General features: G+C 38.4%; 35 protein-coding genes and 1 long non-coding RNA gene across 48 annotated transcripts; 19 read left to right on the top strand and 17 right to left on the bottom strand.

Moving 5' to 3' along the window:
• The first annotated feature begins 622 nt into the window (after positions 1 to 622).
• Positions 623 to 63,940, top strand: LOC117376824 (leucine-rich repeat transmembrane neuronal protein 4). Its single transcript, XM_055224126.1, has 3 exons — positions 623 to 1,087; positions 1,499 to 3,066; positions 63,532 to 63,940. The coding sequence occupies exons 1-3, from the start codon at positions 1,033 to 1,035 to the stop codon at positions 63,715 to 63,717; spliced, it is 1,809 nt and encodes a 602-aa protein (XP_055080101.1). The 5' UTR covers positions 623 to 1,032; the 3' UTR covers positions 63,718 to 63,940.
• Positions 63,941 to 118,605: 54,665 nt separating this feature from the next.
• On the top strand, positions 118,606 to 125,932 carry anapc5 (anaphase promoting complex subunit 5). 2 transcript variants are annotated; one of them, XM_033972659.2, is made up of 17 exons: positions 118,606 to 119,112; positions 119,404 to 119,483; positions 119,632 to 119,735; positions 120,045 to 120,291; positions 120,637 to 120,703; positions 120,865 to 120,966; positions 121,047 to 121,237; positions 121,329 to 121,410; positions 121,527 to 121,619; positions 121,789 to 121,970; positions 122,087 to 122,222; positions 122,383 to 122,457; positions 122,571 to 122,692; positions 122,766 to 122,873; positions 123,279 to 123,426; positions 124,280 to 124,442; positions 124,523 to 125,932. In XM_033972659.2, the coding sequence occupies exons 1-17, from the start codon at positions 118,912 to 118,914 to the stop codon at positions 124,741 to 124,743; spliced, it is 2,322 nt and encodes a 773-aa protein (XP_033828550.1). In that variant the 5' UTR covers positions 118,606 to 118,911; the 3' UTR covers positions 124,744 to 125,932. The 2 variants fall into 2 exon arrangements, with proteins under 2 accessions (XP_033828550.1, XP_055080289.1); XM_055224314.1 differs by having other exon boundaries at positions 118,670 to 119,112; positions 120,204 to 120,291; positions 124,523 to 125,101.
• A 478-nt stretch (positions 125,933 to 126,410) lies between these two features.
• ggt1a (gamma-glutamyltransferase 1a) lies at positions 126,411 to 149,186 on the bottom strand. The gene is made up of 13 exons (XM_033972661.2): positions 149,051 to 149,186; positions 132,634 to 132,807; positions 131,898 to 132,028; positions 131,529 to 131,618; positions 130,701 to 130,893; positions 130,073 to 130,233; positions 128,079 to 128,228; positions 127,619 to 127,755; positions 127,309 to 127,496; positions 127,109 to 127,236; positions 126,930 to 127,042; positions 126,745 to 126,858; positions 126,411 to 126,611 (listed from the first exon to the last, which is right to left on the bottom strand). The coding sequence occupies exons 2-13, from the start codon at positions 132,801 to 132,803 to the stop codon at positions 126,465 to 126,467; spliced, it is 1,722 nt and encodes a 573-aa protein (XP_033828552.1). The 5' UTR covers positions 132,804 to 132,807; positions 149,051 to 149,186; the 3' UTR covers positions 126,411 to 126,464.
• Positions 135,984 to 149,093, top strand: lrrc75ba (leucine rich repeat containing 75Ba). Of its 2 annotated transcripts, XM_055224343.1 has the most exons (5): positions 135,984 to 136,561; positions 140,281 to 140,409; positions 140,796 to 140,819; positions 141,554 to 141,666; positions 148,270 to 149,093. In XM_055224343.1, the coding sequence occupies exons 1-5, from the start codon at positions 136,277 to 136,279 to the stop codon at positions 148,865 to 148,867; spliced, it is 1,149 nt and encodes a 382-aa protein (XP_055080318.1). In that variant the 5' UTR covers positions 135,984 to 136,276; the 3' UTR covers positions 148,868 to 149,093. The 2 variants fall into 2 exon arrangements, with proteins under 2 accessions (XP_055080318.1, XP_033828551.1); XM_033972660.2 differs by lacking the exon at positions 140,796 to 140,819.
• Positions 149,187 to 152,498: 3,312 nt separating the features above from the next.
• ggt5a (gamma-glutamyltransferase 5a) lies at positions 152,499 to 159,437 on the bottom strand. The gene is made up of 12 exons (XM_055224122.1): positions 159,262 to 159,437; positions 158,711 to 158,838; positions 158,553 to 158,648; positions 156,827 to 157,007; positions 156,429 to 156,589; positions 155,959 to 156,105; positions 155,581 to 155,708; positions 154,641 to 154,822; positions 153,813 to 153,904; positions 153,170 to 153,276; positions 152,896 to 153,006; positions 152,499 to 152,677 (listed from the first exon to the last, which is right to left on the bottom strand). Exons 1-12 carry the CDS (start codon positions 159,435 to 159,437, stop codon positions 152,528 to 152,530), a joined length of 1,659 nt encoding a protein of 552 aa, XP_055080097.1. The 3' UTR covers positions 152,499 to 152,527.
• A 2,903-nt stretch (positions 159,438 to 162,340) lies between these two features.
• asphd2 (aspartate beta-hydroxylase domain containing 2) lies at positions 162,341 to 167,229 on the top strand. 2 transcript variants are annotated; one of them, XM_033972242.2, is made up of 4 exons: positions 162,341 to 162,661; positions 163,523 to 164,659; positions 165,236 to 165,349; positions 165,448 to 167,229. In XM_033972242.2, exons 2-4 carry the CDS (start codon positions 163,819 to 163,821, stop codon positions 165,576 to 165,578), a joined length of 1,086 nt encoding a protein of 361 aa, XP_033828133.1. In that variant the 5' UTR covers positions 162,341 to 162,661; positions 163,523 to 163,818; the 3' UTR covers positions 165,579 to 167,229. The 2 variants fall into 2 exon arrangements, with proteins under 2 accessions (XP_033828133.1, XP_033828134.1); XM_033972243.2 differs by having other exon boundaries at positions 162,372 to 162,657.
• A 1,701-nt stretch (positions 167,230 to 168,930) lies between these two features.
• On the top strand, positions 168,931 to 177,741 carry cabp1a (calcium binding protein 1a). Its single transcript, XM_033973428.2, has 7 exons — positions 168,931 to 169,827; positions 174,815 to 174,845; positions 174,935 to 175,078; positions 175,710 to 175,819; positions 175,895 to 175,969; positions 176,046 to 176,118; positions 176,451 to 177,741. Exons 1-7 carry the CDS (start codon positions 169,087 to 169,089, stop codon positions 176,474 to 176,476), a joined length of 1,200 nt encoding a protein of 399 aa, XP_033829319.1. The 5' UTR covers positions 168,931 to 169,086; the 3' UTR covers positions 176,477 to 177,741.
• A 1,559-nt stretch (positions 177,742 to 179,300) lies between these two features.
• mlec (malectin) lies at positions 179,301 to 186,251 on the top strand. Its single transcript, XM_033973128.2, has 6 exons — positions 179,301 to 179,502; positions 180,713 to 180,935; positions 181,758 to 181,936; positions 182,023 to 182,199; positions 182,627 to 182,684; positions 182,892 to 186,251. Exons 2-6 carry the CDS (start codon positions 180,734 to 180,736, stop codon positions 183,134 to 183,136), a joined length of 861 nt encoding a protein of 286 aa, XP_033829019.1. The 5' UTR covers positions 179,301 to 179,502; positions 180,713 to 180,733; the 3' UTR covers positions 183,137 to 186,251.
• Positions 186,252 to 187,070: 819 nt separating this feature from the next.
• On the bottom strand, positions 187,071 to 188,874 carry si:ch211-170d8.2 (uncharacterized protein LOC571755 homolog). The gene is made up of 3 exons (XM_033972525.2): positions 188,057 to 188,874; positions 187,475 to 187,619; positions 187,071 to 187,402 (listed from the first exon to the last, which is right to left on the bottom strand). The coding sequence occupies exons 1-3, from the start codon at positions 188,550 to 188,552 to the stop codon at positions 187,138 to 187,140; spliced, it is 906 nt and encodes a 301-aa protein (XP_033828416.1). The 5' UTR covers positions 188,553 to 188,874; the 3' UTR covers positions 187,071 to 187,137.
• A 73-nt stretch (positions 188,875 to 188,947) lies between these two features.
• hps4 (HPS4 biogenesis of lysosomal organelles complex 3 subunit 2) lies at positions 188,948 to 195,608 on the bottom strand. The gene is made up of 12 exons (XM_033972204.2): positions 195,291 to 195,608; positions 194,970 to 195,054; positions 194,745 to 194,888; positions 194,555 to 194,662; positions 194,227 to 194,340; positions 193,790 to 193,884; positions 193,574 to 193,646; positions 193,243 to 193,367; positions 192,338 to 192,917; positions 190,576 to 190,702; positions 190,094 to 190,205; positions 188,948 to 189,656 (listed from the first exon to the last, which is right to left on the bottom strand). The coding sequence occupies exons 1-12, from the start codon at positions 195,320 to 195,322 to the stop codon at positions 189,485 to 189,487; spliced, it is 1,767 nt and encodes a 588-aa protein (XP_033828095.1). The 5' UTR covers positions 195,323 to 195,608; the 3' UTR covers positions 188,948 to 189,484.
• A 1,145-nt stretch (positions 195,609 to 196,753) lies between these two features.
• Positions 196,754 to 199,339, bottom strand: LOC117376120 (uncharacterized). The gene is made up of 7 exons (XM_033972526.2): positions 198,996 to 199,339; positions 198,717 to 198,891; positions 198,575 to 198,645; positions 198,279 to 198,440; positions 197,163 to 197,260; positions 197,002 to 197,079; positions 196,754 to 196,904 (listed from the first exon to the last, which is right to left on the bottom strand). The coding sequence occupies exons 1-7, from the start codon at positions 199,123 to 199,125 to the stop codon at positions 196,761 to 196,763; spliced, it is 858 nt and encodes a 285-aa protein (XP_033828417.2). The 5' UTR covers positions 199,126 to 199,339; the 3' UTR covers positions 196,754 to 196,760.
• A 749-nt stretch (positions 199,340 to 200,088) lies between these two features.
• LOC117375856 (cytochrome c oxidase subunit 6A, mitochondrial) lies at positions 200,089 to 201,056 on the bottom strand. The gene is made up of 3 exons (XM_033972209.2): positions 200,919 to 201,056; positions 200,461 to 200,603; positions 200,089 to 200,381 (listed from the first exon to the last, which is right to left on the bottom strand). Exons 1-3 carry the CDS (start codon positions 201,019 to 201,021, stop codon positions 200,292 to 200,294), a joined length of 336 nt encoding a protein of 111 aa, XP_033828100.1. The 5' UTR covers positions 201,022 to 201,056; the 3' UTR covers positions 200,089 to 200,291.
• Positions 201,057 to 202,734: 1,678 nt separating this feature from the next.
• LOC117376121 (phospholipase A2, minor isoenzyme-like) lies at positions 202,735 to 204,517 on the bottom strand. The gene is made up of 4 exons (XM_055224230.1): positions 204,428 to 204,517; positions 204,047 to 204,240; positions 203,559 to 203,692; positions 202,735 to 202,853 (listed from the first exon to the last, which is right to left on the bottom strand). The coding sequence occupies exons 1-4, from the start codon at positions 204,515 to 204,517 to the stop codon at positions 202,735 to 202,737; spliced, it is 537 nt and encodes a 178-aa protein (XP_055080205.1).
• A 587-nt stretch (positions 204,518 to 205,104) lies between these two features.
• Positions 205,105 to 206,911, top strand: LOC117375855 (phospholipase A2-like). The gene is made up of 4 exons (XM_033972208.1): positions 205,105 to 205,153; positions 205,660 to 205,816; positions 205,878 to 206,005; positions 206,759 to 206,911. The coding sequence occupies exons 1-4, from the start codon at positions 205,117 to 205,119 to the stop codon at positions 206,875 to 206,877; spliced, it is 441 nt and encodes a 146-aa protein (XP_033828099.1). The 5' UTR covers positions 205,105 to 205,116; the 3' UTR covers positions 206,878 to 206,911.
• prkab1b (protein kinase, AMP-activated, beta 1 non-catalytic subunit, b) lies at positions 206,911 to 209,702 on the bottom strand. 2 transcript variants are annotated; one of them, XM_033972205.2, is made up of 8 exons: positions 209,425 to 209,702; positions 209,146 to 209,331; positions 208,637 to 208,806; positions 208,286 to 208,379; positions 208,105 to 208,213; positions 207,712 to 207,845; positions 207,555 to 207,623; positions 206,911 to 207,275 (listed from the first exon to the last, which is right to left on the bottom strand). In XM_033972205.2, exons 2-8 carry the CDS (start codon positions 209,290 to 209,292, stop codon positions 207,198 to 207,200), a joined length of 801 nt encoding a protein of 266 aa, XP_033828096.1. In that variant the 5' UTR covers positions 209,293 to 209,331; positions 209,425 to 209,702; the 3' UTR covers positions 206,911 to 207,197. The 2 variants fall into 2 exon arrangements, with proteins under 2 accessions (XP_033828096.1, XP_033828097.1); XM_033972206.2 differs by having other exon boundaries at positions 206,918 to 207,275; positions 209,146 to 209,311.
• A 1,104-nt stretch (positions 209,703 to 210,806) lies between these two features.
• Positions 210,807 to 211,875, bottom strand: LOC117376122 (transmembrane protein 233). Its single transcript, XM_033972529.2, has 3 exons — positions 211,700 to 211,875; positions 210,955 to 211,089; positions 210,807 to 210,869 (listed from the first exon to the last, which is right to left on the bottom strand). The coding sequence occupies exons 1-3, from the start codon at positions 211,829 to 211,831 to the stop codon at positions 210,858 to 210,860; spliced, it is 279 nt and encodes a 92-aa protein (XP_033828420.1). The 5' UTR covers positions 211,832 to 211,875; the 3' UTR covers positions 210,807 to 210,857.
• A 325-nt stretch (positions 211,876 to 212,200) lies between these two features.
• On the bottom strand, positions 212,201 to 230,616 carry msi1b (musashi RNA binding protein 1b). Of its 2 annotated transcripts, XM_055224197.1 has the most exons (15): positions 230,319 to 230,616; positions 230,038 to 230,078; positions 229,394 to 229,475; positions 229,212 to 229,296; positions 224,132 to 224,173; positions 223,530 to 223,622; positions 218,621 to 218,669; positions 217,638 to 217,720; positions 217,120 to 217,237; positions 216,201 to 216,281; positions 215,370 to 215,426; positions 214,357 to 214,416; positions 214,079 to 214,233; positions 213,522 to 213,567; positions 212,201 to 213,443 (listed from the first exon to the last, which is right to left on the bottom strand). In XM_055224197.1, the coding sequence occupies exons 1-14, from the start codon at positions 230,375 to 230,377 to the stop codon at positions 213,526 to 213,528; spliced, it is 1,047 nt and encodes a 348-aa protein (XP_055080172.1). In that variant the 5' UTR covers positions 230,378 to 230,616; the 3' UTR covers positions 212,201 to 213,443; positions 213,522 to 213,525. The 2 variants fall into 2 exon arrangements, with proteins under 2 accessions (XP_055080172.1, XP_055080171.1); XM_055224196.1 differs by lacking the exon at positions 215,370 to 215,426 and having other exon boundaries at positions 230,319 to 230,509.
• Positions 230,617 to 234,620: 4,004 nt separating this feature from the next.
• hnf1a (HNF1 homeobox a) lies at positions 234,621 to 241,379 on the top strand. Its single transcript, XM_033972248.2, has 10 exons — positions 234,621 to 235,192; positions 236,340 to 236,539; positions 236,785 to 236,967; positions 237,047 to 237,247; positions 237,572 to 237,714; positions 238,133 to 238,271; positions 238,478 to 238,666; positions 240,360 to 240,475; positions 240,560 to 240,644; positions 240,847 to 241,379. The coding sequence occupies exons 1-10, from the start codon at positions 234,900 to 234,902 to the stop codon at positions 240,975 to 240,977; spliced, it is 1,680 nt and encodes a 559-aa protein (XP_033828139.1). The 5' UTR covers positions 234,621 to 234,899; the 3' UTR covers positions 240,978 to 241,379.
• Positions 241,380 to 241,508: 129 nt separating this feature from the next.
• On the bottom strand, positions 241,509 to 243,679 carry c9h12orf43 (chromosome 9 C12orf43 homolog). Of its 2 annotated transcripts, none has more exons than XM_033972246.2 (6): positions 243,571 to 243,676; positions 243,238 to 243,268; positions 242,941 to 243,034; positions 242,792 to 242,871; positions 242,192 to 242,276; positions 241,509 to 241,933 (listed from the first exon to the last, which is right to left on the bottom strand). In XM_033972246.2, the coding sequence occupies exons 1-6, from the start codon at positions 243,631 to 243,633 to the stop codon at positions 241,648 to 241,650; spliced, it is 639 nt and encodes a 212-aa protein (XP_033828137.1). In that variant the 5' UTR covers positions 243,634 to 243,676; the 3' UTR covers positions 241,509 to 241,647. The 2 variants fall into 2 exon arrangements, with proteins under 2 accessions (XP_033828137.1, XP_033828136.1); XM_033972245.2 differs by having other exon boundaries at positions 241,518 to 241,933; positions 242,941 to 243,039; positions 243,571 to 243,679.
• A 186-nt stretch (positions 243,680 to 243,865) lies between these two features.
• Positions 243,866 to 247,075, bottom strand: unc119.1 (unc-119 homolog 1). The gene is made up of 5 exons (XM_033972250.2): positions 246,752 to 247,075; positions 246,138 to 246,251; positions 245,795 to 245,903; positions 245,527 to 245,699; positions 243,866 to 245,461 (listed from the first exon to the last, which is right to left on the bottom strand). Exons 1-5 carry the CDS (start codon positions 246,963 to 246,965, stop codon positions 245,349 to 245,351), a joined length of 723 nt encoding a protein of 240 aa, XP_033828141.1. The 5' UTR covers positions 246,966 to 247,075; the 3' UTR covers positions 243,866 to 245,348.
• A 370-nt stretch (positions 247,076 to 247,445) lies between these two features.
• Positions 247,446 to 249,221, top strand: pop5 (POP5 homolog, ribonuclease P/MRP subunit). 3 transcript variants are annotated; one of them, XM_033972247.2, is made up of 5 exons: positions 247,446 to 247,501; positions 247,565 to 247,707; positions 248,035 to 248,184; positions 248,275 to 248,358; positions 248,452 to 249,221. In XM_033972247.2, exons 1-5 carry the CDS (start codon positions 247,482 to 247,484, stop codon positions 248,550 to 248,552), a joined length of 498 nt encoding a protein of 165 aa, XP_033828138.1. In that variant the 5' UTR covers positions 247,446 to 247,481; the 3' UTR covers positions 248,553 to 249,221. The 3 variants fall into 3 exon arrangements, with proteins under 3 accessions (XP_033828138.1, XP_055080463.1, XP_055080464.1); XM_055224488.1 differs by having other exon boundaries at positions 248,455 to 249,065; XM_055224489.1 differs by having other exon boundaries at positions 247,482 to 247,501; positions 247,565 to 247,668; positions 248,452 to 249,073.
• A 136-nt stretch (positions 249,222 to 249,357) lies between these two features.
• On the top strand, positions 249,358 to 280,018 carry rnf10 (ring finger protein 10). The gene is made up of 28 exons (XM_055224231.1): positions 249,358 to 249,924; positions 250,415 to 250,602; positions 250,677 to 250,882; positions 250,974 to 251,064; positions 251,135 to 251,319; positions 251,394 to 251,530; positions 251,608 to 251,762; positions 251,843 to 251,971; positions 252,050 to 252,305; positions 252,463 to 252,596; positions 252,716 to 252,833; positions 252,911 to 253,012; positions 253,107 to 253,244; positions 253,365 to 253,459; positions 253,543 to 253,600; positions 253,917 to 254,081; positions 254,161 to 254,219; positions 258,576 to 259,828; positions 259,935 to 260,010; positions 261,379 to 264,852; positions 265,001 to 265,126; positions 275,458 to 275,558; positions 276,364 to 276,502; positions 276,576 to 276,726; positions 277,267 to 277,403; positions 277,787 to 277,929; positions 278,012 to 278,098; positions 278,268 to 280,018. The coding sequence occupies exons 1-27, from the start codon at positions 249,762 to 249,764 to the stop codon at positions 278,085 to 278,087; spliced, it is 8,055 nt and encodes a 2,684-aa protein (XP_055080206.1). The 5' UTR covers positions 249,358 to 249,761; the 3' UTR covers positions 278,088 to 278,098; positions 278,268 to 280,018.
• Positions 280,019 to 280,882: 864 nt separating this feature from the next.
• On the top strand, positions 280,883 to 283,199 carry crybb3 (crystallin, beta B3). The gene is made up of 6 exons (XM_033973274.2): positions 280,883 to 280,947; positions 281,473 to 281,570; positions 281,777 to 281,895; positions 282,072 to 282,204; positions 282,299 to 282,441; positions 282,815 to 283,199. Exons 2-6 carry the CDS (start codon positions 281,496 to 281,498, stop codon positions 283,059 to 283,061), a joined length of 717 nt encoding a protein of 238 aa, XP_033829165.1. The 5' UTR covers positions 280,883 to 280,947; positions 281,473 to 281,495; the 3' UTR covers positions 283,062 to 283,199.
• A 1,943-nt stretch (positions 283,200 to 285,142) lies between these two features.
• crybb2 (crystallin, beta B2) lies at positions 285,143 to 287,312 on the top strand. Its single transcript, XM_033973275.2, has 6 exons — positions 285,143 to 285,173; positions 285,384 to 285,460; positions 285,713 to 285,831; positions 286,086 to 286,218; positions 286,535 to 286,677; positions 287,004 to 287,312. The coding sequence occupies exons 2-6, from the start codon at positions 285,398 to 285,400 to the stop codon at positions 287,161 to 287,163; spliced, it is 618 nt and encodes a 205-aa protein (XP_033829166.1). The 5' UTR covers positions 285,143 to 285,173; positions 285,384 to 285,397; the 3' UTR covers positions 287,164 to 287,312.
• Positions 287,313 to 287,641: 329 nt separating this feature from the next.
• Positions 287,642 to 289,869, top strand: ctu1 (cytosolic thiouridylase subunit 1 homolog (S. pombe)). The gene is made up of 3 exons (XM_033973305.2): positions 287,642 to 287,795; positions 288,414 to 288,914; positions 289,064 to 289,869. The coding sequence occupies exons 2-3, from the start codon at positions 288,419 to 288,421 to the stop codon at positions 289,597 to 289,599; spliced, it is 1,032 nt and encodes a 343-aa protein (XP_033829196.1). The 5' UTR covers positions 287,642 to 287,795; positions 288,414 to 288,418; the 3' UTR covers positions 289,600 to 289,869.
• Positions 289,870 to 290,299: 430 nt separating this feature from the next.
• On the top strand, positions 290,300 to 312,930 carry LOC117375972 (paxillin-like). Of its 4 annotated transcripts, none has more exons than XM_055224097.1 (14): positions 290,325 to 290,452; positions 304,273 to 304,481; positions 304,563 to 304,648; positions 304,729 to 304,868; positions 305,566 to 305,728; positions 306,649 to 306,763; positions 306,856 to 307,992; positions 308,647 to 308,916; positions 309,002 to 309,403; positions 309,746 to 309,904; positions 310,069 to 310,242; positions 310,647 to 310,728; positions 310,810 to 310,958; positions 312,124 to 312,930. In XM_055224097.1, exons 1-14 carry the CDS (start codon positions 290,440 to 290,442, stop codon positions 312,388 to 312,390), a joined length of 3,366 nt encoding a protein of 1,121 aa, XP_055080072.1. In that variant the 5' UTR covers positions 290,325 to 290,439; the 3' UTR covers positions 312,391 to 312,930. The 4 variants fall into 4 exon arrangements, with proteins under 4 accessions (XP_033828259.1, XP_055080073.1, XP_055080072.1 ...); XM_055224096.1 differs by having other exon boundaries at positions 290,326 to 290,452; positions 305,566 to 305,746; XM_033972368.2 differs by lacking the exons at positions 306,856 to 307,992; positions 308,647 to 308,916; positions 309,002 to 309,403 and having other exon boundaries at positions 290,300 to 290,452; positions 305,566 to 305,746.
• A 1,620-nt stretch (positions 312,931 to 314,550) lies between these two features.
• Positions 314,551 to 315,969, top strand: rnf215 (ring finger protein 215). Its single transcript, XM_033972875.2, has 5 exons — positions 314,551 to 314,673; positions 314,745 to 314,878; positions 315,218 to 315,333; positions 315,690 to 315,764; positions 315,874 to 315,969. The coding sequence occupies exons 1-5, from the start codon at positions 314,588 to 314,590 to the stop codon at positions 315,931 to 315,933; spliced, it is 471 nt and encodes a 156-aa protein (XP_033828766.1). The 5' UTR covers positions 314,551 to 314,587; the 3' UTR covers positions 315,934 to 315,969.
• A 314-nt stretch (positions 315,970 to 316,283) lies between these two features.
• tmem150aa (transmembrane protein 150Aa) lies at positions 316,284 to 326,793 on the bottom strand. The gene is made up of 8 exons (XM_033973117.2): positions 326,717 to 326,793; positions 324,059 to 324,346; positions 322,812 to 322,859; positions 322,484 to 322,570; positions 321,799 to 321,866; positions 319,856 to 319,983; positions 319,215 to 319,392; positions 316,284 to 318,814 (listed from the first exon to the last, which is right to left on the bottom strand). Exons 2-8 carry the CDS (start codon positions 324,121 to 324,123, stop codon positions 318,516 to 318,518), a joined length of 873 nt encoding a protein of 290 aa, XP_033829008.1. The 5' UTR covers positions 324,124 to 324,346; positions 326,717 to 326,793; the 3' UTR covers positions 316,284 to 318,515.
• A 2,686-nt stretch (positions 326,794 to 329,479) lies between these two features.
• Positions 329,480 to 332,355, top strand: LOC117376124 (potassium voltage-gated channel subfamily V member 2-like). The gene is made up of 2 exons (XM_033972531.2): positions 329,480 to 330,921; positions 332,101 to 332,355. The coding sequence occupies exons 1-2, from the start codon at positions 329,593 to 329,595 to the stop codon at positions 332,353 to 332,355; spliced, it is 1,584 nt and encodes a 527-aa protein (XP_033828422.1). The 5' UTR covers positions 329,480 to 329,592.
• A 2,604-nt stretch (positions 332,356 to 334,959) lies between these two features.
• LOC117376621 (uncharacterized) lies at positions 334,960 to 336,246 on the top strand. The gene is made up of 4 exons (XR_004541779.2): positions 334,960 to 335,099; positions 335,668 to 335,722; positions 335,805 to 335,903; positions 335,994 to 336,246. It is a non-coding gene; the product is annotated as an uncharacterized LOC117376621 (long non-coding RNA).
• A 1,799-nt stretch (positions 336,247 to 338,045) lies between these two features.
• Positions 338,046 to 339,887, top strand: LOC117376620 (purpurin-like). The gene is made up of 6 exons (XM_033973135.2): positions 338,046 to 338,200; positions 338,283 to 338,397; positions 338,588 to 338,724; positions 338,809 to 338,921; positions 339,058 to 339,270; positions 339,614 to 339,887. The coding sequence occupies exons 2-6, from the start codon at positions 338,284 to 338,286 to the stop codon at positions 339,622 to 339,624; spliced, it is 588 nt and encodes a 195-aa protein (XP_033829026.1). The 5' UTR covers positions 338,046 to 338,200; position 338,283; the 3' UTR covers positions 339,625 to 339,887.
• An 84-nt stretch (positions 339,888 to 339,971) lies between these two features.
• On the bottom strand, positions 339,972 to 344,860 carry idua (alpha-L-iduronidase). The gene is made up of 14 exons (XM_033973313.2): positions 344,604 to 344,860; positions 344,194 to 344,334; positions 343,836 to 343,918; positions 343,660 to 343,767; positions 343,491 to 343,586; positions 343,002 to 343,204; positions 342,573 to 342,752; positions 342,156 to 342,372; positions 341,647 to 341,844; positions 341,104 to 341,225; positions 340,905 to 341,030; positions 340,674 to 340,750; positions 340,507 to 340,607; positions 339,972 to 340,376 (listed from the first exon to the last, which is right to left on the bottom strand). The coding sequence occupies exons 1-14, from the start codon at positions 344,753 to 344,755 to the stop codon at positions 340,276 to 340,278; spliced, it is 1,905 nt and encodes a 634-aa protein (XP_033829204.2). The 5' UTR covers positions 344,756 to 344,860; the 3' UTR covers positions 339,972 to 340,275.
• A 289-nt stretch (positions 344,861 to 345,149) lies between these two features.
• LOC117375623 (poly [ADP-ribose] polymerase tankyrase-1) lies at positions 345,150 to 355,214 on the bottom strand. Of its 2 annotated transcripts, XM_033971918.2 has the most exons (28): positions 354,710 to 355,214; positions 353,922 to 354,146; positions 353,652 to 353,747; positions 353,530 to 353,566; positions 353,257 to 353,332; positions 352,671 to 352,691; positions 351,276 to 351,370; positions 351,035 to 351,101; positions 350,758 to 350,944; positions 350,522 to 350,643; positions 350,322 to 350,413; positions 350,169 to 350,247; positions 349,934 to 350,105; positions 349,679 to 349,758; positions 349,428 to 349,573; positions 349,176 to 349,341; positions 348,744 to 348,963; positions 348,557 to 348,666; positions 348,282 to 348,470; positions 347,870 to 348,113; positions 347,455 to 347,537; positions 347,262 to 347,382; positions 347,015 to 347,112; positions 346,841 to 346,915; positions 346,648 to 346,753; positions 346,375 to 346,561; positions 346,126 to 346,282; positions 345,150 to 346,051 (listed from the first exon to the last, which is right to left on the bottom strand). In XM_033971918.2, exons 1-28 carry the CDS (start codon positions 355,149 to 355,151, stop codon positions 345,965 to 345,967), a joined length of 3,780 nt encoding a protein of 1,259 aa, XP_033827809.1. In that variant the 5' UTR covers positions 355,152 to 355,214; the 3' UTR covers positions 345,150 to 345,964. The 2 variants fall into 2 exon arrangements, with proteins under 2 accessions (XP_033827809.1, XP_033827811.1); XM_033971920.2 differs by lacking the exon at positions 352,671 to 352,691 and having other exon boundaries at positions 354,710 to 355,198.
• Positions 355,215 to 355,641: 427 nt separating this feature from the next.
• On the bottom strand, positions 355,642 to 365,555 carry piwil2 (piwi-like RNA-mediated gene silencing 2). Its single transcript, XM_055224468.1, has 24 exons — positions 365,504 to 365,555; positions 364,537 to 364,962; positions 364,372 to 364,474; positions 364,129 to 364,243; positions 363,880 to 364,052; positions 363,737 to 363,806; positions 363,541 to 363,651; positions 363,352 to 363,469; positions 363,166 to 363,290; positions 363,010 to 363,090; positions 362,803 to 362,916; positions 362,347 to 362,535; positions 362,199 to 362,283; positions 361,684 to 361,776; positions 361,462 to 361,602; positions 361,196 to 361,309; positions 360,320 to 360,508; positions 360,084 to 360,185; positions 359,890 to 360,006; positions 359,717 to 359,805; positions 359,485 to 359,590; positions 357,694 to 357,947; positions 356,124 to 356,231; positions 355,642 to 356,043 (listed from the first exon to the last, which is right to left on the bottom strand). Exons 2-24 carry the CDS (start codon positions 364,954 to 364,956, stop codon positions 355,887 to 355,889), a joined length of 3,174 nt encoding a protein of 1,057 aa, XP_055080443.1. The 5' UTR covers positions 364,957 to 364,962; positions 365,504 to 365,555; the 3' UTR covers positions 355,642 to 355,886.
• A 5,374-nt stretch (positions 365,556 to 370,929) lies between these two features.
• Positions 370,930 to 398,909, top strand: htr7c (5-hydroxytryptamine (serotonin) receptor 7c). Its single transcript, XM_033973436.2, has 2 exons — positions 370,930 to 371,670; positions 397,003 to 398,909. Exons 1-2 carry the CDS (start codon positions 371,204 to 371,206, stop codon positions 397,739 to 397,741), a joined length of 1,206 nt encoding a protein of 401 aa, XP_033829327.1. The 5' UTR covers positions 370,930 to 371,203; the 3' UTR covers positions 397,742 to 398,909.
• Positions 398,910 to 442,120: 43,211 nt separating this feature from the next.
• On the bottom strand, positions 442,121 to 445,963 carry atad1a (ATPase family AAA domain containing 1a). The gene is made up of 10 exons (XM_033972432.2): positions 445,870 to 445,963; positions 445,193 to 445,401; positions 445,026 to 445,124; positions 444,844 to 444,964; positions 444,560 to 444,760; positions 444,211 to 444,317; positions 443,954 to 444,043; positions 443,801 to 443,851; positions 443,455 to 443,630; positions 442,121 to 442,588 (listed from the first exon to the last, which is right to left on the bottom strand). The coding sequence occupies exons 2-10, from the start codon at positions 445,364 to 445,366 to the stop codon at positions 442,459 to 442,461; spliced, it is 1,149 nt and encodes a 382-aa protein (XP_033828323.1). The 5' UTR covers positions 445,367 to 445,401; positions 445,870 to 445,963; the 3' UTR covers positions 442,121 to 442,458.
• Positions 445,964 to 483,491: the final 37,528 nt, after the last annotated feature.

Below are 483,491 nucleotides of genomic sequence, written 5' to 3' on the forward strand. Positions count from 1 at the left end.
GCTGTTGTATATATTTTCTCCCTTTAAGTATTTCACTTGATTTTTTTTTAAGCATATCTTTTTAACTTTGTGCATGCCCTTATTTGTATTTGTATTTATTCAGTGTGTTTATGTTGCACTTTTGCACCGAAGCAAGTTCCTAGTTTGTGAACTGTGTTCACAGACTATGGCAATAAAAGTCTTCTGATTCTGATTCTGATTCTGATATTTTCTTGTGTTGTCACATGACTTGCTGTCACGTGGGCTAACTTCAATTAAACTCCACGATCACCACATGAACAGTGTTTTTAATGAGTAAAAACTGAGTCATCAACTACAAAGTGTAAGGGAAAAGATATAAAGTTTCTCCCGACCTTGTCCTTCATGTGCTGGACACGCTCCCCACTCGTGCTGCTCGCGTGGGCTCATGTTGTGGTGCACCGGACTGTCCAGCAGAGGGCGGAAGGGGCCTGAGAACCCACAGCAGCGCACTCTCCATAATCCCACACCAGCATCTTTCCTGTTGCTATACAACTGATTTATTCTTGATGCCGCGGTCAACCGGCGTAATCCATTGAAGACTGCGCCTTTTCCCTCAGCCCCTCAGCCATCATCCAGGACAAAGCTAACTTATCCTGCTCCGGACCACTTTGTACCTTTTCACTTGAATGCTTTTCATATTTCTTCCAGTCAGTGTAGATTCAACAATTGGCATCTGTTGGTTTTACATGTTTTCACAGCTTTTAGACAATGTGATTTTGAAGAGGAATAAAGCTTGAGCTCCTCCGGTGACAGAGTGACGGACTAAAATATGCAGCAAGTCGTTGTTGTGCGGCGCCTGTGGAAACTAAAGGCATAAAGGTTGAATGCACACCTTCTGGAGCTACTTCCATCTTCGACAGGTGTGTGGCTGTGTGCGCGGAGGGGGGACCCGGACTGCAGCATCGCGCTAAAAGAGCCTGTATTCACGGTGCGCGCACACGTTCTGCCAGTGTCCATGTCGAACTATTTGGACACAACGGCGAGTGCTTCTAACATGTGGAGCCGGGACGCATGCAACAGCCAGCCGTGAAGCAGCGGAGGGGGAGAAGACACTGTGCCAATATGGGTAAGTGTGATTCAAGTAATGCAACGGGAATAGTTTGAAGTCTTGGCTGATTTTCCTGATTAGATTAACTTAAAAAAAAGAGGACGTTTGGTGTTTGCCCCCCTGCGGATACTGAGTGATGACTGCAGGCTCTGGAGAAGGAGTTTTTCCCCTCCAACTCTGACAAATCACGCCTGATGCTCCCTGTTATCACTTAGCCGCTACCATGTCTCAAGAACATGACTTTGTGATAACATACAAGTGTCTATTTGTCACGGGCAGCATGCAGATGGCGCCTCACAGCTATAGAGACGCTGGTTGGTTATAATATTTGATTTCCTGCTTCATTGCCTACTCTATTCCATTTGTTTCTGTGAATGCTGAGTGCAGGTTTCTTTACTAAATTAGTTTCCTCTCTCTTTGTGTGTGTAGGGCTGGCAGTGCTGTTCAGATGGCTTGTGTTCATCTTGGCTGTGCCCGCTTGGCTGTTTGCTGCCCCCAGTGGCCCCCGGGAGCGTCCCTGCCCCCTGAGCTGCAGATGCGATGGGAAAATAATCTACTGCGAGTCCAACGCTTTTCGAGACGTGCCCAGGAATGTGTCAGTCACCACACAAGGGTTGTCCCTGCGCTACAACAGCCTCATGAACCTCCACTCTCACCAGTTTGCGGGCCTGAGCCAACTGGTCTGGCTCTATCTTGACCACAACTACATCGCCACAGTGGACGGACAGGCTTTCCACGGCATCCGGAGACTCAAAGAACTCATCCTAAGCTCAAATAAAATCACGCTTCTGAAAAATAATACTTTTCATGATGTCCCCAATTTGCGCAACCTTGACCTTTCTTATAATAAGCTCCAGGTTCTCCAGCCCAGTCAGTTTGTGGGTTTAAGAAAACTGTTGAGTTTGCACTTGCGATCCAATTCCTTAAAGACTATCCCTATGAAGGTTTTCCTTGAGTGTCGCAACTTGGAATTTCTTGATATTGGCTACAACAGACTACGTAGCTTGACAAGGAACGCTTTTGCTGGACTCCTTAAGTTAGTTGAACTGCACTTGGAGCACAATCAGTTTTCCAAAATAAATCTGGCACACTTTCCAAGACTGACCAACTTGAGGGCGCTTTATCTACAGTGGAATCGGATAAGACTGCTAACTCAAGGCCCACCGTGGATGTGGACTTCCTTGCAAAAGCTGGACCTTTCCGGAAATGAACTGGAAGAACTGGACCCAAGTACTTTCCAATGCCTCCCAAATCTCCAAACTCTCAACTTGGATTCAAACAAACTCACCAACATTTCGCAGCAGACTGTGGACGCTTGGATCTCCCTCACTACCATAAGTCTAGCTGGGAATCTTTGGTACTGCAACCCAAACATTTGCCCACTTGCGGCCTGGTTGAAGGCCTTTAAAGGTAACAAGGAAACCGCTATGATCTGTGCCAGCCCAAAGGAATCCCAAGGTGAGAAAGTGAGCGATGTTGTGGAGACGTACAATATTTGCAGGCCGACTCCTAGCCCTAACCCCACCACAACCACAACGGTCACAAGCACTTTTAAACCTAAGCTTGTGCCTCTGCCCACTCAACCTTTTGTGGATAATAGGCCTATTTCCAACAGGACAGCCACCTCTACTACACCTCCTACGTCTACCCCCATCCGCACTGAGGCCTCCCCAACTATCCCATTACCCGATAGCGAATTTGTGTCCTTCCACAAGATCATAGCTGGTAGTGTGGCCCTGCTGCTATCGGTGGCTATAATTCTCCTTGTTATCTATGTCTCTTGGAAGCGCTATCCCAGTAGTATCAAACAACTCCAGCAGCGTTCGGCAGCGGTTAACAAGCGGCAGAAAAAGACAAGGGAAACGGAGCGCTCTCTAAGCTCTCCGCTGCAAGAGTACTATGTGGACTACAAGCCGTCCCACTCAGAGACTATGGACGTATTGGTTAACGGGACAGGACCATACACGTACACCATCTCAGGCTCCAGGGAATGCGAGGTATGACCGTTGCCCCCCTACTCCAAAATCCATTTCCACTGCGCGGCATGAGAGGTAAATTTTCTAACAATCTGTGGAAGAGGAAAAAAGATATTGACTTTCTTTTCTCCTCTGTCTGTGTTGGTGTGTACAAAGCAGTGGTTCTCAAACTGTGATAAGGCTCCACTGCTGTTTGCAACTTTTCACACTGGAAAACTGAATTAGATCATTGTAGAGTGGCAAAGTTTTGGTTAATTGCATTTTATGATTTCAAATTCCAAGTTTATGGTCAGGATCGGTTGCGTTTGGCTTAAGTATGTGCTTATTATTCCTGTAACATGCTTATTTAGATTTCTATAGTGCTGGTTTGGCGCTTTTATAATCATACTGCCCAGATAAGTCCTTCTTCTGTTCGGATTTGTCTTGATTTAGTTGCAGTTTTCAATCCTAGTTTCACCGAGTTTAGATTTGGTTTCAGACTAGTTTTAGAATTAAAAGTATCTCTCATCTATCCTAAAATTCATTTCAGTGTCTTTATTACTCAAAACTATCTGGAAAAAAATCTTAATGTGAGTGGGCTCGCCTCTCTAGAGATCTGAAATGTAACTTAGCTTGGTTTTGTCACCTGCTTGTTTCCATGGAGATAGATAAGTTAAATGCCACGCTGTGAAACATTCCAGGCAAAGCAATAGCAACAAAAATGTGACTGTCTCTCTGGTTTAGTCTTGGTTCAGGCCCTTCTCAGAAAGTTTGAGAACCACTGGTAAGGAGCTTCCATGCACAGTGACTGTATTTGCAATATGCCTCATCTATTTGCTTCCATATGATTACCCAGCTGCTGTTCTGAATCATATTTTACAGCTAAAATATACACACCATCAGCTTAGAGTGTAGCAACAGCTTTTCTGCCCACAAAATAAAGTGGCTTTCAAGCAACTATGAAATTTTAACCTTCCTTTTTGGCATAAAACAGCCCTGCATTTTATTAGCCACTTGGTTAATTGCTCTCAAATGACCATCTGTCCTGATTATGATGTATGGGATCCAGTTACTGTGCAGGTGGCCATCCCTTGTGCGTTCGTCTTGTGTCTTGTGAGAATTACTGTATACTCTGTGTAGTTGTGCATCTGTAAATATTGAGTCATATAAACTAACTATGTATGTATTCCCATCCACTTTCCCACCTCGAGGGATAGTGTGTTTAAGGTTTTCCTCGCTAGTTAGTTCAAATTGACTTCATGCAGTCACAGCAGGCAGAACGCAGCGTAATAAAAGCCCTCGGCCAAATAAAAGATAAATTATGCACTCATCCCTGTTTGGCAATCGAGCGCTACTGCAGGAATAGCTCACAGGCTGCATTATGCTGTTCAGAGATTTTTGGGGTAAAGTTGTATTGGCCAGAATGAGTTTCAGCTTAACGGCGCAAATTAAATCTCAAATATTGGATGCTGCGTTCTGTACAGCAAAACCACAAAGCACAAATGTTCATGACCCCTTTTGGTTTGTCCATTTGTTTGGGATGTTTGCCTGGTCTGCTTTTCCCTGCTCGCAGCAGTCCTTCTCAAACAGAAAAAACATTTATATTTAGCTTTTCTTTGAGAACAAAAAGCTTACTAAATATAGACAGGGGCTTAACTTCAGTATGCCTGGCTGGAACTAAGGACAGAATTCAGTCAGGGCACAAACAGACCCACACTAAAAACATATGAATAATACTGGCGCTGGACTAACTACTACAAAATCAGGGTTAATAGAGGCTAGAGGTGGGGCATCGAAATATTCATAATATAATTTTAATTTTTTTTTAAATTTTGAATATTGAGTATATTCTTTCATTACAAGCCTGTTACAAAATACAAATAAAGATATATTTTAACACATTTCTGTTAGAGTGATATAAGTGATATATAAGTAAATAGTGATATATTGATTTTTGTCAGTATTGCTAGAGCTTTTCTTGCAGTGCATTGTCTAGTCCCAAGATCCTGTTTGTTTAGAGTCCACTTACTCATACACACTTAGTTGTTTTATTCAAAGCACTTCTGTATAGTGTCAATTTCTAACAGAAGTCATCTGAAAGCACTTAACTACAAACAACAAATCACTGCCTCTGCGAGCACTTGGCGACAGCAAATGAGACTCTTGGTGTGAGTTTAAATGCCATCCTCATGAACTTACTGTGTGCGCTGACCTAAATTAACCCACATCAACAAAACAGGGCCAAACACAGGCCAAAGCATTCAGACTGATTCCTATCATTTTGTTCAGTGCCAGTGTGAAGTGTTGCCTTAAATACTAAAGTCATGTAAAACAGCCTAATGTCCCCATGGTGAACCCAGCAGCTGCCTCAGCTGTCTTGCATGTTGTGATGTTAGCCAGGACACCATAGCTCCCTCTCTGTTTTACTGAGTAAGTGAGAGAATGAGGCAAGCTGGCTAGTGACTTGATATATAATGATTTTGGAAGGCAGTTCAAAATAGTGAAGATAATTGTTTTAATAGAATGTTTTATATGATTAAAGGGGGCATTTTAAGTAAAAAGGTGTGAGCTTTTTTCCATGTTTCAGGGTGTTACTTCACCACTTCCATACTCAAAGTTGTATGTTGATTGAGTCATACATACATGTTTGAGTAACCTTGTATCACTCTGCATTTGAGGCTTTAGGGCTCAGAACATTTCTGTTTTCACCTACCCCCTATCTCCACCCACTGCTCTATACTTGTGACATTCGTTTTTGAAGTCCTCATACACAATAATGAATAGAAAAATTACGTAGGAAGTAACTTGCTCATTAAATAACATTTCTTTCACTCTAACATTCGATTGCTAAATTATTTGATGTTAATGGCAACGGCGTTAACGGTAGACGCAGTGTCATGGAAATTATGTTAGCAGCAGCACTAGTGTTATGCAGTAATTGGCAGTTCAAGCAGTGATGGTTTCTTATTAAACTTTAGATGTTGTAAACCTTTACTACTTCTTATTTAAACCCATCTTGTTGTAGCCTTATTTCACTAAAATCCACATTTATACCCTGCCCCCCTCTGACAGGAGCGGCACAGATTTAGCCTTGAGTTTGGCTTTACCCACAGTGTCAGCCCTCTCGATTAATTGTCCATTGTCCCGGTGCCCCCCACCTCCTTCTCGGTGCCCCCCTCACACACTCCGTCAGCTGGGACAGGTGCCAGCCGCCCTGACCCTGAATAAGGATAAGCTAGAGAAAATGAATGAATGAATCAAGCTCGGGGCAGCAGGACTTCACATGAGTCACCCTGAACAGAACTGCTTTGAGACACTGGACACAGAGACAGATGAATCCACTCGCGCTTAATTTGACTTTTACGGTCTTGTATTTTTCCTTTTTAACTCAACAAATCTACCTTCTTTTGGGCTACACTAGAAAAAAAACATCAAGTATGCTTTTATATAACAGGGCCAGTTGCATCCAAACCTCCATGGTATTGCTTTTCCTAATGTTCCACAGTATGGCATTAAACTTATCTTTCTTGCATTTTTTCATTATGGATCTCTTTATTGCTCAAAAATACCATAAAAAATGGTGACCTGTAACTTGGCCTGATGGTGCCACCTGCAATAACATCACGGAGACCTTATAGACCCTTCACCAGAAAAGTTATATATATATATAAAGCACAGAATATGTATTTATTTATTTGTTCATTATCATTTCCTTCAATCTTTTGTTTTATTTTATTGTTGACATTATAAACCAGCCCCACAAGGTCATTTGTTCACACGTAGGAACTTCCCAGACACTGTTAGAGAGTGGAGTAGACATGCTGCTCCCAAACTACCCCCAATCACACTTCTATAGTCCCGACACTGTGCGTGAAGTGTGTTGCCCAAGGACACGACTGTATGAACAGGGAAACTGGGACTCAAACCAGCAACCTTGCAGGCACAGTTATCGCCTCACTACTTCTTGTCGCCAGCGTGCAGTTCTGCTTGTCCCGCTACTCGTCAGCATGGATATTAAGGACAGGTTTGGTCGGGACAATTGTGTTAGCGGATTTCTAACAGCTATACCTCTAGGAGACATTTTAGTGCGACATCGTTCTCCCACTCTTTGTCTGTCGCTTCTGCTCTGTGAGGGAAGTTTTATCTTGCAGTGCCACACCACTCATTTCCGATATTCTACACAGACTCTATAAATCATTGTATTATACGTTTTAAGTCAAAAAGAGGCTGTGTGCTGAGCGTTACTCCCGTCCCACTTTCTCGCACTGTCCTCTGCTGAAGCCTATATCCAGAGCCTGACATGTCTCATTGTGTTCGGTTGATCATGTCTGAAACGCAGTAGAAAAGCTGGAGGTGATATGTAACATTATGGTGTGTCCCAGCTACACCATATCATTTCAACATCGATTTTAGTCAGCTTGTGACCAGAATAGTAAGGTTTTTGAAGGAGTATTGGACAAAGAATACATGTCAAGGACTAAACCCTCTAATACTAGTGAAGTAAGAATGAAATAGAAGTATTTTAGATCCAGTGGTGTGTAGCAGAGGGATGTTTTAGTAAAGATTGCTGTCTAGAGGTGGGTAGAGTAGCGAAGATTTGCACTCATGTAGGGGTAACATTGCTTTAAAATATTCCTGCTTTAATAAAAAGGAATGACCTAAAATCAAAGGTATTATTTATGAATGAATATAAATTATAGGACAGACAATACATAAAAAAATATATATCTGAAGGTAAGGTGTAAGAGGCGCAAATATTCAAATCATTTACTATTTTATTTTCATTTTAATTGTAAATGATCCAGTATTAGCTATACAACTAGTGCCCAACTGTAGTCCCAGTTATCCTCATTATTATTATCAACATACAGCTTTTGTCAGTAGAGTACTTAAGAAAGAGTATTGTTATTTCAAATTAATACTTAATACTCTATAGAGGTAAATATGGTGTCAGAAAACTACTCAAGCATTCTGAAAACATTTGCAGAATATATTCCCAAAAATGAGTAGTAGTAGTAGTAGTAGTAGTAGTAGTAGTAGTACTAGTAGTAATAATAATGGTAGTAGTGGTATTACTAATAGTAGTAGTAATAGTGATAGTTGTGATTACATCTTGACATTGCTCCCTCCTTGTGCTCGGCCATGTCACAAACTCACACCTTTTTCCATGTGGTACACAGGTAAATGAGCTCTTTGTCAGATTGTGTGTGGCAGGGCATTTCTCACGCGGAAAAGGAAGCTGGAGGCGAGATGGTCGGCATATCAATCTTGTGGCTCTGGTGCAAGAACGTGGTTAAATGGCAGAGCTAATGGGTCTTCTGTTAGCTAGAATAACTAATAGCCCATCAGAGGTACGGAGCCTCAGCTGTGACTTTTCTGGGTGGATTTTTGTCCCATGTACTGTTCAATAACATCACCGCATATAGTTTAGTTTATAGTTTGTTACAGTTTGTAGTATTTTTATGAGAGCTAAATAGTCACAAGAGACTATTTGCTGTTGTTCTAGTAATAATGTTACATAGATATAGCCAAATATCATATGTCAAATCATATTACATAGAACTTTTCATTTATATCATCAATGAAAATGAGAAGTTTTGAAGGTCACATTTAGTGCCATGCAACAGTGCCATAAATTAATTACACATACTGCAGGGACCATGTGATGTTACAGTGATTTGTAGACAGAGTAAGTGCTTAAAAATTGTTTCATTTCATTTTAGATGGTTGATCATGGAATATCTGTGGGTGTGAGATAATTATTGTTCTGGAGATATGCAAATGTAATAGGGAGTACATCTTCTATATTAAGAAATGAATCAAAAAGGCTACAAAAATGTTAAAAATAAAAGGAACAAGAACATGCACTTATGTAATCTTTCAAAAAAAAAAAAAAAAACGATTAGGGAGATTTATGTACGTTTTAAAAACATCAACCACAAGATGTCTGATGATTTGCAAAAAATGTGTGAGTATTGTCATCAGGATAATCCACAAAACATTTAGATATGCAGTTTTGTCAATATCACAAACCCATAGGTATACCTGAATAGTATATTATGAATTCCCTGCTATCGAAGTACTGTGCAATATTCTCCATGTTGAGTCTTCATTGTCGAGACATAAGAGAGAATTGATTCGGGCCCATGTCTCACAGAGCAGTGTTGTTGAGGTGATAGTGTCTGCAGCTATTTGCATCACAATACTCCAAATGTAGCACAATCTTCTCGTCTGATTGATGAAGAAGCCTTTCACTTTTTATTGAAAAGCTCACAGACAGACAAGCGCGGGGAAGATCAAAGTAAGTGAGGTGCCATGCCTGAAACATGCTTTTAGTCTGAAACCCAGAGCTATAAATATGGCTGCATTGTCCGAGACAACCTTCTCAAACATTTTAGATCAGCTAACTCCTCAAAGATAAGAAAGCTGCCCATTTAAACCAAGTCTTAACCTTAAATCACCCTCTTAAAGCCTCCAATATTCCAGTGTTGTGTATTATTCAATCTTAATAACATTCCCCAGTATGACATTAACTTCTCTATCATCACTGTGAGTATTTCTATTGCTTATTCTTACACTGGGAGCGGGCTTACCTCGCCACAGATTTGACCTGGAACCTGGTCTTGTGGCATCACCTGGTTGTTTCCAAGGAGCTAGATTAGTTTAAAACCATACTGCGGAGGATTCCAAGATAAGTAATAACAAGCAGGAAGTGGACCCTCACTAAAAAAAGTTGCATAGTAAGTTTTATGGTGACCACATACTGCAACCCTCTGTATTGAATAATGCTCAAAATTGGGAGATTTGATCAAGTTAAATTGTACACCTTTAACCAGCACAATATTGAGTCTAATCTTGGTTAAATTCTGTACAAAATCTGTAAGGACATAGCAAAAAAACATGTACAATCTAACTTGTGACTTGATGGCGCTGTACCTATTTTTCCAATTTATAAACATGGAAATCAGAAGTAGTCTATTATAAATGTTTTGCAGTGGTCCAAAGTTATTCCTCAGTTACCTTACACATTCCAACCATTGTGATTACTCACCACAATGAGTTTATAAGCACTTCCCACAACTCTCAGAGACTGGAACTGACCACAACTAGCACGTAAACGCACACTTCCTGATTAGATATTGACTTATCTTGGCCTCAAGAACAGCTTATACGATATATCTGTACTGGGGTAAGACAAACTTTGTTCAAATACATGGGGAAAAAATCAAGTTCAGGACCTTACCAAACAATCAGATTCTAAGAGAAAACCTCATCAAGGAGCTGGAACCGTAGTTTGAGAATCACAGGTGAAACTCAATGTGCCCTCTGGTCCATTATTTATTCTGCCCCACACATGGTGGCACTTATGCTATTAGGAGTGTTTTTCAATTAGGAGAGAGGGGCTGCTAATAGACGCCTGTTATCTTCTGCACATGCTCATCAGACTTGGAGTTAATTTGTTACTATAGATTTCCTCCAGCACAGCTCAGCAGGTCGGCTTCTGCGCTGCAAACTACACTTGTGAATTTTGATGAACACTTTGAACCGAGATTCTTCTTGGTTCTTTTTGTGGCACTACATGTGGGATGGGGAAAGTAGCAGCTAGTATGCTAGAAATGAAGACAGGGACAAAGATAGAAGATGATAGATTATGACAACGTCTGTAAAGAACCAAGCTGAACCAGGCAGGTATGAACAAAGTTGAAATCCTGACCTAATCCTCAACCCAGATTAAACCAGGACTAATCCAGAACTAAAGCCTAAACTAAACCAGATCCATCAAACGGCATAATTCTTTCTTTATTTGTCATGGACCGTGCACAAATTCATTAATCTTACAAAAGAAAAGATGATTTGTGCCAGATTTAGCTACTGATACTTTCCATCTGCAGTCCCTGGGCAGGTGAACACACATTAAAAATACATATTTCATTACAATTACATTAAGACTGTTCATCATCAACATTAGCAGTAAAACTCAATAAAATGTCCCCAATACATTATGTTTCCTCCAGCTCATACACAAATTAAAAATCATCAAAAGTTTTTACCGTGAAACAGAACAGTGCAGATTAATTAGACTGATGTTGACACACTTATTATCTAAAAAGTGTTTTTCAAATTAGTAAAATTATTAAGATCTACAGACAATTTCAGACTGTCTGGAGCTGATTCCACTGTCTGATGGTTTGAAAAGAAAAGGCCGACTGAGCAAACGCTGAGGAGCTTTTTGGGGCTGAGTGAATCGGGCAGTTTATTATTTATTCTATTAAAGCCAAAACTACCAAACCAGACATAGAAACAGTCTGAGACATAAAAATGTGAAACTGACCCTGAGCTTGTAACTGTTATAATGGGTTTCCTCTATTCATGAACTAGTTAAAGTTGCATTGTGAGTGATTCATACATGTTTGAGTGTCTTTTATTTAAGGTGCCGTTCCCATTTTCTCCTACCTCCAGCTCCCTGCATTTTGCCCTTTAATTTAATTTAATTTTTTTCTAACAGATGAAAAATATAATAATAATAATAATAATAATAATAATAATAATAATAATAATAATAATAATAATAATAATAATATATTCTGCATCACTCGAGGAAAAACAAAAAATATTCTTTCCTCTATTCACGAACTCACTTAAAGTTTCATTGTGAGTGATTCATACATGTTTGAGTGTCTTTTTTATTATTTTCTAATTGATGATACACTAGGGCTCAACAGTGTCCCGTTAATTTAGTGGCACAAAGAACTATGCAATATGATCAATCAAGTTATGATCCACATGTCAGAAAAAACATACAATTTTTCTTAACCTAAACACATACAGTCACAACAAAACCAAACCAGAACCCAGACTAAACCCAAGCAAAACCAACTCTAACTCAAAAGAAAATTCCAACGCAATACTAGATTGAACTAAACCAGGAATAGATGATTTTTAGAAAGACTTTGAACCATCCTGTGACACGTTATTTGACAAAAAGTGAGAATATAAAAACTTGCGTGCCACTCTCTGGAGCTCACACGGCAGCTGCAAGTCGCGGCTGTCCACCCACCAGATCAGGAGGAGCAGAAAATATTACGCTGAAAATCCTCCTGCCGAAACCCCAAAGGCAATTCTTGTTCTTTGGCAGAATTCGTGGCATTAATAAGGTGAATAGATCCTGCTCTGAGATAATTAAAACTGGCTGTGAAAAGGGTAGACTCTCTAAGGGAAGCTAGTGACTGCTGTAGGACTAGACTTGGTAAGCACTGTTAGAAGTAGATTACAACTTGAGTTCGTAAATGGATCGTTTGTCGGAAGGATTTGCAAATGTCAATATTTTTCAACATGGAAATTTTAGCTGTTTATTAAATTTAAAACAGAAACTCAAATAGAAATTCAAATTTGATGCATCACTTCAAGAAGTTGAGGCAGATTAGCAAAAATTAAGAAGAAGAGCATATCATATTATCACATTATTTTAACATTTCAGCAAGCATACTGTTGTGGTGTCCTTGGGCAAGACACTTAATACCCTTGGAATGAATGTGTGCGTGAATGGGTGAGTTGTCCTTGAAATAAAGTGGTTTGGAGGTAGGAAAGTGCTATAGAAATGTTACGTGACCATTTTGTTTTACCATATTAAATGTAGAAGGCCCGTTGGGGCTGAGATCAGACTGTTTTTAATGAGCATTTTACATATTTTCCCAATTTTCTTTTCCCTTACCGTTGTTGGGGAGAACAAAGGATTTGAATGTATTTAGTTGCAGTATGGTCCAATCTGATACTTTCTTCTGTACAGTTTCTCAAAATTAGTGTTTGAAATATACAATTTAGTTTTGTTCTTTTGTTTTTACGTATATACAACATTTTGGTACATTTGTTTAGTTACTTTACAGAACTTCCTTTGACACGCCTTTACGTGTGCATACTTTCGACCAATGAACATAACATATTTTAAAAGTTTGAATTTAGGTCAGAAGTAGCCTTAATCATTCATAAATTTATTTTTCATATTTTCCAACTCTTCCAATCTGGCTCCTCCTTGTGGCTTTATTAAAAAGTAATGGTTTGTGTGAGAGGAAGTCTGTACTTCTTATTTCCATTCAGATCATACATCTCAAGACTTTTCTTTAAAATGTCAGGAAGAGGAAATGAGGAGAGATGATGAAAATATTGGGTGTTGTGTGCCAGCGTGGCAGCTTGCTCTTCATCTGTGCCATGTAAAAAGCACAGATTGCAGCCCTCCATCATGTGACTGCAATAAGACGTGTTAGAAGCATGTTCTGCCATGGCAAAATCAAGGTTAGCACTATAATCAGTACAACACAGCTTGTCTATGGGGAAATTTATAGGGGGCATGGTATGATCAAAACGTCGTAAAGAACTGTAGGGGGTATAAAGCAATCCTCAGTGGTGTGATGGGAATGGTAGATTATTTTAATTTTGTGTTAAGATTTCAGTACATTTAGCAAATTAGATTACTTATACAGTGTGGCTCATTTAGACATTTAGAGTTTTGCATGTGTCAGTTGATAAAAAGGGAGATGATCAGTTAAAGTGTAATAAAATCAACCATATACTTAATATTCACACACTATATTATGCTTAAAATAGGTTCTGTTTCAATGTAGAGTTGTCACAATACTGAGAGTTCAAACTTGATTTGGATTTTTTTACAATTACGTTTTCACATAAAAAAAATAAAATAAAAATCACTTTTCTTTTAGACATTATAATTACATTTTTGACATTGTCTAGTGTCTGGGTATTTTTGACAACCCTAGCAAAATGTTGTATTCCATTCAGCTTCTGTGTATCGTCAGTATAAAAGTATGTACAGTAGCAGTAGTAGTACAATAGTTCCACTAGTGCCAGTCTGCACATCTTCTAAATTACTCACAGTGATGCGTGTACATGTCCTGCATCTGCCTGCCATGTTAATTACTATATCGACTTATCGTTCAATATATGACAGTTGCAGCGGTATTTTTGGGGTCAATATTTATCGTTTGTACAGCTTTTTTCACTACAGGGAAATTTTTTGTTATTTTTTGGCTGTATGATCAGATTTGAGCCATAAAAGTTTGAATCAGTCATTTCTATGACTCATTACAGACACAAACTAAGTACTAAAGTGTTTCATTCTACTGTTTATTTATTGCAGCTCATGATTTAACAATATTGTACATTTAGAATAGTTTTTTGTGGTTTAAATTTGCTCTTGTGTTATTGTGTTAGTGGCATAAATGAGTTTCAATACTGTCGTTTATTGTCTATATCGAACTTCAAAATGTGTGTGTTGTGTCCAGGGTCAACCCCACCTAAGGTCCAGATTTACTAGGATATGTGCCAGCAATTCTTGATGCCTGGTAGCCTAAAAAGTAAAATTCTTACAATTGAAACATGAAGCACATAGATTAGAGTAACAGAGGAGTTTTTAGTTCTACACATGAGAAATGAGCTTTGCCCAAGTCGTGTCTCTTCTAGTGAACAAAAGTGAAGTCTCTGGAACCTTAAGTTCTTCAGTCTAGGCTCTTTGTAAAACATATGGACAAATTCTGCTTTTTTAAATTAGTACACTTAAAGATGAGCTATGTAACTTTTATACTGTGAAACATTTCAGGCAAATCAATAACAACTCAAGCTCAACAGTGACGGCCCACCCCACAATTCCAGATGTAAAGTTCCCATTAATTTTTCTCATTGACTTTTGAAAAAAAAAAAAATATATATATATATATATATGTATTAATTAAAAAGTTGAAAGCTTGCTTGTAACTAATGACCACAAGTCATATATAATTTTATTTAAAATCTATTTCTGAAACTTTATAAACTCCGAAGTTACTAAAACATTTCACGTAATTTTGCATTTTAAATGGCCTCTTTATGGATATTAGTTATCATGCAGCTGCTTAGTCTCCGCGATGTCTTCAGATGTCTTCAGACTCTTAATATTTTAAGTTTTCGAAAACACTATGGGAAAAATTAATGTTAAATTTGCTTCAGAACCTGAGCAGCCTGTCACTGTTGAGCTCCACAGAGATGAGCAGGTGGCAGTCCCTCCACCAAAAAGTTACATAGTGTGCCTGTATATCATGTCATACTTGGCTTATTCTGGTGCAGTTGTTGTGGGAGTGAAGCCTTACCAGCATGAATCTGTCAGATTGTTGTGGAGCTGTTAAACTTCTGGTCATCCCTTGGGAATGCTTTAGCCTTTCTGGACCTTTGTATATAAATGCTCAATAGAAGATTTGCATAATCATTTTAAACATCAACCTTATTGCTCATTAGGAAAAAAAAAGACTATGCATATGTAGCATGAGGTATGGAGGGGTCTCAATAATCACCAGTTTATTGCATTCTGATTTATGAATTGGTATTTCCCATTCAGCAACGCCAAGTCTAAGCTCAGGGAAAGGATAACTTACTTTTGCCCCACAAGGTCATACAGGTTTTATTAACTGGATAGGACAGATACATTAATTCAATTTATAATATTCTTTTAATTTCTTAACACCAATATTTATGGTTAAATTCAGCTTTCCACATTTTTCCACTTTCCATTTGTTCAACATACAAATGCTGGACATTAAATGTCCAGCCCATCCTATAGTCCCAGGCAGCTCAGGCCCGCATATTATGCTAGGACTAGTTCAAACATGGGCGGTGTCCTACTGTGCTCTCCAGAGTTGCTTGATGCTACCGCCGCCTCAATCCACAGGACCGACCACTGTCCCCATGCGAGCAATATGTCTGTCCACAATGTCGCATGCACCAAGTCGCCGGGACAATCACGGTCATTTGAGAACAAAGGAGAGGGTACAAAAAGGGGAGACCCTGTCAGTCGCAATGGGCCGTATTACGTAACAGTTTCCACATAACAGTTTCCACATAACAGTTAAAACAACAGAAGGGGGACACACACACTGAGGTTTGTGGCATGACACCCATGTCCACAACACGTGAGAGGAAATCCGCATTCTGAGCCTCACCATCAACAGAGCGATAAAAACAACATCAGGGAGGAGCAATCAGGTGGGTCGAGCAAGAGAGGAAGGAGCACCTTATATTGGAGCAGGGGTGCACATCAATCCCACCCCTACACATACATTAAATAGCAGTGCTGTAACAGTGGTTAGTGTGGGGTTGTCTATAGCCTGGTCTTGTGCCCTTCTCTCTACAGCTGTGTGTGCCTACACAGTCCGACTCCCAGGTCTGAGCCATGATTCACATTTTGACAGATGTTGGTGTTGGAGGTGTGAAGTTTGCTTCGGTGAAGAGGTGGAATCCATTTAATAACCCAGCACCACATGAGGCTGATCTCCATCATATCCCTGTACGCTACACTGTAATACACTGTTATCTAAACATAGCTTGTAAATGTGAGGATGGCGACAATGTTGTTTTAATAATTCATGGTAGCATTTCCGCCGTGATCCAATTAATGTTTTTGATGCTTCTCATTATGTGGCACTAATAGCATGCGGCCCGACCTGCTAAATGCTTCCAATGGCAGAGGCGGAAAATACGATGCTCTTCCTCCACGCTTCACCACGAAGATTATTGAATTTCACTCTGCGTTAGATGTCCTTATTTACCGAACCTAATAACCTATACAATGAGCTCAAGTTTGTAGCTCTGAAACACCTCTACAGGTTCAAAGGTAGTAAATAACCATCCATCCATTTTCTTCTGCTTATTTGGGGCCAGGTCATGGGGGCAGCAGTCTAAATGAGGGCTCCCAGATTTCCCTCACCTTAGACTCCAATGGGACATCAAGGCGTTCCCAGGCCAGCCAAGAGACATAGTCCCTCCAGCATGTCCTGGGTCTTCCCCGGGACCTCCGCCCTGCCCGGAACAGCTCCCTAGGGAGGCATTCAGGACGCATCCTGAACAGATGCCCCAGCCACCTCAGCTGGCTCCTCTCAACGTGGAGGAGCAGTGGCTCTACTCCAAGCTCCTCCCGTGTGACTGAGCTCCTCACCCCATCTCTAAGGGAGCGCCCAGCCATCCTGTGGAGGAAACACATTTCGGCCGCTTGTATCCGCGATCTTGTTCTTTCGGTCATTACCCAGAGCTCATGACCATAGGTGAGGGTAGGAATGTAGATTGACCAGTAAATCGAGAGTTTTGCTTTTCAATTCAACTCCTTCTTTACCACAACAGACCGATACAGCTCACTGCAGACACTTCACCGATCTGCCTGTCAATCTCATGCTCCATCCTTCCCTCACACATGAACAAGACCCCGAGATACTTGAACTCCTCCACTTGAGGCAAGGACTCCCCACCCACCCAGAGAGGGCAAACCACCTTTGTCTGGTGGAGAACCATGGCCTCAGATTTGAAGGAGCTGATTCTCATCCCAAGGTGCTATTTACTACTAGGAGGTAGTAAATAGCAAGTAATAATTCACACAGTGCTTGGGTAGGTTTTGTGTTTTTTTATTTTTTTTATTTTATTTTTTTATATCAGATGCCCTTCCTGATGTGCGAATGAAGTATCTTGCTCAAGGACATAACAACAGCCTGCGTTCAGTTGAGGTTTGAACTGGCTGCACTGGCTGTTGGATGGATTTCTTAAAGATGTACTACGTAACTTTTCTAATGGAGGGTCTAGGACCTGCTTGTCTTATGGAGATCTTGCCTGAAATGTTTTACTCTATGGCATTTAAAGAACCTATTGTGCTTGTGTCTGCTCTATAGTTATAATCCATGACACCCGTGGATGTTGTAATTTGCGCATTTTAAATTTCAATATTTATCTTTTACACCCCTAATACACATTCCTGGCAGAGCAATGACATCTCCAGGAGACTAGCAGGTGGCGAACCCTCTTAGATAGTACTAGATGTACTATCTAAGAGGGTCCGCCAATGTATTATATTATGTATGTATTATATTATACAATGTATTAATAAAATGGTTTGTACACATTTTAGGGCTTGGATTTCAAAGTGTGTGAATGGAAATCAAGTAAAAGTGAGTGTTGTTTTGTAAGCAAGACTCTCCCCCTCTGCTGGTTGCCCAAATGTGGCTAAAACCAATAACTGCTTGGTTCAAAGTTAAAATGAGTCAGACTTTTCCAGCTCTGAAATGATTGTAACATGTACGGAGTACCTCTTCCATTGTGGACACATCTGCAGTTCACGAAATGTTTGAGAGGAGAAATAGAAGTGAAGGCTTTGTTGACCCTCAAACCTCTGTTTTAAATTGAGGGCAGCTCTGACTGACAGCATCATTAACTCCTATATGCTCTTCATATCAGATAATCACATATTCACTTACCAGATACTACACGGGTGGACAGAGTAAACATTTGTTAAGTGTAAATGTTACATTGCTGGGACTTACTTGAAACTATCTAAAAGGTGAATTTTCAGATGCATTTTTGTATCTTATGTAAGGTACAAATTTTGTGCTTTTAAATCGTATTGGATTGGAAAGCCAGAGAAAAACTCATAAAACTGCTTTGAAGTTAGCATTACAGGTAAAAATCAATGGACTCAAGATGAAATCTAATGAAATAAACATTTTCATGTTTCAACTTTAGGTTTAATAATATAAGGTAGCAAGCTCTCCTAAAAGAAAAAAATCTAAAAATATTATAATCAATCCAGGTTAGTCCATCCAAAAAGATCTGACAGTGAATCCAATTTTCCATTGAAGTGATTTGAATGAAAGGCGCTAACTTTTGCCCTTCCATCTGCAGCGGTCTGGCTCTCGCAGCCACACAAACGTAATGAATATTTAATGCAATATTAAACTTCTCCTCCGTTGTACTCAGGGTTCTTATTATGCTTGGGAAATGGCAAATCAGCTAAAACAAATTTAGTCTTTATTAAAGGTGTGTTTTAATAAAGTCCCTATGTGCTATTAGTATTCTGCTGGTCCACTGCACCAAATGTTCAAATTAAAGTGATATTTAGTGGTGACTTTGAATGTTCCAAAGGTGGTGAATTTGAGAAATGAACAGAACAGAAGATTATTTGCAGATTCAGTCATTACTCTTACTGAATTGTAACTTATTTGTTTCCCATGTACATTTGCTGCCTTTTCCTATTTTGTCTTAAGTAAGGTAATAAAGTAGGTTTTTGGCACAGTTCCCAAAGGAATTCATAGGAAATTCTTACACGTTTGCTGTAAATTGTTTTGGATAAACATTCCATTCTATAATAATCCACGTAATGATTCCTGGTTTAATTTTAAGTCTGTGCAACATAAATTCATCTGAATAAATGATTAGGAACTCTGGATATCCAAAAGTAGGTGTTAAAACAGGTGGTGAATTGTAAGAAAAGGGTACTTCTTTACTAGAGAAAATCTTTGCACCCTCAGGAAGGTCACACTAAATGTGTCAGTGTGTAATTTATGTCTGTGATTTTCATGCTGTAATGAAACCATTTTATTTTCTGAAAAGATTGAGCACCTTGAATTGTAATAATTGCAAAATACGTCCAAATTCTAAAATTCCTTATCCAGATAAAACAGTCGCTTTTTACATAGTTTATTATTTCTGTGAATGCAACTTAAACCATATAATAAGAATAATGTAATATTGTATGTAGTGTACAGAGTAGTCCAAGGTCAGAGCTGCTGCACTGTTGTTTGAAATGTCAGGGAGTCCATATACTGTATATATGCATTGTCGGGATTTGAGACTCGAGGTAGTTCTTATATTCGCGCGCCTTCACTGTCAGTAAGCTGTCTGTACCGGCACCTACTCACCCCACCCTGTCCAATGCCATTTGGCACAACACAGGCCATTGCTAACTAAAGGAGAAGTGGCTAAAGTTTTCTAACCTAAAAATATTGGATGTCACCTTGCTGCTAAATCCATCTTGGCACACTCACTATGTGTCCGTCTACGGGTAATGGAAAGTGATTTTTTCCATTAGAGTTTTTTTTCTCAGAGCCGCCCGTCCAGTGCTTGAACCATTCTTTAAATGTACAAAGCATTGAATCTATTTCTGAAACTTTTTATTCAAAGAAAATGTGTTTCGATGCTTGTCTACATTGTCTGTCATTTGTCATTTTTCTGAAACTTTGGCTAAGAGCACTCATTTGGTTTGCTTTTATTACTATACTACAGTGCAGTGTTCCTACAGTGCATAATGTTCCTCTCATCACAATGATCGTCCTGCGCAGTGTAGCGTGTAAAGAAATTCCTCTTTTCTAACATTTCATTTTATTTGTGAAAGGAGTATTACCCAGAGAGATTCATATGGGAGGTGTGTCTTAGACGCTATGACGCAGTTAGAGGTTTACAATATATGAAATTATTCTTAATCATCAAGAGCAGGTATTATGCAAAATACATTTTTTAAGCTTTCTAAATATTACAATATTTGTTATGACATTGTTCCCTCATCAAAAATTTGCCTTGAAAAGATTTTAGATGTGATCCATGCATGTTTGAGTAATTTAGCGATCTCACCCATGAGCCCTCCTTACGATTATCTGTAAGCTTCTGTTTAATTCTCAGCCCACATCATCCATGCTCCCGCGTGACAATTCTTCATAAATATACAAATGCATCATACAAAACTGTACACAGCAACTTGACAAACCTGATGCGATGTGTATTAATTTCATTAGCGGGACGCATGCTGATTTTGTCTGTGATTGAGTTCTCTGAAATGGGAGTGATTTAGTGGGGAGGGGGGATTCGAAGCGTCAAAAATAAAAGTGAAACTTATTAAACATTTCACACCAATAAAATGTAACACGGTGATCTTAGTATGTCATGTATTGGCAGTCATTACCCCATAAGTAAAATACTCTTTCAACATGCATTTGGTATGTTTCTGATAGATTTCCAAAGTTATCGGTATCTTTATACTCCAAAAGAAATATCCACAAACTACATTTTTTCAACATCACGTTCCTCTAGTAACAAAAGGCCTACATGAATTACCATATGTTCTTTTACACCGACTGGAAGCATCTGAAAAGGCAAGAGTGAAGTATCTTGCATAGACAGTGTGCATTGTCCACAGGAATAGAGTTGCAATCTTTTCAGTTGGAGGTCATCTGTAGGGTACTTACTTATCAATTCTGTCTCTGTCAGTTTTTAGAATTTGGATTCTAGTTCAGAAAACATTCCCACATGTCTTGCTCAAATAACAGTTTTGCTTCTGTGTGAATGTTTTACTAAAAAAAATCCCCTGCTGAGAGTCCCATTCTTATGGCCTATCTCCTCATCAGTAATCACATGCCCTGAATTCTGCCTCTTTAAGCCTCTGTACTCAATCAGTGATACTTCTCCATAATGGGATTCGACAGCTTATCTGGTGCTTTATGAAAAGTCGGGCACCACTGACAGAATGAATAATACACCAGGAGAATATTAGACGTTGTGTTTGATGCTGTTTTATGGTTACAGAAGCCATGTTCGTTTCTCCACAGAGTTTGAAGCAATTGCTGCCTATTTAGGTCCTCACTCGGAGATGATTCATTTAATTAGGGTTATTACACTCATTTGGGATGCCGTACTGCAGGCGACTTTGTCACTTTTATTCACAGCGAAGAACTTAGAGATGAATGAACTGTTGACTTGATACAGAAGCCAAAATGTTTCTTAAAAGTTAAATACGTAACTTTCTGATGGAGGGTCGCCACCTCTTGTCCCTATGGAGATGTTATAGCTTTTTCTGGGATGTTCCACAGTATGACATTGAACTTAACTGTATTTCATGTATTAAATTGTGCATTATTGCTCAAAAACGACTTTGAAAACAAAGTAATAACATTCCATGGAGTACAGCTGGTAACAGACTCCACCAGAAAAGTTTAATAAAGTACTATCCCTGTTCATGAGCGATAATAAAGCCACTTACTACTTTTATTTTAGTCTTTTACCAAAAATAAGAAAGCATTTGCCATGTGTTTTTTTAGTACAAGTTGTGTTTTGCATCTTAACCATTGCAGTAAAGGACCCAAACTGTACTCCAGGTGTCCTATTCATTCACTGCTACGTACTAAAGACCAAATGATCTCGTGACTTGGCACATAAGCCCTTAGGAAGCTTGTTGATGGCAAATAGTATTTTCTGCCCTGTCTCAAAACAAGACTATTTTTCCTGCCACAAGGGACGTTGTTTGTAAGACTGCAGTCGAGCTCAAGATACTATTGTGATTTCCCCTGGAACTCTCAGCTCTTCATCATGTTGCTACGGTGATGGGACAAAATGGAGAGTCAGTCAGTGTCGCTGCCAACTCGTGTTTGTTATTATGGCAGCCCTGTCATAAATTTGCTCAAAATAAGTACAACCTGAAATGTTTTGCACTGTTTTTTGAATAAGAAACACTAATGTGAAACAGTTAGGGCAGAAATTAGCATAATCCTGTTACATTTATAAGTTGTCAGGCTTGTTTTGGTATTTTGAATGTTTCTCGAATGCTGCTTTCCAAAATGTACTTCCTGCCTGAACACGTAATCTTCTCAATCTCATTACAAAGCAGAAAAAGATGTCATAAACAGTTTAAGCCTTTCAAATTAATCTCCTTGTCTCTACTATATTGACTTTTACAGTTGCTCGGTAATCCCTTTAGACTGCACGCCAAATGTACCACTGCAGCATATGGAATGTCAATGGACTTGTACATTTCTGGCTTTCTAGACTTCTAGCTATGTTTTTCTTTTTTTAAGTTATGCTTCAAGAAGGAAAGAGAAGAGGAACAGAAAGGACAGAAGTACAGCTATTATGTTTATTGAATAGCATGGGATGAAAACTCCTCAACGTATATGGTGGCATTTGGAAAGATAGTGTGGTTTATGCTTCTCAAATTGATTGCAGGTAATGGATTCTGGCATTTCAGCAAATAGCAAAACAATGTTCAAAACTAAAAAAAAGTGTTTGAAGCGGGTTCACATTTTAGGGATATCATTTTCCTTATAGCTGATTAAGCATCACAACACCTACAATGCTTCTAGTGTACTGTGTGAACTGTGAACAAAAAAAAAACAAAAAACAAAAAACAAAAAAACGCTACATCCATAGAATCCAGGTCTTATCATTGCAAAAACGCCCAGTGCCTTGGCAGCAGTCTTCGTACTTTAGTGTCTTCTGCTGTGGTGTGGAGTTTTCCTCTTTAGCTAATTAGACAGAAAGTGCTTGCAATACCATTTCTTTACATATTGATACATGTCTGGGGTTAGCACTGGCAGTTCAGTCTCATGTTGTTGCGTCTATGGGCAAAACACTTAACCCTCTCCCCTCTGTTGTCTGCGTACAGTGGTGTATCAATGCGTATGTGAATGCGAAAGTGATGAAGTGCTCTGAGTGAAGGCAGAAAATGCTCTGTAATTGTGTCATTCACCTTAGAAAACTGTAGATAAACGATACTAGAATTTCAAACTTGGATTTTAATACTAAGGAAAGACTGATATAGCTTTTGATACCACTGACATGATAAAAAAAACCCACAGCTTTTCAATAAAATGTACAAATAATTGATCGTGTATGAAAGAAAGAGTATTTGTATATCTGAAACTGAGTGATTGTGTGTGTCTGGTATGGATGTGTATGTGTGTGTGTGAACTGAATGTTTATAGAAATGGCGTGTTCGAGGGGCGAGATGTATCTACCATATGTTTACAGGTCTTTCATCCACCTACACCAAACTGTTATTCTTATTCAACATCAGCCTGTCCAGGGACTACACATGGAATTTAGTATTTATGCTACAACCTGGCACCATACATCTTTCTTGTTTCTTTAAGGTCAATGTAATGTTGTGCACTGTCCAAATAAAAGCGTACCATGTGTTATAAATTAAGACCTGAAGAGCTTGATTCAGCAAGTTTGTCCAATTCATGTAATCTTTTCACTAACTACCACCTGAAATGAGTATGTATAGTCTGAATTTCATTTGGTGGACTGCTCTATAGTTACATAAGGGCTGAAGTGTGAGCTGCAGACATCAGCTTTAGACAGTAGTGTGCACACAGTCTGAGCTCAGTGCTGTTTCTGTAATGGCCTTTTGTGTCAGTCCTCAGAGCCTGGTCCCCATCACAACAGAGATCTGCCTTTTACATGCAGCGCACAGGAATCATTGGGAGCGCCGTCTTATCCGGATGTGGGACTCGGATTGGAAAGAAATCCCATCAGCATCCACTAACTAAAGCAGCCCGGCGGTGTGTGAGTGACGGAAACTCACATGATCCCAAATGACTGCAAACATCCCGAATCAAAGCCCTGTCATCTTCAGGGAAAACCGTAGCATAATAGAAATGTGAGCCAGAACATCAGCAGTTTTTTTCTTTTCCCTTATGCGGCAGTGACAAAGTGAGGTGAAGGATAGACTGGTGGTTAGCATGCTAAAGATATGGCTGGAATTGATTGAAATGTCATAAAGCTGCATACACTCAGCAGAAAATTATAAATCAGATTAAAATTTTACAATCTGTTAAATTTTTCAAGCAAATAAATATGCAAGTGAACCCACGGGGGAAAAGAGAATTCTGAGCAACTTTGAATAATCTTTTTTGGCAAGATGATGGTAAACGCTGAATTAATTTGCCACGCCCGGGGACCCATGTCCAGATTTTGAGCTAGGCTTGGTCAGAACTACATTAGCTGCAGGATTTTACCTACTGTACATAATTTGAGTTGATTGAGTTTTGATTTTGTACGCTCATGAAGGCTGTTGTACCTGTAGCTCCATAACAACTGTCAGTCCAACTACACATAACTTACTGAAATATTCCACAAGTATTTCCATATTCAGAATCCACTTGCCATCCCATGAGTTTGTATAGTAAGGTCTAATGTATTCACACGCAGAATACTTTATAATGCCTTTAAGAGAAAACCAACACTACCACTACTTTATTTATACACGTTTATCCCCGAGGACATACAGTAACACAAATCTTGACATTTTATGAAAAAGCACCACCCACATTTTGTTCTTCACACTTGGTCCAAAAAGCCTATAAATAGAATTGCCCCAAAGCCATCCTTGCAATCAGAGCAAACAGCGAAAGAGCAGAAAACGCCGCCACAACATTTGGATGTGAAAATGAGTGTGGAAATGGCCCAATATTTGCCTCCATGTCATGTGCGCTGACAGGTATTGTGCCGAAGTGAAGGAGATAGCATCCATTCGCCCGCCCTGCTTCACTCAGGCAGCTGTGTATCCAAACAAATGGGTCGGCCCCTTTGTCACAGTGCAATATTTTTACATGGCTCTTTCTGAAAAGCATGTAATTCACTCTGATAGGTGGGATGACTTGTCTCCAGCCCGGGGTGGTGTCAAATCAGTTGCAGGTTTGGTATCTGGCAAATATTAACCTAATTTTTCACTTGTTGGGCACAGCATTCAAATGTGCCGAACTGTGGAGAAGAGAAACAGTGTGCGATTATTTGGTCTGTCTGTCTTGGCACGGAGACCACACTGGCTCAGCGGGTCTGGGATTCATTCATCTTTTTGGCTTATTCTCTCAGTTAGACAATGGGCGTTAATATAGGGTGTGCCTTGGATGCCTAATTTTAAACATTGTTGTATTTGTTTTATACAAGCTCTTTTTTATTGTGTTTGCTCTGACCAACAGGCCTGTGTTTATTCCCCTCAAAAATGTGGTTTATGAACCCAAGGGTTTCCATGATCAGAGGCTACATTGAGATAAGATGATTTCATCTAGAGGAATTTTGTAATTTGCTCATAAATTTTAACCTTTAGTGTTGACAAGCAATACAAGCCAGTCATAATGTGCATTCCTTTAATGAATTGCAATAAGCTTGTCCACATGAATAATGAAACAAGGCTAAATCAAGAATAAAGAATCTTTTTGGCCTATGTGATTGTTTGTATTGTATTTTTTGAACAACCAACTACCAACATGCACTTAAAGTTACTTTTAAGGTAACACGGCGTAGAAGTAAAGGCAATATAGAATTGTTGTTGCACCATATGATAAATGCATATTTTAAATTTACTCAATTGCAAGTCTTTTATTGCTAAAAATATCTTTAAATGCATGTATTCTTGTGAGCGGTCTCACCTCTCCACAGTTGACCTCTAACTTGGCCTGTTGACTTCACCTGCTTGTCTCCCTAAAGATAAATTTGTTTAATGCCATACTACGGAACATTAGGCAAAGCAGGTGGCAAATTCTCCACCAGAAAAGTTACTTTATAAACTTTTAAATATGAAAAATACTTTTACTTTCTTATATGGAACTTGTCATAAAGTGATTTGTAATAATCGCTTCTTAAACAACTGTAGAATGATTGAGCAATTTGAAACATAATCTGGTGAAAAAAAATCTCAATTGATTTGTAGCAAAGGCTCCGATGAAATCTTGTATGATTGTGAGTGTTTCTGAAAGGATATAACTTCCAAGTTCCTCTCAATATGAACAATGCACTTGTTTTTCAGACTTGTGGTATCTGGCTCTCATATGGAGGAGTATGGTCATCAGTATAAATGAAAGGTGGACGGGGGAGACAGGGGGAGCATGTTGGACACTGCCCCCAGGTCTCGATAAATCACTGACAAAGATAATCCCTGGAGCCACAGCACACAGCGTTTCATCAATGTGAGATCAGGACTTGTATTGATCAGCAGCAGCACATGCATGTCAGACGTTACTGGGGATACCTGCATCTGGTCTCTCCCTCATACTGGTCGCTGTTACTACTCACATATATTCTACTATTAGTGATTATTATTTCTCAAAAATGTCATGCTATAGTTTTTCTACTTTGTATGGGAGAAAGTATTTCATTTCTTCCTGCATTAAACTTTTGTCAGGCAGTCACCACAACTCATTATCTTGTATCGCGATGTGATTTACACATTTTCTTGCAGGAAGATAACTTTATATTATAATTACATAGTTTACAAGACAAGACCATATTTGAAGACATATACATAATAATAAGTTGTAATATAAAAATATGATCTGGTCGCAGTATCTAGAGGAAGAGTCTTAATATAATTTCAGTAATCTTGTAATGCTGGCTTGTATCTGCCATTTCTTACCATTGTTGGTATCTGTTGTCCATTACCATTGTTGGTATTTGTTGTCCATTACCATTGTTGTATTTTGCTGTCCATTACTATTGTCGTATTTATTGTCCATTACTATTGCTGTATTGCTGTTCATTACCATTGTTGGTATTTACTGTCCGTTACCATTGTTGGTATTAATAACTTTCCTTACCATTGTTGGCACCTTATCCAATATGATGTAACACATAAGTTGCATGAGTTTAACTCATAATCCCCAATGTAATCATGTAATACAATCATGAAAAGGAAGTAAAGTATGCTAAAATTAAGAAATAATAGCAGAGGGGGTGGGATTAAATAAGTTTTCTTCTTCCCACTCCTTTTTGGGCAATCGGAGATACTCTTTTTTTTTTGGTGTGTGTTTTGCTGTCTGTTTTTGTTTATTTTTCCTTGTCTCTTGTATCATGTTGATTGACATCGATTGTGGCTGCATAGGCTATGCAAGAGAAAAGATGTCTATTTGCCCAAGACAAATAAATAAAAAAAAAAAAAAAAAAAAAAAAAGTTGCTACTGTAGCCACAGCTTGCCTAAGGACACAACAACACACCACTGTGGCACCTGATATTCCAGTGGTCTCCCATCCAGCACTAACCAGGCCCAGCCTCTGGTTAGTGCTTGGCTCAGCTTCAGCTTCTGAGATCTGATGAGAGGAGAACAGGCTTTGACAAGCCTCTGTGGCCATATACAAATAACAATTCAATTTAACTTTGAAATCTACAACAGCAGAAAGAGCAACATTTGCAGGAATATATTTCTTTTAAATCTTTTTGTGGTCGTCGCTTGAGTAAGACTAGATAGGGCTGAGCCAATTAATTGGATTTTAATCGAATCAAGATCCTTTTTTTTTTAATGGTCAAAGATAAGCTCGGGGCTTTTTAGTCAACCAATCCTCTGTCAGTAGTATTTGGTTTGGAGAGGAATTCAGACTTCGGAGAAAAAACATTTGACTATATTTTGTGTCTGTGTGTGTTTGTCTGTCTTGTTTATGTTCATGACATTAAGATTTAAAGCTATATTTATTTGTTTTTAATACAGTAAGACAAAATAAAATTGAACTAAAAATCATGATCAATCAATATGAGGAAAACAAATATGATGGTAGAAAATAGTGTAAATATTTGTGTATAGTAAACATTACATTTGCATTACATTTGATCCTTTTTCTTGTTTTAGGCCCGATATTAAGATCTGTCACAGAACTACAGATGAAAGATTTAAGAGACAATTTAAGAGACAGTAATCTGCACAACTAGACACGTGCAGTAACTAGAATCTTGTAGTATACTAAACACTTGTAGTAAACTAGAAACCTGTAGTATACTAAACACTTGTATTAAACTAGACATTTGTATTAATTAGGATAATATAGTATATTATAGAATTCTTTCTTGACTTTATCTTTGCTTCCTCACTGCTTTGTAACAGTATAAACCAGATGTAGTCATCAGAAGCTGTGCACTTTTTATTGTTCTCTCTGCTTTTGCTGTTTTTAGCCTAAATTTCATTCTGTGGCTCTGTTGTCAAAAGCGATCAAACCAAATCATCTACTTTAACGCAGCAAATGCAATCCATTGTATTAAAGTAGTCTCATTCAGCCTGTAATGTTCAGCTAAACATATCAGAGAATCAATGATGGGTAGATGTTTTCTTCTGCACAACATTTTAGTGCCAACATTGGTTTTAGTTGTAATGTTTTTTGCATCTTTTGTTGCCATAACGTATTATAAAATCTCTCTTTTAACTCTGCGTTTGAGTGCAGCATTCGTACCACACAAAAGCAAATTGCCATCGCGCTTGGTTCAATCTGCAACTTGTCAAGTCGGAGGGAAGCTGGACTGTGTGTGGGGCTTACTCATGCATCACCACCCCCGCTAACACACTACTGTAACATCATTATAGGCCTGTGTGAACTGAACACACTGGTTACGTCAGATTGTGAGGAGCAGGGACAGGATTTTCTTTGTATATTTGATATGATAAATCACACAAGCAACCACTGAAATCGCAGCCTCTAAAGCCGCACAGCTTGAAGTCTAAGCTGTAATGTACTACAATATGATTACATGTGTGGGCTCTGCTCTGGTTTGGTCTTAACATACAGGAAATGGTTCAGTCTGGGTCATTACGTGGATGGATTTGGGCTGGGTTGGGTTAGATTTTGGGGGCACATACTGCTCATGTGTTAAAAATGTCTTGTTATTTGCAACATTTTGACTTTTTCCCATTCAAAAGAAATAATATTTTGTTGATCGCTATGGCAACGGCACTAATTTTTCATCATGCTGAAACCCAGGGATAGATGAAAGAGCAAAGTAGATGGAGATGACTTTACTTTCTTTTGAGCTCCTTCAAATTTAGATGCTGATTATAATTATTTATTTCCTTACATAACTTTTGTGGTGGAGGGTATGTTATTGCTTGTATGTATTGTACTGTATGGCATGAAACTGTTTTGCATTAATTTTGATCTATTTCACTAAGAAACATGTGTTCTTATTGTGCCTTTGTCCACAGATTTGACCCGTAACTTTGTCTAGTGGCATCTTCTGCTCATCTCCATGAACGTACATAAGTTTGACATGCGATACTGTGGAACATTCCAGACAAAGCAATTACATCTCCAATGCGACAAGCAGACGGGTTACATAGTGCACCTTTATCTTTAATAACATGTCATCGCAACTGTGGAAAAATGCGTGCAGTTCAATTCTGTATATTAACCACATTGTACGTTAAGTTACAGTTAAGATTAAGGTACATATTATTATTGAAAATTTGTCCTCTGCATTTGACCCTCAAATGCTCAGTGCAGCTGGGCCAACCTCTGTCTGAGTAATTAGCCTTCCTGTCTCACAGCAAGAAGGTACCATGCTCCGATTCCCTGAGGACTTTTTTGTGGCATTCTTGGTACTCAACATGCAAAATAGGTAACTCTTGCATAGTTTGAAAAGAATGTTTTGGGGTTTTTTTTTTCGATTTTTCCAAATTGGTTTCATTGACCAGGTCTGCAAAAAAAATCATTTGTTGTGCCCTAGTTATCCTGAAACGAGTAACTGAGAATGGTAACACATTTATTTGTATCCACAGTGACAATAGTAAATCAAATTCTTCCTATTATGGAAAGCTAATTACTCCTTCATTGAAAAGTTGTCTATTTAACACCATAACTGTCAATCACTAACACCAACATAATTAGTGTGAATGGAGTCCTGATTGGCTGAAACAATGGCCAGGCTTGTGTTTGTGTGTAGGCTGGTCCACGCTGCCCCTGCCTGCTGCCCAGTGTTTTCTGGGCCTGGCTCCAGCCATTGGACATGGATGTGACTTAACAATGGAGTACAATGAAAACAGATGTTTACTGTCTCTGAGGAAAGGTTCAACACTTCCTATTTTCACGGCAGTTTGTCTCAGACCCGAGCTGTAAAAGTGGAAAAGCGGAAAGAGCTGCAGTGTCCAGAAGGAAGCACAGAAAACTCATTTGGCAGAGTGTGAGAGTGAGATTGATTTTTGGTACCCTTGGTTGGATGTCTATGCTAAAACTCAAAGTAATTGGAAGATTGTGTAATTGCTGAATGTTTTTGGTTAGTCAGAACCATGTTTAAATATTACAGGAACACTGCACAGCCTTTCATGGATCTCCCCTCATGGAGACAAGCGGGTGATGCCACAAGGACAAGACACAGGTCAGTTCTGTGGAGAGGTGAACCCGCTCACAGTAGGAATGCATTAAATAAGTCTTAAATAGATCTGTTTAATGCCAGCCTGCGTAACATCCAAGGCAAAGCAACAACATTTCAACCGAGGCAAGCGAAACAGATTGTATCCCTCACCAGAAAAGTTAAATAGTACTTTTAAAAGAATAAGCTGATCTGAGCAATTAGAATGAATTACTTTAGTCTTGTTCCTTTAGTTCTCAAACCACTAGGGATTTTTATTTTTTTTTTTCAGATATCGGTTCATGATATTTGGCACCAATAATTTAAAGTTTTATTTAAGTTAATGTTTGAACTTAACCACAACTTCACAATTTATGGGCTGTAGATTTTAATATAGTGATTTTGATATCTGCAAATATGGGTCATTTGCCACAGCAATGAGAGAAATCTTGGATCTAGAATCTGCTGAACAAAAATCCATCTTGAACCATACAAACCACCATCTCTAACACATAATTGCTTTGCCCGAGGACACAACTACCCTGCAAAGTGTCTGGAGTAGAAGTTGAACCAACCTGAATACCAATTGGATACACATTAGTTCTTAATAAAAATAATGACCTGATCTGACATTGCTTGTTATAATGTCAAATTTTTGTACTTAAAAATGGTTGTAAATTTGTGAAAAACTACTTGATGATTTTGAACTTTTATCTGTCATTTTATCCTGGCACCATGGTCTTGTTCTCCACAGAAACAAGCCAAGGCTAATTAGTGATTGATAATGACTTTGTTGTGACATGCCAAATGAGTTATGCCTGAGCCAGAATAATCATGTTTACACAATTGTTTTTCTATTACACACTCTGCTAATGATAGCGGATATGGTACGCTACATTGCTAGAACATTTTTGTGTAGCTGATTTATTGGAATGCTTAAAACTTTCTTTCAGTGTGTTAGGTTTTTATAGTAGTAGTTGTATGTTGTTTTGTTTACTACTTGTTCTCACTCACACGGGCCCTAAATAGTACTATTGCAGCTGTTGTGTTCCTCATTGGTGATAATAACATCCTCAGTTTATCATAACAAAACCACGTAACAATAGTTTCCCTCCAGTGCAATTGCAGCCGTATGTTTTGGTGGTATTTTGTTGCTGGAATAAATGGGTGCCGTGTAAAATAGAAAGGTCTCGGTCTATGTGCAAATCCATGGATAATTAGCCTCAGAGTGGTACCACTGGCAATTAGGTGTTTATAGTTCCAGACAATGTTTTTCTTTTGTCTTGAGTTCCAAAGGTTCAACCCAATTTCTGTTCTTAAACAACACATTGATTTAAGCATGAGATTGTTACCTATAACATTTCAAATACATGTAGATACTTGTAGGTGCACCATGGAGGTGATATTTGGCTTGCCTGGAATGTTCCACAATATGGCTTAAAACTATCCATCTCTATGTAGACAAGCAGGTCGTGCCACCAAGCCAAAGTACAGTCCAGATCTGTGGAGAGGTGACCCCCATTCACAATATGCAAAGTTTTTTGTTTTGTTTTTTTGCGATAAAATGACATGTAGTTGTATAAATGCAACATAGTTAAGAGAATGCCATACTGTGGATCATTCCAGGTAAAGCAACAACATCTCCATGACATACCCTCCATGAGAAAAGTTACACGGTGCAACTTTAAGCATGAAATCTTTCCACGTTTTACCATACACATACAGGTGTGTTTATGCTTACATTGCTATAACTATAAACGTAGGAGATTTTTTTTTTTTTTTTTTTTTGTCACAGTTTAAAGTTTCCTACGTGCTATGATGAAAGGGTGGCACCTGCATGGATTGAGAATAATAACCTGTTATTTTTATCACTTCAATAAAAGAACAATAGTAGTCTGTCTTCACAAAAGAACTTTAAAGTTTACTTTCTTTTTTCTTTTGTAACAGAATGGTTTGTGCTGTTTGAACTTATTGTTTTATATAAAAGGATATAAGATGTATTATGTACTTCCTGTTGCTTTTGCGGGAGTAATGCTGCCACTACAGGAGGTCAGGCATTCACAAGGGAAACACTCCTATGGTTTCCAGCTATTTCAAACATACTGCACTGTGACACTTTTGATGTTGCCAGCACGATCCATGTTTGATATACTGTGTAACAGATATTAAAATTGTGTTCTGGGCCATATGTTCATTATGTTGGCTGCACTGGTTTAAGGTCAAACAGTTTAGTCTTATGGGTCACGGGGCTGGATCTGTTTTTGATTTGATTTTCTAGCTGAGAAGAGCCTCACGGGAGCACTCATGTGGCACTAGACTTTTATTCCTCTGATAGAAACGGACACAAAAGAGCACTTCTGTTAGCCGCCATATTCATTCTCACTACCTCTTAATTACATTGCATGCCTGCTCAAGTTTGACTTGGGCAAAGATTGGGCAAAATGCCTGAACACTAATACAAATTGTTTTAGCATTAGTTTTATGCCAGATGCCCTTTCAGACTCCGTCTCCTTTGCAGAGCCTGCGCAGTTTCTTGTCCAATGTATTTTTTTCAAAGTAGATGAAATAGCTGGAGTTGTAGACAGTTGATACACATTTATTCACTTTGGGCTATTTACATACTGGCAAGTGCACTTTAAATACATTCATGTCTATTGTGAACAAGAGTTTTATTAAAAGCTAAAACATGTGGTTTTTAACCAAGGAACATCCTAATAGTTACAAGGTTTTGGTTCTACTTTGAGCTTAGTTTAGAGCTTAGTTTTCATAATGTGACTTGGTGTAGTTCTGTTCTAATACTGGTTTATTGCTGTTACTGTTTAAGTGAATGCGCTCACATGGTTAGACAAGCATTCACTCTCACATTTATATTCAGAAAAGACAAGAAAAAATAACCACCATACCGTGATAAATATGTTTTAAATCTTATTCTGTATCCAGTAAGCCTAATAATACTCAACATAAGTCAGTATTTACAGCTGAATGCAAATTTGTCTGTTTTTGCTTGAGTCCTGAACTTGGATGTGCCCGCGTGTCTCTGGCAGCCGTCACCCACAGTTGACATTAGTATTCTGACGCAGCCCCCTCTCTCCAGTGTACAGAGCCAGACACTTAATTTGTCATTTACTGCTCCATGGAAACTGCAGTAATTGAACCTCGGGCCCATGGACGAGATCCGCTGTCCTCATGGCCTTCTTCTTGTGTCGCTGCGGGAGACGGAGGGCTGTACACGACCGCTGTGCAAATAAGGGCACGACTCTCATCTCATAGGCCAAAAGGGCACTTCTGTATGTAAGTGTTGTGTACTGCATGCCTCCAGTAAGGCATTTCAGATACACGGAGGGAATGGGTGGGTATAGACAGCGATAAAGAATGATGGAAGAGGTATAATGGTGATTTGCAGATGCTTTATCACTGACTATTGGGAGGAAATGAGTGATTTGGCTGAAAAATAAAACAGTGTATTTAGAGAGTGAGGATGATTAGGGGTTTATCAGTAATATTGAGATGCAGGAAATGAAAAGGATTATGGGACATTAGGCAACGATGAACGGGAGATGTGTTTGAGATAAGGTGACTGCTTTATCAGGATACATGAGTCTGTTTATCGCATAAACACGCAGCATGGAGTTTATATCTTGTTTACCTATTTGTTTTTAGGAAATCAAATCATGCAATCTTGGTCAGTTAATTATAATACAGAACTTTTTTTTATGTCACTTTTTTAATATCAGAAGTAAAATGTTTAAGGAATAATTATGTGATGACTGATAAGAATTTCATTAAGATATTGGATAGTGGATTTGCTTAGGAAATCCTTAGAACATGTATGTATTTATGCTATGTTTTATTTGGTTTTTGAAAACTAAATAATACTTTTGAATCTTGAGATAAAACTGTATTCTTTAGAATCTTGAAATCAGTGGTGTTTTTATCTCTGCAAAAGGCGAGAAGTAGTCCCATAGTAATACAATGATTAATAACAGTATATGTAATATGTGTAGTTGGCAGTATAATACAAGAGGTAACTGTGTCTGGTTTCCCACTTGAAATTATCCGTAAAAGCCTAATGCTTTCAACACTGCACCAGTTCTGAAAAATATGTCATATAGCATGTTTTTTCTGTGCCTTTTTGAAGCCAGCCCAAGTCATTCACACTCCTACACTCAAGGTTTTATAGTCACATTTCTGAGTTGGGAAAATTCATAACTGAAAGTATGTGAAAAACATTTGAAAACTTTCTGGAAACAGGAAATGACTCAGTGACAACCTTTAATCTTTTGAGCAATGCGTGCTCTATAATCAAAAAGCACTTCTAATGAAAATGCATTTGCCTTAGCCCACAATAGATGTAGTGTCAAAAACACAACCTCTAGACACTCCGTCCTGGCATCTTTTATGGCACATTGTTTATCATCATAGCCCTGAATTCAAATGTGCTGGAGGATGCATTGGGGTTGGTGACCTCCACTCCTCCCCTGTTCCCTTCTGTTCTCCAGATGTGATTTATTACAGTAGGCGACAGAGACAGACAGAGCTATACAGACTGGTGCTGCTGCAGTTTTGTCAGGGCATCAAAACGTTTGCACTATGAGACTATGAACCCTCCCTATCTCCAAGGTGAACCCAGGGGAGATGTTGTCAAACCCGGCCAAGGTGACAGCTCAGTCCTATATCCCTGTGTGCATTTACGGGGGAGGAAGAGGCTGTTGTGTAGTGAAGGAAGAAAGGGATCACATGGATGGCATTCATTTGTCTTAATAAAGTGGACCATCAGGCTAGGGGGCTGGTTAAATGCATGAAGGAGAGAGGGACTAAAAGAGGGGACAGCAAATAGTAGGAAGTAAACTAAAGACAGAGAGAGAGAGACAGACAGAGAGAGAGAGAGATAGGAGGCATGTGAAGAGTCCGCTGTTAACACCTTGTTCCTTTCCAGCATTAGCGCTCCCATCTCACCTGTCTACCTGCTGGCAGCCGAAAATGTCAGGAACTGGTTCAAAGCAAATTTTAATTTGACTTCAGAATCTCTTGCCATTATAACTTGCAAAAACCTGTCTCATCTCCAGGACATGTGCTGAGGAGAGCTGTGCTGTATTGGCTTTATCCCACCATCATTTTAAAGTAGTTCAAACATCAAAACATCAAGTTACTGTATAATATTAACCTCATATGTTAAAAAAGAACCAACTCGCTCTCCATAATTTCAGAGAGATGAAAAGTTGGGACTGTTGCCATAGCAATTAACAATTCAGTTCTTCAAAACAGGAAATAGTTATGCAATAATATGACTAAAACTAAAATTTTCTATCAGGTTCTTATTCCATACATGGTAATCAGCCGCCAAAGCCATGTTGATTATTCAGACTTTGCTATATTGGCTAATGCTAATTCCCTCATATAAAATGCATTGTTTACACACACACACACACACACACAGAGACACACACACACACTACTATGCTATAAGGGTCTATAGCACAATGCTGATTCAAACCAGGCTGACTTACACGCTCCGTCCTCTGGCAAACAGGAGATTATGCATTTTATGAAGCTGGCAGTCAAGTCCCTCATAAATACTGGCTGGTTATCTCAAGCACTAAACAAACAGGAAAGAGCTTGCACTAGAGCCGCTCCTATTGCATTAGCTTGAACAGGGAACCCAAGGAGAATGGAGTCAGCGTTTGACTGACAAGTGATATATTGGACACGCCATGCCAAAGAGCGCAGCGCAGGTAGACATATTCAAGAGTTATTCCCTACAATAGTCATAAATACGTGCTGCCTGTTTGATTGTGCTCCCTGTGCTAGCAGTGTGTGCTGGTACAAAAGGTCAGTGATGCATTCACACTGTGTATGTGACAGTGCTAGGAACTAACCATCATTTTCACAGCTCTGCAGAGAAGCTGGCCTCCCTTATTTCTCCTTCACTCATATGAGAGATATAGCCTGACCACAATGACTCCTCTGTTTTTTGTGAAGTGAACTCATGTTGAAGCTACTTATTTTTATAATGAATTCTGTGTAATCAATTGATCGTATATTGTATTTGGTGTTAGAGATTTCAATAGCCGACGATTTTGCTCAGTATCAAACATTTTTGTCAGACACGGAGTATAGATTCTTATCAAAACTTATTGCGTTATGGGCTCAAACCTCCTTAGTTTCAGTTTTTTCCTGTATTTAATATATTTCAGGAAAATGCCACTGGGGAAAATTAATCTACTTTGGGAATTGTTGGTGGGTAAACATTGTTGGGCCATTTCATTTTGTTAATAACACTTGAAAATCATTTTTTTGTGAAGCGGTGAGAGAATAATTGATTATGATTAATGGCACACAAGTTAAGATAGTACATACAACCAAGATTAGCTCATGGTTGGTCCTCTTTTACATTAATTCTTGCTTTACAAATCACTGTAATTGCTGTAGCTTAGTCTCAAAGCTTTTGTCATAATAACAAAACAGCTAAGTATGGATATACAAACAATCCTTAAATGTTCCTAAATGGATGCAGTCCATTAATGCCCCCCTTCAAACCCATTATTACCTGCTCTTGTCCACTTTGCAATGTTACTTTTGTGAATGTATCGTTCATTTGTACCTACTCACAGTTTTCTTCACAGTTTATTGGCAGAGACCATTTTTCTCTTGATTGCTCCAAGTGAATTGCTCATAAGGGTCGTCTTAGTCTGCAGAAAGTGCTCTGTTATAAATCATCCAGTCAAAGATAATAAAACAAAATGGCACCTACTTCCAAAGTTACTTTGTGGCTGTTGGACAAAAAAATACTTTCAGTAATTATCACTTAGATGGTTTGCGGGGAACGTGCAAATGGATTTCTGAACAAGCAGGCTTTAACAAAACTTGCAGTCTTCTTCTGTAAATAAAAAAAAAGTTGTTCACCATGGCTCAGCTGTAGTAAAATATATGTTTAAATTAAAAGTAGTGTATTCCTTTTGGAGATGATTTAAATCAGTGCCAGAAACTATGGGCCAAGATTCAGATTCACTGACTATAGACAACCCATCTCAGAAGTATTTCTGAGTAACTGCTTAAGGATTTTATTTTTGTTTCTTTGAGGCAAGATAAGGAATTTACTTCAAACAACCCACACATTTAACTTTTCTTTTGTGGCATATTTAAATGTTTAAAGATAAAACTCATAAATCCTATTGAAATATTATGCCTTATCAGAGAAATAATCAATCGATGGCCATGCTGTTTTAGATTTAGTTTACCCCCACCCAAAGTGTCCTTGTGAAAGGTCATTGAAAACAAATGTATTTAAGGCTTGGCTCTTGGTGATACATGATGGCAGTTAGTATTGGTGGTAGTATAGTAGTAGTTTTGTACCTTGGTGAGATCTTTTACCACACTGCCTACTTCAGTCCCAGTCTGTGTGTAAAAGCAGCACCAGACAATGGCTTAGTTTGCTGGATCAAGCCTAAATGAATAAGTAGCATGGAGTAGACATATATATTGCCATATGTCCTTCCTCAGTGCTTTTCCTCCTGGACCCTTGCTATCCTCCACCTCTCCTGTTCTGCTATTGGCTCTGTGTCGAGTGGTCTCACGAGGCCTGACAGCTGGTGCAGCACTCCTCTGTGTCCCCTCACATTTTACCCCACATCAAGAATCACACAGGAATGCTCAAGTTCAAGCACGTTTAAGATCCATCGCTCTCAACCAGATGGCCCTCCTCAAGAAACAGACACTAAACATTTTTTTCCAATATATTTTAGCAATGTTTGGTGTTGAAATATTGTGGCAGCCATAGTTTCCACATAGATTTGACTGTTCATCTGTCAACAATGAAGTGAGAAGTGAAAAAGATGTGTTGTCGTTCAGAATATGTCCTTGAAGATGTTAAAATCATAATCAAAAAGTGACTTGATTGCTGCTAAACAAAGCATTTGAAATTACAGACATTGATTAAAAAGATACAATAACAGATATTTAAACTTTGTAGTCGTTTTCAGTTCAAATCTGGCTAAAATCAATAACGGCTTGCATCTGGTGGCAGTAGCTCAGTTGGGAGAGTGTTTGTCTTCTAATCCACAGCTTTATTGTGTCCTTAGTCAAGTCACTTCACACTTAGGTTTTGGATACACTTGCACATAGGTAACTTTTTAGACCCTATCACAAATGTTCTTAATTATATGGATTTTACCAAACATGTCATACAGTCAACAAACAACAGGGGGCGCACTCTGGATATGGGCTGTCCTCTAGTGTGTCCTTTGTTGTTGACTTGGCTGTGTCTGACCACTACTCTGTGTTTTTTAATATCACTGGTTTTATACAGTGGGAGAATTGTAAGAAAGCATCATCTGACCCCTAAAGTGCCTAGACATTTTTATTGAAGTTTTACGAAACCATCATCCACTTGTTTTACCTGCCCCCTGTGATTTGATTGTTGACCATTTTAATGTTTTGCTTGAGTCTGCCCTTGACCAGGTTGTGCCACTGAAATGAAAAAAGACTTATACCAAACCCATACTTACCTGAAGAAATGCAGAACTAAAACAACTGAAGAGAAACTCCAAAAACAAAAAATTACAATTAATAAGGAAATGTACCTAGAACAACAAAATGTTTGTAACAAAACAGTGAGAAATAGAAGAAATTCATACATCGCTAAAGTAATCACAGAAGACAAAAATAATCCTGAAGTTATTTTTTCCTACAATTGACAATCTTTCCAACCCTGATTTTCTGATTTAAAAAAAAAAAAAGAATTAACCCCCACTGACTCTCTTTGCGAGCAGTTTCCAGACAACTTCATGGAACATGAGCAGATGTGATACTTGATCTTGTCAAACTACTTTTTTAACACATCTGAGTGTTCGTCCATACTGGAGGAAACACTGGGCAGTATTGTCCTGGTTAATGCTGAGACTCTTGATAAAGTTTTCTCCACATGTCTTTTAGATCCAAATCAAACCTCATTTTATGGGGTAAGTAATTTTATGGATCTTTTAGAGACAAGCTTTTAAACGTGATGAATAGCTCTCTTCAGACTGGGGTCTGCCCCGCTGCCTTTAAAGCGGCAATGGTGAGGCCCATGCTGAAGTACCGCAAGATTTTAATGATTTTAAGGTGTACAGACCAGTGTCTAACTTAGCATTTTTTAGCAACATTTTTGAAAAACTAGCTTTTATCCAACTTAATGAATTTTAGATGATCTCAACATTTTAGAAAAACAATAAAAATCGCTCTGAGACTGCCTTGGCAAAGATTTTAAATGATTTTAGAATAAATGGTGATTCACAAAAGGTCTACTGGATCTAAGTGCTGCTTTTGTGCTGCTTTTGACAGAGTAGACCACACTATTATTTTAATTCATCTGAATCACCTCAGCCTCTCTTTTTAACTGCATTTTAGATATCAAATCCTCTATGGCAGAAAGCTCCAGCTAAAGTAGAACAAAAGTGAGGTTTTAGTCAGTCCTGAGGCCCAGAGAGAGAAACTTTTATCCAAACTCCAAGGATAGTCTTTTAACACATCTCCACAAGTGAAAAACTCAGGTGTAATTTTTGACCCTGAGCTGACTTCTATTTTACACATTAAGAACATCACAAAGATATTTTTTATCACCTAAAATCACAGCCAGAGTCCGCCTGATTCTCTCTTGGGCCTACACGAAGACACTGATGTTGAATATACTACTGTAATGCCCTGCTCATTGTTTTTCCCAAAAGAATATTTCAGGTTTACAATTATTGCAGAATTTATCACTCACTTGTGCTGTGCTTTAAATCACTGCATTGGCTCCCCATGTATTTCAGGTTCATTTTGAAAGTTCTTTTACTGGTTTTCTAAATGTTTTATTGGTCTTGGGCCTTTTTATCTTTCAGAACTGCTTTTACACTATGAACCCTCGCAGACACTGCTCTCCTCCGACAGCAGGATCCTAGTCATTCCCAAAGTCAGGACACAGTCTTGGCAAGGCATCTTTACAGTACTATGGCCCTTGTCGATGAAACAGCCTGCCAGAGGACTTCAGGGCCACAGAGAACATTTTGTTTTTAAGAGCAGGCTCAAGACCCACCTTTTTAGCTTAGATTTGCTTAATATTTATTGTTTTATTTGTTTATTGTATATGTATTTGATATATTCATTTATTTTTATATAATGTTCTTGATACTATTTTATATTCTAGTTCTTAACTTTTAACTCATATTGTTTCATCATTTTTAGGATCTCCAGTGTTTACTCTGTAGGAGCCCCTCTGCGCCGGGAGCGGTGGATGGCTGCAGCTGCTGGGGCCTGTCCCGTGGGCTCCTGGTAGAGTTTTGGTGTTTTGACCATATCTCTCCCCTGGGCCCTGTGTCCTGGTGACTGCGGGCGGCTCTCAGCTCCTGGCGCAGATGGTTCCTCTGATGATTCTTCCTCAATTCGTTCTGTAAGTGCCATTTCATAAGGTTTACACATTTACTTACATAATTGATAATTGATTTATATTTTTGGTTTAAAAAGCATAACCTAAATTGTGGAATTACTAACACGATTATCAATCACAAATTTACTTTAGTTTCAAGAATGCTTAGTAAATGACGTTTTAGAGATAAACATTAATCAACAAAAAATAATCATTTATCTTTCATTCCAAAGTCAAATTTATCTCTTTTGGGAAATAATGTAAAGCAAATAACATGGAAGGACATTTTAGAGCTCAACTCATGTGAACAAATGTGGTTTTCTACTCTAAAAACTGTTTTATTAAAATATATAAATACAAAAAAGAAGAAGCAAACAAAAAGGTGATCTTTGCCAAGGTTTAACAATGAATTGTGGGATTTATTGAAGAAACGAGTGCACAGAAAAAATCTGTTAAATCTAAACTGACAAGAGATAATCAGATATACAAAAACTTGAGCAGTAAAGTCACCTCTCAACTTAGGAAATCAAGAGACAGTTTTTTTCTTAACTTAATAAAAGAGGCAAAAGGAAATAGTAAATTATTATGTGCCTCTGTGGACAAACTCCTCAGGAAAGAAAAAAGTAACTACAATGATCTTTAGCTCAAAGTGGATTGTGTCATTCAGAATATCGTTGCAGTATTATTTACTGTTTGCAAACTGGAGCAATTCTGTCCTATATCTTGTTCTTTTTCTGAGTCTCCTCCATATAATGCACCTACTTTCAGACTGGCACCAGTTTATAATGCAAAAGTGGAAGCAATCATCACAAAACTGAATAATAGCAAAGCTGAAGATATCTATGAGCTCAACAGTATTTTTCTAAAACAACATAAAACTGCTTTAACTCCAGTTCTCATTAAAATCATGAATCAGTCTATCAATGAAGGCATTTTTCCAACAATATTGAAAAGTGCCATTGTCACACTTCACACAAGTCAGGAGATAAGTAAGAGGTCAGTAACTACCTTCCTGCAAATATACTCCCTGCCATCTGTCTATGAGGAAGTTGTAGCCGCCACTTAACAACTTGATGCAAATAATTTATCAACTCCTCTGTAATTTGATTTCATTAGGAATTATTCCACTGAAACGGCATGCTGCTACTTCATTCAAGAAATCAAATTAAGTGTAGACCAGGGTGGTGTAGTTAAAGCTGTCTTTCTTGACTTGTGCAGAACATTTCACACTGTAAGCCGCAGTGTTCTTCTCAATAGAATAGTTCGGACATTTTGGATTATCACAACCTGCAATAGACTGATTTGCCTTGTACCCAAGAGGGAACAAACAACACCTTATCCTCTCTCCAAAGGTGCACAACGGGGGTGTCACAGGGCTGAATCTTCGGGTCCCTGCTTTTTAGTCTATAAACAACCTTCCGTCAGTGTGTGATGTCAAGTGTGTGATGTCAAGGCAGTTATGTATACTGAGAAACTGTTTTTTCCACTGTTCGCCCATGGAGAAAATGTGAGACGCATGTCGGACATTGAGGCTGTGTATCATCAGGTGAAGGCACCACCAGAGGACACCGTCATGCTATGCTTTTTCTGGTGGTTTGAAGGAAACGTGGATGAACCCTTATAGGAGTTCAGAACAACTGTGCATTTGTTTGGTGTAACATCTTCACCAGGCAAGGCCTACACCATGGTAAAAGAACTAACAGACCCGTGTCCAAATGGAGGATTTTGCCTTACAAAGTGGAAAAGTAAGAGCAGAGTTGTTTTGGCCTCCATGCCTGAAACAGAAAGAGCATCAGATCTCAAGGCAGATCTCTGTCATGACAATCTACAAACTGCATTTAAACACATTCAAAATCAAAATCAATGCAAAGCCAAAAGCACAAACTAGGTGTGGCATTCTGTCTTTTGTAAATTAAAAAACTCCCAAGTTATTCTCCGAGCAAAAATGGGCCTCATCCATAAATGTTTTCTTAAAACTGCTTGTAACTTCCACTTCATGATGATTCTGAGGGAAATCTGCCCCAGATTCTTCTCAAGTAGCCAAATGTCTTCTTAAATGAGAGTTGTGTCTAATTCACCAACACCCAGCTGCAAACACCACAACACTCATTTACATTTCATTTACGTAAACAAATATATGTATTTAGTAAGAAACATCCCCTAAACTTCCATTTATGGCCAGTACAGGTTTGGCATTGTGACACGTGAAAATGCGAGGGAGAGAGTGAACGAGGAAGTCAGGTGGAGCACATCTCCAGACTACCTCTGTGCTTCAACTGTGATTTAAAATGTCCAAACACATCAACACAATCAGTGAGGATATATTTAAGTCACCATCTTATTGAAATTAGCAAGCACTTTCATTGTATTTGTTGAGTAGAGGATCCGTGATAAATCCCGAGTGAGGCGGGTGGGGACACATATGAGTGTGCTCTGGTCATGGGGTTCATGTGGGGCCATGGGAGTTCAGAGAGGTGACCAGGTGTAGTGTGGTAATAGTGGCCCGTATGAAGAGCACTGGGGCTGGGACAGAGTAAGGCTGTCACTGCTGTTAGAACAAACAGCCTCATATTATTGGATCACGTATTCATATTTAAAAAATAATAATATAAGAAAATATATAACTTACAATTATAGAGGAATTAGAATTTTGTGTTGTGTTATTTGAGTAATAATATTTTAAAATAACTGAATTTTTACAAGTGCTTCTGAGGATTTGTTCTTCCAGGAGAACATTTTCATTAAGAAAAAATGTTGTGAATGCCAAAAATGTTCATAAGAAAGCCTTAAGAGCAAATTTGTCCAAAAAAAAAAAACGTTTCATGAATGACGCCTAATGATCTTACAAGAACTGTGTGGAAAGAAATTATTTTGGAACAAGGACATACCTGCAGAACTCACTTGGAAGTCTCAGGTGTGGATATTGGATCTAGGAAAGCTACAAGGATTTACAGTTGACAGGTGTTTCAAACCAGTTGGATTTGAACATGGTACATCAAATGCTACAAGTGGAAGAAGATGGATGGATGGGATGGATGTATAATGTAATTCAGGTATTTACTTTTCTTATCCCAGTTACATGGAGGATTTTGTGGTGACAGAACAACAGGTGGAGGTGGCAGACAAATGCACGGCTCCTGTCTTTGACAGTTCAATGTACAGCCTTTTTTCTTTAGAGTTATCACCATGGAAACTGGACAGGGATGAGAAGCTCTGAGCATCAAACCTCAACATCCTGCTCCCGCGCTGTGACATTTATACAATAGGTTTACTTCACCACCTCCATTGAGATCCAAAACATGTGCATACCACTGCCAGTTTCTTCATCCAAATAAATAAATTAATAAATTGACATATTGTAATTATTATTAATTTATTTCATGGTGTTATTTAACTTGGATGTAGAATCAGTTGTACAAGTATGTTACAGGCTACACACACATTGGAATTATAACACATTCCGAGAGAAAGTAATACAAAGAAACCTGCTAAAACAGTCAGACATAGTATTGTCACAATATTACATTTCAAATTCTGTTTTACAAAAACAGGGAAAAAAGATAGAATCAAATTTTATTGGTAGTTTTTTTTTTATATTTCCATGTGATCTTAGTAAAGATCAAGACTATTCAGGATTGGTCCCTTTTTATATCTATTTTGCCACCTCTATGCATAAAAATACATAATTTTTTGAAATTTTGGCTTCAACAACCAGGCTTCAACTCAGCTAATCTTAGCTCTGTTGACTATAGTGAAATATCTCAACTGTTACAATTGTAATACATGATTGTAATATAACTATAGTAATTCATATAAACTAATACTGATCCAACTGAGTTACTTTGGTGCCTGTCCGTATTTGCCACATGGAAAATGTTGCTGTTTGAAAATGTTTTTTGATGAAAACATGAACTAGATAATATTATTCTGACCATGCATGTATATATCTTACACCCAAAAAGTAATCAAATTGTGAGAATACAGAGGGCTGAGTGTGACTTGAGATGTATTTAGTTCCACATCATTAACAAACATGGCCGTATTATTTCCAGTGAGAGCTCTCAGGTGCAAGGATTAAAGGTATTAGCTAAATGACTGTATGCTCCAGGAAACCAACTAGTAGGATGACACTCATACAAGAGAGAAGCCCTAATTAATAACTGCATGACCGGCATACATATTTACTACATGGTGATTTGACTAAGTAATATTTACTCGCAATACTTCCACGAAATAGCTATACCTTAGCTAATTATCGTGCACTACTCAGACAGATGTCAGGAAATGCCCTTAATTAGCACATAGCACACTAGATTCTCATGGTAACAGAAGCAGGAAAAATACAATACAAAACAAAGTAGATGAGCACTGAAGTGGATTACAGAAGCCTCTCTCTTGATGTGCGGACTCTAAAGCTGTGCTTATCCGTTTGCCATTTTAATCCCAAAATTCTAGGTTTAGATTTATAAGGTAAATCCTGTCCTTAGATTAACCCAGAAAACTTCACTAATGTTATTACAGTTCAAACTTTTTGGTCATTTTTGTTACTGAATGCTTGAAAATGACTGTGGTTGGATAAAATTTAAAGATGCTCTATAACAGGAGGTCTTCAACCTTTTTCCTTTGGAAAATACGAGAGAGCTATTTTAGTTATTCAGCACAATACATATAATTCAGAAAACCCTCGGCGACCAGCAGGAGGAGGTAGAGAGCGACTGGTAGCTCCCGAGGTGCAGGTTGGAGACCCTCGCTGTATAACTTTTCAGGTGGAGTCCACCTGATTTTGTTCATGTAGATGTTGTTGCTTTGATAAGAATGTTTGACAGTATGGCATTACACTTATCTCCATGGACACAAGCAGGTGACACCACCAGGCTAAGTTATTGGTCGGATCTGTCGAGAGGCGACCCCCTCACAGTAGAATACATGTTTTTCATAGTGAAAAAAGTTACGTTTATTGTCATACTCTACTGTTGCAAACAAAGCAATGACATTTTCATGGAGACAAGCAGGTAGCGGCTCATCCCACCAGAAGATGTACACTGTGCACCTTTAGGCCTTAAAAAGCAGAAAAGACATTGAATTTCTGATAACCACAATATATTGTTGTTAATAATAATAATAATAATAATAATAATAATAATAATAATAATAATAATAATAATAATAATAATAATAATAATAATAATAATAATACATTTTATTTATAGGGCGCCTTTCTGGGCACTCAAGCACTTAATTACTATAACCTTTTTGACTGCTTTAATGCCTGGAATTTAACCTTATCAAAACCATATCTTTTCAAAGAAAGACAGCCACACTATTTACATAACCATTAGCTATCCGAGCCTTTTAAATGTTTCTCAGCCCAACGAATGATTTGTGATTGGAAACATTACTCTAGCATTGCATCTGGACGAGGCACACAGATAAAATGGACTCCATTAGACATTGAAATAGTTTGCCCTTGGTGCTCCGAGCACTCTTAGTTTTGCCTTCTCCTGACAGGTAAGCTGCTTAGGCCCACAATCATGAACACTGGTTTAAATCACTGCAACAGCATCTGATGAAACAAGACTAACTGTCCTAACTAATTTCCAATACATTCAAATCAGTAACAGTCAGATTATTAGTATGTAGCTTGATATCCTTCAATGCTCTATGTTAGAATGTTGGTGTGTCACGCAAACTTTAGGCCCTCAGTTGTATAAAACTTATTAACTTAACATTTTGACGTGTATTATTATTATTATTGTTGTTATTATTATTATTATTATTATTATACAGGTTTTTCTTTTTACAGTCAAAGATGTATTATTCTACATTGAATTATTCATTCACTTCACTCCTGGTGGAGGTAGTGGAGGGTGGGGTAGACTGATGGAAGTGCCAGTCTGTGACAATGGCCCCTCTGACCACCACCAACACTCATGCACAGACCATAGAGATACTAGGCAAGGTGTCTTGCCTAAGAACACAATGGCAGTATGCCAGAAAGATCTTCTGATCTTTGTGTTGGTTGAGGAGTGCTTTAACCTCTGGGACACTGTTGCTCATAAAATTATCAAAGTGTACACTTTTTGCTTTTTGATAATACAGACATTTGTGTGTTTACAGTTAAAAAGAAAAGCTGACAAAATGGACTTTGAGTTTAAAATAGTGGTGTATTTGTTTCTCACTTTTTTCCGCTATCACAAGACAAAAAAACATATTTCATTTGTACCATACATCTGTTCAAAAGACTTTTAGCCCTGCAAATCAGATTTGGTCCAATAATATGCTGGTATGTTGCTTAAAATCCCTTATGTTGCTGCGTGGACTGTGATTGGATGTGCAAGAACAGGATTGTCAGTTGAACTACTCACATTGCAATCACTGTGTGTAATTCTTCAAAGCACTGTGGTGTCTAGTTATACAAACATGATTTCTGTTGGTTACAGGTAGAAAATGCACTAATCACTAAAACAATTCAAATTCATAGTCCTCTCAAAGTAAAGGATTTAAGTTAGCAAAATAAATCTCAGTAACTGTATAATTCATTTTTCTGAGAACTGAGGCATTTAATGGTTGTTTTGACAAGCAGCACAAACACATGTTAGTGTGTGTGTGGGAGTGTAAAGACAGAGGAAAACAGGCAGAGAAGAGACAGCAGTGCAGCTCACATCCATCTAACAAAGAAAAAACAAGGACACTAATGAGGACCTCGGGACACGACCTCAAATCAATACTGTAATTATTCTGTAATGTTTCCCTAATTACACTTCAAGGGTTAAATGACAGTGATTAGCCATACTGTAAATAAGAAAAGATCAGACATCATTTCACTTTTGGCTCGAAAATGTATTCAAAACCCACAAATAAACTATTTGCCAAAATAAATATGCAGCATCATTATAAGTGAAGGTCATTACTAACAGTTGTGTTTTATCAAATGTGTTTTTCATGCTCTTGTTTGATTGGCCTTGAGCTAATGGTTATCCACAACAATATCAACAATATTGTGCTCTGTGTGCCAAGGCCATTCATTTATCCATCTGTGAAAAGAAAACATTAAAAACATTAAAAATGTAAATCTTAGATAGTGATTAATTGATTAATATCTTAGAACTGTAATTGATTAACGCAGAAAAATCCATTCAAGGCATTTAAATCATTATATGTTAGTTATTTTCCAAAACCAATTACTTTAGCTGCAAACGTAGTCAATGACTAACAATGCTGCAGGTCTGATGTCCTTTAGCCGTCCTGCTGGTCACAGCTGTACATGCCTGAGGTCCACATCCAGATAAATCCATGCTTGGGTCGATGCTGGCATAGATATCCAGGTTACTTATATCTTCATATATCACAAAGGCCTGTGTGGTGACTCATAAATTGTCCGCCCAGTAAATAACAGTAAATCTGAGGAGGCCGTGCCAACACTGATGGGCTGAAAATGGGATGAGCGGCATTAGGAGGAGATAAATCCTGCATCTGAAGGATTATGGCTATTTTGACAAATGTGAAATGCTTATCGAATGGAAGCGTAATTACACTGAGGAGTGAAGTGAGCTGCCGACAATAGGCTTTGTGCAACAGAAGCAGGTGTGCTGAAACTTTAAGATGACTGTCACGATTGTGTCGGGGAGACAGTAATGGGCATCTGGATGTGGCATTTCTCAATATATCCAATATTTCTAATGTGTTTGTTTTTATTCTTCAGGTGAGCTTTTTTCTGTTATCTTGTAAAAGAATAAGACCAGAAGAGGAGAGATGTCAGTTGTTTTGGACACAATAATGACAATATTAACACAATGCTGCTGAGATTTGTTGATCATACATTGAATTCAAATGAATGAGGTCAGGCCTAAAAGGATTTGCACAGGATTTGTTTTGATGAGTCCTAAAAAATGTCGTACTGTCAAAAGAAGAAGTATTAAATTAACAAATACATTTATTTTGCAATAGCTGTTTTGGAAATTTGCTAAATATAATTATTTGTCTGTAGATCTAATTTGTACTGTTCAGTATTCACTATAAAAAACATGCACATAATGATTTTTAATATGTGTATGAGCTGTTGGAAACATACTGTTTTGGAAGTGGTGACATTTTATTGAATTTTACTGCTAATGTTAATGATGAACTACAGTCTTAATGTAATTGTAATGAAATATGTACTTTTAATGTGTGTTCACCTGCCCAGGGACTGCAGATGGAAAGTAGCAGCAGCTAAATCTGGTACAAAGCATCTTTTTTTGTAAGATGAATGAATTTGTTTGGTCCCTGACAAATGAAAAAGAAAGAAAGACCTGATTACAAATAAGGCTATAACAGACTTGCAGTGTAATGTCAAAGTAATATTTCTGTGGTTAGTTTGAGCATTATTTTTTTCTCATTCTTAACATTTATAGGCATGTTTTAAAATTTCTGATGGATAGCCAAAACACGTATATCATTGAAAAACTGGAGATATGCATTTTTATTCACCATAAACTCAACCCAGGAATGTACTCCAGACTAAATCCATAGCAATAATTAGTGAAAGTCAATTGAATTCCTGTTTACATTCATGGCTTATGTTGCTTACATTGCACTGATTTGAATGAACATATAGTACAACAATATGCTGATTGGCTTTCCCTGCAGATATACGCTTTATTTAATTAACATTACTGACCACCTGTTAACACTCCCACGTCTGTCTCATTTGTTCAGGCCAAGCACCAATCAGGGAGAGCGTTTCTCTGTGATTAGCATGCCACGCAGCGCCCATGGGTGACAGCGATGATAAGAGAGGGCTGTCTGTGGTGACCGCTGAGTGAATTATCCAGCTGACAGGGAGCAGCAGACCTCCTCGGGCTCGGACCACGGTGCTGTTAATATGCCAATGAGCAGAGCAGGCAGGCGCATGTCTCCCCCTGGTCACTAACACTGGCTTGGATAAATTCAAAGTAGTGATGCATCCAAAGTTTTGCAGTAAAAACCAAGTAAAGGCTGTCGTACTCTGTTTTGCTAGCCATGGCTGAAAAAACTAGCTGCTGAAGGCTTCCCTCTAGGGCTGGGCAAAAATAAATCACTATTTCCATTGCAATGATGGATCACTATTTCCGATTTTCCGAACACATAAAAATGATGTATAATCTTTATGCATTGAACTCAGTGTTTTCCTAACAACTCTGCTCCAAATCACGTCTTTACTGACAGAAGATGGCTGTTCACCTCTCAATAAAAAAGTCTCAGCTGATCATCGAGTATTTGAAACAGCAGATTAGATTAGAATCTGATTAAATGCACAACTTTATTAACCTTCTCTCTTCTCCGCCCACTCTTGCCTTTAAACGCTACTAAACTGTACTTTTTTGCGTTAGTGCTTTCAATGGAGAATTTGAGTAAAGTGTTGCAGCTAAATCTGATATAAAGTAGGTTGATTGTGTGAAGTGTTGAATTTTCATGTGACCAACAAGTCAACACTGCTCTGATTCTCTGGGAGGCTTTAAAAAGGCTCTGTAGTCCCTATAGAACTTATTTGCCGTCAAGATCGGCAGCCCCATGCAAAATAATACAATCCCAATGACAATGGCGGAATAAAGTGAATTTTCCACCACTGATTTATTGTTAACGGTGTGGGTTTGTGCTTTTTCATACATGTGATTAAGCTCTTTGTGTGTTTCATGGTTAAAGTCTATAATTGGGTGCCCTTTGTGAAGATGACAATTATAGTAAGATTTTTGAATTATAGGATTTTTACAGTACTTTTCCATTCTTTGTGAAGGCATGATGGCGTAAGGCCAATGAGCCGGGGTCACTGCTAAAAGAGGGACATTTGCACTCTGAACATTTAACACCTATTTTAAATCAGACCTCACCGTTTTCTTTGATGGTTGAGAATCGTTTATTGTGTAGAATTACTCAAAGTGAACAAAATCTCCCTATAATTTTTGCTCTTAATAAAAATGGGTGATTGACAAAAATACAAGGATTTGACTTCACGCTTGACTTGTCAGAGCTGTGATGGATACCTAATTATACAGTAGTAAAAGTTGCTGCCAAAAATGTGAGACTTTTTCTGAACATTACAAGAAAAATTATAGCATTCCTGGCTTTCAGTTGTCCATTTGTCTCAAGCCACATTTACTGATAAACAGGAAACTTTGATTTTTTATTTTTTTTTTTATGATTCTGATCTCCCACTGTCCAAGGATATGCAAATGTTACTTTCTGAATATAATTTGCTACTTAAAGGTGCACTATGGTACTTTTCTAGAGAAGTGTTTGCCACCTTCTTGTATCTAAGGAGATGTTTAGCTTTTCCTGGAATTGTATTAAACGTATTTATCTTGCTTCAATCTGAGGTGTTTTTTTTAAATGTGGCAATGCATGTTTAATGTTACACTGTGGAACATTCCGTGCAAAGCAATTACATGTCCCTTGAGATGAGACGGTGGCAGACGCACGACCATCATGTACCTTTTAATTAACGTGGCAGTAAACAGTTGTCTGCCGGTGTTTTCCATTCCGGTGCATAAATTGTCCCCGTACCGTGTTGTTTTGGTTTGGTTGTGGGGACATGTTGACTTAGTCCTTATGCTTGTGGTGAGGATTTTGGTGCTTATATTTAGCTGAGGGCAGAACACAGTGTAAACCCACTCTACTCGTCTCACATTGTTCTCCGGCTCTGTGTCAGGTCCATATAATTGCTCTTGTCATTTTGGCAGTTAGCGTGTTGTCTCCCTCTATCATTTGGCATAAATATTTATCATCACTTGCATTGCATTGCTTGTAGCATTCTTAAACACTTATTAATTTTTCATACCCTGCTCAAACATCGTAGATATAATAAATGGTTGCCTTTTTTGTTTGTTTACGAAAAAAAGTTTAGCTACTTGAGGCCTTCGATTTATTTGAGGGAATGACTGAGTATTTAGCTCTCAGGAAATATTTGTGATGAATAAAATCAACATTATAAATCTATAAATGTAAATGTGTATTTTTCTGTTCTGTGTGACTGATGAAAGTGAACAATAATGCCCAAAGGAGCTGTAGACTAATAGACTGGATAAATTCATTTACACACTGGACATTTGAATTATGTTTTAGTAATAATGTGACAAAGTAAACATAATTAAAGGGAAAAAATAAAGGAATCATTGCTTTCCTAACTTAATAGACGTCCAGTTCCTGCCATGTTCAGACTGTCCATGTTTAACAGTACTAATGTGAACATAACTTGAAAGAAATATTTTCAAATTTTGCCTTGTTATTAGGTATGTAGAATAATTATTAATGGATGTTCCCTACTATGTATTCAGTGCATTACTGGGACTTTAAAACTACCTTTATATGTCAATTTATGGCGTTGATCAGTTGCATTTCTAGCACTGTCTTTACATTATTTTCTGCTTGAATTTTGTTCTTTCTACAGTCACAAGATGGTTGTCACAACTGCCACAGCAACAGTATCCATTATTCCTCTGGTCTTATATATATCTGACGCATAAAACAGTAGTGTGTATTGCACTGTATTGTATTTCAAAACAAAAAAAAAGTTGTTTTCTTAAAAAATGTTTGTAACTTGCACTTTAAGATGCTGAGAGAACCTTGTGCCAGATTTTTGCCGCGTTGTAAAGCAGCCAAATGTCTTCTTAAATGAGACCTGCGACAAATTCACTAACATCCAAATACAAACACTACAATGCTCATTTACATTTCAGTTATATACAAATGTATATGTATTTAGTCATAAACAGCCTCTAAACTTCCATATATATGGCCAATATGCCCCATGTATGGCGGTGGAGGCGGATCAAGCGTGCTGTGGTCACAGGGGTGCGGGGGTACAGTGCAATTTTTGTGCTTAAGAGTGCTCATGACTGTTTGAAAGAAGAAGAAAGAAAAAGTTAAGAAAAAGATTTGTGAATACCAAAAATGATCATAAGAAGGCCTTAAGTGCAAATTAGTTTGTAAGAATAAGGCCCATTGACTTTGTATTAAGGCTTATGTTTGAGTGCATCATGTAAAAAGAGGGAGCAGATTGTTTGTGGTACAGGCAGAATGAAGTATGTCATTCTGGCTCTTTGTGCAGCAGCTGTGCACATCCAAACTGTCTGCCGTAGCTCTGTTTAATGACGAGATTAACTCAGGCACAAAACGGACACAAATGTCAGACTCCAGCAGGGGGCTTCATTAGGTAGAATCACAAGAAATTTTAAATACAAGAGCCATAACAGAACATGGTGTTGCATAGAAACAGCCAATAATGTTTTCAGTAATCACAACAGTGGAAAGTAACTACACACTTTACTCAAGTATAAGTAGATTAGTTACTAGTCAGCATGTAATACAGTACCTTTTCTTCAAGTAAATTGTGAACGTGCAGCAGTAAATATGGATTGGGCGATATGGCAAGAAATCATGACTATCATGATTTTGGTTTGATCATGAATCATCCACACTTAATGTATTTTTCTATTGCCTTAAATACATAGGCTAAATAAAATCATCTTCTTAAAGTTTACACTTTAAGAAGATGTACACTGATACACTGTAATTGGTTGAATCCAGCTGTCACTCATTAAGTGCCTTACAAAGATTGGCCAATTGGAAAAGTGTGTCGAGAAGTATCTGTGTTGGTGCATAGGGCTGTTTTAAAAAGAGAAATAGTAAATCAAGACTTGACAATATCACCAAAACAACAAATTGTCAGAGGAATGAGATTAAAATGCATTCAGTCTATATCTCCTTATCATCCAGCCTCAGCTGTAGTGCTATACACATTTTGGGGAACAGATATTTATAGCTAGTATTTTAGTTTTTACACAGTAGCTCAGTTGGTAGAGTTGTTTACACTATAACCCATGAGCCCGCATTGCATAGTGTTGTGTTATTGGGCAAGACACTTCGCCAATCTGGATGATTTCTCAGTGGTCAGTACAAAGCAACCATGTTTTTGTCAGGCTGCCCCAGGGCAACTTCTGTTTTGAAAAGTAGTTGTTGACCACTTCAAGCCTGTTATTGCAGCTATCTCTGCATTAGATATAGTGAAGTTGAACAAATATAAACTGTAATGCTATTTGTTTGGCCTTGTTTGTCATGTCCACGCAGCACAAACAGACATGATTCACAGTCCAAAATGAGATTTGGGGCATTTCTTGTGCAGTTTTAGATCACAGAGGAAAGATAAGTCAGGCTTGTTCCAGATGCCCCCTTCATTACCTTGGCCCATCTCCAGTCCTGAATAATGACTTACAGCCTATTCTTAGATAGCTTTTGTACCAGGAGATTTGAATTCCATTTCTTATTTCTGTGGAGGTATGGGACTTTCTCGGACAGTGTAGATGGTGATCACGCCCACAGCGCTATTGCCTGTCCAGCTCCTTGCCTGGAGCCCTTCTCCTGGCCCCGGTCCAGCTCAGAGCCAGTGACTCACCTCCATTAAAGCTCCAATCATAACAGCCAACATTTCCCCTATTTCCTTGATTAAACGTGAACGCTGGCACTGCTTCTATGGCCAAAAAGCCTTTTATTCTTCCCAGCGTTTCATTTCACATTCATTCATCCTGATGCTGGGCCAGTTCAAGTGGCTCCGATCTGCAGATTCCTCCACTCAGTGCCATTAGCAATGATGTACTGGCTTCACGTGTCCATTTACTGTCAGTGAAGTATATTTGAGATTGAATAGAGTCGTTTGTTGACCTGCACTACCAATGTGCTGTCGAAATCTTATCATACCCATAAACTGATGGAGCACCCGAGTTCTGAAACAGAAGACACCAATTAACTTTGTGACATGAGAGGATACTCTGGAGAAAGATTTTTAACTTTTTAAAAGGTGTCATGTCCTACAGAACTAAGAACTTTTAAATATTTCTATAAAAAAAAATGTTAGATCAAAGTTTACAGTATAGCTTTAAGCAGGTTTATATAGTTCAATTTTGCAGGGTCGCCAGCTGTCCTAATGTATTCTTTGTTTGAATTGGTTTTCCAAATGTTTATCTCCAAGTTCTATAAATATGACTGGAGATTGCACATTTTACAAATAAGACATATTTACCTTAGTACTTTGAAATTAAATTTGAAATTATGGGCAGAAAGGGAGAGCCTCTCCGTCAACAGATAAACACCAAATCCGATTTCATATACAGCAGTGGGGTTGTGGAGGGTATAGAGATTCTCACCAAAGAACAACGGGAGCAAGATTTGATCAGGAAAAATATTTGCTGACATGCCACCCTACAGTATTTCTGAATTATAACTTCACGTTAGCTTCACTTTTAACTTGTATCTTTTATGTTTGCACCAAAGTACTGTAGAGGCATGCTAAGTGATTGACCTTGTAGAGAGCACATGTTGAAGTTTATTTGTTGTAAAATGAAGTGCGACTGTGTAGTGAACTGTGGGCTGGTAGCACACTTTCTGTAAGCTGCAGAGGTGCTGGTTCAGACAAAGTGCTTCAACAGGCTGCACCCACCAAAGTGTTTGAGGAGGCGAGGAAACAAGGTACATACAGAGTTCTATAGGAGAGATGTGAGTATTTGAACTTCTCTATCGATGGCATTCAAAACTCAGTCCAACCACAAGCTTACTTAAATTATACAATTCAACAAGAAATAAAAAGCAGTTATGAGTTATTTATTTAAAGGATTAAATCAATGTGTCTCATTATTTTTGTTCTGAATACAGCAGCTGTTCTACAAACTACTCATAGCACGAAGGAAAGTATTTTGTCACTTAATTTACTCATCTTTTCCATGTGATATGTCATAGCAGAAAAAAAAGTGCTTTTAAAGATGCACTATGCAACTTTTCACCTGCTTGTCTCCTTTGAGATAATATTGATTGCCTAGAGTGCTCCACAATTTGTATTCAATTACAGCTGTTTTTATTGCTCAAAATGAATTCAAAAAGCATAACTTAAAGCTCCTATTACACAACATTGACTCTTGTGAGCTTTAAGTCATGTTATAATGTTGTTATCTCCTCAAAAACATGCCTGGAGTTGTGTTTTGTTCACACATGTTTGAGTAACCATTTATTATTAGTCCGTCTACATCTCCAAAGCTCAAAATTCTCTGTTCCACCTTGTGATGTCATTTAGTTTTGAAGTTAACAGGTCCTTTTACCTTTTGTTTAATAGAGATTGATAATTCCAGGTCTGAAAGTGTCCAAATGATTCTATTGTGAAGTAATACGGGCCCTTTAAATTGTCACTTTTTGGTGCCATTTGTTTGGCTTAAGAAGGATAGATAAGATTAATACAATATTGTGTAAAATTCCAGACAAAGCAATAATCTCTATGAAAACAAGCATGTGGCAAACCTCCAGGAGAGTGGAGAGCATCTTTAAGTAGTGTCTGTGTAATCCCTCAGTCGTCCAGGTCTGATCCATAGTAAAAGCCAAAAGTAAAATCTGTCAACTGGACAAAAAGTTGTTTTGTTGCTCATCCAAGCCACTTCTTCTGTTCTGGTCAGATTGCTGGAGCCCACTGCCTTAGCTCATTCTTAAGACCTGGATGACAGCCTGTTTTAATGTGTCAATTTTACATTGTAGTTACCTGCAGCCAAAGCACACCCCATGTTGCATCACACGGCTTGTCATAGCTCAGCAGAAAAATGAATTTGACATTGAAGCGATTTGGGCCTTCTGCTGTGTCATTGCTAAATGATAGGCTAAAGTGTTTTTAAACGTGTGTGAGGGGGCCGCGACTTTCACGTTTGGAAAAATAGATGGTGAATTCAGGCAGAAGCAGCCAGGCATTTTCCTTGAACATAATGATAATAAATGGGCTGGTGTCAGGCTCTTGTGTAAAGGTTTGAATCAATGTACCGTGACTGTAAGTAGGGCGAGACTGGAGCAGGAATGAGAAATGCATATGGCCATACATTTTATTCTGGGCAAAAAACCTTTCATAATTGTCCAATCAAAACGATTTTGAATCAATAAGATCCTTCATAAATGTCACAGCAATGGTAGAACAGCATTGCTCTGGTCACTGTGTTTATGGTAGGAAGTTGGCTATAGTTGCTGCGGAAGGTCATGAGTCACTAGTTTTGTTGTTTTTCTTATTATTATGATATAAGTACATTTTAGATACATTTAATTTATTATTATTCATTCATCATAGTTCTCCAGTCCCAGGTTTGCATAGAGAAGCTTTACAGGCAAGCAGGACATTAGGCCCAATTTATAACTACAGGAGAACCACAAAAGAATAGTACTAATCAACTCTCTATTCCAATACTTATTTTGTGTATGAATAACCATTAAATAAGTTCAAACTGCATTTCTTGTAGTACTAGCACTACACCAACTACTCAAAGCCTATTATAATTCATGGAGTGATATGTCCTAACATCATACTAACAAAGCCATAATAAGAAGTTGATTAATTTGCCTGTCAAATCCAAAATTATATCTGTCTGTATTTCTATACATTTTGGTATCAGTCTGGTCCCCACATCCTCCATTGCATCTCAAACCCAGTCAAACATGATTCTGCAATCAGATCCATTTTTTTCAGTGACATGTGAATTGGAAGAGCTCAGTGGTCACATATGATTTACAAATAAAATAAAATTTATCTCACCTCAGATTAACAGAGTTTAGTGCTTTATTCATGAATTCAGCAAAAATCCATTATGTTTTTCAACCCCCTGTGATATTTTTTTCCTTTTATTAATTTTTTTTTCCGATACAGTGGACCATGTGTGTTCCCAACTGGCTAATCCACCTGTCAGTCACGGCCAAAACTGGGGAGTGACCAGACACACATAAAGTATTCTTCATAAAGTATTGAAGAAGTGTCTATTCTAGATCAGGCAATCGATTAATAGAAAATTGTCAGTAAATGTCTAATTAGCAGCAGAATAAAACATAAACATGAGCCAAATAAATATTAATTAACCTCACATGAATCACTTACATGCATGCATATTAGCAGCCACTTTGATTTTAATAAGTGCAATTTAAACAGTTACCAATGTAATGATTTACTGTTGTTATGTGGCAGTTCAGCTCTTACTATTCGTTTCAGTATCATATGACGCAAGAATGTTCAAACTGCCAGTTTCAATCAACAAAGATCTTTTATCAGTGTCAAAGAGGCCATACATTGTTTATATCTGCCTTTTTATATAGTGGAGCAGTGGGGGAATTTCAAAGGACCTATATCCTATTTTCACATCTGTGGGGGTCCCTTGAGCTTGGCAGGACACATTTGATTGGCTAAAAGAGTCCTCGGCTTGTTTGAAGAGGGCCTCAGATTCAGGTGCAGATAAATTGTGGACATTTAACAGAGGAGAATGAAGCTATGATGGTTATTATTGCATCAGTAAATGCACTTCTGTTTACACAATGGGAGAGGATAACAGGGGTCATTGGTTCAAACTGTTTATTCCTTTCACATCTGATAACAAATACTTTTTTTTTTTTTTTTTCCTGTAACCGTTATTTAACCATGTAGATCAATAAATAATGTTGATTTTGCTCCAATTTATGCATTTTATTAGGGATGTCAAGATTATTGTCAATTGATCAGCCACAATATAATCAGAAGAACTAAATAAAAAATATAAGCGTGAACATTTCAGAAGCAAAAAAAAAAAAATTATTCAATGTAATACTCTGAAAAAGTAAATCTTATGTTTTTTATGTTACAGTAACTTGACTTCATTGTTCAGAAAGCTTATACTAGAGGAATGTCCCTAATCATGAATAACTGTAACACTCACAATAATTGAAATGCAAAAATATGAAAGCGGGACATCAGAAAATTAACTGACATTAAACAGATTTTTTTTTAGCGATTTGTGATTTTTCTACACCTTTAAATATTTTAAAATTGCTTATTGATAAGTTTATAGTTCAAGTTTACTCTTTTCATAAAAAATGGACATTGAAAAGAAAACAAAGAAACAAAAGGTGATGGTTCTCAGATAAACATCCTCCTGTTTTCACTGTGAGAGGCCATTTTGGTTCAATCACTCTACCAACTGTATTTACTCTTTCTGTTGGGGCAATTGGGTGAATGTAGTCCATAGTAAAAGGCGATTCCTTTGACAGTAATTTCCAAGCAGACAGAGTATCCCAGGCCTGGTCCAGCCATGCACGTTTAGCCCATTTTGCATTCACAGCATTGTTGTTCATGAATATTTGATCAGGCCGTGGTGAAGTGGTGTGCAAAGTTCAGCTGTTGAATTGGACAATAGAGTGTTTTCAACTAATCTTCCCTCTTTAAAAAGGCATCATCTCCACAAAGAACAATATAACCTTTTGAGAGTTTTTTTCTTTTTTTAAGTCCAGATATCTCGATATGAAGGTCAGGAACAGTGGACTTAAGCAAATAGAAAAGGGAAATCCTATCACAGTGGTGGTCTGTGCCAAATCCGCTTGGTGTAAATCCACTTCTGATGTAATCGTAGAATATAAAACAACATATTTAACAATACATAGAGTGAAAGCTTATAAAATGAGATTCAAACAACATATTCTGATCATTTGTCGGATTTAGCTTAAAAAGTTGGAAATGTATGTTATGGATATAGAAAATACTATAAGATAATACGTTGTATTTGGTGTAATTGTTCCATTTTATATACTATACTTTTATGCTCCCATAAAAATTAAGTATAGTATACAAAATGGAACAATTTCACCAAATACAACATATTATCTTATAGTGTTTTCTATATCCATATATATGTTGGTAGAGAGAGAGAGAGAGAGAGAGAGAGAGATACAGTGGGGCAAAAAAGTATTTAGTCAGCCACCTATTGTGCAAGTTCTTTCACTTAAAAAGATGAGAGAGGCCTGTAATTTTCATCATGGGTACACTTCAACTATGAGAGACAAAATGGGAAAAAACAAATCCAGAAAAATCATATTATCTGATTTTTTTAATAATTTATTTGCAAATTATGGTGGAAAATAATCTCAGTACTTTGTTATATACCCTTTGTTGGCAATGACAGAGGTCAAACATTTTCTGTAAGTCTCCACAAAGTTTTCACATACTGTTGCTGATAGTTTGACCCATTCCTCCTGCAAAGTTTTTTTGTAAAGTAATGGGAAAGTTCTAAAACTGAGCAAGACAGTGTTTAAAGAGTGCGAGAGAGAGTTTTTAAAGGGTGCAAACGAGTGGGTGAGAGAGTTGCAGATTGGGTGATTATTTATGTTTTGATTTGTGTGATTTTAATGTTTTTCTTATTCTGTAAAGCACTTTGAATTACCTTGTGTACGAATTGTGCTATACAAATAAACTTGCCTTGCCTTGCCTTGCCAGATTTCCTCTAGAGCAGTGATGTTTGGGGGCTGTCGCTGGGCAACATGGACTTTCAGCTCCCTCTAAAGATTTTCTGTGGGGTTGAAATCTGGAGACTGGCTAGGCCACTCCAGGACCTTGAAATGCTTCTTACGAAGCCACTCCTTCATTGCCTTTGGGATCATTGTCATGCTGAAAGACCCAGCCACATTTCATCTTCAATTCCCTTGTTGATGGAAGGAGGTTTTCACTCAAAATCTCACAATACATAGCCCCATTCATTCTTTTCTTTACACAGATCAGTCGTCCTGGTCCCTTTGCAGAAAAACAGCCCTAAAGCATGATGTTTCCACCTCCATGCTTCACAGTAGATATGATGTTCTTTGGATGCAACTAAGCAGTCTTTCTTCTCCAAACACAACAAGTTGAGTTTTTACCAAAAAGTTCGATTTTGGGTTCATCTGACCATATGACATTCTCCCAATCCTCTTCTGGATCATCCAGATACTCTCTAGCAAACTTCAGACAGGCCTGGACATGTACTGGCTTAAACAGGGGGACACGTCTGGCACTGCAGGATTTGACTCCCTGGCAGCGTAGTGTGTTACTAATGGTAGCCTTTGTTACTTTGGTCCCAGCTCTCTGCAGGTCATTCACTAGGTCCTCCCGTGTGGTTCTTGTGATCGTTTTGACCCCACAGAGTGAGATCTTGCGTGGCGCCCCAGATTGAGAGAGATTATCAATGTTCTTGTATGTATTCCATTTTCTAATAATTGCTCCCACAGTTGATTTCTTCACACCAAGCCGCTTACCTATTGCAGATTCAGTCCTTCTAATCTGGTGCAGGTCTGCAATTTTGTTTCTGGTGTCCTTTGACAGGTCTTTGGTCTTGGCCATAGTGGAGTTTGGAGTCTGACTGTTTGAGATTGTGGACAGGTGTCTTTTATACAGATAATGAATTCAAACAAGTGCCATTAATACAGGTAACGAGTGGAGGACAGAGGAGCCTTTTAAAGAAGTTACAGGTCTGTGGGACTCAGAAATCTTGCTTGTTTGTAGGTGATAAAATATATGATAAAAATACTTATTTTACTGAGGAATTTACCAATTAATTCATTAAAAATCCTACAATGTGATTTCCTGGATGCTTTCCCCCATTCTGTCTCTCAAAGTTGAAGTGTACCTATGATGAAACTTACAGGCCTCTCTCATCTTTTTAAGTGGGAGAACTTGCACAATTGGTAGCTGACTAAATACTTTTTTGCATATATATAAATATTAATATCATCTGCAAGGAAGTGTATTTATGATTTAATTATTTCTCTAGATCCTTGAACTTGTTTTTATCAGCCAAACATATTTATGTTTAGTAGTGTTTCAGGAATTTTCAACATTAAGTGAGTAAATGTGATTGGTTGAACGCCTGTCTTGTCTAGTGGAAAGACGCCATCCACAGCCCTACACAAATAAGCAGAGGATGAATGACCTATTGATTGTTTTAATCTTATTTAGTCATATTTCATTCATAAATTCTGACTACATTGATTTTAGACGAGCAATGTAATTATGATACAGCCTTCTCTATTACTTTTTCAGTCATGCATCATTTGTTCTCCATGCCCAATATAAAAATGCCATTATTACTTAAAGCTACCATCTGTAATCAGAGTGGCCTTGTTTTTTTCTCACACTTATCCACTTGATGCTATCTTTGTTACTATTGTGTTGACCTGATAGAAGACCAGAGTGCAGGCCAGATAGAACAGGTTTCACATATCCCATTTTCTCGTAGAATGGATGGTAGCTTTAACTTATGAAGATTTTTTCAAATGTTGTAAGACTAACAATAAACAGATCCAAACTATAGACCAAATGAAATAGTAAATCTTGTACCCAGACTGACCTCTGGACCGCCCTTTGGAATATTTCTGCTCTATGCTGCTTGCCGTTTAGCTTTTATTTCTTGAATATTGGCACTGGCTTTAGTATTTTCTAAAGCAATGTTGATCTTAAGCGTTAGCATTATAAACATGCCTAGCAAAACTAATGATATTAATCAGCCAAGCAGAGCGAATGATGGCGCTTTATAACAGTTAATTGACATGATTCAGAGCGCACCGGCGCACCAAATTAAGAGAGGTCTTTGAATCAGCAAAGTGCTTGTAATGTAATAAGCACTCTCCTCTAAATGCAGTCCTGACTTCATTTAAGAGAGGACCCAAAATATGTGCGCACACTGGCTCTGGGCTTTCATCTCGCATAATATAAATCACTGGTGCTCCAAATGGGTTTGAGATTCAAGGTTCTCGGGGCTCGCACTAATGACGAGGCTGCACCGTGACTGCATGAGGCAAATCAAGACCAAATACTTTCAGTGTAAAGTCAAATCTTGACAGAATAGGAACACTGCAAAATGTAAATATAAAAGAGTAAAGTGTTAAAAATGTAGAAATTGAGTTGTTGCCCATATCATCTAAAATAGGCTAATTTGAATGAAAGCAACATTTTGAATTTGAAAAAGTTGGGATGAGACAACAGGCAAGAGCAACTTACTAAAAACTGTAAAGTGTGCATTTTTTTATTTGTCAAAGCTGCACTGTGACTGCGTGAGCCAAAGTCCTCATTCTCAAAAGACTCAAAAAAACAATGTCATGTATTATCATAATTAGCTGCAAAAGCACTATAAATTAACAGGTTTTCACACATTCTGTTTGTCTTGTCACACATTATCTGAGATGTGTTGTTGCCATCCACTAATACCTCTCAGAAGTCTAACAAGTAGAGACAAATAATTAATGTGTTATTATAGGGTTGAACCTCAGTTTTGTTAGTATGACCTTACAGAAAAGCTTGCAATTTTATGAATATATTTTTCCAACTGGATTTGAATGCTTTTTTGTAATATATTTTATGTATATTTGCAACCAAAAAACAAAAAGGTACCATTTTATAATAACTGCACCTTAATTAGCCTTAGTAACTACTTAATTAATGTCCTAACCCCTTAATTACGTAGTTATTAAGCCAGATCCTTAATAAATTATTTGTTTATTATGAATTAAGTCTTTATTCAGGCTAATAAAGCTGTAGTTATTATAAAATGTCACCAAAAATGTTTCATAAAAACTTAATATTAACTCTATGGGAAGCACTGCGTTGTCAGTTTTAGTTCATAACATTGAAAACTTACTGTATTTTTTCTGATCTTCTCTCTGTGTGCAGATGAGCCAGCAGATGTACAGGTACGAGCAGTCCTTCCTGGATTACTGCCACGCCCACCTGACGCTGCTTCCTGAAGTGGGCGGGGCTTCCCCTGCTCCACCAGACCTGTATCACCCACCAACCCATCTCCACAACCCCTATGCGGCACCCCAGCTCTGCCCTGGGACCCTGTCTCTGCACCAGTGAGCTCAAATCAATTCAGATATGAAGTGGACCTATACAATAAATCCAAGCAGAGAACAGCGTCAATCTACAGAAAAACCTGGTCGTAATGAAAATACTTCTCAGTGGAAATAACAGGGTGCTGCTTTCTATCGATTGGTCTGCGCTTCAACCCATGTCCAAGTCCTGCAATTAGTAACGGAGGCCCGGACAATACGGCTCTACCACTCTGCCTTTTGGGGAGTATTTTAAGGATATAATGATAATAATATTATAATGATTTGTTAATCTTATAAAACACATTTCCGTGACTTTTTTCCCTCTCAAGCAGCAGGGGCACCTCTGCAGAGCCAAGTACATCAATCACATGCTATAAACAGCACAGGGACAAGAACGGCACGATAAGCAAAATGGGTAGCAGAACAAATGAAAGATTAGCCAAGCCACAGCGAGGCGATTTCTTCTGCTTTTTGGTGATCTAACTCCGCTGTTGCGGTCCAGAAAATGCTCCCGAAACTATGAGAAAGCACGAAGCAAAACTGACAGATATTTGTGGTATAAGATGTACAGCCCACACATGCAGCAAGCTGATTTCAACATGGTGATTTTTTGATTTCCATAATGATTTTGTGATTTGCATTTAATAATCAAGCCGGAGAATAAACAAACAAGTGAATGGTGTACAGGGACTTTTTTAATCCTACATCGAAATGAGTTCCGTTCTGTTTTATGAATGTGCGATACAGTCACAGAGCCACATGTATGTACAATAATATTATATGGTAAATAAACTGTGGTAAAACATCAGTGCATTGTCAGTCGTCAGAGAACAAGTGTCTGTTTTTAGATCATGTGTGGGAGTGGGCGACTGCAGGCATAGCAATGAATTCATGGTTAATAACAACACTAGATGTATTTTTTAACCAAACCAGACAGCTTTTTTCTATGATGTAACCATTTTTTTGAAAACAGCTCAAAGCTTATTGATTTGTTGCTTGTTTGTAGACATAATATTAAAAGATAGCCGTTTGAACACAGAAATAGCACAGCATTTAAACAAAGACAGTTTAAATGGCACAACTGGAGAATATTCTCAGTGGGGTATTGTTTTAAACACAGTAAGTTTTTGATCTGATTAACTGAATACAACAGGGCATCGAACTCAATGTTGTTAAAGGAGATTTGCAATACAATAAAATGTATAACTTATAACTAAAATATATTTTTGATATCAAAACACATACATATACTGTCTGTTGACGAGTTCAGTTGGTATTAGGACCCAGTTATTATCAGTCAGATGAGAGACAAAATTGTATATGTGATATGTATACCTGTTGAAAGCTTGGTCTATCCTCAACTAATTCTCTTTATAGACACCAACTAATATATCTATGAATACTGTCAAAAAAGGAAAAGACTCAGATACTAATCAATAAAAAAGAATAAATTGCAAATATAGGGCACATTTAGACTTGAATTATAACATTTTTTAAATAGAAAATTACAAAAAAGCTTGTGTCATGCATTTTCCTTATTTGGTTCTCATTGCTGCGGCTCCAGTAGTTACAGCTGAATTTACAAGTTCTGCTTAGTCCCATCCCACTACCTGACTGTAATGAATTGCCTTATCTGAGCACTAGTATTCAGCTTACAGATTGCTCACACATGTATCAAATTACCATCTGTCTTGTGCTTTATTGGTACAGTGAAAGTAAGAAAAAACTAATCTTCAGCCAGGATGCTTATGACGAGACGTGACACATGACAGATCCCTGGTGCCGGGGGATTTAGTGCTGGGTGCCCGTGCACACCCTACAGTTTAACGACAAAGATAGATTGCTCACTGCACTCAAAGTCAAGTGTTTAGCTCGCCAGCAAATGGGAATGCGAAGGGAGGAGCAATAGGCACAGCCCAGCACCGAAACACATGCATTTTACACTGAGTCACAATACTACAATCAATATCCACTATACAGGAGGAGTCGGGCCCCTCCACAACTTTACACACACAAGAAATTATCATCCCCTGCACGATTTCAAATCAACTGTGGGATTCCAATAAACAGGAGAGATGTATTTTTCTTGGGGATGTTTGCCTAAACCACACAGGCATGATTGATTGCTTTACAGGTTGCTGCTCTAATCGCAGAGCGCTATAATGTCAAGACATGAGATGATTTAGAGGCATTGTTAGACCTGTGATAAACCTCTGCTTCATATTTTTCTGCCACACTAACATATCTGGATGCACACACGACTATAGGATACAGCAAGAAAGTATATCTCATGTTTTCTTTGGGGATATGAACATGAATAATATAGTGTATTTAATACGCCTATTAAGAGATAGGTGTAGGCAAAGTGACAAAAAACAACAGCACAATTGTCTGAAAGCCTGTATCACATTTTGCTCACTCCTCCTACTAGACACAAAAGTGTGAAACATGTATGATGGCTGAGACCAGGTCATCCACCTCCAAAGACAATATAGCTTCAGTGTCTGCACTAGTGATTTATACAGTTATACAATGCTAAGGTTAAATGTCTAATACATTTTGAGGTGCAGCCAAATTTATACATGGCACATGCAATAAAATGTTTGTGAACACCACTAAAATATAGTAGGTTAGATTTAGTTGTACTTGAATAACATTATATCAAGAGTAACGATGCGCTGGAAACTCAAAGGTTGTTTATATTGCATTATTCATTCTCTCCACAGATACTTCTGTAGCCACCCCTGCCTTTGGACAGACTGATGAAAGCGAGGCTGCCGATCATTCACGCACACTCCACATTCATATACAGACTGGTGTGTCTTGCCTAAGGACATGATGACAGTTTCCACTAAAGCCACTGCTGCCCCACTGTGGCTCCAGATAACCCCAGAGGTCTTCCATAAGTGCTAACCTGGTCCGACCCTACTTTACTTCAGATCAGATTAATCGGGCATTCTCAAGGTGATAAGGCTATATAATGTCATAATTGTGATTATGTTACGCAAACTGCACATTTAAATGCATTGATACCCACAGGCCTCCAGCTCGAGAAGGAGATTTTACAGCTAAATATTTATAACCATAGCTCTTTGACCAAGCTTTGCAAATAATGTGGTGAGTTTATTGCCGTACATTTTTTATGATACCGGAAGTGATTGTCCCAGCTTCCACTGAAGGACAACTATAAAAGGGTTTTTTATTCAGTTTTTGTCTAAGGAACTGTAACCATGGCAACTGTGGGGCTGCTGTTGAAGCTTTAGGTGACAGGAAAAAACTGACAATTAACTAGGTGCTTGGAAAAATAGTGGAAAAGCTGTTAATTCAAGACATCCAGGAAAGTTGACACTGAAAACTATGGTTGGTAATGAGTAAAAACAGTATTGCAAATATAATAAGTGCTATCTAATTGTGTAACGTCTCCACCATGTCAGGAATATTGCTATGGATTTCATCTTGCTGTTATATGGTGCCATTTTGAGGACACTTGGCCAATCAAAGGATACAATATTTTGTTTTGAATTGTAAATTACTGTGGCACTGATCCCTACTTTTTAACATTCTGAAATCCATGACAGAACTAGCACTGATAAAACATCAACCCAATTTTATATGGACTTTGAATTACACAAACTGTTTTCAGCAACTAGCCTGTCCTGGGGCAATCTGACAAAGATGTGGCAGCCATTTTGCACCTCCTCCACCTACTGTTAGGTAAGTGCTCAGTCATATAGCCTACGTAGTTTTACCAATAGAACTTAATGCATTTGTAATTCCATGTTTATTAAAATGGATCCTATTTACTGCGCTTAAGCCAGCTGGTTATATAAAGGTCTCTCAGTGCAGGTGGGTGGATCAGTGAATGTAGGTCAGTCGAGGTGGCAGAAGCTATATGCTACGTGCAATAACTGTGAAATCCTGAAAAAACTCCAATAGAAAAAGTACTGGTTGAAGATTTGTGTCACAACAAGTTCATAGGGAGACCTATGCCTTACTCAGAACAATGAGCTCCTTATGGTATTTATATCTGCGCCCATCACACTGCTTAATTTTGAAAAATGTCACGAAAGGTAATGGCAAGAGAGGCTTTTGGTTTGTTATCCACTTGACATTTTGGACAACATATTGCTTCGTCTGACAGTATGTTACTTGGAAAGCAGGCGCTGAGCTATTTTCCCCCACTTCTGAGATGTCAGGGAGAGGCAGACAATATAACACTCATATTACAAGGGCTTAAGACCCTCTCAGCTCTCATTGATTTCATCCACTGCTCTTACTTTGGCGGGGCAGCATCTAGAGAGGTCTTCTTCAAATACAAAGTTTGGGGTTTCGAAAAGTGTAAAAGTGAAGTCTTAACTTTTGTTTACTTTACTTCTTTGTACAAATATACTTGTTTATTGAAAGGCAAGTGCAGATGTCTTTAGCTCCGGGCACAATCTAACTTTCCTCTGTGTAGACAGAGCAGTCATGCAAAATAAGTCAAATAACAAGTGGTTGATCTTTAAAATAAATCACTTCATCTGTTGTATAAAAGAACTTTTAAAAGACATTTAGTTAAAATAGCACATAGCAAAACCTACTACTTACACTACTATACCACCAAGTTATGTTGTTGTTGGGCACCCACCTTGTCTAGTATGAATGTGGTGCACGCGTAAGTGTTGGTAGTGGTTAGAGGGGTGGTCGGAGGGGACGATTGCACAGATTGGCAGCCTTGCTTCCGTCAGTCTATAGGGTACAATAGTAGCTTACCACCACTGAGTAAGGACTGAATGATGAATGACACTGCAGCGCTTTGAGAGGCTTTGACAAGCCTGTAAAGCACATTACAAGAGTAAGGGATTATATTATTATTTTCCAGTATAACTTTAGGCATATCTGTCTGGTCCTGTCTGTCTGATCCTGTCCGTGTGGTACTATCTGCATGGCCCTGTTTGTCTGGTCCTGTCTGGTCCTGTCTGTCTGGACCTTTCTGGTAATATTGGTCCTGTCCGTCTGGTCCTGTCTGTCTCCTCCTGTCTGTGTGGTCCTGCCTTTCTCTTTTGTCTTTCCATCTGGTCCTGTCTCTCTGTTCTTGTCTGTCTGGTTCTATCTAGTCCTGTCTGTCTGGTCCTGTCTGGTCCTCTCTGTCTCGTCCTGTCCGTCTGGTCCTGTCTTTCTCTTTTGTCTGTCTGTCTGGTCTTGTCTCTCTGTTCCTGTCTCTCTGTTCCAGTCTGTCTGGTCCTGTCTGGTCCTGTCTGGTTCTGTCCGTCTGGTCCTGTCTGTTTGGTGCTGGATGTTGTTGGACAGAGCAGTCGTGAACTTGTGTGATTTCCTCAGGGAGCTCCTGCTGTTAAGGCCACACACTTTTAGATTACCCCTCCCACCGGCCTGGCCCAACTCTGCTGCTGCTAGTTTTAACCTGTCGCTGGAATCACAGGACAATCAACTACCTTTACATTAACCAAAACATTCTTCTTTGGAATGGTCTTATCACTGTGTGATAAGTGTGTAAGAGACTGGTTTTAACTTTCTATACATATTGTAGTATATTGTGTATTTTTTCTTTTTATTATTATATTTCTAATATGAGACTTTCTCTGCAAGATTTCAAGTTTTGGAATTATTGCATCAAATTATTACTTTGATGCAACACTCTCCAAAATGGCAAGCCAAAATTAGATGTCTGTTGAATTGCTTTGAGTTTTAAAAATGTATTTTAGTTCAATGTAATGTTATGACTTTACTGAAGGTTGAGTGAGTTATTGTAGATTTCAACACATTACATTACATTTGTACTAATTGCCACATTATAGATTAAACATGCTTATTCATATGAAGTTTACTATCATTTAAAGGTAGACTATGTAACTTTTCCATGGAGATAGATAAGTTGATGCTATTCTGTGGAACATTCTTGGTAAAGCAATAACATCTTCATGGACACTGGCAGGATCAAGGTCACGTAATATAGTGCATCTGCAACAGTAAGTATCTATCTAAGTATCGATGTGCTCAGATATGATTTAAACATGTTTAATTTTTTAATTTACTACCTTTACATCTCCTCCTCTCCCATGTACCGATCTGTGTACCTTAAAAATAGGAGTGAGTTGGCCCTTATTCTGCACTGTGAGGATGCACCTACAGCCCGTATAATCCACTAATCCACACTGCACTCTTTTGTCTACCCATCCTCATCTGCCGCTACTAAAAATCCGACTAAAAACAACGTCTTTATCGGCACACGAAGACATGACAAGCCACGGCAAACACATGGGAAGATGACAGCCTTATTGGATCAAGATTTAATATCCAAATCCTATCGGCAACATTGCGTTTTCCCTTTTATTCCCTGAGATTGTCCTGAATAGAGCAGCAGCTTCAGCCCGACAATGGGGAAAAGATGTAGACGCTTTCAAAACAGGGTTAATGCAGGATGAAGCTTGTGCAGATCTGGAGGAAAGAAAAGGCTTTCTCTGAAGAATAAAAACAAGAAATACCAATAAACAATGACATTAGGTTTGAAATCCCGGCAGCTGTTCCCAACACTTTCCTCTCCACTCTCACATGGAGGAGGCAGGATAATGCATAGTCATTTGGTGCTATTTAAATAGTTTCAGAATCCATCTCCCTCACAGCCAAATTCACTGTTGAAAATACAAATCAATAATGGTAAATAGCAGTGCAGTTAAGCCACAATTGTGCTGTGCGGATTGTATTAAAGGGGCACTGTCACTCAGTGTGCTCACAGCCCAACAGGCGGATTAGAGCCTCAGCAGCTGCTACATGGACTAAATCTCACAGTCATTCTTGTTACTTAAAATGTACATAAATGCAGGTATAAGGGTAATAGTACTGTAACAAAATATGACTCAATTAGAAATAAATAACCTTAACCTTAAAAAGTACATCATATCTTATCTATCAAGTGATGATTGAAGAACAAACATTTCCAAAAAAAAAAGTTCTACGTTTCAATCCCATTTAATTAATAATGTATAGTTTTAAATAAATATTATGTATTTATTTATTTGGTTTATTTTAATAGAGACGGATATGAAAAACATTGAGTAGCTGAAGCACAGGAGCCTGATGCATGCCTCATAGTGTTTATAGCCAGAGCTAATTCGCAACACTTGTCCTTAGAAGGGCTTTTAATACAGAACAAAGGAATGAAATGACACTGATACAAGTGAGTACAGCACTAGACACAAAAACACATGTTCGGAACACAGAAACACATTAGGAACATGTTAGGAACACAGAAACACAGAAACACATTAAGAACATGTTAGGAACACAGAAACACAGAAACACATTAGGAACATGTTAGGAACACAGAAACACATTAGCTAAACATGCTAAACATGAGTGCATCATTGCTGCTGGCATATCCACAATTTAGTTTCTTTTTGAAGATGTGAAATTTCATCATAGATTAACCCCTCTCCTATGGAATATGATGCTCAAAGGCTTTGGTGCAAAAGCATTTACACATTTAAAAACAGTTTAAGAATGCAAAAGTTAATATAATTTGAAAATGATAAAAAGTTGTGCTTTGCTTAAATACTACAGTGGTGGAATTGACCTGTTTTACACTATATTTGTGTTTTGATACTTCCTCAACAGTTCATTACACCTTTTCCTTGGAATACAGCAAACAGTAAAAAGGTACACATCAAAACATTTAAAAAGTTCAAAGTTTAAATCTGCATTATACAAAGTTTAAAGGTGCATTATACAAAGTTCAAAGGTACATTATGTAACTTTTCTGTGGGTCTGCCCACCAGTTTGTCTCTTTCAAGAATTTATTGCTTTGCCTAGAATGTAATAAACTGTCTCCATAAAGGCATGCTGGGATGCCACCAACAGGTCACTGTCAGAATGCAACTTTTTGAAAATATGCAAGCTAATTAGATTTAATGCCATACAGTGGAACATGTTAGAAAAAGCAATAACATCTTCATGAAGACCAGCAGGTGGCGAACCCTTCACTAGAATGCCAAATGTCAAAGTACAGTTACCACAGTTTATTTTAAATAATCCAATTAACTTGACTTAACTTTTTACAAAAGTAAAAAAGACCAGTCTCATTGTTCATACATGTTCAAAGAATAACAGCATAGATGTGTAATACAAGTATTACTACTTGATGTAATACTTGCTATCTTTATAACTATGTCATAACAATACAACTGTCATTCAAACATAGCAGACACGCTTGGTGCAGCCTCAGCAGCTGCCTGACGTCAAAACTCTCTCACCACACTGCTGTACCTCAGAATTTCACCTCACATTTAGCCACATTTCTAATAAAAGATCATTCTTGGTGTTGCCTTGAGGAAAAAAAAAACTCAAGAGCTGTTGGTGCTCCACAAAACAGGTCATAGGAGGTCAGAGCACACAGGCACATACACATTTAACAGGTGCCTACATGTGCCAAAATATTGTCAATCACTTTTGGATTGTCTTGAGATTCGTCACATTGGGTCCCTGTAATGTAAGTCTGTGGAAATAAACAGTAGTCGCATTTGTAAATGAATAGTCACGTGTTTATTAGTGTAGGTTAGCTGCTGGTTGATTCTGATGGAATCTTGTTTTCTTTCTTCGTATTTACCTGAGTGTAAATTATGAGTGATAGCATATAATGAGATTAGTACAGAATAAAAGATGAAATAAATATTAGATGTATAATTTCCTGCATGTTGTAATGGTAGTAGCATGAGCTGAGCTGGGCACTAATGTAAAAATGGAGGATAGTCAGACATTCTTCTTTGGGGGTGCCGTTGGTGCTAAATTTCTGGTTAGTCTCTCTTGCATAATAATTACGTCGGTCACCCTGCTCCGCTTCGTGCCCAGATTGGTATTTGTACGGAGGAAAAAGGTTGCTAGGCAATCCTGTGTGATCTAAGAAAAGGTCCACAAGAGATGTGGAGAAGACAGAGAGCTGGCAGTTGCTGGGTAAATTGCACATAGACAATCACAGGCACTGCACAGTGTGCTGCGGTGCCCAGAATGAGAGGACGACAAGCGGCTTGAATGGAGTTGTTTAGCGTCTGTCCTGAGCACTCAGCAGCAGCATAAGGAGGGGAGAAGAGGCAGCAGGCAACAGGCAACAATTAAGAACACTTCATGAATTAGTCAGTCAGTCTTAATTAAAAAAAAACAAAGAAAAAAAAACGGAAAAAAAAACATAGAGCTTGAAATCCATCACACTGTATTCAGTGCATAACAAAGACACAATCCATGAGGCAAAGGCATTTTGAATGTTGGTGTAGGGAGCAGAAAACTGTATTTATTATTATATACTGTAATAACAGTCCACAGCTTAATCAAAAAGTCATTCTTTTACCTTTTTTGTGCTAATCCCAAACCCAAAGCAGCCGTCATCACATCAAATCAAGAGAGGAAAACTTGCCTGAATGTAATGAGGCTATGTACCAGAGCACCTCCAAAACTTTTTGTGGGGAGGTCCCAGAAACATATCTGACTAATTGGTTGCCTCAAAGAATGCATTCATATATTCATAGTTTCAGCTTCCTGTTATATGCAATATTTTGAAGAGTTTTCAAAAGATTTTTTTTTTTCTTAATTGCTATGGCAACAGTTATATTTTTAGCCTTAGCCTCTATGACAACATTTGTTTTGTTTTTAATTTGCAATTTTATTTTAGGAGCTCAAAAGAGAGATGGAATGTAAACTCTGCTTTTTTGTTTCTCTCTCCACTTCCCTCTTTCTCTCTTTCCCTCTCTCTCCTTCTCTCATCCCCCTCTCTCTCAAGGATAAACACACACTATAACTAATGGGCTGCTGATGAAACACAAATGCTTTTCACCGGGACAAGTCAGGCCACTGTCACTGCATGACGGGGCAGATTGAATTTTCTGTGGAGCTGTAGCCCAATACACAGGTGCTGCTCTGTGCCCTATGGAGTGTGGAGGGGCGATTTACGGCACAGGGGGACTGTTGCTGTCATGTCCCCCGCCATCGCTGCCAAGGAGTGGTTTACTTTGCCAGAGCTGCCCACTGCATCCCAATAAGCCATGGGCTGGAAACAGCTAACGTTACAACTGCAGCGTCATGTGGCGTCTGGAGACAAGAGTTCAATTATCTCAATATAAGTATTGTTAAAGGGGGTGACAACAAATAGGCTACACGCACTGGATTATGTAAGGCTCTGAGAAAACAGCAGAGGATCACCAGGTATATTTTTACTAGTAGAATCAAATAAGTTAATAATAAAATCTGATTATTGCTGTGAGCACCATCTGCACAAAACTAATCTGATCAACAATGGAATTTTAGAGTAACTGTTGTATTTGGAGGTGAAACAACATTTTTTTTGCATAATTTTCCTTGTCAAAACTTGCACAGGTATGAACCACAGACTGTATATATAAACTTCTTCATGCAGTCTATGGTATGAACGGGGGAAAATAAAAAATAAAAAAATCATATTAGCCACACAAGATGTAGCTGTTTATATGATTTCTGGATAACTCCAGAAATCACATAATGAACATTTTTAGTATGCATGCAGCCACTGAGGTTGTCCCAATGTTGGACAGTGTCTATGCTATTTTTAAAAGTCAGAAGCATGTTGCATCATAAAGGGGATTCAAAATGCCTCATTTACATTACAATGTATAATAGGGAATCCAGTATAATAGGGTATAATAACAGTAGTTAGTAGTAGTTGTTATAGTAGTATTTGCAGAAAAGAGGAGATGGAGCACTTAGTAACATTAGTGGAAATAGCAGCAGTTTTCTGTTATAAAAGGACCTTCATTTGTTCCACAGTGGGGAATTTCCAGGGCTGCAATGTAAAGTACAAGAACAGCAGGAAAATACAGGCAAGGTAAGTTTATTTGTACTGCACAATTTGTAGACAAAGAAATTCAAAGTGCTTTAGACAATAAGAAAGACATTAAAATCACAATACAACGAATCAAAACATAAATAATCATCGTAAAATAAACATTAAAAGAGAAGAGTGCAGAATAAAAACCTTTCAGTCATATGCACAGCTAAACAGAACTGTTATGAGCCTGTCTCACATCTTCAGGATGATTATTCCAGTTTTTAGCTGCATAAAACTGAAATGCTGATTCACCATGTTTAATCCTGACTTTGGGCCCCAGCAGGAGGCCGGTCTCTGAAGTCCTCAGAGTGTGAGACGATTCATATGGCACTAACATGTCAGAGATGCACTTTGGTACTAGGCCATGGAGAAACTTGTTCACAAGCAGAGCTGCTTTAAAGTCTATTCTCTGAGCCACAGGAGCCAGTGCCTAGTCAGGACCTGAGCGTCAGCGTTCTGGATGTACTGCAGCTGTCTTAATGCTCCTTTGGAGAGGCCAGTGAGCAGGCCGTTACAGTAGTCTAACCTACTGGAGACAAATGCATGGATAAGTTGCTCCAAGTCTGGTTTTGACAGTATACTTTTGATTTTTGCAGTGTTTTTTAGATGGTAAAAGCTGCAGATGTTATTGATTTGATGTGACTGTTAAAGTTCAAGTCTAAGTCCATTATTACCCCTAAATTTCTAGCCTAATTTGAATGTTTTAGAGAGAATATCTTAAAATATATAATATAAGATAAAATAGATTAGTATTGGTAAAAAATATTATTATAACTATTAAAATATGCTTAAATCTAACCATTTAACTAGAACACAATATACTCTGGTTAAGATGCAAAATGACATGAAAATAATGAAATACAACTACGCAAATAGAGTCAAACAAAGGCTACAAAACCTTCATGTACAGTAAGTGGCTATGGTTATGTACAATACAGCATATGGACAAGAATTAGTAGCATGCAGTGGAAAAATGGTATATTAGCAGTACCACCAACCAAATAATAACAGTAGTAGTAGTAACTGTAATGTATACTAGTCCTTTTGTATGGACTTTGCTTACTTGTCCACATACATTTCTTGACTTCTTGTTTGTTGTATAATCCGTCTTTGGACTGACTCGTGCTGTGTCGAGGGCATTGGAGGTGATCTCTGGATGCCAGTGTTACAGCTGCACATCCCTGAGACGCACCATCAATTTCCACTCTCGCCTCTGATTTACATCGGCCTGGCACAAGGCGATTCATGACTTGCGGAAATCCCCATTTTCTTCTCCTTGCTATTTTTCCACACAATCTATCACCACAGATCTAATCAACTCGTTTTACTAAAGGCTGACCGGAAAGCTCTCCCCTCCTCAGCGTCATCATCCGCCAATAATGTGTGGATTTAATAAGGCCTTTATCTGGCTTTAATGAAAGAGGGATGTGTTGCTTTTAGCAGCTATTGATAGATAGGGGTCAAAGCAGCTACAAAAGCAAACCTGCGTATTTGGGTTAGGGGACATGTACCTGCCAACACTAAACAAGTCCCAGGTTAAGGTCAGAGAAAAGAGCATGCATTGGTACTGTCACAAACATTTTAATGAATTTTTATGAATACACTTTTCAGAGTTGATTTACAAAAGGACAGCATTCATACAAATAGGAAATAGGTTTATTCAAGAATTTTTGTATTCAATTCTATGCAGTAATGTGTTAACATAGTAAAGTAGCATCTGCATATTGGCATGTGAATGTTTCTCCTAGTGTACCCTGTTTAAGGACAGAAAATGTGAAATACCTCAGTTTTTTAATAAACAAATTTTAAGTGACACAGAACAGTGATTTAAAACACAAGGTTATGTTTTTAAAATGTTTTACATGAGGCAGTAAAGACATTATTATTTTCTAATTAAGATTTAATTATTGACAAGCAATTCCAATAGTTTAAAGATATAAGGTATAGCTCAGTGTCATATGGTTTAAAAAGATATAGTTGTTGTTAGTGGGTGTATAAAAACCAAAAATATGAACGTAAGCAGACGTCATATGTTAATGTCTGTACAAATCAACATTATAATTATCACATATTTGGACACAGGCAATATCTATTCATAAAGTATTGAGAATCTCTTTAAAAAGCTATGGTGCATAGACTTTATTCAAGGACTGCCCCATTCAGTTAACAGAAAAATGAGTTACCGTGACCTAACATGTACTGTGCTATTCCCATCAGGATATGAAGTCCTCTCACCATTATTCACTTGTTATTGGATTTGTCCTCTAAATGAATTTGCAGCTAATCTCCTGTTGCTCTATTATGTTACGCACAGTTACTTAATTAATTTGGAGCCATTTGAATTTATAAAGAGGATTGTAAACACGCAAACATGCATTGGAAATGATGCTTTTAACTGCCGCTTCGTCTGGCTATCGGTTTTCTTCAGCAGTAACACAAAGAATAAATGAGTTTGCATTTAAGGGGCTATTTAATACTGTGTTGTCTCATCTGTCTTTTGGAGTCTTTGGCTGTCGTATGGGTGTTGCTTGTGCATGTAAAGCCCTGAGGCACCTTGTGTACTGCAATGAACTGATTTATTAAATGGTTTTCCTCCTCTCCCATCCGCACACATAGATATCCGCCCGTATTACCGCACGGAGCAGGAGACTGGTGACTGGTGCATCGTGAGTCTCAAAATGATGAATTACATCAAGAGCAGCCAAGTGAGATGGTCTGACAGAGCCTGCTGCGGCTACTGCTGCCACCTAAAGCAGAAAATAAATGGAAAAGTGTAAGAAGTTTGGGGTGAATGTAGTTTTGTGTAGATGTCTTTGTTGCCATCATTCACATTTATAAAGGAATTTTAAAAGCTGTTCTCTTAGGTATAGGCATTTTTTTTTTAAATGTATTTCTTTTACGTTTACATGATTCTTCAGGGCTCAGAAGTTTTGATGATCTGATTTTTTGATTCAAATTAGGGTTTAAGTCCAGTTTAGTCTGATGCAGACTGATTTATTTGTCATTTGTCTCATGCAGAGTTTTGATTTGGTGTGAGAAAATGCACCATTAGCAGTTTCTGTTTAGTCATATTTGGCTCATATAAGTAAGTCTGTTTAAATGATCGGTAGGAATTATTTGTAAAAATCATGTTCAGAAAGCAAGATGTAATGAAAAAAGCCACTTTGAGTTGGTTGAAGTTCATATTTTCCATTCCCATATAGTCATGTTTAATCAGATGTTAAATTTCTTTCTGATCTAAAGGTTGGGGTTTGAATCCTGCTCTTGACATAAACATTATCGGTAGACTGGTCAAATCCCACAGCTTGGTGCTTCTATCTCATCTCTCACAGGTGGGTACTCTGATTGTGTCCTTGCTGCAAGACACTTAGCTCCGTTGCCCCTATTGTCTGCCTAAACTGGAGTATGAATGTGTGTGGTTCCTTCATGTAAAGTGCTTTCAGTGCCTTGAAGGAAAAGGGCTATATAAATGCATCAATTAATATAGTTCCAGTTTAGCAAATCTTGATGATATTAAGGGCACATCCAGTGTTCTGTGTCAGTCCCAGTGAAGTCACCTCAAATGGCATTTCACATAAAACCTGTTTGTGCAACAAAACTTCTGCATGGGAGGAGGCAGATGGTGTGATTAAAAAACCCCAGAGGAGAAACGACAAAATAGATCCAAATGAGATGACTGTGTGGACGTGATATGACTTGTATGTTTACACCCATAACCAAGGCTATAGTAGAGTAACCTAAACAATTATAGCCACATGCAATGCTATGTCTTCTTGAAATACCAGAAAATGTCTTCTAACTGTTTTCTCATCAAAATTCTGGCATGAAACATCTTAGGACTGAAATATGTTGATGGCAAAGTGTGTAAGCATATTTTTTTCAATCATTTCCTTCCTTGACCTTTACATTTTTGTATTTTTTTTTTCTTTTAAACATGTGTGTTCAACCTTGCTTCACAAAGATATCACTTTCACCAAATGATGCTTTTCACTTTTGATAAAGAAACATCTGAGAAATATAGTCCTTTTGATGGTTGAATTCTCAGTACAAAACACACATTTGCTAATTTGTAGATTAACTGAATCATCTCTGTCTAAGTAAGCAGAAAAAGGCACTATATTCACTAAGGACTTTTTAATAAATGTGGGCACAAGCGTCTCAACAGGAGCCATATGTTCACCCTTTTAGAAGACAAACACATCTGTTTGAGTGCTGCTTTGCTATTCAACTGGAGTGAGAAGATAAAGAATACAGTTCACTCAAGTTACAGTGTCATTTCCACAGTCGGGGTACAGGAACCCTAAACATACTGTGTGAGTAGCCAGTAATGATATAGTGAGCTAAGATTATATCACACAGCTGAACATATTATGACAATCTGCCACTTGAATTCATCAATCCCACACTGTGAAATGATGTTGTTATTAATGGTTAATATATTTGTAATTAGCAACATTCAAAGATTATAAGAGAGGTTCAAAATCAGGTACAGGTCCTTTAAGTTGATTTTCCACACTATTGTGTGTTTTAACATTAAACCTTCACTAGATGTATTGGGTTTCATCTGTGAAAAACATTGTGTTTGCACAGGCTAAACCACATGGCGTTGAATACATCTTTGTTTTTTAGCTCAAATGTGAAGGTTGGATCCTTTCACGCTTCAAAACATTTTCATAAAACTGAAAAAATAAATAAATCACCATTTGATTTCAGAGTGAATAAATCAAATTGAAAGGTGCGGTTTACTTTACGCAGTGCAGAGAATACAAGCCATCCCTGTGACACTTTGCCTTATATTTTATACAACTGTAAAGCCTGCAATGAAAATACTGCTGTTAAAGGTGCACTATATAACTTTCCCTGAAATATTCCACAGTATGGCATTATATATGGGCATTGCATCCATCCATCCATTTTCTTCCGCTTATCCGGAGCCGGGTCGCGGGGGCAGCAGTCTAAGCAGGGACTCCCAGACTTCCCTCACCCCGGACACGTCCTCCAGCTCCTCCGGTGGGACCCCAAGGCGTTCCCAGGCCAGCCGAGAGACATAGTCCCTCCAGCGTGTCCTGGGTCTTCCCCGGGGCCTCCTCCCGGTGGGACATGCCCAGAACACCTCCCTAGGGAGGCGTCCAGGAGGCATTCTGAGCAGATGCCCGAGCCACCTCAACTGGTTCCTCTCAACGTGTAGGAGCAGCGGCTCTACTCCGAGCTCCTCCCATGTGACCGAGCTCTTCACCCTATCCCTAAGGGTGCGCCCGGCCACTCTGCGGAGGAAGTCCATTTCAGCCGCTTGTATCCGCGATCTTGTCCTTTCGGTCATTACCCAGAGCTCATGACCATAGGTGAGGGTAGGAACGTAGATTGACCGGTAAATCGAGAGCTTCGCCTTCCGGCTCAGCTCCTTCTTTACCACAACAGACCGATACAGCGACCGCATCACTGCAGACGCTGCACCGATCCGCCTGTCAATCTCCCGCTCCATCCTTCCCTCACTCGTGAACAAGACCCTGAGACACTTGAACTCCTCCACTTGGGGCAGAGACTCACCACCCACCCGGAGAGAGCAAACCACCTTTTTCCGGTCGAGAACCATGGCCTCGGATTTGGAGGAGCTGATTCTCATCCCAGCCACTTCACACTCGGCTGCAAACCGCCCCAGTGCCTGCTGCAGGTCCTGGCTCGAAGAAGCCATCAGGACAACATCATCTGCAAACAGCAGAGATGAAATCCTGTGGTTCCAAAACCAGGCCCCCTCCGGCCCCTGGCTGCGCCTAGAAATTCTGTCCATAAATATAATGAACAGAACCGGTGACAAAGGGCAGCCCTGGCGGAGTCCAACATGCACCGGGAACAGGTCTGACTTACTGCCGGCAATGCGAACACAGCTCCTGCTCCGGTCATACAGGGACCGGACAGCCCTTAGCAAAGAGCCCCGGACCCCATACTCCCAGAGCACCCCCCAAAGGGCACCACGAGGGACACGGTCGAATGCCTTCTCCAGATCCACAAAACACATGTGGACTGGTTGGGCATACTCCCATGAGCCCTCGAGGACCCGATGAAGAGTATAGAGCTGGTCCAGTGTTCCACAACCAGGACGAAAACCACACTGCTCCTCCTGAATCCGAGGTTCGACTATCGGTCGGATTCTCCTCTCCAGTACCCTGGAATAGACCTTACCGGGAAGGCTGAGGAGTGTTGATGATTGGGCATTGCATCTCCTCTGGAAATATAACAGGAGGGCACCAGCCCAAGTTACATGTCAGATCTGTGGAGAGGCAACCTCTATCATAGTAAGAATACATGTTTTTTCACTGTGTTTATAAATGAATAAATGCAAGATAGTTTAAGTTTAATGCCATACTGAGGAACATTCTTGGCAAACATGTCCATGTTGGCAAGCAGGTGGTGGAACCCCCATCAGAAAAGTTGCATAGTGCAACTTTAAATTCAATTTCCTAATGGAATAAAAAAGGTTTAAAAGTTATTAATGTCTTTATTGAAAATTAAGGATATGTTCCTGATATTAGGTTCACATAATAATAAATAATATGTCTATTCTCTTCATGAAAAAATTGTGGATGATTTCTCATCTCCAGGCAGCAAGATGGAAAAAAGCCATTTCCAATTGTTTCTTTGGAGTTCATATTTTGGCTTATGCTGTTATAATAGAAAGGCTTCTCCACTCTGTTGGATAACAAAGGCATATAAAATGTTCTTCACTTGGCAGGAGTGACTAATAAGACTTTGGATGCTTAGAAAAGTATATAAAAATAAAACTTTTTTTACCGTACTAATTTAGATTATTTTATTAATAGGAAATTAATAAATTGTTGCTATGACAATAGGAAATGTCATAGCAACAGTTGCTTTCATAGAGACAACAACCAATGAATTAAACAAAAGATAAATCACTAAAACACAATAAATAGTTCCTTAAAATAGGCCTATAAAAAACTGCTTAGGTTTCAGTGCAAAGTGGAAGTTGTGCTTGGCCAGAGAGGTGTGCAGTCCTGTTTGTGTTTATGGTCCACCATCTTCATGCCCAATGGAGATGCTAATGGTTTGGTTTGAATGTTTCACAGTATGACATTAGCTTTGTTGAATTCATATCTGTAAGAATGTTTGTTTCTGATGTAAGCTTCAAAGAGAACCAAGAGACTGATACATAAAATCAGAAGGGTTTAAAGAGTTCCACACAGGTAAAGTGAACAATGAAGCAACAGACTCTCCGGAAAGGATAGAAGAGAGTCCTGAGATGTGCCTGTTGACAGCTTTTATAGGGACCCCCATTGCCAGTGTGTGTGTGTGTGTGTGTGTGTGTGTGTGTGTGTGGCGGGGGGTGGGGGTGGGGGGGGTTACACATTAAGAAACTTTAAGCAAAGTCGAACAAGGTGAGCATTTTATGACCCTCTCAGAGTGGGGGACACATTCCTTAGTGAGAGGGAGATAAGAAAATGTGGCCTTCGTATATTGTCCACACGTCCTTGTAATCTCCCACGCTGGTCTCCGTAGCTTCTTGGTGATCCCCCACGCATTTCCTATCCACTGGTGGGCACGTGTTATTTACTGTAGCATTAGTAAATCAAGATACCAGTTTGGTGTAGAGCTCCACTGCTAGAAAATACCTTACATATCTATCTTGCATTTACTCCATTGCAGGTGTTATTAATCTTGTATCTCCACAGATCTGACCTGTAACTTGGACTGATTGTGTCACCTGGTTGTGTCCATGGAGATAAATAAGTTAATTTTGCATGGAAATGGAAAAATTGCAGATTCTCCACCAGAAAAGTTACACAGTGCACCTTTAACTTTATTCATTATTGGTCCTAGCATTCTGTTCACATTTTCACAGTTAATTAAGTTACCTACTTGTTCATCTGTCCCAAAACTAAATAGTGCAGGGACATCAGAAGGTAACTGCTGTGATAAAGTGTGATATACAAAGATACAACTTCATTCAGCTGTAAATTTCCAATAACTTCTATGTTCAAAGATAAAAAGCTTGAATTTTCAGTTTTCAGATTATTTATTTATTCATTTTTTCTGGCACTGTTGCATTGTATTATCCATTGGCTGTTCCTCGCACCTGTCATCTTAGGACATCACCCACACAATCTGTGCATTTGTCTGTCTGCCCTGTAACAGCTCCTCAGCTAACAGCCTCACCCTTTAACCGCACACACCTACACACACGCACACACACGTACACGCCTAAACACACACACAGAGAAGCCCAGCTCCTCCTCCTCCTCCGCCCAGACCATGCATATCCATCATAATTATACTCAGCAGGAATGGAAATAGCTCATCGCACTTCAGAGCCAAGGAGCATTGCACCAATTTTCTCGCTCATAATACAACGCAAAACAAAACAACAGACATTAACACATGTACTTTGCTTATTTGTGTTTACAGACTTGACACTGGAAACACTCAAATTAATTCAGCGTGTAGTGGGAATCTATTTGTGCTTCCTGTGGTTACTTTTATCCATCTTCTGAAATGACTTTCTGTCCTGGAAATAGATTAAAATGCAAACCCAATCTGGGTTCTGGTACTATCCAAAACTGTGTGGGAAGTGTCACCTTTTCTGCGACATTTTTCACTCATCTCAGGATCACACTGTGCCGCATGTCCACTCTCAATTGCATCTGAGGGGAGCTTTGACCTGTAGAACACTATACATAAAATCTACAGACTACTATCTATAGCATCATCCAGAAACAAAGAAAGTGGAAAATGGAAAATTATGATGTATATATAGTTGGTTTGGATCAGTATTCGTGTTCTGATAGTGGTCCGTCTTCATCTCTGTTCTTAGTCTATGTTAAAACAATATGTACTAGATAAGATCACCTTTATTTGTCCCACAGTGGGGAAATTCCAGTGTTGCAATGCAAAAATAGACTTCTAAGTCCTCTCTTCGACTTTCAGTTTCATTTCTGCTGGTGGAGGGTCCGCCACCTGCTTGTCACTAGAGATGTGGCTTTTCCTGGAATGTTCCACAGTATGGCATGAAATGTATCTATCTCCATGGAGACAAGCAACTGACAGCACCTGTGTTAAATTATATCTAAGCAATAAAAAATACATCTGCATTTGAATAAAGGCAAGACAGATTTATTTGTATAGCACAATTTGTACTCAAAGTAATTCAAAGTGCTTTAGAGAATAAGAAAGACATTAAAATCACAATACAAACAAATCAAAACATAAAAAATCATCATAAAATGAACATCAAAAGAGAAGAGTGTAGAATAAAACCCTTTCAGTCATATGCACAGCTAAACAGAACCATTTTGAACCTGGATTTAAACATTGTCAAAGTAGAGGCCTGTCTCACACCTTCAGGGAGACTGCTCCAGGTTTTAGTTGCACAAAACTGAAACGCTGATTCTCTATGTTTAGTCCTGACTGGCCCCAGCAGGAGGACGGTCCCTGAAGTCCTCAGAGTGTGAGATGGTTCATGTGGCTCTAACATGTGGGAGATTTACTTTGGTGCTAGGCCATGAAGAAACCTTTACACAATCAGAGCTGCTTTAAACTCTATTCTCTGAGCCTCAGCATAATGGATAAGTTTAATGTCATACTGTGGAACATTTAGGCAAAACATCTCAATAGAGACAAGCAGCCGACAGTCCCTCCACCAGAAAAGTTACATAGAGCATCTTTTGTTTACACTTTTGACATAATTTAGTTTAGTTCTGATTTAGACCTGAGTGATTTCTGATCTTTTGCCCTTGTAACCTAATACAGCCACACAGCAGTGCTCTACAGTGAAGGAAGTACAATCTGGGGTAGAGTGATTCTCTTGAACAATCTCATTTAGTTGCGAAATCCACTGACTTAATTACAAATCCCATTGGAGTAATATGTTTTGAAATGAAAATTAACATTTGATTTACATGCTTCACAGACACCATGCACCATCATGGGCCCTAAAGTTACTGCTGCAAAAGTGTGTACACACACACCTGTTTACAGTAGGACAGTAGAATACACAGGCATAATAATATATGTATGTATAATATGCCCCAGGGCCATCGTTTCTCTTGCAACAAATAGATTTTTTTTTCCTATAAAATTCAGGACAAGAACAACACAATACAGAAAATGTAATTATAAAGCAATGGACTTGGTCTTAATTCAATGTTTGCAAAAGAAACCCCTCAAGGACAAATTAACTTATATTCCAGCATGTATTCATTGACATTTGAACATTCCTGTTACGAGTGATAATAGGACTGTATACCCAAGCTTCTATGGGTCATAGATGGGACACACTCACGCACTTTAAATTATATAAAGGATGCACAATCTTACTACCACTGAAGGTGATTTCAGTTGGAACTATTCAGATAAATAAAATGGAATAATATTAAAGAAGAGGAATGGCCAGAGAAAATACATAACATAAGAAAACATACTATAGACTTAAAAGAGAGAGACTATACCGGTAGCTAGCTCATGTGTCATAATAGCTGTAAAAAGGCTAACCCTGCCAATACAGCACTCTTTTGCCTCTCTTTATGTCATGATGTGTGTATTTCTGTGCCTTTTCTGTCTCCCGGCGTGCTCTTCCCCCTCCCTCACCTGTCTGTACCTGGAGCTGGGCGGAGCTCTCAGCTCATCCCGCGCGCACCTGCTGTCCATCTGGCTAATCACCACACCTGCCGTGGATAAAAGGAGCTGGGAGAAGACACTCGGCGCGAGATCGTTGTCGTCCCTTCATGCCTGGTTTCCCCTGTGTCCCCTGTGTCCCCTGTGTCCCCTGTGTCCCCTGTGTCCCCTGTGTCCCCTGTGTCCCCTGTGTCCCCTGTGTCCCCTGTGTCCCCTGTGTCCCCTGTGTCCCCTGTGTTCCTGTGTTCCTGTGGTGCCTGCGGTGTCCGCTACACCCACCGTTACGACACTTTATTTTAAACTATGGGATTTTATTGATGATGTGAGTCTATATAGTGTAAGTATACATTGCCACTTGCTGCCATAAAGTCACAGAATTTTATATAATGATTTTTTTTTTTTTTTTTTTTTTTTTTTAAGACGCAGTACATTTTCCCTTTAGATTCATGTCAGTAAAGTCCTTGAGAGGTTTTAAACTGACACCTTTAAATGCAATATTGTTTCCTGTTCATCTGCACTGTCTTGCCTTAAGGTCCAAAGTTACCGGGATAGTCTCACAACCCATAAAGACAAGAGTGGAATTGGGTTTGAATGCTTGGTGATGGCATTTCTATTGTCAAGTTTCCCCCCGTGTACCATATCCAGCCATAGGGGTCATCGCACCAAGTCTGTAATGAGAAAGATGGATTATATTTTCCTGGAGATGGGATTACCTCCTATTTCATTCACTTCTAATCCATTTTGATATTTCTTTCAGAGTTAAGCGTGAATGCAGCATGAGATGCGGGCTTTAATAATGAACTTGGCACTTGCTTTGTGTCATACTGTCCATGTAACACAGTGCAATGTAGTGCCAAGACCTGGGGGACAGAAAAGAGATGAAGGAAAGACGAAGACTCCAAAAGGTGAGGTGCATGTCATAAAAGTTTGCGCTCCTTGAAAAGTGGAAGGTTGGATGAAACTCGTGGGAGATTAAGTGAGATTAAAAATGCTTAATACCTGGCAGCTCATCATTGGGCAGCTTTCCATGAAGTAGTGACACTAAAGGTGACTTTGACACGGGAGTAGAGCAGCGTGCCATTTCTGTCATGCGGAAACAAGTTATGTTTTTTTCTTATCCAGCCGTGTCAGTGGTCACTCACTTAAGAAGAGACACTGCAGTTTTGGTTATTTATATTCAGGGTTCACTTCTGGATTTGCAGCTTGGAAGTCAATTATTTGCACTACTGGACATTTTTAGAGGTATTATTGAGACCATATGGATCTTGATTATATGCCATTTAAACTTTAATCCAAATAAAATTAAAAGATAATCCTTTCAATGTACACTGACATACACCAATCATTTCCAATCTATATGTGGAAAGTAATGCTCTCCGGCAATGTCTCTTCATTATAACGGGAAGTCCTGCTTTAGCTCTCAAATTCAATTCAACATATTCTCTATATTATGACAGTAGTGGAAGGCCGACTATAGCCATTACATTCAAAACCAAATTCGCTTTTATTGTCCCTTTATTGTATTAAAGGCTGTCCAGTAAATCCTCTTTCATGCAGAGATGGATCCTCTACTTTGAAAGTACAGTTTTTCTGGTGTTTGCTCTTCTATCTGCTTGTCTCATGCTATTGCTTTTCTGGCCTTTCCACAGATCTGACTTCGCCGCTTTCTTGTCTCTATGAAATCAATAATCTAATGTTGTGGAACATATAGGCAACACAGGAAGTGCTCAACTCCACTCTGTTTTAAACCCCATACACTTTCACTAGAATCATTAGAATGATTTCAGCCTTGGAATTGCATATCCCTAATGAACTAAAGGTAAAAGGAGCTGTTAACTTGAAAACTATCATTACATGACATCAGAGGGTGGAACAGAGCATTTTAAGCGTTGGAGTTGTAGACAGGCTAATAATGCAGGGTTACTCAAACATGTGAGAATGAAACAAAACACATCTCCAGGTCTGTTTTTGAGGAGGTAAGTTTTATAACAAGGCTAAAAGTTCATCAAAGTCAATTATGTGTAATATAGGATCTTTAACAAACAATTTGTTCATTATGATTTCAGTTTTTCTTCATACTTTATTATGGTTAATCAAAATGTAGATGTTATAAAGTGTTACCTTTGACAAAGCTAAAAATGTCTACACTTAAATATGCTATGCTATATATTCTTGAAGCTGCTGAGCTGATGCATGCTTATTTTTCATAATATTGTGGATGAGAGGAGAAGTGGACCATTGACCTTAATGTTCGTCTATGCCCTCCTCTTGCCCTTCTGGATATTAAAGCAGCCATTATACTGGGAGCTGTAAGTGATCCATTATTTTTGATTCTATTATAAATGTTCATTTGAAGCTATAATAGTGGCTATAAATTACAGCGCTATTGACTGGACACAGCAGGATGCATGAGCCTTTCACACAACAGAAACTGTGTATTTTTGGGTTTCTCTCTGCCATAGTGAGGCAGTGTTCAATTTCAGCCACAGTAATGTTACCTTTGAATTAAATGGGTTTGTTGAATTGAAAATATAGGAAACCATTTAGGGGAGATAAAATTATTTTTGGTAGAGTGAGGACCTGAGTGGATATTCCTTCTCTAAGTAATTCCAGGGTTACAAAAATCAATAACTCTCTCGTTGCATTTCTGCCAAGTTGATGGAGGTAGTTGGGCGCAGGTGCGAAGATGGATCAAGTTGGAAATCAATCAAATCCAAAACATTTCATTTGAAAGCCGCAAAATGTAGGGCAGTGAAGTGAGCAGGAGTCCATTTTGGGACTTGAGAGGTTGTTCACTCATGTTAGAAATGCATACGCCACTTTGCCACCAATCTGAAGGAGAGTGAGAGGCCAGTTTTTTTTTTTTTGTGTGTGTGTGTGTGTCAAAAGTTAAGCATAGAAAATTGTGTATGAGCAAAACTTGGAATTATAGAATTGAACAAATCGTATGCTAAATTGTGAGTGTGAATGGTTATCTCTGAATCTTGTGATAGGACTAGTTTATCTCCAAAAACCTTAGATCTATTGTACTTCATCTTACAGAAAAAGTGGTCCATTTTACCAAAGAAAACAGCACAGATTGAATAAAGGAGAAATGAAAAGAGAAATGCTGAAAGATATATTCTGCTTTCTCTGGTGTTTACTGATAATCTATGACGCACAGAGAACATTCTTTTACATTTCGTTCATTATAAACAAGAATTGGTATAAAACAACTTAATGATATATTCAGGGCCATTGACTTCCTTTTCAAAATTAAGCAATGAGTCGTGCTTCTGGACAATGCTTCTGGTCCCTCCCTTTCATAGCTGCAGTTCTTCTGCAGTGGCCACCAGCAGATTTTTTTTTTATTTGTGGAAAATTGCTATGTGACATTGTTGGACCCTACACATATCAGGGTATGTGGTCAATTGTAGCCTTTTGTAAGTGACATGAGCCTGTCTGTTGTTTGGAGGATATCAGCTCAAATAACACTGTGCGCACATTTCCTTTATCACACAACTCTGACCTTTGTGTGGTTTGATGACCAGAGCAGTACTCACCTGTGAAATGTCACTGTCCTCTGTCAATGTGTTGTTTGGGAGGAAGTGAGACAAACTGTGTCAACTTTTGAACAGGGTAAACGAGGATAACTTCAACTGGTTTTGACTGAGGTTCAACTGTAGAGCCAATTGCTATGCCTTGTACAATAATAATCTCATATACTGCTGCAAAAAATAATGCACTAAGAAATAATATTGAAGATGATTTTTTTGCACAATAGTTAACCATTTTGAACTATTTTGTAAAGAAAAACTGTATCAGCTAGCACAGTGAAACACACAAGTAATACATTAGTATCAAGAATTACAGACAAATCATTATTGTATCCTCTGCAGCTGGAAATAAAAAAAGTAGCCCACAACTTGCTATCAGATAGAGACTTAATATTATAATATGTTAGTACGTACAAGGATACGTAAAGGATATCACAGTGACCAATAGTAGTGCCCACCTTATTCCTGCTGACCATCAAACCAGATCTACCAAAAACCAAGATGCTTAAGCCAAGAGGTTTCAAGAGTGACAGGAAACTCTGGATGTCTAACACAGGTAAACTTTATTCAACATCACACATTACCTTATATTGTTGTCCATTCAATTCTGGCCATGCTTCCACTGGAGGTTGTATTTTTTATAACCTCTCATGATGCAGATTAGAGATATAGCTATTTGCAATAAATGTCAACTAGGATAAAAAGGAGGTCTTGTCATTTTAATGTGTTTTTTTAATTTTTTATTGAAGGGTTGTTCAATGGGCTTAACTGATAACAGATATCCCTCACTGTAAACGGCAAAGATGTGTTAGTTAGCTTCTCCGTTCAGACAGATATTTAAGTCCGTGATTTAAAAGAGCCCTGTCAGAATCTAAGAAGCCTCTTGGATGAGTGGCATATTTTATATATTTATTTTTGTCCAGTTGACAGAATTCAATTTTCTTTTGCTGTTTTTATTGAACACCAAACCTGTAAACATATCACCTCTATATTTATTTCTATGGTTACAGGTGCACTGAGTACTTTTCCAAACACTGAATACATTTTGTGGGTGTGAATAGTGCCACAGCTGTGAGCCACACGCCTGCAGCAGCACCCACTTATCTCTGGAGGTCACAGAAATCCAGGAGGCCTCAACATGACAAGAACGGATAGGTGTTTGTGAGCGCGACTGTAATTGCACCGATAGGAACCATTACCTGTCCTTCCCAGGTGAGATTATGAAACCAATGGTCTCGAACTAATGACCGCAACATTGAGCAAAAGACCTCTGCTGGCTGATCTGTGCCGCTGCGGCCAAAAGGCAAAAGGAAGCACCAATCAGACTCTACTAGATTCTGCAATGGAAAACACACCAGCAAATCAGTGGTATCAGTAACAGCGGTAATAGTCCTGCCTGAAGAAATATGACTCATAGCTTTTCATTTTGTGGTATGATTAAATTGAACACTATTAGTCCATAACACAAAGGGATGGCTTGTGAGAGAGCAGGGGTGTTTACATACAGATGATTTAATTAGTAGTTTTATGTCTGCAGTAGACAGAGGAAGATTTAAAATCATATGAAAATGAATGGTGTCCATTTAGCTGCTATGGCTTCACCTCCACTGCCACAAACAGATTGGAGACTTGAATAGGACAGAATATCATTAAGGTTAAATATTGCACCTGCTCTGCCAAACATTACCAGTCAAATTGTCTGTTGTAAAAGTAAGCTACGTACAAAAGGAAAAAAGGAAGGAATCTTGGTTTTGTCCTTAAGTAACACTGCATCTCTGAAATATGATTATACTTACAAATATGAATTATACGTATAAATATTAATATGTCTAATGTGTCATGATGCAATTTAAAAATGATTATTCACATCAGAGGTCAAATGTTTCTTAAACAATGCCTGGACTGGCAAATAATGTTAAAACGCTAAAAGCAATTTCTTAAGATACCTAAGGTAGGTTTCTAAAAAATCAGATGTGACTGTAAAATATGTAATTAAAACGTATTCTGCACATTGACAGGTGGATCAGTGATGCAGTCGCTGTATCGGCCTGTTGTGATAAAGAAGGAGCTGAGTCGAAAGGCAAAGCTCTTGATTTACCAGTCAATCTACATCCCTGCCCTCACTTATGGTCATGAGCTTTGGGTAATGACCAAAAGGACAAGATAGCGGATACAAGCAGGCAAAATGAGTTTCCTCTCATTCTGGGCACTTCCTTAGAGATAATATGAGGAGCTCAGTCACATGGGGGTAGTTCCTCCACGTCGAGAGGAGCCAGCTGAGGTGGCTGGGGCATCTGTTCAGTATGCCTCCTGGACGCCTCCCTAGGGAGGTGTTCTGGGCATGTCCCACCAGGAAGAGGCCCCGGGGAAGATCAAGAACACGCTGGAGGGACTATGTCTCTCAGCTGGCCTAGGAATGCTTTGGGATTCCACTGGAGGAGCTGAAGGAAGTCCCCTGGGACTACTGCCCCCGCGACCCGGCCCCAGATAAGTGGAAGAAAATGGAAGCGCGGATCATATTATATTATTACAAAATCTTGCAGCCCCTGGGTAGAGGAAACACAAACTAAAACAGAAATAAAGGATCACCTGACACGAGTAGTCACACCAAAAAAACAAAAAAAAACAAAAAACGGAAAGTGCTACCACACACTCACAGCAATAGAACTTAAAAACCCAAAGTGCAAACTAAAAAATATGGGTTAAACCCCTCCCGAGGATGATCTGGGAAGCTATGTTAACCAAAGTAAAACTAAAACTCCAGGGACAGCAACTATTAAAAACAAGTTCCTTTGTGGTGCAACAGAGATAAAAAAATAAATAAATAAAGGTAATAAATAACTTTGTAAATAAACCTTTTAATCCAAAAATAATTCAATGCTGAACAAAAAAGTAGCGGGCTAATACTGTAATATAAAAGGAAAGACAAGCGTTAAAACTTATGTAACAAATTTAAAAACTGTGTAAAACAAACACCTGTCCTACCTTAAATGCACAATAAAACAGAGGGGAAATAGCTGCCACCGGTATTGTTTAGCTCTGAAAGCACAATAAAAACCCATTAAAACTGTTTAAAAGAGCTAAAATCTAGATTGAAATGAGGAAGAGCATAAAATCGTATCTGTCACCAGTCAGCAGAACTCCACACTGACGCTTTGCCACTGAACCTATTTAAGCCCGACCTCCACTGGCACAGGAAGTTGGTGACAGGTGATTAAAAAAAGCACCACCCCTACTGCCCGCCACATTTGTTTTAAGGTGAATTTGACACAAGACACTATTGACGTGAGAACACCAACCTCTGTCACCAAGCCACATAAATGGTCTAAAACAGGTTACATTTAGGCTATTTAAATATGTAAGTATATAAAGCGATGCATAGATTTTGGCTTTTACAGATCTTGAAAGGATCTGGGACAATAGGAATATCACACAAAAAAGAAACTGACTTGTCTTTTAAAAAGAGGATTTGCTCCTTTATGTCATTCCACTCCGGGGCGATGTACTACAGATGTCCTGCCGCCTTTTCTCCTCTCCTCCTCTCTTCCTCTTTTCCTCTCTTCCTTTCCTCCTCTCCTCTTCTCTTTCTCTCCTCCTCTTCTCCTCTCCTTCGCTTTGTGAAGTGTGGAGTTCATCCACAGACAGGAATAATTCAATCCCATCACGCGGAGTCTTTTCTGGGCATTAGTTCCAGATGTTTGGCCTCAGATGTTGGGATGTCTGTGTCGGCCGCTGCGTGTTGGTGCAGGAGATTTATCTGCACTGGGGGAGCTGAGCGGGAGCCAGCAGCAGGTGTGGGGGATTATGGGTTTGCTCTTATTTCCAGGTGAGCAGATGCGCTGCCATTAAACCCATACAGGATACAAATGTGTGTCTTTTGTATGGTCCTTATCACCACCATCACGTCCCGCTATGAACTAGACAGCTTAGAGATAGATAGTGTTAGGAATAACTACATATATATATAACTTAAATAATACACATTTTGAGTAAGTTCTGATAAGTTGCTCTTTCATTTACAATTACTACCAAATGTTACCAAATGTGTGCTTTTCTAATCTGAGAGAAATAATTATCATGTTTTTATGCTAATATAATGCAATTCAATGTGAACATCTTTTTTCCATTTTTTGTTAATTTATTTCGAGCTGTTTAATGAACACAAGAAGTCAGTATAGCATGCTTAAAGCACATCTCACATATTTTACTTATTTAAGCGTAAAAAGGAAGAAGAAAACATATTAAATCTCCCCCCGTCTTCCATTAGAGCATACGTTAGATGCTTTATTTAAGCTTCCCTTTCAGTTGAACAAAAATATATATAAATGAATTCTTTTCATAGCAATAACTGAACAAAAAGGTTTCTGATAATAATTTATATGTACAGTGTTACTATAAAAAAATATTAGGCATTTTAGGTTGCAACAAAAAGAAAACATACCAACAATGGTAAGAACAAGAATATTAACATTGATGATCCGCACGCCTTGTTTTGTAGTAAGAATAATGACTTAGTTGTGCACTAGTAATTGTTTCCCCATTGTCAACACAGCACATGAAATAAGGAAGAACCAGTGAGGAATTTAATGTACAGAATGCATTGTGATTAAAATATTGTTTTGCTTTAAGTATTGTTTTGATTAAAGCATTCAAAGTATTCAGAATACTGTAGCTTTTATTCAGATTAAAAACATTGTTCCCTTGTCAAAAACTACCTGGTGTTATATTTTGCTTAATTTGATGAAGCTTGTGCAGTAAATCTGCTCCACCTAAGCCATCACAAATTCTTTGGTTTGAATTTTCCCAGGATTGTTACATCACTGGTAAAAGGCCCTGCACGTTTAAGTTTTAAAACATGAAATAAGGTAGAGGTTGAGTAAAGGCACTCAAGTGCTTGCTTAAAGGCCAATGCATTTAAAAAAAAATTTAATGCAGACATTTGTATTCTGTAAGTAAATACATTTTCAAAGTATTCTTCCCTATACTGGCCATAGACTTTTTAGTCTATGGCCAGTAGTGTAATTTTTTGTAGATTCTAGATTTGAAAAAAGTAGATCAACAGTTTAAACCTTATCTCTCTTTTGCAGTTACTGGTGCATATGAAGTCTGAAATAGGTTTTTCAATCCAATCACTTTATTTAAAAGTGAAAATAAAAGGCACAGAGAGTAGCAGAGTTACATAATAAACTACCATTCCTCCCCCACTTGACAGATCCTTTACTAATGTACTTCTGCTGTGAATGAACAGGCACTAAATTCCCATGAGCTTAGACAAATCAAATAGGTGTATTTCCTAAGACTTTTAAGCTAGGCGTTGCCAACCATAGCCATGATATATTGTGAGGGCGATTTGAATACTAAAAGGGCCAAGTCAGCAAAGAGCATAAGTTAAATCACCAGAAGCTAAAAGACAGTGTTACTACCAGCTTTTCCAGCCAATAAAAATAAGACTTATACACTTGAATGCACAAAACCCACTTACCATATTGGTGATAGCTTAGAGCAGATGGGTGATGTACACACACACACACGTCTTTGTAGTTGTCAAAATTTTGGAGATAATTACCATGTGTTGAGGAGTGCAGTATGGAGAGTAGCCAATGCAAGGAATACAAATATTTAGTAGATTAAGCATTTGGGCTTTTTGATGTGGTGTACTGAATGTGGCACAGTGGATATCTTTTGTTGATTTGAATAATCCCTTGACATGTATTGGTTACAAAGCATGAATTCCCTGTATTACTGTGAAGAGCACATATTTTTTGCAATCCATGCCTTTAATTATGTATTTTTATAAATATTATTATTAACTCCCTAAAAGAAAAAAAATAAATTATGTCAACTGGACAAAAACATTCCTAACAAAAATTGCCTCTTTAACTTCTTTCTCAAAACATTTCTTTTCTTTGGCTAATATCTGTATCTCAGTATCTTCAAAGGAGTGGTTAGTGGTTAGAGATGGAGATGCACGACAGACTGTGGTCCCAAGGACCTCTTGCGACAGTGTTGGTACGTTCTCTTATGGAGTGGCTGTTTTGTTTCTCTAATATAACGCTCACTGCAGTCTTCACTTCAATAAGCGGACCACATTGCTTTGTTTATGGCTCAGGGTTTTGTCCTTTGAGTTTTGACTCTTTTTTGACTCTCTTACATCTACTGAAGGCCCATTTTGGATATCCACAAGGAGAGAGCCCTCAGAGAATCCTCACCTAGCAGAAAAGTATTTCCTATGTAGCTGGTCTGTCTGAAAAACTTCAGAGGATTTTCAAACAGCATGAAATCCTGGCCTATTTCAAACCTACAAACACTTTAAGAGAGAAACTGGTTCACCCATAGGACAAAACCCCAAACCACAAGCAAACCAATGTGGTCCATTCAGTGTAGTGAAGACTGCAATGGCCGTCATATTAGAGAAACAAAACCCCAAGAGAAGCACCTCGGGACTCCAATCTGCTGTACATCTCTTCAAAGCCACTAACCACTCCTTTGAAGATAGTGAGGCACAGAGCCAAAGAGAAAAAAAAAAGTTTTTAGAGGGGAGTTAAAGAGGCAATTTTTGTTAGGAAAGACAACAGGAATAGTGGCTTTAGACATAATTTATCTCCTGTTTATAACTCCATCCTCAGATCTAAATCAAAGCAAGGAAAGCAATAGTCCTAGCCAGTATGCTAATGGATCATACCTGGACAACTGAGGAATTAGACATTATAACTATGAATCCATAACTCCTAATACAATTTACAATACAATTCTGAAAAGCTTAAAATTCTTGAAAAGTGAAATACAAATCCATTGCCATCATGTTTTGTTTTTTTTTAGATGAAAATAAATAAATATGAAAAATACAGACTGACTTGTGCTTTTGCTGCTTGGAGAAGTCGAGTTGGGACTAGGACGGCTTAAAGAATTTAGGGATCTTAAAATTAATATTATGTTTCCACGGGAATCCTGTTAGTACTGTCTAATCCAGTTCAGATTGGCAGCCTTTAAAACCCGGCCTCACAAGAGTTGAGGGATTACACAGAGCCACTGCTGGAGTCCTGAAGACAGCTCTGTCTTTCTCTGCTCTTTTTCTTTCTTTCTTTCTTTCTTTCTCTCTCTCTCTCTGTCTCTCTCTCTCTCTTTATTGCTAACAGTTGCATGGGAGGACAACACAAGACAAACAATAAAATCCCCAAACTGTAAATCTGTGCTGTTGTCGCCACACACGTTGAGAGCTGATATGATGAAAAACAAAGCGCAGACACCCCATACACTCTATCCTTGTGAACACTGGAGGGGCTGAGCGATCTCCAAAGGCTAAAGAGAAGCCTGCCGAGGTTTCATATATACACTGTTTACACTGTGTCTCATGCCTGTGGGGGACACAAGTGGCAGAGCTACATGCCTTGTTTATGGTTCGACTTTGCTATAATGTCTTTTGTCCTGTTTTCTATCGTCTGCTCTGAGGAAAAATATAGCGTCCAGTAAAAGAGAAACTTGTTAAACGATTATGTCAATTTGTTCTTTTACCAACATCAAAACATTTGCTTATATAAAGTCTTGACCTAGTTTAAAAATTAAAAATTTCACACATTTATGAAGTTGGTCTTGAGATTGTTAAATATTTAGTTTAGTAAATACATTTAATAATAGATTTAGTAAAAATACTTTTTAACCTGAATGTTTTATCACTGTTAAACTTTTGATGTTGACATTTTATCGATATCATTTTGCACTGAAGTTAAGTTAATAATCTAGGGACCAACAAACGTTCTGGTTGTCACCTACAAACCTAAAGGTTATTGAATTGATTCCTGCTACCAGCATTGCTCATGTTGTGCCCTTGGGCAAAGCATCCTCAGAGCCTATTTGCTTGTAAGTTGCTCTCTCTCCAGTCTGCCTCAGGCACTCTTGGTTACTGATGTAGCTGATGACAACCAGTTTACTGGAGGGAAGAATAAGCAATGAGAAAGTTAAGCAAATATTCGATTTTCTCATAATTGGGATAGTACTAATATTTACTAAAAAGATGATCACAGCCCTATGTGTTTCTTATCACACTGTAAGCAGTGCTGCATTATGGTGACTGCTGAGTATCACTAACTTCAGGTTGGTCATTATAGGTGAATGCCGCAGATAAACGACTGTGTCCCTTCTCCTCTTACACTGCATTCATCAGAGAGGCTGGATACATTAAAGCTAATTGAGCATTTTTGCCATTTAGGCTGTATTAATTGAAAAGCCCTCACTGGCAGCCATGCACCAAACGACCACATTAACTGTCAACATTATGTCTGACATCCTTCTAGATGAAGTAGTGCTCGGGGAACTCAGATACAGCAGACAGAGAGCTGGTGGTGTGTAGGTGGCCAGGGCCTAAAGTCACAGAACAAATCACCCATTTGTGCGTCACTGCTGCTAATCACCCGTGGACAGATCTGCAGTGTCATCTCGCATTTGCCTCTGCTGAAATGGACAAACTTTTATGGGGGCTTTTATGGCTAATAAAATATAAACTACAAACTGCAACCTTCAGTCTATTTGCTTACATGTTGTTTTACGGTGCTTATTTCTGATGAATCGCATTAGTCTTGTCAGATCTTTCAGGCTGTGAGATATTTTCACCTCCATTGCACCCCAGGTCTTACTCTGTTTGGGAAGCGCAGCTTGTTTTGCAGAATAGGCAGTCCATTGGGAATAAAATGCAGATCCTGTCTCCTCTGGTTGGCGGTGCACTCACTCATGCACGGCCCGGTACAGGCTGTTGCTGCGGAGATGACAGCAGTGCTTAATTTTAACAAAAAGGTATAAACCAGATCACCGGAAGATACGCACTTTGCCATTTGCCCAGAGATAATAAAGTAGGTACTAGATGTAGTGTGTAATCCTGGGGTAAACTGTGAAACACTGAATATAAAAAACTCAATTTGGGAATTATTAAAAACTACATTTAACAGGGTCATTTTATGGGAATTCTCACATAGCCACAGAAAGAAGGGGAAACCAATCAAATCCTATGCCGACCTGCTGTAAACTGGTGCTGATGTCACATCTAAAGAAGAGCTTACAGTGTGTATGGAGAACAGAAATGAAGGAGTGAAAGACAAACAGGCTTGTAAGTAAGAAAGTAAAAAAAAAAGATCAATTATAATCAAAAAATATCTATCTATCTATCTATCTATCTATCTATCTATCTATCTATTATTCTAGCTAGCTATATATATATATATATATATATATATATATATATATATATATATATATATATATATATATATATATATATATATATATATATATATATATATATATATATATATAAAAATCTATTGCATCCTGTATTGTCTACTTGTTTACTTGTCTACTTAAGAGGTAAGAGGTTTACCGTAAACAGTTTTTAATCATATTGTGAGAACTTCACAAATGGTCTGTCTGCGCATATACAAGTTTGGACAGATAAAGGCAAAAACCCAAAAAAGCCACTTACTCAAGATAGTTTGGCTTTTCTTCACACTTAATATTACAAATCCCCAGATAAAATGAAGTTGAGAGGTTTCTTTCAAAAAGTGAATTACTCTTTCATCCACACATCCTTCATATGAAAAGTCTCATACGCATTCCTTCCTTATTCATGGATTTCATTGTCCTGTTTATAAGTACCATTTTGAGTACTCCTGACTTGTGAAAGATATAATGTTTGGTTTTGAATTGTTAGTTACTATAGCAACAGTGCACATTTTTCATAATTCTTAACTTAATGGATTTTATTTTATATTTACTATACCTCATTCATAAATACTTGCTTGTTTTTCCGTGTGTTGTTTTGTCGCTAATGATGAAAAGTGGACTCTGTATTTTAGCTCAACAGTAAAAAGGAAGTGAAAGTTATCTAAACGTCTGACTTCCTCCATCCACTCTCCTTTAATGATACATGTATAATTAATACTGACCATATCTCTTGCGCGCTTCTATCTTTTAAATTTAACTCTTAACTCCTCTCGCTTCTCAAAGTGGTGCCTTGGGTGCATAAGTCCCCTGCGTTATAGAAATCTCTCCTTAATTCCTGGTGGAGGAGGGAGCAGGAACAGGAGCTGGGGGCCTTCTCGTGGGAACGTTTGTGTGATTCAGCCTGAGAGACACGAGCAGAGCCTGTGATGAGCTCCACCTCATTTCCATGTTGGCTGCAGCCCGAGGCCCAGGGACACAGGAGGAGGAGGAGGAAGAGGGGTGCATGAAGAAATAACCTCCACCTCCAACAAAAAGCAAGTGATTAGATCCTCAAAGGTGCGTAGGCATGACTTTGATTCACCCACTAACATTTATCGGACTGAAACTTGAGCCAATCTATTCCCAACCAACTTTACTTGGAGTATTCTTTTGCAGTGTCTTACTTGTGCAACAATTTTACGCTACTAAGTGATATATTTTCAAAAGCTTAAAAGTGTAGTATGTAACTTTTCCCATGGGGGACTCATTACCAGCTTGTCTCCATGGAGATGTTGTTACTAAAATTATGCAGTTATTCACCTATGTTTGATTTGTCACAAATATCTTAAACCTAAAACATACATTCTTGTGTGAATGGGCTCGCCTCTTTGTTCATTGGACCTGTAACTTGGCCCTAATAAATAGCTTTTGCCCATTTCCAACATAATGGAAGACACACACCAATCCCACCTTGAAAGAAGCTGGTGTGTCCAAGGTTGAATACATGAAGAACAAAGTGGATAAAAGCTTGGCCATAGTATTTGGAGTTGGACAAATTGACGTCATTGGCAGGAAGTGACTGTACAGAGGAGCTGTAAAAATGTTACGTCTGTCTCTGCCTGCCCACCGGCCATTGAGTGTCCACTCCTGATCAATACTGCAAAGAAGAAACATGAAACAACAGCACCTGCCTTCAAGAGTGCCACATCTCCTCCAGTCTATAGAGACTTTGGAGAAGGACACAACAGTTGAATGTGGCAAAATAGGTGAGCTTACACAGTGTTGTCAAAGTAATACTTTAATAGTACTGTACAAATAGAGCCTTTTCCAGCAAAAATGTTCTTATAGGGCACATCTTTGAAAATCCAAATCCACTGCATTTGTATCGTACATTATGTAAACAAGCAGATTCCATAGATTACACTTTATAATACATCGTAATTATCATTAAGAAAGAACGGCAAAAAAGTCAATTCTTAATGAAATAATGCTTTACTAATAGTTTATTAAGCATGGTTCAGGCTTAACTTCTTATGGTTTGGAATTAAAATATGTAATTACTAATCCTGCATCATTCTTTAAAAAAATATTGGTTTATAATGAATTGTGCAGTGTTTCTTTCAGTATTCCAGTACAACTCAAGGAAAAGCATATCTTAAGATACACAGACTTAACTGTGGGGGCTGTCGTGGAAAGTCAGAGCTCAGAGAGTTTAGGGCAAACTGCAGAGAAGGCCCTGCCCCCCCTGGCTTTAAGTCCCGTCTTAGGCACCATGAGTTGGAGCTGAGTCTCGGACCTGGGGGGGTGGCAGTAACTCCAAAGTAGCTATAGTCCAAACATCAAAAGTTCTTTTCAACAAGAGTACTAACAACTCTTAAATCTGCAAACTTAGAGCTATAATAATAATAATCCCCTGTTTTCTGTTTGACTAACCACCACAAACAACGCAACTGACCTTTAAAATGGGAAATGCTTGTGCAATTGCTGCCAGAAATTATCCTCCAAACTTATTTATTACACCAATTAAAGTGTATATACCCACGACTCAGATGGTAACAGTGAATATCAATGAAGCCCAATTAACCACAGGATTTCACCACTACAATAATATCTATTCAAAGTTTCAGATTGCAGCCTGCAGAGACAAAGTATAAAATGACCACTCTGTATCTTAAACACCGCTCTTCTCATTGAGTCCTGTTGTTTAAATTGGTGAAGAAAAAGCAATAATGAGCGTATGGTAGTGGACAAATAGACCATCTCGAGCTCTTCTCCAACAGGCACATTGTAATCCTATTAAACCTGGCTCTCTGCTCAGACAAATGAAATCATCTACCACTACTGGATTGAGGCCAAGTTTACATAAATACATTAAAACACACCGCCCTCTGTGACTGCACCTGGATTCCCGAGTATCGTTTAGTGATAAGGGTGGCTAAATAAATTGCACTGGTACTATATTCAATTGCGACTCCTCCTTTAGTCCTCACAATGCATTATGTTTTGGACACTGTATTAGCCGCCCTTCATTGGCTTCTCATTAGATTTCAAATTAGATTCAAAATCGTTCTGCTTATTTGTAAGGTTTCAATGCCCAAGTCTCATACAACCCAAAGGCCTTACACAAAGAGTTTTCTTGTTCACATTGTGCGGTTTTATAGCGGTTTGTACAGGATCCCAAACCAGAACATAAATACAGGACTTCAGATTTCTAGCATCTCTTGAGGAATCAGCCCCCAGACAAAACCCAAGAGGCAGAGCTGCAGCTTTTATACAGAACTCTATGCTTTTATTTGGGATAAACTGTGCAGTTATAGGGTATCCTCTGGTGGTGTGGTGGGCTTACACAGCTGGAGACTATAAACTTTTCTCAGTTTTTACTTACAGCCATTTTGTTCACTGTGCTGTTCCTTTTAGTCATCTTCTTGTAGTTGTAATACATGTTTATTCAATGTACAGTATTGGTACAAACTCTATTTTGAGATTGACTGAATGAATAGAAACAGAATATAATTAAGTTTGCTGAATAGATAAATGGACTAATGGTAATTCTTTAAAGGTACAGTATGTAACTTTCTGGACCAACATGATTCTATGCAAATAAAAAGTTAAAACCATACTTCAAAACATTCCCCATGGAGATAGGTATGTTTTATGCCATTGTGAAATATGATAACCAAAGGAACAACATTTCCATAGAAACAAGCAGGAAAGGTCAGGTTTGTGGAGATGTAAGTCCGCTCACAGTAAGGATGCAGTTTTTTAGTACAATAACATAAGCCAAAATGAAACACTAATGTACTTTTATTTTAGTCTTTTTTATGGCTATAAATTTTGCACACAGGGGGCTTTAAAGAAGACCTATTGTGCTCGTGTCTGTTTATTATCTGTTAATAATAATAATAATAATGTTATAATTATGTTATAATTTGGACATTTTTAAGTCGCAACATTGATCTAAAACAACTTTGAAAAGGTGCACTGACCTCCGCAATAGAAAACTGTGGTGCCCAATGGGAGCTGACGTCGCCATAAACATTATCACAGCAAGGAGTAGGCACCTACGATAGGTAGCTGCAGATCATGGTAGCAAGAAGCAGGGTTTTTTTGTATTAATTTGTACTAAAATGACTATACAGTGCAGCCAAATCCTGATCAGCAATATGGTGTCTTGAAAATAAGCAATTAAAGATTGCTCAAACATGCACAAATCACTCCAAATACAACTTCGGGTGAGTAAATGGGGAAACAAGGGGAAACAACTGCAATATGATTTTGCATCACATGTCTGCTTTAAAGGACTAATTATAATGTAAAACCCATACCAACATATTGCTGTCGTAGATTTTTTGGAACACACTTTTATAATTACTTGCATAGGCTTGATTTATAGGTAACTATGAAGTACACGCATCCTCAATAACAGCTATGCCCTGACCTTTCCTATTAAACAAATCTTACAGGAGAACGCATAGTTAAAAACATTTGTGGTTAAATCCTAACTACTGCACATATTCGAATAGATTATCAAAGACCCAGTCCTCGGCCCTGTCTAAGGTGTAATGAGCTTGAGCTCTGGGCGACGCTGTGCTGCTCTGTTAGTGTGGATGGATGGGCCTGTTTGATCGCTTGTTATCCAGGTGTGTCCCTCCAAGGTCGAAGCGTTATTGCATCTCGCGTAATTATGTAAAGTCAAAAGCAAAGTCTTTCCACATCTGAATTCATTACGCCTTGGCAAGGACCCCATCCCTGTTGCCTGGCGCTGTACAACTGTGTGTGCATTAAAGCTGTGGATTTCTTTACTAACTAGGTCCCGTATCCTATTGGGCTGTTCAAAGGCCTCGCGCTGTCGCAAATGTCTTTTAATAGTGAGGTGTCCAACCCACAGGAAGCAAGCGTATGGTAGTTTTTTCTGTAACTTCAAATGAGAAGCTGCTGGATGTATTTACAGCGTGCGAGTCAGGGGAGTGTAGGTGGGACACACAATAGCGTCTGTTTCAGAAAATAGTTTCATTTCTTCAATAGGGTGAGATGAATGAATGCAATTTTAATTTAATTTCCCTTACCAAAAATCCGGAAGAGAATAGCGAGGCAAACATTTCATTATCCGGGCCCTGAAGAAATTAAATGATGAATTAAAAACAGGAATTGAAATGAGGGCTTCACCGACACTGCGAATTCCCATTAGTGACCAAGAAAATGAAAGATCTCTCATCAAAGCCTTGGATGACAGTGGCGTATCACTCACTTCAGGCAGCTCAACGTGGCTTTTCTCTAGCAACGAGCTCAGATTAAGACTTATCTGTTCTTTTTCTCATACTTCAGCTTTATCTGCGTTGTATAAGGTTATCATATTGATTGCTTAAATTAATGGAAAACTAAACCTAATGATTTTGTATGTTGATATGTTTTAATACACCCAGCTTTATCAATTCAAAAATATGGCGTTATTCCCACTGTTCTACCACTTTTATTGCTAAAGGCACACTATGTAATTTTTCTGGTGGAGGGCCTGCTATGTACTTGTCCTCATGGAGATGTTATTGTTTCTGCCTGGAATGTTGCACAGTATGGCATGTAACATTTGGCTCCATGAGGGATAACCACCAGCCCACATCTGTGGAGCACAAACCCATCTAATCACATGTATGCAAGTTTTTTATAGAATGAAACAGCTAAATTAACACATTGCAAGACTGTGGACCTTTCCAGGCACAGCAATAACATCACCATGGAGACAAGAAGGTGGCGGACTCCCCACCAGATAATTTAGTGGAGAAATGATCCAAAGCATAGCAATGGTGTTATTACAAAGGATGCTTAAAATTAGTTCATCAAGCAGAACAAAGGAAGGGATCAGTTCAATAGCTTCATTTAATGGCGGTCTGGGAGATGCCAGCACAGCAGAAACCTCCATTTACAGAGCACTGCTACAGGACATAAGCACCGGACACACTGTGCATTGTGATTGTGTGGCCAATTTAACTCAAGACCAAGTGGAGTCTAGTGACGTTTGTAAGGAGCCTTAGCCAGAGGAAAAGAGAAGAAAGCATCATTATTCTCAATTCAGGAGATGTATAGGGCTTGATGTGAATCTAAAACGTAGCAGTTTTCTAGTCGGATCTGGCCAGACAAGTTAAAATTAAGAGCAGCAACATAACTTAAAGGAACATTTTTGTTTACCTTAGTTGATACAAATGAATTCTATAATTAAGTAGTAATGTCTACATATTTGTTTATCAATGTGAGATCCAGAGTTGTTTTGGGGGGTTTAAGCTGTTCTGCTTCTGCTAAAATAGAATTCTTCACATGGAGTTATTTCTACAAGAGTTTGACCCTTCAAGGTCAGTGTACTTGCTGTGTTGTGCCCTGCAAAGTGAGGCAAAACCAGCAGAGGTGGATGGAGAAGCCAAAAAATTGTTACTTTAAATAATGTTACTTATGTCAAAGGTAGACATCCAAAAATAGGATTTCTAAACTGATGTGATTAGAAAATACTATACTAAGTCACAATAAATAAGTCTCAATATGATAGTTTCTTCTTCATAGTATTACTCAGCATGAAGGGTAGTTAAAGGTTCTACTAATAGTAAATGATGTAACAGCAGCAGCAGCACTTTTCTTAAATTACAAATGCTTTAAATTTCCCCCTGTATTATAAATGTATACAATCATATGATCCCCTCCTGAGTTACACCTCTTCTATTGTCTGATAGACACTTGTTCCCCAGCCCACCCATAATGATATGTGATGGGTCAGCTGCATTGGGCAGGTGAGACGGATGTCATTTTGACATAAGGACAATGGGAGCGGAGCCTATGTTGATGCCTTGAAAAATGGATTGAGGGGCCAATCTGTGCAACACTGTGCGCCAGTGTAAGGATCATCCTATTTGCACTGTAATGATGTTTCACAGGTGATGGATGGCTTCAAATGGCTGTGCACATCTATGTGCAGTGTGCATCTTTGCCTCAAGAGGGCCAATCTCATGAAAATAGGAACATCTGGTACCTCTGTATAATAACTACACCTTAAATGTCCTGTATTACACAAAACTGACTCTTATGAGCTTTGAGTCATAATATCATATCATATGCAGTGGTAGTTTTAAAGTTAGCTAACAAAATTTCACTTTTAGTTTAGCAGAGATTGGCAATTCCAGGGCTGAAAATCAACCAAATGATTCCACTGAAGGTGTATGGAATTTAAAAACACAGTGGAGCACTTCCTGTACTACCACATGACATCACAAGGTGGAACAGTGTGTTTTCAGTTTAAACTCATCCTAAATATGCAGGTATGTTTGTGTGTTAAACATGTGCGAATGAGTACTCTAGTTATGTTTGTAATGAGGAAACAGCATTATAAATATAATAATATGGGCCCTTTCAGCAGCCTTAATAAAGCATGAACAAAGACTTCATTAATAATGAAGTAATCATTCATTAAGAATAATTCTAGCTCAAAAAATAAATAAATAAATACAACTTAGGGTTAGTGTTAGGAGTGCGGGTATTAATAAAGTAATTACTAAGTCTGAATTACACTCTAAACTATTTGGGGTTTTTTATGAATTAAGTCTTTGGTCATGCTTTAGCAAGGTCAATTAAATAAAAAGTAGTTATTTTGTATTGCCGAACATGAAATAATGAGTAGCATGATGGCGCAGAGGTTAGCATTGGTTCTGGGTTGGAATTCTGGACAGGGTGGGACCTTTGTTTGTGGAGTTTGTAGTAAAAGCCAAAAGTACAATCTGTCAACTGTAGAAGTGTAGAAGTGAAGACATTTCGTTGCTCATCCAAGTCGCTTCTTCACTTCTGGTCAGATTGCTGGTGGACACTGCCTCATATTTATCTGAAGAGACGAACTAACTACACTGAAACTGGACACAGTCTCAGTTTAGTTTCTAACTGAGTAAGTAAAAAACTAAATACTAAACAACTAAATAAGTAAGTAACTAAATAAGTAACTATTCCTTACACCATAGTGTAACTATTTCCTACACAGCTGGTGTGTCTGAAAAACTTCAGAGAATTTTCAGTATGACAGTATGAAATTCCAGTTTATTTCAAACCTTCAACCAGTTTAAGACAGAAACTGGTTCACCCAAAGGACAAAACCCTAAGCCATAAATAAAGCAATGTGATCTACTCCATTCAGTGAAGTGAAGAGGGCAGTGAACGTTGCATTGGAGAAACTAAATAGTCACTCAATAAGAAAATGTACCAACACCGGAGAGCTCCTCTGGACCACAATCCCCCGTACATTTCCATCTCAAAGCCACTAACCACTCCTTTGAAGATAGTGAGGTACAGATCTTAGCCAAATAAAAGGAATGGTTTGAGAGGGGAGTTAAAAAGGCAATTTTTGTTAGGTAAGACAATCCTTCCTTGAATAGGAATGGGGGCCTTAGACATCATCTTTTCCCCATCTATAACTCCATCCTCAGATCTAAAGCAAACAAAGGAAACAAAGAGAACAATAGAGCTAGTCAGGATGCAACAGGTGTAAAAGCACCCATTTAGAGTTGAACGAATATGCTAATTATGACTCAGGCACAGTGCACACTTAGTGTAGCTCAATTGACCTAGCCTACACACAGAAACTGTAAACAATAGCTGTTTCCAGTTTCAGTGTAGTTAGCTCCTCCCTTCAGATAGATATAAAGCCGTGTCCACCAGCAATCTGACCAGAACTGCAGAAGCGACTTGGATGAACAGAAAAACGTCTTCATTCCTACAACCTTTTGTCCAGTTGACAGATTTACTTTCAGCTTTTACTATGGATCAGACCGAGGGATTGCACCAACATCTTTGTGGAGTTTGCATACTCTCTTTATGTCTGCACAGAATAGTTTTATGTTTTTATCTTCCGTTTTCTCATGCTATTTCAATAGTCCTTTGATTACAGTTGTTCGAAGTCTGTGTTGTAAGGTACGTAGACTTCATTACAACAAAGAGAATGTAGACTAATTTAACTTACCCCATAACTCACTGAAGTACCAACCCTTGGGAGTAGGAATAAACTGTTGTTTCTTCTTTTCTAGTTTAACCGTAACAAACAATAAAACATGTTCTTGGGGGCAACCCATGCTAAAAGAAATGCTGTCAAACAATAAACAAAACTTTAAGCTGCTCTCAAGGCTACACTGCTAAAATGAACAACATGCAGTTTATGTCAAGCATTCATTTTTTTGAAGCCTTGGAAATATATTACCAGAAAAGTTTTTAAGTTGCACAAAAGTTAAAAATTTTCGATCACTGCTCTCTGAAACAACCTGCTCCTAACTCCAACTGTGAGGAGCTTGACAAAGGCTATGAAAACAGTTGTAGACGTCTCTGAAAACGCTTACAGTTGCCATAGCTGCAGAGAGTAAAGATGCCTAGTTGATATTTTCCAGCTCCATTGTTTCACGGAGATTCAAATCACTGCCAACAATTATGCCGCCCTTTTGATATTGCCTTGATCTTGGCAGTGTACTAAAACATGATAAATGGTGTTGCAATGACATAAATGAATTACCTTGAATGTTGAAATAGTAGAACACTGGAGTGATACAGGTGGGAGCCAGAGAACGGTGTCCTTGAGGTATTTGATGCAGGAAGAATTCACACAGGATTAAAACAAACTGTAATCTCAAATATCTCTGTGCAGCAGCGGTAAAGCTGTCTAATGTGTTTGGAGATCTGCACAGGCTTCTGTAGTTCATCAAAGTCTGCTATATTGAGTTAACTATGTAACTAACTTGAGTGAAACTTCACATCTGTCTTCTGCGTCTTTCACTACATGCATAAATCTCCTCTTTATACTTTCTATATCCTCCTTAGCATCATTATAATTAGTATGCCTCCTGTGTACATCAGTTTAGAACTTTGTGTCATCGCTAATGTGACTAAACAAAATTGATGGTCTCACAAGAACAAGATTAGTGGAACTGTATCCATGGGTTTCAGAATGATGACAAATTAGAACTGTTGCCATAGCAATTGACAATTAAAAAAAACACCTTTTGAATGATGAACAGTACTCAAAATGTTGCCCATAAAAGGAAGCTGAAACCTGTGAATAGGATGCATTATTTACCATTATTCCAGAAGTTGCCGTGGGTATTGTGATCATCATTCAGGTTGTATTATTTTACACGGGGCTGCTGATCCTGTCAGCAAACAAGTTCTATAGGGACTACAGAGCCATTTTAAAGCTGCTCAAAGATGATGCAGCATTGACTTTTTGGTCACATGAACATTGAACATTTTACACAACTCAATCTACTTCATATCATATTTTATTGGGGGACCTTTTCTCAAATTCTCTATTGAAATTAATATGCTTAACTTCCACCACAACAACAGTGCAGTTTAGAAGCAAAAGTAGGCAAGGAGGAATAATGTCAATAGTATTAAATTCCGGGAGATTTATTGGTTGTAATTATGTACACATATATGGAAGTGAACATGTAATCATTAGATGCACAGTTTTGCCTTATCTTTTTAGATAATTGAACACGTCCTTATTATTTTAAAACTTGCCATTTGGTCAAATTAACCATTGCCATGATGTTAATGCTCTTCACAGCAGGTCAATAAGCATGCAGGGATGGAATAAATTGCTTTTTCAGAGCAGTTTGTAATAAATTAGTTTGAACCAAGTGGAACAAGTGCTATGAAGTGATGTGTAAAAGTACCCCATGTAACTATGCAGTGATAGCCGGTATAACCTAGACAATGCCATACAAACTTCACAAAGTCACAGTGTTCCCTTTCACATTCAATGATTATGGGCAATAAAGATTCTCCAATTCCACCGCATATTTGCTCATTCATTCAACTCACTATCACAGTGTTATGCAATAAAACTATATGAACTTTTTAATTGTGTCTAATTGTGTGTGTTAGGTTTTGTGTCACAGCTACTGTACTGCTAGACTATGGGAATTCTTTTTACTAACTGACAATAAATCTCTTTTCTATTCTTGTGTGAAGCTCAAACTAAGCATTTTATGGCTGCTGTTGTATTATAATAAGGTAATGGTGGAAGACAGAGGAGTCCATCCAGGTTTAACTAAAATGTGAAGTAGATTGTCAATATAACATCCTTCTACAAATCTTCTCCAAGGCATATTTCTAGCAATACAATCATCTCACATTCATTCAACCTCAGGAAATGGGTGCGTTTGTCCCAGAATTACCCCTCAGTCCTTTTCCTATGATGTCTCAGTCACGAACAGAACAGCAACAGTGGCAAAATACAGTGCCTGGAAAACACCCACTGGCATACATACATACATACTCCCACACGAAAGAGGCGCACAAGCAAGCCCAAATAAACAGGCTCAGCAAAAGTAAACAGTCTTTGGCTGTGAAGGATATCCACGAGCATACACAAACAACTGACAAGTCCCTCTCAGCGGATACCTGACGAGAAGACAGCTCCCGATGCCCTGTCACTGGCTTGATGCGCTTTGTGACGGTAGCCTTTCAGCACCATGGACAGGGGCAGTGAAGGGAGCAGCTCAAGGTCCATCTGAAGAGGTTCTGTATGTATAGAAATATATATGCAAAAAGACTCAAAATACGGAGGAATTGCATAAACTCTATCAAGTGGGCATGGTGAATCTAAATTGTCCCTAGTGCCCCCTGTCCAGGAAGAACCACAGATGATATTTGTATTGACAGACCAGGAGACTGACTATAAATAATAATAATAATAATAATAATAATAATAATAATAATAATAATAATAATAATAATAATAATAGCTAACATAGGTGCACTAATGAGATGAAATTTCAATTTATGTGTTTATTTTGCCAGACCTAATGGTGGTAGTTATCCGGTAATGTTTCTGCGGCAACCTTGAGACATATGGGCTATTCTCAAAAACCTTTTTTGACTTACAGCTACTGAGATGTAGACTTAAGCCACCTGTTGTGTAATTGATGGTAGCTCTACAACAATGGTTATAGCATTTTGGATTTGACTCCAAAGTCCTGTCATTGACTTGATAACTCTATCATTTCAGCACCATGGACAGCAACAGCAGCTCCTGCACCAAACACTAGTTGATGAGAAACGTGAACGTGAACAAATGCAAAATAGACATTTCCCCATATTTGACTCTCAAACTGTAGTTTGAGAATCAAATATTGGAGTGCCATCTATTGACTATATGCTGAATGTTGTTTATTTGCTACTTCCTCTTGAATGAGTTTTTTACTAGTTAAATGAGTGGTATAAAAATAGTACTTTAGATATATCACAAAGAGGGAACTTGCAGTGCTGAAGACTTTATGCTATTTGTGAGTGTAGTCTTTTAGCACCATGGACAGAGACAGTGCAGGGAGCATTTCAAGGCCCACCTGGGGAGACTCTATTGTAAAATGTAGTTTGGAAATTAAAGTACTGGTGATGCATTAAAACCCAAAACAGATAATTGGGTAAAGACACATGAGTGCTTTCAATGCATAAACTTATACTATTCAGGACACATACTTAACATATAAATAAATACATTTGGTGGATAAGGAAAACTTACAGGACACACGTGCATGCTCTGGTAGAGAAACAGGAGAATAGTGAGCTGTGAGGGGTTTAAATAGGCTGACTAATTGTCCTTGGGAACAGGTGTGGAGGGTAGAGACAGGGAAGAAGATTGATCCAGGCGAGCCCTCCCAGGTGACTCACAAACCTCAAACCAGTTCAAGTCAAATGGAAATACAGCCCTTGCTTCAACAATCTCAGTCACAATCACATTCTCACATCACAATCACATCATTATATCTCCACATGGTTCATGGTTCTACAACCCATAACTCTCAGCCTGTCCCATTCAATGACTAATCCATACATGTCCCTCCTGCTTCACCAGTTCTTCTACAAACCACTTCTCCAGGCTATGTCTCCCTTCTGTGGAGTTGCGAAGGCCTGAGCACCTCTACTGTCATCAGGCAAAATTTACCCATGCCTGCCAAGGTTCTTTTCCCATTTTTACAGCACTGTTCAAGGCTAGGCATGTCCTTCTACTGCTACCTTTTTCTCAAGTAAAACGGTGAGAAACGCAGTACAATCAAAGAATCCAGGCTCTTTACTACAATGTCATAGACAGAAAGTAACCTGTGTAAAAGGAGAGATCCCATTACTAAACCAACCAAGCTGCCTCTTCACCAAGAGGTAAACTGCTGTTTGCAACTTGCAGTCTGTAAATCGCCTGGGAAGGCTCCCCTGGATTAACATTCTTAAGTGGATCCTCAGTCGAACCCAATCCACCTTTAACAGGGCATCTAGAGAACCTACATCATCCTCTTGGAATCTCAAAGGAGGCAACAGAGATGCAGCGAAGCATCCTGCACCCAAGCACAATTTTTCTGATCCATCGCAGAGGACAAAGATGAGGAATTTCTGTGTGCAAAACCAAGGGTTTTGGGGGTGGTAGTCCCTAAAGTTTTCACCTTGAAGGTAGACAAACCAAGTACACACTCCACCCTCCACACCTGCTCCCAAGATGAATCAGTCAGTCTATTTAAACCCCTCACAGCTCACTATTCTCCTGTTACTCTACCAGAGCATGAGCGTACGTCCTGTAAGTTTTTCCTTATTCACCAAATGTATTTATTTATAATATTCCATACATACACTCAACGGGTATATTTCTGCAAGGCGGCTGAAAATGGGTCAGTTATTGCATACATAGAGAGTGGTTAGGGGGTGTCACTCATGGTCCAGTGAGCCGAGTGTCTCCCCGCTTAAGGTCACTAAGCTTTGGGTAACTTTTCTTTCTCCTTCCCCAAAATCCATTAAATCCAACAGAGCACTTTTTCAGTTCATCTGCTCTTTACTAAAGCGACACAGAAATGGATTTGACACTGTCTTACTCAGTAAATGATGCAGTACGATAATCTTTTGCTGCATAAAACTAACTTGAATATGTACAATAATTACTGGTTAAAATGCACACATATTTTAATGCTATGTGTAAACTATAACTAAACCATTTAGCTAAATTTTGTGGTAAATAAAGCTTTCTTTTTAAAGTGAACTTATCATACATGTCATACACATTACAAGTAAAGAATGAATCAAACCCATATTGCAAAAAAATATGCCCAATATGCAATTGCTCTATGCATTGCCTGGAAATTGCCATGTTGAGGATTTGATGTCTAATTCCCCATAGTTTGTGTGACATGATTCATTGTTTTTTATGGTATAATATTACATACAATGTCATGTTTTAAGATTGTTTCAGTGTAACTAGATTAAAGGTGTATTATAGAAGTAGATTATCAAAATCATATAATAATCCTAAGAGGTAAAGGTAAATACATATTCAATTATCTATAACATAGACGCATCTTGGCAGTATACACTTGGCAGGGTGTATTAATTGCACAGTCGCTCATGGTTTGTATGGATATACAGTATCTCTATTAGCTATATGATGAACAAAAGAGCCTTCTGCTTCCTCATATCTGGGAGAGAGAAAGTTGCAATAAAACCAAAGTAAATCCCTGTGATAGCATTTGGCAGACTGTTCCTTGATATACCTCAGGCTGGATATTAAAAACCTCAGATGGGCTGTCCAACTGACAACGTAATCCATTTAGAGACACTGAGTGCGCAGCAGGAGGCAGAGGGGGTCAGGATACATAAAGGTCCTGCTTCTCTCACACAACAAACAGCAATCTGTTTATCTGCAGTAATCTTTGAAGAGTTATAGAGAAACACAATCATCCAACTAGGAGATTATCAAGATCAAAAGCTCGCCAAGCCACTATATCACACCAGGAGGAAATGTGCCTGCCAGTAATTTATAGTGGAAGTTATGGCTGAAATATACGCTGTACTGCAATGTTGTTCATAATTTTACAGTTCAATTCTAACAGCTACAACTGCCAGTAAACTTTTGTTTTACTTTACAGTTCTACATGTTTCCGTGCAAATGCGATGTTGTTTTGTAACTGATTGTATATGTCAGCATTATGGTTGGAACCCCTGTTGCAACATATGTGTTTTTCAATAAAAAATTTTATTTAAAACAATTATATTAAACAACGATAGTATTTTCTGTCATAGCTTCTTAGTATTTAAGGAGTTAGGGATAAGATCTATGGTTATACACTATGCCTGAAACTATTCACTATTGGAATTGGAACTATTGGAATTGAGTCTTTGTTCATGCTTTAAGGTTAATTAAATGCAGCAATTACAAAGTGTTTTATAGGATACTCTGCCATTCCAAACCAAAATTAGCACTATAGAGGACACCAGTGCAGAATATGTGAAATCCTTGAAGTGGGTAGGGTAGACAAAGCGACCTTTTCAAACTAGAGCAGTTCAGTATGTTAATTAACAAGGCCATGTCTAATGGCTGCTCCACATTGACATTCTTTAGTTTCAGCAGAAAAATTGCAGTTGACGTTGTCGCTCAGGTAGATGCAGTGCTGCAGGTTCAGTGTAAGAGTTGTTATCTGCTGGCAAAGAGCACAAACAGGCATGCCAAAGTTATGATAAACAGGGTTGAGCGAGTGAGATAATGCCTGACGATGGCCCACAGCCAGAGGAATAGAGATGTAACAACATTGGCATCCCGACAGTTCCCAGGGTTTTACAGTTGAGCAGTTGCTCTGGCACAGTTTGACTTGATAATGAAAAGATGTGCTATTCTTCAATGAACTAAACAGTAAATGTAAGTGTTAATTTCTCTCTATATATATTCATAACACAACCCCCTCAAAGATAAAAACATAACAAATAGATAATAGATTTTAAGAAAGTTGTAGTCTAATTAAGGTATAGTTATACTACTGATATATGACCTATTAAAACATTATAGTATGGAGTATTGCATGTTACATTGACAGATGATTAACCTAGGTCCATGACCTTCAGGTAGAATGAATATTTTTGTACGCACAGTGGCAGAGTGGTTAGTCCTTTTGACACACAGCAGCACTGGATTGCTATAAGGAATTTAGGATCATTGCTCAAAACTGTTTCCAGTTTAATTACAGGGAGAGCAAATGGATATCTTTGTGTCAGTTCTGCAACTAAGAGCACATAGCCTGTGGCCTGTGATAGTTGGTGTGGGCTCTTACAAGCTGTTTTAATTCACCTGTGTTGTATTGTTACTGTTAAAGGTGTAAAACTGGCTAATAATGTCAATAGATTCATTTTAAATTGTGCTTAAAAGTTTCCTTTTATTCACTGCTCTGTCACACTTGGTGAAGGTATGTCTATATAATAGCAGGGATGAACAGAAAATAATTGCAAAGCTTTATAGAAAAAAACTGATCTAAAATGAAAGATCTAAAATGCAACTTTGCATAAAAAGTAGTAGTACTACTAGTACAGATTTGGCAGCAATGCTTTGACTTGTAATTGAGTAAATTTAAGTCATGTAACTGTATAGTTTAAATATATACTCGTTTCACCATTGCCATTGCATAATAGTCACCCTAATTTACAGTGCAATCAATTTATTTGGTAAGGTATGTGCAAATGTTACCATAACTTGCAGCAACAGTTCAAATATTTTAGACATAAATTCAACATTATTGTCTTTATGGGCTAGTTGAAACAAGATATGAGGGTTTTTTTTTAGCATTGTTTCCAATTCTATTTGTCTGTGATGCACAAAGCCACTGGCCATTTTCCAAACACTGACTTTGTATATGGAACAATACGTTTATTTTGAAACCTTTAAACCTTTGTGGCTGAACGACCTTTTGCAGGTGAGATGCGATGTTGTTTTCCACCATTCAAGCACTGCTGACCAATGCACCAAGAGATGTGTGAATGTTCTATTTTTCACAACACAAGTCAAACTATCCTGAAGAATGTTACAATAAAATTCACTTCAACTATTAGCCTATTGATTCTCTTAATATTTGCCTAATGGTGAATAACTGGATTAGAATCTTGAATGTTTTCTACATAATTAGGATGAAAGAAAGTTTTTTTGTTGAATGGGGTGCAAATGCGTTGTAGAAATCCCACAGAAATTACTTCATGAGTCATTTATTTTACGATGCTGCTGTTTCCATTCATTGCGTGAAAAGAGTGAGTGAATACTACATTAAAAGCTGACATGCGCTGAATTTCAAGTAGATTCAAAGAGTCGGATTTATCAAAACACTGCACCCTTAAGATTGTGTGTGCATGAATGAATACAATTCTTTCTTGTTTACCACAGATGGAACGAACACTTTATTTTGTAGGGGCCAAATTATTGTGACAAAACATTAATACTGAGAGTCTACAGAGAATCATTACTCACTCCATGGTAAAAGACAGACAGATTAAACGACAGATTCACCGATCCTCTGGCAGTGTCTGGGTGCTACCACAGAACACACCACGCCAAAGTTTGTTGATTTTATTCTTTGGCGTTTGCTTGATTTTCCATGCTTATCAAACATCAAACTCCACAGACTAACAGTTGGTGCCGTAAGCTCACGATGACTCATGCATTGACACAGGAATTTACTGTCAATTTATTTAAGAGGTTTAGAAATATCAGCGACGACAGGTGTCATCCAGCACGACTTCTTCTTACGCAGCTCCTCGCCGAGAGAAGAGGTGGAGAGTGGGGAGTGGGGGTGTTTGGAGTCTCATTTGCATTTCTCTGTCCAATGTCTCTGTCTCTATGTAAACCAGCGGATCAACAATGCCATCTGCTGGACACTGTAATATGAAGCCTTATAATAAACTAAATGATGCAACTAATTAGAATAATTGACCTCAAATGTGCCCCATTGAGAAATTTCAATCAGTGCCAATAAGTGTTGGTGCTCCTTTGTCTGTTATAGACTGCTGCTACACAAATTTAGGCCTAGACATGTTAGAGAGACAATGACTCAAATAATCAAACATTAGTGACAAAATAGTGTTGTGGCAGTGCATATATTTTCTATAATAATTCATAATTACTAAAATAAAGGTAATTCAGCCTGTATTCTTCAATGTGCAGTGTAGTCTACTTTATCTGGATATAGCTATGACTTGGTGACCTTTTCTAAGTAATTCTATTATTTATTTTTATTTTTAAACACGTTCAACATAGCAGAAAAAGTCGGATGCACACCAACAAAACTGGCATTAAAATTATGGAATTGAGTAATTGATTATTAATCATTGTTAACAACTGCAGACATGTACAAACAAAAACTGTGCCACTGTTCCGCCACTGCTTCATTCCTCTTATTCACCCACTCCAACATTCTCTCGCTGCACTGTCCATCATACTCTCCTTTCACATTTTGGGCTCCTTCCACATTTTCAAAATAAAATACATGCAACCAGTCCAGCTTTTATCACTGAAACACAGGTTTCTTAGGAAAACACTTGACCCATGTCCCCCAGTATATAGGCACAGCCTGGGTGACCTGAATAGGTCAAATGGTAACCAGCCCTGCATGAAGTCCAACACTCCATATAAGACAAACAAAGGGCAGTCCCATAGAGAATGCATCAAAGTTCCTCTGCCATTGTGACATTTTCAGCATATAATTTATGGCAATGCCTATTTAATATAGCCTTAACAGAGTAATATTTTTAAGTATTATGTATTGATCTACCCTGTGCTTCTCAAATGAATCTTATATGTGATAATTGAATACCATGTGTCACTTTTAAGTGTATGAATTGAGATCCCTCTCCCAAATAGTTTTAAGACTCTTACTAATGTTGTTTTTGTTTCCCAAGTAATTTTTAATAGAAAGGTTAATGTTTGGACACTTATGCCATGGGGAATTTTGAATCTGCGCACATCAACTTGTAATGACTATTTTATTTAATATGGTGCATTTGCGTTTAGTTTATGCTTTAGATTTTTTATTATTTCTTTATAAATTATAACTCTAAACATTTCTTGCCTAGTGTGAGAGTTTCATCCTTCAGCTTCTAGCATGACATACTCCCATACTGACTTGGTAAATGTTTTAAGCCAAATGCCCTACTTGACACTATGAGTTGGAGTGAATTTTACTCTTCATTTTATTTGATTGTATATTTTTGCAGTGTTTTGCCTGTAATTCTATGTAACAGTGACTATTTGTATCAAATTAATATTATCTACCACTATGAAGGAAACCAAAATCAGTGTCTTAACCGATCACATTTATGTGATAACCACCCACTAAAAGGTCCAAGGGGCTATATAGGAGATTCTCAGATAATGAGAGTTGCTGATCCAGCAACTGTTTTCATTCATATTCATTGCTGGTTTTGTGATATAGAGTCAGTCTTAAAATATTAACATTCAACTTTGGGCCAATGAAACTGTAATTTTATAAAGGAAAATAATGTGGACTGAATGTGTATGTGGTATTTATGGGATTTTCAAAGAAATAAACATTAGCTTGCAGCCAAAGGAAACTACAGAGGACATTTTAGCATCCCTGCATTTTTAAATGATGACCAATGTTACCCACCAGGTATTGTTTGTTTGAAACACACAGATCATCAGTATGTTTTGAAACAAAAGAAGGTGTAGTTATGAGTCAGATACTCCAATTCACATGAATAGGCATGCGTCTGTATGTTAACATATTTATCTTTATATAATTTAGGAATGTACTTTTGCTTAAAAGCTATGTATTTACTTATGTTTGACAACATCATATAGCAGTGATGCACAGGGCAATGTGCGAAAAGTTGAAACCTATAACAAATTCAGGTAGTAGGACTTTTCAGACTCACGTACTGGACAGAACTGATGGGGCCACCTTCAGGAATCAAAGACAAAGTCAAGTCTGGAGGACAACAAACAGTGGTCTCTGAAGCTCTAGGTCTGAAACCAGCTGCAAAAAGTAGGACAACAATATTAATAATTTGTTACTGAGCCGCTGGTGGTGGTCTCTACAAAATCTTGGATGTGTCAGGAAGGAGACAAGAGATTTTTCAATAGCCCAGAGAGCAAAGATTGATGAAAACAAACAAGCAAACAAACAAACAAGTGAGGAATGCTGAATTTTAAACCGGCCTAGTTTTCAGTGACCACCATTAGACAAAACAGTCTAGTTCAATTGAGCAGTAATATTTCTAAGATTTTAGATTTTTATTGTAGAAAAAAATATAGAATTTTACCAGTGTGCACCCCATGTTTCAAAAAAGATTCTACTGTGAATTAGGGAAAACATATGAATTGATAGTTTTCTACAGGTTAGTGTCTCTCAACAGCCTTATTTGTAAGCTGTAGCTGTTAATTAACATATAAAAATGAATATATGTAATTTGCGGCCATGTTCATTTCTCATATATTTAAACCTTGACTTTAAATAGATTACCCATAGAGTCTTCTTTGACACGTGTTGAGTTGCCAAGTGAGCGCGGAGAAGAGGCTGCGGTTGCCAGGAAACCATTTCCTCTCGTGTCCTCTGAATAGACAGTCCATAGACATCCTACACACAGAGCTGGCGCCTGCACACACAGGACAGGAGAAAACTTTGTGTAAAGGCCTAGACAGTGGATGTCTACACAAATCAATACTTTTTTTTTTCTGTTTCACAAGTCATCAATGTATCAGAGCCTATTGCCTAATTGTAAAAATCAATATACTTGCCTAGAAAAAATGTATTATATAATGCGAATTATATGCAACGAGAATATAGTAAATTACTGTGAGCGTATTCAACATAGATCCGTGGTTCAACACTACTGACCGATGGTTCATGTTTACCCCTCAAAAAAGAAAAAAAAAAAAAAAAAAAAAAAAAAAAGCAGTGATGACGTATATTTTAAGGGACCAGCGGAGGGCGGTTCAAAATGCCTCAGTATAAACTCTACACATGACCTGTCCTGTTTATTGAAAAACTACAATCACTTGCGATGCGAAATGAAATAGGCATAGAAATGGCTAATAGTATTTTATAAGATACGCGTCTTAAAGCAAATGTTTCCGAAGTCAATACTTAGCTAAGTAAGCTAAGCTAGTTAGCTACCGGCCAGCTTTAGATCATATACTTTTCTTTTTTCTTCGTTTACATCCAACGTTTCATTTGAATCAACGCATTTTTAACTACATCTAATGATGGCGAGTGTGCATGAGAGTTTGTATTTCAATCCGATGATGACAAACGGAGTAGTGCATGCTAATGTGTTCGGCATCAAAGACTGGGTAACGCCGTATAAAATCTCCGTTTTAGCACTGCTTTATGAGATGACAGCCTCTAAAGTCAGTCTGCCGAATAGGAGGCGACTAAACGAACTCATCTTACCGCTGCAGCAGGTTTGTATGTACTGTGAGTGTGTGTGTGTTTGGTTTGATCGGGCTTTAATAGAGCAGTTTAAGACCAGACTAAAAACCCACCTCTTCTCCCTGACATTTGGTTCTAGCTAGGCAGGATATCTTGGGCTGTTATTGTTATATTGCCTATGTGTCGTATTTTATGTATATCTGCTTTTGTATGTTGTTGTTTGTGAAGCACTTTGGGCAGCTTAAGATATTTTAAATGTGGTTTATAAATAAAATGGAATTCAATTTAATAATATGTGCAATGATGTTACGTCTTCTCGTTAGGGTCCTGACCTGTCTTTTGGACAGTTCGTGAGGACAGTAGAAGAATGCTGTCCGCCGACGGCTTCTGCTGTTGTAATTAGGTGTGCACCTGTCTTTTCTTATTCTTTTCTTATTTTGTCATCACTTATGTAGTGTACTTGGTTGCTTTTGCCTGTGACTTTGAATGCAATTGAGGCGTTAGACCGAAAATAATTCAGATATTTTTTTGTATTGTTGTCTTCTCTTTAGGCTACAAGAAATGGCTGATGGAGAGCTAAGAGACATGGAGCAGTTTTTTTCTACTCTTCCATTTACAGCTTTTGACACTGAAGCCTATAAAACCAGTGTTGTTGGTAAGTAGTGACAAACCAATTGCTCACTTTCATTTACCAAAATCACCATTTATTTATTTTATGCATGCTGTATCAAATAACATGCCTCATTGCTAATGTATCGCTATGACATCTTCTTATGATGCACAGGTAGATTGCTAAATCAGACAAACTATAGATAAATACAAATATGAATGCAGTCTGTACACCAGTTCCTTTAGTTTCGATTAAACAACTGATATATTAAAACATATTCTTAAGGATCAGTGATTTGCAGGTAGCTAATGTCCTCATGATTATTGAAATCCTCGTTTGTTCTTGTTGTGATAGGGCTGTTCATGAGACACATGCTTCTGGCCTACAACAAGCTATCGTTCAGTCAGGTGTATAAGCTGTACAAGTCTCTACAGCAGTACTACCACAGTCAATACACCAAACCCTCTGACGAGGTGACTCTATCTGCCCTGAATCTGAACTTCGATGGGTCAGACATGGACCTCACAAGCACCGAGGACACTGTAGGAGACAGAATGGACAAAGATGAGCTGGATACCCCACTGCATGAGACAGAACTCAGGTTTGTAATACTTTTATAACAGTCAAAGATAAATGACATCAATCAGCTGTTGCTAAATAAATAATTGATATATCCAATTGTTAATTAATTCTGGTAAAGGGTATAATTACCTAATCTAATTAAATAATGTACTAATCTACAGTTATCTAAATCAAAATAGTCTGTTCTTTAATAATATAAAATGATTTTTGTTGATGTGTACAGTAAATTACTCTGAGTTGGTCTGTCCCTACAAACAAAACACTGTTGTAGTGTATACATATTTTTGATTATGTTAAACAGGAAGCCTTTATTTCAGAGTTTTTTTGCAGGTTACAAAACCAGTTAAACTTTTGTTTGTTTCAGAATTGATAATGCTCCAAGTAAAGGTCCCCTGTCACAAAAACAAGCTGAGTACTTCTTGGCAAGACAAGTAAGTGGGAAAGCTGTACTTTAGCTAAATAAATTCCTAAATGATTAATTTAATCGATATACTGCTGTTTTTAAATGAGTTCATTTTGAAATAAAAGGAGACAAACAGCCACCCACACCAATTGTCAAGGTTGTGCTATATTTAAATATCTTTTTCCTCAGGCGTACCTTCTGAAGAACGATGAGAACAAAGCTCTGAAACCTGCTGCCCTCCAAGAGGAGCTCAACAACATGCTAAAGTTTAACCCAGACTTTGCTGAAGCAGTGAGTCCTTGTTCGCCTACACTTTTTAAATATAGTTGAAGATGAATTGTTATAATTTCCATTTTCCTTTTGTTATTCAGCATTACCTGAACTACCTGAACAGTATGAGAGTGCAGGACATATTTCTTTCTGCTCACAGCCTCTTGCACTATTTTGATCGACTGATTTTGTCTGGAAATGAGGGGAAAAGCAATGGTGATGAGGGCTATGGCCGAAGCCTGCGTTACGCTGCTCTAAACCTTGCGAGCCTGCACTGCCGCTTTGGACACTAGTGAATATATTGTTCTCATTTAGAATGGATCAATAGCATATTTGTATAAAATATTACACACTCAGCTGTTTTTCATCCCCTGTGCTTTCAGTCAGCAGGCCGATCTAGCTCTACAGGAGGCAATTCGTATTGCTCAGGAGTCCAATGATCACGTCTGCTTACAACACTGCCTGGTAATTAACCACTGGTGTCATTATCATATATTAACATGAATCTATATTACATTGAGCAGTAACGATATCCAAAGGTATGGCTTTTTCAGTTCTGTTCCCTGTGTGTTCTGTGTTAGAGTTGGCTGTACACTCTGGAGCAGATGAAGGGATCTGACAGCACCGTACTGACAGAGGATTCCGTCAAAATGGCTGCCCATTTCTGCTTGAGAGTAAGCAAGTTTGATGTTTTGATATGTTTTGTACATTTGCAGACAATAAGAAATTCTTACAAAATGTTCAGTGCCCCATAAGACCTAATTAAACTGTATGCTTTTTTAATTTATTTTTGCATAATTTTAACCATGACCTGGCCTTGGTCATTGTATTTGTCTGCTTTAGTACTTGGCATCTCTGGGCATTCAGTCTTTGGTCCAGCAGGGGGCAACACAAGGTAAGACGGCGCACAAGCTGATGGATGCACTGAAGGACACGGACATACTGCACTGGAAACACAGTCTCTCGGAGCTTATCGAGATCAGTCTGGCTCAGACCACTTCCATATGGAGGATGTACGGCAAGAGGTCAGGCCAAGTCCTCTCAGCCAAACACCACACTGTCAAAATGTTCTCTGTTACTGTCATCTGCGTGCCAAAATAGCATGCTGAATCTGTGTCCCATGATTTGTGGTATATTGCAGCACCATGTCAGCACAGCAAGCACAGCTACTCCTCAACATGAGCAGCCTGGAGCCGGTCAATTTTGGGGTCCATCAGAACAATACCGAGGCCTTCGCTGTGGCTCTGTGCCACCTGGCTGAGCTGCATGCTGAGCAGGTTACACATCTCTTTTGATTGCGTCTCTCTGCTTTCTGTCTCGTAGTTGCATATCCATTAGTCAAATGGTCGAGCAATGCAGGAAAGTAATAAGCATTGATCAGCTTTGCTTCTGGGCAGAGCTTAATATATCACTCTTGTTCCCATGTGTCTGTTTTAGGGCCTGTACAGTGCTGTTTCAGAGATTCTTCAGCATCTGAAAGCACAGTTTCCTCCACACACACAGCATGCCAAGGTTTATTCAAACACACATTTACAGCCGATGACTTATATGCATAAAATAATAAGGTTTTTGTTAAATTACATTTGGTGATGCAATACAAATGTAATTGTTGTTGTTTTGTGTAGTTATGGATGTTGTGTGATCTAAAAATCCAATTTGAGAAACACATGAATGAAGGAAAATACCATTTGGCAGAACCGCTACTTGTTGCTATGTCAGCTTTGAATAAAACCGAGGGCCTTTATAGGTAAAGCCTAAATAAACAATACTCAATTCAAACTCAAAACTTGAACTCAAGGTACACATATATTTCCTTACAGGAAAGCCATTGTTCTAAAGGCACTTAATCGCTCGACTGAGGCATACAATGTCCTGCAAAGATTGCAAGTTCACTGTGACAAGACAAAATGCACAGAGTTGGCCATCAGGTAAATGTATAATTTATAGCTTGCCAAGTCCTATCAAGTGGAAATATTACAATTGTATTTTTAAGATAATTATTTGTCTTGTTTTGGTGTGAATCCCACTAGACCAAATTAACCAAAAACTCAAATGGAACCAGTTCCCCTGTTTTTGTAAGATTTTACATACGTTGTAACATTTAATCCATTTAATTCAACTTTTGTTATGTAGTTTTGTTTTGGGTGGATGGATGTCTTTTGATCCTTGAAATATGTTTTTGTCCCTTTATTACTACGGACATCTTAGGTTGCAAAATAAAGCTTGTACATTGTTTCCGCAGACTGTACAGGTTGTAGACTGTTCAGACTTTAGTGCCATTTTGTAATCCATAGCCAAAGCCAGCATCCTGACTCAGATTTTGTTTTTGACAGAGTGATGCTGTCTACCGCTGAGCTCCACTGGGAGTCGTCTGGCTTCTCTACAGCGTTGCCTCTCCTCCTGCAGGCTCTGGCTCTGGCTCGACAGCACCACTTACAGTCTCTCGCCTCAGAGACAATCCTTCATTTGGCCTTCACTCAGGTCAGACAACAGAGAGAGAGACTTTGTAAACACTGCTGCTGTTTCCCTGAATGCAAATTGTTTCTCAAGGCTTCACTGTAGTGAAGGCAGAAGTGGAATTTGATGTGAAATTATACATATTCGTGTTCAAGAAATTTTTTATCATCTAATAATACAATTTAGACTTAAAAATAAGTTCCAAATAGAGGACAGTGTGTACGTAAAAGTGATCAAGACTTAAGACCAGACTTGATTGGAGATTTTCTGAAAAATGTGGACTCCAGCATTTAATATCAAAGACTTTTTTTATGCAGTTTTTTTTTTTTGAAGGGGTGAAGTCCTCGGTCTTGAGTGATAAACCCCATAAATGATAACATCCAGCCATCCATTTTCTTCTGCTTATCCGGGGCAAGCTCGCAGGGGCAGCAGTCTAAGTAGGGACTCCCAGACTTCCCTAACCCCAAACACGTCTTCCAGCTCCTCCGGTGAGACTCCAAGGCCCAGGCCAACCGAGAGTCCCGAGTCCCTCCAGCGTGTCCTGGGTCTTCCCAGGGCCTCCTCCTGGTGGGACATGCCCGGAACACCTCCCTAGGGAGGCGTCCAAGGGGCGTCCTGATGCACGCGCCACCTCAGCTGGCTTCTTGTGACATGGAGGACCCGCAGCTCTACTCGGGAGGAGCTTGGAATGATAACAGTTATTTCAAATGCTGCACATCTTCAGTTAATAAATAAATATCAGGACAGATACTCACACTAACACTATTCACTGAGGAAGGCTACATGCCAAAATGTATTGGCATTTACTTGTGTGTCGTAGCCTATACAGTGTTTCAATCTACTGTAAATACCAAAAAATAGTTTCTTGTCTTTGCAGCTAATGCTGGGTGTTCCTGAGCAGGCTCTCAACGTTCTGCATGAAGCTATTGAGCCTGTTTTAGCTCATGGATCAGTGATGGACAAAGGCCGCGCCCTGCTGCTCATGGCCCGCTGTCAGATGGAGGTGGCTGGGTTTAAGCCAAACAGACAAGGGCAAACAGGTAATGGTCCAGCATACAGATATTCATATGTCAGCACTGGCTTTGTTTACACTGTTTGTGTTTTATTATCTTCCCAACAGATCTAAACATGCTTGCTTTGGCAGTAGATACACTAGATGATGCTGCAATTTATTTCTCAAAGTTAAATTGTGCTGAACGACAACGGGAGATCCACTACCTCCAGGCTCAGCTCTATCACACTTTGGGACAACACAGTCAGTGCAACAAAAGTGCTATGCTTTTCCGACTTTTGGATCAAGAGTTACAAACGCCCGCTCCGCCTGTTTCCATGAGGCTGTAAAATACTTTGACCGTGCATTTTTTTAACAATGTGCAAAGACTACCAGCTTCCACTAGATGGCCATAGAGGTCTGTCCTTACCAGATAAGACAAGTTCAGACAAGAACATAGTTCAATTTAAAGTGAAACAAAAAACAACAACTTGAATTTCAATTAGATTACTCACTATAGCTTTTCATCATACTAAATCATTGGCTAGTATTTGTTAAGAACAATCTACAGACCTGTGTTTGGCTATGCTACAGCAGTTCAAAATAAATGCATGCTTGAAATATTGGGTTGTCTCTTTAAACCTGTCAGTGCATGTCATCTTTTGTTCTGAATTACAAAAAATATTTTCTTTTACCAAAATATTCATTACTCTTATAGGACTACATGTTTAAATGATCTACAAAAAGATTGTCTAAGAGCTTTGACCACAGCTTTTATGTCAACTTTTGAAGTGGGACCAAAAGCAAAGTATATCAAGGAATGCCATAGTGGAACTGATTTACTAACCCTCTGCCCTTTGATGAATGAGGGTAATCTCACTGTTGGCTACAAAACAAATGTGTTCCACTGCTCCATATGATTCCTACCCGCTTTGAGAATACAGATACAGCTCGTACCTAAAGAGAACCCCACAGTCATGTAATGTACTAGACCTACAATATAACAATGTTGACAACCTTTGTATGGTACACTTGTAAAAGCCTCTCCCATATAGAGCCTCTCACAGGAATACTATTCCCTATGCCAATCTAAAAAATTATGGGAAACCATACAAACATTTCATTTGGCTTTGCTTATAATCCAAAAGTGGTCACTACCTCATAGTAAAAGCCAGACTGTCCTGTTTTTTATCTAGGCCACTGTGCCATGCCCTAAAGCTTGAGGTGGGCACAGGTCCTAATGGGTTGAAGCCTTTTAGAGATTAATATAGTACAAGGGCCACAATGCTCACAACAGGACCATAACAGAAAGCTAAGAATAAGTATGGAGCCATGTATATCTTATAAAAGGTATAATGTATAATAATGCAGTCCTATTTGATAAAATATATTTGTTGAAAATGTTTAATAACCAGCATGGCAACAGACATGGAGTGTCAACAATGGATATTTAGAAAAATATAAATGTTATATCTTTCTCTCTCAGCTTATTTTATACATTCATGTTACTCCTACTCGATATTAAACGTTTTACAAGTAATACAGTTCTTTTTTATATATACATACAGGTTTTGGACATATAGGTTGACTTTGACAACCTGAGGTGGAAGTAGTACTTTAAAATGATATATTATTAAAGATTTTTTTTCTGAATTATAAACAGGAAAACGGATTTCTGGCAGTCTTTGAACAGCTGCTTTCCCTTATTCTCTAAGGAATACTGCCACTTACATTGCACAACCACTTGTTTTAGTATGGTTGTTTTTGCTTGTCTTCACAATGTGTTGGTCACAGACAGAGTTAAATACAAAAACAGCAAATACATGTTGGGCCCATGGTTTGCTGATACATCTTCAGTAGTTAACAAGTCAAAAGTAGCTGTGGCTAGAGCCACATCACAATATAGTTCAAAGAAATTAAGTCAACTGAAGAGGTCAGTCAATTTCCGTTTTTAATGTCTTAATTGAAGAGTCTCTGGAGTTTAAACATCCCTGATGTCTCTATGTGCAGGTCTGTGTGAGTGTTATTCTGGTTGTATTGTGTCATTGGCAGTGAGAGGCTCAGTCCGGCATCAGTAGCCTGCAGGATGGCCTCCTTTCCTGGGGTCGGACTCTGCGCACAGACGGTCTCCCTGTCGCTCCACGGCCTGCACCACTGAGTCTGGGATCTCCAGCATCTCGATCACATGGTTTTTCTGGGCCAGGCCCTCCAGGACACTCTGACGATATGGTATTTTACACACATATATTAGAGCAGCTGTTTTGTCAGTTTTATATTGCATTTCCAAACAATATCTAACTGTTTTGTATCATAAATGTGATGGAGGATCAAAACAATTTTACAGTACCTACCTCCTCAAAGCCCTCCTCTACCACTGTTATATTTGGGTTGAGCTGATTGTGAATTCTTGGCTCTGTCACTGCTTTTTTTAGGTCGTAATTGAAGAATAACGAATTTAGGATAACCTGGTATTGGGAAGAACTGTTATATTAGGCTGTGTTCATAACGTATGACTATACAAATACATAGAACTCACTAAGGCTGTGGCTGTGGTGATTTTTGTGCCCCCTGAAGCTCCTACAACCATTTTCACTCTGTTGTCTTTGTCAAAGATAATTGTAGGACACATGGAGGACAGTGGTCTTTTGCCTGGAATAAACCACTGGGTTATGACTGACCAAAAACAAATCATAAATCATAATTACAGAGGCACACCTGGTTGGATGAAGTTGTTGGGTGATGGGGGAATTCCAAAGCCATTTGTTATATAAGGGGAGCTGAAGTCATCCATTTCATCATTAAAAATTATTCCTGTTGATCGAGACATTACTTTGGATCCAAAGCTGAAGACGGAAATAAGTAAAAGAATATTTATTTATAAAACATTCATTTTAGTATAAATGACTGGTGCTCACTATAAGTTAATAGTGCTGGTAGCGGCCACAGCGCTCCCATCCTCTGCTATGAGGGACAGATGGGCTGTTCCGTGGTTGTCCGGGACAAAGTAGTCTGGCTCATAATAATTGACTGGGTGTGTTGTGTCATCTGATATTTTACTCCTAATACCATCTGCAAAGTAGTCTGAGGTCATGTTTTGGATGAGCTAAAAAAAAAAAAAAAAAAAAGTAGAGGTAAGTTTTTGTCTAAAAGTGTGTCTCAAAATAATAATTAACAAGTGCAAGATTTTTTAAGTACCCGGTGTAATGTTTCATATACATAGCTTACATCTGTAATGTTGAGATAACGGGGGTCCCCGAGCCTGCTCCTCTTTGCATAAGCAAAACGAAAAGCTTCCACTATTCGGTGGTATGTTAGGATCTTTTGTTCGACTGTAGAGACACTTCTGTCTGTTAAGTTATACCCTGAAAGAGGAAATGTTTGTATAAATACTCAGGTCATGTAATTTCAGACCACACTCAACACTCAACTCACACATTAACTAAGAACATGCATAACAGTGAATATAAGATGTTCTAATTTTCTGACCTAAATAAAACAAATTTTTATTCCAAGGATTCTACAGTAGATGACTACTGTCTGTACATATATGGTGTATTCAGTGGCACAAAGGCTCTGCTTGCTCTGCTTTGTGTTTTCAAAAGCAGACTTCACTCCGATGGGATGACCTGAAGAGACCTGACCTCTCTGTCAGTCTGGCTGACTGCACTGGCCCTTTGCCGCTCACCATCCACTATGTTGAGGATCAGCCCAAGGACGGGCCCACTGGAGGGGGCATCTGGGACATACATAGTGTACTCCCCCACATTCAGATGAAGAGGATTCTCACTTAGGACAGGCTGGTACTCTGACAAGTCATCCAGGGTAATAATTCCACCTGCAATTAGCATTGCAAGTATCAAATCTAATAGCACATGTCAGTCTCAACCGATAATGATAATACATTTTGTGTATACATAACTTAGTTTATATACAGGTAAAACCAGTTTACATACACCATGTAAAAAGACACATGGACTTTTTTCTCACTGTCTGAGATGGAATTAGACTTAGGTAAACTTTTCCCGCTTTAGGTCAATTAGGATTACCAACATTGATTCACAGATGATAAATTGATAAATTTGATAAATGCCAGAATAGTGGGATTTTTAAGACAATTTTTCATTACTTTCTTCAAAGTCTGAAGTTTGCATAGATTTCATTAGTATTTGGTACCATTGCCTTTAAACTGTATGACTTGGGTCAAACATTTTGGATATCCTTCCACAAGCTTCTCACAATAGTTGGCAGGAATTTTGGCCCATTCTTCCTAACAGAACTGGTGTAAGTGAGCCAAGTTTGTAGGCCGCCTTGCTCTCACATGCCTTTTCAGGTCTGACCATACATTTTCAATAGGATTGAGATCAGGGCTTTGTGATGGCCACCCCAAAATATTGACTTTGTTATCCTTAAGCCACTTTGTAACCAGTTTGGCAGTATGCTTTGGGTCATTGTCCATTTGGAAGACCCATTTGCACCCAAGCTTTAACTTCCTGGCTGATGTCTTGAGATGTTCCTTCAGTATTTCCACATAATGTTCTTTCTTCATGACACCATTTATTTTGTGAAGTGCACTGGTCCATCCTGCAGCAAAACAACCTCACAACATGCTGCTGCCACTTCTGTATTTCACTGATGGGATTGTGTCCGCAGGCTTGCTTCCCCCTTTTCCTCCAAACGTAGCGATGCTCATTATGGCCAAACAGTAAAATTTTTGTTTTGTCAGACCACAGGACATGTCTCTAGAAATTAAGGTCCCTGTGTGCATTTGCAAACTGTAATCTCGCTTTATTAGGTTTCTTTTGGAGTAATGGCTTCTTCTTGGCAGTGCGGGCTTTCACCCCATGTCAGTACAGTACTGATTTCACTGTGGATAATGACACACTCTTAACAGCTTCAGCCAGCATCTTCACAAGGTCTTTTGTGTTTGTTCTTGGGTAGATACATTTCAGATCAAAGCATGTTCTCTGGAACACAGAACCCGTCTCCTTCCTGAGCGGTATGATGACTGGGCATTCCCATCGTGTTTATATTTGTGTATAATTGCTTGAACAGATGAACGTGACACCTTCAGGCATCTGGAAATTGCACCCAAGGATGATTATGCAAGTTTACAGTTCTCTTGTCCTGATATCTTACCTGATTTCTTTTGACTTTCCCATTATGTTATGCTAAGAAGCAGTGTGTTTCAGGTGTGCCTTCAAATACATCCACAGGCGTGTCTCTATTTAACTTAAATGTTGTCAATAAACGTCAGAAGCTTACAAAGACATGACGTCAACATCTGGGTTTTCCCAAATTGTTTAAAGCCATAATAATGTAAACTTCTGACTTTTAAGAAAGTAGTGAATAATGGTCTAAAAAATCCTCCTCTCATTATTCTGGCATTTAGAAAATAGAAATCATTTTGGTAATCCTAATAGACCTAAAACAGGAAAAGTTTAATCTGATTTCATGAGAAAAAAAGCATATGTGTCTTTTTATATAGTGTATGTAAACTTCTGGTTTCAACTGTATCTATATAACCTGTACCATAAGGTAATGGTAGTACTTGTTTGCACAATTTGAGGGCAACTATACATCTCAAATAAATAAATTCAAAGTAAAATAACTAAATGTTTATGTTCTATTAACAAAGATAATAAAGATCAAAGTTGTACATGAGGAATCTTAATATGAGACCTGCCGCCTGTATGTCCTCCACGATGCTCTGTGCCATAGACCCATTGTAAAACACATCTGGACCCTCCTCTGCTATTCTTTGGTATGTCTCTGCCAGCTTTGGAAACCGGACAATATCATTTTCTTTCAGGATGTTCCTCTCAGAATCACAAAATACTTTGCTGCAAACAAAAGAAGAGGGGAAATAGAAATGACCAGATGTAACAAGTTAAACACATCCATCTTAGAAGTGCCATCGGAAAGGTCGCTGTCAAAAACATCCTTGCATATACACCCATATACACCCATCTATAAAGAGCTCCATCATATTTAGCCTTTAGTTTTCCAACTTGAATAGCAACAGATTTACTAAACCTAAAGGGGGAAAAAAGCATTTAATTATTTGAATGTATGCGTTCTAATTGAGATCATGGCTTACAATCAAAGAATGTTGCATCTTGTTTCGCATTTTTGTGAGACCCTGTTACTTTATTACTACTTTATTTCCTATAAAATAAAAATAAATTAAAAGTACATTTGCAATAAACAACTACAATATCACATCTCAGCCTTACTCTATCAAGGGATTTTCTGTATACTACTGTTGCCATTATTTTTCAAAATTACAGCACTATTTGTGTGTCCTCACCACATGTTGTCATCCCCTTGAATAGACTCTTTGCTTCTGAATAGGGCATGGGCCAAGGCTTTCCCAATAGGAAATCCATCCCTAGCCAAAGCAATGCTGGGCTCAAACAGCTCCTTCCAGGGCAGCCTGCCATGTCTCCTGTGGGCCATTTCATAACCACGGATCTCACCAGGAATGGCTATAGACAGCCCGCCTAGATCAGGTAAAAAACACAAGGACAGAATTAATTTGAACTGGTTTGCTCCTTAAAGGTGCCCTGTGTAACTTTTTTGAAGGAGAGTTCACCAACTGCTTGTTTCATGGTGATGATATCAGTTTTCTTGGTGTGTTCCTCAGTATGGCTTAAAATGTATCTGTCTTCTATTCATCCATTTACAGGTTTTCGTAAAATATCCATCCTTACTGTAAGCGATGTTACCTCTCTACAGATCTGACCTGTAACTTGGCCTGGTGGCATCACCAGCTTGTATCCACAGAGATAGATACGTTTTATGCCATACTGTGGAATATTTCAGTGAATATTCTCTCTCCCTCCCTCGCTCGCTCGCTCTCTCTCTCACTCTCTCACTCTATATATATATATATATATATGTTGTAGTTTTACACATGCACACACACACACACACATATATATATATATATATATATATATATATATATATATATATATATATATATATATATATATATATATATATATATATATATATATATATATATATATATATATAAATATATATAAATATATATAAATATATATAAATATATAAATATATATATATCTCCAGTGACTCTCCAGTGACTTGCTCAAATGTCTTGGAGCTTTACCTGTCCGTGAAAGCTTTGTGTTGTTTCCGAACATGTCTTCAGTGGCATTCATGGGAGCAGTTTCTCTGGCATCAATGGTTTCTACTTTACCTGAAAAGTAGAATGTGTGACAAAAAAAATAGTTTTAGCACATTACAAATTTTTACATTTACATCAAAGTGTGTTACATTTATACATTGTATATAATTTGTTATATACATTTCTAATATATAATAAGTGTTGAATCAAATCCAGCAGACAGTGCTCATTATATGCTTCACCACTGTTATTATGCAACATAAGATAATTTATTAGATATATTTTCCTTGGCATTCAAACAGATATCAAATATCAGAAGTAATATTTTTGTTTTAAAAAGTGTTAACTGACCAGTTGTAGCATTGTAGATGACAAAGAAGAGTCCTCCTCCAATCCCCATACTGTGAGCATTTAACAGTCCTACACACAACAAGGCAGCAATAGAGGCATCCACAGCCGAACCATTTTTCTTCAAGATATCTCTAGAAAACAAAATACAAAAATATGTATTCTGTGTTTCTCACAGGTTTATAATTATATGATAGCACAAGCAATGAAGAATAGCAGTCAATTTATTGACTCTACTGATAAAAAAGGATGTAACCTTTTTTTTATCAGTCGAGTCAATTTAAAGGTTGATTACAGATTAATATATAGTTAGGAAGGAGCTGTTTGAGGCCAGCATCTCATTGGCTCAGGATGGATTTCCTACTGGGAAAGCCTTGGCCCATGCCCTATTCAAAAGCAAAAAGTATATTTGTGGGAATGACAAAATGTGGTGAGGACACACAAGTAGTGCTGTAATTTTGAAAAATAATGGTAATAGTATACTTCTATTGTCAATGACAATGCTGGATTTTGATGTATTGTATTTTTGTATACATAAAATAATAAATGCCAAGTTAAAACACTGCACTGCACAATATAAGAAACAATAGCTGAAATTAAACAGCAATGTCAATTTACAAACTTTTTCAATGTTACCAGTGCCAGTAAAGACATTTTTAACACATTTTTCACCAAAATGCATCACATTCTCCAGCAGATACACCCATGCTTTATTTAATTCCTTTTTTAAAAATTTTACCTTCCCACTTCAGAGCACTTCCCGGCGTCTGCAGCCACAGCTGCCTTGTAGTAGAAATGGCCAGTCTGTGCAGGTTGGTTCCTCTTCCCCAGTCCCATAATCACTCCCAAAAACAGGCTCACTGCAGCTGCCAGGACCACCACACCAGCAATCAGGGACTTCCCAACCATTTTCCTGGACAAGAAACCCATTGCGTCCTTCAGTGAGTGGGTATCTTCTTCACACGTGTACAGGCAACGGTATAAGTGGTGTCACTAGTAGGTAAACATGGTATTAAAATGAGTCAAGTCAATTTTCCAGCTTGGTAATGGTCTGTGTGGTTGCAAGGTGTTATCTGGTCAGTCATAAACTGAAGTAAATAAGTAAATACTGTAGTAACTGTAGTGAGATTGACAACATGTAGACTAAAGAAATTGTTCAAACAGAAGGATTTACTAACAATAAAGCAGGAATTAACAAAGACAGATCTAGGGGTACCCAGGTCTAAACAAGACTGTATCTTGGTTCATTAAAATTCCTTACAAGCAAATAAACATGTTTATGTCATATTCATATTTAGGTGTAATGGGGGCTTACGATAACAGCAGTGTGCTACCTCATTTGTATGAGCCACTGCTCTCAACATAATAAGCATACACTTCATGCCCATTTGAAAGTACCAGGCAGACTGAGTGGGCACAGACAGAGACAAAAGGACACAGAGGACATTGGTAACTCAACTTTTCAAATGATTAAAGTGACTGCATGGAGTCAAAAACTCTCAAAGACATGCAGAATATTTTGTATGACTTTCTGCAGCTAATCAGAAACAAATACTTAACACACAGTTTACCGAGCAGGGATGTGACCTACAGTATCTAAAGACCATAGTTGTTTTATAATCCCAAACCTCCCATGTAAAGGTTAGTATCTGAAAAAGTAGCTGCAGTAGCAATAGTTGTAGTTTTAATATAGTAATTTTATTAAGTGATTGTAGTAGCACTAGGAGATACTAGGAGTGGAGATAAAGCTAGTAGTACTTTTATTTCTATGTAAAGTACTTTTTTCTAAGTTCAGCTAATCAGTTTTGTGTCTTTGTGTCATTATTTTTGCAAATCTGATTCCTCTCATCTTATATATGCAACTTTCCAAGAGTGCTTTATAACTACACTTATTTTGCTGTCCTTTTGCAGACTTTCTAGACTGCAGGAGAAAGTGTTCTGTTTACTGATTCAGGCCACATTCAGCCGGGCCTTGGGGTGGTGTGATTGGCTCAGCCCGAAGCGTTCCCATGCTCAGTAACACTGCCATACTCCATTTAGATTATATTCGGCACCCTTCTTCTCACCAATTGAAATGCCTCAGTCTTCACCGCTGATGCAGGGATCCAGGCTGGTATCATCAGTGACAGCAAATAGTGAGTGTATTACTCAACTAAACCTGCATGCTACTCAAGGCTGGGATGCACTGATCAAGCTGCCTGGGCTGCTTGATCAGTGCATCAGTACTGCTGCTTGGTTCAATCTAAACATTGAACAAAAAAAATAAATCAAAGTTCATTATCTTCTTTGTTGGCATGAATAAATAATAACAATACTGTCAGAGAGTGATATCATTATGTAACCTCAAACATGTGAAAGGACTTGAAGTCATTAGATTAATATGGTACATTTTTCCAGCAAATGTGTAACGAATAATGATGAAAATTTGTGGATCTCAAGTTTGTATATATCTTGCAAAAAACAGTAACTTCCATAAAGTTTTAAAGGCCTCTCCCTCCATCTGAAATAATAACTTAATTAAATTCAAGAACATGAACCTATTTACACAAGCTAGTTTACTTTATGTGCATTAAGGTCTGGTTCACCACTGCTCAGACCTTTCTAAAACCACATTCCTGACTTCTTGTCATCAGTACTCTCGTAAAATAATCATCTTTTTCACGTCACATGTCTGTGGTCATAGTTTGATACTTGATATATCTTTAAATGTTTATAGCAACTGTGAAAAATGTAATATGTTACTCCAGTTGTTTTATTTGTTTTGACTTTGCTGCGAGGGATAGTGCCCCACCTCAAGGCCTTTTTTCAGCAGTTGGTTTCACACACAATATAAATGCATTATTCTCCCTGAGCCAGGCCAACAAATCAAATCAGGCATCGCAGTTGTTTCTAAGCGACAGGTTTAACCCAGCTTTACGAGAGAGACTGAGAAGGAATGTGGTAATAACAGAAAGGAGGCCAAATTTTTGTTTATCTCTGTATTTCAGGGAATACGAATTGAAGACAAGGCACAGGCAACAACAGATGTTGTTGCCTGTGCCTTGTCTGACCCTGTATTAGGGGTCATTTTTATTTTCGGCTCCAAAAAAATGCCAAACAAATTAATTTTGATAGCTCATAAATAGCAAATTTTCAGAGTCCGAAATGGTAGTTTCAAATTTTCCAAATTTAATATCTCTTTTTTTATGGAGTTCTCCAAATCCTATAACAGAAGACAGGTATTAAGAATTTAAAATTGCATTGTCCTAATAAATTATGGGGTGATTCATTTGAAGAAGGGCACTGGTCAATCATACTTAAAGGTGCACTATGCAACATTCATGTTGGAGGGTCTGCCACCAGCTTGTCTCCATGGAAATGTAATTGGAATATTTCATAGCATTGAGACAAACAGGTGAGGCCACGAGGCAAAAGCACAGGTCAGACCTGTGGAGAGACGAGTCCAGTCAAAGTAAAAATGTATGTTTTTAAAGGTATTTTTATTCCAGACAAAGTAATAACCTCTCTATTAAGGACAAGAAAGTAGCATACCCCCCATCAGAAAAACACTGCAACTTTAAAGCCTAATAATGTATCTGTTTATAGAGACGGACAATGTAGCCACAAACAAATAAAAGATCAGGTGTTAAAGTTGAATGTTTCCTTTTTTTAGCCATTAGAGCCCCCTGAGGGTCCCGGGACAGTCACTGCTGGAACACAGGAGTCAGGACACCCCTCGAGAATGACAATGATTTAGCGTAGCTCTGACAGATGCGAATATGACTTGACAACTTGAGCAACCACTGACCCACAACAGGTTTGCTAACAGAAAAAAATAACATATAATAAACCGAGCCTGTGGCAGATGTGAGCGAGGTTAGAGATCAAAATGTGACTTCTGGCAAGGATAATGGCGCAGCACAAGTGCACTTCAGCTGTAATCTGAGATCATATTTTGACATGTGTGTTTACAAGTGGCAATAATAGTCGTGTTGTTTTTGTTAGAGATTTGACGTTTGGGGGGAGCCACGTCCGCGCACTGGAGCTGCGGACGCACGGATTGGTTGGACGCTCCACGTTGCACGGATCTAAACAGCAGCGTGAAGCAGACACAGGCGGGGAGGATGGAAGGAGCCAGAGCATCCTCGATATCTGGGGACAGGCGCAGATACTTAATATATTTAATCCATCAAAACTGCGAGGAGAGCCTTTCTGCGCGGATAAACAGCGATTTGTTTTGGGGAAGCTGAACAAGGAACAGATTGCTGACATCGACACAGCAGCGCCAGACCAGACAAAACGGTGCTTATCATCACTATCCGGGACATCGGGGCATATGGGTCTGTCCTTTTGGCAATATTACCGTCCATAGCTTCACCAAAAACACTACTTTTGCTGCTATCATGGGTTCGAGACTGACAAGGCAGAGCAGCTTGGATAATGAGAATTTTTCCAAAAAGCGCCGCAAGCTTCTGGATGGTACAGGGGAGAACGACAGAGGCAGTAATAAGGGCGGAGGGGACTTTCTGTTTGCCTTGATGCTCAAATCAGACAAACTGCCCGGGATGCTGCGGAGGACCAACCATAGCCCGTATATGAGGCGAGTGGCGTGGATCAAAGAGATCCAGAAACTGCTGCGTGAACGGAGGATAGAGCAGGCAACCGACGTGCTCAAATTACTAAGAAAGGCAAGTATGCGTGTTTACAAGTGCACTGTGAATTTGTGAGTGCTGCCAACCATGCACAGCCTCGAATGCAACAGATGGAGGATGGGTTGGATACGTGCGTTCCAGCTAATTGAAGAAACCCACCTCTTTGACCTTAACTTGAAACATTTCCGCTCAATCAGTTGCCCACCTCTTATGATACCCATGCTTTACTATGTGCTTCTTTTAAAAGTAGGCCATTGGCAGAGCAGTGGATCTGTCACGCGTTATTTCTGAGTCACTAAGCTGTCCTTGTCCTCTCTGTGTTGACATTTGATTTGAATGAGTAACTTAAAATAACCACACGTGGGCATGATCTTATTTCCAAATAGAGATCACCCTTTTACCCCCAGTCCTCTCCCTTTGTTCCCTACTCCAAATTTATTTTTCTATCATTGACCCCAGTCCCAACAATGTATAAACCTGTTATGCTCTATGAATTCAATCTAAAAATAAAATCTCTTTTCACCCTGCAATAAAAGCTGCTGGAGCTGACCTATTTGTGGCTATATTATGCTGCTCATACTTGTATCTGGAGACATCCCATCTCAACATTAACATATGCCATCAAAAGGGCTATTTTTGGTGTTTCACCTTCAAAGAGAAAGTGGAACTGTAGAAATGGCTGAAAATGTGTACTGTGTACTCTACCGACTAAGTTCTGTATTTTGAGTATAGCAATGAAAGCAAATTCAATGCAATATCTCATTCCAACCAACTAAATCTAAGCCTCTTTGGTCTTTTACCAGCTTACTCTAACCCTGTCCAAATCGTCTCAGTCTGGCTTGTCTGACTGTCTAAAAAAAATCAAAATCTATGACCACACAACAATTGGTGGAATTCGGTTTCTGATGCAGTTTGTCAAGCTCACATCCTTTGTGTTGATAAATTCAAAACAAGTTAAAACACTGGGTAGGATACAATAAAAATAAAATATATACAAATTTGCTTTGAGACATTCACTGATTTCAGTTTGGCTATAGGAAGGAAAAAAGAAATGAGCTATTCCCCTGATGTACTCCTGATGTTAGTGTTTTAACTGGATTTGGAATTACTCTGTATTTTAAGTATGGAATTTCAGGAATTTCAGTCTTTGCTACAGTCTTTGCTTTACTATAAGCCCTATGTACAGACATACAGATAAGTGGTCACCCAAATAAGAATCTGGCTTTATAATATCTTTAGGATATACATTATTCTGTCTTGAGTGGTGAATTTGAGTGAATCTGTTTCAATCTGTTCCACTCTTCATTTAACTGAGATCCATGCCGAACCAAAGTTACACATGTAGCATTGGAAATAAGAGAACAGTCAGAACTCATTTGTATTGTCACCCTTAACCCTTTGCTGTCTCCTGGCTGTCGACGATCCACTGGTAATTACTGTGAAGTCTTGACACGAGGGAGAGAGAGAGTTCCACCTCCTTAATCAAACCAAGCACATAAACTAGGTAGCTCCATGACAGCCACATCACAGGGGACACAGGCGAGCTCCCTTCAAACGAGAAGCACTTTTAATAAAAACTTTTTTTAAAATCAAAAACCAGAGGTATTAAAGAAGCGAGATGTCTGAAAGATCTGAGTGAGATTCTTTTCACTGAATTTTAAACAGGAGTGTAATTGGTGTCCTAGATAGAAATAAGCCTTTCAGTGGATATGGAAATAGTTAATGCAAGTGATTTGCAATATCATGACACCAAGTACCGTGCCAGAAGATATTTGGTTTTCACTTTTTTAATAAGAGCATTATTAGTTAAGGATTTAATTGTTAAATTAGTACCAAACCAGGTATAAACGAAACCAGGACAAAGAGCATAGTTTATAGATACACTTCATAATAAATCAGTAATACTCTGTGTTTGATCCATCTTTCAATTTTGCTGGAGCAGTGCATCAAGAGCAGTGGGCAGTCACTGCAACTGGAGGATTTTGCCTATTATGCATATTTTTGGTCGATTTGGAAAGCCATACTGCCTATGAAGAATCTAACACAAAAACAGAGAAAATCTGCAAACCCCTGACAACATAATGGGACTACTCCTAAACCAGGCAAAGCGTTTATCTTGTGGCATCATCAAACTTGTAATTTAACATAAACTATTTGATATGTGTCCCTACTTTGACAACCACATCACAACCTGAGAACCAAGTCTTGATGTTGTGCATGTGAATTGATGGAAGAAGATATTTTTACTCTTCTCTCAGATGGGTTGAAGCTGTCGCCCCCGCCTTGGGTTCACACCATGCTTATTGTTACCCTTGTTGAACGGGAAGCCAGTAATGTGCAGTGCTGCAGCCTCCCACTCAGACTGTCTATTACAATCAATGCTGATGGTGTTTGAGAGAAGTCCTGTGTGTGTCATGAAGGTCCACTGTAGGTCATGTCTCCCGAGGTCTGCTCTGCTCATTAAAGCTGGAGGGGGGTAAACAAGACCATATCATTAGAGTTTGGTTCTATAACAGGTAAGCAGGGGTCTGGAATGATTGAAAATATGGCCAGATAGCAACAAAACGTTGTAAACGATGTAAACCAGACTGAAAAAGGATTTAAATTATAACTAAATAAACCAGGAGGACTTATTTTGTCTTCCAAGACATTCTCAGGAATAACCATAACTATCACTAATCAGTTGCTTACAGTATTTCCTAGGTCTAAGCCAGGTCTCAAAATGCACGTAGCCAGATCTTAACTTTCCCCAGTCACCCAGGGTTAAATGTTACTAAGCCTATGACTACTTGTGGTTTTCTGTGAATAAGGACCAAGTAATTTAGTCTAACTGTATAAGATAGAACTACAGTAATGTTGGCCTGTCTCATACCATCAATACTGTATGCTCTGTAGGTAATATCTGCTCATCTATTAAACTTGTATGGGGTTTACTCAGTCTCTTGTCATTACTGTTTGCTTCGTTAGAGGAGGGCGTGTTGATGAGCTTGTGGAGTACAGCTGTGGCGTTCACTGTCGGACTCTAATCACTCTCAAAAGGTCACACATCTCTCACGACTCTCTCTGCTTCATTGGCCTTCACTGCACACTGGTCTTGAGCCATTGTCAGCCCAAATGTAACATTCAATTTATCTCTTAGGTTTTTATTGTAAATGAGGATGGGAGCAGTGGAGCAGTGTATGGTGCCTTGGAGGGCTTTTGTCTTAAATCAAAACTGGATTTTCAACATTACTATGTCTTACAGTTCTTTTTTGTTGTTCCAGAAGCGAACATAATATGATGTTTTTAAATGTGCATATACAGGGCAGCTATGGCTTGCCTCAATGTTTTGAATTCAAATCTAGCCCCAGTTGTGTATTTTCTCAGTTCCCATCAATTCTCTGATAATCAAAACCTGAAATGGACAAAAGCTGAATGAACCAAAATTATTGCAGTTTAGTATCTTGCTGGTAGAAAGTGTTATTGCATTTTAGGGGGGAGGGGCAATTCTCAGAGCGCAGCACAGCACTCCTCCGACTCCCTCCAGGTCTGACTTCCCTGCTGTAGATGAAAGCTACAGTCTCCACTAATGAATATTTAAAACCAAACATCTCTTTTATCTTTCCATTTTGAGTCACATCATCTAAGACACTGCTGGGATGTCTTCCTCCCCAGCAGTAATGCATTTTCCCCCCAAAAGTCAGAATCACAACGGGTTTCTGTATACATGCTATTAATAACTTCTGCTTTTGATTATATTGTTTTGTGTGTTGCAGGATCTGGGGCTAGAGGGAACATCTTTGAATGATATCTTGTACAAAAATGCTGCTTTTCTCAATCTTGTGGATCCCATCTCCCATGAACTGCTGCTCAGCCTGGCACGAGAGATGCAATGCCCAAAAAAGGTCAGATACATTCAAGTAGACATATGTGTATGTTCTGAGCTATGCAAATATATTTCTTATATATATATATATATTAGATATGGCATTGCCAATGACACAACTAGAGAACACTGGCCCCATCTGGCAGTGTGTTATCATCATAAGAACTTAAAAGCCACCTATTCTGACACACCAAGTACATCAGCTATAATATAAGGACTGTTACTCTTGTCATATTCGTCAGTATTTCTAACTATTTTATTTCTAACTAAAACAAATGACTTGCAGATAAACCAATTTACTAACAGGAACCATAATGATGAAATGATTTACTAATAACTTGATGAATAAAGCAGGACGATATTTTTAACTAACCCATGCCTATCTATCTGTGTTATACCTGACAGCCATCAGGAACAAGAAAATCCAAGGTAGTGGAGTAGAAAATAGAAAGTGTGTTGTTGTTTTGTGCACATTGCATATGAAAGTCACTGCCTACCAGAGCCACCACATAACAAGCAGCTAATGAACAGACATGGCCATTGTTTACTGGCAAAGGCTGAGTCTCCCCTGTGCACTTCCTGTGTTTTCCTCACCAATGAACACTGCATGTGATTTGATTTTCTTGCTCCAATAAGACACTGAAATTGTGTTTTGTTCAGGAGTAGTGCTCAAAGCATAGGAAGTAATAGCCACAGGACTAAACATTTTTTTAGCTTGATTCTCACCTGTACTTAAAACAAAAATTTAGATTATCTTAGTGCTAAATTGGATACATGCCACCACATTTTGGAAAGAAAAATAATTTTGTTGCAATAGATCAACAAATATATTTTTCAGATTATGCAGAAGGGGTTTTACCAACACCTGATTGAAAAATCCATTGAGATGGTATACAGTTGAACAGAGACACACTGTTGTTATACATTTGTTAGTCATTGCTAAGATGAAAATAATTAATGCCTAACAAGTTTGAGATTTCAAGATATAACATATTTTTATTATTTGCAAATCATTAAATATCCAGGATCAACTGTTTACCTACTCAATTTTAACACCAGATTCACAGTTTAATTTTTTTCCCCCTGCTTTTATACCATATCATGTTTTGTTAAATCGGATTACTACTTTCCCGTTTTGAGACTTTTTTAATCTCTTTTTCCAGGACGCAGACACAATAAAGTCTTCGGATAAGATCTGTCGACAGCTGATCTACCACCTGACCCCGCACTCCAAGTGGCTGCGGCAGAGCATGTCCCGACGGAAATCCCAGGCGTGGTAAGCCCTTGTGTCCAGACCTCCAGTCCCTAATGTAATAATCATAAATCTGGTGCTCTGCGCTGGCTACAGACTGGAGATGGAGATGAGGAGAGAAAGAGAGAGGTCTTCATCTTTGTAGTTGACATTGAACCAGGACAGAGCTGGCCATAGGCTGACCTGAACACAGCAGCCAGTCACATCTCTTAAAAGCTCCAGGCATAGAGCTGTTGGGCTGGATTTTTTTATTTATTTATTTTTTACCAGTTATTATTATTTTAAGACTACAATATAGTTAAAAGTTATACATTATACACTATACATACCACTAACTGGAGAGCTAAAAAACTGTTTCTAAGCTCTTACTTGTGCCCTTGGGCAAGACACTAAACCCACATAACACACTCCAGTCACAGTATATGGCTTATTGCATCAGGAAGGCTATTCAGTACCTGTCAAAACATCATTGTGCAACTGGATGTTGTCATGAGTAAGGGAGCAGCCAAAAGCTTAGTTTGATTCCAGTTTAATTCCGGGAAATATTGTTGTTATTTTATAGGTAATTGCTATTGGTGCTGTCCCAACCTTTCAGAAATTAATTGCTCTTCTCCATTAACCAAAGCCTAGAAGGATCATACTAAATTACAAATGCGTCCCCTCCTTATTTCTTTGTGTTGAAAGATTTCCCAGAGATTGAAAGAGTGAATACCGTATTAGCTCTGTGTACAAGTACTAGCTAATCCTCCTTATGAAAAGAGGCAGGCTATCGTCTCTCAGTTTTTACACAATTGCTTCTCCCACAGATGGCTGGATGCTGAGAATAATGCATTCAATTTCGCAAGATGAAAATAATCTCTTAGTCAAGGAAACACAATGCAACACAGTGAGATGGGACAGCTTCATTATGAGTCAGATAAAGGTATCAGCACAGAAAATCAGAGGGAAGGGAAGATATGTACTAGGAGAGCTGTCATGGAGTTACTTTGATAAACATTACTTTATTCTTTTTTACTAGGACGTAGTACTGCCATTATCAGTACTTAAAGGTGGACTATGTAACTTTTCTGGTCCCCTGCTTGTCTCCATGATGTTACTGCTTTGCCTGGAATGTTCAACAGTACTGCATTAAATTGATCTGTTAATTTGTATAGATTGTAAAGATTAGTGGTAGAAGCAATGTGTGTTATGTGTATGTTATTACTAAGCAATAAGCAAATAAACTTTAATTTCTGTTTTTATACATCAAATGGCCCTTGTTGTGAATGTTATAATTGTGGTAGTAGTGAATTTATTCTAAAGTCACAAGAGCACTTTCCTCTTGTCGTGCCTTTGGGTTCTTGAAGGTGGAGAGAGACAGAGACAGCAGGGGTCACATGAATCATTCAAATCAAAGTCCTTAGAAGATTATTAATATCGTGGATGCTGTGAGCGCTGACAGCCAGGGCGCCTCGATAAACACACCTATCACCATCATGAAGAGATCACACTGCTATATGGCAATCAAACTATTTTAAAACTATTAATAATCATGATTTATGGAAAATTTGTCATTGAAAATTGGTCATGCAATTAACTGGTCATTCACCTGTATGTGCATTGGCTGTCCAGGAATCTGGCTCCGAAGTATTTAAATTTACTTGCTGAATCTTATTTGCTCAGCCTAGTTATTGTTTAGGATTTTTAAGAAAAAAAGACACAAAAATACATTGACACATGCAAATGTGCTCACTGGGGGGTCTTTTGTGCAAAAATGTCACCACTTTATGTGACCTTTTTAGCCTTCATGCTTCACATCGTTTTCCTACGTTTCTATTATATGGTATTATTGTTCGTTGAAGTCATGATTGCAGTGTATGAAAAGGGTAATAGTAGTAATAGTAGCAGAAATCCTATTAGGAAAAGTAGACATACAAAATAGCAGTAACGACAGGAGTAGCTTCTGTACGGCTGCACGCCACACTTGGTGGAAGGTATAAGTGATAATAAACCAGTGGCCGTAAGGTAGTTGTACTGGTTGTACCCTTCTCTTAAAGATAGGGTATGCAGAATGCACTGTTACTGGTTAAAAACTACATACACATCTTCTTTTGGGTTGGTAGTGCCTTCTCCATATGTAAAGGACATAATGTTCTGCTCTCAGTATACATGGAAAAGGCTGGCCTCATTTGATTAGAACCTCCAGAATTCAGTCACTGTGCTGTAAATCCTGGAGGCTGTATTAGCAGTATTCAGAGACATTTTATGGTTATTTGCAACTGGTTTCAGTTGTAAAACATGGCAATCCAAAATGTGAGGCTTATTCTGCTTTCTTCTAAACTTGTACATTAGATACAATAATTTGAACACAGATAGCTCATGTTTATTAAATATTACATGCAATGCCTACATCCCCAATATTTAGTTAAAATATTTCTTTAGATTAATCGATGTTACAAGTAAGTAAATAATGCTGTTCCTGCTTTATTTAAAAAATACAGACACTACTACACAAATCACTTTTTCTATGTTAGTATACCTCTACAATGTCCATCAAATTTAGTGCAAATGTTTAATGAGAGAAAAGTCCTGCAGCAGATCTTGTTAGGTTCTGTGTCTGTGGCGGAAGTACAAACTCATAATAAAGAGTTAAGAGCAGGGCTGGAGTGTAAATGACTGTGCAGAAATAATGGTGTGAGCAGTTGAGTAATAGTCTCGGGGGGAGGTGAGGACAGCTCAGGCAAAATTAACAGGGATAAGAGCTGCCACCATATAGACTGGGTACCATTTCATGTAGTCAGACCAAATTGCACTGCATTTAAAATGGACTTCAAAATGTTAATTGTAAGAGACAAAACATATATTTTGACTTGTATCTGGATAACAATCTTTAAATAAATACTTTAAAATGTAGTTTGGATCATAAAATATATACTATGTAAGCATGAAACCTTTGTCAGATCAATGCAAATCAATGACTGAACAGCATTTTTCAGAATCCAATTACACATTCAATCAATTAAAGGTTATCTGTCAATTTTAATATGTTTTGCTTTGTAATTTACTCAGCCATCTTGGTGCTAAAAAAGTGCCTCTGGCATTGAAGTGATGCTGCTTTTTACTTTTTAAATCAGATTTTAATAGATGACTTTATTATGTAATGCATTTAATGACTGTGATAAATGATGTGAATGCAAATACGGCATTAGGGCTGTGGGGCAACATTTCTGATTACAACAGTGATTGATATTATTACATTGTTCACGTATTCGGCCCTAATGCCTATTCTTTCAAAGACTAAAATATTATCCTATTTGAATTTTCTTTCATTTTTTTTTCTTTTTTTTTTGCCCTCTGAGTTTTCCTTTCAACTATTAGTTCTTTTTTAAAACACTTTTGTCTTGATACATTTGGCTATCCTTTTGAGATGATCAGATTAATGTTAGAGAAATAGAGTTTGCTTCCTCTGTGAATGCCTTTTTCATGCCTGGGTTCAGCCGGCTGATCTAAGCCGAAAAGCGAGTTGTATGATCAAATCCATTTTCACCTCATGAGGGGGTTTGCCAAGTTGGAGCCATTACTGGAGCAGTGATGATTAGTCTTACACAACGCACTGAGGTCAATAAGAGTAGAGAGGTGGATGAAGATACAGGCAGCTAATGCGCTTTAGTGTACATCAGTAAATTTAAATGTTATGGACAGCAGTTATGTTTTCTGAATAACTTGGTATAAGGTAGTGAAAAAAGTCATAATGCTATACTTTGCAATTGAAAAAAAATTACATCTGTGATCTACATTATACCAATTTATTCAATTACATCTGTGATCTATAGTGCATTATTTTTGTAAATGAAACATTAACAATACTAATGACTCCCTCCTGACTAACCAGACAAGCACTTGTGTTTTCTCTTGAGATGGATGTTGTGGAATGGCTGTGGACTGTCTGTATAATGCCTGTGTTTTGTTTGTCCTTTTTGAACACTTTTGTTTACAGTGTTTGTTATATCTGTTTTTAATGTTTTTTTCTATACTATATTGTAATTTTCACTTTATAATATTTTACTCTTGTTTTTAGGGAGACAGGTCTGCCATCTGTCCAGGGACAACAGATGAAAAATAGCCTTTTGGCTAATTCTGGTGCATTTGCAGCAATGCTATTAATGTACACTGTCCCTGTCAAATAAACCAATAAATAAAAATAAAACATTAAATATGAAATAAATATGGAACAAACGCAACATAAGGTTATTGTTTCTTTATAATATTTCTAAAAATAATACAAGTTCTATCACAAGTGTCAAATTTCAGGCCATGTCTTCCCACATCAGGATAAATACAACATGTATATATTCATGTGCTGAATTAGAAAGCAAAACCTTTGCCAAAAGCAATATGCAACTTCCCATAGGTCTGTCCAATTATGGATGAAATTATAATCCCAAATTGTTTTATTTATAATTGAAATCACAATTATTCAAGCAATTACTTGCTAGGTCTGCCACAATAATCAATATATTGACGTATTGTTCAATATATGAAAGCTGGAACAATATATTTTCTTTCCAAATAATGGGGAGTTTTGTTTTGTTGTATTGTAATATTTCTCTGTGACAATATATCATGCTTCAAAATGTTTTATCGTGACAGGCCTACGCCTCAGTGTGCTTATAATAAAGGAGATGAATAGTAAATTTAGAAATTAAAGTAGGTGATGTACTATCAATATATTCCACAGCACTAACTCCTGTCTACTTAAAATATTTGACTTAATTATTTACTTTTGCACATTAATCTGTTGTTAGGATGTGCACCTGTTGATGAGCAGCAGCTTCTTGTTGGACCAAACACTCAAATGCATCGTGCCATCACTGTATTTTAAAAGGTGGCAGTAAAACACAGCTCGGGGCTATATCAGAAAAGTTCTCTTCATTTCCAGCATGACCCTAAAAACACATTAAAGGCTGCACCACTGACAGGTACTGCAGTGGATGTCACAGTAAGTCACTAGGCGCCTGAGGATATTATAATTTACCCTGACACTGAAGCAACGCTACGACGGGACACTTTAGGATGAGCGTGCTTTAGCCTATCCACAGGAGGGAGAGAGAGGTGTACTAGAGTGACAGAATACAAAAGGCCAAGGTATAACTGTAAATAATGGAGAAAGATTGTAAACTGTTCTGGAGAACAAAGTGGCACTGTGTGTATCTGCAGTTCATACTGATTTGAATTAATAGTGACATTACAGTGGCATATTATTGTGTATATTTGTCAGATACCAGAATCATAAAGATTGCTTCATTATTAAACCTTTGAACTTTTTCAGATTTATTTTTTGTGATTTTTTGTGATTTTTTTTTTTATTTTATTGCAAGATGTTTTGAAACACATTTAGCTGTTGCCTTTAGACAACCCTGTTGTCAGCATCTCTGCAATCACCCTAATTAGCTTTCTCTTTCTCTCTACATCAATAAATCTCCAATTTGGGATTCCTTCTTGGGCCTGTTATCTCATAGATTTTCTTTTTTGTCATTAAATTATCTCATAGATTTTCTACTAACATTAATAGTACAGACAATACTACACACTGGTCTTGCAACCTGTAAGTTCCTAACGTAGGTATACCATGCAAAATGTATTTTGAAATATATTGCACTTATAGTTTTTGGGAGACTATGATTATTAAGATTCATAATTTTCAGCAACATAAAAATAGTATTTAAAGATCAAATCACCTGGAAAATTGGGTGATCTCTAAATACAAAAAAAAAGGCCTAAAAATTAGCATAATCATTGTTTAAAGTAAAGCTCCCCAAAGTTTCAAATATAGAAGCTATCCACTTTTTCATAATGCAGAATCTCTCATGAAGTGTCTATTTAATTAAACCAGTATCGTTCAATGAAAGACCATAGTGCATTTGCTGTAATGAAAATCAATACTGAAAACAAGTCAGCCGGGTACATGCACAGGTTGAGCCATTTCAGTTCTAGTCTCATGTCCCTTCCAGCTCTAAGCTCAAGCTGCTGCCTCATTCGGATGTTTTGGCTCCTCTGTTTACACTGCCAAATCCCCTGCCAGAGTTTCCACTTTGTCAGCCTTCCGCTCCAAGTTAGCCCCGTCACCCCCGCTTTCATAGTCACAGCATGGATACATAACACTTAGCCAGGGTCTATAGCACCAAGTCTCACGGAAAGATAATGGACTAATACTGAATCAATTCGGTAAATCTGAACAGAATAATACAATATGTTAATTTGTCCATAAAAAGTTCTTAGGGACAAATGGAAAAATAAAAAATGTTGAATTTGCATTGGTTTCACATGAGAAAGAGTCATTTATGTAATCACGGACAGAGGCAATTTAATACTAACTATATAGGCCTAATAACTTTGTGGAATATCAAAGTTAAGAAATTCAATAGCTATTTTAGATGTACACCTCATAAGATAGGACACAAAGAATGATTATAAAGATGATCATCTATGCAATAACATTTTTAATTTGAAAGGTAAATTGTTAACACTTGAGACCTAAAACAGACCTTAATTTGTTTTCACCGGATAATGGGTTGACATTGCAATAGATCAGAAAGACAATTGATTTTTAAACTGACTGCCTAAACCTCTTTTTCTTATGTGTTACAGCCTGAAGACAACTCTACAGAAGAAACTGTCCAGCGACACGGTTGACCTGTCCGGGATCCCCCTGTCCACTCGGGATGTCCGCCAGGTTGCCTTCTACCTCCAAAACAACAGAGACAGTGTTGTAGCTGTGGACATTAGCTTCACTGAACTCCATGATGATAATTTAAGGTTTCTACTTCCACTTCTTGCTTTGATGCCCAAACTAAGCACCGTAGCTTTGAATGGCAACCGCTTAACCATAGCTATACTCAAAGACCTCACTGAAATGCTGAAAGATCCCAAGAAGTTCTCCAGTTTGGCTTGGATCGATCTGGGCAACAACGTGGACATTTTTACTATGCCACAGCCCCTGCTGGTTGCTCTACGTCGACGATGCAGTCTCAAAAGTAGCCTACCCACTATTTACGAATACACAGAGGGCCAACCTTACTGCTATCACTTGGAGACATCTATAGAAGAACCTAGTCATTATGAGGAAGAGGAGGAGGAGGAAGTTGAACAGGATGAAGAGATGGAGAATAAGGATGAGCTTGAGCCATGGGGGTTAGGTGAAAAACGGCTATCAAAAAACTTCACCCTACACTATTGTGAAAGGTGATTGGTCAGATTATGTGAGAATATTATCCAGTGGCACTCTAGCCATATCTCTATTTGCCCACTCAAAAAACAAGTCACCTTCAGAGCACAAGCAAACAACCAGTGCTCATATACCTTGTTAAAATCCGAAATGGCTGACCCAAGCTCCACTTCTATGACACACATAACATGAAGAAGGACTCACTGTGTTGGTGGATGGTGCTCTTGGAAACACAGTTGGGTTTCATTGGAGGGGGGGCCAGGATAAGTAAAATAACCTGGCGTGCTCTCTCTCTCTCTTCACTGCTCGCTTACTTATCTTCAAGGACTCTTGATCAATGATGATGAAGAGAAGAGATGTTTTCGATCAAATGGTTGGTAAGGTCAGGAGGAGTACCATCCCGGCAGCTGTGGTAAAGCTGAAGTGAACCAGGTTTTTTGGGAGTCTATACCAGGACTGGGACCAATGTTGGCAGCTAGGGCCTAGCTCCACACTGTGTGTTCTATGTTAATCTCCCAACAAAAGCTATGACACAAGTTCAACAGACCCTACGGCCGACAAGCCAGTCACGTGATGTGGACAAAACTGCTAGGTCAAGACTTTTTGGCGTGCTGCCCCCCCTTTCCAAAATGTCCACTTGTGAATACCCGTGTGGCCCTTGCCTTGTATTGATGTAAATGAGGACACAAAACATGGCTGTTGTTCTATTTTTGTGCACTTTTGGTGAACAAAGCAATCTTCGAAGACAACAGGTAGGACGCAACAAAGGGTAATGTCACAGGTCAGTTTTGTATTTAAATGCCTAAATGCTGATATACATCTGTAATTGTTCAATCTTGTTGTCATCAAAGTATACTTCAATACTTTCTACCACTAAAACCAACTACAATAGAGTCTTAAAAGTGGAAATTATAATTTTACTTAAGTATTTAATTTTTACAGGAAATAGTATTTGTACAATTCTGAGTAAACTTTAGTAAAGTATAAGTTTAGTAAGAAAATGTCATAGGATTAAATTAGGCTGCTAGTTTGAAATATTGCTCTTTACTGATAAAATTGTTCCTGGTCTGTAAGAAAATCTCTTAATGTTTGGTTTGCTATTTCATGGTAGCTACTAGCATGTTTGTCTACCTATCATGGGTTCACCTGTGAAAGTAGTAGTATATTTTGCCAAACACAAAATATTTTATAGTATGCTTAGTACAACACATATTCTTTACTTTTACTTGAATAATATCTATGAATAATATTTGGGTAAAATTATGTACATTTCCACCTCTGAGTCTCACTTGTGCTCTTCCTACTGCCGATTTCTTCGCTGACATTATTAATGCTGTATTTTGGTGGTCAGTGTTACTTCTGACACAGCCATGACTGTTAATTTCTTGGTTCCATTTCTGTAGCACTGAAAACAATAAATAAGTTAAGACTGACCGATACACTGCAATGCACTTTAAGGCACTGTTATTTTTTTTATATATAATTTTGCATATTTACTCAATACGTTTTCTGTCAAGATCAATAACATAAGCTTAAATGGACATACCTCTTGATAGTAAGTGACCAAATGGTTGAATGTTAGACACTGACCCTCTTTACCAGATATATTGTATAGTACATGTTGAAATGTCTGCTATATGTTTATAAGTGTTAAATGTCCACATGTAATGATTTGTATTTTGGTGTTGTCTTTGATCCTTTTCTGTAATTATAATGTAATAATTGACTTTGCAGATTCATGGAGAATGTGGCTAATGTGATTATGCATACACATGTCTAGTATATAGGGCATATTGAATCTGGCAATTCTGCTTCAGAAAGTGTGTGAGACGTTCCTATCGTAAACATGTCAACCTACATTTCTGGTTTAATATGTTCCATGTTTCCTCCTTCTTGTAACGTGTGTTATTGTCTTTAACTGTCAAACTGCCAATAAAAAGACTGGTTATACTGAAATTAAGAGGAAATCTTTTGTAAGTTCATTTTGGGAAAGGCATAATTCTAGGGTAATGTTTGGGTCATAGTCAAGCCACAACCTGTACACTTAACTGCTTGCTAAGGCATACAACAAAAAGGCCAAAAGTCAGCCAGTTTTGGACTGGTCGACTAGACTGTAAAAAATGTACAAATGATATGATGAACATACAAATAACATTTACAATGCATCTATATTGTGTAAAATACATGAATTATGATAGATAGATAGATAGATAGATAGATAGATAGATAGATAGATAGATAGATAGATAGATAGATAGATAGATAGATAGATAGATAGATAGATAGATAGATAGATAGATAGATAGATAGATAGATAGATAGATAGATAGATAGATAGATAGATAGATAGATAGATAGATAGATAGATAGATAGATAGATAGATAGATAGATAGATAGATAGATAGATAGATAGATAGATAGATAGATAGATAGATAGATAGATAGATAGATAGATAGATAGATAGATAGATAGATAGATAGATAGATAGATAGATCAACAGCACAAACACTGGAATGCCATTTGGCCTTGAGAATTATAGCCGGATGGTGACAAAGAGAGGAAAGGTAGTCCACACAGAAGGGGTCTCCCTCCCAGAAGGTACAATAGCAGCCCCATTTGCTTGTGGGTATCCCACAAGCAAATGGCAACCTTGAAGAGGAAACAAGGAAAGCAGCCACGGCCAAATACCTCAGACGAGTAAGGCAAGTCCTAAGGAGTCAGCTTAATGGCAAGAAGAAGACCCAATAAACAACTACGCTCTGCCAGTAATCAGATACCCATAAGGAATCATAATCTGGCCAAAGGAGGTGATACAGACCGCAGATGTTAAGACCCAAAAGCTCCTGACCATGCATGACGGGTTCCATACCAAATCCAGCACCCTGAGACTGTACGTGATCCGTAAGGAAGGAGGCCGAGGACTAGTTAGTGTAAGGATGAAACATCCAAGATCTATAAGTAAATCAAGGACAAGGCCCCAACAGATGACATGCTCAGCGAATGTCTCAGACAGTCATGTGCAGAGGAAGAGGTGCTGGAGGAACCATAATGGAAAGACAAGCCCCTACATGGGATTAACCATCGGAACATAAGTGAAGTGGCTGATATCAAGAAATTCTACCAATGGTTTGAGAACCTGGACTGAAGGACAGCACAGAGGCACTCATCCTGTCTGCACAGGAGCAGGCCTTGAGCACCAGAGCGATAGAGGTTCAGATCTACCACACCAGACAAGACCCAAGGTATAGGCTGTGCACAGTCCAGCACATAACTGCAGAGTGTAAGATGCTGGCAGGAAAAGCATACATATAGTGACATAATCCAGTGGTGGGCATAGTGTACAGAAACATCTGTGCAGAGTACAAACTGGAAACCCTGAGGTCAAGGTGGGAAACACCTCCAAAGGTAGTGGAGAATGATCGAGGCAAGATCCTGTGGGACTTCCAGATACAGACTGACAGAATGGTGATGGTGAACCAACCGGACAATGAGAGAAAATCTCACAAAACTTTTTCCTCATATATCCTGTTTGTCTTGGAGGCGAGGAATGTATGTGACAGGTTGTACAGTACATACGCAAGTTCCTGTTCAAACAGTTTTTTGCAGTTCACTTTAATAAGTCCAGGAAGACTCTGTTACAATCTTGAGTATTTTACAATAATCAAACTCTTTATTCAAGTCAGTATCCAGCTGCTTTTCCCATTTTCCTGGCATCAGACACAGCACAGATACAGTCACCATCCTTCTCCACGGCATTTACCACATTATAAAATGTTGAAATTCGTGGATCATATTTGTGTCCAAATGCAATTAAGCCTTCAATTATTTTCTGGAAACAAAAAATAACATTATAACATTAATGCAGGATTTTGGCATTTTTCAGCTGCAGGACAGACAAAAAAAAAACACAAAATCCTTTGTATACTGCTTATATATATATATAAACATATATACTTTTTTTCCCTCAGAGGGTAAATGATATACTGAACTGTGCTGGCTGTATTCCATTGACTGGATTGCTTATAGACTCATGAAAAATAATATTACCTGATCAAATTCACGCTCAAACTGTGGGTGATTTGCAGAGTTGATAAAAACCACTGGTGATTCTATTGCTTCTTTAAGGCTCTTTCCAAACCAGAGTTCATTCATGAGTGTCTAAATGAAAAGACAGTATTTTACAATCTGCCAAATACAACAGTAGTAATTACACAAGGGGTTTATAGACATGATGTGGGACATTTAGCCTTTTCTGCATGACACTGGGGTGCATTAGTCTGCAGCAGTTTGTCTTCACAGCATTAACGTGATTGGTACGCACCGAGGCTATACCTGTCGTGATCATGGTCCCCCCGGACCCACCAATCACCAGCGTCCTTGATTGGGACTTGAGCACAGCGGGTGAGGCGGAGGAGGGGGGGCGCTCTCCTGACAATGCAACAAAGCCATTACAGACAACGCATGATTAATAATAATAATAATAATGGCTTACACTTGTAATGCACTTTTTCAAAGCCTCTCAAAGCACTACACTATAGTCATTATTCATTCATTTCCACACTTGGTGATGGTAAGCTACTATTGTAGCCACAGCTGCCCTGGGGCAGACTGACAGAAGTGAGGCTGCCAATCTCCGACCACCACCTATCATTTGCACACACACCACTTTCATACTAGGCAATGTGGGTGAAGTGTCTTGCCTAAGGACACAACGACAGAACTTGGTCCGAGCAGGACTCAATCCTCCGACCTTCGGGTTGAGGGACCAACACTCTAACCACTGAGCCTCTGTCGCCCCGAGTTAGAGTAAACATAGAGCACAGAAGAAAATGTACAAAATCACAATCAGAGGCAAGATTTTGAATGGCACAAACCACAAAAGAACATCTAGACTACACAAAGTAGTCTTGAAGAAGCAATTTTCAAAATAGACTATTCACAGCTCTAACAGTATTTAGTGTTACCTGCATGGATTTCTTCAGTTTTTCCACAGAAATCTGCAATCTGATTGTTGAGAATGATTCCAGTTTTTGTAGAGAGGATTTGTGAGCCAAATCTGGAAGAGTGGATTTAAAAAAAAAAAACATTATTTATGAACATTTTGTCCTAAACACAATGCATGTTATCCCTTTGAGCTGGAAATAATATGATATATAATATTTGTATGTAAGTTTCCTCTTCTGGGAGAGAGGAAACTTACATACAATTTACATTTTTTGTCTCATGGAGATGATAATCTGGAATGTTCCACAGTATGGCATGAAACTTATTTTTTTTACTTTTATTTTCTTATCTCTCCACAGATTTGACATGTAACTGGTTATGGTGGCGTTATCTGCTTGTCACTATGAAAATAGTTCATTAAAATACTGCCAGACAAAGGAGGAGCACTTTCATGGAGATAACCAGGTGGTGGACTTGCCAACCAAAAGGTTACATAGTGCTCTTTGTAACTCATCATATGAGTCATAACATGACCAGGTTTATGTTTAAGAGCTCTATAATTATCCACATGGATCTCACATAATGTTCAATGAATTGTTTGCAGATTGCAATGACCAGCTTGGGCCTTTTTAATTGACCCGGTCTATCAGTCACTCATGTAGCATGTAATTTAGAGTGGGGCCATGGAGTTAAGTTTTATGGTGAGTTTGTGGACGTCAATAAATGTAGTGTGTAGTGTAGAACCTGCACCTTTTGTTATAATAAAATAGTAAATTTCTAGAACAAAAATAAAATAAACATGCCATAGCAATAATAGATGTTAAACCAAAACAAAGCATTAAACTGACATGTGGTTGATGGTGCTGGTGATGGAGACCGCAGACCCATCCTCGGCCAGAATGGACATGTGTGTTGTCCCCATAGAGTCCAGATAGGAGGTCAAGTTGTAGTACTGGTCTTCGTGGATCCTGTTACTAATCAAAGTCCTGATGTGATCCGCAAAACTGTCCTGGATAACTGTTCTGGCAATCTGTTGTATGCAAGTCAGAGACTCTTATAAAAAGACCATTATGGAAGCTGTTGTTAAACATTCATGGCACCAAGTCATTTTAGTGTGATTCAAAAGAGGAAATATACTTCAGTGACCTATAACCTCCCATAGCCAAAGTTCTACTATAACTACAACATTTCTACTAGTTCTACTATAATTACAACACTAATAGGTATTCCAACAGCATTGCTGAACAAGTCCACACTTATCCTGAGATCCTAGGTTAAAACTAGATCTTCCATGGACGAGATAACCGTGAGTCAAACCAACAATAATTCAGGGTCGATGTTTAAGCTGCGCTTCCCGGTGAATCTCGCTTGAAAAGCTGAGCTGCCCCTCAACAACTAGGGCTACTCCTCACGCCACAAAACATAAGCCTATTTTAATTGTGGTAAAACACTTTAAATGAATACAATTCATTCCAAAGAGTAATTAAATGTTTTTAGAGTGCATGATATTAATTAAAGTGCATGCTTGAAATCAATAATAAAACATTAAAGGCTATGGCCAATTATCTTCGCCCTATTTGTGTCCATTTGATGAGTGCTGCAGCATTTTAATCCTAACTCTTTCTAGTCTGTGGGAGTACACAACAAATCATTAATTTTATTGTATTTTTTATAAGGTTCTGATAAACCTTGATTGCCAAAATAAGTAAGCTTTAGGTTACCCACATTTCCTTAATGTTATCAGGGGTGTCAGTAATGGATGGGGCACCATTAATCTGTACAACATACTTTGTTTGAAGTGTTAGGATCTTCTATGCGTTTTTTTAGTCCATTGACAAACTTAAAAGCCTCAATATATCGGTGATAGGCCAAAGTCTTTTCCTCTAGTGTTAAAGCTTTGGCATCCCAGTTATAACCTGTAAAAGAAAACATAATTTATCCTTTATACAAATAAAACAATGTTATGTAAGCCATCCGTAAATATGAAGCTCAAACACTGGCAGACAGACTGACACCATGCACAGCCTCGTTGTGCGCTTGAGTGAGCTGAGCATTGAAGTGTAAACAGTTAACATATACAAGTGAAGGCATCAAGTTTTAATGAGGTTCTAACATGATGTAACTGAAGCCGTGTTTATGTTATTATGAGAAAGTGTTCATGCCGACCTTTCAGGATGTTGAGGATCAGGGCAAGGATAGCGCCCCCAGCAGGTGGTGGAGGGACGTACACTTCAAATTCTTGAAAAGGAAAAACCAACGGATCATATAGTGAAGCACTGAATGATGCCAAATCCTGCAGCGTCAGTGTTCCCCCTGAGTTTAAGAAGACAAGATGTTCTGATGAAAAGCAACTATAAACACTATGTTCACAACATCTTTCAATAGCGATGTAACATTATATCATTGAAATCTCAATAAGAGAATGGGTGATGAGTTCCTTTTCCTTGTTCACTGTATATTGTGTAAATCCTTTTCATAAATATTATTGTAGTATGATTCTTACTTCTATTCTTGGCCTTTGCTCAATCAAACATTATAAGCAAAGTTCACCAGATCAGATGAGAATTACAGTGACAGTACATAACTGTATTGTTAGATATGCCACAGGTATCAGATAGATAGAACGTTGCCAGTACCTTCCTCCTGTATGTCGCTGATCAGATCCTCTGCTATCTTCCCAGTGTAAAAGGCCTTGGGACCATGGTTCGCAATTGCCTCTAAAGTATCAGCCAATTTATCAAATTTGACAATGTCACCAGTTTCCAGTGGATTCCCATTTGCATCTGAAAACAGTTTACTAAAAGACATAAAAGATATAAGAAATTTAACATATAGGGAAAACCTTTTTTTCTAGTTGGGATGTAACCATATCCAAATCTTACTGCAACTGTACTGTATAATCATATCATCATATTGATTGTGGATAGGGCTTAATGTTAAATAATTTTTTTTTCTTCATGTTGGCAGCACCCTGATTTTTACCAAACAGTTGTAATAAACAAGACATTAGTCAGACAAGGTATCACTGTCATACTATAATGAAAAATTCTTGTTGATCAATGGGATGTATTTTCCTGTCACTGGGGTAATTGGTAGCCCTTCTCTGGCGAGTTTGATTGTTGGTTGGAACAGAGTGGCCCATGGCAGCTTCCCATACAGTGCGTGAGCCAGTTCATAGCCTCGGATTTCCCCCGGGACCCCAATAAAGTCAGGACCTGAGAGAAAAGAATTGATATGTAAATTCTAATAAGTTTCATGGGCTTTTAACATGGAGCTGTTCACCCTTCCAAGCTATTTCCAGAGGATGTAATCGTCACACAAAATACAGGAACACTTTTTATTGGAGTCTGGCTCTAAATCAAGAGTTTTGGTTGTTTTGATGTTACAGGTGTTTTAGAATGGCAACCATGAGAGAAATATTATCTCTTTGGCCCCCTGACAGTAAAAAGGCATTTAAAATAAGACAGTGCCATTAATCAAAAATTGAATCAAGACATAATCGTCAATGATATTTTTTGGTCTTTGTAATGGAAATAAATAAAAATTTCTCTACAGCCTCTTGTCTTGTTTCTCTACAGTCTCTTGTCAGTAAAAACATGTGGTCTGGAGCAAAGTTTGCACATTGGATGAAACATCTGACTATTTTGTAAATGTAATTGTAATTAGTAAAGGTCAGTATCGTTAATGTTTAATAATTTATATTTTTATTTCTTCTATCCCCAGCCCTAACTGGGATAAAATGTTCATCCCCACCAGGAGACTTCGCTGGTAGCGTGGTTCCTGGGTTCCTACTGGTGCACTGAAAGGCTCATCTTTAAAGGAGGTAAGAGGCACAGTAAGAGAATATACAGGCAGTTACATAAGGATGGATTAAGTGTTACTAATGACTGGCCCCCATGCAACCTGTGAATAGAACACCTCTGGGACATTATGCTTCACCGTAATAAAGCCTGGAAAGGTAAAGGAGGCCATGCAACCCACTATATACAAAGTTCAGTTATTGTGATGAAGTTTCATCACAAACCACTGTGTCTCACTTTGATTTTGGGCTCTTTTTGTATTTAGCCATCTGTAAGCCCTATAAATTAGACCCTCTTCTAAAGACTTTTAAAAGTGTTCCTTCATCTTTTGGGATCTGATCACAGTAAGAAGTAGCCTGTCTGTGTAATCCCTCAGTCGTCCAGGTCTGATACATAGTAAAAGACGAAGTTTAAATCTTTCAACTGGACAAATCGTTGTAAGAGTGAAGATGTTTCTCTGCTCATCCAAGTGGCTTCTTCAGTTGTTCCTTGTGGACACTGCCTTATATCTATCTGAAGGAAGGAGCTAACTATACTGAAACTGTAAACATCTATTGTCTCCATTTTCAGCTGAAACTAAACTACCCCATTCAGCTGAAACTACCCCATTCAGCCCTAATCAGCTCATTAATGGCTGACCAGAACTGAAGAAGTGGCTTGGATGAGCAGCAAAACGTCTTCACTCTTACAACAATTTGTCCAGTTGACAGATTTAAACTTGGTCTTTTGCTAAGTAGCCTACATAACATGATTTGACCGTTCCAATTTTCTGTTTGTTATTTTAGTTAATAGTTTATAAATTTCATTTAGGTTTTGTATTGCATTTGCCTTTCTTCACACTCAAAGCAACTTCAAATATGTTGCATATTGATTTGAGCCCCTTCTATCATGTGCCTATGGCCCGCTCTCACATTCATACACAAGTGATTGAATTGCACAGGGTATTGTAATGAATTATACCTGATAGGAATCGGAATTTCTCAGGACAAGTTTTTAGCAGGTCCGGTTTGACCATCTTTGGAACAGTCTCCCTTGAGACAATGATTTTCACATTACCTACAAAAGGAGGAGAAAACGTATCATACACTTCCACTATGGGCGGAAATAGCAAAAATTACCTGAGCTGTCCATCACGGTGAATATAGCCCCCCCTCCGATGCCCATGCTCTGCGGGTTGACCAGGGAGGTGCAGAGAAGCGCAGCAATGGCGCCATCTACCGCCGAGCCACCTTTCTGCAGCATGTCTCTAGTACACAACAAAAAGACCGGCCGTGGCAATAGGCAAACAATACTACAACTGTTTGAGTGAAGTTACTGTTCTGTGTTGCAGACATACATACAAGAACTATTAGGTTTCCATTTTGTAAGTGAAAAAGAATCCAGTGATTTTCATGACAAATATTGAGCACAAATAGCCTACAGTATTAAGGAAATACAGCAGCCAATTTGAACATTCATATTTTAATTGACAGGTTTAGGCTTTGTATCTGACAAATAGTAAATGCACTTTGCTGAGTGTATAACACACGCTGCTCAAACTTAAACACATTTTTCTCCTGGGAAGTCACAAACGTTGTATCTTCAGCATGTTTCAATTCGTCAGAGAAAGCCTAAAAGTCATTAGATTATCCTCTTTCATCAGTAACTGAGCATTAATTGAAAACCTCACCTTCCAATCTGTGAGCATATCTCCGAGTCTGCGGCAACTGCAGCTTTGGAAAAACTCCCGTGCGGACACCTGGATCTTGAAGAAAACACACTAATCCACACAACGACGCCAACGACGCCCACGAGCATCAGCGCGCAGCACGCGTACAGTAGGCTCTTAGATTTCGGACCAGCCATTATGCAGTTTTCTAACTCCACATATGAATTTAGTTACTTTTAGGCTATAGCCTATCTCACTTTTAACCTGTGATGACTTTTCTTAAAGGTTTCTCAGGTACGAGCCAACCAGCTGCAAGTGCCTGGCCCCGCCCATCACGCGTCTCTGAAAAATAAAATGAAGTTGCAATACCACTTTACACTTCTCTTCAAACAAATGATTACCCATGTCAAAAATAATTAAACAAACATCTAGTCGAATTGTCTAAGTAGCAAATAGGACTGCTGCCTATAAAATAAGATGTAAATTATGGACTTTCCCAGTTTCCATACAAGAAAAGTTTATTAAAGTCTATACTTATATATTATAATATTTTTAGAATGACTGAATATAAATAAGCAACCTTTTTACAATACAATATTGCACTATCAAACAAGTATGAGGGTAGGAAATTAATTGATAATATAATAATAATAATCCTGTAATGCATGGATTATTTTTGCTCACTGGGTTAAAGTGATGAATAGCCACTTTCAGTCTCGTTTTGTATGCAGTGAATATGGATATGAGTCTTAGGCCTCATTGCCACATTGCAAAACATTTCTATACATTGGGTCTACACCAGGGGTGCCCAAACTTTTCTCATTAAGGGCCACATATAAAAACACAGACAAAGCTGAGGTCAATTGAGGGCCATAGACTCCAAATCTGTGTTATTATTACAAGTTAGAGTGAACCACTAGACCTTTATTCATGCTTACATCCTTAATGGGACACATTAAATATTTGATATGGGCATTAAGTAGATTTTCAGAAATGTACAGTAAAAAGTACTGTTTAAGGTAATATGGGCCAATTCACCTGGAAGCTTGAGGGCCAAGAAAAATTGGTCTGAGGGCTGCATTTGGCCCCCGGGCCACAGTTTGGGCATGTCTGGCCTACACAGATTACTTTTTTGGCCTACACAGATTTACTTTTAACTGAAATGTAATAAATTAATTATTAATTTAATTAATGCATTCGGAAAATCATTTGTACAAATGCTGTTGTGTGTGTGTGTGTGTGTGTGTGTGTGTGTGTGTGTGTGTGTGTGTGTGTGTGTGTGTATGTATGTATGTATGTATGTATATATATATATATATATATATATATATATATATATATATATATATATATATATATATATATATATATATATATAGATAGATAGATAGATAGATAGATAGATAGATAGATAGATAGATAGATAGATAGATAGATAGATAGATAGATAGATAGAGAGAGAGAGAGAGAGAGAGAGAGAGAGAGAGAGAGAGAGAGAGAGAGAGAGAGAGAGAGAGAGAGAGAGAGAGAGATAGATAGATAGATAGATAGATAGATAGATAGATAGATAGATAGATAGATAGATAGATAGATAGATAGATAGATAGATAGATAGATAGATAGATAGATAGATAGATAGATAGATAGATAGATAGATAGATAGATAGATAGATAGATAGATAGATAGATAGATAGATAGATAGATAGATAGATAGATAGATAGATAGATAGATAGATAGATAGATATAGATATATAGACATAGACATAGATATATCTCCTAGCCCCTCTACCAAATTTTAGAACAAACAGTGGCCCATGTCTCAAAAAATGTGTCAAAAAGTTTGCCCACCCCTGGTCTAGACGACCGGTCCAGAATCCAGCCGTTTGCACCGCAAAGCATGTTGGGAAATGTATTCCTGGGTGAGCCTCGGTAACTCATCTACACGGAAGGAAGGCTTTTGAGTTTGCCAAGTTTGCAATACCGGAAATAGATTTTCACAATAAAAGGAGCATGTAGCTCAATAGGTTATAGGCCTATTTCCAATAGACTGCAGTAAAGCTTGGCTACGTAGCCTTCCGGGACCAAAAACGTTGTTGTTGTTGTTGTTGTTGTTGTTGTTGCTGTTGTTGTTTTGCAACATCATCTTATATGTATAAAGCTATACAATATGGCACTGTCTAACCCCAGGGCAAACTAGTGGGATGAAGTTTACCAAGTGTGAAGATTGAATGAAGGACTATTGTTTACAACATTCTACAAAATTGTTTAAAAAGGTGATCACATGGTTGAATTCATTGTTTTGATGTGTGATTACAGATGTATTGACGTGTTTTGGTTAATATTTTTAATAATAGGATGAGGAGCTTGGTCACATGGGAGGAACTCAGAGTCGAGACGCTGCTCCTCCACGTCGAGAGGAGCTAGCTGAGGTGACCTAGGCTTCCGTTGCGGATGCCCCCTGGACGCCTCTCTGGGAAGGACCCAGGACACGCTGGAGGGATTATGTCTCTCGGCTGGCTTGGGAACGTCTTGGGGTCCCACCAGAGGAGCTGGAGGACTCTGAAAGTCTGTGCTTACACTGCTGCCCCTTCAACTCGACCCTGGCTAAGTGGAAGAAAATGGATAGATGGATGGATTACTGAGCTTATCCACATGAAATACGAACCTCCTCAAAGTCCAATGTCTTAGCCTATCTGTCAGCATAAATTAACAATTAACACAATTTACAAAACGCAAATATGTGTTCATAATAGCCACAAAATGTGATGCTGATTCTCAAAGATGTCATTGTTGTCACTTGGAGGTTACCTGGCCAGCCAAAACTTTGTAGAAGGGACTGGCTGATCAAACAAAGTTGGAAAGGACTTTAAGCCATAAAATACTAGGCAGCATGAGTTATCCTCAAAGAAGTCATTGTTTTCGGTCAGAAGGAGCCAAAAAAGGCTATAAAAGGCCTTTAAGCTAAAGCATCAATAGCCTACAGCAAGTGATTTTGGTTATTTCTTCAAAAAACAGTCAATCTTCTATAGAGTGGGGCCTCACAGCTCGGTCTACCTGAAACACAAACCTTTATTTTGAAATGTATGTAGATGGTCTGTTGTGCTGTTGTTCATTAACTTGACGCGGGGTTTCCTCTGGTGAAGCTTCAGGAGGCTATTTACAACTATATTTTTGGGAGCCTTTCTGTCGCTACTGTCGGCCACACAAAGGCACGGAGAGAAACACTCGGCATGTCGACGTCCCAACACTAATATACGATGGCTGTCTAAACCGTCTGAACTTCTTTTAATTATGGAAACGCCATATAATATTGCGGGGTGATATCCGCCTGCTGCCGTGTGCACTGCAGTGGTGCGCAGCTTCGTCTGGAGGAACACCTGTGAGCCTCTCTGCTGGCCACAGCCATGAATGTTGAGTAGGTATGGACACAAAAAGCTACTAACTAATGCATCACACACACTGGCGATTTAACACAATGCCTTTAAAGAAACGGGATGCGGGATCACTGCTGTGGAGGCAGCTCATGGGGAGGCTAGTTCTCTGAGTTGCTGCATCTGTGGCTCTTCTGAGAAGCTCTAATCATGGTTAAGATCCAGATGCGTAATGTTGTTAATAAATTGCGCACTGTTTTAAATGGCTGTGATATTGTAATATTTGGGTCTGATAGCCTCAGTCAGTTGGTCCTAAAAGCAGCGATGGAGTGAGGGTGTGGGGGCGTCTTGACGCTGTCAGACAGGATGTAGGGGAGGATCTCTTGGAGCAGGATTACCCGACCATTTTTGGAGAGAGAGAACCATGGAGTTCTCATTACATTGACGCATTGCACTCCCTGCGCCCCAAATCCATTAGAATTATATAATCATTCTCATATATCTGTTTTTCTTGGGCAGCATATGATCACTGAATAGCTACATCCCACCCCCTCCCACCCTTTTGCCATCCCCTGAGGATCCGTATGCAGCTCTGCTGAGCAACCTATGAATGCCAATTATTATTGTGGGAGGTATCACTGTTTACATAATTCAGGCAAAGCTGTGTGTGCAACAATAAGGAGAGGGAATAGATGTGTAAAATGCAGTTATGTCTCAAGACTCAGGATTTGAGTAGGGCAAGGAGAGGGAATGTGTATAAGAATCTGAACAAGCTTGTTTAAGTGCACGCTAAACACATGATGGGTGTCAAATATGAAACTCATGTGTCCATATCATCTTCAGTAAAGACTGAGTTGAGACAGTGTGAATGCACTGTCAGTGACAACAGCATCTTTCTGTCTGTTTCAGATAACCCTGAGGTGCAGTGTCTGTCTGCATTTATCTGAAGGCACAAATGTCGCACAGCCAGAAATCAGGCAAGAAACCTTCCCTGGTCGCAGAGTGCTGAAATGTTTGCAGTGAAGACACCAAGTGTCAGATCAAATCAGCTGACTGTTAAGTGGAGGTGGGGAAAGAGGAGTGCTCTAATACCCTGCACGTGGTTCAAGGCCTGGCTCCTTTACAACCAAGAAAAGACGTGTTAACTGATCCCTCATCAGCACTTTGTGTTTCTGTCACATTCAGCACTTCCACAAAGCAGAGAGATGGAGTGGTCACTGGAGAATGTGAGGGAGATGGTGGCTGGAGGGATGCAGTCTATAAGGGAGTGTGAGATTTGTGCTTTCGCCATAGGCATCTGTGTGCTGCTGCTCTTTATGTGGTACTGTTACAGAGTGGGCCGAGAGCACAGCTCTAGTCCTCTGCGAGGCCGCTATCTTAGTGGATCCAGCCGCATTGGGGGAGTGGTGGGGGGCTTCAGGAGTAAAGGGAAGCACTCCCTGCTGGAGGAGCAGAATGGCTTTGCCTTCTGTCAGTCGTCCGAGTGTTTCCGCTGCACCAGCGCAGGGGAGAGCCTGAACCAGAGGCTGTACCACAGTCTGCAGGAATACGCCAAACGGTACACCTGGTCTGGTATGGGTCGAGTGCACAAAGGTGTGCGGGACCAGGGCAGGTATCTCAATAGCAGACCAACCATCCAGAGACCGGAGGTGTTCTTCCTCCCTGACCTGCCCTCGGCTCCTTTCTTCTCTAGAGAAGTGCAGAGACATGATGTGGAACTGCTGGAGCAGAGCTTCCCCGCCCTCTTGGCTGAATTTGAGAGCATCTATCATCAGCCACCAGCTCGCAGCGGCTCCTCACTCCCTCCAGGATGGAAAGCAAACAACACTCCACGAGGTCAATGGTGGACCTACTATCTGGTGAACCAAGGCACGCCTCTGGTCCTCAATGTTAGAAGGTGCCCTAAGGCATGGAGAGTCCTTGGCCAGCTGCGCACCTTTATTGCTAACAATGTGTTTGGAAACGCCTGCTTTTCTGTACTCACGCCTGGGGCTCTCATCACTGAGCATTATGGTCCAACGAATGTCCGACTGCGCTGCCACCTGGGTAAGACCCATCACTTTGTAGTTAATTGCATTTTATGCAGTCACATCATCTTTGCAGCATTTGTAAATGTCCAAGTAGTAGTAAGCACCATGGTGCATGGTGCACCAAATGAACAGTTGTAGCGGGTTAAAAACTCCAATCATGCATAACAGTATTATCACAGAAAGTCTGAGTAAAGGGAGTAGACAAATTGTCTTTTGATAGGTTGTAATTGGCAGAACAGTTTGTGTTAGAAGCAAGGAAAATGTACAACTGGGTCTGAGCAGCTTCAAAACTGCAACTCTTGGGCCCCCTCCAAGAGTCTGCTGTGGTCCAAAGAAGGTGCAATGGTGAACAGGTAACAGAAAAATACAGATAGGCAGGCAAGTTACTGTTGCATTATTCAACAAACTAATGTCAAAATAAGCCTTTGAAATTATGGCTCATGAGATTGCATAAGATTGATGATATGCTGATTGGTTTATTCATGGTTCCTTATTAAAGGACTACTCGTACCAGAAGTTCAGAAATGAAGCAATGAAGGGTAATAATCTTCATAATGTGCATTTTGCATTTAGGTTTTTGATCTACTTTCAGGCCTGAAAGTTCCCCCATCGTGTGAGCTTGTTGTTGGAGGAGAACCTCAGTGCTGGTCTGAGGGTAGCTGTCTCCTGTTTGACGACTCCTTCCTCCACAGGGCTTTTCATGAGGGTGAGAAGAGAGCATTTATGATTATCTAAAAAAAAAAAAATTCCAGTATGTATTGATACTTTCAAAACATAATTAAATCATTCTATTTATTTATGAAGGAAACCCAGAAGATGGCCCACGTGTGGTTTTTATGGTGGATCTCTGGCACCCGAATGTAGCTGCTGCAGAGAGACAAGCCCTGGACTACATTTTCACCCCGGGACGTTTGGAGGACAGAGAGGGGAAATGAATGAACCATGTCCAGGCCAGACACAGGGCATTTGAGGAAGTGTTTGTATGATTAGGGAGCAATTCTTTTTGTGTCCAGACCAGCTCTTGCATTCACTGTGTACATATATTTTGGCCCATAATCAACATAACTTCCCATTACAGCTGACAAAACATTGGGCCTTGTTTATCTTTATCCTGAGCACTAAAAAGCCAATATCATACACGTTTTATATTGGACCAAGTACAATCATATTAGTAATGGCCATTACTCTGTAATCCCCTTTCTATTATGCTGTGTTGAAAGAGTGCAGGGTACATTTCAAAGCATTGATTCTCATGTTTTTGACAGAATTGGAGTATTGTATTGGATGTTGCCACCAATAACCAAGTCAGTTTAGCATCAGAATTAAGAACTGCTGCTACTTACTTGGTCAAAATATGTTGAGACGCAGGTAGAAAAGAATTATACTAAAAATTAGTAAAAGCTTTACAGCTTTAAGCTTTATGTAGGTATAGTATGTTAATATTCTGTAACAATGATGATGAAGCTAAGGGGGGAAACATCTTCAGTGGCCTGTTTTAGCACTTTGTACAAAGAGGGTGGTACAGTAATGCTTTTGGAATAAATTTGTTTTTGTTTTGTTTTGGTTTTTTGAGTAGACAGCTGTGCTGTGAATGTGGTTTAGCTCGTACATTTAATATCACACTGTGTTTTGCACTTATTCTTTTAAAACTACATTTTAAGGGCTAAAATCCAGCAATTTCTTTTTAGTCTAATTTGCAGTGGCGGTGTGTCAAGCCCATGTTAAAGATAATCATCTGCATGTTTTTTGATAAACTAGGTCCAATGTCCACTTTGAATTCATGAATGTTTACAGACACTGCTAATGTCGCTAACTCCTGCTAGTGTGGTAGACGGTCTTAGTTGAATGGTTAGAAAAGCACATATCAAGGTCACACTGTGTAAGTAAGTCGACCTGTGCTGTAACGTCAGAAAGCCTTTACCAGGTTACTCATGTGATTCGAGTGCGTTCGATATCTGGTTTGTTTTTCTGTACATATGGTGGAGGTCTACATTTGGAGATGATTGTCTCGTTGCTGTAACTATTGTGTTGTCTTGATTTTTCAGGTGAAGTGAATGCTTTTCATTATTCATTGCCACAGAGCCATCTTTGAAAGTCATTTTGATAGAAGACTTTGTAGATTCTGTAAAATGTTTATGAAGTACTATCCCTGTTGTTCTGTGAGGTTTTCTGTTTAAACATTGTATTTCCGCATAGCTATATTTATTACACAGCCACAATACTTAAATCAGCAGCACCTTATGAATATCTGTGCACAAAGGATCAAATTGTTGCAAGTGGATAGTCATTATAGCTTTACTGGTCCATTGCAATTCAACTAATGATCACTTTACTTACTAATGTTTACAAAAGTATTATAATCACAAGTTGTTTACATCATTGGGCGACAAAGGCACTCACATTGAGCTGTCCATAATTGGGTTGGAAATCTTGAATGCTGTTTTAAAGGGTCATTCCCGAAGCACTCGCTTTACATACACATGGTGGGCAACCATTCGGTTTACATTGAAAGCAAGTTGTTAACATATTCCTGTGCAAATTTTGAACAGCATTTCTGTACATTTAATAAATGGTCGACTTATTTAATCAGAGTGAGTACTTTTACTCTTATGACACTATTTTGTCTTTGTTATTTTTAAACTATTATACAGGGAAAGCCCAATGAGAGTACTAGGCTATATATATATATATATATATATATATATATATATATATATATACACACACACATATATATATATATATATATATATATATATATATATATATATATATATATATATATATATATATATATATATATATATATATGGGGGGGGGGGGTGTACGTATTATCACTTCATATTCCCCAATTCTGCAATAAAATCGAATTATAACTTACCACAAAGAACAAGAAAGCTACCGCGATGTAAGGGGTACAACAAGTTATGAAAGGAAACGTCCCACTTTGGTACTGATCATTTCTGGGAGCCTCGCTGAGAAATTGATCTACTGAGTTGTTGTGTTTTTTTTTTAAAGATGCAGTTATCTGGTCTGTCACTTGGAGGCGTAGGTACACAGAAATGTTGTCACACTGTCTCTCCAATTTCTTGCCTCCACGCCAGGGCTTTATAGCATCACTATTTACTCCAGACCTGTAGCACAATTATAAAGCTTTGGTCAGACAAATAAATTAGACACCATCATTTACTTATCCTACAGGTGCACGGCAAATATAAGTTTATTGACACACAAGGCTTAATCCCTTGTCTGGTCAGATTGTGGTCTGCTCTTGTGCATGCTCTCCATCAATAAATCACATGACCCTAACACAGAAATAATTTATCTTCATGGGTTTTTAACATTAGCCTGTCAATGGTGGCAACTGTTTTTCCAAAAGTGCATGTTTCTGCTTTTATGTCGACTTGGAGAAAAAGATTGATTTGTCATTGTGGAGTGAAAGAGAAAAGCACAATGGCATAACATAAAAGCTTTTCAGGGCAGAACAAAACTCTACGGAAAACAGTGGAAAAAACAAACAACAAACAAAAATACATTAGTGGGTTTTGTTTTTTTGTTGTTGTTGTTGTTGTTTTTTACTATTTTGAATATAGATTAGGCCTAACCAATGGAAGAAACACGTGCTCAACATATTTATAAAACTGATGAAAAAAGAGTATCCTATAATTCCCCAAAAAAGAAGGTGTGCCATGTGATAAAAATATATAATAATTCCCCAAATAGAAGGTGATAAAAAAAAAAAATAATAATCCCCCAAATAGAAGGTGTACCATGTGATAAAAATATATGATAATTACCCAAACAGAGGTGTTCCATGTGATAAAAATATATAATAATTACCCAAATAGAAGGTGATAAAAAATATATATAATAATTACCCAAATAGAAGGTGTACCATGTGATAAAAAATATATAATGATTCCCCAAATTGAAGGTGTACCATGTGATAAAAATGTATAATAATTCCCCAAATAGAAGGTGTACCATGTGATAAATATATATATAACATGGGTATAGCTTAAGAGCAACTGAAATTGTAAATATTTATTCCAAAAGTGTAATGGGATATAGGCTACATGTTTGACTATTTGGTAACAGGTCAGGCAAAAGCATGAATTTGTCTAAAAATAGCTAAAGCTTTCTGAAGGGGTATTTTTGGTCGCAGTTGTTTCTGGAGCAAAGTTGGACGGGGCTAGATCTTACTATGGCTCACACCCACGTCACTGCGTTGCTGCCAGGATTCTCATCAATGAAAAAAGGTGACGTGCACTCCGCGGCGACGTGTGAGGAGCCCCCCTGTGCTCCTTGTGCGCGCGCTCCGGAGATCAGGTGGTGAGATGTAGCCCGAACTTAACGCAGGGAGGACAGGGGGAGGACGGCGATGGGAGAGGAAGCGCGAGGGATGTCGACGATCGCGCCACAGAGGTAGAGAAAACCGCAGCAATGAGCTCATCTTTCACTAAATCTGATTCCACCACATCCCTGCTCAAAACATCCACAGCGAAGAGACCGACACACATCCCGCCGGAGAACCGAAGAAGTCTGCCTCAGCATCCGCACCACCACAGACACCGTCCCGCCGCGCTCCACAGCAGCAGCCCAACCGAGCAGGAGTCCCACTGGCCCGCAGAGGGGGACATCACAGCCCGGAGACCCCTTTGTCACCCCTCGCTGACTGAGACTCGGGACAACCACGTTCAAAACAAGTCCCGCCACAATCACGCTCCGGACACGCAGGAGCCCATGGGTGGCGAGTCTGACGTAAAAGAGCGCTCCAGGTCTCACCGTCACCATCACCACCATCATCACCACCATCATCACCGCAGGAAGCATCACAGAGCACCCCTGGATGACCCGCCTCATCCCGCATCACCTGAACAACAACAGCCCGAACCCTCGCGCCGCTGTCACACGCACGCCCCGCGCCATGTGCCCCGAGAACTATCATTGTCTGACTGCCACGACGACAGGGCTCCCCTTTTTGAGCCCGTAGACCGCAAAAGAAACACTGTGATGATGAACGGGGCCCGGGGAGGAGAGCACGGGGTCAGCAGCTCCTCCCCATCCTCGTGTTCCCCGGTGCCACTGTCCAGCAGGTCATCCCGTGGCTCCAGGAGATCCAGCGGTGCCTCGCTCGTGTCCGATTGCCAATTACGCACCATCCTGAGCTCACTTTTTGGACAGGTAAATATTGTTTTAACCGTAACATAGGCCTGTATTCACATAAGGGTGCAATTTTCAAAGCTAGGTATCATCACAAATATCACCAGCAACTCATGTATAGACACTGTTACATAAAAGTTCATTATTATATATATATATATATATATATATATATATATATATATATATATATATATATATATATATATATATATATATATATATATATATATATATATATATATATATATATATATATTCCCCCTATACAGAACAAGTCAGTTCAATATAGCTGTTATCCCCCTTCTGAGCTATTTACAGTGCCTGTGGGTCAACAGTTTTAGATTAGAACATTGCATTGTCTCCCTGTGGGCACTTTATGTAAAACTGTTCCACTTTATGTAAAACCGTTCCAGTTATAGGCCCTTTTGGGTATGACGGAAATGCATTTGCAGAAAAGAGTGCTTCTCATTTAATTGGGAACAGAAAAAAGCAGTATTTGTTTAGAATCAATATGATCAATTTTTGCTAATGTGGCCCAGAATGCAGTCTGCTACATTGTCTTTACCCATTGGGGATTAGGCTTTTTCTTGTGTAAATTGAATAGACTGGGCTATATTGGGATGTCTTAGATCTATTGGAGTGGACAGGTGTGGTAGATGAAACAGTTTTAGTACAAAGAGGTGGGAATCATTGATGTTGTTTAGTCCGAGGTAGGTAATTTTATGCATCTTCCAGTGATGTCTGAAAGAGATCATTTTGATAGAAATAAATGAACTGTCTATTTTGAACCACAAATTATTTACTCATTTCCTGCTTGGTAATCGGAGCTGTTAATTTGCATGATTTGGACAAATATTAGCTGGTTTTGTTGCGTAACATCATAGTGCTTCATTGTTCTTAAGGTTGGTGTGAGGATAAACAATATAGTGTTACTTACACAGGGAGACAGAAAAAGTAAATATTGTCCTTGACCAAAGACAGGCTTCTATAGAGGCAAAGCGGTCATCCAGGGACTTATATAATGAAACATGTTGTAGTATGTTAGACTGGAAATACAGCGTAGCTCTGCACTTGGCTGAAAGAAAACATGGAGGTGGAATAAGATGAATGACAAAAGCTTTATCACTAGACCTAGTTTGAGTGAAAAAAAGAAATATAAAGAAAGCAGGTTTATGATGTCGCAGGTTGTGCTTTGATAGAAATGTTATGAGTTTTTATACCAAAACAATCAAATTAAGGCCATCAAATTAATTGTGCCATAAAGGCTGAAAAATGTGATGGAAAATCAATAGTAAAATCAATGTGCATTTTGCACTGATTTACCGTTTGTTAATTCAAAAATGCTCAAAACAAGACAACATTTAGAACTCAGCCAAAATAATTCAAGAATGGAGTGAGCAGAATTATTTTTGTAGAAGTCAATTTGCATGGATAAATAATGAGCGTTAATAAGTTTAGTTTAATGGAGTTTTTATTGCAATATCAATACATTCAAGACATTGTTAAACTGATTTCCTTTTTTACATTGAATAAATGTGTTTGCTTGCTAAATGGTGGAAAATACAGAATTGTTTTGTAAAATAAGGAAATTATTGCAGTTAGAGTGACTGAGGCTTCCTATTCTCCATTTTCATTGACAGTGTCTTTTGTATCCAAACACAGTGTTGGTTGATTGAAGCAGTGATTTCTTCGTCTGTTGTTCTTGTGTGCTGCTGTGATGCTGCTGGAGGTCAGACTGACCTTGTACGTGCCTCAGAGGGCAGAGACGAGCGGAAGAAACCAGCACACATGCATTAGTCACACGTATAAGGGGAATATGAATGGCCTGTTGATTCAAATAAATTGCATTAGAGTCCTCTCTCTCCAAATTAACCTTCGTCACACATTATGTGTTTGGCCCTGAACCATAATTCACAGGTGCCATGCTGGAGGTAGATGAAGCTGTTGTACAGTTGTATTGGAGGGCTATAGTAATGTATTTACTGTTGCTAACAACTTACTGGGTCTAATAAAAAAGGCATCTAGAGCCAAGTTGAAATCAATAGTCACATTCATTTAGGCTTTTATTGTTCAGTTATTGTGAGAATAGTTTGGCTACAACAGATTCCCCTGCTCCAACACCATTTAGACTTGGGGCTTGCACAAAGTGTACTATCTTGTAACCACCTGACTTGGTATGCCTTGGCCAACAATTCTGATTCTTGTGAGATTACAAACACCATATGTTCTGGCTCACATTGACTTGTTTGTGTCACCAGTGACAGTCAATGGCAGAAGTGTATATTGTGGGCAGGTTTCAAGTCAAGACAATCCCAATTGAAAATCTACATAGCATTGCCTAACTGGCCAAGAACAATTAAGATCCTAAACATGACAGTAAGTCTGCTTTGTTCAGATAATAGGGGTTGGGTCCGTATGACTGACAGCGAATTAAGGCTGGGAATCATCTTCCTTCCCTTTAATAGGCATACATCTCTTTCTGTCGTCTATGTCTCGTCTCTCTCTCTCACTTGTAAATCCTCTCTCTCTCTTTCCTGATCATTTGTACTACGACATTCTCTCCATTCAGGGCAGCCTCTCTAGAACAAACTTTGAGTGTGGTTGAAGTCTAGGTTATCCGCTGTTCTTCATGGGTCTCGCTGTCACCAGAGTCCGGTCTCCTTTCAAAATGCAGGCCACGGTTTTGACAGAAAGAAGGTCTTCATGGTCCATTTTAGTACCTCTTTTTTCTATTGGTATGGGAAACTGTTTACATTCACCTCTTCAGACGGTAAGACATGAGTGCACTTAGCATATAACTAACACTTGTCACACAAAAGAATTAAAAAGTAATGCTCAAAAAACATGCAGAAAGAACTCTTTTATGTGTGTGTGTGTGTGTGTGTGTGGGTGTGTGTGTGCGTGCGTGTGTGTATTATATATATGTGGGGGTGTGTGTGTGTGTTTTATTTAATGTTGAATATTAAAAATAGTAATATTAATAAAAATAAATACAAAATAGTATATCTTGTTTTAAAATTAAAAAAGAGACAACTGACTGCTTTTGTACAAAATTACTTATTTTAGACACACAAAAGTTTGCATGTGCATTAGCAATAAGCATTTGTTGATGATATGCACTACATTTGAATGCAATAGTTTCATTTTATATATATATATATATATATATATATATATATATATATATATATATATATATATATATATATATATATATATATATATTTATATATATTTTTTTTTTTTATTATTTTTTTTTTTTACAAATGAAACAGTTGCAATATCTTGGAGCTGTTGTCATTTGCTGCCTGCGTCTTTGTCTGTCTGTGTGTTTACAGTTCTGGTGACAGTGTATAGGTGTGAGATGCCAGTCTTTGCAATGTGCCGAGTAAACTGTTATGAGCGATGAGTGGAAAGTTGGCAACCTCCTGTTTTATTTGATGCCTTTGCTGTTTCTGCAGCATTTTCATGTTTCAAATACTCAACACAACCACCAGAATCACTTGCATAATAGTTTCACTGAAAAGCATTGGCTTTTTGAATTTATGTAACAAAAGCTCTTGAAAAAGTATAGTTTCTTTGTAGTTAACCTCAGAATAGATTGCCAAAATAGAAGCTTTGTTTAAGTCTTTATGCTTAGGGCATACATTGTTACTTCAATATAACCAAAAGCATTATTTGTATTGTAGGAGGCCATTCCTGTTTCAGAAGTAGTTTGTTCCTTGGTTAATATTAGCAATGTTTATTGTTTTTGAATTAGTAAAATGCATGAATCAGTTCAATCCTAATTAATTTCCACAATATAAGCGCTGACATCTATTTACAGTTAAGACAAACCACTTTCAAAATAGGGTATATATGTGAATGTTGACAGTAAGTAACACCTGCAATTATGTATTTTTATATTTGGTGAAAAGGTTATGTATGCAGTTTCTGGACGTAAAAGTCTCTCTTTATAGACTACGCACCACACTGAACAGATGACATGCGTGCTATAGTAAAACATATCTTGGCAAATAAACATTCTTGAGAAGTAACAGTCCCTGACATCATTCCAAAGAGTACCTATTATTGTATATGACAAAGGCCATAAAATGGGTGTATTTTGGTATTTTTGTCATCCTTTTTTGCTGAATTCATAAAATCCAACTGTCCAAAGTGGCTAATGGTTGCCACTCCACTGGGGCAGCTTGTCATGAGCAGTAGGTAGCTGCCATACTGCTTGGGGACCCATCTCCTAATCTTTAGCCAGGCTTAGTGAGCACTGTCTTAGTAGGAGGATTTTGCTGTGGATGTTTTAGATTGATGGGTGGAAGCAGAGGTCCAGGAGGACATACAAACTCCACACACAGATGCCTCACCCAGCTGGGAAGAAAACCCATGACATTATTGCTGTGTGGCAAGTGTGCTACTCAGCCATCATGATACTTTGCTTGTCAAAATGAATACAGTCAGCTGCAGTTGACTAGTTTGAATATGAAGACCTGCATGGATGGAGTGGCGGCAGAGAAATAAAGATATAGGCAATTCTTGTTGAAGTAGATGCAGCTTTTGTCGTGGTGTTGTTGACTGCTCTTGCCTCTTATACTTTGCATGTCATGGGTTCCAGTCAGACAATTTTGGGCCCAACCTGACGTCACTTCTCTTGTTGTGTTTAGACTTTCCTGTGCTCCTGCTGTTAACCCTTAAGGCTTCTGGGATATGTCTGCCTCTTATTCTGTCCTTTAAAGGTTGTGTTCATCATAAGTAAGTGCCAGAAAAGAGACACAGCCACATTCTTCTGTGAACTTCAAGGTTAAAATTTCCAGCAATCATTGATAGGGATCGGCCTATTTCCTCAAAGTGGTTTTATCATCTTGATGTAAAGTACAGCAGCTATATCTTTTGATTCTATTTTGACCACTGAGCTGCTGTGGGTATGTTTTATAGGCCTATAGATCTGAATACTTTGCAGAGACACACAAAGTCATAAATATTGTAGTAACTTGTGCCTCAATGTTTACAGGACAGAGAGCTGAGGCCAGAAGAAGTAGAGGGTAAGTGTATCTGTATGTCCTTTTATATTGTGATATCAAATAATAATAAGATACTACGCATATCTGTTATTTGTGTTTGGCAATTACAGAGTTAAGAGATGCTTTTAAAGAGTTTGACAAAGATAAGGATGGATTTATCAGCTGTAAAGATTTGGGCAACTGCATGAGGACGATGGGATACATGCCCACAGAAATGGAGCTTATTGAACTGAGCCAACAGATAAACATGAACTGTATGTTGTTGTTTTTTTTCTTTTTCTTCTAGTATTGCTTGTCTCTATGTTAACAGACAATATGTTATCACTATCACAATCTTACTACAAATAAAATCAGTTGCGTTACAATACCCTCAATACAATTTTAGATGATCTATTGTTAGTTTGGTGTGACACGTATGGATATAGTAAACTGTCAATCAGACTGCATATAGGATATATGGATATATATTGTTAGGTTGATAAGTGCATCCAAGGAATGTAACCATTCCTGTTCTTTTCAAGTTAGTTTCAAGCTTTCAAGTTTTGAGGGCAAAAGGAGAAAGAAAGGTTGTGGAGAAATCTGATTATAATCAGATTTTAGTGTGTATGTAAACATAGTCAGTCTCTTAGACATGTGCAACAAAAACTATGTAGGCAAAGCTTTTGTGAAAAAGGGTTCCAAAGCCACTTCACTCTCCCACTTTTAAATTATTAGCAAACACACACACACACACAGTCTCACAAAATACAAATAAAAAAGGGATAACAATCCATAATGCAGTCTGGTATGAAAGAAACAGTGTATAAATAGATTTTACTATAATGATTAACTATTTTTTCCAACCATAAGTTAATCATTCAGAATATTTCATTGTTTTGTCTTCAGTGGGAGGTCATGTTGATTTTGAAGATTTTGTTGAGCTGATGGGTCCCAAACTCCTTGCTGAAACAGCAGATATGATTGGAATAAAAGAATTAAAAGATGCCTTCAGAGAGGTAAGAATTGTGACAATGGTTTTGATTGCACATATCTTTCTCAATGTTTACAGTTTGTTTGTTTTTTCACACAAGTTTGACACAAATGGAGATGGTGCAATAAGCCCTGCTGAGCTCCGGGACGCAATGAGAAAACTCTTAGGGCAGCAGGTGGGACATAGATCGAACATTTATAAATATTGCCTGAAGTTAGAGGTGCTCCAATAACCTGTATATATTTTTCTAGGTCGGCCTAAAAGAGGCTGAAGATATTCTAAGAGACGTGGATTTAAATGGTGATGGACTTGTGGATTTTGAAGGTAAAATTTAACCCCAAAACAGATTTGTTTAAGTATACAAAGGCCAGTTCATATGAAGCTGTTTCTATTAATAATTTAACAGTTGAAAGCATTTTTAAGACAATTATTAGCTATGGTCATTTTAGATACATATAGTATAATTTGTAGCATTAACATGTATTTTGCAGAACACTACTGACAACATATAGGCTATTATGGTGTATCTGCTAAAAATGCCCATGGACATTATAATATAACTTATAACATTTGGTAAAAGTAATTCAATTGTATAATTAAAAAAAAGAAGCTTATATTTTAAACTTAAACAAATTCATTCTTCTTTCCATTCACAGAGTTTGTCCGAATGATGTCGCGCTAGCATCACAAAGACACTAGGGGTTTTGAATGTGAGGTTAACTATACTTGACAAGGACCAACAGAGAATACAGTCAAGTCTCTGAGCCAATGAAGTAACACTGGAAATGAATTCTCACAGTTTTATAGAACAAGAAATCACCTCACCCAAAAAAGTGTTCTTCCTGAAACAATTTGAGTTCAGCCAAGGCTGAACTTCCTGTAGCCGATGATTGTCCATCTTATGTTTTTTGCACTTTATTCCCCACTTAATAACTTCCTGTTGGATAGGTTGTTGGTCAGTGTCCTGTCACTCTAACACAAGTAGAATTGTCAGAAAGTGAATGTAGATTTATGTAGATAAAAGAAGTGCACTGTTATACATTTGACCAAGGAGTCACACAGTAGTGCATTATCTGCATGTTTTTATGTGCTGTATTGGTGCTCCACTGAGAACCATGAGGTAAATGTGTGTCCATTTGTAAGACTTCACTGTGCAGGTCTTGTCTATGATGTAATCACTGTCTGGTACGTCTGTGGGGATTCCCAGTCATCCAGGTCACAAGGCTGTGCCTAATTAATGAGCCAAGCTAATGAAATCTTAATAAAAAAAGGTAAGGTACATTTAAATGAGGAACAAGCTGTATTCCTCAGTGCACACATCTCTGAAAGATGGCTATATGCACATAGTGGTTTTCAAACTTTTCACATTACCAATTGTGGATAACTGGCTTTCCAGGTGAGTGAAACCAAAATTTGAAGTTAAGTTAAAAAGAGCAAAAAGAAAATGCTGGATGACACTAAGCAGGGCCGTCAACAGAATTACGAGGGCTCGGGGAAAGAAGGCTTAGATGGGGCCCTGCTTGTCAGCTGCACTCTAAGTGAACTCCAGATTTGTTATAAGCCTACCCTCAGCGCTATACAACTAGTGAGTTTTAGAAACACTGTCATACACAATTGCCCAATAGCCGGAAGCCATTAGGGTTGATTTGTTTGATTTGATCTGCTGTTTGCTTTTGAAAATATATGGCACAAAGTGAATGTAAAGTCTATGTTGTCAATGTGAAACAGCAGAAACAATGTACATTTCTTACAACACTTAATGTTTTATGGTATATGTAGACCTATGTTTGTTATTGTCAGTGGTTATAGTGGCTATATGCCACTTTTGTCTTGTCAAGAATTATTATGCATGCCAAAGAGATACTTTTACCAACTTGTATGCACATTTTCTTTTCATAAATATTTGCCAACATGACTGTAGAAGATTAAAAGATGTTTACATGGCACCACTTTCTATGGTGGTGAAAATTATAATAAACGGTATATGATAATGATGACAATGATAAAAACTGTTTCCATTATAGTCATTTCCATTATAGTCAATACCATGATTTAGAAGAAGGAAAGAACTACTCACTGTGAATTTCTCATAATATATTTATACAGAACTACATTTCTGCTTGAGAATAATCTTAAACTACAGGTTGGATGCTAGACTGAAAAAAATAAAAATAAAAATAAATAAGTAAATATAGATAGCTATTGCTGCTGTGACCATGGATGTGACAAAAGTCATTAGGACCAATTCTAATCATTAAAAAAGAAATACTAATAATAATAATCATCATGATCATAATAATTATACAAATAGTTGGGGACATCACAAATGATAAAATACATTGGTCAGATTGATATGCCTATTGGTTAAAATCCTATACCTTTAATTTCTTTCATCTTAATAGCTAGGTACATAGATAGTGTGGACAATATACCAATAAAATACATTGCTTTCTTCCTTACAAAGGTGCAAAACGTTGTGTTTCACATGCAGCAGTGGCCATATAACACACAGGGAGGATAGCAGTTTCGTTGTGGACATTTTGGTTAAGGCCACATTTCTTATTTGTAGCCTCCTTTCATACAGGAATGTGTGACCCAGACTTAGGGAGGGTTATAAAACACTGGTGCAATCTGCTTTAGACTCTACTCACTTGACTCCGCTTTAGACTGTGCTCATTTTGTAAGACTCAGCTTTGAACTTTGCTGGACGCTGCCTTTAAGCCGACTATGTTGCTGTAACCGACAATAAAGATCCACAGAACGATTCCCGTCCTTCATGAAACAGAACAGAAACCCACAGTAGATAGAAAGAGTTTCGATGACAGAGGTATCCAGAAACACCTGTCCTCCTCTGAGGTAATGCTGTTACCATGGAAACTATCTCCATTCATTCCGTGCAGTCAGCCTCCGAGCGAGCTGCGTTGGACTTTTCTGATTGGACGAGAAGACTTGGACTGAACCATATTTACCTGACCGAGGGGTGGGAGAATTTAGAAAATAATATTTTTCCAAATATCATAATTAATCAAGTTTGTTTTGTTTTTTAAATTTAAAAACATATATATTTTGTTAAAGTGCAGTGGACAATTAATCAAAATGTAGTTTTTAATGGTAGATTGAAGCACTAAATACACCATTTAGTTTGTTAAGTAGCATCTGTCGTACAAAATCATTCAGTGCATAATTCTACGTCAACGATTATCACTTTATTTGAATTGCTGAAAAACAGCTGTTAAAAATGTTTGTTTGTTTTGGGGGGGTTTTAATAGTGCCTTTCTCACCTAACTTAATTTAAAAAAAAAAAAAATCCTAATTCATAGCCAATGTGAACGTAACCGTGATATTACCTGTTTTTCAAAATATGAATCGTTTTGCGTGTAATATAAAGTTTACGTGTTGAAATAAAATAGACTCACCTTGCCTGATTGGTCAGAGTTTGTGTCTATCACCTGCCAGTGTAAACTGAAGTTAGGTGTCCCTCTTCCGCCTCCTCCTCCTCCTCCTCTGACTGTAGCTTAGCCACACAGTAGTGGCTGCACATTGAATGAAAGTCAGCACAGCAGCCTGCACCCCACAGACTGAGAGGGATATTTCCACGCTGTCACCATTTTTTTTACGTTTTTATCATAAGCATTTTGGACGACAACGTTATAACAAGTGCACTTATAAAGCGTGATCAAAAAACATTGACGGTATTTGTGGGGTAAGGTGAGTATTTACCGAACCAAGAAATTCTGGTTAGACAGGTATGTTAGCCAAATTTGGGTATTGTTACTCTGTTTAAATTCCTTCCAATGCTTTAAATTTTATTACGAACTATTAAGATATGTATTAATGTAATCCTACACACTTGGGATGAAGCTGGTATTGCTTTAAAATGTGATCTTTCTAATATATGAGCTATAGTGCTAATGCTACTACCGGTGTCACGTTAGCCATGTAGCTATTTTGGAGTAATTACGTGTCTTTAATGCTTTCCTTTATTTACTCTACTTTCTCGATGAGCAATAAACGTGTTTTAATTATTGCATTGTACTTTGAACATTTGGTATATTGAATAACATTGCCCTGGCTCTAAATGCAGCTCATTTTCAGTCAGACATGCATCTTGGAGGTATCATGTTGCAAGACTGACAAGACTGCTAGCTTTCCCTCCGAAGTGACCATATGTGGCGATTATTTCATGTAAACGGAGAACTTTCCTTGAAATACAATGTCCCTGACACATAAAAACACTTAATCTGAGTCGATCGTCATTGCTTTGTAGTATTTTTTTCTATCACAGAGGAAGCCTCAAGAGCAGGGGAAACCACTGGAAAAAATCTGCAGTTGTTTCATTGATATGTCAAAATACTCATGCTGCCAGAGATTCTTTGAAGTTGTTTAGAATTTATCTCATTGAAAGGATTTCATCTGCACTTTGCTTTTTTAAAGATTAATTGTTTTATTGACTTTTTTAGTATGCCACTTGTAATTGCAAGACATGAGGATTATTTATTACAAAATACTAAATGACTTAAAAAATGTTGGCATGAGTATGGAAACATTGCATTAAAGCTGTGCAATTAATTAACATTTAATATATTCTGAATAAGTGGTCTCTAATTGACAATAATAAACGTGGGGATTTTTAATTTAACAAAGCCTGTCGCAGAAAGAATAGTTTGATGCAAACTTTCAGTTGATTTTTAAAGTTATGTTTTCTCTCCTTTTCTGAACCTTATTACTAAAAGTAAAGAATACTTAGAGAAATGAAACTGAATAGAAAACGGTTATAGATTAATACAAAAGTTTGACATATTGCCCTTTCCGACTTTACAATGAATTATCATTACACACTTTTATTAGATAAGTGCATTATTTTATGTCCTTTAGTATAGATAACTACAATTTGCTAAGAGCTCTCTCCTCTGTACAGGACCAGGCTGTGTGTGTGGACATGAAGTGGGACACAGCTCGACTGATTGCTGGGCTACTCGCTGCAGTGCTGTTCCTCTTGTCAGAGCAGTGCTGGGCAGACGGTGGTGGCCCGAGTCTTGCCGAACGGGTGATTTGGGCAGTAAACTCCGGTGGTGAGGCCCATTTGGATGTGCATGGCATCCATTTCAAGAAAGACCCATTAGAAGGAAAGGTTGGTAAAGGTAAGTTACTGTGAAGGTATGAGCTTGACCTTTTCTTTGGGTGTTATATGGTGTAAAAGAAGTCATTATTTTTAAAGTTTTAAAAGGATAGTGTCAGTCCTTTTCTTTTATAGCACTTTATACATGCCTCTTCTGGTTACTTTTTATTGGTGAACTGAATGTTGACTGTCTGGTGTTTGCAAACTTAACATATATAATTTAAAGAGTTGCTTAGATAAAATACTACTCTGAAAGATTGATATTTATCTGTTAAGTGTGTTTGTCTGACACAGTCTGACAGAGTTAACTTAAATTTTGCATTTCGGGGTGAAAGCTTAAATGGAGGGTACCTTTCTATGAGTAGAGCTTGCTGCGATGTAGCTTCCTCCTAAAGCTTCAGTCTAAGGAGGAGTCAGCAAAGAGGACCACAGCTCCGCCTCCTCTGCTCAAAGGGGAAGCAGGTGGTCATCGAATCTACAGCGACATTTTGGCACAGTATTACTCTGGCAGTGAAAGTACAATGAGTTAACTTTGGAAATATCAATGTTATGTTTACAACCGGTTCTGATGTTTTGTCTGAGAGGAGGAAGCATTTATTTACATAGAAACTTGTAAAATCAATTTAAATACAATATACAATTGGACTCAGTGGGCTAAATGATCAAGGCTTTCCTCACATTTATGTAAAGAATGACAGAACTACTTATTATGCTAATATAGTTATACATTTCAGACTATATTTTAAATGTAGACATAAAATTGTTTTTATGCACCACTTTGGCAACGTTTTTGCGTTTGTTAATATTGTTTACTTCATCTACATCTGATGCATTTTCCCATCAGCATCTGATTATGGGGTGCGTCTGCCGATCCTCCGATCGAGTCCAGAAGACCAGATTTTGTACCAAACAGAACGCTACAATGAGGACACATTTGGATATGAGGTCCCCATTCGAGACGAAGGAGACTATATACTAGTTCTGAAGTTTGCAGAGGTTTACTTTGCACAGTCACAACAAAAGGTAACCTTATTGTGCGCGTGTGTGTGTGTGCGCACGTGCGAGCATGTGGTATGCCTGACCAATTTATGGTGTAATTGTTGTTGCAGGTTTTCGATGTCCGTCTAAATGGGCACATAGTTGTAAAAGATCTGGATATCTTTGAACGTGTAGGCCACAGCACCGCTCACGACGAAATAGTTCCTTTTTCTATACGACGAGGAAAACTCAGTGTCAAAGGAGAAGTGTCCACTTTCAATGGCAAGCTCACTGTGGAGTTTGTCAAGGTAAATTTGAATGTCGTCATGGTTATACTGTTTTGTTTTGTTTTTTACTAAAGTCTAAAACAATAAAATACAGTATGTTGTTTGTAAAGAAAACACATAGTAGAAATATTATTGAATATCCAATATGCATGTGGTTTATCATGTGAATAAGGGTAGGTATGACCTGTATGGAGGTCATGCAAATTACTTAGCAACAGTGCCACATCTGTGAAGCCTTTTTATCACCTGCCACCTGATAAGCCTTAGTCGTGCTTTTATATATTTAGATTTGTGCTCTTGGTACAACTGTGAGATTAAGCCATGCACGTCTAAATGATGTGTGGATGCAGTATAGTCATATTTCAGATAAATAGTTTATAGAAAGACTGTTGTGGACAAACCTGTGTCTTGTAACCCCATAATGATTCATTTGTTTTTTTTCCTTTAGGGATATTATGACAACCCAAAAGTCTGTGCTCTTTATGTTATGAAAGGGACACAAGATGGTAAGTTTCAATATTTTCCTGTAAATGCAATATTGTTCATTCATATTTTGTATACTTCTATTAATACTGTGGCATTCACATGCAATTTGTGAACGATAAACTGTTATGCATGTCTGACAGTGCCATTTTGAAGTTGTAATTTCATATGCATGTTGACATTTGAAAGGACTACAAACTTGACTAACTTAACTTGATTTTGTAAAACAGATGTACCAAAACTTCAGCCTCACCCAGGTCTGGAGAAGCCTGAGGAGGAGGATGAAGAGGAGGAGGAAACAGAGGGAGGAGAGGAAGGGGGAAAGAAGAAGGTCTCCACAGGCTCGAAGACCAGGGTCCAGTCTGGGCCTCGAACACCAAATCCATACGCAGCTGACAACAGCAGTTTAATGTTTCCAATTCTGGTTGCTTTTGGGGTTTTCATACCCACATTGTTCTGCCTATGTCGGCTGTAAGAGACTTGAAAATAGACTATAACAGAAGGGAGGGGACAAAGATGGCAACACAGGTAAAGCATACACACAGGACAAGACAGCAAAACATGGGAGGACAATATCTTATTTGGAGAGCCACTGCAAGATGATTCAGACTCTGATATCAAAGGTGAATAGCAGAAAGTGTTGGCCACGCTTCTTGTGAATGTGTTTTGCGTCCACCTATGCTGACCCTTTCTGAACAATCTTAGTCATTTTTTCACTCTGACTTGGCAGGGTTTACTCCTGCCCTGTTATTTTCAGCAGCTCGCGGGTGCTCAGGAGTGACTTGTCTGGGCCTAAACAAAAGCATTGGGTTTTTGTTTTTTGTTTATTTTTTTAACTGAGTGTAGCCAGAAACTGCACTTGGATCAACACTCCTGCTCAATATCTGGTTGACACCGAAAAAAAACAAAATTGGATGCTGCTAAGAAAAGATAGGAAACCAAGCAGTAAGTGGACATATGGATTGTGTTCTAAGGGGCTTTCTCTGTTTGTTGAATCGGTCTTTTTGAGTTAATTTGCCATGAAATCTTAAAAGGTATACCATACCGCAGTTAAACCGGCCCTTTACCTGACAGGCTAATCTGTCAGATGTCATCTTGCCTTTATCTTTGCATTTGTTGTGTCTTGCTTGTTTAATTGTTTTTTAATGTAGTAAATTGTTTCACCAAATACTGATTTAGGGCTGTTACTCTTACAGCCTTGATTTGTTTTCCCCTTCGAAAGACAGACGAATGCATTTAGTGAGAGGCAAAGTTCACGTGCCATTAGGCCTTTTGGTCATAGCTCCTCTTTCATTAATTGCTTGTGGATTTTTTTTTTCCTGAATTCTCTTTTCTTTTGCCTGCAATTTTTATTAACAAAATGTGTATATCACAATTGTTTACTTTTACAAATGCTTGATGAAAAAAAAAGTATATTCCTATTATCCCTTTTTAAAAAAACAAAATTGAAAATTGAAATTTAAACTCCCGTATTTCACTGACGAGAAAATATACTACATGACCTCTTAGCCAAACATTTATGTAATTTTGTGAAAGAAATACACTATATAAAGTAGTTAGAACTATCCCTTATTAAAAAAAAACTTAATGTGCCATGATTTGAGCCATATTATGTGTTTATACTTGATGATCAAATGATTTACAAAATGGGGCCAGTGTAGGAACAAAATTGTTCCTACACTGGCCCCATCTTCAAAAAGCACAATCTCAAGAAAAATGTTTACTGGGGAGATACTTCAGCGGTCATATTTGTCCCCTTCATTTTAATTTTCAGTGTAAATTTAAGTGCATTTGTTAGTGTTCTCTGCAAAAGTGTTAGTCAGGTTTTTAGAAGGCTAGGATATTAACAGTGACTTGTTCTAAAAGATCCTTTGCTAAGGCACCGATCTCCCAGTGTAAAAGAATCAGTATAAGATTTTCTTTAGTGGTAAATTAGGCTAAATTTGCTTTCCATTGTGTCACAAAATCTTCTGTATGAAAGGACAGAGATGATCTGATTTTTATAGTGCTTGTACTAAAAGCTTACACATTATCAGGGTTACAAAAAACATTACTGGCTAATACTTTTGCAAAGCATCATGTTTATATTCTATGTTCAAGCCATTTGTGCTACCTTTGTACAATGATATACTTATTTTAGGACAGAAAGCATCTTTATTCTCATTATTTGCAGAGCTGTGTAGTGGACTGGGCCCTCCTATTTATGTCTCTAATTACCTTCTCCTAATGCCTTGTTCTGGTCCAAGGACGCTGTTGTAACTTTGCCTGTTTCACTAATGCGTCTTAAATGTCCCCTAAGACTCCCTCCTGCCTTTTGAGTATTGCTGTATCCCAAATGCAGTACCTGAGAAATGGCTATGGACCTCTCCTTTACTACCTTGTGCAAAAAGATGGTGCCAGAAAGTATGTATATTAGGATTAGTTTTAAATTCAGCACCAAAGTCACTATGTTTTGTCTGTTTAACAGAGGCTACACAGCTGCGTGTGTATATAAGGTACATGCTCACACTGATACTGTGTGACAAAGATGGCGATCACTTTTATTTTGTAGTTTTGGATAATTACACTTATTCTCGTGAGGCCTTTTTTTCTTTTTCTTTTTTTAAGGAACGGTTGTTGGTACAGGCTGGTATAAAAATGAATAGGCTGCAATAAAATTAACTGTCAAAGTTTAAATTTGATTAATTCTGAATATATTAGATCTTCCATTCTATTATAGTATATAATTTAAATGATGGGGCTGGTCTGGAGATATTTTATGATCCACTTGATTTGTATGAGTTTTCTGCCTCAGGATCTTGTTTTGTTTGATTTTTAAAAACTTGATATTTTATTGGTGTGTTTTTTGCACTGCCTCATGTTTTTTGGAAAATCTTGTAATTTTTGTGTTTCTATGTTGCCTTGAATTATTGAATACATGGCTTTTCCATCACTTGGCTTGAGGTCACTCTTCTGTTGGTTTGTATCAAATATAATTTCTTATTCCTTGTCCACAGTGAAACGTCCAAGGATAAACTTTAATTGCCAAGGTTGCTCTTGCTTCAGAGTAACCTCTTTTTCCCTAAAGACAACTGCAGTCTTCAACGTTTGGATTGTAAGAAATGGCTGATCACAAACATCACAAGGTGTGGATATCTCTGGAGTGGATAACTTTGCTCACTTTTCAGTGGTTTTAGGAGATGTCTTTGAAATCCTCAAAAGTATTTTATACACATTGGGCACCACAAAGTCCCATTTTAGGCAATAATCCACACCACATACTTTTGTTTATCTGAAAATGTGTTTGGTCACCATCTTGTTTTTTTCTATTATTTGAAGGAGCTTGACTGGTTCAGATACAGTACATGACTAGAAAGTTTGAATTGAGTTTGCAAACCACACATAATGGCTTATACCATCACAGTGTTATAGTTCATTTGAGCAAAGCTAATAAGGATATGTTTAACTTGTGTTCCTGAGGGCTACATCTGCAGCAAGAGAACAGAGACATGTATTCAACACTGAACTTTCTCAGATGTGGCATATATCTGCAAAATGGCAAATTCTGATAAATGCTGTCTCTTTTTAATAAATGTGCTATTTTATCAGAATTAGTGGTGGTTGTTTGAATGCAGCACTGCTCACATTTGTATACCCCAACCATACACTGTATAGCCCTCTAGTTTAGAGGAAAATATTTTTGCACCTGTCTGCTGGCCCTTGCTGAGTGCCAAGAATTATCTGAGGAAAAGGTTTGCTAACTTCAAGAATAAATACATTTGTCCTTACTTTTTATAAACAAACTGAAAGAAACCTGAACCAAGTTTTGACCATAGATTCTGTACTGTGCATTTTGGAGGCTTGACTGACTCAAATCCAAAAATTTCCTGCCAGTTTTAAAGTATCAGATGGGATCTCAAATTGCTTAGTGTGTAGGGCAACAACAAAATGTTCCCAGTGTACTAAAAAGGTAGCAGTATAGGCTATTGTCATAAACAAAGTACATTAGGAGAAATGTCTTTCAAATTATTGCTACTGTAACTTTAGACTTAACAGTGTGCACTCGTGTAAGGCTTCAAATGTAGTGAAATCACAATGATTCTGAAAAAGTCAAATACAATGTATGTACCGTTTGGACTATGTTTAGCAGAATTGCAGCAAATGCACAGGCCATTGTTTGTCCAGGTGCCATTTTCTCTACTTTTCTGTACCAACTGTGAAAACCATGTCTCAAAATAGCAGCTCATATTGTAGTGTCTGTAAAAAAGGAGCACACAGCTGAACAAAGTGGACAGCATCTATTGATAGAAGTCACAACTCAGCATTTTTGCCACTGTCTGTGTATTCTTTTAAAATAAATGTGATGCATCAAACTCACAGTATAATCACAATTTATACAATAATATATATTTTACAAAAGATTACATTCATAAATTAATAAAAGTGAAAAAGTGCATGTATTTTTCCCCATTTGTGCTTCCATTGGTTGTATTCCAATCATTTGTAATAGAGGACTATGAAAGGGGCATGTAAAATGTGGACATTGTTGAACTTGCAGGATAGACCACAGTCCAAGATTAAACCCAAATCTAGATCCCTTGCTGTATCATCACTGTCTTTATGGGGTCTTTCTTCACTCCGTATGTTCACGAGGCTCAGTCCAGGAGAAGCAGTACCTCCAGCTACATCCTGTAAAGCTTTAATGATAAATTGTAGGTCCACTCTTATCTCAGTCATGTCTCCTTGAGTTGAAGAACCGTACCTACAAAAGATACACATGTTACAAATGTGTTTCATTCTTAACTCTTGAATGGTTTGGAAATTGAGTGATTACCTTGTTGGGATATTGCGTTTTGCCAGTGATGGAAGCACAGGCCGAACAGGAGCATGGTGTGGGTTGGAGAGCTGCAGGTGAAGCTCAGCCCTTGTCACAGTCAATGAAGAAATCTCCTTCAACAAGAGAAACTCCACATCTGCCTCTGAAAAGAATAAGGAGGAAGATGAGTGAAGAGAAAGGACACTTCCTTTTGAATGTCAAATATCCTTCAATGTAATGCTCTGACTCTCAGAGCTCCTAATCTGTCAGCAGGACATCTAACTTACTCAAGACATAAGCCAGCTAAGACTCATTTGTATGCAGATATCTTGTCCCTATGCAGCTGCAAAATTAAGCCATTGTTAGGTCCCAATTACTTTTGCACCAAACTACATTTAAATCCAACAATATAACCCATACTGCGAACTGCAGTGCCTCATCCTGCACAAGGTGCAGAAAGTACATGTGCTGACTTGTGTTTTTGTTTAGTTGACTTGTCATAGAAGTAGGCTACATACAGGTCATGGTCTAAGTACTGACAAACAAACATGCAAATGCAAATTGTATCGTTGTTTAGTGGTTGCATATAGTTTGTCTTACCTCCTCTGAGTCGCCCTTGAATCCCTTTGACGCTTCGGCAATGGACTTTTTGTTGACAGCAGTGATAAACCCTGCGCACAAAACTGAATAGGGATTTTCCCGGGAATACTGATCCGTGGGAGATTCCGGGGGCAAAGGGCCGCACTCGCAGCGGCATCGGCATAACATCACCCTGAGGCACTTCGGTGTTTTCCAGCCAAGACGCAGTGAGCTCCGCACAGCGCTCCCGGTGCGCATTTGTGATTCCGCGTCTCCATCGCTTCAACATGTTCGTGCGTAAAGACGCACGTTCATCATATTCCACTGTAGTTCTGCGTGACAGCACGCGGCTGTACACCCCGGTGTCACTAGTGATGACAGTAACGAGAAAGAAAACAATCCAAGTGCGCGCAGACATGGTGATGGCCCAAATAGTGGACGCTCTGTACTGGTCTGTGGGCAAACTGTTCATATGCACTTTCGGGCCGCGTATATAAGCCCAGCCACAATGGGACATCTTCCCACTTAGAATTTGAATCCTGACCCTGCCCCTCTTTTGTGTCCATGCCCCTAACCACCAATTTGCCCCCTGCTGCTGACTTTAAAATGCGCCTGCATAATGAGGCGCCCCAATGAGCCATGGGCTCCTCTATTCACACTCACCTACGACTAATGACTGTAATTACTTCATGTTTGGACCATCAAGGGCGACCCTATTTACAAATGTGACCTAAAAACAGATTACTATAATGTGAAAAATAAGATATTACAAGAATGTGTTTTCAAACGGACACACTCCGGTATGCAGCGATCTAAAGGGAAGCACGAGGCCTCGTGGGAAACAGATGCGTAAAGGCACCGATGAAGTCTGTATGATTTAAGATTGATTTACAAAAGGGGCACAAACCGTGTACAGTATGAAAAAGAAGATAGTGAACTCGTTTAATTATCGTAATTACGTTATAAGCATCAATGCTACAGTATAGGGTTTATATCCTAAACATAGCATGCATACAGACTGAGAAATAGCTTATATAGTTTATAGACTATAAAATAAAACTTTTTAGAGACTTTGTAAGCAATAAATTAGACAATACTTGAGAATAACAAGTATTTAACACAAAAATGCTGCTTCTAAGTTTTCGATCTTGTAGACATGTCTACTCCAAGTCTACGTTGTATGTACAATACATTCATTAAACAGACAGAACATAAAGACATCTTAATTTGCCGATAAATGTACACACTATTTACACTTGTAATAATGTTTTTTATGAGATGTACAATTGCACTGGACACAGACAAGACTATATAAAAAACTAAACTAAATGTAAACTATTTTAACAGTAAATAATTTTGCACATGTCTTAAGAGCAATTCTATTACAAAATAAAATGATATGTGCTGTTTGACATACAATTCACATGTAAAACCTTAAAGGATGTGCCATTAAAGCAGGTTGATCCCGTGTTTGAGCAGTCTGTGGCGGGCCTTGGTGGGCAGAGAAAAGGCACTGTCCTGATGGTTTGGGATGCCTGAGTTTTTCACTGATCCGCCGTGTTGGAGGAAATATGTCTCCTGTGCCACACTGCGGGTCCCATACACAGCAGCACCTGCACTCCTAAATACAAAATAACATTTCTTTAATCTTTCAGGAATAAAAACATACAGTGTACATAGTGTAAAGGATTTTCAAAAACATGGTTTACTACTGATTATATTAGTGATACAAGCAGAGCGTATTTTTCAGAATGTATTTTTGAAAGCATCCGAGAGCAAGTTGTGACTGGGAGACTTCTATGCCATTTAATTTCATGACATGGATTAACATTATTAGTAATGACATTAAGTTAATTTTATAAAATAAGTTAGTGTAGTACTGAATGTTTTGTGATGCAGAGATATTGTGTGGAAAAGGTGTGCAGCCATATCCAGGTTGTCACATATTGGATAAATCTCCCACACCCCAGGTCCCTACCCCCGATATTTATACTGAAAACACCCCATCCATCAGCTCTGCTTGTCCCACCACCTCCACTCCACCGCTGCTGGACTGACCTGATAATAGCCTCCTGCAGAGTTTCAGTGTTACAGAAATGCGAGTGAAGGAGTGAAGTGGCCCTCACAAAGGGACGCTCATGGACTACTCCAGGACGACCAGACAAGTTGGCTGCAGAAAAACCGGAAGTTCAGCATATGGACAGGCATACACCAAATTACTGTACTTATTTGGACATTATTATATGCCAGCAGTTTGCGTAAGGCCTTTGTACAAGTCGAACATACCTCCAACTTGACAGTGAATATCTAAAGAAATAAAAGTGACCTGGTTCTTTGCATTGAACCATTCAGTCCTCTGCAACTGTAAGCATTGTAGCCTACTATGTGTAGCAATAGCAGTTAATTAAGCCCCCTGTCCTTGAAACTAAATACTTGTTCTACCAAATAGATGTAAGCTTGGAAGATGAAAAAGAATTAGAAAATTATATCAAGCAAATAGAGAGAAAGATGGGTATTATGAAGGTATTATGATGCTTTACATGTCAGCGTGCTCTGAATGGAGTCAAAATGGGCAAAAATGTAGGGTCCCTGAGCGGCTGGGGGTCCTGGAGAGACACTCCTCAAATGAGCCTCCAGTCCATTGAGTGCGGCCAAGCTGCTGTGATACTGGATACAAACCACAAAGGCACATATTAACATCACAAAGATAAATTAGTGCACTCATGTAGTTATAAAGTGGAAGGGCTGGCTTAAATTAATACCAACAGTGTTTGAAGCCAGGTTCACACTGAAGCTAAAAGCCTAAATCAGATTCAAATTGTAATGAGTTAGTGGATTACACAGGGAGATATTGTGATGTATGACATTAACAGAGCCACAAAGCCACTTTGTGTGAAAACTTTGGCAAAAAAACACAAAAAAAAAACATTTAAAAAAGAAAAAAAGAAAAAAGAGTTCCATAAAAATGCTGACTTTTGTAGCACTCGAGAACACACCTTTAAAATATATTAACAACAATAACAATAATAATACTAATAGTAATAATTTGTATTATGATTTTATTTTATTTTTTTCATTTATTTTTAAGATGACAACAATATTTTACTTATATGTTTCCAGAGCTTTAATAGATTTTGGAATTATATATTATATAGAATACTGAATAATATTGTCACTTAGCCTATTCACCTGTTACGGTGTTATTTAGTCTTGCTCTATTAAAGCCTTGATTTTAATTTGAAGACTGTGGGGGACATGACCCAGCCACACATACTTCCTCTAGTCCCTACTGTCACAGTCCAGAAAAACACCTGGATTCTCTTTTGAACATGTATAAATGCATGTCCTGATGGCATTGTCCTGCTATGTGCTGCTTTTGTCTGAATGACATATGGTCATTGATAAGTGAAGTGTTTTTTTAGATTTATATATGGGTTTGAGGTGTTGGCTGATGTACAATAGTATTCAGATCATGCATATATAATGATGAAATTAAGAATAAATAAAACTAGTGGGTTCCAACTCACTAAGAAATGACTCTTGATCCAACAATTGTAGTGAAACACTGTTAAAGAGATTTGATTGGGTTAATCAATCCATTTCATCCATTCCATGAATCCTAGATCATTGGATTTTGTAATGATTTTCTTTATATCATCATTATTTGATTTGCATTTTCTAAGGAGGTAGTGAAAAATATAATTTAATTTTAAAGTTTATATTCCTGTATTTAATAACAATTATTTAAACAAAAGACATTTTGACACGTCCTTCAACGTCACTGGAGCAATAGTCAGAAAGAGGCACACTATGGGCCATACCAGCCTGTCAAAGCCCGATCAGGTCTCAGAAGCATGGTTATGCTCGGTTGGTACTTGGATGAGAGACTGCTGGAAATGCATGTGGTGTGTGAGTGTTGGTGGTGGTCGGAGGGGACCATAGTGCAGATTGGTTGCCTTGCTTCCATGAGTCTAACCCAGGGCAGCTGTAGCAACAATAGTAATTTACCACCACAAAGTGTGGAGTAAATGAATAATGCACAGCAAAGTGCTTTCGGTATCTTCAAAGACACTATATAAATCCAACAGTTAATTCATGAATGAATTACACTTTCCAGATTGAGCTGAGTTCATGGTCAGGGCCCAGTATTCTCAGGACTACCTAGCTGGAGGATTAGCCTATAAAGCATATTTTAGGTTGATAAGGGCAATTGGGGAAACCTGGAGGACTCTCACCCAGACACAATTTTCTTTTAAATGCCTTACATGTGGCTATTATCGTTAAACAACACAACACACTCACCACTTCCTCCATGGAAGCAGAGTCATCCAGAAAGTGCTTCTCCACTAGCAGGGCCAACACAAGCCCTTTGACTCGATGAAGATACAGCATCATGGGCACCAGGGAGTCATTATGCTGGCTGTCAGGTGATCCTGTACCACTAGAGGGCAACATGTGATCACTCTTCCTCCTCATCGACCCATCATGTGAAGCCTGTGTCTCACCAGCTCCTCTGAAATCCAGCATTCTTCTGCAATATCCTTCTGTTCCGCCATTTATACAGTTTGCCTCCAGCCCCAAACTATTCATACTATTATCAGTAATATCACCACCATTAGTGTGAAAACTGTGGTAAAAAGAGTCTTCATGTTCCTCGAGTTTGCCATTTGGGAGAGGAGAGTTTGAGGATAGAAGCTGGTCAGCATTGCCAGGACTAAACGCATTATCAGATGAAGACCTACAAGAACTGCAGGGGCTTTTTAGAGGGGACTGGGAGGATCCTGGGTCAGATGGGTCGGAGTCAGTTGAGAGGGTATCTGATAAAGTTCGTGATAAACGTGGCTTCCTTGGTTGGGAATCTTTGCATGGAGTGGAGTGGGCCCTTGAAAGACAATATGCACCATATGAGATTAAAGACTAAACAATAAACACTAAAATTAAACATCTCTCATGATTTAGTGATTGCAAAATCAAAAGACATAATATAAATATAGCCATAAACATGCTATATTGCAATAAAATATACTGATAATTTGCTATTTTGGTTGTTATTTAGTTTTATGTTAATGTTTTTATATTGAGTCTGGCACTTTTGGATTTGTAAATAAAAGGAACTGCTTTATTGTCTAGTTATCAAAATGCAGTCATATATTGTCTAGCTTGCCTTTATTGAAGAAATATGTGAAATGTGTGTAAAAATTCAGTACTTGATTTCCTTGTCAACTGGAGCAGACTGTAGATAATGCAACTCTGATGTGGTCAGAAACACAGGGACTGAGCTCATGGATTCACCCAATGAACTAGAGCCGCTTGTACCACTGTGTCTTTGGGACTGAAATTAAATAGATACAATAAAACGTTTGGTACATTTTGGTTGACATAACTCGTAACTCCTACAATCAGGAACATGAATAGTAGCATTGCATGAGAGTTTGAAATTAGTAAGTCATACAAAGCAAATGTAAGGGCATTAGTACTTAATTAAAATTATAAAGTACATCAGAGCTGAATATTTTACTCCCCGATACAAAGTCATACCTTGATAAAAGTTTCACTCTCATGAACCATGACCTTCATTGTGAGTGCTGGTGACATCTGAGTGCTAACAACTCTGCATAAATAATTTCAATATTAATCAATTCAAATTATATATATATATTATATATATATATATATATATATATATATATATATATATATATATATATATATATATATATAAGTCTTTAGTGCCCAGTCGAATTGTAACCCTACCTTCCCCTGAAGAGGATACAGCCTGCCAACACAAGAGGGCACCGTTGGCAAGCTTGAAGAATGAGAGCTGCTTTTAACAGTAGGAGTGGGTCAACCTGAAAAAGGAGATTTTTTTTTTTACTTTGGTTGTGAATATCAAATATGTTTGCATAAGGAAACATGGCAGCTTTTTATAACTGGGGCAGTAAAGACAGCTGTTAAAAGTTTACCAGTAGTTGAAATAGTTTCCTCATGTCATCATATGACAGCTTTGAATCTGATTAGAAACTATGAGAAAAGGACAATCTGCAATAGAAGCCCTTGTATATATTTGTAATCCTGATTTGTATTTTCTAGCATGGTCAACCTTAACCCTAACTCTAATACACAGTTGCACAATACCACAATGACAGAGGTGTATCCTGTTCGTAAATACTTTGAAACTATATGATACATACATTTGTTGAATCAATAGTTTTCATGCAGCTGAAGATGTGGTGAAGATCAGTGGATCCTTGGTGGTGTGAGAGATACTGTGCCCATCGAGCAGCCAAAGTATCTTGTCTGTACAGCTACATAAAACAAACAAGACGTGTTCATTTGCCGGTTCAGTCACGTTGACAGTAGGGTAATTAAACTGATTTTTTGTTTGAATTATTAACCGATTGCAACATCTATTCTCATTGTGATATCTAATCATATGCTAGCAATTGTGTTCCTTTTGCCTTTTATGGTCAGTAAGTAACACCTGTTTTACAAAGGTGTACAGTAACTATGGAGTATTACCTGGTAGCTTTGTCGCACAGAACCATTGTAGAAACAAAACAGGCTAATTAGGTGATCCAGGAGTTCACAGACACTCGCAGTGGGGACATCAACAGAGCAGCTCAAAGCCTAAAGCAGATAGGAAACAGGTCTTTATTATTGTCAATATAAAATTCATAGTAGTAGTATGAAAGTAACATAATGCACTTACCCAAAAGAAATCATCCTTCATGCGAATTGCAAACTTATTCTTGCGTAGCCTAAGCACATGCACAGGTGAAGAGGACAGTTCAGACACACAGCGTCCTGCTCCAGCCAACTGTCCACAAAGTAACTCCTGTTTGTCTATGGGAGTCTAACAAAAAAAATAATTCAGAAATTCACTCCCTAGTTAAAAAGGTTTTTGCTAAAAAAAAAAGCTCTGATACATGCAAACCTCTTCGGGGTAAAAATAACAAATTCCTTTTCTTGTGGGGTCCTCCTCTTCCCTCACTTTTGATCCATCATATAGGAAGAAGAAGCTGCAGAAGAAAAAAGTTGCATATTGTGAACGTAAACATATTTATTCGACATGATTCAGTCATCAAACACTTGTCTTATGTTTAAGTTAATGCACTGCCAAAGTTGTGTTTGTTTTAGAACAAAGAACATTGTTTTAGGTCATTAAAACACTGATCATCGCCACTGACTGCAGACTATGGTCTTCGCTTATTCACTCTCTCACACATACGCACACATTAACTCAAACTAATCTTACCTTCTTAAATCTGGTGGTATGTGCTCAGCCATTACTAACTGCGAAAACTATCTCGTATCCATTTAGTTTAAATCCCTAGGAACTGGCAGTCGAGTGAAAAACTTTAGGCAGCACTCTCCTCGGCTCTCTATCCATACAAACTAGAAGAGTTGATAAAGACGCCAGCAAGAAGCAAAACGTTTGGCAAATTTACAGCTCGACCGTACTAGAAAAATGTTTAGACGCTGTTTACACCACTGTAACTGTTACTACCGTTTGACAAGGAGCGAGAACCACTTGAGGAATGTAAGTCACACGCAAGTAAAGTCATGTGAAGGTACGGCAAAGGAGAGGGAACAAACTTCATGAATCCCACGGCGTATCTACAAACAGCAAACCCACAAGCAGAAATAAAAAATAGGCATGTAATAATAATCCTCTTTCCTTTACATTCATTGCATCATCTCATAATGTTTATATTATGGTGCTATGTTATTGATAGTTGTAGCAGTATTAGTTTTGGCCTAATTTATTTATAATATAGTATCCAGTATCCAATGAAACAAAAAATAAATATTAAAGTATTTTATTGAATATATTAAAACATTACAATAGACGTAAGAATAAAAATAGATAAAATATTACAAACAAAAAAGGAAGAAAAAAAAGATAATAGTCGATCGTATTATCTGGTCCCGATTGGAAATGTCTGGATTGTTGTGAACGCGCTCCGCTGACATCCCAGTCGCTTCACTCAGGGCTCAGGCTCAAAACAGATCTCCTCTTTGCTTAGACACCGTGGAGAAACTGGGATGCTGCTTCTCGAATTTCTTAAGACAGCATTAAATATTAAGATTTTGTACTATCGTTATCGTAGAACACAGTAACTTGTTAAAGAATTCTGATTTTAATAATCCACACTTTTCAGTATGTACATGCATGTTGAGTTTAGCCTACGTGCAATAAAAACTCAACACAACTGACCATATAGTAAAGTATAATTTATTATAAAACTCCAGATTGCAAAAATAAATAACATCTCAATGATTTTCTACATAGGTTTGGTAGAAGTGTGTAGACTAGTACACAAAGGTAATAATCAGACAGAAAGGCAAGATTGTAAATTAAAGCATGAATAAACATAATGCCTACTTGGAAAGGTCTGCACGCTCCTAAAACGAACTGTTGTGAGCAGACTTAGTCTGGCGATAGTCTGGGTCAAACCCTTGTTTCCTTCTTTCAAGTCTTACACTGTGCCCCTCAGTGCTTTAGTGTAGCCCGTGCTGCAACAATGCAAATACAGTTTTAATGACCAAGCAAATACAAAAATCTTTTTTTAAAATTTTACATTTGTCGTGTGAAATTAAGTGAAAATGATAATGTATTTACACACCATTTATATTCTATTATGAGTCATAAAATTATTGGTGTGCAATAGTTCCAATGTATTGCTGTAGAATGAATCAAACTTGTAAAACAGAATATAAATTGTCACGCTAATTGCTTATCTAATAATAAAATTTCTTTCTCCAACTTCTTCATTTTTAGTGCTCGATAAGCCATCAGCTGTTCCCGATTCTCAATTTCCTTTTTGAGATATGTGCAATAAAGAGATCTTAAATCATCCTTCTGCACCTGCAAAATGAAAATTATATATAGAAATATTATTGCCACTACTTTTTTTTTTTTTTTTTTTTTTTTGTAGTTATTGAGATTATAATCTCAGTTTTACCTCAACAGTCCCGCTACTGGAATCATTTTTATTACCAACAGAAATAACTTCTTGCAAAGTGCGGTTGTGCACATCAAGCTAAAAAGAACAAACAACCAAACAAACAAAAATGTTAATCACATGTTTTGCATTAACAACACTGAACCACAATATACACTTACACCTTCATAGTGGGTGTCACTGACGTCTGTCTCATCACTGCTCACGCTCTCCGGTTCAGTCTTTGTTACAGGCATCAGGATAACTGGATGACCTGATACTGTTTGTACAAAATATCAAATGGAATTAGATCTGAAACAATTAATCGCCAAAATCAATTACTAAAAAGCTTCAACTCTTATTTTATTGCCTCAATGATTCGTTTAATTATTACAATTGGTTAAAACCACGTAAAACCGAAGCTCACGGAACCATTGCGGCGCTTGTTTCCGCACGGGGCCTGTTTCCGCATGGAACGTGCACAGCACAGACTGCACAACAGTGAAGAGAGCGGGGGATTTTAATTCCACGAGTGAGTTTATGGAGCCGAGTTCAGTAGGACTGTTCAGGAAAACAGCGATGATAAAAAACAAACTAATACTCACTAAAAGACCACGACGAGAAGCGAAGGCATGCAGGCTAAAGCGAGCGGAACACGGAGCTAGAGCTGGAAAATGACTACCTCAGTGCTACAGACAGAGCTCAAAGCACAACAACAGGATAACGAGATGTAGATGTTAACTCTTAGCTAAAGTGATGGGATACTAAACTTTATTTTCTATTAAATTAATTAATAGAAACTAACTGTAGTTCACACTGAATGTGGCCTGTTTACAATAGTGTCTATTAACAAGTAAATTGGTAATAAAGATTCTAGGGACAATTTGATCTGGTCTTTTATATAAGTGAAATGTTTCTGTTTGGGGAACATACTGATGTGTAAGTAAGATTAAATGTGCTATTTCAAGATAATGAAAAAAAACGTATTTGTTTTAACTATGAACCATAACTTAAAATAACTACTACTATGCAAAGTAAAAGTAGATAATAGATTATTTGATTATTAAAATAATCGATAGAGGCAGCTACAGGAGTAACCCCATGTCAATATACGACCCCAAGTATTAGGCTATTGGATTTTATTTTAAACAACCATTAAACATCATTGAAATAATAATAGAACCACTGAGGTTGCACAGACATGAAAGAGGTTTATTCCTAAAAAATACAAGTTAATTTGTAATAGTCACACTTAAGTCACGCTGTCTCAAATATCCACTGTGGTGAAAGGAACTTACCATTAATATAAGCATTAGATGCCTCAGTGTCACTCAGTGGCTCAATACATTCAGCTGACGGTAAGACTTCTACTCGGACCCTGTCTTTTTGTGGCATGGCATCTGTAGGAGACAGAGGGGGTATAAATCCATTCTTCAACATCTCTGCTCTTCGTCGTCTGGCTGTAATGACAACAAACAATTATTCCTATAATATTTTCAATAATGGGTGGGTTATCATTCAATAGTTGCACAAAATATAATCACAGGCCATATATCCCCTTCAGTTTGACAAACGTGAATGAAATAGTAACTACCTGATTGTATGATGTTTTTATGTTTAATTTTTACTTGCTGCCAACTTCTTTTGTAGCCACTGTCTGAAGCCCTGAAATGTAATTACATTCCCATTACAATGGACAATATAAAACCTTTAATGGCCAAAACGTTTATTCTTACGCATTAATTTTGTCAGCTATTCTCTGCCATGCCTCCTCTCTTAACCTCGAAGCACTTGACGTGTTGGATTTTGCCGTTAATATATCCCTTTCTTCTTCATACAATTTCAAAATTAGTTCTTGCTCTTTGGTGCTGAAAAAATGTGCTCTTTCCTGTTTCCTCATCATTTGAAGTTCTGTAAGAATGAAATAAAAATAAAAAATCACTTTAATTATTTAATCATAGTTGTAATGAATGGTAGCAATTTGTAGATGTATTGTTGGTACATTTATTATTTACCTCGTTCTGCTTCTATGAGTGCTGCGATCGATAATTGATTGCTCTCGCCTTCCACTGCAGCCTGGACGGACGCAGTTATCCGAGATGTTTCAAGGCTAGATTTACTTATCAAATCGTACAGCTCCGCCATTGTGACAGCAAAAAGTCAAGCTTAAGCTACTCTTCTCCCTGTCGTCCCACACGCTTCCACTTCTGTCACCAACAAGACAGCGAAATCGGGTCGCGAAGGAAGGTACCACTGAGGCGAGGGACATCCGCAGGCTTTGTTAACCCTGGATTTTTTAATTCGGCTTAAAGCGCGTTCACGTGAAAAGGCGGAGAGAGGCTTAACTCAGTGACGCACCAGGGGGGCGTGTGCGTAGGATTAATCAGGAGAGGAAAAAAAAGATAAAAAATATCATGCTACATCACAAGATAACCTTTATTTTGTGTAATGTATCGTTATTATTCAAATATACATTGTTTTCAGTGAAGAACTTCCATGTATTAAAGAACTAGGTGCAGACTACAAAATGCCAAGTATAAAACATATTTCATGAGTTTGGTTGTTTCCATCCAAGTATATTTTCCCACATGGAACAAATCTAAATCTAATGACTACTGTATGTAGTAATAGGAAACCTACCTTGCTCCATTGTATTCTAAATGACTGAAGACAAACATTAAGAACCCACAGGCCCAGAAAATACATAGATCTATCATGTGCATATTCCAATCCCTAGCACATAAAAGGAGTTATAAGCATTTGATATAACAATTGTGTTTGACTGGCTCTTCGCCACATGCCTGGATTCTAATTTGGCCCCAAGGGGGAAAAAAAAGGTCACCCCTGGCAGAGTTGCCCCTTGGTGCAATGGACAGCAGGGGTTTTGATCAAAACAGATATGTCCCATGACCAGTGCGAGGGTCATGGTGTCATAACTGTCTCGGTGAACCCTATGCAGGTGTCAGCTCTGACCAATAACTAATGACATCGTCATCAGAATAGGTATGGCACTGTTTGTCACAAGACAGACTCATATGTGTTACAACCCCTACCGGCAATTAAGAGTGACTTCACCCCATCTTCATACTATGAAAACACAAGACAGAGTTAAGTTTATTAATGTTTAATTTACACAGGAAGTTTTGTCATATGGTCCAAGTAAGAATGAACTGTAAGTTTGGGTGCTTAATACATCAAGCACATTGGTAAACAACAAAAAGAAAAGTAAACTGTAGCTCAGCATGTGGTCCAGAACAGAGCGGAGTGAGGACTGGTCCCAAGCCAGTTATGAGGTTTTTTAGAGGAAGAGTCTACTCATCATGACCCTCATAGCCATCAGGTAGAGGATTCACATGGGAATTGTGGAAAAGTGAATGATTTCCATCACCCCATGGGAATTTCTGCAGAACAAAGGAAAAACTTCAGTAAATTCACATTATCACTCTCGGCAGATTATTGTTTCCAATAATGCAAGTTCACCTTAGAGCGAATTCGGAGATGGGGATATGCAACAAACTCTGGCTGTTCATGATCGTGGTGTTGTTCCTTCAGAAATGTGTTGAGCATGCACACAGCAACGCCAGGAAGGGCAACCACGAAAGAAAGGACCTTCCATGTCTTTGCTAAAATATAAGGACATGTTACTTGGGTTAGATGAAAGTAACTGGACGCGAGGTCAATTACTTTAGCAAGTCATGAACCAAAATGTCACTGTACAATGAATACATTTGGTCATCGGCAACAAAGAGGGGGTACAGCAGGCTATGGGTGTATCACGAGATGTTTTTAGATATGTGGAATGTGTTGTGATGTTCATATTGATAAAGGGGTGCTGTTTTCGCTACCAGAAGCTAATGCTAGCAAGGTCATTCTCAAACTGCCGGGACAACATGGTTATAATATATTTCATATATGGTTATATAAAAAAGATAGATTACCTGCTTGTTCACCGTGGCCTCCCGCAACAGCAGAAAGCTGTCGCCGGTTCTGAATCAAACTGGACCTCACCAGAGCCTGCGAAACGCGTCCGAAAGCCGCCATTTTCTATTTCAGTGCGAGACCGAGACCGGAAGTCATTTGAAACTAAGGTCACGTGAGGTGAAACTATTCAGCGCGACCTCTAGCGGCGACTGAGGGTTGGTTCAAAAACATAAGATTTTTCAATTTAGGCTTACCAACACCTAATATTTTATTTTTCATCCCAGATATCTGTATTATCTGGTGTTTGAAAAGATGGATTGACTCTTTGAGGATTTGTTCCCATATTTTTAAATATGTTTTTCCCAGAATTTTTTAAACCCCATTTTTCTTTTTTAATTAGTCATAGTAGTGCTGTTAATTGTTAATAAGTATTTTGGAGAGCTGTCTATGAGAAATCATTGCATCAAATTGTGTGCTGAACGGGCTTTAGGGGAGATGTGTCATCTTCTCAAGAGGGCTTTAATTAATTTTTTGGAAAAGATTTACCAGTTGTCTTTAGCCAATGTTTTTTGCAGTATGGGCAAGTTAATATTATTCAGTATAAAATAATCAAACTGTGTTTGATGTAGATTATCAATTTTCTAACCGGTTTCTCAAATAAGCAGAAATGTTAATGAAATAAAAATACAACTTTCAAATGCAGCCAACAAAGTGCCTTTTGCGCCCATTTTTTTTTTTTTTTTTTTTTACTTAAAAGTTAACAACAGCAACTTAAATATTACTTCATTAATTTTGTTGACAGCTCATTTTGAAGTCCACAGTAAGACTGAGAGAATCATCTTTATAGAATTATGGAAGCTCCAGCTACAGATTAGCTATGGTTGAATTACAACTGCAAATGTAAATGCACATCTACTTCCATAATTTATTTATCACAACCCACTTTGATTTTGGCACCAATAAAGATAATGTCAAGAAGGGTGGGTATCTTTCGATTAAGGCTGTTAATTTCTATCAACTACCTCAGTACGTTGGAGCAGTGCCAAAGACTTAAAGGACATATGCTGGTTATAAACAATGTGAAGGAACTGGTAATAATTAAGTTATTTGTTTTTGTGTGTGTGTGTGTGATTTATACACTGTACCATGCAGTCTTTAATATATATTTGATTATTCCCATTCTCACATTTTTGAAAGATTTTTTTGTCATGTTTTCTTACTAGGACTACCTTTCAAAAGTACTTGACCTTGGAGAAAACTACTGCATTGGACTTGTTGAGTGACACTGGAGACGGATGGATGGAAGTGCCAATTCTATCCATGTAAAATATAAAAATATGTTAAATGTTTTATCTCCTAGTATCTTATGTATCCTTCACTCTGTGCTTATATGTTTTATTGGGATTACAGTGATTACAGCAAGAAAGGGGAAAACTGGGCAGCTCAGACACAAACTGTGGAATGATGCAGACTGTAACCTCATGTACTGCTACATCTGTGAGACCAATGTATATATAACATGCAACCCAAAGATGTAGCCAGTTATGGTTTTGATGCCTGTTCAGCTCCAGGTTTAGAGGAAATTTAGAACTTTATGACCTAAATCATTTGTTTAATGGATCCTCATTAAGAATCAATTACTAGATCTATAATTGTAGACATTCAAGAGGCATAGTATAGTATACAGAAATGGCATTTTTCCATATTGTAAATAATTGACTACACAACACAAAGTAAAACAATTTGGCTACCTTGTTATTGCGGAATGTTTTTATATTCTAAGATGAATAAAAACATGAAGAAAAGCAGGTGCATTAACTATGTGTATGTCAGTCATTTGCAGCGGTCACTGGGGAGATGCGCGTTCTCTTCATTATATCCAGCTCCAGCAAAACATATGGCTGCCTTCCTATCACACTCACAGATGAACTGCTCACAGGGGCCGTTTTTCTCTGTAAAAAACAAAAAACAAATGTATACAGTGCTATTAAATGGTTTAATATTAATACTCATAGCTGAGGCTATTGTTCTTGTAAGCCATTATTGGTTGAATTACGTAGGAAGTGGAGACATACACTAGGGCCAGTGGTCAGTATACAAATCAAAATATTCCCTGGAAGGTAGAAACAGTAGTGAATCTGTGCTAGACAATTGTCATCGGATCTGGAGACTGGCCTGAGAGGTCCAGCACAGCTACTGCAGTTTGCAATAGCATCCTGTAGTATAAGGGTGCAAACAGTATAGCAGAAAAGTATGGTTTGTTATTTCAAGATGGTTTCATTGCTTCAAGCAAAGGAACTAGTAGTTTCCAATAATAACCTGCTACACATAAAACAAGAACTAAAATAAAGTTCATTGTTGCTGCATCACTAGACAGAGGCAGAGCTATGGGCTTCCATGTCTCATTTCTATGACCCAATTTATACAAAGCTCTTGGATCATTCCCAGGCACTACCCCCAGCCCTTGACTTAAGTATGTGGGTGAGATCCAGGAAATGAAGGCTTTCAGAGAGAATGCTGTGGACCTCAAGTTCAGCCGTGACATGAAAACCATCTGGGTACTTCATACTACTGAAGTTTAGTCTAAAATTTTTAACAGATTTTGGCCTGGGTAAAAGAGAACCTGCCCAAAAGTCTTAGAATAAACAAACCCTTACTCAAACAGGTGAGAGTTTTGGTGGTTTTGTCGCAACTGTAGTGGTACTTATGTGTGTAGGGGTTATCCAAAATGGGCCAGCAGTCCTTGTGCTGCATGGCGTCACTGTAGCACTGATCATGAATCTGGCAACACCTAAAAAAAAGAGGTAAAGCATCAAGTAAAAACTATAAAGTCATAAGTATCAGATGCTGAATTTTATGGCTGATGTTTGGAATTAAATATGTTAACACTTTGTAATATTGACATATGAATTGGTGTTTGTGTTTAGATGTTATTAAAAAGCTGCAACACCACTACTGTGTCAGTCTACCACAGGACAACTGACTACAGAAGTAGCTTACTACCACCAAGTGTGTAGTGAATGAATAATGCAATGTAAGGCACTTTAAGTATCTTAGAAAAGAACCATTTAAACCCCAAACTAAACAATGCAGTGGTTATAGAATATTTATAGCAAATGTTTTGTACATTCTTATCTGCACTTACCTGTCAAGCTCATCCACTGGTTCTCCAGAGCCCCCGAGGCCACAGTAGCAACCATAGTCTGTGTAATCCAGAATGGGAAAACTGTCAGGCATGGTGCACAAGATCATGGCCCTGAACTGCCACACCGCTCTGTCTTGCAACACTGCAGAAGACAAGAGGAACAAAATTGACAAGGTTAATGTACTTGACCAAACCTAGCTCAAGATCTGGAAATGGGTCCGTGAGCATTGCACTTTGGCTTATGCACTGCTCCTGACAGGTTACCCGGAACATTTCATTTGAAATTCATAGTCAAAACACTCAAAAGTTTTGCCAATATTGGTTTTCAAGTTGTCATTAATTTAGCTTTCCTTACAGTCCTGTAATGTGAAGGTTACTTACGGGCTGGGAGTGGGAGGCAGAGAAGCAGTATGGACAGGGTCTGTGACAGGTGCATCTTGTGAACCATGATGCAGACTGAAGCAGGTGCATTATATAACCTCTAAACAGGTGATCTCTGGCCCAATTGGCTGGAGTCAGCATATCTTCATCATGTACGATATGCAAATGTACCTAAAGATTGTATACAATTTTTTTTTTTTTTTTAATATACAAATCAATAGATTTGTATCACCATTGCTAAATAATAACTAGTCTAACAGCATAAAATCATGGTCCAACATTTATGTGTTTACTTAACTTTACATTTAGTCCATGCTGGCCAAAGTACATTCAGTGCAAAACCATGAGAAATCAGGCAAGTGGCTGGCTGTTTGCTCAGCTGTGTGCTGGGAAATTGGTTTAAATTCAACAAATGTTAAATTGAAGGCCTTGAGGAAGATAAAGTGTACATATGAGAACAACAAGGAACATTCAAATGGGAAATCTCAAAACAGGGACAAACTGGCAGCTATGGATGGATTTTCAAATCAGACAGTTTCAAAATACAATTTGATTGCAAAAAAAAATTAAAATATATTTGAAAGAATACCTTTCACAGTACTCACCACACAGTTCCCTTATCTCCTCTTTTACCTGCTCAGGTATAAAAAGCAGCTTGCATCAGCAGTCACGTTTTTGAGACTGCAACCATGCACCAGACTGCTCTCCTGACCCTCCTTGTTACCGGTAGGAAAAGAAAAAAAATACTGGACTCAATGTGTAATAGATTTAGTAAAGTTTCATTATTTGATTTAGGGAGTGTTCATACCTTTGAACCAAAAACAGTGCTAATTTTTGCCCAGTTTGATTCCAAATGTAGTCTTGGTTTAATTCTGTTCCAGTCCAGATTTAGGTCTGTGTTTAGTCTCAGACATCGTCGCAATTTTGATCTCTAGAGTTGGACTAATGAACTAATGAACGCAGTTTTTAATTGATTAATTCACCAGTTTGAACAGCATTGACACATCAACTGCCCTGTATTTTGTCTGTACTTTGTTGTGATGAGATTTCAATTAACAAGGGAATCAAATCACATACTTAATTCTAGTTTGTGCTATAGTTCATAGCTACTGAGATTTTTTATAATTTAATTTTAGTATTTCTTAATTAATATTTTTTTTAATGAATTTTTATATAAACTAAAACTTCTAGTACATGGTTACTTTGTACTGTGTTTTTGTGTTTGTTGGCAGCTTGTGTGGTCAACGGTGCCACTCTGCCAAAAGCTTTATGGCAGTTTGGAAAGATGATCCAATGCGCTCAGCCTGGAGTCAATCCTCTCATCTTCAATGAATATGGCTGCTGGTGTGGCTTTGGAGGAAAAGGGACCCCTGTGGATGAGCTGGACCAGTAAGAACACATTATATTATGTGTTTTCACTACAGCATATTTAAGTCTAAATATCTGGTAGGTGCTGTAAGGTGCATGACAAATGCTATGAAGCTGCCAGAAAACTTCCTGGATGCTCAGCTATTGCGGATCTTCCTTATGTTCTGGTTTATGATCACACCTGCTCCAATCAGAGAGTCACCTGCTCAGGTAAAACAAAATGACAGCATAATGTTGTTCTAGGAGTGTTCATCATGTTCTAAGAATAGGGAACATCTTTTTGACTGTTTGCCATTAATTTGCAAGTACAGCATTACCAAGCCACAAAAAATAGGATCATCAGGATAAAACATAAATTGAAAAACCTAAAACTGTATCTCCCATTAGGACAATAAAACTTCCAGTTGAATTAGTGCAACTCATATTTTGATAATGTGTGATAATGTTCTTTTTCTCCAACAACTGCATTTATCAGTAAAAGGTCTTTCATAATTATAATAATAATGCCTTACAATTGTAATGCGCTTTACAGGCTTGTCAAAGCCTCTCAAAGTGCTACACTATAGTCATTATTCATTCACTTCCACTTGGTGATGGTAAGCTACTATTGTAGCCACAGCTGCCCTGGGGCAGACTGAGAGAAGCAAGGCTGCCAATCGCTTTTATACTAGGCAATGTGAGTGAAGTGTCTTGCCCAAGGACACAACAACAGAACCTGAACAGAACTCCTCCGACCTTCAGGTTGGGGGACCAAAGCTCTAACCACTGATCCACGGTCGCCCCATAATAATAGTCCTTTAAAGTGTGTGCTTAAACAGATTATGACATGCTGATATCAGCAATTAATCTAATTTTTAGGATCTATAAATAAATCATAATATGCATAATAAATAAATAATCATATTCAACTACTATTACCTATAATTTATTATCTTTATTGACTGATCTTTCCTCTGTCTGCAGACACCAATGATACGTGCCAGTTAGCTGTGTGCGAATGTGACCGCGTGGCAGCTCACTGTTTTGCTGAGAAACCATACAACCCTGAAAACAAGAACCTGGATCCCAAATTCTGTGTCTGAGTTAAAAAATAAAACCAAACACATAAGACAAGAAGCATTCCATGCATTCCATTTATTTTTTTTAGTTATTCCCTCATTATTGTAACAAAAGTGGCTGATGTTTTGGTGCCAAGACTACAAAAGAAAAATAATTGCAACAGTAGATATTGTACTACAATACAATACAAAATACAATACAAAAATAACCAAAAGTATTTTTTAAATTATTTTTAAGCTACATTGATGAGTGCAAAAGCAACTGAATTGGAATGTACAGATTGAAAAATTATCAATTATGTAGTTGTGTACATTACATTACATCAGCAGTTATGATTTCTGCTTTAAATGGGTTTGTAGAGAAGTGTTGTCACATACTTCTTTTTGTAGCGGTGAGTTGCACTGAGAACCATGACTCCATCCTGAAATAACATGAAGAAGCATAATTTAGCTCTTTTTAGTCCCCAAAAATTGCCTGTTGCCTGGCCAATAAATTGTATTTATTGAGTTCAAAAACACATTTTTTATTTAATAGGTTCGACATACATTTAAATAGACTTTTACAGCCTTATTTGCTGCTAATATACCCAACTGACTGCCACTTCAGCATTATATCATCTCAAATATTTCGAAATGCAACCTAAAACCAAAGATGAGGAACCATATTATCTATATATGTTTGTTTCATTTGACTTCATTACCTTTATGGACAGAGCATACAGATGATTGAGCATCACATGGTTTGGCTCTGGAAGCAGTGTTGGGTCGCACTAATGAAATAAAATAAAACAATTCAAATTAAAACTGCAGCAAATTAAAGTTCATGTCATATTTAAGTCTAGATTGTGTTGTGCTTACAGAGATGCCAGTGTCTTTGTTGAGCAACACTTGCAGCAGGTGTGGAGGTAAATAAGGGGGATGTTTCAGTTTGTCTTCAGGTTTGATTGAGTAAGAGTCCTGATGGTATGGACCCGGTGGAGAACTGGACAATTCTGAGAAGTTTTTCTTTTATTATTAGTACATTTTAAAATACATACAAATATGTTTATGTTCTCACCTTTTCCTTTCCTGCTTATTATTACATATTACTACAACATTAGAATTATAATAAACCACAACTTGCCTATAAAATGGTTAAACCAAGGCTTAAATTGAAGTTTAAGTGAATAGCTGGACAGCAATTTACTCATACCCATTGCCTCCCAGTTTCTAATAATTTTATTTGAACTGATACAAAAACATATTTTGTACCTTCGGCTGAATCCTCAGAATCAAGTCGTAAGGCATCAAACACTTCAAAGTCAGTCCTCTTCACCTGGATCATATTATTCACTGTCCCAGTTTTAGAAGTCACTACAGACTGTGGGATGCAAAGGTGTACATGTTTAAATCTATCAAAAAATCTTGATGATTTCAGCTATCAAAGACTCACCCCGGTTGGATCTAAAGTCCACTGTCCGTCTACACAAAACTTATACTGGTGCTCTCCCTCAGGGAGATCCACAATAGCCACAAAATTGTTCTGACTAAGATCAAAACACATAGAACAGAATGCATATGTATAATTCATTGTTTTATGGTAATTCCTTGAGAGAGTAGAGGTTGACACAAACCAGCAACTCCTGTAATTAGGTGGGCTACACTAGACATTGTTTGGACAGCTGTATAGCTAACTACCAATCATTCACCATCTCATTTACTAAAAGGCGATTTTGATTCACAGATTCACAAAACACAGGCAATAGAAAAAGTATACAATGTCTACTCTATGAAACTATTATACCTTTTATTTAGTGGGATTTTGGAGGCCCAGTTGTTGAATGAGCCGGACACGTAGACGTCTTTGGCTGCTCCTGTCCACCTGAACACCGTCGGTCTGGCCTGAGTCGATCCTTTGGTTAAACTCTCAAGGTCTCGCTGCCATTCAAAAAATTCCTGCATCTCAGAATTAGTCTAGACAGAAAAGACCGCAAAACATTTTTAATTCACTGCTGCTTCGTGTAACAACTCAATCTATGGGCATCCTTGATTCCAGCAGTGTGTTCAAGATAAATTAACAGTGAATACAAAAGACCACAGAAGACATCAACTGAAAAGGTCATTTAAATTAATCTAGCCACAAGAAATCAAAGTTGTACACTTTGGGCCAGCTAGTTCCATAGTCACGGAGGATTACATATGAATCATCATCAGTATAAAATAAGTATGCAAACTGTAGTGTGTATTTTATAAATTAAATTACATTGAAACACAAGCGATTGTACTTTTGGGTTTACTGGAGTTTTCCCATACCTTTTGGTCTTCTCTGTTGAACAGGTCTGCGTCCTCGGTGCTGTCCATCAGAATTTTGGGCCGTGCATCTTTTCCTCCCTGTTGTCCATCTCGATACGAGGGAGACCTTTCCCCCTGACCGCCCCGGTCACTGCTGCTGTTCCCCATAGAGGACAGACTCCACTATCTGCGGCCAAAATACTACTGCTGTGAGCCCAAACACATCCACAATGGAGACATGAAGAGACAATTTATGGGAATTGTTGGATTTTATATCAGTTACACTACTGAGAAACTTACCTGAAACTTCTGATCAAGCGTGAGTCTTTCTGGAGGACGTATGTTTTGGCTTCTTGAAATTGTATAAAATTGTCCCGTTCGCTTAGTTCTTGGCTTCGTTTCGGAAGAAAGTTTATTATTGCAGAAAGAAGTGCCCAAAACCGGCCAACTACTTCATAGATCCAAGTTTAGTCTTCTTTTACTAAAAACTCTTTATGAAAGTTTACTAAGATTGTTTTCCGCAAAAAAACACACCTCTTCCGCCTGCAGCACGCGCGGGGTTAAAGTTTAACCCTATCAGCGCCAAACAACATGGGACTGATACAAACGTACAGTGAGACAACAGATATGTTTTTCCATTTTTCCTGTTAAAATATATTGCTCTACCCTCTGTGGTGTTAAATGACATTGGTTCTCACAGCTCTCACATGTTGTTATTATTGTGACCATCACATGAAAACATACAGTCATCAAGATTTTATTGCTGACTAAATGAAAACCTGCTGTCATCAAGGTGTCCAGCAATTACTAAAAGGTAAAGTTCTATAAATTGCCCTTTAGCACCATGCAAGCTTAATTTTCTCAAAATAATTCCAGTGAATATGGAAAAAAATAATCAAACCTTATTTAGGCTCACTTTTCACGTGCTTATCTCCATGGAGAAAAGGAAAGTTGCTTAGTTAAGCTTTAATTAGAACCAACCGATCAGTAAGTTTTTTGTCAGTGACTCTGCACATTATTGGTGCTATTTGAAGGATCTGAGCTAAAAGTCTCCCATAATAAGACACTTTCTCAAAGAAACATTTTGCCACCTGCCGTGGGTTATCAGTCACGCATGCGCAAAAGCGACACAGCTCTGGACGAGCCCGGGGAGTGGTCAGTTTGGAGCGTTGAGCCTAGACATGGATCTGAGGGACAGAGTCCATTCGGTAACTAGCCCCTTTTAATGTCTTCACTACACAGAGATGTTGCAAATACGGTCATTACATTTTTAATTTAACCACCATCTGAAGCCATAGAAACCCCCACGGATTATGAGATTCAAAATCTGTACCCCTAATATTAAAATATTACTCTTTGATTGTCTCTACTTTAGCTTGAAGGCACTGATATGATTAATTTATGGATAAATGTCATATGATATTAGAAGAGTCTGACTGCAACTGCTGCTACAGAGACAGAGACATGCTGTTTCAGTGACGTAAATCCTCTCCAACTATTGCAATTATACAGAAAGCCTTTTATTTACTTTTTGCACACAAGATTACAGACAGACTCCAAAGAAACATTACCATTACATGACAATACATTATTTTGAATGTGAACAGATAACAGTGTAACTAAAATTAATGTTGTCTTAGTAGCAAAAATAATAATAATAAAAAAAGCAAAAAAACATTTTACGCAGTACAAAGTTCCCTTAACAATTAGAAATAGGTCTTCTTTTCAGATGGTTAGACCATATTCTGGAATTAAGAATAGATTATTTTAAATATTAATAGCATATTTCAAAATATAATTTAAAATACATATCACAAATATCCTTTGTACCGCTGTAAAGTGCACAATGATGTAAGCAGTTATAATTGCCAGCCCGATCACCAGAGACACAATGCCCAGGTGCAGAGCTTTCCTCCCCAAACGCTGGGACCCTTCGAAGTCCTGTTCATCATAGCTCCTCTGGGCCTGAGACAGAACACATTTACTTAAGCGGAACTGGGAAAAGGAGTAGTAGTGGTGTTTAGTAGTCTATTTAAAAGACTAAAAATAAATGGCCATGTGACTTGTACGTGAACACATTTCAAATGATTCACATTCTTGAGAAGTAGAGAAATATGTAATTGCTTTGATCGTCCAGTTACTTACAGCCGCAACAGCTGCTGGAGCTTTGATTTCTGCTTGACACCTTTTGAACTCAGCTGTGAGACTTAAGGGACACACACACTGCTAACCTCAGCCTGTCCCAGTATAATTATTGAGCACAGAGTATTATAAATAAATGGAAAAATTTAGTTTATATGTAGTTTTATAATTGAAGATCATTTAAATCAATGACATTCCATTATATTAAACTATTTGTACCCAGCATTGTGCTGCTTAGCACAGCTCAGCCACCACTGGCAGAACAATTGTTTTTCATACATCAGTCTTTAACTGGAGCAAAATTAAATTTCTGAAATTGACAGAGGAACAGAATAATCCTCTTTATTCTGAAAATTTGCAACATAATTAGGAAACAAGTATTCAACAAAGATGGTTCATTACAAAACCTATATGCACATGCAAAGTAACTCACCATGACAGAAAAGACCAGTGCCACAATGTTGATGGGCCATGCAGGGCAGAAGCAGGTGACCATGGTGAAGCACAGGTAGTTCCTCAGAGGGGGAGGACCACCCCGACCGGGACCCTGTGAGCTTTGGGACATCCGCTCTGCTCTCCACTGAAGCTCTGAGGGGTGTATGTCCAGGACCTGACTGACTGGACTGAAGTGCTCCAGGAGAGAGAACAGCAGAGGCAGGGGAGGAGCGTGAAAGCATGTTTAACATATAAATAAAGCACAGTAATAAAAATGTATATTTTATAATATCTTTTTACAATAGTTATAACAGTTTGAGAATAGTAAAAAATAGTCATTCTGGGAAGGTTGAATTATGTTTATTTACCTATATTGTTAGCACTGAATAAGTCTCAAACTGTTCCAAAGGGAATGCGTTGTCAATACTGGATATTCAGTTAAACTAATAGAGTTGACAGGACACATAAGTGGAATGTTTTAAAATAATTTATTAGGAATTTTAAAAAGTTGTTTTTTGTTCAAAGGAATAAACAACTGGAAATACGAAATCATAAAATGTTACAGTGTTGACAAGATTGTTATTTGAATCAGTGAAAACAGGAGTGTAAACTACTGTGGCAGCATCAAAATGTCCTAACAGTATTTCCCAGCAGAAGAGGTGCTTTATTCTGAAGCTAACATTTACATGATAGGCCAGTGCAACGTCTTAGCTCTGAACTTGATTGATTTGGTCTAAAAAGCTGTCACATTGCTACAGTCGGTGACTTCCAGTGGATATGCAGTAAAAGATTGTGGGTCTTGACAAGTAAACATGAGTTAATAAGACTTTGTGACACCCACAATGACTGAGTTGTTAATATAATTATTTAAAAAGTCAATTAAAATTTCACATTTGTAACTGAGGTACCATCCCCAAACAAACAGCACATGGCACATTGGACTCCAATGTGAACACCAGCGATACGTCAGCAGCTACAGAGCCATCACAATGACAACAGCTGCAGCCAAGTCCTTCATTCACAATCAACGCATAAGCATCACAGTTAAAACAATATGACAAAGTAAGAAAACAATTTGTTTTTTTCGCTCCTTACGCACCTTCACTCACATAGACCCCCATCCCCTCACACTTATAAGTAACAGTCGCAGTTTACAACACTTGAGGATCTCAAATTCCTCAAAGTTTCCCAAAACCCCAAAACACAAAATGTGTATCCCCTCCCTCCCAAATGAATATTTACAATATATTACATAATTGTACAGCGTTCATAGGCCTGTATGTAACCGACTAGTGACCTTTCTCTCGGACCATTATTAGTGAATCAAGTTTTGTTAAAATCCTACCAAGATATACATTTTGTGACACATTGTCAAGTAAAAGTATTAATAACAAATGGTTGTTAGGATTCAGTATGAACTACTGACAAATATACAGTTTTCGAAACATATTACATCTCCTGACCTCCAAACATCACATTCAAAGATCAAACAACCCAAAAACGCAGCCAAAACAGAAGCATTATAGTAGATGTCACTTAAAATAAAACAGGGAACAAAGAAAAATATGTAGATACAGAATCAGCATTGACTTGACAAAACCTTAATGGTGGTGCGTTTAGTTCAGTGTCAACTAGTGTAGACACCAGAGTGAAAAAAGGGATGTACAGAGCCCCCCGTCCCGACCAAAGAGGGCACTGGAGTCAGGGTGGATCAGCATCAACTCCTTCCAGCTCTCAGTTTACTACCCAACAAAAAGACAAAAACAGGATTAAAACACTACAAAGCAAAAGGTTATAAGGGAAAAAACTGCCTGACTTACTCTCTCAATGATATCCATTAGTAAAGGCTGTGGCAATCAAAGGGCCCTGTGGAAACAAACACGTTTTAATTAGAATTGACTATATTGCCCTTTAAAAAACTTCTCAGAACTCTTTATATCACTACATTTGTAGCCACTGTTGCTCCGGGACATACTGATGGATGGTTGCCATTATGTACCAATATAGGTCCCCTTTGACCAGCACCACATATATCCAAAGCTATTACGAGGATCAAACTGTCAAACATGGATGCACACTTTTGGGTCACCACATCAAAACCCTATTCTGTCATAACTCACACACCAAGTATTGGTCACATTCATATTAATATCCTCTTTGGTCTTCCTCTAAAACTATAGCCTAATAATTCCACCTCCAGAACTAGCTATGAGCTGTTCCTCAGAAGCACTCATGCCTAATCTTATCCATCCCCATCACTACCAAAGACAAGTCCTACAACACTGTAGTTAAGAGATCTAGTATATCTAACTAAATACTGACCAAATCGACTGCGGATGCCAACAAAAGTCTAAATGATTGGAGCTGCTGTACTGACCCCCAAACTGTGGCTGAATCCAGTGCTCGGGGCAGGGCTAGCAGCGCTGAGGTAACTGCTCACAGCGGACTCCTGACTGGCTGTCCCGTACAGCTCTGCCATTGGCCCAGGGCTGCTCGTACCTAAAAACCCAGCAGAACGAGATGGGGTGGAGCCTAGAATGAAATATAACAGTATATGTATATTACCAATACTGTGGCAAAAAAGCTTATGGTTCCACTATATGTGAGCATAGCAAACAAATGCATTTAGGTTTTGTCATGTTTTTAGTACTGTACCTCTGACTACTGCTGCGGCCGCTGCTGCTGCCATTGGTCCATATGCTGTCAGAGGAATAGCTAGAAAAAAACAGGTGAAAAAAATTAGCAAGAAACTGACTAAAAATCACAGAAAACCTACATTCATGATGATGTGGGATTGCATTTTAATACATTAATTATGATAATCCTCATTTTAAAAATAGAATTATTGTCAAATATGTGTAACTTCAGGATAAAAAATTGCAAAGTAAATAGTGAAAACCGTCAATATAATTCAAATATCATCAATTTCAAAATTGTGAATAATTAAGTCCTTTTGGCACCAACTCTTAAAAGATTCTAGCAGTTTCTTTTTGCTCTTTGTAAACAGCTGTTGGTCATTATACATTTTCAATTTGTGTGTATGTATAATTTTATGGAGTTTAACAATGACCGCCCCCCACATTCCAGAAGTACATTTTTCAATATTTTTTCTCATTTAAAAAAAAAGGTTACTATTAAAAGTTTGAAAGCTTACTCAGGGCTAATCAGCTATGTGATAACTAATGACCACAATACCAATAATTATATTCAAAATCAGCTTCTGAAATTTTATAAACCACTAACTTATTAAAACACTTCACCAAACCTTGAATTTTAAAATTTTAACTTGGTCTTAAAACAACCACGTTATGGATATTAGTTACCTCATAGCTGTTTAGCTTCCACGATGCCTTTGAACTCTTGACATTTAAATTTTTCGAAAAGTCTATGTGAAAAATGAATGGAAAATTTACTTTCCGGAACCGGAGCGGACTTTGAAGTGGGTGGGATTGTTGAGCTCCAATGCCCAAAATGTCACTTGCACCATTTTGAAACTGAGCTCTCAGTATGTAAACACTACACGTATGAACTAGGATGGCACCTAAGGCAGACTTATACAAACATGCAAACCAAATGTGAGTTCAAATGAAATGATGATAAAGATGGATGGATGCTATAGCGGTGTGACGTGATGCTGCTTGTAAAGTCCAGAGGAGGGACTGACTGACCTGTGAGCTCAGGGGGGTGGGGTGAAGTCAGAAGGGGGGTCCTCTCTAAGTGGAACTCTAAAACAGAAACATCAGAGTGCTGTAAGACAGACAACACCACCAACAACACTCTCCCGGGACACCAAACACACATCGCCAATACCACATTACCACAGGCACAGAGGAGGAGGAGAGGGAGAGGGGAGGTTAGGATGCTAGGGTCCACGGGTAGAGAATTCAGATGTTAAATGTTACATGGTACAAATACAGTTTTAAATTATTATAATAACCACAAAATAAAAAGACATATCCACTCCCTGATGTTTACAAGCAGCCTTTATAGTGTCATGTTTCTATGCATAGGTACTCACTCTGCTGTTCTTAATATATTGACTGTGTATACAGGCCCGTCGACAGAAATTTGGGGCCCCAGGACAAGAAGCCTCACTTGGGCCCATCTCTAATAGGGAGTGGGTCCAATATTGGGCCCCTAAGACCCTGGGGCCCAAGACTCCTTTACCCCAACTTAACTCTCCTATGTGTATAGTGTCAACACTAATGTATTCAATGTTTCAACTGTAACTTTAATAAAGGAATGTCAGGGTTTAGGAATTACAACCAATGTGTCAACTTTGTAAAGTCACAAGGTTAGACTGAGACTAAGGCTGTGTAATTTATATACATTTAAACAATAGCGTACTGGTTTTGCATGTTGCATGTTTGCATGAAAATTAATGTTACTGTTGTTAGAATAGACTATTTTGATTCATATTAAATGGAAATATCAGTACTAAACCTTAGTTCTGGCCATGTTTACTACAGTAAATGTTATAAAAATAGTAAAGGTTTTACCAGGAAACTGGTACGTGTATCCGGGTGTGATGCCAGCATAGCTCCGACTGGTGTAGGTGGCTGTCTGGAAACCAGGGTAACCTAAAAAGAGAGAAGTAGAGGTTGATAAAGTGTAAAACAGCTCTGTTAGTTTCATGAACAAAAGCACCCCCTAGTGGTGAACATTTGTATTATGGGAAATGCAGGTGTTTGATATTCTACACCCGGGATCGGGATTTTTGAACTGTTAGCTTCTTTGTCTTCACTCTCAGAATTAATCACTTCAAAGAAAAAGAAAAAATAACTTGGCAATTGCATTTTACATTCTTGACTTCTAAGTACGATTTGTAATCACTAAAAACAGTGACTGAAAAAAAGCTTGGGAGGATAAGGACATACTTGATTGATGTATCATTAAGTTTTTATTACTACTGCACAAGTCATTGTATACCTGAGTGCACTGTATTTTTCGTTCCTCTAATGTTGCACTTTTGCCTTTGGACAGTAGGTGGTGCCATGAGAGTTCATTATAGTTTTAGAGGAGAATTCTTATTTTAAACTTATAAGACAAGCTGACACAATTAACTTGATCAAGTGTTTTCATTGATACCTGCCTGTATACCCGTTGCACTCTTATTGTTTAATGTAATCTAGATTTGAATTTTTATAACATTCTGCTGTTCTTTTGAATTTGTCATCACAACAAGCTTAAACTAAACATTTCTTCATTGTGGGGGTCTATAGCTTATGTATGTAATATTATAGTAATCGCAACATGATTAACTATACATGTGTTATAGCTTGCAGCCAGGTTAAATGGTCAGCCTTCACCCCATGTGGTCTATATGGCATTTAGAGCAGCTGGGGCATTAGTGCAGTTATTATCAGATCCAGGTAAATCACAGTTGCACACTTCCTGTCCTGATCAATATTTACTTACCAAGCATACCAATCCCCAGCATGAAGGCGTCCATTCCATAAGGCATCACCCGAGAGCGCCCCCTAGCGGAGCCGGTGGGGGACATCACCTCCTTGGGCTGAGCCTTCTTACACTCCACCTGTTGCAAGATAGAAAATAATTATAAAAGACATATTTTTTGCATTGTTAATATTTTGATAAACATTCACCACTAGCCATTGACATCACAAAAAATCTACATCAACAAAAAGTATGTCACTGTTGACCTGGAAAATAGAGTAGAGTTTTACTGCTACTTGTGTAAAGGTCAGTGGTTCGCCTCAAGTGTAACTACAGAAAATATTTATTAATTCCATTACCAATTTTAAATGACTTAAATAGGTCAATATCTGGCTAAACCTAAAATGCAGCAGTTTGGACTAAACTAATTAAAGACTATACCAGAACTAAATCGGGAATTGGGCTAATACAGTGTATTTAATAAAAATAAAATGGTGAATTTTGTGAATGCAGTTTTTCGTCTTAACTTTCAGTCTCACCATTTTATTGTTGATTTCATGGAAGTGTATCTCGCAGACTTTCTCCACCACATCTTCATTCTCAAATGTCACAAACCCAAAACCTGCAGCATAGATACATGAAAAATGGTCATAATGACTTACTTTACAAAGACTTAAGACAGTAGAATCTATGTACAGTATGCTATGCACTTGTTCAGCCAATAGTCTTCAGTAATCGGCACTGTAATAGCTTCTTAACATGTTTTGTCCTCCTCCCTTCCCCCTTCTGAAACAAGTTCTAGTCCCGGACCAGAAGGCCGGGGCAAAGCCTGTAGCCTGTCATAATCGATCAGTCCCAGGACGCAGAGGAGGTGCTTAAGGAGGCTTTATTCTGATCCCGATTAACGGACTGGCTAATTAGACTAGCCCTGTTCTTCTGCTGTAGCTCAGCCCACAGGAAGAAGCCCTGTGGGGTGAGGGAGGGAGGAACAGGGGGATGGATCAATGGGACACAGGAAGGAGCAGGAGAACATTCAGATGGAGGTGCAACAGTGTCAAATAAAACATGATGAGGGGGCACACGTGTACATACTGGAAATCATTTTAAAGTAAAAAGATGGATTATTTATACACACGTTTTCAATTTGAGGACTAGTAGTACATTTAGATACAGTTTCAAATTTGTGAAAGGCTGAACGAGTAAATATTGCAATGACACAAACAAGTGTTTCCTTAAACAGTTTTATCTTTATCCCTTTGTTCTACATTTGTATTCATCTGTAATTGTCTATAACATGTGATTGATAATTTGGCTGTCTCTTTTAGAAGTATATATTTGCCTTTAATGTAACTGGGTTTATTAGGACATACAGAACGTCCTCTCTTGAATTGCACTTTTGCACTGCTTTGATGCTGTAACTTTGTATTTTATTTGTTTTTATTGTTTTATTTTAAGTAGGTGATAAGTTTGGCCAAAAGTATAATAAAGTGAACAGCACAAACGAAGTACTCTGTTTCCTCACCTCTGTGTCTGTTGGTGGTCTTGTCGAACATGAGCATGGCATCGTCCACCTAAAATGGAGACAAATAAAAGTGCTTTAGGCGCTGATATCTCTCTGGCCACGCGGCATATTGCCTGACCTCAACCCTTCTCAAGTTCTGCAGGAGGCTCAGCAACAGATGGACATGAGAGGGGGAGAGGGGAGGGAGTGCAGGGGACTTGCGACAGGTTTTTTATAAGAAAATAAGGGGCCAGTAACTTGAAAGAGTTGAATACTGTACTCAGTGACAGTCATTGTTAAGCTTTACATACACTGTACCAGCACTTTTATAGGGCAGCCTTTACAAGAGGACTACACCAGGACTAAACTGGAATATGCCTGGTCTGAAATGGGCATACAACTGATCTTGAATTGGGCTGAATTTGAAACAATGCCGTGAAAACATGAAATTTGTTCTTTTCCAAACCAAGAACTAAACCATGTTTAAACAATAAATGGAATTTCAACAGGACAATGCCAGATCTAATTCTAAACTTAAATGATTAAATACAACTACATTCAAATGATCTGCAAAACACTTCAGTACCACTTCATGCACCTGCATTACAGTTGGAGAACAACTGGTCGATCACAAGTGGTTGCACTTAATGTGTGTTGAGATTGTAAGTTGCTACTGAAATGCTCACTCAAAATCTTTCTCATAGCGAGCACATAAGCCCTCCCCTTCTCTCTGTCCCGGTCCAAAGTTTGACATTCCCATGGCAACACTACAAAAAGTCCCTCTTACAACCAACAGGCCTGGGCCAACATCAAATATGGTTTATGAATAGTGAGAGTGAATGAGACAAAGCCTACACACCGCATATGAAGAAAAGAGACAGAAGGGAGAGAGAAAGTAGCCAGTCATATTTGAGAAAGGTGAATCCAGTGCAGGTGGAGACTCGATGAGAGGGTCAACTGATATTGAGAGAAATAGCGACAGGTGGATTGGTGAATGGGAACACTCAAAGTCCTGTAAGTAACAGCAAGAAGAGGCAGAAGTACTGGGTCAAAGTGGAGAGGGAGGAGAGCAAGAGACAAAAGGCCCAGGCAGAACAAAGGAGGCCTGCAGGCTTTGTTTGTTGGCACAGTCGGCCATAATTCCTCCTCCTCTTCTCCATTTGACCTCTCTCTCTTTCTCTCCCTCTCTTTCCACAGCTTGGCCTCTTCCCTTTATGGAGCATTAACACAGGTGTCTATCTACGCTGCGTGCAAGTGAGAGTTATATGATATTAGGAAAACAGTGATACAATATGTGCAAGTTTGATGCGGTTTGAAACATAAAAGTAAAGTGCTATTGGTGAGACCCTATAAAGTTCAAACAACATCAAAAGAACTTATCTAATCATTTGTATTTTAAAATGATTGTTTTTTTCAGATGGGAGGGGAATATTTAAATACAAGAATGTGTATAGACAGAAGAAATTTTAATGATAAGATTGTTTTGATCTACTCGGATCATAGAAGCTCCAGGGAACAGGACTAAACTGAGACTACATCAGTACTCATCGAGACCAAAACTAAATCAAGAATAAGATTTCGTTCGGTCTGTTATTTGTCTATACTGGACCCTAATTAAAGTACAAAACTTGCAATATAAATGTGTGAGCAGCAAAATGTGGTGAATGAGAAGGTCAGTTTTATATGTGTCCAGAGTGAGGATAAACATTTGGTAAATTAATCTGTCCTATCTAGGTCTATAATAAGTTTACTGGCAGCCGCGGTGGGCATGCTCCACTGAATAATTTGTCATAGTCCCACAGAGAGGGGTGCGTTTGCGTGTGTGAGCGGATCCCCAAGGGCAGTTTGCCTACAGAAAGGTCAAAGGTTATTCAAGAGTGTCAGTCTGTGAAAGAGGACCTGAAGTCACCAGCTCCTCGTGGCCTGACACATACACATCGCTGGCCAACTGCTCCACTTTAGTAAGTGATTGGTGGAATTTTATAAGCAGCAAACATTTGAGATCTAAGGTCAAACAACAACAGAAAACAAGAGTGGTGACATATGGTATGATCTAATTGGGCACATCATATATCTTTACTCTTTACTAAACTTTACTCATGGAAAATATAGTATAGTAACAATATAAGCAGCAGAAATAGTAAAAGCAGTTCTAGCAGGGGAAATAATTGTAGTAATTCTTGCAGTAAAAGTGGGAGCAGTAGTGGTCTTTTGAGGAGTAGTTTTGGACTTGGTAGTAGCATTAAACTTCTTAAATAGCTAGTAATAGAAAAGTAGATATATTAGTAACACTAGTTGTAATGGCAGTAATCATAAAATACTTAGTGAGAAATAACTTTGTTCAGAACACTAGTCCAATTTTTTGGGGAGCACCACAGAAATGTCAAACTTTATGCACGAAATCTGGAAAATCTTTTTGTAGCCTATAGGAGTAACAGCAGTAGCAACGATGTTAGTAGGGGTCATAATAGTAGTAATAGTAGTAGAAGTAGCACAGTTATAGAAGTAGTTTTAAGCCACTTCATAATGTGTTTGTTAAATATTACTTAATAGTCAAATAGATACAGTAGTAACACTAGTTGTTATAGTAGTTGTCATAAAATACTTTTGATAAATGGAACTACAAGTTCTGAACCAAGTTATTTCTAGAGGAGAATAGTACAACTCAGCTCCTTTATTACTATCATCCTACTTCCAGCGAACAAGATCTAGCACGTTAAGCACACACCTTCAATACAATGAATTCTACGTGATCAAAAACAGCTGAACAATGCCCACTGTAAACATTAAACACATGTACAACAGCCTTAATTGCACTTCACCGCTCCATATTTCAAAGGTTGAGTGTTTTAATGTTGCTCTGCAGAACAATATTCCCTCTTATCCTTTCTTTTCCAGCTCTCATCTTCCCTGTTATGCCGGGCCCATCCCTCTCCGCGCCCCTTTGTTCGCACCACGGTGGGGCACAAAAGATCCAGTGAGGCAGTCTAATCAGGAACTTCCATGGATGGTTGGAGCCCACATTTCCCCAACTATCCCTCGATATCTCTCTTGGCAAAACTCATCTAGATGTTATGATTGAGCAGGGAGCAAAGGGGAAACTTAAGGCCCAAACTGTATAGCCACTGTATAATGTGGTCAGTGTTAGTCAGAAGAAGCTGCATTTACAACAGGATTCCAATATGTGACTTTCAAAACTGTTTATATGGCAAAAGATAAGACTACCTGTTGAAATTTTCAATAAGTTGCACATGAAATTGCTTCATGTTCTATATTGAACCTGAAGCAAAACAAGTAGTGCCAACCAATAACACAAACTTAACTTCTAACTTTGAAAAAACTTTAGCTTTACACTACTAACCAACCCATTTGCTACAGGTTTTAGGCCCAAATCTAACTATATTATCTGTCTTCAGAGCAGCGGGCATTTCTACCAATAAATAGTGGCCAAACTAACTAAACATTTGCCAAGCTTTGTACAGAAGCATAATGGTCCCCCACACCCCATCTTTGCCCCAGTTCTCTCACCCCTCTCCCTCTCTCTCCAGTCGATTCTTTTGTGGATCCGTCATCTATTCGTTGGCCTCTTCAAACTCAGCTACTAATGAGAACTTTGTGCTTTGCTCGACACAATTAAAAACATTCACTTTGTGACAAAAAGTCTATGTTTTTCTATTTTTGGTTTATTTTTGTACATGGAAACAACCTAAAATGTCAACAGACATTTCAAACTTAGATGCTAAGAAGCTAAGAACATTGCCTAACTTTGTAAGTAAGTTGCAGTAGTGGTAGAAGAAGAAAATATTTGTTTTGCGCAAAATTTATTTATTTAATTTGAGTCAATGCCAAACTCAGAAACTAATACCGTCCTGAACACAAAGTCATATTTAAACTTTGTATCTAATCTTAACTTTAAACTGTAAGGGACTGTGGCTGTAGCTATTACTTCATCTCAAAACAAAAAGTCTAGTTTTGGTCGATTTTTTAAGTTGATGCTAAACTCCTGAAGTGACCCCCACACACACAAAGGCGCATGCAAACGCCCCGGGAGCAGTAGGCATCCCTCCTCCTGGAGAACAAAACCCTTTTCCCGCAGAATTACTCCGGGACAATGGGCAGGCCAGGTCGCCACGGTAACGGGTCCAGGGGGTGCAAGGGGGGTGCAGGAGGGGGGCCGTGGGCTGGAGCAGCTGTTACATCAGATTAATTCAGATTCTGATAATCCCTCCTCCTTCCTCAAACCATCACCACACAAAACTTTTCAACCTCCCCCCTTCCCCCCCTTTCCTCCTCCTACTCCTCATTCTACACAGGACAGTCCCCTCACAGTCCCCCCTTCACCATGCCTGCTGCTTCTGCTGGCTGTGCTGCTCCAGTCTGGACCTCCTACAGCCTCAGCCTTAGTATTTTTCCCTTCTCTTCAAGTCTTTTCTCTCTCAGTTCTCAAAAGCACCACACTTTACCGCCAAAGTTTTAACTCCTTAAAACACACTTGTTCTTCTGTGATCTACCTGTTGTGTGTAAAGTTCATATTTGTTACAATTGTCAGAATTATTTAGAGATTGAATGAGATAAACTCTTGAACTAAATACTGTTTTTGAAATTCAAAATAAAATATGCCTTAAAAATGTTTTTTTCAAGTAACAATTCAAATAGTATCAGTCACTAGGAAAGTGAGAAAATTATTCAAAGCAAATAAAGGTTGGGCCAGCTTCCTGAACCAACTACTTTGCAGGTGCAGTCTGTAGTTTCCTAGAGATGGATTCACTTTTACATAATATGCAAAAGCTTACCTATGCATGAGATAAAGCAATGAAGGGAGTCATTTTGAATGTCTTCCAAGAACTAGTTTAAATCAGACTTTTGGGTACCATGAATCTTATTTGTCTTGTTATGAATTGTTCAAAAGCAGGAAAGTAATTACTCTTACCTTTCCAAACTGGTCAAAGTACTGCTTGACATCTTCTATGGTTGTGTTCACAGACAATCCGCCCACAAAAATCTTCTTGGTTCGAGTCACTAACTAAAAACAAAATACAACAGCACCTTCTCAATATCATTTAACAGAATATATATTTCTACAATGAATGTTTTATTCTCTAGAGTTTATATATTCAATTTCAATATCTTTCAAGTTTTTCAGTAAAAAAAAAAAATCAACAATTTAAGTAAACAATTCTCCCTTTCTCTGATACTTTGCAGGTGACTTACTTAAGGGAGCCTATTTGAGTGCTCTTCTTCATAGTCTTTTATGTTTTTACATTGTATAACTGGTTTTCCCATGGTTTAAAAAGAGACAAAAACCAATATCCACTCTGGACAATACATTCTTGAAATGTGACACCTGCATTTTCATTGAGGTTCAACAATACCAGAAATCCCTAAAGTTGTGAAAGTTTTTGTTTTGGCCCATGATCGTGTAACACTAGAGTGATGCCAGTATAGCTCGGATTCATCAGATTACGAGGTATTAGCCCAGATAAGGCATTGAACTCTAACAAACATCGTACACAAATAATACAAGAAACTCACTTTAGGCTGGGCTCGGCGCGGGAATGCAACCTTTGGGTCAATCTAGAAGAGGAAATAAAAAGAGAGGATACATGTAATGTACATTAGCAACCTACTACATACAATTTTAGATTCTCGCTCGTTAAAAACCCCAAAAATATATATTTCTCTGCTCAATGCTCAATAAAAAGAATATGTTTAACTTATTGTATTTGAATAAGTGATCTGAACCAACTGACTTGGGCAGCACTGCAAAATTACATAGATTTGAGTCTTAAATCTTCAAATCATAATATTTTTTGCAGCATGTGGCTTTGTCATCTGCAGAAAGGTGTGTAGTCTTTTCCTTTATACTTTTGAATGTGTTTTATGCAAAATACCCTAACACAACAGACTCAAGTCATCCAGGCTGAGTACTGGCATAAAAAATGCACTTACTCAGCTGTGTTGGGATCTTCATTGTAAGCTGTACAAAGTTTAGTTTATTAAGGTGGACATGTTTGTCAATTTGTTAGTGTTGATTTTGTGGTTTAAAATGTAATTATTTTTGACATGCATCGTGTACATTATCCTCTAATAACACAGGTTAAGTGTGTGGGCAGTTGTTGCAGGTGGATTGACCGGGGGAATGTCCCGTTCAACCTCTGCCTCCTTCGTCACTACAGTGCGACATGTGATCTGCAGGAATCTCACACAAGCTCTATACAATCACGAACACCGCTCACCTCCGCAACCAGAGCCCATAGAGAAACAGAGATAGAGGGAGGAGAGAGAGAAAGGAGCACAGAGTTGTCAATCACTCACTCAGCAGCCTTCTGCTTTTTTGTTTGTATTAGCCCTCTTCTCATCCCCTAGTTCTTATTTAAGTAATGACAATTTGTATATTACAATATTTTACAATTTTCAGATTCTAGCTGACTGTTCAATAAAAGAAAAAAAAAATCACTCTTAATAAAGTTCTGGTTTACTGGCATTTCTCTGTCTGCTAAGCAGCATTTTTTTTCTTAAAATAAAACTTAACTTAAAATAATTTTGGAGACTAGAACAGGAAAGTAGTAATGATTTGTTTTATGTAGTAGAAGTGTAATGCCCCAGTAGATGAAGTAGTTCAGATGTTCAACAATAATTTACTTTAGCTAGTTTGAGTTTTGACAGGTAGTCGCTATGTATTGTTCACCAATGAATTCTTGCATTTAGCAAATAACATGTCAAAACGTCAACTACCCCAATACATTGTGAAACCATGCAGCCTTTTTACAAGACTTCTCATACCTGTGTTGTGGACTGTCCTCTGTCTTGTGTCTCCAACACTAGAGGTTTTTAGAAGTACTAACTAGAACATACTATTAAAAGAAAACTCTCCAAACCCACTATAAGTCCCCAAGATCAAGAGATTGGAGAGAGAGCCACACCATGCCACGAGGATGCAATCAAAGACAGGCTATAAAATTGTAATTCGAGACCACTATATTAGTCTATACTGATCTAATAGAGCTAGAAAACAACTAGACTACTCCACACTGTACTGCGGTTACACTAACAGATGGTGAGACAGTCCAGCGCTAAGATTAGTCCAAAACCATGAGAGGAACTACTATGAAGAGCTACACAGCCTCTATGGTAAACCGCATGCGTTTACCTAGAGCTTCTACTTGAATAAAACCTTTTACATCACTGATGTAGATTTTGTTTTTGATTCATTTGTCGATCTAGAGAGTAGCAGAGTGAGAAGACTAGGCTAAAGACTTTAGGATCAGATGCAGTTTCTACTTGTTTAGTTTCTAGAATATGGAGCTAAAGACTACTCTCTGATAGTCACCTCCGGTCACCAACCCGCCTGATGTCCAACACTCCTGCACATTCGGAAAACAAACAGACACACACACAAACAAACAAGATCAACAAAGGGCGGCACACAGCGCATCCCAGGACAGGAACACGTGGATATTAAACATGATTGAGCATGAAAAGGCCATGTATTTTAGTAAAAAAAAAAGTTTAACAGTCAGAGGTTGGTAGTAATTGATTATATTAACTTGTGATAATTTTTCTTTGAGTTTTTTTTTTTTTTTGTATTTATTTATGCATTAAAATGAATGATATGGTAACAGTTTACTGTGTCTTAATTTAGTGTATTAAAATGTTTTTTTTATGGATCTTACTACCATTCTAACTGACTATACCAATACTAAAACATGATCTTTTATTTGATCAAGTAATTCATTATATTTCAGTTTGTACATGCACCAGTACACAATTACAATATGGCTACCCACCTCTAAACCTAGTATGGATGGTTACAGGTTAGAGAGGCATGTGAAGAGGCCTTTAGCAGTATAAGGCCATCAAGGACGTAATTCCAATAGAGCTTTATGAAATCAGGCCAATCCCCTTTGAGCGCTACATCCCCGGTATGCAACAGTTGGCCGAGTGCACTGCCTGTCACTGCCTTGATCACACTTTACTCAAGTCAGTTAACTTCTCTAAGAGGCAAACCCAAGCTCGTTGACTGCAATCCTATTAGTTAGGAGTGCTATCCTAATCACAGACAGGGTTAACGGTGCTATGAACAGCCCCCATAGTCCAGACAGGAAGCGGTTAACGAATCCAGAGATGCACCATAAGGTCTGATGATCAGGTTTGAATACGGATAGAGACCACACTAGCCACTTTGCTGGGTTTAAAATAAAAAGGACTTTTGGTTGGTTGGATCCACTAAATTTAGCAGATCGTAATTGAAAAGAAAAATATTGGTACTGACTGTATGACTGACTAAGGGTACAATAAACATCTAATCAGAGGGCTGACAGAGACATACAAACAGACAATCATTCACTCTCGCATTCACAGGCAATCTGGAGTCATCAATCTACCTAGCTAACCACTCTGCCACCGTATCCCCTTATTCTCGCTGCAGCATTAGTTGTTTAATTTCACTATCTAAATTGTAGCCAAGGGAATCTCTTACATGGCTACTAACTTTTAATGAAAGCTTCAAGTGGTCTGTGAGCTAATAAGTTTATGTCGCGCTCTTATTAAAAAGGTTTGTGTAGTGCACCTCTTCCGTGAGCACCTTGAAGCTACACTTCAATGGAAACCTTGTCCCACAAAAAGGTGTAGTTTGCATCGGCTGTCACTGGCTTTACAGATAGCAAGAAAGCAGGAGGGCTACCCAGAGGGGCAACTAACTAACAGTGCAGCCCTTACATAAATCACGGTAAAACATGCTTTCCGATAGTGGTCAAAAGCAGGCCACATCTGTCCTTCAACAAGACAAGTCCCAATAAATTCCACTGTATTTGCTCTTTGGCCACTCGGCAGTGCAAAGCTGTGTTAATTCCACTGCTTCAGTCGGTCACAGCATGGCACATTCTTTCTGTTGCCACTGGAGAACTTTTCTCTCCCTTTTCTAACTGGATAACCTGTCTGCAGAAGTGCGGGGGGAGGTGAGGGAGAGGGTGAGGAGAAGGGTGGGGGGGTGGGTGGGCTGTAAAAGACCTACTCAACTCACCATCCGAAAGCTCTACATGCCAAAAACACACACACTCTCCGACACGCCCAGCATCAGGCCACAAGGGGCCCGCCAGTCTGAGCCGCTCTGTAGACCTGACACATCCACAAGTTGAGAGGGAAGATTATATATAGTCATTAAGTAAACAATTTCTTAAATGTTTTCAAAATCTTGATGGCTATTAATATGACTAGCCTGACTTATTCCCACTTCACAAATCATGAATTGTGATATCCAAGAAATTATAGTAACTGATGTGGATTGTCTATCTGTTTTTTGTCTTTGTGACAGAGCCATTCTTCAGCTGAGGAGGAGAAGGGGGGGGTTGCGATGGAAACCAACCCCATGGTGAGTTAGTGGCGTCCAACCATGATGATGCCACTTGTCATAGCTGTTGTGCCTGCAACTGACACTATAACAGTAGGGCACTGGGGAGCCAAGGCAAAACATGAAAATACAGTTTGGAGACTTTCTGTGATGTGGCGATTTCCTTGGCAACTACTTAGTGCATTGTGCTTTAGTGATTCTCAAACTTTTCCTGTCAAGGGCCATCTAAGAAAATATTTGTCTTTCAAATTGCCATGTGGACTGAATAATTTCGTCTGTAAATCAAAGCTCATTTGATTTAGTCTAGAACTGATTTTTTTCTAAGGTTTAGTTCTGATTTAGACCTAGTTTAGTCTAGTTTAGTCCTGTTCTGATCCCGTTATTTTTTGACTGGTTTAGTTACCTATGAAAAGTTTGAAAATCACCCACAGAGAAAAAAAAAAACAATTTCCGGTTGTGGCTCTACTTGATCACTAATCTTCTCCCCAAAAAAGAAGGTGCATCGCTCAGAGCACAAAAGCGGGGTAAAAAGAATTAGACTCCCCTTAATTTCAATACAGTGACTTACTCGCAGCCGTCCCACTGAGGAGAGAGGTGGGGGCTCTGGTCCCTATGGCTACCAACGTGCAGCATTGTTCCCAGACCAACCCACAATTCATTACTGACAAAAAGATACACACATGAGAACACACAGTCGAAATCACGCTCTACAACGCCTCACGATTAATAGATTTTCACTGGTAATTCACACAGGTGCAACCATCTCAATGTGTTCATTAATTCAATAGAAAGTTGGAAGAAAATAAGTTTGTTGGTTTTGCTATGACACCAACAGGGTTTCAAGTTGCATGTGTTTGTTCCTGACTGAAACTCCTTTTTGGGTCATTATACCCTTGGGACAAAAACTAGACACTGCTAGAAACTATGGCTCACCTTTCGTAGGAGCAAATCAAAGTTGGGTAGTGAACCTGCTTCTAGGGGAAATTTCAGGCTTGTTTTAGAGCAAAAGAAGAAGGGGCCTTGCTACTGTGGATAGTGCAAGTATCCATCGTGGCATCATACCAAATGCAAGAGCCCTAGTACTAGCGACAAACACGACATGCTTTGAGGAGTAACTCAGCAAAGTGGAAACTCCGTAAACATGTAAAAATGTAGCAGCAGCAGTAGTTACCCCACATCTCCAAAGGATTATTGTAAAATCCACTAATCAAACACTAAGCAAAGGGATTAGTTGTTGGTGGGAAGTAAATACAGAGAACTCACTGTTTTTGAGTCCAGCTCGTGTCTACTTTGGGCCAAAACTTTATCCACGCCAGCTTGATCAACAAAGGTGACGAATCCAAACCCTCTGTAGACATAGAGAGAACAGTATAAATGAAAATACTGTGATGTTATAAGCAGATGAACTTTGAGTATAGCAGTGGCTCAGTGTAAGAGCGGCTCACCTCGAGCGCTTAGTAACTGGATCTCGCATCACCATACACTCCTTCACCTCTCCGTACTTGCAAAAGTACTCCTTCAGCCCCTCTGAGTGAGAAAAAGAGAAACATGTTAATGGGTTAGCTATGATTATTTATTCACCTCATAAACACAGTATTTGATATTTCATAAAACACATGTAGCATTGAGGCTACTGAGGCTTTTTTTCTTCTTGCCACAATTTTTACCAACATACTTTAACTACGCTTTTGAAATGTCTAGCAAATATTAACAAGTTGTCAAGTCTTCAAAAAGTACTCTATTGTAAGAACAGATCGACTATAGAAAGCGTAAAGTGTTATTAAGTTTCATCAAGATTAATTCACTTTTTAGACATTTGTTATTCCTTAGTGAACTTTTTACAAATATATCATATATTCAGATATAAGTAGCCTAATACACATTTTCCAACTTAATTATGTAACACAGCAACTAAGGAAGCCTACTAAATCCCACTTTCAAAATATTCAAAATTAAAACTTTAAAATCTTGTGCAAATATTAACAAGTCGTGAGTCAAAATTCTTCTATTGGCTCCTTGTAGTCAGTGCCAGGATTTTTAAGACGAAGTGGCATAGTGTCCGTCTATGGGAAGTGGTGGAAAGACTTACCTTGTGTTGTCTGCCAGCTCAGTCCACCTATGAACATTTTGCTGTGGGAAAAATAAAGAAAACGTCATTTCAAAGAAGTTTGCCTGAGTTAAAATGGAAAAATGTGTTTGAGAATTGCGCGTATCATCTTTGATTCATGAGTGGCTGCCTTATGGAGGTGTGCGCTGCCCTGGCTCCAGACCAGAGACGAGCGCAGAATACCGGCTCTGTTTATAAGCCCCGTTAACTGGAGGGCGAAAAAAGTATGAAAGAAGTGTAAAAGTTTAAAGTTTTGTAGTCACCAGGGGTCGTGAGGTGAGTCCGTGCTGGACAGGCTGCTCTGGCTCCCTTCATTGTCCATGTCGGAGTGCTCGCTGTGTGGGCGCTGCTGTGTCCGGCGGGCCGAGTAGGAGAGCAGGCAGAGACTGACTGGAGTGGGGCGGGTTTGGCCCTGTGCTTTGGCCCGGGGTGACAGAGAGGGGAGCAGGAGGCCAGATGCAGCCTGGGACAGACTCCTCCTCCTTCTCCCGCTTCTCTTTCAATCCCCAGCGCCGCCGCTGCGTTGCGTCCATCCTGGCGAACCACGCGCGCCCCCTGCGTCAAGACGGCAGTGCTCCTACTAGAAACTGCGCACAACTTCCGTCAAATGGGTTCAAATTAAACAGGGCTCATTGGTAAGTCACGGGTGTATTATTGTGGAAAGAGTTCAAGGCACAGCATGAAAAACAGCCTACACATTTAAGTAGAGAGATAAATTGCCATAAATCAACTTCTACTCTACAATGGCTCAGTGATTTGGGAACCCACAGGCCAAGAGCCATTTAAGGCTTGCTTTGCTTTGATGTTGAAAGCTACTTTGCCTATGCATATTTCGAGGGCTTGTCTGGTACGACTACTTGCTATTATTAAGGGAGAGTACCATCCAAATTGATTCAGTATTACCAAACATTCAACCACTGTTGGCCACTCTTGGCATAAGAATTGTTTAACAATGTTAACATTTAAAAAGATTGCAAAAAGAGTAGCCCCCTTGAACTAAAAGAAAAAAAAAAAAATAGAATCAGATCAGACCAAAACAGTACCATAGTCTCAGGCATATATACAGGCTTATTTCAATGATTAGAGTCTCCACCATGGGTCTCCACAGAGATTCAGTCACACCAGCCTACATTAGAGTGTATTACATTGGGAGAGATGACCCTCTGGGTTTCTAGTCATAATTACTTAATATAGCAGTCAAATTTCAGCTTTTATTTTGAAACAAATGTATGCCCCACTTCCTGTCAAACTCAAATACATTTTCCATAAAAAAGTTTTAAACAAGTCACAAATAAATGTTTTAATATTATGTTTTTTTGAACATGTGATATGTTTGAATATTTTTCTTTGTTTGTTTTTTGCGTAGTTACCTTTCAGTGCTAATGTTTGTTATTGACATATTTTGTATTGCTTTACCATGTTTACACAGCTTTGTAATCTCAAGCGTTTTTTACTTGTAACCATATGGACATTACCATCACAGTTCTTTTGTCCATCTCCCTACAGCTTTCTTCAAACCTGCTTATGTACACTACATTGTAGCACAACAGACAACTGTGTGCTGTTCATTCATTGCTTAGTTTTAAGTATTTAATTAGAGCTGAAGCCAGCTCCAGTTAATCTTCTCAACACTGACTCAACATGTGACCAAGTAACCAATGCAAATCAGTGTAGGAGCATTTAAGACAAAGACAATGGCAGATTTGCCATGTAGCAGGTTTAAAATAGTAGTTCTCCAAAGTGCTACATACTCAAAGTTTAAATAAAATACTTTTAACGTCTAAGTAAATTACACCTCAAAATTGGGAGATTATGGGATTATTTGAAGAGTAGCAGGTGCCCACTCTGATGTTGCAATGATTGGCTGCTGTTTCTGATGGAGTCAATTATCTCTTAATAAACTTATAGTGTGTTATGTTAATTAAGAATTAAGATTAAAGGAATGCAGGAATATTTTCTCAGTGCACAGGTAGTCAGTAAAATGTTGAATCAATGTTGAAAATATTTTACTTTTTTCTTACGTTTTTGAGTGTCTTTCTTTTTGTCATAACATATAATTGTTTAAGATGGAATCCCAAGTTCTAAGTTTAGTTGTGTATTATTGGTTTTCTTGATACTTGATACTGACAATCTAAATACAGTCTTTGTATTTGATTTTCTGTCAATGAGCAGTGATGTGTTGAGAGCAGGCAGTGTCCGAGCCTCGGTTCTCCCCTCTGCAGTGGAACAGGCACAACTCTGGAAGTGGGACAGGGGGTTATTTGGACAGGAATTAAGGGGGTGTGTTAAATTTCTGCATGCTTGATCAATGGGGCTGAATGGGGCGATGTATGTGTGCAGAGCGGGGAGGGCACTGGTCCGAGACAGAGATGGAGCCAGGAGTGTGAACTCTGTAATACAAAGTGCCAGCATGGGCTCAGCAATGAGAAGTAGCCAGTGTGGGTTGAATCTCATCAAGCTCAATCGATCTTTCCCGTTTATAAAGGGACAACTCACAAAAAAGTTAAAATAATATTACTCAAGTATTAATATAAGGTAAAGTTACCATTTACATGTATTATTTGACTAATGTTGTGCTTACCCCTACGTTCTCTCCCTTTCTCTGGCAGTGGTGTGGTCCTATGTCACTTGTTCATTTGATATCCTCAGTTTTATTTTATTTTTAATGTTAATGAAACATTAAACCCAATAATTCAAAGTTTACATACCTTTAAAACAACATTTACAATATAATTAATAATTCAATATACTGCCCACAAGGGCAATATAATCTTATTTATAAAAGTGGATATATATTTCTGAAATTAAATATTGAATACTATACATGAAGTGCCACTTTATTCATATTTGTGTGGAACCCACTATTACAAATTTTAAGATTACTCGCATAAACTTGTTGTACTGTACTGTACCCCAACAACTGAAGTGCATCATAAATATTTACCACTATTCCATAAATAATTTCCACTAATACGGCAATAAATGCTGCTTATTGCTAGAGGCACTTTTAGAGGCACCAGAACATTCATTTAAAAGACAGTCGTGATTATTCAGGTTGCATAGTAACATACCATAGGTCAACATAATGATGAACATTTCATAAACAGAAATAAGTGGCTCTTTATGTCACATTAACTTTATCATTCAGAAAGTTTGATTTTTAAAATCCGCTCACATACTGAAGGATTAACATAAATGTTACATTCAATTTGGATATTGTGGCATCCTTACTGCTTTGGCTTTTGCCATTACAATTTTAAACTGTCTTAAAAAAAAAAAAAAAAAAAGAAAAAGAAAGAAAGAAATTTAGAGATTTCAAAATTTACTTCAGCAGAAAAGTTAATCTTATCTTCAAAAATATCTACCTTCTTTAGCCCACAGGCTCCATGTGGTCCCCTTTGATAAAGCTAGCCTGTGTGGTGCAGTCCTAAATGAACTAATGGAAATCCGCACACACACTACACATTGCCCTCTGTCCGTTTTGGTGAGGAGTTTCCCCCTGAATAGTACAATGGGACTTAATTACAGGTCAGTAGCATGTCTCAGGGAGATAGAGGGAGCTCTGTTACCCTTTCCAAATACAGTATAATGCCATCTTCCCAAGGGTGGGGTGGGGTAACAGGAGCTCCACACAAAAAGGTGCTGATAGGCTGAACCTGAGAATGGTATAAGGTGCTCCCAGTAGAGAAAGTGAGCGTTTTACACTGAAAAAAACAGAAAGATAAAGGACTACATTAACTCTCAAAGGTCCTACCATTTTTCTTTCCCATGTAGCTACTTCCTACCTTCAGCCTTTCTTTACTGACAACTCTGAAAAACAATAGGTCCAACAAAGAGCAAAAGAGACACCTATCACAGAGAAAAATAGAGAAAGGACATGTTGATAAAGGTTGAAGGAATCCATATCTTTGCGCCACATACACACAAACTCAAAATCTCCCGAAAAATGCGGTAAACAAAATGTGTTTTTGTGTTGCATGAAAAACTACTACACATTTTACAGCAACAGCTGCTCTGTTTTTAAGGGGAAAAAATGTTGTGCCCTCTTTACCAGAAAGTAACACCCCCACAGGACATAAGACACTCAAAAATGTAATGTGTATGCAATTGTGTATACAAAAAAAAAACCCCAAAACAACATACACAAAACATAAATGGTCACTTGAGACTTGTAGCTTGTTGAAAATAGTACAATATTAATTTATTTTAGATAAAAGTAAACAACCAAGTGGGCCACATCATGCTTCAAGTTTACATTGCACGGATGGGTGACACAGCAGTGCCCTCTTGTGGCATCATCAAAGGGATGGGAAAGTTGAGGTCCACTTGAACTCTTTCTTTGGTCATATGCGGCCAGTGATTGTGACCATTTGCTCAATATTGCCATTTTAACTTTGTTAAGTTGAAGAAAGGTTATAAAACCAAACATAGTGCAATGCAGTAAATTACCCCAGTTTTACTTTTTTGGACTGAAACTTTGAGTATAAATGGAAGTAAACTGCTGCCACCTTAGCTGCCAAGTTTTTCATTTATTGTGGTTTAAAATGCACTTTGGTCGCTGCTGGGGCTTGAGAGAGCAGGGACAAAGTTCACCGGGCCTGTGTAAGGAGGAGGGGGTGTAGAGGAGGTTCAAACAAGAAAAAATTGACCTTTGAAAAGCAAAACAGCAGGTGGAGAGCTAAAAACTAGGTAGCTCAGGACACATCAAGAGGAAATACTCGAGAAAATTAAAGCATACATGAAACTTTAGCTAAAAGAAGGCTACAGGCGTACTGAGGACAGTGCAGTCTGCTGGGTTGGTTTAGCTGTGTTTGTTTGCAGTAGCGGGATCTATCTTCCTAGCAATGGACGCAGAAGACAGGACACCAAGGAGAAACCAATTGACTGCACTTCAGGAGCAGCTGGTCTGGGCCTTGTTGGGATCTGGACTGTCCCGGGATGTCTTAATCCAGGCCATGGGGGAGCTAGAGCGGGACAGACTGAGCAACAGTGGTGGTGCCGAGAAGGCAGAGAGGGGCGATGGGGAGAGCTCAGAGGAGGGAGAAATGGACTACCCGCCGCCTATTTTCAGAGAGCTGGACAAATTAGATCCAGAAGAGGCTGCCAAGCTAAGGGCTGAGGTGGACCGGCTTTTGCAGTAAGTCTTCACTATAAACTAACAGATTTTTTTTAAAAAGCCCCAGAAACACTCAAAATTAGTTTACAATTATTCAGTTTATATTTTACCATTACAAGAAGTCATGCGTAAAATTGACAATAAGACCATACAAATTGTTAAACGTACATTGCAATATTGTAGTCCCAAATGTCATGTGCTACAACCCTAGAATTTATATTTTTGTTATTTTTGCCGCATGCATAAATCCAGTTAATGAACTACAATCATACCACTTTACCTGACAATATATCCATACTGTTAATAACATATCCATGCAATTGCTATATCTAACTTGATATATCCAGTGGTTCTCCAGTCTTCCTTTCTCGGCCTGTCCCTCACTGCAGACTGACTTCTGAGGCGATTTTTAAAGGGGTTCCTCCTTTAGCTGGTTACTAATTACCCACCCTCATCATTATTCTGTAACCATTTCTTAATAAATCAGCTATATACGCAAAAGCTTGAGGTGAAGATTAATAGAAAACAACTAGCATGTGACGCTGTATGTTTGCACAAGCCGATCAGTCCTATTTCAACAAAGATTTTGAATATGTGGCAAGAGATTGCGTCAAATACTCACCTATCTAGCAGTGCATTGCGATAAATGCAATACTGAAATCATGTTAAAGAAACAGAACAGATAAAAAAGGTTACATTTTAAATCATTCTCACTTAATATAAATGGTAGAATATAGCCCAGACTAGAGAAGCGTCATTTATATAACTTTGACTCCATTTGTACATTATTTTTCATCTGTACAGTGTAAATTATTATGATTTAAAGCTTCTTTGGTTTTCCTCTCATTGATCAAATGAGCTGGACTTTGGCCCTGTGTGCTTTCCCTTATCTCACTTTGTCAATATGCCTCAGTCTACACTTCCCTCTTAAGGGCAATGTGTGTTGATGAGTGTTTTAAGTTTAAAAAATATTATGCTGTATGATTTATTATTAGTATTTGGCAATTCTGACTCAACATATAAAAGATGATTACATTACAAGGTTCATAAGCACTAATGACTTTGCCTCTGGTTATGTATGAAATGTTTCAGACACCTTTAAAGTGTGAAACCTTCAATATATTCATATCTAACACATAACAGCATGTGTTTCCTGTCTGGCACACAGAGAGGATCCATGGCATGTTGCAAAAATGATCAAAAGCTACATGCTGCAGCACAATCTCCCACAGAGAGAGGTGGTGGAATCAACAGGGTTGAACCAGTCCCACCTCTCACAACACCTCAACAAAGGCACGCCCATGAAGAACCAGAAGAGAGCTGCACTGTACAGCTGGTACGTCAAGAAGCAGTGCGAGATCAGTCAACGTAAGTACAGACTTATTTATATATACTGCATTTAGGGAAATCATGATATCAGATTAGCAATGTAATAGGCAATATTGCAATTGCAGCAATGTGTCAGTAATACTTTATCATTACCATTGCACTTAGTTTCTTGTAATTCTGCATTTGCTTGTTTTGCAATGCCATTCAATTTAAATTATTGTGCAGCTTTAGCTCATGACAATAAGCACAAATCAAACAAAGTAATGTATTCAATTACCTTTCAGAGTTCACCAATGCCAAACATGGGCTGGCTTCAATGGATGACCAAGGAGAGGACAACAGGAAAGGACGCAGGAACAGGTTCAAATGGGGTCCTGCCTCACTACAGATCCTGTTTCATGCCTATGAGAGACAGAAGAACCCCAGCAAAGAGGAGAGAGAGGGCTTAGTGGAGGAATGCAACAGGTAAAACAAACTGTCTAGGATGGTTCATGCCAATGTTCCTTTATATTAGACATGTTTTTTGAACCCATGTGTGCACAGGGCCAGAGTGCTTACAGAGGGGCGTGTCGCCATCCCAGCTGGCAGGTCTGGGTTCTAACCTGGTCACTGAGGTGCGTGTATACAACTGGTTTGCAAACCGCCGCAAAGAGGAGGCTTTCCGGCATAAACTGGCCTTGGACACACCCTACACCAACCCTTCTGTCAACTCTGCAAACACAGCTCTCCCTTCAAGTCCAGAGCACGGTAAAATGCTCATAATATATGACTTGTTTATGACTATACAGTTCCCTTTTTACCATGTAAGCTTTATTTGTTAAACCTTTGTAGACACTATAGTGTACATTAGTAACTAGAAAACTTATGTTTTTCAGTTGCCAGTGTACTATAAATAACTATATAATGCATCAACACTTTATTGTTGGCCATATGTTTGGAAATTGTTGATACTTGGGTGATTTAGATAATGTTATATTACCTAAATATAAATAATATTCTATTATATATAAAGTATCAATAATTTCTTATTAGCCTTATTAGTCAGGTTCACGGACCAGTTTCGTTGCCCAGGTTTGAAGTACAGCCAGCAGATCTCGTGTGACACTCTGAGCTCAGTAAGAGCTACAGGAGGGGAGCGTGTAGGACGGTTGGTGGTGAGCCCTGTCCCACTGGAGCCCAGTCACACTCTCCTCGAAAGCCACAACTCCAAAACGGTGAGAGATCAAGAGGAGATGCATTTCCTCTCATCATAATTGTGTCCTCCACTAATATTTGCACGTTTGACCAATTTGAGCAACAAGGCTGGTAATAATACAAACCCTTTCCAAAATCCTTCTGATATAATAAAAAAACTAAAAAGGAAAATTATGGATAAATTAATTGTTACATGTGTCACAGTAACTGGCACATTTTAATAGTGCTATGTCAACACTAGGTAAAAATAGAAACTAAATAAAACCAGGCACACCACATATTTTCTTATTTTTATAGAACTATTGTTTAAATAATTAAATTAAACAAATGAATAAACCTTGCTGGAGAACTGTATCACTATAGATTTTATCCAAGGTGCCAATATTAGTGGAAGGCCCTGTGTTCTGCTATAGTATGACTAAATGCGTTCTTATCCAGGTATCAACTGGAGGATCACTGCCCCCAGTCAGCACTCTGACGTCATTACACAGCCTGTCCTCCTCCACCTCCTCTCAAGGGCTCATCATGGCCTCTCTGCCCAGCGTCATGAGCCTGGGGGAGTCTTCATTACTTATAGGTATGTCTAAGACTTTGTATTGAAACATACCATGAATTTCAGTGACAACAGTAGTGGTCTCTGTGGATAGGAGAACGAAGAATAGGTGTATTGAATGCATGCATTAAGTGTACTCTGAATCTTTTACTCTTGTTTCTTGTAATAAAAAAGCTTGCCAAAACTAGTGTACCTGCTGATAGTATTTTATTTTGCTTTTTGTTTTCTAGGTTTGGCTTCCACACAACCACAGACCGTACCTGTGATAAACAACGTGGGGGGAGGCTTCACCACTCTGCAGCCCATCTCCTTTCAGCAGCAGCTCCATGCCTCCCCACAGCCCAATCTGTCACAGCAGATCCAGAGTCACATGGGAGCCAGTCCATTCATGGCCACCATGGCACCACTACCCTGCCACAGTAAGCTAAAATATGCATAAGCTATATTGTTCACAAGATGCTTTACAATGATAAAAATAATAAAATAAGCAAAAAATGTGATACAGTGGGGCAAAAAAGTATTTAGTCAGCCACCAATTGTGCAAGTTCTCCCACTTAAAAATATGAGAGAGGACTGTAATTTTCATCATATGGACACTTCAACTATGAGAGACAAAATAGGGAGAAAGAATCCAGGAAATCATATTGTCTGATTTTTAACTAACTTATTTGCAAATTATGGTGGAAAATAAGTATTTGGTCATTAACAAAAGATCATCTCAATACTTTGTTATATACCCTTTGTTGACAATGACAGAGGTCAAAGTTTCAAGGTTTTCACACACTGTTGCTGGTAATTTGACCCATTCCTCTATATAGATCTCCTCTAGAGCAGTGATGTTTTGGGGCCGTCACTGGGCAACATGGACTTTCAACTCCCTCCAAATATTTTCTGTATGGTTGAGATCTAGAGACTGGCTAGGCCACTCCAGGAACTCGAAATGCTTCTTACAAACCCACTCCTTCGTTGCCTGGGCGGTGTTTGGGATCATTGTCATGCTGAAAGACCCAATCACGTTTCATCTTCAATGCCCTTGCTGATGGAAGGATTTTTTCACTCAAAATTTCTTGATACATGACCCCATTCATTCTTTCCTTTACACGGATCAGTCGTCCTGGTCCCTTTACAGAAAAACGGCCCCAAAGCATGATGTTTCCACCTCCATGCTTCACAGTAGGTATGATGTTCTTTGGATGCAACTAAGCAGTCTTTCTTCTCCAAACACAACAAGTTGAGTTTTTAACAAAAAGTTTGATTTTGGTTTCATCTGACCATATGACATTCTCCCAATCCTCTTCTGGATCATCCAGATGCTCTCTAGCAAACTTCAGACAGGCCTGGACATGTACTGGCTTAAGCAGGGGGACACGTCTGGCACTGCAGGATTTGACTCCCTGGCGGCGTAGTGTGTTACTGATGGTAGCCTTTGTTACTTTGGTCCCAGCTCTCGGCAGGTCATTCACTAGGTCCTCGTGTGTGGTTCTGGGATTTTTGCTCACCGTTCTTGAGATCATTTTGACCCCAAAGGGTGAGATATTGCGTGGAGGGAGATTATCAATGTTCTTGTATGTCTTCCATTTTCTAATAATTGCTCCCAGAGTTGATTTCTTCACACCAAGCCGCTTACCTATTGCAGATTCCATCTTCCCAGCCTGGAGCAGGTGTACAATTTTGTTTCTAGTGTCTAGTGTTTGTTTCTAGTGGCCATAGTGGAGTTTGGAGTCTGACTGTTTGAGGTTGTGGACAGGTGTCTTTTATAATGATCACGAGTTCATACAGGTGCCATTAATGCAGGTAATGAGTGGAGGACAGTGGAGCCTCTTAAAGAAGAAGTGACAGGTCTGTGAGAGCCAGAAATCTTGCTTGTTTGTAGGTGACCAAATACTTATTTTACAGAAGAATTTACCAATTCATTAAAAATCCTACAATGTGATTTCCTGGATTCTTTCCCCCCATTCTGTCTCTCATAGTTGAAATGTACCTATGATAGTATATAGGGGAACAACGCAAAGTTAATGTTAAGACTATTAAGAAACTATGAATATTAATTATAAATGTTGTATAAGAACTTTTTTGTTTATTTTGTGCATTTTATTTTATCCTATGTTATAGTGTACAACAAATCAGACTCACCCCAGTACCATTCATCCAGTCTACTGTCCCAGGCCATGGTCATCACTGACAGCAGCAGTCTGGGCACCCTCACCAGCCTTGCAGCTGTCAGACAGGTAGAGAGAAGCCTAAAACTGACAACATTGCAAAATACATAGATGAATATAGATATAATGTATACAATTTACTTCTTTTGATAGATACTTACAGCTGACCAAGACGAAGACACGGACACACCTTTAGAGGAAGAATCATTACATCTCCAGCCTCACACACCTGTACCAGGTAATATTAAGACATCACAATAATATGGGTTAATCAATGTGCAAAAAGTGAAGCATTTTGGTGATACATAGGATCCACTATTACTTTCTTATGTGGAAATGTATTATTATTTTATGAAAAAAATGGTATATGCATAGTGATAAACATACATTGTTACCGAATGAAATGCTTTTATGATTATATATTTCCTGATTTCTAGCAGCCTCTTCGGAAAGCCTGGAGTTGTATCCATCCTCTCAGTCCACAGAGAGTCATCAGTGCCACCTCCTGTCACCTTCACCTCCAGACATAAGCTCATACATGCCTTCACAACTGGTCTCCACTGCACAGTGACAATGGGGAGCGGTGCCAGTGAATAGGAGCGATATATGAAAGTGTGTATGGGAAAGGCCAGAACATAGCAATTACTGGAAGGACACTGGATATATAATTAATTATGCAAAAATATGCAGGCTTCAGTAAAAACAGTAGGCTATAGTACAAAAAAGAAACAAACTTGGCAGCTGTTAGAGAAAGGACTTTGTTGTCACTGCATGCTTATCGAGTAGTATAAATAGTTTTACACAGTAATGTTTTCCATAAAGGTGCAACAAGCCAGAAATTCATGTATGGTTCCCCGAGAGTATGAGTAGTTTTGTGCATTTGTACATAATCATAATTCATATCATCATCAGATATTCTTCTATTTGGACCCGGGACAAGATGGAGCTAAAAGAAATCAGGGAATCTACAGATGTGAGTGATGTAAAGCGAACAATTATTAAATTCAGATTTATTTTTATTTGAAATTTGAAATTAACTTGTGGCTTGTGAATGGTATGTTACTTTTTTTACACAATAAAAGGTGTATCCGAAAAAAACAAAAAAACAATTAAAGTCTATTTACAAAAACTTAACTGTGACAATGATCATTTTAAACATAAAAATATGCATGGAGTGTGTGTCAAGTTAGTTCAACACGTCTCCCGCCGAGTTTCCTACTGAAGCATTCTTCTTCTTCTTCCTATCCTTCTTCTTTTTCCATTTTTTTTGTAGTTTGTGCTTCATCGTGTTGGGTTATACGTTTATTTGGATTGTCACTAGTACATTTTGAGTCCTGTTGACCATTCTCTTCTGGATTTAGTTTCCTCTTTTTCTTCTTTTTCTTTTTGATGTTTTCTTTTATTTCCAAGGTGGGAGTCTCTGGCATCTCTGAGTTGGTTGGGAGACCTGACGTTGATGGAGGTATGAGGTCTTTAATGGAGATGGCTGCCTCTTTTAATCGTATTTCCATCTCACTGTCGCTGTCACTAACAATATAAAAATGTTGAAAGAACATAAACATTTGAAATAACTGAGTGAAAATGCTTTGCAACATTAACTAGCTGTGATAATAAAAGCCAGTATTAAATACATCCTCCCAGAACTGAGGGTACATGATATCAGAAACAAGTTATAACTCATGGTTATTATTATATTGTAAGAAATATAATGAAGAAACTGAACTGAACACAGTTTACCTGTACAGCAAAGCAAAAACAATGTTTATCTGAATTTCAAATTATTACCTTGAGCTGGGAATGGGGCGACGTTTTGGGGGAGATGGTTCTTCATTTTTTTGTCCAGGGACTGATGTGGAGAACAGACGAAAACCTAAAAAAAGTTCATATTTAGGAGAATATTTAATCTTTAGTTTAGTTTAGTTCTTAAAATGAGCAAGACAGTGTTTAAAGACTGTGAGAGAGAGTTTTTAAAGGGTGCAAACGAGTGGGTGAGAGAGTTGCAGAGTGGGTGATTATTTATGTTTTGATTTGTGTGATTTTAATGTCTTTCTTATTCTGTAAAGCACTTTGAATTACCTTGTGTAAGAATTGTGCTATACAAATAAACTTGCCTTGCCTTGCCTTAGTTTATGAATATTAAACATTAATCGGTACTGATGCATATTTTTCTGAACTTTTCTATGGTGTTTAAGTTCATAAAAAAAAAAATATATATATATATATATATATATATATATATATATATATATATATATATATATATATAGTAAAAAAATGTACGCCTACACAATTAAAATTAAATGATCGAGAGACAAGACAATAGTCTTAAAATATCTGTTTTCATTTTAAATTTTGATTCTAAAGAAAACGTCACAATAATTTTACCTTCATTGTCATCATCCTTATTGTCAGTTGTTTCGGTATTTACACTGGGTCCGGCTGAGGACTGCTTTTCTGATATGAAACTGACAATGACTCAAAGTCAGTCAACCAAACAAACTTGCATTCAAACAAATTGTTTTTGTCACGCCCACCTGTCAAGCATTGCACCCAGCTTTTTTGCCACATGTATCTGGAAGCCCTGAGTGACTTGGAGCTCATTGCCATCATGATCATGGTCTGCAACATCTAAACTGATCAAGGGAAAAACAATAGTGAAACAAAATAATGATTTGCAGTCTGTATGGAGAAGTGACAGGATTGGAATTGTATGAAATGTTATATTTTAAAGGCAGGTAGCAATACCAGAATATATGCCCCATAACGACTTGCTTCAGTCCAGATATCGAGTTGGTAACCAATTATAAAAAAAGGTTTACGCAAGTACCTACCGTTTTGAAGCTTTCTTGTTGCTACTTGCGTCTGTAACAAATAGAATCAACTGAGCATCAACACTCAAATGCAATTGGCCGATAGGTTACATGTATGAAAACAAAAGGAGACTAGCCTCAAAGATCGTATAATAGAAGAATTTATACATACACTTTATGACTATCCTATTACAGAGACGAAAACTAAAAAAGTTCACGTTGTATGTAGCTAGAATACAATCCAGTTACTCGGCGTCGTAGTTGTAGATTTGTTTCGTATTAACTTATATTAATTTTGAACATTTTCATAAACCGCACATCTAAAAACAAACTAAGGGTTGTTTTTTTTTTTACCTTTGGCTCTAATAGCAGGACTGTCCCACACAGCCTCCCGACAGCGTTTGAGCTGCTCATCATCGCTGCTGCTGGAGTTTTCAGTCATGTCTACACTGGAGGCCGCCATGTTTACCCACGTGGTGCAGCTGCTGGTTGTGTTTAGAGGTTACTGTCAGCGTTAGGAAGTATGGGATGTGTAGTTTTTCCAAACACAGGCACGCAATAAAAGTATAAATATCATTGTGATCAATGTTTTATTCACCATTTCCAGAAAAGAATTGTTGTTTTTTTGACAAAATCTCTACTTATCCAAGCAACAAATCATGTGAGTTTGGTGTGTTAATACACTTGTTTATAAAAAGCTACATTTTATGGACGTACCCTTACGGATGCATACAATTAAATTATATCATTGGTAAACATTGTGATATGTTTGTTCTGTTTAAGCATTGAGGTTGACAAGTCCATGATGACGTATAAAGGCAAATGTAAATTAAATAATTTATCAATACATGAAAATATGTGTTCCCTCAGGGCAAAAACATAAAATAAAATGATATACAACAATCACTATGCTTGTATAAATGAGCAGTCAGTATACATGATTGAGAAAAGTTGGGCTATACTGGGAGGCCCCTGCCAGCATACCCGAAATTCAGATCACATGAACTGAGGCTGAAAAATGACCTTTTCAAGAAAACTAAAACTACTGATGAAAAACATCATGAGCCAAAGGCAACAGTTGTCCTTGCATGCAGCTCATAATTGCTATACATTATCATAGCCATATTACTGAAAAAATCCTACACATAGCCTATTCTATATGGAATGTTCTATGTGTCTATGTAGAGCTGCAGACTTTGAGCCTTGTCTTTTGGTCAGAGACATTAGTGTCCATTCAGAGGGCCACTATGTACAAGACAAGGCACAGAAATATGTTAATTCAGTCAAAAGTTGGTTTGAACATAATACATTTGAAAACATAATAGTTCACCACAAGAGAAACTATTGAATCTTTATACACTGACAAAAGAAAAATGGATGTGTTCCCTAGAGCAAAATCAGTAATTACACTACATAATACTACTAGTAGGAAATGGGACTCAACCATTGGCAAATCTTTCAATTTAGCACCTGAACTGTATTTTGGACACAAATGTATATAAAGCATACGGAGTAACACATTTTAACCAAATAGTTAGCTGGGGAGATCAGTTCCAACAGGAATTTAATATTAAGACAAATCCTACATTATACCTTGTAAAAATGTATCCTGTTTAAATATAGGTATGCAAATGGTGCACATGCTTAATTAAGATTTTTAAATTACGGAACTACTGATAACATAATGATGTATACTTAAAATACTGCAACACATCTAATTCATGTAATTTTTGCAAAACAAAACAAAAACACACTTCACAAGCAAAAGGTAGTTCAAATTCTAGTTCTAAACTTCTGATGGAGGTCTACTAGATCTTCCCGTAAAGGTGTGTCACTAAAGTGTCCCTTTCCAGCAGAGACAACAAAAAGTAAGGCAATAGTTTTAAAGGAAAACATAACACAAACTGAGAAAAGAAAGAAATATTTAGGACAGCTGTCCCTTGTGTCCCACGGCGTGAGCTCTGTGCTGTGCTGTGCTGTGCTGATGAATGAGTTCATATGAAGGCAGATGTGGTCCGCTGGTTTTGGAGATTGTTGCTGTGATCTGTCTTTACTTTGAGAAAACACTTCAACTCCACCTTAGGGAGCCTCAGGATAGATTTCATATTGCACACAATTTGTCCTGTACAGCATTACAGACCACCATTGTAGGCGTAGTCTGCCTTATTGTGCATGATGAGTTTGTTGTCCACAAAGTAGAAACTGTCTGATCTGGTCTCATATGGATGCTCCACCATTTGGCGAACTGTATGTGAGGGGAAAAAGGGTTAATTAAATAATTGTACACACAACAAATTATGGAAAACTTACTCAGGTCTTCTGGAAGCTGTGGAAATTCATAAATATGTTCACATGTGTTTCGGCTATTGGGAATGCAAAAGCCAAAGTCAAAGTCAAAGTTCTTGAGAAGACGCCCCTGAAAGTAATGTCTTTCAATCATCCGAAAGCTGTTAATTGGTCGATCACCAACTGTAAATTCAACACTGGAATTAGAAACAAAAACAAACATTAGCTATTACATGCCAATCATCAAGAGAAAGTAAAATATATCATTTAACATAGAGATTTTGTAACTTACGTAGCACCAACTGTGCACAGTTTTAGAAAGGCTGGAGTAAACTGATATCTTACAAAACGTCCAGCACTGATGTCTACATCTGCACCCTCTTCTTCACCTTCAACAGGACCTAAAGTAAATATGTTAGATTTTTTTTTTTTTTAAATCTTTTCATAAGTCAAATGCAATTGCCAAAGTCAAAATGCCTAACCAATAATACAATATTGTAACATCAGAAAAATTGTTATTTTTCAACATTACCTATGTTGTAATATATATTTTTATATAATGTAGCACAATTTTGAAATTAAAGTTATTACTGACTTATGTTATTAATGACAAAATAATGAAAGATCACACTTGCCACTGATAGGAGGTTTAGCTATTTCAAAAAGGACTGTTCCTGTCTCCAAGTCTCGGATTTTGAATCGTGTGAAGTCAATATTGTAAATATTGTCTTCAGGCTTACACAAGTAATCTGAAAAGGCAAAACAATGTTGTGTCTGTGTCAACAAATGTAATTATATTAATCAGAAACATGTCAAAAACTTTATGACTATTGCTTTGATAAGTGGAGTCAAGTCACTATGGTTTCACACTCATGGCACAAGTGACTAATGGTATCATCAGGAGAAACAAGGAAAGTACTACCCTAATGTTGTCAAGCCAATGTGTGTTAAGCAACTACTGAGAGAAAAGTACTTCCCTCAATTGAAAGAATCAGTAACTAAGGAAGCTTACATTACCTTGACAACAACATATTAAAGTAACCTAACGCTGTGTATCAACATCCATTTCCTTACATTACAGCTACCTAAAAGACAGTTTTATAGAGCATACTGCAATAATATTAGCGTGACTAGAGTACTAAACTAGCACACAGTTCTGCCCTATCTGTATCCAGGAAACAATATCCTAGCACATCTTACCAAATTCCCTCTGATTAATATAATTTTAAACTTAGTTACGTTAACATACCCTCGGTAACATCTCGGAGACCTAGGACGTGATCTGGGGAAATATCACTTCCCAGCGCCTTAAGCTCATCCTCGGTGACAACGGGCCACTTTTCCGTTTGACTCCGCTTCGATTTGAGCTTTTTCAGCATTCCTCCGACTGTCTTTCGGTCCGGATCAACGTCCCCGTGTGTCTTGTTGAAAGTCGATGCTGGTTTGCGTCGAGAACTGCTCATACCGGATTGTGCAGCATTTAAAAATGAAAAACAATTGTGCTGTTTAATTTAGGAGCTGCTCAAACAAACTAAGGTGTAATTTCAAGATGGCGTCAAAGTGTACAAGGAGAGGAAATGCGAGCTTCCGATTGGTTGAAAGCGATGAGGGTTGTCATGGTTACCAAAGGGCTATGAAAGGTTTGTATGAAAGGATTTGCCGTTTACTCTCTGCACTTCTTAACACAAATCACACAACACACTTTTTACACTTTTTAAATTTAATTCATAATTAGATTAATACACCGCATACAATAGGTTTTACTGAATAAGTAAATAAATTGCAGGATATTTAACATGAACATTGTCTTAGTTGTCAATACAAATCGTGCTGCCTTGGTTGATATATTAAACGCTCCCCTCTTCCGAGCCCATGTTGCAGTAAAATATATTTCCCACTACGGGGCGCTAATGAAATCTAGGGAAAGAGAAAACATTGTTGACGGAAAGTTTTGCAAGGAAGAAGCATGTGCAGCAGCGATGGTCCGAGTGAAGTCGAGGTAAGCGTGCTCGCAGTCTATATTCCATACAGTCTGTCATTCAACACGCCTTTTTTCTATCAGGTATTTACTTTGTGAAGTAAATGTGACGGACAGAAACTTGCTGTTGCTGCTGGATGACCGTGCAGTCACCGCAGCAGTGAAGGATGTTGTCCAGCGCATGCACGGTGACTATGGGGCAGCTCTCTGTAGTTTTGGATTCTCGGGTGAGCTATTAAATAAATACAGAAAAAATTGAGGTTTAATTACCACAAAAGACCAAAAAACAGAATATCATTTAGCAAGACAACCACCATGTTGAAGTCTGACTGTCAGCCCTTCCTAATGTAAAAAACTGTGAAGCTTGTCATTCTCCCATAGGCCTGATTGTGAGTTGTATCTTTTATGCTAGGGATGTAAGTTTAACCATACAAATAAAATAATATTGCAATAATATTTTGTGAAATAAAAAATAAAAACAAAATGGGGTATAAAACATTTTACCTGACCATTATCTGCAAGATTTAGTCACCTGTGTTCTCTCTTATTCCTAGTGAAATACCTTAATGCTGTCACTGGAATCATATTGTTACGTTTTCCTAAAAAGTGTTACAAACAACTTTGGTCTGCATTACCGTTTATTACCAGTATTGAAGCAAGAGGGAAGCAAATTTCCTGTTTCCTCAATTGCATCTATGTAGGAGGTAAGAAAATTGACATCTACCAGTAGTAGAGTAAGTTGCACAACGATGTGATTGATATATCCTGTATTCATTTACTTTTTGTAATATTAGGTACAATTAGAACATGCCAAAAGTTCCTAATACGGTATAATGCTCACCAGCTCCGTCGGATGCTTCCAAAATGTAAAAGTGAAGGTATGATTTTTGTTCTTTACTATTAATTGAATGTCAATGATGCTGATATGATGTTACATATACAGCTTTAATATTGTGTTCTTTCTTGTTAAGAAGAAAAACACAACATTCAACAAGCAATTTTGGATTGCTGTCTCACACGAACACATACAGAGGAAGCAGAAGATACACTAGAAAGTGAAGAAGATGAGTGACCTTCAAATACAACATGATTCTGTATATTTGATTTGACAGACTTTAAACTTAATAAATTAGCTATTCGCTATTAAACAAGCCATTACAACTTATTAGCCATTACTTCCCATCAGTGTTGGGTGTATCAGTGTTGGGTGTATCTGAGTTAGAAATACTCACCTTGCTGTAAAAGGATTACAATTTTAAGTAATTTAGTAGTGTATCCAATTACTGAACATGCGTGTAATTCAATTTCAGTTACTAACTAAAATACTTCCTTTTCCATGACTTTTGCCATCAGATAACCATAACTAAATACCTATCCTCAAAGGTTAGGTATTTAGTTACTGCCTCAAGAATATGTAAGTAACTAAGTAAGTAGAGTAATATATTACTTTTTAAACAAATAACTAGTAATGGGTAACTAATTACTTTTTTAAAGTAACTTCCCCAACACTGTAGAACTGTACTCTACATTAGCCCTAAGATGGAAAGCAGAGAGTACAGTTGTCAGACATAAGATGGGAAGTAATGGCTTATAAGGGACACAAATATGCTCAACGTGATTGACAAAAACTCTAAAACATACTATTGTGTCTATTAATGATATGGTTTTGTTCTCTTGCACATTTTTGTATTTGTATTTTTTTGTATTCTGTACTGTATTAAATTAAAAGCATCTTACAATGTATATTGCAATAGATGGTGGCATTTACATTTATTAGTATTTACCGGTATTATGCCTACACGTCAACTTCTGTTAATTTGCTGAGACTCCAATTCCCAAAATTCATAGTTAAGTTTCGACCAATCAGAAACCGGCCCGAGCTACAAGAAACATACGGGTCCTTCTGATCTCTGTCTGGCGACCCGTCGCCATTAGTGCAGTCTGATTTCGACCGATATATTTTTTTGGCCTAAATATTTAAGACGTTGCGTTTGGGGACTTGTATTAAGTGCCCAACGCCTTTTTGGAGGCATACAGCGTTGATCTAACGTGGAAGGAGCGCGTTTTAGGGGTGTTGGCCCCGCGTGGCGAGCTTTCGTCCTCACCTCTACAATCCTACCTAAGTTGAGACGCCGATATCGTGTCTCTTATTTTTTTCTCGGTTTGTTTTGTTGCAAAGATGTCGCCGTGATGGGGTCTCCGTGTTTGATAGAAATGATTCAGGGCCGTTGCCGCCTGACCCGCACTCACTGCAGCCCATTTTCTTTGGTTTTTCTGTTTGATGCTCGAGAGCTCAGCGGCTCTCAGCTCGGAGCTTGGCCTTTCCTTTGCTCACCGCACGGAGACCAACATGGAGAAAAATCCCAACAACAACACCAGCAGCAAGGTTCCGCCCCGTTCCAGCTCTACAGGCCCGACAGCGGGCGACTCTAAACCCAAAGCAGGTGAAGCACCGCGATCACTGTGTCATGCGAAAGTTCACTCTCACTGGAGGCCTTCTCAGGGCCTAGCAGTAACGCAGCTGTTTATCTGGGCCTACGTAGCTGTCAAAACATTTGACCTACAATCTTTCAAATTAAGGCGGTCTTTAATGGCACATTTTTATGATTATACGTTATAACGTGATTTGCGCTGTTTTGAAATGCATATTTCTTTTTTGATAATTTGAGTGATAGAATAGAAACATGTGAGTAGATGACACCCCCTAACAATTGAGCTGTGCTCAGTTATAGCCATACATTTAATCCTATACATAATTATTAAAACGTTTAAAGTTGTTATATTTGTTGTGTATCAAACACTGACAGCCCCTATGAAAATGTTATATACATTTGTTTTCTTTAAGGTGAGTTGTTGGGACCCACCTGCTAAACGACTATTATTGCAAACATAATCTTACAGGTAAACTACCAGTTGTTGCTTTTTTGTTTTCAGAAAGTAAAAATAATGGAGGCTCAAAGCGGTATAACCGCAAGCGGGAGCCTTCTTTCCCCAAAGCGGACAGCTTCCACAGCGGTCCACGACGCCCCAATACACAGAAAGGCAAAAGTTTTGACAAGAGACCCTCTCAGAGAGGTGGAGGGCGCCAGTATGGCGTTACAGGTGGAGGACGACGTGAGGAGGTGTGTGCCAGTATTTTGATTAGAAAAAAGTTTCTTTTGAGTCGTTAAATACCAATTTTCTTTTGTACCTTCAGGTAGCAGAGACGCGCCGGGCCGAGTTTAGCCCGGCTCAGTTTGCTGGACCTAAGAAAATAAGTTTAAACCACCTGCTGAACTTCACGTTTGAGCCTCGTGGTGGTGGTGGTGGTGGTGGTGATGTAGGCCCCTCCTGTTGGGGGCGCCGCAACAAATGGGGCCACAAGCACAAGCCCTTTAACAAGGAACTATTCCTGCAGGCAAAGTGAGGTGTAATTCAATTGTGGTGGTTTCTCTTTTTGTTGTTATTTAAAAAAATAAAATAAAACAAAACAACATGTCTGTTTATGTTGCAGTTGCCAGTTTGTAGTTGCTGATGACCAGGACTACAAGGCACAATTCACTGATCCAGACACTCTTGTTAATTGGGACTGTGTGCAGCAAGTGGTATGTGCACCAACGTACTGCTGTCCAGTTCCACAAATTTTGAGCTTAATTAAATTCCATACTTTTTCAGCGTATTTACAGTCATGAGGTGCCATCTTGCCCCATCTGCCTCTATCCTCCAGTGGCAGCTCACATCACTCGTTGTGGGCACATTTTCTGCTGGCCTTGTATGCTGCACTACTTGTCTCTTAGTGACAAGAGCTGGTCAAAGTGCCCAATCTGCTACGAAGCAGTTCACACTGGTGATCTGAAAAGGTAGATTAAAACTTTATTATAATGATTGTATGAAGTCATTTTTGTCTGTAATGATTTGACATTTTTCTGTTAAGTGTTGTTGCAATGGAGACCAGACAGTATATGGTTGGTGATGTCATAACAATGCGCCTGATGCGGAGGGAAAAGGGAGCATTGGTAGCACTGCCCAGCTCACGGTGGGTGAAGGTGGAGGAGCCTGTCCGCTATGGAGGTAAAAAGGATTGTAAAATGTTTCTTAAAACAAAATTTGCAGCAAGGCTCTGCTCAACTTTGGTCTTTTTTCTTTAGATTCATGTCTCAGCGCCTACTCTAAGCTGCTGCTGATCTCTCCTGAGCAGGCCTTGGAAATGGTAGGAGAGGAAAAGGCTGCACTGCACTCTCAGCTCAGCCAGGAAGATGACTCTCAAGGATGTTTTATCCAGAGTGCTCTGTTGCTTTTAAAGGTAACTGAAGCTAAAATGTTGTCATACAGCAAATTCAATGCACCTTCATTTTTGACTAAAGTTCTTATTTATGCCTTCAGGAAAGGGAGGAGGGATTGTTGCAGCAGCAGAAATCAAATGCGGGTGACACTTTTGACTTGTCGTCTCTGACTGTTGAAGAACCACCTTCTCCAATTGAAGAAGTGATTAAGAGTAGCAACAGCACTAAGGTAATCCCCCTTCTGCTTTCAAACATGACACATTAGATGTCTGGTTAAGAGTTGTGCAACTCTCTTTTCAACATGTAGCCAGTGCTGCAGTACGCCTCAGCATTTGACGATGAAGTGTTAGAGCTGCCAGAGGATGACTCTGAGCAGCCACAGCTCCCTGAAGGCGTTTTGGAGAGTGTTTTGGAGGATGTCCCAGAGGAGATCCTGGAGGCTGCAACAGAGACTGCACTTGAACTGACCGAGGACTTCACTGAGGATCCCCCTGTGTGGCAGCCTGACACAAGCCACACCGCAACTAATGTGGTGCATGGACCCTACTACTATTTCTATCAAGGTGTGTAAAACTATATTAGTTCAAATTGTTGATAATTCTGCATACAATTTGTATGATGTTTTTATTACATTTCTAAGAAAATGTTCAGATTTGAAATTTGAAATTAAATGAAAATTTCCCCCAAACTTTAACGTGCCATTCATTCCTTTTCCTCCAGCTGACGACTGCCAGCAGATGTTCTTGCATCCTGTGAATGTACGTTGTCTGCTGCGTGAATATGGGAGTCTGGAAGCCAGCCCTGACACAATCACTGCTAAAGTGGTAGAGATAGTAGGGCACTCAGTCACTGAGGTAAAAAACATTTTAAAATGCAGTTTAATACTGTAGAACTGTTTTTTTCTGCCATTTCTCCACTTTATCATCCATTGTTGAGTCATTAAATATATGTATTATTGTACTGCTCATTTCAGGATATCCGTCGTAGACATCGTTATCTGGCCCATTTGCCACTCACGTGTGAGTTCAGTATCTGTGAATTGGCCTTGCAGCCACCAATAATTTCCAAAGAGACTTTGGACACTTTTGCAGGTTGGAAAATGCGACTTTCAAATATAGGTTAGCACTGATCCATAATGTAAATTAGCCTTTTTTCTGTTTGTTTTTAGATGATTTGGAAAAAAGAAAACGTCTGAGACAGAAGAAAGCGAGGGATGAGAAGCGTCGTGAAAAACGCATTGAAATTGAGGAGAATAAGAAGCAGGGGAAATGTATTACTTCTTAATTTTTCTTTTACTTTTTAAAACTACTATAGTGAAGGAAAATGTTTGCTGATTAATGATTCTCAATATTGTATTTGCAAAGACCCAGAAGTGCATATTGGACTAGAAAACCCACATCATTTCCCAGCCTTTGGGTCTCCTCCATGCAACAGCAGCCTCCCAGTCCAACCTGACTTTACTTTTGCTCCTCCCTCACCCCTCAGCAGCAGTCCTCCCGCTGGTATGAACACTACATTTCTTAAACGTTTTATTATTCATCCTCAATTACTTTTTTTATTTTTTTTTTTGCTGCTGCTGTACTTGTTTTTTGTTGCTGCAATGATAAATGTTTTTATTTTAGATGGGATGGTATTTCCAAACCTGAATGGTCAAAGCCCCTCTACACCTGTTGTGGGAAGTGTGGAGGAGGACAACCACTGCATGTCCTTTGCACAGGTGAGTGTGCATAAAAACATTTTAGAAATTATGACAAATTAACTAAGCTTAGTTTTTTATAATCTTAAACTTGTTTTGTTTAGATGCTTAAAGACGGAAAGGCCAGAGTTGATTCTGGACACAGGATGCCTTCAAAGAAAGGTAAATGCTGATCATTTAACATTTGTAGCTGTTTTCGTCAACTATCATACATCTCAGCATTTCTTGCTTAGTCTGCATTTGTTGTCAATGACAAGCAATGACATAAGATTTCTTGCTGCTAAAATATTCATTGCTATATTTGAATATTATAGCAATGAATATGATGTAATTTTCTTAAACATATCCTTGATGTCAATGGGAACAACCACTAGAGTGCAGATAACATTACATGTGCTTTGTGTAATTTTTCCTGTTCAACCGGTCTCTTGAAACAGTCAGTAATCCCCCCCCCCCCCCCTTTTTTTTTTTTTTTAAGATGCGCTGCTGGCTCCACCTGCTGCAGATAGCGATGGAGAGAGTGACAACTCTGACCGTGTCCCAGTGCCCAGTTTTCAAAATTCTTTCAGCCAGGCTTTTGAGAAAGCACTTCTGGAGCTAGACTCTGTTCCCGTTTCTTCCCCCCAACCTCTGGTTGGACAAGGTATGTTTTTTGAGAGTCATCTTTTTGTTTTTATTCAATTTTTGTTTTTGTTGATTTAATCCTTTTTTGTGTATTTTAGATGATAAAGGAGGCAAGAAGAAAAAGAAAAAACAGAAGCTTCTTTTCAGTACATCAATGGTCCACACAAAGTAGAGTTAATTTAGTTAAGTTGCAGATCTTTTCTCTGCCTTTTGTTCATGCATCCCTTTTCATCTTTAAGCTATGGAAGCAGGGTTTAGTGTGTAGGTATCTTTTAAATGTCATACCATGAATTTATTTTCTGCAAGAAAATCCAAGCTTTGCAGCAGTTAGGTGTACCCAAGTCCATCAAGTAATATATTGCCCATTAGCAAAATGAAGCAAGTGCACACACAGCCCTCTCTCAAGAGACCGAAACCAGAGTTGCATGGTTGTGAGATGGTTATTGTTGCTGCATTTTCTGAAATTCCAAGTATGATGGAGAGATTATCAAAGGGTATCTTTTATATTGGTAGCAGTCAGCCAACTGCAACATACTATGCCCTTTGAAAATTAACCAGTGATGCTTGGAAATTTCAAAATGTACCCCTGTAAATTGACTACTTTCGTTGTTATTAGGCCAAAAAAAAGAAACCCAAAATAAATACATCTTAAAATTAAAACGCATTCTAGTATTTATAATTGTTAATAGCCCATACTGCATAGAAAGGATTTAAAGACAGTATTGATTAAAGCAGGTCTCTGCATGACTAGCTAACCAACAAACATGCACTTTTATCTTTCAATCTCTTGATTAGTAGGAGGTTTAATAACTTACCATTACTCCTGTTTGTCAGTTTCTAACTGGGATGTTGGATTAATGTTGACAGATAAATGATTGTGTAAAAATAGGCTTGATTTATTTTGGTTGAAGCTTCTGAATTACGTTTATTTTTGATCAAATGTATGGACTGTGTACATTCTAGTCTGTTCAAATAAACATTTATGCGCAATAAAAATGGTGAAATTTGCTTTTCAGTGCATGTTCAGCTGTTCCTAGACTACATGAATAATTTTGTTCTACCACAAGAGGGCAGTCTTTAAAGTGTTCTCACTTTACAAAATGCCTTTTTGTTTCTTTGGAATCACTTACCTTCATGCGTTTTGTTAATTTCTATTCTCCAAGTTTCGTCTGTGGTTGGATGGTGTATGTGGACTGCATAGCTCCACCTCAGACCGGATATGACGATAATTTACCTTGCAAATACACTTGGAAAAGTTTTCGTATATGAGCTTGGGAGTTTCGACTAGTGCTTGAAAAATCATGAACATGGGACAACAAAACATCGTAAAACAAATGTAATGATGTTCTTAATAAATTGAACTTGAATAACCGGAATAAGAATCATAGACTATAAGAATACAGAACATTGTTGGATTTGGACAAAGTCGAGCAATAAAGACTAGTGTGCATGTTAAGATTTAATAGAATACATTTCTAACAAAAAACATAGTACATTGAATGTATTGACTACTACAGTACTACTACTACTACTACTAATAATAATAAAAAATATAACCAAGCCTATACAATTTCTTTTATGATCGACCTTTATTGTGACAGGACGTACAGGAAGTCGCTGCCACTATCCACTTCCGCTTGACGCTCTTGATGCACAGCTCCCACAGTCCGACTCAGCGCTGTCTGTCCCTCTGTCAACAACACTGCAACCTGAGACGGGATAGCCACCAGTCGGCTAGCTCATTAAACCAGCTAACTTAGCTACCTCGCTAGCGAAAACATTAATAAAAGAGTTTTTATGTGGAAATATTTCCTTTGAATTTGGGGCACTGGCCGTGAGTCGCTTCGGGTGGACTGGAGATGTCTTTCCCGTTTGGTGAGTTGTCTCCACTTAGGATCAGGAACAGCAGCGAAAGACAGGTTCACTCTGTTTCCATTTTGCGAGTTCAGCCTCTTGAGTTGTTAGCTTACAGTTGTTAGCCAGCAACCTGTTGATGGATTTATAAAATGGTTAGTTTGAGTTCATGTTTACTTCTCTACAACTCTTAACCCGCTCGAAATGTGTCCTGCGCATTCAACAGTTGGTCACAGTTTCTGGTTTTAACGCATCCCTGACTGTAAGTAGGCCACCTCTCTTTGAATAAACCCCGAGGAACGTGCACGATTCAAGGTAAAGGAAGGCTGACTGAGAAGGCCACTTGTTGCATATTTCTGTAATAAATCTGGAGAAGGTAAAGAAAAGTAAACAGTTGAGTGACTTCAAACAAGAAATGTATGACTCAACAACATAAGCATAGGTTTGTTAAATTGCTCTGTAATATAACTAATGTGCTACAATGAATATAATCGGTTTATATTAGTGTTTTTTTTTAATTATTTGATCTATGGTTACCTATTGTTACCTATTGTTACAGATGAATGAATGACAGTATCAGCTAATTATATTATGGATGCGAGTTCGCCTCATTATCTTCTTTATTATTGCTCAGTCTCACAGCTTTGTTAAACATTACTTTAAGATTTCCCTCAGAAATACTATACTTATTCTCGTAACAGACAAGTTCAAGTAATGTATTGTCAGTGGTAAACTTCCTCTACTATAACTGGCTAAACCAGGTTACTGACATGAGTCAAAACACAGCCTGCACAATGTCCTATTTATAAAGAATTATATTTTGTGTTTGTGTTTTATGTCTATTTTACTAAAGGTTTTGTGACTATTATTTTAGGCATTAACTCAATCAGATGTCTCTTTAACCCAGCCCGGTCTTTCACTTTTCATTTAATGTTTAGCATTCTTTGTAAACAGAGGCATTTCCTGGTGCTCAACTACTCCAAATCCATTATAGCACTGTACTTACCATGTTCATGTGTATAGTAAGAATTAATTTAATTCACCCAAGTTTTGCTTCTTTTAAGTCATTAACTTTTCTATATTTAAAACTATATAATAATCAGTAGTACCACATATATTTTACAATATGGGTGTTCCGGGTGCTTATAAGTTAGTGCTGGAGCTGGATGCAAATGTTAAAGCAAAGGATGAAAATGTATGACGGGGTCACATTGCTAATGATTTCCTTGTCTATTTATGTACAGCTCAAATGTATGGGTGTGACACTGTTTACTGTTGTTTGTGTCAGTGCAAGTGTCTCCTTTAGACTAAAGTATTTGTCGGAGATAGAGAGCAGAGATTTGTCCAAAGCAGCTGTGCCCTTTGTTGAGACATATTTTTCATCTCATTTGTAGGTTTCTTCAGCCTCTTCACTCTTATGATATGACACCCCTGATCAAATCCAACAGAAATCAGAGCTCCTCCTCAGACAGCTAACAGGTAAAAAGTGCTGACACGATTCATAGTGTTTGGTTTGCCAACGTTTTTTTTTCCCTCCAAGAAAAACATGTATAAGCCTGAAAAACAGAATGTCTCGGCACATGTGGAAAGCATTATCTGATTCGAAGAGGAAGGTTCTTAAAAGCCTACAAACTATCTCAGCTTTTACAAAACTGCAACAAAAACTATAGGGCACTGTGTAAAATGTAAATTGAATCCATAAAAACAGCTAATGTATTTTGTTTTCATTAGTGTAATATGTGAACTTAATCAACATGTTATTCATGTTTATTTTATTTGGGCCAGTGGGTTCTCTTTTAGAAACTATTACATTCATTCTTTTGTCATTTACAGTGTTAGTTTTCCTGGAGCACAGAATCAATAAATCAATCAATCAAATAACTAAAAAAAAAGTTTTTCAAGCACAAAGACCACACTGTTGTTTTATTACTCCATTGTCTTCAGATTTAGCTGACTCTTCTGGCGAACAGTTGCCAATGCATCTGTTGAGAGTTACAGCCCGGTGTTAACATTAAATGTCACTTCTACAACACAAAACACAAAACAATGATCTATCGCATCCTTTCTCAGGATCTACATGTACTGTACATGTAAATACACGTAAATGGATAAGACACTGTGATATGGATTTGAAGTCTGCATACCTATTATTACACATCATTTATTGATTTTACCCATTCCATTTTACTTTTTAGACAATGTATTTTGAGTACTGTATTGAAATTATTGGGGCTTCATTTTAACTTATCTGAAATATCACTATTGGGAAATGTCTTAATCATTTTACCAGGACATATGAGGATCAGTAAGTAAGTTTTATTGCTGCTGACACTGAACAAAATTCATAAACTAGAAACTTCCATTAAACAAACAAATAATAATATAAATTATAAAATACTATATATTATTAAAAGTATATAAGAAATTAAAATATATTGTATTTTGTGTTTGTACAAGATTATATAACAGAATATTACAAAGTAAGAGTTATCCTTTATTTGCTATGCTTAATAAATTGTCCTACTGTTAATCTCAATGCCACTCCTAAAAACAAAGTCCATGGCATGGCCCAATAGTACTCTAGGTAATCTATGATAGATACATGCATAACAGAATGACTGATTTAAAATTGTAAATTGTATGTCTGTTTTCACTCTAGGTTCTAGCTGGTATACATATGGCTGCTGAGGTGGAAGTCCAGTCTGGAGAGGTGGGGAGGTCTGGGGGGCGCCTGCACCTTAGTCCACTCATGGACTCAAATAATAAAAACTGCCTGGATCTGTCCACCATGAACCAGTCTCAATTCATCAGTCCTGAACCAAGCAAACCTGTCCCGGGCCCCAAGCCACGTCTGACCCCCAAACCCTTTGCTGTTGACAGAAATCCCACAATTAAACCCATACTTGCCCCCAAACCGCAACCAAAGCCCCGTCCAGAATCCACTAGTACACCTGGATACAAACCAGATCTACCTAGTACCCCAAAACCTCAAACACCATCCACAACTAACCAACCTAAACCCACTATGACCAATTCCACCCGTCCCACTTCAACAACTTTCAAAACCTCCAAGTTAAATACAGGGCAAACTACCAAGCCAGTTGCTCAACCTTTTAAAGCAGCGCCTCCTATCGCTGGTGATCCAAGTAAGCCAATATCCCCTTCTCCAAAACCTTTAGATTTGACTTACTCGAGAAGCCTTAAAAGACCACCCTCCGCAGAGTGGTCTGGGTTGACGAAAAGGGAGGAGGGTGATTTGGAGTCACCTAATAAAGTTGGGACATCAATTACAAGGGCGAAATCTATGGGGTATCTTTTACAAATAGGACAAGAGGAAAACGATAAGACCAAATCTGAAACATCTGTTTTGCTTAGACCCCAGCCCAGAGGCATCAGGCAGAGACCGGTATCAGCAATTTTCCCAATGAGTCCAACCAAAACTGATTCACCAAATTCTGCTTTCCCACGGACTGAAAGAAGACCTCTGTCAGCAGATCTAACTTCCAAATTTGAGTCTATGGGTCTTTCTTTGCACCATACAACCCCAAAAGAAAATGAAAATACTCCAGATGAAAATTTGCAAAAGAGAGAGCAAGAGAAAACAGTCAAGACAACACTTCAAAATACAAATGCTACAACCATTAAAACAGACCAATGCAATGACAATGTACAAGCAAAAGATGCTGAGGAAACCCGTGGGGCTAGTATCAAATCAAGAATTAGCCTTCTGCTTGATTCGTCTTCCCAAGTGTCATCTGCCACGGGACAAACTCTGGATACTGAAGCTGAGCCTGCAGTAGGGGTCAAACAGCTCATTAAGCAGCTCACTGTGGACCAAATCACCCCAAATCAGAGCCCTGTGTTAAAACCAGCCCTGAAACCACGCCCCCTGCCCCTTGACCTAACCAAAAGGTAAGAGCTGATCTAGTCATCTACTTGCCTCTTTGTTCCACGTGTCTTCGTCCAGGGGTCTCATTGTCATGCATGGCTTTTGTCTTGTGTGATGTATGTTCATTAGGTTTTCGCCTGATCCTGCGTTTTCTCCAAATGACACTACAGATCGCCATGACACCAGCAAAGCTCTCCAGAGGAGGGTAAGAGTGTGGTTGGGGTCAGTAGAAACTAGAAGTGTGTTTCACATGAAATGTTTTGTAGTCCTGTTATGTGCCATGTCAAGTCATTTGCAGTGTCTTTGTGAAGCTTTGGACCCTTGCACTTAAATTGTAAGCTTGGAGTTGGACTCTACTATGATTACTTGCAATTAACTACTTTGTTTTGCTATATTGTTTTCAACTTTCACAGAAAGCAATAAAGCCTTTTAACAGTTTCTGGAGAAAGTATTAGTGAAGACAATAAGTTGTGTAAAGTTCTGTTTTATTTTGGCCTAGTCTAAGCAAATGTATTATTGAAAAAAATGTATTGGCATAAAGCAGTATTGTTCTATATAGCCAAATTTGTATGTGGGACGACAAACGTTAAAGCAGCAGCTTGCTTAACAAAATATATCGAGGTCCTATTAAATAAGAACTTATTACCCACATACTCTTTTTGCTTGCTAGTGGCCGGCAGTATTTTGATTTTGCTTAATTGCAAGCTCTGTGAGCCCAAGTCTAAGTTATAGACTTGAATTGAATTATATATTTTAAGTAAACATGGCCATATAGGAAGTGGCAGACAAAAACAATCAAAACATGTTGACTGTTCTGTCTCTGTCTGGGAAAAACTATCCCAGAGGAAACGAAGCATTTCAGAAAAGAACTATAGAGTAAATATGCAGTGAAACTTGAGACAGTCGCCACATTGATTATCCCATGTGGCCGCTGGTTATGAAACACAGTGAGACAAAATGACTGGGAAAAGGTCAACACACAGAGGCTTTATTACAACCTGCACCACACCCACTCTTTTCAGAAAGGGCGGGAATAAGAGGAGACTATACCATATCACAACTGACAGCTGAAATTATGAATGCTTTTCTGTGATTTATCTGTTTTTAAAGGTGTCTATGAAAACAAAATGTTTTTGATTTTGGCACTCTAGGGGTTTTTCTATATCTGTAATAAGGTAATTTGGCAACACAGGAAGTCTTTCTTCCATGTGTTGCACTATTCTGAATACATAATGAAAATTAATTAATAATGAAATAAGATTATTGAATTGATATGTAAGGTTAAGCCTCATGTGATATGCAGGGTAATGCATCTGCCAAAGCTGCAAGAATACATTTAAGATTATTATTACTTATTTCATTTAAAATATATGTTTTAATACTATATACCAAAATATACATTTTTGTTGTTATAGTTTATAGGTATATGTGTGTATATATATATATATATATATATATATATATATATATATATATATATATATATATATACTTATTTATAACATTTACAGTGCACTGTTGTCTTTATTGAATAATGTCAGTATCAATTATTTGATTGTTGTTGTTGTTTTAGGGGGAAGATTCAGCCAGGACACCTAGTGATGAAAAGACATTTGTGGATTTAAAAGACTTCCCGGATCAAATGAAAACACCTATGTCTGAGAGGCCTGACTTGATGTTGTCTCCAAAGGAAAGCGAAGCCCTGACAGTTCGAGCTTCTGTGTTTGAAAATGTCATAGAAAAGCACAATGTTTTGATGGTGGATGAAAATAAAAATGATAAACCAATACTTGATAAAACCAATGAAGAGGGAAAGCTTGTCACTGCCACCTACAAGGAGCCGATATCGCCGTCAGGGCCAGTTTGTATAGTGCATGCATTTGACACTGTCCCAGCTGCAGAGGGGAGCACAGTGATCAGTGAAAACATCCCATCTGCCCAATGGGAGGACAAAGCCATGACGCTACGTTTAAGGCGCTCAGAAGGGACAAAAACCACACCTGACAAAACAAGTCCAGAACCAATTTCAACTGCCCCGAGATATCTACGAGTGGGGGCCCTGCCAAAATGGACCTTAGATGATGACATTGATATGGAGACAGGAATGCCAAAAGATAAACCAAGAGATTTTGAGGTAGAGGATCCATCTGCTGCCGCTGCTAAACGCTTGAAGACACAACAGACAGAGGAACAAGCAAAACCAAGAGCGACCTATTTTGCCTTGACTGGACAAATGCAGGAAACACTCACAACCACATCGGTCGCTGCAGATAATGTGTCTTTTTCTGACCCCTTTGCCCAGTTGAGTTCCCAAGGGAACGTTTTACCGTTTAAAAGGAATCCATCTTTAGATGAAACCTTTAATAAAATATCTGAAAGTGATGCTGATAACATTCCCAGTAAATCAAATATAGAGGCTCAAAGTGAAAAGCAAAAACAACTTCAAGTGGAAAGAGAGGCAGAGTTAGAATATGGCAGATTGAAGGAGAGGGAGATGCAGCGTGAGTATGAAAAGCAGCGGCAGAAAGCATTTGAGAAAGAGAAGCAGGAATTTGAAGAAAAACAACGTGTGCTCGAGATCCAGAAGCAGATCGAGCTGGAACGACAACAGCATCTCAAATTTGAAAAACAAAGACAACTTGAGCTCAAGAGACAGAGACAACTTGAAATGGAAAGGCAGAAACAATTAGAAGTGGAGAGGCAAAGGCAAAATGAATTGGAACGGCAGAAGCAGGTGGAAGTTGAAAGGCAAAAGCAGGCAGAGCTCGAGAGACTAAGGCAAATTGAGTTGGAAAAGCAGTGGCAGATAGAGCTTGAAAAGCAAAGACAGCTTGAGCTAAAAAAGCAGAAGCAGGAACTTGAAAGGCAGAAACAACTAGAATTGGAGAATCAGCGACAAATAGAGATGCAGAGGCAACGGCAGTTAGAAGCTGAAAAACAAAGGCAGATGGAGCTGGAGCGACAGAGGCAACAGGAGCTGGAGCGACAGAGGCAACAGGAGCTGGAGCGACAGAGGCAACAGGAGCTGGAGCGACAGAGGCAACAGGAGCTGGAGCGACAGAGGCAACAGGAGCTGGAGCGACAGAGGCAACAGGAGCTGGAGCGACAGAGGCAACAGGAGCTGGAGCGACAGAGGCAACAGGAGCTGGAGCGACAGAGGCAACAGGAGCTGGAGCGACAGAGGCAACAGGAGCTGGAGCGACAGAGGCAACAGGAGCTGGAGCGACAGAGGCAACAGGAGCTGGAGCGACAGAGGCAACAGGAGCTGGAGCGACAGAGGCAACAGGAGCTGGAGCGACAGAGGCAACAGGAGCTGGAGCGACAGAGGCAACAGGAGCTGCAGCGACAGAGGCAACAGGAGCTGGAGCGACAGAGGCAACAGGAGCTGGAGCGGCAAAGACAAATGGAGCTGGAGCTGGAGAGGCAGAGAAATATTGAACTTGAAAAGCAGCGACAGACAGAGCTTGAGAAACAGAAGCAAATAGAAGCTGAACAACATAAACAAAAAGAGATAGAAAGGCATAAGCAAATTGAACTTGAAAAGCAAAGGCTAATTGAGCTTGAGAGACAAAAATTGCAGGAGATGGAAAGAGAAAAACAACTGGAGCTGGAGAAAGAGCAACAGTGGCAGTTGGAGAAGGAAAGGCGCGAGTTGGAGAAGCAAAGGCATCGTGAGGAGGAGCGACGTCAGAAAGAGTTAGACAGAGAGAGAAAACTCCTGGAGAAGCAAAAGGAGAGGCAGAGGATGCAGGCTGAAGCAGAGGAGCAGGAGAGAAGGCGGGAACTTGAACTGCAGAAGCAGAGAGAAAGGCAACAGGTGCTTGAGCTGGAGAAACAGAGGCTCAGAGAGAAAATGGAAAAGGAACAGGCAGAAAAGCTCCGTCAGATGGCTCTAGAGCAGGAGATGCTGAGGCTGAGAGAGGTGGAGAAAGAGAGGGAGAGACAGAAGGAGCTGGAGAGAGAGATGGAAAGAGAGAAGCAGCGGGAACAAGAACTGCAGCGACAAAGAGAGTTAGAGAAACAAAGGCAAAAGCAACTGGATATAGAGAGGCAGGAGCTTGAGAAGCAGAGGATCAGACAACAAGAGCAAGAGAAAGAGAGACAAAGAAGGGAGGAGCTGGAGAGGAGGCAGCTGCAGGAGTTTGAGAAGCAGAAACAGGTAGACAGGCAGCAAATACTCGAGCTGGAGAAACGCAGACTTAAAGAGAAGATGGAGAGGGAGGAGGCAGAGAGGATGAGGCAGATCGCCAAACAACAGGAGGCTGAAAGACAACGCCTCAAAGAGAAATTGAAGAAAGAGGAGCAGGAGCGCATCAGGCTGGAGTCTGCAGCTCTCAGACCCAAAGTTGTGGATCTAGACTCTGTTCTGAGAAATGAGCAGTCCAAAGGCTCGCCTCGTGGAGACCCTTCCACACGATGGAAGGAGCCATCGCTTAAATCTGAGCAGAACCTCAGACCAGGCATCCTGGACATAGACTCTTTCAATACTCTGAGTCAGCCCTCCCCCACTAGAGACTTGTTTCCAGTGGCTGGTATTCAGGAAGTAAACCCACGAGTACCAATTCCGCCACAAAACACAGCAGGCTTACAAAGTCCTGTTTGGACTACTTCTCCTCAGGATCCGTGGGAACTGCGGTCTGTAGAGATGTCTGTGGACAAACCAGAACAACCCAAAAAATCTTTGGGCAAAACCAGCTTAGAGCAGCTGCTGCTGAGGCAGGAGGAGCGCTGCCAGGCCCCTCAGAGGCGCTGGTCCGGTTTTGTGGTGGATGACCCGTTTCAGATGGGACCATTCTCTGGACTTGAAACCAAACCTGCAGCAAATACTTCTGCAGTCTCTATAACCTCTCCCTCTGAGCAAGTCTGGCTCCACAAAGAAACACCTCAAGGGCAAAGCCGGGCTGAAGGGCAAAGCCGGGCTGAAGGGCAAAGCCGGGCTGAAGGGCAAAGCCGGGCTGAAGGGCAAAGCCGGGCTGAAGGGCAAAGCCGGGCTGAAGGGCAAAGCAGGACTGAAGGCCCAAGTCAGAGGAGGACCCAGGGCTCTACGGTCAGTAATAATATTTATGTTCATAAAACATATATTAATATCAAAATACTAGAGAACATCGATGTAATGTGTTGTTTGATGAGCCCTGTTGATAAGAAGATAAAAGCAATTCCCCACAGTGTTTTGATGACTTTTCCCCTGTTGCTAGGAGCTGAACAGGATCCGATCCCGCAGCATGTTAAGGCGCTCTGCTCCTTCTAGCAGTGCGGTAGAGAGCAGTTTGTCCAGGATGAGGAGCCGCAGTGCCCACAGAGACCAGGTCCGAGACGGCTTGGTAAGTCTCACCAATACATTGGATTTATTGCCTCTTTGTTCTTGTCCAGTGTTGAAAAGCAGAGAGAGAGTAAAGATGTGAGTCCTCAGTGAGATATCAGTGAGTCTGGTGCTGAAAGGTCAGACGGCAAGAAGCAGAGGAATGTAGTTAGTTGACTGGGGACTGACAGGTGACTGCTCTGCTGCTCTCTCATGGGATATAGTGGTGACTAATGCTGAAAGACCGGCCTCTGTGTGTTTCCTCCGCCCACTGTGTGCTCAGATACAGGGAAGTGCTTTCAGGGCTAGTAAATCAGAATTGGAGAGTTCAAATGGTTAATGAGTAGCTGGTGAATTAGGCACATTTAGCACATATCTGTCAGAGAGTCCGAGAGAAAGTACTGCTGTGAAAATGTGAATGACCTGCAATTACAAGGATAGCAGTCTTCTTGTGGGGCAGTTTGTCATCACTATATAAAGTCAGTGAGCAAATATAGGAGAATAATAATGTAACAGCCAATTGTTTGAACCATTTCATGTATACAACAGGATTGCATGACTAGCCCATGAGTGCAGAAGTTTAGGATACTGTCTGATGATAATTGCAGCAGTGTTCATTGAGCACCATCTAGCGGCCACAGTTTGAAATAAATCATATTAATGCAAGAGCACCTGACATTTTTTGTGATAAAGTTGTTGCATACATTATTAAAATGACTGTTTGGTATTGAGCAACCATATGAACATTTATTGTATGTAAATATATTTTTTACAATTTTGATGAAGTGAATGAAAATTTCATTGTCCAATAATAGCTTATTTAATATCGCCCAAATGTATACCTTTACTTTATCCATTTTGTATACCTGTTTTGATGATTTGACTGATTACGATGGCCTAATTTGCTAAACCACACAGTGGTTTTGTATGAAAAAAATAAGGTTGCTGGGGGTCAGTCTTAAAATGGTTCCCTTCATATTTGACAGGAAGAACTTTCTCAGTCAAAATGGGTGAGAGAGTGTCAACCCCTGCCCCTGTGGTCTGCCTCAAGAGTACTAGCCCCTCTTATATTTTCACACCCAGTTTTGTTGTTGTGTTTTTATGGACTCAATTTTAAATGTTGAGAAGCAAATTTCAAATATTGGTAAAATTAGCTTTTTTCAGTTAAGCCAGATGGCTAAATTAAAATCAATTCTAAGATGCAAGAACTTTATACACTCTTTTTTAAACAATAGACTGGATTACTGCAACTCCTTGTTTTGAGGCCTCCCACAATTCTCCTTAAACAGGTTACAATTGATCCAAAACGCTGCTACGAGACTGCTCACTGTCCTAAAAAGACAAGCTACATCACACCCATCCTTGCCCAACCCCACAAAATAAAATGACTTGATCTGCCAATATAATGATATGGATAAACTGAGACACACAGTCAAATTTAAAACGACTACTAATAAAATCTCAAACATTCATCACACAATTTTACATGATATATGCCTAATATTACATATTTTGGCAAAATGTTTGTCATAAAATGCAAGAAATACATTGTTTCGATATGGTGTTATTTAGTTCTCACTCCAGGTTCCAGTTCCTGGCATGAACCCACAGTGACTGACAGTGAAATGAGACAATAACTGTGTGGAAGTGAGATCATTTAGTTGAACTGGAGGGGTATGAGCCTGGTGTCGGGGCAGAGCAGAGAAGATGGGCACTATGCTGGAAGCTGTGTTATATATATGGTCCAGCTGCCTGACTCCGAGGTGCTTATGGGTAAGAGCTTTTATAGTGTTAATACTTAAATGACCAATTCAGTACTTAATGTAGTGGCTTTTTCACATTTTAGGATTGTATAGGTTTTGTTATGCTGTTGTGGTTTGGTTCGATGGCTGCGTGGTGCTGGCTTTTTGAATGATGACGTCAACAGATGGAGGGAAGTGACCAGCTGTGACTCACTTTCCATTTGATGATGCTGTGTGTTATGGTCAAGGGGAATTTGAGATATTACCAGCAAATGTTATACAGTACTGTATGTTGTGAACAGAAACGAAATTGACAGGAGGTTGTCTAAGAGCTGGAGGTTTATCATTCATTCAGTTAGATGCCACAACGTTAAAATAGAGCAAAGCTGAATATAATTGTCTTCAAAAGTTATCAAAAACAGGAAGACAGGATAGACATTTTACACCTTAGTAAAACAGCAGCATATATGTTTAGGCTTTTCACTTTTAGATGGGTGATGTGCAGAACATGATTTTTTTTCTTCTTTTGTGTGTTCTCCATTTTGTCATGTTTGGGGAAGAGGTACAAAACATAATGAGTTTCAGTACTTCAAATACTTACAGCAACAGTGCTGTACAGTACAGCAGAGACTATTATGAAAACACAGGGGTCTTTCTCTCATATTTTTAAATGGAAAAGAAATTCATATTAGGAGATTTTGTGTGTGTGTGTGTCTTGATTGTTTACAATGCCAAAATAATTAGCAAAATTGTTGGATATTTTAGAGAGGAGGAACATTTTCATCTTTCATCATTCCCATAGCTGATCCCATTAATCTGCAATGATGTCAGAACTAACATTAATCGGCATGTCCTCTATGTAGCCAAAAATCAAAATTACAACAGTAATGTTGCAAAACTGGATGTTGCTCACTTTTGTCAATACAACCACTCCTATTTGCTAGAAGTGCATTGTCCTTTGTAGCTATTAAATCTATTAATATGACCATACACAATCCCATTACTTTCTATTTAAGCCTCTCCATTTCACACCCATCAACAAGCAGCATCAACAAACCTTTTATGTTAGTTAGTTAACTGGGTTGTTCCCCTGCTCTACACGATATACTCAGGATTCGACCAGAACTACACCAGGGCTAAACCAGAACTTGACCAGTAATAAACTCGCACAATACCAGGAATAAATCTGAATTGCACCAGGTCAGGACAAAGCTACTTTCTGCTTCTCGCTATTAGCAACCAGAAGCTAATTTTGGGCTTAGTTGTCAGTTGCCCCCCTCTCCTCTCTCCCCTTGTCTACCACTGACACAAGCTGGAGGGACAAGGCATTGCAACCCATATATCACGCTCCCTCCCTCCCTTCTGCCTGCTGCCTGCAGACTGGATAAGGGACCTCCCATTCTCTCCCCTATGTCACTCCACTCTCTCTCTCCCTCTCTCTCTTGCTCACTCGCTCTCTCTCCACCCTGTTTCTCCTTGACAGCGGTGAGTCCTGTAGCAGCATTGGTGGTGGTGACGCATTTTCTGCTACCTGCCCGTACCTGCAAGAGGGGACAGGGAGCACATTTTTTCCCACCACTTGCCTCATTGCTTTTTTGGAGCGGACTTCACCCCATCACAATTTATTTTTCATGACTTGTCCTCTGGCTGGCTGCTTCCTGGTGTAACACAGATGACTACAATAACTACCTTTGGAGCATTTTACTGTCAGGAAGTATAATACAGATTAATGTTTCATCTTTGAACTGGGAATTGCGAACTGGATTGGAGAGCTGTCATGACTGCATTAACGAAGGAGCACGAACAGCAGTGTGAGCTTTCTGATTAGGTTGAAAGAATAGTGTATAGATGCATGTGAATAAATTAGGCAAGTGAAAGTTTGTGGGTTATTTGAGGATGTGATAGCTGTCAGCTCTGTCAGTAGTATTTGCAGTAGTGTGAGTCAACTTAACATGAAAGCTGGGTAAGACACCTCATAACTTAAATGCAGAAGGTGCCGAGTAGAGACGGCAACCTCAGATAACCTTTGGATGCTTTCTGGATTTGGTGTAACTGGCATATCATAGCTCGCATATCCTCTGTGCTTCGAAATAGACAGGAGAAAGCTTTACAATTCGCCAAAGACCGACAGCGTGGAGCCTGGACAGAGATGAGTTGAGGCATAGCCCTTTATAGCTCCAGTGGGGATGAATGTGACCAGAGCCTTGTCCAGTTACAATACGGAGTCCATATTATCATCTGCATTGCTGTAAACATCAACAGCTATAGCCTACCCTGCGCCGGACTCACTCTTGTTGTGCTTTCTGTGACGAAACACTGGTGCAGTATTGCCTTTGCACCAAATAATACAACTGTCATCATACAGAGGGCAAATTCCACTCTAATGCCTCTTTTTGGATTTGAATACCTACTCCAAACGGACACTTAACTGATATAGCTGTTCTGATGGAGTATCTGGGGGACAAGATTACGGTAGCCCAGTCCCAGATGTCGGGATGGGTTGGAAATGTCCGCCGATCGCTCCATGGGGCACTCAGTTTTTTAAGGACGGGCCAAGGTGAAGATGGGACTGGGGACTTTAAACGGACCAACTCGCTACGGTCTCTGGCCTCACGCAGCCGAGAGTCCATCCGGAGGTTTTCACTACGCAGCCAACAGCGACTCTCTCTACGGAGACGCACAGCTCCCAACACCCCCACTGCTGTAAGATGGCATGCCTATTTGTACATTTAATGAAGAAATACTATTGTTAATTACACTGATGTTGAACTAGTCAATGCTTTTTCTGTGCTGTTCCTAAGCCCGGATACATGGAGAAGTTCATATCAGGCCATCTGTTCAACTTCAGATATATATATATATATATATATATATATATATATATATATATATATATATATATATATATATATATATATATATATATATATATATACTTTTTTATCTTTAAATTAAATAATTAAAATATTCCTTGCTAAAAGGAGACTTAATCAGGCCAAAATTAAAATAACTTAATATTAAAACAGTAAACAGGTAAATATAAAATGCAGTGAGTCACTTCCAAAGCCTGTGTAAATGTAGGAATTATATTAGTAAAACCAAATCGATATGCTAATCACTGCATGGGGTTTGGCTGCTTACACCGGAAGGCAAAAGGATGGGAAAAGGAAAGATGGTTCAAACTAAGTGACACTGCAGCATTCAGTGGAGGTCTGAAATGTCACCCTGTTAGCAGCTGCAGTCTCACAAGTCATTTGGACCCAAGCCAAATATTTCAACATTTTAGGAACCTATCCATCTGTCTCGTTATGCCCTTCTTAGCTTTTATGTCAACAGCCCTTTGTCCATGTGGTGTCTTGTTGATATTTTAAAGGTTTTCTGTATTTGCCAAATTTGGTTGTCAGTTTAGTTCATCTTTTGTAATGCTGGTTCTTAAGCTCTCTCTGTATTGTACCTCCATGTACGGCAATGGCCACTGCAATACTGTAGTCATTCCTATCTTTAGGTTACGCCTGTTTGAGTCAGAGCAGCTAAAGATAATTTTGTTTTGATGGTGATCTTGTGGCTGTCAAGTGGAATATGTCTCAATTAAAAGTTATGAAGATTAGTGAAAAGAGAAGCAAGTTAGTAATCGTCACGATGCAAAATGCCAAATTCTTTATTCTACTGACTCAATTTTTTTTTTTTTGCATGGTTATCTAAGTCAATACAATGTAATTTCACCCCATCAGTTTGCTTGTGTATGCAAGTGGAAATGGACAAAATGAATTATGGGATGTGTCTCTGACCGAGATAGACAGATTCACGGTCCTTTTAAGTTCTTACATGCCATTTGTGTCAGATGCTAAATGTATGTATAAATATAAACCACCAACTGTCTGTGTTAACCAAGCCCTAAAACCAATTGCTGGAAAAATGTCAGTCTTGGCAGTTAACATATTAAGCCAGTGTAGAAATACAGTTAAGCACAAAATAATTTATTACAAAAAGTAAGGGAACGGGAGAAGCGGTTCTTGATCTGAGTGGAAAATCAATAACAAGTTAACAACTAAGATGGAAAAGCTAGAACCATTGATATTCAAAATTGTGAAAAAATGTGAGTCATTATTCAGTCTTAAGTCAAGTCAGGTTTTACATTCCACCTCTGGGCTATTTTACCACAAAACCTTTATAACCATTTTCTCTTCACATAGCACTTGTACATTATAAATACAAACACCAAAGTGTGGTTACCCCAAGTCCATTTAAGACCAGAGCTCGACATGAGGCTTGTGTCCATTTGTTGCCTTCTGTGGCTTGTTGTTTGTGGATATCTCTAGGATATTGATATTGATTAGTGCTGAGTGCACACAGAGCAGACTTTCCCACTCCACCCAAAGCACAAATCTGAAAGCACTTGGAAATTAAACATTGTACTTCAGTGTGAGGTGTTTATGCAGTGCTGCACCCTCTGCCCTGAGAAATTATGTGAGGGCAAATCAGGTAAAATGTTGACATTTTTACCTACTATACCTTGCTTTTAACAGTTGCTAAAAGACTTTCAAAAAACAAAACAAAAAATAGCACTAAGGTGCTAACAGTTTGAAGTGTTAAATGACTTGGTGGAAGCTTTCTGTGTTGTCTTAGGACATAAAGGCATTTGTTTCAGTCATAAGTTGACTTTGTGAGAATTGTGATAATCAAATGTCATTACAATGTCAAAAGTCTTTGGAGTATGCTCGCCAAGCAGGAGTGCACAAGACATCATTATATACAACTAAACTTCTAACATCCCTTCACTCCTAATACCTTTAAAAGCTCAGTCCCTGTTTTCCCTTGTAGCTGCACAGTTACTTAGTGAATCACTTTCCAATTTGTCATTGAGGTGTGGAACAGTGTTGGAGCTTGTCTGTGGTAATGCAGGGACTCAGATTGGTTTGTTATCAGGCTAAAGTTTCCAAGGCCTTGTCCCTACCCTTTCCTCCAAAGATTGTCATTCAGCATGGTTCAGTGATTAGACTCTCTCCTTCATCCCTCCATTCATCCGCTCTTTGTTCGTCCCTTTACCCGAACGCACCCTTCCTGTGCATGTCTGGCACTGGATAATGTTATTAAGGAAAAGACTGTGTCCCTAATACAGCTGTTAATCACTGCTACAGTGGGCCTTAGTCATGCCACTTTGTGTTGTGTTTTGTGTCTGTGACAATCATATTACTTAGGTAAGTCTTGTATGGCAATTTTTTACTATGGTCATAAAGGCATTTAATCATTTTTACTAAGGTTAGGTGTGGAAAAAGTACTGAATTTAAATTTTCTGTCCACATAGTTTCATTGTTTTGTTAAGACATTTATTTTTTGTGGGCCCATGATCTTGAAATGTTGGTGTGTATCCATATGACCGCAAAGTTTGTAATAACAATTGTAACTATTTTACTACAACTGCAACTAATTTATGTTGTGCTTGATGAGCACTTTACAATCAGTATAGTGGATTTTAACACAAAAAACACACAAATGATAAGGTCCGTAAAGCACATTGTCTTAGAGGCTACAATATAGACATGCAGGGTTTTGTTTTTTTTTATCTGCCACCTTATTAGTGACTTATTATAGACTTACTTTCTTGCATCCCAAGATCAGCTGATGAATTTTAGTAGTTTCTTTACTATTATTACTACGGATATTTATTATTACAGAAATAGATACTTGTTGAAGTAGAATCACTGTGAACACTACATCTTTACCATTATGATTTAACTCAGTTACAGTGTCTTTCCTCCATTGTTTTAAGGGCATTTGTACACCATTGGGATAGACTCACTGCAGATTTGACCATAGAGTGAAGCTTTAAGATTACTAAAAGCCTCTCCAAGCTCTGTGAAATTACTTCTGGTGAACTTTGTAAGTCAGTGCCCTAAGCTTTTGTACAATGGTAGCTGTCTGTAACATGTTGGAGCAAATATTTCTCTTTATGCGGATCAGGTGGGTGTGTTTCGGTTGACTAATACATACTTACACACAGCACAGGAATTTTTATTACACGATTTGGCTTCTATATTATTTGTTTTTTGTTTATAGTGATGGCAGAGAGATCACAGCTTTTTAAATGTGATTGATATGATTGATAAGGAAACATTTGCGCAGGAGAGACATGGTCAAAACAAGACCAAAGCATGCATTAAGCTGATGTTATGTAACAGATCAACAGCTGGTTTAGCTTTAAGTGGCTTTAATGTGTTGTTTTAGTGTAGTATATGGACTTAACATGCTATTTGGAAAGTCCCAGTACTACGGTTTTCAGAACAAGACTGTGTACTGGAATTACTCATTTTATTTAGCAATATTTAGCAATACACTACAGATGTGACATGTAGTTATTAAACCAAAAGTAAACCAAATTTCAGTATCATAAACATGACTGAGAAACTGCAGAGGGGGCATAGTGAATACATAGATAATATGATGCTGAAATTAACGTTGCAAAGTCCTAGTGCCAATGTTTGTTTGTGTGTCTGTTTTTCATTATTATTATGTTTTTGGTAGGAAAATAATAATTCAATTAGCTAGTGCGTGTATACAGATAGGCCTAGTATGCATCAGGACAGAGTTGTCTAATCTTGCATGATAACACAAATTTTATCAGGGGCATAGCATATCCCTTTGCTGGTTCTGTTTTTTGAGGGACACAGACTTTTTGAAGATACATAGATTACAAAAACATTTCAAACTGATTTCCCTTATTTATACATCAAACTTTTTCACAGTTAGCATGTTTAATCTGCAGTTTAGATCCGTTACTCTTCAATAATGCAACTACCCTTGGGGACCAATCCTCATTGCCATTCTCACTGCTCAGCTTCCTGCCAGGAGAAGGTTTTTCCTGATAAGTGACATCCTGCCCTACTGTTGTGCTACTCCTCTAAACTTGAGTTACCTTAATCTCATGCTCCTCATTTATCTGAAGGCTGGTGCCAGCTCATTGTGTAGTGAATGTGAGAACAAGAGGCAGGAGGAGGACTGCATGGGAGGGCGTACAAAGTGTATACTTGTATATTAACCACACAAGCTTTCACTTGGAGCTATCATGGGGTTCAGCTTTCTGTCATATAGTGCCATTTTGAGGACAGTAGAGCAACCAAAAAGATATATATATATATATAGTAAGAGAAAATAGCTCTGTCTTTTGGGTAAAATGTGTAGCAGAAATGTATATGTTAAATATTATCTCAAAAAATAAAAAGCCTTTATTACACTTCCTCGGGGGGTACCCTTGCAAAGGATCACACCTATTTCCAACTGAGCACCTGTTTTAGAATATTTTTTCAAATATCTATCTATTTGGCTAGACATGTACCCACACAGTACTCCTTATGATTTTCTTTCTTGATATACGGTTTTGCTTAGAATTTTTAATTGCTATGGCAACGGTCCCAACTGAAACCTATGGGTAGGTAATAGTCCTCGAGATTGTAAACACAGTGACTCTGTTTCAAATAGTCCCTTAAGCAAAGCAGACCACAGTGTCAGTTGAGGAATTTGCATTAGTCACCAAATTATAAATAAGCAATATGTATTTGTCAACTTACAACCATTCATCATATGTTTAATACTAATAAAGAGGTAGTTGAGGTAGTTCCAGTATTTGCTGTGTTTAGAGTAAATCTTATCCATATATTTGTTCTCATTTGCGATGGTTCTTTTTTTAAACTAGTATAGTAATTGTGTAGTCCTATTTTAGACCTTTTAATTTACACCTGGTATTTTTCAGTTTTAGACCCAGTTTAGATATGGTGGTACTCAGAAGGCCAAATATTTTCTTAAATGTTACTGTGTGAAAAGTTTAAGTATCACATTATTTACCTCATTTGACTCTGGTTTGTTGAAAGTGAAATGTTATGGTTTCACTATGACCATAAATCCTACTTCATTAGGTTAACATTAGCTAATAGAAGGGACTACCAAATCCGTATGCCAACAAATCATTGTTTGTGGAGTCTAGATTTTTTACCAGCTCTCACTTAGAAAAAAAGCAGTGTTGTCTTGTATATACACTTGTGGAAGGGGCTACTACCACTATATCCAGGGCGATCAGAATAAGCCCACGCCTTTAGGCAGCCACAGAGGAGGACAGAAGGAGTCTCTTCAGTGTCTTTTCTCGTATGTAGGCCAGGGTTATCAGTTCATGCTTGGACCTGCCTGTGTAAGCGGAGTGTGATTTTGAGACAGTGTGTCCTCTGTACCAGCCTCATTAAAACAAACATGGTTCAGTTCACAGCGCCACCCTCTTTGTGCTAGCTATTGTCCAAACTTTGTAAACTCATACTTTGATAGATTTCATTCCATTTCCATTATTTAGCTGGTTGTGATTACAATTAAATATTGTTACTTTAAAATCACTTGAGATAAAATTGTTGATCTCCTCACATTAAACTGTCTAAAATAGGTCAAATAAATTGGACCAATCCTAAAATCTGATAAATGTATGTGGATGGACGGGCATCTGGCGCAAAAAAGAAAATTAGAAATCAGAACTTTTTCTAATAGACTATATTTTTTAAAAGTGCACAAACAACATACATACATACATACATGTCATTAATTGGATTGTCTTCTTTGATTTTTTTTTTTCCAGGTTCAACAAAAACAAGATGGAAGCACAGAAGATGAGTCAAAGGACCATGAGACCGACAGTCAGTACGGGACCTGGGAGACAGGACTGCGTTCTGAAGACAGGTAAGCCCCAGACTGCTTTCACATTCTATTGCATAGATGATATGGCAATGTTCAATATTGGAGCTGGTGATTTAAAGCTGTATTGCATTATTTTACTGATAAATACCTAAAATAGAGTAGAAATATCTATCCGATTAAGTGTAATTGTTTGTTATGTAGTCTGTCTGGTGTGGTATATTCAAATATTATTTATTTTTGTGTCAGTGATTTGATACAGACACAATGTAATCACTGGAAATCAAGAGAGGATGACATAAATTAATGAGCACATAAGCAGCAGTTAGCAATTTACTTAATCCTAATCATAAATATTATATTAAATACAAAAATGGCTACAAACCTACCATACTGTATGTCAAATTATTAGCCTCTTTATATTTACCAATATAATGTAATATTATATTATTTTTACTGTCATTCATTTGACGAAGAGACGGTATAATGGCAGGAAATTAACTAGCTACAACTAGCATACTATATTTTTAAAACCTCACCTTTACGATCATATACACCAATGCAAAAATTTCTACAATGTTACCCTACAGTATTGTGGCTAATTATTACTCTACTTATTTATACTAATCATTTGTAAGACAGTAAAAATTAACCCACTTGCAAAAACTTTTAGTTTGTACTGTGAATTTCTTTGGTCAAGTCCAGTCATGGTGTGTGCACGGTTTTCCGATGTGTCACTGTCCTAAATGATACCTTTAGCAGCGTGTTGCAAAATGCAAAGGAACAACACAGTAACTGCTTAGTGTCACTGTGGTTACTAAAATAACACCTGAACTTTATTTTGGTGCAGCCTAACACCAGCCACGCCGAGCTCTGAAAGTAACCTCAGCCCCTCACACGTAAAAGCCACCTCACCACAAACTCCTCACCTGGACACAGATGCTATCGACGGTGTCCCACCCTCCTCTGAGCTGCTGCCTTTCCCAGATGTAAGTGGACCTTTGCTTCAACTCTGCAACTTTGTGGAAAGCTATTGACTGCTAATGTTTTATTTTGATCTAGGCTCAAGTCACCTTGTTAGACAATAGTGCTCAGCGTTCACGTGCTCAGCTGGGAAAGAAGCGTGCTCCCCGGACCCGACCGTCCAGAGCTGCTAAACAGACTCCGGCTGAAGGAGGGGCCTCTGACGACTGGATCTACAAAGACTCCACAGGTTAATGCATATAATCATAGGTGTAGGTACATACAGTGAAGTAATTTTTCACTACTGGCCCTGCAGCCTCTAAAACCATTTGCTGTAAAGAACATGGGCGTGTTAACAAACAGAGTATATGGCCACACAATGCATCATGTTTTTTTTTGCTATTATAATATTAGAAAATAACAATTGCAATATTGATGTTAATTTGAATAATTTATTATTAATTATTTAAACCATAAAACGCAAATTGTAGTTTAGACCTCATCCTTGTGTTCTCATTTTAATTTAGTCATTTTTATTGTCTTACTTTTTATATTGGTTTTAAATAAATTCAATTTTTTTCTCTGAATTACATTTAATTGGTCATACTCACTCACAATGCTGCAGATTTTATGTTTAAATAATTTCATATATTTTCTCTATTCTTGCATATTGCTACAGAACTAAATTAATGCATCACGTAGGACATCATCTACAAAAGAGCTATACGTCTTACTTGAATGCAGCTATCTTTACATGTCTAATAAACTAACGTCACATATCGTGTTGCAGAGGAGAAGGTTGAAAGCAAGAGGGAGGACTCAGACTCCGAAGAGCAGCACAGAGGATCCGACGCTGGTCCCATTGCTGCCCCCTCTCAGCCTCAGAGGGTCGCCCTGTTTCCTGGAATGGATCAGTCCGCTTTAATGGTACAACAAATTTATTCACTTAAACTAGGGCTGCAAGATTAATTGTAATCAAAACTTAATGTGACATAACATAATCTCAGTTTGAATAGATGCAAATATCTACAATGCATAAAACTGCTAACCTGTACTAACATGTTCTGAAATGTGATCGTTCTATTAGCTTGTCAGTTCAAATCTAATCACAGTCACAATGCTTGTCAGAAAAATCACAGTTTTTCCCAAGCCGTTCAGCCCTAATCTACACAACTTCAAACACTTTTATGCAAAGTACAACATGCATTATCTGGTTAACATGCAATCAGTTAGAACAAATTCTCTTGAAAAAAAAATTTCTGAGAAAGTTGTTTAGTTTTTGTTGTTTGTAATTTTTGTCCATCTTGTAGGCTCAGCTAAAGAAAAGAGGTGAATCTGACAATCAGACAGATGGTTCTACCCCTACTCCGTCTCATCTGTCCCGCTCTCCCAAGTCACCTTTCCTTCCTCGGGCCACTCGTGTACTGCCCCCTCCTGGTGGAAAGGAAAATGGGTAAGTACATGTGTGGTATAATACAGGGGTTTTGAATTTGTTAATTTTTAAAATATGTTGAAAATGTTAAATGTGTCTGTAGTGAGGAGGATTCGCCCCAGTGGTTGAAAGAGCTGAAGTCCAAGAAACGCTTGAGCCAATATGAAAGTGAAAGCTAATACATATTCAGGTTTGTGCATTTTTATTGTTTGTGGCCTATATCTGATTTTATCTGATTAAAAGTAAATAGATAGTTGAAATATGGTTCACTATTGAATCTTAATGTAGCTTTTAAAATGAAAATCAGTTCCACAATGATGTACTTTACTGTAATTTACATTTTGTTTGTTTTGTTACAGATTGCCTTAACAGAGAATATATGTAAAAAAACAAAAAACAAAAACAAAGCCTTAAAAGTTTGACCCGGGATCCAAGAGGGGTAACTATTCTGCTGCTCATGTATTTTACTTTACGCTCTGGTCCTGCTGAGGTCAAAATAAATGTGCATGGTGCCTTTTTATATGAAAGTCTTGTGGAGAAATTATACAAAGACAAAATACATCTACCTACTCTGATTGTCTTGTCAATGGGAGATTCTTGGGATAGACTGAAGAGCATAAATTACATAATGGGACCACTACAACACCTCTTTCATAGGATAGGCTTATTCTGATGGACAGTTTCAGTTCATTTACTTGATTAGTCCACACTAAATAATACTGTATGTGCATAATTGTGGTTGTTAGTTGCAGTCATAAACACATTGCCATAGGATTACACTGAAAATAGAGAACAAAAATCCCTGTAGACGTGATTGTCTGCAGGCCTGTATCATACTGTATGTTATAATCATGAGAGGTTATATTTGTATCAGAGTAAATAAAGTCAAAGCTAGTTTTGAATGAGCTAGATGCAAAAATATTATAGATTTTCATTTTATTTTGTAACACTCCAGAACAGTGTCAGTTGCTGCAAACTGTATATTAATTTACTTCTCTGAGTTGAAGATGGATATGAGCTCTGTATGGCCAAGTGAAAGTACATCTGTCAATCATGCACACTCCTTGTTAGCACAAACATTATCAATCAAACAGTGCTATTTAGTTGCAGCTAATTACAAATATTAAGCCATACACCCACTCCAAAGTATCTTCTGGTAAACTTCAATATATGTTCAATTTCTTGTCTACTTTCTTTTCCAAAAAATGTACAATGTCTTTGTCTTGTCTGCGTGCATGCACAATCCTTCAATCAGGAAATGCTCAATTTACAAGTGCAGAGTGAAGCTTTGCTGGTTTACGTGTGTGGACTAAAGGGTTGTACAGAAAAACACCTTATATCCAAAATTGGCAATTGTGAGAATATTAATGGTATGGAATTATTTGGAAATGCCACTTTGACATGGCTGAAGAATTGGGATGGGATGAGATTGTGGACTTAGTCTCGTGTCTCGTCTTGTGGGAATTGTATCCCAGCACTACTAAAGAAGCGAAATTGTATATTTATTACTCAAGATCTAAATCAATGTGTAAATAAAATGAACCAAAATTGTAACAAGGTACTTCTTAACAATACAATCGAATAAAATGATCTCTGACACTTGCCAAAATCCTAATATTATTGCGATGTATTCCTATTGAGTTCTCTAATGTTGTAATCTGCCTGTATTATCCAAACTCATTCAATTCAAGTTTCAATTCAAGTTTATTTATATAGCACATTTAAAAACAACCTCAGAAAAAACAAACAAACTCATGACAATTTTCAATCAACTACATTGCAATTATAAATCATTGCACCACATCCATCCTCTTGCAAAATACTATCTGTCTCTTTACTCTGTGTCTTCAAAGCACTTTGTCACTTGATGCACTACAGCACTGATCGGACCTGTCGATTTGGCCATGTCTTGTCTCCTATATTTGGGTGAATGCATTTCTCCCTGATATAACTGTGTACAATAGGTTTTACTTATATAAATGTGAGGGTTTATTTTTATGTCTTTCTTTGTGCTTTTTTATTTTGAGAGTAAAGATGTATAATGCACTGTGTTGTTCTGGCCAGTGTCTAAAAGTGAAAACATTCTTAATAAAATTGACTTGACATAAAATGCTGCCTCTATCAATTATTTGGTGTTTTTCACTATAGTGCTTTAATTGTGGAAAATAAATAACCAAACAGCAATGACACTTTAAATTGGGTCTATATAAAAAGTTATAATATATATAATTTCCATTTTAAACAGCTTCTCCAATTCACCCAGACTGGAACGCTCTTCCCACCAACTTAAAACTGCAGACTATTAATGTCATACAACCTTTAACTTGTTTAATTTCTTGATAAAACATTTCAAACAATGCATCTGGTTTGTCCAATGTAACTGCTATGTCCACATAAATAAATAAATAAATAATACACTGACAAAAAAGACTCAGTTGTAACTATACTTTGTTTTCTTTTTTCTCAGTGCCCTGTAGGCTAACATAATGTTGTCTAATGATGTGAGTAGATGCATTGTTAGTAAGCGTACATGTAACTTCGAGGTCCTGGTTTCCTTGGCTGCATGTTTAGGGCCAATCTGACGGAAAAATACAAATTCTTGTGAGTGTAAGATTAGACCAGTCCCATCATAGAGAGCTATTTTAATTCTATGGTTTTGGAGGCTGGCTGTATTTCTATGTACTTGGGTGTATAGTTTGTTGGGGCATATGTTTTTGGTTACTGCTGAGGGCTGCTGTTTGCTGATTCCTCTTGGCTCTCAGTCACGGTGCCCACACACACACACACACGCCCCCAGTGGCAGGTCGCCGTGGAGCGGGCAGAGCAGCGGGTGCCAACAGCTGCCTATTGAGAGGCACATTACGGACACAATGTGAGGTAAAGATCTGCTGTATCAACACCTCCCTCTGTTTCTGCTGCTGTGGCTGAAATAAAACATAAATAGCCCCCCAGACCCTGTTCTCCACCGGGGCGATCCCACCAACCAAACACCAGGTGGCACAGACAGAGGGATAGAACAGCCACAACAGGCATATCCAGGTAAAAAAAAAAATCATTATATTGTTAACTCTTGTTCCATTTATTGACACAATGAATATATTTGGTAATGCTTGTTATAAAAGTCAATTAAGATCTAATTTGTAGTAGAAGGAATATAAGATGCCACTCAACAGGAGACTATTCAAATTAAAGACACAATTTTAGCTGACATTTTCATCTTTGATCAAAAATATCATTTTCAGGGGACCAACTGATGAAAACTCCCGTGAATTGAGTTAAATTGGAAAAACTGTTAAAAATATTATCTGTATATGACTATGATATCCATCTTGTTCTCAATCAAAAATCTTATATTATCAAAATATTTTCAAGACATTTCCAAATAAATTCTTAAAAATGGAGAGAGTATGTATATTTACATGTTACACGTAGCTATACTTAACCCTGAGCTGCTATGGAAAAATATGTCTCATAAACTATTTTCTTCGCAATAAGTTTTATGTTCTCTTGAGCATGTCCTGTCTCCTTCAAATTTTACCAGTTACTTTTGAAACTGTTTTATAGTGAAGGAGCAGAGGACCGGGAGGATGACCGAGCAGCAGGGTGCCCCACAGCAGCTGGCTGCAGGGAAGAGCCAGGGAGGAGCCGGGGCGTCCTATAAGGTACAATACAGATTACAATTAGTACTAGCATTTTACTACACACACTTTTTATACACTTTAAAACTAAAGTCTGTTTGTTTTCTGAAACACAGTTGTCCTGTTTTTGTTTTAAATTGATCTTATTATAAATTAGGCTTGACTAAATGATACTACTTTACTGGCAAAACATTTAACCTGATGAAAACACATTTGTCTTTGTGGCACAGGTGATGCTGTTTCAGTTTGAAAATTTCCAGGGCAAAAAGGCAGAGTTTTCATCTGAGTGTAAAGATGTAAATGAGAAAGGTCTGGAAAAGGTGGCATCTGTGATTGTGGAGTCAGGCCCGTAAGTAATATATCTGCACATATTTATCACAGTAGTAAAGGTATAGTTGTAGATTCTCCTGTGTAATAAATCTGACAAATAACACTTTAAAATATCATATAGTATAAAAACAATGAATAAAACTAATATAGTATATGGTTATGAGTTTCTAACCCATTGTCTGTCTTTGCCTGTAGCTGGGTTGCCTACGATCGCCACGGTTTCAAAGGAGAGCAGTTCATTTTGGAGAAGGGTGAATATCCGCGCTGGGACACTTGGACCAACAGTCAGAACAGTCACTTCCTGCTCTCTCTCAGACCTCTCAAAGTGGTATGTCTATCTAAGCTCGGAAGCTGCGTAGGTGAAAATGCAGATTATATAATGGATAATATAGAAGGATTTCCACCTCCCTCTTCACTTTCAGGACAGTGCTGACCACAAGCTCCACCTGTTTGAAAATCCTGGATTTTCTGGACAGCAGATTGAAGTGGTTGATGATGATGTGCCCAGTCTTTGGGGGCTTGGATTCAAAGATCGAGTAGCGAGTGTAAAGGCCCTCAATGGAACGTAAGATAGTTGTTATACATCTATATCTATATATCCAATAATTAGTATGAGAAAATTCAATAAATGTAAAATTACTCCAAGATGATTTCACTCAAATAAACCTTTAAGCCATTTCAATACAATACTGAATTTCAAAGCCAGACCAAATGCTCTGTAAACACAAAACTGTACCGGAGCCAAGTCAATTATTGAATCAAGAAACTACTGAGTCATTTTGAAATATTACAAATAATCATGACAAATTACACCCTGAAATCAAATAAATTACAGTTATTAAAGTGTAATAGGTGACTTCTACGTCCACCTTTCTTTCATTTTTTATTTTTTTTTTATGTTGGGTGCTTATATCCTAAATCTAACTTATTTATTTCAGATGGGTTGGCTACCAGTATCCTGGCTATAGGGGGCGCCAATTTGTTTTTGAGCGGGGAGACTTCAAGCATTGGAACGACTGGGAATCGCCCACCCCTCAGATCCAGTCGGTGCGACGTGTGCGAGACATGCAGTGGCACAAGAGGGGCTGCTTCATCCCCCTGGACCCCTCTCCTGCTCCTGTCCCAGATCCTGATCCTGCCCCTGTCCCACCCCCTGCACCCTCTGCCAAAGCAGGACACCCCTAATCATACACCTGTCCCACCTGGAGACCACTGCCCTCTGAGATGCCCTGTGCCTGCCCTCTGCTCCCATTCTAACATGACGAAATGCTGCTTATGCCCCGTGAGGAGTGCTATGTTTTGAATAAAAGCTGTCTGACCTTCTGTTTGTTTGTGATGTTATAGTTGTAAATTGACCATGTTGGAAAATGATATTATAGATATTAACACAAATAAAGTAGCTCTCAGTGAAAGAAATCATTTAAGATGTGATTTTTTTTGCACTTGCTTATTACACATTTGCATTTCAAGAACACAGCTTGACAATATTAACCTGCTACAGCTAAGGAAATTATGTCACATTTCCATTCAGTGCAGGATATATTCAAAAGAACTCATGCCTCTCCAAATCCAGAACAGGTGTGTCCTCAAAGTGCTTTATAGAAATGCATAAAGAAAAACAAGTTATAGTTATTATATTATATAATACAATATATTATATTGTTATTAAGCCACTGGTCTAACAGGTTGCTCCATCCATTGGCACTGAAGCATAAGTCAAAGGCAGAGGACACAGTTAATCAAGATTAAGACATTTGTTGAACCATCTTTTCTTAGATTTGGGTGTTCTCTTTTTGCCATAGATCAGTCAAAACAGTACACCAGTTCTGCTGAGATTTTGAGCCTGGTTGCCCTTCGAGTTTCAAACAGATTAATTGGTAACACTTGGTTAATTGTTCTAGGAAAAAAACAGAATTTTATAACAATAAATATCTACCAGTTGCTATTCTTAACAGTCAAGGTTTCCACTAGGCCAAACAATGGAAAATAAAATTGATAATAAAACATTAACTGTTCATTGTCAGTAATGATACATGCAATGTGATAATGATCAGGTTGATAATAGTCTTGATTTTCAACCAGTTTGTCAGGACACATAAGAGTGCCTCGAGCGATTTCCAGGTGTGCCTTGAAAAAGTCCTCTTTCAATTACCTCAAGTGATTTACGCAGTTAAACAATCTAATGATTGTGGAGTGCCCTCTGAAAAGAAACCAAGACAACCACTCCCAAATCTAAAGAGACAGACACAGTGGCACAGACCACATTTGACCAATATTTTCTTTTTGCTAATCAATACGGTAGGTTTAATTGTTGGTGCTAAACTTTTTTCTTGTCTTTTCAACAACAAACAAAAGTGCTATAACTAGAAAAGATTTAAATAGTCTACAATTTAAATTATCAATCAAGTTTTATGGTTCCTCTTCATCATTATAATGGCTAACACCAACTAACCAGTATTTGTTTTCGAGTTGAGTCCAGACTACTAAACCTGTACTGTACTCTCACTCTCTCTCTCTGTCTGTCTCTCTATCTGTCTCTCTCTCTGCCTCTCTTTCTCTGTCTGTCTCTCTCTCTCTCTGTCTTTCTCTCTCTCTAGCTATCTCTCTTTCTCTCTCTACCCCCTCTCTCTTTCTCTCTCTCGTTCTCCCTCTTTCTCTGTCTTTCTCTCTCTCTGTCTATCTCTCTCTCTTTGCCTCTCTCCCTCCCTCTCTTTCTCCCCTCTCTCTGTCTCTCTCTCTCTCAGCCTGTCTTTCTCTCCCTCTTTCTCTGTCTGTCTCTCTCTGCCTCTCTCTCTGCCTCTCTCTCTCTATCTTTCTCTCTCTCTTTGTATGTCTCTCTCTCTGTCTGTCTCTCTCTGCCTCTCTCTTTTTCTCTCTCGCCCGTCTCTCTCTCTGTGTCTCTCTCCCTCCGCCTCTCTCCCTCTCTTTCTCTCTCTTTCTCCCTCTCTCTCTCCCTCTCTGTCTCTTTCTCCCTGTCTCTCTTTCTCCCTCTCTCTCTCTGTTGCTCATTGTGGCTGTGGGACTCTTGGCACTGTTTGTGCTGAATCATGTGGATATCGAACAATGACTGGCTGCACAAAAACTGACAACTAATGAAATAACTTTGTGGGAGTGACACTCCGGGGTGGGGCAGGCAACATGGGTGACCCCTCATCTCTGTGTGCTGGGCCTATGGCAGCTCGATCCTCTCCCTGTCCCAGGACACGGCGGGTGCTGTTGGCAGAGTGCCCCCCCTGGTGGGCCGTATATATTGAGCTGGTGGTGCCATCACAAACATACTGGCACAGACAGGTACTGGTAAGAGCTGTGTGGTTGTCACTTTGAATTTACTATTTAAAAAAGTATTGTATGTATTTATTTATTTTTTTTATTTAAATGAATAAAAAAAAATCATATTCAACATTATTATTATTCATTGATATTGAGATATTTTGGAAGGCTTTTTTTTTTTTTTTTTTTTTTTTTTTTTGAGAACATTTTTGTGTAACATTTTCTGTTTTTTATCAGGTTTATCCTTCACTATGGCCACAGACCACCAGAACCCTGCATCCAAGCAGCAGCAGCCAGGCACCAGTGCATTTAAAGTGAGTGACAATCCACTGGTCATTTTACAAAACTTTGTCACAGGGAGGTTTCATATTCAATGTCTGATCCTGTTGCTCATCTGAGCCTATTGAAAGTAATAGTCTGGAAACAAATTCTTTTTAATCTGGTGTTACTCACTGTATTTGTAAATTGTGAACTTTTCAAAGTGGGACAAAAAAGGGATAAGTACAAAAATATCTCTGAATAGAAATGTTGTAATTTCACCATTTACCTTTTGTCCTGGTGCACAGCTGGTTATCTATGAGCAGGAGAACTTCCAGGGACGCTGCCATGAGCTGACTGGTCCCTGCAACAACCTCCAGGAGGCAGGCGTGGAGAAAGTGGGCTCTATACTGGTGCTGTGTGGACCGTGAGTGTGGGGCACAGACAAACCAACCTACAGTATTAAACAGAGGGAAAGGAGTGGAATTTAACTCCTATTTCTATTATATCTGTTTTCTATATCTCTATTTTCAGTAATCACAAACTAATCAGCTTTTATCAGATGCCTTCACTCACAGTTTTTCTGAAAATTCTGTTAGAAACTTTTGGGCAACGCTCGTGAGTCTCGCTTACTCCTGTACCTGCCCCTCCCCTCTCTCCTGACCCCCTCTCTCTTCTCAGGTGGGTGGGGTATGAGCAGGCGAGCTGTAAGGGAGAGCAGTATGTGTTTGAGAAGGGCGAGTATCCTCGGTGGGATTCCTGGACCAACAGCCGGCGCAGTGACACCCTCACCGCATTTCGCCCGATTAAAGTTGTAAGAAGACCAACATCCCATATTCACAAATATCCATAGCAAAACTTCAGGGTCTTAAGGTATATGTGAGGACCTGAAGAAGCAAAAAGGGAAACAAATTTAAATTTTAAATTAATTTTTTTTTGTTTCATATGAACCTTTCTTTCAATATCTTAGGATCTGTTCAAGATCTCAAAAGGACTACTGTTTGATTTGACATCCATAGGCAAATACAATAGTGTTTTAGTTTTGCACTGAAATGTTACATGGGCCCCATAGATTCCCAGACATTGCAGTATTAGTGAAATGTATAACCTGTTCTATTATTTGATTTCAGGACAGCCAGGAGCACAAGATTGTGCTTTATGAAAACCCCAGTTTTGCAGGAAAGAAGATAGAAATCATCGACGATGATGTGCCCAGCTTCCACGCTCACGGTTATCAGGAGAAGGTGTCGTCTGTGCGGGTGCAGAGCGGAACGTGAGATTATTTCATTTACAGTACTATTTGTGTCCTATGTTCTTTGTATATGCCTTTACCTTCAGAGATGCAAAGAAGTCAAATAGCCAAATATTACTCAAGCAAGTCCAATGTAGTAATCCAAAAAATAATCTTTCAAATTGTTTATATTTGGTAAAAAGCATTTGTTGTTTGCTTTACTTGTCTGATAAGCCTCAACATTGAGTAATGTCAATTTTATGAAGTATTATACAATTGTCGTCTTGTTTCTTCAGTTATACACAACTGGTTTGATGTTGAGCTGTCACTGTGTCCTCAAATGTGACTGTTGTGTCTCCTCCTCACAGCTGGGTGGGTTATCAGTACCCAGGCTACAGAGGATACCAGTACCTGTTTGAGAAGGGCGAGTACAAGGACAACACTGAGTTTGGAGCCCAGATCCCTCAAATCCAGTCAGTCCGCCGCATCCGGGACATGCAGTGGCACCAGAGGGGTGCATTTAATTAAACGCTTGTTCTCAACTCAACCCTGACCTCTGCAGACCTGCAATCTTTACAGCCTGCCCCATCCTCACTGAACTGCATTTTGATAGCCTACCTGTTGCAGTTGTTACAGTAGTGACACCCTTACTAACTAATAAATCCTTGTTGATTACATTTTGGTTGTTTGAGTGTGATTTTTCTCTGAACTAATTGTGTACAGGTAAAGCTGATAAACAGTAAATTTATACTGATGTCAAATTTAGCCTACATGCCACTCAAAACACATAGGCAGAGGTCTAATGAAACTGAAGTGGACATTAATGTAGAAAAGTCCATCATTTAACCATAATCATTATCAGGCTGACAGATTTTGTGGCGAATCGGGCGAAAAAAGGAATCACGTCTTTCAGTTTGAGGATTATATTTGTTGATGTTATGTCAAACTCCGGTCGATAGTCGGCGCTGCAGTCCCCTCGCGCTTTTATTTATTTCCTGTTTCTGTTGAACGAAGTCAAGGCACCATGAAAAGGCAGCACATGATAAACTTCTCTACTGCTATATTTTCACTATGTTTCTATAAAAGTGCTTAAATTTTGTGGAATTGCGGGTTAAAACTACTAAATTGTCAACTGAGATCACCATATCATCGTGAACTGGGTAAGAAATATATGTAGTTTAGTAGTTACATACGATAACGATAACGTAAGACTTGCACACTTGCAGCGCAGTAGGCTTCTTTACGCATTTGTTTTCAAAAGACAATATAAAATACGTACTAATATATACTATGTTGTAAATGTTTTATTCTACTGGAATCACAATTTCCATGAATATATTCCCAGAAAAGGAAATTGTTTTGATTTGTATTATTTTGCAGATATTTGTGGTATGTCAGTAAATATCAGTAGTAATCAGTAAATATGTCAGTATGTCAGTAATCATTTGTAATCGCATTTGTTTTCAAAAGACAATATAAAATACGTACTAATATATACTATGTTGTAAATGTTTTATTCTACTGGAATCACAATTTCCATGAGTATATTCCCAGAAAAGGAAATTGTATTATATTTAATTATAAATGTCAGAATCTTGGATTTAGTCATACTAGTAGATAAGGGCAACAGCCCATATATTAGATGATTACATATTTTTCAAAGAAAAAAAAAAAAAAAAAATTAATCTTATCATCTTGATTACTGACATACCACAAATATCTGGAAAATAATACATCTAAATAAACAATATATTAATTGTGTGTGTTTTTTACCCCAGACAAAATGCCTGTTCAGTGCAGCAGCTGTGCCAAAAATCGTGCTGTGTTGAAGCGCCCCAAGACGGGTCATTCTCTTTGTAAGGAATGCTTTTTCTGTGCATTTGAGGAAGAGGTGCACCGGACCATTGTGGCTGCTGAGCTGTTTAAACCTGGGGAGAGAGTGGGCATCGCTGCTTCAGGTGGAAAGGACTCCACAGTGCTTGCTCATGTTATGAAAGTCCTCAATGAGAGATACAGCTATGGGCTCGAGCTCATGCTGTTATCTGTGGATGAAGGCATCACAGGTTACCGTGATGACTCATTGGAGACGGTGAAAAGGAACCAGGAACAGTACGAGTTGCCTCTAAAGATTGTGTCCTATGAGGAGTTGTACGGCTGGACGATGGATGCCATAGTGAAGCAAGTGGGACTGAAGAATAACTGCACTTTCTGCGGAGTCTTCAGGAGGCAGGCTTTAGACAGAGGAGCCATCATGCTGAAAGTAGACAAAATATGTACAGGTAAGTGAGACTGATTGGAGGAAAATTATAGTTTAGAATTTTATACAAAATTGAGCTTGTAAGAATATGTCACTGAAATACTGAAATACACCATAGAAAAATGGATATTAAAATTATCAGTGTTTATGAGTGATGTGATCGTGTTGCAGGTCACAATGCTGACGATGTGGCAGAAACTGTTTTGATGAACATCTTGCGAGGAGACATCGCTCGTCTGCGCCGCTGCACTGCCATTTCCACCTCCAGTGAGGGTGATGAAGTTGTCCCTCGATGCAAACCTCTCAAATATGCCTATGAGAAAGAGATTGTACTGTATGCATATTTTAAGAAACTGGATTACTTTTCTACTGAATGCATTTATTCACCTAATGCTTACCGTGGCTATGCAAGGACTTTTTTAAAGGACTTGGAGAGTATTCGCCCCAGCGCCATCATGGATGTTATTCACTCTGGAGAGAACCTGTCAGTGCGGGATGGGGTGAAAATGCCTGTGCAGGGAACATGCAGCCGCTGTGGGTACATCTCCAGTCAGGCGCTATGTAAGGCCTGTGTGCTGCTGGAAGGGCTGAACCGAGGACTGCCCAAACTGGGGATTGGCAAACACCACCGTCTTCATGGAAAACTGCTCTCCCAGGAGCCACTCACAGAGAAGGAGGAGAAGAAACTCAAGCCACCAGAATTTTGACATATGGGTTATTAGCATGATTTAAATTTTTAATTCTAACTGAAAGAAACTGCATTTATTACAATATATCAAGATTTTTACACCAAAGTAGGGCATATTTTATCTATTCATTTAGAGTATTTGACTCTTTGAGCTATTTTTACACCAATTAAGTTAATCTGCATTATCATGTATTTGCTTTGAGAAAAATGGCTGCAAATATATATATTTTTTGCTTACTTTTTATGTGTATTCATAAACGTGACTTCTACAAATAAATGTCTAGCAAATTATCTTTTTTCCCAGTTCTCTTTTTGTAATTAAATTCCTTCTTTCCAGGTAGTGGATGGTAGTGAATCAAAAAGCTTTTTCCTTGACAGCTTTTTGAACCATGAGGAGATTTGAATATCTTCTTTTCTTGTGCCTTCTTTTAATACTATTACATCTGTAAAACTTAAAATCAGCCTACAATAGGTGCGCCAATAATGTAAACCAGGTGTAGCACAAAATTCTGGACACTGGGTAAATCTTTGTGCGCTTTCACTGCAAAATGTGAACAAAACCATAAACATACTTTAATCTACTCATCAAACAACAGTAATCACATTTGGTGAGTTTCCAAGTAATGATCATGACTTTTTGTGTGTAGTTTCCTCCTCTTGACCGCTAAGGGGCGCTCGCTGCTCTCCTCATCTTGCGCGCTCCCGTAGAGTACACATGCACACATCTCCGCGCGTTCACGTCCCCTCTAGACCCAACTTAAGGCAGCAGCAGCACAGAAGTTAAAGACAGCTTAAATCTGACTTTGTTCACGGGGTTAAAGCTCACCAAACGGGCACAAGCGTCCACCACGCTCCAAACATGGACGATTTAGGTAAGTGACCGTGAATTTACGCAGCGTTTATGTCTACGAGCTATTTGTGAAAAGCGGATAGGAGCAGGGTGGAGGAGTCACCAACTGAACAGCGGGATTTCGAGGTTGAAAAGAGTGTTTTAGATCAATGTAATCACTTCATTTAAGAGATCGATATAAGTAACTGCAACAGCACAAACTTTTACGCATATCTAAGCTTTAATTTAATGACTTTGGTGCTCTTTTATTCCGTAAATACACCGTAGTAGACAAACTGAAGTAGCCACTATCACTTTATTGACCCTCCGTTACCTTTGCGGAGCTAAATCTCACTTTCTCTACGTTTGTTCTTCTGCGATTTTCTTAGCTTTAATAAATGACTAATCTTGTGTAAACCTCGTCTCCAGAGAGCAGAGAACTGGCTGACATTTTGACACAGTTTTTTTTTTTTTTTGCTTTACCTTCTCATTTTTTTGCCCCGAAGCTATTCATTCCAGCTTTGAAGTCGTAGAGTCAACAGGCCTCCCCATTTAGGCTAACACAAAGTAAGATTATAATGCATGTCCAGTACAGCGTTAGTAAGAAAGTCTAAGATAATATTAAGTCGTTTAGAGTGAATCTACCAGAAATACTATGTCAGCTTCTATGTCAGATGCGTTATAGTGCAAGAAGAGGAGTACTATATGTGGCAGCTGTACTGGATTATAGCTTGATTTACTGAAAGAAGACTCTGCCCACAATTTGCACTTATGGGTAGGCTATTGTTAATGAAGTACAGTGATTTACCAAAACTGTAAATTGCACAATGACTGGACTTTTATTTATGCCTATTAATATCTTAGAAAATGGTACATCAGCAACAAACTCAATGGATCAAGCCCATCTAAAACTTTATATAAATGTAATTCATATTCGTTTACATCTGCCCTACTCTGAATGTGTGTTTTTTTGCCTGGGATGTATTTTTTGTATTTGCTTATGTCTTGTTTTATTATGTTTTGTTTGGTACTAATGGATTAAAAGAAAAGTACTATCAGTAATGACAGTTTGCTTGAAAATACAATGTTGTTTCATACCATAGATCAATGTCTTTGTCTCTTTCTGGTTCATTAGGCCTTGACCCCTCCACGACTCTCTGAACTTTTAACAGTTTATTTGCACCACCTGGCCTGGTTTGGCTATATTTGCCACACCAAACTAATTCTGGTTTGAAGGAATGTCTGTGCCCCAGTGAGTTTGCTCTTGTGAAAAAGGGACATCTGGAGAGATGATGCTTCACATTTTGGGTTTGCCCAGTTTGAGAATAGCTCTGGGACACATTTGATGCTCTCCTGCTGCTGTGTGTCAGTGAAAGGAGTGATTGTTAAGTGGCAGTAGTAGTAGTAAGGCTGCTGTCCATTTTAATGTTAAGTAGGAGACATATCTCACATGAAATATTGGGTGTGCCCGTAGAATGCATATCAGAGCTTGTGTTTCTGAATTACTATATTTTTGTAAAGATTAGGTGTAATGATAATAAATTAAAAAAAATGATAATAATCATTTGATTTATTGCACAGTAGAGCTGCAAGATTAATAGCAATTAGAACAAAATCACTTTTTGAATGGATGCCATTAGCAAATCACATCAGCAACAATTTTCGGAGTACCATAATTTTGTCCACAAACAACACAATATCATGTCTTATTCTTAAAAACTGCTAACCTTGTAGTTTACATTTGTACAACATTCTGAAGGCTTTTGTCAATTCTTCTGGATGTGTTGAAAATGTGAACTTTGAACAAATAGTATTATTAAAATATAAATACCAAATCAAAATTGCAATGCTTTTTAGAAAAATTGCATTTTCAATATTTTTCCCTAATTGTTGAGCCTTGTTGCACAGCTCTCGTAGTGGACGTGAGTAGTCTAGGCAAAAACTGTAAAAGGACTTTTTAAATTTATTTTGTTGGCACTGCCTGGTCAGCTACCAGAGGAAAGTCAAAGTAAGATTTTAAAGATACAGAAAATACAGTGCTCAAAAGGGGAAAATGATATTTTAAGGCAGCACATGTTGATTTACATTCTTAGTAGTACAAATAAAATCAGAATATAGAGCTAGTATTGATGAGAGATAAGATTAATCTGTGTTTTGTCCCACAAACAAATTGGACAGATGGCATTGTTGGCACCAAAACATAAGAACAACCAAAAAAAAAAAAAAGATGTTACAATCATCACTTCAAGTTGGAATGTCTAACATCAGTCTGCGTCAAGACCAAATGCTCACCTCCTGCTGCTGTGGTCAGCCCAGTCCCACCTCAGTGACATGGTGCTCACTGTTCACTTCTGTATGAAACCTTCCCACAGTTTGTCTTCTCTGCAGGGAATCAAATAGCAGCCCAGGCAGTAACCCAGGTGGGATGTTAATGAAGCAAGTCTTCATATTTTCCAGAACTAATATCCAGAATTAATTGCTGTACTTTTCAACCTCAGTATTTGGAATATGATGATGGCATTTTAATAGCCCCTAATCTGACTTTCTTCATTGCCTTGCGTCCAGCTATAATGGTTATCCACATTTTGCTTCGGTTTATAAATTCTGTAAAATGGTATTCTGTTTGAAATGAGCATATTTGACCCATAGTTGTCAGATCTGTGCTTGGCTTGCTTTAAGGAAGCACTCTTTAACAAGTAATTACTGCTTCATATGGGTCATTATTCGACTGCTAATATATTGCCTTTGTCAAAATTCCAGTTTAGAAGATTTATTATAATTTTTTAAAACAACATATTTTCTTTTGGACCATCAATGGCTGTTCAGTTAAGGTGCACTGTATTATCGCCCCCATGCATGAGAACTTCTGATCTATCCTTCAGTCCCGCTGCGGCTGCCTATCAGTAGCAGTAGGCAACTGCAATGCCATTGTGCAGATTTTGTGCTAGGCTCAGGGTCAGAAGTACTGCCTTGCGGATTAGTCTATCATGCTTGCTTTAGGTTATGTGTATAGTTAGTGCCTCTGGCTCCTTGGCCTTTGAAACCCCTTTCTGCCTGTGCTTTATGGTGCTTCTAGTAAAGTAGCAGCAGCTGAGCGTTTCCCAGGGGTCCAGTTCCTCTGACGGAGTGCTGTTTGGAAACCTGACCATACTTTGTAGAACCAGCGCGGTGTCTTTAATCTGTGGATATTGATCCCTCTGCTCTGCTCCAGAAGGGAATTCCCTCCAATTCTGCATTCATATAGTACTTTCTGAGATACCCAAAGTCCTTTACAGTACATTATTTATTCATTCCTCATTTGGTGGTGGTAACCTATTGTAGCCTCAACTGCCCTGAGGCAGACTGACAGAAGTGAAGCTGCCAATCTGTGCAATCAGCCCTTCCGACTACTGCCAGCACTGAGTCACACATCACATTCATACTAGGCAATGGGGGTTGAAGTCCCTCGCCTAAGACACAATGCCCCACTGTGGCACCTGGTATTCCTAGCATTCTCCCATCCAAGTACTAACCAGGCTCAGCCCTGCTTAGCTTCTGACATCTGACGAGATCAGGCTTTGACAAGCCGGTATGGCCACCCTGTGAAATTTGGAAAATGAAAATGAACGCTCCACTGTTTTTCTCTGAGTCACTTTTTCCCAGAGGTTTGCTTTGGATGGGACGGACCAGGTGGCAGACAGACCTGGGTTTAATTTGGAGAAGTAGCCCAGGGGAATGGGCCAAATCCAGATGTGGAAATGTAGAGTGACTTCTTTTGTATTTGAGGAAAACTGTGTAGTCATCGCTTATTGTAAAAGGAATCAGCTGCGGAGAACCAAGACGTCATCCAAAAGTTATTATCAAGGAATTTTATATGATTATTTGGCATGGAAGTTTGGCAAAGTATTAACAACTACTTCGGATTTATGGCCCTTATCTAGATTTTAGCCCACACTATCTGCAAGATTAGTTTATTGTGCCATGTGAATGTTTTAGGCCTGATCGAGGAAACGAGAGCACCCAGAGGAAGAACATCTGCTCAGAGACACCTCTCCCAAACTGTCTCAAAAAGCTTGAACAATTATGTTTACCCTGAAAATAATTAAAACAAACCAAAAAAAATTTTTATATTTGGAATTAGGGTTTGAGCACAAAATTGACAAATGTGCTGCTCAGTGTGACATGTACGAAAACACCTTTGACTCAGTTTCCTCATTGGCGTGTCAGACACATCTGACCTGACTCTGCTCTTGTTTTTGTGTAAACACAACATTTTAATAAAGTATAAATAATTGAAAATAGTAAAAATAAAATCATACTTTAAAAATAAAGTATACAGATTTCACACTGAAAACTTGTTCTGAGGAGGTCATCCATTCCTGTACATTAGGCTTTAGTCCAGCTTGTCTAGGTATTTATAAGTGCATCGAACTTCTCGTCCAATGATGGTCACTGTTTGAAAAGGAGATGTTAAGTTATTACTATATTGGTATGCAGTTGCAGGCAGTATTTTAATCTGATGACTTTAATAGGCATCCATCTCTTCTCATGTCTAACCTTAATATACGCCTACATAGTTTTTCATTTCTCTTCAGATCCAAAAAGAGGAGGCTGGTGTGCTGACATTTAGTTTGAAGTAAATACAGGCGCAGCAACTGGCTTTTACATGTTGGAGGTTACTCCACTGCACGGCAATATGACTGATCTGATTTGGTCTGCTATTTTTTTGGATACTGTAGTCTGTTGCAAAAAATATTTAATTATACAGTGTAATTATTTATTTATTTTTTTAATCAACCAAATTGTTGTTAAATTGTTGCTGAACTATCCATGAGCTTCAGAATGAAAAAAATATATATATTAGGACATGGCCATAGCGTTTTAATAATTTAAAACAAAATACTAATGTCATATTAGATATTTTGAATGTCCTCAAAATGTTGCAGACCCTTGATTTGTAATGCACAGGATCCTAACACACTCCAGTAACAGGTGTCTTGTTTAGTGTCAAATTATTGCTGAAAAATATTGATCTTTAAGTTGACAAGATAAAATCTTGTGTAAAACACTGACATGGCTCTAAAATCATTGACTGCAGATGTCTGTTCTAGATGCTCACTAATTCCCATGTGCTCTGCTCCACAATAGTTAAGGGCAAATTCAGTGCGTTTATGATTATCTATGTTTTGCGGTTGAATCACTAACTCTAGAAGTTTGCTGCCCAAATATTAGGAAGCCTGTGTGCCCTGATAGCTCACCTGATAAGAGTGCATACCACATTTGAAGCGCTGAGCTTTGAATTCAGGCCCAGGCCAATTTGTTCCATGGCATTTGCTCCTTATCTCCCACTCACATGTTTCCTGGTGGGAAACCAACTTACTACAAAATTTTGTCCGCTAGCTTGAGTTTTACACTAGAAAAGACCAGTTTAATTTAATTTTTACAACTATGTCATATTAAATCGTGTCAGAAGTTCTTATGACCCTGGCAACATACCCTGACACTCCATTTAAAACCAACAGAAGTCTAGTGGTTACAGTCTTGTATCTTGTAAGTACTATGCAAGTAGTGATCACTTTGCAGATCTGAGGCGAAGCAACGTTGGTTTTAAATATTTGTAGCACTTACACACAGCATACCAACAGGTCTTAGCAGGCCTGGAGGGGCTCTTGTGTCTCTGTGTGCCCGCCAGGCGAGTTACAGTTACTGGCCCAGCTATCATCACCCAATGAGCGGAGGGAGGCTAGCGCATACCAGCCCTAACCATGTCTATTGCATTAACTAAAGGGAAGCTCCTAACTGTAACTCAGACACTCGTTTTTTCGGGCTCCACACCCATCCTGTCCTGGACATGCTGGGAGAGGGGGAGAGAGAGGGAAAGAGAGCTGCGTGGCTGACCTCATCACTTAGGCAACAGACCCTGCCCCATATCCTGAGGAAACGCAGGCGAAAAACAATGAGCGGACTCAAGGCTGCAGGCTGGAAAAGGCCACAGTGGTGCTGGGGGTAGGTTTGGTCCTAGCAGATGGTTTGTAATACAAGTAAGAAAACATATGCTTACTATTGTGAATGATGGAATGTTAATATAATGGCAGTCAAATCGAAATTGCGATATGCTAATTGCGATCATTCAAATTGCAAAGTAACAAGGTTATCCTGTCTTATTTGTAGAGGTCTGATCAACAAGGTTAGCAGTTTGTTTTTTTACATGTTCTGAAATGCCTATGATTCCTGTATTAGTTTATCAGTTCAGATTTCAGTGTTCTCTCAAATGCTCCTGGATGTCCCTAAATTGTGACCTTTGACAAGAATCCAGCTATCTAAACATGAATGTCGGTATTATTTGTCAAAAACACAAGCTTTGAAGTAAACGTTTGTCATACAGTTCCTCCCTGCTGTATCAGAGGTAGAATGTGTTGTCTTTAGAAGTAGGCTTGGCTAACCAGTTGGCAAAGACATTGTCATTAATTTATCACTACTATGGTGTTTTGTGATTAAGTCATTTTCCTTTGTGTAATGGATTGGAAACAGATTTTGAAAGAGTTTAAATTCCTTGACACTGATTGGGTAATGATGCAGTAAGCTCTGTAAATGACTCACAGCTAAACATTAGACTGTGTACAGCAAACACACTGCAGCTAAGTAACTCCAAGTAAAAAAGTTTTAAAAAAAGGATGTTTTTAAAAAAAATGAATATTAACAGTCAAAAATTTCAAAACAAAAGTAATGTTGTAATGTAGTTGGTATTGAAACAGTATAGAAGTTCCTATATAACAGAACAAGAATTACTTTTATTCATCCCGGAGGGAAAGTTCCTTTTGTTACAGGCATGTAGCCAACCAGCAGAAGAATAGAAAAAATAAAGCTATGAAAATTTAAATCGGTAATTTAAAGAAAATAAGCACCATAAGTAAAATAAGTTCTGATCAATTAAACCCCCAGTGAAAATAAAGTAAACTTATATTTTAACAAATTATAAAAATATAGTACCCTCATAGCATATGTACATTGCTATATACAGTTTTACAATAGTGAGGTATGAACAGACTGTACAGTGAGACTTTTAAATCACAGAGTTCAGCAGTTTGGTGATGTCTGCCATTTGACAAAAGCATATTCTTTCATTGTGTCCCTGGGCAAGACACTTCACCCTGTCAACTCTTGACCCAGTATTTGGTTCTTGCGCGACAAGAAGCAAGATAAAACAGTGATCTTGTTGTTTGGTTTCTTTGAGCCATTAAACCCAGTTGTCCTTCACTTCGCATTTCTTTCCCATGCTGCATTGAGTCCACGCCTGCACCTCACTGGCCTTGTACAGGCTCCCGAGCAGAGCTGATCAGTGGACAATTCATGTTGAAGTAATGCAGCAGGAATCCATGTCTGTAACATGTTACAGATACTTCTATTATTTTTCATAACGGGCGGGAAACTCCAAGCCATATTAGTGACTTGAATCCTCACTGCCTAAACCCCAGCACCTGCATCATTAATCTGTGCTAGTGCAGAGAGAATTCTGGAGGTTCTGAGCTATCACCTTAAGCATGGTCTGTCTATATAGTAAGAAAGAGACAAAAACTATTATGTGTGCACTATCTGCTCGTTAAGGCACTAGCAACCCAGGTTCAGTTGCGATTGTTGGACTCAGGCTAGTGTTGCTTTAACATTAATAATAGAGACATCGATTTCCTGTTCAAAACTGGAGAACTAAGAGACCTTGCCTCAGTAAATAGAAGCTTTTCAGTCACCTAAATGTGTGACTGAGAATAAGTACCTGAGAAGCGAATCAACATGCAACCATTATAAAGTAGTTGAAAATATATATAGATATATAAATGTAAAAGTAAATTTCACTAGCTGCGACAGGTAAGGCATCAAATCATAATTCAACTGATGGAGTTTGGCCACCTCCAAATCCAAATTATTAAATATTAATTAAAAGGCTTTGACATTTATGGGACCAATGCAGGTCTGTTAAACTCAAGGTATTTATTTAAACTCATCATTTATTGTATCCAGTTAATTGCTCTGTGCTTGTGGACATAGTCCTTCGTTCTTCTGTTCTTCATTCTCTGCCTGCTTAATGTCCTTTTCTTGTATTGGACAGTGTCTTGTTGAAGTACATCTATTGGGTGGTGTCGTTGGAGCAGGACAAGCTGGTCTTTCTGTGAGGGGCCTGTACTCATCCCTCTTGTGTGTCTGTGGTGGCACAAAAGGCACTGTGACACACGCATGCCTCTATGTGAATGTGGGCTCAGACGTTGCTCGTTATATCAGCCTCAGACTTTCCCTGTCATCTGATTTACAGCTCTGTGGGGAAGAGCTTTATTTTGGGGCACTGTTCTCTCCAGGGGGTGTCATCTTTCGGATACAGGACTACTTTTAGTGACGTTTATTTGGAAGTAATCAACCTAAAGTGCTCCCGCTACTCTAATGTCATCAAATGTCTTAACCTTAAATTTGTGTAGTGTCTCTATTAGTCATATTTACATATTTTATCCCACCAATGTTAAAGTTACGTTTTATGTTATTAATGTATTCAGTTGCACCCAGGACCATGAACATTTGAGGGAGAACACTGAAATGGGAACTAGCCAGTGCTAAACAAACACTGGAATTGCATGCATTTCAGAGCATGTTTGGAAGTGTGAAATTATTAAAATACCCATGGAGACAATCATTCAATACAGAGGACATTGGATAGTTGTAATTTAGGCTGTGCATTGAATCAAATGAATGGATAATGGTTTTAGGTTGGAGCTTTTTTTTATTATTGAATGTTGCCAAAGTCTCCTCACTATCGTTTCATCAGTTTGATCTCTTAATTTAAATGACTCTGATGTACTGCCCTCTCTGTGTGCGAATGATTATCACTTGAATATACAGTATGTGTGTGTGTGTGTGTGTGTGTGTATGTATATATGTATATATATATATTATATAATTTCATAATTTCATTGTTGTTGTTATTATTTCCAAATCAAGTGGCTAGATTTGCTTTTTTTTTTTTTTTTACTTTTAGCCCTACTCTATAAGTTTTTGACTAATGTTGTGAAGCTGCCTCGATAGAATTCTTTAGCATTCAGCATTCTTTCTTAACCACTGGTGTTTTAATAGCAAGCCCTGTTTGTCTGGCTGACCACTTGGCCCCTGCTTGTCTTGTTTGATAAAAATATCTCTTTGGCGTTAGCCTAATGGGTCGAGTTTCGGTTTGGGGCAGTACCCACCCTGGTTATAAACAGGTGAGCTGAAGACCCCAGTGGCCCACCACCTTTTCCTCCATGTTATCAGAAAGGATTCAATGCCGCTGATAGCTGTGCTTAACTGGCTGCCTGGGGAAGGGGCAGTAACGTCTTTCTTTATCCTGGAACTCAAAGCACACTGCTGTTTAGTAGACTTATAATTGTCAACACATTTCTAATCTGGCACATTAGAGAAAGTGTGTTTTTGTAAAGCATCATTAACTTTCTGCCTTTGTTGTGATGCCATGTCAAGACAGGTTGCTCATGGTTTCACTGGAAAGGGGCGGCGCCTCCTCTTCTCCCTAAACTACCGTCCCTGTGCACTGCTTGATTGCTTTCTTTCTCCTCAGTGGACACAGGAATGTGAGGAATTCCCCATGCACCTTCTCTCCCATCTGATAAAGTCTGTGGCAGCAGCGGCCGAGGGCTGCACACAACAAGACTGTACAAGTCCCACTGCCACAAGAATGTGCTCACCCGCCACACACTGTACTACCCATGGCACACTGTCCAACTATATGGAGATTAGTTATCACAGCACGACCACTAATGGCTCCCCTGACTCTGTGCAATCTGTTTACTGTCTGATGGACTCATCTTGAATTATTAGTCCCAGTCATAGCCGTTTGGATGACAGCTTTATTCCTGACCCTGTACAATGGACTATTGAGTGGGGATGCTGCTAGGGCAGAATTGGACCTTGTCCACTCAGCTCCTGCCCCCTGTTTTGTGGAAAAGATTATCCTGTTACTTGGCGTACAGTCTGTGTTTGCATTCTTAATGTTTTTAACTCTTCAGGGACCAAACTTGAAAATAACCTGTTGTCCACCCTCATGCCATTGCTGCCCTCCACAGGCAAATGAGTAAATCAGAATATTTGCTGCATGTTTATTTTTATAAATAGGGATGAGTTTTTTTCCTTCTCTGAGGTTAACATTATGATCTAGGCCACCAGAGTGTGACCAATTTGGGCGCACATGCACTAATATTTTGCCCAGTGCAAAAATTAAACATTTTCCTTGGGCACTCTGGGGGGTCTGACAGATCCTCATCACATCCTCCAGTGTCTTCTCTTCTCAATATAAACACAGATTAAATAGTATAGAACACATTTTAAATATTGTTTTAATTGACAACTAAAAGGAAAAAGCATTCCTTTACTTGCTCTGCCCTCAGCTCTGACCAGACCGCTAATCCAGTCCAAAATGCTGAGGGTTCAGGTCACGCTCTGGTGCAGTTGTCATAAGTTTGACTTTTTTCATCTATCTATAATGAGAGAGAGACACAGTATTTATCTTTAAAGAGCCGTTTCAAACTTGCAGATCCCCCTCAGTGTGTTTTAATTACTCAAACCAGACTGCCATTGCACGAGATGAAAAAGAAAATAGTACTAGATGACAAAAGTCAAAGATCAACTACTCAAGCTGAAAGTAAGGAGTCTTACTCTGCCTGGACTATCATAAACTGTAAAGATCCTTAAAAGCTCAGACCTCTCACTCTGACCAGTTTTTTAAGCCAATATTTATTTAAAAAAAATTGTATTAATTAAAACAGTTAGTAGCCTATATGTTTAAACGTAAATTCTTAATGTTAATTGATCAAATAAATAACTGAATAGGTAAAATTAGTCATTAGTCTTTGATACACCCAAATAAAAATCCTAGGTGCACCCAACTCAAATTGATAGTCTGGGGCCCTGGGATCTGTGAGTCACACTTCTCCTTTTTCAGACTGGAACCACTGATTGTTCCCACTTGTTTCAGTTGTTTGCATTTAGTCATCCTCTGATACAGATTGTCCATAAATCCAGGATGTAAAGAGACTCAGCAGACAGCATGTTTCCCTGTCAAATTGCAGACTTCTTAGAAAGAGCTGTTGGCTTGAGTTTTGAGTGATTAACTTTTTACATGAAACAAAGGACAAAAATTAGCCAAGGACAATATAGTCTGCTCCTTTGGGACTGTGACTTAACCTCCTGAGACCTGGCGTCCTCATCTGTGGACAACACATTTTGGGTTGTTTAGGCCACAGTGCAAATTTTTAGAAGAACAGCAACAAGAACATGTTCAATTTTTAATATTTCTAAGAGTTTAGAATATTTTTTATTTATTTGGTTTATTATTATTATTATTATTGTTGTTGTTGTATTTTAATTATTATTTTTTAATTTTATTTACTTTTTTTCATTATTTAATTTTATTAAAGCTCGGGTCTCAGGAGGTTAAAGCCTCTTATATCTTTTCATAGAAGTGTAAAAGAAAAGTGTAATGCTTGACTTGTAATTGATTGTAGTTGTTGGGTTTAAATACTGACTGTAAATGTGGTCCACTGTGGCGCTGAGGCAACAGATGTGTTCTATCAGCAGGTGGGAGTACACAGACCTTTTTATTTTAAATCTTCCAAAACTTGGCTCTCACTTCATGTGGTTTCAAGGCCCTGGGCTGTACTGCTATCCTTTCTGTCAAGGCCATTTTGACATGGAATACATGACCTTAATTAGCAAGTCCTCTGACATTAAATGTGTTATTTGACAGCTTTAATAAGCTATTACATGAAAAGTGTATATCCATGTGGAATTACTACACTGTTTTTAAATCTGTTACCTTTGCCCTAAAACCAGCCACGGTATGTTGGAGTGAGGAGTCTCTTTGTTTTGTAAGTGACAAAGTGGACCTCGCTAAGGCCTGGTTTAGCATGTCCACACCAGGTGCAGATTATTTTGAGCCTGGTCGTGATATTTCAGCACATTTGCGCACACACCGGCTACTCTGGCTTTAAATAGGCCTGTACTCCCCTTGTGGTTTATGTCAAACTTCATAGACATTTAACTCCTAGTCTAGACCTCCACGCTGTCTGATTAATAACTGCATGAAGTATGTTGTTCATTTTACACTTAACCGTTGAACTTAAGTCATATGTCATTGGATAAGTTGTATGGCATCCAAGTACTTATTTACTCACTTTAGTTAATCAATGGTTAATCCTTGTTTAGTCCTGGTTTAATCATAGACATGCGTTAGTCCTGGTTTTGTTTTTAATATTTCTGGTTATCTCTGGAAAAAAAGAGTCTTAGATTATTCTTACCTTGTCCATGTTTAGTTAATGAACATTATGTCTTTAGACCTGGTTTAAACAGAAGTTAGCTGCTGGTACTTGGAAAGACCCATATTTTCTGAGGTGGCACTTGGTATAAAAAGATTCTTTCCTCTTTAATGACTAATTGACTGAGACATTGCTCTCTAGAGGTTTATTGTACGGATGCCCGGTGGATGAAGGCTACAGTTGTTGAAGGGTATTTTCACCTAGGCCCCGCCCCTGGCAGCGTCCTCATTTCTCGCTCTGTCCTTTTGGCATGGCTGTCTGCCTCACACTTACAGTATTATAACCCCATCGCCAGGACAACCATCAGCCGAGTGGTGGAAGGAGCACATAATGTGAGTACTATGGCTGCCAAAAAGTTAGTCCGGTGATTAGCTTCCTGATGATGGATCTTAAAAACATGTTCAATATTTATTTGTCATAATATTTCGGTGTTATTTTTACTAATAAAACCATGTATGTCCATGTACAGTTCCAGCCTATAATTCCCATTTGCAAATTGTATCTCATTTTATTTTTTAATACAGTGAAGTTGTAATCCATTTTTAAAGTTTAAATGATCTGTTTGAATTATATGTCTTTAAACATGTGCATCTGTTTTTAAATCTAATACTAAATGTTCTCATTTGTGAATTTGTGAGTTGTGTTGGCTTATAATTGTTTGTTTTGTCTGTGGTTGGGTTGTTTTGTCATTGCATTGAGTGCCCTTATTAGTTATAGTAGTTCCCTTATGATCACGCTGTCTGTGAGAGTTTTGCTGGTTCCTTGAAACAGGCTTTATCGTCTCATAGGCCCCTGTAGTGTAACCGTATGCTACTGGTGATTGCAGTCTATTCTGGTCAGACTGACGATGGATGGATTGTGTGATGTAAGCCTCTATTTTGTTCATCCGGCCTCAAAGGGGTCATACTGTACCCCCTCAACCCTGGATGGGACTATCCAACTCTCCTCTGCTTTGTTTGTTTAGCCTTGGTCCTGAATAATATGATAAATATTTCATAACTGTTAATTCACATTTCCAATCATGAAATTCAGCAATGTTTTTATGGGGTATTTAGGATTTTTCTGTTACAAGGAAGATGATAACATTATTGAGATTGAGCATTTAATTTCTTATGCTAATATTGTAATATTGTCATAAATAAATAACTTTGATGTGCCCTAGTATCTACTTGCTAACGATACACAAGCAGTATGCCAATGATGCATAGTCCTGATGACAGGTTACACACTGTATTTTTGCCAAGAGACAAGTCAAGGATTTATAGTGGATTTACAATCAAGACCCAATGGATTATGTTTTGACAGTGGTTTAGCCTGGTGCACTCAAGACAATGTTGAAGTGAAAAGACTGGAATGAGACTTGGATGCATTGTTACTGACTTTTTATAGCCTGTCTCCTCACACTCGCCTTGTAGTCGCCTTCCAGCTGCTGAAACTCCCATTAAAAAGACAATGCTTGCAAATAAAACATGCCATAAATATCCCACAGAATAGCCCTTTTATTCCCTTCACTTTGTAATTATTTTTGTCATTTTCTTTTCAGACGCGTTGCTGGCAGACCTGGAATCCACCACTTCACATATCTCGAAGCGGCCCGTATTTCTCCCAGACGAGACCCCCTACTCCATCCCGACCGGAGGGCACTCGTATCAGGATGTATCAGCCCCGCCCCCTGTCCCGCCTCCGCCCTCAGCTGATGCTTTAAATGGTTCTCTAATTGACCCACCAGACTCGCACCACTCCTCACAGCAGGTAGTGTCAACAAAAATCTTGTATTTCTTTCATCTTTCTTGAGTAATGTTAATTTGCTAATTTGTCCTCTGTAATGTTTAGTCCCTAGGCTCTGCACAGAAGAGCTCATGGTCCCGGGACAGTAGCAGTTCCCCTCTGTCTCACGGTGAAGAGGACCACGTTTACAGGTAGTTACAACATTTAAAAAAACACTAAAAATAAATGTGTTTATGTGTTACTGTCAGTGCTCTATTTGTGTCTGTTTTAGTTTTCCAAACAAACAGAAGTCATCAGATCCCTCCACGGCAGCCATGACCTCCGCTCTGGGTAGTAACCTCTCTGAACTCGACAGACTTCTGCTGGAGCTCAACGCTGTACAGCAGAGCTCCCCCTCTTTCCCCACCACAGGTGCAATGTTTATACTAAGATAAGATAAGATAAGATAAGATATGCCTTTATTAGTCCCACAGTGGGGAAATTCCAATATTGCACCGCACAGTTAAAGAACAGAAGGAAAATGGTACATGCAATAAAACAAGATAATAGATAAATAGTTTAAAATAATGTTTAAAATATACTTAAAAATAAACTAAAAATAGACTCTAATATAACATCTTCGTAAAGTGACTTAAGTATTGCACATAGGTATGGATGAATGACACATGTTCAGTGTTAACAGTGTTCATTGTACAGTCTGCCAGCAGCAGGAAGGAAAGACCTGCAAAACCTCTCCTTCACACAGCGAGGGTGAATCAGTCTGTCACTGTCACTGACTGTGACAGTGACAGTGACAGATACTGACTGTGCTGACTAGATTTAGTCAGCACAGATTTAGATTTAGTTAGTCTAGATTTCTTTACCAGATTTTAGCAATATATACTAAAGATTATAGCAATATATACTGCTGGTTTATAGTCTATATAATGCAGTTATAAACAATATAGTGGATACAGCTACTATACTTTTGAACTAAACCTTCTCATAGTTCAAAAAGTTCCAAAATTAAAGTAAAACAGCACTGATAGTTTTCTGTTATAGCTAGACTTGTTGTTTTATTACAGAATGATTCTCCATGATTTATGAAATCATTATTTTTTGCCCACAGAAGAGGCTGCTCCCCCTTTACCATCCTGCAGCATCACTCACTATGAGAACGGCAGTGGCCCAGAGATCATGGTGAGCCCTCCACCTCAGGATAAACCCAAGAGGAACGGGACAAAAGAGGAGACACGGCCCACTGTGGAGAGTCTGCTGGATGAACTGGAGGGGTCAGTGCCATCGCCCAGGTAGATGCTCTTAACATGCACATATCATAACACTGTGCATATTTAAGCATATTCTGTTTGCTTGGTTCTTGCTGTTTGGTTAATGAAGCTCCTACAAAATTTCAGTATAGAGCTTTTTTAAAGGTTGCAGCTTTCAGGTTGACAGTTCACCATTTGCTTGTCTTCATGGAGATGCCATGGCCTTGCCTGAAAAGTTCCATATAAACTTATCTATCTCCATGGAGAGATGCAGATGACACCACCAGGCCAAGTTACAGTTCAGATCAGTGGAGAGGTGACCCTACTGTAAGAATGCATGTTTGTCAATTGAATAAATGCTACAGTATTACTAAAAAATTCCTCAAGTGTATATATATTTGACGCCGTACTGTGGAACATTCCAAGCAAGATAATACACCTTTTAATTGCTTGCACTTACAGTTGTTGTGACTCCCCGCTCATCTTATCATTTGTGTGTTCTTCTGATTTTTGTAGTTTTGCTGTTTTTGGTTAGTTTGCCTTATGAAAATCTGAAAAAAGTCTTGGGTAAAGGGATGGTTTATGTTTAGAGGCAGCACTTCATTCATCCCACAACAATAAACAGTTGAAAATTCAATTATAAGTTCTTGTAGACTTTTTTGGATGGAGAAACAAAACATATTTTTGAATAATGTTTACTGTGATTTGTTGAAGAAATTGAAAATTTTGAACAGTATGAAACACTGTAATTGCCCAAATGCTATGTTAAGTATGATTGCCTTCAGCTGGCCTTCAATATACATGCCACTTTGAGATTAAAAGCTATTGACCTCTGTTCTTCTGCTGCTCTTTGTACAAGAGCAAAGGCAGTTCACATTTCTATCTAAATAAGGTTTCTGTGATTGGCCATAATGATATACCCCATTTTAATTTATGTCTTTCAGCCCCTCCTCTCACCACAGTGATTTGGACACACCCTCTCAGCAGCAAACCCGAATCTCAGCCTCCTGCGCAACAAGAGAGCTGGATGAACTCATGGCTTCTTTATCTGATTTTAAGGTACAAAATCCAACTCAAACTCTGTCACCATCTTATTACTGTTCTTTTCCTTTAGTCCTTCTTATTTCCATCTTTCTCTGTCTTCTCTCCAGCCCAGTTCTTTGGGCTCTGTGCTCGACCCAATGGGACCCTGCTCCAGCTCTCCCCCTCATCCTCCAGTGTCTTTCCTAAACCTGACCCATCCTTCCAGTTGTGCGTCTCCTCTCTTTCCTGGTTTTGAACTTCACATAGATGAAGATGGTCGAGACAGCAGCATGTCTGTGCCCCACATGAACCGCCCTGTACGACCTATTAGTCCTATGTCCTCAATTTCAGCAACCAGTGAATTGGACTTGGACAGTGCTATAGATGTCTCTGCTTCCATGCTGTCATGCCAAACTAAAAATCTTCTAGTGCTTTCTCAGTCCACTCACAACTCAAATCTGCTAAGAAGTAACTCAAGCTCTTCCAATACTACAACTACAACTCCTTCAATGACCTCTGTAAATACAGTTTTGGATCATAAATCATCAAAGTCCCCCAGTCCGTCTGTAGAAAGAGTGTCACCTTTGGCTGCGGAGAACAAGACTTCTATTTCCAGTCATGATTTGAATTACTCAAGTCCAAGTCCATCTAAAAACCTAACTCCGCCCACTTCGGCTCCAAAAACACCTTCACCTCTGCCTGCTGTCCCTCTACTTTCAACATCACCCTACAATGGTGGTAATATCTCTTCTATGGTTTTTAGTAGTCCTCCAGTCTCTTGTAGACATGTTGTAGAGCCAGAGCATTCTTCAGCAGAACACGCTGAGCCATCATTGGATGATGAATTAGACAAGCTTTTAGCAATGAGTTTTGCCCATACCACTATAGAAGAACCCCAATTAAAAATGGATGCCCAGTGTTTAGGAACAGGAATGGTACATGAAGAACTCATTCTGCCTATGGATAGAAATAATCTCCAGCCAGACACTTTTGCTAGTACCACTAATACGACCACAGATGAATCCGTGGATGGGAATGGGGATTTAGACTGGGCCGATGAGGAGCTTTCCATGTCCTTCCATGACGGGACGCTGACGCCGTACACGGAGAGACTCTACACAGATGGCAGTATGACCCCCCTAACTGAGGCCAGCTGGATGGACGAGTGCATGACCCCCTCCTCCTGTCCCGGGACCCCAGACATGGCGCTGGACCTGCCCCTCATGCACTCTCCAAATATAGACCGGGTGTCTGCCTCCGGACATGTACGCTCAGCATGGCCTGGTTTGTGTGCACTTTGAGTAACAATTTTGCTTTTGAAACTAAATATTTTACAGAACTATTTGGGATGCACTTATTCTTTTAGTGGGATAAATGATCATGTTAGCCTTTTCTAACCTCTTTTAGACGCAAAGCATTTTACATCATTCACACATTCAAACAAACAACCTCCAGGTTGGTGGGCAAAACCCAGTTACATTACCCTACAAATGTCAAATGAATAGATTTGTTTTTTGTTAATGATAATTTAGACTTTCACGTTGAAAGTGAAAATGTGATCAATTTTATGTTTTAAATTAAACAAACCAATCATGCAATACAGTATTTAGTAGTACACGAAGCTGTACAAATAGTAATTATGGCACATAAAATGTGTATGTGGGAGGAACCTTGTTATGGGCAAAATAACTTGTACTTAAGCTGCAGCGTGAACATACTGCATGTTAAAGACTAATGGCTGCAAAAAAGAACTATATTAGGAAGCAGCATTTTCTGCTGCCATATATGCAAATACAGTGTGCGCATATGTAATCCAACTGACAGCATTTTGGCCAACTCACCTGCAGCCCAATAAGCCTGCCTTGTGCTTCTTCATGTTTGGAAATGCCTGTAGTAAAACAGTCACCATTTTCTCTCAGTTAAAGTCAGTGATTAGGCGCACCAAGGAAACCTCAAACGTGCACCCCATGTATCGAGATGGAGTCCTGCGGCGCAAAATGGGACCTATCATTGTGAATAAAAACACGTCCCAGGACCGTCTCATTGAGGAGCTCCAGGGAAAACTTGGGATTGGTCGCTCGGAACGCAACCGGCGTAAACAAGCAGACGACTGGCTCACGGAGGGTGTTGTCATCACCTCCAAACCACAGCGTTTCCGACCCGAGGGGGCCAATAGTGATGTTGACAAGGTTTGCTCCAGTGGCATGCCCCAAAAATGTCCACTTTTACTGTTCTTTTTCTGTTCCTCTCTGTTTCTCTTTTCCTTTTCTTCAGATTATTATCCCCCCAGAGTCACCTGTACCGGTCCGAAAGGTTCTCCCTCCCCTCTCTCCCCCTGCCCCGCGACGTCCCCCAGTTACAGAAGAACCAAAAAGACCTATCCTGGTGCAGCACCAACCTATTCCAATCCCTCCTCCACCTCCTCTTCCTCCTTCTGCTCCTCCACAACCTATTCATATCATGGAGCCTGTCCCAACCCCCCCACGGCCTGTGAAAAAGCCCTCCCCTCCACCTGCTCCTGTACAAGAGCCACCCGTCCCCAAACCAGACCCTCCGCCCCGTGCTTTCATTGCCCCACCACAGCCTGTCCCACCTGCGGACCCACCTGAACCGCCTAAGGTCCTAGTGTCTGTAGCCTGCCAGACAGAGTATGACCCCATCTTCCCACCAATGCAGGCATGGACCTCCCAACACTCTTGCATGTTTGGTTTTCACAGAATTGCTTTATATACCAAGCAGTAGACATGGGAGATATATTGTTACAAGATTATGCAAAATTAGCATATTGAGTAAATCTTGATGTTTAAAGACTAATGCATTAGAGAAGATTTTCTCGTTTTATAAATCTTGATACAGTTATTACCAAGATTAATTATAGTAAATTATGCAAATAGCTTATTGGCTGATTGAATGAACATACGTTTATCAAAATAGCTCGTTCCTAAAAAGCAGCTGTACTATGGGATAAGAATGTATATAATGATATTAAAACATAAAGTCGTCTTTTTAAATTTTCAGATAATGGCCCAAGGCAAAGGCGTGCCTGGGGGACCTCCGACTCAGGTGAACAAGCTGGACAACATGCTGGGCAGCCTGCAGTCTGACTTGAATAAACTGGGAGTTCAAACTGTAGCTAAAGGAGTCTGTGGAGCCTGCTGTAAACCTATTGTGGGACAGGTGAGAGATTGCTAAATGATATCTTGGCATGCCTGTATTATACTTTTCACAAGTGAATGTTACAGGGCTTGGTTTAACAATTGTTATAGAAACATAACGTTTTCACTCAATTGCAGTAGTCTCAACTGCTCCTTATGTATGAACTGCGTCCCTTCTGTATTTAGGTGGTGACTGCTATGGGCCGCACATGGCACCCTGAACACTTTGTTTGCACACACTGTCAAGAAGAAATCGGCTCCAGGAATTTCTTTGAACGCGAAGGACAGCCCTACTGTGAGAAGGACTACCACAACCTGTTCTCCCCACGCTGTTACTACTGCAATGGCCCTATCCTTGATGTGAGTTTATTTCACTTAAATGTTCCTATGTTAAGTGTTGACTCGAGCTTCACCTCTAATTTACATGATGGGAAATGGCAATTTCTGCAAAAGTTATAAGTTATGTGTCATGAATGCTGGGAGGTAGTAGCTCAGTTGTTATAGCATTTACCTACTTACCAAAAAGTTGCCGACCGTGTGAGGTTTCTTTGTATAAAGTTGAGTGCCCAATGAAGGTGGAAAAGAACTATGTAATAATTGGAAAACATTTACTGTTGCCAATACTGGGCCTATAAATTTGTATAGACAATACCTATGTAAGATGGCTTTGCGAATGTGTTGCTATCCAAATTTAAAGTCAACTAGCTTTTAAGAATGGTGTTTCATGCAGGACCAGCTTTAACCATGTTTTGTTGTCTTTTTAGAAAGTTGTAACGGCATTGGATCGGACATGGCATCCTGAGCACTTCTTCTGTGCCCAGTGTGGATCTTTCTTTGGCCCAGAAGGTAGCCCCCTAACAACAAAACCACCCAACACCACAGAATCACCTTGACTTGCTTTATTTACCATCTTTTGTTTGTATTCAGGGTTTCATGAAAAGGATGGGAAGGCCTATTGCAGAAAGGATTACTTTGACATGTTTGCACCAAAATGTGGTGGCTGTGCTAGAGCCATTTTGGAGAACTACATTTCAGCTCTAAACAGTCTTTGGCATCCAGAGTGTTTCGTCTGCAGGGTTTGTATTTAAAATGTTTTGTATATGTATGTGTGTGCCTGTGTATATCTATGAATATGTACAGTTGAAACCAGAAGTTTACATACACGTACGTTTTTTTCTCACTGTCTGACATGAAATCATACTAAACTTTTCCTGCTTTAGGTCAAATAAGATTACCAAAATTATTTCTATTTGCTAAATGCCAGAATAAGGAGAGAGGGTTTTTAGACAATGTTTCATTACTTTCTTCAAAGTCAGAAATGTTGCTCGACCCTTGACTTTTCAGGTCTGACCATATATTTTCTCAAAAGGATTGAGATCAGGGCTTTGTGATGGCCACTCCGGATCATTAACTTTGTTATCCTGAAACCACTTTGTAACCAGTTTGGTAGTTCCTGGTGATGTCTTGAGATGTTGCTTCAGTATTTCCACATAATGTTCTTTCCTCATGATGCCATCTATTTTGTGAAGTGCACCAGCCCCTCCTGCAGCAAAACAGTATTTCAGTTTGGATGGTGTTCTCAGGCTTGCAAGATTCTTCCTGTTTCCTCCACATATAGCGATGCTTGTTCAATTTTAGTTTTGTGAAACCACAGGACATGTCTCCAAAAATTAAAGTCCCTCCCTGTGTGAATTTGCAAACTGTAATCTGTTTTTTATGTTTTTTTGGAGTATTGGCTTCTTCACGGCAGAGGGGCCTTTCAGCTCATGTCGGTACAGTATTTGTTTCACTGAATAATGACACACTCTTACCAGCTTCAGCCAGCATCTTCACAAGGTCTTTGGTCCGAAATGTGCATATCAACCCAAGAACAAAAGCTCATTCATCTCTCAGACACAGAATCATCTTCTTCCTGAGAAGTTTGATGACTAGACATTCCCATGGTGTTTATCCTTGCATATAATTGTTTGAACAGATGAGCGTGACACCTTCAGGCATCTAGAAATTGCACCCAAGGATGAACCAGTCTTGTGCAAGAAAGTAATGAAAAAATATCGAAAAAAAAATATTCTCTCGTTATTCTGGCACTTAGCAAATAGAAATGAACTAAATAATTGTATAAATAATAGATGTGTGTGTGTGTATACATATATATATATATATATATATATATATATATATACATATATACACACGTATATAAATCTCAAATTTTTTAAATGGTTTCTCTTTTGTCCTCAGGAGTGTTTCACCCCGTTTGTTAATGGCAGTTTCTTTGAACATGATGGTCAGCCATACTGTGAGGTGCACTACCACGAGCGCCGCGGCTCGCTCTGCTCTGGCTGTCAGAAGCCCATCACAGGGCGCTGCATCACGGCCATGGCCAAGAAGTTTCACCCTGAGCACTTTGTCTGTGCTTTCTGCCTCAAACAGCTCAACAAAGGCACTTTTAAAGAACAGAACGATAAACCCTACTGCCACGGCTGTTTCATCAAGTTGTTTAGTTAAAGAGCAGAAAGTATTTACTACAGTTTAGGTGGCATTTAGAGAGGCGGTTGTCAAAAAGGTCGTCTGTGATGTTGAACGTGAGAATTATGTAAGAGTCAAGTGTGTTTCCTACAAAATCAGTCAGTGTGTGTATATGGCACTGAAAACTGAAATCATGAAAACTTTTCTAACGTTATTTGAATGAAGAGACCATTGCCAAAGTTAAACAGAGTAAGTGGTGAGTTCAAGAGTGATTAATACAGTTTGTTGTTTTTTTTCAAGTTTTTTTATCAGCTTTATGAGACCCAGAGATTTTGTCTTTAATTCTTTTTACTTGGCAGTGAAACACTGTAAAGGTGTGTGTTTGATATTGCTCACTGGTTGAGTGTTCTTTTTAGAGCCGATTATTGTTTTTATTTCTTTCTTTTAGTGTATACTTGCACAAAACTGGCTATTGCTGATGACTTATTTCTGGTCATTGGGAAGCATTGGTTAAGAATTGGTCAAAGATTTGGGCCAATTTTTCACACATCATCCATGGCATTTTAAGTATAAATAATTTTTTTATAATACAGAAATATATATTTTGCAGTAAATCTATACAAACTGAAACTAACTTTATGATGAATCTGCAAAACCATTCCTGTTTTCAACTCTTTGACAGTATCTCATGTATTACTGTGATGTGAAGTTACAAAACAGAGGGCTAGCCTCTGTATACTTTCACTTACATCTTCATGTTTCTGTACATAAAATTTTATCTGAACCACTCATTTAGGCATAACAAAGTGTTATCATAATCATGTGATATTTAAATAACACTATTGCCCACTGTATCAGAAGTCTTTATATGACAGATGTTATGTACAATTGTGTAAATTTATCAGTATCATGTTTAACAAACAACACTGGGAAATTTAGTAATGAACTGTTACTAAAGAATATCTCTATAATATTTTGATTTTGTGTGTGAGTATATTAAAAAGCAGGCATCAAAATTAAAGCGTGGTGGCCTTTCTGTTAAATGGTTGGTTGATTTCTCAGTGTATGGGCAACGTCTACTGTATAACTTTGGGTCTGTTATTAGTACTCCTATAATGCATTCAATATTGGACCTATTTTATGTTCAGGGACTTCTGGAGCCTAATTTCTTTCTCAATTTATTTAAACAGACAGGTAACAATGGTCTTTAAGGTATTTGTGGGTTGTTATTAACCAAAGCCATACACATTTTGGTTGGTTTCTTGTTAAGTATGTCCTGTCCTTCCTTTGGAGTTGATTGTTAATAGATCTATATAGTAAGATTTCTCACCTTTACACCAATTATGCAAATAAATCATTTTGCTATTAAAGCATTGTGTGTTGTGTAGTAATTGAGGAATTGACAAACGATTGCTAAAGATAAGCAAATTGCATGTAATATTTAATAATCTCGTACTGTATATTACATGAAATATTTCGCACTGTAACCTTAACAGAAGAAAAACAAACTTTAAAATGTATCCGTAATGCAGACCTTTAACAGTAGGTGGCGACAAAGCAAAAACTCATGGAGGTTCTGATTGGTCAAAGCTCTTTACGTCATACCCGGAAGAATGACAAGAGTGTATTGATATTTTATGAGGAGCAGAGGTAAGTCTATTTTCTCTGTTAGAGCAAAATAAATATTACAACATTGTTATTTTTCAAATTTCCTTACCCAATAAAGTCTATTTTTCCAAAAAGTAATCTTCGAACAGCGTACAACAACGCTAGAAAGACTAGAAAATACAGTTAGATTACAGTGAACTTTCATTGTTTTCATGTTCTTTGTTCATATAAAACCATGAATTCAGTCTTTGTGTTTTAGGTAAAAGTGTAAAAACTCGGTTTAAAGGACAGTGCTTTTTATTTTATACACATGTTTTATCAAGAGTACCTAATTTTCAAAAAACACTTTTGGGTTTAGGTAAGACATAAGAGAACCTTTATTTGTCCCATAATGGGGAAATATCATTGCTGCAACGCACAGTTTAAGAACAAGAAGATAAAAGAAATAAACTTAAAATAAATAAATATTATAAAATAAACTTAAGCACAACATTGTGTAAGTATAATACACTAAAATAAAATACAGGGCTACAGCACTATTATGTACGGTAAGGCTCTGTGGCTCTGTCTATGATGTTGTATAATGGAGGATTATAATTTTCGTTCAAAGCTTGACTGAACCACCATAATGGCATCCTATTTTGATGAACACAACTGTGAGCCCACCAATCCAGAAGAACAGTATCGTCAAAATGCATTACTTGAACTTGCCAGGTACTTATTGTGGTAACATGAACAATGATTAGGACATTATGAATTGTAACTAATGCTCTTTAACATTTCAGGTCCTTGATGCAGGGAGTTGATTTGTTTGACTCAGGTTTTGATTTGACTGATTGGGACCAGCGACTTCCTCCTCCTGCTGCCAAAGCTGCTGTTCAAACTCTGCCCATCGTCGTCATTTCCCCAGAACAAGCAGGTGCCTTAAATATGCTTATAATTCATTCAGAAAACCAGCTGCTCCCACACTCATCCCGCACCTGTCCATTCATGTATTTGTTGTAGTTATTGAAATTATAGCCTTGCCATGCTTTTTTTTCCCTGTCTTTGTTTCTGTATACTTTAGATTTTACTTTTTTATTTTACTACTGATATTTATATAGTTTTGTTCCTTCTTACTCCTTCATACCTCCTTTTGGTTAGTTAGGTTTTTTTTTCTTTTCAACCCTATTTTTAATCAGTAAATTTGAACCTTTCTGCTTTTGAGGCAATTGCAAACCATGAATTTTAATAATTAATGCTCTTCTTTGTTTAACAGATAAAGGTCTAAAGTGTCCTGTTTGTTTGTTGGAGTTTGAGGAACAAGAGACGGTTCGAGAAATGCCCTGTAAACACCTCTTCCACTCAGGCTGCATACTCCCCTGGTTAAAAAAGGTAAAATGGATAGTGGGGACATGTTTTCTACCAGTAAATGTAAGTACATATTTTTGGAGATGCAGACAGACCAAATTTCTATGGAAGCTCATATAGCACATTGAAATTATAATTAAGCTGATACAAATTCAGCGTCAAGAAAGATACTACATACTGCAGATAATTTTCAAATAAAAATATTTGAAAACTATCAATGTAACTCCCACATGGTAATGAATAGGTTTAGTGCTTTGATTTTATTATGCAGATGACATCATACTCTTTTTCAACTCTTCATAAATGAACAGTCCAAAAGTGAAGTACAAACTCTGTGTGTTGTTTTATGTTTATAATTGCGTTTAGCTTTTTTTCTTTAGACCAACTCTTGTCCCCTATGTCGTCATGAATTACCAACAGATGACCCCGACTATGAAGAGTTCAAAAAGGACAAGGTTAGTAGAGTATACTGTATAGGATTAAACTTCTAAATACATTCAAATGGAACAGTGATCATTTATACTTTTGAATATGGTTTATGAATTATCCCATCTTTTTTGTCAGGAGAGGAGAAGACAAAGAGAGCACAGACTAGAGGACCTTCATGGAGCCATGTACACTTGACCTGACTATGGGAATACAAGCAATTTGAATTTTTTTTTTTTTTTTTTTTAAAGTCTTTTGATACAAATGTTTAGGAAAAAACATGTAATTACTGTCAAATCCTGTATGTAGTAAAGGGTTATAATACAGAAAGATGTCTTTTAAAGTTCTACTTTGTATAAAAATAATTGTTTTATTACAGATTGTACTGGCATGGTTTGAAATTGTTTCCAATTATTTTAATTGTTCAAATCTTCAACGTAACATCTTCTGGACCAAAAATTAAGTTAATCCACCCTTGTTTAATAAACTTTTTATATATATTTTCCCATTATTTTGCATGTGTGTAAGGAAGAGTCCACATAAATGTCTGCTAATAATTTATAGTTTTTATTTCATTTATTTGAATATAAATCTCTTTCAAATCAAAATACCTAAATGATAGACAAATCATACATATTTACACAATTTATAAAAGAAAATGAATTATCCAGGTTATTGAGAGATGTTTTCCACTGCTCCATTATTCAGTGATTAATTTACAGTAGATGTGACTTTGCATTTAAAAAGACATGAACAGGTCAAACATCTGTAATAACTTACCAATAATACATGTACTGAAATTTAAATGGTGACTGTTTGGCCTGTTGCTGAAATTGTTAGTTCATTCAAGCTGCCATTTTAAATTTTGGACAACAGTGTGCTTAACTACACAAAACAAGTAAAAACTTAGAAAATTTAAAAAAAACCTTTTAAACATTTTCCTCGCACCATATGTATGTAAGGCTGAAACAGTCCACTGAAAAACAAGACCATGGTGTTTTTGGCAACAAATGTACAAGAAATGGTCTGTGTAGATGCAACCTTAATAAAACAACTGAAAAGAAACATTTGGATGAAAAACAGAAACTGAAACCTGAATTGACATGACACTGTAGGTCCTCTATTGTACCCAATACTGCCCCCTTTTTTATGAATTAAAAGTTGACATAACAATCCACAGGAAATAAGAGGTAGGCAACATGACTAATATTGCTGGCATCCAAGGTTTTAAAAATTATTTACACCAGTGGTTCTCAAAACTTTCATATGCAGGCCCGCTTTCTCCAATCTGATCCATATTTTAATGCATTGTTGTTAAACAAAAAAAAAACAATTGTTTTCCTGTTAGCAGCAACATGGCTTGGCCAAATTTGATGAAAAGGCCATTCATGAGGAAAAAGGTGACGTATACACAGTCAAATTATACTGGAGTTGATATTGATCTATTTGTGTTTATTTCATTGATCTCTTCTTATCCAAAGATTAACGTTAATCTTAATTCCATAAGTATTTCCTGAAAATTAACATGATTGCCATTAAAATTAATTTGCCTTCAGTTTTTAATCTGTCGATTCAAGTAATTTAAAGCCATATAAAAAAACATCTGTACACAGCAGTTTAAAAGGAGCAGTTTGAAAACCATTGGTTTAAATCAATAACTTGACAGTGTGAGGGGAGAATTAGTACACTGAAGTTGAAGAACCAACCAAGTGATGGTATTTATATTTAGTTCATGGCAGTAAATCATGTTAAATTGGCAAAACTCAACACACACCTCAATGTATTTGCATCATCATGCCACTGTGTTAAACGTATGGCACAAATCGTTTTGGAAAATAAGGATTCCAAAGGTCCAGCCTGGAATATTCTAAATAAAATACTCAAGATCCAATTGTCTTAAATGGAGGTCACTTAAAAAGCAAAACCCCCATTTAAAAAAAGGCAAAATCCTCTTCTCCAGTGAAAAATGAGGCAACGAATCAGACAAATTATTGCGCTGGGTGTAAATAGGTAGTATGAAGGGACTTCAGAAAGCATGCATTAGAAGTAGAACAGCATGATGGGTAAAAAAAAAAAGATTCAAATGCAGACAGCCTTGAATTTTATATCAGAAATGATCAATAGTCAGTAATTGTATTTGAAAAGAAAATGGCATAAAATTCAGCAGTTATCAGGCATTAAAATGTGCAGAAATAAAGTGTAATGAAATTTGTTGCTTAATTGGTTGAGGCTGTAAGACAACAGCATATTTATGACAAAAATAAGTACTAACTATTGACTTACACACATTCAATAAATCTACCTACTACAAAAACTTAAAACTTGAACGCAAGTCTTTCATTCATAAAAGTGTGCCGTGCAGCAAGAAGCAAAAGGCCAAAAAAGAGGTGGGCCAAGCTTTAGGGAATGTCATATTTGTACCCACATCAGTTAAGATTTGCAGAAAGAGTAAATTTGTATAAAAAAAAAAAAAAAAAAAAAAAATCATTCATGATTGAGATTTAGAACTTGAGCTCCACACATTCAGCTGTAGTGGCAACACTGAATGCCATGAGCCAACACCAGGGGGCGTCAGACAAAACTGTATCGTTACCTTTTCATGCTGCAACATAAAGCTACAACATGGGTAATGCCTTTGGAAATGAAAACAAATCCTTTGAACTTTGGCTGCAAACATTCAGCTGTAGTGGCAAAACTGAATGTGATTGGCCAAAACTAGAGGGCGCCAGATATATCATATATTGTTATACATTATTACCTTCCCATGATGCAACACAAAGCTACAACATGGCTATGCTTTCAGGAGTACAGTTGAGATGTGTGGATGTGCTGCTGCCTCCAGGGGATTTGAGACCTTTGGTGGCTCCTCCCAGCGCTCCTCTGGACCCAGGCCCTATCATGACCCCCGGGCTGTGGTGATGGGTCTGCTGTAGGCCGGCCATGAGGGTCTCACTAGTGACTGTGCCGAACTCGTAGGTGAAGGTCCCGTAGAAGACCAGGATGTCCACGGTGAAGACCCATTCGCAGATGGCAGCAGCGTGTTGCAGGACAAAGCTCTCGTGGATGAAAAACATACCACCTGAGAAAGGGCTGGGTTAAGAAAGATGTTCTTTAGACATGCACAAATAAGTATATTATTATGACAAAACTTTTAGATCTTTAACAGAAAACTAAATTATCACTTTGAAGAAAGTCAGGCAAATTCTGAACCTGTAAATGAAGTTAGATTGCTTGAGCCGTTCATAAAAAGGACAGTTAGTTGGTTATTCTGAAATGACTTTATACTGCAAATTGCTGGGGTATAATTACATTATCACATCAATGTGATTTCATCAAGGCCAAATTTTCATTTTTTTTCTCTTTAAAAAAAGGTAGGTACAGGATAAAAATGGAATAATACATATTTCTGTTTTTGTTAAGTCTACTACTACTACTACAGCCATACTAGCAGAGCATGCCTCAGCCTTTGAAAAGGATACTCAAAACAAGAGAGACCATGGCTCCTAGGGCAAGGGCCACTCTGAAATGAGCCATCCAGTAATCCAACGCCGTCACAGCTACTCGATATGTGAGCACACACTGGAGACAGACAAACAGCAGACCAGCCGGGAACGCCACACCTGCCCCCACGTAGTGCAGTGACTTGGCATGGTCTACCTACAGGACAAGAATACAGACGAGCAATAGTCAATCACCATGAACGGTATATCGACTTAACGTTCAATAAATGATAGCTAGATAGTATTTATTTATTTTTTCTTATTACTATCATGTGCACCTTTTCTTTGCAGTTTTTGTAGTACCATTAGAGCTGTTGAAGGTTGACTAATGAAGTCTCTAACTTATTATAGATGCTAACAAAGTGTTTTATTCTGCTTTTTACAGTATTAACACTATTGCATGTCTAGAAAAGGATTTATTGGGATTATCCCACTTTAGGGCTGTCAGTAATATCATTTATCATATTTTCTTTAGTAATATATCACCTTTCAAATTTGTTTTTCGTGAGGGAGCTGCAGAATAGAAAATAATGATGCAATCATCAGTGTAGAAACTCCAGAATGAAACGACAATTATAAAAGAGGACATCATGCTACATACAACAAAGTAACAGTTTTACCTGGAAGTTGCCAACCATGACCAGGCCGACTGCGTTGGTGCAGCCAGACACGAGGGCACTGGTGTTGACCCAACATCTGTGACTGTGCTCGATGACCTGGGCATATCGCAGAAGGCACACCATCACCACTGGAACAAAGAGAAAAAGGTGAAAAGCATTTATTACAAAGAGAGAGGCATTTAATGTGGAGGTACATTTCTATTTCATTTAGCTCAGACATGTCAAGGGCAGCAGACAAATACCCTGTGTTTGCAGTAAGAATCTAAAGAGATTTTTCAATGTCTTTTTGTGACAGCAATACAAACCATTTATTTTGGCTAGTAAAATGGATGAACCCATTAAACATTCCATTAGGCTCATTGCTAAATGTGAAACAAGAATAGATGAGGGCATTTGTGACAAAGAAATTAACCATTACTCAACATTATTTATGATTAGTATAGGGAAACAAAAATGCAACAGAACATCGGGTTGACACCAGTATATAATGGATCAATTCAGTATTTTTTCTTGTTGCAAAGAGATTTTCCTAAAAATTAAACCAATTAATTTTTATAAGAACTATATATAATTTAGTTACAAATTATATAAATTATATTCAAGATGCAAACCTATGTGAAAATGCTCCCTAAAACATAGTTAAACTGTAAAATCTCCAGCATGGGTGTTTAATTGTGGAGTCAAAGGTCCAATGCTAGCTGGAAGAAACATCCTTGATAAATACACTTGGAAATGTGAAGAGGCAGAGAGCCGTAAACATCAGCTGTAATTAAGGCGTAGAGGAACAGCAGAGGCATCTGCAGAAAATGGGGCAGAGCTGAAGGTGATAAAAGCGAGGAGTGATGGAGAGAGGCCACGGAGGAGACACGGAGAGGACAGAGGGGGAAGAGGAAGGAAAACTGCATTCATTATTGATTAGAGCGACCAGGCTATTTCAGGCCCCTGTGTTTGAGCCCGACGTCGGCGGGCACCGGAGAGAATTAATAACACCGCACATGGGTTTTACCTTACTACACCGCTACTGTTACACTATTTAACAGCTCAGAAATGAATTGGCCTATACAGCTCCAACTTTCAGTAGGGGCTCTGAAAAGGGCTGAATGCTTTTTAAAACAATGCAAGTAATATTTTTATAATTAAGATTTGAAATTATTGACTTTTAATACAATTATATATATGTGATTCAGTGTACAGCCCAAGAAAATGTATTGTCTGAAGATGACAATACGAATTACAGGCAAACAATAGCTAATAAAAATAAAAGATACCTCCCAATGACAAACTATGACAGTGTTTACCATCTGCTTATGGGGAACAAATACAGCAACAGCAGCCTTAACCACTTGGTCAGATCAATTACATATGCTCCCCTTGTGTTTGATCCTTAGTTTGGGAGGTCCCGTTTTGAGCACAAGACACAGTAACTACAGCCTCTCTTCCAAAGGCACGGTTCACTTGGGGCTGCTTTGGAGCGGCTCTGTTTGGTGCAGATCTCGCCAGCTGAGTTGTGTTTGCATGCTCGGGGTCCAGGGGCAGAACTCTGCTCCATGAGACACTGATGTCACTCAGACAAAACTCTTAATAGTCGTTAGCTGCTTACTAGCTTTGTTTTGCAAGCATGTCTGGAAATATAGCGGTTTATCACAAGATCAAGTAAGAGTTTGGTGATAAATTATTATTCTATATTTAGATTAGCTTTTTGCTGTCTGACTCTGTTCTCTCTTATCCAATCATCTTGTTTGATTGTTAACCACCCCTGGAGCTGCACCTTATCAGTCCAAGACCCCACTGGCAGCTACTACCCTCCATGGTCTGCTTCTCAAACGGAGCAGTACGGTTCACTTTAGTCAGTGGAGGCACTTGCGGCCCATACCGATCCGCCCCAAAGTGAATCCGTGGAAACGAGGCTTATGTGTACATGTGCCATCACACCAAGGTCTTACCCATGAAGGCTCCCATGTTCCCGATCAGACTGAACAGGCAGCTCTCCGGAGGGTACGAACCACATTTACTGCAAGACACACAGCAAACAGTATTAAATTTGTAGAAGATTTACGTATGTCGTCTTAACGCAATCCTTGCCCAATACCATCTGTCTCTGTCTTTACTGGATTAAGTGAACATTAAGAGTATAGGGTAGTTGCTGCATTTGGCTGAAAAAGTTATTAGAGTCGCAAGATTAGAGATATACCATTTAGAATATCCATGTTCAATAATACTATTTAAAATTGGAGCCTTTCGCTCACACCATCCAAATACATAAACAAAAACAGACACTAAATTGTCAAGCACAAGTGACATGCTGGTATATGTGTCCAGAGTGTACAGGGTAGATTCACATAATTTTGCATAATTTCTAACATGACTAAAATCTGCTTTTTGTTTATACAGTATTTTTATATTTCTGGAAATAGTTATAAGTTATAGTTATATAATTTTGTACAGCTCTATTCTCTAGTTTTACACCTTTTTATAATGCATATTTAGAGTTTGGATCTTTTCTTACAGACAGGAGAGCACATGAAAAAGGAAACGCATGAATTCTCAGAGCACAGTTTTCACAAGAACCTGGGGACATTTGCTGACAGACTTTGCTTAGCAGAAAAAATAAATAGGCGAGTAACAAACCTGATGAGGGGGATGTCCTGGAGAGTGCAACATGTTTTAGGAAAGCCAGGTCGAGGCAGCTCCTCCATGCATGTTACATTGTAGGACCTGTGGAACGTCAATCCAGTTCAGATTAAGGTTTTAGTCAGAAGTGAACAGTGCAAATTACTAGGAGTGCTATATTAAATGCAGACTATTGCTGCAATAATTGAATCAACAACATAAAAAAAAAAACTGATTTAAGAGATCGGTCAAATGAGAAGAGAATTTATCTCTATTTTTTTTTTTTACAGTACTGAAGAAAATAGTTTATAGACTTTTCTTTCTAAGAAGCATCTCAGACACTCACCAGTTTTCCACAGGACAAACATGGTGATTCATCACAGCCATGGCGTAACTGAGGGGAGAAAAACACTCCATAAGTCAAAGCAGGAAAAGGCTAATGTCAAACATGGGAGGGTGACTCAGAGAGGCTTCACAGTCAATGAGCAGAATAGCCCCAAGAACCTATGTAATATTCTGTCAGCTACATAATAAACTTTATTTAAACCATAGTTGATACATTAGGCTGTATAAGTAGGCCTGGCACAATGTCAAAGTCCTTAATTGAGAAGAAAAGAGCCATTCTCACTAGTACCATTCACGGACTAACTTCTATCTTTAAAGTAGGATGTCGTCAAGGGCATCAGGGATATCCCCATGACAAATCACAGCAATATTGCGTTTTATTTTAGTCACAAAATAATTTATTACAATAAGTGCCCTGGTTTATTCTCATTTGTTTGAGGATGTCACTGGGGCTTATTTAGGAAATGCAAAGTTGTTCATCATCATAATGAGTTTTAGCTTTAATAGTAAAATCTTTAATTTACTTTTATTCCCATCATCTTTATGAACTACTAATGAATTCATTCTAGTTAGATCATCAACAAGATATAGTTACATTTAGAATCCCACAGTCTCAGCAAGTGACTGTAACTCTTCAATATTTTATATTTTTCAATGTTTTAGGGTAGTTCTTGTATTCATCAATGTATTTTGCTGATCAAATTAATTGTACTGATTTCAAAAAGAAATTACTTTCGTTGTGTACAGCATGTGGCTCTGTACTAGCTAGAATGGACTAGCAACTGGCAAAATTGTTTAAAAATGTCATTCCTGTTACCAAACTACAGATTTTTAATAGGAGAATCCCATTCAAAAAATAAAGAAGCAAATTTGAAGTGGGCCTTAACATATTTTTTAAACATGTGCTTATTTTAAATATAAGAAAAAAATTGAATTGAATGAATACATAATAGGTAAATTAACAGTTTCTTTCTATTCAAAGGTGGTCACAGCAGATAATCTTGTCACCTCATGTTTCACCATTTCTAGCCAGCCAACTCTATTATAACGGACAAACCTAGTTTTAAAACATTAGAATAACACTAACAAAATGAAAATTCAGAATGAAATGAAGAACAATGAAGCGATTTTAAGCCCAGACAAATGCCGGACTGAATCAGGACTTAAACTGCAAAGGACTTCTGACAAGCACATAACACACATCCCTAGCTAACTGAATATGGCATTGATTTTTTGGGGGGAGCTTACACGATCCATATCCCTGTGATGGAGAAGGCAGACAAGCTGACAGGCAGGACGATCCAGGCAGTCATTGGGCTGGCAGTGAGCAGACTGTGTCCGGAGCATGGGGTGAGAGGGGGGCACAACACGAGGAGGGAGCGGGCGTGCGGGTGGGTGGTGGGACAGTAGAGGAGGAGGTGGAGGGTGTGACAGGGTCACTAACACACAGGGGGACACAAAGGGGGAGGCATGAGAGGACAGGGGGGAGACCGGCCGCACTGCTCTTCTGCTCCACAGGGCCCTGCTTCCATCAGACTGAGAGAAAGAGCAGAGCATAGGGTTACAAGTCCAGGAGGGGCTGGGGTAACTCAAGAACTACAGAAAGCTTTGTACATCTGTGGCGCTTGAACAAGAATCTAAATTAAAGGAATATTTGTAGGAATTGATCAGATAGTGTATAATATACATATGTGTGTAATTATTTATGTATTTATTTATACAAGTATAAATTGCTCTGATATCTTTTTCAGCTTTTTTTTTTTTTTAATTCCCCAAATTTGAAACTAATAACATATCATATATCTAATCCCTTGTACTATTCTGTGTTCATCCCAAAATAATTACTCTGAGTAATAAAGAAAAAAAAAGAAAAGATATCCACCTATACATTGCAATTATGTTTAGGTGTAACCGTATTTTACAGTCGATTGGGCCATGTCCATGGTGAATACTACAATCAAAACCATCTGAACAGTAATAACATGGTAGATCATGAAGAAGCTAATGCTGAATGTATCAAGTTATTGTTATATAATCAGTCCTGTTAATCAAGTGGACATATTCATTTTTGAAACAACACATTTTTTTATAAGCGTTAAGGGGAAATGAGGCAAATGTCTTGGCTAACACATATCCACATGGAGTAAACAAAGAATGACAAGCTCATTGTTAAACAGTGAAGCTGCCAAAGGCTTTTGTTCAGGACCAGAAACCCAGGACTTGGTCAAGGTCTTTGGAGGAAGGCAAGTCACTCCGACTACAGTTACAAGTGTGTCCTCCAGTCATAAGGCTATACATAAGGGAAAGATAATAGGGCAGAGCCAAATTATGTGAGAAAGACTTGCACACAATCATGCTTTGTCAAATATTAAGTTCTAAGTGAAGTGTAAATGCAAAAGAAAATAAATACAAATAATACAAATAATAATAATAATATATTTCACAATGAATATATATATATTTTTTTAATTTCACTTAGATCAAAAAAAATTTTGATCTAGGAATTTTTGTATGAAATATAAAGATTTTAATAGATTTTTTGTTGCTCAGTATAAATCCAGTATAAATTTAGGCAAGAAACAAAGTGAAATGACCTGACAATCTGGTAATTTAGTCAACTTAAATCAATGAGCATCAGAGTGGTCTCTGGGTTTGCTATTGTGCAGGCTCAGCTGAAGGTACAGTGTGTAAACAGGATGTAATTTCCAAGGGAAGTGTTTTAGTGTGATTAAGGGTTTTCGGAGCAGGCTTGTCGGGACAGAGTGGCTATTATGAGACCCCCTACTCCAGAAGACAATGAGTCACCACCCCCATCTGCTTCAATACTACTCCATCTACACTGGCAGCACACAACAAACAAACCTTTAACTGCCACACATAATAGACATTTGAGGACAGCAATACATAAGACAATAGTCCACTATTCAGCCAAAATAATGCCTTTGTTAATATGAATTAACACTTCAACTTTGTATTCATGACTGTTCACCACATTATGTCCATGAATGAATGCCCAAATATACCCTTGTAATATTTATTTGAAGAATATTAACAAATTTAACAATAATAATCATTTCCATTACCCTATATACCAACTTAAATTGTTATTTAAAAGTAACTGTTCACTTCTGACTAAAACCTTACACTAAACTCAAGTGTTTTGCTAAAGACATGAACGAATCTTGGACTATAAAATGTGTTAAAATAATGACTCAAAAACATAATAAAGACTATGCTAACAAAACAAAAAAACAAAAATAAATTAATTAATTAAAAAAACATCAACAACAACAGTGGTACAGAACAGTCAATGCTCCTGTGGTAGGCCAATGGAAATAAATAAATTAATCAAGACTCCTACATCCAGTTTGCTTAGATAATATTTAATAGTTTAGTTTCTAACTTATGGAGCCAGTCAGACCGGAAGACAGTAGCCTAAATATACATTATTGTACTGTTTCATTCTGTTACAGCAAGTCGGAAAACAGTTAATAACCGTTAAGGCTAATATTTGTGTGGCAGTTTATGGATGTAAGGAACCTCAAATTACCACCACTGCTCCGAAACGCTTCATTCAAAAGGGCATTAGTTTATTTTACCCCGTTGACATCACGCTAATACACTATAAAAGGTGCAGTGCTTATGGATAAACTGCGGTTGTATTACATTTTCCACCGAGTTGCGCAGCTGTCTACAGTAAACTGAAGCCATTGATGACCGTTATCCGGGTTAGCTTCATGCTACCTAGCCGGTGGGCTGCACTTCACCAGCTGTCGCCACTTGACACTTACCCGCATCAATATTTCCGCAAAACTAAGCAATGAAATGCTGGATCATACAGTGCAATCGGACAGAAATATCACAAGACGCGATCGAAGCAGTGTTCATACATGAAATGATACGTACCTGGAGCCTGCTACTCCAAGCCTACAGCTCAACAACCTTGGTTTCCCTTTAAAACAGCAGCGATTTCTTTGTAGCTGGAGCTCCTCGCTAAATAACATCCGCTTGGGACTTTCACAATAAGATATTTAGTGGCTGTCACTATGTACAACTACATGCAAACAAGAAATAAACTAGAATACATCTGGAGCATTTTGTTCAGATATAGCAATTTCTTCCAAATCTGTATGGTTCCTCCGACTAAACAAACTCAAATGCTGGCAGTGTCCCTTCAAAGTACTTATACTAATGATAGTGTGGTGATGGTGGGCTAAAAGACACAGTATTTCATCGTGCGTAAACCCCAGTTGAAAGTTTATCTGAAGAAAATGCTCCAAATTCTCCATAATGCATAACGCACTGGTCACTCATTCACGCACAGCAGCCTATATTCTCATAAAAATACGACTTTATTCTCGTAATATTACAACTTTTTTCTCGTGATATTACGGCTGTTTTCTCGAAATATTTTGACTTTTTTCTCTTTTTTATTTTTTTTATTTAAGTGACCCTTATACTCCGTCGTACTAATTAACCACAAGTAGTGAATCAGCAAAGTTCAAATAAGCGACGGGTTCAGACCAAACTGACTGAGGGTGCACTGGAGTTTCAAAGGGCTGTAAAGGGCTGTAAAATGTTCCATTAAGTGTTGTCATTTATCCCGCCTTAAATTAGGGTGCAAACTTTTGTAATTGACGTTACAGTGCACACTTTTGCACCCCTGTAAACCCGGGTCTGCTTCAAATCAAAAGGAAAGCTGCAATGTGAATATTTGCTGCCATATATCCTGTAAAAACTTGAGCCATAAGACAAAAGAACGCTGTAAGTAAGGTTCCACAATATATCATAAAGATATTAGTTTATATTAGTATTAATTTTTATGATAACAAAATCAGCCCAGTGCAAAAATATGTTTGAAAGCATTGCAGTTTTTTATAATAAGGTACATTATTTAATTTCTTAAAGTATACTGCAAGATAAACAACTCACAACATGTATGACTCTACACACAATTGAGAGTAAAACATGGACTACTTCATGAAGTAGTCCATGTTTTCTCTCATTTTATTGAACTTTTTTTTTCTAATATGTTAAATAATTTTAAAAAAGAGAGAGAGGATCTCATCTCGTGACCCAGCCCCAGATAAGAGGAAAAAAATGGATGAATTAATTTTTCTAATATTTTTTTAACCCACTGAAAAACACTTGTAAAGTGTTGGTGTGGGAAAGGTTCCCCTTTTAATGTTTGACAGTTTGGCAACTGGAAACTTTCTTGTTCTATAAAGCATCTATTATTCCTCTCATTAACATCATGACAAACACTGGCCAGATAAAATTAAGCAAATTATATTAAATTGACCATGCCCAACACAAGATAGGTTCCACCCTTCACTGTATAAATACATGTATTAGCTGCATCTTCTTTGAATCCCCAGATTTCATCTCATGCGTCTTGGGCCAAGCCTACCTGTCAGATGATTCTTTGGATACACCCTGTTTGAGGCACATCTGCAAAGGTCAAGTTCAATGGTCAGATTATTGTAACAGAAAACAATCTGTGTTTGGATTTGCAGCTGTAAATATGAGGGAGCGTGTATGGCACAAGGATTTACATACCTACAGGAAGGATTATAATCTACATTCTTTCCTTCTAAGCTGCTTTGAAGAGACCACATCTGTAAACACTGGAAAAACAGTGGCAGGAAACTGTAGCGGACCTGAAGACCAGATAACAATATTGTAATCCTCCAGAAAATATGTGCATGTTATTCATATAGCTTATATGCATTTAAGTCCTTCTTTTGGGTCAGTTGTGATGAGAGAACTTAATGGTAAATACTATTAGTGAATGTAATATCAACAACAGGGCTTGGTCATAGTGGGAATCAAAATTCTGACCTTCGGAAATGCTCTACCCACTGAGCCACTGTTGCCCCATCAATGAAATATCTAAGGCTCAATATAAACTTTATTCACCTAATTCCTTTATTATAGTTTTTGTCCATGTGTTGGTTTAAATAACAAATCCAGTTCACACCCTGCTCTTATGACACACTGCACTAATAAGACTACCTTAAGTCTGGTGACTTTATTTAAATGTCACTGCATTAGCACCTTAAACACTTAATTATGTCATCTGGGTTAACACCAAGAAGCTGAAAAGTGCAGTTAATCCAAGTAGTCATGTAAATTTTATGAAGAAAAAAAAGAAACATTTTATTTGTGCAAAGTACCAAAAACAAAAATTGACCTTAATTCTGTATTGACGTAGGATTTTAAGTTATATATCCAAAACATTAATCATAATGTAGTATTTTGAATGAGATATTTCTACAACTCCTTTCAGCACCATTGTACAATCCTTTGGCATAGATAAAATTAGAAAAAAAAATGCTATGACACGCAATGGCATTTTTCAATCATAGCCTTCCAGTATGACTTCCTTTGAATAATCTGTGGGGATTGGAAGAAGATTAAAGCATGGCAGAGATGTCTATACATTTAAATGTAAGCAAATATGCAAAAGATGAATGATTATCATGTGTCTGATTTTGCTAAAAAATCTTAATTTTAATTGGTTGAAATTTATTTTAAAAAGTGCATTTATAGTGGGCATATGTTGACCCATGCCCAGCAGCCAATGCCATGACAGAGAGGCGGCAGCTCAACAGGGGATAATGGTATTTAGATGTCCTGTAAGCACGCGGATCCTCTCAGTCAGCAACATTAATGGGGCCATGAGGCATCCTGCTCATGTCCTGTGCTTAGGTGCAGGGGTATTAGACGCAGTAATGCTTCTATAGTCTGCATATTGTCTGCACTGTGCTCTGGGTTTCGAAATGGGGAGCACAGGGAAGGTTGTTACATTCTTCAACAGGAGGCAGAGTCTCTTCCCCAACTACAAAGTAGGAGACACTGGTTTTAACAGGAGGCCTTCAGAGATCGCTTATCCATTGGCCAAAGAGAGCTGTGTGAAGAACTGGAACTCTCTGCAGGAGCTGAGTCGGGATATCTACGACATCTATGCTGAGTATGAAGCGGAGTATGATGATGTGTATCCTCAGATTAAACAGATCTCACCATCCAAGAAGAACTACATGATCAACATCAATGTGGGAGGTAAACCCTATCAAATAGCCTACAAGATGGCAGCCAAGTACCCCAAGACAAGAATAGGTCGCCTGGCCACCTACACTGACCACAATATGAAGCTTGACCTGTGTGACGACTACATTGTGACCAATAATGAATACTTTTTTGACCGGGATCCAGATGTTTTCCACTGCATTTTTAACTTCTACAGAACTGGTGTGCTGTGGATTAAAGATGAGCTATGTCCACGTAACTTTTTAGAGGAGATCAACTACTGGGGGGTGCGTATCAAAAACACAAACCGCTGTTGTAGGATTTCTTTTGAGGAGCGACAGGATGAACTAAACGAGCAGCTAAAAATCCAGAGGGAGCTGGAGGCAGAGGTAGAGATTGAGGAGAATGAGGAGCTGTTTCACGACATGTTTATGGGCCAATCAAGACGAGTCATCTGGAACCTCATGGAGAAGCCTTTTTCATCTGTGAAGGCCAAACTCATGGCTGTAGCGTCTAGTCTGTTTGTATTGATCTCATTGGTGGCCATGACTTTAAACACAGTTGAAGAGATGCAGTACAAGACTCACAGTGGTCACCTGAGTGGCAAAACCTATTGGGAATACGTAGAGTCTATGTGCATTGCCTTTTTCACTATGGAGTATATACTTCGTTTAGTTTCCACACCAGACCTCAAAGCTTTCAGCAGGAGTGTCCTCAATACAGTGGACCTGATTGCTATATTACCAACCTATCTCCAAGGCATCCTGGAGCTTTTTGACAGCAGTGGCAACTATATAAAGCACGAGGCGGACATGCAGGCAGTGGGGCAGGTGGGCAAGCTTGGGCAAGTGCTGAGAATTATGAGACTAATGCGTATATTTCGTATATTAAAACTGGCCAGACACTCCACTGGGCTGAGAGCATTTGGATTCACTCTGCGCCAGTGTTACCAACAAGTGGGCTGCCTCTTTCTCTTCATAGCAATGGGAATATTCAGCTTCTCCGCCATGGTGTATACAGTGGAGCACGACATGCCACAGACAAACTTCACCAGTATACCTCATGCCTGGTGGTGGGCTGCTGTAAGTAGATTTACCTTGCCAAGAGCTGCAGGATATATAAATAATAACAGATGAAGACAATATATCTCTGTGCAGTGTTTATGTTATGAAAACTGTGGACAGCCAGGCAAACACATTTGTCAAACTAATTATATAAACAGGAGCCAAAATTACATTGTGGTGCAAGAGTAACCAAGTCAGTATGACCAAAGGAACAGTAAGTTAGTTTAGCAATGCCCATCAATTAATTTATCACAATTTAACACCTAATGTATGTGGGGACCTGTGGAGATGCTCAGAGTAAAGAAAATGTGATTAGAATAGAACATGTTGCCTTTGCTGCAGTCCCTTTTGTAAAAGTATCAAAAACCAGAAAATAATCCATGCTAAATCTAGTAATGAAACTAGATACTCATTTGAAATATCAATACATCAACATAAGTAAATGTGACTTTTCTGAACAGTTTTGCTCTTTGTTTTAATACAGTAGTATTAAAGAAAGTACTATTATTTGTGTTGAGATGATGTTGGATTGTTGAAAAATTTTACTATCATTGTGGTATAGAAAGTATAGAGTGGTATAGAGTATCAAGCCTTTTCATTAATACTTACAGTGAGTTTTAAATTTTGGTATTGTGACAACACTAATCCTTATAAAACTAGTTAACAGGTCATAGCAGTACCTATACTTATTCCTGCCTCTAATCCCGGAGAAGGAAATGATAATCCTTATAATCAGAGTAATGGGCTCCTGCTGCAGTGCCCAGGCAGTATTCCATTTTCCTTGACCCTAAAGAATGCAGTCCTCTATACAATCTGTTCATGTCCACTGCAGAGTTATATAGTTATATAGCAAATACAAATCAGCTTTGTGTTACTTCACATGCCAAAGATTGTGCATATTTTATTTTATACAGATGCAAGGTGCCATTGGTGGAGGATAATGAGTGGTACTATTGGGTTATTCAGTAGTACTGTATCTACATATTTGGAACAAATTTACATTTACTGATTGTAATTTTACATTTTCTTTTCTACCTTACATTAGATGCATTTCAATTATATTGTCTTTACACTTGCTAATACTAAATAAAAAATACATAACACCTGCATGTATACTATGTGAGCATTTGACATAAAAGCAAACTACACCAGACTGTCATTAAAAGTAAATGTTTTTTTCCATCTTACCTCCTTCAGGTGAGCATCTCCACTGTGGGCTATGGAGACGTGTATCCCGAGACCATACTGGGCCGAATCTTTGCCTTCATCTGCATTGCTTTTGGAATCATCCTCAATGGTCTGCCCATCTCAATCCTCTTCAATAAATTCTCTGACTATTACTCCAAACTCAAGTCCAACCAGTACACAGCCCACCAAAAGAAACGGGGCAAAATTAGGTTTGTTAAAAGGACAGTGCAGTCACTCAGCAAGGCTCTGGGCAATACACAATGATTTTTGATGTTTACATTATGGCTGTTAAATTTGATGAAATTACTTTTGTTGCAAACAACTGTAATTGTTGAGTGAAAATGATATGTAGCCATACTATGCAATTAGTATTTTCCAGTGCAAGTACAATAAGTTTGAAGAATGACTATTTAAAACATAAGTAATAGGCCTACATTCTATATTTGCTTTTTCCAGGAGAGCCTTTTTATTAATTTTCTCACTTTGTATATAGCTTCACAGTAAAAAAAAAAAAAAAAAAGATGGATTACCCTGTGTAAATAAATAACCGAGCGTTGGGTCACTATTGGACCAACACAACTCTGGATTATTCTGACCCAGCAGTTTGGGTTATTTTTTTAACACAACTATTTGGGTAATTTTTTCCGCCCAATTCTAGGTTACATTTTACTTCTCTAATGGGATAATTCTACCCAATAAATGGGTTAATGTTTATAATGACCACCACAGTGTGTTTTAAGAAACATTTATTTTCTTTAAAGCATTTTAAAATACATAAATGCATTCAAAACATATCACACCATTAACAGCAGCGCATTATTAATTCAGAAGTAAAATTATCATAAAAATTGTCCATGTTGTAGTTTGTTTTTGTGACAGAAGCTTGAGTGGTGACATTCCAGAGTTTCATTGACAGAAGATTCCACTTTGGGAACAGAGAGAAACATCATGTTTACAGGTAGAAAAGTGTGATGGAGAAATGTGAAGCTGAACCCAAACAGTGTGGCTTTATCTAAGAAACAACAACAGTTACAGTCGTTTCTCTGGAGTATCAGATGAGGTGGGTAATGGCTGCCCTGAATTGATGGAAAGTCTGTATTTGACCCATTTTGCTGGTTTGTGAGGATTTGACCCAGACTGCTGGGTAAACCAGGCAAAAGGTGGGAAAATGTCTATCATTCCATTGGATCCTGTTGATCCAGCATTTGAGTTAATCAAGGCAAGTTCATTTGTATAGCACAATTGGTACACAGAGCAATTTAAAGTGCTTTACGGAATAAGAAGGACATTAAAATCACAACAAAACAAATCAAAACATAAATAATCCCAAATAATCGTAATAAAATTAACGTTAAAAGGGGAAAAGTGCGGAATAAAAACCTTTATAAAAAACCTTTCAGTCATATGCACGGATAAACAGAAATGTTTTGAGCCTGGATTTAAACATTGCCAAAGCAGAGGCCTGTCGCACATCTTCAGGAAGGTTGTTCCAGGTTTTAGCTGCATAAAACTGACATGCTGATTCTCCATGTTTAATCCGGACTCTGGGCACCAGCAAGAGAGCAGTCCCTGAAGTCCTCAGAGTGCAAGAAAGTTCATATGGTACTAACATGTCGGAGATGTACTTTGGTGCTAAAAATGTCAGATTTGCGATTGGTCCACTCCTGCTCGGCCCTCCGGCACTCCCTTTTCTGTGCCCAGACCGAGTCATCATTCCTCCATGGTGCTTTCTGCTTATCTCCATTGGGGCAATGGTGTGCAGAACATTCAAAACACTCAAAGTCACAGAGTTCAACAAATCATTAGCATTAGAACATGAGGCATGAGGTTTGGGAATAACAGACAGGTCGAAGAAGACACAGAAATGATCGGACAGAGCAGCATCCACAACATTGACATTTGAAATATTTACTCCTTTTGCAATGAGCAGGTCCAGAGTGTGCCCTCTGTTGTGGGTGGGCTCGCTGACATGCTGAGTCAGACCAAAGGTTTCAAGGATCTGTCCTTGTTAGTTCTTAGTTCTTTAGCGTTTCTGTCAAACACATGCACATTAAAATCACCTGTAATGACTAAACCATTAAAGTCTGCACATACGACTGAAAGCATCTCAGTAAAATCATCAATAAAATTTTGAAAGTGCTGGGGAGGTTTGTATGACTACGTAGAGTATGGAGCATGATTGTTTTAGCTCCATTTTAAAGGATACATTGTCAAGAGCTGAAAACACCCCAAATGAGAACCTGTGAGCAACAAAATTATCTAAAAAAAACCGCACACACACCTCCACCCTTTTTGCCCTTGTATTTTATATTTGATATTTTTTCTAATAAAACGTAATGATCTTTATTTGCAAAAATAATAAATAAATAAATACATAAATAACTTTGTGCAGCTTTACCATGGATCCATGGTCTTGACTGACATCTACTGGATCAATTTAATTCATCTTTACTGACATCTACTGGAGAGCTACTTTTTTTTTTTTTTTTTTTTTTTACTTATTACACACAACCTTAAAAGTCCTGAAAGTTTTTTTGTATTGAAGTATCGAAGGCTGTAGTTTGCGAACTATAGGTATATGATTTAACCTAGTGCCTTTGCTACTGATAGAAATCTATGTGCCTAACTACTCTATCGCCTGCAACAACACTCTTTCTTCCATAATTCTATCTGATGTCATGGCGTGGGGTCTATATCCATCACATCCGGCGCACCAAGGGTGTCGGTGTTGCACAGATCTCGGCCAAAAAACGCATCACGAATATCACGAATATCTGCAATCTACACTGTCCCCTGCGCCAAGGATATGCTTCACTCGGAGCCTCTGCCTTTTGCGGTTCCGTCCACTGGGGGGCAGAAACCCCCACTGGCTCACTGCTCTTTACCATTAAACACAGACGGAACCATCTTCTCCCATAGTGCTTAGCGGTGGGAAAGTCACCTCTGCAGCTAAAGGCTAAAATATCACCACGATGGCTCCTCCTGTCGCTGTATCGCCTCTTATTAAGGTTTGTAACATAAAACAAAGATGTAAAAAGTGTCTGTTAGTGTTGTAATTGTGTGTTTTAAAGTAACTCGCTGTGGACTGTATACGAGAAAATGCTAAGCTTTAGTAGCCACAAGCTAACCGGACATGTAGACTACAAGGTGTTCTTGTCAATACAATGACAATAATAAAGCACAAACACATGGCTTTACATGATGGATAGCGATAACTCTGAGCACGTTTAAGAAAATAAATGTTGTCGCAACATGCTAATGAAATTTGGTGTTTTAAATCCAGCTAGCATGTTTAGTTAGCAGTTGTCATTGACAAGATAAGCACCAGCTTGTCAGGTAGTAATTATAACAAGTTCATATCGTGTTTGTTTTAACAAGAAGTAATAGTGCAGTAATGCACATGTGCACCAATGGTCACTGCAATGGTCAGCTCCCAAAATGTCCCCTCAAATAAAACGTGGCAAGTTTGAAGTCTGTTCTAATGCACAAACCTATACAACTATAATTGCAAATTTATTTAAGTCTAGCATGGTTAGTTGTCTTTTTGTCATCAGTAACGCTTATGTCTTACTGCAGACGGCAAGATATTCAGCTCTAATCGCTGGCATCTTTTATGGCAAGAAGAGATATGGTGAGTGGTTTGAGCAGCACACCTTAGACTGTATTCTGCATTGATGTTGAGGAAATTTTTTTTCTATCACCTTCTTGCACAGAACACCTGAAGCCCATTGCTGCAGAGGAGAAAAGGATAGCAGAGGAAGAGAAGAAGATCCGTGAAGAGCAGGAGCGCATTGCCAAGCAGCTAGCAGAAGGTAAGGATTGGATATCTCATGCAACAATCTTTAAGCACCATCTACAAATAAAACTTTATGTTGCTAACCTAATGTATCTCATTTTTGCAGCAAGTGAAGATACCATTTTGAAGTAAAGCTGAGTGAAGATGCCCGCTTATTTGTGCCGTTTTCTTGAGTCTTTTTAAGTAAAAGGATGTGGATTACTATTGCTCATAAACATCTTTCTCACTAAAACCCCTTACACTCATCATTCAGTGAAGCTGCTTGAGAATTATGGGAACAGGAATGCACCATACATTTGTTGTTTATTGACATGTGACCCATAGATTAGTGCTTTTTGGCACATAAGATAAATAAACATTACTTAAATAAAAGTATGAGTTGCATTAAATTTTTTTGGAAATGTGTATATAAGAAAGTCTTAAAGCAGGTCCACCCCTTGTATACTCTATAGGTGTTGGTCAGGTAAACGTAGAGCCACAACAAAAGTAAAGTCGGCTAAAAATACCTGGGAATTACCGGCAGTGCATATCTATGTTTGGAGCTGAGCCACTATGTCTCCTCAGGGCTGCTGAGATGTTGGAGGCAAAAAAAAACTAACACGCACCATGTACTTTGAGTAAGATTTGGTAAATACAAAGTAATACAAAAGTGTCATATTTAAATAAAATAAACTTCTGACATTAAAAAATATAATCCAGGATCCACCATATTCCGTCAGTTATAGTTGTTGTAACACTTTATGAGCCAATCTTATTTTGTAATATTAAATCTACCTTTTTGGCCACTGGATTCTTCCACTAACATGTATCAGGATTACAGTTTACCTCTTGTTGAGGACACCAAGGACAGCTGTTGCTTAACTTGTGTCAAACTCCAAATGGAAAATGCTAAACCATTATTGACATGACAAGGGAAATAAATCTACTCAATTGTTGAAATATATCCAATATTAAATTCAAAGTAATTAGTGGTATTTGCATCACTGGTTATTAATATAGTGTAATAAATATAAATTCTACAATCTGGAATGGAGACAATAATGAAGTGGAACATAATTAAACTTCAATGGAGAAAGTGGGATTAAAAACAGACAACACAAAATATGAACAATTTCAGGAAATACTGACCTCATAATGGTTTATTGTTTTGTCTACAGAGATACAACTTACCTTACCACAAATTATATTTTTTGAGAAACTAAAATACCATTTTGAGGCTAGATGATATGTTTTTCCATCCTTTGAGATAGAAAAGCAAAAAAACTGACATTTCTACCCCAGTGATTCAAAACTGTATCTTATTTTTTGTTTAAAGACTTAAAGTAATTAGCATTTAAACCTTTTTACTTCTTCATTGAACATATTTGAACATTCTGTTAATATTTGAGGATTCTGACGATAGTCTTCTAGAGGGTCTATTGGTGGTTTTCAGATTCTAAAATGTGACGTCATAATTCCAGATCAGGGGCAAGTACCAAATTTTCCAGTTGATTACACTGCTTTGCCATAAAATATCCAAAAGGTAAATTCATGCATGTTGAGCCTGATCATTTCTATTAGTGACAACAGCAAGGAACTCACTACAATACAACAAAAATCTGCATTTTAACAGTATTCACTTAGCTGCCCGCCATCTGTATTAAATATTATTGGCCTATAAAATGTTATGTCATCTGAAACTTGGTGTATTATTATTATTATTATTATTATTATTATTATTATTATTATTATTATTATTATTATTATTATTATTATTATTAATAATAATAATAATAATAATAATAATAATAATAATAATAATAATAATAATTTTGTATTTAATTATACATAGCTTATTTTAATACATGAGAAAATATTTGATTTTTTAAATTATTTCCTCACTGCCTTAAATCTTTTCATTGATCATAACCGTAAAATAAAGATATGTAATGTGAATACCTATATCACCATTGAATTTTCAAATCATGTAACATTCACACTCAATAACACGTGTTTAAAGTCGTCATGTCTGCCTTGTGACTAGGCTCAGGGCACTGTCACCTCAGAGTGTCTGTTGACATGGATCCTATTATATATCCAACAATTATATAAAGCCCACTCTCTGCTGAATGTATGGGTTCACAGGCTTACACTGGGGATTTTGTTAACTGGATTAGTACTAGATTTACGGTCTGTATTTAGGTTCAAGAAGTGAAAATAATCATTGAGCCTGTCTCTGTCTGGTATAAAAGGGCCCTCACTGCATCTTCTCACAACATCTCTGACAACTCTACCCCATAACAAGCTCTCCAGAGACCTCAAACATCACATCAGGTAAGGAACTATTTTAAAATGTATATGTACAATATACATTATTATTAGTAATAATAATGAATACTCAACTATTGTCTTTTAGGATGGACTTCCAAATGTTTGCCCTGGTGATGCTCTTTCTTGCCTGTGTGGAACAGAGCCTAGCTTCCTGTGTTGTGGAAAGCTTCACAGTGAAGGAGGACTTTGATCCCAAGAGGGTACATAAAATCTTCCACTATAGTTTGTCAATTCCATCATTAATATAGCTTCTCAAAATTACTTGCTAAATCTCTGAAGTAACATCAACAAGGATTTCAAAAAATGTATTAGCTGTTGAGTTTATAGTGAATGAATTTTGTGCAAAACTTTTTTAAATTTAAAGTAATATTTGTATTTTACCATTTCCAGTATGCAGGAAAGTGGTATGCTCTGCAGAAGAAGGACCCAGAGGGGCTGTTCCTTCAGGACAACATCTCAGCTGAATACACTATTGGAGATGATGGCGCCATGGTGGCCTCCTCCAGGGGCAGAGTTACACTGTTTGGGTCAGTACATAGGACATTGATAATGTTGTCTTGAAATCCTGTTTCACGGAAAACTCATCATTCTTTGCGCTTTCTTACATTTAGATTCTGGGTTGTGTGTGCTGACATGGCTGCCCAGTACTCTGTGCCTGACCCTGGTACTCCCGGCAAAATGTTCATGAACTATCAAGGACTTGCCAGCTACCTGTCCAGTGGAGGTAAGCTTTTCCAAAAATGCTAATTGCACATCAGTTTAGTCTTGTTTACTAGGATAAATTTAACCATGTTTGGATCTAGTTAATCGGCTGAGCTAAAGATATCCAAAGCGAAATCCAACTCTTTTTAATCCTCCAGGTGACAACTACTGGGTGATCGACACTGACTATGATAACTATGCCATCACCTATGCCTGCCGCACTCTGAAGGAGGATGGGTCTTGTGATGATGGCTACGCCCTGGTGTTCAGCCGCAGCCCCCGTGGTCTGCCCCCCGCCATCCAGAGAGTTGTCCGCCAGAAACAGGAGGAGATCTGCATGAGCGGACAGTTCCAGCCCGTTCTCCAGTCTGGTCAGTACCCTATCTTAAAGCATTTCAGCTGGTTTGATTGACTTGGTTTAAAATTCAACATTTTTAATGTTATTGACACCCTAACACCACAAAGATCAGGTGATCTTTTTTAATTACATTAAGCTAAATATTTAAGCAATATGTATTTAATTGTGATCAAGCCAATGTAATTTCATATAATAATGTAATATAATGTATTGAGAGATGACTGTTACCCTATTCAAAAAGCTGTTATATTATAGTCCAATTAGGCTCTTGACAATAAAGATTATAGGTGATTATCAGATTAGACTTTTGGAATATACACATTACTGACATTTCTGTCTCACTCTTGTCCTTTCAGGAGCCTGCTAAATTCATCACCAGACAACACTCAACACATTACCTCATTTACTCCCCAAACAAGACTTCATCCAAGACACAATTGGTTCAATAATCCTATTATGGATCTGTTTGTTGCTCACACTGTCCCTGTGAAAAAATTATCGGACCAATCCAATTTGATTTACTCCCAGCTCTGTCATTGTGGCACTATTGCTTTACCAGGTGGGGATCCAACACGACTGAAAGACTGTTTTGATGGTTGACATCTGCTGTAACTGGTAACAATAAATGTTGTTACAGTATGTATTGCTGTTGTCGTCACATTCTGTACATTAGCCAAATCCTAGTTGGAAGTTGGAATATTTGAATATTTTCATTTTATGAAAGACTACATTTTTATTAGAATATCAAAAAAACACAATGCATATAGGGCAATTAGGATTATAAAATAAAAGACATTAAATGAGGCTAATATAGAACAGAATAAAAATATATGATTGCTACAACAAACTTACTGTTATTAGCTAAATTATTATAGTTGAATCTTAAAATGTTAGTTAAGTATTTTGAATCTAATATCGATATGCCTTGCATTTATTCAGGAACCTTATTAACATAAAATACAAGATTATATAAAAATAAATATTCACACTGTACAATTGACAAAATTCTGTTTTTTTGTTAGCTGTGCTCTGAGTACTTCTCTGTAAGTGAATATGGACCAGGCCTGCCCCAATAGTCCACGGCTCTCACTCTGTACAGGCCACTCACCTCCTGGTCAACTGAGAGACAGAAAGAGGGAGAGCAAAATTACAACTGCCCAATGTTAACTTTTTGGTAACTACCTACTGTGGCTAGTGTGGTTCCTAGCCCTTTAGGATGTTCACTAATAATATATAAAAATGGTCTTACCAGGAGCATTAACATATGAGGTGAAAATAGTGTCTTGGACATTGATCCTTTTGAATTCACTGCCATCACCAGAAAATTCCACTTCAAAGGTTTTAATGCATCTGGAAGTACAGATGAATAAATCTTAATTTATATAATTGTAACTACTTAGGTATATTTATACCTACTTAGAGTTCACGCAGTGGTCTGACCAAACAATTAATACCTGGCTTGTAGTGATCCCAATGAAACGCAATCCATTTACCTACAAAAGACCAATACACAACACATGTGAATATGTTTACTACATTACATACATATAGTAAACATAGTGGATTATATAAACAGTGAAATATCTCTTCTTCTAGTTACTTATACTTTTAACATTGTATTGTAAACTTAAAAAAAAATGTTATTACCTGATCTGGAGCAACTTTGGGCCGGGCACAGACATGAATGAGTAGGACAGAGGGTAAAGACAATCTGGCTTTTAGGACCAGTGTATCTCCCCCGGGAACTGGCCAGGGCCCACCAATAACAGGCTCCTGAAAGAAACAGGTCAAATACATTTACATTTGTTGCATTTTACGTATATTGTTACTAGAAAGAGGCTGTTACCTGTGATCTTCTGAGCTTCCTAAAGTCTTCAGGCGTGGGGAAGTCTGGGCTGCCCATGCTTTGCCACAGTTTATATGAGTTGGTGGAATTATTGTCGATATAAAATGTGGAATACACAAGACCTGTGGCCAAATATACAGAGATATAGCTTTTACTTCACTGAGGATACTGAATATTGTTGCCAAAGACATGACTATGATGTTTCTAAAAGTAACCTCTATGTTGTTTTCAAAATACTTAAATGTTAGGTGTTACTATGAGCAACATTGGCTATGGTGGGAAATGTTAGATATCATATTTTTCAAATTAAAATGGCAAGATTTTTTTTTTTTAATAATATTTTTTAAATATATCTTACTTACTTATATCTTACTTGTAGTAAGACAAACTGTATAGATCTACAAGAGAAATTACTTGAATATAGTAGATCTCAAATTACAATATAATAATAATAATAATAGTTAACAACAATGAGAAGAATAGAATGTTAATAAACTCAAAATAATTAAACTATCTATAAAATTACAGAAGTTACAATTTTGCCTTTTAGCTTTGGCACTGATTTAATTGCCACAGTAACATCATCAGCGCTGGTTGAGGTCTGGTTGTCATCACTGTTATAAACCAGGACTGAGGTTTGCCAGCTGTCAGAGCCCCAGGACACTGCAGGTTTATGGGTGCTGGCTATAACCCCCAATGTTTCAGATGAGGGGGAAGCTTGAGACAGGACCTCAGTGTCTCCTGTAAGCAAAAAGATTAGGATTAAATATGGGTCTCTTATGTTAGATCATTTAACATTTCAATCAGTAAAGGAGGTGTCCTACATGATTTTTACGTTAATCTCTTTATTCAAATAAATAAGCTTAATGTAACTATGTAATTAAACATAAGATATTTTACAAGAATCTATTTAAAATAGTTGGTAGATAAGATGCTAACTTGGAGCATGTGAATGAACCAAATGTAAATTTTTTAGCAGACAAATGTAACTGAATGTTTTCACTTTAAATAAGAAGAACATTAAATAACAATTAAAAACATAATTTAGTTACCGAGTAAGGCAAGAAGTCCCATGACAGTAAGGACCGGTTTCCTGATCATTTGCACGTGAGGTGGCTGTGTGTTGTTGACCTGAAAGCGGGCTGTAAGGGTGCGCTGAGTAAACTGGTGCGGGTGGTAACTCAGGAAGGCATTGTCATTACTGAGAAGAGTGTAGTTTATTGTGTTGTTTGGATTTAACAACAATAGGTCTTGGTGCTGTTTTATAACCTGAATGAAACAAGCCTACCATTAGGAAAATTCACAAAATTAGTATCACACGGTCCTAAAGAACTGCAGATGAAAAAAAACAAAACAGAACAAAACAATAATTATGTGATTTACTAGTGGTCTTTGTGCATAATATTTTGACCACATTTTATCCCTGATTGCCGTATAAAATGACAATCATTTGTAAATTTCCATTTTACCTTGACCACCATTGCAGCATAAGTAACATCTGCCCTCCACTCCTGAGGCCTGGACCAGCCCACCAGGGGATCAGCCTCATCGTTGTAGATCGGGAGACTTTGAAATTTAGGGAAGCGCTTGTGTATCTCTCCTACTGTCTGGATTTCTTGTTGGAGGATGGGAAGAGAGTATCCTCCACCCTATAAGAAGTATTACAAATGAACAAAAATAAAGTGAAAAAATACTATTTATGATTTAATTGTATAAGGCCTAGACTATTTGAAGATATTCATATCTGAGTACCTTCAATGCCAAGGAAATGTACGTGAAATAAGTCAAATAATGTAATCAAAACTACTTGCAAGATTAACATTTTAGTCAAGTAACAAATCAAGATACAGCCTTTTAGTATAAAAGTGAGGAATATTTTGTTTATGTAGTTGTCCTACCTTTTTGTGTAAAGCGATATAGTCAAGTCTGACCCCTTTCTCGCCTGTGAAGAAGTTGGTGCCATTATAACAGTGTTGCAGCATGGCCCAGCAGTATGGAGAGTGTGGAGAGGTGTGACAGGAGTCTCCAGGACCCCCAAATTTGAGAAGGGGACTAGCAGCATGAAGGCCCTCTGAACAGGCATCATAATAGTTCAGGAAACCTAAAGAGAGCTCAGTTATAACAATATCAAATTTACCGCAATGATTACTCCTACAATGGCCATTACTAGTATGACTACTACTGATTCAAGTACTGATACTACTCTTATTCCAGCTGGCATAGTTGCTCTCCTTTATACTTCTAATGCTACTGCTACTTCCACTACACACCAGGTTCAAAGTGTGAAATTACCACTACTGTTTCAACTATCATAATTAATATGACATTGTACATTGATTACAATGACAAAGTAATTAATGGGTTCAAAAAATAAAAAGAGAACTTGCCTTGAATAGACACTGTGACATTATCAAAATCATGATTATTGGGCTCGTTCCATGTTTCAAAGTTCCACTGGGAGACTACTCCAAGGCCATATATGTCTGTAAATCAAAATCAGAGCAGGTTTTGAATGAGATAAACGCAGAACAGAAAGGATTACCATAATCCACCCACCAATATATCTCTTGGCAATTTGATAAATTAGGTTTCTCCATTCAACCACTTGAGATTTGTCTTCAAAGTCAGTGAAGAAGTTTGAGACACTACCCATTAATTCAAAACCTGAAATACAAATAGAATGTGGTTATTCTAAAACACAGATGAAAGTTTTCATTTTACTTTTGCTGTACCTGGTCGGAGTCCATTAGTCCATAACAGATCAATCAACTGATCAAGTTTAGTGAAGTTATAGTGAACCTCCCCCCCTAGTTTTCTAAAACATACATAAAACACAGATGAAAATTTATTACATTTTAAATAAATTAATTAGACTCTTTGTCATATGCAGTGCTATTCCCTCTAAATAATCAACATATGTATGTCCTCCTTGTGGTTGTTGTTATATGATGTGTGAAAATGTTTCATCTCATTTTTGTTTGCATTTATAGGCAATTTTTAACCACAATTGTCCCACTGAGAATGTCAAAATGTCTTTTTAGGGGAGTCTTCCCAAATCCCATATATGTATTATTGTCATATGTTTCTTACTGTGCAGAAACAAGCTCCAGCATCCAGTGAATTCGCACTTGTTGTAAGCCTCCATGAGGTACAGAGCCCACATAGGCAAGATTCAGACGTTGGTCGATGCTCAGGTCATAATGCTCTGCTTGTGTGTGAGGCAAAGGAGGACTAAAGAGAGAAATAAAAAGGCAAAAGATGGAAGACATTGAATTGGTAAGAAGTGCATAAGCCATATTAGATGTGGAAACTGAGGCCATCCTTAGAACCTCAACTTATATATTTATTTTGCCATGAAGTAGGCTACTGAGAATTACAAATGCAAGTTATCTTGAATTCTTGACCAACCTTTCTTTAAATCTCAATACTTTCTGTGAACTAGGCTATTCACATCAACTTGCCTAGGTAAAATGACGAACACTGTGAAGTCTAAAGCTTACCAGAACCCCGTGCTGCCCCAAAAATGTTTGAGCTCTCCCACTGGTTCACTGACATCAACTGTGATCTCACACAAACCGTCTGAAGTGTCGCTAAAGTGAAATAGTAATACAATACAAAATAATGTAACATTCATAACAGTAAACTTTAGCATTAGTAATTAAGTACAAGTATAACGCCGTGATTTACATGGCAGAGAAACACTTAAACCTAAAGGAGAGTAAAGGTGCAAACACGGATCTGTCACGTGACGAAGCGCAGTACAGGTCAGGTGACAGCGATGACGTAAAATATATGCGACCATAATATAGTTTTTAATCATAGAACCATTTTTATTCTAATAGATTTTTATGGGGGGGGGGGGGGACTATTCATGATAGTCATGGATCTATAATAAAACATTCTGTTTTTATTATATGATGATAGTACGTTTTATTAACATACAGAGTGGCGATAAAGTTTACTGCCAGTGAGTCTACCTGGATTCAGGTGAGGCAGTTTTATTAACTTTTTTTTTTTTTAAAATAATGACAAAACACAAAGTTGTTATGGGACATTTATTTAAAAAATGGGGGATAGTCAAGAAGGCATGAAAGAAAATTCTGATGTAATTTACAATCAAACGTAGTGATACTGTTAAACAGCGACAGTTATACACAACCATTTACACAACCTGTACAGATATCTTTTGCTTGCAAATATGCTAATTTAATAACTTAAATAAGTTTCTATGTAAAAGTGCAAATCCTTATGATGCATTTGTGACCAAAATCGTGGCAGCAGAAAGGTTACTTCAACATTTTGATTATATCTCTAGTCGTTCTGTTGTCACTTACTCTTTCAGCATGTAACGAATACCAACACAGAGTTGAAAACTGTAGTCTTAACAGTGTAATGTTCAGTCATAATTAAGCAGTAGGCCCAAACTGTCTTTTGGATAGTGTTAGGGTGAAGGCCATGAGTGACCCATGTTTAATGGGGCAGTAGTATTTGTTCATACATAGTTAAACAAGTGAGCGATTTTCTACAGTCACAAGTCATGAGATGGTGTGAGTATCTAACTGCTAAATAATGTTTGTACAAGCACCCTCCTGCTCGCTGAAGAGGCAGCGAGGGGATACCCAAAAAACTAACCAATGTATGCCATTGGGCCAAGCATGCGTTTGCATCAACATGCAGCCTATGAAAAAAGAGAAATCTGACATGTGTTCATCACAAGCAGTATACAGTGCATTTCCTTCTGAAGCACTGGTCACCATGAAATCTATTGGATAGGACACTGATAATGTTTAAATAAAGTTTTTAGGCATTTGCAATATAAGAATGAAAGTAACAAGCTCTAGTCCATGTGTTACCAAGTCAACTATGACTTTTGCTCAGCCCCGGCTGCAGACTGGGCAGTACTTTCTGGCTTAAGGATCTGGTATGTGATGAGGTACTCTGGGTAGGCCTGAAAGAGACAAGGCAAAATTTACATACATGCCATATTAACTTAAAATCAGAGATATGTGAACAAAGCTTTACCTGCTCCCCTCTGTAGATGACATACTCTGCATATGCCAGCCCATTGACACTGGGCCGCCCAATTACAGAGTGGTGTCCAGGTGGAGCATGGGCCATCTTCATGGCACTAAACTGTAGGAAAGACTTCCCAAGGGTGACTCGACAAAACAGCATTTGCCTATGGGTGCAGATAGAGATGAAAAGGTGTGTTTTTAAGGGGGGAATTTGACTTAATCAAAAAGTACTGAGGGAAGATGAAGTCAGGCTCACCTGTGACACATGTAACAGGACCTGTCCTTGTGAGTTGGGCAGCCAGTACCTCCACCAATCCCATACACATACTGGTTACTCTTCGAGGAGTTTTCTGCAAAGTAGATCCCTGCACCAAACATCCCTCCGATGTAGGCATGCCTCTCATCAAAACCTTTGTGGATGATGGCATTGATAAAAGGAGAACCTAAAAAACACAGGTTAAGTATTAAAATAAAATACATTTTCCAGAAACAAAGCATCTCACAGAACAGCAAAATGGCGTATGGGTACCATGGAAGAGCATTCTCTCATTGTGGTGGTTGTGGTTTTCATCAGCAATTTCCTTCTGTCGATGTGCATAACGTTCTCGTAGCTTCTTGTTAACAACTTTCTGGATCTGTGGGATAAAAGTCATAATTTAAAATAATTAGTACAAGTGAGTTCGGTATACTTAAAATGGGATTTCAAATAAATGGGGAAGAACCTTGATTATGTTATATCTGCTGAACACCCCACCAGCATTGCCTCCATCTCTGTGCTCTCGGATGGTGCTCTGCATCTGAAAAGCCAAAAATAAACCGTTTCAACCCAAATGCTGTTAATCTATTTGATGAATGTTTGTTTGACAAGTGTTTCCCCTTTTGGTTCAGTTGCTCACCTCCTCTTCCACAGACTGATACTCTTTGTCGTCAGGGGAAAGGTCTATCAAGATGGTGCCTTGGTTTGCACAATGGAATGTCAGATATGGATTGGACCCTGAACAAAGAAAACACTGCAAAAGTCACCAGTGACTCATTCTCAACAGAATTGCAAGTTTTAAAATGTTGAGTCAGAAATAGGAATCCAATCAGACACCAAACCCCTGCTGGCATTTGGAGATGATTCACTACAAAATGTCTTCTTACCTGGTTGGCCTCCAAGCAACCTCTCTACGCCTTTGATGAGTTTGTGTCTGTGGCCATAAGCATTAATGCCAATCTCCTTCAGTTCCTCATGGCCCATGTCTGCCAGCACATCTAAGGTGATCTACAAAAGAAGCATTCATGGTAACATACCCTGATTATTTTAGCATCAGAATGTCCTTCTTGTATCACAGACCTGCTCTCTTTCAAAGATGTCCCGCAAATGCTCCAAACCAAGACTCTTCAGGAATTGAGTGATGTTCATGTCCAGCATGGTCACTAGGTGGAAGAGGAGTAAAAATGTGACAATTTTAATAAGTTAAAAAAACAAAACAAGAACATTTCTTAAAACAAATAGATTAAGTGCAGTATGCAACACTGATAACACTGCTTTATTTGAGTTTTTCTTGCTTTTCTTGCAAAAGAAGGCCTGTAGCCTTTATAAGATCAGTACAGTTAGCATCATGAAAAACATTCAGAATACTTCACAGAGCTGAGCATGTTATGACCAAATCCCTTGGCCATTCTATAGGCCAACCTTTGCAATCTTTAACAATTATATAATGTTGTTTAGCAAATTGTATACAAGACAGAAATGAATAAGCCCTTACTCTCTCCTTCTTTACGGTCTGAAGAGGCCCCATCTGCCACTCCAGTTGCCCCGGCACCAGCAGCCGCAGCCAACTCAGTGAGTGGCCCGGCCAGGTTGTCTATACTGCTGGCAGCTGACAGGCAGGACGGTGTGGAGGCAGGAGAGATGACTGAGGCACTGACCACTGTGGCCTGGGGCTTGAAGCAGCTGGGCAGGGCATCTGGAGGCATGGCATCCATCAAAAGGGCCCGAATGTCATCCGCCTGACGAAAAGAACAAAGAACTTAGAAGAAGAAATAGACAGCTACCCATTGTCAGCAGATTAAGGTGGTTGGGTAGAAGTAACAAACCAGTGAAGAGGTTGTACAAGGAAGTTTAGAATTTACTGTAGTACTTATTTCATAAGCACAGATGAAAGAAATGAGTCTTACTGTGGCCAAGTCTAGTGCAGTCTGGCCCTCTTGGTTCTTCATGGTTGGGTCAGCACCGTGGGCCAGCAGCAGGGCACAAAGTTGAGTACGACCTTTCTGGGCCGCCTCGTGTAAGGGCGTGAATGCCCACTTGTCTGTGGCATTCACACATGTGTTGTATTTGATCAGTAAGGCTGCAATATCCACATGCTGAGGAAAGCAAGGGACAAGACAAAAGATTTTAGTGTTACAATATTTGATAAAAATACATGAGGACCTTTCTTCAAGAAACTGACCCCATAAGAAGCAGCATTGTGAAGAGGGATAAGTCCGCCTTTGTCCTGAGCATTGACATCAGCCCCATGCTCCAGAAGATACTCTGCCACTTCCAGGTTGTTATAGCCAGCTATACACAAACAAAAAAAATACATTATTTGGCTACAGTTCAAAAGGGATATTTCAAATTATAGGGCAAGCTATTACCTGCTAAATGTAGTGGTGTGGAGTTGCGTCCTTGTGTGTCTCTGCAGTTAATATTTTCTGGAGAGCAGAGTTTTTGAACCCGTGCCAAACAGCCTTTCTTTGCAGCATCAAGGAGCGCTGCATCCCCCCTAAGAAGGTCCTGGATGTCTGTGTCCCCATCTTTGACCATGTCCAAAGGCATGTTCCCATCCCGGTTCTTCTTGGATGGGTCTGCTCCATGCTGAAAGTGTGACGATTTTAATTAGCAGAAATATTTTATGTTGACACATGAATTCAATTTCAAAGACTGATTGGCTGATAGTGACAGAAAGTTGACAAAGTATGTTGCCCTTCCCTCTCAACCAATCACCTCTACATCCACTCTTTCTCTCTCATCCTTCTGCCACTAGCATCCTCACCTTCCCCATCTCCTTATAAGTGGTGTTTTCTTACTTTGAGGAGGAGCTTGCAGATTTCATATTTGCCCTTAGCAGCAGCCTCGTGAAGTGGGGTAAACTTCCACAAATCTGCAACGTTCACAGAGGCTCCATGTCTGACCAGCAGCTCAGCCACCTCATAGTGACCGTAGGAGCATGCGTTGTGAAGAGGGACAAGACCACTGATAAAAAGAAATGCAAATGCAACTTTTTCAAACCCATCAATAACTTCAAAGAATATACTCTTTCACAAGATTAAAGCTCTTACCCCTTGTCTTTGGCATGGACATCAGCTCCATGGTGTAACAGGTATTCAACAACAGCCACACGATTGTAACCAGCAGCAAAGTGTAGAGGAGTGGAGTGACGACCCTCCAAGTCTCTGCAGTTCACATTTTGAGGTGTACACAGTTGCTACAAAGGACATTTAACAGTTTAATGCACAAACCAATGTTAAAATATCAAATAATTGTTTTGTGAATCACAGCATAACAATAAGAAAATTAACCTATGCAATACCTGCACTGTGTCCAAGTCTCCTGCTTTGGCGGCCTCTAGAAACCTGTAGTCAACATCAGAGTTTCGTGTGGGAACATTTTCTGCAAAACACAAACAAAAACATTAGCTTTTGTCTAGTTGACAGATTTTACTTTTATTTTTTACTATGGATCAGACCTGGGACTACACAGATATTTCTTCTCAACTTTAGTCAAAAGGTTGTTCTGCCTCAAACTACATAAACAATTAAGCGTTACCAATTCAAAGCGCAGTTACCATTTAGAATTTGTTGCACTGCCTCGTTGCCCATCTGTGCAGCAGTGAAGCCCTGCAAAGACACAATGGAGGGGTCGGCACCAAAGCTCAGCAGTAGTTTACACGTCTGAATGTGTCCAGCCAACGCAGCCCTGTGTAACGCCGTCTGACCAAGTGTATCTACAGCATTCACCTGAGAGAAAGAATATTTAAATTTACAAATCATACTGCATTTACTCCAACTAACTGAACCAACCTTTGCTCCATGTTTCTGAAGAACTTCAAGGATGTCATTGTGGGCTCTCTCGGCAGCCACATGCAAAGGAGTCATAAAGCTGAAAAAGTGAAGAAATGTTATAAATACGTCACTTTTATCATTTTAAAAAAAATCTAAACTTTACAAACTCACTCCTTGTTCTTTTCATTGATATTGGCACCTTTACGCAGCAGCAGTTCAGTCACTTGTTTCCTTTTTGGGTGAGGAGAGGCCACAGCACAGTGCTAAATACATTAAAATATTAGTATAATATTAGTGTTAAAATGCTAAACAAAATGCAATTTAAAAAGCTGTAAATACAATCTGGTTAACAACACAAACTTAATTCTGACCAGTGCCGTCTCATTTGTCTGTGGATGTTTGAAGCTGATAATCTCAAGAGCCAGTGTCTTTTTCACTTTCGTCATGTCTGCCTCTCGAGCAGCTTGAAGCAATGAGTGTCCTTTGAACTCATCTAAAAGAAACCAAAATTGATACAGATTATTCTATGGATTATTATTATATAATTCTTATTCATTTTTATAAATACAATGGTGTGTTTTTGTACAAGTTTTGCTCATATACTCACACGTAAGCCTTTCCTTGAGCTCTGGGGTGGGGGCCATGTCCACTGCACTTTTGCTGTGACAGTTAAGCAGAGTGGGGTCGGCTCCATGGCTCAGTAATAGTGAACAAACTTCCACTCTGTTTTTCGATGCTGCTTCATGTAGTGGAGTGAACTGCCACAGGTCCATCGCATTGACACAAGCCCCATGCTGTTTCAAAAATGATAGATGTGATGTGAGGGAAGTTGGCAAAAAGACATAACACAATACTGCTTTTTCACAACTGAATCAAACGCATACTTTGAGAAGAAGCTCTGTAACTTCATAGTGACCGTAGGAGCAAGCGTTATGAAGAGGAACCAGGCCACTGCAATGACAATTGTGTTATAAATACATTGTATTGACCAAATATACGGCTGTGTAAACATCAAGATTGATTGATATTTATAGTTCATCCAGATTACAAACAGCACTAGAAATAATAGTCAATAATTGTGATGATAAAATGTCAAAGGAAAGTGTCCAACAAAAATAATCTCACCCTTTATCCTTAGCATGCACATCAGCTCCATGTTGAAGCAACAGTTGAACAATTCGGACACGGTTGTAGCCAGCTGCCAGATGTAGTGGGGTCGACTGAAAGAAAACATATTGTGTTAATAAAGATAGTTTGGTGCTGTGTGGTGCCTTAGATGGGCATATGAGAAAGCCGCTGATTAGGAGCCAGTGACGAGCAATGAGCAATGGCAGGCTTATGCTCTGTGAGTTGCAGATGAATGTTGAATACTGTGACACAAGGCCAATGATGCAGCACGTAATGCGTCCATTAGCTGTCAATACCAGACCAAAATGGAAATAGTTAATCAGGTTATCTTAAAATTCAAAACTATTCTTAATCAAAATGTTACAGTGGGAGAGACCATGGTGTGACTAAATGTTTAAAGTTGGGTAATGAAAACATATGCTGTCCTTTGCTTTAAGCATAATCAATTACTAATGGTATTCAGATGTATTTATGTAATGTAATGTATTCAGACCCAACTTTAACACTAAGCAAATTAGTTTTGAAGCAAGCCAAAGTTTTGAAATAAACTTTTCCCAAATATTAGAGTGATTAATGTCAGCCGCAACATTATTCAAAGCAAAGTGCAAATGGTTGAGTGGTGATTTTCAGAATAGCTTGTGCCAGTGCAATGAGGCAGTTTGATTTACATGCAGCAATGTACAAAGTAAAACAATTAGTGCTCAGGTCACAGTGACAGATCCTGTTGGGAGCTTGCAGGGGCAGCACTTTCAACATTGACACAAATAAAAATTCAGGCAAAATGCATGACCATGGGGGGCATCATAGCACTACAATGACAGGTGTGATTCATTTGTTATTGCATAACAGCTGTTGCCAAATGATGTAGGTACAAAATGCACATGTATATTCAAGAGTTGCCAGACAATATGCAGAAGACAGGCCTTTAAGCATGCATTACACATTATATTTACAAAAGAAACATGTCAAAAAAACAAAAACAAAACAAAAACATGATTAGACATTGTGAGCTTGTAATTGAAAGATTTTGAAGATTTGTGGGTGAGAGTGCAGAGAGAAAGCAGGCAAGTGTTTTGAGCTCCTCTCCAAATTCCATTAATGAACCGTTGCCATGACACCAAACGAACCAGCTCCCCTCCCCACACACACACACGCATACACACACACACACACACACACACAAACTCGCTCCCATATGCACAACAAACACATACAGAGGAGCATCAGGATGGGATATGAGTGACCCGATCACCCAGGTCCATGATGTGCAATTAACAAGTGACAGCCAGCTTATTGTTCCAAAAAATAATAAAAAATAATGGATTAAATAAAGAATAAAACAAAGATCACAACAGTGCATCAATCAAGTGGCCGTTATCAAGGTTAACTTACCAGCATTTTTTGGGATGTTGACTGATCGACAAATGTTGCCAGAGTCACACGAAAAACAAAATGAAACAAAAATTACAAAATGACAGTGTCTTAGTATTTCTTGGGTTAGACATTGTCTTTTCTTTCATTTTTTTATTTTTTTTGTAGATCCAACTGTCTGATTTCAGCAGTGTCAAAGCTGAAGGTTTGAGCAACGTTTATGCAATCTGGTCATTCAGTTAAATACATTATACAAATGTGTTTATCATTGTCATATACTGTGCATTTATGCTTTGTTTAAAATGGCCACAAGCAAAGTGCATAGCGCAACAAAAATTACAATAGTATATGCTGCCTTTGAAGAATAAATTTTGTCTTCTGGAATAGAAAAAAAACACACTAAAATCATTGGAAGCAGTAAAACGTAAATGTTTGTGAGGACATTATCAGACCATTTTAAGACACTAGCAAATAAAGTGTAACTACGAGACACGTTCATAAAAAACTAGAGTAAAAGGGAGAAAGTATAGCACACTATATGAATGGATCAGTATTAAATTAAATTAAATGCAGTATTTAATAACAAGACATATCAATTTCCAATTACCTTTCGTCCATCACTGGCATGACAATTGACATTCAGTGGAGTCAGCAGTGCCATCAGCTTCTCCTCATTTCCACTTCTGTAAATACAAAAGTCATGTAACAATCAAGATTAAATTGGCATCTATGGAATGACTGAAGAAAATTACAGTGGTAGACTCTTGGGGTTACAAGCTTACAGTGAAAAGGGTTTTGAGCAACATATTAAATGAAGATGACACAAGGGAGCATAACGGACATTTAAGTGCAGTGTGTGTAACATGAGCAGATAATTCACCTTGCAGCTTCAAGAAGCTCGTCTTTCTTGTATTCACCTAAAAAAAGGAATATATTGTTTTAATTGTTGACTTGTTGAAGGATTTGTGTTTAAACATTCATTCTGCAAAAAAGAGAACTGACCAGTAAGAACTGCTTTGGCTGACGGGTCGGCAAGATCCAAGGCAGATTTTCCATCTGTGTTACGGATGTTTGGGTCAGCTCCATGTTGTAGTAAAACTGAAAGATTGTAAAAATAACACTAATGATGAATTGCAGTAGTAATGCCAATGACGAAGTAAATGGAAAGAACTGGTTTTCATACATTATATTATACACTTAATGAATTCCTAGAAATGAGCTCAGCAAATGCATACCATATACTAGGTTTATTATCAAATCTTCAGCTCTTACCAATGCACACGTCTATCTTCCCCTTAATGGCAGCCTCGTGTAGTGGTGTGTAGTTCCAGTTGTCTCTGGCATTGGGATCTGCTCCTTGACACAAAAGGAGGCTGACGACTTCTGCGTGTCCGAAAGAGCAGGCATTGTGGAGGGGGATCAAGCCACCGTCGTCCCGGGCATGAACATTGGCCCCAGTTTGCAAGAGATGCTCCACCACATCCTTACGACCAAAACCTTCAGGCAATAAATGTAGGTTCAGTGTAACAACATCTAATAACACTGTATCAGTAACATTAATGATGGTTATCAAAAAATCTCAATAATCAATAAATCAGAACTCTGAAATTACAGTGATGTACATATGTATATACATATGTATATACACCTGTATGTGATTGTCCAAGAAAAATAAGCACATGCTCTGGTAAGACTGGCTTTCTATTGAGGAGCATAAACAACATGAGCTATGTTACTCAAATTGCCTATAGTTTGAAAACGTCTTAATTCATAAAACGTGCACTTGGGTAATATTTAGGTTGAACAGTGACAACACAGATCGTTGCCTGCTCTAGTTCAGCACCAATAAAGATGACGTAAGGCAAATTACACGGAGCTACTAGCGCGTGCTCCGAGAGCCTCCTGCATATGCCACAAACTTAAATATATACAACAGACCTTTCTGAGAAAATGGAAAGATGTACAAATGCAAAATGTTGATTTGGTGGTGTGTAAGCATATTCTTGCTCTAAATGGGATGACAAACCATCTGATTAGCGACAGTTTTCTCAAATGTTTACCCGCAGCAAAATGAAGCGGTGTCGATTTTCGTCCAGCCATGTCCTTTGCGTTTACATTGACCGAGTCGACGAGTCTTTTCACTCTGGACACGTCCCCGTTACGACAGGCCTCAAACAGCTCCCTGAAGGCCCCGCCGATCCCGCTGCTGGCCTCGGCGGGGCTCGTAGCTCCCGAGCCCGGACTGGAGACGCTGCTACCTCCGCCGGAGGGAGTCGTGGTGGAGCTGGCGCTGCTCGCTAGGACCGGGGCTGGTATGTCCGGGGAGGCCACGACCAGCTCAATCCCTCCGGTGGTCTCCCTCTCATTCTCCAGGGTTCCCACAGCCGAGGTCAGCTGGGCCATCGGCGAAGAGGAGCCCGAAATGGAGACGTTTCTCGGCGGAGATTGTAAGGTATTTTGCTGTTGTTGCTGCTGCTGCGAACAGCGACGAGACACCGCCATTACCGCAGAGCTCAGGCAACAATAAGCTGTCCCTCCTTTCCGGTGAAAGTGGTCGTGCTTCCTGTCAGCTGTTTACTCTCCAGCAGCAGTGAGACATCTACAGTAGAAAATATTGTTCTTGTGTCGTTTTATGGTGGTTGGCAAATATTAGTCTTGTGTCCAGCTGAAGCTTATGTATGCAGCCCTTATTCACTTTCCAAAGTAACTACGTAAAGGGCTTAGCCTTCTCTGAACTTAAAACTTGCACATGTGCCAACCAGGCTTTAGGCTTTAAAGCTGTCTCTGTATTTATTTGTATCATTTTGGGATTGGCAATAGCCAGCAGTTACCAATTGTAATTTTCGGTAGTGTTTGAGTCTAATATAGTGGCAAGTTGACATAACAGTACTGATACATGTTACCCATTTATCTTTTTCTTAACTACTAGCTCAATATCTATTTGCATAAAAAGATCCAACGTCTAGACTCCTGATCAGTCAGTATACCAAAAAAGACAGGCTGAACATCCAGTTTATTGTTTTAAATTGTAAACATCAACAGTACCATCTTGTGAAATCAAAGCTCTAAACATTTTCACAACAGAAGAGCACATGAACAATAAAACTTAAAAATCTTTTGACAAAATGTGAACATACTGCATAATCTAACACATCACCCCTTTATGGTGATGGCCTTACACATTCAAATATCGTTTTAATATTATTTAAGGTCTTTTTGTGTCATAACTTGTGTAACTCAGAGGAAGAAGAGCTTGTCTGATAGTTGGATGGCGGGTTCAGAGTGCAGGTGCTGTCCTGACAGGAAAGCCAGTTTGTGAGCGTACTTGCAGGGAGCTGGAACGCGAATGGTACCAGGCCAATTCCAGTACAAATGGCACATCTTGAATGTGAGTCTGGAGTGCAGGAAAGACATTATAAACATTCATTAGAACACACACATTTTATATATATATATATATATATAATCTCATACCTTTGCAGATGGTCAGGTGCCAGATTTGCACTGTTGTACACAGAGATGTAATGAGTTGGAAGTCCACAACCTTGGCGTATAGTGTGTGCCATCAAAAAGAAGTCCACCCTAAAAAAATATTCAAGGCAAGACAAGGCAAGATTATTTGTACAGCACAATTCATACACAAAGTCATTCAAAGTGCTTTACAGAATAAGAAAGACATTAAAATCACACAAATCAAAGCATAAATAATCACAAATTATCATAAAATTAACATTAAAACAGAAGAGTGCAGAATAAAAACCTTTCAGTCATATGCATAGCTAAACCTTTAAAACTGAAATGCTGATTCCTCATGTTTAGTCCTGACTCTGGGCCCCAGCAGGAGGCCGGTTCCTGAAGTCCTCAAAGTGCGAGATGGTTCATGTGGCACTAACATGTCGGAGATGTACTTTGGACCTAGGCCATGGAGAGACTTGTACACAAGCAGAGCTGCTTTAAAGTCTATTCTTTGAGCTACAGGAGCCAGTGCAGACACCTGAGCACAGGACATATGTGCTTGTACTTTCTAATTCTAGTCAGGACTCAAGCAACAGCATTCTGGATGTACTGCAGCTGTCTTAATGCTGTAGAGGCCAGTGAGCAGGCCGTTACAGTAGTCTAACTCTACTAGAGACAAATGCATGGATAAGTCTCTCCAAGTCTGTTTTTGACAGTATACCTTTGATTTTTGAAATGTTTTTAGATGGTAAAAAGCTGCAGATATTATTGATTTGATGTGGCTGTTAAAGTTCAAATCTGAGTCCATTATTACCCCTCGATTTCTAGCCTGATTTGAAGGTTTTAGAGAGAGAGACTGGAGGTGACTGCTGACACTTTCTCTACATTTCAGGTCAGGGACATTTTGTCTGAGACACATTTCCCAATTTCAACAAAGTACTCCCTGTCTTCTAGATAGACTTGAACCAGTTTAGTGCCGTACCAAAGATGCCCACCCAGTCCTCTAGTCTCTATAAGAGGATCCCAAGATCCAGTGTCAACGGCAGCACTCATATCTAACTGGATTAACACTAAGACTTTGCCTGCATCCATGTTCAAGCAGATGTAATTTTATCACCTTAATAAAAGCAGTCGCAGTGCTGTGGTGGGGTCTAAACCCTGACAGGAAAACATCAAAGGAGTTGTTCATTTGGAGAAAGTAGCTATCAGCTATTGGTAAGCAACTTTTTTGAGAATTTGGCCCAAAAAACGCAGATTTGAGATTGGTCAGCAATTGTTCAATATTATGGCATCAAGACTGCTCTTCTTCAGCGAAGGCTTGACAACTGCAGTTTTCAGAGCTCTTGGGAATGTTCCAGACTGAAGTGACATGTTAACTATGCAAGCGAGTGATAGCAAACTGTTGAGCACAGTTCTGAGAAATAAAGACCAATGCTTCATGCAAACAAAAAATAGAGAACACACACACGTGTCAAATCCTCAAGCCTTGCCTTGAAATTATGATTTGTGGAGTATTTTCTCTTTTACAATGCAAGCGAGCCACTTTTTGAATTTACCACTGAAAAGTAATTTTTAAAAGAGGACTCACCACTTTCTGTTGGTGAGAGTGTGGTCCAGGATGGTCCCAGGAAATGCACTTCCAAAGGTGTTTGCAGACCAGGAGTAGAGCACAGTGTTGATGCGCTTTTGGACCACGATGAAGACCAGTTTGGGCTCGTAGTTGGGGAATGTTTCGAAGCATTTTAAGATCTGTGGGACCTCGTACTGCTCCACCATCTTGAGCTGGCCTTCAGATACCCCATCACGATAAACCACTATTTTCTCTGGCAAGTTGTGGTTCACCTGATCAATACATACAATAATTCTATGTAGAGTGACTGCACAGCCCAATCTAATCTAGATTGTTGCTAGTTTAGAGGACTGCAACCGTTTTCCCTCTGAGCTACATTAACTAAAACAAAAGAGCCATATTTTGGTGTCCACAAATCATATTTTAGCATTTGAAACAGAACAAATTATGTTCTTTTCACACATATGAGTTATTTCCATGTTTTATGTAGTGTTATTAAATGAAAGCCTAAAAAAAACATTGCTTTTGAAAAACAAAGTTAGGATTTGTTATTTTTATAACTATGCACATAAGTAGCACATAAGTATTGTGTCTTTGACATGTAAACATTCATGTTCACTGAGTCAGCCTTTTCATGAATCCAAGTAGAGGACAAGACTGACTAATGAACATTCAAATGACTATCAAACAGGAAAAATAAACCCAAACAAAGCACTTTCTGTGCAACCTCATTTAAGTATGTTTGAAAATCCGTTTGCAAACTACCATATTTTCCGGACTATAAGTGTCATCTTTTTGCATAGTTTGGCCAGGCGTGCGACTTATACTCAGATGTGACCAATATGTGAAATTATTAAAATATATAATTTCACATCTTCGTTATTGTCTCACTGACAACTGTGCAAGGGCACTCTAGGCTTGTGTACCAGTATGGTAGCCACAAGAAGCGGCGCTTCATCTTCTTCTGGAGCAGCCAGAGTTGTTCAGAGGTGACAACGAGGATGAAGAATTCAATGGATTTGCTGATTTGGAATGAGATTGAGAGAAAACGTATCTAATTTTTTTTTGGTTTAGTAATCTGATTAACTGTTAATATCTTATGTTAACATGCAAGAGACTTCTTGCAGTTCGTAGTCTATGCTTCAAGTAGTTGAATAAATATGTGTTATTGATTGTACATGTTACAGTTCCCTTGTTTAACCAATGGACGGCACTGGTGTGTTTGTAATACCTATAAGACAGAGCGCTATTTAAGAAACAATTGAAAAGTAAAATATAAAGTTTTCGGTTCACTGGTTTGTTGATTAGCAGGCCAAAGTGGTATGTATATTTTCCATGTGTTGATATGCAATTTAGTGTGTAATGTAATATGAGCCAGAGCTTATATTATATTTTACGTGTTTGCGAGTTCTACGTTGTGAACTGTGAAGTAGTAAGACCACAGTAAACATCAGTGAAAAGAATTCGTGTTTCTCGTGTTTGTGGACAAGCTGGCATATGTTACGTTAGCATAGTTATCCGATTAACTGTTAATATCCTACGTTAACATACCAGACACCTATTCAGTTCGTTGTCTATATGTTACGTTAGCATGTTGTACTGCTATTCAGCCTGTTGTTGTCTATTTTATTGTCATTATTATAACTTGTCTTTGAAGATAAAATGTCTGTTCTTGGTCTCGGATTTTGTAAAATAAATTTCCCAAAAAAATGCGACTTATATGTTTTTTCTTAATTATTACCCATTCTTTCACTGGTTTGTGGCAATAACAGCAAAATTCAGCAACATTAACTGTGTAAGTACATTTACCTCATAGTACTTCTGTAGAGCAGCCAACAAGCAAACCCTGAAGCCACAGATGAGCTCCTCTGTGGGAGTCTGGAAAGTTACTCTCGAGTACCATCGTGTCAGTGAGCTTAGGAAGAAAAGAATTTACTCACCATCTAAGTTAAAGATGCATGTTATTAAATGTATTATTAATACATTAATTAAATGTAAACTGAACCTGGTATCAGTGTCTTTTAATTTCATCAGTTTTTACCTGTTCACACTTGCAACAAACCCCATAACAGATTGACGGGCCTTGGTGGTGTCATGGTGAACATCAACGCCTACCACCATTAAGTTTTTCTAAAAAAATTAAAAATAATAATAATGAGGAAACATTTTCAAAGCATAACATTAAAATGAAAAACCAAGATCAGAAGCAGTTACCAGAGGGACACTGACTGTCCACAGCTCGCCACCAAGTTTACAGTTTATCTGCAGGATTATTTTTTGGGCAATGCTCTTCAGTTTCTGAGGTTGGGAAATGGTCTTAATATTGATTACCTAAAATCAAATACATCATTATTAAATTTGAATTATGTTATATCAAAATACTGTGATTAGATAACTATACAACAGACCTGAGATGGGATTGGGCTTTTAATGCAGCAAAGTTTCTTGACAGCACTGTAAAGGTCATCCCTGTTGCCAACCATAATGCAAACAACCAGCTGGATATTGGGCTGCAAAAAAACAAAAAAACTGACATTTGGTTTGTTGCAAATAAAGAATGGTTTAGGAAATGTGTTAATGCAATCTACATCTTTATTGTTTAAAAAGAAGCAACAAAAATGATCTTTACAATAGCAGACTTTACCTCGCTGGTGAGTTGTGAATGGATGCTCTTTATATAGCTTTCTGTGCGGTCATCCCGGAGCTCTACACAAATGGGGCGCTCCACTCTAAAACCCATGGGTCCTGCCACCTTTTTGAAAATTGTCACCAGCTCCTCTGCCAGCTCAGCACAGCGGCGAGGGTAGAAGATGGCCCAAGTGTTCAAAGGGATCTGAAATAACCTTATATTTAGCCATAATGGCTCAATCAAATCGTGGAATGTTTGTAACACTGACATTTGCTTATCATGGTAAGGCACATGAAGTCATGTTGAGGTTCATGGTATCAAAAAGTGTAGGGCAGCAACTGACGATTATTTTAGAAGTCGACTAGCCAGCAATTATTTTTTCAATGATTCAAACGATTATTTCTATTCTACACTGACAATTTTAGAATAGAGTTTTAACCAACTAAAGGTTAAAATGTGGTGACTGAAGACTTCTAATAAAGTGTATTATTGATGAAAATCTAATTATTTATGTTTTGACATTTTGATTTAATGTTGCTGTCTTTATTACAAAAATAAACATAATACATGTAGATATGACTATGATCATTTTTTATAGTCGACTAATTATTATTCGTGTTTATGTTATATTCTAATATTAGTGTGCGCTTGGTAAATGCACTGTTTGGCCAATGTCTGTTGCGTAAAGCTTGCTCTGTGCTGTGACTGTGTCCAACAGAACGCTGGTTCTGGGTGAATTTGGTAATTTGTGTTCTAGCTACTCTATCTAGTAACTACTTTCATTGCACTGTAAGGCAGTTACTAAGATAATTTCTTTTGGTGAGAAGTAACAGGTAACTCTAATAAATTACTGTTTAGAGGGACTAGCTCAACACTGGCTTCAATACTTACTGCACTTATGGAGGGACCTCGGACAATCTCTTGAGACCAGGACACATCAGATCCTGTGGTGAAAGATGAACTTTGCAAACAGATGGTCTCAAAGGGCAGAGATCTTCCTTTAGTCTACAAGAAAAATGTATATAATATTACATAATATGGTGCACTAGATTTTGTTTTTATATTGAGTATGACAATGCGAGTGTGTCTATGTAAATTAAAATAGATGTAACATTTCATTTTTCCTGCATGTATTTAATGGGAAAACACAGCCTTACTATGACAATCTCAGAGCTGACTTCAAGGCCCCACTTATTAAGCTCCTTCTGACAGTCCAGGTGACTGTTGATTTTCTTCAGAAGCTGTTTTATTGAGTGGGTGTGCTGTTCTGTGTTCACATTGATGTACTTCGTCAAGTCCTGCAATTCCATATTTACACTGAAAAATGCTGATCTTAATGTGAGACACGTAACATGCCATTTTTAGGTTACTACATGTACCTTCATTGATTTGAAGTCCTTTTTCATTTTTTCAGGAATACCAGTCATAAAGGAAAGCTCTGGCACCAGAAGGATCTCCCCAGTGATGACTTGCTATAAACACATAATACAGTACAGTCAATATATGACCACCTACCTGAGTGCAAACTCATTTATTCATAACTCATTAATTTATTCATTAACTCATTAACTTATTTGCCACAAATAAGTGTCATTAAATTTTATTCACTGAGGTCACATTAGCCGAGTGATTACTGTACATGTATAGAAAAAGTTTTGTCATTTCCCATATGGCATAAATTTTCATATGCAAAAATTACTGTATTAAAACAACTCAGCTTCGGTCACAAGGGGGCAATGTGGTGCTACATTTCAAGTTTTGTCAGTTTTGAGAGTACTGTAACTTAAGACAAGAATTTTCTAGTGTATACTGCGTGTTCCGAATAATATTAACAACACTTTTTAACAATTTACATTAACTTTATTTATAACACACTTGTTGAAAATACAACTACCTTTCCTCCCGGCCTTGAGCGTTCCTTTGGTCGGTGCATGAGCAGAGGCTGGTCCATCTCCTTAATGGTAATGCCATAGTTCTTGCTATTATGAAAGATTCAGTTAAAAAGCTGAAAAGTCATTACACACACAGCAATTAAGACACACCTGTAGTACTCAACAAAGGTGGTTTTGATGCCGTTCATCAGAGTGAATGTGTCTTTGGGTGACTTGTTCCACTCGATGGCATCAATGCGGTATGTGCGGTTGTTATAGCGTGTGATCACAATGCTTCCCAAGAGCTCTTTTGTGCACTCATCCTGGAAGTTCTCCTTGCTTTGCTGATACAACACGTTCCTGCAAAGACAGCTTTTAGTTTTAGGAAGTTTGTAATGCTGTTTTAGTGGTAAATGAAACAAACATTTGTTAAGTCTTTTTGCTGTAGAATATTAATAAACAAGTATTATCTATCTATCTATCTATCTATATATATATATATATATATATTTATTTATTTTTTTATACATTTGCATTTTTCATAGATATTTAATGATTAATATGATCTAGAGTGAATAATAATGTCTATGTAGAGGTGCAATGTGCATAATGTGTGTATTAACTTACATTACATCCAGCACAGAATCATTCCTTAACACTTTAGAAATGACTTCTACACTGAGAAGAAGGCCTCCATCTAAGCGTTTTATACTTGTGGCAAAACCTGGCCATATTTGAAGTCTACAAAAAGTACAAATAACCATCTGTACAGTTCCAGAAATTCACTTAGAATACTATCATTTCTTCTTTTAAATACATATATTAAAAGGTTACCTGTGTTTCCCAAGAATCACAGCACTTTCAGGATCAAAGTGATTACGTCCAACCATCTTCAAACCAATGATTTTCATAATTCTGAAAAAAGCATTGTCTACTCTTAAAAAAAATATTGTGTACAGAACAAGTACAGTACAGTTATAGTTTCATTACCTTCTTAACACCACATTGTAGAAAGGAATGCACAAATCAGAGCTTGGTGGTAAGATCTTTGTTATCTGAATTTTGATTTGCACTTCCTCATTATCAGTCCGCCTTAGACTTTTGAGGAGGACCACCTACTCAAGATTTTATTATTATTATTAAATATTGTGAGGTCATTGTTATTTTGATGCTTACGTCATTCAGTTTGACCGGAAGGTACAAGATGGACCCGTCAAATGCCACCACTTCTCCTGTGGTAGAGCGGTGATCTTTTATCATACCAAAACGCATGGCCATGGATTCAACATTGGGGCTAAATGTATCAAAATGTATCAGTACTTTTGCACGTCCAAAAGAAAAGAATCAATTAAGAGCTATACTTACACAAATGTAACATGGTACTGATACACTGCCTCATTCTTGCATCTTATAACAATGTGGTTTGAGCCGATGGTAACTGATGCTCCTTTGGTTCCAGTTTTAGGAAGAGGCTTGCTGACATCCAAGGAATGGAAAGAGATACATTAGATGTATCTCATCTATCTCATTAAATGTCAGTTCCTCAAGGTAAAATACTCACCTAATAGCTTCCATTTTGAGCTCTGATTTCACTGGTTCCTGAATAGTTGGGCTCTTAGGGACTTTCTTTTCTAAACAAATAGATCAATTTAAGCAAAAAAACATGTAACTGAATAAAATTTACCTAAGCGATAACGTTTTCACCTAGGAGAGGTAAAGGCATTTGTGGAGGTGTTTCTGGTAAAACTGCAGGTAAAGCAGGTGTCACTTGCTCCACACGGCTAGAAGCAGGAAAACAAAACAAATGTGCTCGTCCAGCCCCTAACTGTGGCATTGCTGCTCTGCCAAGCCCCATCATCCGCTGGTGCCCAAGCAAACTGCGATATTTTCATGAAAGACATTAACTGGGTTTCCAGATGAAATGAATACCAACCCCTTTTTGATTGGACCAACCTGCTGCCACGCCCCAGGGCCTCTTCTGGTTTGCCCAGGCTCTCTGCCCCACTAAAGAGTGGAGAGGAGAGCAATGGCTGTGCAGGTTTACCCTGTTCTCCAGCAAAACCCCTTCCTGAAGGTTTGAACACAATAAATTAATGTGTAAATAAATGTCTTAAAATATCACAGTTTAATAAGATAATAAATGTGGTATTTTAAACTGCAGTCCTGCCAAATAGTAGATTACACAGTTATACAGACCCACTAGAATAGATCTTCCCCTTGATGACATTGAGGGCTCAATCCCCATTCCCCTAAACATTGAGACAAGAGTGGATCCCTGTCCTTGGACTGGTATGTCCTCCTGTTGTACAGACATTTTCAGAAATTAACAGTGCAATAATTCAAGTATATAGTTTTACATACAGTTTTTGTTGTCTGTTCATGCTTCTTTGGATCTTCTACAAGAGTTGGTTCTTCTACAAGAGTTGGTTCAGGTTTATGTTGCAGAGTGGGTAAAACTGCACCTCGTGCAAATCCTAACTGTGGTTCGCCAGCTACAAAGGGCAGTCCTCTGGCCCAGCCCAGTACTCCTCCATCAGGCTGAACCAGCAGCCCTCTAGCACTTCCCATCACAGGTTCTGTAAATCTCGTCATGCCCAGCCCTTCCAGTGACAAACTGGAAGCAGGAACAGTTTTGGCCTGTTCTGCAACACTTCCTTCAGTAAAAGGTAGCAGTCCTCTACCACGTCCTACAGCAGGCTCCATAGACTGCAGCCCTTGTCCACGTCCCAACCAAGGGGTGCCGGTAATCCCACTAATACCTGGAGGCTTTTTTGGATCCATCTTAATCTAAAAGAAGATGCACAGCAGGAAAATACACACTGAAAATTAATATTCCAATGATCACAAAATAAGATAATAAATAAATAAGACAGAATTTTAAGAATTAGTACACACAAAAGACATACTAAATATCAGCCTGCCTAAACAGTTATGTTTGAATTCTGAATAACTTTAACAGTAATTCTGAATAACTTTATCTGAATAACAATTTTCATTACAAATTGTCAAAGCTAATCAATTGTTGTAATGCGTCTTAATCTTCACTGCACATTTACACATATACAAGTGTATGCAAAAGTGTCCACATACATGTGCTCTCAATAACAAAAATGACATTAGAGCGCGAATTTTAGCCAATGTTGTAGCATTAGCCCTCGCTAGCTGCTTAGCTTACATTAGCAAAAGCGAGTTCATTATGTAAAACACGTGCTCACAAAACAATACACTCATAAGATTCACGGAATAACATACATTTTATAAACAGTTACATATTTCTGCGTAATAGTTGTAATTTACACTTTTAAATGACCGTTTTGTAAATCAGTACCTCAAAAAAAACTGTAGAAGGCGCATCTCACGGTCACTTTCAGCCTGAAGTTGACTTTTCCGTCGTGTGGTTGAGTAAGAGCAGCCCACAGGACACACCACAGCTCCCAGGACACACCACAGCCCACAGGACACACCACAGCCCACAGGACACACCACAGCCCACAGGACACACCACAGCCCACAGGACACATCGGTCTAATTGGACGATGCAGTGGTTTTCCAAAAGTTTATTGATTTACAACTCTGTCAGTCTTTTAAGGATTAGTTTGAGTATGTTTGGACTAAAGAGAGGCTTTTGTCTCCCTCTAGTGGTCAAGTGTAAAAACAAGCATTTAAACTTTATTTTGAACCATAGACTTACATTCACAGTCTATGTTTTGAACACTGCCAGTGCCGCCCTTACAGATTTGTGACATGGTGGAATAAATACAGTATTTTGGACAACAATGTGTCTCCTATTTTTGATGTAGGTCTGTATCTTTTTCACTCTCAGGTGTGGTGGGCGCGTTTTACACACTTTGACTTTTCATCTGTCGATAATTTTGGACACATTCATCCAAACGCCATGAAATTTGTTGAGGTGGGGGCTTTTTGGATGATGTTTATACTTTGTGCTAAACAGTCTGTGGCAGCGTACAGATGAGCAGTATCAAGTTTTAACGTTACGTGATATTGTGTCGAAATTACATGACAGTTTCTTTTCCCCCCAGTTTTTATTTTTTTAATTTTTATTTATTTTTTTTATTTAGTTTATTTAGTTTATTTTGAGTTTTTCCTTGCTGAGAAGGAGGGTCTAAGGACATGGGATGTTCTGGGATACTTAATTTGCTTGTCCGTTATTGATCAATGTCTGTTTCATTGTTGATTTTCTAACTTTTTGTTCGTTAGATCAATTATGTTCAGCCCAAAGAGGCAACTGCTGTTATAATTTTTTAGCACAAATAAATTGAATTGAAATTGAATGTTAGAATATGATTAAAAAAACGAAAATCATGAAAATTCCTAGTAAGAAATGATCATGAAATAAGGTGATATGTAAAACTAGGAACTGTGGCATCAGGGTCTGCTTTTACGCGCTTGTATGGTGAGATAAAGTCTGACTTTTCCCATCCGTAGTAGTAGTAGTATTATATATATATATATATATATATATATATATATATATATATATATATATATATATATATATATATATATATATATATATATATATATATATATATATATATATATATATATATATATATATATATATATATATATATAATTACATTAATATTATATATCTAGAGCAGAAGTGAATGAAATGAATGAGCTCAAAGAGAGCTGAATTAACAAAAAACTTTCATGACTCTTCAAATACTGTGCACATTTTGTGCTCTTAAACAGCACTAAATGATCTGCTTTGCATTTATTATGCTGGAAAAATATTGAAATTTGTGTTTTTGTCAACAAAAATTTGGTATTTTTATGATAAGAATTTACATTTGAAGGGTTAAAATCATACAAATTATCAAAATATTTGAGACTAAAATTTTGAGCAAATTGAGCCTAAAGAAAGAAAAATATAATGATGAACAAAAAAGTTTACAGGATATCCAAATGCTGTGCACATTTTATGTGCTTAAGGGTACAAAGATGATTTTTTTTTTTTAAGTGATGCCAGAGGGTTAATGATATTACCATTGTTGACTTAGTAGCTCAAGGCCTATTGCGCTGAAATACACAAAGACATTTAAAAGATGGTTAGAAATGTAAACGGGTGTCAATTTAAAAATCAGAATCCTGAATATACAAAACATCATTAAAATCAATAATGCCCAATAAATATTCATTCGGCCAAACAAGAGGTGCTGAATTTGTGCCCAATAACCAAACAAACAACCAAACCAGACAGATCAAGACAAACTAAGACTGCACAACAGTGCACTGCAGCAGTGAACTTTCACTACAGGAAAACATTTAAACATTTTAAATAGATGTCCATTAAAACTAATATCAATACTGGCTTGACTATATCTTCTCTATATCTTCTTCCTCTGGTGAAATGCCTGCTCTCATTTGCTTTTTAACAACAGTGCATTAACAGATTTAAAATTACAGTACAGGCAACTGCTAGAACCTATGGCAAAACCAAAACCCGCAGCCTGCACCAAGGGAAAATCATTAATGTTGGTGGAAAAAGACTCTTTTACATCATATTATGAAAGCTGCAGGCAGTGGAAACGCTGGGCCACTATAACAGACAAAGCTCCCTGAGGTGTTTTTTCCTCTCAACAAGTAAACATTGCTGATTGCTGATTATAACCCATGAATATAAAACATCTGCCTGAGTAAAAATAAAATATATTTCCGCTGGTGGGGTTGCACAGCATCCACATTTAGACCACATTTTAATGTTATATTAGTTATAATAAGTTATCAATAATGTTTATGTCCATGTTTACATTCCCTTTTTTACATGTCACATGATACAGTGTGAATACCTTAAAGTTTGGCCAGAGGAAAAGGACTATCTTTAAAACACAGAGGCTGTAAATGAAGATAAAACCCAGCTTTTAGAAATACATTTTTAGCACAGTTTAATATTTCTGTGTGTCCCTCACTGTTCTGCCTCTAGAAACTATTCAAATATAGGTCAATACTTTTACCGTATTTTCCAGACTATAAGTCACACTTTTTTTCATAGTTTGGCCGGGGGTGCGATTTATACTCAAATGTGATTTATATGAGAAATATATGTTTTTTTTCTTCATCCTTATGCATTTCTTGGCTGCTGCAATTCATACTCCGGTGCAAGTTATACTCCAGAAAATACTGTACATACAGTATTGCAGCAAATACTTGATTATAGGCAAACATGGTTCTTTTCTCAAATAGTAATTTATTGGAGCTGAAGCAAGAGGGAGCGCCAAGTCCTCATCTTTGCACCTCTGGGAGCATTTCTGTGGTTATTAAGGCTAATTCTTTTAGGCTAATTGCCAATGTGGCTGACTGGTGACCTAAAAACAGCTGTGTCTTCACCTTCAGCATTTCAAACTGCACTCTGCTCTTTCTCTGGTGCCTTTGCCACCACAGGCAATGGCCAACAGTCATGAATACAATAGGCTTCCTTTATATTCCTGCCTAAAGTGAGCTTAGGCAGACCTATATATTGTAGCTCACTCATTGTATTGAGTGAGCTACAATACAATGTAAATGCAAAAGTCACAGAAGAAATTGCACCCTCTTCAAAAGCCAGAAAACACAAATATTGTTCAGCTTGTTTTGTTGCAAGCAAACTTAGTATTTGATGATGGAACACAAGGCAAAAAAACAAAACAACAACAAGAAAACATAAGCTACAACAGAAGGTAATTTCATCACAACAATAAAAAGTAAGTCAGGGGGTGAAAAACACAGGCTATATGACTTGTAGTGGTTCAATATTAGAAATTGGCTTTTGATGACACAATCACTGTGGTACAATGCAAGCCCAAACAAATGTATTTGAGATAGAAAGACACTTATGCTGAAATAACACGCCTTTTGGAGAAGGACGGGCTTATCATTTTCACTTGATACTGGCTTTAAGCTTGTGCACAGACTGACCACGTGGGAATTGTTTAACAGGCTGCATGAGGTGTTGGCAGAAGACAGGAGCAAAACAAGAAGCAGTAGGTCCCATTTCACTAAATTTGAGAAGACAAGACAAGCTCTTGTAGCATATAATATAATATCTATACGAAATATGGTTTAATTTATTTATATCAGGGCAGTGCATTTTAATTAACACTTTTGTTCTATCTGTAGTCCCATGAAAAAATCAATATCATGATTTTGTATTATAACTGCACAAGGATAACTATTCTCGCTAAAATTTCTAAATGAATGACGGCACTGCTAACTTTATAATGTATACCAAATCCCATATTATATAAACATTTGTCCCACAAACCAACTGCAAGTCTCAAAACTCTGAAAAAAGCTGCTGATAGTTTCTCACACGTGTAAAATGCTGTAAAATGTCAACATATTACTGTGTTTTGACCTTAATTCTCTGAGCACACTTTGTCCCAACCTCTTGTCATCATTGCTCTTATAGAAGGTGTGATCCATACTGATTTAACTCTTCTCATTAAGACCCTCTTAGGAAAGGAGATGTTGACAGGCCAATTTGCATAAGCCTTGAGAGCTGGCTATATGCTCCACCCAGTAAAGCTCATGTACTGGTTTAAACACGTGTTTCTCCTGACAGGCAGTGGTGCTTAATGGGAATAATATGATGTGACCTGTCGAACAGAATGAGTAGTGGTATTTCATAGTGGTATTTCATAGTGGTATTTCAGTGTAACAAGTAAAAGTCAATTACAGGGTTCTATTTCTGAACAGCGGCTACATGGCATTTCTCCAAATCTATGACCAGGAATGTGAATTTTTATAATTGGAAGAAATACAGGGCTGTGAGAGGAGGGGGTAGGTGAAAACAGCGATATTTCACCTCTCAAAGCTCGAATGCAGGACAAACATGCATTAATCAATCGAAATAGAAAAACACTGTTACAAGCTCATACATCTCCTTTAGGCGTATAAGTATAATATTTACATTTTAGTTATAAGATATAACACCAGGACCTAAAAGTGACTAAAGCAGATGTTAACAGGGCTAAACTGTCAAAAGATCAAACCTAAAAACAGGATCAATGATTTTGCATTGGACATTCCTGGTCACTTCAAATTAAATCAGAAACAAAAACAATACTCTAATCTCCAGTTCTAGGAGGCTGTACCAGCTGGTCCCACACCACAGTTTTGATAACCACTGGCCAAAAATGAATTGTGGGATCATCAGAGCCCTGTCTGAGCAGAAATACACAGATGTCCAGTGCGTCAAAAAGCCAACGCATCAAGCATGTGACCAGATCAGCCAATCACAAATATTTTAAAAGCAGTTGTCCGATTTGGTTTCTTCTTTGCGGTTGCAGCTATTTTTAAACCATGGAGCTACTATTAACAGGCACAGGAAACAGTCCATGAAGTTAATTTCCTTTATTATGTAAGCAAGACATGTGGGAAAGATGTTGTTTTTGCGCGTTGATGCGAATATTTTCCTAAAAAAAAGTAGTAGCTTCAATGTCCTGAACGTAACAGCTGTGCCACCAGACGCGCAAAGTAATTTTAAGATAAATGTTGAGTACTGTGTAGGCCTACCTGCTGGGGACGTAAAACAAATCTGCATCAACATTAATAGACTATTATTATTATTGTATTTAGACTTTATGTACACCTATACTTGATTGGCCAAAGTTCCACTGTGATCTCAGTGGTGGGCTGTCAGTGCGCGTTAAGTGATGCGTCACATGGATAGGTGCGGTTTGGAGACCCGAACGCCTCCCCCTGTTCTGTCCACATTTGTCTTGGAGGCGCACAGGAGACACCAACTTCACTCGAGAAGGACGCACGCACGCACGCAGCTCAAAAGTTCTCTCTCCTCCCAGGTCTGTAGCGCGCTTTTGTGTCCTGTCTCGCGCGTCCTCCGCCATGGATTCTGTTTAGTTGTAGTTTTTTTTTTTTGGTTGTTTTTTGTTTTAAACTAAATGTGAATCCGCTGGACAGCACAGCACTGACAGCGGAGTGGACAAACACCAAATATGCCCGTGACTGGAGCGCGCTGTTGGCGAGGCGTCCCTCACATCGCCACTGGGATTGTGCCGTCGTGATGTTCAATACTTCGGGAATTGAGCTCACTTTTAACAAGAAAGAGGATATTTCCGAAGTTATCAATGGCTCTTTGCAGCTTTTGTACAACGTCCTGGTCACCATTAGTCCCACCGCCATGTGGAACGAATCTTGCGGGGAACAGTTACTGGATTTCGGGCGCCCGGAGAAGATCATTATTGGGGTGTTGCTGGCGATGATCACGGCTGTCACGGTCATGGGGAACACGCTGGTGGTGATTGCCGTGTGCGTAGTGAAGAAACTGAGGCAACCTTCCAACTATCTGCTGGTGTCTTTGGCAGTGGCGGACCTGTCAGTTGCCATAGTTGTGATGCCATTTGTCATAGTCACAGATCTGACCGGGGGAAAGTGGCTCTTTGGAGAAGTCTTCTGCAACATCTTCATCGGCATGGATGTAATGTGCTGCACTGCCTCCATCATGACTCTGTGTGTCATCAGCGTTGACAGGTAAGTTAGTCACTTTCTGTCACTCCACATCAACGAGGCTTGAAGTTTACGCACACAAACGCTGCACAAATGTCAAAAAAGAAAAGAAACCATTGCACATAACCTGTCAATCTGTTGGATTTGCCCTGTGCATAAGGCTTATGATTGGCTGTAAAAGCACTGAACCATACAATTATTATGCTATAGTTATGTATTTATAGGTTAATAGTTATAATTTATAGTCTTAATATTAATTTGCTTGACCAGATCGCACGGTGTCCTTGTAATTGCCCCTTTATCAACGCCCATCGACCTTATAACTACTTTGACTTTGAGCATTACACGAGTCATATTCTACTCAATTAAAGAAACAATCAAGCGCATAGGCTGCAGTGTGGCCATAGATTAAATTAGTGCTTAATAGAATTATTAAATCATTGTAGCCTGCACCTCTGGATTCAGTTCAAAATTAAAAAGTGTTATTGATTTAAACTTTGGTTGAGCAAGCTTGTAAACAACACCTACATAATATTAAAGCTCTATTTAAGCTCAGTAAAAGTAACTCAAATCCATCTTATTTCTTATTTTTTGCTTTTTGAGAAACAAATTTGAGCCTCTTTTGTGCCTAAACAGACCAGTGACCTACAACTCAGGGTAAAAGGAAAATGATCCTTATACACTAAAGTCATGGAGTCTCTTTAACCATATAAGAACAAAAACATATTGTCACATTGGTCTGATTATTTACCCCTTTGCCACTCAACCACAGTTCATTACACCAGATTCATGCATGGCCCCTCGTGTGAAGACCTGGCGCATACTTAGGTGTGCTTCATGAGCTAATGATGTTATAGGAGTGACTGAAGAACAGACGACATGCCGTAATAAGGTGTCTGCTGGAGGCAACACACAATAATTAGCATATTAGCGTGTTCAGGTCATCTGCTGAGAGGATTGTGAGTCCTTCCAATAAAAGAGAAAAGTCCATGTCACTGGCTGCTTACCAAGGAATCTTTTACATTTGGTGTAAGGAGTGACATGTAGAAGACAATGCTATGTGCACATCTGTCCATCGTGTAGCGTGACTCATCTATCGTTTTCAATGACTCTAGCCCATGTCTATAAAGCTAAGTATTTGGCAGGGCATGGAGACACAGAGATATAGTATAGACTCTATTGAGACTCACCAGTGCACCTAACACAAGTTTTGTTTGCTGGGAGAACGATGACATATGCAGGACCAAACACTCACAATGCATGCCTTCTGTATTATTTATCCAGACATGTTTACTTTAGAGTACACCAAGACAGAAGCAGTTGGAAAGGTTAATTGCCTCTATTTAGTAAACACTGAAAGAAGCAATTACTTTTCGACAGGCAGGCAGGCATTTATGACTGAAAAAGACAGTAGAATGTGACAAGCAAACAAGAACCTATACAAATGGTCCTTTGTTCCGTGTGTTGATATTTGGCTCACACTGCAGGACATGAAATCACATATTGGCCCAATTTACGGTCTCTCTTTCACATCTGTTCTAGGAAGTGCTAACAGGCACCCTGCTGGACTGGTCAGTGCTGTGAATGTTGATGACCAGTTTTTGGATCACTAGATTATGGCCATAACTTCCCTTTATTAAACGATTATTTTATCAATCTTCAAATCTACTGGCCTGAAGCAATGTTGTTTTTGCCTTAATTAGTTGCTTAGTTTTCTGCTTCCTCCATTTAGAAGCAATATATATACTTCCTTGTACAATAAACTAATAGGCTAACCCTTGAGCAGATGTGTGTAGAGTAGCCAAAAAGTACAAAGCAGTAGTCCAAGAAATTATTCAAGTATTTGAGGAAATCAAGTAAGAGTAACTGTCAACACATAACACTTTGCAGTCAATGTAATAGTAAGATCAACACTGCAAATAATGCACAAAATGTTGTATTTTTAAAAACGTTTTCAGATTTTAGAATGTGATAATGTCACACTCTCAGATGGGGACAAGAGTCAGATTTTCCTATTGACACTTTGTGCCTTGCCATGAAATTTCTAAAAGATAAATTCACAACTGTTGACTAGACTAGACCCATTAACATCTTGGATAAAAAAAAATAAAATAAAAAATAAAAATCACAGTTTTCATTATATTAATATTATATGGCCCCATCTGTAATAAATATTATTGGCCTATAAAATGCTGTGATGTCACCTGAAACAGTGGGAAGAGTAATGAAAACCTGAAGTAATAACCCTATTGCTCAAGTAAGCGCAATCTGAAAACTACTCAGAGAAGTACAGTCCTCTAAAAAGTTACTAAAGTAAATGTAACTGAGTACTAACCACTTCTGCTCAGTCTTAAAATTAATGTTTGAGAGTTTATCTGGTTGAGGAGCATGGATAGGGAAATATGCAGACATTTATTTCATCCAGTTTCCTATTCATTTCTTCTGTATTGTCCTTATTCAAAATGTATAGACTGCGAGCTATAACCGTGTCACATATTTGCAAAGAAATGACAAACATTTTGCCAATTAGCAAAACAATTATGCATAATAATTAGTAGCTTTTCCTTTCTGTCTTCTCTCAAGGACTGAGGTTGGTAAATGAAGCAGGAAGTCTTTGGAGAACAGTCTACTAGTGTTAGTGGATTTGTACAGTCCCTAAAGATCTGGTGCTGTGGAGTGATACTGATTACTGTTCTGAGTCTCTTCTGGGCTCAGTGGAGATGATACTACATGTTTTAATAGAAAGATAGCCCCTTTGTGTAATGTACAGGGGAAATTGACTGTAATATTTTCAGATGAAGGGCATGGGCTTGTATAACTCTATGGAAGATTCATGTTAAAACTGAGTGCATGACATTTGAACAAAGTCTAACAGTTTTTTCCCCCCATATGTAGCTATTTAATACTAAAAAGTGTAGGCATTATTCTTCTGATACTGAACCCATATATGTGCATATCCTGTGCAGCCAAAAGCTTTATAGAAAATGGGAGAAACATTGCCATAAACAAATAGTTAAATGAATCCTTCTATCGCTATTGCCCATTCACACTCAATCACTCACATATGTGCACATTTGAGGAAAGGCAGCTGGAGTGTCTTACCCAAGGATTCAACAGCAGTATACATTGCCCATAGTCAGGACTGAAGCGGTGAATGTGATAATGAGGTGAATGTGATGATCAGGGTACAAACGTCTTTAAGTGAGCTGCTGCAAACAATAAAGTCCTAGTCAAATAAAAGTATAAGTTCTTTATTTAGGCTTGAGGATAAAATAAAGGTTTATTGCTGCAGGAAAAAAAAGTGTGAACTGTAAAAAATGTATCAACACACTTTATATAACACTCAAAATACACATTGACCTATCATCTCATAAAGATTATTTTTACAGTGTGTGTTATGGATGAGCGGACATTTATCACCCTGGGTTTCCCTAAATACAGATGAAAATTGAACTACACCAAAGCACTGACCCGGAAGTGAATAGGCCTTTAATAGATGTTTCAGTGAGTTTTGAAGAAAGAGGTGTATGAGTACCGATGAGGCAGTTCTGTTGTAAATATTAGAACACTGTTTGTCAAATTTGGGAGTGTTTTCTCTAGAAATCAGCTTAAGGAAGAAAGATTTGTTTTAGTAAAGTATTTAGGAAGGTATATACGATAAAACTTTTCTGGTGGAAGGTCCATCACCTGCTTGTCTAGGTAGAGAAGTTATCGCTTTGCCTGGGACGTTCCACAGTACCGTATTAGACTTATTTATCTCCATGACGACAACCACTAGGCCAAGTTATGGGTCAGATCTGTGCAGAGGTGACCCAGCTTACAATATCTGAGATATGACATATCTCTAATCTTATATTTGTGCATGCTCTTATAACTGAAATCTACACATTACCGTTCATTTTCTCAAAAGTTGGTTCCTTCTCTGACGACAGAAGGATTTTACCTTGACTGAGAGTAATACGATGTTTCCTCAATAATTCACCAACCAAACATGAATGATGAATGGAGCAGAGTGGAAGCAGAGTGTAGTCCTCTCCAGACAGTCTGTGAAAGAAGAAAAGAAGATAAAAAAACCCCCACCTCAGTTAAGCATGTGTCACAAGTCAGATTTAGGTCAGAAACATACCAGATATATAACAGAGTGACTATTGCTGTACAGTAAAAACAAGACACGCTATCAGCAGCCAGCAATCTTTACTTTTGACTTTTCCATTTTGGTTAAACAGTAAATACTCTGCCTCCTATAGCTATATGTTTTATTATACCAGATCATCTGCTTTTGCTGCAAACCCATTCATAGTGCCACATTAAAAGCAATTTAAAAGAGAAATTTATAACAACTGTGGTTCCAGATCCTGTCACTGATTTCCTCCTTTAGTTCCAGATCCCAAACATAGGGAAAAGTGAGGGTTTACAGCTTCTATACTCTTTTATTGTCCTGCGGTTTGTTAAAAATGTATCAGTGTAGCCTACATGTGTCATATGAAGTTCAATATAGTTCAATATATTTCTGGACTGAAGCCATAATGTATTATTAGCGAGACATCTGGTTATTAAAAATCTGATGTTTATTGACTTTTTCCCAGTCTGCCACCTCTAAGCTTATTCCCAGAAGTTGGCAGTATGTAGGTAGTGTTGTTTATACCTTATTCGTTGCTATTGTGAAATCGAATTGTTAAAAACAGTCACTTCCACGAAAAGGACTTGAAGCACAAAATCTGAACAGATGTGTGTGGTGTTGTGGGCAGAGGCCGGGGCATCTGTGTCAGTTTATATCAAGTTAATGAAGTCTTAATGAATTTAACGCTGCTTTAATCAGATTTCTGCACTGATGGCATAATAAGACAGGGAGGGTCAATTAGAAAAACAAACTAATTATAGGTCCTTAAGGAAATGAGATAAGGTTGTATGTTGTTTATTGATGGAACACATTAAAAAAGACATATGTAAAGAGGTATTACACTTCTATAAGGTATTAATTGCTAACACATAACATGTTTAGATCACCATGTTGCCTTTTATTGTTTTGAAAATGCTATATTACCTGAAAACAATGTATTAACTCACCCTGTGTCGACTTCTTAAATTTTACACCTTTGCAATGTTATAGTACAGTGGTCACTCAAATTACAATTTAAATAACGTTATGACATTTTAGAAGTAATCTAAATAAGTTCACGTTTTAGGCACAATTATTATGAATCAAATAAAGCCAGTGTGTATAATTAAGTCAATTCTCACCCCACTCCTGTGAAATATTCTCAGGAAAGTCTGAATAAGTGCAAAGAAAATGCGACACACGTGCAATCACACTCTGGGATTTGAGACATAATTTCACACCTGCTATCGAGCCTTTTCATAGCACAGACACGTAAACAGCATGCAGCCTTCACATCCTTTGGGCCCAGTCGTGTGGTGCTTTGAAAATATTAGGTGAAGCTGGTCACTGCGGACACTAGAACTGCACACGAGTTGACTCCACAGTATCTCTAGGTGATGTGATAAGACACTCAATTGCATGTAAATGTTAGTATCTGCCTCTTAATACTAAAATAAAAGCATGTTTTTTTCATTTTGATTGTGTTTATTGCACTGAAAATAAGTGTTGTTTCTTGCATTTCCACAAACGTGATTCTTATTTGACCTGGTTCCCATGGATTCCTTTGGCTATAATCTTCCACAGTATGGCATAAAATGTATTTATCTCCATAAAGAATGTTGCAAAGTACGATTTTTACTTACTCCATGGAATCATGCAGGTGACATGCCACCTCCAGAAAGTTACATATTGTATCTTTAACGGGTTAGGAGTTAGGGTAGGGTATTTATAAAGTATAGGTGCTAAAGTTACTAAACCTGAATCATTTTTAATTAACTATTTGTTTATTATCAGTTAAGTCTTCATTTATGCTTTTTAAAGACTATGTATAGTGTTTACGTGTTGTCGCTGCCCATTTTAAATAAACCGAATAAACAAATAAATTAAAATTACTGCCATTCAAACACATTACACAAGCTGAAGATGAACTAAACTAAATGAATGAAGTATAGTAGGAGTTAGTAAAAGTGGCCTAAATGTAAGTAGTACACCTGTAATGCAGTGCTTTGATTTTTGTCTGCAAAGAAGAGAGAGGATGTCCTAGTACCACCTGTGCGATTACATCAAAGTCTCTTGTGAAAGAATACTAAATTAGGACAGAAAGTGTGTTTCAGCAGTAAATAGGATGTTACGCTTCATTTTCATCTCTTCTGATCCTCAGAAGTATTTGAAGATTTCACTTGAAAACTGCAAGAAACATGACATCTACAAAGCAATGCAGAGTAACTACAAAAACTCTTATGAAATACCAGTTTACATTAAAGATAAAATGAGTAAACACCTTTGATTGAATAGGGTTGTGTCAGGTTCTTGTACAAAAAATAAACATGCATAAATTCATCATCATGCATGTTTCCATAAAAGTGGCTAAAGACTATTTTTATTTATTTCAAGCAGATTAATGAACACAAGAAGTCAGTATACATGTATCCACTACACTTAATGCCCATTTTACATATTTTTTTCTCATTTAAGTTTGAAAATGAGTGGGAAGAAGAAAACGTATTAAACAAAGTATTACCTTTTGTAAAGAGAATTGGCTGCAATAATCTCAAAACAACATTGAATAAATATGAAACGTGTCTGAAGTTAAAATGTAATACATCTTGTTTTATCATCCCCGGCTGTGTTCTAGCTTGTCTCTTAGGTTTTCACACATCACTGCTTAAAGTGAGACAAGTGCTGCTAAATAATGTGGCTGCAATTGTGCAATTTGTGTGGCTTAAAAACTAAAAAAATGACAGAAAGTGCTTGTTGTTTATTCAAATTGCAGAGGTTAGAGTCTTTGTAAAGATGAATGGTCAGGAACTTGACAAAACAGTAACTGGATGTCACTGCAAACTCTTTAACTGACAAGACTAACTGTACTTAAACATGCATGAATGAAGTCAATTTTTCATGATGTTTAATCTTTAATCCAAAAATACAAGTTGCTGAGATGTAACCAGCTAAAATTTGAATACAGAGGGAGAGAGAGAAATATATAATTAAAATGTAAACAGATTTCTTTACTGTAGCCAAACATGCTGCATAATTTTGTTTGACTATAAAGGATTGTGAGTTACAAGTAAACAAATTGAGTTTCCAGTGATAAATTGTCTTTCAGTGTTAAAGCGAGGGCAATCACAAAGTCTGTCATTTAGAGCAATCAATGTATGCAACTTATTCATAAATAAAACAAACAGTGCATGTGTTTATAGGAGAGGACACATACATACAGGTTGGAGGTGCGTTTCCCGCTCCCACAGATGAATCGTGCTGTTGTTGTGTCCTTGGGCAAGACACTTAACCCACCTCACCCGCACTGTCTGTGTACACTGGTGTATGATTGTGTGTGTGAATGGATGAGTGGTTCCTTGATGGAAAGCGATTTGAGTGTCGTGATGGTGGAAAAGTGCTATATAAAAATGTGCGTTCTTTAAAAACTCCTATTATAAGTCGAATAATCAAACTTAATTCACTTACTTCTTCTTAATCAAGTTACTGTATTGACGTGCACAATTAACAAAGGTCACTTCAACTAGTCATCGATCAAATCCTCTGTCTTTTATAGGAAACATGACCCCTTTGTTTGACTATGTGTTCATATACTATGGATTAATACTGCGATATTAAAAGTGGATTTAGTGACTACAGTCTAGGTTGAGATAGTAATTGAGTTTTCATTCTCTCAGGTTGTAAGTCCATTTAACAGCAGTCTTCTGGGACATGCAGAGGGAAAGGGCAGAGCGGAGTGACTTTTGTGTGGCATAAATCATGTTTGGTGTTTGGCATCACAAAAGTAGAGCCCATTATTCACCCAGAGCCAAACAAAGGACGAGTGAACATTTACTCAGAGGAGAGATAATAATGGTCTGAGTGTGGATAGAGCTAGAACCAAAGCCCTTAAAACAAAAAGGGATGCACACAGATGCTTTGAACATCAGTGCCTCTTATCCTTCCATCATATGTTCATATTCAAAGCTCATACTGAATATTTATCATCACATGTACAAGGCTTTATGGACCTCATTAAAGGGCTCATATTATGCTATTTTCAGACTTATTTATAATGTGTTTTGTTTCATTAACACATGCTTAACACAAAACCCTGCATATTTATGTGTTCGTCTCTCAAACAGAAAACATTCTGTTCTACCTTGTGATGTTATGTGGTAGTACAAGAAGTGCTCTACTGTATTTTTCCTTCACCTTCACTAGACTCATTTGGATGATTTTAGCCCTGGAATTGCCAATCTCTACTGAACTAAAGGTAAAAGGAGCTGTTAACATGAAAACTGTCACTACTTGACATCACAAAGTGGAACAGAGCATTTTGCACTTAGGAGACAGTCTAATAATAAAGGATGAACATATGTGAATGAAACAAAGCACAACTATGTATGTTTTTATGTTTTGAGGAGGTAACAATATTATAACATGGCTTAAAGCTCACAAGCTGAAATATAGGACCTTTAAATAAATATTTTCAAATGAATTAAAAGAAACATAAAACTCTTTCACACTAATTCTGCTTATAAAATCAGAAAGTTTAGTCAGGTAATTGTAAGTAATGTCACTCTTTTACTTTATGTATATTTCTGTTATTTATAGCCTATAGTGGCCAACACTTGAGGGTTCAATTGTGCTCATACAGCATTGATACAGTTTTACATTGGCTTCATACTTGTTTGACATTTTCATACTATTGAGTAATTATAAAATAAATACATTTTTCAATGAAATGTGTCGCATAAACAGTACTTCTTAGCATGACTGAATGGGGATGCAGAGTAAGGTTGTCCAAAAAATCACCCCCAATACTAATATACTCATACTAATCAAAAACTATATTGAAACTATTCTCACCTGAACAAGTTTTGACATGCACAAAAAAGTGGGCGTGAGACCATGTGGTGATATTAGTGATATTATAATGTCATGAAAATTACTTTCTTTTATCTAGAAAAGAGTCTTGTTTTTTTACGTGTCAAAACAAAGTTTGAATTGTGTATTATTGTGATACCACACGATATACAATTATCATAAGTATCATTAAAGAACTTTTAAGTAGAAATAACAACAGCTAAAGATTATATGGCATAGCTATAAGCACTATATTGGTAACTTGTCAGTTTGTAATCCAACACCTTGCATTTTTGATATGCTATAATTGTCTGGAAGGAATTACATTTTTCATCTGAACTATTTCTCTTCCGAATGTAGGCCAGGCAGCTGTTTTGGAAGTTTTATCTGCACAGATTTTGTTTACTGACTGAGAAAAGCTAACTGACTCCATCGCTGCCAAACTGCCCTTGAGCAAGACGCCTTGGAGTGACCAGTAACTGGGTCATGGCAAACAGCGCTCAGTGCTATATAATGCAATGGGAGAAATGGATCTACTATACAGCACTGTGCAAAAAGCATACTGCTCCACTATTTGAATTATAGGTATGTGTATTTGAACCTGGCTCTCTCTAGACGGGTATGTGTAGCCTCGTGAACTGAGGTCTACACATCAATCTGGAATGGCTTTCACTGAAAGCAATTAGAGCCAATGATCGGAATGTTCAAATAAATACTTCACATTGATTGGTCAAAGTGTCTCAACAGTGGAACAAATCCAAAAGTCAAACTTTAGTTAAATCCAGTTCAGAGAAAAGCACAGGTATCTTATCTATCCACAAATGCGCTCTGCATGTTTTTCAAAAACAAAATGGTCTGAATTTTCACCAAAATAGGCTGAAGTACATCTGTCAGTGTTGCCAAAATATTTGGTTTATTTGAATAGTGATACATTAAAAACATACAAAATACATGTCCAATACATGCATGCAAATGTAACATTTTTTCCACACTTTTCTAAACCCTTGTCCCAAAAACTGTATATGTATAACTTTCCTTGTATTGTCTTTTGCAAGGTAGAGAAAATGTTTTACAAGACCCATAAGACACAGGTGGATGGGTGGCTCACCTGCATCCCAGCTGCACCTGTGCTGACCTGGCAAGGCGGTGTGCTAAGTTTAGCTAAGGTGTCTGCTGGTCACTTTATTCTTTGGTCCAGGCCTACATTATGTACATTGACTAAGCATGAATTCAAAGTAGAATAGTATAAAAATAGTGGCAGTGTATTGTGAGCACAGGGAGCAGTCTGTGGATGGATGGTGTGGGCGTGTGTCTGTCTGTGAAAAAGTCTTGTGCATAATTTTAACCATGGCTCATTAAAAATGTCTTTTAATTCCCTGAGGCTGGGTATAGGGACACACTACTTCAAGGTTTGGTTATTTTAATGACCAGCAGACATAGAAAGGTATAGAAAATAGTGCAGGTATTCTTTTCAGTAATGCAATAGTTATTTCAGGTATTCTTATAGGAATATAGCCTTTGCAGTTTAGACCCTTTCAAAGAAGATTCATGTTCAGCTTATTTATTTATCATTTACAGTTTGAAATCCCTGAATAACTTATGCATGCAGTATGATACCATCTACACACTGTAGAATGTTGAATGTGAAATGGACAGTATGATCGTTAACATTGCCAACGATCCACTGATGGAAATCAAATAAGCACAGCAGGTAGTCCTATAGCCTAGTGCTTTGCTTTTTCCTCTCCAGGAGGTTGCCTGTTAGATCCTCTCCCCGATGACCTCTAGCTAAAGTAAAAGTAATTATGCACAGTATTTTCACTGATTCACCACAAATATTTGCAAAGAGGAAAGTAATAGAACAGAAGCTACATTTTTATTTGTTACTGTTAAGAGTTGTAAAATATCTATGGCTGATAGATTAGTTTAAAGCGCTCCCCCGTTTAACTCTACTATAACCTTGGGTCTGATATCATACACTTCCCAGTTATGACTTACAGTGCAGTTCTTGTTTTACAGTGGCCCATTTGATCAGAGCTATTACCATGTTGTCACAGCTGTGTTTTCTCAGTGTAATAGTATTCGGTTGGACAGCGCTTCACATTGGCTCACAGTGCCATGAATCCTAGAAATCATGATACTTTTCAGTGAGGATCGAGAGCTTGAATAACTCCTGTCTCTGCTCCCAGGCCAGATAAGCCCAAGCAAAATGGCTCTTGTCATCCCCCAGAGTTCACTGTTGGTGCATATTGTCCCTGTAGATGGAACATACATTCACCCCCTTATCTAATATTTGGAAATATGCCATCAGCTGCACAAGTGAATCATGCTCACAGCTTCTGCCTCTCAGTGCTTTCACATGGAACTTCCTGTTGTGGCACACAAGTTCAGTGTCATTCAAGCACTGTGTCTTTTGTCACAACATCTGGTTATGGGTGCATAATAATGTTGGAATAAAATATTCAAGGTACAAAATTGTGTAAATTTTCCACATTATCATGTTTAGTTTAGGGGATCTCAGAGCGTTTTTGTAAATTTCATCCATTTGTAGATTTGTCTTCCTCTCTCTTAAAAAAATAAACATTTGAACTGAGCAAGATGCTTGGTTACGTGGCGAAATATATTCACTCCTAAAAACTTTTTTTTCCGGCTGATAGAATTCACTTTTCTTTTTCAATTATTCTAATATGTAATATTTGAACATTTTGTCCTGACTGAATTAATGCTGATGCCAAGAGTTATATAAAAAACTAAAGTGATTAGTGTAATTTAAAATAATTATAGTTTTGTGTTGTTAATGCATAACCTGAATACCCCACAGTTAACTTCATTATCTTTAATTATGACAGAACGTTTAGGCTCATAATGTATGCAGCAGTCACTCTGCCAGACTTTCTAAAAGCCAGGCACAATGCGATTGTGAGAAACAGAGAGCTCATAATAAAAGCACAATAAATGCAGAGCAAATGATTCAATAGTCTTTATCTGACACAAACAAACTTAGTAGTGTTTCAGTCCGTTTTGTTGACAGTAATGTGACTTTAAAAGCCTCTTTGCTCCATAGGCCATTTTATTGATCTTAATGGTGCCATTTAAAGAAAAGTACAAAGGCTAAACACACTGCACTATAAATGATTTTGCAAGTGTGAATTATCCAGATGATTTGGACTAACAATTAATTACAACGAATGACTTATTTCATCCAATCCATGACTTATTTAAGTACCTTATAGTTACACAATCTACTCCTCTGCTCGTCGGTTTCCTTGGTAACTCCACACTACATTTCCTAAAAGGTCAGAGTGAAAAAAAAAAAGATTGTTGAGGAAATGGAGAATGAATGAGTCCTCCCCCATGTGTCTGGCTTCCTCTGAGCTCATTTTAGTTTGGGCTTTTGTCTCCTTTTGAGAAGCCGAGAGGAGAGAGATCCAAGGGGAAGGTGACGGAGATGGAGGGCTCTTCACTCAGCTCCACTCATCATAATGACAGTTAGAGGAGAGTAAGATGGACCAGGACTATTCACTGCACAATAACAAACTCAACAAGAGTTAGCATGTTCATTAATATTTCAGTAATCAGGGCTCTGAATCAATGTTTCTGATAAGCTCTGGCAGCTGTCCACATGCAAGTTTGGAGGGAGGAAAATTTTATATGGCAGTTTGCACATGAACAACTCCTAACGGGAATCTGGAGTATCTACTGCATGAAATATTAATGTGGTGGAACTTAAAGTATGTTAAACATTTCAGACTGGTTATTCAAAATATATCTTTTAGTAAATTAAATGATAAACAAAACAAAAATAATAATTTACGATGACTTTTGTTCATGGACAGAATCCAATTGGGCACTGATCATGATGACATTTTTAATCATCATTAAAATAAACATTTTTACTAAATATTGTAAATGAAATTGACTCATGTGAGCTAAAAGCCATGTTATAATGTCATTATCTTCTCTAAAGCATACCTGGAGTTGTTTTTTGTTTCATTCACACATGTTTGAGTAACACTTTATTATTAGTCTGTCTACAAAATGCTCTGTTCCACCTTGTGACGTCATGAAGCGATAGTTTTCAAGTCAACAGTTACCTTTTATTTTTTTGTTTTGTGGAGTTTGACATTTCCAGGATGGGAAGTATCCAAATAATTCTTGTGAAGGTGCAGAGACATTAAAAACACAGTAGAGCACTTCCTGTATTACAACATGACATACTAAGGACTGTTTTCTGTTTGAGAGAAGAATTCAGCCTAAATCTACAGGGTTTGTGTGTTAAACATGTGTGAATGAAACAAAACACAACTCGAGGTCTATGTTTGACGAGGAAACATTATAACATAGATCAGGAAATAGCGTAATATGGTCTCTTCAATGCTTGATTTGGATTTAAAACTGCAAAGCTAATGGTAGGTCATATGGAGTTTGGATAAGGTTTAAGTTTTATTCCACTCCTTTAGGATCGTTACTTTGACAAATTTGCATTACAGATACAGAACCTTATTTTTCTAACTGGCAACCCTGTGACTGTAATGTATCTCAATGTGGGAAATTTAACTGAAATTTGAGTAATAATGTTTTTTTTGTTTTTTTTCCATATGAAACTGCTGTCCATAAGGTTCAAATGGTCAAGTTTACTTTTCAAACATGTGTGATATGGTCCAAAATATTTCATACAGCGACTTTGAGACTAGTTTAGGCAAATCTTTGAATGGACTACAGCATTAAGTCAAAACAGGACGAGGTGAGCGCTGGCTGATTTTCTCAAATAATAGTGCCATTTTTGTTAATGAATGCAATGCTCTTAGAATGATAAAAATGACCTAGATCTATCTATTCGTAAGCCGAATAAACAGCTTATATAAAATAATATTGTTGCATAATATAAATAGGCATAATGCAGTGGCTTACACAGCACCATAATAAGGTCCATTTAGGACGAGGCGGGCAGCAGCAACAATCAGGCAAACATTGATCTACAAAGAAAATAGCACTATCACACAGCCGAAAAACGCACTAGATACACTATTTTGCCATGTTTTGAACTTAAATGTAATATAGCTCAGATTCAGGACGGGTGTATGTGCACCACCTGTTACAGAGGCTCAGCTGTACCACACTCGAGCTCCTTCTGCTGGCCCCATATGGCTCTTTCTCCGATGCATTTGGGCTTTCTCTGCTGAAGTCAAGGCCATGACTCAGGATGCTGTGGAAATAAGACTTTGTAAGCGTTACAAATATCATCAGGGCAGGGAACCAGGGGGAATTCACCATGAAAGAAGAGACTCAGTTACCTGTCGAGTTTGTCAGCACATTTAAATCATGATTATAAAACAGCCTCTGGAGCCTTATTTATTGCAATTTAGGGATAGGTTTAAGTTAGCTGTAGGTGGGTGCAGGAAAGGAGAGTACCTGGAGGGTGAGGTCAATCTTTATGTTGCCTCCAGGGGAATCGGGCAAGACAAGTTTATTTGTATAGCACATTTTGTACACAAAGTAATTCAAAGTGTTTTACAGAATAAGAAAGGCATTAAAATCACAATACAACAAATAAAAAAATAAATAATCACAAATAATCATCATAAAATTAGCAGTAAAAGAGAAGAGTGCAGAATAAAAACCTTTCACCAGTGTAAATATATATATAAAAAGAAATGTAATCTTTTTTTTTTTTTGCCTAAAAATAGATTAAAATAAAAGCATCTTAGCAAAATGTGGCCCTTAGTGTAAAAATGGACAAGGTACAAACCCGAGGCACATCGACTGATTATATTTAAAGTCCTGTACATAACGTGAATCCATATCCAATGATTTTAGGTGGGTATTTTTCAGCAGCATATGCCTAAACTTAGTAGTGAGTAAAACACCTTTATGAAGCAGCTGAGCCATATGCCCCCTGTTGACCGGCTGTGATAGATGGCCTCATGTTCCTTGCATCACAGATCAGTAGATTGATGCCAAAGTGCTTTCTGAGCAGAGGAGCTGAGAGTAGCCCCCTTAGGCTGCCATTATCACAAGCAGGAGGTCAGCCAGGACCACTGAGAAGCAATACAGTCTGTGCCCACTGGGACCAAGAGGAAAGAGAACAGTGTTAAATAATGTGTGTGATGAGACCAACTCCATACAAAAATGAAGTGCCTATACATTACAGGGCTGCAGAGAGCTGTGTGGGTAATTGCACGGATGTCAGTTCGAGATATAAGAAGAAACCGCGGAAAAGGCAAGATCTCAATTCATATTATTGTCACAGAAAGCCAAGTGAGCTTTAAAAGTTGTACCATGTAAAATGCAAAGCTGAAATTGAAGGTAGAAGAGGCTTTCATGTGAGTGTGAGCAAGCATAAACAGCCCATATTGATTTATGCAAAGTATCTGCAGGTCATTCAGCACACAGGAGGAAACGGCAAGATGTGAAATTGTCATTTTTAATATTTACATTTTAACACTTAACACTTTGCACACAGATAAACATATTCACTCATCTCTTTGTAACATTGTATGGTTATTTGGAGAATTATGGATGCGGTAATTCTTGAAGTACAGCACTTTGTACTAACCGAGCCCACAGCTGATTCATAAGGCATTTGTCCTCTCCTCCAAGAACTGTGGCCAATTTGGAAATGTGTTTATTGTTGTTGGTATAAATTATAAAGGTCTAAGACAGGACATGGTATTGGCATCCACGTTAGTACTACTGAGTTTGTGTGGTTATAGGTTGGCTATGTTATCACAATAGTAAAAAAAACTCAATTTCAGTACTATGGAAAAGGCTTGATACTCATTACCGATTTTCATTCTTTCTTTATCTTTATTTATACAGGGAAACCGAGAGAGAGCAGTTGGGCTCTATTTTTCATGGGCGCCCTGTTTAAAATACAGTACAAAGAAAAAGAAACACAAATAACCTTAGTTTCTTTAATATTAAGATGTGGTTTTACAGTAGTTCTAATATAGATAAAGATCATTCTAATTCATAATAATAATGATTGTAATTTTTTTTCTATATCGATATTTCAAATAGAGCGTTGATAATACTTTTATTATCAATTAGTATTCATTTTTACCAACTCTCTTAATGAGGTCCCTTTCTATATTATATTTCTCATACATGAGCATTTTAATTGAAAATGTTAGATCTTTTAAAAAGCCGTATGTTAGCTGTACTTTTATGATGATGAAAGGCATATATGTAATTGGTGCGGTCGACATTTATTACCTTTTACAATTAATGAATGAGTACTAATACTAAACCCACATGAGGCTCCTCTTTTAATATTACGCCAATATTCACTTGCTAGACTGCATATGAAGCACTTTCTCTAACAGTGGCAGAGTCTGACAGTGAAGTGGCTCATTTATCACTTGTTTAACACTAATATCTCCCATTATGTGCTCTACTGAGAGGCTGTATGCTCAGATAAGAACAGGTGCTGCGCTGCTCAGTCCAAGATATAAACCACCTATAACTGCTGCTTTACGACTGTTAGGGGGAAGTCAAAATGATAAGGAAGGCAATGAAATGTGTGCATTCAGGGTGTGTTTAAAAATGCAATATTTGGACTGAAAGGTTTTATTAGACAAGGTGCGATAAGAGATCAGATCAAAAGTTAGTTTTGGCCATGGCACAGCTGTTTGTCAGTGGCAGATACGGCGTATACTCATCCTGAAGATGTGAGACAGGCCTCTACTTTGACAATGTTTAAATCCAGGCTTGAAATGGTTATGTTTAGCTGTGCATATGACTGAAAGGTTTTTATTCTGCACTCTTCTCTTTTAATGTAAATTTTATGATGATTATTTATGTTTTGATTTGTTGTATTGTGATTGTAATGTCGTTCTATTCTGAATTACTTTGTGTACGAAATGTGCTATACAAATAAACTTGCCTTGCTTTCCCTTGCACATATCTTGTATTTATTTAATTACAAGTGTTTTTATTGCTGACAAAAATGTGAGTAGGTTTGCCTTTCCATAGACCTGTCCTGTAACATGACCTGGTGATATCATCTGCTCGTCTCCATAGGAATTTATATGTTTAATGCCACAATTATTTTTGTAATAATCCTTTATTTATACTCTGCGGCACACTGGTGATATTTTTCACTATTGGCAAAGCAGGATGAGGGAAAAAGTAAAAAAAAACCAACTTGAAATCAATATTACTGTTCCGCCGAAATACTGGTGGCCATTATGACTGTCAGTCTAAAAGAATCTCACCCAGGGGAGGATCAGTGTGGAAGTGACTTTTGGCAAAGTTATTCACTCTGTGTCCTTAAGCAACTCTGGCATTCTCCCAATCTCTCCAAAACAAAAGCTTATTATGAGTGGAGTCAACCATGAGCTATTGATGCCTGTACCGTGGCACGCTTTGCTACTGTAGCTCTTTAATACTCGGGTAATTTAAAAGTGCTAATTAGACTAATTAGTAATTTTCTGCATGACTGAATAGCGCGCAAGAGCTGTGTGTGATAAATGAAAACGAAGAAGACACTGAGGAGAGCTTGCATAGATTCCCCGGAGTTGAAGAATTGAAATGTTAAAAATATGACTTCAAAACAGCCCTTTTTGTCCTATGTCAAGTCCTTAGTGCTGTTATCCACAAAAGAGCTAAAATAAAAGTGAGAGGAAGTGTTGGCAGGCTGAACAGACAGGCTTGACCTCAAATGCGACGCTGGATAGCTGTAGGTAACAAATCTGCTCCTAGAAGTGGTCTGACTCACTCATGCACTTTGTTTTACGTAAGTCTTTAAATAGGATCAAAACGGTTGCCATGTTCCCTCTTCTTTCTAACCCTAAGATCTGGTCATGTCGGCTGAACATAGACAAACACAAGAAAAGCCTAGTTAATTTTAGTCACGAAGCTAACAGATGGAGACCAGGCTAACATGACATGGCTGCACTTGTGTGGTGTGGTACAGGAAGAGAGGGAGGGGGGCAGTGTCATTTTGATCGTGCTGTAATTCAAATTGGAACGAAATCATAGACCAGAATTACAAAAATTCCTCAAGTCTCAAGTAAATCTGCCATGTCCGTTGACAATGAGCTCAAACATCAGATAGACATAAAAAAATAAATGAAAAAATGAAGTTCTGAAATATGGTCTGTTTGGAGATGATGTTTTTTATTTTACAAGGAGGCAGATACTGTAACCAGACTCGCAAACTGCACACCAATGCAGTTGACTTTCTGTCTCGTCAGCTTTTATATTCAGCTATTCAGTTTAATCATGTCAAACCAAGTTGCTATTTTCTAGAAAAAAGAAAAAAAGGAAAAACAGCTGATTTATATATGCACTAGTTTGATGGAAGATCTGTCATCTGCTCATCTCCAGGGATGTTATTGCTTTGCCTGAATCTTACACTGTATGGTATTACAGATGTGGTATCGCTATACTTTAAGAAACACACTTTCTTACTGTGAATGGGATCACCTCTACACAGATCTGACCTGTAACATGGCCTGCAGCTTCATCTGCTTGGAGGATAGGATAGAGATAGGTTTAATTTGAGTGGAGTATTTCAGGCAAAGCAGTAATCTGGAGACATGTAGCAAACTCTCCATCAGTAAAGTTGCATTCTGGATCATTTGAGATTATTGGCATATTGATATCTAAAATAAAGTTGTTTCTTCACCTGTGTAAAACAATGTGAAAATGTCTGTACTGAAAGATTCCGAAATGACTCCAAAATTCTGACAGAATTCCCTCCAGTTGGATAGTATTTATTTTTTCTCTCAGAGGTTACGCTAAATTCACTTTCCCCTCATCCCAAACCAATTGCCTCTTAGTAAATATTTTATTTTTTTAGTCAAGACAGCTATAAAAGGGGGATTTCTTGTCTGCAGAATTTGGCTGACGACATGCCCTAGTAAAGTTGGATAGACATAGTTTTATTTCATAGTACATAGTTTTGATGGCGGCTTAGCTGGTAGCCTAGCGGAAATAATGAATATCACCATTAGCTGTGGTGCACTGTTGGTCGATCCCCCAGGGCTGTTGTAGGAACTGTGACAGTGTCCCTAAACCTCCAGAGACTTGAAACAAAAACATCTCATTGGAGCCAGACAAGGACTGTCAGGGGCTCCTACACTGCATGCTGTTTAATGGAAATATTTACAGTCTATAACCTCTGCTTTACAATTGTTTTAGTCTCCACTGAGGCCACTGTTTATGTCTACTTGGATATTGCAATAGTTGTGTTAGTTTAAAGGGCCCATATTACACACATACACATATACATATCTGATCACAAACATATCCACTGAGAATACTCAATGAGAATTCCAATACCATGATGAAAAAGAAAACACTCTTGTTTAAACAATAGAATGTGATTTTCAACATTAAATAACAGTACTTTCTTATGTCTATGTAATCCTTCAGTCGTCAAGGTAGGTTCCATGGTCATATACTAATGTATGAGGTCTTATACCTTCTCATAGACACACACATAGACACTCACACATAACATAACATTCATAACATGAAACACTGAAACATTTGCAGATTAAATATATAAAAGTGTTAAAAGCATGTGCACTCATCCTGTAAAATACTCCGTGTTATTCAGGAAAGGTTCATTTATGTTGGTGAATGTGACTTTTTAATATCAATATTTGCTCAAATGATTATCTACTTTCAATATTTCTGATAGTTTTGACACCCCTACTATGTTTACATAAGACCTGACTTGATGTCTGTGATGTTATACTGTATTTAATTGCAGAGTTATAGGTTCATTGTGATTTTCAGATACAGACATGCATCCTTATCGGTGGTGGAACCTAACAAAGTAAAAGTAGTAAAGTACTGTACTTAAGTACAAATTTAACTGGGCTGAAGAGTTGAAGTATTTTTATTACTGCTGAAAAGTCTGTTGGGTTTATTTTTACCTATTCATAATTTTGAGCAAACAAAAATTTACAAATAAAAACAGGTATGAAAAAATAAACTATGAATTTAATTGTTTCTGTTGAACAAAATTCAGCACAAATCTTTATCAAAATTACTGCATTTAAAGCCTGATAAGAATGCCTCAAAATTTGCGTAAAATACATTTTTAAGGGGTGCTTTAATACTTTTACTTAAGTAGATTTTTTCCACATGATACTTACTTTGACGTGAGTATTTTTTGCTCGTATCTATGCAAAATTGAGTACTTCTTCCGCCCCTGATCCTTATAGAGCAGGCCTATAAAAGTATAGCATGTCACTTTCTGTGAATCACCAGATGTAATTCTCTGTTCAAACATATTTACTTGACCTCATCTCTTTTCGTCCTGTCTCTTTTCACTCTGTCAGCTCTCTGTCTAAAGGGAGTTTTGCTCAATATAATTTGTTGGAATATGAAGTATTAACGTTTGTAGACGGTTCTGAAAGTCGTGTGCTGAAAGGGGCTTAGTTTGGGACAATAAAAGCTTCTGTTTATCCACATACCATGAGGATTTTATTATTACCATGTTTTGTGTGTATTTTTAGGTCCCATTCCATAATCCTCTTAGTGGACAGAGGTTTGAAACTGAACAAAATCACTAATGCAGTGTGTAGATTTTTGATTTCCAGGTTTTCTCAAAAAGTACATGTGATTTGGTCCAGTGGGACTTTGCATATTGCAAATATGACAAATGTGTGACAAAGGTGTGAAACACTGTATATTCATTTGAATCATCCATTGTCATTCAAAATTGAAATTGGTTGTTAAATTTTGAATCACATTTGTCACATCTAAATTATTTAAAATTAAAATTGAAAGACACAGTGATGGAAAGGGCTCATATATTATGCAGAGAAATAAAAAATATGACTCAATTATACAAAGTGTTGAATTAAATATTATCACATACAGTGGTGGAAGAAGTACTCCATTTTGTTACTTAAGTAAAAATACAGATAATGGAACAAAAAATACCCAAGCAAGAGTATCATTTTGTGCAGATTTTGAGATCTAATAAAGCTTTAAACGTAGTGATTTTGATAACGATTTGTGCTGAATTTTGTTCAGCAGAAACAGTTGTGTTGTTTTTTCTAGCTGTTTTTATTTGTATATTTTTTTTGTTATGAACGTGTTGAAAATAAACCCTCAAACTTTGCAGCAAGTCTCAAACTATAATAAAAAATGCTTTTCAGTTCTGTTAAAAAATGTAGTGGAGTAGAAAGTACAGATACCTTCTCTCAAATGTACACACTGTTAAATCTACATAAGTAAACTACAGATACCTAAAATCTTTACTTAAGTACAGTACTTTACTACCTTTACTTTGTTACGTTCCACCACTGACCCCATACAGTGTAGTGTCATTATGTGTGAATTGCATATCTATGTATGAGACAAGAGCCAAACTATTGCCTCTCTAATATGCCCGAGCAGAGTGCTGTCTGTAACCTGCACAGAGCCACTTTTAACAATATACTTTCTCAAAATAGCCTTGAAGGTTGAGATGCGTCAGAGCTTTTTCAAAGAGGTGAACCTGGTGCTCACCCTTCAGACACAAATATCCTGGACTATCGCAAACCAGCAATGAAATCTCATCAGTAAATAATGCATTCAAAGAGCCATACATTATGGATCTGCACGAATCCCCACAACACGAGGAGGGATTTGCGGTGAATATAGTTGGTGTGTTTTGCGTAGTCATCCCCTGCCGTGCTTAAGTGTGCTTTAAGTGCGGCTTGTCAGGAACAGTTAGGAGGGATTGTGATCGTTTTCATGTAGCAAGATACTTACAGCACTTTGAAAACTGCACTGGACCATGTATATAGAGTTTATCTAATGTGTTTAGCCCATAGAGAAAAAATGGGGAGGATGCACCAATTGCTTGTCTCCATGATGATGTAATTGAACGTAACTGATCCCTCGAATGTTCCACAGTACGGCATTAAACATCAATATTTTTAATCAATTGCAGGAGTTTATGTAGTTCTAAAATATCAAGAACAAAATCCTTCAATACTTGCCTCTCTAGATATCTGACTCCATGCAAATAGACAAGTTTAATGCCATACTGTGTAACATTACAGGCAAAGTAATAACATTTCCATGAAGACAAGCAGGTGGCAGACCCTCCACCTGAAAAGTCATAGTGGAATTGTGAAGGAAGTGATTACAGACCAGGTAGAGAGATGAAACAAGTTTTATCTGATGCGTGTTACTTTACCAAGAAGCCTCCTGTACTTATACCCTGAGAAAGGTACTATCTATAGAAGGCTGTTCCTTTAACTACTTAAACTAATTTTACATACTGCCTGTACATAAATGGGTAGACCGTTAACTGTTGCCAGAAGGTAGAATACGTCACTGAAGAGAATTCTTGCAGAGGTCTCTTGTCACAAAGCAAAAGTAACAGGTGTCAGTGAGGACATCTTAAAATAAGCACATGTAGCATTCTTACTGAGAAGCAAGTTCACCTCAAGTATAAGACACAGTATTCAACACACGGTTTAAGAGTAAAGAAATAAAGCAAAAATCATGCTTTCACTTTGTGCACCTTCAAGTGTCACAATATTTTTTTGGTAGTAGCTATTGAGAAACAACATAGAAAAGTAGGAGATATCGGACTAAACTAAATCCCACACGATTGGAAAAAATATGAATCTCCAACATAGTTCAATAATTAGTCCACAAAAACTCATCTATATCAAGACGTTTAATGTGATGGTTTGCCTGTAGTTTTTGAGAAGATATCTTAAAATCACTCATCAGGTGCTTGAATGAATATGCTAAGTATGTCTCAGTGTGCACAGTGCTTAGTGTAGCTCAATAGACCTGTCCTACAATCAGTGTAGTTAGCTCCTCCCTTCAGATAGATATACAGTAAGGCAGTGTCCAGCAGTGATCTGACCAGAACTGAACAAGCGGCTTGGATGAGCAGCAAAACGTCTTCACTCCTACACTTTTTGTCCAGTTGACAGATTTACAGCATAGGCCAGCAATGAATTTTAACAGACAAAAAGTACCTCTCTTTAGGGTTACAGCGTTTTTGTTTAGGCGTTTAAGTGCAGATGTCAGTGTTTTCTAGTGAAAGTAGATCAAACTGTCTCGCACGTCAGGAGCACATTTGACCTGCAGCGTGACAGAGGGCATTCATTTCTTCTCCTTTCTTGATCTGTAGCTGCCGACAGCCTGTACTGACAATTGTGTTGGATAAATGATGGTCTTAGGCTGGTTGTTATGACGATGCACACACATTCACTGTTGTGGGTCCCAAGCCTCAGGTGTTGCTGTGTGGTCGAGATACTGTGGCAGCTCTGATGAAAGAAAAGCAAATGTTAGGGTCAAAACTGGAAGGTAAATAATTGTGTTTTATCAGAGAGTTACTGTATACTGTATCAGCATCACAAACAATCATTACATTATATACTACGGCTTTTGTGTATATACTTTACTAAAACTGGCACGAGCATTTGGTTGCTTTATTGGAAAGAGAAAAGTTGTTTATGCAAGTGAAGTATTAGTTTGTATAATGTATTTATGTGAAAAAATGCACACATTGCTTTTATATAGGATCTTTCAAGGTACCCAGAGCACTTTTCATTTAAAAACTATTAAAAATTATAGTTATAATCTGTGTCACCTATGAATCATAATGTTATAATTTGGACATTTTAAATCACAATATTGACATAAAATGGAAGCTAATGTTGCTGTAATCACGTCATCAGAACAAAGAGCCGTGAAGTTGTCAGCACCTCCAATGGATAACTGCATATCACATTAGTGATTAGTGGATTTTTTTCATTTGTGCTAAAATGTGTATGTGACGCTGGCGAATTCTGTACATTTCACAGATTAAAAAAATGTCATTGTAAGTAAGTACAAACCAGTGGACGTATGTAGTCATAGTGAAAATATGTGTTGATGTGTCTTGATTAAAGTAGTATAAAGATTACTCAAACATCTATGAATCACACTAAATACTTCGAGAGGGTAAATGAGAAGGGGAAACAGCTATAACATGGTTAAATGCTCTGAAAAGTCTATTTTGCATAATAGGTTTGCTTTCATTAATTAATCATTATTTCACTCCATACTTGGTGGTCGCAAGCTACTACTGTAGTCACAGCTGCCCTGGAGCAGACTGATGTAAGTGAGGCTGCTAACTTGCAGCCCATCTGTCCACCACCAACACTCACACACCACATTTATAGTAGGCAGGGTGAGTGTCTTGCCTAAGGATACAACAACAGTATGAATTTTAGAGCCACTGGCACCCCACTGTTGAACTTGGTGTTCCCAGTTGTCTCCCATTCAAGTACTAACCAGCCCAACCCTGCTTAGCTTCTGAGATGATATGAGAATGGACATTGTTTTGAGGTTTGTATTGCATCTTGTATGAAATCGTGGGCTCCATGGTAATCTGCAGCTCTATTTTAACTGCATTTGACTCTAATTAAAACACTCACAAGTAGGTGGGGACTGCAGTGCCAGAGGGCCTTCTGTACAGAACGAGAAACTAAGTCAGGTGTAGCAAGTTGGAAGATTAACATATTAATTTTTGGTTTAATTTTGATTCAGACACAGCACTGACAAGGACTTATTTTATTAAGGTCAAAATAGCATGTTAAATATTGTCAGCCAGGCATTTGTTGTAATATTGCACATAGTTCTTACAGCCCTGGTTTTATCTGTATTTGTAACATTTTGTGTCCAGTAATTGCCCTCCAGCCTCAAGAGAGGCTCGATGGAGATCGATAGCACTTCTATCTCAGAGTGTCACTCGTTAACGAGGCACAGAGCGGACTGCGAATATGGCCAAAGCTAAACTTAGATTTGCCAAAGAAATTGCATTTTGCTCATCCAAATCATGTTTACACGAGTGGTAAATAAAAATATATCTTATTAATGTTCACAGCAGAGATGATTAAACAGCTTTTATAAAGTGAACAGAGCTGGTTGAGCTGACTGGTCCTAATTTGATTTCCACAGTGCCGATAGCATCTTTGAGGGACAGAGGCGGTGGGCTGGTCAGAGCCTTATCTTGTGATTAACAATGGAGCGGAAACCAGAGGAACAGCCTGGAGTTGAGAGAACACAGCTTTCATCAATGATGCTTTTGATGCTGTTTAAACTACAGACAGTCCATGGAAGACTTAGAAGATGTCATTGAGGATATTTTCTCACTGTGTTTTATATATCTTTATTTTCTTTGTAATCCCAGTGCAGCGTGGGTGATAGATGAATCAATCCTGAGCTGTTGAAGCTTAAAAAAACTCCTGGCATTGGCAGCAAAGGCTTATGTGCCCTTATAAGGACCCTGTGTTTAAAAGAGTGTGCAGCTGTGGGCTCACCTCAAGCACCTCTGTGTAATTGTGAGCGTCAGACCTCCCAGAGGCTGATCGAGGCTCCACAGTGCACAGGGTGTAACAGAGTTTTGACACAAAGAGTAACAGAGTTTAATATGTTTTGTCCTGTCATTGCAGGTACCTGGGGATCACGCGCCCTCTCACGTACCCGGCGCGGCAGAACGGGCAGCTCATGGCGAAGATGATTGTGGGAGTGTGGCTGGTGTCTGCCTCCATCACACTGCCCCCTTTCTGTGGCTGGGCTAAGAACGTCCACACCGCCGGAGTGTGCCTCATTAGCCAAGACTTTGGCTACACTATCTACAGCACAGCAGTCGCCTTCTACATCCCCATGCTGGTTATGCTGGTCATGTACTACAAGATCTTCAGGGCAGCCCGTAAGAGCGGGGCTAAGCATCGCTTCACCGACCTGTCCCGCCGTGAGCGCCTGGAAACAGTGACTAATGAGGCGCTCCGCATGCAGGGCCTAAAGCCCCCCGGGGTGGCTGAGGAGTGTGCTGCCCTGTCCCGCCTGTTGAACCGTGAGCGTAAAAACATCTCCATCTTCAAGCGGGAGCAAAAGGCGGCCACCACTCTAGGGGTGATTGTGGGGGTGTTCGCCGTGTGCTGGCTGCCCTTCTTCATCCTGTCCACAGCGCGGCCCTTCATCTGTGGGGTGGAGTGTAGCTGTGTGCCCATCTGGTTGGAACGCACCCTGCTTTGGTTGGGCTATGCCAACTCTCTCATGAATCCCTTCATCTATGCCTTCTTCAACCGGGACCTGCGCTCCACGTACCGCGACCTGCTCCGCTGCCGCTATCGCAACATCAACCGCCGCCTGTCTGCTGTGGGCGTACACGAAGCTCTCAAAGTATAACAGGGTTACATGACACAGTGCCCCTGCAGTGCCCTCTGGGGCTAAAAGGCCATCCTGTAGATAGACTGAGATCAGACTGGACACTCTGGAAGTGTCTCTGCGTCCTCTGCACTGGCCATCGCGTGGTGTATCTTTCTAAGATGGAGCGTTACAGTAAATAGATGATGAGCAAGTCAACTTTGTGCAACTGCCACACTTTTTTGTCTCTACAGTATTAGCTGAATAATATAGTGACAAAGGAATGATATATAAACATATTCAAACAGCAGAGCTCTGTAGAGAGAAGCAGTGTGGAAATAATGTCTGTAAATTACCCAAAAGGACATTTTGTTGTGGCACAGTTTCATCGGAATATGCATTATATATTTAATTTGGAAGTAAACACTTGAAGAGTGCTACTGTTCATATCTGTCCATTGCCTTTTACTTTCTACTCCACACTTTGACAACATGTAGATGCCAATGTAAAAGGGGAGAAATTAAAAGTTGTGCCATTAAAACACCTTGTGGTTTGGTGTCTGCATGAAACATATTTGTTAGTTAAGGCGCTGTAAGCAAAAGTTAAATTTTGTGAAAAGCAAATGACAATTGAACTCACCACGAACTGTTGTGAGAAACCTTTCACTCAGTGTCATCCCACAGTTGGCTTTTTATTTTATTTTTCTCACTAAAAACATGTTAACCACACAGAAAAGCTGCTGTTGCTTTAAGACTCCATTCTTATAACAGTATTTGAAAGAAGGTGATGTCCAATTGAAGTTTTAGTGAGTATTTATAACGTCAGTGGTTTGACAGTGTGTACTTTCTACCTCAATTTTGGAGACTTCTTTACCATTGCTCTGAAAAGATAAACTGCTATCTTGGATTGTTTTGTGATATATCTTTTACAACCTAATTCAGAAAAGCTGGGGCACTAGTAAAAATACCAACATTTTATTCACAATAAAACATAAACACAAACTTTGAAATGGTAGACATCCTGCTGCCAATGCTGAAAAAATGTGCTATTATTGTACCATATGAAATATATTTATATGCTTTTCAGCAGGAATTGTTTATGCTATTTCTATTGGCTTCTTATTCAGTGCCCCTACGTTTTTGAATTTAGGTTGTTATTGTGTGTCAAGTCACTCTTCTTCAAAAGGCTAGTTGGTCTGGTTTACTGCCTTGTTGTTGCCTTTAGTTACAACCTGAAGGGACAGTACGGTATTTCATCATGTTGTAAATAAAGTTTCACCTGGTTCGAACTTCATTTGAGTGTTTCAGAAGTCATGTATGTAAAGTTAAATGTTTTCCTACAACTAACCATCCAACCCACATAATATATCATACTCATTGTAGGGATACTAAATTGTAGTTATTTTCACTGATAACAAAGTACAATACTATCACAGTTGTTTAAACATGGAACTTAAATTAAATTATTCATATCCATAACATTTTTAAGCTGTCAGCAACTTCAGTAATTATTGTGATATAATTGTCAATTGAAATGATTTTGGTCTTGATAATCATAACACCAAATTTCAATATCGTCCCATGCCTAACACACTGACAGCACCAATACTGGAATGAGGAAGAATAAGCCTTGTAGCATATCTCGTAGCTTTCAAGGTATTTCTTTGTCTGATCTGAGCGAAGAAATGTCATTCATAACCAGTGGTGACATAGCTATTATTCAAAAGATGCTGAGGTATTAGCAAAAAGTGCCAGGATTTTTGTATCTAAGCTGCAAAAACAATAAGAGAAATTTGTTTAGAAAATGTGGTAATGGGCTTAATCAGAACCTACAATTATTAATATGGTTCTAACATTCTCGTGTCCATGCTTGTTGTCATACCAGAGAGGGCCAGTAGGTATCTGAAAATAATACAAGGTTCTTTTTGCGCTTCTATTAAACCACAGTAAAGGGTTTGCGTTAAATAATAATGCTTTGTGGGGCTTGTTCATAAAGAGTCAATATTACGCAATTTTCTGATCTGTATTATAGTGTTGTTTCCTCATCACAAACTCCACACACTTTCAGTAGAATCATGTACATGATTTCAGCCCTGATATTGCCAACCTCTACAAAAGAAAAAGCTAAACTAGCTGTTAACTTGAATACTACTGCTACAAGGTGAAACCGAGCATTTTGAGCTTTGAAGATGTGGACAGACTAATAATAAAGGCTTACTCCAACATGTGTGAATGAAACAAAACACAACTCCAGGTATGTTTTTGAGGAGGTAACAATATTCTAACATGGCTTAAACCTCACAAGAGTCAATTTGGTGTAATATAGGACCTTTAAGCATGGTTAACTAAGATGGCATTAAGAACTGGTGTAAAATCTATGCCATGTCATAGGGGACTAACTGAACATTAGTAGGCAGAGAATTGGCTTTTGCTGAAGAAAAAAACATTCTATTCATGTAACGTAATGTAGGGCATCGTGGGAGCAGTCCAAACATCCACCCTCCAAACCACTTCCTCTTAATCTTCTTAAGTGTTTCGGAAGTCACAACACAAAAGCATAATGCCTTCATAAAACTCAGACTCAGCTTTGACGAGTTACTTTTTCAACTTTGCTGTCACTGTCCAGCTGCTCGCATGTATTATAGATCAGTGCTTTGACATTGATTACACTTGGCCAAGTCTTTCACAGTTCAGTGGGCTGTGAACTCACTATTAGCTCATGCACTCATGTTTTAGCCTTATTGCCAAAAAATTATTTTGAACTCTATCCAAAATTAGACCTGGGTCATTTCTTTGCCGACATAGACAATAAAAAGGCATAACCTTTGCCAGCATGTTGACATTTAGCTTTTGCACATAAAAAAGCATGCAGCCATATTGAATCCCCAAAGAAGTCCAGTGTCCCTTGGGCCATGTCAACAGGCGTTACTTCTGGAGTCTAGGCAGCAGCATTGCATTGAAAACTATGTCATCCCTCTTTTGCCCAATGGGAGGTGAAAGGCAAATCTTTATTTATGATGTAATTTATTCATCATAGGGAAAAATAGAATATATTTTTCCCAAATACTGCCCACAGGCCCAACTGGCAGCAGTGACAGTTGTGGGGGCTAATACATGCGCTCATCTCAAACAGCTTAACCCACCCCAGTAATTAAGACAGGGAAAGAGATCTAAAGGCATGTCACTAATCATGTGGATATTTGGACATAGGCCCACACAGGCCCTTAAGACCAGAAGAGTGCGATAATGGAGAATAATTAAAATAATGCAATACAGAAAAACACCAAAGGTTATTTAAAATGCTTCTTTTCTGGTATTTTCTTCAAACTATCACATATGCAGATAATTATTCTACATTTTTTTCAATTGTAAACCACAATATTGGTTTAAATTGATCATCTTGGTCCATTAATGTCCTGTCTAAAACTGCACAACTGATTTACCAGTGAACCATGTATGGTATTGTGAAAATCTCTTAAAAAAAAAAAAAAAAAAAAAAAAGCCAGAGCTTAAATTACTACATCTCAAATCCCAAATCTCCCATTGAATGTTGTGTATGAAGGTGACCCTGGATTCATTTGGATCAATCCACCGTGCAAATCAGAGTTGTAATGTAATGTGGAACCTTATATAGCCAGCAGCCATATTCACAAATGTAACTGAACCATAACCGCAGCCTTGTTGAACAAGGCTTATTCCCCATTTCGCAGTCAAATTGCAGCTATAAATATCCCCTTGTAAACACATGTGTTAATCTGATTTATTTGGTTTGTCCTGAAATAGCAACTTCCTCCTACAGCCAGGAACAGTAGCCACACGCTACATCCTGTTTTATTGGCCAGGGGAGAATAACCAACAGATTTAGAATGATAAATGTACATTAATTCAGTGCAGAATCAATTAGTACATTATTTGGCCAACCCCAAAAATGAGAAGACCAAAGGCTATACAACATACAACCATAACTATACATTTTCAGCATCTTACCAAATACAAGAGTCACATTCATTTTATTGCTTCATTAGTCTATAAGTTATTTTGACGTGTTTGACCTTTATTGGAGGGTCAGTCCTGATTCACCCCTACATTGTAAGAAATTAGGAGACACATCAAGTAAGGACGCAAACTATTCTGGAAAAAAACATGTTTTTTACAGTCTATTTTTAGCTAAAAATTGTCTATTTTTAGCTAAACTCATCATTTTAGATGTACTACACAACTTCTCCACCACCTGCTTTTCTCATAGAGATATTATTGCTTTGCCTAATTGCCCTGAACTGTATTAATTCAATTACAGATGTTATTATTGCTCAAAAATGTCTTGAAAATCATACGTTTTATTGTGAGCAGGTGACTTACTTAGTCTGGTGTCATCTGCTTGTCTCTAGGGAGATACAAAATTTGAATGCCATACTGTGAAACATTACAAAAATATTTAAAACATTTCTAGACATTTTTTGTATATACCTGTCAGTGTGTGTAAAATGCATGTTACCTAAAGCTAGCAAAAGACAGATACAAGAAAATCCTGTGCTGACTTCGTATTGATTTGCCTGGTAGTACATTGTCTTTTTCACTCTGCTCGCGTAGTATCATGCTGTTGACTCATCACAGCCTTGTATTTTCACACATGTTCATTGCTCTGATGCCAAGACACTGAGCCGCCCACACAGTCATCTTGTATGGGATTAGCCTCTCCTTTGTTCTGCCCAAAATCTGTGATAAATATCCCACAGTGAAGAGTGCAGCGCAGACACATAAGCCACCATACTGTGCTCTCCAAATGACTCAATGGTATTTTTAAACCAAACTAACTTTATAAATATCATCTGATTTTGTGTCTGGGGGTTGATGGGGGACGAGCCTCCCATAGAATGCCCAATGCACTCTCCCGAGCAAATAGCAACTGTAGTGTTCAATATCAGACTACAATAAAAAAAGGAAAAAAAAAGTTCCATAGTAGGTTTTATAAATCACAACAGGGTGCTATCTATATTTAAATTTGTGTCTGCTCGCATCCATAAAAGCTTCTAAATTAACATAACTCAGTGAAGAACCCCCATAGCTCTTACAACCAAAAAGTTACAACAGGCATGCAATAAAAACATCAGAAAGTAATTGCAAAATAGCGATGTTTAATAGCATACTGTGGAACATTCTAACAAAGCAAATATATTCTCTTTGGAGACAAGCAAGTGGTGGATCCTACACCAGAAAAGTTACCTAGTACATCTTTAAACCCAGTCTACTATAAATTGAATACATTTCTCCAGTTACTTCGAGTATTATAGATTAATACTGGATTTGCTATGGTCATGTTCCATAAAGCAGGATATCACTGTGAGTAGTTTAAAAGTTTGATTTATTGGAAACACATGCATTAATTCATTAGAAGCCACACAGAAAGCTTCCTGTGTGGCTTCTAACAAATTAATGCATGTGGATTTTTAGATGGATTTTTAGGAATGCACTTAGCATAAATTATTCTTCCATTTCCCTCTAACTGTCTAAATATGAAAACCACAGCACATCGCAATGTATTTAAGATGCACAAAATGAAACTAGTGCAGCTATAAGGTTAATTGTGATTTAAATGTCATTACATCAAAGTGGTTCAGTTGGAGCAGAGAAAGCAATTCTGAATAGTGGACTATTGGGGGATATAACACTTATACTGCAATTGTTTCCTAGCTACAAACCATTTACCATAATGAGATACATTTGTGTAAAGCACCCTGTTCATAAGAAAGTGTCTTAATGGACTCAATGACATATTTTGTCTAAAAGCTAGCCAGGAAAGACTTTTAAAGATGCATAGTGGTGTTGTATTTTAGGATAATTAAGGTTGATTAATATAATAATCACTGGTATCAAGTGTTTAAAGGATTGTAATGTATGCACCATTATAGTACTTCAATGCATGAGAGCAGCGTGGTCATGTTTAAAACATTTTTTTTATTTTTTTATTCAGAGATCTGAGCTTGACTTACTTTCGACTAGCCTGAGCCATGTAGGTCATCATCCCACCCTTCTGAACGGTGTTTGCCCAGGACCAGCTGACCAATGTTCAACCATTGTTCACATTTCACGCTTCTCCACTTCAGCCTTCAAACTTCTTGTTTGAATATTTGCCACTACCACCAAGATGAGCACCATGCAGGCTGACCGTGGTGGGCTTCCTACTTGTTAAAAAGACAAAAAAAATGTGTATTCTTACTATGAGCAGGGTCGCTTGTCCACATATCTGACTTCTATCTTGGTCTGGTCCCATGCAAAACAATTGTATTTCAATGGAGTCAAGCAGGAAAGTTACAAAGTGCACCTTTATCCTATGCCACCTTTACAACTCTTGTCACATCTGCAGACTCTAGTGTAAAGTAACTTGGACAGCTTGCCAGTGTCAGTGTGTAGCTGGAGTGAGTTGGACAGTGTTAGTGCACTCTGACAGAGCACAGAGGTACTTTTCGACACATGGAGTTGGTCCCATTGGAGCCCCATCCACTTAGAGCAGCCATCCATCTACACCTGGCTCCTGATCACAGCAGCACTGAGCCGGTTATCCTGACATCCACTATAGTGTCTGTTCTATTCTCTCTCCAGGGAGTCCAACAGTGCACTGCTCCTGGCGGCCAGTCATGATCAAGAAGATATGACAACATAATAGCTCCAAAAAAGGGCATATCCGTCAAGGGTCGACAGGAAATATTGGAATAATTGTGCTCTAACTATTCTATTTTTTATGGTTTTATCTGTTTCAAATAACAGCTAATGCAAGAAATACTTGAAAAGCAAAGCAACAAATAATAATAAATTGTTGTATATATTCAAGGAAACGTATCATATCGAACTGACTGATATACTGTGGTGCTTTTTGAAATTCTGTTTTATTCATGCATGTTTAAGTAATTCTGTACTGCCCCGTTGTATATGAGGCATGATTGCTTAGGAAAAAAAACGTTTTCACCTACCCCCTATTACTGCCCAAAGCCCTGTACTTAAGATATTTAGACTCCGGACCATGCACACATTTCAAAACATGTTGCTTAGACCAAAATAAATAAATAAACACATACATACATAAAATATGGTGGTGGTTACCAGGGCCGGCCCTAGCTTTCAGGCGGCCTCAATCAGACTGAAAACATCCAGAATGTCACAACAACCACAAGAACAGCAGACAAACATATAAGGGGGGTCAAGATTTTTTTAATTCTAGAAATTTCTCCTTCATTTTTGGTGGATTTTAATGTGTTCCAGTTGGCGACAGTGGGCTTAAATGGTCCTTGCACCGATGTAAACACATAGCTGCTTTCACCTATGCCCAGGCAGCAGTAGATATTTTCCTACTATAAATATAAACCAAATATAATTGTTTTAGAGGGATATTTAGGCTGTTGTAAACACACAAGCCCTGTGTCCAATAAAACTTGATATATTATATTATTTTCAATATAAATGTATTAAGCAGCTGTTTAGTCTGCTTATAGACTGGGCCCTGGCAGTTACAATGCAGTACTCACCAGATTGTCTGCTTTTTTGTGATAAATCAGTAAAGAGGTGGGAACCACTAACACAACACAATATATATTCACAACATACTGTGAATCCTATGTTACATGTATGACCTTTCTGTAATGCTTGTGATGTCAGAAAGTATTCATTTTGCCAGGAAATCTTGTAGTGACTTAAGGCTGACCTGAACACATGTGTCAAGTGGCCACTAGCTGTGACAGTTTGGCCAAGTTCTATTCTTAGTCCTGCAATATACAGATTCATCATTCCATGAAGTAATTTATTGTGCCATAAGATAGCTGTTCAATGTTTAGAAGATGGTGGGCTATGAAGGATCTGTTGAATGCTTAACACTTACATATGACCTATACAAAATGGGTACAGCTGTACTAAAATATATTTAAAAACATGCAACACGCAATATGGCCTTTTTGACAATATGGCCTTACTTTAGATATTATTTTTGATTAGATCAGAAAATATCTTTCCATTTTGACCTTACTATATCTCAGACCTGCCCCTCCCCCTCCCTTGTCTGTGTGGATCTCCTATTGCATGTGTGCCCTTTGCAGAGGCGTGTTGGTGGAGATGGCTGGACGTGGCTCATGCGGTCCATCTGACCTTCAAAGAAATGCTCTTCCTCTGACCGACCGCAGATTTCAATGCTCACTGACACACGAGGCTACATCTGCCATCAAGTGGGATCCTGCACCAATCAGCTGCTCCACACATATTGATTTCAACATACATGACCAGAAGAAATGATTTTCTGAGGTGAAAATAAGTATGTGTCAAATATGTTTTTTCTTACACAGTCTATAAAAAAATACTAGCTGTTCCTGTTATAGCAGGTAACTGGAACGCAGTAAGCATTAGAAGATGCCATATAAAGTCTTCTGTATAAACGTTTATTTTACAGTATTGTCCAGTACTATTATCCCCACATAGTGCATAATTCTGCTGATTGCATTCTTTCTTCATTTCCAATTTTGTGAACATTTTAATGAATTCAAATTAATCAGAAATATGCAGACAACATTAATTAATTAATTAATTAATAACATCACCCGCTCTGCCTACTTTCACCTCCGCAATATCTCTCGTCTCCATCCCTCTGTCACTCCTCACACCTCTGCCATACTTGTTCACAGTCTTGTCACCTCCCGGATTGACTACTGTAACTCTCTCCTCTATGGTCTCCCCAACAAATCCCTCCAGAAACTGCAGCTTCTCCAAAACTCCGCAGCCCGCATCATCACCAAGACCCCATCTTCCCACCACATCACCCCCATCTTCCAAGAACTACACTGGCTTCCCATAAAACAGAGAATCCACTTCAAAATCCTCCTCACCATCTTCAAAGCTATCCATAACCTGGCCCCACCTTACATCTCTGACCTCCTCCACATCTCCATTCCCTCTCGCTCCCTCCGCTCCTCTTCCTTTCTCCAGCTCTCTGCTATCACCATGGGGGACAGAGCCTTCAGCTGCTCTGCTCCCCAGCTCTGGAACTCTCTCCCTCCTGACCTCCGCAACATTGACTCTCTTCCACTTTTCAAATCCAGACTCAAAACCCACCTGTTCACACAATCCTACACCATATAATCAGTCACTCTCACCATCATCCAGTTTTGTATCTCTGTTTTATCTGTGAATATGTGTTTTTAACTTTGTCTTGTACAGTGTCCTTGAGTGTCCTGAAAGGTGCTTTCAAATAAAATGTATTATTATTATTATTATTATTATTATTATTATTATTATTATTATTATTATTATTATTATTATTATTATTATTATTATTAAAATCATACCTCATGATGAGTCACATGCTTCACCCGGGCTGCTCCTTCACTCCCATCTACTTCCTCAAACCACCAGGAAGCCCAAGCAACCCCAGACTCTGTATTCAGCAATTAGCAATTATTTATTTAAGTTTTGTATCTGCAGAAGAGAGACAGAGCTAAAAGTGCAGCTGAACTCCCATTCTTTTTACCTGCATCTTTGCAAAGGACAGATTAAAAGGGTCAGTTGACAACTGAGCTATGTCCACAATACATATTTGGTCTGATAACATGGCTCTTATTATGTAAGAAGTCTCTACCATGCACCAGTCTTATTTGAGCAAGCTTTATTTGACAGCAGGGCGCCTTGTGTGTCCCAGATGGTATGGATATGCAACAACCAAACCATTTGCACATATTTTTCAAATAGGCAGCCACTCACGTGTCTGACAAATATTAATATTTATGAATGGCAACTGTTTACGCTAAAAAAAATGTGGGCAAACAATGTGCACTATTAACTACATTCTGCATTAAATACCCTATATGTAATGCAACCAATTTTCAAGTATTATTTATGTGATGTATGTGATATTCTTCCTGGCCTGCTGGCCACTGTCAGTTTATTTATGCCTGTCACTCACTCAAAGCATGACACAGAATAGCCAACTGTCGAATGAAATGAAAGGAAGGCAAGGTAAGACAATTCGTGCACAAAGTAATTCTAAGTACTTTACAGAATAAGATAGATCACAATAAAAAAGCATTAATAATCATAAAATTAACATTGAAAGAGAAAAGTGCAGAATAAAAACCTTTCAGACACAAAGACAATGGTTGAGCATAGAGCTGCATTAAACAGTAAAGCATCACAATATCATTGCTTAATATTTATGGCTCAGCCTTCACTCTCTTCCAAACAGTTAAATGTAGTGATGTTACCAGTTAAAAAATATTTACATTGTGTGAACAGTACAAAGAGAGTGAGAAGTCCCACTGGAGTCTCTAAGGGACCAGGCAACAGGAGGCTGGTTTAAAGAAAGAAAACTCCAAGATCCAAACCAAATGTTACAAAATGATGAACTTGACTGTGCTTTCAAATTTTGCACCTCAACTAAAATGCAGTTGAGGTGCAAAATTTGAAACTAAAATGCACCCCTCCCTGAACCGCCACCTTAACGTGGTGGAGGGGTTTGAGTGCCCGAATGATCCTGGGAGCTATGTTGTCGGGGGCTTCATGCCTCTGGTAGGGTCACGCATGGCAAACAGGTCCAGGGGGACGGGTCAGACAAAGAGCGGTTCAGAAGCCCCCTATGATGAGTGTAAAAACAAGGCCGTTTACGTCGCCCGGACCGGCATTACCGGGGCCCCACCCTGGAGCCAGGCCTGGGGTGGGTGCTCGACAGAGAGCGCCTGGTGGCCCCGTGGGGAAAGGCCCGGCCGGGTTCAGCCCGAAGGAGTGACGTGGGGCCGTCCTCATGTGGACCCACCACCCGCAAGAGGATCCGTAAGGGGCCGGTGCTTGAAGATCTGGGCGACAGTCGAAGGCGGGGGCCTCGATGACCGGATCTCTGGACATGGAGACTGGCTCTGGGGACATGGAATGTCACCTCGCTGGGGGGGAAGGAAGGGGGGAGCAAGGGGAGCTTGTGCGGGAGGTCGAGCGTTACCGACTAGATATAGTCGGCCTCGCCTCCACGCACAGTTTGGGTTCTGGAACCCAACTTCTTGAGAGGGGCTGGACTCTCCATTTCTCTGGCGTTGCCCACGGGGAGAGGCGGCGAGCTGGCGTGGGCTTGCTCATTGCCCCACAGCTCAGCCGCTTCGTGTTGGGGTTCACTCCGGTGAACGAGAGGGTCGCGTCCCTGCGCCTTCGGGTCGGGGACAGGTCTCTCACTGTTGTGTCGGCCTATGGGCCAAACAGCAGTGCGGAGTACCCGGCCTTCTTGGAGTCCCTGGGAGGGGTACTAGACAGTGCACCAACCGGGGACTCCGTTGTTCTCCTGGGGGACTTCAACGCCCATGTGGGTAACGGCAGTGACACCTGGAGGGGCGTGATTGGGAAGAATGGCCTCCCTGATCTGAACCCGAGCGGTGTTTTGTTATTGGACTTCTGTGCTAGTCACAGTTTGTCCATAACAAACACCATGTTCGAGCACAAGGGTGTCCATCGGTGCACGTGGCACCAGGACACTCTAGGTCGGAGGTCGATGATCGACTTTGTTGTCGTGTCATCTGACCTCCAACCGCGTGTCTTGGACACTCGGGTGAAGAGAGGGGCTGAGCTGTCAACCGATCACCACCTGGTGGTGAGTTGGATCCGCTGGCGGAGGAGGAAGCCGGACAGACCTGGCAGACCCAAGCGTATTGTAAGGGTCTGTTGGGAATGCCTGGCAGAGCCCTCTGTCAGAGGGGTCTTCAACTCACACCTCCGGGAGAACTTCTCCCTGATCCCGGGGGAGGCTGGAGACATGGACTCCGAGTGGGCCATGTTCTCCACCTCTATTGTCAATGCAGCCGCTCGTAGCTGTGGTCGTAAGGTCTGTGGTGCTTGTCGCGGCGGCAATCCCCGAACCCGGTGGTGGACACCGGAAGTAAGGGATGCCGTCAAGCTGAAGAAGGAGTCCTATCGAGCCTTGTTGGCTCGTGGGACTCCTGAGGCAGCCGACGAGTACCGGTGGGCCAAGCGTGCCGCGGCTCGTGCGGTCACAGAGGCAAAAACTCGGGGTTGGGAGGAGTTCGGGGAGGCCATGGAGGAGGACTGTGCTTCACCAACACTGTTTACAGTGCGGGTGGAGAGCTGCTGACCTCGACTGGGGGATGTTGTCGGGCGGTGGAAGGAATACTTTGAGGATCTCCTCAATTCCCCCGTCATGTCTTCCGAGGAGGAAGCAGAGACTGGGGACCCGGAGGCGGACTCGTCCATCACCCTGGCTGAAGTCACTGAGGTGGTTAGCAAGCTCCTCGGTGGCAAGGCTCCGGGGGTGGACGAGATCCGTCCTGAGTACCTCAAGTCTCTGGATGTTGTGGGACTGTCTTGGCTGACACGTCTCTGCAACATCACGTGGCGGTCGGGGACAGTACCTGTGGAATGGCAGACCGGGGTGATGGTCCCTCTGTATAAGAAGGGGGACCGGAGGGTGTGTTCCAATTACAGGGGAATCGCACTCCTCAGCCTTCCCGGTAAGGTCTATTCCAGGGTAGTGGAGAGGAGAATCCGAACGATAGTCGAACCTTGGATTCAGGAGGAGCAGTGTCGTCTTCGTCCAGGTCGTGGAACACTGGACCAGCTTTATACTCTCCATCAGGTCCTCGAGGGCTCATGGGAGTATGCCCAACCAGTCCACATGTGTTTTATGGATTTGGAGAAGGCATTCGACCATGTCCCTAAGGGCTGTCCGCTCCCTGTATGACCGGAGCAGGAGCTGTGTTCGCATTACCGGCAGTAAGTCAGACCTGTTCCCGGTGGATGTTGGACTCCACCAGCGCTGCCCTTTGTCACCGGTTCTGTTCATTATATTTATGGACAGAATTTCTAGGCGCAGCCAGGGGCCGGAGGGGGTCTGGTTCGGGAACCACAGGATTTCATCTCTGCTGTTTGCGGATGATGTTGTCCTGATGGCTTCATCGAGCCAGGACCTGCAGCAGGCACTGGGGCGGTTTGCAGCTGAGTGTGAAGTGGCTGGGATGAGAATCAGCTCCTCTAAATCCGAGGCCATGGTTCTCGACCAGAAAAAGGTGGTTTGCCCTCTCCGGGTGGGTGGTGAGTCTCAAGTGGAGGAGATCAAGTATCTCAGGGTCTTGTTCACGAGTGAGGGAAGGATGGAGCGTGAGATTGACAGGTGTCCGTTGTGGTAAAGAAGGAGCTGAGCCCAAAGGCGAAGCTCTCGATTTACCAGTCAATCTACGTTCCTACCCTCACCTATGGTCATGAGCTCTGGGTAATGACCAAAAGGACAAGATCGCGGATACAAGCGGCCGAAATGGGTTTCCTCCGCAGAGTGGCTGGGCGCACCCTTAGGGATAGGGTGAGGAGCTCAGTCACACGGGAAGAGCTCGGAGTAGAGCCGCTGCTCCTACACGTTGAGAGGAGCCAGCTGAGGTGGCTCGGGCATCTGCTCAGGATGCCTCCTGGACGCCTCCCTAGGGAGGTGTTCTGGGCATGTCCCACCGGGAGGAGGCCCCGGGGAAGACCCAGGACACGCTGGAGGGACTATGTCTCTCGGCTGGCCTGGGAACGCCTTGGGATCCCACCGGAGGAGCTGGAGGACGTGTCTGGGGTGAGGGAAGTTTGGGAGTCCCTGCTTAGACTGCTGCCCCCGCGACCCGGCCCCGGATAAGCGGAAGAAAATGGATGGATGGATGGACTAAAATGCACATTGTGTCTCTCATATTTACCTCATAGTTTAGTTTTAGGCAGATATTTGGTGCTATGTAAATAAAGCTACAAAGGCAGTGGCTGTGATTACATGCACAGCAAAATCTGATTATTATCTGATTTCTGGACCACTAAGATAATTTAAATGATATGCACTGAACTGCATATCAAAAAGGTAAGTAAGTACTTAAACTGAGCATGATCAGAAATACACCACATGATATTTGATTTTCCATGACATTTTAATAATCTTGTAACTCCAAAAATCTGATAATAATCTGATTTTGAGTGAGGTTGTAACTGCTGCTTTTGCTTGTACAGAAAATAAGGCTCTTCTGTTTTGAAAGTGCTTCATTGAACAGTCCATGTTTGGGGCACATTATAAGAAGATCAACAAAGTTCATTATATAGTATTGGGGGTTTTGTGATTTCTGTTTGTGTATTGTGGATAATGGAGTAATTGAAAACACATAAAAAGCTCATGAAAGCTCAACCAATAAGAGAATGTGTTTCACAAATGGGAACTCGATATTGGACTGAATGTATAAAAAGTGAGGCACATGTGTCACTGCCCAGGTCTGGTATTCTTTAGGGTAGGGCCCGCTTGTGTCTTTGCTAAATATGTTAGCAACATTATTATTGTTGTTATATTAAAACCGTTGTACTTTCTCATGTATGAAGTTGTGAAATCATATTTTTTTATTCAGCTCAACCTCTACAGTTCTGATGGTTGGTCAGGATCAGAACCCACAACTTACCGGGAGAACGTAACCATTTGTCCAAGTATGTGGATTTTTGCTATACACCCAAAACCACCTCAGATCATTTTATTATTCAGTACTGACTCAAAGAATCACAGCTCGTTTTTGCTTGGAGGCTGAAATAATTACCCAGTGTGAAGAACAAAACACAAAAGCTTGACTCACCACTAAATAATAGTAATAGGTGCCACTGAGCCGCCAAACCCACAATTACTAATAACAAAAAAACTTTGATATTATCACTTTGGAAAGGTGCTACAAATCCTGCTCCCTCCCTGTGAGATATAAATGATCATTTTTTTCCCCTTGCGATATGGAGCGAAGTGTAGAAATACTCCAAAGGATGAATCACCCAATGGGCATAAGAAATCACACCTCTGGTTTCGACGCCCGCGCTTTTCACACTCGTCTGAGGCTCGATTCAGGGAGACATAAAACCCTGACAATTTGTGATCGTTTCATGAAGATGTTATCCTCTTGTCAGATCCAGTGTGGGAAAAGGCTCGATCTTATAAAGTGGTAGAGAGGAGAATCGGAGGGCATCAGCAGTAGACAAGGCGAGTTCTGCAGCAGTTTGAATTGAATGCCACAAGGAGTAACTTTCAATTGTACAGACATGCCTTTTGTGGTAAACATGGCTGCACTTGGGGTGTCATCAGGAGCAGTGCAGAGTGTGCTTTAGGGGCCATCAGCATCAGCATTTTTTCAGAGGACATCCAGTTTATTCAAAAAATTTTAAATCCCATGAAGTTCAAACAAGAAAGAATCCCACACATCCAAAAGTGTATTTATAGTGCAACGTTTCAGCCGTGTGGCTTTCTTTAGGCCAACAGAATTTTGCCTGAAGAAGACCACACGGCCACACATTGCACTATGAATAAAGTCACTTTTGCAAGCATCGGTGTGCGGTGAGCAGGATTCTCTTTTGTTTTAAGTTTGTTGGGTTACTACCATTCATCCAAGACACCCGCCACATGATGTACAAGGTCCCTGCTCCTTTCTCAATCTCATATAGTTCAGAGATTTTATAAATTATTACCAACATTTAAACTTGTGAAGAACAGCATTTTTGAAACTATAAACTTAAGCCAATACCTTTGCATGTTTCAGTGTTATTAACTGAATTTCAATGTTGATTTTGTTTTTTATGTGCGTTTGTATTTAAAGAGGGAGTGATATCTAAAACATTTTATCATATGTCAGGTGTCTGTGGTGCTGACATACACACAGTTCAGTATGTGAAACCAAACTAGCTCCGGCCTTCCTAATCAAAGTGCCATCTGTGTGACGTGGCTGGTAATATTTACCGCCCGGTCCTGGAGGAGGAGGAGATCATTAAACCCCAATAAGTGGAGCTTTGATTTGACATTAACTCTGCGCTGTATTTAGAGCAGCCTCTCCGGTGTCCACACACACACATCTATATGCAGGAGTCAAACAAGGCTATGCACAACATCCTCACCTAATCTACCTGCTGCCGACTTTTATAATGAATGTCTCCATGTATTTTTGGCTTTCTCAATAAGATGAGAGATTATTAGTTATTGTTAAGTATACACATGACTTACTCAGCTCTGAAGTCAGGGTACCCAAGTTTTTTCCATCTGTAGATTTTGTGTCAACCTACTTGGCCAAAATCCCCCTTCATACAGGGGAACAGGGTAGAGCAGTGATCTTCTAGATGTTTGTTGAAATAGTTGGACCATTACTTTGCAAGTTTGTACATAATGCAAATAGCACACTGTCCTTTTGTGTGAATTGCTTTAAAGAGTGTTTGGATAACTATGAGCACGGTAACATTTATCCTCACAATAGTTTATAAACATTACTGAGCAGGTCAAACGATGCAGTATGCTCTTATTTACCCAGCCTATAAAAAGATTTCTCTTAACATGTATTTTTAACACCTTCCCTCTGGCCCTCTTGGCAACGTCTTAACAAGTGAGGCTAATTCTAATTTACATCTTTTAGCATTTTGTGATGCTTTTATGCAAAACAACTTACAATCAGTGCTTCTCACGTAGAGAGCAATCACAATCATGAAAACCTTGGGTAAAGGCAAATAATATTACTGTAAAACAGCTTTGTGCCTATGCCACACATCATATAGCACCATTATTGTCACCAGAAAACACATCTGTTCTCACCTTTGTTGAGAGTATTTTTCTCATTCAATAGGGGTTAACATTCTGAGCTGCAGGATATGAAAAGCTTTTTCCTGGTAGAGTTATTCACATCCCAAGCACGATTTTCAACACTTGAATACCTCATGAAGTAATAAAAAAACATGATTGAGGTGCGCACACGTAGCAGAGGGAAAACCAGAATGGATTTCCTGCCATGACCGTGTCCTATAATCACTTCTGGAAGCTGCATTTACAATATTTCTGATACAAGCGGTGCAGGATGTCAGAGGTTGTGCTCCCAATCTATTCATGGATTAAGTGTAATTTTCATAAAATAAAAAATAAGACTGCAGTAGATCAGTTTTGTTTCGCATGCAGTCAACACTCATTTCAGTTTGCCAGCATGAAAATGTTGTGTTTTGTAGCCGTGTGTTTATTAAATTGTAGAGTGAGAGGTGTGCCGAGGTTAAGGTGACTGAGTGGAAAATGCTCCTCATATTCACCTGCAGTGTGAGGTTCAGTTATTACTATTGGAAGTTCCACAGTATACCACTGAACTTTTATCTATCACCATGGAGACAAGCAGTGGATGCACCAGGTCAAGTTTTCTTTCTTTTTTTAATTGAATAAATAGATTATAAGGTGGTGAGGAGCGACACAGTTTCAATGAGGCTAAAACTAAATAAATTGCTCTGTCTTCGAAGTTTAGTTTAGTTTAGTTTTGGCTGCAGATTATTCAGATAATTATAGTGAAGGTGTATGGAGTTAAAGAAAACACAGTGAAGCATTTCCTGTATTACCATATGACATCACAAGGTGGAATGGAGTGTTTTCTGTTTGGGAGAAAGGGTTTGTTAAATAGTGATGTGATGTTCATGAACGAGTCAGCTCTTTTCAACAGTTCCTTAACGTGAACGGGTGGAACTGGATCTGACTGTTTAAAAGAACCAAATCTTTTTCTTTCAAATTGTTATGCATTTTTATCCTGATTAATGCTGAATGAACACAAGAATCAGCAGAGCAGGCAACACGAGTGAGAGCTTCATGCACAAAAAACATATCTGACAACTTTTTGTTTTATTTATTATTATTGTAGTGTAATGTTTTATTTAGATTATGCATCATTTCAAGGGGTAAACACACTCCCACTCTCAGTTTGAACCATTTTTAAATAGATCTTAGTCTTAGTCTTAGCTTTAATTTTCTGTCTGTGATTAGTTTGTAGATAAAATTCGTTCTCACACTGGCTTCTGTCATATAAACAAATACTAAAAGAGTCTTTTGAATGACTCTATGAAATGAGATCCAAAACAGCCAAAAGTCCCATCACAATTTCTATTCTAAAAAAAAAAAAAAAAGTTCTATTCTAAAAAAAAAAAAGAAAAAAAAAAAAGTTTTTTCCCAAATGCCATAACCCTGTTGAACTCACGTATGCACTGACCTCTGACTTGTGCAATGTTTAAAATAGTGCAATATTTTTATTGAGTGCATTAAGGTTGTTTGTGTGCAATATTTCATATTTAATATAGTGCAATATTTGATTCAGTGCAATATGTCTGAGTGCAATATTTGATACAGTGCAATATATTTAATGTAGTGCAATTTTTAACATAGTGCAATAATTTTTATAGTGTAATACTTGCTCAGTGCAGCATGTGACTCTGCAGTATTCACTGTAAATCTTGCTGAGAGTTGTAGTCTGGGGTGTTTTAATGTTTTAATGTTTTAATGCTTTAATGTTTTAATTGTTCCATGTCTGTTTGTATTGAAGGGTGAGTTGTTTTTAATCTCGCTGTGCATGTGTATGGTGTTGTACATATGTATAGTGACAATAAATGCATTCTATTCTATTCTATTCTATTCTACAACAAAAAAAACAAAAACAACTAACATTATAACAGAAAATAGCGTAATATATACACTTTAATGCCATATTCTGTGCACATAACATGACTTATAAGCACCCACACTGCTCCAACTTGAAATTTCAAAGGTGTGAGTAGCTTAAAGTGCACAGCATTCATTCATACATTAAACATAGAAAACAAAGAAAACATAATACAATTTTTAAAAGCATTAGTCATCACATCCATAGAAGACATATGCTTTCAAACTGTACAGTGTATACAGGTTTAACAAAAGCACTATAATCCCGTCATTATCAGCGTGCAAATGTGTGCCAGATGCCCCGCTCCTCACCTCCAATGTCGTTGTTCCTTTGGGATCCCGAGGCTTTCAAAAGTTGTGAAGAAAATATTGTCCCCGTGGAGAGGGAGGTTGAGCACAGGTCAGGCTGATCTAATTAGCATACTGTATCTCCTGGGGAACATCTGCAAATCCTACAAATACGAGGTCAAAAAAGAGGAGTTTGAAATAGACAAGCGTTTGAATGCAGCTCTATTGGACTGAGAACAAGTCATTCCAAATGTGTTGATTCAATTATTCACTGTTATTCACTCCCACATTTAGGACTGGTTTTATTTGTCTGTGGGAGATTTAGGTGAGAATGTTGCATTTTCCAGTGTATGATGTTTTGCATAAATTAGGTATATTCATAGAGTTGTCTTCAAAGCAATGGATGGAAAGTTGTACCATAACATTTGAACTATAAACACACATAGCAAAAGTGAAGCTGAGTAGTAAGTACTTTGATTGTTCATGATAACGTACTAGCAATAGATCTGTAATCTTATTTGGTTACTCTTATTTCCAGTATTTATAATAGTAACTAAGTAGGTTCTATATAAATTAATCTGATCTTAAAAATGACACTACCTCCAATATCACATTAATACAAGTCAGAAGAAGTGTCTTGCCCAAGGACACATAGACATGAATGTACTGGTCAGAGCTGGGATTAGGTTTATGGGGAAATGCTCTACCATCAGTGGTGAAACGTAAGAAAAGTGAGATCCCTGAGGGTTTATTTTTAACACGATCATAGTTTAAGCAAATAAAAATATACAAAGAAATTAAATTATTTCTATTCAACAAAATTCAACACAAATCTTTATCAAATTCACTACAGAAATATACTCCTTACTCATTTGAGTGTATTTTTAAATTAGTACTTTAATACTTTTACTTAAGTACATTTTTTTCATGTTATACTTTAAATTATACTTGAGTATTTTTTGCCCCTGTATAAAACTGAGTACTTCTTCCACCACTGTCTACCACTGAACCAACCGAGCTGCAGATCAGGCTGTACAATACTACTCTAAATCGTTTGGTCATACTGATGAATCTCAATTCTTTATTTGATTTTTCTTTGTCCTTTACATGAACATGAATAATACAAACTTTTCATTATTACCAGTTAACGGAGAATATGTCAAATTTTTCCTTAAAAGTCTCAACTCTAAACCACACTCTTTTACTGACAGGACTGACTGTCAACTTCTCAGTTCAAAAGAGGCAAGCTGATTGTGAATTAAAAATGACTGTATCTTGATATTGATTAAAAATGGATTCATTGCACAGCCCTACTTACAGTTAATGGTTTTATTTCTAGAACTTATGCCAGTGTTGAGAGATTATTTCTTGACTGCATGACAATCTAATCAAAATGTAACAGAGACAAAACATAAATAAACATCTGTCTATGAAGGAGAGATGACTAGGGCGCAGCGAAAATGTGTTCATCAGCTTTACTTTCATTTGAATGGTAACACTCCTGTATGGGCCTCTTTTCAAATAGCACCATAGTGACAGTTCAAAGTGTGGTGTCCGTGGGCCTGACCAAACAGAGCCGTTTCCTGTCCATGTGAGTGACGGGTGAATGACAGCTCCAGACTGACAAAAATCCACTGGGCAACGCAAGACAGCACTAATCTCTACAGGCAACAAACACCCCACAACACCACGGCAGTGTTTAGTGAGGATAGCAGTTTATTCTGTATGTTTAACCCTTATGTTGCATTAGGATCAAATTTGACAATTAAGACACAAAGTAGTGACTGTCATAATATCCTCAGAAAACCTCCATTATACTTGTGAAAACACCATTAAAAGTGACATTTGTGTGCTTCCTGCTTGTAGGTATCATTTGAAGGACTTTAGATTATGCAAATTAATGATTAAATTGTTAACTGCTGTGAAATGGTCCTCGTTTTTTATAATTCTGAAATAGTCAATTGTATGTACTCATGTATTCATTTTAAAAATGGTCAGTTTTTGCGTACCACTACTGAGAGGAGGAGGTTTGATCTGCAGACACAATCAATTTGAACTTGCCTGCAAATCCTGAATGATATCTCTTTATATTTTTATACAGAGCGTTATCAATCTAGTCACCATGCCCTCCATTGCGTCTCAAACAGAGTCATGTAATCAGATTAGTTTTTCAGTGATTCATATGAAACGAAGAAGCTCATTGGCCACCTATCATTTACAATAAAATCACTTTTCCCTCACCTCAGATTAACAAAGTTTTGATTCTGCAGAGATCCGCAGTGTTTTTCAGTTCCCTGTGAAAAACACTGCAGATCTCTGGCCCAAACAAAAGTTGCCACCTGGATTTAACTACGCAAATAGGTCCGAGCCTCCTCCAGTTGGTCAGGTCTTGGTTCAGCAACAGTCTGCGTTCAAAGAATGAGATCAGCTGACACCTGAATATACTGAATGACCAGGTTATTCCATCAATGGATTTTTTCTTCCCTGATGGCACGGGCATATTCCAAGATGACAATGCCAGGATTCATTAGGCTCAAATTGTGAAAGAGTGGTTCAGGAGCATGAGACATCATTTTCACACATGGATTGGCCACCACAGAGTCCAGACCTTAACCCCAGTGAGAATCTTTGGGATGTGCTGGAGAAAGCTTTGTGCAGCGGTCAGACTCGACCATCATCAGTGTAAGATCTTGGTGAAAAATTAATGCAACATTGGATGGAAATAAATCTTGTGACATTGCAGAAACTTATCGAAACAATGCCACAGCGAATTCATGCTGTAATCAAAGCTAAAGGCGGAACAACAAAATATTAGAGTGTGTGACCTTTTTATTTTGATGGTGACTTTTTATTGGCCAGGCAGTGTATTTTTTCCTTTCTTTTTTCCTCAAAAGCAAGCCACATTTGTTTTGATACAGATGAACCATGCATGTCCCTGAATGGCTAATACACCTGTCAAACATGTCCATCTGGAGTGACCAAACTCATCTCGCAAAGTATTGAAGAAATGTGTATTCTGCATCCAAGGAAAATGTTAACAGCAGTTTGAATCAATGTGAGGGTTAGAAAGTGAAAATAGAGAGCAGAAAAGTGTCATGAATGCATTGGTGCGTGATGGTATATGGTCTATATAACATCTGCACATTTCCTATAGGTGACACTTAAATCTATATGTGTGAAAATTACATCACTAACATGCATGAGTAAGTGCAGTCACAACCACCCTAGGATTGTTTAAATATAGATATATAGTATGTGCGTTTGGAGCAGCAGATGAAAATCCCTGCTCAAAAATCCTTGTCTGAAGTTTCATCACCGTTTGATTTGTACGACACTGTGTATTTCAAAATGTACAACATCAACAGTGAGAGATGAATGGAGGAGGTATGTGTGCTGAAGCAGACATGGAATAAGAGAGATGGGTCGTAAGACACTGCAAAAAGAGATATAAATGTTAGGACACATCTGGGAAATGACTTCTACTACTTACTATTAATATTACTAAATTCTACTTACCTCTATTCATGGCTTTCAGACTGAAAAATTAGGACCATTCCTGGAGCAGTTAACTAATCAAAATATTACACTTATTGGGCAAATGTCCTCAAAATGCCCTCCAAAACAAGAACAAGTGATGTGACTGAAACCCACAAAAAGGCTCTATTATTGCTAATACAAAAGATGGTTGCACAAGACAATACTGGAGGAAACTGGTAGTTGACTTATATATTCCATGGCAACAGATGACCATGCCCCTAGAGCTTTAAAGAAGATATTGTGCTTGTGTCTGCTATATACCTATAATCTACAACACTGGTGAATCATTATGTTATAATTTGCACAGTTTAAATTGCAATTTTCATCTAAACATGATTAAGAAAATAAAATTGGAGAGAAGGGAACGTATATTGGTGAGGGTGAAAACAGGGATTGAACAGCAATATGGAATCCTGAATATTAATTAAAGATGACTTAAAGACTGCTCAAATGTGCATAAATCACTCCTACAACAATTTCAGGTGAGTAAATGCTGAGGGGAAACAATCGTAACATGATTAAAAGCTGTAAAATGTTGATTTTACATAATAGGTCTGCTTTAAAACCATATACAGTTGCAGCTGACTTACCAAACCATGGCCAATCTGCAAGCCTCACCAATTATTCACTCACAAACAACATTAATTTTTTAGCAATGTGGGAGTAGTGTCTTGCAAAAAGACATAAGTGAGATAAAACTGCCAACTTTCTGTTTGCGCACCTGCCTGAGCCACTACGCACATTTTTATTACATAGCTATAAAAATAAAAAGCTCTGGCACTTTTCAGTTTTGACATTGCCTATTTATCACATGCATTAAAGCAAAACATATAGTTGCAGCTGCATGTTGCGTGAATGCTGCATCTCTGAGTGTGCCCTCCATTAATCGCTGGATGTGCTGCATGCTCTGCCCCATCTGCCCCACAGCCCGGTACAAAAGGTGCTCTCGCAGCTGCACTGAACAAGCCGTGTCAGTTCAAGATTTATCCCAAAGTATGTCCTGTTCCCACGCAGATTTACTCAGCTGCTCACACGATACCAGCCTCCATGGACAGAAGAAGAGGATTGATCCAAAACACCCTACTGTTAAAGGTGCTTAAAGAACTAAAGAACAGAACTAATTAATTTTAAACTGTAGCGGTGCAAACTTATTCTTAACTTACCTTATGAATTCAAAGCATCCTAATTTTTCATTTCTGATACTCACCAACACCTTATTATTAGATGCAGACAGTACACAGCTGACTTATTTTGACCATGAGCTCCTTATACAATATGTTTGTACTGTGGCAAGACAAAACATTGCCTTTAAAGCTACAGATCATTGCCTTTAAGCTACAGATCAGCAATTTGAAGAAGACTTAGCAATACTGACTGCCTAATAAATCATGAGAATCAAGGATGAAATCTGAATGAAATAAATCCAAACTAAGCATACAGAAACACTGCAAAACAACTGAGCATTATAGATTGTCACTGATTTAGCAACAAGGTTAGACATCTGTAAGCCTAATTGTGTCCCAAATGTCATATATTGCTGTTCCCTACACATACCGTGGTGTCACTGATGCCGCCCATGAAGCATATTGGGAATACCATAGGGCACTGTGTTCCAATGTCCGTGTAGTAAGAGGTCACCAGTTTATTCGCATGCTTTGGATCATGGGAAGCAACTATAAATCAGTTGGGATGACTTACAGACTCGAGTTCATAGAAAGCTGTGAAGTGGACCAATATATTGATCATCTTGTAGACAGATATGACAGCCTGTTATGCTGTTTTGATTTCTCTAAGGAATGATTAAAAATAGTATGGCAAAATAGGAGGAATTTCTGATTTCAAGGGTTAAATCTGGGAGGGCATCTACTAAATCAACGGAATAAATAAACAACAGTAAATAAACAATAAAAATGTTGTATGTAAACAGTTTATGTGTTGGGTTCAAAAACATGATTGTATCCACTACAGCTGCTCAGAAGGCTTGGTTCCATTGTGAATACAGGGTTAATAAGGAGCTCGCCTACACTTAAACTGAGCTCAATCTTTATAGGCTATAAAACAAAGCACTGACACTTCTGGGTTAATTAACCAATAGTACAACAAACTCAGGGCGATCCAACCACAGCTGCTAATTTGTACCATGTGTTTTTCAAATGTGGAAGATATCTCCTCTCGAAAATTCTTGTGTCATTCAGAACAGAATATATAACATTTTTTACCTGCGATAAATAAGAGTTTCCCAGTCCTCAGTCCTTTGTTTTTACCTAAATGGAGCATGCATCTCCCTGTTTGGTTAATTTGCCTATCAGTCACACCCTCTAGAATCAGTGAGACAGGATATGGTTCGAGACCTACTCGTCTTTGTAATGTTTTTTGAAAGTATGTGGATTTAGCTGGCCAGGTAACTTATGCAGTAGGCTACTGTTACTCCAAAGTACTTGTTTTCTTTTGTCTGATTTGTTGTGGGCTTAACACTTTGTTGATGTGCCGAATGAAACCCAATACAGTATATTTCTTTTGATTATACTGTAAGATATATATTTTTATGTGTTCTCTATAGTAATACCTTCACAATTTTATAATAAGCCCCTGTTGAATGAAACTATTTTAAGGGTTAAAGATACCATTGTGATAAGGTATAAGGTATATATATAAACTGTTTAACGGGCTGTTCGAAAGGTATTTGAAAGATAATAAAGGGGGCCACATCCTTCTAATTTAAAGTAACACTTAATAAAAACAAACACCCAAAACTAATGTTACAATCCCCATCTCTTGATCATTCATTTGAAAAGCGTGTGGTAAATAATCACAACGACAATCACAACAAGGAGCATAGACTGAGGACATTGCTTTCTATTTTCTGTATTTGACTTTTGTCTGTTGTAATGTTTTTAAAAGGTGCTTCTGAGCTTCAGTGAAAAGTGTGTCTATATCGGGCATGCAGCTGTGTTACGGTGCTCACTGGGACTCTTCAAAGGGAAGTTTGAAAAGGTGTCCTCGGGGGGGGGGGGCACAACCTTATGCCCACATGTATCACCACGCCAAGGGACCGAGCATCTCCTCCTCCTCCCGCTCTCTCTCGCTTACAGTACAGCTCACACACTCATGCACAACTGTAATTACTGTCAGTGCGGACTGTGAGGAAAAAGACTATTGAAGCCAAACCACAAACCATTTCCAGTTGGATCAATGTCCATGTTCACTTTAGCCCGTCTATTCTGGGCGGCACGGACTGACCATGTAGAGCGAGAAGGAGCTTGCTCAAAGACTTAAAGGCATTTGTGGCTTTTAATTGCACATCCAGTGTCTTAAATATTTATTTTGGCAACAGACTGAGCCAAAAAATTATAGCTTCGCACATACAATTGAAAATACATTTTGGAAGAGAAGTGAGTCTAACCTTTCTCGTTCCAAATCATACTAAAATTTCCTTGGATGTATAGGGTAGCTTTAGCATGATGTTGATATAACTCTTGTGGTGCTGCTGTTTTAATCTTTCACAGCATTGAACTCGCCATCATCAAGTGTTTATTTAGGGACTTAGTAGGCTGTGTGTGGGAGAGGAAATTTACTTCGCACTTTTTATTGCACTTGTCAATCAACCTCAAACTAACTGCTCTGTGCTGTGTTTTAATTTCAGCAAATGAAATAAAAAATACCAAAAATCTTGTGGGAGTAACTGATCCTTTTAGAAGATGGGTTATTTAGCTGTAGGTTCATTCATAAATAGTGAAGTATTTCTTTTCTTTTATGATTTGCGAACTGAAAGGGGCAATGAAATAACATGAGGATGAAGCCAGGTGCATAAACACAACTGCAACTGCCACTCATGACTGACGTTCTATCTAAGTAACTGTCTATAGTCAAACCGAGTGAAGACATGACACAAAATGAGGAGAAATGCTTGCTCTGCTTGCTTATTCAAATCCTTATGCTCATAGTATTTGTTCATCGTCTCTTTTTCCGTCTCCTCCCAGTGCAGCAGCTTGTGTCACAGACATACAACTGAAAATGCATACGGAAAAGCACAGGGTTTACTCATAAAAACAAATTAATGTTTCCTGTATTGATTTATATGTCAAATGATACAAGCATGCATGTAAAATAAACACTGATTTAAATGAGCTGTATGTCAATGTTCAGGTTGGGCGAACCTTGCTTCTCTCCGTCTAGATATTAATGCTTTTCCAGGAATGTTCTTCAGTATAGCTTTAAACTTAAATATCTTCATCGATTCAAATGCACGTGTGATTACTGTTCAAAAATTCCACAGAACTGGCCATGTGGCATCAGCTGCTTGTCATTATTGAAATAGACAGTCTTAACAAAGTAATACAAGGCATAAGTTACATAGTGCAACTTTAAAGTACATTTGTGGATTTGACTAGACTAAGCTGCCAAAGAAAAAAGCTTGTACAGACAGATTCCTGGACAACTACATAAACTCTTATCACGCAAGCCATACCATCTGGCCCACTACATGTGCGACGCCTATAAAATATAAAAGGTGATGAGAAAAGTTCACAGCACTAGCCATCACAGCATGTCCTTGTATACTTCCTGGTATGTAGTTTATGTCCTGAGCTCTGTGTGACTGTGGGAGAGTTGTAAAATGGGACTGACCTGCTGTAAATCTGACGTGTTTACTTCATGTGTGTGGACCATGATTGCAGCACCAGTAGCAGAGCAGCTGACAGGTGTTTACAGAGGACATCATCTAGATAAAATATAGTTGTCGTTAGGCTGCGTGATGAGAGAAATTCATCAGTTACATTGAATAGGAGAGAAGACAGGAACAGTATGAAGTTTTCTTTTATAAAACTTTGATTTTATAGCAGTACAAGAAAGCGTGTGATTAGGGTATTGATTTTACAGTTTTACAAGTGATGAGCTTTCAGAATCTTTTCTTTTTACAAATAGTGCTGCTTAACTCGTCGCCAACTTTGAGTGAATGCTAAAGCGTGGACCAAACTGATGTAAGATGCCAATTTCATTACATAACACCTATGATACAATATTCAGTATTGTATAGAAGATATGCAGAATAATAACAACAATTGGCAGATTCAGACTGGTAGTGACTGATAGAAAAATAGCCCATCACACCCCATTATTAACCATCATAATATAATTTTGTAATGCATCAAGTATAAAACTTGTCAGATTTTTATATATATTTTTTATATAAAGCGCCTTTCCACCTACAAGGCGCTCAAAGCACTTTACATCAAGTAACCAATCACCCATTCACACACACATCCATACACTAGGGTACACAGACACTGGGGGCGAGGATGGTTAAGTGTCTTGCCCAAGAACACAACAAGAGCATTAAATGTGGATCAGTGGATCTGACCTCTCTCCCAACAATATTTTTGTCTAGAGTGGAATTTGAACACTACTAAATGAGTTACTGTCACCCACATATTTCTTGCTTGCATATTTCTTTACCCTGATAGTATTTATGAATGACTACTGTAAATATTTACTTTTGTTAGTTCATGCTGCTCTAATTCATTATTGGAGAGATAAATAAAATTGAATTCTGTTGCTTCCATACAGCTGACACACAAAACCAAGCCCAACCCTGGACAATTCAATTCAATTCATTTTATTTTTGTAACGCCCAAAATCACAACCACAGTTGTCTCAAAGGGCGTTAATGTTTTGGTTGATGGGGGAAACCGGAGTACCCGGAGGAAACCCATTCAGACACGGGGAGAAACATGCAAAACTCCACACAGAAAGGCCTGGGCGACCCAGTGATTGAACCAAACCTTCTTGCTGTGAGGCATGAGTGTTGCCACTCAGCCACCGTGCTGGACAGAGACTGGACAGAGAGTTACATCTGGCATTTGGGAAATACAGGGATTACGCCGTATTTTTTACAAATCTGCCAATTACACTGAAGCTCACGGGGACCACTGCTAGTACCATCAACATGTGCATTGCTCATGCACAGTTAAATCACCTTTTACCATCAACTTCTAAGTTAATATAGCCCCAAAATGTCATACTGCTTTACGTTCATAATCCTAACACAGAGCAGTGATTTTTGCAGACAGGAAATTAATTTCAAAGGTGTTACGCTCCATTCCCTGCCATGATGTCTCAAAAGTGGCAGCTTGGCCTAAATACTTTGGAGAATTTTTTTTTAATTTTGCCTTATACCCAAGAGCTTATGGCATTTGACAAAGTGCAACCCTAAGCAAAGACAGTGATTAATTCTAATGTGCTTTGAAGACATTTTCTGCAGCAAGTTCAAAAGACGGGTTTCCATTAGTAAGCCAAAAGTGTGTCTATTTTTATTATGTATTTTGTTTTGCATATAACAAGGTTGTCTGCTGCTGTTTATGCATACATTAACAAGTCTAGATATCTCAGAAGGTGCTAAAAATATGCACTAGTCACATTGTTAGTGATGCATGGGACTCGGTAACCCAGTTTACATTTGGTTTGATCTTTGTCAGCAGAACTGGCTGTGCTGCTGTGCTTGGCATGTCAGTGCATTCATTTAACCCACATAAAATAAGACTTAAGCAAAAAGCAACAGGGCAAGAAAAAAACTGTTGCAGCCAAGAGCGATGGCACAGAAATTCTGTTCCTCTTGTTTTATCTATTATAAATGCTCTATCTCAAAGTACATCTTTTTACCACGAGGGCTAAAAATAGTTATAATAACAGGTAACACTGATCATTCAGGTTGATATATGTGCATAGAAAAATAACTAAAAGCCACATTGTCATTTTTGAGCAGAGGGCACAAGCAGATGTAATGCAGTGTAAATTAAGCTAAAAAACAATAGCTGTGAGAAATTATATTTGCATGGTGTGTGGTAAAGGCCATTTCAGCACTTAAAAGAACCAACTTCTACTACTACTGAAGGGCACACTAATAACCATGATGGGATAAGAGGGAAATGTCCTAAATATGCATAGGGGCTGTTTTTGATGGATAAAGGCTTATTGATGGTTATAAGCCAATGATTTATTGGCTTATAACCATAAAAATGATGATTCCCTTGTATTTGCTTTTATTTTATTTTATAACTTTCTTCACTCTACAATTTCATGCATTTTTCATTCACTCCATAGCTGATGGTGGCGAGCTACTGCACTCACAGCAGTCCTAGGGTAGAACTACGCAACAGAAATACTTATCTTGAATAAACATCTTTATTTCATTATAAGTAAGGCAGCAAAAAATTGAAAATAGGAAATTTGAGAGCTGTGTACAGCTTACTACTTCTGAAGAGTGCAGTGTCTGATGAAGCAAGTGACATGTCTGGGGGAAGAAACCAAAGGAATTATTTCTGTGAATGCTGTTGGAACTATCAACAACACATGGAGGAGCTAGCTTGGATATTTGTTTTAGAATCTGAAAAAGGATTTCACCGGACGCTGCCTGTGACTTCCAGTGGTAAGCAGCCCACAGTTACTTTCAGAGAAGAGGATGAAAAAACTGCTATTTTCAACTTAAACCTGAGTGTTACGGTGTCTTTTACAAAACTTTGTAAAGACAAGAATGCCAAGCCAATGCAACAAGTGATAAAAGACAACGCCAATATAGTTAGATCACCCAAAATTCAACTTACAAACAGATTGTACCACTGTTGCTGTTGATGTTAACATACAAACAGAAAATAGATTTTTGTCACAAAACAAGAGCAATGAAGCAATGAAGTTGGCAAAAGACCACAGGCAGACAGGCAATCTGTGTCAAACGTCAAGGTTAGAGATACGCTACTGCAAGGAGACAGTGTTATCAGAGATGTGAGCCACAGAGGAACCCAAACTTGTTCCTATCCCAGTTACACTGTTTCTGAGACTACAATACTCCTGCCAAAAGTTTTTGTCAACACACCGAGGAGTTAAACAACAGATTCTGCACGTGGTTGCAGTTGACACCAGAATGGAATAGATTGAAATATTGAAAAGGAATTTCTCTAAATTATTTGAGGAACTTGATAAAGTGGAGGTTAAGACATTCATCAGTGGACCGCCTCCTAACATAGACAGAAGGAAGATGAACAAATTTATCCAGCTGAACACATGGCAGTTCAATGCGTGTGCACCCAGAGGATTGCACTATATTGAGAACTTTGATCTATTGTGGAAACAAGAGGACCTGTTCAAGGGAAATAGCCTGCAGTGAGAGCTGACGTAGAACCTTCCCCATGCTCTGAGGCATTGGCCTAGACAGGGTCCTGTGTAGCCAGTGAGAAAAGAGAAATGAGAGAAGCATTCCTGTTCCAGCCAGAGAGCGAGCCAATGTGTCAGCACCACCAGCAGCACCACAACTACCACAACCACCTCCCCCAGTGAAGGAGTCATCACCAGCACCACAACTATCTCCCCCAGTGAGGGATTCAGCAGCACCACCCCCTCCCCAAGTGAAGGAATCATCACCAGCATCACTTCTCCCAGAGCCCTTGTCACAGGCCATGAACCTGACAGCCTCAGCTGAGGTTTCAGTCCCAGCAGCAACCTCATTACCTGTTAGATCCTGTTAAGATCTGACTGCTGCATTTGACAATGTTGATCATGGGATACTCTTACAGAGACTAGAGGACTGGGTGGGAATCTCTGGAACTGCACTAAACTGGTTCACATCCTATCTAGAACACAGGGACTACTGTGTTGAAATTGAAAAATGTGTCAGATAAAATATTGCTGACCTTTGGGGTGCTCCAGGGGTCAATCCTGGGACCCCAGTTATTCAGTCTCTACATGCTGCCATTAGGCCAGTTAATACGCAGCAATAATATGTCCTACCACAAATATGCAGATTACACTCAGATCTATGTCTCACTGGCAGCAGGTGAATATGAATCAGGGGATTCACTCTACCACTGCATCCAACAGATCAGTGTGTGGATGCAAAACTACTTACTCCAGCTAAACTCAGACAAGTCTGAAGTCCCACGGAAGTTAACCCATAAAAACATAGAGAAAGTGTCAGCAGTCACCTCCAGTCTCTCTCTAGAACCTTCAAATCAGGCTAGAAATCTGGGGGCAATAATGGACTCAGACTTGAACTTTAACAGCCACATCAAATCAATAACGTCTGCAGCTTTTTACCATTTAAAAAACTTTGCAAAAATCAAAGGTATACTGTCAAAACCAGACTTGGAGAGACTTATCCATGCATTTGTCTCCAATAGGCTAGACAACTGTAACAGCCTGCTCACTGGCCTCTCCAAACGAGCCTTACGACAGTTGCAGTACATCCAAAATGCCGCTGCTCAGGTCCTGACTAGAACCAGGAAGTACAGGCAGAGCACAGGACTTATGTGCTGTTGCTCAGAGAATAGACTTTAAAGCAGCTCTGCTTGCGTATGTGTCTCTCCATGGCCTAGCACCAAAGTACATCTCCCACATGTTAGTGTCATATGAACCGTCTCACACTCTGAGGACTTCAGGGACCAGTCTCCTGCTGGGGCCCAGATTCAGGACTAAACACGGGGAATCAGCATTTCAGTTTAATCCAGCTAAAACCTGGAACAATCTTCCTGAAGCTGAGACAGACGTCTACTTTGACAATGTTTAAATCCAGGCTGTTTAGCTGTGCATATTACTTTTTTGTATACTGTACTGTCTTTTAATGTAAATTTTATGATGATTATTTGTGATTATTTATGTTTTGATTTATTGTATTGTGATTTTAATGTATTTCTTATTCTGTAAAGCACTTTGAATTACTTGTGTATGAATTGTACTGCACAAATAAACTTGCCTTGCCTTGAGAAGCAGGTAAATGCTGACTGGAGTTACAGAATGACATAATTGATTAGAGGCCTAGTGAAGTATATACAGTATATTTAATAACAGGTTCTGCAGTTACTTATGTCAGAGCTGTCACACTTTGGCATCTAAACCTCACCTGATTGACAATGAATACACTTTCATGAAAATAGCATTATTACTATTATTTCCTGGGTGATACTTTCTATACAGTTAGGATCATTTATACTGTTATATACTGTATACTATATTTATACTGTCCTATGTAATTAAACCTGTCAAACCATCAATATACTCACTATGGTAATAGAAGTTCACATTTCCTATTCACATTAAGTCCCCGAAATTATGGAAAACACATATTGGGAACTGCATTATGCACATATATGTCCTCCTCTTCTACTCACCACTGTTTCAAGTTATGAGTGGCCTACCTTCGAGTAAAAATATCATTTTTGTTATTACTCTTCAAGGTTAAACATCCAAACATATGGCTACTTGACACACAATCATTTTGTACTTTCAATACTTAGAAGTCAGATACTTTTGTAATCACAAGTGACCTCACTAATGATGCCGATACAGAGGTACATTAAATGAGATTTTTTTAAAAAGAAAAAAAAAACATTTGGAAACCACTGAGTACAATACAACAAGTCTGATTAAGATATCCTATTAATTGCCTTTGTAATAAATGTTTTTGATTATAAAGAGACTTGATGGACACCCTGTATATTTGTTATAACATGAGCATCAAATCACAATTTATAGTCATTATTATTAGAGATCAACCGATATTGTTTTTTCATGGCCAATGCCAATTGTTTAGAATACAGAGCTAAGTAGGGCGGATTTTGATTATTTTTCTCAAATTATGTAATTTAAATGTACTACAAACTCCCCCAAACCCCTTTTTATCAAAAACCTGAGACCTGTGTTTTTTGTGCAACAATCTCTTTGTATTACAGTGTTAATATAAAGCTTTCTGTGTGTTTTTCAGGCAGCAGATGAACCAAAACAAAATATCGCCTATGTTAGAGATTTAAGGGCGATAGCTGATACACTATAAGGCCAAATAACTATCTCTAATTATTTTATTACATTATTGTAATGTGTACAGTATGTGTGGCCTGACTGTGAGCTTCAGTGGTTCTGCTTTTATGGTGAAGGTGTGGATTCAGCCACTGTCAAACTGTCAGTTCTTATAAAGCACTGCTCTGCATTGAAATGTCAAGTCACCAGCAGTCCAAGAGCGCAAAGAACAAGAAAACAAAAGAAAGAAATCGCTAATCGCACCCTTCAACTAACTTTTAGTTTCAAGGGTAAAACTGGGCAAACCAGTTGAATCAAATTGTTCCAGTTACTTAATGTACATGTTTGTAACACAAATACAAAGTGAATTTGACAAGACCCTTGACAAAATCATTCTGGTCACAATGAGCTACAGGGGCCATTGGGGAAAAGTACATGCTATTTTCTTGTATTTTGCCAATTACAGAAACAACTCACAACATTACAGCAAAAGTAATGCTTCTGATTACAGCAAAATTAAAATGTTGAAGTAATTATCTTGTCTCTATTATATTATAGTATTATTTGTTGGTCTCATAACTATGCTCATGAATATTCTTAGATCAGTAGAAGTGCATCTGTATACGTTGACCTATACAGACTGTGTCCTCTGGATGGCTTCATGGGGAGGTGTTGAGGACATGTTCCACTGAGATTGGATAGGACACACTGAGCAGACCTCTCGGGAGACCTGGGATCACCTTGGTATTTCCCTGGAAGGAGGAGGAGGTTTTTGCTAGACTTAGGATGATCTATCACAAGAAGGTATGTATTGTGCAAGATTGACTTTTGAGCTTTAAATGCTATGTCCTTTGTAATGTAAAAAGTTTAATGACAGTGTTAGTTCTTCCATAACACACCTCATAGTAGTTTTTGTTTCATTTTGTATATGGAATAATCCTGTATGCTGACATTTTCTTTTTCCTTCTTATGAAAAGGTTCAGCTTCCTGGCTCATTCTCCAGAAAGTAAACTGTACATTTCTTGTTTATATCTTGAACTTGTTCTGATTGTGATTTCTGCACGTTAATTGCATTCACTGTAAGCAACCTATCTTGCATCGCATTGCTTAGAAATGCTGCTAATATGTTATTTGAGCTTGCCCAATACCCACCATTGCCAGTAGAGGGAGACACAAGCTAAGTCTCAACAATTTGAAAGTTTTTCACCCATGAGTTGTCATTGTCATAGTTAAAATAACAGTTCATACTTACTCTAAATTGTTGTTTAAATCTGGAATAAAGTGTAATTTGAGTATAATCACAGATGTAACTTACTGCTACATGTATTGATAATAAGCACAGACTGTATATATAAATGGATATAGCTAACCTTCTAGCTGCCACGTTCCAAATAGGGAGTGAACATAGGTGCACATCGACTCTGCCTTCACTTTCAATTGAAAACAACAGCCTCACTCCACGTTGGCTCTTTGGTTGCTATTATACTTGAAGTCGGAATTCCAAATATGGAACTCGGGTCCAAATTCACCCCTATAACTGCTCACCTCGACGAACAAGGATAACGTCACACTCCCTTAGTCCACTTCTTTATATTATCTTCTATGATAATACGCCATAAAAATACTATGGTCAAGTTGAACTGTCAGACAAGATCCAGCTATTTAAAGCCTTGCTAATGACCTTTAAAAAGTAGCCTCAACACCAGGTCCACTTTCAGCTCTATTGTGTCACTTTTGCTTGATGAAGTGATACAATATATACATAGATCCTCCTAATTTGAACTAATTGATATGGGATTGGACATGGATAAATAATCGTTTTTGGCATTTGCATTGCTGACAGAGGCTAATAAAAGATGTCTGGCTGTGAAACTAATGCCTTACTTTATTCAGCCTCTTCCCAAGTAGAGCTTTGAGCTGAGTGACTCAGTGCGGCTGCCGCTGCTATGTGGGTGCTTCACTGATCACATGACCTGGGCGCATGATTAATTAGCCATCATTATCCCATCTCCGCTCCCTTCTCCACATGCCACGCTTTTGTCCCCTCGTTTAGCACTAATGCAGCATCTACTCGCCTTTTGACACGCGAAACAGTCAACATGGGAATGGGTTTATTTCAAGCCCGGCTCAGTGTCTTATAGGGACATTCGTAATTAGGCATTAGTGAGGTTTTGTTATCTGACAAGCAAACAGGGGACAGAAATAGTGCACTTGGGATAAAGGGGATAAAGTTATGTCATTGGCTGTGATAGTGCAAAAAGTTATAAAAGTTGGCAAGTGTTGGGTAGAAAATAACATTCTAGGGAAAGAAATCTATCAGCCTGTTCATAACGTTTGCTTCTTTCTTATGTTTGTTTAGTATTAATCAGTGGCCATGGAGGATTTATTGTATAACATATGTTGTCTCGTACCTGCAAATAGTAAACATGATTAAATACATTTTCCTATTGAGATTGTTATGTTGTGTTTACTTAAATGTATTCTTGTGTAGAGAACTGGATGATGTGAGGATTATATCAGATGTATAGTACAAACAGACACAAACTAAATATTTGGGGCCATCACAAAAAAAATATCATGTCAACAGAGATTAAAGACGGTGTAAATGGAATAAATTATAACTGCTTTCTATTTGCTGCATGGGCTTCACTGATATATAGTGTGTGTTGACATGGGACCACCAATGTTTGATTTAACCACTTTGTCAAATAGCCAAAGCTAAATCACAAGGCTTTTGACACTGTATTGAACCTGCAGTCTTCAGACACACTCCATAATGTACCCATAAAAAATGAATGAAAAGACATCAAGAGCTCATCCTTAAGTGCTACTTGCCCAGAACGCCTTCTACTTTACCATTGCTGTTTCTTGCCATTGCTGTTTCTTCTTAGCTTACCCCAAAATCAATTGGACTTCGATGTTGGTGGGTTTTAGCAGAAGTAGTTTTAAGATGTGTGATGTGACCCCAGATTTAACACCTCTGCTGGATGCGCACACACCTTCTGATTAGTCTTCTCGTAAGGGAGTGTGATTCTGCCATAGAAGACACCAATTACCTCAGCAAATGGAGCAGTTCTACTCCTCTACAGTACAGCCAGGCTTAGGGTTGAAATTAAGTAAAGTTTGATAGTAACTTGATCACTTTTTGAGTTAGATTTAAACACCTGTATTGTATAATAGTATAACAGTAGTGACAGATTTATGCTTGTCAATTGCCAAAATCATTCTTCAAATTTCATGGTTTACTTCTCCCATGTCTGATCTGTTAAAACATTTATTTTTAACACAGACAATTATGCTATTTTAAACCCATAATTTTCGCTTTTCAAATAACAGAGAATCAGCATTTGACATCCAGTCCCTTTTTTATCCAATTAGAAACAAGAACTCAAGGATGTTATCTCAGGACCTTCTTGGTAAATAATTAACCACTTAACCTATTACCTATTGCTGTCTAGTTCTCCACAGTATAATTCAGTTTCCCTTGTCAGTGTTTGTATGGTCTCTATGAAAAGAATGATGCTTTTTTAGTCTCAATAGAAAAATTTGTCACTCAAACATTAAAAGTAAACACAATGGTTTAAGCAAATGTTTGAATGAATGTGTCATCTTAGCTTTTGATTAGAAAATATCTTTTAATGTACAGCAATGAATGTAAACAACTAATTTATAATTACAATTAAAACTGCAAGCAGTGATAAAGGACCCTTGCAGCCCTAGCAACCACTGAAGGGCATAATTTATGATGATCTGACACGTCTGTCAGTTTCCTCTTCTAATGCTGTGAAAGCTGAGGAAACGTCTCAGGAGATGGGCATTTCATGTTCCCATCCAGGTAGCACACAGAAGGAAGTTACAAGACAAAATAGCTGTCTGGTGGACACAATTGGGGCCAAAGCATGTATCCCAGCATGTATCCCAGTTCTGCTTGAGGACAAGAAAAAGACTGTTCAGTGCATCCCACAATGACTGTTGTCTTGCTTTGACTGAGATGAGAGTCAGACCTGAACTGAACTATTCAATTACTTAACTATTTGTCAAGGCTTTTCCCATTCATGTTTGAGAAAGTATAAACTCAAACTGACTAAAAGCTTTTTAGTAGCACATACTTGTATATGTACTTATATTTTAGTATAAGGCCATAGCAACATTTCCATATCCGTGGCTATTTAACACTGAACATTCTTCAGTGCACATTGTATATGATAGCAATCATAGGGAAACTGGAGTTGTAGCATTGGCCTGAGCAGGATGAGTCAGTTGGGCGGTGCTGGTCCTCAGTGCACAGACTGGAGGTGGGCAGACAGACTCATTCTGAAGCTAGGATTGTCTGTCTGTACCACGCAGCCCTGTGCCAGCTCATCACATGCAACCAGACAGTTGCAAGGGACTATGGGGAGAAGAACACACAAACATTAGTCTATAGTAAAAAATAATAATAGTACAAATTGATTACAGGGTTAGAAAGGGACATTAACGTGTATTGATGTTTTGTAATGATCTCTAAGTCAGCGCGACCAGATGTGGTTTATATCATTCTGTTTTATTCAGTTCAATTTATTTTTGTACAGCCCAAAAATTACAACAATAGCCACCCTGCAGGACTTCCCAATTTGTTGATTTAACCAGAAAGAAAATCAAACAGTGAAACAGTCATTGGTCAATAACAGAAAAGCAGATTAATCAGCATTCAAAGAAACACGCAAATGGATCCCAGAGCAACTTTGTCCTTAGACCCACCTTTTTGACAAGGAAAAAAACAAAAAAAAATGGGAAAAAGAAAAACTTGGAGGACCACAGTGAAGGAAATATCCACTCCAATGGACTCTACCAGGAAAAGATAATGACTGAACAAGGAATGAACAAGGACTGAATAAGGACTGAACAAGCAATGAACAAGGACTGAATAAGGACTGAAAATAGGACGGAAAGGCTTAAGATGTGACCAGGACTCGCACCTCCATTTTCAGTTCAAATAGAGTTAAGTTATGACAGAGCGATAGACCTTAAGTGACCATAATAAAAAAGAATTTGCCCTACTTTTTCATCTACAGCTGAGTGGTTAGTTATATCCCTTTGTGTCTGTATATTACTCTGAAGTCACTTTAGTCACGCTATTTCTTCTGTTCATGTGGTGCACTGTACATAATCATAGTCAGTTATTACACATAATAGTGCTCTAGCCTTATATTTGACATTATATCATAAGGTTATTTTCAAATGAGTGTTTTCCCTTATAGCTATTTATCTTGAATTTACGTACCTATTTCTATGCTCTTGTTGTTCTTGAACTGTGCGTTGCCACACTGGAACTTCGCCATTGTGGGACAAATGGTTATCTTATCTAGTTATTTAATTGATTAAGTCCATAATGGTTATTAACTGAAGTGGAAACATAGAGAATAAAGCCTCTCACATAATGGAATATGCAATCTGTTGCAGTTATTTTCAATTTCATCAACTACAACTAATACAAATTACAAGGACAAATCCACTCATTGCTTTTTTTCAAATCTTTTTTCATCAATCATTTTTGACTCCCCATACAACTACAGTACAAGCTTCTACAACATGGCTTTGTGCAAATGACCTAGTCTGACTTTAAAACCCCAAGTATCATCAATGGCTGGGACTCCCACAGAGAGGTACAGCGCACTCAATCAGGGTGGATAGATGACAGCGAGGCTTTTAGGAGCCTGTCACCCACCACATGGGCCATTACAGCTGCCACACAGCCCTGCCCTGATGGGGAGAGCCACAAAAGAGGGTGCTCCACAGGAAGTCTTTGACATCTCTAACCAGCTGTGTGGCAGGGAACAGAGAGCCACATCCAACGAGCTCATCGACCCCGAGTTGTCTGCAGCTTGGGCATTCTCAAACTGTGGTCCAGGGCAGGTTTGAATGAGAGTGCAGTCTAGTTTTCTGGACAGGTAGTGTTGAGTACTTGGTTTAATACAGAGGATGTTATACACTTGTTTTGCTTTTGTTGTTTTTTTATTTCGTTTGCAAGTTTAGATTTAGTTGCATAGGTTTAATAACATTCATGTACATATTTTCTCCAAAAACAATAGTGATTACCCAAAAACTATTTTTGGGTAGTTGAAGCATACTTCTTTGAATATATTTTTGGACATCAGTAATTCTAATAATAACAATAATAATGCATTATTAATTTACTCCATACTCGATGATAAGCCACTGCTGTAAGCACAGCAGCCCAGGGTTAGACTGAAGTCCCTCTGACCACAACATTCACACTAGGCAATGTGGGTCAAGTGTCTTGCCTAAGAACACAATAACACTCTTTGCCACTAGCACCCCACTGTGGCTTCACTGTGGATATTCCCAGTGGTCCTCCACCGAGTACTAATCAAGCTCAGCTTTGCTTAACCTCTGACATCTGATGAGATCAGGTTTTGACAAGGAGATTTAGCCAAGTAATTGTAATTAGTAATAACACATATTAATAACACATATATCTGATTGGCCAGAGCTCAAAGAATGTGCAGACTGCTACAACTCAGCTTTAAACTGTTTAATTAATCACATACAAGTCTGATTATGGTGATGACTAGTGTTTTAAATCATATTTTTCATGTATAGTTTAGACTTTTGCTGAAGTACAATTTTGGCAGCATTATCTGTAATTTTGTTTTTTGGTCACATAACTGTACTTTTACTCAGTGGTGTGCTGTCAGGGCCAGCATGGACTTCTCTGCTGGCCCTGACATTTCAGAAAAAATCAATTAAAATGACGTTTGTGAGGCTGTATTATGAGTGCACCTGTCTGACCAGTGCACCTGTCTGGCCAGTGCACTGTTGCTGTTAGTATCGCTTCCTGAATGTACATTTTGTGTAGAACATGCATTGCACTTGTGTAGAGCTTTCATATGTCACTCATATGGTTTCTAGATGCATAACGATAATTACATAGATAACAATGGTTAGGTGAGGTGGCTCGGGCATCTGCTCAGGATGCCTCCTGGACGCCTCCCTAGGGAGGTGTTCTGGGCATGTCCCACCGGGAGGAGGCCCCGGGGAAGGCAGCCTATAAGCAGACGAAGGAACTGCTTAGGGCCCCAAGGCCACCAGAGGGCCCCCAAGAGCCCATTCATTTATGTTGAAAATAATGATTGAAAAGTTTTTTCTGAAAACTAAACGGCTCTCGGGTATTTATACTAGGATTAATATCCTTCTAAAGGATTAGATGTGTTTTATTTCCAGTAGCTAAATATGTGCTGCCTACATTTGTTTTTGAGTCAGGCATTGGTGTGGACAGCTGTGTTTACACCGGTTTGAAGGACCCCTTTCCTCCAGGTGCACTCTGGGAGCGCTGAGGCAGCGGAGGGACGTTTGAATGTGTTTGACAGACTAAAATACTTTAGTTAGCAAAGTTAAATTTATCTAAAGTATGGGACAATGTATGAAGAGCCCAGAGGGGACAGGACTCGTTTTGGGGACAGGACTTTTCAGAGAGGACTCGAAATATGTCCCCACTTTACACCATGGGACCTGCAGATAAAACCGTGAGACTGGACGTGTATAATTCTGCAGACAGGACACACTTCAGAGGGACAGAGGACAGCAGGTGAGTCCGTTTATTACACTGGCTGTTTTTGATTGTGGCTCATCCTTTTGTCTTTAAACATCAGATGATGTGAGTCTAGCTAAAGCGTCACTGCTCCTGTGTCAGATTAACAGCGTTTATTATGACAGAAACCTCTATGTTACATCTGCTGAACGAAAGAACGACCTGTGAACGACTCCTGAATGCGCTGTACCGATACCACGTTTTGCAAAATGAGTACAAGTACTTAATTTTGAGTACTCGCTAAAACAGAGTAAAGACACCGATACCGGACATCCCTTTTACTGGTGTTTGATTATAGTAGTAAATCTAATTCATTTCGTATGATTTTTATAATATAGACTACTTTTTTATCTTAGAATACTTATCTCATCCACTGAAATCACTGTATTTAGGTATATTTCAAATATAATTTATTTAGATAAATACTTGGCTCTAATACTTACCGCTTCCTCTTTGCAGACTGCGCCATAAGCTAACTGCTAACGAGCTAACTGCTAACGCGCCACTGTTAGCATAACAGTGACTGTTGTGTTACTTTTACCAGAGCCACACTTTCACCAATATAGACATGCTGTACGTCTTTTAAAAGCTCTGAACCCACTCTGTTCAGTCGCTAAATGTGTTTGTCAATTATAATAAGTTACAATGCAGCACAAGTAAATAATCGCCAGCGCACCTTAGCAACGTTAGCATGCTACTATTGTAAACACAAGCACTGCGCTGATATCCTCTGTGAACTATAAACATCTTTTAGAGTCCAAAATATTTGTATATTTCATGTGACAGTCTCATGTGATTACAGCTGTGCTTAATGTGCAGAACAGTAAATGTGCAGCTTTATGTCCAGAGCTGCTCTGTGGAGAGATGAGCTGTGAGTCAAACAAGAGGCAGCACAGATATAGTGGTATCGGCTCTTGGTATCGACAGTCCATTGACGAGTACGAGTACTGGCTGATACTGGTATCGGTATCTGTGTGTCCTTATTATCCTCATTAATATGCGCATTTAGGCGAAATCTTAATAAACACTAAAAAAGATGTGATCCTAAAATCCTCTCTTATTTTAATGTTTAGTCCTTCCAAATGATCTGATGATTATAAATCTGATGTTATATCCAGGATGTTTCTCTTACGCAACTCTTAAATTGGAGCACTACTTTGTACTTCTTGAGTGATGTGATTTTGAAGCAAGTGTACCCTTGCTTAAGTACATCGTTCGGGTACTATATCCAATTCTGCATTTTATGATATAGAGTTGAGAAATGTAAGCCCATTTAGTCACTGGAACACATTAAAATGCACCACAATTTTAAAATTTCTCTGGCAGACCCTCCTTACTTACGTGTTTTATACTGTTATATTTGTGGCTGTTGCTATTGTGAGCCTCTAGAATTTTCAATCTTTTAACAACTGGTTGTGATGATGTCTTAATGTTGTCAAATATGAATGTGACATTGAAGTGGAGAGGGCCCCCAGGGGCAAATTCAACTTAGCGCCCCCTAAAGGCTAGGATCGGCCCTGGTTGGAGGTTAGGGTTAATGTACAGGTTTAGGATTAGGGTGGCTTTGTTTGGCCTGTTTAAGGTGAGTTTGTGACAGATGTGGCTGTCTGACAAGTGCACCTGCCTGACTAGTGCATCTGCCTGACCAGTGCCCCTTTCTGACCAGTACACCTGTCTCACAAGTGCCCCTGTCTGACCAGTGCACTGTTGCTGTTGTCACTCTATCTAATCACATATATAACAATGGTTAGAGTTAGGGTTGGGGTTCGGGTTGGGGTTATAGGATTAGGGGGGGCTTTGACATGCATCTGTGAGAGGTGAGAGTGTGCATGCAGTTCTAACGCAGGGCTGTGTTTAAATCACAATTTTGTATTTTTGTGGCTCTACAATACTTTCAAACATAACATAAATATGACGGTTCAGTGTTGTCAGAAAAACTAAAATATCCTATTAGATTTGGTGTTATTTTACTTTTTAATTAATTTCCAATACTCTTTCCACCACTGCGTCAAATACATTTGTAAAGAATACTGTTTATTAGATTTGAAATTATGCTGAACTGACATAGATCTTGCCCCATCATGAACATCCCTGGAGCAGTGTTTCATTCCTCAGTAGTGCAGTATATTTAATTAACCTACCTCTCTCTTAACCAAATAACCAGTCTTTGTCTTCAGTGGACTCTTTTCATATTCATTTTATCTTATGCTGTAATATGTGAAATACAAAGGCCAAAATGCCTAAAAGGTCATTGAGCCTAAAGCCTTAGATTACTCATGGACTGTTATGAGGAGGTGGTTGTTTATTTATGTATTACACACTTTATTCACTGATCTTTCAGCCTTTAACAATCAAAAGATATGAAATATGTTTGTGATTTCTCTGTGTTTCTCTAGCAAGTGTAAATGTGCTCCTGGTGATTTACTGGGACGCACTGTGTGCAAAGGGCTCTGAGCTCATGAATAAGCCATCAATATCTTTATGAATCAGTAATCAATGCTGCAAAGATCATACAAGCTTCCTCTTTTGAAATTAGGGGGGAAACACTCCAGACTGCCTCATTACCAACCGAACTGTAAATATCACTGCTCCATCTGTCCACACTACAAGCGGCGCACATCCCCACTATCTGTTACCACATTTTTTGTTTTTGTCGTAGCATGAATGATACCAGATTCTTTCATTGTTTTAGCTTGTAAAAACTAGTCTACACTGCACTGGGCAGAAGTTCAATAGAAAGTTAAGTTTGTCTCATCCAAAAAGTTAGAGATTCAATTGTTTGATTATTGGGAAGAAGCAGAAGAGCTTGTAAATATGAACAGAACTGAGTGGGCACCGCTTGTGTTGACATTAATACTTGACTGCACCATATAAAAGCTGTTTCACATTGACTCACACAAGACAAGAATGTCCTTGACATGAGGTCAGAAGGCTGATAATACTCAGTACATAAATCATGTGTTACCCAGAGACTGTTTATGAGGAGCTTTGTGTCTTATTACATTCACATACTGCAACCTCAAGTGATTTTGTCACATGCAGCAGTTCTCAAGCTTATTTCGTCTAATACAGTTGTAGATTTATAGGACACATTTCCAAACCCAACCACAACCACCTGTTTCTCCGAAAGGATCAAAGTCTGAGGCGACATAGGCGCTCTGACACTTATTTGTTTTCTTAGCAACGGCCTGACCTTTCCCTGTCACCTGAGGTGCTCTAATGAAGAGACACAGATGTGGAAAAATTACCAAATAAACCAATAAGGCCGGCACAGTCTCACATGCAGCCTCTTAAATTCATTTCCTGTGCTAATGTTGTAAAGCCAAATGGGAGCTCACATTTCTCAGGCAGAACACCTGCCCAGCACAGAGCAGTGCATCTACAGCACCCCCATGAGGTCATATTTAGATGTCACTTTAGGTGAAACACTGAATTGAAAGCTGGTGGTTCTCTTTGGCTATATGGCAAAATCGGCTTTTTAACAAAGAAAAGAAAAACATGTCATATAACTTCAGATTGACAGCTTGACAGTCCATCAAAGAGTTTCCCCAACTCCTCCTCATGGAAGTAAAAATAAAATGGCACAAATAGCCCTGTGGGTTGCAGCTGGTACTGTTCTGAAAATTTGAAACGACAAAAGCTTAAATAAATAACAATGATTACATTAAACATACTTAATGAATATACACTGGCACAAAACAAATTCCGTAATCCTGTAACATTTGGCTCCTGATATACCTTACAACCTTCTAGTGATACAGTACGAGACAGTCTAAAAGAACATACAACATAACATTTGTCAAGAAAATTTGTCAGAGCCACTAAATGTGTAATGTTAGCAGCTCTAATAAATACACAAACACCTGTGATATTCTGTTAGTTATTTGCTGAAAAAATAACTGTTGAAACCAGAGACCTTTACAAAGTAAACTTGCATTTCTTTTTCACATTTTTTAAAATATGTACTCAGTAACTTAAATAGTGGTATTTTGGGGCTGCTCATTCCCTCACACTCAGTGCAAACACATGCATTTATATCTAAACAATTTACCTCATATTGGCCTTGTCTCTCTGTATGGCCCTACACTGTATCTTTGTGTAAAACATGGCTGATGTGTTATTAGTCCAGTGGCACATCTGCAGCACAAGGTGACATGATAGCTGTTGCACGTTTGGATTCCTTCATCTTGTCCAGTCCAAAGAGGAGATCAAGTTGAGTTACTGGCCTCAAGCGCCCTTCACTCACGGGTCTAAAAGAGCAGACATAACAGGTCAGTCCAGTACACCATAATAAGCAGAACACTTCCTGATTACAGCCTTAATAATGCGTCTGAGAATAACATGCTGTTGCACTGCACCAAACTATTGAAAGCTCAGCTGTGCATTCACCGCTTGGAGTGGTGCAAGTTAAAAATACTTATTTTTTGTAACAATGGCTTGCTTCAAGAGAGATTTCAACAGTCACTTAGCAACAGCTGAAGACAGACATTGAAACTTTATAAGAGATATTTTTAAACCCTTTCAGTTTAATCACAGCTTAGGTATTCAATCAAAATCCAATATAATGCAAATCATGGAGAAATTGAATACTAGCAATAATTACAAGAACACTTAATAGAAAGGCTTTGGGGACTATAATAGGTATGGCGATGTTTTATCAAGCTGCAACAAAAACATCTATGTGAAACAAACACACATTGAGCAAATGACAGACTGCATATACATTAGCTGTGGTCAGGATCTTTGTACCACCTTTAACAGTTACTGACAGCAGTCATCTAGCAATCACAACCTATGCTGAAAATCCGTGCCATTTTCTTATACCTAACACCAATTCTGATTTGTATTTATTGTCCAATATACCCCACGGATTGTGATATATACTGAATAAATAATGGTTTGCATAATAATGTTACACTTGACTGGCAGACAAAAATTCACAAAGAATCAATTGTTAAAAAATAAAATACAAAGCTACATAACACAAGTCTTGTCAAATATTGGACACAGGTTTTATGTTCAAGCTCCACAGACAGTGTATTGCCAGCACACTGTACAGATGCTTAGAAAAAACAAGAGAACTTTGTGGGTGTTTTTTCTTGTGTGTGAGTCATACTTCTCTTCCTCCTCTTCGTTGTCCTGGAGCTGCTGTGCGATCTGTCTCATTTGCTCCTTTCGGACGTAATCTCTCACACGATACATTGCTGCGTCCCGGCACAGTTCCCGGAGGTCACTGCCTGAGTACCCCTCTGTCTTCTCTGCAATTTCTTTGAGGTTTATCGCATTGCTCAACTATGTAACAAAGACAGGCTATTAGCAATTTAGAACAACTTCAGGCAGGGTAAAGTGTTTTTGTATTTAAGTAAATTTTGTGGTTACCAGTCAAATGTGTAATGTGATTAGAGATGTATGAATATTTGATTTGTGCATTTCATCTCCTTTAAAAAAAGATATTTCCTTACATTTTCACCGGCTAAAATCAGACGCAGGATATCCTGTCTTTGCCTTGCATTCTGTAAACAATGACGTGATTTTAATTTCATTTAATTGAAAGTGATAAATGAATGAATGAATATTAAATAAAACTGCTACTTGCAATTGTGTAAACAACTTACTGGTAGTCCCACATGAAAAGTGGTAGGCATCCGGCGAAGAATGGCTGGGTCCACATCCTGGGGCCTGTTTGTTGCGCCCATAACCATTACCTGAAAAAAAATTATAAAAATGATAGTTAAAACATTTTTTTTAGGGCTACCCCTGAGTCCTCCAGTGTCTGAGTATCTCTATCAAACAACCAAATAATGATAAAATATCAAAAACTACTAAATATTTAATTGGTTTACCATACCATAATACCATAGGTTAGACTGACCTGAGTTGTTGTGGATGTATCCAGCCCATCCCAGAGACTCATGAACTGGGCTTTCATCATAGCTGTGGCCTCATGGTCAAGACTGGATCGGTTCCTTAAAAATGACTCTAAAATGTACAGAAAACATTTCAATACTTGATAAATTAATACACAAAAAGATTATAGGGCTTTGAATTGATATCAATCTTCAAATATACAGGAAACTTTATTAACTAAGTTGCAGTTTTGCAGGGGCAAAAATAGCTGACATCTTGACTTTTAAAATGCTACTAGTGTACAGAATATTTGCATTTTGGTTAAAATGCATAATGTAATTAGGTTAGATTGATTTCCTGTTGGATCTACTCACCAATTTCATCAATAAAGATGATGCAGGGCTGGATTTTGACAGCCAGTGAGAAAACAGCAGCAGTCAGCTTCTGGGATTCTCCATACCACATGTCAGTCAGGGTCGATGCCTGCAGGTTTATAAACTTACATCCAGAGGCTCGGGCTGTGGCTTTAGCAATCATAGTCTTCCCACAGCCAGGAGGACCAAACAGCAAAACACCTGCATATAAAAGAAATTTAAAACTTTATTAACGACGTAATGAATTAGTTATTAATTACAGGTAGCATGAGAATGGTTGAAACCTTTAGGGGGTTGGAAAAGTTTGGATCCCGCCAGCAGGTGTCTTTTCTGAAATGGCAAGATTACTGTGTCCTGAAGCTCATGTACAATTTCATCAAGACCAGCAATATCTCTCCAGGTCACCTGTAAATACAAAAGGTAAGTAAACCTCACACACAAGTCATTCGAGTTTCAATATTTTTACCTTCATAGTTTGAGGATCAACAAGGTGAGATGCGATGTTCATCTCGTACTCTGTCAGGCTGACTCCCTCAACGCCAATGCTTTTCATCAGCTGCTCTGCCTGTAAAACACACATATCTTCGATCACTAAAGTATCCATTAATAACATCTCATCATAAACATTCCTACCCGTTTCTTGGCCTGATTTTTCTGCTTGTAAGTTGGATCCATAGCCTCCACCACCCATTTGATGCCGTAGTAAGTAGCAGCTCCAAAGATAGTCAGCCTGACCAGCATCCCCAAGACTTCATTTCGAGACAGAGGCCTCAGGAGAGCCTCTCTGGGAAGATCTTTCAGCACCATCTCAGATTGTGTCAGTCCATTTATGTTATACAAGACTTTCCCAAAACAGAATAAAAAATCAAAAACAATTAATAGAAACTTAACGGATTTGTAAGGAAGCATAGTACTGCATATTATATGTTATTACAACAGGAATTACATATGCATCAGCCTGTCAGAGTAACGCAAGGAATCTGCTTTGAATGAGATATATTTTATACGACCATAGGACTGAATAATTGGAACGCAATCTGTTACACTTTATTTTAAACCATTTTCAACAAGATGTAAAGAAAGCTATCTCGACACGCCATCAGGAGCTAACAATTTCATATGCAACAACAAATCATGTTATTAAAAATGAAGACACTCGGTATGCTAGGTAATAACAAAATGTTTAAGACAAGCAAACCTGCCGCTAATAACAGGGACAACACATCACAATACATATTCTGTGGCTTTGGCTCAGAACTCGTTTTAACCATCTGATTATTTGTTTGCTGCTTTCACATAAAAATACTCACAAAAACAGCATCAGTGCAAAGATGTCCTCAAAATGCCCATTGCAACATTGCAACTAGCATCAGCGGTGCCTCTTTGTTTATGTCTCGGGTACATACAAACACTAGTACTTTCAGTTCCTATCCCTGGGTATATTGTATTTTTAGTTATTTGCCACTAGATGGCAGCCTTCCCAAACCTTTAGATACAAAAATCAGCACCATGGATAGCGACCATGTTATTGTTAAATTAAACAAACGGTTACAGTCATATAAGCAATATTGTAAAATGGTCTCTAAATTAAACTAAGACAAGGAAAAAACTAAATTCACCTCACAGTAAGAAAAGATATAGACATAAACAGGTCAAGATTGATTCAAAGCTGCCCCCATTGTAGCACCTTTTAAATGCATGTATAGGGTAAATAACTGTTAATTCTTTGGATTCTTTAGGCCTATATGAATGTACTGAGAGTGTTCCTTTTTATGTAAATGTATGTAACCATCAGTGTTGGAGGTGTTGGAGTTGATAGCACTCTGAATTTAAGCATGTCCCGAGGTAGGTGGTGGCTGCACACCGATGCATCTATTTAGCTGAGGTTGGCTGATGGCGTGGATCTAAGGCTAATCTCTGTTTGCTAACCATTTATTTTCAGGGCTGTCTGATAACAGCTAATTCAGTCTCCTTAACAGCAGCCTCACTGATAAGGCTGTAACTAATGGGCTTCGCCACCAACCCATACATCACACATGGGCCAGTGAGATCGGTAATTGTCACAAATTGTGCTACTAAATTTTAAAATGCTGGCACATATATTCTGTCTTGTCATGGATCTTTACTAAATAAATTGACCATACGTTTTGAAGAATAATCATAAGACTGATGCAGGCATAGATGTGGTTGTTTTACATCAACCACACTTCTGCAAAAATTTGCATGGATTGCATCATCACAGTTTCTATCTTATCTCTCAATGAAATGGCTTGCCAATTTTGTCGCCTAACATATTATATGAGCCTTAAACTTATTTTAATGAAGTTCAGCAAGTAAACATTGAATTTTTGTTACAACAAATGTGTGCGACTAAAATGTAATAGTATATGTAATGTATGATCTGAAGACATTTTGCTGCCCAAGCCACTTCTTTGGTTCTGGTCAGATTACTGGTGGACACAGCTATATATTTATCTAAAGGGGGGAACTAGCAACACTGAAACTATTACATTGAGCAACACTAAGTGTGCACTGGGTCTGAGTCACACTGGGCATAATCATTCAGGTCCCTAATGAATGCTCTCACACCTATTAGCATACTGGCCGGCTCAATTGTTTTCTTTGTTTTGATTTGGGTCTAAGGATGGAGTTATAGGAGATAGAGATGTCCTCTTCCCTTGTGAACTTAATGTTGGATCCACAGCATTAATATGTGCAGTAAAGGGTTCCAGATGTTGAATTTTTATTTTAGTCTAGTTGTCATGTATTGTCATGTATTCACGTATTGATACCAATTCATGGGTGAAGTGCCTAGAAATGAGGCCAATGCATCCTGTTCAGATTGTTCCATATATAAATTAGCTATAATAGGAGGGACCAGGTACCCCATGGCACATCTGTGGATTTTCCTGTAGAAGTTTCCTCTGAACTGGAAATATGTGGTATTTAAACAAATTTCCAGCATCTGACAGATTGTGGTCAGGTGACAGTTTAGTTTAGTTTAGTAGGTGACATATGTAATGCAATAATTTGACATGAACATTGCTTCAGCAGAGCACATTGCTTGAGATTAGCAAATCTATTCCTGCAATATGGTAAATGGTCACATTTTCTATAGCGCTTTTCTACCTTCAAGGCACTCAAAGCACTTTACAACAAGGAACCACTCACCCATTCACACACACATTCACAAACCAGTGTGCACAGTCACTGAGGGCAAGGTGGGTTAAGTGTCTTGCCCAAGGACACAACGACAGCATTCATCTGTGTGAGTTAGAATCGCACCGCCAACCTTCGGATCAGTGGACAAACACTCTACCAACTGAGCTACTGTCGCCCCAATACAACACAATTTTGGCACATTTATGCAATATAAATCCCTCCAGCCTTTGCAGTCAAATTCGCTGTACAAATTTGGATGCAATTTTTCAGCCTGCAAAGTCACAGTCCAAGCAGTCGACACATGGTTTGCGCACACACCTATGGCAGTGAAAGTGCTTCATAACCGGGCCTAATCCCTCTGTACTGCAGCGTGTGTCCCAGGAGATAGCGGGCTGACGAGGCCATTTTGACAAGTCCAAGCATAAAAGCATTCGACTTGTGTATCTGCGGAGTACAGCCAGAGCTCCCCGCTTCCTCCGCTCTTTGCACCTTTGCCCAAATATTCTCTCTCAAACAGTGGACCAGTTAAAATAGCAAAAGAAACAACATAAATTCAGCTGCCGTACCTGTCAAACTGAAAGCTGTCAAAATGAAATGAAAGTACAGTGCAGCAAAAGCCAGTCAGTAGCAATGGCACACAGTAATACAGTGCTGGAGGTAGGTGTTATTGAATACACTTTCTATTTAGTTTATATTCAGTACTTTTTTCATTTTTATGTTAAGATTATTCTAATAAGTATAGCATATAGTAAAAGTATTATATTAGGTCTTGATGTGGCAGACATGTTAGAATATTAATAGTAATAGGCTAACTGATAGTAGCCGCTCTAATCAAAGGTGATATAGGGAAAGTATTTCGCTTTATTAGAGTGTACCGTAATTGACCTTATACTTTTACTTGTGTAGTAAAGTAAGAGATTATAGTAGATTCAAAGCTAAAAAATCATGGGTCATGTGGAGCTGTTGGTGTTAAATGTGTCAGTGAAAATAGCATGTGTTTGTTGTGCAGCCTGTGATACGGATCTCTAGGGTAATGACTGTGCCATTCATTTCACCAGGCCTACTTAAGGAAGCTAGGTTTTTAGGTTGCTTCATCTTTCTCAGCACAAGTGGATCTGCATTTTCCTGTATGTTATAAGGCTCATTACATTCATTATATGCAATGTGCCCTTTGTACCCCAGATCATGTAACCCACGATATATTCCGGCAAACTAAAATATGCCTTTAAATTTTGTTCATGTCAGTTGTAGAATCTTTAGCAGATCTTCAAATATTGGTCTAATTGTGAGCCCCCAAAATGAATTTAACTTGCCATTTTAATTAACGTTGTGAAAGATCAGGTGGGGAGTATCAATGTTAGACACGTACTGGCACCTACAGTTTCTTTTGTGCAGCTGTACAAAGGATACATTCCAGTTATATTCAAACTAGATCTACCTTAATAATTTCAGATCATTAGGGTAGGCTACACAGGGTTTGAAATTTAATACATCCCTTGAAAGTACTTCCAACAGTGTGCAAAGTCCTCCTCTTTGTTCACTGAGCCAAAGGTAGAACTCACAAGATGACTTCCTACCGGCATCTCTGCGGTTTTGGATTGACAGTTTCTCCCATTTCCTCCTCTCCACCGGGTTTACCACAGAGCCACGCAGGGGCCAACGTACAAAGCATGCTAATTTATTCTGTTTCATTATCAGAGAAAAATGAGGAGCTCTACAGAATATATGCCACTCACACCCGGCGGCAACTGTTGCCTGTATAAACTGTGGTGTTTGAATAAATGCATATCGCAATAGAAAATTACTTTTGCTTATAGCTTGTCTTTATTTTTATTCATTTAAATCAATAATTCAAGCAGAGGCAAGTTGAGAGAGCAAGTTTCTAAGTATAAAAAAGTCTATTTTTCCTTTGCTCGCTCAGCCGTGCTGCAGTTTTCCGAGAATGACACTTTCATCAAAAACTACATAAAGGCAGCGATTGTGTTTGGGAACATCTTATCTTAAAAACACCATTTCAATAGCAACACCACAAACAATATAATGTGTATTTTTCAAAGCACTTTTTAAAAATGACAGTTCAGGAGTTTTGGTTTGCTTTGGAGAAGGCGAGTTTTGTTAAGAATTTTAAGAATGGCGGTCAACAGAAAGAAAAGTGAATAGTAATAGTTATGGTAGTAGTGGTAATAGTAGTGGTGGTGGTAGTAGTAGTAGCGGTGGTAGTGGTTGTAGTTGTTGTAGTAGTTGTTGTTATTATAGTGGTTGTAGTTGTAGTTGTTATTGTAGTAGGTGTTGTAGTTGTTGTAGCAGTTGTTGTCGTTGTTGTTGTAGTAGTAGTTGTAGTTGTTGTTGTTGTTGTAGTTGTTGTAGCAGTTGTTGTTGTAGTTGTTGTTGTAGTTGTCGTTGTTGTCGTTGTTGTTGTTGTTGTAGTTGTTGTAGTAGTTGTTGTAGTTGTTGTTGTTGTTGTCGTTGCTGTTGTCGTTGTTGTCGTTGTTGTTGTTGTTGTAGTAGTAGTATATGGAATACTAGACAAACAAACTGTTAGTTGTACTAGTAGCACAATATCTGCATATTGATTTGAATAAACATATTAAATAAATTCACTTTTGTTGTTGTGCAGACTTTATGTACCTGTTGCCTTACACTACACCACAAAGTTTGTTTATTGCATATTCTCGGATCACATTTATCTACATAAGAAATCCACTACAGAGTACCACAACCAGTTCATATAAGAGCGCGTTCACACAAGACTCTGGACCGGGTTTAATCCTGTTTTAGTACTGGTTTAGTCCTGGTCTACTGCAGGATTAGTTCCAAAAGTAGTCCCAGTTTGGATGTGGTGTTGAATCTTATCAAACTGACTTTTCTTTCCTTTTAGGTATAGTTCTTGTCAAATAAAATCAGAGCTAAATTACTCCACAAGTGTTTTTTGAAGTGAGCTACAAAAACAAGGTTACGGCTGAAGTCATTTTACGGTTAGTGATTCTGTTATGAGCCGAGCAATTATGTTTAACTGGTACAGCCGTTTGTGAGATTGTAGAAGTGACCGGCTGTTCTGAGGGTATAAATGCAGTGTGAAACAGCTTTGAGTGCTGCATTCAAAGCCCTTTAGATGGATTTGAAGTCTGGCTTTGAACGCTGCTTCTCTCACCTCAGCAGTAGCACGCATTAGCATCACTGTCTCCCAGGCATCGTCACGGTAACAGACAGTTGGGAGAGCGTTTGTCCAACTGTGGTAAAGATGGCTGTTTATTAGGTACAAATTTATTAATATTAAATGTATTACATCTATGTGTGTTGTTTTTCTTTCTATATGTCTGTCTAAAAATTGATTGATTGTGATATTTTGCCATTAAAGGTGCACTATGTATCTTTGGCACCCCTACTTTGCCTGGAATGTTCCACAGGATGGCATTGACATTTTTCTTCCTTTTATTCAATTACAGGTGTCTTTGTTACTAAAATAGAAAACGCACATCTTTCCACAAACTGACTAACTTGCTGATATCACCTGTTAGTTTTAGATACGTTTAATGCCGTATTGGGAAACATTCTGGGAAGAAATTATGCTACGATACAGTTAAAAAATGTGTAAAATGTCTAAATGAATCTCTCCAAATGCTCAATAGTGTGGCAACCCAGTAGTAAAGGTGCAATCTGTACAATGCGAGATTCTATTGTGACAGCAAATATGATTTAGGTAGAGACTGTGAGACTTGTCCCGTGATGAAAACAATTGTCCAGTTCCAGCTCTCATTCATCACCGTGACAGCACTTGGCCACGTGGAAATGAATGAATAAATAAAGGAGCACGCAGTTGGAGTGCGGATGAAGTGAAGCATGCTGGGAAGTCACTGTCAAGGCTCTGTCAGGATGTATACTGTTCAGCTCTTATTGGTAAAATGACGTCTTTTATGAGCACGACGTAACTCCTCCTATCAAATTCCTCCATCTTTCTTTCTCACTCCTGAGATCGCATACAAATATTTCTGACAAATACTATAATTCTCCACTCTGAGGTTGATTTATAGCGTATACATATATCTAGCTATTTTCCACGTCTGTCAAACCAAATGTTATTCACAGAAAAGTATTCAGCTGAAAGAAAGAAAATGTACTCGCTTGTTTACAGTTTGCTGCGTACGTTTTTGGGAGTTATTCACATATTCGTACTAGGCAACGTGAGTGAAGTGTCTTGCCTAAGGACACAACAACAGTTTTTGCCACTGGCGCTGCACAGTGACACCTCGCAGTCCCAGCGGTCTCTTGCTTAGCTTCTGGGATCAGGCTTTGACAAAGAGGAGCGGCATTTCCATATTTCATCAATGATTTATATTGAAGTGGTGAGAGGTGAGGATATTCTGTGCGCACCAGTCTCCAACAATATACATTTTAAAACGTATTCATTAAAGGTTCACTGTGGAACTTTTCTTGTGGAGAACCCTGGTCACAATAACAATGTTTATCAAGGTGTTTTAAGTGATAAAAACTCATGTAACTGAATAAATGCAAGATAGAGACGTCCAATGCCCTGCTATGGACCATTCCAAACAAAGCAACAGCAAGAAGTAAGCAAAAGGAAAACCCTCACTAGAAAATGTACATAGTGAACCTTTAAGAAGAGGTTTTTCTCCCCCAAATCAATATGCAAATCATGCCGTAAGAAACGCTAACAAACTGAGCATATTAAATGAAAAGAAGCTGATAAAACAACTTGCTGCTGTCTGCAGATATTGCTGTCCTGCTGTGTGTCTGTCATGACTACTTAGCGTAAAAACAGCAAACATTTGACCTCACCACACTCTGAACAATCGCTTTTAGTTTGACTTTGAAAACTCTCTGTATGCGCCGCTCCCTGTGTGGATTTGGAAACAACCACTCCACCCCCACTGGCCCGCTCTGAGCTATGACCTGCCAGATATCCATTATTGATCATGACTTAGTTTCCTCTGGGCTGCCTGGGTTAGCTATAGGCATTCACAATATACTTTTATGTCCTGACCAAAAGAAAAAGTAAACTGTTTTTGATAGGGAGCCCAGCCAGAGCAGTGTCGGCTGGAGCAGACACATTGGGGTCAGCTAAGTGAAGCTTTTGTCTTGTGTTAACAGCAGAAAGATGAAAGCCGGAGGGGGTGGAGCAATCAATGCTTTTTAAGAATTTTTTTTTTTTAAAAAGGGTAGCGCTAACACGAACAATATCTGATATTGAAATGATCTTTAGGGGAAAAGAAGTGAGGATTAGTGCAGAATGGCTTCAAATGAGCAAGTGTTCTGATAAGAATAGAGAATCAAGAATCAAGGTCTTGCTGTTTTGTAGTTTGCACAGCTACATTTTCAAGGGCAGAATTCACAAGTCTTAACAATGAGGCCTGCTATTTTTAACAAGTGGAAAATACTGTTCCAAAATAATTACCAAACACATCAAAACAATTAAAATAGACAAATGAGAATTGAGAATGGTGTATTTTATTTTATTACTTTTTGTTTTGTTTTTTTCATTTTTTTAATCCAGATGTTGATCCTCTTTCTCAAAACGTGTTACTTTTATTATAGGACTTATGTAGTATTGGCCTTTATAATAACTATAGATTACCAAGAAAGTTGTGAAGAGCAGAAAAGGATACTTACTCTTAACCTGCCTAACTTCCATAAACTACTTCAAGATTGCTTTATATTGAAATAGTGACAAACTGTCTGAAAACTTTGTATCGGTAAAAATACTTAGCTTATGAAAAATAACTTAACTTTGCGTAAACAGTACAGGTAGGCAAAAAACTTTAATTTACCCCATTCATCACAGTTGCTGAAACTCATCAAACTTTCGATGGTATGAATCCATCTATCTTCTTGTGGGCAAAATGGTATTGAACATCGGAGGCAACCCCTATTTTCCTGCGCGGGGACAAAAAAGGGCCTTATTTTCCTCATGAGCTGGACTCCCTCAGCCGTGGCGTATCTCAGAGAATGACACTTTCATCATAAATTACACAAGGCGGACTGATGGCACCCAGCTCCGGCCCGGGGTGCGCAGTGGGTGGGGCGGAGAGGTTCGGGCGGGGGGCACAGTGATGCTCGGCTGCACACAAAACCATATTGATTACCACTCATGTTTCTTTTGAATCAATCTCCATCACCCGTCGGCCATTTTGTGCATTATATTTCATTTGAAAAGACGGACGATTGAGGCGGCGGCGTGCACACAGGCTTCGGGAGGATCAGGAGATTTAGTTTAGTCTCGTGGCACAGTGGGGCCTCTGTAATGGAAGTCCGCTCATAACTGTCACAGCCTGGATCAGCCTCGCATCAGGGACCTGCAGGGACCGAGCCGCAGTGTTTACTCTGGGATTGAAATCATTTATGACTGGACACAACACAACAATATTTAGTTTGATTTTGCTAAATTAAATTAAAACACACATTTTAAGAGAAGATACAAGTCATTATTGTTGTTGATATTTTCGATGTGGTGTGTGGTATTGATTTTGGGAGAGGCACTAGGAAAAAAAAATCAAAGGTATTGGCATGTTAATCAGATTGGTAGAGTTTAGATAAGGGACAAACAGTCATTCAAATACACAGGGTAAATAAGTTACATTTAAAAACATGATGTAAACTGAATATGTCAATAATAACAGTCAAAGAAGAACAGACAAATAATTCATACATTTATATGACGCATTTAGCCTCCGTAGTTTGATGTTTTGTTTTGTTTTTTGTGTTTTTTTAAGAGACAAATATTAATCAACTGCTATATTAATGTTTTTATCCTCCTCTGGGTTTGCATCATTCATTCTTTAGCCTAATGTTAGACCTGGTTTATTCTCATTGTAGACTGTGTTTAGTCCTAATTCAAGCCTGATGAAAATCTTGAGGTACTCTGATGTTAAAATCTTGAGTTACTCTGAAAGCCATATAATATCTTGGGTATCTGGTGTGAAAAGTTTGAATATCACTGAAAAAGGTTTAGAAATCCTTTAGACCAGGGGTGTCCAAACTACGGCCCGGGGGCCAAATGCGGCCCTCAGACCAATTTTTATTGGCCCTCAGGCCTTCAGGTGAACTGGCCCAATTGATCATGATCAGCACTTTTTATGGCAAATTAGAGTAATCCTACCACTATAACCTAAATAACACGACACTGCACTGACATACAAACCTAATATTATATTTCAAGCCTTATTTAAAGTATGAAGTCAAAACTATGTTAAATGCACCCATCTGAATTATTGACTAAAACTAAAGTATGAAGTCAAAACTAAAAAACTAAAAGCTAAATGCACCCATCTGAATTACTGACTGTATTGACTACTGGTCTGTGGCCCCCCGAGTCGAATATTTTTCAAGATATGGCCCTCGGTGAAAAAAGTTTGGGCGCCCCTGCTTTAGACAGTACTACAGTCATCCTGATAACATCATAAAAGAAGGTTAAATCAAGAACTAACTCGGCTTTGGCACAACACCAAGAAGTCATATGTCTGTCCTACTGCAGCCCAAACTCTTTTATAACTGTTTGCCGTATATATTCACATGCAGTCCATATTGAAACAAATGCACCTTTCATAAGCCCTGGAACATTGTGCTTACATTGTGCTTTGTTTGCATATCTCTTTTCAAGGGACCGTTTATCATTTGATGTGCCTGTCCCCGCTAACCACAAATACAAACGCATCTGCTTTTGTCTAGGTTTTTTCCATATTATTTTCTACTCTTCTTCCTGAGGCATTACAGACACAGCCGTACACATTTCCCACTGCCAATCAAAGTCCAACAATAATAATGAATCCTTCCATATGAATCCGCCCAGATTTCTATATTGCCTTTGACAGGAAATTAACCCTGTGGCGGCCATTTTGTGTGTTCCCTTGTGATCCGCGTTATCCGTCACCATGACAGCAGCACCCACATGGAGAATTTATCCCCAAACACAATTGAAGTTTTGATTGTTGTGTGATAAGCTGGGCTGCAGTATGGGGCTTTTGTGATCTTTCTCCCTCTGTGTCAGATTTATTTTCCTCTACGTGTTGAGGCTGGGTCAGTCCAAACCCTCCCAGCCCTCACACCAATCTCTCAGGTCCATCAGAGCAGCAGCACCTCGGGGACACTGACTGCTGGTGGCACCAATCATCCACTTCCTTTTCTTTCTTCCCTTTTAACCATGGATGTGTCGTATAGATTTGATTTGAATTGTAAGAATTATTTATGTACTTGTATAACTTGACTAGAAATGGAGGAGAAAGATGAATGACTGGGGATGAACAACAGACGTAACCTTGTTATAGCACAGCACATTCCTCGGCACACTGACTTCTATAGACGCTACAAATACTGCTCCTACTACTACTATTACTACTATTGCCACTACTACAGCTACTTTTTCTATAACTAAAACAGCAGTCAAGTCTCTATTCACAACCTATGTTCTACTTCCAACTTCTTTTTTATAGCTTATTACTATATAACTTATATTCTTTGCTATAATATTGTTACTGCTACGACCACAACTTTTTCCTATGTATTGGCATATTGTGTTAGCATTACCGTGACAACAAATAACCTTGCTCTGGCCTCTAAAAGTTGTGAAAAGTGCTTAGAAACTCGAAGTAACAGAGTAAATAATTTGGATGCTCGGAATATACTTTGGTCAAGAGAGGAATAACTAGCTCTTCACATTTTAAAGCCAGTACAACACCCAGAACTACCACCGCAAGTACCGGTACTACCACCGCAAGTACCGGTACTACCACCGCAAGTACCGGTACTACCACCGCAAGTACTGGTACGCACCAGTACTACCACCGCAAGTGCCAGTACTACCACTGCAAGTCCCAGTACTTACCACCGCAAGTACCAGTACTACCACACTACACTAATGCATCTTCAATTTCTATCATATCTACCATAAAGCTACTTCTATGAAAACGATACTACTAGTACAACTAATTTGCTCCTATAAAGCCCATTACTTGAGTAAAAACGTGTAGATCTCAGTACCATCTCATCTATATAGTGCATAGTACATTTACAGAATATAAATTGAAGTTAAGAAAATACCACAGGTCACAGACACGTACTATAGCTTTAGCCTTGGGACTTGAGCAGCTCTTTGACTGTTGCTTCTGCACTCAGATAAAAAAAGCAAGGTGAATTAAAGTTTCGTTTTTCCAGTCCATTCAGTATCAGTAAAAGTTTGAATTATAGTTTTTAGACTACAGCATGAATATAGTCAGCTGAATATTAAGAGGAAAAGGGGTAGAGTGCGGAGGCCATATGAGGACGTGCATATTTAATCCCAGGTTTGAGTGATTAGACAGAGCGGCGGGTTGTCAGGCAGCTCCCATCAGGCTTCATTAAAATAACTCCAAAATGAATCATGTCTTGCTGTTCACTTATTAGAGCATTGGTTTATAATATGAAGAAAGTGATGTATGAGAGTTTGTGTAGCACATTACAATATCTGTAGCTCAGAAGGAAATTGACTTTACGGGGAAAGTAATGAGCTCATTAGCTGCTACTTCAAAAGTCAGTGTAAGGGAGGAAAAGAACACATATTTGACCTTTTAATCGTGATGTACTGTTGTCCCCTGAACATGGGGGATAAAGACTTTAGTCCTTAGAGATTCATTTGATCTTGTTTTTCCCTAGATAGCTTTTTTTCTTATTTTTTTACTGTGATATTAGAGACAATACAAACAATTAAAGACATTAGACCACGTGTTTCAAACTCAAGGCCCGGGGACCAAATGTGGCCCACCGCGTCATTTTATGTGGCCTGTGAGAAGGTAAATTAAAAGTCATGACTATCATTTTAAAATAAGTCTATGCTGCTTTAATGTCTGCATTGACCATAAGTGGAACTGAGAAATATTTGCAAATAATGATCCCAAAATGTTCAGGAAGAGGAAAATTGTAGGCATGGAGGGCAGGTTCAAGAAAGGTGAAGGTGCATACAAGTTTGTGCTTCAAGGAGAAAATCCTGTATATTTTTTCTGTTATGAGGCGGGATCGGTTGTGAAAGAGTACAATCTACGTCGGCATTTTGACAACAAATGTATGCAAATGTTAGCCTTCAAGAAAAACAACAAATTGTCCAATAATTAAAAGTCTGTAAAATGCTGTTTTTGAAGCAGTGATGAAGGTCTGTGAGCAGATGTGACACGATCAGATACACACTTTTAAAAATGTCAGTTTTTCAGGGGACACGGAGTTACACAGACATGTAATATTTGCAACTTTGAATAAGTAATGGTAAATGGTCACATTTTTCCGTAGCGCTTTTCCACCTTCAAGGCACTCAAAGCGCTTTACAACAAGGAACCATTCACGCACACATTCATACACCAGTGTACGCAGACACTGAGGGCGAGGTGGTAATAAATACAGAAAGAGTTATTTAACAAGTTAAAAAGTAGTTACATTTATTTTACACCACATTTGGTTACATTTAGTGGCATTTATACTTAGAGTTGCATCTGGCCCTTGATGGTGACCATTTTGCTGATGTGGCCCTCAGTGAAAATTAGTTTGACACCCCTGATCTAGACATTTTGACTTAAGGGTGTGTGTGTGTGTGTGTGTGTGTGTGTGTGTGTGTGTGTGTAGGCAGGTGAGTAATGAAACAGAAAAAGAAAACTAAAGAAATAAGAGGGAAATGATGGAAAATTTTAGAAAGAAGAGTAAAAATGCATACATAATTTACTGATGTTCAGTTTCTTTTTCCTTTTCTCCCTTTTCTCCTTCCTTCCCTCTCGTTGCACTGCCCCTTTGTTTCTTTTGTTAATTGCTTTTTTTTTTTGCCAGATAAAGTCAGACTTTCGCTTTCTTCTGACAAACCAGTTTAAAATGAAGAGTCACATGATGTTTCTGTGACGTGTTTTTGGCCGGAAGGAAGGACGACAGTGTGACTTTTTCAGACCAGTATCCTAAGTGTGAAAGCAAGGACTCCCCCTCATCTTGGTGTGGTGTATTATGGGCACATTTCCAGATATGTGTTGTGTCTTTTATCCAGTGGTATACTTTTTTTTTTTTTTTTTACATTTTAACTGTTTCCGTATTTATTACTTATTCAGATTACAATTATTGCATATGCATTTGCCTAGGTCTAAACTATGGCTGTGTAACTGCATATCTCCTGATAAATTGAGATTTTAAAACCATCATACTTTTTAATTCACCCTGTCGAGGGCCACGTAAAATGATGTGAAGGGCCACATTTGGCCCGCAGGCCTTGAGTTTGACACATGTGCTTTAAGTGCTTTTGTGCATGTTCCTAATGTTTGTTTGTTTTTTTGTTTTGTTTTGTTTTTCTTCTATGTTCTTGCTTGCTTTCCTTGTCTCCCCAAAATTTGTTTTATTGCATGACAAGTATCGTATATGACTTTGCATTACTTTACATTAGCTTTCCAGGTTTATTTTATCTTTTTGGTGAACGAGTCGCTGTCTAAGCTTTTTGTATGGTTTTACAGGTGCGTTAATCTTGTGTTTTCCCATAACCCCTTGTATTTTCTTGGTGTATTTTCTCTCTCTTTGTTCATTGCCTATTTGGAGTATTTACACTGCGTTAGGGCTTTGGTGATGTGTTTTTCTTCTTCTTTCAGTGGACTTTTTTCCTTTGTAGACAGAACTTTGAAAAATGGTTGCATCTTTCCCACTGATAGCACAGTCTTGACATAAACCACAATTTGGAATCATCTTACATTTGAGGATTTTGTGATAAAAATGACTAGAGCCTTACCCTTTTGGTGAACCTGTGCACTTGCTTGCTCTACTCTGATCTCTCTGCTGACACATATGACCATTATTCTGTTAGAAAACTGCAGTCTGCAATTTCCTGCTTATAGAGACACTTTGGCCAGACCATTACAGTGACAGGAACAGCTCGGTATTAGACTCCAGGCGTTTCTCTTCACATTGGTATTTTCCCCTCTAGATCCATTAGTGTAGTAGCTGTGTTGACTCCGAAATGAACATATAATATACACACATTGTTATAATTTGCAAAGGTCATAGGAAACACAATAGTGCATTTGGAGAATTTAATCAGGTATGTGCTACATTTTATATATTTCCTGATGGGATGTAGTGGGAATTTGCAATATTTCAAGGCTTTCTGCTCTTCAAGTGGAAGAACTGGTGTAAGCATATATTTTACTGCACCAGTGCTTGCACAGTTTAAAAAGAGACTCTCTATGTTTACTTTTGGTCACATTTTTATATATAGTGCTTTTCCACCTTCAAGGCACTCAAAGCGCTTTACATCAAAGAAGCACTGACCCATTCACACACATTCATACGAATGTGTGTTATGTGTCTTTATGTGTGTGTTAAGTGTAGTTAAGTGTCTTGCCCGAGGACACATCAGCAGCATTCATTTGTGGGAGCTGGAATTGCACCACCAACCTGGGGATCCATTGCTCAGCCAGCTCAACCGATGATGTTTATGTCAAGAACCAGATTTGAACCGTCAACCTTTGGATCAATGGACAAACGCTGTGAGCTACTGTCGCTGTAGCTACTTTTTTTAACCCAGGCGTCCAAGATGCAGGAAATATTTCACATTGCTGGACTAGACTTTTTGCCCTGGGTGCAAAAACTATTCAATTCAGCATTCCACCTGATTAAATTATTTATGAAGAATGTATAGAACTACACACCTCACTATATATGTGCTCTGTTAACAATTTGAAAGCATTTTTGACAGAATTTTCAGTTGCTGATTTCTGGGACAAAATATTACAAATAAAATAAAATAAACATCATAGGGTGGCCATTTGACATTTGAATGAACCCAATAAGACCCACATTTATAGATGCAATTATAAAATTTGTGCACCATTTGTTATATTTTGACATAATTATTATTAATCGTAATTACGAAAAATGTCAAAAAGCGAGTTTTATTTAAAAAATAAAAATCTGCAAGAGTTTAAAAGTTTAAATATTTTTTTCATGATTTAGTGAAGCAGTTGTAGCTTAAGTGTAACTTTTGTGTGAACATCTATTGCTGATCCTAAGTTCAGTTCTGTACAGTAAAAACTTGTGATTCAAACATTCTTGCAGACACATAAAGTCACTAATGGAGCGGTGCATCATTGCTCTGACATCATGAGAGATATTAAAAGTCCATAAGTAAGGAGCTAAACGCTTCTCCCTTGGGTTATTTTTGATAATATGCAACCTTCCCCCTGGGCTGCAAGAAAGAAAACTATAAATCTCTCCTAAATAGCTGGAGCAAGTGGAGCCTCATGCTGAGCACATTGAGTTAGAGAAGTGTTTCTGGTTGGGAGACACTGACAGGAAGGAGAATGTAAAGAGATATGAGGTGAAATTATAGACAGTGCACTTGAGCTCTTCAGTACATGAATATCTCAAATGTGGTAGTAGAGGCACAGGGTAGGCAGGTAATGAGGCTTCAGTAAATACCTTCATTTAAGATAGATTATAATTATAATCTTTCCCTTAGTGTTTACTGAATGATAATGTTTCTGTTCCACTGAACTATTTGAATAAAACTAGTACAAGCCAGCAAATAGTGTGTCTGTATGGCATTTTTACTTTCAGCCCTGCAGCATTAACACTTCTATGGGATGTGTAAACAAACAGCACTACATGATGACATCACTGGGCCGTGGCTTAGTTGGTTTGTGTGAGCTACAGAACCCTCTGCAGTCGCACCTGAGCATAGCACGGTTCAAAACGCCTAGTGTGAGTGCACCCTTAGATGTACTCTGTAAAGCCCTGCATATATCTTCCATCAGTGTCTGAGACACTGGAGCACTGTTCTACATCATGTACTCGAGCTGCTGTTTTCATTGAAGTTGATCCTGGTTTAATGGATTTGAGCTGAACTTCTTGCATCGTCTCCTTGGGCGCATTGACTATTTACCACATTTTTACAGTCTGTTACAGCACTGCCCAGACTAACCATGAGTTGCATCATGGTAGTGCAACTCCACAACTCTGACAGAGCAAGAGAAGTCATGTCATGTCAGATAAGCTACTTCATAAGACTGAAACTGTACAGGGCCAGTGTGCTATCATCATTTTACCCTCGAGAGACTGACGGACACGGGTAAATGGCTGTGAGCAGAGCTGTTTATTGGTGCTTAATGTAGTAGGGCATGAAGTATGGCGTTAAATTTACCTATCCCTATGCAGACAAGCAGATGACCTCATCATGTCAAGTTACAGGTCAAATCTGTGGAGATGCAACCCACAGTGAGAATGTTTCCAAGATAATATTTTAACAATAAACCACTAAACTGCAAATGCAAATAGATATGTGTAATGCCATACTGTGGGATAATCCAAGAGAAACAAAAAATATCTTCATGGAGATAAGAAGGTGGCAGACTTCCCACCAAGAAAGTTACATCTTAAAACAGTATTTCACAGTCATATGTAGAATCAGGAAGACCAAGCATTTAACATACCTCCTGCATCATTGTAAAACTGCACTTTAAAAACTCCTCCATCTATCTCTTCAGCCGCGCTCTTTACATGGGTGAATGTAAGCACATAATGGCCAGTGTGGAGTTCTGTGTCCTCAACCAGAAGTGTGTGCTTATCAGTACCAGCCTGCAGTGCCTCAACTCAGCACTGAAACTCAATTCACCCACAGCTGGGAAAGGCTGTTGTCAAAATTCATCATTGTGCATTTCTGTTTCCTAAAATATGGTTTCTAAAAATCTTACCTTTAAATATGGACTGCCTTCAAGGAACGTTTTGAAGATGCGGGCTGAAAAGATAGACACACAAAAGCAGACCTTGAACTGTGCAGTGTTGTGGCTGCACTGTAAAATGTGATGCAAATGATGTTTTCCGGAGTACCTGACTTGACCTTTCAGTGTGTCTCAAATGCTTTGAGCCCAAAGCCTCAAAAATCAGTCTGCTCCAGTTTACTCTTGGGGCATAGCCTTTATTACACTTTTTCGCAACATCAATAGCAACAAAAAAGTTGGTGAAAAGGTTATAGATTTTTAAACAGTGTACAGGCCTAATCAGTTACCTTTGTAAGAATGATCTTTGACATGCAATTTAAGGCATTGGATTTACATATTAAAGTTTCACTGTGTAACTGGATGATAGATGTTTTAATGCCATACTGTGGAGCATTCCAGGCAGAACAATAAGTCCATTGTGAGAAGCAGCTATGCAGGTTTTTGTCCTTTTAAAGGTCCTATGTTAAACAAAATGGATTCTTATGAGTTTTAAGTCATGATATAATGAGTTTTGTTTTGTTTCATTCACACATGTTTGAGCAATGTTTTATTAATAGTCTGTCTATATCCCCAAAGCTCAAAATGTTCTGTTCCACCTTGTAATATCATGAAGCAGTTTTCAAGTTAACAGCTCTCTCTAGTTCAGTAGAGATTGGCAGTTCCAGGGCCGAAAGCATCCAAATGATTCTGATGAAAGTGAAAACACAGTGGAGCGCTTCCTTTATTACCACATGACATCACAAGGTGGAACAGAGTATTTGCTGTTTGATTAAAAAAAAAAAAAAAACAAACAAAAAATCTCAATTTTTAAAGTGCTTTTCAAGAACTCTATTCATAACATTCTATCTGTTTTTGTATACGCTAATGTTTTTAGAACCGAATTGAACTTTAAACCTAAATATGTTAGAACTGCACAGAACAAGGATGATTTTAATGTAATACCTCAAGACACATTCATTTTTTACACTTTTTCAAAAGGAAACAGCAACAAACTGTGTACTAAGAACAAGTCATTTAATCTTTCCAGGAGATGATTGTAGATTTTAGAATTTATTTTACCAAAGACAATCCCTTCTCTACAAACAAAACTACATGGAGTTATTTGCTGAATTGCATCCCACAGAGCCGCAGAGTGTCGGCTCTGTCTCTGATGATTAGGCTTTTGGATGAATGTAGTGAAATGCCCTGTTATTGGTTTGAAATGCCAAAGATGAATCACATGCAGAGTGTTGCTAGAGCTCCTTTTGAGACATGTCCACACTTTTGGACTGTCTCTACTGCAGGAGCCTTCATCAAATCTTGTCTCACTATGATATAAATAGATAGAAGGCCTATGGGACACAGATCTGCTCAGTCAGCGCGTTTACATGTACTACAGCATGTTTACAGATGTGTCCTACTTACTCTACCTGCTATAGTGTAGACGTATGGATGGCTTTATGTGTGCGTAAAATTGATGATACGAAGTGGTAGTATATCCCATGGCAGAAGCAAAGCTGTTTTGTGCTAAAAAATCATTTAAAACTTCAAAACTCAGTCAAACATGTTTAAGTTTATCAGTTAAAACAGAACTATTGTGCAAAAAAGAGCTTTAAACCATGTTTTAATTGTTTCCCTTCACCATTTACTCACCCAAAGTTGTTTTTAAAGTGATTTGTGCAAGTTTGAGCAATCTTTAATCGTTTATTTTCCACTGCTCTACACTTACTTTGTTCTCCTATTTTCTTTTCTTTCTTGCAGCTCAGTTTTCTAACACAGACTTGTTTCATTTATTAAGTCATTTTTGATGAATATTGCAATTTAAAATGTCAGAATAATAACATCCACAGGTGCCATAGATTATAACTGTATGGCAGTCACAAGCACAATAGGTCTTCTTTAAAACTGATTTTGTAAACATGCGTACATTTTTGCAAGCTTGTCATCCACAGTTGAAAATAAAACTACTACTATTATGATCTCCAGTGCTGAGTTGTGTCTTGCAAACATGAATGCACTATTTCCAAATCCTTTAATTGAGATAGCACCGTTGTAAATAAAATATGAAGGGACGATGTATTTATAAGCACCGTGCAATTTTGTATCATAATTCCAAATGATTTAGACACCATGCATGTATTACTGCTGGATGGATATTTACACCTTGAGGTCAGCGGCGCTTTAAGTTGGCAACCGTAGAAGTGCTGGCTCAGGTTGTTGCTTCTCAAACTCAAAAAGTAGGACTCGCTGTGCCGGTTTTTAAGATGGAAAGGGGCACCTAGGGGGAGGGAAAATGTTCAACATGGCAACCAGGACAGCACAGCAGCTATTTAAGTCATGGCAACTTATGGAGTTGCACTGTATCCGCGGAGCAAGATGAATAAATTATAGATCGTTGCCTCATCAGTCAGGGAGAGCAAGCAACCAGTACAACTCTGATTCCCCAAAAAGTGTCTACAGTGAAACGATGCATGCATTTTTAAAGTTTGTAGAGATAAGGCTATCTTGTAGATAGACATATAATGCAAAATAAACTTTTATAAGATTTTAGCCTTGTTATAACAGCATTCCCTCATTGGTTAACTTTCTCAGAGTTTTATTTTGATTGATTGATGCATGTTTGAGTAATCCTGTGATGTCCCGCATTCGAAGCCTGAGTGTTCAGAAAATGTCTGTTTTGATCTACACACCATACCCACCCACTTAATTATAGTAAATTTGATCTGCATTCAAAAATGTTATGTAGCCATTTTGTAGCCAGAGGAGCATGTGGTTCAAATGTAGGCCAAGATCAAGGTAGAGCTGCTTAATGTCACCCTAAATCTTCACCACTTGGCAAGTTTTCATGGAAGATTACATGCAGCGACATCTAAAAGGGGAAAGTAGGGCTCCCAGCAAAGGATGGCCCCTGTCACAGGAATTGCACTAGTCACCAAAATAACATTCTTTCAGTGCCTGTTGGCTATGTGTACAGATAAGAGCTGATGTGAAACTCAGAGGAAGTGTCAGGAAGGATTCTATGTATGGCAAAAACAAGTTTGAAGAGGCCTTTGATCACGATGCTCATGATTCTGAGCAGTCAGTTTAAAGGCCCCTAAACATAATCTTTCTCAAGTTTACTTATGCGTGTGCATATCATTTACGTAAAGTGACAGTATGCAACTTTCTGGAGGTGGAGAGTCACTTCCATGTTTCCATGGAAGTGAAAGTTAAAACCATACTTCAAAGCATTCTCTATGAAGATAGACATGTTTTATGCCATGATGTGGAATATTATAGTCAAAGGAACAACATTTCCATGGAAACAAGCAGGAGGAGGCCCTCCTCCAGGCCAAAGAGATGTAAGTCTGCTCAGTTAGGACGCATGTTTTCCTATGTTTTTCAGTGCTATAAAAACACCCATAATGAAAAAATATGTTTTTATTTTAATATTTTATTTAGCAAAAAGTTATATAATATGACATTAAAAAAGGTACCAGTTTATAATAACTACTTACCTGGCAAATCCAGATTGATATATTTCTGTATTTTTATACATAAGGATATTGTCTTGTTCCCACTCCCTCTGTTGCGTCTCGAGCCCGATCAAACATGATTGTACAATCAGTTGAGTTTTTTTTTGACACATATGAAACGAAGGATCTCATTGTTCTCCTATCATTTACAAACAAAATCACATTTCTCACAGTTTAGCTTTGCTAACTGATTCTGAAGAAATGTTTACCAGTCCCTAGTATTTTTATTCCTTTTTTTCCCTGATAAACAGACATATTTGTTTTAATACGGACTGACCGTGTGTGTCAATCACACCCATCTGAAAATGGGAGGATTCACCAGTGGCCAGACTCACATCTTCATAAAATATTGGAAAAAGTGTGTATTCTGAACCGCAGGTAAAATAACTTCACTTTAATTAGTCTTAAAGAACACATATTATGCATTTTTGTGACTCAAATTCTGTAAAAAAATAAAAAATAAATAAAAAATATCTGTCACACAACTATACAGGCAAAACATGAATGGAGCATTTTTTAGTGCACAGAGAAGATGACTTTAGATTAATGGACTGATGAAACAAGCATGAATGAAGTACATTTCAAATACATTTCAAATCCACCAGGCAATGATCCAGATCTCTGAAGTAAAAAGTTTCTTTTCTCAGTTGACTTATCATTCTCACTGCAGCTGGAGACAAAGGTCAAATTGGTTCTTTCTGGTTTCTCTCTAATAAAATCCTTTCAGAATAAGAATAACTCAGCAAATGTGTTTAAAACGATCCACAATGAGTTTCCATTAGTTTTCTACCGTTTTTCGTCTTGTAAAACAGAAGTCATACAGAATTGTGCTGACCCCAAAGACTCAGGGGGCTGCATCAAGGGCCCCCAGGAAAAGACATTAGATCGAAAGCAAAAAGTTGATACTTGAAGTTTTGTTGAACCATAAGAGAAACAAAAAAAAAAAGATCCAATATTTCTACACAGTTACAGTTTGTCAACCATATATTTGTTTACATTTTGTTAAGGTATCTTCTTCTTAAATAGGGTCGTGCTCTTATCCAAGATGAATACACTGAAATATGACCTAGTGCAGTAATAGTTTCTTTTTCCCCCCTCACTGTTGTGAAGACCATAAGCCTGCAGTGCAATTGATCTCTGAGGTTGAGCCGGTGCATTTCCAAAGCAGATACAAAACACAATCAATTTGAGGCAGGAGCGGCCGGCGCCACAGTAGTTTGTGGGTAACTCAGGCTGCCCCTCTCTGTCTCTGGGGGGAAACAAAACATAAATCACATTAGAGAGGAGCATGGCTGCAACACAGCTGGTACAGTCAGGCTAAACCTGTGCCCAGAATACAGCAGTAGAGCGGGCACACAAAACAATGGGCAGATGCAATTTTACAACATTGTTAACTCAAGAAAGAGTTATGAAAATGTACATTTTGTACTTTTTGCATTATCTAAAATGACATGTCTATGGTATAAAATGGCAATTTCCCAAGTAAAAAAAAATTTCCCAAGTAAAAAAAACAAAACATTTTCAATTCATTTCTATCATAAAATGTGATACCCAAAATGAAAAATTACAAAGTTTGCAATCCTGTGCTGTCAAATGTGGAGATCCAATGTATAAATTCATTGATTAGTAAATAACAATTAATGCATTCACTCACAGTTTGCCATGTAAAGTGCACACATGCATTTCACATTTATCCTAGAACAAATCATGGCTCCTATTCATTTGTTGTTTTGGATGAGATCATAGAGATGAGTAAAATGGCAGCTGCTTTTCAAAATGAGAAAGAACAAAGTAGGTTAAACTGTTACCCACAGCTATTGCAACACTTTGTTATTAATCACAATCACATGCCCATTTTTTCTGCTGCATGTCTGAGTTTATTACACCAAAGAAATCAGGCCAAATCAGTGTTGTTTTAAGAGTCATAGTTTCATGAGGCAGGCGATGGCTCTCTAGGGGGCCATCCTCTCGCACTCTGTCCTTGGTATATTCTCTATGCTGACTGCAGGTAATAAAGAGCTTGTTCTTAGTCAGTGTTTTGATGACCGCACACAGGGTGATAATCATCTTTGGCACTACACTGCGTTGTTGATTAATTGTTGATTTTCCTTCAGAGGGGAACAAAGCGACGCATTTTACTACATGTTCATGATTACAGTGATTTACTGCCTGATTGCGAAGGTTATCTTTGTCTATGATAAAAGCAATCCTTTGGTGTGGGAACAACCTTGGGCAGACTGGCTCTCCATTGGCAGGACTATACTTTGAAATTACTCTTGAAAGAAGCTGAACTCTTGATGATGAACACAGCAGTCTTCCACCTTTTAGTGGTGCAAATGTCTCCTTTGAGAAGTGTATCAAGGACATGGGGAAGTGTCCATGTTTGAAGAGACATACATGATTGTTTGAGGAGATAAAAATGGCTCATTTGTATTCAGAGGAGAGGGCTGAGTACATCGCTGGAGGACTGATACTTGCAAATGAAAGCACCCACAGGTCAAATCAATGCTCCACAATAACAGGGTAAAGAGGCACACCAAGGCCGAGAATATTTTTGATAACACTTAGCATCTCTACAGGGCATTCCCTTGCAGATGTGTGGTGTTAAAAGGGACAAATGCTAAATAGAGCCTTTCAGTTTTGATATAGTTTTTCAGATGTATGTTGAAGCACTAACCTTCTCTTAACCTCAAAACTGCCTTTTTGTGACTTGAGAAATGTTTTTTTTTTCTTTTCAAGATGTCCAGTCTAACCTGTAGTTTAGGAGCTTCAGCAACATAACAGAAGCAAAGCTGCATACCTGCATATTTTTAAAAGCATTTAATATACACTAGAGGCATCAGAGCTACTGCAATGCCAGGCTCTGTATATTCTCACATATACACATTGCCTGCGGTTTTCCCATTAATTAGGTAATTTACCATTTAAGTTTTGGTGGCTGCACGCCATGCACCTTATCCTTCATAAGTTGTTGTAAAATTGCTGTTTGACGTGGTAAAGTGTATTATATTCATCCCCTATGGCTATAAACTTTTCGTACTCCATCACGAGTCATTCCCTGAGCCCCTGGATGGGACGCACGTTGTTTACGCCTTTTACAATTACAACAAGAGTTTTTAAAGAGAAAAAGAAAAATACACTACAAAATCCTTATCCAGTACTTAAACAAATACCCAGTACTTAAGTGCTAATTATGCACAAATCACCATAGATGTTAACACTGTTGCTTAGAGTAACATGCGCCAATTACAACAGCAAGTTAGTTAGTAAAAGGCCAAGAGCAGCAAAGGCAGAACAGTAAAATCAGTACAGTTCATATTTGCATAACAGTAATCATATCACTTACATAATGTGGTAAATGCTGTCTCTAAATGCTGTACTAGTTAGCATATAGGAAGGTCATTCATATTTTTGGCACCTTTGTCAGAACAGCTCGTGCTCACTGATCTGTAGATAACACCACAATACAAGACACAGTCACAAAGCAAACAGGATCCTGTAAGACCAAATATGTGACTAAAGACTGAGTTTAAAGCTGAGATGAATCACATCTGTGGAGGATTGTTCGTTCATTTCTATTTCTCTTCTATTTATGAACGCCCCTGATTGACATTTAAACAAAGCTCCAGGACTCAGACAAGGACTAACATTTCAAATTATACTGTCTGAGCCTTAATACTGCAAGGCCCACTGCATGTTTACATGTGTGGGCCTTGCAGTATGTATGTATGTCTGTTTGTCTGTATGAGTGCAGTTGTCTCCACTTCCTATGGATAGTGTGGCAGATCACACTAGCAAGTAGCAAATATTTTTCATTTGTACCAAAATGACTACAGGAAGCTGCCAAATCCTATGTGTATCACCGATTAAGAAAATAAAACTGGAGCACAATCTATGTGCAGTGCAGTGGGTGTATGCTGGTAGCACTGAAAACTGGAGCTGATCGGAGCAATGACGTCTTGAATACAGGAAAGATTACTATAAATATTACTCAAACATGCATACACCATTCTAACTACAACTTCTAGAGGTTAAATGAAAAGGAGAAGCAACTATATAAGGTTTTTAATTTTTGTTCAGCACTTTTCTCCTTTAATGTTAATTTTATGTCTTTTATCTTTTGTGTCTTTTTTTTATCCTGTAAAACACTTTGAATTACCTTGTGTACGACTTGTGCTATACAAATAAACTTGCCTTGCCTTAATGGATGCTCTGTCCACTATCACACTCCTCATATACATCATCGATGCATCATCCTGCATTATTATCTGACAAAACATCAGACTTTTTTTTTTTTTTTTTTAGAATGCTACAACAAAATGAGTTTACATAAATCAAAGCAGTTCCCTTGTCTGGGTTGTTCTGTTTTTCAGTCCAGTGCCCATGCAGATATATGTGAAGAGTACATGTCTCATTATCAGTCATGGGCACAGTGCTGTAGTGACTCTGGTCATGCATGATATGAGAAGTCTGGAGCCCCGCCAACACACCTCCACTCCAGTATGCCACAGCTCGGTTTCGGAGACAATTCAATTATACTTTCCTCCATCTTTGCAAAACCTCTATCTGACCTGCATCAACGCTTTCTGCTGACGGTCAACCTATGCAGAGTAATGGCACCTCGCTTGTATGGGACTCAAACTGACTGAAACCAATGGAGGTTAATGGAATGGGTGCAAGCGGCTCATTCTGATATTTTCTGCCTTTTACAGTGATTTCAGTACTATAGATGCGGAAAATTAGCCAAGGTTCAATTTCACCAAGCACAAAAGAAGATTCAAATTGCAGGTCTTACCTCGATTTGCAGAGGAAGAGACTGGAGGAGCTTTGAATCGTGCGGCTGATGGATTTTTCTTATAACCTGTAATTATATCTGTGGATTGTGCTATGGTTCACCTGGGTAATGTTAAAGATTAGAGAAGAGTGGTCGAGCTTACAAAGATCTTGCTTTCCTCTGAGTCAAACACCACTTGCGCAGGGGGCCTGATGTTTCAAATAGCACTTTTGTACTCATTTCAAATCTTAAAAATGACACATTTAAGTCTCCACTTTAATTAATTCCCAGTAGAAAACCCATTATAAAACAGGTGGGCAGACAGACCACGGAAAAGTGAGCGTTTGACATTTTGGTTTTGGTTTTCATCCAGGCATTTGTATGATAATTCAGTCGAGCAGTTGGTGCATTGTCTGGTGGTTGTATGCTTATTATTGAACAATTTAGGTGGAAGACAATAGAGGTACATGCAGTTTGTCCCCTTACACTCATTGTCAATGCCTGATATTTGGTCCGTACATGGATGGGAGACTGTAAAGAGTCTCTTGAAAGGTGCTATATAAATCCAGTGGAATTTTACTAATATTATTCATCTCAAAACCAACATGAAAACCGTAGACCGTATAAAGAAGTGGACTAACGGAGTGTGACGTTACCCGTAGCGTCACAGCCAAATGAAGCTCGTCAAGGCTCGCAGTTATATGGAGCCGACTTCCATATTTGAAATTCTGACTGCAACTATCATAGCAACTAAAGAGACAATCCAGACCGAGGTTGTTGAAAATAACACCCTTTCCTGCCCGCTGTCAATCAAACCTGTTGCTAATGCTAGAGAAAGAAGCACCTATCCTGACTAGAAAAAATAGCAAAATAAAACCCCAGGATAAAACCCCATGTGTCGTAACGGGCGTGTGTAGCGGACCAAAGGATGCAGACTCGGGGAATATTTACAGGATTTATTATGGAAATAACAAATAGTGCAGTATGAGGGTTGATCCAGCAGTGAACAGGAGGTGAGGCATGAGGCGTGGACCAGGATCCAGGGGCGTAGAGTGCAGAGACAGACAAGACAGTACCAGGGCCGGGAAGCAGGGTTGGCACAGGAATGACAAGGAATACAAGAACACAAGAACACAGGAACACAGGAACACACGAACCGAGGACATGAAGGAACGACAGGAAGACAACGATCTCGCGCTGAGTCTCTTCTCCCAGCTCCTCTTATGCACAGCAGGTGTGGTGATTGCGCTGATGGGCTGCAGGTGCGCGCTGGAGGAGCCAGGAGCCCAGCGCAGATCTGGCAGGTGAGGGAGGGAAAGAACAGGACAGGAGGAAAACCAGGAGCGGACAGTGTGGATCATGACACCATGATCATGTGGCGCAGATTAATATGAACATTTTAAGAGCAAAATGACTAGTCTGACAGCCGAAGTTACAGAGAGAGGGATGACAGTTTTTCATTAGAAAGTGAATTGGAGCCAGAGTCGATGTAGCTGGAAGCACGCCCACGCTCACTCCCTATTTGGAACGCACCAGCTACAAAGTTAGCTATGTCCATTTATATATACAATCTATGATGAAAACGTCTCCTTGTATTTCTTCTTGCTTGTTGCTCTACGTTGCTAACTAGAAAGATAATCTCCACGTTATCCAATAGATCTCAATTTGAGGAGCTGAACTGAATAGACGACATACATTTCATGCTGATAATACAATGTCATAATGTAAAACAGTACCAAAGATATAAAACTCCCAAGATTCCATCTGTGACTTGTTTGAACTATTCAGACTTTAATATCCGTTATGCATTTGTAGAAAAAAGTGTTTTAATATCCTCTTGTTCATGTGACAAGAGACACAGTATCTCTGTTATTATTGCAGTAAAATAAAACCATATTTCAAGTGCTGCTGTCCTTGTGTTGAGTTCATTGTGCAAAAGGAAAACAATTTGAAGTCATCTCAGGAGGTGTTTTTTGTGGAAATATGATAATGTTGCATGGAAGCTGCAATTATTGAGGTTAGCAGGTTTCAAATTAATGCCTTATTGAAATAACAGGACTCATGTGATAGCAACCTTTACAATAGGCAAGGCAAGTTTATTTGTGTAGCACAATTCATATGCAAAGTACTACAGAATAAGACATAGATATACACATACACAAGTGTGCAGTTCAGTGAGCTTGAAGTGAACATTGCATTAACATTGTAGGTGATCATGTGGGCTGATGAAACTTGAAATTATAAGCACTTTTTATTTTTTAAATGCTTGTAATTTTATATTACAATATTGACCATATTTAACTTCAATCAATTCAGATCTTGACAACTTTATGATTTACTTAATTACAGCTAAAGAAAAATAATGTAACTAGCCTACTTGTACATTTGCAGTACTTGGTTGTCTTTAGTGCATGTTCATTGTGGGAGTCATTTTAGGAAAATTAGGCAAAAGGCCAAAACAAGCCACTGGTCCAGAGTGGACAGCAGGGATCCATCAGGCAGCAGGTTGATGGGACAAAAAGGGCACTCATGTGTAGTGTTAGCCACATGTTGGCAGTAAAAGCTATATTTGATTTGAACATGTCTCTCTCCCACCTGGAAACAGTTAGGTCATGTTTATGGAATTTAAAATCAAAATCTTACAGTTGCTATACTTGTGTATCTCCATGTAGCAACACAGTCTCCGAGAACGAAATCTTCAAAGACACATGGTCAGTTTTTCATTCATCCCAAGGCAGGGGTGTTGGACTGAGGATATAAAGGGCACTGTTTCCTAGGGCCCACAGCAGGGAGGGCCCCCTCTTGAAGTCTGCAATATGTGTTTTTCATTAGACAACATGTAGAGCGAGTCTACCAAGGTCATTTGTACCCAGAGCTCAGGATTTTGTGCTACACGCCTATCCAACGGCAATACTGACAACAGGTGTTTGTAATGATCTGGATTTCCATTGATTCTAATGCGACCTCAACATGTGACGTTCTATGAAAGACCGAGCCAACAAACAGATGTGTTAGTTTCAGTGTAGTTAGCGCCTCCCTTCAGATACAAATAAGGCAGTGCCCACAGCAATCTGACCAGAACTGATGAGCAGCCAAACATCTTCACTCAAAAACTTGTTATCCAGTTGACAGAATTGACTTTTTCTTTTACTATAGTTTCGACCTACTATGCACTAAGCACTTTATACTTTAAATCCATGAAAAAACTCCTGCCATAGTATGTGAAGGACACTGTATTGTAACTACTCCGGCTTAAACACTGGTCTGTGCACAGCCGTTCCCATAAAGTCATTATATGCCTGTTTTGGGGATAGCACCATCACACAGACCATAGACACTTCTGCAGAAAGGACACTCACGGAAAGACGGTTCGACCTTGCGAGGCTCATTAGCATAAAGCTGCCCTGTGGGTCCTATATAATGGTGGTGCTGAAATGCGTATGAAGGTACTCACCCCTGTAACCTTGTACCATGCTAACCTGACGACAAAGAGGCTCCCATAATACCCACAGTGTGTGATCTGTAGGCATAATAAAAGACTACAATATTTTGTGAGAGGCACTTTTATTACTACATGTCTGACCATTATGGGATATTCTGAGTCACTAAATCCACAGCCAAGGTGAGGTTATCAAGAAATCATTGGAGCGAGGTTTGGAAAGTCATCGAAAAACTTTATACTGCATTACATAATAATCTTTATAGACGAGTAAGCAATAGGCCAATCCTCCACTATAAGCACTTGACCGTATACCCACAGCAGAAATAAAGTTCCTCACTCGTAACCATGGCAAATCTTTCTAACATGTTTCAGGGCTTGATAATATAGAGTGAAAAAGGGTTTAACTGAGATTGATTTTCAAACGGCATAAATACTTGGGACAGAAATTTACTAAGGAGTATTTCTACTTTTACAACAGCATCTTAAGCAACTTTATCTAACTTTTCTGGTGAAGAATCCTCAACGAACCTGCTTGTCTATATAGAAATGTTATTGCTTTGCCTGGAAAGCACCACAGTATGGCATTAATCGTGAAGTATTTACCAAGTATTTACTCAATTACAAGTGTTTTTATCACTCAGTAATGCATCACCTGTGTGTCTTCATGGATATGTTTAATGCTATACTTGGAGTCCCTCCCCCAGAAAAGTTACATAATGCATCTTTAAACCACAAATCATGTCAAGCTAGAAATGGATTTAAAAAAAACAAAAAATCGCCAGATGGCCTTCCATAGAAATACTGCAAACTATACTAGAAGAAACAGTACATCATTGCCTTCTAAATGTGATTTATTTCTCTGTTCATCCACAAACCAAATAATACAAAACTTACTCAAAAACTGCTTAAGTTGTGAGATTTTGTAGCGCTAAACTAAAAACACTAACAAAAGTGCGTTCTTGGTAGGAGACAGGCAGTTGGACTACCGAGAGTTTAAAACCAGAGCACGGCGCTGATCAATAACAGATAGATATTATTTATGTGTCTGGGTACCTGTGTCCAGCCCGAGCCTTCGAACTGTTGAAGTGAAATCTCCAAACACACAAAACGCACACAACATAAATGCTTCATATACTCATGTGATGGATCTGCTCCTCTCATGGATTATTTACACAGTTCGCGCTCACACTTTCACTCTATTCGTCTACTTTTCATGGTTGTTTGTTGACAAGGCCAAAACAACTCAATGGTAAAAAGTCAAAAATACTTCAAAATCTGATAACACAAGTTAGAAATGTGGTTATATTCTTCTACTTCTAAAAACATCCAGGATTCTGCAACTCATTTTATAACTTATAGTCATCTTATAACTACTACTACTACTACTACTACTACTATTATGACTACAGCTGTAAGTCTATTAGTATTACTACGACTACTACTGCTGCTACTACTATGGCTACTACTACTGCTGCTGCTGCTACTATGACTATTACGTCTACAACTATTAGACTATTAGTATTACTACTACTACTGTTACTAATGCTACTACTGCTACTACTATTAATACTATGATTATTACGACTACAGCTATTAGTCTATTAGTATTTCTACTGCTACTACTACTACCAATACTACAACTACTATTACTATTACGATTACAATTATCACTACTACTACTACAACTATTACTACTACTATTGCTACTACTACTACTACTACTAGTACAGAGATGAAAAAAGGGGTATACTCTCCATAATTTAATTGGTAACTGCAATGCTTTCCAAATAAAAAAACAAAAACAAAAAACCTACAAGTACTGCTACAAGTACCTTACTGCTGTTTATTTTGTTAAGACTTTTAAACATTCAGAGATTAAATCCAAGAAAAAATAATGTTATATTCACCATAATCTACTAACTGTGATACTTTAGTGCAGTCTAACCCTTGACAATATATTTTTATGCAAGAGACTCATCCTGGAATTATGTTTATATTATATTGTATATTTGTATAACTTTTGCCGCAGCCCATAATGTAGTAATTAGCATACACCTACAGTACATACACATACATCCATACATAGACATACATACTGAGCTTTAATCCTATCTAAACTAACTTGTGTCAACAAATCCATGTTCCCGTGCCCAGTACTGCATGCCTTTGGGCTGCTCTTTGTTGTGAGGTGTTTGAAATACTGGGGCGTGCTGAACATTTGGGATTACTTCAGTCCAACACAGCAGGACTGGGACCACGCTGAGCTCCCACTCTCTCTAGATCTCAAAAGCAGCCGCGAGCTTTGTCTGAACAAGCAAAGCAATTTGACTTCCCCCAAAAATATGTCTATATATAATTCAACCTACCTCAGAGGCTCAAGCCCAACAGGAGTATACATTTGAGAGAAAATAAAATCAAGTGAGGAGTTTGTGAATTAGCACATGTTTGAGCGGAGCGGCACAGTGGGTTGTCATGACTGTAGCTGTTTTAGTAGTAGTAGTAGTAGTAGTAGTAGTTGTCTGTGTCAGTCGTCCAGGTATGAGCCATAGTAAAAAAAACAACACAATCCTGTCAACTGGAGAAAAAGTTTTAGTTTTAGTCCACGATGTAACATTAAAAAAGAATGTAAAAGATGCATTATTACTGTGAGCGTGTCCGTCTCTCCACAGATCAGACCTGCTTGTCTCCATGAAGATAGATATGTGTAATATGAACATTACAATGAAGACAATCAAATGGTAAACCCTCCAGCAGAAAAGTTCCATAGTGCAGGTTTAAATACAGTATTATGTGGCCAAAGCTGTGGTAAACATCACATTTTTATATAGTGCTTTTCCACTTTTAAATCACTCAAAACACTTTATATCATGGAACCACTCACCCATTCACATTCACACTCGCACACAAAACACAACTCCAGGTCCGTTCTTGAGGAGGTAACAGCATTATAACATGGCTAAAGCTCACAAAAGTAAATTTTCCAAAATACTATTGCAAAACTCTTAAATCCTGTGTACATTTGATAAAACGAGCGTTCTTTGTCTTTGCCCATGTTGTCATCTCAAATCAATACGAGCTCATATCGAAACGTGCACATCAACAACGAATACAATTGAGTAACTGGTGAAACATTTTGAGTTTTAAATGTCATATTCTCGCTATTCAAGGTCTTTTCCAACCTATGACTTCTTGAAAATAACATAGTGAGCTCCTTCAGAACAACATATAAAACAATGTTGTGCAACGTGATTAACAAGTACTGGACATTTGGCTTAAATTAAGGAGACATCATACACCAGTGTACGCAGACACTGGGGACGAGGTGGGTTAAGTGTCTTGCCCAAGGACACAACAACAGCATTCATCTGTGAGAGCTGGAGTCTAACCTATGGGTACGTGAATCTGACTGCTCTCCCAAAAATGTTCACGTCGAGAGCGGGAATTTGAACCGCCAACCTTCAGATCAGTGGACAAACTCACACTAGTAGTTGTATAAGTAACAGTACAGCAGCAGTGTGTATATCAGCGAGGAACACTTTGCTTTTACTTGTGCTTAGTAGAGATAACTTGGAGATTTTAATGTAGTCTTAAAAAGAACACATCTTAAAAAAACCACACACATTTTTGCTGTACTAGTACAAGTTGTAAGTGGGAGGGGTAGCAGATGTGTGCGGCACTGTAAAAGTTCTTAGCACGATTTCAGCAATATTCCAAAACAGTCCACTCCTCTGTGCACAGATTTGGGTTCACCCGCTGGTCAAAAGATCATTGCGTAGGCTCTGCTATAGTTACAGTTTGAGAAATAGTGCATCATTTATTGGCATACTTAAAGCCTCACCTCCTCTCTGGTCTTGCACATGCACCTCCGTCCTGCCTCATACTCTTCTGTTGGCCGAGCTTCACCGGGCCTAATCGTGTCTTGGAGCGAGCTATCTCCAGAGATCTCATTATAACATCCAGTAGCAGCCCAGACACTGTGTAGCCGCTCCTTCTCTCATGCTATCCTCTTGTACAACCAAAGCGTGGAAAAAGCTGCCCCTCCGTGGTATTGACAAGAATAAAGCAATTATTGTTGATTAGGAAATGGCACCGCGCACCTAAGGACGAGGAAGAAGGAAAAACAGTGTGCTGAGGAGTTTGATGCAGCCATTAGCCGCAAATAACAAGTGTCACCTTGTGTCTGTCAAAAGGAGCAAGACGAGTTTCCAAGAGCTTAGAAAGTTTGAGGAGATTGACACAAATTAAAATGCCCCAAAGCCAAAGTGGGTTTGATGATCCATCTGGGCTTCCGTACGGTGACACTCATCATCTCTCCCTGCACATAAAAGTTCATTTCAGAAGTGACAGAAAACGATGTATGACACAAAATAATGAAAGTAGATGTTGAATGCCCCGATTCACTGAAATGCGAAGGACGTTTTGATACTTTCCAAAGCTGAGGTGTAATTTGAAGAATGGACCTAAAGTTTAGCACGTATTATAGCAATTTACAAAGTGAAAATACAGTTTTTTAGATTACTTTGGATTTCAGACAAGTATTTCCTTAGTACTTCCTAAGTACTTGTACTTTTTTACAGAAGGGGCAGCAGTGATGCAATAGTGTTATACAATATAAGAGAGAATGTATTAACTATTTTCACTTAAAGCCACACTATGTAACTTCCATCCTTTGGCTTTTCTATAGTAAAAGTTTTTTTTTTCTTTTTGGTTGTGTTTCTTGCACTGTAAATCATGCGTACTTGCTCTGAGTGGGCTTGCATCTCCACAAACCTGACTCTTATTGGACCTGGTTGTTTCCATGTTTCCAGTATTTCATAGTATGGCATAAAACTAATCTACCCTTAAGTATCGTTTTAACTTTCTTCTTCCATGGAATCCTGCCGGTGACATTCCATTTTCAGAAAGTTACACATTATGTCTTTAAATAAGTTAATTTTATACTACAGATTTACATGGGCTTTTATAGTTGAGGAAAAAAAAGAAATAATCATTCGACTGTCACACTAATCACAGCTGTAAAAATGAATTCCCAGCACAAACGGCTCACACCCTTGTACTAAGTGTAATTGTCAGTTTAAGTGTTTTAGTTCCATTATAAAAGAAGCATTGGACATGTCACATTTAATAAGAAAATACAATCAGACCTAAGGTGGACCATTAAACAGGAGAAATACTCTTTTGTGTCTGGAGAAGAGCTCATAAATGTGGAGATATAAATCCGGAGAAAAGAGAGCCACTCACAGAGTCACAGTTCTCATAAAGTTTTGCTACTCTCCAGACCCAAGGAATTATGGGAAATGTTTTTACAATGCCATCAATGTGCTTGAACAAGATGAGTAAAGGTCATTGTTATGGTTTGGTGATCAGGTGTGTTCAGAGTGAATTTTGTACAGTGATAACAAACTGAAAAATAAAAATATAGACAATTAATTACCAAAGCACATTTTGTCAGATCAAATAGACAATATCTGAGGAAGAAAAAGATATTCATTCTGTCTGTTTTTATATTTATATTTTTTTCTCTCATCTGATGTAATTTATTTTTAAATTTTTCAGATTGCCAGAGAGCTAGATGAATCTTTTAAAGATTCCTGTCACATTTTCTTTGAGATTTGTCACTGCTGCCCAAGTCAATTGTCACTTTTTGACAGTTTTGAGAAGTGTACATACCAGCAATGTTTTGACAACATAATCTAGGGCTGTACAGATGTTTCTTTAAATCTTGGCCATGTGTGCTGTAGATTCTCCAAAGTTTGCTCATTAAAACTTTTGCACTTTTTACACTTATCGAGTTGGCTATCTGTCCACATCTCCGCACTTCCAGGCTCACCAGTAATTGCTGTCAGGTTGTGTGCACATAAATAAACCACACTCTGCTCTCTTGGCTCCTCGCTCACAGCCATAAATGCATAAATGTATTTATCTATGTATGTAAGAAAAAACATGAAATCCAAGTGTGTAAAAGTGTACTTATGTTATATAGATATTTATACCTCTGATTACATCTGTAAAAATGCTGTTTGCACAAAAATGTTGAGGAAAAAAATGACTCATTATTTCATATCTGACATAGGATATATCAGCAGTTTCAAACTTCTTTTTATTTCTAGTACCACAAAGTATTACTTGTAATGATAATTTTGTTCCTATCAATCCATTTACTATTATCTTGTGTCATATCAATATGGCATTATCAGTTGTTAATAATGGTCAAGGATGACAAATGTACTAAAAATAACAATTTATATTTAAATGTAAATCTTTTTTTTTAAAATCTGAAATATTTCCCCTGGTAAGTTTCCTCAGGGGTCCTCATACCACTAGTTTTATTATAATTTTTTATCAGTTATGTTTAGACCTATTTATCAGAAGTTTATTGTTATTATTTTTTTAATCTTGATGGTTGATATATATGCTAATATAAAATTATAAAAGTACAGAAAGTACATTAAAAGTACAAAGAAGAAAAGTCAAAATGAAACGAAACGTAAACATGAAAGAAACACTGAAATAACGTTGCTGTTCTTATCACATGTCGTCATGGTGACAGAGCCTGTCAGGAGCATGAATAATGGCAGACCCTCTCTACTCTTGGCATTAGCCCAATTGCAAAAAGAGGATTGTCAGCACCACAAAGAGTTGAAGTGGGGGTGCCCTGGTTTACAGATGGGTGCAGTGTCCTTGTCCATCAATCCCACCCTGTCCCCCCATTGCCCCCTCCCAAAGCCCGCCTTCCTTTCCTCATAGCTCAGTGTCCTACTATCCGGCAGGAAGACGACACCCATAATGCGGGCTGACCTCCCCCTCACCCACAGCAGGGGCACACCAGCTTTTGTCAAAGGTACAAGGCAAAGCGAGTCATGCCTTTGTTACATGATACATGTGAGATACTGAGGGGGCTGTGCACTGTCAGTGTGTAAAAGATATAAAAATACAAAACACGAGTAATGTCACGAAGATGTTTTGTGCGGGGTATGGGATGAATAATCTGTTCACGTAACTGTGTAAATAAGAATAAATAAAGATCATGCTTGAATGGATGAGTAAATTAGAATCTGTAGTAACCAACTTATTTATTAGATGTGAAATTGAAGTCGAATGCTATTTGTAATCAAAATGACACAAGGTTTTGATCAAAAATGAATTCAGCTTGCCATCTATCTATTGTAATATGTTATGTTTCACTAAGGTACAGTTCACAAAATTCACACAAAGTAGTACACCAACACAATAGGTCAAAGAGCACCACTTCCGTAGTATATGTTGCATAACTGAAAATATATCTGGAAAACCAATTGCCTTATGTAAGTTCCTATGTTGGTTTTCTAAACACAAGCAGAAGCAATGAAATTATTTTATTTAGCCTAGAAGTCGCTAATTTGAGCACTTCAAATTTTGAAATTAATTGACTTGAGGTGAGCGGAATAATAAAATCTAATTATGTGGGGGCAAACTCTTGACGAGGACTAAATAAACACTGTTACTGCACGTTTTAGATCAGAAAAACCTTCAAACTGTTTCACTAAGGACATTTAAACAACCTGCAATAGCATCTTCTCATATCTATTCAAATATGTCTTTATTAAAAGCAAATTTTATCTATGATCAACAGACGTATATGCACCAGACCTCTGAGCTCGTCCTCTATTTTGCACACAAACATATTGCAAAAATAATACAAGCAATACAGTTGTTGGTCTTTCCTGACAGAAGCGGTGAGACATTGCAGTGTTGCTGTGTTTGTAAACCTTGTCGAGGCAGAATAAGATATTTCTCTGGTGGACAGGAGCTGGGTTGGTTTAGAGGACACGCTCATGATGCACGCTCATATGAAATGATTAGAGCCAAAGGAGCATGACGTGGTTTGAGAGCAGGCAATCTCTGAGCTCAAACCAGCTGGAAACCAAATTAAAACAGGCCAGTGGAACATACGAGGCAGGCGGCGCAGCTAACCCCAGTAAAAGAGCTTTTCACTTTTCATTGCATCCTAAAAGCACAGGATATTGGGGAGTGGAGAAATGGATTGGACACAGAAAGAAGCGGTATTTTGTGAATGTAACTCGTGCGATCGGTGCGGGTGTGGGCTAGTTGGAGAAAAAATGCTTTAGGTGCAATGCTGTTAATGCCTGGAATATGGCATTAAGCATATCAATCTCCATGGAGACAAGCAGATCTATTGACACTGTGCAGCTGATGTATCAACATTCCTTAGGAGGTGAAGCTGACATGAGGCATTGCTCTGTCTGAAACTTCCTCTCAAATATGACTACACTTAAAAGCTGGCTAGCACTGGCCAGTAGTTTTTCGGTGGGTCACTCTTTTTTTTATAGCAAATCAAACACTTAAACATGACCATGAAGACCTGCATTGATCACGTGCTCATCTCAAACATCCATCAAACTACCATGGTGAATTATAACCTGTCATTGAATATATCAGTGTTCCCAAACTGGTATATTTTACATAACTTTAAAAGCAAAGTCTATTGAAGAAAGTGAATACACTTCTATATCGCATTCCACATAAAACACTGGACCTGTTCTTGTATAATGCTTTCAGCCTTTGATATTGGAGATAAAAGCCTGTCAGATGTCTCCCAATCACTCGCCCGTGCACTCGGCTGAACACAGATAAAAATGATAAAACTTTCTCAGGCTAGAATAATTGGAAAGCTTTCAGAACTTTGTGTGGACACGTATCCAGTGGGTGGGTTGGACAATTACAGTGTGTGCAAGGCCAGAAGTCTCAGCGCGGCTCGAGGTGCTGGTAGGAGCTTGAACAACAAAGAATAAGCACTGCCATTAGGACTGTTACAAAAGAAAATACAAGCTTAAGAATAAATGCAGGTTTCATATATGAGATCACAATGTTCCTGCTATAATGAATGAATGTGAAACCAAACTAACTTTTAATTATCATTCTCTATACATGCTGCAATATCATAAATGCATATACAAGTCCACGGCTCTGTCTCAGTATATTCAGCAAAAGAAATGCATGGGAGTTTAACTTTTAACTACTAACCAAATTAACTAACAAATTATTCTTTATCAGTTTTGTTGTCCAATGAGGTGTAATTTTGAATCTAAATATACGTGCAAATACACATGAAGTAGCAAAACAACCAGCCATGACATTTTTGTGCAAGTATGTGGAATGAAACTTTTCTTCCCATGTACAACCTAAGAAATATTTAGGCTTCTGAGTAGCACCAGGTCTAAACTAGACTATCTGAGGTCTTTATTGGGGTTAAACCAGGTCTAAAATATAACTACACAATTGTTATACTAGTTTTAAGCAATGACTAACCCAAAGGAGGTAATGGTAACGTATAATATTCACC

This window comes from Periophthalmus magnuspinnatus, chromosome 9, assembly GCF_009829125.3.
Source record: "Periophthalmus magnuspinnatus isolate fPerMag1 chromosome 9, fPerMag1.2.pri, whole genome shotgun sequence".
NCBI classification, from domain to species: domain Eukaryota; kingdom Metazoa; phylum Chordata; class Actinopteri; order Gobiiformes; family Gobiidae; genus Periophthalmus; species Periophthalmus magnuspinnatus.

What these genes read in the sequence shown, in the direction of transcription:
- LOC117376824 (XM_055224126.1), top strand. Translation starts at nt 1,033, where the DNA reads ATGCAACAGCCAGCCGTGAAGCAGCGGAGGGGGAGAAGACACTGTGCC. An exon ending in AAGACACTGTGCCAATATGG is followed by an intron (nt 1,088 to 1,498) that starts GTAAGTGTGATT and finishes TTGTGTGTGTAG; the next exon opens with GGCTGGCAGTGCTGTTCAGA. An exon ending in CAGGCTCCAGGGAATGCGAG is followed by an intron (nt 3,067 to 63,531) that starts GTATGACCGTTG and finishes CTCTGTGTGCAG; the next exon opens with ATGAGCCAGCAGATGTACAG.
- anapc5 (XM_033972659.2), top strand. Translation starts at nt 118,912, where the DNA reads ATGATGGCGAGTGTGCATGAGAGTTTGTATTTCAATCCGATGATGACA. An exon ending in CTGCATGAGACAGAACTCAG is followed by an intron (nt 120,292 to 120,636) that starts GTTTGTAATACT and finishes TGTTTGTTTCAG; the next exon opens with AATTGATAATGCTCCAAGTA. An exon ending in TGGAGGATGTACGGCAAGAG is followed by an intron (nt 121,971 to 122,086) that starts GTCAGGCCAAGT and finishes GGTATATTGCAG; the next exon opens with CACCATGTCAGCACAGCAAG.
- ggt1a (XM_033972661.2), bottom strand. Translation starts at nt 132,803, where the DNA reads ATGGTTGGGAAGTCCCTGATTGCTGGTGTGGTGGTCCTGGCAGCTGCA. An exon ending in AAGTGCTCTGAAGTGGGAAG is followed by an intron (nt 132,029 to 132,633) that starts GTAAAATTTTTA and finishes TTTGTTTTCTAG; the next exon opens with AGATATCTTGAAGAAAAATG. An exon ending in CACAAAGCTTTCACGGACAG is followed by an intron (nt 130,894 to 131,528) that starts GTAAAGCTCCAA and finishes TACCTGATCTAG; the next exon opens with GCGGGCTGTCTATAGCCATT.
- lrrc75ba (XM_055224343.1), top strand. Translation starts at nt 136,277, where the DNA reads ATGGGTTCGAGACTGACAAGGCAGAGCAGCTTGGATAATGAGAATTTT. An exon ending in TGCTCAAATTACTAAGAAAG is followed by an intron (nt 136,562 to 140,280) that starts GCAAGTATGCGT and finishes TGTGTGTTGCAG; the next exon opens with GATCTGGGGCTAGAGGGAAC. An exon ending in CGACGGAAATCCCAGGCGTG is followed by an intron (nt 141,667 to 148,269) that starts GTAAGCCCTTGT and finishes TATGTGTTACAG; the next exon opens with CCTGAAGACAACTCTACAGA.
- ggt5a (XM_055224122.1), bottom strand. Translation starts at nt 159,437, where the DNA reads ATGGCTGGTCCGAAATCTAAGAGCCTACTGTACGCGTGCTGCGCGCTG. An exon ending in ATCCTAACACTTCAAACAAA is followed by an intron (nt 154,823 to 155,580) that starts GTATGTTGTACA and finishes TGCATACAACAG; the next exon opens with ATTGCCAGAACAGTTATCCA. An exon ending in ACCAGCACCATCAACCACAT is followed by an intron (nt 153,905 to 154,640) that starts GTCAGTTTAATG and finishes CCACTCTTCCAG; the next exon opens with ATTTGGCTCACAAATCCTCT.
- asphd2 (XM_033972242.2), top strand. Translation starts at nt 163,819, where the DNA reads ATGGAGTGGTCACTGGAGAATGTGAGGGAGATGGTGGCTGGAGGGATG. An exon ending in CCGACTGCGCTGCCACCTGG is followed by an intron (nt 164,660 to 165,235) that starts GTAAGACCCATC and finishes ATCTACTTTCAG; the next exon opens with GCCTGAAAGTTCCCCCATCG. An exon ending in CCACAGGGCTTTTCATGAGG is followed by an intron (nt 165,350 to 165,447) that starts GTGAGAAGAGAG and finishes TTATTTATGAAG; the next exon opens with GAAACCCAGAAGATGGCCCA.
- cabp1a (XM_033973428.2), top strand. Translation starts at nt 169,087, where the DNA reads ATGAGCTCATCTTTCACTAAATCTGATTCCACCACATCCCTGCTCAAA. An exon ending in GAGGCCAGAAGAAGTAGAGG is followed by an intron (nt 174,846 to 174,934) that starts GTAAGTGTATCT and finishes TGGCAATTACAG; the next exon opens with AGTTAAGAGATGCTTTTAAA. An exon ending in TAAAAGATGCCTTCAGAGAG is followed by an intron (nt 175,820 to 175,894) that starts GTAAGAATTGTG and finishes TTTTCACACAAG; the next exon opens with TTTGACACAAATGGAGATGG.
- mlec (XM_033973128.2), top strand. Translation starts at nt 180,734, where the DNA reads ATGAAGTGGGACACAGCTCGACTGATTGCTGGGCTACTCGCTGCAGTG. An exon ending in TTGCACAGTCACAACAAAAG is followed by an intron (nt 181,937 to 182,022) that starts GTAACCTTATTG and finishes TTGTTGTTGCAG; the next exon opens with GTTTTCGATGTCCGTCTAAA. An exon ending in TCACTGTGGAGTTTGTCAAG is followed by an intron (nt 182,200 to 182,626) that starts GTAAATTTGAAT and finishes TTTTTCCTTTAG; the next exon opens with GGATATTATGACAACCCAAA.
- si:ch211-170d8.2 (XM_033972525.2), bottom strand. Translation starts at nt 188,552, where the DNA reads ATGTCCCATTGTGGCTGGGCTTATATACGCGGCCCGAAAGTGCATATG. An exon ending in TCAAGGGCGACTCAGAGGAG is followed by an intron (nt 187,620 to 188,056) that starts GTAAGACAAACT and finishes TATTCTTTTCAG; the next exon opens with AGGCAGATGTGGAGTTTCTC. An exon ending in AAACGCAATATCCCAACAAG is followed by an intron (nt 187,403 to 187,474) that starts GTAATCACTCAA and finishes TATCTTTTGTAG; the next exon opens with GTACGGTTCTTCAACTCAAG.
- hps4 (XM_033972204.2), bottom strand. Translation starts at nt 195,322, where the DNA reads ATGGCTGAGCACATACCACCAGATTTAAGAAG. An exon ending in TGAAGGATGATTTCTTTTGG is followed by an intron (nt 194,663 to 194,744) that starts GTAAGTGCATTA and finishes TATCTGCTTTAG; the next exon opens with GCTTTGAGCTGCTCTGTTGA. An exon ending in CATTCAGAGCACGCTGACAT is followed by an intron (nt 190,206 to 190,575) that starts GTAAAGCATCAT and finishes GTTTTTCTGCAG; the next exon opens with CCAACTTGTCTGGTCGTCCT.
- LOC117376120 (XM_033972526.2), bottom strand. Translation starts at nt 199,125, where the DNA reads ATGGCGGAGCTGTACGATTTGATAAGTAAATCTAGCCTTGAAACATCT. An exon ending in TAAAAACATCATACAATCAG is followed by an intron (nt 198,441 to 198,574) that starts GTAGTTACTATT and finishes TTGTCATTACAG; the next exon opens with CCAGACGACGAAGAGCAGAG. An exon ending in CCAGTAGCGGGACTGTTGAG is followed by an intron (nt 196,905 to 197,001) that starts GTAAAACTGAGA and finishes TTCATTTTGCAG; the next exon opens with GTGCAGAAGGATGATTTAAG.
- LOC117375856 (XM_033972209.2), bottom strand. Translation starts at nt 201,021, where the DNA reads ATGGCGGCTTTCGGACGCGTTTCGCAGGCTCTGGTGAGGTCCAGTTTG. An exon ending in AGGCCACGGTGAACAAGCAG is followed by an intron (nt 200,604 to 200,918) that starts GTAATCTATCTT and finishes CTTATATTTTAG; the next exon opens with CAAAGACATGGAAGGTCCTT. An exon ending in ATCTCCGAATTCGCTCTAAG is followed by an intron (nt 200,382 to 200,460) that starts GTGAACTTGCAT and finishes TTTGTTCTGCAG; the next exon opens with AAATTCCCATGGGGTGATGG.
- LOC117376121 (XM_055224230.1), bottom strand. Translation starts at nt 204,517, where the DNA reads ATGCACCTGCTTCAGTCTGCATCATGGTTCACAAGATGCACCTGTCAC. An exon ending in CTGCCTCCCACTCCCAGCCC is followed by an intron (nt 204,241 to 204,427) that starts GTAAGTAACCTT and finishes ATCTTGAGCTAG; the next exon opens with GTTTGGTCAAGTACATTAAC. An exon ending in CCAGTGGATGAGCTTGACAG is followed by an intron (nt 203,693 to 204,046) that starts GTAAGTGCAGAT and finishes TCTTTTTTTTAG; the next exon opens with GTGTTGCCAGATTCATGATC.
- LOC117375855 (XM_033972208.1), top strand. Translation starts at nt 205,117, where the DNA reads ATGCACCAGACTGCTCTCCTGACCCTCCTTGTTACCG. An exon ending in CCTGACCCTCCTTGTTACCG is followed by an intron (nt 205,154 to 205,659) that starts GTAGGAAAAGAA and finishes GTTTGTTGGCAG; the next exon opens with CTTGTGTGGTCAACGGTGCC. An exon ending in CCTGTGGATGAGCTGGACCA is followed by an intron (nt 205,817 to 205,877) that starts GTAAGAACACAT and finishes AATATCTGGTAG; the next exon opens with GTGCTGTAAGGTGCATGACA.
- prkab1b (XM_033972205.2), bottom strand. Translation starts at nt 209,292, where the DNA reads ATGGGGAACAGCAGCAGTGACCGGGGCGGTCAGGGGGAAAGGTCTCCC. An exon ending in TTCTGAGGATTCAGCCGAAG is followed by an intron (nt 207,846 to 208,104) that starts GTACAAAATATG and finishes AAAACTTCTCAG; the next exon opens with AATTGTCCAGTTCTCCACCG. An exon ending in ACAAAGACACTGGCATCTCT is followed by an intron (nt 207,624 to 207,711) that starts GTAAGCACAACA and finishes TTATTTCATTAG; the next exon opens with TGCGACCCAACACTGCTTCC.
- LOC117376122 (XM_033972529.2), bottom strand. Translation starts at nt 211,831, where the DNA reads ATGTCCCAAAGCTCACAGGGTCCCGGTCGGGGTGGTCCTCCCCCTCTG. An exon ending in CACTGGTCTTTTCTGTCATG is followed by an intron (nt 211,090 to 211,699) that starts GTGAGTTACTTT and finishes GTTCTGTCTCAG; the next exon opens with GCCCAGAGGAGCTATGATGA.
- msi1b (XM_055224197.1), bottom strand. Translation starts at nt 230,377, where the DNA reads ATGGACAATGAAGGGAGCCAGAGCAGCCTGTCCAGCACGGACTCACCT. An exon ending in CCACCCCCCTGAGCTCACAG is followed by an intron (nt 214,417 to 215,369) that starts GTCAGTCAGTCC and finishes GTTTTTTTCTAG; the next exon opens with CTATTCCTCTGACAGCATAT. An exon ending in GGCCGCAGCAGTAGTCAGAG is followed by an intron (nt 214,234 to 214,356) that starts GTACAGTACTAA and finishes ATTTCATTCTAG; the next exon opens with GCTCCACCCCATCTCGTTCT.
- hnf1a (XM_033972248.2), top strand. Translation starts at nt 234,900, where the DNA reads ATGGACGCAGAAGACAGGACACCAAGGAGAAACCAATTGACTGCACTT. An exon ending in GCAGTGCGAGATCAGTCAAC is followed by an intron (nt 236,540 to 236,784) that starts GTAAGTACAGAC and finishes ATTACCTTTCAG; the next exon opens with AGTTCACCAATGCCAAACAT. An exon ending in GCCTTGCAGCTGTCAGACAG is followed by an intron (nt 240,476 to 240,559) that starts GTAGAGAGAAGC and finishes TTCTTTTGATAG; the next exon opens with ATACTTACAGCTGACCAAGA.
- c9h12orf43 (XM_033972245.2), bottom strand. Translation starts at nt 243,679, where the DNA reads ATGGCGGCCTCCAGTGTAGACATGACTGAAAACTCCAGCAGCAGCGAT. An exon ending in CTGGGTGCAATGCTTGACAG is followed by an intron (nt 242,872 to 242,940) that starts GTGGGCGTGACA and finishes AGTCATTGTCAG; the next exon opens with TTTCATATCAGAAAAGCAGT. An exon ending in CGCCCCATTCCCAGCTCAAG is followed by an intron (nt 241,934 to 242,191) that starts GTAATAATTTGA and finishes TTATATTGTTAG; the next exon opens with TGACAGCGACAGTGAGATGG.
- unc119.1 (XM_033972250.2), bottom strand. Translation starts at nt 246,965, where the DNA reads ATGAGCAGTTCTCGACGCAAACCAGCATCGACTTTCAACAAGACACAC. An exon ending in AGCTAAACCTCCTATCAGTG is followed by an intron (nt 245,904 to 246,137) that starts GCAAGTGTGATC and finishes TATTTACTTTAG; the next exon opens with GTCCTGTTGAAGGTGAAGAA. An exon ending in ACAGCTTCCAGAAGACCTGA is followed by an intron (nt 245,462 to 245,526) that starts GTAAGTTTTCCA and finishes CCTCACATACAG; the next exon opens with TTCGCCAAATGGTGGAGCAT.
- pop5 (XM_033972247.2), top strand. Translation starts at nt 247,482, where the DNA reads ATGGTCCGAGTGAAGTCGAG. An exon ending in CAATTGCATCTATGTAGGAG is followed by an intron (nt 248,185 to 248,274) that starts GTAAGAAAATTG and finishes TTGTAATATTAG; the next exon opens with GTACAATTAGAACATGCCAA. An exon ending in TCCAAAATGTAAAAGTGAAG is followed by an intron (nt 248,359 to 248,451) that starts GTATGATTTTTG and finishes TTTCTTGTTAAG; the next exon opens with AAGAAAAACACAACATTCAA.
- rnf10 (XM_055224231.1), top strand. Translation starts at nt 249,762, where the DNA reads ATGCTCGAGAGCTCAGCGGCTCTCAGCTCGGAGCTTGGCCTTTCCTTT. An exon ending in AGAGTAGCAACAGCACTAAG is followed by an intron (nt 251,972 to 252,049) that starts GTAATCCCCCTT and finishes TTCAACATGTAG; the next exon opens with CCAGTGCTGCAGTACGCCTC. An exon ending in ACCAGGTCCGAGACGGCTTG is followed by an intron (nt 265,127 to 275,457) that starts GTAAGTCTCACC and finishes TTTTTTTTCCAG; the next exon opens with GTTCAACAAAAACAAGATGG.
- crybb3 (XM_033973274.2), top strand. Translation starts at nt 281,496, where the DNA reads ATGACCGAGCAGCAGGGTGCCCCACAGCAGCTGGCTGCAGGGAAGAGC. An exon ending in GAGCCGGGGCGTCCTATAAG is followed by an intron (nt 281,571 to 281,776) that starts GTACAATACAGA and finishes TTTGTGGCACAG; the next exon opens with GTGATGCTGTTTCAGTTTGA. An exon ending in GTAAAGGCCCTCAATGGAAC is followed by an intron (nt 282,442 to 282,814) that starts GTAAGATAGTTG and finishes TATTTATTTCAG; the next exon opens with ATGGGTTGGCTACCAGTATC.
- crybb2 (XM_033973275.2), top strand. Translation starts at nt 285,398, where the DNA reads ATGGCCACAGACCACCAGAACCCTGCATCCAAGCAGCAGCAGCCAGGC. An exon ending in CAGGCACCAGTGCATTTAAA is followed by an intron (nt 285,461 to 285,712) that starts GTGAGTGACAAT and finishes CCTGGTGCACAG; the next exon opens with CTGGTTATCTATGAGCAGGA. An exon ending in GTGCGGGTGCAGAGCGGAAC is followed by an intron (nt 286,678 to 287,003) that starts GTGAGATTATTT and finishes TCCTCCTCACAG; the next exon opens with CTGGGTGGGTTATCAGTACC.
- ctu1 (XM_033973305.2), top strand. Translation starts at nt 288,419, where the DNA reads ATGCCTGTTCAGTGCAGCAGCTGTGCCAAAAATCGTGCTGTGTTGAAG. An exon ending in AGTAGACAAAATATGTACAG is followed by an intron (nt 288,915 to 289,063) that starts GTAAGTGAGACT and finishes ATCGTGTTGCAG; the next exon opens with GTCACAATGCTGACGATGTG.
- LOC117375972 (XM_055224096.1), top strand. An exon ending in CTTCTTTATCTGATTTTAAG is followed by an intron (nt 306,764 to 306,855) that starts GTACAAAATCCA and finishes TCTTCTCTCCAG; the next exon opens with CCCAGTTCTTTGGGCTCTGT. An exon ending in CCAATAGTGATGTTGACAAG is followed by an intron (nt 308,917 to 309,001) that starts GTTTGCTCCAGT and finishes CCTTTTCTTCAG; the next exon opens with ATTATTATCCCCCCAGAGTC.
- rnf215 (XM_033972875.2), top strand. Translation starts at nt 314,588, where the DNA reads ATGGCATCCTATTTTGATGAACACAACTGTGAGCCCACCAATCCAGAA. An exon ending in GCATTACTTGAACTTGCCAG is followed by an intron (nt 314,674 to 314,744) that starts GTACTTATTGTG and finishes TTAACATTTCAG; the next exon opens with GTCCTTGATGCAGGGAGTTG. An exon ending in CATTTCCCCAGAACAAGCAG is followed by an intron (nt 314,879 to 315,217) that starts GTGCCTTAAATA and finishes TTTGTTTAACAG; the next exon opens with ATAAAGGTCTAAAGTGTCCT.
- tmem150aa (XM_033973117.2), bottom strand. Translation starts at nt 324,123, where the DNA reads ATGACTGCCTGGATCGTCCTGCCTGTCAGCTTGTCTGCCTTCTCCATC. An exon ending in CAGGACATCCCCCTCATCAG is followed by an intron (nt 321,867 to 322,483) that starts GTTTGTTACTCG and finishes TGTGTCTTGCAG; the next exon opens with TAAATGTGGTTCGTACCCTC. An exon ending in CATGGTCTCTCTTGTTTTGA is followed by an intron (nt 318,815 to 319,214) that starts GTATCCTTTTCA and finishes GCCCTTTCTCAG; the next exon opens with GTGGTATGTTTTTCATCCAC.
- LOC117376124 (XM_033972531.2), top strand. Translation starts at nt 329,593, where the DNA reads ATGGGGAGCACAGGGAAGGTTGTTACATTCTTCAACAGGAGGCAGAGT. An exon ending in ATGCCTGGTGGTGGGCTGCT is followed by an intron (nt 330,922 to 332,100) that starts GTAAGTAGATTT and finishes TACCTCCTTCAG; the next exon opens with GTGAGCATCTCCACTGTGGG.
- LOC117376620 (XM_033973135.2), top strand. Translation starts at nt 338,284, where the DNA reads ATGGACTTCCAAATGTTTGCCCTGGTGATGCTCTTTCTTGCCTGTGTG. An exon ending in AGGACTTTGATCCCAAGAGG is followed by an intron (nt 338,398 to 338,587) that starts GTACATAAAATC and finishes TACCATTTCCAG; the next exon opens with TATGCAGGAAAGTGGTATGC. An exon ending in CAGCTACCTGTCCAGTGGAG is followed by an intron (nt 338,922 to 339,057) that starts GTAAGCTTTTCC and finishes TTAATCCTCCAG; the next exon opens with GTGACAACTACTGGGTGATC.
- idua (XM_033973313.2), bottom strand. Translation starts at nt 344,755, where the DNA reads ATGCTAAAGTTTACTGTTATGAATGTTACATTATTTTGTATTGTATTA. An exon ending in GGGACTTCTTGCCTTACTCG is followed by an intron (nt 341,845 to 342,155) that starts GTAACTAAATTA and finishes TTTTGCTTACAG; the next exon opens with GAGACACTGAGGTCCTGTCT. An exon ending in CTCATATGTTAATGCTCCTG is followed by an intron (nt 340,377 to 340,506) that starts GTAAGACCATTT and finishes TCTGTCTCTCAG; the next exon opens with TTGACCAGGAGGTGAGTGGC.
- LOC117375623 (XM_033971918.2), bottom strand. Translation starts at nt 355,151, where the DNA reads ATGGCGGTGTCTCGTCGCTGTTCGCAGCAGCAGCAACAACAGCAAAAT. An exon ending in AGTGCAACAAATTCTAAATG is followed by an intron (nt 349,759 to 349,933) that starts GTAACTGCGCTT and finishes TGTGTTTTGCAG; the next exon opens with AAAATGTTCCCACACGAAAC. An exon ending in GTTGCTTGGAGGCCAACCAG is followed by an intron (nt 347,113 to 347,261) that starts GTAAGAAGACAT and finishes TTCTTTGTTCAG; the next exon opens with GGTCCAATCCATATCTGACA.
- piwil2 (XM_055224468.1), bottom strand. Translation starts at nt 364,956, where the DNA reads ATGGATCCAAAAAAGCCTCCAGGTATTAGTGGGATTACCGGCACCCCT. An exon ending in ACCTTTGTTGAGTACTACAG is followed by an intron (nt 362,284 to 362,346) that starts GTGTGTCTTAAT and finishes CTTTCATAATAG; the next exon opens with CAAGAACTATGGCATTACCA. An exon ending in AGGACTTCAAATCAATGAAG is followed by an intron (nt 361,603 to 361,683) that starts GTACATGTAGTA and finishes ATGGAATTGCAG; the next exon opens with GACTTGACGAAGTACATCAA.
- htr7c (XM_033973436.2), top strand. Translation starts at nt 371,204, where the DNA reads ATGTTCAATACTTCGGGAATTGAGCTCACTTTTAACAAGAAAGAGGAT. An exon ending in TGTGTCATCAGCGTTGACAG is followed by an intron (nt 371,671 to 397,002) that starts GTAAGTTAGTCA and finishes CTGTCATTGCAG; the next exon opens with GTACCTGGGGATCACGCGCC.
- atad1a (XM_033972432.2), bottom strand. Translation starts at nt 445,366, where the DNA reads ATGGTGCTGAAAGATCTTCCCAGAGAGGCTCTCCTGAGGCCTCTGTCT. An exon ending in TTGATCCTCAAACTATGAAG is followed by an intron (nt 444,965 to 445,025) that starts GTAAAAATATTG and finishes TTGTATTTACAG; the next exon opens with GTGACCTGGAGAGATATTGC. An exon ending in CTTTTCATGTGGGACTACCA is followed by an intron (nt 443,852 to 443,953) that starts GTAAGTTGTTTA and finishes CATTGTTTACAG; the next exon opens with AATGCAAGGCAAAGACAGGA.